This window comes from Melospiza melodia, chromosome 7 (assembly GCF_035770615.1).
Source record: "Melospiza melodia melodia isolate bMelMel2 chromosome 7, bMelMel2.pri, whole genome shotgun sequence".
Classification (NCBI taxonomy): Eukaryota; Metazoa; Chordata; class Aves; order Passeriformes; family Passerellidae; genus Melospiza; species Melospiza melodia.
This window is the reverse complement of record NC_086200.1, coordinates 31,120,853-31,657,022: the sequence shown is the minus strand read 5'-3', so window position 1 is coordinate 31,657,022 and position 536,170 is coordinate 31,120,853. Positions and strand designations below refer to the sequence as shown.

The following is a 536,170-nucleotide window of genomic DNA, read 5'->3' as shown; positions in this document are numbered from 1 at the left end:
CGCTTTACGGCCGTATTTACGACAGTCGCGCTTTACGGTACCTTTTACGACAGTCGCGCTTTACGGCACCTTTTACGACAGTCGCGCTTTACGGCCGTATTTACGACAGTCGCGCTTTACGGCACCTTTTACGACAGTCGCGCTTTACGGCACCTTTTACGACAGTCGCGCTTTACTGCACCTTTTACGACAGTCGCGCTTTACGGCACCTTTTACGACAGTCGCGCTTTACGGCACCTTTTACGACAGTCGCGCTTTACGGCCGTATTTACGACAGTCGCGCTTTACGGCACCTTTTACGACAGTCGCGCTTTACGGCCGTATTTACGACAGTCGCGCTTTACGGCCGTATTTACGACAGTCGCGCTTTACGGCCGTATTTACGACAGTCGCGCTTTACGGCACCTTTTACGACAGTCGCGCTTTACGGCACCTTTTACGACAGTCGCGCTTTACGGCAGTCTTTACGACAGTCGCGCTTTACGGCACCTTTTACGACAGTCGCGCTTTACGGCACCTTTTACGACAGTCGCGCTTTACGGCCGTATTTACGACAGTCGCGCTTTACGGCCGTATTTACGACAGTCGCGCTTTACGGCACCTTTTACGACAGTCGCGCTTTACGGCCGTATTTACGACAGTCGCGCTTTACGGCACCTTTTACGACAGTCGCGCTTTACGGCCGTATTTACGACAGTCGCGCTTTACGGCCGTATTTACGACAGTCGCGCTTTACGGCCGTATTTACGACAGTCGCGCTTTACGGCCGTATTTGCGACAGTCGCGCTTTACGGCACCTTTTACGACAGTCACGCTTTACGGCCGTATTTACGACAGTCGCGCTTTACGGCCGTATTTACGACAGTCGCGCTTTACGGCCGTATTTACGACAGTCGCGCTTTACGGCACCTTTTACGACAGTCGCGCTTTACGGCCGTATTTACGACAGTCGCGCTTTACGGCCGTATTTACGACAGTCGCGCTTTACGGCCGTATTTACGACAGTCGCGCTTTACGGCCGTATTTACGACAGTCGCGCTTTACGGCACCTTTTACGACAGTCGCGCTTTACGGCACCTTTTACGACAGTCGCGCTTTACGGCAGTCTTTACGACAGTCGCGCTTTACGGCCGTACTTACGACAGTCGCGCTTTACGGCACCTTTTACGACAGTCGCGCTTTACGGCACCTTTTACGACAGTCGCGCTTTACGGCCGTATTTACGACAGTCGCGCTTTACGGCCGTATTTACGACAGTCGCGCTTTACGGCCGTATTTACGACAGTCGCGCTTTACGGCACCTTTTACGACAGTCGCGCTTTACGGCCGTATTTACGACAGTCGCGCTTTACGGCCGTATTTACGACAGTCGCGCTTTACGGCACCTTTTACGACAGTCGCGCTTTACGGCACCTTTTACGACAGTCGCGCTTTACGGCCGTATTTACGACAGTCGCGCTTTACGGCACCTTTTACGACAGTCGCGCTTTACGGCCGTATTTACGACAGTCGCGCTTTACGGCCGTATTTACGACAGTCGCGCTTTACGGCACCTTTTACGACAGTCGCACTTTACGGCCGTATTTACGACAGTCGCGCTTTACGGCACCTTTTACGACAGTCGCGCTTTACGGCACCTTTTACGACAGTCGCGCTTTACGGCACCTTTTACGACAGTCGCGCTTTACGGCCGTATTTACGACAGTCGCGCTTTACGGCGCCTTTTACGACAGTCGCGCTTTACGGCACCTTTTACGACAGTCGCGCTTTACGGCACCTTTTACGACAGTCGCGCTTTACGGCACCTTTTACGACAGTCGCGCTTTACGGCCGTATTTACGGCAGTCGCGCTTTACGGCCGTATTTACGACAGTCGCGCTTTACGGCACCTTTTACGACAGTCGCGCTTTACGGCACCTTTTACGACAGTCGCGCTTTACGGCCGTATTTACGACAGTCGCGCTTTACGGCACCTTTTACGACAGTCGCGCTTTACGGCACCTTTTACGACAGTCGCGCTTTACGGCCGTATTTACGACAGTCGCGCTTTACGGCCGTATTTACGACAGTCGCGCTTTACGGCCCCTTTTACGACAGTCGCGCTTTACGGCACCTTTTACGACAGTCGCGCTTTACGGCCGTATTTACGACAGTCGCGCTTTACGGCACCTTTTACGACAGTCGCGCTTTACGGCCGTATTTACGACAGTCGCGCTTTACGGCCGTATTTACGACAGTCGCGCTTTACGGCCGTATTTACGACAGTCGCGCTTTACGGCACCTTTTACGACAGTCGCGCTTTACGGCCGTATTTACGACAGTCGCGCTTTACGGCACCTTTTACGACAGTCGCGCTTTACGGCCGTATTTACGACAGTCGCGCTTTACGGCACCTTTTACGACAGTCGCGCTTTACGGCCGTATTTACGACAGTCGCGCTTTACGGCCGTATTTACGACAGTCGCGCTTTACGGCACCTTTACGACAGTCGCGCTTTACGGCACCTTTTACGACAGTCGCGCTTTACGGCACCTTTTACGACAGTCGCGCTTTACGGCACCTTTTACGACAGTCGCGCTTTACGGCCGTATTTACGACAGTCGCGCTTTACGGCACCTTTTACGACAGTCGCGCTTTTACGGCACCTTTTACGACAGTCGCGCTTTACGGCACCTTTTACGACAGTCGCGCTTTACGGCCGTATTTACGACAGTCGCGCTTTACGGCACCTTTTACGACAGTCGCGCTTTACGGCCGTATTTACGACAGTCGCGCTTTACGGCACCTTTTACGACAGTCGCGCTTTACGGCCGTATTTACGACAGTCGCGCTTTACGGCCGTATTTACGACAGTCGCGCTTTACGGCCGTATTTACGACAGTCGCGCTTTACGGCCGTATTTACGACAGTCGCGCTTTACGGCCGTATTTACGACAGTCGCGCTTTACGGCACCTTTTACGACAGTCGCGCTTTACGGCACCTTTTACGGCAGTCGCGCTTTACGGCCGTATTTACGACAGTCGCGCTTTACGGCACCTTTTACGACAGTCGCGCTTTACGGCCGTATTTACGACAGTCGCGCTTTACGGCACCTTTTACGACAGTCGCGCTTTACGGCCGTATTTACGACAGTCGCGCTTTACGGCACCTTTTACGACAGTCGCGCTTTACGGCACCTTTTACGACAGTCGCGCTTTACGGCCGTATTTACGACAGTCGCGCTTTACGGCCGTATTTACGACAGTCGCGCTTTACGGCACCTTTTACGACAGTCGCGCTTTACGGCCGTATTTACGACAGTCGCGCTTTACGGCACCTTTTACGACAGTCGCGCTTTACGGCCGTATTTACGACAGTCGCGCTTTACGGCCGTATTTACGACAGTCGCGCTTTACGGCACCTTTTACGACAGTCGCGCTTTACGGCACCTTTTACGACAGTCGCGCTTTACGGCACCTTTTACGACAGTCGCGCTTTACGGCCGTATTTACGACAGTCGCGCTTTACGGCCGTATTTACGACAGTCGCGCTTTACGGCCGTATTTACGACAGTCGCGCTTTACGGCACCTTTTACGACAGTCGCGCTTTACGGCCGTATTTACGACAGTCGCGCTTTACGGCACCTTTTACGACAGTCGCGCTTTACGGCACCTTTTACGACAGTCGCGCTTTACGGCCGTATTTACGACAGTCGCGCTTTACGGCCGTATTTACGACAGTCGCGCTTTACGGCACCTTTTACGACAGTCGCGCTTTACGGCCGTATTTACGACAGTCGCGCTTTACGGCCGTATTTACGACAGTCGCGCTTTACGGCCGTATTTACGACAGTCGCGCTTTACGGCACCTTTTACGACAGTCGCGCTTTACGGCACCTTTTACGACAGTCGCGCTTTACGGCACCTTTTACGACAGTCGCGCTTTACGGCCGTATTTACGACAGTCGCGCTTTACGGCCGTATTTACGACAGTCGCGCTTTACGGCACCTTTTACGACAGTCGCGCTTTACGGCCGTATTTACGACAGTCGCGCTTTACGGCCGTATTTACGACAGTCGCGCTTTACGGCACCTTTTACGACAGTCGCGCTTTAGGGCACCTTTTACGACAGTCGCGCTTTACGGCACCTTTTACGACAGTCGCGCTTTACGGCCGTATTTACGACAGTCGCGCTTTACGGCACCTTTTACGACAGTCGCGCTTTACGGCACCTTTTACGACAGTCGCGCTTTACGGCACCTTTTACGACAGTCGCGCTTTACGGCCGTATTTACGACAGTCGCGCTTTACGGCCGTATTTACGACAGTCGCGCTTTACGGCACCTTTTACGACAGTCGCGCTTTACGGCACCTTTTACGACAGTCGCGCTTTACGGCCGTATTTACGACAGTCGCGCTTTACGGCACCTTTTACGACAGTCGCGCTTTACGGCCGTATTTACGACAGTCGCGCTTTACGGCACCTTTTACGACAGTCGCGCTTTACGGCACCTTTTACGACAGTCGCGCTTTACGGCCGTATTTACGACAGTCGCGCTTTACGGCACCTTTTACGACAGTCGCGCTTTACGGCCGTATTTACGACAGTCGCGCTTTACGGCCGTATTTACGACAGTCGCGCTTTACGGCCGTCTTTACGACAGTCGCGCTTTACGGCACCTTTTACGACAGTCGCGCTTTACGGCACCTTTTACGACAGTCGCGCTTTACGGCCGTATTTACGACAGTCGCGCTTTACGGCACCTTTTACGACAGTCGCGCTTTACGGCACCTTTTACGACAGTCGCGCTTTACGGCCGTATTTACGACAGTCGCGCTTTACGGCCGTATTTACGTCAGTCGCGCTTTACGGCCGTATTTACGACAGTCGCGCTTTACGGCCGTATTTACGACAGTCGCGCTTTACGGCCGTATTTACGACAGTCGCGCTTTACGGCACCTTTTACGACAGTCGCGCTTTACGGCACCTTTTACGACAGTCGCGCTTTACGGCCGTATTTACGACAGTCGCGCTTTACGGCACCTTTTACGACAGTCGCGCTTTACGGCACCTTTTACGACAGTCGCGCTTTACGGCACCTTTTACGACAGTCGCGCTTTACGGCCGTATTTACGACAGTCGCGCTTTACGGCCGTATTTACGACAGTCGCGCTTTACGGCCGTATTTACGACAGTCGCGCTTTACGGCACCTTTTACGACAGTCGCGCTTTACGGCCGTATTTACGACAGTCGCGCTTTACGGCCGTATTTACGACAGTCGCGCTTTACGGCACCTTTTACGACAGTCGCGCTTTACGGCACCTTTTACGACAGTCGCGCTTTACGGCCGTATTTACGACAGTCGCGCTTTACGGCACCTTTTACGACAGTCGCGCTTTACGGCCGTATTTACGACAGTCGCGCTTTACGGCACCTTTTACGACAGTCGCGCTTTACGGCACCTTTTACGACAGTCGCGCTTTACGGCCGTATTTACGACAGTCGCGCTTTACGGCCGTATTTACGACAGTCGCGCTTCACGGCACCTTTTACGACAGTCGCGCTTTACGGCCGTATTTACGACAGTCGCGCTTTACGGCCGTATTTACGACAGTCGCGCTTTACGGCACCTTTTACGACAGTCGCGCTTTACGGCACCTTTTACGACAGTCGCGCTTTACGGCACCTTTTACGACAGTCGCGCTTTACGGCCGTATTTACGACAGTCGCACTTTACGGCCGTATTTACGACAGTCGCGCTTTACGGCCGTATTTACGACAGTCGCGCTTTACGGCACCTTTTACGACAGTCGCGCTTTACGGCCGTATTTACGACAGTCGCGCTTTACGGCACCTTTTACGACAGTCGCGCTTTACGGCCGTATTTACGACAGTCGCGCTTTACGGCACCTTTTACGACAGTCGCGCTTTACGGCCGTATTTACGACAGTCGCGCTTTACGGCCGTATTTACGACAGTCGCGCTTTACGGCGCCTTTTACGACAGTCGCGCTTTACGGCACCTTTTACGACAGTCGCGCTTTACGGCACCTTTTACGACAGTCGCGCTTTACGGCCGTATTTACGACAGTCGCGCTTTACGGCACCTTTTACGACAGTCGCGCTTTACGGCACCTTTTACGACAGTCGCGCTTTACGGCCGTATTTACGACAGTCGCGCTTTACGGCACCTTTTACGACAGTCGCGCTTTACGGCCGTATTTACGACAGTCGCGCTTTACGGCCGTATTTACGACAGTCGCGCTTTACGGCCGTATTTACGACAGTCGCGCTTTACGGCCGTATTTACGACAGTCGCGCTTTACGGCACCTTTTACGACAGTCGCGCTTTACGGCCGTATTTACGACAGTCGCGCTTTACGGCCGTATTTACGACAGTCGCGCTTTACGGCACCTTTTACGACAGTCGCGCTTTACGGCACCTTTTACGACAGTCGCGCTTTACGGCACCTTTTACGACAGTCGCGCTTTACGGCACCTTTTACGACAGTCGCGCTTTACGGCCGTATTTACGACAGTCGCGCTTTACGGCCGTATTTACGACAGTCGCGCTTTACGGCACCTTTTACGACAGTCGCGCTTTACGGCACCTTTTACGACAGTCGCGCTTTACGGCACCTTTTACGGCAGTCGCGCTTTACGGCCGTATTTACGACAGTCGCGCTTTACGGTACCTTTTACGACAGTCGCGCTTTACGGCACCTTTTACGACAGTCGCGCTTTACGGCCGTATTTACGACAGTCGCGCTTTACGGCACCTTTTACGACAGTCGCGCTTTACGGCACCTTTTACGACAGTCGCGCTTTACTGCACCTTTTACGACAGTCGCGCTTTACGGCACCTTTTACGACAGTCGCGCTTTACGGCACCTTTTACGACAGTCGCGCTTTACGGCCGTATTTACGACAGTCGCGCTTTACGGCACCTTTTACGACAGTCGCGCTTTACGGCCGTATTTACGACAGTCGCGCTTTACGGCCGTATTTACGACAGTCGCGCTTTACGGCCGTATTTACGACAGTCGCGCTTTACGGCACCTTTTACGACAGTCGCGCTTTACGGCACCTTTTACGACAGTCGCGCTTTACGGCAGTCTTTACGACAGTCGCGCTTTACGGCACCTTTTACGACAGTCGCGCTTTACGGCACCTTTTACGACAGTCGCGCTTTACGGCCGTATTTACGACAGTCGCGCTTTACGGCCGTACTTACGACAGTCGCGCTTTACGGCACCTTTTACGACAGTCGCGCTTTACGGCACCTTTTACGACAGTCGCGCTTTACGGCACCTTTTACGACAGTCGCGCTTTACGGCCGTATTTACGACAGTCGCGCTTTACGGCCGTATTTACGACAGTCGCGCTTTACGGCCGTATTTACGACAGTCGCGCTTTACGGCACCTTTTACGACAGTCGCGCTTTACGGCCGTATTTACGACAGTCGCGCTTTACGGCCGTATTTACGACAGTCGCGCTTTACGGCACCTTTTACGACAGTCGCGCTTTACGGCACCTTTTACGACAGTCGCGCTTTACGGCCGTATTTACGACAGTCGCGCTTTACGGCACCTTTTACGACAGTCGCGCTTTACGGCCGTATTTACGACAGTCGCGCTTTACGGCCGTATTTACGACAGTCGCGCTTTACGGCACCTTTTACGACAGTCGCACTTTACGGCCGTATTTACGACAGTCGCGCTTTACGGCACCTTTTACGACAGTCGCGCTTTACGGCACCTTTTACGACAGTCGCGCTTTACGGCACCTTTTACGACAGTCGCGCTTTACGGCCGTATTTACGACAGTCGCGCTTTACGGCGCCTTTTACGACAGTCGCGCTTTACGGCACCTTTTACGACAGTCGCGCTTTACGGCACCTTTTACGACAGTCGCGCTTTACGGCACCTTTTACGACAGTCGCGCTTTACGGCCGTATTTACGGCAGTCGCGCTTTACGGCCGTATTTACGACAGTCGCGCTTTACGGCACCTTTTACGACAGTCGCGCTTTACGGCACCTTTTACGACAGTCGCGCTTTACGGCCGTATTTACGACAGTCGCGCTTTACGGCACCTTTTACGACAGTCGCGCTTTACGGCACCTTTTACGACAGTCGCGCTTTACGGCCGTATTTACGACAGTCGCGCTTTACGGCCGTATTTACGACAGTCGCGCTTTACGGCCCCTTTTACGACAGTCGCGCTTTACGGCACCTTTTACGACAGTCGCGCTTTACGGCCGTATTTACGACAGTCGCGCTTTACGGCACCTTTTACGACAGTCGCGCTTTACGGCCGTATTTACGACAGTCGCGCTTTACGGCCGTATTTACGACAGTCGCGCTTTACGGCCGTATTTACGACAGTCGCGCTTTACGGCACCTTTTACGACAGTCGCGCTTTACGGCCGTATTTACGACAGTCGCGCTTTACGGCACCTTTTACGACAGTCGCGCTTTACGGCCGTATTTACGACAGTCGCGCTTTACGGCCGTATTTACGACAGTCGCGCTTTACGGCACCTTTTACGACAGTCGCGCTTTACGGCACCTTTTACGACAGTCGCGCTTTACGGCACCTTTTACGACAGTCGCGCTTTACGGCCGTATTTACGACAGTCGCGCTTTACGGCACCTTTTACGACAGTCGCGCTTTACGGCACCTTTTACGACAGTCGCGCTTTACGGCACCTTTTACGACAGTCGCGCTTTACGGCCGTATTTACGACAGTCGCGCTTTACGGCACCTTTTACGACAGTCGCGCTTTACGGCCGTATTTACGACAGTCGCGCTTTACGGCACCTTTTACGACAGTCGCGCTTTACGGCACCTTTTACGACAGTCGCGCTTTACGGCCGTATTTACGACAGTCGCGCTTTACGGCCGTATTTACGACAGTCGCGCTTTACGGCCGTATTTACGACAGTCGCGCTTTACGGCCGTATTTACGACAGTCGCGCTTTACGGCACCTTTTACGACAGTCGCGCTTTACGGCACCTTTTACGACAGTCGCGCTTTACGGCCGTATTTACGACAGTCGCGCTTTACGGCACCTTTTACGACAGTCGCGCTTTACGGCCGTATTTACGACAGTCGCGCTTTACGGCACCTTTTACGACAGTCGCGCTTTACGGCCGTATTTACGACAGTCGCGCTTTACGGCACCTTTTACGACAGTCGCGCTTTACGGCACCTTTTACGACAGTCGCGCTTTAACGGCCGTATTTACGACAGTCGCGCTTTACGGCCGTATTTACGACAGTCGCGCTTTACGGCACCTTTTACGACAGTCGCGCTTTACGGCCGTATTTACGACAGTCGCGCTTTACGGCACCTTTTACGACAGTCGCGCTTTACGGCCGTATTTACGACAGTCGCGCTTTACGGCCGTATTTACGACAGTCGCGCTTTACGGCACCTTTTACGACAGTCGCGCTTTACGGCCGTATTTACGACAGTCGCGCTTTACGGCCGTATTTACGACAGTCGCGCTTTACGGCCGTATTTACGACAGTCGCGCTTTACGGCCGTATTTACGACAGTCGCGCTTTACGGCCGTATTTACGACAGTCGCGCTTTATCGGTACGGCCGTATTTACGACAGTCGCGCTTTACGGCACCTTTTACGACAGTCGCGCTTTACGGCTGTATTTACGACAGTCGCGCTTTACGGCACCTTTTACGACAGTCGCGCTTTACGGCACCTTTTACGACAGTCGCGCTTTACGGCAGTATTTACGACAGTCGCGCTTTACGGCCGTATTTACGACAGTCGCGCTTTACGGCACCTTTTACGACAGTCGCGCTTTACGGCCGTATTTACGACAGTCGCGCTTTACGGCCGTATTTACGACAGTCGCGCTTTACGGCCGTATTTACGACAGTCGCGCTTTACGGCCGTATTTACGACAGTCGCGCTTTACGGCACCTTTTACGACAGTCGCGCTTTACGGCACCTTTTACGACAGTCGCGCTTTACGGCCGTATTTACGACAGTCGCGCTTTACGGCACCTTTTACGACAGTCGCGCTTTACGGCACCTTTTACGACAGTCGCGCTTTACGGCCGTATTTACGACAGTCGCGCTTTACGGCCGTATTTACGACAGTCGCGCTTTACGGCACCTTTTACGACAGTCGCGCTTTAGGGCACCTTTTACGACAGTCGCGCTTTACGGCCGTATTTACGACAGTCGCGCTTTACGGCCGTATTTACGACAGTCGCGCTTTACGGCACCTTTTACGACAGTCGCGCTTTACGGCACCTTTTACGACAGTCGCGCTTTACGGCACCTTTTACGACAGTCGCGCTTTACGGCCGTATTTACGACAGTCGCGCTTTACGGCCGTATTTACGACAGTCGCGCTTTACGGCACCTTTTACGACAGTCGCGCTTTACGGCACCTTTTACGACAGTCGCGCTTTACGGCCGTATTTACGACAGTCGCGCTTTACGGCACCTTTTACGACAGTCGCGCTTTACGGCCGTATTTACGACAGTCGCGCTTTACGGCACCTTTTACGACAGTCGCGCTTTACGGCACCTTTTACGACAGTCGCGCTTTACGGCCGTATTTACGACAGTCGCGCTTTACGGCACCTTTTACGACAGTCGCGCTTTACGGCCGTATTTACGACAGTCGCGCTTTACGGCCGTATTTACGACAGTCGCGCTTTACGGCCGTCTTTACGACAGTCGCGCTTTACGGCACCTTTTACGACAGTCGCGCTTTACGGCACCTTTTACGACAGTCGCGCTTTACGGCCGTATTTACGACAGTCGCGCTTTACGGCACCTTTTACGACAGTCGCGCTTTACGGCACCTTTTACGACAGTCGCGCTTTACGGCACCTTTTACGACAGTCGCGCTTTACGGCCGTATTTACGACAGTCGCGCTTTACGGCCGTATTTACGTCAGTCGCGCTTTACGGCCGTATTTACGACAGTCGCGCTTTACGGCCGTATTTACGACAGTCGCGCTTTACGGCCGTATTTACGACAGTCGCGCTTTACGGCACCTTTTACGACAGTCGCGCTTTACGGCACCTTTTACGACAGTCGCGCTTTACGGCCGTATTTACGACAGTCGCGCTTTACGGCACCTTTTACGACAGTCGCGCTTTACGGCACCTTTTACGACAGTCGCGCTTTACGGCCGTATTTACGACAGTCGCGCTTTACGGCACCATTTACGACAGTCGCGCTTTACGGCACCTTTTACGACAGTCGCGCTTTACGGCACCTTTTACGACAGTCGCGCTTTACGGCCGTATTTACGACAGTCGCGCTTTACGGCACCTTTTACGACAGTCGCGCTTTACGGCCGTATTTACGACAGTCGCGCTTTACGGCACCTTTTACGACAGTCGCGCTTTACGGCACCTTTTACGACAGTCGCGCTTTACGGCCGTATTTACGACAGTCGCGCTTTACGGCACCTTTTACGACAGTCGCGCTTTACGGCCGTATTTACGACAGTCGCGCTTTACGGCCGTATTTACGACAGTCGCGCTTTACGGCCGTATTTACGACAGTCGCGCTTTACGGCACCTTTTACGACAGTCGCGCTTTACGGCACCTTTTACGACAGTCGCGCTTTACGGCCGTATTTACGACAGTCGCGCTTTACGGCACCTTTTACGACAGTCGCGCTTTACGGCACCTTTTACGACAGTCGCGCTTTACGGCCGTATTTACGACAGTCGCGCTTTACGGCCGTATTTACGACAGTCGCGCTTTACGGCCGTATTTACGACAGTCGCGCTTTACGGCCGTATTTACGACAGTCGCGCTTTACGGCCGTATTTACGACAGTCGCGCTTTACGGCCGTATTTACGACAGTCGCGCTTTACGGCCGTATTTACGACAGTCGCGCTTTACGGCACCTTTTACGACAGTCGCGCTTTACGGCACCTTTTACGACAGTCGCGCTTTACGGCACCTTTTACGACAGTCGCGCTTTACGGCCGTATTTACGACAGTCGCGCTTTACGGCACCTTTTACGACAGTCGCGCTTTACGGCCGTATTTACGACAGTCGCGCTTTACGGCACCTTTTACGACAGTCGCGCTTTACGGCACCTTTTACGACAGTCGCGCTTTACGGCACCTTTTACGACAGTCGCGCTTTACGGCCGTATTTACGACAGTCGCGCTTTACGGCACCTTTTACGACAGTCGCGCTTTACGGCCGTATTTACGACAGTCGCGCTTTACGGCCGTATTTACGACAGTCGCGCTTTACGGCCGTATTTACGACAGTCGCGCTTTACGGCACCTTTTACGACAGTCGCGCTTTACGGCCGTATTTACGACAGTCGCGCTTTACGGCACCTTTTACGACAGTCGCGCTTTACGGCACCTTTTACGACAGTCGCGCTTTACGGCCGTATTTACGACAGTCGCGCTTTACGGCACCTTTTACGACAGTCGCGCTTTACGGCCGTATTTACGACAGTCGCGCTTTACGGCCGTATTTACGACAGTCGCGCTTTACGGCACCTTTTACGACAGTCGCGCTTTACGGCCGTATTTACGACAGTCGCGCTTTACGGCCGTATTTACGACAGTCGCGCTTTACGGCACCTTTTACGACAGTCGCGCTTTACGGCACCTTTTACGACAGTCGCGCTTTACGGCACCTTTTACGACAGTCGCGCTTTACGGCACCTTTTACGACAGTCGCGCTTTACGGCCGTATTTACGACAGTCGCGCTTTACGGCCGTATTTACGACAGTCGCGCTTTACGGCACCTTTTACGACAGTCGCGCTTTACGGCCGTATTTACGACAGTCGCGCTTTACGGCACCTTTTACGACAGTCGCGCTTTACGGCACCTTTTACGACAGTCGCGCTTTACGGCCGTATTTACGACAGTCGCGCTTTACGGCCGTATTTACGACAGTCGCGCTTTACGGCCGTATTTACGACAGTCGCGCTTTACGGCCGTATTTACGACAGTCGCGCTTTACGGCCGTATTTACGACAGTCGCGCTTTACGGCCGTATTTACGACAGTCGCGCTTTACGGCACCTTTTACGACAGTCGCGCTTTACGGCACCTTTTACGACAGTCGCGCTTTACGGCACCTTTTACGACAGTCGCGCTTTACGGCCGTATTTACGACAGTCGCGCTTTACGGCACCTTTTACGACAGTCGCGCTTTACGGCACCTTTTACGACAGTCGCGCTTTACGGCCGTATTTACGACAGTCGCGCTTTACGGCCGTATTTACGACAGTCGCGCTTTACGGCCGTATTTACGACAGTCGCGCTTTACGGCACCTTTTACGACAGTCGCGCTTTACGGCCGTATTTACGACAGTCGCGCTTTACGGCACCTTTTACGACAGTCGCGCTTTACGGCACCTTTTACGACAGTCGCGCTTTACGGCCGTATTTACGACAGTCGCGCTTTACGGCCGTATTTACGACAGTCGCGCTTTACGGCACCTTTTACGACAGTCGCGCTTTACGGCCGTATTTACGACAGTCGCGCTTTACGGCCGTATTTACGACAGTCGCGCTTTACGGCCGTATTTACGACAGTCGCGCTTTACGGCACCTTTTACGACAGTCGCGCTTTACGGCCGTATTTACGACAGTCGCGCTTTACGGCCGTATTTACGACAGTCGCGCTTTACGGCTGTATTTACGACAGTCGCGCTTTACGGCACCTTTTACGACAGTCGCGCTTTACGGCCGTATTTACGACAGTCGCGCTTTACGGCCGTATTTACGACAGTCGCGCTTTACGGCACCTTTTACGACAGTCGCGCTTTACGGCACCTTTTACGACAGTCGCGCTTTACGGCCGTATTTACGACAGTCGCGCTTTACGGCCGTATTTACGACAGTCGCGCTTTACGGCCGTATTTACGACAGTCGCGCTTTACGGCCGTATTTACGACAGTCGCGCTTTACGGCCGTATTTACGACAGTCGCGCTTTACGGCCGTATTTACGACAGTCGCGCTTTACGGCACCTTTTACGACAGTCGCGCTTTACGGCACCTTTTACGACAGTCGCGCTTTACGGCCGTATTTACGACAGTCGCGCTTTAGGGCACCTTTTACGACAGTCGCGCTTTACGGCCGTATTTACGACAGTCGCGCTTTACGGCACCTTTTACGACAGTCGCGCTTTACGGCCGTATTTACGACAGTCGCGCTTTACGGCCGTATTTACGACAGTCGCGCTTTACGGCCGTATTTACGACAGTCGCGCTTTACGGCACCTTTTACGACAGTCGCGCTTTACGGCACCTTTTACGACAGTCGCGCTTTACGGCCGTATTTACGACAGTCGCGCTTTACGGCACCTTTTACGACAGTCGCGCTTTACGGCCGTATTTACGACAGTCGCGCTTTACGGCACCTTTTACGACAGTCGCGCTTTAGGGCACCTTTTACGACAGTCGCGCTTTACGGCACCTTTTACGACAGTCGCGCTTTACGGCCGTATTTACGACAGTCGCGCTTTACGGCACCTTTTACGACAGTCGCGCTTTACGGCACCTTTTACGACAGTCGCGCTTTACGGCACCTTTTACGACAGTCGCGCTTTACGGCCGTATTTACGACAGTCGCGCTTTACGGCCGTATTTACGACAGTCGCGCTTTACGGCACCTTTTACGACAGTCGCGCTTTACGGCACCTTTTACGACAGTCGCGCTTTACGGCCGTATTTACGACAGTCGCGCTTTACGGCCGTATTTACGACAGTCGCGCTTTACGGCCGTCTTTACGACAGTCGCGCTTTACGGCCGTATTTACGACAGTCGCGCTTTACGGCCGTATTTACGACAGTCGCGCTTTACGGCACCTTTTACGACAGTCGCGCTTTACGGCACCTTTTACGACAGTCGCGCTTTACGGCCGTATTTACGACAGTCGCGCTTTACGGCCGTATTTACGACAGTCGCGCTTTACGGCCGTATTTACGACAGTCGCGCTTTACGGCACCTTTTACGACAGTCGCGCTTTACGGCCGTATTTACGACAGTCGCGCTTTACGGCACCTTTTACGACAGTCGCGCTTTACGGCCGTATTTACGGCAGTCGCGCTTTACGGCCGTATTTACGGCAGTCGCGCTTTACGGCCGTATTTACGACAGTCGCGCTTTACGGCACCTTTTACGACAGTCGCGCTTTACGGCACCTTTTACGACAGTCGCGCTTTACGGCACCTTTTACGACAGTCGCGCTTTACGGCCGTATTTACGACAGTCGCGCTTTACGGCACCTTTTACGACAGTCGCGCTTTACGGCACCTTTTACGACAGTCGCGCTTTACGGCACCTTTTACGACAGTCGCGCTTTACGGCACCTTTTACGACAGTCGCGCTTTACGGCCGTATTTACGACAGTCGCGCTTTACGGCACCTTTTACGACAGTCGCGCTTTACGGCCGTATTTACGACAGTCGCGCTTTACGGCCGTATTTACGACAGTCGCGCTTTACGGCCGTATTTACGACAGTCGCGCTTTACGGCCGTATTTACGACAGTCGCGCTTTACGGCACCTTTTACGACAGTCGCGCTTTACGGCACCTTTTACGACAGTCGCGCTTTACGGCCGTATTTACGACAGTCGCGCTTTACGGCCGTATTTACGACAGTCGCGCTTTACGGCACCTTTTACGACAGTCGCGCTTTACGGCACCTTTTACGACAGTCGCGCTTTACGGCACCTTTTACGACAGTCGCGCTTTACGGCCGTATTTACGACAGTCGCGCTTTACGGCCGTATTTACGACAGTCGCGCTTTACGGCACCTTTTACGACAGTCGCGCTTTACGGCACCTTTTACGACAGTCGCGCTTTACGGCCGTATTTACGACAGTCGCGCTTTACGGCCGTATTTACGACAGTCGCGCTTTACGGCCGTATTTACGACAGTCGCGCTTTACGGCTGTATTTACGACAGTCGCGCTTTACGGCACCTTTTACGACAGTCGCGCTTTACGGCACCTTTTACGACAGTCGCGCTTTACGGCACCTTTTACGACAGTCGCGCTTTACGGCCGTATTTACGACAGTCGCGCTTTACGGCACCTTTTACGACAGTCGCGCTTTACGGCCGTATTTACGACAGTCGCGCTTTACGGCCGTATTTACGACAGTCGCGCTTTACGGCACCTTTTACGACAGTCGCGCTTTACGGCCGTATTTACGACAGTCGCGCTTTACGGCACCATTTACGACAGTCGCGCTTTACGGCACCTTTTACGACAGTCGCGCTTTACGGCACCTTTTACGACAGTCGCGCTTTACGGCCGTATTTACGACAGTCGCGCTTTACGGCACCTTTTACGACAGTCGCGCTTTACGGCACCTTTTACGACAGTCGCGCTTTACGGCACCTTTTACGACAGTCGCGCTTTACGGCCGTATTTACGACAGTCGCGCTTTACGGCACCTTTTACGACAGTCGCGCTTTACGGCCGTATTTACGACAGTCGCGCTTTACGGCACCTTTTACGACAGTCGCGCTTTACGGCACCTTTTACGACAGTCGCGCTTTACGGCCGTATTTACGACAGTCGCGCTTTACGGCCGTCTTTACGACAGTCGCGCTTTACGGCCGTCTTTACGACAGTCGCGCTTTACGGCCGTATTTACGACAGTCGCGCTTTACGGCACCTTTTACGACAGTCGCGCTTTACGGCCGTATTTACGACAGTCGCGCTTTACGGCCGTATTTACGACAGTCGCGCTTTACGGCCGTATTTACGACAGTCGCGCTTTACGGCACCTTTTACGACAGTCGCGCTTTACGGCCGTATTTACGACAGTCGCGCTTTACGGCGCCTTTTACGACAGTCGCGCTTTACGGCACCTTTTACGACAGTCGCGCTTTACGGCCGTATTTACGACAGTCGCGCTTTACGGCCGTATTTACGACAGTCGCGCTTTACGGCCGTATTTACGACAGTCGCGCTTTACGGCACCTTTTACGACAGTCGCGCTTTACGGCCGTATTTACGACAGTCGCGCTTTACGGCACCTTTTACGACAGTCGCGCTTTACGGCACCTTTTACGACAGTCGCGCTTTACGGCACCTTTTACGACAGTCGCGCTTTACGGCCGTATTTACGACAGTCGCGCTTTACGGCACCTTTTACGACAGTCGCGCTTTACGACAGTCTTTACGACAGTCGCGCTTTACTGCACCTTTTACGACAGTCGCGCTTTACGGCACCTTTTACGACAGTCGCGCTTTACGGCCGTATTTACGACAGTCGCGCTTTACGGCACCTTTTACGACAGTCGCGCTTTACGGCCGTATTTACGACTGTCGCGCTTTACGACACCTTTTACGACAGTCGCGCTTTACGGCCGTATTTACGACAGTCGCGCTTTACGGCCGTATTTACGACAGTCGCGCTTTACGGCCGTATTTACGACAGTCGCGCTTTACGGCCGTATTTACGACAGTCGCGCTTTACGGCACCTTTTACGACAGTCGCGCTTTACGGCACCTTTTACGACAGTCGCGCTTTACGGCCGTATTTACGACAGTCGCGCTTTACGGCACCTTTTACGACAGTCGCGCTTTACGGCCGTATTTACGACAGTCGCGCTTTACGGCACCTTTTACGACAGTCGCGCTTTACGGCACCTTTTACGACAGTCGCGCTTTACGGCACCTTTTACGACAGTCGCGCTTTACGGCCGTATTTACGACAGTCGCGCTTTACGGCACCTTTTACGACAGTCGCGCTTTACGGCCGTATTTACGACAGTCGCGCTTTACGGCCGTATTTACGACAGTCGCGCTTTACGGCCGTATTTACGACAGTCGCGCTTTACGGCACCTTTTACGACAGTCGCGCTTTACGGCCGTATTTACGACAGTCGCGCTTTACGGCACCTTTTACGACAGTCGCGCTTTACGGCACCTTTTACGACAGTCGCGCTTTACGGCCGTATTTACGACAGTCGCGCTTTACGGCACCTTTTACGACAGTCGCGCTTTACGGCCGTATTTACGACAGTCGCGCTTTACGGCCGTATTTACGACAGTCGCGCTTTACGGCACCTTTTACGACAGTCGCGCTTTACGGCCGTATTTACGACAGTCGCGCTTTACGGCCGTATTTACGACAGTCGCGCTTTACGGCACCTTTTACGACAGTCGCGCTTTACGGCACCTTTTACGACAGTCGCGCTTTACGGCACCTTTTACGACAGTCGCGCTTTACGGCCGTATTTACGACAGTCGCGCTTTACGGCCGTATTTACGACAGTCGCGCTTTACGGCACCTTTTACGACAGTCGCGCTTTACGGCCGTATTTACGACAGTCGCGCTTTACGGCACCTTTTACGACAGTCGCGCTTTACGGCACCTTTTACGACAGTCGCGCTTTACGGCCGTATTTACGACAGTCGCGCTTTACGGCCGTATTTACGACAGTCGCGCTTTACGGCACCTTTTACGACAGTCGCGCTTTACGGCACCTTTTACGACAGTCGCGCTTTACGGCCGTATTTACGACAGTCGCGCTTTACGGCACCTTTTACGACAGTCGCGCTTTACGGCACCTTTTACGACAGTCGCGCTTTACGGCACCTTTTACGACAGTCGCGCTTTACGGCCGTATTTACGACAGTCGCGCTTTACGGCACCTTTTACGACAGTCGCGCTTTACGGCACCTTTTACGACAGTCGCGCTTTACGGCCGTATTTACGACAGTCGCGCTTTACGGCCGTATTTACGACAGTCGCGCTTTACGGCCGTATTTACGACAGTCGCGCTTTACGGCACCTTTTACGACAGTCGCGCTTTACGGCCGTATTTACGACAGTCGCGCTTTACGGCACCTTTTACGACAGTCGCGCTTTACGGCACCTTTTACGACAGTCGCGCTTTACGGCCGTATTTACGACAGTCGCGCTTTACGGCCGTATTTACGACAGTCGCGCTTTACGGCCGTATTTACGACAGTCGCGCTTTACGGCACCTTTTACGACAGTCGCGCTTTACGGCCGTATTTACGACAGTCGCGCTTTACGGCCGTATTTACGACAGTCGCGCTTTACGGCCGTATTTACGACAGTCGCGCTTTACGGCACCTTTTACGACAGTCGCGCTTTACGGCCGTATTTACGACAGTCGCGCTTTACGGCCGTATTTACGACAGTCGCGCTTTACGGCTGTATTTACGACAGTCGCGCTTTACGGCACCTTTTACGACAGTCGCGCTTTACGGCCGTATTTACGACAGTCGCGCTTTACGGCCGTATTTACGACAGTCGCGCTTTACGGCACCTTTTACGACAGTCGCGCTTTACGGCACCTTTTACGACAGTCGCGCTTTACGGCCGTATTTACGACAGTCGCGCTTTACGGCCGTATTTACGACAGTCGCGCTTTACGGCCGTATTTACGACAGTCGCGCTTTACGGCCGTATTTACGACAGTCGCGCTTTACGGCCGTATTTACGACAGTCGCGCTTTACGGCCGTATTTACGACAGTCGCGCTTTACGGCACCTTTTACGACAGTCGCGCTTTACGGCACCTTTTACGACAGTCGCGCTTTACGGCCGTATTTACGACAGTCGCGCTTTAGGGCACCTTTTACGACAGTCGCGCTTTACGGCACCTTTTACGACAGTCGCGCTTTACGGCACCTTTTACGACAGTCGCGCTTTACGGCCGTATTTACGACAGTCGCGCTTTACGGCCGTATTTACGACAGTCGCGCTTTACGGCACCTTTTACGACAGTCGCGCTTTACGGCACCTTTTACGACAGTCGCGCTTTACGGCACCTTTTACGACAGTCGCGCTTTACGGCCGTATTTACGACAGTCGCGCTTTACGGCACCTTTTACGACAGTCGCGCTTTACGGCCGTATTTACGACAGTCGCGCTTTACGGCACCTTTTACGACAGTCGCGCTTTACGGCACCTTTTACGACAGTCGCGCTTTACGGCACCTTTTACGACAGTCGCGCTTTACGGCCGTATTTACGACAGTCGCGCTTTACGGCACCTTTTACGACAGTCGCGCTTTACGGCACCTTTTACGACAGTCGCGCTTTACGGCACCTTTTACGACAGTCGCGCTTTACGGCCGTATTTACGACAGTCGCGCTTTACGGCCGTATTTACGACAGTCGCGCTTTACGGCACCTTTTACGACAGTCGCGCTTTACGGCACCTTTTACGACAGTCGCGCTTTACGGCCGTATTTACGACAGTCGCGCTTTACGGCCGTATTTACGACAGTCGCGCTTTACGGCCGTCTTTACGACAGTCGCGCTTTACGGCCGTATTTACGACAGTCGCGCTTTACGGCCGTATTTACGACAGTCGCGCTTTACGGCACCTTTTACGACAGTCGCGCTTTACGGCACCTTTTACGACAGTCGCGCTTTACGGCCGTATTTACGACAGTCGCGCTTTACGGCCGTATTTACGACAGTCGCGCTTTACGGCCGTATTTACGACAGTCGCGCTTTACGGCACCTTTTACGACAGTCGCGCTTTACGGCCGTATTTACGACAGTCGCGCTTTACGGCACCTTTTACGACAGTCGCGCTTTACGGCACCTTTTACGACAGTCGCGCTTTACGGCCGTATTTACGGCAGTCGCGCTTTACGGCCGTATTTACGACAGTCGCGCTTTACGGCACCTTTTACGACAGTCGCGCTTTACGGCACCTTTTACGACAGTCGCGCTTTACGGCACCTTTTACGACAGTCGCGCTTTACGGCCGTATTTACGACAGTCGCGCTTTACGGCACCTTTTACGACAGTCGCGCTTTACGGCACCTTTTACGACAGTCGCGCTTTACGGCCGTATTTACGACAGTCGCGCTTTACGGCACCTTTTACGACAGTCGCGCTTTACGGCACCTTTTACGACAGTCGCGCTTTACGGCACCTTTTACGACAGTCGCGCTTTACGGCCGTATTTACGACAGTCGCGCTTTACGGCCGTATTTACGACAGTCGCGCTTTACGGCCGTATTTACGACAGTCGCGCTTTACGGCCGTATTTACGACAGTCGCGCTTTACGGCACCTTTTACGACAGTCGCGCTTTACGGCACCTTTTACGACAGTCGCGCTTTACGGCCGTATTTACGACAGTCGCGCTTTACGGCCGTATTTACGACAGTCGCGCTTTACGGCCGTATTTACGACAGTCGCGCTTTACGGCACCTTTTACGACAGTCGCGCTTTACGGCACCTTTTACGACAGTCGCGCTTTACGGCCGTATTTACGACAGTCGCGCTTTACGGCCGTATTTACGACAGTCGCGCTTTACGGCACCTTTTACGACAGTCGCGCTTTACGGCACCTTTTACGACAGTCGCGCTTTACGGCCGTATTTACGACAGTCGCGCTTTACGGCCGTATTTACGACAGTCGCGCTTTACGGCCGTATTTACGACAGTCGCGCTTTACGGCTGTATTTACGACAGTCGCGCTTTACGGCACCTTTTACGACAGTCGCGCTTTACGGCACCTTTTACGACAGTCGCGCTTTACGGCACCTTTTACGACAGTCGCGCTTTACGGCCGTATTTACGACAGTCGCGCTTTACGGCACCTTTTACGACAGTCGCGCTTTACGGCCGTATTTACGACAGTCGCGCTTTACGGCCGTATTTACGACAGTCGCGCTTTACGGCCGTATTTACGACAGTCGCGCTTTACGGCCGTATTTACGACAGTCGCGCTTTACGGCCGTATTTACGACAGTCGCGCTTTACGGCACCTTTTACGACAGTCGCGCTTTACGGCACCTTTTACGACAGTCGCGCTTTACGGCCGTATTTACGACAGTCGCGCTTTACGGCACCTTTTACGACAGTCGCGCTTTACGGCACCTTTTACGACAGTCGCGCTTTACGGCACCTTTTACGACAGTCGCGCTTTACGGCCGTATTTACGACAGTCGCGCTTTACGGCACCTTTTACGACAGTCGCGCTTTACGGCCGTATTTACGACAGTCGCGCTTTACGGCACCTTTTACGACAGTCGCGCTTTACGGCACCTTTTACGACAGTCGCGCTTTACGGCCGTATTTACGACAGTCGCGCTTTACGGCCGTCTTTACGACAGTCGCGCTTTACGGCCGTCTTTACGACAGTCGCGCTTTACGGCCGTATTTACGACAGTCGCGCTTTACGGCACCTTTTACGACAGTCGCGCTTTACGGCCGTATTTACGACAGTCGCGCTTTACGGCCGTATTTACGACAGTCGCGCTTTACGGCCGTATTTACGACAGTCGCGCTTTACGGCACCTTTTACGACAGTCGCGCTTTACGGCCGTATTTACGACAGTCGCGCTTTACGGCGCCTTTTACGACAGTCGCGCTTTACGGCACCTTTTACGACAGTCGCGCTTTACGGCCGTATTTACGACAGTCGCGCTTTACGGCCGTATTTACGACAGTCGCGCTTTACGGCCGTATTTACGACAGTCGCGCTTTACGGCACCTTTTACGACAGTCGCGCTTTACGGCCGTATTTACGACAGTCGCGCTTTACGGCACCTTTTACGACAGTCGCGCTTTACGGCACCTTTTACGACAGTCGCGCTTTACGGCACCTTTTACGACAGTCGCGCTTTACGGCCGTATTTACGACAGTCGCGCTTTACGGCACCTTTTACGACAGTCGCGCTTTACGACAGTCTTTACGACAGTCGCGCTTTACGGCCGTATTTACGACAGTCGCGCTTTACGGCCGTATTTACGACAGTCGCGCTTTACGGCCGTATTTACGACAGTCGCGCTTTACGGCCGTATTTACGACAGTCGCGCTTTACGGCCGTATTTACGACAGTCGCGCTTTACGGCACCTTTTACGACAGTCGCGCTTTACGGCACCTTTTACGACAGTCGCGCTTTACGGCCGTATTTACGACAGTCGCGCTTTACGGCCGTATTTACGACAGTCGCGCTTTACGGCCGTATTTACGACAGTCGCGCTTTACGGCACCTTTTACGACAGTCGCGCTTTACGGCACCTTTTACGACAGTCGCGCTTTACGGCACCTTTTACGACAGTCGCGCTTTACGGCCGTATTTACGACAGTCGCGCTTTACGGCCGTATTTACGACAGTCGCGCTTTACGGCACCTTTTACGACAGTCGCGCTTTACGGCCGTATTTACGACAGTCGCGCTTTACGGCCGTATTTACGACAGTCGCGCTTTACGGCCGTATTTACGACAGTCGCGCTTTACGGCACCTTTTACGACAGTCGCGCTTTACGGCACCTTTTACGACAGTCGCGCTTTACGGCAGTATTTACGACAGCAACCAATCAGCACCCACTCAGTACCATCTCAGCAACCAATCAGCACAGACTCAGGACCATCGCAGCACCATCTCAGCAACGAATCAACACCCACTAAGCACCATCTCAGCAACCATTCAGCACCATCTGAGGCTCATCTCAGACACCAATCAGGACCCACTCATACCAATCTCAGCAACCAATCAGCACCCCCTCAGGACCATCGCAGCATCCACTCAGCACCATCTCAGCAACCAATCAGCACCCCCTCAGAACCATATCAGCACCATCTCAGCAACCAATCAGCACCCCCTCAGGACCATTGCAGCACCATCTCAGCAACGAATCAGCACCCACTAAGCACCATCTCAGCACCCATTCAGCATCATCTCAGGATCATCTCAGACACCAATCAGGACCCACTCATACCAATCTCAGCAACCAATCAGGACCCACTCATAACAATCTCAGCAACCAATCAGCACCCACTCAGGACCATCGCAGCATCCACTCAGCACCATCTCAGCAACCAATCAGCACCCACCCAGGACCATCGCAGGAACCAATCAGCACCCATTCAGCACCATCTCAGCACCCACTCAGGACCATCTTAGCAACCAATCAGCACCATGTCAGGACCTTCGCACCACCCACTCAGCACCATCTCACCACCAATCAGTACCATCTCAGCACCATCTCAGCAACCAAGCAGCACCCTCTCAGCACCATCTGAGCAACCAATCAGAACCCGCTCAGCACCATCTCACCACCAATCAGCAATATCTCAGCACCATCTCAGCAACCAATCAGCACCCACTCAGCACCATCTCAGCAACCATCACAGCAACCATTCAGCAGCATCTCAGCAGCATCTCAGCAACCAATCAGAACCCAATCAGGACCATCTCAGCAACCAATCAGCACCCACTCAGCACCATCTCAGCAACCAACCAGCACCCGCTCAGCACCATATCAGCACCAATCCGCACCATCTCAGCACCCACTCGGCACCATCTCAGCAACCATCTCAGCAACGAATCAGCACCCCCTCAGAACCATCTCAGCAACGAATCAGCACCCACTAAGCACCATCTCAGCAACCATTCAGCACCATCTCAGCACCATCTCAGGATCATCTCAGACACCAATCAGGACCCACTTATACCAATCTCAGCAACCAATCAGGACCCACTCATAACAATCTCAGCAACCAATCAGCACCCACTCAGGACCATCACAGCATCCACTCAGCACCATCTCAGCAACCATCACAGCAACCATTCAGCAGCATCTCAGCAGCATCTCAGCAACCAATCAGAACCCAATCAGGACCATCTCAGCAACCAATCAGCACCCACTCAGCACCATCTCAGCAACCAATCAGCACCCACTCAGCACCATCTCAGCACCAATCCGCACCATCTCAGCACCCACTCGGCACCATCTCAGCAACCATCTCAGCAACGAATCAGCACCCCCTCAGAACCATCTCAGCAACGAATCAGCACCCACTAAGCACCATCTCAGCAACCATTCAGCACCATCTCAGGATCATCTCAGACACCAATCAGGACCCACTTATACCAATCTCAGCAACCAATCAGGACCCACTCATAACAATCTCAGCAACCAATAAGCACCCCCTCAGGACCATCGCAGCATCCACTCAGCACCATCTCAGCAACCAATCAGCACCCACCCAGGACCATCGCAGGAACCAATCAGCACCCATTCAGCACCATCTCAGCACCCACTCAGGACCATCTTAGCAACCAATCAGCACCATCTCAGGACCTTTGCACCACCCACTAAGGACCATCTCAGCAACCAATCAGCACAATCTCAAAACCCATTCAGCACCATCTCAGCACCCATTCATCACCGTCTCAGCACCAACCCGCACCATCTCAGCAACCAATCAGCACCCAATCAGGACCATCTCAGCAACCAACCAGCACCCATTCAGCACCATCTCAGCACCCACTCAGGGCCATCTTGGCAACCTATCAGCACCATCTCAGGACCTTCTCAACATCCACTCAGCACCATATCACCACCAATCAGCACCATCTCAGAACCATCTCAGCAACCAATCATCACCCACTCATAACAATATCAGCAACCAATCCGGACCCACTCATAACAATCTCAGCAACCAATCAGCACCCCCTCAGGACCATAGCAGCATCCACTCAGCACCATCTCAGCACCGACTCAGGACCATCTCAGCAACCAATCAGAACACACTCAGCATCATCCCAGCAACCAATCAGCACCCACTCAGGATCACCCCAGCAACCAATCAGCACCAATTCAGCACCATCTCAGAACCGACTGAGGACAATCTCAGCAACCAATCAGCACTCACTCAGAACCATCCCAGCAACCAATCCGCACCAACTCAGGACCATCTCAGCACCGACTCAGGACCATCTCAGAAACCTAGAACCGTACCTAGCATGTACCGGGAACGTACTGGAACTACAATGCGCCCCAAGAGGTGCCATCACAGGCGCAGGCAATATTCTGCCATCGACGGGGTTTTCAGGCGCCAGCTTGCAGCCCCCTTTCGCCACCCCGCACATCCTGTTCTACTATTAGTGGCAATACCCGGCCCCTGCATCCATGTCACAGGCCTACAGTGATCTTGGCGCAAGAACACTACAGTCTCAGGTACCAGCCCTAAGGTTAATGTGATGTGTTAAGGCACAATTCCAGTCCCAGAATGAAGACCAGGCCCAGTGATCTCAGCTCTTTTAGTTCTTGACCCAGAAGCTTTATTTTACTGCCAGCTCTCTTCTTCCAGCTCCAGCTCTGAGTTTTTCCAGCTTCAAATGCCAGCATCTGGCTCTTGGCTCCAGCTTGGAAACAATTCAGCTCCCGCACGAGCCTCCGAAAGCCCACCCCCCACCATCCATATGCTAGCCCTGCAGTGATTTAGCCCCCACCCAGCAGTCCCCAGTCACTCTGCCACCCCCTGCGTAAGTTCTCCTGGATGCCCACAGCCCCGTTCACAGGTCTAGGTCCTTTGCCATTTTCATTCAAGTTGCCAGCCCCGCAGTCCACTTCCCAGCCCCACAGTGCGCCCCAAGAGGTGCCATCACAGGCGCAGGTAATATTCTGCCATCGACGGGGTTTTCAGGCGCCACCTTGCAGCCCCCTTTCGCCACCCCGCACATCCTGTTCTACTATTAGTGACAATACCCGGCCCCTGCATCCATGTCACAGGCCTACAGTGATCTCGGCGCAGGAACACTACAGTCTCAGGTACCAGCCCTAAAAGGTTAATGTGATGTGTTAAGGCGCAATTCCAGTCCCAGAATGAAGACCAGGCCCAGTGATCTCAGCTCTTTTAGTTCTTGACCCAGAAGCTTTATTTTACTGCCAGCTCTCTTCTTCCACCTCTGTGTCCCATTCTGCGATTAGTCCTCAGATCCACAGTGAGTATCCCTTGTAGCAGTGACTCTTTCTGCAGCACTGCAGTCCCCACCCCGGCCCCAGTGATTTCAGCTCCAGTCCCACAAGCTTTATTTAACTGCCAGCTCTTCTTTTGCACTTTCTGCTCAAAATCTTCACAGTAGTGCCACACAATACTACTTGTGCTTCTCAGGACAGGATCTTTGTTTTAGCTCTAGTTCTTGAGCTCTGATCACAGCCCTTACAGCAATTTCAATTCCAACCATGCAGTTCACCTCCCCGCTCCACAATCCCTATCCCAGCCCCACAGAGGTTTTACATCAAACCTTACCATATTTCTGTCTCCTCCAGCTCTGCTGCCTCAGCTCCAGCTCCTCAGCTTCCTACTGGCTGCAGCTAAAAGCTGCTCATGCTTCTCACTGCACCTTGGGGCTGTTGATAAGGCCACAAATCAGTTACTGCCATCATTACAATTTCAGTATCTCTAGAAGCTCTCCCATCCACCCACCCAGCCCTAAGTGGCAACCCTAAGTGGCATCCCAACTCTGGGGACACTGGAAGCCTGAAGCTCAACATCCACCCTCCCCCTCACCCTGGCTCTCAGCCCAGCACCTGCACAAAGGCCCCCTCACCTCCCCTCAGGCAGCTCCGGGGACTGGGAACAGCCACTGGACTCCTGCCCCCCCATCCCAAAAGGCACTCTTGGGCTGGTTCTTGGGCCCTAGAACCCTCTGAGCCCCCACACCCTCAGCCCCTCGTTGGTACCACAGAGCAGGGGCTGGGACCCCCCAGGCATAACCTGCAGGCCCTGTGCTGCAGCTCCACGCCTTCCTCCCATGGCATTTATCTAGCCTCAGCATTTCCACCACCCCACATTGTTTTGGGCCTGACTCATGCCAAAATCATTATTCCACACCCTGGGGTTTTATGTCCCCACTGCTCTCACAACTGGTGTTTCAGCCCCAGTCCCACAACCCTTACCAAATTAACATGAGATATCTAGTAAAGAAAACAAATCAAACCAAAAAGATGTATTAAAACGGGCAATAATAAAATAACACAATTAAGAAAAAAAACATTACAAATAAAAACAAAATAAAGTAATAAAAATAAAAAAAGCAAGCTTTATTCCTCGTATTCTGAACATTTCTTTAAATCCAGAAACCGCAAAGCAGCTACTTCTCAGCCCCCAGTGACAGCAGGCGGCGCCCCCCCCCCCCCCCCCCCACGCCACTCCAGGCCCCACACCAGCCGCCGGCTACCCGAGCCACGCAGGGTGCGGCAGAAAGAACTAGACACGGCCAGCCCCAGATACGGCCGCAGGCGTCGCGTCCGTGCTCACCAGCGCTCCCCGGATCAGCTGCCGCGGGGGTCCCGTCCTGCCGCAGCGCCGCTCCTCGGACCGTGCATCCGCAGCTCCCGTCTCTCCCAGCTTCACCGCCGAACTGACGCCGCTGCCGCCCCAACGCCCGCTATTTATGCCCCACGGGCGGACAGCCAGCCAATCACAACCCGAGGCAGCGCCTGCCGGCTCCACCAATCCCAGCCCGCCCATTCCCGCCGCGCTCCGCTCCGCGACTCCCCGCGGTCCCCTCAAGCGCTGCTCCCGCCGCCGCCATTGCTGTGGCCGCGTCCGCCCGCTGCCCGCCGCCTGCCCGCTTCCCTGGACCAGAACCTGATCCCGACCAGGACCTGAACTGGAAGCTCCCGGCCGCCCTTCCCGTCCGCAACAGCGCCTGCCGAGGCAGCGGCAGCGGGGACGCTGCTCCGCCGGCTCCCAAAGCGGCGGTGGCGGGAGCGGCGCCTCAGACGTACGGGCGAGCGGGGCCAGTCTGAGGCGGCGAGCCGCGACTGAGCGGGCTGAGATTGGCGGGACCGCTTCCGGTTTGAAAGGGCGGCTGTGATTGGACAGGGCGGACGGAGAAAGGCGGGCCGTGATTGGGAGGCTTGGGAGCCGTCAGGCTGAGCCCCGTGGGAGCGTGGGGCGGAGCTCGGGCTGCCCGAAGGGCTCGCAGGCGGCGGCGGCGGCGGCGGGCGCGCTCGCCAAACCCCCGTCCCCTTCTCCGGCCTTCTCTCGTGCCCAGGTCCCGGCGAAAAGACCCCCGCAGAGCCCCTACCGGAGCGCCCCATCGGCACTCGGGGCAGGAGGCGGAGAGGAGTGTAGCCCGGGAGGGGTTCCGGGTCGTCTTGGCGACAGCAGGGCGGACTAGGGAGCGGCGGCGATTTGGTGAGGAGAGGGCTCGGGAGCGGGGAGGGCGTGCAGCGCCCGCTGCGGGCTCTGGGTGCCTCTTCTACCGCAGTGCTTCCGCTTCTGCGGGGACTTGGCCTGCCCCGACTGGCCGAGATCAGCACCCTGGCCGAAGTTAAGTGCCCGCGTCCCCCTGCCCGCCCTCCGCCTGCTGCGGGCCCGCTGCTCACCCTCGTCGTCGGATGTTATAGATGATAAAACAATATTGGCTTTCACATTCATAGATTAGCTTTTTGCATTACAAGTATTTTGATATGGTAAAACTTATACTTACTTTTAACTGCTTTGTATAGTGTAATATGCCAGTTTATGTATGCATTGTATATTTCATATGAATAGTAGCGTGATAAATATATTATAGGCTTTAGCAAAATGTTGAAATAGAAACTAAAGTACTTCTATGTAACTAACTCAGAAAATGGTGTAAAGCAATTATTCTGTTTCTCCTAACTGCAGACTGCCCCTACCAAGTGATAATAGTGACAAAAAGAGCTTAAGCATCCAGGAAGCATTTATCGACTCTTATCGGTATTATCAGGGAGTGTGAAGCAACAGGATAAAACTACAGGAAGAAATAAAATGTGTAGACCTCATTTACAGAACGTTCTGCAGACAAGTCAGAGGTTAAAACTAAACAAGAGAGTTCCTGGAACATCAAAAAGTCAAAGGAATGTTTGAATAATGTGTAAGTTAATGAATATGCATGTAACCTCAGCAATGTAACAGTATATAGTGAACATGTTTTTAAGCTACCTCTGTGCTCTTTGGCTGTGTGCTAAAAGCATCCCAGTGCTGGATTATTTTGTCCTTTTATCCTTTAATAAACTTTTAAAAATTTTAAAGAACGAACTCTGTTTATCACATCAGTGAAGCTTAAGCTGATCTGCATCCAGGTGTTTTGGGACCTGCTGGGGCAGGCCATCGAGGTAAGTGTGGGGCTACCACAGTGCAGGCCAAGTATTTCAACACCACAATAGCATAATCAGCATCATTAATTAATTCTGTGTTCTTCTCACAAGCCTCAGCATTAAGAACACTACCAGCCTCTAATAGGATTAATAATACGCATAGTAAGTGTTACTAGTATTAATATAGATAAGAATTGTTAGTGTTAACACTGGTAGTAAGTATGTTAGCTGGTATTTACTGTGAAGCTCTGCTCTCCCACAGTATGACAAGATCCTGAAGCTGTCCTCAGGTGCACAGTTAGGTGAGCACTGCTGTCCTTACCACGATCCCCCGATGGAGCCATGCTCCAGAAACGGGCAGCAATGAATCTGCAGATGCCTTCCCACGGTGACAGAGCTCACCCTCCTTCCCATCTGCAGTCAGGGGATGTGAAGGCAACCATTGCTGTCCTCGGCTTCATCATCTCCAGTGCAGCCAAGCACAGTATAGACAATGAGTCTCTGTCAAGTGAGCTGCAGCAGCTGGGACTGCCCAAAGGCAGGAGAAGCCCTCAGGGTGGCACCATCAGCCGGACCTGCTGGGATGTTGCTTACAGTTCCCAGCCCTGCCTTCTTCACACCCAGATGGAGGGCAGGCTGCCTGCTCTGCTGTCCTCCATCACCTCCCTTCTGTACCATCAGTCCCTGGGGGCTCCTCAGGTGCTTTGGTGAGGTTTGGCAGCTGTAGGTCTGGTGTGAGCAGAGGGATTCTTCTCTTGTCTCCCCTCATAAGCAAAGCATGCCAGCCAGCTGTGCTGTTTTACATGTGACTGACCCACAAAATTGCAGGAGACTGAGGACTCGTAACATGTGCAGGACAGGTTCCAAAGCAACTTGGGACAAAACCTCTGTCAGTCCAAAGGGACAGCAGAGCTCACATCTGCTCACAATAATCCTCTAGAGAGTGGAGCAATGTTTGTATGGAAAGATGACTGGGGGTAAAATCAGTGGAAACTGAGTTACATTTGTATCCTAACAGGAGCTATAATGGGACAGAAATTTTAGGGTAAAATACAGGTGCTGTTCCCAGGATGGAGCTGGGTTGGCATGCTCCACGATGATTCCCCATACAACCACAAGGACCTGCTAAGGGGGGTGGAGTGGAATGGGGCACCACAACCAGGCTCTGCCAAAATCTTTGCAGGGGCAGCAACTCCATGGTACTTTGAAGCTTATTAACTGCATAGCAAGGGCTATTTGGCATATGTAGGAACACTTTCCAACCTAGCGTCTGAAGACCAATTTAGAGGAGGCGCCTCTAAGTCGAAAGCCAGCCAGACCTTATGTTCTTAGCACCATTAATTTAGAAGAAATTCTGTGACATTTGCAAATTTAAGAGGTGACATCCCCATTCAGACCATGGCTCCTGGGTGCGAACAATGGCTCTTTTCAACAGCAAGGAAATCTGCATGCCCTAGTGTCTCGAGGTCACTTCACCTCAGAGTCCAGAGACCCAAATCCAGCCAGAGTCCTAGTTCCCAGAAATCTTCTGCTATAAGAAATCCTTCAAAGTGTGCAATTCTAGGAGTGGAAATCCTACAGGAAACACGAGGCTTCAGGCTCCAAATGGGATCTCTTTTCCACACAGTGGAAAACTCAGCAAGCCCTTCTGGCAAGACCAGTTCACAGGAGGCCCACAATTCTCAAGGGCCAGGCTTGAGAGATCCGACTCCATGGAAGCTTTAATCTGAGAAAAATCCTGTGATGTTGGTACTTTTAAAAGGCAGAATGGCACATTTAGACCCTGGCTGATGCTTTGGAGAGCGATTCCTTTACGAAGTAAATAATGATTTCATTCCAATGTCTGTAGGTCACTTTGGAAACAGCCCCTGAAACCCAAGACCAAGAAGAGCCATACTTCATGGCAGCTGCCATCTGGGAGGAATCCTATGACATTTGTGATTCAAGAAATTGAACCCAAAATTTCAACAGCTGATATGCAGATGCAAAAGATTGCTGTTTTCCTGAGATAAGAAATACTTCAACCCTAACATTCTGAAGGAGTTCAGAATACACACCCGGGACTGCCATACCCCCCAAAGCGCTACCTCCTGGCAGATTGTCTCTATGGTAAACCCTGTCACACTAGAAATGTTAGGAAGCAGAATCCAAACTACAGCACAAGCACCTGTAAGGAAAAGGTACCTCTGTTCATGAGATAGAATAACTTCCACCCTAATGTTTCAGAGTAAGTTGACATGAGGACCTGTGGGAGGCCAAGGCCACCTACACCTCTACTTCCTAGAACCGCTGGTGTCAGAGGAATACTGCGATGTTTGCAGTTCTACAACTGGAAGGAAAACTGGCACTGGGTTAGGGGGCAGCAGTACCGCTCTCTGTCCACATTGCAGCAGCTGTGCCGCTGAGCTCAGGCCGGGGCTGCGACGAACATTGGGGGCAGGCAGAGAACTGAGGCAAAAGCTGCCAGAGAACCCTTTCTATTCCCTTCAGCCCCTGCAGCTGTTCTTATGCTTTCAGGGCGCTTGATTGGTTCATTCCTAGATAAAGCTTATGTCTTTATTTTCAAAACTGTTACCCATCTCTAGTCAGAGTTTCCTACATTTCTGTAAACAAATGAGTGGATAGAGTGAGGGTTTCTTTCCAAATGAATTTAGAGATAAATTCTTTTTCTTTGCCAATACCTATAAAAATGAAAAACTTGACAGGTTTTAGTATTCTACACCCACCCCTCCCTGTGAAATTTCTGGCAGTTTTGGGTCCCTCTGGGAGACGGCATCCAGCATGTCATGCTGGACTGTTCTAGGGAGTAGTTTTCAAATGTAAGCTTAGCAAAGTTTGAATTGACTTGTCCAGAGAAAAAAACCTACAAGTGAACACCTACACCTCCCTAAACAGACCAAGGAAGCCCCTGGCAGCTACCAGCAACAAAGCACAGCACAGTGGATGTTTCTAATACAGGATAAGGATAACAATATCACCTTTTGTTCTCTCCAGTTTGTTTTCTCTGCAGACATATTTGCTTCTTATGATTTTTTTAGTCTTTGTATCTTTTTGGATAACTCCACTTGCCAGATCCTCAGAAGCGTCACCCATTCTCCAGGTGTCTGGAGAGAACTGCAAATGGCTCTCACGTAGTTGGAGCTAGTTCTGTAAGGTCTCAGGGTGAATTTCACCAGATGCAACCAAACAGGGCAACTCACAGTGGGACAGAAGGAACCCAAAGCTTGTTTTACCCAAAGCTTGGGTAAGCACAGCTCCAGCAAATACTGAGGAAACAGACATAACAGGGTAAAAAATAATAAAACTATTTCTTTTTCTTTAATCTTGCCTTTGTTTTTTTTTATTCAGATGAGCAAAACAATGAAGGAGAAGGTGAAAAACTCACCATTACTGAACATTTAATCATCTGTAAGCTGACCATCCTTAGCATAGAGGACTGCAGAGTTAAAATTCACCGATCCCTGGGAAATAAAACCAAATATTTTATGACAAACAGTCAAACAGAAGACGTAAAAATTTGTTTCCTCTACAGACTTTCAAGTATGTATCTCTGTATATATCCTACACATTAGAACATACACTTTATACCATCTCCTAATACATAATAATTTACCTTTAAACTTTGATAGTATAGTGTGGAGAAATGGCTCCATGACAGAGGGCACGCAGACATTCGCTCGTTAGCCGACCAGGAGCTGGGAAAGTACCGAACACAGCTAGTTTGAGTTTTTGCACCTGCAAGATAGTGTGTGCCTGGGCCTAGCTGGGTAGGATAACAAGTAGACAGGAGACGTGGGAAATGGGGAATGTAGGCCCAAAGGAATGAGGAAGAGTTGATGGTATAGTTTAACCAATACATTGCTTGGCTTACAGAATATTCATAAGCTTATTATGTGCTGTATAAGTGTCTGATACTCTCTGCAACAAACATAGCTTGCTGATCTCATATTGAGTGTCCGAGTCTTCCCTCACCCAAGAGTATAGCATAAAATTATTAACTTAAATTGGTGATCTATTATTATTAAGTTGTGCTTAAAGTTATTTTTGCTGTCATGTTCAAGAAAACTTTTTTTTTTACTGTAATGAATGAGCAATTGATTTCAAAGTCATCACAAGCCCATCAAAATACAAAGCTCTCTTCACTGGGCAGGTCTGTGAGCTAGAGGTAGTTAGGCTTGTACTTACCTCTTGCTCTTCATGGACCAATAAATCCTGTAAACAAAAACAGTATCTTTAGCCCACTCTTGTTAAAGATTCTACAAGGATGATGGTTTTATTTGCGTTTAGAAGTTTTGATTTGAAATGGCCAGTTCAATGGATAAAGACAGTTTAAGTAGTATTACTTTACTCTTATTATTATTATTGGTATTAGTATTATCAGTTACTGGAAGAAACAAACCAGTAGTATCTATACTTAATTACTTCTATTTCCAGAAAATAATAAAGAAAAAGAACCAAACCAAAAAAAGTCACTTCCTACCTTTTGTATCGCAGGAGGATGAATTTCTCTTGGGCGCTTCTCCAATTTATCAAGACTCATAGCACTGAAAGGCAAACAAAACAGTGCTTTATAGAAGGGCACGAACACATTTCAAGGCTGAACCACCAACTGACTGCAGTGACAGTGGTTACAAAATGAATCATTCCAAGGGCCTCTCTTAAATGGAATGTTTTGTGGAACTGCCATTTCTTTCCCCAGATACTAACTTGCAACACTTCCTAAACTTATTTTGCATTTTAAAAACAGAAATTAGTAAGACTCTGTGTGGAGATCAGGTTTATTTCCTTCTAATGCACAGAGCTCTGTTCCATCACCCTTCACTTTGGCTCTACACAGAATCACAGTGAGCTTTTTAGGAGTGCTCAATAACCAATTCTATTTCTCTCTTTTCCTAGTTCTCTCTCTTCTTCAATAATTCAAGGCAAGTCAAATGAAAAATGACAAGTTCAGCAACAAAGTCACACTTTTTCCCTTTGTCTGGTCAACAACAGGCTCTAAATCCACTTATTGCTGCCTTCAACGATTCAGACTTGCAAAACCATTTTTACATGTCTCATAGGTTTATCATAAAAAACACAGAACGCAAGCTCTGAATTACAGGAAAAGGTACACAGACAAATATCTAAACTGATCACTTATATGTAAACACATACCTTTGCACCCAGAATGTTTTTGTGGGACTCCAAGGGAGTACACCATAAACAAGAAAAGCTAGGACAGATTACAGGACATACCCACTTTTTCTGCGTAATCAAGTAGAATTATTAATAAAAACAATTCAGTTAAAAAAGAAGGAAGAAAACCAAGGTAATTTTACTCAGCTATATTTACTGCCGATTTAAAGAAAAAAAAAGTCACGGGTGCTGCAAAGAAAAAAAAAAGTGAACCATAAACGCTTACAGTAGAATTTTAATACAAGTGCTTGGATGAAAGAATCTCATGGAACGTGAAGTAGAAAAATAGTGAAACCAGTATCAGACCTGCCTATTTTCTCACCATTGTACAAGAAAATCCTAAAAGCATTATAAAGTCGCTGCCTAAAACCGGTCATGGGATGTAACCAAGAACAATTTAGGCATTTGCTAATCTAGACAGAAACCTTTTCTGGATGCAAGTGTCAAATCACAAGTTTTGTCTTTCAGAAGCTCGACAATGCTGGAAAGCATTTTCCCTGGGGCTCGGGAGGGCAGGGGCGGAAGGGGGGGTGACTTTGCAGATCGCACCTATGCCATCCCAAGCATACAGCCCGCCCGCTCCCTGCGCTGGGCATTCTCCCGGCCATCTCTGGCTCTACCGCTCAGTAAACCCTCCGTTTTCATGGCAAAAAGAGCCACGAGCACTAACGCAGGCAGCAGCCCCGTCATGCCGGCGATACCGCAGCGCTCCCTGCTCGCAGCGCCCAACACGCGGCGGAGCCGCCTCCGCCCGCAGCACCGGCAGCAGCCCGAGGGAGACGGCTACAGCTCGGGGGCTCCTCCGGCGCCTCCGCCAGCCCGAGGGCGGCCGCCCCACCGGGACCGCGGTAGCGCCCGGCGCCGCTCGCCCGGGGAGGCTCCCGCAGCTCCCGGCCCGCGGCAGCAAAGCACCGCCTCGCCCCCCGCCCCCGGCACCGCTGAGGGAGGCCGAGGAACCGGGCGGACGCTCCTTCCGCGCTGCTCAGCTCCGTGCGGGCGGCCAGACGGAGGCTTCGCCCCTCCAGCGTCTCCGTCCCGCGCGGGAGAGGCGCCGGCAGCTGCCCGCGCACAGCCCCGCGCGGCCGCCTGGCACGCCAGCCACTCATGCGCCCCGTCGGCCGTTGCGTCACACGCCGCGCCAGCAGCACGGCCTGCCGGGATGTGTAGTCTCGGGCTTACAGTCGCCGCTCCGTCCTCCGCCACCGGGAGCTGCAATCCCAATATGCATGTATTTGCAATACATTGCTACATTTATTTTTCGGTTTGGCTTGTGTCTATGTTTATAGTCTCTATTTATATATCTATAAACATACACAATACTCTATTACAAATAGAATATCTTATTGTAACATATAATGACTTATGTTACCTGCTGAATTTTTGAAATAGACCGCAAATATAAAAGTGGTTTATTCCTATTTCTACACATCTATTTTTTTTTTTGTTTAAATATAGTTATAGATATAATTGTACATTTAAAATCCAATTCCTAAATAAAATGACAAAAAACCAGCATCAAATTCCCACCAATACGTTCAAAAAACATCAAGATACCTCCAACAGCCAAACAACTGCCAGCAAAAAAACCACACAACACTCTTTTCAATAACAATTCTCATCACGTCAGAAAAATGAAACCAAAATAAAAGAAAACCCTATAGAAACACAAAGAGCAAATCACAAAAACTACAAAAAAAAAAAATGAAACCAACCTACTAAACTCCAAACAGTGCCACTGACCCTGAACATTACGAAAAAAAATAAACAAAATTCTTCCTCTACACTAACTCAAAGAAGAAACAGTACTGTGTAAAAACAACTTTAAAAACCGAACTAATTAACAACATGGAAAAAAAACTCAACTCCTAAAAATTAAGAAAATAACTACCCAAATAAATACTTAAAAAAACCCACCATGTAAATACCCATATGCCCAAAAATAAAACTGATAAACAACAACCAAATACATCAAATGACACAAAAACACGCCCCAAAACAAAAAAACCCCCTTAAGTTTACAACAAAAAAATTATTCCCAACTGAATAAACCCACAGTGCCTCAATCTATCAAAATAAAAATACCACCTAGAAACAAACAAAGACTAAAGGCAAACCATAAACAATGTCTCCCAAATTACCCGTAACCATAAAACATACGCTACAATCAAACAAACTAAATAAATAAAAGCCCTGGAAGACGATAAACACTAAGACAATTACCAAGATTAAAAACCCGCTGCTATGAACGACACGACGCTACCTCAAGCCCCCCAAAACAAACACTACACACTCACGCTAATAAAAGCCACCGCAACAGAATTAAAATCCGAATTGCTACATCATGCTACGACCCGTAAAAACCATTGCGCGCCTTTCAAAACATAATACCCCGGCAAAAAAAAAAAAAACAAATCCGACTACAAAACTCAATCCAAAACAAACCTTTATCATCCCTACCGGCACCGAGAACCGTGCCCACTCAGGAAGAACACCGTATCCCTTAGCGGACACCCGCTGCAAACCGAACCCAGCGATGCCATCAACGCCTCCAAAGCGCCTCCGAGCCACGGCACCGCCGAACTTGGAGCGGCCGAACCCCGCGCTCGCTGCCGGCCCCGGACGGAGCGCGGCTCCCGGCAGGAAAGCGGCTCCTGTGGCGGCTGCTCCGGCACGCGGGGCCGGCGCCGCCCCGGGGAGCCCCGCCCGCTGCCCCTGCCCGGCGGGGCCGGCACCGGGCCCGGGGCTACCGGCGGCGCCCGAGCCCCGCGCCCGGAGTGGACGGAGCGGTCGGCACCGCCCGGGCCGGCGCAGCAGCGCCCGCGCCGCCTCTGCCGCCCTTGGCCGGCCCGGCCCGGCTCCGCACGGCTCGCACCGGCGCCGCTCCGCCTCTGCCGCCCTCGGCCGGCCCGGCCGCGCCGAATCCCCCGTGCGCCCCGGCAGCTGTCCGGGCCGTGCCAGCAGCGCTCCCGAGCGGGAACGTTCCGCGCCGGGCCGCGGGCACGGGGAGCGCCCTCCAATGCAGCGGCACAGCCCCATTGCAGCCCTGCAAACGCTGCCGGAGCTGCGGCTTCCCGCAAGCCAACCCCGAAACTGACGCCGCAGGCGGGCTCACCTCACTTCAACAAGGGCAAAGAAATGTGTTCTCCCCTCCAATTTCACCCCCTAGGAGAGCAGAAAAGAAGGGGCGCTCCCCAAATGAAAGCCTTCGACTGATGGGAAAGGGCGATTTCGACCTCCATTCAAACCCTTCAAAAGGAGGGACACCAGGGCTGCCCCCTCCATTTAAACCCGAGGGTGATGAAAATGGGGTGGCTGCCTTCAAACCAAACCCATAACACCACAACAATACTTTTCCCATTCCCCTTAAAATAGAACACAGGGATTCCCTGTCACCCCTGGGATACCCCTAAAAGCCTGGAAAAGGCAGCTTTTCCTGCAATCAACACCCTTAAAACCACAAGTCAAGAGGGATCCCCTCAGTTCAAATACAGACAATAATAGAAGAGTAGCTGCTTCCTCCTCCTTAATCCCTTTTGTCTTCATAAGCTCCATTTTTGTTCCTGGGGATCCGGGGAGGGACTGGCAAGATGAAATTGGAAAGGGGAAGGACAAAAGTTCCCCGCTCCAAACCCACACGGGCTCACCTGTTCGGCTGCTGCTCCTGGGCACAAAGATTCGTCCCTCGGCGCCTCCTTTAAGCGATGCTCCACGTATCCAAGCGCGGCTCCAGGTGTTCCCCCCGACCCTGTGAGAAGCTCTCGTAGTCCTTCCATGAGACAGCGCCGGGAGCGCCCCATAAACCCCTCCACTCAGCAGCTCCATGCAAAAGGGAGCTGAGGCAAAGCCTCCCCCTAAAACAGCCTCGCCCCGGCAGGAGCCGGCCCCTCATCATCCTCACACTCACACCTGGGCTGCTCCGAGCCCCCATCATCCTCACACTCACACCTGGGCTGCTCCGAGCCCCCATCATCCTCACACTCACACCTGGGCTGCTCCGAGCCCCTCATCATCCTCACACTCACACCTGGGCTGCTCCGAGCCCCTCATCATCCTCACACTCACACCTGGGCTGCTCCGAGCCCCTCATCATCCTCACACTCACACCTGGGCTGCTCCGAGCCCCTCATCATCCTCACACTCTCACCTGGGCTGCTCCGAGCCCCCATCATCCTCACAGCTCACACCAGGCCAAAAGTTCTACGGCATGGGTGCCAGGGCGAGGAACACTGAGATCAACGATGCTAGGAAAGGTTTCTAAGAGGCCCCTCACAGGGCTAAGATAAGAGACATGAGATATCCAGACAACACACAAAAGACAAGTGACACACCAGGACTGCTCTGCCCTGCTGCGCACCTCAGCACTGCGATCAAAAGGGAGACTTTGCTTTTATGGGGCCTAAGGAGCAACATCTTGGCTAACCTCATTGCCAGAGCCAACTCAGACCCCCAACTCGGGGAGTCCTGACCCAGCACCCCACATTCACCCCCTCTGTGGGTTGCAGCCCTCTGCTTATCTCTCAGACATCTGGGGAAGCTGGTCTCTGGTGCAAAGAAAGGCCACCTTGTCACCTGGGAAGGTCCTGCTGGCACCGGGCTGGGGTCTCTCAGACAGCTAGATTAAAGAGAACCAAACATCAGGGCCTGATCTTGGCACCGCATCAGCCAAAACCCCACCACTCTGCTACTCACCGCGCTCCTAAGAAGGCCCGGCACCTCCTAACCCTGACCCTCTGCCACACATGGAATGCATCTGCACCTGAAAGTTAGAACATATGTCAAACACCACCAGGGTAACTCACAAGCTGCAAACACCTTTTGTCAATCTAGGAATATCATCTAGAGCCCAAGTACAGCCCACATCACAAATTTCAACTCCCCAAGGCTTGTCCTATTGCAGCAGGCCATGCGGCAGGGCAGAACAGCTCCAGCACAAATGCATGCAGACACCCGTGACACAGAACGTGACAAACAGGGGGACATGAAACACGACACATCACGCTTATGGCGAGGGCCTCGAGGGGAGAAGGCAAAAGGGACCCCAAAGACACACTAGGGAACACAGTACACTGGACAACACAACACAGACAAGAGCTGTTCTGCACTGCCCGACTGAAAGCTGCCATCAAAAGTAGAGCCTCTCCCTTTAGCTGTCCTAAGAGGCCCTTGCAGAAGATTGCTTTCCCCTCTGCTCATTTTTAAACCCGTCCCAAGAACTCCCAACCCGCTACACTCCCATCACCAGGCCATGGCCCCCGACTTATCTTTTGGATGATCGGTGATGGGAATCCACGTTGCACCTGAAATGACTCTGCCTCGGAGGGCCCCGTGATGGCCTGTGAGCCTCCTGGTTAGCTACAATAAAGAAAACCAAAACCAAAGTGTGAGTCCAGAGTTATGTGGGCCAAATCCCAGCAAGGCAGCTACTTGCCCTTTCCTGAGCGTGCCTGGCTCCTTCAGGCTCCAGCTTCATCCTGATTCCAAGGCTGTGGCCTTTATTAGGGGTGGCACCTGGGTAAGAGAAAGGCAAAGTTAAATGGCATTGCTGTGAGTGCAGTGGATCACCTTGTGTGCTGTAAGACATGGGAATGCCTCTGCTACGCTTCTGAGAAGCCTTGTGTGGGGGATGCCTCAAATAAACACCCTTTCTCAACCTGCTACCTGCAAACCCCCCTGGCCACAATAATGCCTAACTGGATACCTGATCACCCTCCCTCTCCTACTCCCAATCCTCAACTCACCTGAAGCCTCAATCTCAAACATCATCCTTGACAATGGGCAGATGCCTCTTGTGACACGATGAATCTGCTGAAAAATTATTGTGCTTGAGAGCTGAACAATAACAATCACTTCTCTCCGCTGTTCACCTTGGCTGCTGGCATCCAGATTTACTTCCTAAAAGGAAAGACAAAGAACAGTGCTGTAACAACGTCACCATACACACTTCTGCTGCAGAGACAAATGGGGCCTCACCTGCTCGGGGCAATCCCCTCACCTGGGATGGGGCTCTCTGGCACAGATTTAATCCATCTGAATCTGAAAAAAGTTAGGACAAGAGTCACACTGTTGCAGGATAACTGATGAGCTCCAGATATGATGTGTCCATCTACAAATCCCATCTAGAGTCCAAGTACACCCCACATTACAAATTCCAAGTCCCCAGGACTTCCCCTATTGCACCAGGCTGTGCGGCAGGGCAGAGCAGCCCCGTCCCAAATGTGTGCAGACACCCATGACACAGGACAGGACGTGACAAACAAAGGGCCCAAGACACAGAGAGAAATCTCTTGGCAAGGAAAATGGCTGCAAGGACTGAGAGAATGCAAAAGGAGATGACCGAGCTGAGACCGATGGTGAGCTGATGAGGCTCAGAGAACCCTGGAGGAAGAAGATGTTAACCGAATGATCTCTTCCAAGAACTGCAAAGATGGATGCCTAGGAATCCTACTGTCAGAAGCCTCTACCTACCCTCACATTCTTACAAGTCCTAATCTGCTATAACGGGTCATTGTGGGGCATGATTATCCATACAGCTCAGAACAAGACCTGACAAGACATCTGACTGGATGCTTCCAAAGAGAGAACTTTTGACTGGGGAGCTCAGACAGGTATCAGAATCGCATCTATGGCCTTGGTGCCAGGCCAAGGAATGCAGAGATCACAGATGCTAACAATGATGCCAGGGTTTCTGACAGGCCCCTCAAAGGCCTAAGGTAAAAGACATGAGATACCCAAACAACACAAAATACACAAAAGACAAGTGACATGAGACACAGCGGGACTGCTCTGCCCTGCTGCACACCCCAGCACTGTGACCAAAAGTGAGACTTTGCTTTTATGGGGCCTAAGGGGCCACTTCACGAACACCCCCCACCTCCAAAGCAGACTCAGAAACCCCTCCCAGTAATTCCCAAACCAGCACCCTGCTTTCATCCCCTCTGTGGGACTTAGCCCTCTACATATCTCTCAGACATCTCAGGATGCAGGTCCATGTCATGTAAAAAGATGGTGGCCTCTACATCTCGGAAGTTCCTGCTGGCACTGTTGTTCAACTACCTCCTGTTGTTTCTTAGCCAGCTACATTAAAGAAAACCAAATATCAATGCATGATCTCAGCAGTACACTGGCCAAAACCCAACAATTCTGCTACTCACCATTCTCCTAAGAATGCCCAGCTCCTGGGGCCGTATGCTTCGGCCTCACTCAGAGGCTGACACCGTTGTCGCAGGGTAGGCCTGGGATAAGAGGAGAGGAGGTGATATGGCATTGCTGAAACCTGAGTGGACCCTCGCTCCTCCTCCCTACTTCCCTGACTCACCGCAACTCCTCAGCCGTTGCTGAAGGCCACCCTGTTGACACCTTTAAATAGAAAAGGCAGAGGCTTCATCACAGAGTGCTGTGATACTTCTGCAGGGCTCAGGAGAGCAGCAAACCTGGTGCATCGGCCAGTGGGTGAGTGGGGCTTGGCATGCTCTGAGTGGATTGCCTAAAGTGCAGAAACAGGAATAGATGCTTAGAGTTGCACCAGAAAGTGAGACTTGAGCAATAACAACTGCTTCTGTAAGCTACTCAATGCTAACCTTGCCCATCTTACCTTGACTGCTGATATCCAGCTTTACTTCCTAAAAAGAAAAAGAACAGTGCTGTAACAGAGTCACACTTTACACTCCCCCTGCAGAGACAAACAGTGACTGACCTGCTCAGGGGAACCTCCTCCCCCAGGATGGGGGGATGGATTTTGCCCTGGATTTTATCCTCTGCATCTGAAAGTGAGGACAAAAGTCAAAGGACTGCAGGATAACTTCACAGCTCCAAACATCTTGTGTCTATCTAGGAATATCATCTAGAGTCTGGAAATACCCCATAAACATCAAGTCTCTGGGACTTTTCCTATTGCAGCAGGCCATGCGGCAGGGCAGAACAGCTCCGGCACAAACGTGTGCACACACCCGTGACACAAAACGTGACAAACAGGGGGACAAGAAACACGACACATCATGCTTGTGGTGAGGGCCTCGAGGGGAAAAGGCAAAAGGGACCCCAAAGACACACTAGGTAACGCGGCACACCGGACAACACAACGCAGACCGGAACTGTTCTGCACTGCCTGCCTGAAAGCTGCCATCAAAAGTAGAGCCTCTCCCTTTAGCTGTCCTAAGAGGTCCTTGGAGAAGATTGCTTTTCCCTCCACTAGTTTTTAAATCTGTCTCAAGAACTCCCAATCTGCTACTCTCCCATCATCCCATCTCCAAACCATGGCCCCCAACTTATCTTTTGGACGATCAGTGATGTGAATCTATGTTGCACCTAAAAGGAGTCTGCCTCAGAGGGCCCTTGATCGCCTGTTAGCCTCGGGGTCAGCTACAATAAAGAAAACCAAAACCAATGTATGAGTTCAGAGTTATGTGGACCAAATCCCACCAAGGCAGCTACTTGCCCTCTCCTGAGTGTGCCTGGTGTCTTCAGGCTCCAGCTTCATCCTGATTCCAAGGCTGTGGCCTTCATTAGGAGTGGCACCTGGGTTAGAGAAAGGCAAAGTTGAATGGCATTGCTGTGAGTGCACTGGATGACTGTATGCTGTAAGACATGGGAATGCCTCTGCTAGGCTTCTGAAACCTTGGGGAGCGTCTTCAAATAAACACCCTTTCCCAACCCTCTGCCTTCAAACCTCCCCTTGCCCACAATAAACTCCTAACTGGATACCTGCTCACCCTCCCTCTCTTAATCACAATCCTCAACTCACCTGAAGCCACTATCTCAAATATCATCTTTGATACTGGGCAGATCCCTCTTGTGACACGATGAATCTGCTGAAAGAAGCGTTATACTTAACACAACCTGGAGTCTCTGGAAGCTGTGCTCCTCCTAAAAAAAAAAATACAAAACAAAATAAGAACTAAACCAGAAAAGACAAATGTGCTTTACCACCCCCAAACACAAAACCCAAAGCTATAAACCTAAATACTCCCTGTATTCCATGGTGTTCTCTTCACAGAATCTTCAAAGCCTCTGTTGCTTTAGATGTCCAGAAACCCCTGCTGAAAACAAGCTGAAAGAGCCTCTTCACTGAAATGAGAGGAGAGCTCTTACCCCAGCACATCCCAGAGAGGGAATGAAGCCCCTCAGCCAAGGCTGGGGTTAATATACCCCTGATAGTGCCCGCCTCTCATTCCCATGGTACCCAGGAAAAGGGAGGGGTTGAATCCCACCGGGTATAAAAGCCCTCAGAGCAGCAGCAGCTGTTTAGCTCCTCTGACTCAGATTCAAGGGGAGTAAAGGGCTTGTTATAGAAGAAAGATCTTCATAAAAATAACAGCGCTTTCTTTTTGTATTGACTACTTAGAGCAAAAGAACAGAAAACTGGTAAGACATACAATTTTGTGTTTGGGTAGCATAGCTAGATAAATTGGGTAATTTGCTGTTAACTTTCATAATTATTCCTTGGTGATTACTGTGTAGTATATCACTAAGTAGGGTGGAGGAGAATACTAATGATGTACATAGGCTAAATCTCCTTAGGACTCCTAATTAGGCCTGTCTACATTAGAAACAAAAATAAGAAAAAAAAAAAAAAAAAAAAAAAAACAAACTTCTGGGCAGCATAAGGGTTAAGTACATGACAGGCTCACCCTTCTCTGAGATAGCTGGCCCAAAGGCACAGAAAGAAGTGCCCGGAAATGAATGTTTAAATCTTTAAAATGCTGAAAAAGACAGAGCTTCCTTCAAGTGAACCCATAAAAATAAGAAACCAGGGCAGTTAGCTCCACTGAAACTGATAAAATGGCAAATAAACCAATTATGCCCTTTAATTTATTCTCCAAAAATATTGTGAAAAGAAGGGTTCTCCTCAATTTAAATTCCTCCAGCAATGAAAAAAAAGAGATTTTTCCCTCAATCAAAACCCTTAACAACAAGAGACAGCTGGGAAAGGTTTGCAGGAGGCGCTTAAGACTCACAAAGCAGCCTGACTTTGCGGTGGTGGCAGCTTGAGTCTGGGAGACATCTGGTGTGATGCACAATTTTCAGCATGCAGCCAGCCACTCTGGGCCACAGGCCCCTGAACACCACTGCTGGCCCTTTTCCCTGGCAAACAAAAGTCCAGGTTCCTGGACTTTTAGTCCAGGTTCCTAATGGCATTTTACAGGAAGCACTTGCTGCTATCAAAGTACCTTGATTTGGCACTGGTGCCAGCTTGGGTCTGGGAGGCATCGTATGTATTGTGGAATTTCAGGAGCCAGCTGGCCACTCCAAGCCTGTTACGATCCGTCCCAGTGAATGGATGATGTGATGGTTTGTAGGGGTGATCTCAGGTGCAAAGAACCAACAAGGCACAGGGGATTTGCAGTAATAATCAAAACAAATGCATCTTTATTGAATGACCACAGCAAAATGTGACAGAGAGATTAAGGGAGAGAAAAAGACAGAGAAAGAGAGAAGAAAAGGGGCGGGGGGGGGAGGGCAGGTATAGCTACCAAACATAGATGCGTAGAAGTCCTTTGGTCCAGTCCAGTCGAGGATCTGCCTGTTACGTTGGGGAGATCTCAAAATCTCTAGCTAACTCAGAGATTTTTATTATGATAATTCTATTGAAAATTCTGAGGAGGGGGGAGGAGACAGATACAATAAGGAATAGATGTAACAGTTAGTCCATGTTCTCAGCAGTAAATGAGAGCCATTGTTTTCTTGGTCCAGCCGTCACAAGCTGCAGGCAAACATCTCAGTTTGGTCAGCTTGCCTCCCACACACACTTCCTCCGGGTTGGGGTTTCAGTCCCAGTCCTTGGAAGGAGCAGAGAGGAGCCTTCTCACATAGGGGTTTCATGTCTCAGTCCTTGATGGAGAAGCTTCTTACATCTCAGTCTGTCTTTCACAGTGGTTGTAAAACAGGTGAAGGTCTTCTGTGGGAGACCCTCTGAAACTCAGGAGAAGTCCAGCCAGGCCGAGAGGTGGAACAGCTTCCAAGGCTATTGTTGCAAAAAGGGCACAGTCCCCCTTCTTCTCATTGGGCTCAGTGTAGCATACAGCAAGCAACACCTGTGAAAACAATAACTTAACACTGCTTTCAGATCTCAGGGCCTTTGGCGTGTGACCTTCTCCTTCAGAGCCAGAGATTTTAGACGGGCGGGGGTCTTGTCTTCAGTGGTCCCCCAATGACAATTGTGAGGCAGATGAGGGAAAATTCAGACAGACTCTCATAGGGCCACAGGTCCCTGAACATCAGGGCCGGCCCTTTTCCCTGGCAAACAAAACTCACCAGTCCCGGCTCCTGATGGCAGATTGCAGGACTGTCAAAACAGCCCGAGTTGCTACTGATGCCAGCTTGGGTCTGGGAGGCATCCTGCACAATGCGGATTTCAGGAGCCAGCCCAGGGGACAATGGCCACACCCTGCCAAGCTCCACCCACGGAGGGGACAGTGGCCACACCTTGCAAGCTCCACCCACCTAGGTGACCATGGCCACACCATGCCAAGCTCTGCCCATCTAGGTGACAATGGCCATACCATGATAAGCCCCGTCCCCAAGGTGGCAATGCCGACTCCTGCAGGTGACAAAGGGCCCCTCTCCTTTAAGCCCTGCCCACCCTATCTGACAGAGACCCCGCCCTTTTAAGGCCCGCTCATACCCTCAGGTGCCACTCTGGGCGCCGCCATCTTTGAACCGGGCGCAGCCTCCGCCGCCGGTGGGCGTTGCGCGAGTTCCCAACGGATTTTTTACACCGCGCCGCCCTGATCGGTCTTCTCTGCCCATCCCGCCGCTCCTTCCGCCGCCGCTTCCGCAAAGACGCAACGCAGCTATGCTCGGCCTTGACCTTAACAAACATGGCGGCGGCGCGCCCTGCCTGCCCCTGCCGTAGGGGGAGGTGGCGACGGCGTGCCGTGATGATGCACAAAGCGCGCGACGGCCTGGCGGCGGGGCCCGGTAGGAGCGGGGCCGATTCGGGGCTGGGCGGGGCTGAGAGACCGGGCCGGGCCCGGGCCGGGAGCGAGGGGAAGGGATGACACCGGGGACACCGGGCACGGCCGGGGGTGGCGGGGAAGGGAGGCCTGGGGGGGCGGGCCAGGCTCGGGGGTTCCTTTTTGCCGCCCCTCAGGTGAGGCCCTGCCCCGATGCCGCTCCTAGGCAGGCTCGGATAGCGCGAAAAAGGATTTTAGGGAGTGTGAAAATGCAGGAAAAAGAATATTAGAATGGCTCCGAGGATGTTCTAGGCAGGAGAAAGGAATGAGTCCATCCCAGGCCTTGAGTCCATTCCCAAACCTCGGGAATGGAGCAGTCATTTATTTTCAGTTTAATTTAATTAATAATTATCTGCCATTAAAATCAAAGATTCCGCCCTAGAGCTCCCCAAGTTGTGATTTCCCCCGTGTCTGGTTGATTTGAAATCGCCTGTTTTCCTTGGATTTGACTTTTCCCACCGTGGATAACAATCACAGCCCGTTTTTGGGGCTGCTTATCCTAATTAAAGGAGTTTCTCCTCTTCCTCTGGATCCCCCTGGACCGGGATAGAGGCACCTCAATCCCGGGTTTTCCTGGCTCGGGTTTTTTTGGACTTCCAGGTGCTTTTTCCGTGGGCTGGGAGGCTGGAGTTTGGCCTGGAGGGAGCAGATTTGGGATCAGTCAGGATCGGGAGGAAATCTGGGAAATTTGTCCCAGGGGTATCCCGATCTGAGGTTGGGATAAATCTGGGGGGACTATCCCAGTCTTTTCCTCAGTTTTGGGGACTTTTCCCCCTCCAAATCCCTAAAATCTGTGAAGGGGCTGGAGAATTCCTGAGGAAAATTGGGAAGGGGCTAGGGAATTTTTGGGAAGGGGCTGGAGAATTTCTGGGAAAGGGCTGGAGAATTCCTGAGGGAAACTGGGGAAGGAAACCTTGGGAACTTTTAATCCCCATCCCTGCACATTTGCAAGGGTGCAAACTCCCAACTCTGCCTGAACCCAAACCTCAATCCCAGCTTACCCCATAAAAAAAACCCCAAAAATCCAACCCTAGATCCTTGAAGAACCCTGATTTTTCCTGGTTTCCCAGAGGTTTTGAGGGATGCCCAAGAAATTCCAGGGAGAGAACAGCAAGTCGGCGGCGGCGCGCGCCCGCAGGGCCGAGGCCAAGGCGGCGGCGGAGGCGCGGCGGCAGCAGGAGCTGGAGGATGAGCTCTGGAAGGACGAGGACAAACACGTCCTGAGGAAGGAGCAGAGGAAGGTGGGGATCCCGAAATCCAGAGAGGGAGGAGGTTACTGGGGTGGCTGTGACCCCCGTGGATCTGTGTGTCCTTCCCAGGAGGAGTGGGAGAAGCAGCACCTGGAGCAGCTGGAGCTGCTCCATCCGTGGGTCAATCCGTGGGTCCATCCATGGATTCATTCACTAATCCATAGATCCCTCCATGGATCCCTCCATGAATCCCTCCATGGATCCATCCATGAATCCCTCCATGGATGCATCCACAAATCCATGGGTCATTCCGTTGATCCGTCCATGAATCCATTCATGAATCAATCCATGGATCCATCCATGAATCCATCCACGGGTCCATCCATGGATCCATCCATCAATCCATCCACAAATCCGTGTTCCCTCCCAGGAGGAGCGGGAGAAGCGGCGCCTGGAGCAGCTGGAGCGCCGCAAGGAGCTGCAGCGGCTGCTGGAGGAAGAGGACTCCAAGCTCAAAGGGAAAAGCCCCAAGCAGGGAAATCCTGGGAAAATCACCCGGGCCCAGATCGAGGAGAATGTGCGCAAGGAGCAGCAGCAGAGGGAAAACGCAGATGCAGGTTTGGGAATGCCTCTGTAATTCTGGGCTGGGGAGCTGCTGCTGCTCCAGGAGACACCTTGGGAATGGCCGAGGGAAGCTTGGGGTTCCCGTTCCCTGCAATTGTCCCCAAGAAATCCTGGATGTGGCGCTTTGGGGATGGGGTTTGGTGTTGTGTTTGATCCCAAAGCTCTTTTCTGGATGTGGAATTCTGTAGAATTCTGTGATTTACACTCCTGGTCCTGGGCTTCTTGATTTTCCATGTCCATGTCTATCCCATTCCCACATTTCCCATTCCTACATTTCCTTTTGCAGAGGAAAAACTGATTTGATTTTTTTTTTAGGAAAAATTGAGTTTTCCAAGGAAAAAAAAATTTCCAGAGGAGAAATTGAAGTTTTTTAGAGGGGAAAATTCCAGATGAAAAGTTGAATTTTTTAGAGGAAAAATTAGGGTTTTTAGAGGGGAGAATGGACTTTCCCTGGGGGGTTTTAAAGGAATTCACGAGTTTTCCAGAGGCATGATCCGTTTTTCCCGAGGGAGTTCCTTAGCATTCCCGGTTTTCCTGGCAGGGGAGAAGGAGAAATCGCACCTGGAGATGCCGCTGGAGGAGAACCTGAACCGGCGGCTGCCCGAGGAGGGCTCTGTGGAGGCGCGCAGCATCGAGGACGCCATCGCTGCCCTCAGGTGTGCCCCAACCCCGAATCTCTGCCAGATCCCCCCGAACCACCCCCCAAAGGTGGTCCCTGGGAGTTGGGATCCTGGCAGGAAATTTGGGATTTGGGATGGCTGAGGAGGGGGTGCTGTGTCCTGGGATTCTGGCCAGGCAGGGGTTGGGATGGGGGTTCCTGTGGGATTGGAGGATCCGGGAAATCCTGTGGGGGTGGGGTGTCCCTGAAATCCGTGGGGGATTCCTGTGGGATTGGGGAATACAGGAAATTCTTTGGGACTGGGGCCACTTCCTTTGGGATGAAGCTGCCCCTGCTGTCCCTGGGGCCATTTTGTTTGGAATTGGGCCATCCCTGGTGCCGTTCCCTTTGGGATCGGGGCTGTTTCCCTCAATACCAGCTCCATGCCTGTCCCTGTGTCCTTGGGACTGTGTCCCTCCATGTCCCCATCCCCTTGGGATCAGGGCCATCTCTGCTATCCCTGGTGCCGTTCCCTTTGGGATCAGGGCCATTTTTTTGGGTTTGTGTCTATCCCTCTCCCTGTCCCCATCCCCTCCTGACCATGTCCCTGTCCCTCACTGTCCCTGTCCCCCATGACTATGTCCCTCCCTGTTCCCTGGCATGTCTCAGCCCTGTCCCCATCCCTTCCTCAAGCCTGTGGCTCGTGGGATGTGTCCCCGTCCCCCAGCGTGTCCCTGTCCTTCCCTGTCCCCATCCCCCCTGACCGTGTCCCTGTCCCTCCCTGTCTCCCCAAGACCATGTCCCTCCCTGTCCACCAGCATGACCGTGTCCCCCCATGTTGCCATCCCCTCCTGACACGTCCCTGTCCCCAGTGTGTCCCTGTCCCCCTGTTACTATGTCCCTCCCTGTCCCCTGCATGCCCCATCCCCTCCTGACCATGTCCCTCCCTGTCCCCAGCGTGTCCCAGCCCTGTCCCCATTCCCCCTGTGACCATGTCCCTCATGTCCCCAGTGTGTCCCAGCCCCTGGAGCGCCACCCTGAGCGCCGCCTTCGCGCCGCCTTTGCCGCCTTCGAGGAGCTGCAGCTGCCGCGCCTGCGGCGGGACAACCCCAACATGCGGCTGAGCCAGCTGCGCCAGCTGCTCAAGAAGGAGTGGATGAGGTCCCCCGAGAACCCCCTGAACCAGCGCCACAAACCCTACAACAGCCACCAATAGCCCTGTGCCTCCCTGGACTGGGATCCTCACCAGGACCCTTCTACCCCCGCGGGCTTTTGGGGTTTTTTTTCTCCCTCTCTCCCCACCCGTGGATTTGGGGCGAGCTCGAGGTTGGACTGATGCCACCTTCTCCTTCCTGAAGTTCCCTGGGAAAAGCGGCTCTCAATGGCTCTCAGGTGTCCCTTGGCATTCCCTCCTTGGAGTTCTGGAGTTGTCACATGGAAAATGCTCCTGGGGTGTGAACCTGAAGTGATTCTAGACCCTGGATCTCCCCTGGGTGTCCCTGGTCCTGTTTCCTCTGGGACTGGGGTATCCCTGAAACCCCTGCTCCTGGGATATCCATGAAATCCCTGCTCCTGTTTCCTTTGGGATATCCCTGAAATCCCTGCTCCAGTTTCTCTGGGATTGGGATATCCCTGAAATCCCTGCTCCTGTTTCTTTGGGATTTGGATGTCCTTGAAATCCCTGTTCCCATTTCCTTTGGATTGGGATATCCCTGAAATTCCTGCTCCCATTTCCTTTGGTATTGGGATATCCCTGAAATCCCTGCTCCCATTTCCTTTGGGATTGGGATATCCCTGCTCCTGTTTCCTTTGGGATTGGGACCATTTTCTTTGGGGTGGGCCTATCCCTGAAATCCCTAGTGCCATTTCCTTTGGGACTGGGGCAGAAGCATTGGGAAGAGGGAAAATCCCTCAGGGAGGAGTGGGAAAAGCCTTTCCTGGGGGGGACAGGCACTCCAGGTGACATTCCCAGTGTCCTCTGGAATACTGGGCCCCAAGTCCACCCAGAGGAGGGATTCCCATCCTTTGGGAGTGGAATTCCTTCCCAGGAATTGGTCTGGAGGTGCCATGCAACTTCCCCAAATCCCATGGGATTCATCCAGGCTCATCCTTTTCCCTCTTTTTGGGACTGCCCCCACTGGGCTGGGCACTGTTCCCACATCCCAGAATTCCCAAATCCAGCCAAGGAGGAGTGACACCCCCACCCCCCCCCCCCTTTGTGTGAGTTTGGTGTGTTTGAATTCAATTAAAAATTTAAAGAAAAAAAACCAAAATCTGACTAAATTGGGGAAGGAATAATTTGGGAAGGGTTTGGGGGGACACTTTCTCTGCCTTGCTCAGTTTTATCCCTGAAAATGTGGAAGATCCCCCTTGAACTGGGGGTGGGATTCCTGCTTGGACTGAGGGGGGTTCTCTCCCTTTGGGACCCCCCCCCCCCCCCCCAGGTTGTTGCTGAGGAGGGGAATCCCCCATCGCACTGCTTCTGGAATGAGGAACCCCCAGGAGTGTATCCCTGTGTCCCCACCTGTTTCCATTCTGGGAATTCCCCTTCCCGAATTCCAGTGGTGTCCCCTGGGAATTCCCTTTCCCAATTCCCTTCCTTTTCCCATCCCCATTCCCCACTCCCATTCGCTGTTAAATTCCCCATTCCCTGTTCCCATCCCCATTCCTGTTCTCATTCTCTGTTCCCCATTCCCATCTCTGTGCCCCATTCCCATTCTCTGTTCCCCGTTCCCATTCCCATCCCCATTCCCTGTTCCCCTTTCCCCTTCCCAATCATATTCCCAATCCCATTCCCAGTGTCCCCTCATCTCCCCCCAAATCAGCCCCATGGGATCAGGGGGAATTGAGGAGACCCCAAAATATTTCCGGGGTACCCCCCGGCTTTAGGGGATTTGGGGGAGCCCCTCCATGTCAGGGGGTCCCCATTAAAGGGGGGAATCCCCCAGCGGGGGGAGGGGCGGGATTAGTGGGGAATCCCCTATTTCCCGTGGGATTTGGGGGAATCCCGCAGTGCGGTATCCCGCAGTCCCGGTATCCCACCCGCGCCATCCCCCGGCAAAGCGGCTCCTGAGGGGACGGGGGGGATCCCCGCTGCAGGGAGGGGCGGAGTAGGGAGGGGATTCCCTGTCCCTCCCCCCTCGGGGACTCCCCTCCCCCCTTTTTCCATCACTTGGTGGGGGGGAGAGACGGAACATTGCCATGGCAACGAGCGGGGGGGAGGACAGCGGGATCGGCTGGCATGGGGGAACCCCCCCCGGCCCCAAATCGGGCATCATCCCGCCAAACCGAGCGCCCGCCCTGTATCGGGCATCCTCCCCCTATCCCCGAGGCCCCGCCCTCTCCCGCCCGAGTCCCGCCCTCTGCAGCACGACCCCCCTTCAGCATCCCCTCCCCCAGGCGCCGAGCGGGGATTGCGGGCGTGGGACCGAACAGAGGGATAGGGACACACGGAAAGGTGACTCACGGTCAGGGACAGGGACATACAGTCAGGGGACACGGACACAGGGACAGGGGCACACGGACAAGGACATACAAACAGGGACAGGGACATACGGACAGGGGACAGGGACACAGGGACAGGGACCCCGTGCTTTGCACACGACCCCATGCTCACCGCTCCTCGCCCCCCGTTCTTTGTTCCCCGCAAACCTCCGCCCCTGTCCCCCGAACCCGCCGTGCCAGCCCCGCTGCTCACCCCCCCACTCCCCCCGTGTCCCCAAATCCCCGTGGTGTGACAAAGGACCGGGAGGGGCTGCGGGAAGGGGGCGACACTCCAGCCTCCCCCCCACCCCGTGTGTGACACGCCCAACCCGGGGTCACCCCACGCCCCCTCCCCACCGCCAGCATCCCCGGGGGTGACACCGACACCTTAGCGGGAGGCACAAAGCCCCACCTGGGGGCCGCCCCGATGTCACCGGTGTGGGGGGGGAGCCGCGGGTGGGCGATCGCCCCCGGCCCCGCGGCTGCGGCGGAGCGCGGGGAGGGGACCCCGTTAGGCGGCGGGATTTATCCGCAGCGGCGGCCCGGAGCCTCCGGGAAGAACCGGGAGGCCCCGGGAAGTCCCGGGAAGCCCCGAGAGGCGGCGGGGCGGGTGCGCGCGGCTGCGCGTGTGGAGCGGCATCGTAACGGCGCCGCATCGCCGCCCGCAGCCCCCGCGGCCGCCGCCTGCGCGCTGGGGAAACCGAGGCACGGCGCGGCAGGGAGGGGCTCGGCGGCACCGCGGAGCCGCTGTCCAGGCTCGCCCCCGGCCCCTGGTTGTGCCACCGGGACCCGCTGGGATCCCGGGCTCGGCGCCGCACGTGTCGCCGCCACCGGGCCATGGTCAGCGGCGGCAGTGCCCGAGGGCAGCGGAGGCCGGGGGTTGGCGGCAGGTGGGTGAATTTGTGGGGGGTCCGCGAGGGTGGGGACCCCCACCGCCCCTCCGCTCCAGGGGCGGCTACCGGTGCTGGGGAAGCCTGTGGCTTGCGGGAATCCCGGGAATCCCCTGGCTCGGGAGGATCCCCCCGCTCGCGGGAAGCCCCCGGCGCAGAGGCGGGGGGGTGCCCGGGAGGGTTGGCAAGGGGAGGGGGCACCACGGAGGGGTTCCCCGGGGGTTCCCCGGTGTTCCCAGGCTCCGGGGTGTCCGAGGCCTGCTCAGCCCCCTCCGGTGCGGCGGCGGTGGGGGGGAGTTGGGGCAGGGGGGACGCGGGAGGAGCCCCCGGCGGTGACAATGAGGACGCTCTGGGAGTGACAGTGGCCGGCTAAAAATATCGCGGGCTGCCACCCACCGCCAGCGCCGCGGCCTCAAGGTCACTGCCCTGCCGGGGGGGACGCGGGGGCGTGGGGCGGGGAAGCCCTCGACACCCCCCCCCCGCACGCTGCCGCTGTCGCCAGTGTTGCTCCTCCGAGCTGAGAGCCGACAGCGCCCGCCGCCCTCCGGGGCCCCCCGACGCTCCCCGTAGCACGGGGCCGTGGCAAGTGAGCCGGCGCGGGGGTGGCAGCGGCGGGGGAACACCCCAGGGGTGGCAGCGGCGGGGGGGACACTCCGGGGGTGGTAGCGGCGGGGACCCCGAGCGTGGCGTTCCCCGGTGTAGGGTGCGGGGACAGCGGGGATGTCCTGCCTGGGTGGTGACGAGGGTGGGGACAGCGGGGATGTCCTGTCTGGGGGGTGTTGTTGTGTGTGGGGACAGTGGGGACGCCCTCTCTGCGGGTGTGGGGACAATGGGGATATCCAGCCTTGGGAGGGGACGGCTGTGGGAACATCAGGGACGCCCTCCGTGTGGGTGTGGGGACAGCAGGGATGTCCTGCTTGGGGGCTGTTGTGGTATGGGGACATTGGGGACGCCCTCCCTGCGCTGTTTATGGTGTGGGGACATCAGGGACTCCCCTCCCTGCGGGGTTCGGCTGCTCGGGGCACCCCCGGCTCATGGAGTCAGGGGAGTTGGGGATCCCCGTCCTTGGGGACAATGTGGCTGCTGTCACCAAAGGCCTGAGCACGGCTAAGGGCTTGGTGGCACTCGGAGCTCCCTCGGTTTTGGCCGCCAGCTGCTGGGGTGGCACAGTGGGGTGGCACTGATGGCACAGGGGAGTGACAGCGATGGCGCAGTGGGGTGACCCCTGGCTCAGCAGCCACAAAAAGCAGGGGGACCCAGCGCCACAAGCACAGCTGTGACACCGGGGTGGCACGTCCCGCAGCCACCAGAGCCGGCGGGCCCCGGGGCCGCAGCCGAGCCCGGGGGGAACCGGGGGCTCCGGGCGGGTTCGGGCACCGCGTGGCCCTTGCGGCTTCGACGTGCGGGGCGCAGCCTTTGAGGCGGGGACCGTGGGGACACATGGGGGCCTTCCTGCCCCTCGCGACCTTCCCGGTGACCTTGGTCCGCCGCTGGGGACCCTGCGCTGGGGGGGACTCCCTCCTCAGGGTGGGGACCCCCGCCCTGCAGCGGGGACACAGGGCTCCACAAGGGCGTGGGCTGGTTTTGGGAGACCCCCCCGTCGCCGAGGGCTTTGTGGAGGTGCCAGGGGCGGCGGGCACGGCTGTGTCCCCCGCGGGTGGCCCCGAGCGGAGGTCGGCGGTGGCCCGGCGGGGGCAGCCAGGCGGAGCGGCTTTGTCCTTTGGCTGAGCCGAGCGCGTGGGGGAGGCGCAGGGAGAACCCGGTGCGACGGCTTTGTCTGGGGACGCCGGCGCGGTGGCGGCCAACGGGGGGCGTGGGAAGCCCGGATCCCCCCCGCTGCACCCCCCGGGACCCCCCAGCCCAGCCCCACGCACCCGCGGGGCCCCAAGCAGGTACAGTGGCCCCTGCCGCGCGTCCCCTCCCGAGGCGGGCGGGATGGGGATGGGGTCCCCCCTTGGTTTGGGGGTGTCGCGAGGGGGATCACGTCTGTGTCTGCCAACCCTCAGGACATGGGGGCTATGGCCGTGTCCCCTGGATGCAGCGGCGGTCCCGGGTCTCCCGGCGGGGCTCTGCAGAGGGATTTTCTCGGGGAGACCAAGACACCAGGTGGGGATTCCCCGGCGTCGCGGTGGGGCCGGGGAGCTTCGGGTGTCCCCGAGGGTGTGCCACCTCCTGTGCCTCCCCCTGAGCTGTGGGGGACACACGGACGCCCCACGGGTGGCACCGGGCCCGATCCTGCGTGGGGGAAACCTCTCCAGGCCGGGCACTTCCCCTGTGCTCCCACCCCGCTGTGCCGGGGAGGGGAAAACGGGGAGACCTGGGGGTTAGGGTGTTACCACCGCCGGGGGTCCCCCGGTGGCACGGCTGAGCCCTCTCGCTGCTTTTAGGGGAGCCGCGTGGCCTCGTCCTGCTTCCTCTCAGCCGGTTCCGTGCCCCTCCAAAGCACAGTGAGCCCCCCTGCCCTGCCCTCGGAGGGCAGCGGCGGTGCCGCCCCCGGCCCGCCCCTCGCCGGCGGGGGGGCAGCGGGGGCCGGGGGCTCCCGCGGGCACCGCCAGCTGCTCCCGGCCTGGGACATATGGCCAGGACTTGGCGGCGGCCGCAGAAACCGGGACCACGCGGCGGATTTTTGGGGATGGACGGGGGGAGCAGCCGGAGGTCTGACGCACTTGGTGCCCCCGGCCAGCCCCGGGCCGCGGTGGCGGCTGGCGGGGAGCCCCGGTGACCCCGGGCGGGGTCATCGCGCTGAACCCGCAACCCCGAGCACCGCAAGCGGGAGTCACCCTGCTGTCCCCGCGGTGCCACCAGCCCGGCTCCCCCCGGATTCGTGCCTCACCCCGCAGCGATGCCCGGGCAGGAATTAGCGAGAGGAGAATAAATAAAACACCCGCGGGGAGCCCGCCGCTATTTATAGCCGCGCCCTCCCCTCCTCTGCAGTTGCTCAGAGGCAGTGCCGCTGCTCCGGGCACAGGGGGAGCAGGGGGTCCCCTTGTCCCCCCGCTGCCACCCCACTGTCACCCCCGGGGCTCTGGGGGCTGCTGCAGCCCGGCCATGGGGTGTCCCGATGCGTGTCCCGGCCGCGGGAAGTGCTGTCACTCTTTGCTGTCGCCACCGCGGGTCCTGCCCTAGCTTGGTGGCATCTGCAGCTCTCCCTTGTCCGTTGTCCCCGAGTAGGGGGTGGCAGAGCCACCCGTGGCTGTCCTGATGCAGTGTCACCTCCCGGAGCAGGGACACTGGTGGCTGAGGCTCAAGGACACGCAGTGACTCTGGACCTGCCATGTCCCCATCCCCACCTTGGGGACGATGGGGACAGGCAGGACCACCCTGGGCATGCAGCCACCAGCCAGGCCGTCCCCTTAGGGACAGGGGACAGGGAACAGAGACTAGGGACAGGGGATAGGGGACAGGGACAGAAGGCCTCCCCGGGATGCGGGATCCATCCCTGGGGATGCTTGGGCAGGGAGAAGATGGATCTGGGCCCTGTTTGCGGCCATCCAGAGCAGTGAAGCCACCACGGAGGGGTGCCTCATGAAATATTCAGCGTCCCCAGCCCACGGTGGCCTCACCCACCCCCATCCGAGGTGACAAAAACTTTTCCGGGCTGTGGGGCCTGGCACAGCCTCCAGGGCCCTGGAGGCTGGGGGGAACATTTCCCCTCGTCCCTGCCCGCTGCGGCTTTTTCCTCACCACGCCGAATATTAAAAAGAAATCGGAGCCCATTTTCCTGCCATAAATTTGGCAGAATGGAGAGAAAACGATCCGGCCCTGGAGAGGAGCCAGGCCCGGCCACACATCGGGAGCAGGGGTGCGCTGGAGCCGGCCCCGCTCCCCCCGGGGCTCCCCGGGGTACCAGGGGTGGCTCAGGCACCGCGGGCCCTGCAGCCCCCTGGGAATGGGAACAGTAGGGGCTGTCCCCTCCTGGTGGCCCCAAAGCCTGGGAGGCGCTGCAGGGATGGAGGAGCCCCCGGGGGGTCACGGGTGATTTGGGGTCTGGGGAGTTGTGGGGTTTTGTGCAAGGGGGGTTTGTGAGGCGGCAATGGGGGTGGAGCAGTAGGGCCGCTCATGCTATGGGGTTTTGGTGTGACAGAGGCCCTCATGCTATGGTGTTTTAGTGTGGTGCAGCCTCTCACACAACAGGGTTGTTGGTGCAATAGGGCCCCTCGTGCAATGGGGTTTTTTTAATGGTGCAGCTCCTCATGCAGCAGGGTTTTAGTGAGACACAGCTCCTCGTGCAATGGGGCTTTTATGGGATGTAACCCCTTGTGCAATGGAATTTTCATGTGATAGAGCCCCCTCACATACAGTGGGGTTTTCCTGTGGTGAGCTCCTTGTGCAATGGAGTTACTGGTGCAATAGGGCTGATGTGCAATGGGGATATTTTTATGGGGCAGGCCTGTGTGCAATGGGATTTTTATGTGATGTAATCCCCTCATGCAGTGGGGTTATTTGTATGGGGCAGCCCCTCATGCAACAGGGTTATCAGGTGATGTAACCCCTTATGCAATGGGGTTGGTGCAGTAGAGCTGCTTGTGCAATGGGGGTTTTTGTACAGTGCAGCCCCTCGTGCAATGGGGTTTTTATGGGGTGTAATCCCCCATGCAATGAAGTTTTCGCGTCAATAACCCCTCGTGCAAAGGGGTTTTTATGGGATGGAACCCTCCGTGCAATGGGGTTATTGGTGCAATAGGGCCCTGCATGCAATGGGTCATAGGTGTGGTGCAGCCCCTCCTGAACAGGGACATCAGTGTGACACAGCCCTGTGTGCCAAGGAGACACTCGTGTGACACAGCCCCTTGTGCCGTGGGGACATTGGTGTGACACAGCCCCTCGTGCAAAGGGGACATTGGTGTGACAGAGCCCCTTGTGCCAAGGGGACACTTGTGTGATACAGCCCCTTGTGCCATGGGGACACTCGTGTGACATCCCCTCGTGCCTGGTGCTTGCTGGTGCAGGACATAGTGTGACCCCTGGGGGTGGCACTGCCGGGGCAGGACCCTCCTGGGCTGTGCCAGCTCTGTCACCGGGAGGGTTTGGGGACCCCCTAATGCCGCGTGTCCCCTGGGCAGGCGTGGAGGGAAGCCCATGGCCCCCGGACCCCCGGACCGGCCCCACGCCTGGCCCCGGCCCCGCAGCCCCTGACTGTCACGGGACCCCTCCGGGCAGCCCCGGGGAGCCCCAGCAGGTACGGAGGGGTCACGGGGGGTGTTTTGGGGTGCACTGGGGATGTCTTGGGGTGCACTGGGGATATTTGGGATGCACCAGGGGAGTTTTGGGGTGACTGGGGGTGTTTTGGGCTGCACTGGGGGTGTTTTGGGGAGCACCGGGGATGTTTTGGGTGCACGGGAGTGTTTTTGGGGGGGACAAGGGGGAGTGATAAATTTTGGGGTGCAGCGAGGCTCGAGAGTGGGGAGGGGGTCCCGAGAGGTGCTGAAGGGTTGGGATGGGGAAGGGGCGTTTTTGGGGAGGGGGGCGCGGGGTCCAGGGGTCTCCGGGAGGGCACGAAAGAAGCAGGGGGCGTGGCCAACACAAGGGGGCGTGACCAAGGGCGTGGTGCGGGCTCGTCAGCGGGGGCGGGGGCTGCACGGACCAATCGGATCGCGGGATATGCTCGGACCACGCCTCCAACCCCGCCCCCGGCGCTCCGGTGCCGCCGCCGCGCGCCCCCGGGGACCGGCTCGGGCTGCGGCGGCGGCGGGACCGGGACCCGGCCCTGGCCCGGCGGGCAGGCCCCGGGCACGGCAGGTACCGGGCACGGCAGGGCCGCACCGGGAGTGGGGGGAGCCGCGGCGGAGCCCCCCCGGCAGCCCCGGCCACGGCGGAACCGGGCACGGCGCGTTTGGGAGCGGCGGGGACGCGCAGCCGCCGCTCGGGACCAGGGATGTCCCGCGGCTACGGGGAGGGGACAGGGGACAGCGGCCGCCGGGAGCGGAGGTGGCCGCGTCCTGGCTGCCGTGTCCGCAGCGCGGGGGGCGGGACGCGGTTCCGTGGGCAGGACACGGGCACGGCCCCGCGGACAGGACGTGTCCCCTCGGGCGGGACGCGTCCCTGTGGTCACCGTGTGTCCCCGCCATGGACAGGACACGGCCGCGTCCCCCGCGAGCGCCACGCATCCCCGCCGTAGGCGGGACACGGACCTGTGGTCACTGCGTGTCCCCGTATGGGCAGGACACGTCCCCCACGGGCCGGACATGTCCGTGTGGTCACTGCGTGTCCCCCACGGGCAGGACGTGTCCCCACCGCCGTCGAGGCCGGGCAAACACCCCCCGAGGCCGGGCGAGATCCTCTCTCCCCGCGTCCCCTCCCCGGCCACTCACCGTGTCCCCCCGCTCGTCCCCTATCCCACAGGTCGCCCCCGCGCCGCCGAGCCATGCGGGATCGCCCGGTGCTGTCGCCAGCAGAGCAATGAGCAGCTGCCGCTACAATGGGGGGGTGGCACGGCCCCGGGGCCCCCCAAGCGCCGCCCGCACCCCGCAGCCGCCGCACCGGGACCCGCAGCCGCCGCAGCCCTGCCCCAGCCCCCGCCTGCAGGTAGTGGTGTCCCGGCCCGAGCAGCCCGGGACGGCGGAGCCCGGCCCCGCCACGGCACCCTCGGGGCAAGGGGCGGCGGAGGAGCGGCGGAACCAGAACATCGGCTACAAGCTGGGCCACCGGCGAGCGCTCTTCGAGAAACGCAAGCGGCTCAGCGACTACGCGCTCATCTTCGGCATGTTCGGCATCGTGGTGATGGTCACCGAGACCGAGCTCTCCTGGGGGGTCTACACCAAGGTGGGGAGAGGTCTCATGGTAGGGATGCGGGAATCCGGGGTCCGGCCGAGCTCACGGTGGTTCTATGGTGTCGTAGGAATCGTCGTATTCGTTCGCCCTGAAATGCCTTATCAGCCTGTCGACGCTCATCCTGCTGGGGCTCATTGTCATGTACCACGCCAGGGAGATCCAGGTGAGCGCCCCTGGCCGGGGGGGGGGCGGGGGGCACCTGCTGGCACCTGGCTGGGGGTGTGAGACTGGCAAAAAAACCCAAAAAACAAGGAAAAACCTGACCCCAAAAACAAATAAAAAGAAGTTTTGGGTTTATACTAAAACAAGTCATCCTTAAAATAATACCCATGAGTTAACATAAGTTAATACCTCCTGAAATTAATTCAAAACCCCTCAAATTAACCTAAACTCCTCAAATTAACAAAAAAACCCCTTAACAAAAAAACCTCTCAAATTTACCAAGAAAATCTCAAAGTAACAAAAAAATTCAAATTAACCAAAACCCCCTCAAATTAACCAAAAATCTCCTTAAATTAACCAAAATACCCCCTCAAATTAATAAAAAAAAGCTTTACTCAACCAAAAAAACCCCTCAAACTAACAAAATAAATTTCAAATTAACCAAAAAAACCGCCTTAAATTAACCCAAAAGACCTTCAAATTAACCAAAATACCCCCTCAAATTAACCAAAATTACCCCCTAAATTATCTCAAAACCCCTCAAATGAACCCAAACCTCCGCAGCTGTTCATGGTTGACAACGGCGCCGACGACTGGCGCATCGCCATGACCTCGGAGCGTGTCTTCTTCATCGCGCTGGAGCTGCTGGTGTGCGCCATCCACCCCATCCCCGGGCAGTACCTGTTCACCTGGACGGCCCGGCTGGCCTTCACCTATGCGGCCTCGGTGGCCCACGCCGACGTGGACATCATCCTGTCCATCCCCATGTTCCTGCGGCTCTACCTGATCGGCCGCGTGATGCTGCTGCACAGCAAGCTCTTCACCGACGCCTCGTCGCGCAGCATCGGCGCACTCAACAAGATCAACTTCAACACGCGCTTCGTCATGAAGACCCTCATGACCATCTGCCCCGGCACGGTGCTGCTGGTCTTCAGCATCTCCTCCTGGATCATTGCCGCCTGGACAGTGCGTGTCTGCGAGAGGTGAGTGGCTGGGGAAGGAGGGGAAGGTTGTGGTTTGAGGGTTCTTGTTTTAGGCTTATCATGCGGTTTTCATGGGGTTTTTGTGGGTGGAGGGAAAGTTCGGGGTTTAGGGGTTCCATTTTGGGGTTTTCATAGGTGGAGGCAAAGCCCATAGTTTAGGGGCTCCATTTTGGGGTTTTCTTGGGTGGAGGTAAAGGCTGTAGCTTACGGGTTCCCATTTTGAAGTTTTTGCGGGTGGACTGAAAGGTCAGGGTTTGGAGGTTACAGCTTTGGGGTTTTCATGGGGTTTTCATGGGTGGAGGCAAAGGTTGAGGTGTAGGGGTTCTTTTTTGGGGTTTTCATGGGTGGAGGCAAAGGCCATCTTTTCGGGGTTCCATTTTGGGGTTTTCACGGGGTTCTGAGTGAGGAGATTTAGGTGGGAGGGGCTGGGGGTGCAACTGAGGAGGTATCAGGCAGTTTGAGGGGTGGGGAGACCCCCATGGTCAGGATGTTTGGGGTTTCTCAGGTGGAGTTGTCCCCAGGCTCCTCTGTGTCACCTTGGGGCGGGGCCTGCTGGGTCTGGGGGTGGCAGAGAGGGGACCAAGAGCTGGGGGGGCAAGAGGATGAAAACTGGGGGTCCCTCAGCGGGAACCAAAGGTTTGGGGTCCCACAGAGGGGTCTGAAGGTTGAGGATCCTGCAGAGGGGTGCAAAGAGCTGGAGCTGCCAAGGGCACCAAAGATTTGGAGTCCTGCAGAGGGGACCAAAGATTTGGGGTACCACAGAGGGGTCCGAGATTGTGACCTTGCCACCGAGGGGACCCTCCAGGACTTTCCCTCAGGACGCTCCTCAGCTGCTCCCCGCGGGTGTCTGGGATGTCCCCGCAGGGTGTCTGGACTGTCCCTGCAGGGTGCCGAGAATGTCCCCGCAGGATGCCAGGAATGTCCGCGCGGGGTGCCCGGGATGTCCCCGCCGTGTCCCCCCCCCTGCTGGCCCCGAGCCCCCCCAGCCCCCCCGGGGTCGCACATTAACCGCTGTTGTTTTCCCTCCCTGCCCGCTCTGCTGCTTGCAGGGACAAACTGTGAGTGACCGCGGGGACCGTCCCGAGTGACCGCAGGGACCGTCCCCCGCCCCAGGCTTCTGCTCCCCGAATCCCCAGAATTTAGGATTGGCTGCGGCCGAGGGCGGGCGGGGGGCGCGGAAAGGGGCCTGGAGCCCTTTTCCTCTTGGAACCTCAGCAGCTGTTTCCTGTCCTCTCCCCACTGTCCCCCGCCTTGGGTACCTCCGTGGTGGCTGTGGGGAACTTTCAGAGAGACCCTACAAGGAGCTGGGAGTCTCCAAAGGGTTTTATTTTCTCCTGGGATCCGACTTTTGTCCCTTCACCTTTCCCCTCCTGGCCCCGCGCGTTTTGTGTTCCTTGAGGGGGAATCCCGGGTGTTCCTTGGGAATGCGGGTCCCGGGAATTGTCACCATGCTGTCACTTCCCCCCTCGCCTCGGGCAGTCCCTGCCGAGTCCCTGCCGGGTGAGGTTCCAAGCCCATACCGGGTTGGGAAGCAGCAATCCTAAATTCCTGATGCTTGAGACCCCACAGTCCCACCCCGGCTTGTTCCTCTGTCCCTTTTCCCTTTTCTGACCCCATTTTCCCTTTTCCCACCCCCTTTCCCTTTTGCCACCCCATTTCCCCTTTCCCATCCCGTTTCTCTTTTCCCAGTCCCATGTCCCTTTTCCCACCCCATTTTCCCCTTTCCCAATCCCATTTCCCCTTTTCCCACCCCATTTCTCTTTCCCCAATCATATTTTCCCCTTTTCCCACCCCATTTTCCCCTTTCCCCAGTCCCATTTCTCTTTGTCTCATCCCATTTCCCCCTTTCCCAATCCCATTTTCCCCTTTTCCCATCTCATTTCCCCGCATGTCCCTGTTTCCCTGCCCGGCTTGGCCGCTGCTCTGTGTCCCCCAGCTGGGCTTGTCTCCACCCTTGGGGACAGGGGGGTGGTGGCACCGTGGTGTTTGTGACATCGGAATCTCACAGTGTCCCCCGCTGTCTCCTCCGGTGTCACCTGCGGTGGCCTTTGGGGATGCACAGTGACATCGGCATTCCGCGTTTTTGGGGACAGTGGTGCCACCTCTGTGCTGTCCCCTCAGTGTCCCCCAATGCCAAGGGGACACAGCCCGGCTGTGGGACACCCCTTGGTGTCTCCAATTCTGGCTTGGGGACAACGCCCCAAATCCACGATGGGCACAATGGGCACAAAATGGGGGGGGATCCAACGACCGTGGTGACATCGCTGTCCTGCACTTCTGGGGACAGCAGTGCCACCTCTGTGCTGTCCCCTCATTGTCCCAGTGGGACACAGCCTGGCCATGGGACATCCCCATGGTGTCCCCAATTCCATCTTGGGGACAACGCCCCAAATCCACTGCAATGGGCACAAAATGGGGGGGAGGAAACAAATTATGGTGGTGACAGCGGTGACAGCAGTGCCACCGCCCTGCGCAGGTACCACGACAAGCAGGAGGTGACCAGCAACTTCCTGGGGGCCATGTGGCTGATCTCCATCACTTTCCTGTCCATTGGCTACGGGGACATGGTGCCACACACCTACTGCGGCAAGGGCGTGTGCCTGCTCACCGGCATCATGGTGAGCGTGGGGACAGCCGGGGGACATGGCTGGGGACAGGCTGGGGACACGGGAACATGGCTGGGGACAGCGAGAGGAGACAGGCAGGGACACAGCAGGGTACACCAAGAGGGGACACTCTGAGGGGACACTGCATGGGGACATACCAGGGGACACCAAGAGGGCACATGGAAGAGTACACCAAGAGGTGACACCATGAGGGTACACAGCCTTGGGGACACCGCGAGGAGATTTTCCACTTGGGAAAAGTGATTATTTTTAACTCCAGATTGAGAAGCAAACTGGAATTTCCGTTTCCTGCCATGTTTTTGTTTTTAATTTTTAAACCCAAAATAATGCAAAAATGCAAACGAACGGGTGGAGATAACACTGTCCCAAATGTCCCCGCAGGGCGCCGGCTGCACCGCGCTGGTGGTGGCCGTGGTGGCCCGGAAGCTGGAGCTGACCAAAGCTGAGAAACACGTCCACAACTTCATGATGGACACGCAGCTCACCAAGCGGGTGAGAGCGCCTGGCTTGGCCCAAAAAATGGGGAAATCCTGGTAACAATGGGAAAAAAATGTTAAAATTGGGGAAAATTCCATTAAAATGGGGGAAATCCCATTAAAAGTGGAAAAAATCTGTTAAAATTGGGGTGAATCCCATTAAAATTCATTAAAAGGGGAAAAAGTCCTGTTAAAATCCATTAAAATGGGAAAAATCCCCTTAAGACTGGGAAAAGCCCATTAAAACCTGGAAATACCACATTAACCAAGAAAAAATTCCATTAAAATAATGAAAATCTCAATTGAAACTGCAAAAAAAAAAATTAAAAGTGGGGAAAACCCCATAAACAATGGGAAAAACCCCCAAAAAACTGGAGAGGAAATGGGAAAAAATGGGAAAAAGCCAATTCTGATGTCCCTTCATGGGTGACCTGTGGGATTTGGGGTCACAGGTGAAGAACGCCGCTGCCAACGTGCTCAGGGAAACGTGGCTCATCTACAAGCACACCAAGCTGGTGAAGAAGATCGACCACGCCAAAGTTCGGACCCACCAGCGTAAGTTCCTTCAAGCCATCCATCAGTAAGTGCCACCGCTTTTCCTGCTTCCTTGTCACCCTCCCTGGCCACAGGCCTGTCTCCAAAGGGGGTGTATCCCCTCTGGGTGGGTGACAGATGGTCAGCATTGGGGTGGCCTGGATTTGTCACCCTGGCGGGTGTCTCTGCTGGGTTCGTCACCTGGTTTTGGTCTCTGTCCTGTCCTTGTCCCCGGCCTTTGTCCCCATCTCTTGGCCTTGACCTCTGCCCCATTCCTTGTCCCCATTCCTTGTCCCCCGTCCCCCATTCCCAATGTTCCCCTCCCCTGGCCTTGTCCTCTATCCTGTTCTTGTCTCCATTCTTGTCCCCTGTCCTTGTGCCTTGTTCTCTGTCCCTCATTCCCTTGTCCTCTGCCCTCTCTCTTTGTCCCCATCCCCTGTCCTTGTCGTCCATCTGCTGTCCCCATCCCCTGTTCCATCCCTGTCCCCTTGTGCCATTCCGTGTCCCCCACCTCTGCTGTCCCCTGTCCCTGTCCCCATTACTGTCCCCCTCCTGTCCCTGTCCCTCACCCCCCCACCGGTCACCTTTGGGGTGACCCTTAGGCACCTCCATCTCCCGGGTGGGGTCTGCGGGTGGCCTGGCTGGGACAGGGGGGTCCCTTTGGGTCCCTTTTTGGGGTCTCTTTGGGGTGGTGGTGGTGTCACTGCCGCGCTGTCCCCTCGCCTTTAACCCTTTGTTTTCCCTCTGCTGCGCCGCCCCCGCAGAGCTCAGAAGTAAGTGCCCCCTCTCCCCTGCCCCCCCAGCTTTGCACGGGCTCTGCCTTCACATTTGTGGTGGGGGGGAGACCCCAAAAACCCGGGGGGGGGCTGATTTGGGGGGGAGGGGCTGAGCTTGATGGGAGGGGCTGCACGTTTGGGGGAGGGGCTGCATGGGGGGGGACAGAGGTGACAGAAGTGACAGCACTGCCGGGGGGGGGGGGGGGGTCACAGAGCTCCTGAGGGGGGTGACAGTGCTACCGGGTGGGGGGGGGACACCACGCCTGCAGGGTGACAGTGCTGCCGGGGGTGTCCCCAAGCCTGCCATTGTCCCCTCAGGCTAAGGAGTGTGAAGATGGAGCAGCGCAAACTCAACGACCAGGCCAACACCCTGGTGGACCTGGCCAAGGTGAGCTCCTTCCAAAAACCCCATTGCTGTGGGGTCAGACCAGCTTTGAACCCCCCATTTTTATGGGATCAGCCCCTCCCTAAACCTCTCCTTTTTATGGGGTCAGACCCAGCTCCTACCACTCCCTGTTTTTATGGTATCAGCCCCCCTGATCCCAAAAACCCCATTGTTATAGGATCAGCCCCCCCGAATCCCCCTGTTTTTATGGGATCAGACCCTCCTCAAACCCCCCATTGTTTTGGAGTCACACCCATCCCTGACCCCGAACCTCCCATTTTTTGGGGTGGCACTGATCCCTGCCCCAGACCCCAATGTTTTTGGGGTCTCGCTGACCTGTGCTCCCACAGCCCTGTTGTTTTGGGGTCCCCCTGACCCCAACCCCCATTGCAGACACAGTCGGTTATGCCTGACCCCAAACCCCTGTTGTTATGGGGTTTCGCTGCCCCCAACCCCCATATTTTGGGGTCTCGCTGCCCCCAACCCCCATTGCAGACACAGTCGCTGACCCCTTCCCCCAAAGTCCCCCTATTTTTGGAGTCCCCCTGACCGTGCCCCATTGCAGATGCAGTCAGTGATGCCTCACCCCAAACCCCCCCTATTTTTGGGGTCCCCCTGACCCCAAATTCCCTTGTTTTGGGGTCCCCCTGACCGTGCCCCATTGCAGACGCAGTCGGTGATGCTGGAGCTGCTCTCGGAGCTGCAGGAGCGCCACGAGGAGCTGGGCCGGCGCCTGGGGGCCCTGGAGGTGCAGCTGGAGGCGCTGGGGGGGCTCCTGCAGGCGCTGCCCACGCTGCTCGGCCGCACCCTGCGCCAGCCGGCGGCCCGGACAGCCCCGGGGACAGCCCTGGGGACAGCGGGGACACCGCGGGACACCACCGCGCCCTGCAGCCCCCGCCACGGCAGCGACAGCAGCGACAACCCCGAGCTGTCCCCCCGGGCCGCCTCGGACAGCGGCATGAGGGACAGCGGATGAGGGACAGCGGCAGGACACCTGTGTGTCACCCGTGTCACCATGTGTCACCTGTGTCGTCTCGGACAGCAGCTGAGGGATGGCAGCGGGACACCTGTGTCACCGTGTGTCACTTGTGTCACCCGTGTCACCGTGGCCGAGGGACAGCAGCGGCACACCCGTGTCACTGTGTGTAACCTCGGGGTGATGGGGACAGCACCGTGTCACCGTGTGTGACCATCACCCTGGACGGCGGCTGACAGACGGCAGCGGGACACCTGTGTGTCACCCGTGTCACCATGTGTCACCCGTGTCACCTCGGACAGCGGCTGAGGGACAGTGGCAGGACACGCGTGTTATGTCACCATGTGTCAGTCACCTCGGGGTGATGGGCACAGCACCATGTCACCGTGTGTCACCACGTGCCACCGTGTGTTCCCTCGGACAGCAGCTGAGGGGTGCTGGGACCACCCTCCTGTCCCCTTCTGTCACCCTCCCATCCCTTTGGACTGTGGCAATGGGGTGGGGGGGCCATGGGACACCCCCCTGTCACCTTCTGTCACCTGGGACAGCGGATGACGCCGTGGCGGGGGGGGGGTTGGGGACACCCCCAGACACCTTGGTGTCCCCCCAGTCCCAGGAGGGCGGTTTTGGCGTGTGGGGGGGGGGGGGTCTCAGAACCCTTTGTACCTCCCTGGTTTTGGGGTGCAGGGGGGTCTCCCATCCCCTCACTCTCCCCGCGGTTTTGGGGTGCGGGGTATTCCCCGTGTTTATCTCTGGCCATCGTGTGGCCGTTCCCGTAGCTTTGTTCTGGAAAGCTCTGTATAAAAACTCCTGCGTTCACTGTGCTGGACCCCCCAAATCCCCCCGGGACCCCCCAAGTGGTGGGAGCCGAGCTGAGCCTTTTTTTTTGGGGGGGGGGTGCTGGAGAGGGGAGGGGACAAGGGACAGAGGGGACAAACCAGGAGCCATGAGTGGTTTTTGGGGGGAGGCTGAAATTTGGGGACAGGGTGGGGGGGGGGTTCGAAGAGGGGGGGAGACCCCCGTGGTGAGCCCCAAAATGGGGGCAAGGGGGTGTATTTTTTCGGGGGAGGGGTCTCCATTCGTGGCTCTGCCCCCAAAGTGACCTTGACGACGTCACCGTCACCTCTCCGTGCCTCAGTTTCCCCCAGCTGGAAATTTGGGGGGGGGGAATTTGGGGGGGGCACCCCTGGATGCAATTCTGAGCCCATGTCCCACCCCCTGGAGGAGCCCATCCCTCCCCACAGTCCTGGACCCCTGCCCAGGGTCCGGTTCTGTCTGCTTCCTCTTTGCTGTGTGTGGGGGGGGGGTCGTGGGTGGGATTTGGGTGGGATTTTGGGGGGATTTGGGGTTTTTTGGGGGAGCTGAGGCACAAATTAAAGGAGCCTGAACTGGACGTGTCGCTCTCTGCTCGGCCTGGGGGCGGGGGGTTGGGGGGATTTTGGGGAGGTTTGGGGGGGATTTTTTTGGGTTTTGGGCGGATTTTGAGGGATTTTTGGGTTTCCCCCTCCCCGTGAGCTCCCCCCACCCTGGGAACTTTGTGGAGGTGACAAAACGCCGCGTGGCTTTTTGGGGCAGATTTTGGGGGACCCCAGACCCTTTTTGGGGCGCCGGGAGTGTGAGGGACACTCCGCGGGTAGGGGAGTGGGGTGGTGGCCCCGTGCGACAATCGGGGTGGCGCAAGGCTGTCAATGATTAACGCGCGGTGCCGGGCAGCGGTGGCACTGGTGGCACTGCTGGTCGGGCACTGGGGAGCAGCCAGGAGACATCGCGCTGTGCCCGGGCGTCGCGTGTGTCCCCTCCCCATGCGACGGGCAGGTAACGGCGGTGGCAGGGGACCGGACACCGGCCATTGTCCCCAAGGGTTGGCGCGGGGAGGGGACAGGAGGGGACACGGGGTCCCTGAGCGTCACCAGCGGATGTTTTCCGCTCATCCCAGCCCACACTGGGGGGACAGGGACACCCCGAGGGACACGGTGGCCTCGCGGTGCCACCAAAGAGGGATGACCGCAGGTGTCCCGTGGGGGAAACTGAGTCACGGTGACACCGCGGCTTATGTGTCCCCTCCAGGGGTGGCCTCGAAGCGTCAGGAGCCCCCCGGGGGTGCCGCGGTCTCCAGGAGCGGTGACATCCCCGCCGTGTCCCCCCGCACGGCGACAACACCACCTCAGCGCCGCCACCCCCCGGGTGGCGATGTCGCCGCCAGCGCGTGCCAGGCGTGTCACCTTCGAGGACGAGCTGGTGACAGCGCGGGGGACGGTCGGTGCTGCCGGGGCGCGGGGGAGGCCGGGGGACGGCGCTGGGTCCCCAAAGGGGCCCCCAAAAGTATCATTGCCGGACAATCCATCCCGATCCCGGCGGGATTCATCCCGGCATTCCCGATCCCAGATGGATCCGTCTCGATCCCTGTTGGATCATTCCCGATATTCCCGATCCTGGCTGGATCCATCCCAGCAGGATCCATCCCAATCCCAGTGGGATCCATCTTGGAAGGACCCATCCAAACATTCCCGATCCTGGCTGGATCCATCCCAGAGTTCCCGATCCCGGCTGGATCCATCCCGATCCAGATTGGATCATTCCTTGCAAGATCCATCCCGACATTCCCGATCCCGGCTAGATCCATCCCAACAGGATCCATTCCAATCCCAGTGGGATCCATCCTGGAAGGATCCATCCCAACGTTTCTGATCCTGGTTGGATCCATCCCAATCCCAGTGGGATCATTCCCGACTTTCCCGATCCTGCCTGGACCCATCCTGGCAGGATTCCCGGTATTCCCGATCCCGGTGGGATCCATCCCAACAGGATCCATCCCAACGTTCCCGATCCCGACTGGATCCAGCCCGACATTCCCGATCCCGGTGTGATCATTTCTGCCTGGATCCATTCCCGATCCCGGCTGGATCCATCCCGATCCCGGTGCCACTGGAGCCGCGACAATCGGGGACGGCCGGGGACACCCCCCGAGCCACCCCGGGGTCCCCTCCCCTCATTTTGAGGTTTCTGGGGAGGCCCCGCCCCCGTTGCGCCCCCCCGGATGTGTCCCTTGCCCCTTCCACAGGAACTGGGATAATTAAACATTGATTAATTCATTAATTACCTTTGGCAATTAACAAAAAACCTCCAAGTTTTTTTTTAGGGGGGAGGGCGGGACGATCTCAAGCCTTCCCCGCTTTGGGGACGCTCCAGTTTCCCCTTTTGTCCCCCCAGAATTTCCCCAAACCTCTCCCGGGGGCTCCTCCCGATTGGGCCCAGCCCCCTTTTAACCCCTCCGTGCCCGGTGCTGCCCCCCGCCCTCCCCGGGGGCGGGACCCGGGGCCGGTGCCGCAGCGCCGCCGCCGCCGCCGCCTCCGCCGCTCCCGGCTGCCATTTTAAGGTGAACAAAGCGGCGGAGGAGGCGGCAGGTGAGCGGCTCCGCGGTACCGGGAACCCCCGGTACCGGCACCGGCAGCGCGGGAGGAGGGCGGTACCGGAACGGGAGGGAGCACCGGGGGTCTCCGCTCCCCGCTGCGAACGGGGGTGGTTCGTCCTTCCCCGAGGCACCGGGGGCCTCGCCGGGCTTCTCTCCGGCACCGCGGGCCGGACCGGGAGCGGCCACAGGATTCCAGTGCGGGTACCGGGGTCCCCACCGGCACCAGGGTCCCAGCCAGTACCAGATTCCAGAGCGGTACCGGGGTCCCCACCGGGTCCACACCGGTACCGGGGCCCCAACAGGTTCACATCGGTAGCGGCCACGGGATTCCAGAGCGGTACTGGGGTCCCCACCGGCACCCGGGTCCCCGTCGGTTCCGGATTCCAGAGCGGTAGCGGGGTCCCCAGCGGCTCCGCGCCGGTACCGGACTCCCCGACACCACCGAAATCCCCTCCGTGCTGACCCCGGTAGTGCTCCCGGTACCGGAGCCGTCCCCGGCCCGGCTGCCCCCGGCGACACCACGCTCCGGTCCCTGCTGCGGATCCCGGTGGCCTCCCGGGGGTCCCAAGTGGAGTCAAATGGGGGGATCCGCCCGGCACCAGGAGATTTGGGATCGCTGGGACCGGGGCATTTGGAATCGGTGGGATTGGGAACCGGGACCTTTGGGCACCCCCAAAACTCCTCCCCGCCCCTCCCGGGGGTCCCGCCGAGCCCCAGTACCGCCGGAACTGGCGCCCACTTTGAGTTTCCCACAGGAACTCGTCTTTCCCCCAGCATTTTGGGGGTTTTTTTGTTGTTTTTTTTCTGGGTTCTCTGCATGGCACGAGGGGGTCCCCACATTAATTTTGCTGATTTTAACTCCCCACCCCAAATTTTCCAGCCGCTCTCCTCGTGGCTCTGCCTCACGTGGACTTAGTGATTATAATTATTTTTAATTATTTTGATTTTAATTGTGATTATTTTGATTTTTAATACGTCCGGATCAGCTTAGGCTACCTGCTTCCCATCGGGGAATTCCAACAATCCCAATTAATTCCCTGCCGGCTTCGGGCTGTTGGGGACAGGGAGGTGACACCGAGAGCCTGGGGTGGCACCGGCTGGTGACTCACCGTGCCTCAGTTTCCCCACGTCAACCCACGGTGACGCCGTGCCTCAGTTTCTCCACAAAACTTTTGTGGCATCTTTTTATGGAGTCTCCAAGGTGTTTGTGAGGTCTCCAAAGTTTTTTTTGGTGGGGTCTCCAAGGTTTTTTGGGGGGGAATCCCCTGATATTTTTTGGGGGGGGTCTCTGAATTTGTTTGTGGGATCTCCAAGGTTTTTGTGGGGGTTTCCAAGGTTTTTTTGGTGGGGTCTCCAAGGTTTTTGTGGGGGTCTCTCCAGGTTATTTTTGAGGAGGTTTCCCAGATTTTTTTGTGGGGTCTCCAAGGCTTCTTTGGTGGGATCTCCAAAGTTTTTTGGACACCCCAACTCTGTGTGACAACCCTGTGCCTCAGTTTCCCCACACAAACCGCCGCGCCTCCCGCTCCCTCTCCAGCTGGGTGGCGACGATGACAAAGGGACCAAAGTCCTTCCTCCACCACCTCCTCTGGCGACAGAACCTCCCTCGAGCATTCTGTCCCCTGTCCCCTGCAGGGATGTTCACCAAGAAACCCTACGACAGCGCCTACGGGCCACCCCCCGCCTCCTACGGGCCACCCACGGGTGACTACGGCTACGATTTCGGCGCCCGCTCACCGCCACCGGGCTCCTACTACATTGAGGATGTCCCTCAGCATTTCTACAAGTGGTCGTCACCGCCGGGGCTGGTGCGGCTGCTGGAGGGCGCGGTGATGCTGCTGTGCATCGCCGTGTTCGCCTGCGTGGCCTCCACGCTGGCCTGGGACTACGGCTACGGCTACGGCGGCGTGCTGGGCACCGGCCTGGGCGGTTTCTACGGCTCCGGTTACTACGGCAGCGGGGTGAACTACGGCTACGGCTACGGGGGATACTACGGAGGCGTCACCAACCCACGGGCGGCCAACGGCTTCATGATCGCCATGGCCGTGCTCTGCTTCCTGGCCCAGCTGGGGCTGTTGGTGGCCAGCTTGAGCAAGTCCAGCAGCTCGCGGTCACGCCGTTTCTACCTGGTGGTCATCGTGGTGTGCGCCGTGCTGGCCTTGGTGATGCTGGTGGCCAGCATCGTCTATGTGGTGGGGGTGAACCCACAGGCACAGATGAGTGGTGGGGGCTACTACTACAGCCCGCTGCTGGCCATGTGCAGCCAGGTGTATGCCGGGGGCACCGTGCTCAACCAGTACCTGTACCACTACTGCACCGTGGACCCGCAGGAGGTCAGCGGGGACACCCCGGGGGATGGGGGCTACTGGGAGGGAATGGGGACCACCAGGGGACGGGGACTACCAGGAGGGGACAGGGACCACGAGGAGGGGCAGGGACTACTGGGGGACAGAGACCACCAAGAGGCGATGGGGACTACTGGGAGGGGAGGAAGGGCCACCAAGGAATGGGGACCACTAAGAGGGGACAGGGACTACCACGAGGGGATGAGGCTATCGGGAGAGAATGGGGAGGAACGACCACCAGGAGACAGGGACCACCAGGATGGGACAGGGACTACCAGCAGGGGACAGGGACCACCGGGAAGATGGGGACCACCGGGAGGGGAAGGAAGGACCTCCAAAAGATGAGAGAAGGACCACCAGGAAATGAGGGATGGACTGAGGGAGGGACCTCCAGGAGGGGAGGGAGAGACTGAGGGAGGGAGGGAGACACCCCCAAAAAATGAGGGAGGAACCCCCAGGGGGTGAGGGAAGGATCCCCACGGAAAGGTTTGGGATTCGGGAAGGGCAGAGAAACATTTGGGATTCAGGAATCAGCCCCGCCCCCTCGCTCACCTCCCCCCTGCTCTTCCCCGAGCCAGCCCCAAACAGCAGCGATCCCAAAGCATTCCCGGACCCCGGTGCCGGTCTCAAATCATTCCCAGATCCCAATCCTGGTCCCTATCCCGATCCCAATCCCGGTCCAGGTCCCGCTCCCGGTCCCGTGCCTGACCAGGCCGGGGCCGCTCCCCCCGCCAGGGCTGGAATTGGAATGCGGCGTTTCCAGCCCGGCCGGCGGAACCGGGAGCGCCCGGGGCCGCCCGGGACTGGCACGGGATGGGGGCCCGGCAGTGCCCGGCTGGCACCGGGAGCCCCCAGATCCTGCCCGTCCTTCCCAAACCCCGAACCTTCTCAAACACCCCAACCTTTTCTGTCCTTTTAGAATCCCCAAACTTCCCAAATCCCAAAGGAGGTTTGGGAAGGAGAGGAAAGATTTGGGGTTTGGGAAGGTTTGGGAAGGACAGAAAAGCTTTGGGATGTGGAAAGATTTGGGGTTTTGGATTTGGGAAGGACAGGGAAATGTTTGGGATCTAGGAAGGTTTAGAGTTTGGTATTTGGGAAGGTTTGGGGTTTGGGAAGCAGACAGAATCTTTGGGATTGGGCTCACCCAACACCACGAGGATTTCGAGGATGAGAGTCCTGATGCCAGGAATCCCTAAACCCCAAATTCCCAAACCCCTGAATCCCCAAATTCCCAAATCCTGAATTCTTGAACGTGGAATCCCCAAATTCCCAAATAATTCCTGAATAATTCCCAAATAACCCCTGCACTCCCTCAGGCTGTGGCCATTGCCTGTGGGTTCCTGACTGTGCTCCTGCTGTGCCTCATCTGCGTCCTGGCGCACAAAACGCGCAGCAAGATCTGGAAATACGGAAAACACAACATTTACTGGGATAAAATCCCTGCTGAGCCCCAGGGACCTGACGTCGAGGAGTGGGTGAGAGCTGCGAGTTCAGGATTTGGGGTTGTTTGGGACTTTGGGATTGTTGGGATTGTTGGAAATGTTGGATTTTGAGGTTTTCAGATTGTTGGAAATGTTGAGAGTTTGGGATTGTTGGAATTTGGGGATTGTTGGGATTGTTGGAATTGTTGGAAATGTTGGGATTTTGGGGATTGTTGGAATTGTTGGGATTTTGGGAGTTTTGGCAGTTTGGGATCGTTGGAAGAGTTGGATTTGGGGGATTTAGGGGATCTGGGGACACTGGGAAGGGGTTTGGGGACGCCAGGAGGGGACTTCAGGGGAATTTGGGGACTTGAAGAGGTGTGTGGGGACACCAGGAGAGGTTTGGGGACCCCAAGAGTGCTTGGGGACACTGGCAGGTGATACTGCCAGGCGACACTGCCAGGTGACACCGGGGCCACTGCGCGGTTTCGGTCTGGCCAATGATTAACCGGGAGGTGGCCCTGGGAAAACCTGGAGTGGTGCCATTGGATGGGGACCTTGGGGACATCCCGGTGCGGCCAGCGTGGCCCGGGATGTGTCACCTGCTGGGGGATGGGTGAGAGTGTCACAGCGTTCCCGTGGGAAGGGTTGGGACAGTGGCTTTGGGGACACTCCTGTCCCTGTCCCCTGTCTCTATCTCTGTCCCCTGTCACCAACCCCTTCCTTGTCCCCTGTCCCTCTCCCCATCCCTGTCCTCTGTCCCCTGTGTCCCCATCCCTGTCCCCATCCCTCTCCTCTGTCCCCATGCCTGTCCCCAAGCCACTACTCCCAGTCCCGTGTCTGTGGGGCCATGCTCTCTGTATCGATTTTTATTTATTTTCATTTTATTTAATTTTATTTATTTTCATTTCTTTTGATCCTGCCCGCCTTTATTTGCTCAAAGCCCCTCCCTGGCCGAGCATTTCCTGTCCCTCTGGGGACACGGTGACACCCCAGGTGCCTCCCCCCCATCGTGCCATCTCCCCCGCTTTGGGGATGTCACCCCCTTTGGGGACATCTCTGTCCCCAGATGCCACCACAACTTGGGGACACACCGGGTGGCCCCAAGGAGGGGACAGCGGCGGAAGTGGCGTGTCCGGCCGGATGTCTCCAAGGCCACCAAGGCAGCGGGGACCGGAGTCCGGCACAAACAACCCACAAAGGGCCGGAAGGAAGGGGATGGGGGGGGCAGCCGGATGTCCCTTGTCCCCCTGTGGGGCCACCCCAAACCTCTGGGGGCGTCACCCTGAGGGTGGCACCAACCGCCAGCTCTATTCCTTTGTCCCTTTGTCGCTGTCTCTCCACGAGCATTTGGGGTTTTGGGGGTTTTGAGGTTTTTGTGGTTGTTGGGTTTTGGGGGTTTTGGTTTTTTTGGGGTTCTTAGGTTTGGGGGCTTTTGGGTTTTGGGGTTTCTGGGTTTTGGATTTTTTTTGGTTTTGGAGTTTTGGAGTTTTTCGGTTTTGGGGTTTCTGGGTTTTGAGCTTTTTGGGGATGTCCCTGGAGGATTTGGGGGACAAGAACCCCTGGTTTCCGTGGACTTTCTGCCGGATTTCTCAGGGAATTTTCGGGGATTTCTTGTGGGATTATCAGGGATTTCTTGGTGTATCTTCAAGAAATTTTCTGGGGTTTCTTGGTGAATTTTCAGGGATTTCTCGGACAATTTTCAGGGAATTTTCGGGTGCTTCTCGGTGAATTTTCAGAGATTTCTGCGTGGGCCAATTCCCACGCAAATTTCTCGGGACATTTCTCGCCGGCTTCTCCTTTATCCCAGCTGAGTTCTCCCCCAAAATCCCAAATCCCTTTTTCCAGGTGAAGAACGTGTCGGGCGGGACGAGCGTTCCGGACGAGGCCGCCACCGTCGCGTACTCGGAGAAGGGCGGGACCCCCGGGCCGGCCCCGCCCTACAGCCCCCCCTTGTACAGCGACCCCCCCCAGAAGGGCTGGAAAAGGTGGGGAGGGGGCGGCAGCGCCGGGGGACGGGATGGGGAATGTGGGGAATATGAGGAGGGGGCGGGAAAAGATTGGAGGGGTCTGGAAATTTGGGGAGGGGTCGGGAGAGTGGTGGAAAAAGTGGGGAAGGGGCAGAAGAAGGAGGGAAAGGTGCGGAGTGGTCGGGGGAAGAATGGGGGGGTTGGGAAATATGGGGAGGGGGCGGGAAAAGATTGGAGGGATTGGCGAATTTGGGGAGGGGGCGGGAAAAGGACGGAAAAAATGGGGGAGGGGCGGAAGAGGGACGGAAAGGTGAGGACAGGTCGGGAAATTTGGGGAGGGGTCGGGAGAGGGATGGAGAAGGGTGGAAAATTTGGGGAAAGGGCGGGAAGGGGTGGAGAAAATGGAGAAGGGGCAGAAGAGGGCAGGAAAGGTGAGGAGGGGTGGAGAAATGTGGGGAAGGGCCGGGAAAGCGGTGGAAAAAGTGGGAAGGGGAGAGAAAGAGGTGGGGAATATGGGGAGGGGTCTGGAAAGTTTGGGAGATGTGGGAGGGTTCGGGAATGGGTGGAGGGGTTAGGAAATAAGGGGAGGGGTCAGGAGAGGGGTGGGGAAGGATTTGAGGGGTCGGGAAAGGGGCAATCCCCCTGTGCACCCCCAGGGCCGTGTCCCCGTGTCCGATGTCCCCGTCTCCCACCAGTGACCCCCCCTCGGACCCCCCCTCGCCCTCGGAGGAGCCGGACGCTGCCCAGCCCCCCCACAAGCCCCCCGCCCGCCGCGGCCGCCGGGGCCGGCGCCAGCCCGAGGGCTCCCAGGGCTCCCAGTGCTCCCAGTACGACACCGACCCCGCCACCGCCCCTGAGTCCAGTGACGAGCGTGACAGCGAGCAGTGGCACAGGTGACACTCGGGACAGTGCTTCTCACTGGGTCTCTGTGGCCCTGTGTCCCCATGTCTGGTGTCCCCATGTCCAGTGACCCCAATGTCCCCATATCCCCATGTCCCATGTCCCACACCCAGTGTCCCCATATCCCAATGTCCCCGGTGTCCCCAGTGTCACCAATGTCGCCAATGTCCCCAGTGTCCCCATATCCCAAATCCAATGGCCCCAATGTCCCCGTATCCCATATCTAATGTCCCAATGTCCTCATATCCCAAATCTCAATGTCCCCAATGTCTCCAATGTCCCCATATTCCAAATCCAATGTCCCCATATCCCATATCCAATATCCCAAATATCCCCCAATGTCCCCAATACCCCCATGTCCCCAGTGATGTCCCCATGTTCTCCTGCAGGCTGTACCCCCGATCAACTCCCCGGGCACACGCCAGCGCTACAAGGCGGATTTCGGGCAGGAGCTGCGGCGCTACAAGGAGCTCTGTGCCCACATGGACGGGCTCAATGAGCGCCTGGCACAGCTGGCAGCACAGCTGGACCAGGTGCCCGAGGACAGCGCCCAGTACCAGGTGTGCCCCTGCTGCCCCCCAGACCGCCCTTGGTGCCCCTTTTTACCCCTTTTTCCTTCTTTTTACCCCTTTTTCACCTCCACTCCCCCCTTATTTCTTCCCCCATTCACTCCCTATTGTCCCCTCTCTGTCCCCTCTGTCCTTTCCATGTCCCTGTCTCCTCCTGTTCCTCTGTCCCTTCCTGTCCCTCTGTCCCTCTGTCTCCTATGTCCTTGTGTCCCCTGTCCCTGATCCCGCTGTCCTTCTGTCCCCTCCCTGTTACCTCTGCTCCCTTTGTCCCCCCATCCCCTATCCCCTGTCCCTCTGTCCCTGTCCCCTCCATCTCCCCTGTCCCTGTCCCCACTGTCTCCCCCTGTCCCCTCTGTCCCTGACCCCGCTGTCCCCGCAGGCGCTGGCCGAGGAGTACAACCACCTCAAGGACGTGAAGAGGGTGAGTTCTCAGGGCTGACTTTTAGGGTCACCTGCCTCTTTGGTGACATCCCCCATATGCCCAAAATGTCCCCAGAATGTCCCCAGACATCTCCTAAAGTCCCCAAATGCCTTCCCAGAGCCCGGAGTACCAGGACAAGAAGCGGGAATCCAAAACCCTCCGGAACAAACTTTTCCACATCAAAAGGATGGTCAGCGACTATGACAAGCTCCGGGGCTGACCCCAAAGCCACCACCCCCCAAAAAAAAGGGACATTTGTAGGGGGGACACCCCAAAACCCCACCCTCCGACCCCCTCCAAAGACTTTTGTGCCTTTTTTTGTCTTAAAAAATTCCAAAATTTATCATTTTGAGCCCTCCCCAGTGCCAAGGGTGGGGGGGGGTATGATGGCAGCTGTTGGTGTGACCCCATCTCCACCCCAAGATGTCCCCCACACCCTTCGGGATCTCCCCCAGTGCCTTCCCCTGGTTGTAAATAGGGTTTTTTATGGGGTTTGCACTCCCCTAGCTGCCTTAAAGGGGTTTTGGGGGTCCCAAACTGGGGTTTGGGGGACAAAAAAAACTTTTTTGGGGTTTTTTCTGGGGGGAAGGATGAGCCAAATCCCAAAATATTTTGTAGGGAATTGGTGGGATCTGTGGGAATCGTGTAATATTTTAATTGTTTTGTAATAAATTAAGTGTAACTGTTGATTTTCATTTAGGGTCGGGGTGAAATGAGAAGGTTGAAATTCCCCTAAATTTGGGAGGGGACCCCAAAACCCCTCCCAGTTGTGGAGGGGAAATCCCAAATCCCTCCACTTTGGGAAGGAAATCCCAAATATCTCTGTTTAGGAAGAAAAATCCCAGATCTTGAGAAACCCAAATCACCCAAATACCAAATTCCCCCCACCCCAAAAAAAACCCCAAACTGTATAAGAACCCCTGAAATCCCCAATTCCCCCAACCCAAAAAAAAATTCCCAATTTCAGGATTTTTATGGAATGTTCCCTATTTTTGGGGTGGGTTTGATCTCCTCAGTTCCAATTTTTCTGCTGTATCCCAAATCCAGTCCCTGGGATTGCAGGAAATGTCTTTAATTGGCGTTAGTTAATGGGTTTATATAGCGTAGTGAGGATTCCAATCAGTGAATAGTCCTGGAATCCCAAAATCCTGAAATCCCAAAATCCTGAAATCCCGAAATCCTGAAATCCCAAATCCCAAAATCCCAAATCTTGGCTCATTCCAGACCACCGGAGTTGTAGGAAACATCTTTAATTGGCATTAATTAATGAGTTTATATGGCGGAGCGAGGATTCCATCAGCCGGGTATGGTCCCAGAATCCCAAAATCCCAAATCCTGAAGTCCCAAATCTTGGCTCATCCTGGTGCCAGCTGGGGGGAGACAGTCCCGGGGGGGGGGGGGGGGGGTCTGTGTCCCTTGTGTGTCCCCTCCATCTTTGGGGACAGCCTGGGGACAAGGGCAGGGCCCCAGAGCTATTTGGGACAACACTGGGAGCTCTTTTGGAGACAACACCAGGACCCCAAAACTTATGGGGACAACCTCAGGTCCCCAAAACTTTTGGTGACAACATCAGGACCCCAAAACTTTTGAGGACAATGCCAGGACCTCAAAAGTTTTTGGACAACACCAGGACCCCAAAACCTTTGGTGAAAACTCCACGACCCCAAAACTTTTTGGGACAACACTGGGATCTCTTCTGGGGACAACCTCAATATCCCAAAACTTTTTGGGACAATAGTAGAACCTCAAAAATTCCTGTGACAATGCCAGGCCCCAAAACTTTTGGTGCCAACCCCACAACTCTGCAGGCACAACCCACAAGGGTGCACCCCCGTTCCGGCAGGGCCAGGAGCTGCTGGCATTGCGGAGAATCCCAATCCCCTTCCTGGGGAGTGTCCGTTCTGTTCTCTGGCCCATTCTGCTGTCTGGCCCATCCTGCTGTCTGTCTGGCCCATTGTCCAGCCCATCCCACTGTCCAGCCTGTCCCTACTATCTGGCCCATCCCGTTGTCCAGTCTGTCCCATTGTACAGCCTGTCCTGTTGTCCGTCCATCCCGCTGTCCAGCCCATCCCATTGTCTGGCCCATCCCATTGTCCCGCCTGTCTCGTTCTCTGGCCCATCCCCCTGTCCATGTGTTCTGCTCTCTGGCCTGTCCTGCTGTCCGTCCGTCCTGCTGTCCGCCCTGTCCCATTATCTGGCCCATCCCATTTTCAGGCCCATCCCATTGTCCGGCCCATCTTGTTCTCCGGCCCATCCCACTATCCATCTGTCCTGCTGTCTGGCTTGTCCCGCTGTCCATCCGTCCCGCAGTACATCCATCTGTCCCACTGCCCATCTGTCCGTGCGTCCGTCCATCCATCCTGCTGTCCGTCCGTGCGTCCATCCGTCCCTACTGCCCGGCGCCGTAGGGCCAGTTGAAGGTGCTGCCGGACAGCAGCATGTCGCGGATCAGGGTCTCGATGGGTGTCTTGCCCACCAGGCGCATGAAGAAGAGCTGTGAGATGAGGGCGGCGGGCACGGCGCGCAGCGCGGGCAGCCGCAGCAGGAGCCGCCCGAAGCGCTGCGGCTGCGACGGGAACTGTGAGCGCTCGTACTCGGTCAGCGCCACCTGCGCCTTCTCCTGCAGCGTCTCCACGTGCGCCGGGTCCGACAGCCCGCAGGCGTCTGCCAGGGAACAGAGAGGGTTTCGATGTGTGGGGGGTGGCATGGAATCTGTTGGGAATGTCCCCAAATTCAATATCCCCAAAATCCATTGGGAATATCCCTGAATCCATTGGGAATAACCCCAAATCCATTGGAAACAGCCGAAAATCCAATATCACAAAACCCACTGGGGATATCTCCAAATCCATTCGGAAAAACCTCAAATCCATTGGGAATATCCCCAAGGGAATATCCCAAAAGGCAGTATTCCCAAATCCATTGGGAATATCCTCAGATCCAATCTCCCAAAATCCATTTGGAATCTCTCAAAATCTATTGGGAATATCCCAAAATCCAATATCTCAAAATCCATTTGGAATATCCCAAAATTTAAAGAAATATCCTGAAATTTATAGGGAATATCCCCAAATCCATCAGGAATCTTTCAATATCTCAAGTCCCCAAACCCTCAGAAAAACCCGCAAAAACCTTTCCCTGTTCATTCCCAACTTCAGATGGACCCAACCACCAGCTCTTGGATAAACAAAGGAAAACCTCTCCTTACTCACTCCCAGAACCCCCAAACCCTCAGAAAAACCCTCAGAACAACCTCTCCCTACCCATCCCCAACCCCAAAAACCCTCAGGAAAACCCCAGTCCCTCCCACCCGCCCCCAGCCCCTCACCGGGTGTGAAGAGGGCAATGGCCTTGAGGCAGCTGTACTCGGCCGAGTCCACCTGCAGCCGGTTGAGCTTCTCCACCTGCTCCTGGAAGACCCGGATCTGATCCATGAAGGCCACCACCCTCTCTGCCGACATGGGCGAGGCATGGAAGCCGGCGGCCGCCAGCAGCGGCGCCATGTGCAGCGGCAGCGCCGACTGCGCCGCGTTCAGCACGAACAGCTCGCTCCAGCTCAGCCGCAGCAGGGCCACCTGGTCAGACACGGGCAGCTCGGGGAAGAAGGGGATGTTCCGCGCCCACTCCACCGTGCTGAAGAGCAGGCGGGCGGCCAGCTCGCAGATGTTGTCGATGCCCATGACGCTGCCCGGCGGCTGCTGCTGCTGCGCGTACTGCGAGCCGTAGCGCGCCGCCGGGTAGGGTTCGGCGCGCAGCAGCTGCGAGATCAGCTCCGACACCGGCTGCCCGTTGAAGAAGTCGCCAGCTGGGAGGGGATTGGGGCTGCTGCTGGAGTGGCTGGGGGGAATTCGGCCCCGCTGCACGGCTGGAGGGGGAGGAAGGTTGGGGTTTTCATGGTGAGCACAAAAAGTCCCATTAGATTTTCATCCCAATCCAAAAAATCCCACCACATTCTTATCCCAACCCCATATGGATCTTCATCCTGATCCCACATGGATCCTACTGGGTTTGCATGGTAAACCCAAAAGATCCCACCAGATTTTCATCCTGATCCCACACAGATCCTACTGGATCTTCATCCTGATCCAGCATGGATCCTACAGGGTTTTCATCCCGATCCCAAAAAAATCCCACCAGATTTTTATCCTGATCCCACATGGATCCTACTGGATCTTCATCCTGACCCCAATCAGGTCCTACTGGATCTTCATCCCAATACCAAAGAAACCTTCTGGATTTTCATCCTGATCCTAAAAAATCCCACTGGATTTTCATCCTGATCCTAAAAAATCCCACTGGATTTTCATCCTGACCTCACAAGGATCCCCCAAAAATCCCCAAAAAAATCCACAAAAAAGAGGAAAGAATTAGGGTTTTTTTCCCCAAAACCTTGGATTCCCAGAATTCCTGGATTCCTTGGGAATTTTTTCCCTACCTTCCTTCCTCATGCCCACTCGGAAGCACTTCTTGAGGCGGCAGTACTGGCACTGGTTCCGGTGGTGTTGGTCAATCTGGCAATCCCGGTTGGACCTGCGGGAATTATCGGGATCAGCCGGAATTAGCAGGAATTTCAGCCCACCCAAATCCATCCCAGGAATCCCAGAGCCCATTCCCCAGTTTTTATGGGATTTTGTTGAAATGGTCATTGCTGATGGGTTTTTTTTCATGATGATACCAAAAAATTCCATTGTATTTTCATCCTGATCCCAAAAAATCCCACTAGATTTTCATCCTGATCCCTGCCACATCTGGAAACGTTTTTAGGATTTAATTGTTGGTGAGCCCATGGATGCAGCTCCAGGAATTCCACGGAATTCCAGGAATTTCCTGTGGGGTTGGGCCTGAAATCCCTCAGGCAGTGTTGACCCCAAATCCCACAGGATTCTGGGATAAAGGGAGAGAATTCCCCCCAAATTCCTCAGAGCCTGCAAAAGGATGGATTCATCCCAAAATTCCTCAAATTCCCAAAATCCCTGGAAAAGGGCTCCTGGCCCATGGATTCATCCCAAAATTCCCAAAATCCCTGGAAAAGGGCTCCTGTCTCCCATTCCCACATGGAATCTCCCATCCAACCCCCCCAGATCCCATTCCCAGGCTGATCCCAGAGCAGGAAATCCCTTCCCAGTAGGAATCAGGGCGGGAAAAGAGAATTTGGGATGAATTCTGGGGTTGGAGCCGCGGGAATCCCACCACAGAACCTTCCAGAATCCCAACACAGAATTAATTCATCCTCAACATCCCCGGCGCGGCCGGGAACGTGATCCCGATGAAAAGCAGGATCAGGAGCAGCCCTGACGTCTTCATCCAGGCCTGAATTCCCAGAAAACGACCAGGAAAGGCTCAAAGAACTGGGGAAAAAACAGGAATTGTCCCAGAATATTTTTTTCCAGTGATGAAAACATCCAGGGGAGCCGCCAAGGTCTGGGAGCAGCAGGAAAAGATTCCAAAATTATCCTGGATTATTTTTTCCCCAGTGGATAATTTCTTGGAATTTTGGGAAAAGATCCCAAAATTATCCTGGATTTCTTTTCTCCAGTGGATAAAACCACCTGGATAATACCCACTGTGCCTGTGGAATTTTGCGAAAAGCTCCCAGAAATATCCCAGATTTTTCCCAATGGGCAAAATCACCTGGATGATCCCACCACAACCTTGGAATTTTGGGAAAAGCTCCCAAAATTATCCCAGAATTTTTCCAGTGGATAAAGTCACAAGGACAATTCCTTGGAATTTTGGGAAAAGCTCCCAAAAATTGTACCGGATTTTTTCCCAGTGGATAAAACCACCTGGGTAATTCCTTGGAATTTTGAGAAAAGCTCCTCAAAACTCATCTCAGATTTCTCCCAATCCCAGCAGGAATTCCCTCAATCCCTCCCCAGCTCCAGGGGCGGCACAGGCCAGAATCCAAAAAGGAAAAATTTCCCTTTTTTTTTTTTTTTTCAAAAGTCAGGAAGTGACTTGGGAATTTTTGGCTTTTCCAGAGGAACAAAGCTCCAGGATCCCGCTTTTGTTCTGGGAATCCAAAGCGGCCCCAAGCTCATTTGCATATTCAAAATGCCTTTAATTATCGCTCCCGCTAATTACCCGCCCTAATTAAGTCATTAGCACAGCCCGGGCCTTTCGGAGCTTCCCAAATTTCCCAGCTCACTGCCTCCTATCCCACTGGAAAACTCCAGGGGGGATTTTTGGGAAAGGTTTTCCCGATGCTGGGGGAAGGTTCGGCTCTTGGGAAAAATCCGGGAGGAATTTACGGAGCTTTTCCCGAAATTCCAAGGAATTAATCAGGTGTTTTTATCCATTGGGAAAAAAATCCAGGATGATTTTGGGAGCTTTTCCCAAAATTCCAAGGAATTACCCAGGTGGTTTTATCCACTGGGAAAAATCCAGGAGGATTTTTTGGGAAGGTTTTCCAGCTGGGAATTCTGGTCCGAGCCACTCCTGGAGCTGGGGAGGGGTTGATGGAATTCCTCTTGGGATTGGGAGAAATCTGGGATGAGTTTTGGGGAGCTTTTCCCGAAATTTCAAGGCTGTGGTGGGATCATCCAGATGATTTTGCTCATTGGGAAAAATCCGGGATATTTCTGGGAGCTTTTCCCAAAACTTCTAGGAATTATCCTGGTGGTTTTATCAACTGGAAAAAAAAATCTGGGATAATTTCAGGGGAACTTTCCCCAAAATCCGGGATTTTTTAGGATCGGGAGCCGACTCCTGCCAAGATTGGATCAAATGGCTCCTGGATGATTTCCAATCCTTTTCCCTCCTCCCAAAAATTCCAGAGCCCTCCCTGAGCCGGGATGAGGGAATGAGGACCCTCAGAAATTTGGGAATTCTGCCCTCTGGGAGCAGCCTGGGAACTCCCTCGTTCCAAACTCTGGGAATTCCTGGAGGTTCTGGCAGCTCCGAACTTCCTGGGGATCCCATCCTGGATTCCTCAGGGATCCCGGATCCTGGAATTCCAGGGGATTCCTGCTCCCACTATCCTGGAATTCCAGAGGATCCCCGCTCCCATTATCCCGGAATTCCAGGGACTCCCTGCTCCCATTATCCCGAAATTCCAGAGGCTCCCTGCTCCCGGTATCCCGGTGGACTGCTGTCCCCGGTATTCCAGAGGATCCTGCCCCTGCTGGATGCCGGTGTTCCCGGTCCATCCCGGTGTTCCCGGTGCTCCCGGCATTCCCGCGGTTCCCGTTGGATCCCGGCCATGCCCGGGGTGATTCACGGGCACCGCGGGAACGCCGGGAGCGCCGGGAACACTGGGATGGACCGGAATGGACCGGGAATGGACCGAGATGGACTGGGAATGCCGGGAGATGGACCTGGAATGCCGGGAATGGGGACAGCCGGGGCTGGGGGATACTGAGATGGATTGGGGGGAAACCTCAGCTGAACTGGGAGCCCCTGGGCTGAACTGGGAGCGCCGTTTCGAGCTGCACTGGGGACCCCTCATTTGCACTGGGAGCCACTGGTTTGTACTGGGAGACTCTCGTGCTGTACTGAGAGCCACTGGTTTGTACTGGGACACCCCCAGCACCACCACACCGAGACCCCAACTCATCCCCAACCGGGATCCCCCGCTGTCCCCCCGCTGTCACCTGCAGGTGTAGCTGAGGTTCCTGCGGATGCTGCGCTTGAAGAAGCTCTTGCAGCCCTCGCAGGTGAAAACGCCGTAGTGCTTCCCGCTGGATTTGTCCCCGCACACCACGCAGTCCGCGCCGGCCCCGGGCCGCTCCTCCTCGCCGTGCTCCGCGTCGCTGCCGCCGCCGCCGGGGGACGCCGCCTCCTCCGCTCCGCCGCCGCCGCCGCCCCCGGTGCCACCGGCTCCGCCACCGTTCGGTTCGCCCCAAGCGCCGGCCACCATGGCCATGGCTCCGCGGGGCCGCGGGGGCTCAGCGCCGCATCGAGCGGAGCCTGCCGGTGCTGCTGCTCCTCCCGGTGCTTTTTCTCCTCCCGGTGCTTTTTCTCCGCCCGGTGCTGCTTCTGCTCCCGGTGCTTCTGCTCCCGGTGCTGCTTCTGCTCCTGGTTCTTCCCCCCGTTCTTCTCCTCACGGTTCTTCTCACGGTTCTGCTCTCTGGTTCTTTTCCTCACGGTTCTTCTCCCGGTTCTTCCCCTCCCGGTGCTGGTTCTGCTCCCGGTGCTTCCCCTCCCGGTTCTTCCCCTCCCGGTGCTTCCCCGCGCCGAGTTCGGTAAGTTTTACCGAGGAACCGCCGGCTGGGAAAAGCTCCGCTTTTTGGGGTAGTTTTTTAGGGATTTTTTTGGGGTCGCCCCCTCAGGGATTTGTCGCTCTCCTCCTCCTCCTCCTCCTCCTGCCGGTTCACGGCCCCGCGGAAAGTTTGCGGCGGCGGCGGCGGCGGCGGGGCCGGGGCGCGGCGCATCCCCCCGCGGGCACCGGCCGCATGCGGGGCCGCTCCCGCCCCCGGTGGCTCCTGCGCTCCGCGGCACCGGCTGGAAGGAGGAGGAGGAGAAGAGGAGGAGGAGGAGGAGGAAGGAGGCGGCGCTGCCCCGGTTCGCCCTCGCCGCTCTCCGGGCCCCGCCGCCGCTCGCAGCCCGGTGCCGGTGCGGCTGCGGGTGCGGGTGCGGCGGGACCGGCTCCGCCGAGCCCCGGGGCTCTCCCCGCCTCCCGTGAAAGAGCAAAGTTCAGCCGCTGCCGCGGTGGCCGCCCTGGATGCTCCTCCCCGGCCTCCTCCCCTTCCGCTCCCGGGTCCTGCCCCGGTCCCGGCCCCGCCGCTGCCGCCACCGCCGCACCGGGGCCGCTCCCCGCCCCCCGCGCCCCGCGGGTCGGGAACGGCCAGCGGGGCCGGCGGGAGCGAGGGGAGCGGGGATGGAGAGCGCGGTTCGGCGCCGGAGGCGGCGGCCGGGGCCCCTCCCGGGCCCCCGCGGCCGTTCGGGCACGCCCGGGGCTCGGCCGGCACCGGGAGCGCTGGGAAACCGGGATGGGAATGGGAAACCGGGATGGGAATGGGAAACCGGGATCAAACTGGGAAACCGGGATGGGGCCAGGAAACCGGGATCAGACTGGGAAACCAGGATCAAACTGAGAAAAAGGGATGGGACTGGGGAACTGGGATCAGACTGGGAGCCTGGCACTGGTATCCCAAATCAAACAGATCCCGGGATCCAGGCGAGGGCCTGGCAGGAGCCCCACGTGGCACCGGGATCCCAGCACGGAACTGAGAATCTGGGATCAAAATGGGATCACTGGGATTCTGGGTCAAACTGGGAGCCTGGCACTGGAACTGGGATTACAGGATGTAGCTGGAATCCCAGCATCAAGCTGGGAGCCTGGTGTTGTGCTGGGAGCCCCACATTGCACCAGGACAAAATCCTATGGCCCCATAAACCCCCAAGGCCCCAAAAGGTCCCTGCGGCCCCATAAAGTTCTGAGACCCCAAAAACCTCTATAAACTCCCCATGGCCCCAAAGTTCCCTGCAGCCCCATAAAGTCCCCGTGGCCCCAAAGGTCCTGCGGCCCCATAAATGCGGCTGCAATGCGGTCAATCCAGTCGGACCCGTCTCCCGGTGGGTGCTGGGATTCCTGGGAATCATTAACCCGGGATAATCGGGATAATCCCAGCGGGAAAAGGTGCCTGACCCCGGCACCCCACCCTGCCCCGGGCACTTACGGGGCAAAGTCCCCGAAGTGACCCCAAAAACGCCACAGTGTCCCCAAGGTGCCAGGCTGGGATCGACCTTGGAGTTCCTGATCCGGGTTCTGGGTCGGGATTTAGGGAAAAGCAAAGCTAAGCCTGGAATTGGGGTGCAGCAGAGATGGCTACAAATGGAATTAAACCCCAAATTTCCTGGATTTAGAGGTTTGATCCTAAAGCCAAACAAATCATGGTATAACCCCTGGAAAATCCAGCTGGGAATGGGGTCAGCTTTGGGAGATCCACACCAATCCCTTGTCCCCACAATGTCCCCAAGAGTGGGGTGCCATAATTCCCTGGATTTAGGGTGCTCTGAAAGGATCCCAGTTCCCCAAATCATGGGACAATCCCTGGAAAATCCAGCTGGGAATGGGGCTGGCTTTTGAGGGATCTCAATCCACAGAGTCCCCCTGTCCCCCCAATGTCCCCAAGAGTGGGGTGCCCCAGTTCCCTGGATTTAGGGGATCCCAATTCCCCTGATCATGGGACAAGCCCTGGGAACCCCAGCTGGGAATGGGGCTGGGTTTTGGGGGATCCCAATCCGGGCCCAGTGGGGTCACCCCCACCCTTCCCCTGTGCCAGGCTGGGATTTGTGGCCTTGGGTTCTCTGGAAAAAAAACCAACCCAAACCCCCCAAAATACCCCAAAATAACAATCCAGGAACAAAGGTGTAAATCCGATCTGGGTTTGTTTTGATGTTTGATCTCCAGAGGAATTCCAGTTCCTGAATTCCCAAATTCCCGAATAATTCCCATTCCTACCCCTCCTCCTCCTCCTCGCTCTGCTCTGCTGCTCCCGCCCCACAAAAGGGCCCCAGGAAGGCTCCGAGGTTTTTCCGGGCTGCTTTTTGGGGTCAGCGGCAGCTCCAGAGGCTTCGGGATGGTTTGGGGTTCTGGTGGGGTGTGAAGGATGGGGTTGGGGATGGTGGAAAAGCAGGAAAAGATCCCAAAAATCATCCCAGCTCCTTCCTAATGGACAAACCCGGCCTTGATGGAGAGATCCTAAAAATCATCCTGGATTTTTTTTCAGTGGGGGAAATCACCTGGGGATCCCCAGTGTGGATTTGGGATTGGATCGGGATTGGGCTGGGATTGAACTGGGATCGGATCAGGATTGGACTGGGATTGGATCAGGATTGGACTGGTTCCACCCCATCCCTCTGTCCATCCGTCCCCCCCGATGTCCCATGGGTGAAATGGAGCATTTTGGGGTCAAATCCCTGATTTTCAGCCACTCTGGGCGTTCAAGCCTCGCTGTCCCCACATTGCCCCTTCCCCCGCCATGTGCCCAGTGTCACCCCAAGGAGCGGTGACGGTGACACCTCCGGACAATCCCCAGGGCTGACCTGACTTCTCCACCTTTCCAGGGGGAAACTGAGGCACCAACCAGGGACTCACGGTGGCCACGGGCTCAGGGGGGCGTGGCAGGGGGACGTGCCAACGCCAGGTGCCACCTGCCATATCCTGGTGCCACCTGCCGTGTCCCCTGCTGTCCCCAGCCCCGAGGTGGCCCTGCCTGTCACAGGGCCCTGACCCCGCACAAAGCGAATTTGAATCTCAAAAGGAGCCAAGCCCTGACCTCTGACCCCGGGGTCAGCCGGGCCCCCAGACACGGACACGGACACTGGACAGACACTGGACACGGACCCCATAGTTTCCGAGTTTCCCCATAGATTTCCGAATTTCCCCGGGATTTCCGGGGCTCCCCATGAATTTCCGAGTTTCCCCAGGGATTTCCGGGGCTCCCTAGATGCAGGTCTCGCCTCCTCGCTGCAGCTCCCGCAGTGTCCGGGCCAGGGCTCGCTCCCTGCGGCCGTGCTGGCCCTGCAGCGCCGCCGCCCGCGCCTGCAGCCGCCGCAGCTGCTCCGCCTGCTTGCGCCGCGCCCCGCGGTACGCCAGGGCCAGCGAGCTGCGGGCACCGGGGGCATCAGGGGATTGGGGGCACCCAAGGGGAGCAGGGGGTTTGGGGGGTTTGGGGATTTAGGGACCCGGGGAATGGGAGGAGCTCAGGGGGTTTGGGGCGTCGGGCGATTTTGGGATTTAGGGATTCAGGGAGTTGGGGGGAGCAGGGGGATCCAGGGGAGCCGGAGGTTTTGGGATTTAGGAAGTCAGGGAATCGGGGGAGACGGGGATTTTTGGGATTTAGGGATTTTAGGAGTCAGGGGAGCTGGGAGATCCAGGGGAGCCCGTGATCTGGGGATTTAGGGAGTCAGGGAGTTGGAAGAGCTGGGAGCATGAGGGGGAGCCGTGAATTTTGGGATTTAGGGATTTAGTGAATCGGGGGAGCCAGGGGTTTAGGAAGTCAGGGGGATGAGGGGAGTCAGGGCTTCCAGGGAGTCAGGGAGACTGAGGGAACCGAGGGGACCCAGGACACCCGGAGGACCCAGGGACACCCAAGGGACCCCGGCCCGTGCTGACCTGTGCGCCTGGAGGAGCTCCAGGGTGACGGTGGCACTGTGTCCCTGCTGGGCACGGCTGGCAGCGCTGCCCCGCTCCAGGGCCAGCGCCAGCTCCTGGGCACGGCCACGCAGCTGCTCCGTCCTGGGGACACGGGGCAGTGTCACCAGGGCCACCCCGAGCCCGCCCCACCAGCCCGCCCAGCACCATTCCCAACCCCACACAATTCCAGCCCCACACCATTCCCTGTCCCCACAGAATTCCCAGCCCCACACATTTCCCGATCCCACACAGCTCCTGACCCCACACAATTCCCAATCCCCCACAGCTCCCATCCCTCACCTGGCCCGAATCCGGAGCAGTTCCTCCCTCGTTCTCTCGGGGTCCGGGGGGTTTCCCGGGGCCATCGTTGCCCCCCGCCCCATCCGCGCCTCCTGCAGAGATTTCCGGCTGTCTCCCATCCCTCGGCATCCCCCAAATCCCGGGAACGGCCCCACGGGATCCATCCCTACCTCCTCGGAGCTGCTGCCGGAGCTGCTGCCGGAGCTGCTGCCGGAGGCTCCGTCCCGCCCGTCCCGCTCCCGGTCCCATTCCCGGTGCCGCTCCCGGTGCCGCTCCCGTTCCCGCAGCAGGAGGCGCAGCGCGGCCTCGCGGGGCCCGTGCGCGGCCAGCAGCAGCTCCAGGGCTCGCTTCTCCTTCTGAGCCAGCTGCAGCCGCGTCCGCAGCTCCGCCAGCGCCTCCTGGCACCGCGGGGAAACTGAGGCACGGCCGGGGAGACAGGGGGCACCGGGGAGGGAAGCCAGGGAGGGATCCATGAAGGGATCCAGGGAAGGATCCCAACCCCACCTTGAGCACCGCCAGCTCCTGCAGCAGCTCCTCCTTCTCCGGCCGCCTCCAGCCGGGCAGCAGCGCCCGCGCTTCCCGCAGCGCCCGCTCCGCCCGGCCCCGGGGGTCGCGCTCCGGGGGAGGCTCCGAGGGCTCGGCGGCGTCCAGCAGGGACCCCTCCACCGCCGCCTGCTCGGCGCGGAGCCGCCGGATGAGCTCCCGCAGCGCTCCCTCCTCCATCCCCCGGGGCCTGCGGGGCGGGCACGGCGGCGGTGGGCACGGGGCACCCGGGGGGGGCTCAGCGCCGGGACCCCCGCGCCCCCGGTACCTGTGAGCCCCGGGGCTGTCCGCGGGGTGCTCACGGCTGTCTGGCTCCGCTGGCCCCGAGGGCTCCGGTGTGGCGAGGCCAGGTCCGGGTGCGCAGTCCAGGCTCTGTTCCGGTGTGGCGGGGCCAGGTCCCGGTTCGTGGCCCGGGCTCGGTTCCGCCGCGGTTCCTGGGCACGTTGCGGGCAGTGCCGCTGCCCAGGGGTGCCCGCAAGGTGGTGTGGGGGGCATTGGGATGCCCCACAAGCTCCCTGCATCCCCCCGAAGTCCTTCCAGTACCTCCCGGTATCCCTCGTGCATCCCCCACTGCCACACGTGGGCCTTACACATCCCATTGGCATCCTCCCTGATTGCTCCCCAGTATCCTCCCAGTATTCCCAGTATCCCCCCAGTATCCTCCCAGATAACTTCCCAGAATCTTCCCAGTATTCTCCCCACCACACCAGCGTCCCCCCTCATAACCCCTCAGTTTCCCCCAGCCCCCTGTGTCCCCCCGCTGTCACTCACCCCCACGGGTGCCACCCTCCGGTGCCACCTTTGCCCGCAACAGGTCCAGGAGGGCGACGTAGGCGCCCCCACAGCGCTCGCTGGGGGACAAGGGGCTCAGGAGGACTGTCCTCAGCCCTGTCCCCATCCCCGTCCCCAGCCCTGTCCCTGTTCCCATTCCTCATCCTTGTCCTCATCCCCACCCAAGTCCCCATCCTGATTCTGATCCTAGTCCCGATCTTGATCCCTGTTCCCATGCAGTCAATCCCATCAATCCCATCCCATCCCACCCCTATCCCTATTCAGGTCCCCATCCCGAGGGTCTCAGGGAACTGTCCCCATCCCGTGTCCCCATCCCATGTCCCCTGTCCCACCTGCAGCTCAGTGCCAGCCGCAGCCCGCTGCAGCTCAGTGGAGCTGTCCCCATCCCTGTCCCCTGTCCCGTGTCCCCATCCTGTGTCCCCATCCCGTGTCCCCTGTCCCACCTGCAGCTCAGTGCCAGCCGCAGCCCGCTGCAGCGCGCCTCCCGCCGCCCCAGCTCCATGCTCAGCCGCTCCGCCTCGCCCTTGCACTCGCCCAGCGCCGCCAGCAGCTCCCGGTTCACCTCCTGCAGCCGCGCCAGCATCCTGCGGGCCCGCGGGCACCGGGACAGTGCCTCAGTGACCCCAGGGGGGGTCGGGGGACTCTGGGCTCGGGATTTGGGGAGGACTCGGGGTTCGGGGGGTACTCACCCCTGCAGCTGCGGCAGCCGCTCCTCCTGCTCCCGGCCCGGCCCCGCCGAGGGCTGGGGGGACAGCGGGCCGTGGGGCTGCAGGGGAGGAAGCAACATGGAGGGGAGCGGCCCGGGGGGGGTCATCCCAGGGGACGGCACCCCGTGGGACCGAGCACCGCCACCACCCCGGGTGACATTGCGCGGAGGGGACGCCAGAGCCCCATGCCAGGGCAGGACTCCCCCGTGCCCCAGCCCCGCACTCACCCGGTGCCCCGGGGGGCTGCTGGGCCCGGGGGTGTCATCGACCCCGGGAGTGTCACCGACTCTGGGGGCGTCGCCAGTCCCAGAGGCGTCGCCTGTCCCGGGGGTGTCACCGGTCCCGGGGATGTCACCGACGCCAGGGGTGTCACTGCCAGACCCTCCCGGCTCCTCCAGCCTGGCCAGAGCCTCCCGCAGGTCTCGCACCTGAGCCGGACACGGGGCTCAGCACCGCCACCGCTGCGGTGACACCCCGACGGTGGCACCCGGGGACACCGCGAGGGTGGCACCCGCTGTCCCGCACCCACCTGGCCCTGCAGGCGCTCCCGCTCGCCCCGCAGCGCCCGCAGGGCGGTCGTGGCCTGGCCCAGCTCCTCGTCCCGCTGGCCCAGGGCTGTCCGCAGGCTCGCGTTCCTCGCCGCCGCCGCCGCCACCTCCGCCGGTAGCCCCGGTCCCGCCGCCGCCTCCGGCCAGCAGCGGCGGGCCCAGCCCGGTGTCCGGCTCAGCTCCTGCAGGCTCTGCCCGTGCCAGGCCGGTCAGTCCGTACCCGCCGTGCCGCCGAGGGCACCGCGGGCGTGGCGAGGCTCACCTGGAGCGCCCGGTGCCAGGCCGGGGCGGGCGGCGGCCACGCCGGGGGCTGCCGGCGGCGGCAGAAGGCGGCGCGCTCCAGGGAGCTCACGGCGTGCTGCAGGCGCTCGAAGAGATCCGGGCTGCGCGCTGGGGACAGCGACAGCGACACGGTCGCCGTCAGGGCAGGGACAGAGCGGCGATGGCACCTGTGGTGGCATGGGGGGCGGCGCTCACCGTCCGGGCTGGCAGCGGCGACAGTGGGGACAGTGGCGGTGGCCTCCCAGCCGTCCTCATCCTCCCTGCGGGGCGAGGAAGGGCATGGTGATGTCCCGGTGTCCCCTCGCTCCCGGTGTCCCCTCAGTCCCGGTGTCTCCTTAGTCTCAATGTCTCCTCAGTCCCGGTGTCCCCGCGTTCCCGGTGTCCCCGCGCTCCCGGTGTCCCCGCGGGTGGCTCTCCAGGTGACGGTACCTGGCGGGGCGCTGCTGTCGTCGCTGCTGTCGCGGGGCCGCCCCTGCCAGCAGCGGGATGTCCTCGATGTCCCCGGCCACGTCCTCCTCATCCTCCTCATCCTCCTCCTCCGCATCCTCCTCCTCTTCCTGGCGCGAGGGCCGGGCCGGGGTGCCCGTGGGGGTGCCCGTGCCCCGTTCAGCGCCGGGGGCAGGGCGGGTGGCACCTACCGGGCTCTCCTGGCACAGGGATGAGCTGCGGCCACCAGCCCGGCCCGCTGGGCCACCGGCCCCGTCCCGGTGCCCGGAGCGGGAATTCCACCGCGGAGCGCGGCACAGGGAGCCCCGGGAGCGGGTGGGGTCAGCCCCGTTTGGGGTCAGCCCCGCGCTGTGCCCAGCAGGGACAGTGCCCCTCACCTCCTCCATGCCCGCGGTCCGGGATTGTCCTGCCCGTGGCTCCCAGCACGTCCCAGTTCCACTCGGAGGGTCCCAACACGTCCCGGTTCCACACAGGGGCTCCGGGATGTCCTGGCTCCACACCCAGGCTCCCAGTAAGTCCCAGTTTCACCGCAGGGTCTCAGCAGACCCCGCTCTATCCCGGGGTTCCCGTTCTCTCCCAGTCCCCCAAAGTTCCCGTTCTCCCCCGGTTCCCGCTGTCTCCCGGTTCCCTGTTCTATCCCCATTCCCCCCAGGTTCCCGTTCTCTCCCGGTTCCCCTCACATCCCCGTTCTGTCCCAGTTCCCCCGTTCTGTCCCAGTCCCCCCGAGCTGCAGTTCTCTCCCGGTTCCCCCCATTCTGTCCCAGTTCCGCCCACGTCCCTGTTCCATCCCGGTTCCCCTCATTCTCTCCCGGTCCCCCCAGGTTCCCCCCGTTCTGTCCCAGTTCTCATTCTGTCCCGGTTCCCCCCCTTCCGTCCCGGTTCCCCCCATTCTCTCCCGGTCCCCCCCGGTTCCTCCCGTTCTCTCCCGGTTCCCATTCTGTCCCAGTTCCCCCCGGTCCGTCCCAGTTCCCCCCGTTCCGTCCCGGTTCCCCCCGGACCGTTCTCGCCCGGTCCCCTCCCGTCCCGCGGCACCTCCGGTAGCTCGGGCAGCGCCTGCGGCCCCGGCCGTGTTCCTGCCGGGATTTCCTCTTCCTTTAACCGTTCAGCCGCTCCGCCTGGGGGGCACAGCGGGGCCTTTTGGGGTGCTCAGCCGCCCTCCCAACCCCCCCTCAAAAACCTCCCAAAAACCCCAAACCCCCCTCCCAAATCCCCCACCCACCCCGGTGCCAGGCCGGTGCCACCCTCACCCCACAGAGCACCCCCTGCAAAGGGACGGGGACCCCAAAACGCTTTTGGGGGTGCTGGGAGAGATTTGGGGTGCTGTGAGAAGTGGGGGGATGCTGTTTTTGGGGTGCAGGTGGGTATATGGGGTGCGGACATCGATATTTGAGGCGCAGGCGGATGTTTGGGGGGTGCGCGTGGACATTTGGGGTGCGGGAGGCAGTTTTGAGGGTGCACATGGATATTTAGGGAAAAAAACGAGCATTTGGGGTACAGAGGGTGGTGCACGGGGATATTTGGGGTGCAGGAAGCCGTTCGGGGGCGTTCACACGATGTTTGGGGTGGAGCAGGGGGATTTGGAGTGCGGGCTGTGGTTCTGGGGGGTACACGGGGATTTGGGGCGCACGTGGATATTTGGGGTGCAGGTGGATGTTTGGGGGGTGCACATGGATATTTGGGGTGCGGAAGGCAGTTTTGGGGGTGCACATGAATATTTAGGGTAAAACACGAGTACTTGGGGTGCAAAGGACGGTGCACGGGGATATTTGGGGTGCAGGAAGCCGTTCGGGGGAGTTCACACGATGTTTGGGGTGGAGCAAAGACGCAGCGCGGTTTTGAGGGGCATTGGTGGGGCGGAGGGGGCGGTGTTCCGGGGCTTTGCCGGAGGTCGAGGGGGACTACAACTCCCAGCAGCCTCCGCGCGGCGCCATTTCCGGCGGAACGGGGTCGTAACAGAGCGGTGAGCTCTGGGGGAGCTCAGGGGGATTTTGGGGGGCTCAGGGGGCGAACACGAACGGGAGAAAGGTGGGGAAGGGGGTGCGTGAAGGGGCGGGGCCGTGAGGAGGCGTTCGGGGCCTGGGGGTACTCCCCATGGTGGCGGCGGGGCACCCAAAGGGACTACAACTCCCATCAGCCCTCCCGCGGCGCCATTTCCGGCGGAGCCCGAGCGTCAGCGAGCGGTGAGCGCGGGGGGCTCGGGGGACTTTTGGGGGGTTCAGGGGTGTTTTGGGGAGTTTTGGGGCGTCGAGGGCGAACAGGAGCGGGGGGGGGGATGGGGAAGGGAGGGAGGGAGGAGATGGGGGCGTGGGGCCGGGGAAATTGGGCAGGGGAGGGGAGTGGGAAGGTGGGGGGCGTGGGAAAGGGGGTCCGAGAGTGGGGCTGAGTGGGGAGGGGGCTGCAAGGGGGAGGGAAGTGAGTGGGGGACCCCCCAAACTCCTCCGAGCCCCTGCCCCTCGTACCCTCCACTCCTTGGAGCCCCTCCCCACGCAGAGATCACCCCAGAGCCCCCCGGGTTTGGGGTCACAGCCACACCGGACACCCCTGATTTTGGGGTTACAGCCACACCGGAATTTCCCCACTTTAGGGGTCCCAGGCACAGAGAACCCCCACGTTTCGGGTCCCAGCCCCACAGCACCCCCAAAACCGATGATTTTGGGGTGCTAACTCCAGCACCCCCCCCGGTTTTGGGGTGCCAGCCCCCCAGTTTCGGGATGGACACGTCGGAGCCGGGCAGCGCCGCCGAGGATGAGGAGGAGAAGGTTCCAGATGTTCGGCCCCGCACCCGCTCCAACCCCGAGGGCGCCGAGGACCGAGCCCCGAGCGGGCCGGGCAGCGTGGGCAGCCGGGGAGAGGCCCCGGGGAACCGGGGAGAGGCCCCGGGGAACCGCAGCGAGGGCGAGGGGGAGGCGGCCAGCGCCGGGCACAGCCCCCCCGGGCAGCCTGGCACGGCTTGGCACGGCCCGGGCAGCCACGGGCAGCACGGCGAGGTGACCGTCAGAACACCGCGGGTCAACTGCCCCGAGAAGGTGGTGAGTGACTGGGAGGGACTGGGGGGGATTGGGAGGGACTGGAAAGGGTTGGGAGGGGGAATTGGGGGTGACTGGGATGGACGGGGGGGGATGGAGGGGATTGGGGGGAAATGGGAGGGACTGGGGGGGAATTGGTGGGGGGGGGGAATTGGGGTGGACTGGGAGGGGATTGCGAGGGACTGGGATGGACTGGGGACACCCTGAGGGTCCCTGGAGACACTCGGGGGTCTCAGCTGTGCCCCCCTGCCAGATCATCTGCCTGGACCTGGCCGAGGAGATGGCAGTGCCCAAACTGGAGTCCTTCAATGGGTCAGTGCCACGGGCTGCCAGGTGGTGTTTTTGGGGTGCCGGGTGGGTTCCTGGGGTTTGTGGTGTGTTTGGGGTGCCGGGCAGGGCTTGGTGGTGTCTGTGGGATTTGTGTGGTTTTTGGGGTGCCGGGCAGGGCTTGTGGTGTCTCTGGGATTTGTGTGGTTTTTGGGGTGCCGGGCAGGGCTTGGTGGTGTCTCTGGGATTTGTGGTGTGTGGGGTTTGTGTGATTTGGGGTTTTTGTGGTTTCTCGGGTGCCCTGAGCCCGTGCCCCGCAGGTGCCGCAGCAACGCCCTGACGGTGGCCCAGAAGATGATCGAGATGTTCGTCAGGACCAAACACAAAATCGACAAAAGCCACGAGTTCGCCCTCGTGGTGGTGAACAATGATGCCACCTGGGTGGGTGACACGGGCACAGCCACAGGGTGGACGGGGGGGCTGGGGTGCCAGGGGGCACCGGGCAGGGACAAGGACAGGGATGGGCACAGGGAGAGGGGGCCTGGGGTGCCAGGAGGGGACGGGCACAGGGTGGGGACAGGGACAGGGATGGGCAAAGGGACAGGGAGGGACACAGGGGCGGGCACAGAGGTGGGGACAGGGGTGGGCACAGAGCTGGGCACAGGGGACAGGGTGGAGACAGGGCCAGTGCCAGCCCGGTGCCCCTGCAGCTCTCGGGGTTCACGTCAGACCCGCGTGAGGTTTGCAGCTGCCTCTACGACCTGGACACCGTCGTGTGCCAGTCCTTCAGTATCCTGCCGTGCCACTGGGGTGTCCTGGGTGCCACCCGGGTGGCATCAGGGGGTCCTGGGTGTCCTGGGTGCCAGGGGGGGTCCCTTCTTTGCCGCCGGGGTCACCGGGGTGCCACTGGGGTCCCTTGTGTGGCATTGGGGTGTCTTGGGTGCCAGGGTGGCCCTGGGGGTGGCCCTGGGGTGGTACAGGTGTCTCGGTGGCCCTGGGGGTGGCCCTGGGGGTGTCACAGGTGCCAGGACCAGCCTTGACTCCAAGCTCAGATCTGGATGGGCTCTTCAACCTCATGTGAGCACTGGGGGGGTTCCAGAATGTTCTGGGGGTGCTGGGGGGGTTGGAGGGTGCTGGGGGGGGTGGCACCTGAGCCCTGTCCCTGTGGCTGCCACCCTGACCCGGGGGTGCCGCCTGTCTCTGTCCCTGTGGCTGCCACCCTGTCCTGTCCCCATGGGTGCCACCCTGACTCTGTGGGTGCCACCCCATCCCTGTCTCTGTCCCCGTGGGTGCCACCCTGTCCTGTCCCCATCCCAGCCAGCAGAAGGTGGAGCTGCCAGTGACCGACAACGTCCAGACCATCCCCCCGCCCTTCGTGGTCAGAACCATCCTGGTGTTCGGGCGCCCGCGCTGCCAGCCCCACTTCTGTGGGGGCGAGCACGTCAAGGTCTGGGACACCCCAAAATCCCCCCTGTGACACCCAGAGTCCCCCCTGTGACACCCCAGAGTCCCCCCCTTCTGTGGGGGCGAGCACGTCCAGGTCTGGGACACCCCAAAATCCCCCCTGTGACACCCCAGAGTCCCCCCTGTGACACTGCAAAATCTGCCCATGCCACCCCAAAATCCCCCCCTTCTGTGGGGGCGAGCACGTCCAGGTCTGGGACACCCCAAAATCCCCCCTGTGCCAACCCCAAAATTCCCCCATTTCCACTCTCAAAATCCCCCCATGCCACCCCCAAAATCCCCCCATTTCCACCCCAGATCTCCCCATGCCAGCCCCAAAATCCCCCTGTGCCAGCCGCAAAATTCACCATTTCCACCCCAAATCTCCCCCAACGCCCCCAAATCTCCCCCCAAAGCCCCCAAATTCCCCCTTTTCCCCCCAGAAGCTGCTGCAGTGCCCCTATTTCTTCTTCGACGTTGTTTACATCCACAACGGGGTGGATGAAAAGGAAGACGAGAGCAGCTGGAAGGTAAAAGGGGACAAATTCCCCCAAATTTCCCCCAATTCTTCTCTTTCCCCCAAATCCTCCCTTTCCCCCTCCCCAAATTCCCGCATTTTTTCCCTCATTTGTCCCAGTTTTTCTGTTTTTATTTTCTTTATCCCCCAAATTCCTCCATTTTTTTGTGGGAATGGGATGGTTTGGAGGAGAAATGGGAGGGATTTTGGGGGGAAATTGGGGAAAAAAGGGGGGTGGGATTTTGGGAGGGGGGGAGATTGGGGTAACAAAAGGGGGAAATGGGGTGGAAATGGAGGAATTTAGGGGGAATGGGGTGGGAATGGGAGGATTTAGAGGAAAATGGGGTGGGAATGGGGGGGATTTAGCAGGCAATGGGAGGATTAGGGGAAAATGGGGTGGGAATGGGATGGGTTTGTGGGGGATTTAGGAGGCCAAAGGACCCTGGGGGATCACCAACAATGGGGTGACAAAACCACAGAATTTTCAGGGGAATTTTTGGACAAATCTAGAGGACAAAAAGAGGAAATTCCTCGGGATTTGAGATCAGGACAAGCCAAATTTAACCCCTTTATGTCCCCGTGTGTCCCCTCCCCAGGACATGTTCGGGTTTTTCGGCAGCCTGGACACCAAAGGCACCAACTACAAGTACGAGGTGGCCCTGGCGGGGCCGGCGCTGGAGCTGCACAACTGCATGGCCAAGCTGCTGGCGCATCCCCTGCAGCGGCCGTGCCAGAGCCACGCGCACTACGGGCTGCTGGACGAGGGGGACAGCCCCGAGGGGGAGGCCGCCAGCTGAGAGGGGGGACAGCCCCGAGAGAGGGGACAGCCCCGCCACTCTCTGAGGGGACAGGCCCGAGGGCGATGCCACCGCCTGAGGGGACAACCCTGTGAAAAACGCCAATCCCTCGTTTTTAAAATATTAAAAGTTGAATAGGAATGAAATGGTTCTAAAGCCGGCAGTGTAATTAGAGGAATGCAGATTTGGACAGCTGGGATTTAGGACTATAGGAGAGAATAAAAACAAACGGTTACGGACAGTATGGGTCCCTCTGTCCCAGCTCCATGGGGACATCCCGGAGTGACCATTCACCTCTGGCCAGCACGGGTAGGGAGGGGACAGGGGATGGGGACAGGGACGAGGGACAGGGACATGCCAACGCTGCCCTGAGCCGCAGCCATTCCACAAATCCTCATTTTTTAACCCATTTCCAATAAGCCCTGGCCAAACCTGTCTCGCTCTCGCTGCAGGGGACACGGAGCTCCGTGCTGGGGACAGATGGGAACCTCAGCGACCCAGCGGTCACCGAGGCCACCCCAGCTTGTCTCTGCAGCTAGGGCAGAGCCCTGTCCCCTGTCCAGCACAAACAAAAACCTATTCTGGGCCCTGACCTGCCACAAACCTCGGCCCACGCGCGACAATTACGGTGTCGCCAGCAGTGCCACTGCCACATCCCGGCACAGCCACGGCCGGAGCGGGTCCTCCCGTCCCCGTCTGTCCCCTCCTGTCTCCTCTGTGCCCTCCTGCCCCCTCTGGCCCCCGCCTGTTCCCGCTGTCCCCCGCCATGGACCCCGCGGTGCCCCGGGCCACGCTGAAGGTGCTGGCGCTGTGCGCGGCGCTGCTGCTGCTGGTGGCGGCGGTGACAGTGGCGGTGGCGCTGCTGCTGTGGCGCTCCGAGGCGCTGGGGAAGCTGCGCGGCTGCCGGGAGCGGGCGGCCAACGAGAGCCGGGAGCTCGGGGCGCGCCTGGCCGAGCTGGAGCGGCACCGGGAGCGGCTGCGGAGCGACGGGGACGCGCTGCGCCGGGAGCTGGCGCGGGCACGGGGCGACAGCAGCAGGGACAATGCCAGCCTCGTGTCCTGCCGCCAGCGGACGGTAGGTGGCAGGGATGGGGACAAGGAGGGGTTTGGTCACTTTAGGGTGGAAAATGGGATGGGGACAACACTCCCTGCCCCTTCAGCAGCGTCCGCTGTCTCCACAGGTGGCCGGAGGGATGGGGACTAGGACGGGTTTGGTCGCTTTGGAGTGGCAAAGAGGATGGGGACTGCACCCCATGTCCCCACAGCAGTGTCCCCTGTCCCCTAAGGTGGCAGGGAGATGGGTACAAGGAAGGGTTTGGTCACTTTAGGATGGAAAATGGGACAACACTCCCTGTTCCCTCAGTAGCCCCTCACACCTGTCTCCAGTCCCAGTAGGTGGCCAGAGGGATGGGGACAAGGAGGTGTTTGGTCACTTTGGGATGGAAAGTGGTTGGGGACAACATCCCCTGTCTCCTCAGCAGTGTCCCCCGTCCCTCCCTCCCTGTCCAGTGGCCAAGCCCGGAGGCTGCTCCATCCCTGGGAGAATTCCCAGTTCCAGCCAGGAGGGTGAGCTGGGACACAGGCACAGCCACCTGGGGGGCACAGCCGCCACCTCCCTGCAGGGACACCCCAAATAGAGAGCACCCCAAAAAGATGCTCCCGACTCCATCCTGGTGGGGCACAGCCGCCACCTCCCTGCAGGAACGCCCCACACCCGAGCCCTGGCGGCTCCCGGCCCGTCCCGCCTGTCCCGCTCCCGGCAGGGCCGCTGTTCTCGGCTCCATCCCGGTAATTACCGGGTCCCGAGGCAGCGGCGGGGCCGCAGCTCCTGGGTTTGTCCTTCCCGGGTATTTTTAGCTGTGGTCGCAGCCGGGAAAGGGCCCGGAGGAAGAGCCGGGTCCCGCCGCCCCTCTCGGGCTCATCCGGCTGAACAATGGCCCGGAGAGGCTGGAAAATGTCCCCGTTTCCCGGGGCTGGCGCCGGGAGCCGGGCAGGGCTGGGCAGCCTCTTGGAGAGCTCCTGTCCCCCTGTCCCCTCCCTGGCACCACCGGTGGCACCCGCGGGCTGACCTCGGCCTGCTGGGACAGGCCATAGCTCCCCCAGGAGGAGTGTCACTTCAGGAAGGAGGGATTGTCCCCAAAGCCACATCCCCAACGCTTTGAGGGACGTGATGGGAGGGGGACAGGCACCCAAGGCCACCAGGAGCAGGGGGACCCTTGGGGACGTGGGTGACCTGGGGCTCTCCTGTGCTCCCCACCCTCAGGATGAGCCGTCCCTCCAGGGCAGAGGGATTGTCCTCAAATCTATGTACCCCACCTTTGGAGGAGGATGAGTGGAGGACCCAAGGCCACCAGGAGCGTGGGGACAGATTGGGGACAGGAGTGGCAGTGAGGCAGAGGAGCAGGAGGGCTCTGGCAGCAGAAGAAGAGTCGAGAGTGGCGGAGGGGTGGAGAGGACACTGCTCACGGTTGTCCCCACGGGTCCCCTGTCCCCAGGCCAGGCTGGAGGCCAATGTCACCGCGCTGGGGGACGAGCTGGTGGCGCTGCGGCGCGAGCGGGCGCAGCTGGCCGATGACAAAGTGGCGCTGCAAGGTGAGCTCTGTCCCCCCGCGGGGAGCCCGGCCCGAGGGGGCTGCGCTCCGCCCTGGGGTGACGCCGGTGTCGCCGCTGTCCCCAGAGGAGGTGGCGCGGGGCGCGGAGCAGGCGCGGGAGCTGCGGGGGCGGCTGCAGGAGGCGCTGGAGGAGCAGCGGGAGCGCCGGGAGCGCTGCGAGGCGCGACAGAGGGAGCTGCAGGACAGCCTGTAAGGGCCCTGGTCCTTGGTGACACCCCTGTCCCTCGGGGACACCCCCTGTCCCCAGGGATCATCCCTCTGTCCCCCGGGGACATCCCCCTCTAAGGTCCTCGTCACCCTCCTCAGGGTGGGCCACCCCCAGAGCAGCCACACCCCCACCCTTGTGACACCCTGTCCTGTCCCTCCCTCCTCATGGAGACCCCCTCATGTGTCCCCCCAGTCCGCTCCTCCCTTTCCCTGTCCCTGTCCCCTTTTAGGGACGCCCTGTCCTGTCCCTCCTCCCCCTGGGGACCCCCGTGTCCCCAGCCGGGGTCAGGGCCACCCCCCAATGTGTCACCGCTGTCCCCACAGCCGGGACTACGCGGCCGAGCTGGAGATGCTGCGGCGGCGGGGCCGGGACAGAGGCAGCGGGCGCAGGTGTTCCCCGGGCCAGCGGTACTTGGGGGACCCGGGGAGGGGGGAGGGCCCGGACGGGGGGGGACAGCCCGAGGGGACAACTCTGAGAGGGGGACAGACCGAGGGGGACAGCCCGGAGAGGGGGGACAGCTCAGGGAGGGGGACAATGCGGGAAAGGGACAACCCAGGAAGGTGTCACAACCCACGGACTGGGAAATCCCGCACGGGGGGACATCCTGGGAAGAGGGGACACCCCCGGGAAGAGGGGACACCCCCGGGAGGAGGGGCAGCAAGGAGCGGCGGCTTCACCGCCCTTGTCGCCGTGTCCCCGGGGCAGCAGGACCCGTGCGGGACTCACTCCCCGTCCCTCCCCTTGCAGGAAGGGCTGAGGTCCCGCAGCCCCCTCGGCCACATCCCCGGTGCCGCGATGTCCCCAGCGCTGCCACCTGCGGGGCTGGCTCGGCCCCGGAGCCGCCAGCGCAGCGCGGGAGCCCTGGGGGTGGGACACGGGTCCTCATCCCATTGATCCCCTGATCCCATTGAGTCCTGATCCCATTGATCCATTGATCCCTGATCCCATTGATTCCCTGATCCCACTGATCCCTGATCCCATCAATCCCTGATCCCATCAATCCCTGATCGCATCCCACGTCCTGATGCCATTGATCCCTGATCCCACTGTGATTCCTGGCCCCACTGGATCCTGATCTCATCCCATGTCCTGATCCCAATCCTGATCCTGGTCCCGACCCCGATCCCGATCCCAATCCCGACCCCTTTGTGCCACCATCCCGTGTCCCACTCTTGCCGTGTCCCCATCGCAGCCAGACAGGGGACAGGGGGGTCCCTTCTCAGCTTTTTGGGGCAGTTTTGGCTCATCCCGGGCACGGATCTCCCTGGAATCCCCTCTGGAAGCTCCGGCCACATCCTCGGAATGATGGATGTGAACCCGGGAACAGCTCGAATCTGGGGGATTTGGGGGAGATTGGGCAATAAAAGCTGCGCTGCTCACCAGAACATGTCCCTGTGCCACCAGCTCGCTGTCCCCTGCTCCTCTGACCCCAACTGCCCCCTCCCCAAACCCAAACGTGCCCCTAAACTCCAGGGATTTCCTCTATCCCGAACCCCAAAACACCCCGAGGAGGGACTGGGGGACTCAGAGCCACACCCTGTCATGGGGCCACCCCCAGTGTCTGTCCCTTCACGGGGACATCGCCGCCACGGTGGCTCCGCCCAGCCGGGAGTGGCAGAGCCGGGGTTGTCACCGTGTCCCCACCCCGATCCCGCTCCCTGCGGGTCCCTGCGGGTCGGGGCGGCCTTGGGGACATGGAGGGGACTGAGCGCAGGGAAAAGGGTGGAGTTTGGGGTGGCATGGCTGAAGCGGGAGACACTGCCCTTTGTCCCTCAGTGCCACCTCAAACCAGGCGTCTGGGGGTGTCGAGGTCCTGGCTACGGCCACTGTCCCCCTGTCCCCATCCCGTGGGGATGTCGCGATCCCCCAGCCCCGCAGGACGCCCGGGGGGTTCCGGGGGGGTCCCCGGGGTGTTCCGAGGGGTTCCGGGGGGTTCGGGGGGGCCGAACCGCGGGGCGCCCCGGGCGCTGACCCTGGCCGGTGGCTGTTTCCTGCCCTGGCTGCCCCGCGTCCCTCGGGGACCGGGAAGTGTCTGCGATGGCCCGGCCGGTGTCGCTGCCGGAGCCATTCTCAGCTACCGCCGCTTCCTTTTCCTGAGCTGCAAATAACAGTGAGTCACCCGCGGGGACAGTGCCACCCCCGAGGGGGGACACCGCCATCCCTGGATCCCCCCGAGGGGACACTGCCACCCGCGCCCCCGAGTCGCCGGTGTCACCTTTGGGATGCCCCATCCCGGATCCCATCCCGAGGGCTCCTCGCAGCCTCCCAGGACGCCACATATCCCCTCCCATTCCCAAATTAACCCCTCCAATTAACCCCCGCCCTGATTAACCCATCCCCACACCGTGGGAATGCTGTTCCCAGTTTGGGAACTTTGTTCCCAGTTCGGGGATGCCGTTCCCAGTTCCCCTCCCCATCCCGAACCCTCTCAGGGCTGGGGGGCCGCTCTGGCCCCACCCAAGTTTGGGATTTGGGATCCTCCGCTGGGAATGGCTCACGGGGACACCGGGATGTCACCTCTGTCCCCTCCCGGCGGCTCGGGGGGCATCCCTTGAGGGAACGGGGGGCTCGGGGAGGGGGCGGGACACTGGGATGTCTCCTCTGTCTCCTCCCGGCGGGTCGGGGGGCTCGGGGTTGGGGAGGCCCGGATGCGTCGCTGCCCTTTGCACAGGATGCGGCCGCAGGAAAATCCAACTTTCCTGGAAACCCTCTTCAAAGCGCACCCAAGGATGCTGGGAAGCCACGGCAGAGCTGCTCCCGGTCCCTGTCCCTGTCCCTGCCCTGCCTTCCCACGGGGGCTTCGTCCCTGCCTCACTCGGTGCCACCCGAGCTGTCCCCGTGTGCCACCCCCGTGCCACCCTCGGGGTCCCGCCCGGCACTCTCGGCGGGATCAGCGCTGCAATTCCCGCGCCAGGGGTGGGAATTTTGGGGCGGGAGGCAATTCCCGACAATTCTAATCAATTCCAGGCAATTCCAAACAATTCCAGGCAAAATCCAGGCAATTCCAGGAGCGCAGGACACCAAAATGGGATGGCATCGAATCGAATCCCGTGATTTTGGGGCGGGAGGAAATTCCAGGGATGCGCCGGGCACTGAAATGCGTTGCAAGGAATGGATTCCCACTTTTTTCCCCCCTCTCCACTCCAGGAGCAACAATCCCAGCAGAAGCTGCGCCCCGATCACCCGGCGGGATCAAATTCTCTGGAATTCCCGTGCCAGGAGTGGGAATTTTGGGGCAGGAGACAATTGCAGACAATTCCAGGGGCGCGCCAGGCACCGAAATGGGATGGAGGGAATGAAATCCCCTTTTTTTTCCCCTCCACTCCAGGAACAACAACCCCAGGGCCCAGATCACCCAGTGGGATTGAATTCCCTGCAATTCCCACGCCGGGAGTGGGAATTTTGGGGCAGGAGACAATTGCAGACAATTCCAGGGGCATGCCAGCCACCGAAATGGGATGGAGGGAATGAAATTTCCTTTTCTTTTTCCTTACCACACTTCAGGAACAACAAGCCCAGCAGAAGCTGTGCCCTGATAACCCGGCGGGTCCCCGGGAGCATCCGGCACAGCAGGAAGGAGCCCGGCAGGAGGAAATATTAAATCCTGGGATATAAACACGGCGGCGGGAGCAGCCCCGCCCCGGTGCGGCCCCCTGAAAAGCGCGGTCCCCACGGGGTGGGGCGGCCAGAGCGGCGGCGAGGATGGAGAAGAGCAGCTTCGCCATGGCCAAGTTCGGGCTGGAGCACAAGGAGGCGATGCCGAAGCGCGACTGCGGTTTTTACCTCAAATACATTTTCCTTTTCACCTCGCTGATCCAATTCCTGATCATCCTGGGGCTCGTGCTCTTCATGGTGTACGGGAACGCCCAGGCGGGCACCGACACCCACCTGAGGCTGCTGGAGGAGCAGGTGCAGAGCCACTACCGCAGGATTGTCGCCCTGGGTGCCACCAACGCCAACCTGAGCCGCACGCTCAACGCCACCCTGAAGGACAGGGACAAGGTGCAGGGGATGGCGCTGAAGGCGCAGAAGGAGCTGGAGAAGTGTAACAGCAGCCAGGCCTCCAGCAGCATCCCACAGGTGAGCCCGGGCTCCTGGGAATCCCGCGGGAGGGTGGCACCACCTGCGGGTGACGCTGCTGTCGCCTCCTCGTCCCTGCAGGTGGTGACAGCGAGGGGACCCCAGAAAGTGCCAGGGGATTTTGGTCAAGGGGGTCCCAATCTTGGCATTCTCTTCCTTCTCCTCCTCTTCCTCCCTGGAGCTCTCTCAAAGCCCCTGAAGTGGTGCCCAGGGGTCCTTTTGGGATTCTCTGACCCCTCTCCTCCTCCTCTTCCTCCAATGCAGCTGCGGGAGCTCCTGTTCCAGCAGCTGAGGCTGAAAGAGTGCCAGGTGATCACCACCCTCATCAACAACACCTGCACCGGTAAGAGACACCCCCAGCCCCAAAAAACCCCTGGGGACCCCCAGCATCCCCTTCTTACTCCTTGGGGACCCCCAATTCTCCCTCCCCAATCTCCTGGGCACCCCCAGCACCCCCACATGAGCAGCCCCAGGCAGAGGCGTCACCCCAAGCCATGGGGTGGCACCTGGGGGGACCCAAACCCCCGGATCCCAAATCCCCCAGAGCCAAACCCTGTCCCCCAACTCCCCTCAAGCTGAGAAGCTGCAGCTGCAGCGGCAGCTGGACCAGGCCAGCTTGTCCAAGAGAACCCTGGAGGGCAGCAGGCAGCAGAGCCAGGCCGAGCTGACCAAAGTGACCCAGGAGAAGGACAAGTGCCAGCAGGACCTGCAGAGTGCCAGGACCGAGGGCGACCTGAGCAGGATGGAGCTGGATGTGCACAGACATCGCTGCAGCTCCCTGCAGAGCGACGTGAGCGAGAAGATCCTGAGGGTTTTGGATCTGGCCAAGCAATACCAGTGCAAAGAGGCCGAGAAGGAGCTGGGGCAGATCCGGGAGCGCGTGGAGGAGCTGCTGCGGCGGCAGAAGGAGCGCGACTCGCTCTTCGTGTGGAGGAGCAGCTGCGAGCTGAGCGTGCAGCAGTGCCGCCACAACTGCTCCCGCGACACGCAGGAGCTGCAGCAGAGGATCCAGGGGCTGGAGAAGCTCCAGAAGGACGGCGAGGAGGAGAGGAAGAGGCTGCAGGCGGACAAGGAGAAGGTGGGGAAGGAGCTGGAGGAGAAGAGGAAGGCGGCGGCAGCGATGGAGGAGTCGCTGCGGCAGCAGCTCGGGGTCTGCATGGGAACCAAGGTGGGGACATGGGGCATTGGGGACATGGGGACACGGGAACACGGGGACATTTGGGCACTGGGGACATGGGGACTCCCATGGGGACATGGGCACAGGCACCTCTGCACTGGGATTTTCCTTCCTGACACCGGGATTTTGTTTATGTGGGAATTTCCTGCTGGGGGCGGTGCCACCCCTGAGCGGTGCCACCCCTGAGCAGTGCCCACTTTCCCCCCAGATGTCCCACCTGGACCTGCCGGGCTCGCGGGGGCCAGGCAGCGCCGCCCGCTCGAGCTCCTTCCCTGGCACGGGCGCCTACATGGAGCTCCTGAAGAACCCGGCCACGCTGGGCACCATGGGTGAGTCCCGGGGGGACTGGGGACAGGCTGGGGAGTCACCATGTCCTCTGGGTGCCCACCCCATCCCATCCCATGGATCCCATCCCAACCCCATGGATCCCATCCCATCCCATCCCATGGCATGGATACCATCCCATGTATCCCATCCCAATCCCATGCATCCCATCCCGATGCCAGCAGGAATGCAGAACCCGGTGGAGCTCCAGCAGATGCTGCAGCTGATGGAGCAGTACACGGCCACCCTGAAGAACGCCAGGTGAGGGGACAGAGGTGACACCGGGCCACCCTCCCCGGGGCACCCAGTGCTCCTGGAGCTGCCCCCGACCTGGTCCCACTTTTCCCACAGCGGATAACGCTGGAAAATCCCACGGAAAACCAGGAGAGCCGCCCAGGAGGTGCTTCCCGCAGCACGGATGGCAACCCCTGCCCCAGAGCCACCCTCCCTTTGTCCCTTTGTCCCCGTGTCCCCAAGCCCACCCCACATGTCCCCTCAGATGTATCCCTGCCTTTCGGCTGGAGCGGGACAACAGCCGGCCCCGAATCTGGGGACAACTTGCTGCTTTGTGTGGATGGAAATTCATGGAAAAACTGGGAATTTTGGGAGCAGGAATTCCACAGAGGGGTGGGAAATGCCCAAGGATGAGGGACAGGGACGTCCTTGTCCCCTAAGGATGAAGGATGGCGGTGTACTTGTTCCCCGGCCCCAAATTTGGAGACAACTTGCTGCTTGTGTGGGTGGAAATCCATGGAAAAATTGGGAATTTTTGGAGGGGGAGTTCCATCCCAGCTCTGCAGAGAGGGGTGGGAAATGCACAAGGACGACCTTGTCCCCAGAGGATGCAGCACAGGGATGTCCTTGTCCCCAAAGGACGAGGGACCGTGCTGTCCTTGTCCCCCCGCCCCCCCCGGAGCAGAGCAGGGATTTATTCCCAGGATTTATTCCCGGGATTTACGGCTGCGTTTCCTGTGGAAAATCCTTTTCCTGCCCCGCCGCCCCTGCCCGCACGCCAGGCGCCACCGAGGCCTCCCGGAGTGTCCCTTGTCCCTTTCCCCATCCCAAGTGTCCCCCGAGCCGTGTCCGTGCAGGGAGAAGGGCACTGCCACCTCCTGCCACCCCTCCAAGGATGGCGATGCCACCTCCCCCCCCACCTCCTGCCCAGCCCCAGGGTGGGACCGCGGTGACAAAGGTGACAAAGTCTCACTGTCCCTGAAGGTCCAGGGGGGCCTCAGGCACTGCCAGAGGATTTCCTGGAATTCCTCCATGGATAATCTCGGAGCACCAGGTGCTTCCCGAGCTCCTGGCTGGGTGGTGGCACAGGGGGGTGGCACAGGGGTGTCCCCAGGAGATGCCACTGTTTTTGGGGTGGCAGAGCACCAGCAAGACCCCACATCTGCCACAGCTTGGGGGAATTCCGTGGATTGGGAGGGATCCCGGGGGTCCCAAACCCCCCACGCTAAATCCTTGGGGTCGGGGGGCACAGGGATGTGCCCCATGTCACACTGGGGATGGGGACACCCCAGACAGGGACACCGGGGGTGGCTTTTCTGCTCCTGCTCCTTGTTTGTCCCCCTGGCCAGGAACTGGGACTTTTTCCAGGGGTTTTTCCCACATTTGGGGCTCAGGACACACTCCCAAACACGGTCACCAGCGAGGGGACAACAGCAAAACCACCAAAGGCACCACAGTTTAATCCCGGTGACATCCCATCCCATGGAGTGCCACCGTCACTTCCCGACACAAAAATCCCTAAAAATGATATCCAGGATGTCCTCGGCGCCCACGTGCCCGGTGATCCTGCCCAGCTCCCGACGCGCCACCCGCAGTTGCTCGGCCGCCACCGCCAGGTCCCCGCTGTCCCCAAGGTCCCCAAAGCGCTCCAGGGCCGCCGCGCACGCCCCGAGGTGGCGGCTGTGCCTGCTCTGAGTCAGGCTGGGAGAGCCCAGGAGGGGATCCCCGCAGCTGGAAAAGGGATTGGGAACAGGATTGGGAATGGGGAAAGGGAATGGGATCGGGAAAGGGATTGGGAATGGGGATTGGGAATGGGGATTGGAAACGGGAAAGGGATCAGGAATGGGAAAGGGATTGAGAAAGGGATCGGAAACGGGAATGGAAAAGGGGATCAGGAATGGGGAAGGGGATGGGAAACGGGAAAGGGATCGGGCATGGAAAGGGGATCAGGAATGTAAAACCAGATCGGAAATGGGAAAGGGGATTGGGCAGGGAAATGGGATAAGGAATGGGAAAGGGATTGGGCATGGGAAAGGGATCAGGCATGGAAAGGACATAGGGCATGGAAAAAGGATCAGGCAGGGAAAGGGGATCAGGAAAGGAAAAGGGGATTAGCCAGAGAAAGGGGGACCAGCCAGGGAAAGGGGGATCAGCCAGCCCCAGAAACCAGGACGAGGGTTTGGGATCCCCCCGGACTCACAGCTGTGCCAGCTGCTGTGTCAGCAGCTCCAGCAGCGCCTCCAGCCCCTCACCCGTCTTGCAGGACAGCAGGGTGGCAGGTGGTCCCTGTCCCTGGGCACCAGTGGCACTCGGGGACCCCCTGTGCCCCCCCAGCAGGTCAGCCTTGTTGAGCACCAGCACGCAGGGGGTGCCCAGGGGCGGCTCCAGCGCCGCCAGCGCCGCCTCCAGAGCCACCGGCGTGGGTGACACCGAGGTGGCATCCAGCACTGCCAGCACCAGGTCAGCCTGGCACAACCTGGGGACACACACAGGGCGATGTCACCTTCTGGGCTGAGCTGTGGGGACCCCCCAAAAGCCTCCCCAAAGTCCCCAGAGCTCACCGGTCGCGCGCCCGGGCCACCCCCTCGCGCTCCACGGGGTCGGTGGCCTGGCGCAGCCCCGCGGTGTCACTGAGCACCAGCGGGTACCCCCCGATGTCCAGGGCCACCTCCAGCACGTCCCGCGTGGTGCCCGCCGTGGGGGACACGATGGCGGCCGGGCGCCGACCTGGGGACAGCGGGAAAGCTCCAGGGGGATCTGGGAATGATTCCAACCCCTCCGTGCCCGTGGGTGACACGATGGCCTGGGCACGGTGGGAATGGCTCCCTCTGGAGGTCCGGAACGCTCCCTTTTCGCCGAGCCCCACTCACAGAGCAGGTTGAGCAGGCTGCTCTTGCCCACGTTGGGGGGGCCGGCGATGACGGCCCGGACCCCCTCCCGCAGCAGCTCCCCCCGGCGCCCGTCCCGCAGGTGGCCCCGGAGCTCCTGCAGCAGCGCCTGCACGGTGACACGAACTGCGGGGACACGGAGGGGTCAGCCCGGCTGGGGACACGGCGGGGACACAGCAGGGACAGCCCGGCTGGGGACAGCGGGGCCCGAGCCCCAGACTGGGGAAAAACACCAGGAGAGACCCCAGGTCCTAAGCCTGAAATCTGGGATAAAACACTGGAACAGACCCTGAGTCCTGACCCCTAAATTTGGGATAAAAAAACGGGGCAGAAGACCCCAAGTCCCAGTCATGGGGACAAACAAGGACCTGGAGTGGCTGGATGGGACAAGCCGCCTCTTGTCCCCATTCCCAGTGTGCCACCACGGGGACACAGCCATGACATGGGGACAGCAGGGGCTCACCTTGGGTCAGAACCTCTTCCTCCACGTTGTCATCCTCGCTGAAGTCGATGTAGGCCTCCAGGTGGGCGAGTGCCTGCCATTGGGGTGGGAATCAGCCCCGAGCTGCCGGCCACCGGGGAGGGCTCGGTGGCCACTGGGGAGGGCTGGGTGGTACCCGGGAGGGCTGGGTGGCCACTGGGAAGGGATGGGCGGCCCCGCAGGTGAGCCCCACCTGGGTGAGGGCGTGGCTCCAGCGCTGGTAGAGCCGGCCCAGGTCGCCCTCCATCTGCCGGAGCGCCTGGCGCCGCTGCGCCTCCGTCTCGGCCCCGATGAGGTCCCGCAGCCCCTCGGCCGCCGTCAGGTCCAGCTTGCCGTGGGCAAACGCCCGGCGGGTGAACTCGCCCGGCTCGGCCGGACGCAGCCCCGGCAAACGGCCTGGGGGGACACCGGGCATGGCGGGATGGAGGGGGGCCCGGGAAATGGGGTGGGGGAGCAGGAGGAACCTCCGGGATCCCAAAGGAAAGGGGAAAGGGTACAGGGAGAAATGGGACACGGGATGATCGAGCTGAATCCTTGAGATCCCAGAGCGAAGGGGGATGAGGGACGGGGAGGATCACCCGGCATCCAAAGGGGAAGAGGGAAAGCACCAGGAGGGCTGGGAAAGGAGCGGGAGAGATGGCACAGGATGGGGAAGGGCTGGAATAGGGTCAGGTTGGGATCAGGGCTCACCCAGGGCCCGCAGCACCCCGCTGACCACGGCGCGCCCCCCGTGCACGTGCAGCTCGGCGCAGTCCTCCCCGGTGAAGCTGTGCGGCCCTGCGGGCACACGGGGCTGGGTGGGCACCCCGGCTGCCAACCTCCGCCCCCAAAACCCAACCCCGTGTCCCCAAACCCCAGTTCATGCCCCCCGACCCCTACCCCGTGTCCCCAACCCCACATCTGTGTCCCCAAACCCCAATTCATACCCCCCGACCCCAGTCCCATGTCCCCAGACCTATGTCCCCACCTGGGAACCACACCACGAGCCCCCTGTCCAGGCTCTCGGCGGTCTGGGGGTCCCGGATGCGCCGCAGGGCCATGACCCGGGGCGGGGGCTCGGGGGTCCCGGTGAGGCTGCGCAGGGCGGCCCCGCTGCCCGGCCCGCTGGCCCGGATCACGGCCACGCCGCAGCGCCCCGGCGCCGAGGACAGCGCGAAGATGGTGTCACCTGTGCCCCGGGTGGCACCTGTGCCTCTGGTGTCACCTGTGCCCCGGGTGGCACCTGTGCCCGCCGCGGGTGGCACCGCCGAGCTCAGTGCCCGCGCACACCTGGGGGATGGGGGGGCATTATGGGCACCCCCGGTGGGCACGGAGGGGGCGCGACCCCCGTGTCCCCAGCCCCGTGGGGATGAGACCCCTCCCCAGGTGTGTGCTGACCTCAGGTGTTCCCTCCCCAGGTGACACCCCTCCCCATGCACCCCCTTTTCCAGGCGAGACCCCTCCCCAGCTGGGACCCTTCTGCACGTGCGCCCCCTCCCCAGGTACGCCCAAACCCCGGCTCACCCACTCCCGTACCCGCGCATCCCACAGGCACCAGCGGTGTCCTCCCTGTCCCCGTGTCCCCTCCGTGTCCCCCCCTCTGTCTCTCTATCCCCTCTGTCCCTCTGACCCCCCCCTGTCCCCTCACCTGCCCCTCGCCGCCCTCATGGCCCCGCTCAGCGCCATCGCTGCCCTCCCCGCGCCCGCCTGGCCCCGCCCACCACCGCACGCCATTGGTCAAACCTACCGAGGGGGCTAGGTCATAACGGTAATTCTGCTTCTGATTGGCTAATAACTCGCAAAGCCGCCGCACCGGCCTCAGCGCCCCCGCCCATTAACGCACGCTATTGGTCAAGACACGTTGAGGGGCGGGGCTAACGGTGAAACACGGTTTCTGATTGGTTAGTACGCGAAGATCACGGCACCCTGGTGAAGCCGCGCGAACCCCGCGGTTCCGCCTGGTCCCAGTGAGAAACATTATTTAAATTATTATAAGATTTGATATCTATTTATATTGAAAGAAAGTCTAAAAATTTATAAATTTTATTAAGAGATAAAATCTGGCGCTGGGGTGCTTGGCTATTTGCTTGATATTTCTATTTTTATATTTTTAATTAATTAATTTTTATTTCTATTTATTGATATGAATTTGCAGGTACGCCCTGTAAAGGATCAGTCTGTAGAGAACATGTTTTAAGTTAAATTAATATAAACATAAATAGAAATAGAAATATATTGAATATATAGTTTTGTGCAAATAAATAATATTTATTTAATATATTTTATGTATATAAATAATATATATTTAATATAGTATAGTAGTGATTTTGTATTAAATATATTTAATTTTTATATAAATATAAAAATATATAAAATATATGTATATTTATTTAACTTAAACCATATTTTCTATAGACTCCATTACAGAGGCTCATGCAGATTTATAAGAGTTTAGCTTAAAATATTTCTTTGCATTTAGACATTTTTTTGCTTGGTTTTAACCTTTGACTTGTCTTCTCGCCATCTTGTAGATTAAACCAATATATTTTACTTCTTCTTGTGGTTAAATAATGATAACGATAATGATAATGGTAATGATAATGATAATGGTAATTATAATAATAATTTAGATAGTGTACATTTTATTATTTATATTATTATTAATTAGATATTATTGTTACTGTTGTTAATTAGATATCATCATCACCATCATTATTATTATTATTATTATTATTATTATTATTATTATTATTATTAGTCCTGTCGCTATTCCAATTCCCAAAATCTGGGCTTGTCTTCCAGGGGGGATACAGGCACGGATGGACTGGGATGGACTGGGACAGCCCGCACGGCCCCGGCGACCCCGTGTCCCCCCCGTGCCCCCCCAGTCCCGGGCCTGGCAGCGGCTCCCGCCCACCCCGTGCCAGCCGAGGTGACAGCTCGGGGACATCTCCCGGTGGCACCGGGCAGCCGGGCTGGCACCGGGCCCAAGTCCCGCATCCCGGGGGGCTCCGAGCGGCCGGGCTGGGCGGGACCCCCGGTTTGGAGTGGCTTTGGGGGGGCTCTGGGGGGCTTTGTGGGACTTTGGGGGGATCCCCCGCGCTGGGGCGGCCGCTCTGGGGGGGGGGTTGGGGTCACCCCAAATGTCACCAGGCAGCGCTCACCCCGCTCGAGTTACCGGGAGCCGCCTCACCGGGCGGGGGGGGCACTGAGGGGGCACGGGGGGGCACCGGGGGCACGGGGCGGTGGCACCTGGGGACACCGCTGGGGACAGGCCGAGCACGGCGAGGGGGGCGATGTGGGGAGGTGACGGGCGGACACCTCGGGGCACACCGGGGACACCGCGGGGGCGCCACCGGTGCCACCCCCGTTCCGAGCCGCCCCCCGCGCTCCCCCCGGGACCCCCCCGCGGGGCGCGGCCGGACACGCGTGGCCGGGAGCCGCGGCCAACCGGAGCGTACCGGGAGCGGCGGCGGCTCCGCGCTCCGCTCCGCCGCGGCCGCCTTTGTCCCTCCTCCCGGCCGCAGCGGCGGCGGCAGCGGCGGCCCCGGCGGCCCCGGCGGCCCCATGCACCGGCCCCGCCGCCGCCGCCGAGCCCCGCACCATGCCCGAAGCGGCGGCGGCCGCGGCGCAGGACGGAGAGCGGCCCCGGCGGGGCCCGGCCGCGGAGGAGCGAGCGGAACCGGCGGCGCCCACCGGAGTGCTGGGTACGGGGAACCGGGGGGCACGGGGGGGGCCGGGATGCGGCTCGCTGCGGATGCGGGCCGGGAGGCGGTGGGGGGGTCGGGGCTGCCGGTACCGGAGCTCTGAGCATCCCCCCGGTACCGGCACGGCTCCGAGCCCCCCCGCCCGGGCGGGTCCCGCCTCATTGCGGGGGGGTTCTGTGGCTCTCGGAGGGTTTTTTGTCACCTTTCCCCCCATTCCGGACAGCCCCGAGCCCCCCCGGGATGGCGCTGGCAGCCGACGCCGTGTCCCCCCCGCTACCGGTGACACCCCCCGTGTCCCCCCCACCCCGGGAAGGCGTTTTGCCCCCGCCACCCCCCCCTTGCCAGGCCCGTGCCTCCCCCAGCACGACAGGGGGGTGGCGCAGCTCGCAGCCTTTGTGTCGCTGTCCCCACGCCGGCCTTGGGGTCCCCTCCCCCGCGTGGCGCGGGGCCAGGTGACATCCCCGGATCGGGGTCCCCGCGGCGGGGGGGCTGGCGGGGCCTGGTGGCAGCTGCGGCACCGAGCGGGGCTCCTGCCGGCGGTGGGTGACCCACTTCGTGCCCCCCGGGACACCGCTCGGTGCCCGCCACGCCGCAGCTCCGGTGACCTTAGCCCGGGAGCCAAGGTGAGCGGCACGGCCGGCGACAAACGGGGACAAGCGGGGGGACCCGGGGGGTGGCACACGGCGCGCCGGCCCCGCCGAGCCCTCGGGGCCACCTCGGTGGTGGCACCGCGTGTCGGGAGGGGCCGCGGGGACAGCGGGGTGAGGGTGGCGGTCACCCCCCAAGCTCAGCCTGCCTGGGGACCCCCCTTTTCCATGAGCTTGGGCGCGGAAAGCCCCCCCGGCCTGGGTCTGTGCCCCCGGGGTGGGCACTGCCCCACGCGGGTGGCAGTGGCCCCGCAGCCGCCGCCCGCGCCGGGTGGCACCGCTGCGGGTAGGACATAAATAATGCAGGGTGGGTGAGCTCAGCCTGCCGGCGTCACCCGGCCACCCGGCCAGGGTGGCACGGCCACCGCCGCCAGTGCCCCGTGCCCACCGGGCACACTGATAGCCCCGCAGTCTGATATCCCCATGGCCTGGCACCCTAAAACACGGGCACCCTAAAACACTGGCACCCTGAGAGTCTAGCACCCCAATACCCCAACACCCAGCTACCTCTGCACCTCACCACCATGCACCTGTACCCCAACACCCTGGTACCCCAACATCCCCAAAGCCTGACGCCCCAACACCCTGGAACCCCAATACCTCAGCCCCCCAGCACCCCTGCATCCTGATACCCCAACACCCAGGCACCCCAACACCCTGGCACCTTGGCATCCTGATACACCAACACCCTGGCACTCGGGCACCCCTGCACCCCAGCACCCTGACACCCTGGCATCCCATCCCTGTCACCCCAAGAGCCCTGCACTGTAACACCCTGGTACCCCTGCACCCAGAAACATCAACCGCCTGGCACCCCAACACCCAGACACCCCAACACCCAGACACCCCAACACCCGAACAGCCTGGCACCTCAAAAATCTGTCACCCCAACACCTCAGCACCCTGGCACCCAATAACTTGATACCCTGGCATCCCAACACCCCAACATCCCAGACCCCTAATACCCACAGCACCCCGATACCCCAACATCCCCACACCCGAGCACCCCAGCCCCCCAACGCCCTGGCACCCCAATACCCGAGCACCCCTAAACCTCAATCGCCCAGCAGCCTGACACCCCATTACCCCCAAACCCTGGCACCCCCTTACCCCCACAGCCTGGCACCCCCGCACCCCAGGGCAGGACACGGCCGTGCCCAGCCTGCCGGACCGGTGCCACAGCGGGGGTGACATCCTGGCGCCGTCCTCAAGTGCCACCCTCGGCTCGGGGACAGCGGAGCCTTTCAGAGCCCGTCAGGGCGCAGAGTTTGGGGGGTCCCAGCAGAGGTTCCCGGGTTTGGGGGTCCCACAGAGGTGCCCGGGTTTGGGGAGGGGTCCCAGCAGAGGTTCCCGGGTTTGGAGAGGTCCCACAGAGGTTCCGGGGTTTGGGGGTCCCACAGAGGTGCCCGGTTTTGGGGTGCCTTCCTGGCATCATCAGCTCTGGCATTTCCTGTTTTCCCGGGCGGTTTCCGGCACCCCGAGCCCTTCCCAGCCCCGGGGCGCCGCCACATCCCGGGCCGAGGAGGGGACGCTGAGGCGCGAGGGGACACAGGCAGGGAAGCGACAAGCGGGGTCCCCACCGTCTCCCTCTCTCCCTGCCAGCGCCGGGTGGATTTTTGGGATCCCTCCCCGTCCCCACCCTCCCCGGGCGGCGCTTTGGGGACACCGGGCACGGGGACAGCGCGTCCCAGCGGCGCGGCCACCCCGGGGCGGGGCTGCGGCCGTGTCCTCTCGGTGCCACCGCACCCGGGGGTGCTTTGGGGACCGTCCCCACCGCAGCCCGGCGCGGCGGCGCGGTTTCCATGGAGACCGGCTGCTTTTCCCCATCCCCGTTTTTCCTGCGCTTTTCCGTGCCCGGGCTCCGGAAGGAGGTGAGAGCCCTTGGGGACGCTCCGAGGGGACACCCCGCGACATTGGGCACCGCCGGGGGTGGCGGGGCGCGCTGGCGGCTCCTCCCCGCAGCTGTCGGGGCCGATTTGGGGAGCTGCCGCAGGAGAAACCCGATGCCAGGGCGGTGGCACCGCCCTGCCCCGTGCCGCGGCCGGGCTGGGGACAGGCGGGGACGAGTCCCGGTGCCAGCCCGGGGCTCCGGGGCGCTCTGGGATCCGCTGCCCGCGGGGGTTGATCCCTGCCCGGCCTCCCCCCGCAGATAAACTCTTCGGGAAGCGGCTGCTCCAGGCCGGGCGCTACATCATGTCCCACAAGGCCTGGATGAAAACGGTGCCCACGGAGAACTGCGACGTGCTGATGACATTCCCGGGTAGGAACGGGCCGGGAAACCGGGGAAACCGGGATAGGGGCGGGGTGGGACTGGGAAAACTGGGATCGGGATGTGGCCAGGAAAACCGGGATTGGGGTGGGGCCGGGAAAACCGGGATCGAGATGTGATCGGGAAAACCAGGATTGGGATGTGGCCAGGAAAACCGGGATAGCCGGGGCAGGAGCGGGTGGGGATGGTAGGAAGAGCCTGGGAGGGGGCAGAGGGGATGGGGAACTGGGGGATTGGGAGATTGGGGGTGTGGGATTGGGGTGGGACGTGGGATGGGGCAGTATTGGGGATGCAGGGAGGGGTGGGGACGTGGGAAGGGATAGGGAATGTGTGGATGGATGGGGACCGGGACAGGGACACGTGACAGGATGGGGACAGGGATGAGGGACACCTGGAGGGATGAGGACTGGGATAGGGACACATGGCAGGATCAGGAGTGGGGTGAAGGACACAGGGATGGAGGGGCACCGGAACAGGGATGAGGGACACGTGGCAGGATGGGCACCGGGCCGGTGACACGGGGCAGGACACACAGCGCTGTCCCCGCAGACAGCACGGATGACCACACGCTGCTGTGGCTGCTGAACCACATCCGCCTGGGCATCCCCGAGCTGATCGTGCAGGTGCGGCACCACCGGCACACGCGCGTCTACGCCTTCTTCCTCACCGCCACCTACGAGAGGTGCGTGCCCGTCCCCGGCATGTCTCCAGCATGTCCCCAGCACTGTCCCAACACTGTCCCCACGCTGCCCCCAGCTTGCTGCGCGGGGCGGACGAGCTGGGGCTGCGCAAGCCGGTGAAGGCGGAGTTCGGGGGCGGCACCCGCGGCTTCTCCTGCGAGGAGGATTTCATCTACGAGAACATCGACAACGAGCTCGGCTTCTTCAGCTCCCAGGTGGGGACGGGGTGTGGGGAACGGGGTGTGGGGGTACGGGATGTGGGATAAGGGGATATGGGATACCCGGATGTGGGGCACAGGGATAGTGGGTACAGAACAACGGGAATCCAGGGATATGGGGATACAGGATATGGGGATCTGGGGAGGCTGGGTGAGGATACAGGCACCCCTGGCACTGGGGACAGGGACAGGCCAGGGCCAATGGCAGCGTGTCCCCCGCAGGAGAGGCAGAGCATCATCCGCTATTGGCTGGAGAACCTGCGGGCCAAGCAGGGCGAGTCCCTGCACAACATCCACTTCCTGGAGGGCCAGCCCATCAGTGAGTGTGGCACCTGGTGACACTGCCATGGCACCCGGTGACAGTGCCATGGCAGCCAGTGACACTGCTGACACTGCCACGTGTGGCACCTGGTGGCACTGGCCCTGTGGCACGGAGCTCCCACGTGCCACCGTCCCCATTGTCCCTGTGCCAGCCCCACCACCCCAGGGCCACACGGAGTGGCAGTGGGGATCCCGGGCCGTGTCCCCACTGTCCATGACCCCCTGTCCCCATTGTCCCCATCCCTGGGCGGGGTCTGTAGGATCCTGGTGGGCACAGAGCTGTCCCCACTGTCCCCACCCCTACTCCCGCCCCCCCAGGGCCCCTCGGGGCGGCAGTGGGGACCCCGGGCCGTGTCCCCGTGTCTCCGCTGTCGCTGACGCCGTGTCCCCGTGGCAGTCCCGGAGCTGGCCGCACGGGGGGTGATCCAGCAGCTGTTCCCGCTGCACGAGCAGAGGATCCTCAAGCGCCTGATGAAGTCCTGGGTGCAGGCGGTGTGCGAGGCGCAGCCCCTCGGTGAGACCGGGGGCGCTTTGTGGGGCTCGGAGGGTTTGGGGTCACCTCAGGAGGGTTTGTAGGGTCCTAGCCCTCCAGTGAGCTTTGGGGTGACTCCAGTGGAGTTTTGGGGTCCCGGCCCCACTGATGTCCCCTGTGTCCTGCCCAGATGACATCTGTGACTATTTTGGGGTGAAGATCGCCATGTACTTCGCCTGGCTGGGCTTCTACACCTCGGCCATGGTGTACCCGGCCGTGTTCGGCTCCATCCTCTACACCTTCACCGACAGCGACCAGGTGGAGCCTCTAGGGCCACTCTGGGGCCACTCTGGGGGCTTCCCAACCGTCCTGGGGGGTTTGCATCCCCACTTGGGGTTCCCATCCTTCTGTGAGTGTTTCCACACTCGTTTAAGGGTTTTCATCCCTCCTTGGGGTTTACCAACTCTTCTTGAGGGTTTCCATCCTTCCTTGAGGTTTTCCATCCCTCCTTGTGGGGTTTTGCCCCCATCCCTGATGGATTCCTTCCTCCTTTTCCCTCAATGCCCCACCCCATCCATTCCCTCGGGGCTGGGGGAACTCCCAACGCCCCAGGGCTGCATTTGGGGGCTGTGGGGGCGGGGAGGGGACCAACCCCGGTGCAGTTGGTGCCGTCTGTCCCCCAGACCAGCCAGGACATCTCCTGCGTGGTCTTTGCCATCTTCAACGTCATCTGGGCCACGCTGTTCCTGGAGGAGTGGAAGCGCCGCGGCGCCGAGTTCGCCTACAAGTGGGGGACGCTGGACACCCCCGCAGAGTCCCTGGAGGAGCCGCGGCCCCAGTTCCGGGTCAGACACCAGCACGGGGTCCCCTCCCTTCTGGGGGTCCCATTCCTTGGGGGATCCCACCCCTTTTGGGGTATCCCATTCCTCAGGAAGGCCCCCAGATCCCATCCTGAGGGGGGCTCAGCCACCAGCCCCAGGGTCCCATCAGGGGTCTCTGGATCTGTGGGGTGCCAGGAGCTGTGGGGTGCCAGGATCTGTGGGGTCCCTGTCCCTGTGTGTGCCATGGGCTGTGGGTCCCTGGTTCTGTGGGGTCCCTGTCCCTGTGAGTGCCCCATGGGTCCCTGTCCCTGTCCCCATGGGTGCCCCATGTCTCCCTGTCCCTGTCCCTGTCCCTGTGAGTGCCCCGGGGGTCCCTGTCCCTGTCCCCATGGGTGTGCCATGTCTCCCTGTCCCTGTTCCTGTCCCTGTCCCTGTGAGTGCCCTGTGGGTCCCTGTCCCTGTCCCCATGGGTGTGCCATGGCTCCCTGTCGCTGTCCCTGTCCCCTGTGTGTGCCACGGGCCATGCCCACAGGGCACCAAGCGGATCAGCCCGGTGACCAGCGCTGAGGAGTTCTATTACCCGCCCTGGAAGCGCCTCCTGTTCCAGAGCCTCGTCAGCCTCCCCGTCTGCCTGGCCTGCCTCACCGTCGTCTTCCTCCTCATGCTCGGCTGCTTCCAGCTCCAGGTGTGGCACTGGCCCTGGGGACAGTGACAGTGGCACTGCTCTGGGGACAGTGACAGTGACACTGCTCCTGCTGCTGGTGCTGCTCCTGCTCCTGGTCCTGCTCCGGTCCTGATCCTGGCCCTGATTGTCTCCCTGTGCCATCCCTGTCCTTGTCCCATCCCTGTCCCCACCTTGTCCCTGTCCCCACAGGAGTTGGTGCTCAGCATCCAGGAGCTGCCGCGCGTCCTTCGCTTCCTGCCCAAAATCATCCTGGCTGTCATTGTCACCACCTGTGACGAGCTCTACAAGAAAGTGGCCTTGTGGCTCAATGACATGGGTGCGCTGGGGACCCTGGGGTGGCCCTGGGGTGGCCCTGGGGTGGCCCTGGGACCCCCGGGCCCCCCTGACTCACCCTGTGCCCTGCAGAGAATTATCGGCTGCAGAGCGCCTATGAGAAACACCTCATCATCAAAATGGTCCTGGTGAGGGGACACGGGGACACAGGGACACTGGGGTGACACTGAGGGGAGACTGGGACACGGGGACATTGGGGACACTGGGGGACGTGGGAACATGAGGGGACATGGGAACATGGGGGGACATGGGGGCACGGGGACATTGGAGACATTGGGGACATGGGGGACATGGGGGCACGGGGACATTGGAGACATTGGGGACATGGGGGACATGGGGGCACACAGGGACATGGGGGCACGGAGGAGACACTGGGGGACTGGAGGGGGCCAGGATCAGGGACACAGGGCAGTGGGAGGGACTGGAGAGGTCCTGGCAGCTCTTGCTGAGGGGACAGAGGGGACAGAGGGCACTGGGGGGTCCCAGTGGCTCTTGGTGAGGGACAGAGGGGACCAGAGAGGTCCAGGAGGGACAGAGGGGACCGGAGGGGTCCTGGCAGCGGCAGAGGTGACAGCTGGGGCTGGAGATGTCACAGAGGGGACACGGAGGGAAGCAGAAGGTCTCAGCCAGCGCTGAGGGGACACCGAGGTGACCGAGGTGCCACCCTGCTGTCGTCGCCAGTTCCAGTTCGTCAATTCCTACCTGAGCCTTTTCTACATCGGATTCTACCTCAAGGACATGGAGCGCCTCAAGGAGGTGAGGGGACCCTGCCAGCGGGGCCGATGTCCCCACAGTGTCCCCAACACCCCTCCACCGCCTCTACCACCACCGCATCCCTCCGCTGTCCCCGCCTGTGTCCCCGCCCAGCGCGGCTCACGGCGTGTCTCTGTCCCTGTGTGGTGTCGCCGTGTTGTCCCTTTTGTGTCCCTTTTGTGTCCCTTCCGCAGCTCCTGCTCATCCTGTCCCTGTCGCAGAGCCTCGCGCGGCAGCTCCGGGAGGCTCTGCTCCCCTCCATCCTCCTCCACCTCCACCTGTCCCTCATCTTCCTCAGGCGCCTCCTGCGCTTTTGCTGGACCCTGGGAGTATCCAAAGTAGGAGCGCGGGGACACCCAGGGGACCCAGGGGACACCCAGAGGACACTCAGGGGACATCCAGGGGGCTCCCAGGGGACACTCAGGGGACACTCAGGGGACATCCAGGGGGCTCCCAGGGGATACTCAGGGGACACCCAGGGGACACGGGTGTCCCCAGCCCACGCAGGGTGGCGGTGGCGCTGCTGCGGCCCCGCCCCATGGGGGTGTCAGCGGTGGGCGGGGGTCACAGCAGAGGGGACACTGTGGGGGGTGACACAGAGGGGTGGGGACACCACGGGGACAGCTGAGAGGATCAGGGACAGCGCGAGGAGACCGCAAGAAGAGCAGGGACACTGCGGGGACATCAGGAGCGGGGACAGCACAAGGGAAGCAGAGACACCACAAGGGGAGCAGGGACATTGTAGGGACAACAGGGAGGAGCAGGGACACCACAAGAAGAGCAGGGACACCGTGGGGACATCAGGAGCAGGGACAGCACAGGAGCGCCAGGAACCCCGCGGGGCCAGGCCGTGGGGACATTCCCCGGCCATTGGCGTGGGGAGGTGACGCCGCGTCCCGCGTGTCCCCGCAGATGCTGGCCACGCTGCTGATCACGCGGCAGTTCCTGCAGAACGTGCGGGAGGTGTCGCAGCCGCACCTGTACCGGCGGCTCCGGCGCGGCGAGCTGAGCGTGCGGAGCCTGCGGGAGCTCGGGCGGGCCCTGCTCCGCCTGCTCGCCCCGCGGCCGCCCCCGCACGGCCCTGCGGAGCGCGGCGAGAAGAAATGCCTGAACGGCGGCTGCGGCGTGCCCGAGGAGGAGGAGGAGGAGGCGGCAGCGGAGGAAGAGCGGCGCGGCTCGGACTCGGAGGAGGAGAGCGCGCTGGACTGCGGGCTGAAGCTGAAGAAGGTGAGCTTCATCGAGCGCGCCGAGCGCCGCGCCGAGCCCGCCGGCACCGAGGACGAGCCCTTCCTGGAGGAGGGCAGCCCCACCATGGTGGAGAAGGGCATGGACCCCGCGGCCGTGTTCGAGCTCTGCGAGGAGGAGGAGGAGGCCGAAGCGCAGCCCGGCAGCCCCGGCAGGGCGGCGGAGCCGGCGGTGCTGGCGAGGAGGAGGAGGAGGGAGGAGGAGGAGGGCGAGGAGGAAGGGAGGAAGCGCAACCGCGCCTCGTGGATCGACCCCCCCGAGGAGGATTACTCCACGCAGCTGACCCAGGCTGAGGTGGAGAGCTGCATGAAGAAGTATGAGGTGGGTGGCTTCTGTCCCCTTTGTCCCATTGTCCCTGGACCTCTTGGGTTCCCCAAGGTGTTCTGGGGCTCTCTGAGGTGTCCCTGCGGCCATCAGGATTCCCCAGGTGTCCCATGGGGCCCCTGAGGTGTCCTTGTGTCTGGTGGCCTCCCAGAGTGTCCGTTCCTGAGGTGTCCCATCAAGAGCCACCCTGGAGCCCCCGGTGACCTGTGCGGTGTCCCCGCTGTCCCCTCAGGACACCTTCCAGGACTACCAGGAGATGTTCATCCAGTTTGGCTACGTGGTGCTGTTCTCCTCGGCCTTCCCGCTGGCGGCCGCCTGCGCGCTGCTCAACAACGTCCTGGAGATCCGCAGCGACGCCTTCAAGCTCTGCACGGGCCTGCAGAGACCCTTCGGGCAGCGCGTGGCCAGCATCGGCCACTGGCAGGTGGGACGGGGGACATTGGGACATGGGGACATGGGGACGGCATTGGCCACTGGCAGGTGGGACGGGGGACAGAGGGGACATGGGGACATGGGGACAGCATCGGCCACTGGCAGGTGGGACAGGGGACATGGGGACAGCATTGGCTACTGGCAGGTGGGACAAGGGACACGGGGACAGCGGGGACAGCATCAGCTCAGTGTGATCCCCATTAACCACCACACTAATTAACAAATTAACCAAAACCACCCTTAATTAATGCCTCAACCGTGTCCTGCAGAAGGTGATGGAGGCCATGGGCGTCCTGGCCATCATGGTTAACTGCTACCTGATCGCTCAGTGTGGGCAGCTGCAGCGCCTCTTCCCGGGGCTCAGCCCCCAGGCCGCCATCGTCTGCGTCGTGGTGCTCGAGGTACCGGGGGCAGCGGGGCTGGGGCACCCCGGGGTCACCCCAATGGGGGCTGGGGTCACCCCAGTCGGGGCTGGGGTCACCCCAATGGGGGCTGGGGTCACCCCAGGGTCACCTCAGTGGGTGTTTGGGGTGCCCAGGCTGGGTCACGGCTCAGGGAGGTGATGGCCGAGGGTGGGGATGGCCGGGTGAGTGCTGGGCTGGATGAGCCAGAAATCCCTGGGTACTCAAATCCCTGGGTATTCAAATTCTGGGGTACTCACAGCCTTGGGTACTGACAGCCTTGGGTATTCAGATCCCTGGACAATTAATTAATTAATTCCCTGGACACTGGGCCAGATTTTGGGGCGGAAATTCCGAATTTTGGGATGGAAGGGGTGGATTTTGGGATGGAAGGATGGGATTTCAGGAGTGCCAGGAATACTGAGGTGTGTCCCCTGTCCCCCTGTCCCCAGCACTTCGCCCTGCTCCTCAAGTACGTGATCCAGGTGGCCATTCCCGACATTCCCGCCTGGGTGGCCGAGGAGATGGCCAAGCTGGAGTACCAGCGCCGTGAGGCCTTCAAGGTGGGTCCTGCTGGGGTGGCATCCCCAAGGTGTCCCCAAGGTGTCTCCAAAGTGTCCCCAGCACCACTGGGCTCCCAGAGGTGTCCCCATGGCCGATGGCCTCCCCAAAATGCCCCTGTGACCTCCCTGAAGTGTCCCCAAGCCCAGTGTCCCCTGAATGTGCCCCTCAATGTGTCCCTGATGTCCCCTAGATGTGTCCCCTGTTGTGTTCCCATGTCTGGTGTCCTCCTCGATGTCCCCATGCCCAGCGTCCCCTCCATGTCCTGGTGCCCCCTCGCTGTGCCGGTGTCCCCTCGATGTCCCCTGTCGCTGTCCCCAGAAGCACGAGCGGCAGGCCCAGCACCATTTCCAGCAGCAGCAGCGCCGCAAGCGCGAGGAGGAGGAGCGGCAGCGCCACGCCGAGCTCCAGGCGCGCCGCGACCGCGACCCCGCCCGCGACGAGGCCGCCAAGGCCGGGGACACCGGGCAGGACCCGGCGCACGACAAGGGCCAGGCCAAGGGGAAAAGCTCCGGCGGCTCCTCCGCGCACGGCCCCGACAAACCCAAGCGGCCCAGCTCGCTGCTGGCCACCAACAACGTGATGAAGCTGAAGCAGATCATCCCCCTGCAGGGCAAGTTCCTGTCCGGGGGCACCGGCGCGGCCGGCACCGCCACCGCCAGGTCGCCGCAGTCGCCCACGGGCAGCGAGAACAAATTGCCGGGGTTCCTGAGCTTCAAATTCCTCAAATCGCCCGAGACTAAGCGGGACGCGGGCACCGAGAAGGTGCAGTCGCCCACCAAGCCCTTCAACCCCGGCAAGCTCTTTAATTTCGGCAAGTCCGAAGGGCTCGGTGCCAACGGGGGCGCGGCCGGAGCGTCCCCGCAGCCCCGCGCGGGGCCCTCGGCGGACGCGGGGCCCGGGAAGTCGCATCTCAACGAGGAAGGGGCGCGGGAGGAAGCGGAGAACCGGGCGGAGGAGGAGGGCAGCGGTGCCCGGCTCTGACCGGGGGCTCCGGGGGGTCGGGAGGAGCCGGGCGGGGGAGGAGAGCGGCGGTGCCCGGCTCTGAGCGGGGCTCCGAGCGCACGGGGAGCCGGAGAACCGGGCGGAGGAGCAGGAGGGCGGCGGTGCCCGGTTCTGAGCGGGGCTCCGGCGGTTCCGGCGGCTACGGGAGCCGCCCGGTCCCTGCTGCGCGCGGCCGTGGCCGTCGGGAGCCTCTCGCCGCCGCTCGCCCGCGGGGCCGGCCCGGGGGCCGCCAGCGCCGCGCTCCGCTCCGGTGCTCTGTGCTGCGTGTCCCCGCCGTGTCCCCCCGCTCCCCTGGGCTGTGTCCCCCCGTGTCCCCCCGGTCCCCCGGGCCGTGCCCCCCCGGGTCCCCCCGGCCCCGCCGCGCGGAGCCGCCGCCACCGCCCCGGGAGCCGCGGGGGGACGGCGGGGGAGGCCTGAGAGCGGCGGGGCGGCGAATCCCGGTACCGGGGGCACGGCGCGAGTTATCCCGGTGCGGCCGGAACATCCCGGTGCGGCTGGAGCATCCTGAAACTTCCTAGGCTCACCGGGAGCTGTTATCCCAGTTTCCACGGGAAGCGGGGGCAGTTATCCCGGTTTTTGGAGCATCCCAAACTCTGCCACACTCCGTTTCCTCCAGAGACGCCGCGCTCCAGCCTTTGGATCCCCGGGAGCCACATCCCGCTCCTGGAATTCCCGGGATCCCCGGGACGAGCCCGATTCAGCCGTGCCTCAACCCTGCTCCGCCCGCTCCCCCCGCCTGGATCCCGGATCCCAATCGCGGATCCCAATCCCAAATCCCGGAGATCCTTCCCGGGAGTTTTCCAGCCGGGAATGGGGCGCATTTCCCGGGAATGCCGTGCATGGGCAGCGTTTCTTGCACTAAATCCCAACCCCGATCCCGCCGCCGGTGCCGCTTCTCCCAAATCCCAAACCCCAGCGGGACATTCCCGGCTCCAGCTCCGAATTCCCTGGAATTCTGTCGCAATAAAGGGCGGGACAAGGAGGGGACACGGGGAGGGACAATGCGGGAGGGGGTGGGAGCCGCTTCGCTGCTGCCGCGGGAAGGAATTCCTGGATTTCCCAGATTCCCGGGATTCCCTGGATTCCAGCGGGATCCATGCTGGGAATGCGCTCCCTCCTTTCCCTGCTTCGCTTCGCGGGGTTGGTGGCACTTGAGGACATCCATTCCCAAAGGGAAAAATCTGGGAAAAGAGGGAAAAGCTGGGAAAAGGGGGGGAGGGGGGGAAGTGGTCCCAAGCCCCCTCCTGTTCCCTCTTCCCAAAAATCAGGTTGGAATTTTTTTCGGGTTTTTTCCCCCCCTCCTCTTTCGAAGAATCCATGGAATTTTGGGGTTTGGGGTTTTTTTTTTGGGATCCCAAATCGAAGCCATTTTCCAGAGCAATAAGGGCAGGAAAATCCGGGATTCCCAAAGGGAAAAGCTCCGTGTTCCCACTCCGGGGTGGGAAAAATCCCGGTGGGATCAGGGATGGAGACTGGGAAAGAAAATTTGGGAATTGGGGATGGAAACTGGGATTAGGGATAGAGTTTGGGAATGGGGGTGGAGATTTGGGAATTGGAGATGGAATTTTGGATTGGGGATGGAGATTTGGGGTTGGGGATTTTGGGATCTGGGAACAGGGAAGGAGATTTGGGAATCTGGGAAGGAGATCTGGGAACGTGGATGCAGGAGGATCCCAATCCCCCCACCTGCCCTGGCCTGGAATGTCCTGGAGAGATCCTGGGGCAAATCCCAGGAAAAGGGAGCCCTGGGAACGTTGGGAGTTCCAGGAAAATGAGACCTCCGAATTCCAGGAGGCTCCGGCTCCTCCTCCCTCCCTCATCCCACGGGATTTTCCCAAAAATCCCCGGGAATGGCTTTGATCCCATTTCCCTCTGGAGTGGAGAATTCCCAGAGGGAAAAGCCCCAAATCTGGGGAATTTTCATCCCTTTCTCAAAAAACCAACAAAAAAACCTCTGGAATTTTGGAGGAGGGAAAAATTCGGGAATGGTTTTTCCTTTGATTTTTTTTCCTTGGAGTGCAAATTCCATGGGAATTCCAGGAAAGGAAGGAAAGGGAGGGGGGAGGGGGGGCTTAATTTATTTATTTTTAATTTATTTTTGTAAAATCCGCAATAAAAAAGAAATTTATTTCGACAGCTCATTTGCATCTCATTTGCATTTTTGAAAATTTGAATTAGGCTCCGGGATCTGGAGCAGCATTTCCAACCTCTGGAAAATGAGATCCAAATATTCCCAGGAGCCAGGAAATGAAAGGATGGAAAAATCCAATTAAATCCTTGAAATCCCATCAATTTCTTGTTGATAAAAATGTGGAATTTTTGGAAATTACTGGAAAAAGAATTCCGGTGGATATCTGGGATTTTAGCAGGAATTTTGGGAAAATCCAGGTTTTTCCAGCTCTGTAATCCCAGATTTTGGGTGGAAATGGAAGGATTTGAAGGGAAAATCCTGGAGCTGAGAATGACAGAACTTCCTAGGGTTTGGGAATGGACAAAATTGGGTGGAAAAATCCCAAAAAATTCAGGATTTGGCTCTGGGAATTCCAGGAATTCCAAGCCCTGGAGGTGTCCGGGGAGGGAATCCTGGGATTTGGGAGCTGCAGGACACAGAAAATCCTGGGATGAGGAGGAAGAGGTGGGAACTGGGCAAAAAACGCCAGAAAAATGGTGGAGTTTGGGAATTCCAGGTGTGAAGGCACCAGGAAGAGGCAGGAGGGGAATTTTCTGGGAATTTTCCAGAAGATTTCCTGAATGGGATCAAGGGAAGGGGGAGACAGAGCTGCAGGAATTCCAGGGCAAAGCTGGGAATGAGGTGGAGGAGAGAGGGAAGGGGGACCCCAAATCCCTCCGCAGATCCCAAACCCGCCCAGCTCTGGCCAATTCCGACCCTTCCCCCCAGAATTCCCCACCCATTTTTCCCGGGATAAATCCCCACTCCCCAGGCTCCCATCGCCCTTTCCCAGGGGGAAGAAAATCGGGAATTCCAGCAGGAAGTGCCAACTCTTTAATGGAACAACATTCCCGAGCCTCGGGAACCCCGGGATCCGCCCTCCTCTCCTGGAACCCCCGGAATTCCTCCTGGAGATTCCTCAAATCCGGCTCCTCCCAGAGTTCTCCAGCTGGAAATCCCAAACCAAACCAAAATCCCGGGAATTCCGCTTGTCCTCCCCCTCCCCCCACCCCCCAACACTGCATTCCAGGAATTCCAAAGTCGCTTCCATAAAAAAACCAACCAACCAAAACAAAACAAAACAAAACAAAACAAAAAAATTGGGAAAAATGGAGACAGAGCCAAAGGTCTGGATTGAATTCCAGTCCCAAATTCCGACCGGAGCCGTGTCCTGCTCCTCCTGAGCTTCTGGAGGAGTTTTGGCCCTTCCCAGCCCGGAATTCCGAGGGTGGATCCGGGATTTTCCGGGAAAAGGGGCGGCAGGAACCCTCCCAGAGTCAGAGCTGGGAATTGATCCTGGACATCTCCTGGAGAAATCCTGTGGGTTTCCCAGCAAGAGGAGGGCGAAAGGCCCCGAATTCCGGGATTCCTGTGGGAATCAGCTCCTCATGGAAAAGCAGCTGGAATTTTGGGATCATCCAGTCCTTTCCCGAAGGTCTCCATGGATCCTGAGCCTCTGGATGGTCCCGGAAAGGCGGCTGGGAATTGTCTCAATCCTGAGGATTTGGGCAGCATGGGATGGGCTCTGCATTCCCGGAATTCCAGCCTGGATTCTTCCATCCTGGATTCCTGAATTCCATCCTGGATTCTTCCAGCTCAGATCCTGAATTCCACCTTGGATTCCTGAATTCCAGCCCAGATCCCAAATTACATCCTGGATTCCCGGATTTCCTGCCTGGATTCTGGAATTCTAGCCTGGATTCCCAGAATTCCAGCCTGGATTCTTCCAACCCAGATCGCAAATTCCAGCCCAGATCCCAGATTCCATCCTGGATTCCTGGAATTCCAGCCAGGATTCTCCCAGATCTGGGGCCGCTCCCAGTCCTGGGAATTCCGAGTGATCCCTCGGACAGGATCCAGCAATTCCCGGGAGAAAAATCGGGATTTAAGGATCGACGCTCCCGGCTTTTCCAGAAGGTGGGGAAAAAAATTCCGCGGATCCAGCCCCAAAAAAATCCCGGGGTTCCAAATTCCCAGGGCTCGGCTCCAGCCATGATCGGAGCCTGGGAAGGGGTTGGGAATTTTCTGGAAAAATGGGAAAGGCCTCACAGTTGTGGTTGGGTTGGGAATATCCAAAGGATTCCTGGGAATTTCTCCAGGGGGACGTGAAGGGAAAAAAAATCCTGGAATTTTACAGGGAGGGGATGTGGAGAATCCTGGGAAAAGGGGATTTTTGGGAAGGGAGGAGATCCCAGAAAAAGTGGGGTTTTGGGAATGAGGAATTCTGGGGTGTCACAGGGAATAGATCCCAAGAATCCCAAAAGAAGTGGAATTTTGGGGGTAAAAAAAAAGGGGGGGAGCTGTCCTGGAATTTCACAAGGAGCAGATCTGAGGAATCCCAGGAAAAAGGGAATTTTGGGAAGGGAATAAATCCCAGGAAAAGGGGATTTTTGGAAATGAGCTCACCTGGGAGATCTCAGGAGCAAATCCCAGGAATCTCAGGAAAAGGGGGAATTTTGGGGAATTAGGAATTCTGGGATACCCCAGAAAAACCAGGAATTTTGGGAATTAGGGCCCCTAAGGACGAACAATTCTCCCTCTCCATAAAAACCCCATAAATACAAACCAAAAACCAGGCACGAGGCAAATCCCAAATAAATAGGGCGGATCCTGGGAATTCCCAGCGGGTCAGGGGAGGGGTGCGGGAGGTGAGGAGAAGCGGGAAGAGCCTTGGGAACTCCCAGCTCCGGGGTGTTTTAAGTGTCCTCGGTCATGTCCTGGCTGCCGGTCCGGGCGATTTTGCGCGGCGGGGCCGAGTTCTCGCCCTCGAGCTCGCCCTGCTCCTGCTCGCGCTTCTTGGCCGCATTCTGCAACAGCGCCGGGCGTCAGCGGGCAATGCCGGGGGCAATGCCGGGGGCTCGGGGGGTTCCAGGGGGTTCCAAGGGATTTTAGGGGATTCCAGGGGTGTCCAGGGGGGTTCTGGGGAATTTTAGGGGGTTCCAGGGAATTCCAAGGCCAATTCCCAGGGAATTCCAGGGCAGACTCCCAGCATGGGGATCCCCAGTGTTCCCACATGCTGGGATTCCCAAATCCCCATATTCCCAAATGCCAACATTCCCACTCCCGAGTATTCCCATTCTCAACGTTCCCACACCCCAACCATTCCCAATCCCAAATTCCCAAACCCAACCACTCCCAAATTCCCAACCACAACCTCCCTCAATCCCAATTCCCCCTCATTTCCAGGGCCAGAACCACCCCAGGATTTCCTGCCTGGAATTCCCACATTCACCATTCCTACAGGAATGATTCCTGCAATGAATCCATCCCAAATTCCCAGAAAAATTGGGAAATTTGGATCCCAAATGTCACCTTTTTGTCCCACTGCTGGTGGAGGTAGCGCAGGAGGATGTTTGTCTTCTCTGTCACAATAACTGCAAATAATTCCAAGGAAAAACAGAGTTAAAAATGTCAGGTTTTAGGATGATTTCAATGCGTAAAGAGGGAGGAAAAATTGGGAATTGTTGGAGGGGAAAAATGGGAATAAATAAAGGGGAAAATAGGAGTAATTAAAGGGGGAATTGGGAATTAAAAGGGGGAATATTGGGAATAAATAAAGAGAAAACTGGGAATTAAAAGGGGGAAAATGGGAATTAAAAGGGGGAATACTGGGAATTAAAAGAGGGAATATTGGGAATTAAGAGGGGGAGCTGGGACTGTGGGATGTCCCTGGTGGAGCTGATAAAAATCGGGATTTTCCCAGCAGGACTCACTCTGTTCCGAGGGGAATTCTCTGGTGGGCAAATACACCGAGGGCCGGCGGTTCTGGAACGGGAACGAGAGAGAGACTCAGGGACGGGATGGGAATGGGGGGGGATCTGGGAATTCCGGGATTGGGGAACGCTGGGATGGGGAATTCCAGGATTTGGGAATTCAAGAATGGGAAATACCAGGACTGGGGAACTCTGGGATAGGGGAATTCTGGGATTGGAAAACTCTGGGATATGGGAATGCCAGGATTAAGGAATTCCAGGATCTGGGAATACTGGGCTGGGGAATTCCAGGATTTGGGAATTGTGTGACTGGGGAATTCCAGGATTGGGGAACTGCAGGATTAGGGAATTCCAGGATTAAGGAATGGGGCCCCGGAGCACTCACGGAAGCCTTGCAGACGGAATCCGCATGGAACCTGCTGAAGTTGCTCTTGTTGTACACCGGGAGCCCCTTCAGGAAATCTGCCTGGGGAGCCACAATTCCCAAAAATCCCTCAGGGAACGGGCAAGGACAGCCCAGGGAACCCCAGGGATTGGTGTCTGTCCAACCCACCCCAAACTCCAGGGCCTGAGGGGAAATTCCCGGGATTTGGGCAGCTCCAAACTTTCCTTCCCCAGATAAAATTCCCAGGGTGATCCCAAGGCTGTGATGCCTAAGCCCCCCCCACAAAACAAATGGTTCAACCCAACTTTAGGGTGATCCCTAACCCCCCCGATGAAACAAATGGTTCTGCCCAACTTTAAGTTACCCCTCACCCAAAATAAATGGTTCGGCCCTCCCTTAGGGTGCCCCCCACCCATATTGGGGTGCTCCCACCTCACTCCCAGCCCAAATCCCACCCTAGGACTCCCCAAATCCCCCAAACCCCGCCCTGGGGTTCCCCTCACTCCAAACCCCGCCCTGGGGCTCCCCAAATCCCCCAAACCCCGCCCTGGCTCTACCCTCTCCCCCAAATCCCCCGCACCCCGCCCGGGGCTCCCCTCAACGCCACCCCTGAGGGCGGGAACCCCTCACACCCCCTCAGCCCCGCCACCTCCGCCCAGGCCGCGGCGGGCGCGGGCCCTACAGGCCGGAAGCGGCGGCGGCGCCGCCGCCGCTGCGGTACCGGGAAGGCCGCGGGCGGCGCGGCGGGGCCAGGGAGCCGCGGCCGGGCCGCCGAGGTCGGCGCGGGGCCGCCATTGCGGCGGGGGGCTCACGTACCATCTTCGCCGCCACCAGCCGGGAGGAGCCGCCCCGGCCCGCCCACTGTCATGGCCGGCCGCCTCGCGCGCGCCGATTGGCCCGCGCCCCGGAACACTGCGTTTCTATTGGACGCCGCGCCTGTCAATCATCGGCGGGAGGGTTGGGTCGAGGCAGGAAGTGCCCGCCCGGAAGGGCGGGGCGGATACAGTGAGGGAGGACCCGGATGGAGAGCGGCGCGGGGCGCGCTGGGAGCTGTAGTTTGAGCGGCGAGTCCGCTCTTCAATTAGGGGGCTGCTCATTAAGTGCCGGCTCATTAGCGGCGCTGGAAAAAGAGGAGAATTCCTTCTCTATATCCTATCCCAGAGGTGATGCTGGAATCAGGAGCCCAGAGGATGGGGCAGAGGCGCTGCTAAGTGAAGAAAACCTGAATTCCACCCCTAATTCCGCACCCCTAACTTTCCCAAATATCTGCCCTGGTACGCGCCAGATTCCCCCTCCTCGTTAAATTCCCCGCCCTAATTAACGCAGGAGACACGCTGGGATTTCAGCACATTCCGCATTCTCACGTCTATAAACAAACAAAATTTTAAAAACTTGGAATAAACACAGGCAAAACGTGAGGATAATTTAATAACGGAAGGAACAGCCGCGCCCCAAACCCCTCAGAGGCACGGTGTGACAGGGCCAGCAGGGCTGGGCACCTCCTCTAGGGCCCGGCGGGGTCATCCCGAATTCCTGGAGAAGAATTCCCGGAGAATTCCGGGGTTCCCTCAGTGGCTCAGGGATTTCCTGCCCTTCAGCATCCGCCGCAGGATCACGGCGACCCCGCCGGGAGTGCTGATCCGTTTGATCCAGCCATGAGTCTTCTTCCGCTTCCAGTTGTTGGGCTGGTACTCGTTCCCCCGGGATTTTCCACGGATTTGTCGGAAATTCCATGCTGGGGCCGGGACGCGGCAGAGAACGGCGGCGTTGGAAGTCCCGGGAAGAGGCTCCGGAGCGTTTGGGAGCAGCGGGAAAGGAAAACCTCGCAGCAGGGAAAAGCTTGGGGGAAATTAAAGCAGAAAAAGGAGTGAGGAGAAGGAAATAAAGGATAAATTTAGAATTTTAAAGTTGAGATTTCCCCTCCCAGTACCTGCGGCCCCCGGCCCGCGCCCACACTGGGCCCAGCGCCGCCATTATACTCCGCCCGCCAATAACGCCGCTTCTCATTGGCTCCGTCCTCCCAGCCAATCACAGCCGGCGCTGCGCCGCAAGGGCTGATGGTGGTTGTAGTCGTCTCGGGGTCGTGAGGAGTTACCATGGCAACGGCGCCACTGCGGCCTTGTCGCCTCGGGGGCTGTCGGTTGTCCCCCAGGATGTCGCGATAGGGGCACGAAGCCACTCCCAGTGCCTGGAAGAGCTCCATGAGAGCTGGAGAGGGACCTGGGACAAGGGGGAGGGACAGGAGCCAGGGAGTGGATTTGGGATATTTGGGATGGGAAAAGGGAGATTTGGGGGGGGAGGAAGGAGCGGGGGTGGGGGGAGAGAATTTTGGGAAGGAATTCCCCGAGCAGCTGAGCTGCTCCAGCCCTGGAATGTCCAAGGAAAGGTGGAATCAGCCTGGGATGGTCCAAGATGGGTCTGGGTGGGATTTCAGGTCCTTCCAAGCCAGATAATTTCAGGATTTTCCTTTTTGTGATCAATCCCAGCCCAAGAGCAGAAGCAGCTCCAGGATTTTTCCCTCCTCGTTTTTGTGGCCCAGCAGGAATGAGGGGATGTGGCTCAACCCTCCCCGAGCCCAAAATCTGGGAAAATAAACCCAAAACTTAGCCCTGGTTTGGTGTTTAGCCTCCTGGGGGTGGCACTGCCACACCCCTGGCGCTGCCACACGTGTGACACCTTGGTGGCACTGATGGGTTTGAGACACTGCCATAGTCATGGCACTACCACACATGTGACACGTTGGTGGCACTGCCATGTTTGTGGCACTGCCGCTCTCATGGCACTGCTCATGGCACTGCCACACTCGCCCCCTTTGCCATCCCAAAAAGCACCACAGTGTCACCACCCCATCGCAAATGCCACCTCTGTCCCTGTCCCCTTCTGTCCCTGTGCCCATCCCCGTCCCCGTCCCGTCCCCTCTGTCCCCGTCCCTGTCCCTGTCCATCAGCCGCAGTCCCTGTCGCTGTCCCCATCCCTGTCTCCGCTGTCGCTGTCCCTGTCCCCATCCTAGTCGCTGTCCTCATCCCTGTCCCCATCCCTGTCGCTGTCCCCATCCCGGTCCCCTCTGTCGCTGTCCATCAGCCGCGGTCCCGCCCCTCCGGAGCTCTTCGGGCTTTGCCTTTTCCATGGCGACCGCTCCAAGGACGAGCCCGGAGCGCCCCCGGAGCGGGCACGGGCGGCACTCGGGGCCGTTTGGGCAATTTGGGGCGTTTTGGGGAATTTTCGGGGGGGGCTGAAGGAATTCACTCCCTCTCGCCCCCCCAAAAACGCCGGGAAAAAAAAAAAAAAATCGGGATTTTCACCGCCCCGCTCCGCCTCCCCCCCGGGAATTCTGCGGAATTCCAGGATTTGCACGGGGAACTCGGCGCAATTCCAAGATTTGCACGGGGAATTTTGCCGAATTCCAGGATTTGCAGCGGGAATCCTGCGCAATTCCAGGATTTTTCCCTCCTCCCGCATCCCCGGAGCCCCTGGGCCATCGATGAGGTGAGCGGCGCTTTTTTCCCCCCGCGGGGCTGCGGGAATGTCCTGGCGCCCGAGGTGCTGCTGGTGGAGGGGGGGGGGGGGGGGGGAATGACCCAAAAATGCGGGAATTTTTCCCGTCGGGAAAACCAAAATCTGGGATGCGAGGGGGGTTGGGATGTTGTGGGGCAGAGAGGAGCCGGGAAAAACCCGGATTTGTGCTGGTGCGCCAGGGAGCGGGGGAAGGAGGAAATTATCCTGGAAAACCAACTCGGGGAAAAGCTTCCTTCATTCCTTCCTTCCTTCATTCCTTCCTTCATTCCTTCCTTCCTTCCTCCCTTCATTCCTTCATTCCTTCATTCCTTCTTTCCTCCCCTCGTGATGCAACGGCGGGGATGGATTGCTGGGGGGGAGGGGGGTCCGATCCCGCTGGAATTTCGGCTGGAATTTTGGGAAAACCTGCCCGAGGTGGAGGGAGAGGCTGGGCTGGTTCCAGACCCTGATCCCAAATCCTGATCCCAACCCCAGATCCCAAGCCCTGATCCCAAATCCTGATCCCAAAGGCTCCTGATTCCAAATCCTGATTCCAAATCCTGCTCCCGAGTCCCCCGTGCCATTCCTGTGTTCCCTGTGCCAGCCCCGGTGCCAGGATCCCAAGGCCAGATCCCGAGGCAGGATCCCAACAGCACAATCCCAGTGGCACGATCCCTTTGGCAGGATCCCAAGGATGGATTTCTCTTGCTCCAGGACCCCTCTGCCAGATCCTGCCATTCCTGCCTCATTTCCATTCCCAGTCTTACATAAGAGGCACTGAATTCCCAAAATCCTGATTTCCTGAAATCCCAAATTCCCAGATTCTCAATTTCTCAAAATCCTGGATTCCCAATTTCTCAAAATCCTGGATTCCCCAAATCCTGAATTCCCTGATTCCTGAATTCACCGATTCCAGGATTCCCAAATTTCCAGATTCCCAAATTTCCATATTCCCATATTCCCAGATTCCTGATTTCCCAGATTCCAGATTTCCCAGATTCCCATGTCCCCGGATTCCCAGATTCCCACATTTCTGATTTCCCAGATTCCCAGATTCCCAGATTGCCAGATTCCCACATTTCTGATTTCCCAGATTCCCAGATTCCCGGATTCCCACATTTCTGATTTCCCAGATTCCCGGGATCCCTCGGGCAGCCGGAGCGGGGCTGGGAAGGAGCCGGGTCGGGATAATCCCCCCCACCATCCCGTTTCCATGGCAACGGGCGCCATTCCCGCCTTCCCGCATCCATCGGGATCCTGTTCCAGCCTTTCCCCCCTGGATGCTCCGGGCACCGAGCGCGGGGGAGGTGGGAGACGGGAGACGGGGATCCGGGAATCTGGGATCAGGGATCCTGGGATCTGCAGATCTGGGATATGGGGATCCAGGAATTTGGGAATCTGGGAATTCGGGAATCTGGGAATTCGGGAATCTGGGATCCGGGGATTCAGGAGTCTGGGAATGTAGGGAACTGGGATCCCACAGGAATGGGAACTGGGATCCCACTGGAACAGGATCCTGATCCTGCAAGAATGGGAACTGGGATCCTGCAGGAATGAGGTCTGGGATCCCGATCCCACAGGAATGGGAATTGGGATTCTGATCCCACAGGAATGGGAACTGGGATTGTGCAGGAATGGGATCAGGACCCCGCAGGATCAGCGCTTGTATCCCACTTTCTCCTCCCGCTGCCATCAATAATTCACCGTGTTCGTTTTCCCTCCGCCATAATTAACCCATTCCCAACCTCTGTGCCCCCATTCCCTGAATATTCAGCTTTTCCCTGAATATTCCCAAAATCCCAAGATTTCAACTCCAGCAGCGAGCTTTGGGAACAGCCGGGATAATCCCACACCCCACATTCCTTAGTTTATTTTGTGGAGAGATTTTAATTAAATTTTAATTCCCACCTCGGATGCTGCTTCCGACCACAGACGTGTTTATATTTAATGGGATAAATATTTCAATTTTATGGGATAAATATTTATCTTTGTGGGATAAATAATGAATTCCCAGGGCTGGAACTTCCCTGTGCGCCACATTTATTGGGAAAAGGGAATTTTCTCTTCCAAACAGGCTTTTTTTCCCCCAGGTTTTTTCTTTCAGCGTGAATAAATCCCTTTTCCAAGGGCTTGATGGGAACTTCAGGGCTTGGGGACAGGGATGTGACCCAGAAAAAAGCAGGATGGGGAATCGTCCATGTTTCCATGTTTTTCCCTGGTTTTCCACATTTTTCCATGCTTTCCCATGGTCTTCCTTGTTTTCCCATGCTTTCCCATGTTTTTCCACATTTGCCCAGGCATCACCATGCTGACCAGCATCACCGACGGCTTCCTCTGCTGGAATTAGGACTGAATCCCATTTTTCCCCCATTTTTCCCCAATTTCCCCCATTTTCCCAGGCATCACCATGCTGACCAGCATCACCGACGGCTTCCTCTGCTGCCTGCTGGGCAAGACCCCCAACGCCGTGGGGCCCCTGGACAGCGTTGAGTCCAGTGACGGCTTCACCTTCCTGGAGGTGAAGCCCGGCCGGATCCTGCGCATCCACCACAGCGCTCCCGAGCGCCCGGGACCCCCGGAATTCCCGGGCTCGTCCCCCAAGCGCGGCGCCGTGCGCTGCCAGCGCCGCATCACGCTCTACCGCAACGGGCAGCTGCTGATCGAGAACCTGGGCGAGGCCTCGCGTCCCGAGAGCGCCCGGAGCCCGCGGCGGTGCCCGCCGTGCCCGGTGCCCGAGGCCAACGGCGAGCCGGGAGCACCGGAGCCTGCCGGGGCGGCCGCCAAGCGCCGCAAGCGCAAGCCCAAGAGGGTGGTGACGGTGGACTGCAAGAAGCGCATCACCAGCTGCAAGGGCACGCACGGGGACGTGGTGCTGTTCTTCATCCACGGCGTCGGAGGCTCCTTGGACATCTGGAAGGAGCAGCTGGAGTTCTTCTCCAAGCTGGGCTACGAGGTGGTGGCGCCGGACTTGGCGGGGCACGGCTGCAGCTCGGCGCCGCCCGTGGCCGCCGCCTACACCTTCTATGCGCTGGCCGAGGACATGAGGGCCGTGTTCAAGCGCTATGCCAAGAAAAGGAACATCCTCATCGGGCACTCCTACGGGTAAGGGGCTGGGAGCATCCCGGAAAATGGGAATGGTCACAAACCCCAGGTTTTAGGGGTGTGGGGTTCCCATTTTGGGATTTTACTGGGATTTGGAATTGGGCTGTGTTCAAGCGCTATGCCAAGAAAAGGAACATCCTCATCGGGCACTCCTACGGGTAAGGGGCTGGGATCATCCTGGTAAATGGGAATGGACACAAACCCTGTGTTTTAGGAGTTTGGGGTTCCCATTCTTTTATCCCATTTTTATCCTGTTTAACCCATTTTTATCTCATTTTTATCCTGTTTCTCCTGGGATTCAGAGCTCCTGAGTGCCCTTGGGGCAGGCACCATCTTGGTGTCCAGCTAATCCCAAGAGGGAAGTGCAAGGGCAGGGGCTATAATTAGGATAAACCAGGATTAGGGCTCCTGATTAGGTGCAGACTAACGAAGGAGACAGAGCCCTGCCACGCTGGCACCCTGTCCCAATGTCCCCTCATGGTGGCCTTCTGCACGTTCCTGGCACACAAGTACCCCGAGCTGGTGCACAAAGTGATCACAATCAATATAATCAATATAATTAGTATAATTAATAATTAAAATAGGGAAAGCCAACACTCTGTGGTTATTTTTAACCCTTTCAGGGTGTCCTTCTGCACGTTCCTGGCTCACGAGTACCCCGAGCTGGTGCACAAGGTGATCATGATCAACGGGGGCGGCCCCACAGCGCTGGAGCCCAGCCTGTGCTCCATCTTCAACCTGCCCCCGTGTGTGCTGCACTGCCTGTCCCCCTGCCTGGCCTGGAGCTTCCTCAAGTGAGTCACCGCTGCCACACACAGGGTCCTGTGCCACCCAGAGGGAGTCCTGTGCCACCCACGGGTCAGCCTGGCACTGCCACTGCTGAGGGAGGGGACACAGTGTGGCTTTTGGGGGTCTGGGGGCTTCCTGTGCTGCTCAGGGGGCATCCTGGCACTGCCAATCTGAGAGAGGGGACAGGAGGTGGATTTGGGGGGGGCTGGAATCTCCTGTCACCTCTCGGGGGACTCACGCCAGCAGTGCCACTCTGAGGAAGGGGAGGGAGTGGCTTTTGGGGAGCTGGAGGGCTGGGGCTCACCCTGGCACTGCTGAATTTTGGTCTGAGCCCCCTCCCCCTGTGCCAGGGCCGGCTTTGCCCGCCAAGGTGCCAAGGAGAAGCAGCTGCTGAAGGAGGGCAATGCCTTCAACGTCTCGTCCTTTGTGCTGAGGGCCACCATGAGCGGGCAGTACTGGCCCGAGGGCGACGAGCTGTACCACGCCGAGCTGGCCGTGCCCGTGCTGCTGGTGCACGGCATGCACGACAAGTTCGTGCCCATCGAGGAGGACCAGAGGATGGCAGAGGTACGGGGTGGCACCTCTGAGATGGGTTTGGGGACTCTACCCTCCGAAATGGGGGGGAGGGGGTGGTGCTGTGGAGCCTTGGGGAGGGAGGGGGCAATCCTTTTGTGACCTGAGGGACATGGTCATGGTCAGGGTGGGACAGGGATGGGCAGGGTCAGCTTGGCATGGGCAGGGACATGGCTGGGACATGGGCAGGGACACTTTGTCATGGGTGGGGACACCTCTCACCGTCCCAAGGTGCTCCAAGCCCCGCCAGGGGCACTCCCTGGGAGGGGACAGAGTGGCTTTGGAGGGCTGGGGCAGGGCTGGGGCTCTTCCTGGCCCTGCCACTTGCCAGGGAGGGGACAGAGTGGCTTTTGGGGGCTCGTGCCACCTCGGGAGGGGTCTCACCGTGCCGCTGGCCACCCACAGATCCTGCTGATCGCCTTCCTGAAGGTGATCGACGAAGGCAGCCACATGGTGATGCTGGAGTGCCCCGACACGGTGAACACGCTGCTGCACGAGTTCGTCCTCTGGGAGCCCGACACGCCCGCGGCCCGCGGCGACGGCGACACCAAATGAGGGCCAGCGACACGCGGGGACAGCGGGCTGGCTGCTCCCGCGGCAGCGGCGGAGCGGGCTCGGCCCAGCCGCCAGCCCGGGTTGTGCCCAGGGCCGAGCGAGGAGGAGCCCCGGGCTGCGATGGCAGCGCCGGGAGAGGAGCGCGGCGAGTGCCCAGGGCCGGGGACAGCGGGGACACGGCTCGGCCGGTCCCCAGCCCCGACAGGACTGCGGGGACACGGCACAGCCTGTCCCCAACCCCGACAGGACAGCGGGGACACGGCACAGCCTGTCCCCAACCCCGACAGGACAGCGGGGACACGGCTCGGCCGGTTCCCAGCCCCGACAGGACAGCGGGGACGCGGCTCGGCCGGTCCCCAACCCCAGATAGGTCACAGTCGGTCCCCAAACCTCGGGGACACGGCACAGCTGGTCCCCGACTCCGGACACGCCACCCCCGGCACTGGAGCAGCTCCGTCCCGGCTTTTTTTGTCGCCGTCGTTGTCATTCCCGCGCACAGCGACACGGGGAGGACGTGGAGAGTCCCGGGGACACCGGGAGGACACGGAAGGACCCGGGGACACCGGGAGGACGTGGAGGGTCCCCGCAGGGACTTTTGGGGCAGTTTTCAGGAGAATCCAGAGGCTCCCCCACGTCGGGATTTGCCTGGATTTTGGGGGTTCCTTGTGGGGTTCGACGGCTCCTGCTGGCATGAGGAGGAGGATGATGCGGATGAAGATTCCCGGAGTGTCCCCAGTGGCACCAGGGCCACGTCCCCGCTGCCAGCAGCGCTTTTAGGGCAGAGCCCCTCGGGGCCAGCCCCGGGCCTTTCCCGCGGCTCCGTCCCCGGGATCCGCCCCTGGAGCAGCGGGGGACAGCGGGACCCCATTCCCGGAGATTCCCGGGATTCCTGATGATTCCCGCCCGGTTCCCTGGGATCCCGGACCACCCGATCCCCGCAGATCCCGCCCCTCCTGTACAAACCCCCGACCCCCCCATTCCCGGGAGCCACCCGAGGATGCCCCCGGTGCCACCCGCAATGCCAGGAGCTGCCACCACTCACCACCCCCCCTCCAAAATTCCCGACATTTAAACCAAAGAAGGCGCCGACCCCACGGACACCTCGCCCCTGTCCCTTGTCCCAGCCTGTCCCCTGCCCCACACGGGGCTGGCACCGCACCGAGCGGCTCAGGGGACCCCGCGATGTCCCCGCTGATGTCCCCAGGGTGTCCCCCCTGTGCCAGCCCCGCCCGCTGCTGTCTCATAATGAGAATTTTACCCCAAACCCGCCAGCAACGCCCCCCAAATGCCACGCACCGGCTGTGGGGTCACAGCTCTGTCCCCTCCCCCCGGGAGCCACATTCCTGTCGCGCTGCCACCCCCCGCTGCCACCGCCGCGTCCGTGCCAGGACCCAGTAAAGCCGTGCTTAATGCCAGCCGTGCCAGGACCCGTGCAAATCTGTGCTGAGTGCCAGCCCGTGCCATGGCACCCAGTAAAGCCGTGCTGAATGCCAGCCCATGCCAGTGAAGCCGTGCTCCGTGCCAGCCCTGCCGGGTCCATGCTGGGAGCGCTGGGGCAGGGACGGGATCCCAGAATTCCCGGGGAAGGATTTGCTGGGAAAATCAGAATGTTCCCCAAAAATGTCACACCCTGGGGTGCTCGGTGTCACCTTTGGGCACTTGGTGTCACCCTGGGGCGCTGAGGGTGTCCACAGGCTGCTCATGGCACAGTGCAGGACGAGGACAACGAGGACACCCTGGTGCCACTCGGGCCCAGCCAGCGGCCACAGGCCTGGGGGTGGGCACGGGGACAAGGGTGGCACCCACCGGCACTGGGGACAGCACCCCCCGGGATTGGGGACAGCACCCACCGGCACTGGGGACAGCCCCGGGACCCACTGGCTGTGCTGGGAGAGTTGGGGGCTGTGGGATTGGGAATGAGGGATTGGGGATGGGAATTTGGGATTGGAAATGGGGAGTTTGGGGTTGGGGCTGGGGATTTGGGGTTGAGAATGGGGAGTTTGGGGTTGGGGCTGGGGATTTGGGGTTGGGGTGTGGGATTTAGCGTGACGCCAATCACGGCGGATGACGTCACACACAGGGGGCAGGGCCAAGACACTCAGCGCCCTCCAGTGGCCAGAACTGGCACTGCCCGGTGCCACCAGTGCCACCAGTGCCACTCAGTGTCCCCAACCTGGCACTGCCCGGTGCCACCAGTGCCACCTGGTGTCCCCAAACTGTGGACACTGCCCAGTGACACCCAGTGCCATCAACTGGACCTCGATCCCCATGACCTGGAGGTGACACAGGCCCAGGAGAGGGGACACAGGGCCGGGAGAGGTGACACAAGAGGGGACACGGGCCCAGGAGAGGGGACACAGAGCCAGGAGAGACCCCAGCCCCACAAAGCCACCACGACACCACAAATCTGGTATGGGATCAAATCCTGGCTTTAATTCTGACCCAGATTTTCCACTTTTCTCCAAGGAAATATTTCCCCAAACGATTTGGGGAAATTCTCTCCCAGATTTGGCCTTCCAGGCCTGAAGTTTTGTGATTTCCTTGAACTTCATATTCCAACCAATATGGAATGAAGTGGGCGGGGGTCACATAATGAATATGCATGAGTCTGTTAAGTGATCCTATTAATATGCAAATTTTGGGAATAAAATCCCCAAATCTGGGGAGAGGATCTCTGAGAATTTCGCATATTTGGGAGGTTCAATAACCATTCCACTTTCTTAATTTAGTTTAATTTTTCTTTAATTCTTTAAAGAAAAAATTTCTTAAAGTTTAGTTTTTCTTTAATTCTTTAATTTTTTTCTTTCCGTGCCTCAGTTGCCCCCAAACCAGGTGGGACCCTTGGGCACCCCAAAGCAGGCATGAAGCCCTGGCACCTTCCTCAAAATATCCCAAAAATATCCCCAAAACATCCCAAAAATATCCCAAAAAAACCTGCTCCACTTTTACGACTTCATGTGACAGAATTAAAAAAAAAAAAAAAAAAAAAGCCAAAAAAAAGAAAAATAAAAAGAGAAAAACACCAAATATTTACCAAAATTTCCAGACCTGTTTTTTTTTTTTTTTTTTTTTTTTTTTTTTTTTTTAAGGGCCTTTTTTTCTTCTCCCTTTTTTTTATTATTTTGAGGCGGATTTTCGCCATCTGGAGAATGAAAAGGCTCTGGCAGGGCTGGTGAAGTGTCAGCGAAAAGGATTTAAAAATGTTGTTTTTATTATTATTTATGGGCTGGAACCCCAGAGAGGGAAAAGGAGCCAAAAAAATGTTCAAAAATAGATGGAAAAAGCAAAAAAAAAAAAATCGGGATGTTTTTTCCAGAGGTGGCTGAAAAATAAAATAAAATACCTTGGAAAAACACAAATAAACTGGGGGTTTTAGAGGTCGGGTTTTTGAGATTGGGAATTTTTGGGGTCTGGGATTTTTGGGGATTGTGGTTTCTGGGGATTGGGATTTTAGGATCGGGGATTTTTGGGATTTCTGGGATTGGGGATTTTTGGGATGGAGGTTTTTGGGATCAGGGCATTTTTGGGATCGGGGGATTTTGGGGATTTCTGGGATTGGGGATTTTGGGATCAGGGCTTTTGGGGATCAGGGATTTTCCCAGCTCCCAGCAGAGGGAACAGCGGGAGCACAGCAGAGTCTCTTGGCTAGACAGGCTGGAAATCCACAGCTGGAATTCCACAGCTGGATCAGCTGGAATGCTCTGGTTTGGGATTCCCGGGGATTCCAGTGTGAGGTCCCCAAGGATGCTCAGGTCCAGGATTCCCAGGGATTCCCTGATTTGGGGTTCCCTGGAATGCTCCAATTCGGAATTCCCAGAGATTTCTGGATTTGGGGTCCCCAGGGATGCTCCAGTTCAGGATTTTTGATTTGGGGTCCCTGGGAATGCTCTGGATACCTCGAGATGAGCTGGTTTGGGGTGCCCAGGGATCCCCAGGTTTGGAGTCCCCAGAGATGCTCCAGTTTGGGGTCCCCAGAGATGCTTGGGTCCAGGATTCTCTGATTTGGGGTTTCTGAAATGTTCCAGTTCGGGATTCCCAGATTTGGGGTCCCCTGGGATGCTCAGTTTGGGATCCTCTGCTTTGGGGTCCCCGGGGATGCCCCATTTGGGGACAGGGCCTGGAAAGGGGATCCCAAATCCTTCCCTTCCCCTTTTCACCCCCTGTTCCCTCTCGTCCTGTTTTATTTTGGGGTGGATTTTTTTCTATTTAGGGCCTTTCCAGCTGCTTCCTTTTAATCCTTTTCATTCAGAGCCTGTCATTACATTTTCCATTCTTTCAAAGAAATAAAAAAACCAAAACAAAAGCGACTTCCCAGGGGCCTTTCCAGCTTCTTATTCCCGGAGGTGAGGGGCAGAATATCCCAAAATATCCCCCAAAATTCCCAAAAAATAAAAAAATAAAATCCCAAATCCTTCCACTCCCGCTTCCCTGTGGAGTTTTTAGGTGTTTTTGGGATGCGGAGGAGGGGGGAATATCCCAAAAAAAGCCTCTCTGAGATCCTGACGTGCTGGCACATCCTTTCCCCGTCTCTTTTTGGGATCTGGCCATCCCAAATTGCTGGGGCGGGCCAGGAGCTGCCGGCTCTGGGCTCCCGTTCCCGCTTGGAATGGGGCCGGGAATGGGGAAAAGAAGCTTTTTCTGAGTTTTTCTCATCCCATTTTTCCTGTCTCCCGGGATATTCCCAGCCCTGCTCCTGCCTCCCGGACCCTCCAGGGTTAAATCCACCTCTGGGGCACCCCAAAATCCAAAATCCATTCCCCAGAATCCGAGGGGCCTTTCAGGGCATCATCCTCGCTCCATCCCCATCCCACATTCCATGAAAAAGTGGGAAAATTGAGGGATTTCAACCCAAAACCTGCAAAAATCCCTCTTGGATCCCCCATCCCACAGATCGGGGTCCCCAGGGTGTCCCTGGGATTGAGGTCACCCCTTCTGTCCCTCGTTTTTTTATTTTTGCCCTTCCCTCCCCCTTTTTTTCCTGGAACCCGGGGAAATCAGGATCCAGGGAAAAACAGGAAAATCCGGGATAAGACGAACCCAGGATAGGGAAAATCCAGGATAAGGAGAACCCAGGACAGGGAAAATCCAAGATAAGGAGAACCCAGGATAGGGAAAACCCAGGACAAGGAAAATCCAGGATGGGGGAAATCCAGGATAAAGAAAACCCAGGACAAGGAAAATCCAAGATAAGGAGAACCCAGGATGGGGGAAACCCAGGACAAGGAGAACCCAGGGAAAAACAACCCCGAGGACAGGGAGAACCCAGTTCGGGGAGCCGCCAGGTTTTGGGAAGGCGGGGTTGGACCGACACCTCGCCGTGGAATCTCAGCATTCCAGGTGCCTCCTCCCTCCGCCGCCCCCCCGCCGCGCCGGCATCCGCCCGCGCTGGGATCGCGGCCCGGCGGGACCGGGCCGGGACAGCGGGGCCGGGGTTTGGCCGCCGCTCGGGCCAAGGAGCCCCCCCGGGGCCCCCGCGCCCCCCTTTGATGCCGCTTCCAGCAAGAAGGGTGGAAAAATGCCGCGCCGGGGCCAGGGCGGCTTGGAGAAGGGAAATGTTGTCCCGGGTTTGGCCCCATAAACGCCGCCTGTTCCATTACAGCATCCGCGCCTGGGCCGGCGGGAGGCGGCGAGGGGGGGACACCCAAAAATAACCGCGCTGGGGACACCCAGGTGGCAGCGGGACAGAGCCATCCCCCGCCACACCCTGCGGGGGTCACGGCGGGGGTGCCCGCGCGGTGCCTTGGCACGCCCCGGTGCCAGCGGGGGCTCCGGTGGGTGCCCCCGCCCCGGCTGCCACGTCCCGCTGGCACCGAGCGCCCCCCGCCGCCGCCAGCCCGGCCGAGCCCGGCCCAAGGCAAACAGGAGCGGCCGGGACGGTGCTACCGAGCGGGGGCAGGGGCTGGGGACAACGGGGACACGCGAGGGACACGCGGGGGACACGCGGGGCTGGCCCCCGTCCCGGAGAAGCCCAGCAGCCAGACGGGTGTACAAGAATTGTATATTTTGTAATAAATAATGTACAAATCCGCCCGAATCCGGGCCGGCGCGGTGCCCGAGGTGCCGCGGGGGTGGCACGGCAGGGAGGGAGTCTTATCCGCGTTATCCTTGGGGTTTCCTCCCCAAAATATCCCCGTTTTCGGGGATGAAAGCAGCGCCCCCAGCTCCCGGCGTGGGCACACCGGGGCTGCGCCGGTGGCACCGGGCAAAGCACCCCCTTGCCATGCCCGCCCCTGCCCCGGTTTGCCCCCAGCCCCTCTTTTATTCCTTTTATTTCCATCCCGTCCGGGGGGCCGCCAGCGCGGGGCTGAGCACCAAGAGGAGGCAGCGACAGCACCAGGGGGTGGCGGGACCCCCTCCCCACGTCCCCGCCGTCCCCTGTCCCCCGTCCCCCCAGTCCTCCGGGCGTTATAAATGAGCGCGGCCAAAAGCGACGGGGAAAGGGGGCGACAAAGCAGAGCCGGGGAGGGGACACGGAGGGGCCTCAGGGCTGTCCCCGCGGCCGGCCCGGTCTCCGCTGGCTGCTGGGGGTCCGGCGGGTGCCCGCGGGCCCGGACGGGGCTCCGGAGGCGAAGTCCATCACCTCGGGGGGAGCGCGGCGCAGCTCGGAGCTCCCCATCTCCCTGCGGATGTCGGCCAGCGCCTCGGCCGGGGAGCTCAGCAGCCGCTGGAAGAGGCTCTCCCTGCCCGCCGGCCGCTCCTGGCACTCGAAGGTGACGGCCGTGCCCTGGCCCGCCCGCATCTCCCTGGAGAAGCCGTCCGAGGTGCCCGCGAAGCAGCGGCCGATGGCGATCTCCTTGGCCAGCCGCGGGTTCTGGTCCGTGACGGTGTAGATGCCGTAGTTGTGGCCCAGCGGGTCCAGCGGGGCCAGCATGGAGAAGGCCCCGGTGTGGTTGTTGTCGGCCAGCGGCGGGTGGCGGCTCAGGTAGTCCCGCAGGAGCCCGTTGATGGCCGTGCGGCGGCAGCTGCCCTGCGGCACGATGGACACCAGGGTCCTGTCGGCCAGGCTCTGGTCGAAGAGCATCCCGCCGCACTTGAACTCCACGCAGGCGCCTGAGGTGCCGTCCAGCAGCGGGTCCCGCACGCTCCGGCTGTCCCGCAGCCCGTAGAGCTGGCCCCGCGTGCGGGGGTGGCTGCCCCCGACGTTCCTGGACCTCACCATGTACTCCTGCGGCCCCTGCAGCTGCACCTTGATGTAGCACGCCCGGAACTCCTGCGGGTTGGGCCACCACGCCAGGTAGTCGCCGGTCCAGGAGGTGACGTCGCTCTCCTTGAAGGGCACCACGTTGTACTCGTACTTGTCCACCTCCACGCGGTAGAAGCGCAGGTGGTTGGCGCTGACCGGCGCCTCCTCGCACTCCCGCAGGCTCCGGTAGGAGTACACGGGGCCGTTGTTCTCGTCCACGTTGTTGGGGTCGGGTTTGGCCACGTTGATCTGGAACGCCGTCTTCTTGAGCGCCGGGTCCTCATGGTCCGAGCGGCGGTAGCCCAGCTTGTTCAGGTAGGGCTGGGCCACCCCCACGGCATTGGGGTTCAGCTTGGGGCTGGAGGCCACGGCTTCCAGCTCCTCCCCGCCCAGCGTGGCCGTCACCAGGGCCGTGTAGGCGTCGGGGCGCCGGGCGTCGCAGAAGGCGGGCAGGCAGGCGCCGTTGGGGCCGGTGACAGCGCTGTCGAAGCGGCCCCAGGCCCGCGGGTTGCTGGGGAAGCCGGGCTGTGGCTCCAGGTTGATGAGGCTCACCACCACCCCTTCCAGCTGCTCGTAGGGGTTGAACTTCTCGTTGCTGTAGGCCCTGACCTTGACAAAGCAGCGGCGATCCTCGGGCACGTCCAGGTTGAAGAGGCGCCGCTCACGGATCTCCAGGTTGCCCACCAGGAATGTCCTCTCCTCCCTCCTCCTCCTCCGCCCGCCCCCGGCCGGCCGCAGCTCCGCCTCCTCCTCCCACAGGCCGCTCTCAGGGTTCAAGGACCACAGCTTCATCTTCTGCAGGTGCTCGGCCATCCACACCTGCCCCGCGTCCATCCTCACCTGCACGGGCCCAGCCTGCAGCGCCGTGCCACTCTCGCCCTCGCGGAAATCCACTGCAAACATGCCATAGGTGCGCAGGGGCACGATCTCGCCCTCGGCGTTGGCGAAACTCAGGTCGCTGGAGGCGGCGCTGGCCGTGCCCACGTCCCTGGGGTCCACGAAGGTGACGCTGGCCTTGACGGTGCCGTTGAAAACCTCCCCGGACGGGCGCAGGAAGGCTCCGGCCGGCAGCACCAGCTCCCCAACGGGCTCCCGGCCGCCGGCCTCGCCCAGGGGGATGGCGTTGTTCCGCCCTCCGTCCAGCTCCACCGGCTCCTTCTTGCGCAGCATCTTCACCTCCTGGTACACGGCTCCTCCCCGCGGGTCGAAGGGCAACACCTTGACGGCGTCCACCAAGCGCTGCTGGCCATCCACGAAGCGAGTGACGAGGCGCTGCGTGTCGGGCGGCACCTCGATGGTGAAGGAGCCCTGGTAGCTGGTGAAGCCCACCTTCCTGCCCCCCAGGAAGATGTGGCCGAAGCGCAGCGGCTCCCCGGTGTCGGCCGCCGTCACCCGTCCCTGCACCAGCACCCGGGGCTGCGCGCAGGGCCCGCAGCCGCACTCGGCCACCACCTTGAGGGGCAGCATGGAGCCGGCGCACGGCACCTGCCGCAGCTCCATCCTGCGCACGCCGCAGCACAGCCCCGACTCTCCCCCACAGCCCGAGGGCTCGGTGGGGCCGCCCGGGCACGGCGAGGCCGGGCAGCGCCCCACATTGTAGTAGCGGGAGCCGCTGGCGTCCTGCGGGCACTCGCTGGGCAGCTCCACCAGGCTGGGCTCCGGCTCCGCCCTGCAGCTCTGCTGGCCCTGGGCTGGGGGCACGGAGGGGACGGGGATTAGAGGGGTCAGCGGGGGTCTCGTCACCCCAGAGGGGCCCCCCGTGCTCGCTCACCCAGCACGGTGAGCTGCGCGGGCGCCGAGCGGATGGCGCCCGCCTCGGAGCTGGCTTTGCAGTGGTAGGTGCCAGCCTGCTCCGGTGCCAGCCCCCGCAGCGCCAGGCGGCCGCTGCTGCGCTCTGCTGTCCCCTCCAGCAGCGTCCCGTTGTGGTACCTGCGGGGACAGGTGACAGGCGACAGGCTCAGTGGTGACACTGCCACCCCCGCCCGTGCCCACTGTGCCCGCCGTGCCAGCTCACCAGTAGTATTTCTGGGGCGCGGGGGTGCCCGAGGCTTTGCAGCAGAAGGTCACGTCCTGCCCGGCCTCCCGCACCCTGGCCGCGGGCTGCAGCACCATGTGGGGCTTCTCTGCAAAGGGCGAAAGGGGCAGCGAGCCCATGGGCACCCCCGGCTCGCCCCCAGGGGTGCCCCAAAATCCCCCCCACCTTCTCACCGAGCCGGTGCAGCCTCAGGTGCGCCTCGGCCACGCCCGAGCCGTTGGTGACGGTGATGGGGGCCAGCCCCGGGGCGAAGCCGTCACGGTGGGCGCTGATGTTGGCGGCTGGGCCCGGGCACAGCCCCGAGGCCGAGAAGCGCCCGCGGGCATCGCTGTGGGCCAGCAGCACGGGCGGGTGGCCCTCCAGGTACACGCGGGCACCCGGCAGTGCCACCCCGGCCGCTGTCACCACCGTGCCCCACAGCGTGTGCCCGGGGCAGCCCGCGGGGGGCTCCGAGCCCGTGGGCAGCGGGGGCACCGCCGAGGGGGCGTTACCTGGGCACGGGGGCGGGCGGCATTTCTGCACCTCGGTGGCACGGCCGGGACACGGCGGGTTCTTGGCTGTGCGGCAGCTCCGGCGCCGGACGCGCGTCCCCGAGCGGCCGCAGCTGCGGGAACACGGACCCCAAGCGCCCCATTCCGTCCAGGTGGGCTCTGAGGGGACATTCCCGGTGGGAACGGTCACCGTGACCCGTGCGGTCACCCCTGGGTCACACCCGTGGCAGAGCAGCCTGAGGTGGGTGGCACCAGGTGGCACCGGGTGGCACCGGGTGGAATTTCACAGCTGCTCCTGCTGCGGGGGCTGAGAGGGGGATTCGGGTCCTTGGAGGGACCCCTGTCCTTGTCACACCCCGGTGCCACCTCCAGCACTCTGCGGCCGCCCTGTGTCCTCTCCCCACAGCACCTGAGGACAGGGAGGGCTCGGGTGGCAGTGCCACCCCGTGTCCCCTCCCGGCAGCCCCCGGGGACGGGCTGTGGCACCGCCAGGTCCGTACCTGGGCAGGGCCCGGCGCTGCAGGGCCGCCGCTCGGTGGCTTTGCCGCGGCACCGGAGCTCCCGGAGCGGGGCTGGGCTGCGGGTGCTGCCGCAGCGCCGGGAGCGGCTCTGCGTGCCCCGGGTGCCGCAGGCGCTGCGCGAGCAGGGGCTCCACGGGGACCAGTGCGACCAGTACACGTGATCTGCGGGATACTGGGCGTGACTGGGGCCCACGGGCTGGGGACGGCGGCCAAGGGGGTAAAGGGGGAAGGAACGCCCCCACCCCACAGCCCAGGTGGGACACAGGTGAGATATGGGTGGGACACAGGGGAGACAAACATGAAATAGAGGTGGGATAGAGGTGAGGTGAAGGTGAGACGCAGGTGGGATGCAGGTGACGTAAAGGTGAGATACAAGTGGGACACTGGTGTGACACAGGTGGGATACAGGTGAGATAAAGGTGAGATACAGGTGTGCCCCAGATGTGAATACAGGTGGAATACAGGTGTGACAGGTATGACAGAGGCGACACACAACTGTGTCAGCTACCCCCCAGGTGCCCCCCAGGTACCCCCAGCTCACCCAGCGGGCACAGGAAGCACACGTGGTAGTTGGCACAGGTGGTGCCTGTGGGCTGCCCCCAGGTACCCCAGGTGTGCCCCCCAGCTGCCCCCCAGGTACCCCAGGTGTGCCCCCATCTCACCCAGCGGGCACAGGAAGCGCACGTGGTAGTTGGCACAGGCGGTGCCCGCCGGCTGCTCGCGGTGCAGGCAGCGGAAGCCGCGCTCGGGACTGGCATGGACGACCTGTCCCAGGGCCTCGGGCAGGTGCCACTCGGTGCTGCGCGCCTGGATGGCCACGGGCCGGGCACACACGCGGTCCCCGTAGTAGAACCTGATGGCCGCCAGGCTCTCGTGGTCACCGTCACCGCCCGGGTGGTCGATGTTGAACCACGAGGTCCAGGCGGCGCCTTTGCCTGAGGGGGACGCGGGGACAGCTTGGGGATGGGCTGGGGACAATTGGGGACAACTTGGGGACAGCTTGGGATGGTTTGGGACAGCTTGGGGATCATTGGGGATGGGTTGGGAACAGCTTGGGGACACAGAGGGTGTGGGGATGGAGGTCACCACTGAGGGGCTGCTGGGGTGGGGATGGCCAATGGGGCAGAGGGAGGGACACAGGGTGGGGACATGCAGAGGGGACAGGTGACCCCAGGGGACACAGCCCACCCTGTGGGGACACAGACAGGGGACACAGGTGACCCCAGGGGACACAGCCCACCCTGTAGGGACACAGACAGGGGACACAGGTGACCCCAGGGGACACAGCAGGGTGGTCACCACCAAGAGTCATGTGGGGGGGGTGGCATGAGGTCCCCAGACCCACGGGAATGTCAGGGACGGGCAGTGCCTCTGGGGACGCTGAGGGGACACGGTGGCCCTCAGGGTGGCCTCACCTGCCGTGCCCAGGTCCAGCTCCTCCAGGTCAAGTGTGGCTTTCCAGGGCTTCCCACCCGTGCCAGCCTTGCCCGGCTCCAACTCGTTCTCCAGCGGCTCTGGAGACACAGGGGTGGCACTGCCACATTCCCGGGGTCCCAGGCCCACCCTGTCCCATCCCTGTCCCTGTTCCCATTCCTGTCCCTGTCCCTGTTCCCATTCCTGTCCCTGTCCCTGTCCCATCCTTGTCCCTGTCCCCGTCCCTGTCCCATCCCTGTCCCTGTCCCTGTCCCTCTAGTGCCAGGATCCCGGGAAGGACACCATTCCCTTATCTCCATCCACCCCTCCCCTTTGGCAGATGCAGCACTCCCTTCCCACCCCTCACCCCCTGCCACCACCCTATGTCACTGTCCCATGCCACCACCCTGTGCCACCAGCCCATCCCCACCCCTTCCCCCTGCATTCCCACTGGGAACCCCAAAACCCCGGTGGCACAAAAACCCCAAACCCCAACTCCCAAACTCCAAACCCCAGACCCGAAACTGCTGACCCCAAATCTCCAAACCCCAAACCCCCAACCCCAGCTGCCAAACCCAAACCTCAACACCCAAACCCCAAACCCCCAACCCCAGCTGCCAAACCCAAACCTCAACACCCAAACCCCAGACCCCAGACCCCAACCCCAACTCCCAGCTCCCAAACCCTAATCCCAAAACTGCTGACCCCAAATCCCGAAACCCCAAACCCAAACACCCCTTACCTGCCACCCTGGCAGCATACGAGGCTCCCAGCATCTCCAGCACCACCAGCAGCTGTGCCAACCGTGCCATCGGTGCCACGTGCGCCAGCTGTGCCATCCGTGCCATTTGTGCCAGCCGTGCCAGCTATGCTGGCTGTGCCAGCTGTGCCAGCCGTTCTAACCGTGCCAGCTGTGCTGGCTGTGCCAGCGGTGCCAGCGGTGCCAGCCGTGCCAGGGCCGCTCCGGGCGCGAGTGCGGCCGCGGCGGGGCCGGCCCCGCTTTTATCGGGAGCGGAGCCCGCCCGGGGCAGCGCCGCCGCCGCTCGGGTCCAGCTGCGAAAATTGGCTGAGGGATGAGCCGGGAATGCGGCGGGAGGGAGGGGAGAGGAAACAAAAATACTCGGGAATAAAAAATAAAAACTGCGGGAAAAATAAAACACGGGAAAAATAAATATACGGGGGAAATAAAATATGGGAAAAAATAAGGGGGAAATTAAAATATAGGGGGAAATAAAAATACAGGAAAAATTAAAACTGAAAACTACAGGGAAAATAAAAATACAGGAAAAATAAAAACCAGAAGCTATGGGAAAAATAAAAACTAAGCAGAAAATAAAAATACAGGGAAAATAAAATATGAGAAAATAAAAAGACGGGAAAAATAAAAATACAGGAAAAATAAAAACTAGAAAACACAGGAAAAATAAAAACTAAAAAGTATGGGAAAAATATAAGTGCAGGACAAAATAAAAACTAAAAACAACGGGAAAAATAAAGATACGGGGAAAACAAAACTACGGGAAAAGGGAAAAGAAGGAGCCGGTGCCGCTCTGAGGGGTTGGAGGGGACTGGGAGGGCACTGGGAGGGCACTGGGAACACTGGGGGACACCGAGGGCCGTTGGGTGCACTGGGGACACTGGGATGGACTGGGAGGGCACTGGGGGCACCGGGGGCACTGGGATGGACTGGGAACACTGAGGGGCACAGGGAGGGCACTGGGGGGCATTGAGTGGACTGGGATGGACTGGGAGGGCGCTGGGGGGCACCGGGAGGGCATTGGGAGCACTGGGGGCACTGGGAGGAACTTGGAACAGCGGCTGCACTGAGGGGCACCGGGAGGGCACCGGGGGCACCAGGGGGTTTGGGATCAGCGGCCCCGGCAGGCGGAAATCCCGGCGCATTCCCAGCATTCTGGCGGCTCCGGGAGGGGGGCTCTGGGGGCGCTGGGGGCGCTGGGGGCACTGGGGACAGTCCGAGGGGTGGCTCGTCACCCTCAGGGACATCCCCGTGCTCTGGGGGTGGTTCCCGTGTGCTTTTCCTGGGGTTTTTGTGGGTTTTTGGTGGCATTCTGGTGACATTTTGTGGGATTTTGGTGACATTTTGGTGACATTTTGGTGCCATTTCAGCCCTGTGTGATCCCGGCAAAGCTGCTGTCCCCCTGGCTGGGTGGCAGGGGAGGTGACAGCTCTGTGCCCAGCAGCAGGGGGTGGCACTGCCAGGGGTCAGGCCAGGCCTTGCAGTGCCAGGACAAGTCCCCAATCCAACCCAAGGCCACCAAGGTCCCCCTGTCCCCATCTCCAAACAGCCCCCAAACGGCTGAGGGACCCCAGCGCTGCATGTCGGGGTCGCAGGGCCACCCCCAGGGGTTTGGTTTGGGGTCCCAGGGTTTGGTTTGGGGTCCCAGGGGTTTCTTTGGGGTCCCAGGGTTTGGTTTGGAGTCCCAGGGCCACCAGCACTTTATTTTAGGAGCCACCACCACTTTATTTTTGAGGTCACAGGGCCACCAGCAGAGCTTTATTTGGGGTCACAGGAGTTAATTTGGGGTCCCAGGGTCCACCAGGGGTTTTTGGGGTCACAGGGGTTTTGAGGTCACAGGGCCACTGGCAGGGTTTTTTGGGGTCCAAGAGGGTTTTTGGGGTCCTGGGGGTTTATTTGGGTTCCCAGAGGTTTATTTGGGGTCCCAGGGGGTTTTTGGGGTCACAGGGCCACCACCAGGGGTTTTTGGGATTCCTTTGGGGTCCCAGGGATTTCCTTGGGGTCACAGGGGTTTATCTGGGGTCCCAGGGGGTTTTGGGGGTCCCAGGGCCACACCAGAGGTTTCCTTGGGGTCCCAGGGGTTTCCTTGGGGTCACAGGGCCACCACGCAGTCGCTGCCCGGGTACTCGGGGGGGCTGAGCCCGAATTTCCTGCGCAGCTCCTCGGGCACGAAGCGCCCGGCCAGGAAATGTCGCCGTCCCCGGAAGCGCCGCGCCACCTCCTTGGGGGCTGCCAGCGACACCAGCACGTCCGGGCTGATGTCACCGCTGCCACCCACCGGGCCGGGCAGCCAGCCTGCCCCGGGGAGGGGACAGCGGTCACCGGGACAGCGGGGACAGCCTGGGGACAGTGGGGAGGGGACACCCAGGGACATGGAGAGGGGACACGAGTGACCCCAGGGGACACGGAACGGTCGGTGGGGTCACGGACAGGGGACAGGTGTGACCCCAGGGGACACGCGCCACCCTTGGGGACACACAGGGTGGCTCAGGGGTGGCCCGCTGCTGCTGTGGACGGTGACAGAGAGGGCACAGGGAGGGCACAGGGAGGGGACAGGGATGGCAAGGGGGTGGCACGGGCGGAGTTCGTCCCCACGGGTACCCACCCCGGGGAGGGTGACACGGCCAGGCCGGGGGGGGACACGGGTGGTGACAATGCCAGGCCTGGCCAGCAGCACGCGGCTGTTCGGGAATGCCAGCTGGGAATGCCAGCGGCCAGTGACGTCATGTCTGGGCCGGGCACTTTGTTATTTCCTGTGGATGTCCCTAACCCTGCCAGGGCCACCGAGGGGGGGTCCAGGGATGTCCCCAACCCTGCCAGGGCCCCCACGGGGGCTCCCGGTGTGACACTGCCACGGGTGCGGTGACAGCAGTGCGGGAGGGACCTGGGGGACATGGGGAGCACCTGGGGGGACACGGGGGACACCCAAAGGGACACGAGGGACACCCGAGGGGACACGGGCAGCACCTGAGGGGACATCCAGGCTGACGATGGGGATGCGGACGTGCCTGAGGGTGGCCAGGATGGCCGCGCACAGCTCTGTCCCCTCTGTCCCCTGTGTCCCCTCGGCTCCCAGCACCGCGTCCACCACGGCGTTGTAGGCATCGTTGATGAGCTGCACCTGCAGGGGACAGCGACAGCGACATCTGCGGTGTCCCCATGTCACCTCTGACGGCACAAACCCCCGGCTGTGCCAGAAAAATAAAAAATAAAAAAATTCCCCCCCAAGTGGAGCAGCGAGGGAGGGGCCGTGCAGCCGAGACGGCGAATTTTGGGTCAAATTCCTCCGTTCCCAGCGCTGCGAGGTTCCAAAAATAACAGAGCCGGTGGCTGCGGGCAGCAGCTGCTGGATTTTCTGGATTTTCTGGATTTTCTGGCATTCCCGGGATCCCAGCAGCGCCGGGATGGGGAGGGAGAGGGGGAAAAGGATGGGGAAAGAGGGAGAAAAGGAGAGCTGGGGGTTTGGGGGGATTTGGGGTTCGGGGAGGGGAAAGAGAAGGAGAAGAGGGGGATCAGCAGGGGGATTTCAAGGGAAGGATAAAGGGAAGGAGAAGGGGACAACCAGGGGGATTTGGGGTCTCACAGGGGGAACAGGGGAGGAGAAGGGGCCAATCAGGGGGATCTGGGGCTGGCGTCACCTCGGTGGGCAGGTAGGACAGGAAGGGGATGTCCATCTTCTCACACTGCGTGGTGAAGTCGCGGTGCAGCGGGTCCGGGGAGCGCTTGGGGTAGAAGATGGTGGGCTCGTAATCCTGGGGGAGAAACGGAGCCCTGGAGCCGGGGCACTTGGGAGGAAGGCCAGCAGGAGGAGGAGGAGGGCGGGGGGCTGAGGTACCCACGAAGCTGCGCAGGTGGCGGGCGCACACCAACCCCACGGCCCCGTTCTGCGCCGGCCCGCACGCCACCAACAGCGTGGGCTGCCTGCGCCGCAGAGAGCGCAGCGGGAACGCCTGCGGGGACAGCAGGGACAGCGTCACAGGAGGGGACAGGGACAGCGTCACACCGAGGGACAGGGACAGCGGGGACAGCAGGGACAGCGTCACATGGGGGGGACAGGGACAGTGTCACACCGAGGGACAGGGACAGGGGGGACAGCAGGGACAGCGTCACATGGGGGCAGTGGGGACACTGTCACACAGGGACAGGGACAGCGGGGACAGTGTCACACCGAGGGGACAGGGACAGCGAGGTGGCACTGGCACGTGGCAGGGACAGGGGGACACAGCAGGGACAGGGGGACATGGTGGGGTGGCACTGGCACACAGCACCCAGCATGGGATGGAGGTGGCACAAGGAGCAGGACAGGGATGGGATCCATAGCACGGGATGGATTGGCATGGTCTGGCATGGCACAGTATGGCATGGCAGGGCATGGCTTGGTATCCACAGCAGGACTTGGGTAACACTCGGAGTGGGATGGAACACAGACCGTACTGGGATGAGGATGGTGCCCGTGGTGGGATGAGGATGATGGCCCAGGTGGGATGAGGATGGTGCCCGTGGTGGGATGAGGATGATGGCCCAGGTGAGACGAGGATGATGCCCCAGGTGGGATGAGGATTTTGCCTCTGCAGGGCCGTGCCCGCAGCCCCCCCGTCCCCAGTCCCCATCCCCGTCCTGCCCGCTGCACATTCCAGGATGGCTCGGGCAGGGAGGGACAGAGGGAGGGACGGAGCCTCTGTTTATCCACTGACGGATTTTTTCCTGCTCACGGATCCTGGCTCCGGGACCCGTCCCCAGTGCCCGGAGCGGGACACGGCCCCGGTAGCCTGGGCTGGCCCCGGCCCAGCGCCGGCCACGCCGCCGGCGCCTCCTGGCACGGGGGACAGCGCGGGGACACCCTGGGGACAGCGCGGGGACACCCCGGCGGGCTGGGGGAGCCGGAGCTGGGGTGGCCCCGAGGAAGAGGAGGATGCCGAGCGCCAGGTGAGGTCAGGGATGCTGCAACAGCTCCGGCACCAAAATATTTCTGCTCCTCATCAGCGCTCGGAGCAGGGAAGGGCCGATGGAAAAGCTGAGGCGCCCGGGCCCGGGGCACAAAGCTGCCCTTGATGGACGCCTGCTCCTCCTGCTCCTCCTCCTCCTCCTCCTCCTCCTCCTGCTCCTCACATCTCGCACGAGCCCCGGGCGATCGCCCCAGCAGCGACATCGCCGGGGCTCGGGGACACCCGGGCACCTTTGGGGACCTCCATGGCCCCCGCCCCGATCTCCGGTGGGGACTCCAGCCCCTCTATGTGTTCCCAGCCCCTCTATGTGTCCCCAGCCCCTCGGGGTGTCCCAGCCCCTCTATGTGTTCCCAGCCCCTCTATGTGTCCCCAGCCCCTCGGGGTGTCCCCAGCCCCTCTGGGTGTCCCAGCCCCTCGGGGTGTCCCCAGGCTCACCTTGGTAACAGCCACGGCACAGGCGTGTCCCCAGATCTCGATCAGCTGCTGCCGCCCGAAGCGATAATCCTCCAGCAGCTCCTTCTCCATGGCCTCCGCCTCGGCCTGGCTGCCTTGGGGACAGTCCCCGCTCGGGACAGGGGGACAGAACTGTCCCCACCCCCAGAGGGCCCGGGACCCCGCTCCACCCCGGGACGGGATTCTGGGACACGGGGCGAGCGCGCCGGGGGCTCGGGGTGGGCACCGCGGTGGGGACGGGCACGGAGGTCACAGGGATGCCACATGGATGTCACACGGATGTCACACGGATGTCGCACCCAGGGGACCGTGCCCGCACGGGCCGCGGCGGGAGCGGCGCTCGGCAGAGCTGGCGGCGGCCCCGGTTCCCCGGTTACATAAAAGCGAACAAAGCCGCGGTTGTTCCGCCGCCGCCGAGCCCGGAGCTGGCAGCGCCCAGCGCGACAGTAATTGCTCACATCTGTTGGCTTCACCTGCGCGGGCGGAGCGGCCTGGGCCGCCTCCAGCGCCCGCCGGGAGGGAACGCGAGCCCCGCCGGGCCGGGATCCCGGCGGTACCGGAGGAACCGAGGGATCCAGACCCCGCCGGTACCGCAGGGATGGAATCTGAGCAGGACGGGATCCAGACCCCGCCGTACCCCGGGCTGGGGGGGAACCGCTCAGAGCCAGCCCCGAGAGAGGACCCGGCAGTGCCGGGGGCAGCTGAGGGGGCCCGGGTTGGGGTCCTGGGTTGGGGGCCCGGGTTGGGGCCGCAGGCTGCAGGGCCCTCCCACCCCATCCAGGCTGTCCCCACGGACGAACCGTGTTCTGGCAGAACCCCAAAAATCCCTTTTCATTTCAGCAGGGCCCCTGCAAGCTTCGGTTCTCCCATTCCCACATCCCAGTCCTTGGCTGTCCTGATAAAACTGCCAGGAAAACTTCATCCCGTCCCACATTCCCGTCCCACATTCCCATCCCATCCCATCCCTGTCCCCGATCCTTTGGTGCCCTCTAGTGAGCCCCAGCCCTGTCCCAGCCCTGTGCCAGCCCCACACGGGCCTCTGGGGAGAAAACCGGGGCGGAAGGGGCGGGAAGGGAGCGAGCGGCGCCCGGAGCGCTCCCGTGCCGAGCGGGGGTGGCGGGGTGGCCGGGCCCAGCTGTGTTGTCCCTCGAGCCACGTGTCCGCAGCAATTCCCGGGAACATTGTCCCTAATCGCTGCTGGCAGGGACACCGCGGGCTGGCAGGGACACCGCGGGCTGGCACCGGCCCCGGGCGGGGACACGGCCGGGGCTCCCCGCGAGCTGCGGGCCCGCCCCCGAGCCCATCCCGGTCCCGCGTCCCGGTCCCGCGTCCCCGATCCATATCCCAGCTCCACATCCCGACTCTTTATCCCGGCTGTGTCCCCTCTCTGCGCCCCCGATCCCAGCTTCACACCCCAGTCCCACATCCCGGTCCCATTCCCCGTTCCCGTTCCGTTGCTCCCTCCCGGTACAGCCCGTCCCCGCAGCGTGTCCCCGGTGTTCCCGGTGCCCCATCCCTGCCCATCCCGGTCCCGCGCTCCGCTCCCGCCGCCTCCCGGAGCATCCCCGCCGCCGCCATGGAGACCCGGGATGCTGCGGTTGCTCCGGCAACGGCGGCTCCGCGGGTACCGATCCCCCCTCCCCGGGCCCAGGGACACCCGTGGGGACCGGGACCCGCTCGGTGTGGCGCGCGGGGCTGGCACCGAGCGGGGGCGGCTCCCGGGACACCGGGGATCTCCCGTCCCACCCCCGCGGGGTCCCGGGGCAGCCCCGGGTGAGCGGCACCGCCCGGAGCTGCCGGGGGCTCCTCGGGGGGACCCCGGACTCACCTGAGGTACCGGGGCGGCTCCCGGGACGGGCTGGGCGCGGAGCTCATGGCGGGGAGCGGGACCGGAGCGGCGGCGGAGCCGAACCCCGGCGGGAGCGGAGCCTCCGTCCGCGGCTGGAGCGGAGCCGCTGCAATCTCCGCGGAGCCGCCGGTTGGAGGGGAGCCCGCGGGAATGCCGAGGATGCTCCGGTCGGAGCGGTTCCCCCGGGAATGCCGAGGATGCTCCGGTCCCACCGGGAATGCCGGGGATGCTCCGGTCCCACCGGGAATGCCGGGGATGCTCCGGTCGGAGCGGTTCCCCCGGGAATGCCGAGGATGCTCCGGTCCCACCGGGAGTGCCGGGGATGCTCCAGTCGGAGCGGGGCGCGCTCGGCGGTGCCGCCCGGGGGGAGGCGGCTCCGGTGCCCCCGCCCCGCTCCCGCCCGGCCCCGCTCCGGGAATGCCGCCCGTGGTTCCCACCCGGGAATTTTGGGGTTAAACCTCCCCAGATCGGGGTTTCTCCAGCGGGATCTGCAGCCCCGGGAGCGGGGGGCACGCGGGGAGGGGACGAGGACACGGCCCCTCCCTCCATCCCGAATTCCCAGCCCGAAATGCCGGGAAAATCCCCCGGGAGCCGCCGAATTCCAGGGAGAGAGAGAGGGAGAGGGAGTGCGGGCTGTGTCTGGGAGCCGCGGGGCTCCCCATCCCAAAGAGGGGCGACCCCAACCCCAAAGGGGGATCCCAACCCCAAAGGGGGGAGCCCAAACCTAAAAGAAGGGGATCCCAATTTCCGGGAGAGGGGGTTTCCCAATTCCCAGGGGCAGTTCCAATCCCCAAAGGACCGACTGATTTATTTATTCGTTATTTATTTATTAATTATTAATGATCAGGCGTCAGAAGAAGCTCGGGATGGGGGGATCAGCCTGGAGAGGGACAGGAAAGGGGGGGAAAGTTCTGGAAGGAGCCGGGAGAGGCGGGGTCCGGGTTTGGGGTGAGGTTTGGGGTTTTGGGGTGTCAGACGTAGTTCTGCAGCCCGAACTTCTCCCGGTCCAGCTCGGCCGGGGGCCGCAGGTAGTAGAGCTCCTCCAGGGTGGGGGGCACCCAGCGATCCGTGTGGAACCGGGACTCGCCCACCTGCAACAGCGGGAATGGGCTGGGAATCACCGGGAATTGTGTTGGGAATTGGGCTGGGAATCACCGGGAATCGCCGGGAATTGTGTCGGGAATCACCGGCAATTGGGCTGGGAATTGTCCAGAATTGTGTCGGGAATCACCAGAAATTGTGTTGGGAATTGGGCTGGGAATCACCGGGAATTGTCCAGAATTGTGTGAGGAATCACCGGTAATTGTGTTGGGAATTGTCAAGAATTGTCGTGAATCCCTGGGAATCACCGGGAATTCCCGGGATTCTCCACCCCAGGCAGGGCCTGGCAGCCAGGGGTGAGCCCGAGTGCCAGAGGATCGCAAATCCATGGGAATGGAGTTAAATCCCAGGGGATCCCAAATCGTGGGAGGGACCCAAATCCCTGGGACCCCACAGAGCCAAATCCCCTGGGCTGGCTGCGTCCCATGGGATCCCAGAGGAGCCCCCCTGTTCTGCCCCTTCCCCCCCGGGAATCCCAAACCTTCCTGCCCGGGGTGACCTCAAATCCCATGGGGTCCCAGAGGGGCAGCCCCCCTCATTCCCCCCAGAATCCCGAACCTTCCAGCCCGGCACGTCCCGCATGATCTTGGCCTCCTCCTCCAGGTTCTCCCGCAGCAACCGCAGAGTCCTGGGGGACACAGGGCACGGGAAGGGACCCCGATCCCAAAGGGGGGATCCCCATCCCGTACAGGGGACCCCGATCCCATAGAAAGAATCCTCATCCCAAAGGGAAGTTCCCAGTCCCAGCGGGGGCATCCCTATCCCACAGAGGGATCACAGTTCCATAAAGGGGGACACCAATCCCATAAATGGAAGTTCCCAGTCCCAAAAGGGGAAGTTCCCAGTGCAAAGGGAAGTTGCCAATCCCATAAAGGAAGTTCCCAATCCCAAAAAGAAATTCCCAATCCCAAAGAGATTTCCCAGCCCCGTACCTGCGGTCGGACTCCGCCTGCAGCAGCGGCATCAGCGCGATCCGAGCCTCCAGCTCCTCGATCAGCAACCGCCTGCAGGGACAGAACGGGGGAACGGGGAATTGGGGGCACTGGGAGCAGGGGGAATGGGGCACTGGGGGTGCCGGGGGGCACTGGGGGTCCCGGGGTGTACCGGGATCCGGGTGTGAACAGTCCATCCCGGGGCTCGCAGCGCAGGGAGGAGCCCCGGGACCGCGCCGGGGGTGCCGCGGGGGGCTCGCAGCGTCACCTGCGCTCGCGGTTCCACTTGACGAGGCTGTAGTATCCGAGCAGGAGGCTCCCGATGCCGAGCGCGAACAGGCTGTACCCTGAGGGCCGTGAGGGGAGCGGGGCGCGCTCAGCGCGGAGCGGCCGCACGGCCCCGCTCCTGCCCCCGCCGCCCCCCGGCGGCGCCCCCGCGGCCGCCCCCGGGCTCACCTGAGAAGCCGCGGCGCGGGAGGTGCCGCTTGTAGTCGATGGGGCCGTACCCGCCCGGCGGGGCCATGTCCTGCTTCACCTTCGGCGCCGCCATCGCGGCGCGGATCGGTGACGTCACTGCCCCGCGCCGCCGGCCCGCCCAGCTCCCGCGCGCGGGAAACGCACGTGGTGCAGCCACGTGACCGTAGGGACCCCACTTAAAGGGGCAACGCGCGCTTAAAAGGGCAATGCCACATCAATTCCTTGGGATCATCTCCCACCCAATTCCACGGGAATTTGGGACAATCCCATGGGAATTCCCACATGGCCGGGAATTGTGGGAGAAATCCCTCTGGGAATGTCCCTGGCCCGCTCTCCTTCCAGAGGGAAACATCCATGGGCTCCGTGGGCTTTCCTGGAATGTTCAGGTGAGATCCAAGGGTGCTGGAGCAGGAATTCCAGCTGGGAATGGAGAAGGCTCTGGATTTATGGATTTGCTCCATCCATGAAATTCCACAGGAAATCCACAGAAATCCCGGATTTTTGCCACCTCCTTTTCCCCTTCTCCTGATTATTCCCCATTTTTTTTGGGAACAATCCTCAGGGGAGGAAGGAGCAGATCCGGCTCTGTCTGGGTGATCCACGAGATCCATCTCAACCCCCAAAATCCTGGGAATGTGAGGCAGATCCAGGAGTTTCTCTGTTTATTGTCATTCCAATTCCAACCCCCCCCAATTAATTATTGATTAATTAACGATTCTGGATCCTTCCACTGGCGGGATTAGTGAGAATTATTAAATTTTTGGGATTTACTCTGGAATATTTTGAGTCCCAACAAATCCAAGGGAAAAAAACCCTGCCCTGTTCTCCTTCCTTCCCAAAGGAGAGGGAATAAGGAGCCAAATTTGAGGTTTTCCCCCCAAATCTCCTGTAATTTCCTCCATTTCACCCCTTCCTGCAGCCTAAATTCCCAGTTTTCCATCTGGGATTCAACTTTGGGAATTCAATTCCAATTCTTCCCCAAAAACAAAGGGGATAACTGGCTGGGAGAATCCAGAGGTAAAGGAAGAATTCCCAAAATGAGGATAAAAATAAACACGGAATAAGCCCCAATCCCGAATCTGCTGGAATTTTGGGTTTTCTTCAGGAATGGCAGGCGCAGGAATCCCCGGGATATAAAAAATTCGGGAATTCACCTTTTTCCCAAGCTGGGAACGCTGAGGAAGAAGAGCCCAGGACAGGAAAAAAAAATAATTCCAACCCTTTCTTTTAGCGAAATTCCAAATCCCAACTGTCACGAGGGAAATCCGAGAAGAACCACACGGCTGCCCCGGCTCCACCGCGGGAATCGTCCCATGAAAATCCGGGATCTCTTTATTTCACAAGTCGCTAAAATCTAAATTACAACGGCGCTTCCTCGCTCCCCGCGGTGTCCCAGGAAACCCCAAAACCCCGGCGGGAATCCCGAATTCCCAGCGGGAATTTTATGGCTTTAGGGAGAAGGGATCCAGGATCCCGAGGGATCAGTGGGAGTGGGAGGGTTGGGTGGGCTTCCCACAGATCCAGGAGATCTCTGGGATCTGGGAACCCTAAAAGGGATCCAAGAGACCTCTGGGATTCCAGAATTCCAAAAGCCTCAGGGGTTTGGGAATGCCAAAGATCTCGGCATTCAGGAGCCCCAAGGGATCTGGGAACCCTAAAAGGGATCCAAGGGCCTCGGGGAATCCAGAAATCCAAAAGCCCTCGGGGGTTTGGGAATCCCCAAATGGATCCAACAGATCTCAGGGATTCTGGAATCCCAAAGGGGATTCAGTCAGAGAATCCCAAATCCCAAAGGGGATCAATAAACTCAGGATTTGTTCCCAAATTCCCCCCTCCTCCACCATTCCCAAACTTTTCCCTTCCAGGGCAGAATTCCACAATGGGAATTTTCTGTTTCTTTATTTTTTTTTTCCCCCATTTTTCCCATTTTTTGTGGGGCTTTTTCCTGGAAAAAGGAGACTGGGAAGAGGTTTGGAAAATCTGTATTGAAGAGCTGGAACAACTTTGAACCTGAACCGTCCTGATCCCAAAAAACCCCCACGGGAACAGGGAACTGGGACTGCGAAGGAAAATCCACCCCGGCCTTCCAACACGGAATCTTCTCCCAGACTGATCCCAAATGTGGCAGGAACGTGGATGGAATCAAACAAATCCTCCAAATTCCCAGCAGCATTCCAAGAACGTTCCGGAAAAAACCACGTCAGAACCAGGCTGGATCCCAGGAGTCGCCTTCCAGGTGGGAATTTGAGTTTCAGCCCCATCCCGTGAAATATTTTGGTTTTCCAGCCTCAATCCGTGCTGGATTTTCCCTTCCAAACAAATGTCCCCCCCATCTCCCAAATAATTTTTCTTTGGGATTTATCCTGAATTATCCATCCAAATAAAATCAGGATGGAATATTTGCAAGTCTGGATGCAGAGACTTGTTTGGATTTTTAATTCCAAATCCTTCAATTCCAACATCCCTGATTATTTTAATGAAACAAAACTGGCTGAAATTCCAATTTCCAAGGGAATTCTGCTGGGATCCAGAAAGTTTTGACATTGTTTTTATCCCATTAAATCCTTCTGTGACTCTTCCATTCCCTGGGGTTTTTTTTTTTCGGGAATCATCCAAACTCTGGGAATAAATGAACCAGGTTTCCCCCCACCCAAAAAAAAAAAAAAAAAATTATTTTAATTGGAGGAATTTTGTTGGGATTTTTTTTTTGGGAATAAATGAACTTTTTCCAAACATTGGCATCCATGAGGAAAAAAAACAGGAGAGGAAAATTCCCCTGAACCAACCCCAAAAAATTCCATGTGGGAAAGGAACGGCAACTTTTCCATAAAATCCAATGGAACTGAAGGAATTCCACGCTGGTGGCATCTCCCAGCCCAAGCTTGGAATGAAAACAAAACTCCAAATTCCAAAATTCCAACCCAATTCCCACATCTGAGCTCTTCACATCCCTATGGAAAACACCCCAAAATCCACGTCCAGCTGGGAATTCCGGGGGTTTTAATCCAACAAATCCCAGTTTGGAAAACAAGGCTGTTGTTTTTTTTTCCTAAACTAAATCCCTAAACATGGAAACACCAGGAAAAGTGGGAAAAGGGAGGAGGGGGTTTGTCCCTCGGATACGAGGGGTTGATCCCAAAGGAATTCTTGGCTTCAGCGATTCCTAAGAAAATAAATCCGGATTTTCCTGAATTTCCCCCCCTTACACACACTTTTTTTTAAATATATATAGATCTCTAAATTATATATATTTATAATTTCCCCAAGAAAATTGCCCAAATTTCCCGAAGAATTCTCCTCACTGGAATAAGGCCTGGAATTCTGCCCCTTGGATTTGTCTGGAATTCAGGAAGAAGCCCAAGGAAAAAGAGGATGAGAAACCAAAAATTAAACCAAACTGGCCCCCGGATGGATTTTGGGTTGAACCTCTGGAATTCCCAAAAAAACAATGGAAAACTCCATCCCAAATGGATACAGGAGCATGCTTGGGATGCCTGGAAGAACTCGAACCACGGAGGGAAGGATTGGGAATGGCTCCCAACCCTCCCTGCCTGCATCAGCTTCTGGAATTCTATAAATTTCGGAATAATATCCCTCAAAACAACAACAGAAAAGGAAGGGAAAAAACCCAAAGAAACAAAACCAACCCAACCAACCCTCCCAAAGGAAAAAAAATTCCCAAAAAGTTTCGCTTTGGAGTCTCTGGGAACGTCGGGAAGGCCCAAAATTCGCGGGATGAGAAAGAACCAAGGTGGATTTTGTCTCTCAGTAACTGCAAAGTTTGGAAACTACCAACGGTTCCAAAGTCTGATTCCAACCAGAATCCAAGGAAAAAAGTGGGAATTTCCCGCAGCAATTCCCACCTCCCAGCCAAGGTTTGGGCGGCAGCCAATCCCTAAGGGAGAAAACCAAACCAAACTCAACCGGAACCAGAGATTTGCACTTTCCTCCTTCTTCTTCTTGGGATCGTCGGAATTTTGGGAATCTGGGGATGTGCCGCCTGCTTTCCCGGCTGGAGGAGGAGCAGGGATCAGGAGCAGCCATGAACTCGGCTCACTAAACGCAGGATGGGGCTGGAATTCCTCTCTCCACGCCCCAAAATTCCGGAATTCCGGAGTGTTCCCAGCAAAAAGTTCGGCGTCGGCGAAGGCAGAGAGGAGTCGCTGAGTCCTTTCATGGTTCGTTGTTTTTTTTTCTTTTTGTGCTGGTGCCAAAAAAATTTCAAAACTAAATACGGAAAAAAAGCCAAAAAAAAAAAAAATTAAGGAATTCTTCCCCCTTTCCCTGCCAGCTTCCATGAAAAATCTGGGAGCCAACGGAGCCGGGCTTCGGCCACCCCGACGCGGTCACTTCTCCCGGCAGGGACGGATGAGGAGTGGTGGTGCTGCATCCTAGAAAGCCTCGGGGCGTTATCCAGCTGGGATTAAAGCAGATTCCACGGAATTGTGGTAGAAAAGAAAGGATGGCAGAGCCTGGAAAAGTCCTCCCTCGGGAATTATTTCCACGTGGCCGACTGTGGGATGGAGCGGGGCGGGATCATGTCCAGGAGATACTCGCGCTGCCGCTCCACGGCCGAGGCCGACTTGTGCACGGCCAGCGCGGGGCTGACGAAGGGCAGGGCCCCGCCTGCAGGAAAAGGGAATTTTGGGTCACGGAATAGCTTGGGAATTAGGGAAAATAATGAAAAATTGCATAGAAAATGCAGAGCAATTATCCCAGTGCAATCTGGCACCCTCAGGTTCCAAACTCATCCCAAGAAACGCAGAGGTTTTGGATCAAGAATCAGGATTTGAGCCCTCTGGAATTACGGAGTCATGGAATGGCTCAGGAATGAGGGAAAAATAATGAAAATCCACATGGAAAAGTAATTCCCACCCCAAAAGTGGGAATTTTGGGCAGCGATGACACCAACTTTCACCTCAAACCCTCAGCACCACCCCTCAACAGCTCGCCCCCAAAACCTGGGAATTTTGGCAGTGATCCCAAGGCAGTGTGGGCTCCCGGGGCGCCGCACCTGTGCTGATGGGGTTCTTCTTCCAGGCGGCGCCGCCCTTGCTGCCGGCCCTGTCGGCGTGCTTGCCGGGCCGGGCGCCCAGCGCGGCGCTGCCCGAGGAGCTCTGCAGCTTGGGCGAGGAGCTGAAGGGGTGCAGCACGCCCCGCGAGGCGCCCCGCGACAGCTGGCTGGAGCTCTGCAGGGAGCAAGGACAACGTCACCCGGGCTGCTGCTGGACCGCAGGGTCGTGGGGCTGGATGGTCTTTGGGGCTGGATGGTCTTTGGGACTGGATGATCTTTGGGACTGGAATTTTTGGGATTGGATAGTCTTTGGGACTGAATGATTTTTGGGATTGGATGATCTCTGGGCCTGGATGACCTTTGGGATTGGATGATTTTAGGGACTGGATGATCTCCAGGAATAGATCATCTCCTGGAATGGATGATCTCTGGGCCTGGATGATTTTTGGGATTAGATGCTCTCTGGGCCTGGATAATCTTTACAGCCTGGCACAACACCCACCCCCCCCCACCCCAGACCCAACCCGAGGCCCAAACCCCCAACCCCAACCCCAGGACCCTTTTCCCTCAGGCAATGGCGGCTCTGGGGCCGCTCCCTCACCTGCTTGAGCGCGTGGTGCTGCCCCACGGGCTCGGCCTTGGGCTGCCCGGGCGGGGCCGTTTGCTGCAGGATCCTCTGCTCGATCTCCTGCTCCTGCTGCAGGGCCTTGACGAAGGCGGCCTTGAGCCGGTTCGTGTGCTCGGCCTTCAGGGCCTTCTTCTGGTTGGAGGCCATGCAGGTCTCGCACATGATGGTGCCGTTCTTCTCCTCCCGCCAGCGGCACGTGAAGTCCGTGTGGCACTGGGCACACAGGTAGGGCTCCCGGCAGGACACGGCCACCGCCACCTTCCCTGGGGGACAAACGTGGCGGGTCAGCACTGCTGCCACCTTCCCTGAGGGACAAACACCAGGGATTGGCCACTGCTACCTTCCCTGAGGGACAAACATGGCGGGTCAGCCCCAGGGTCACCTTCCCTGAGGGACAAAAACCTGGGATTGGCCACCGCCACCTTCCCTGAGGGACAAACATGGCGGGTCAGCACTGCTGCCACCTTCCCTGAGGGACAAACACCTGGGATTGGCCACTGCTACCTTCCCTGAGGGACAAACATGGCGGGTCAGCCCCAGGGTCACCTTCCCTGAGGGACAAACACCAGGGATTGGCCACTGCTACCTTCCCAGAGGGACAAACGTGGCGGGTTAGCCCCAGTGTGGCCCTCCATGAGGGACAAACACCTGGGATTGGCCACCGCCACCTTCCCTGAGGGACAAACATGGCGGGTCAGCTCCAGTGTGGTTTCAGTGACGTTTAAATGATTTCTGGGAGGTTTAAATTATTGAACCACATTTTAACCTTGCATTTCTGGAGGTTTAACTGATCACAGCCAGGTTTAACCGATCGCTGTCAGGTTTAAGTGACCACAGCCAGGTTAAACTGACCCCAGGTGGGTTTGAGCTGGGCTCTGCCCCTCCGGGCTCACCTTGGCTCTCCAGCAGGTTCTGCACCACCTCCTCCAGCCCCACCAGGTAGATGAACTCGTTGTTGGCGGCGCTGGGCAGGAAGTTCATCTCGGGCGCGGGCGGTTTGGGCGGGGGGATCTCCAGCAGGGTCTTCTCCAGCTGCTTGCGCAGCGCCAGCTTGGCCGCGGCCTGGCGGCTGCCCGGGGCCTCGCCCGTGCCCCCCAGCGCCGTGCCACCCGCGGGGGCCGCGCCCGCCTGGCCCGAGGGCACCGCCGAGCCCTTCAGGGACGTGGGGGATGCCTGTGGAGAGAACGGGATCCATGGGATCACTGGGGTCATTGGGAATCAGGGGAGTCCCCAGTGCCACCCGTGGGGGCCGTGCCAGTCTGGGGGACATTGACCAGCAGGCTGGCATTGGTCAGTCCCACCATTCCCACTCCATTCCCAGCAGGAATTCCCAGGAACCCTCACCTGGGGGATGTTGACCAGCAGGCTGGCGTTGGGCACGTTGGCCACGCGGATCAGGCCCTGCTGGATGATCCTCTGGCCCTGGATCTGCACCGAGGGCACCGAGGCGCGCGGCGCCAGCAGCAGCGGCGGCGGACCCGTGCTCGAGTGCTGCCGGATGGTGTGGATTTGCTGGGAAAACACGGAAAACGGGTTGGGAAAATGTGGAAAAGGGGTTGGGAAAATGTGGAAAAAGGGGTGAGAAAACACGGAAAAGGGGGTGGGAAAACACAGAAAAGGGGGTGGGAAAACACAGAAAAGGGGTTGGGAAAACATGGAAAAGGGGGTTGGGAATCCATGGAATTGGTGAGATAGAAAGGATAATTAGAAGGAAAACCATGGAAAAGCAGAACACCTCCTCCCACCTCCTCTCCCAAAAACCCCCCAGAAGCCAGAACACCCTGAATTAACCCCAAAAATCCCGTTTTTATTGGGAGCACACCCCATGGGATGTTCAAATCAACCAGAGGGGGGAAATCCTGAATTTTTCCATGGAATGGGAAGGGGAGGAGGGGGAGCTCACCTGGGCCCCTCGGACCAAGGGGGGCATCACAATCTGGGGGCTCTGCTTGGAGGCGGCCGCTTGGCCCCCCCGGAGCAGCGGGGGCGGGAGCCCCGAGCCCGGAACGCGGCTGGAGGAGGGCTGGAAAAATGGGAAAGAAACGGGAAAAACCGGTCAGAGCAGGGCTGGGAAATGGGGGGGACATGGGGGAAATAATGGGGGAAATGGGGGAAAAAAGGGTTGGGAAAGATGGAAATGGGGGGAAAATGGAGGGGGAGTGTTGGGAATTGTGGGAATGGGATAAAAATGGGGGGGGGGGAAGTGTTGCAAATTGTGGGAATGGGATAAAAATGGGGGGGGGCGGAAGTGTTGCAAATTGTGGGAATGGGAATACTGGGATTTGTGGGAATGAAGTGCTGGGATTGTAGGAATGTGGAATGGAAATGCTGGGATTTGTGGAGGGAAGGAAAACCTTGGGAAAAATCAGGTAAGGAGGAAAGGAAGGCAGGAAAAAATGGGGGAAAAAAAAGTATTGGGATTTGTGGGAATGGAGAATGGAAGTGTTGGGATCTGTGGAGGGAAAGGAAAAGCAGGGGAAAAAAGGGAGGAGGGAAGAAAAACATTGGGAAAAATCCTGGGAGAGGAATCAGGAGAAAGGAAAAGCTCCAGGAGAAATCATGGAAGAAGAAAAGGAATCACAGAAAGGAAAAGATCTGGGAAAAAGTCCTGGGAGAGGGAAAGGAAAAGCAGGAAAAGAAAAGGAGGAGGGAAGAAAAAGTTCTGGAAAAATCATGGAGGAGAAAAAGGCATGAGGAGAGAGGAGTTTGGAAAAGCTGCTGCCTGAGGATTCTTGGGACTCCAATCCTCAAAATTCCTCCTGGTGCTGGGCTGGGATATTCCCAAAATTCCAAACTTTCCTCTGCATCCCAATCCTGGCATTTCCTCCTTCTTCCCAGCCCCTGGGATCAGGGATCTTCCCCTTCCCCAGGACGTGGGAATTCCATTCCCAGGGAATCCCTCCCTCTGGAATTCCTGGACACTCCAGCAAAACCCATCCCAGGTTAATTCACCCAAAATTCCAGAGGAATTGTTGGGATAAACTGGATTATTTGGATTAACTCCAAGATTCCCTGAAGTTTTCCAGTTCCTCTGGAAGTGACTCCAAGGTAAAGATTCCCACACCTCTGAATTTAGGAATGGCTCCTAAAGGAGAGCAATCCCTCCCTTTCCTAGAATTCTGTGGGTTTTCCAAGGAAAATCCCTCGTGCTGGAGCACTTTGGGAATTTGGGTCCCATTATCCCAGGAAAAAACAAAAAAAAAGCAGGAATGTTCTAATCCCAAAGGACTTCAGGGGTGAGTGACAGCTGTCCCTGGATTCCTGGAACTTCCTTCCCTCGGGATTCCAAGGATTTAATTCAGTCTGGAATGGGATTTTTTCCAACCCCAAATCTTGGGATTGCCTCCCAGAAAATCCCAGGATTCTCTCAGCAATTCCAGAGAGAATCACCGGATTCCCTCGGCAACTCCAGAGCGAATTCCCCCGTTCCCCACAGGAATTCCCTGGCTCAGCAAGGGGTCCCGCTGCAGACCCCACCCCACCTTTCCCCCGTCCCGGTATCCCTAAACCCGTGGGAGCTGGGCGGTGCTGGCAGCTTTTCCCGGGCGTTCCCGGCTCTTCCCGGACTGTCCCGGCTTCTCCCGGCTCCCACTGACCTGGAGGGAAGTTTTCCCAGCGGGAACAGCCTGAGGGCCCCGCACCAAGGCGGGGGCGTGGCCGCAGCGCTTCCAGAGGGGCCCGAGGAAAGCTGGAAAAGGAAAAAGCGGAAAGAGAGCAGCGGAAAGGCGGGAAAGCGGGAACGCAGAGAGCAGGGAGCGCACGGCGAGAGCCCGGAGCGTCTGGGGGGAAAATCCTTGGGAATTCACAGGAAAATCCTTGGGAGTGGCACCCACTCCTCCTGCTCGCTCCAGGGGAAAGAGTTTGGGAATTGGTGGGAAAATCCTTGGGAATTGGCAGGAAAATCGGTGGGAATTAGTGGGAAAATCCTTGGGAATTAGCAGGAAAATTGGTAGGAACTGGTGGGAAAATCCTTGGGAACTGGCAGGAGAATCCTTGGGAGTTCACAGGAAAATCCTTGGGCATTGCCTGGAAAGTCCTTGAGGATTGGCAGGAAAAACCCCGGAAAGGGAGACACCAGGAGTTAAAAATCCTGGGAAAAAGCTAAAATGCCAGAAAAAGGTTTAAAAAATCCAGGAAAAGAGCTTCCAAAAATCCAGGAAAAAGGCCACAGCAGGGGGTTAAAAACACTGGGAAAAGATCTGGGAATTCCTGGGAAAGAGCTGGGAACTCCTAGGAAAAGGCTGGGAATTCCTGGGAAAGCAGGATTTTCCTACCTTGGGCGCCGGCGTCTCCTTCTGGCTCTGGCTCTGCCGGAGCTTCTTGAGCAGCACCAGCTTGGCCTCCTCCAGCCTCAGCTCCTCCTGCAGCTGCTTGATCAGGCGCTCCCGCTGCTCCGGGCTCCGCTGGAATGCCAGGAATCCAGGGAAATCCAGGGAAATCCCAGGGAAAATCCCAGGGAAAATCCCAGGGAAAATCCCAGGAAAATCCCAGAGAAAATCCCAGGGAAAGGGGAGAACCCCGGGGGAAGGCAGAGACACAGGCACGGTGAGAATTCCCAAAATTCCCAACTGGGACTGGGGAGTGGGAGAAGTGAGGGGAGGGAGTTCCGAGGTGAAAATCTGGGATTTTTCCATGAAAAAATTCATGGCAAAGAGTAAATGAGGAGGATTCCCAGCCGGAATTGGTTCCTGGCTTTTGGGATCGTGAATTAACGGGAATGGATGGAGCTGGGAGGAGAAAATGTGGCTGATCCTGGGTTTTTCTGACCCTAGCCCGGTTAAACCTGACCCAATCCCAGTTACCCCAGACCCAATCCCAGTTCCTCCCAGTTCATCCTGACCCAATCCCAGTTCCTCCTGACCCAATCCCAGTCACCCCAGACCCAATCCCAGTTACCCCAGGCCCAATCCCAGTTCCTCCCAGTTCCTCCTGACCCAATCCCAGTTATTCCCGACCCAATCCCAGCTCCTGCCAGCAGCACTCACCAGCAGGGCCTCGGTGCCGGGCTCGGGCAGGGCCAGCCGGGCCAGCCCGTTGACGCGGGGGCTCGAGGGCTCGTTGTCCGACAGCACGATCACGTCCGGGGAGGGAACGCGCCGCTCCCGCCGGCACTCCCTGGAGCCACGGACGGGAAACAACCCGGGAACGGGTCAGGATTCCCAGGAAATGGGGAGCAAATCCCGGGGAAAATGGGGTCGGTGCAGGGGGAGCAAATCCTGAGAACAGGGTCGCTCCAGGAGCAGCCTTTCCAACACTTTTCCAGCCCTTCCCAACCCTTTTCCAGTGCTCTTCCAATCCTTTTCCAATCCTTTCCCAACTCTTTTCTAGCCCCTTTCCCATTCCTTCTCCAGGGTTTCTCCAGTCCTTTCCCAGCCGTTTTTCCAAGGCTTTTCCAGCCCCCCAGGGCTCGGAAAAGGGCCCAGGCTGGGAATTTGAGGAATGGGAGAATTCCAAAGGGTCTGGAACGCCCTCTAGAGGGCACAGCGAGCCCGGGAATCCCCAAATCCAGGGAATCCCCAAATCCAGGCATTTCCCTCTGGAAGTGGCACGGGTGGAGCATTCTCAGCTTTTCCCTGGAGCTGGAAAACTGGAATTGACTGGGTTGGGATAAAGGCTGGGAATGAGAAATTCCCAACTCCCAAACTCCTTTTCCTGCTGGAATTCCATTGGCAGCTCCAAGGAAATGGGGCTGGGATGGGGTCTCGATCAGCAGGAATTGCCCCTGGAATGGGCTGGGATTCTGTTCCCAACTTTTCCACCATTCCAAAGGAAAAACCAGGAATGTGGCACCAGAACCTCCCAAAAACTGAACTCCAACCCCACCCCAGCCACATCCCAATAAAAACCAGAGTGAGAAGGGACCCAAACCCTTCCCCAAACCCAAGAATTCCCGGAATTCCAAGGCATCCTCACCCTTTGGATGTGCTCATGTCCACGGGCTCATCCCCTGCTGCTGCTGCTGCCGGCAGCTCCACTTTGATGGTGGCTTTGACTTCCCCACTTTTCAGCGTTCCCGGGACCTTCCCGGCTCCGGGATCCGCTTTGATCTTCATGTCCCCCTCGGAGCTGAGCTCGGACCCCAGAACTCCTTTGTCCATCCTGAGTTTTTTACTGTCGGGCTCCGAGTCCCGCTCCAGGGCGCGCTTCTGGCTCCGGGTGCGGCATGAGTCCTCACTCATGGTGAGGGGCTGCGGGGAAACGGCCAGGAAAGGGTTAAACACGGCGGGAATGGCGGGGGAGAAAAACATCCCGGGAAAGGGTTAAAAACATTGGGAATGGCGGGAAAAATACCCCGGGAAAGGGTTAAAAACACCGGGAAAAAAATGCCCGGGAAAGGCGGAGGAAAGATACCCCAGGAAAGGGTTAAAAATAGCGGGAACAGCAGGGGGGAAATACCCCAGGAAAGGGTTAAAAACACCAGGGGAAAATATCCCGGGAAAAACGTAGAAACACCAGGGAACGGCGGGAAAAATCATGAGGAAAATACTCCAGGAAAGGGTTAAAAACAGCAGGGGAGGAAAAATCCCGGGAAAGGGTTAAAAACATCGGACACAGTGTGGGGGGAAATACCCCGGGAAAGGGTTAAAAACATCGGGAATGACGGGAAAAATCATGGGGAAAGGGGGGGGGGGAATACCAGGAAAACAGAGACATCAAGGGGTTAAAATTCCCAGGAAAAGGGGAAAAATAATCCCAGGAAAAGGGAGGCATAAAAAATCCTGGGAAAGGAGGGGGGAAAACCCCGGAAAAAGGGAGGAAAATATCTCGGGAAAAGGGGAGAGAATGGGGAGTTGAAAGTCCCGGGAAAAGTAAAAATTCCCGGGAAAAGATTCCGGGAGCTGAGAGACAACAAGGAGGGAAAATCTGGGAAAGGCGCTGGAAAATCCCGGGGGAAGGGAGACACGAAGGGGTTATAAATCCCGGGATTTTGGGATGGAATTCCTGCATTTCCAACCAGGACAAAGTCTGGGAAGAGCAACCCAGGAAAGGCTGGGAAAGGGAGGGGAAAACGCTGGAAAATGGGCTGGAAACACCCAGGAAAAGGGAGGGGAAAAGCCTGGAAAAGGGAGGGGAAAAGGGGCTGGAAAATCCCTGGAAATGGGCCTGGGAAAGGGATGGGAAACCCCTGGAAAAGAGAAGGGACAGCCCTGGAAAAGGGAATTCCTGGCGTTTTTCCTGCTGGAAATCTCTCCCAGGAGAATTCCAGCCCATCCCAGTGCCCAGGGCAGGAAAAGGGAGAAATAAAGGAAAAAATTCCACCAAAATCCCAGGGAAATCTTGGAAAAGGAGGATTTGAAGGATTTTTCAGGAATGGGAACAGGGTTGGATTTGGAGGGCAATTCCCAAATAAAATCCTGATGAAAGTTCCAATAAAATTCCAAAGGAAAAGGAGAAACTTGGATTGAAAATTCCATCTTTTTCCCATATCCTGGAATTCCTCTCCTGGAATTTTGGAAGCCAAAATTCCAACAACCAAAGTTTCGGGAACAGAAAATTCCCAGAGGTGGAAAAGTGCGATTCCAACACTTCCAAATGTTTTCCTTGGATTTGCTGCTCCGGAGGATTCCCAGGAGGAATTCCTGGATACCTCAGCCTTGGATCATCCCAAAATTCCTGAGAATTCCCTTTCCTGGGAATATTCTCCCGAGATTTCCCAGGAAAATCTATGGGAATTCCGGGCTGAACGATTGATGCCAATCCTTGGATGCGGCAACGCCAGGGGAAATTCCCAAACTTTTCTGTGGGGATTCAGCGCCAATCCCACATTTTCCACCCCAAACTTTGGGATCCCAACAGGTGGAAAAGGGGGATCTGTGCCCCGGGAAAGCCCCGCTCCCGCTTTTCCCGGGGTTTTGGGGTGGGGATTCCCGGGAAGGGAGAGGGGCAGGGGAACCCCCGGATCCCGCCGGGATTCCCGAGCCGGCATTCCAAGGGTTAAGCGCTGCCATTTCCGCGCCATTCCCGAGAAATCTCCGGGAACAAAATGGCAGCGCTTAACCCTTGGGATGCCGGCGGGGACCGGGAATTCCCGCCGGGAATCCCGGGCTGGCCCCGCTCCCCACCGTTCCCCGCGGGAATTCCCGCCCCGATCCCGCCGGGGTTTTTCCCGGTTTTCCCAAACTTCCCGGGAGTCATTCTCGGGCTGGGAATTCCCTGAAATTCCCGGGATTCCCCGCCCTGGGATCCCTCTGATTGCCGGGATTCCCAGCGGGATTTCTCCCGGTTTCCCCAAATTTCCCAGGAGTTATTCCCAGGCTGGGAATTCCCTGGAATTCCCGGGATTCCCTTCATTCCTGCCAGGATTTCTCCTGATTTCCCCAGACTTCCCGGGAGTCATTCCCGGGCTGGGGATTCCCTGAAATTCCCGGGATTCCCTGCCCTGGGGTCGCTTCGATCCCCGGCAATTCCCGGGATTCCCATGGGGATTTATCCCGATTTTCCCACCCTCCCCGCCAGGTCATTCCCGGATTATCCAGCACCGGGAATTCCCGGAGTTTGTCCCAAATCCCTCAGGAATTTTCCCGAGGTTCCTCCAGAGCTGGGAAAAATTTAGGATCAAACCCCTCGAGCAGCTCCAGGAATTTCAGCCGGGGTATTCCAGAGCCTCCCAGAAGGAATTTCTATCCAAGGGAATGGAAATTTTTGGGGAAATTTGGGAAATTTTCTGGAATTCCCACACTAATTTGGGGAAAATCACCCTTCAAATTCCTGCTCCTGGAAGTTTGGAGCTCCAAAGGCTCAGGAAAAGCGGGAGAGGAGGATCCCAAAATTCCACTGGAGTGGGAAAATGGGGAACAGAGGCTGCCCAGAAAAATCCAGAGGGAATTCCTGGAATTTCTGTGGATTTCCTGGAATTTCTGTCAAATTCCAGGTGAATTTTCCCTGGGGGGAGCTGGAATTCCAGGAGGAACTTGCGGGATTTTATGGGAATTCTGGGAATTCTCTGGTTTTATTGGATCAAAGCCAGGAAAATTCCTGGAAAATTCTTCTTTTCCCACGGGAATTATTCCCAAATTGTTGCCAGCTGGAATATTCAGGACACAAGGACTGAGATTCCCTGGCTGGGATTATTTGGGAATGCAGAGAGGAAATCCAGGAGCAGAATTCCCAACTTCTTCTGGGATTTTCCAAGCAAATCCTCCCATTATTAATTAATCATTCATTAGTTATTTCTCCATTGTTGATTTTCCATTCCAAATTACTCCTTTAAGGGGAAAAATTCCAAGATTCATTTGTTGGGAAGTGACTGAAATATTCCTGAGTCAATTTAAATATTCATAAGATTGTTCATATATTCATGACTTAATTTAAATATTCCTGAATGTATTTGAATATTAATGAGGAATTGCAATCTGATCTTTCCCAATTAATTCCTCATTAAGGAGGGAATTTCCATCCTTAAATGTTCCCATTTTCCAGCCAGGAATGGGGACATTCAGGCTGGGAATTCCTTGGAATTGGGATCCCAGAGATTCCTGCTGGGAATTCCCTCCCTAGCGGGATCATCCCAGAGAAACAAGGGAAAAGCAGCAGGAGAATTGGAATTCCCAAGACGTTTTCTTATTCATCCACCAAAATTCCTCAGTTTTTAAAAAAAATAATTTCCCAGGAATTTTGGAGCCAAAGGATCCCGGGACAATCCCGGCCCTTTCCCAGGACAGTCCCTTCCCTATCCTGGGAATTCCAGAGCCACAGGGTCCGGGACAATCCCATTCCTATCCCGGGACAATCCCGGCCCATTCCCTATCCCGGGAACTCCGGAGCCACAGGATCCCAGACCCCAGGACAATCCCATTCCCATCCTGGGATTCCCCTTCCCTTTCCCGGGAATTCCAGCCCCGCAGGATTCCCAGGATTCCAGGTGGGATCAGGGCGGATCCATCCCAGGAGAAATCCCGGAATTCCTGCGGGGACAGGGGAGAGAGAGGGAAACCTGAACAGGTGAGATGGGACAGGACAGGGGAGAGGGGACAGGGGAGACCTGCCCAGGTGAGCAGCCACGCACGGGAGCCCCCTCAGGTGAGACCTGCCCAGGGCACGTGGGACCCGCACAGGTGAGATGGGACAGGTGAGACCCACACAGGTGACATCTCCACCGGGCAGGTGAGAACCCAACAGGTGAGACCTCAGCAGGTGAGACCCTCCCCAGGCAAACAGCTCTGGGGGTAGGGGCGAGAAGCTGCACAGGTGAGCCCAGGACAGGTGAGACCTGCACGGGACAGGTGAGACCTGCACAGGTGGGACCTACTCTGGGGAATCGCTGCCCAGGTGAGCCCAGCCCAGGTGAGAGCTCAGCCACGGCTCCCCTCTGAGCACACCCAGCCCCAAATCCCAAATCCCAAATCCCAAAATCCCCAATCCCATCCCTACTCCAGGCCTGCCCAGTCCTGCAGGACAATCCCGGCAGGAATTCCAGGAGCTCTGGATCCTCTGCAACTCCCCAGTCCCTTGGAAAATCCGGGAGATTTCCTCAGGAATTGGCTCAAATCCCTCAGGAATTTGGGAATTGCTGGGGATTTTGGGGAAAGCTCCTCTTGGAGCTCCCCTCTGGCTGTTCCCAAAGACAATTCCAGGCCCGTGCACAGCAGAGGGTCCCCATCCCATCAAATCCCCAGGAATCCTGGGAACTGCCAGCTCCTACCTGTCAGGGAAGGTCATGGGGTCCCGCTGGGGTGAGCCAGAGCCGAGGATCCTGCGGGAACAGAGAGGGGTGAGAATAACGGGAATTCCGGGATTCCCACATTCCCGAGGGAGGCAGCCGGGGTTTGCAATGCTGGCATTTGGGAATGCTGCTGGCACAGAGCTGGGCATTGGGAATCTCAGAATGACGGCTCCATTACGAAAATCGGGAATATCAGCACGGCGCAGCCCCGGGATTTGGGAATCCCAAAGTACAACGCAATCCTGGGAACTGGGAATCCCAAACTGCGACACAATCCTGGCAATCAGGATTTGGGAATTCTGACTCATCCTGCAAATCTTCCAGGCACTGAAATCCATGGCATTCCCAGATTTCCCTTCACTCCCAGTTTCCATCCATGGAATTCCCAGATTTCCCTTCACTCCCAGTTTCCATCCATGGCATTCCCTGATTTCCCTTCACTCCCAGTTTCCATCCATGGCATTCCCTGATTTCCCTTCATTCCCAGTTTCCATCCATGGCATTCCCTGATTTCCCTACATTCCCGGTGTCCATCCATGGCATTCCCAGGTTTCCATCCATTCCCAGTCTTTCTGGGCCGGGAGCAGCTCCCGGGGCCTTCGGCCATTCCCGGGTTTCTCCGGCTGCTCCGGCCCCGTGATCCCGGGAATTCCAGGGGGAATTAACAGAGCTCACCCGGGGCTGTTGGTGGTTAAGAGGATCTGGGAAAATCCCAGGAAATCCTTTGGAATTCGGAGCTGCCCCGGCCGCTTTTCCCAGAGTTTGGGAAGCTCCGAGGATCCAGGAGAGCTGGAATTCCTTGGATTTCTCTGGGAATTCCTGGAATTTTGGAATTCCAGCTGTGCTAAGGCTTGGGATTCGAAGGAAGGAGCCCCCAGTTGGATCAGGAGTGGAAAAATCCTGGAAGAGTTTGGGATTTATGGGAAAAACTGGAGAGGGAGGGCAGCCTGGAAAAACCTGGGAATGTCCCTGCCTGATCCCCGAGCTCCTTCCCACCCCAAAGCATCCCAGAATTCCACGAATCCATGGGAAAAGAGGGATTTATTCCCTTTCAGGATTCATCTCTGGCTTTGGAATCCCATCAGCGACATCCCTGGTTTGGATTGGAATTCTGGGATTTGAAACATTCCCGGAACACCCCAATTTCCATCATTCCCAACTTCCAGCCCCTTTCCCACTGATCCAAGATCACTTCCAACCTCATTCCCAAAATCCCAGGCAGATCCCAGCCCCTCTCCCAAAATCCACAGCTTTCCCAGCAATCCCAGCCCCTTTCCCAAATTCCCAGGCACATTCCAGCCCCTTTCCTGCTCATCCCAAGCAGCTTCCAGCCCCTTTCTCAAAATCCAAGGGATTTTGACACTTCCCTCTCCTCTCCCAAAATCCCTGGCAGATTCCAGCCCCTCTCCTGCTGATCACAGGATGATCCCAGCCCTTTTCCCAAAATCCACAGCAGATCCTACTGCTTTTCCCGCTGATCCCAGGCCAATCCCAGCCCTTTCCTGGTGATCCCAGGTTGATCCCAATCCCTTTTCCAGGATCCCAGGCTGATCCCAGCCCTGTCCCAAGCTGATCCCAGCCCTTTCCCACTGATCGCAGGTTGATCCCAGTCCCGTCCCGCTGCTCCCAGCCCGATCCCGGCGCTGCCATCCCGGATTCCCCAAGGCCTCCCTCCCTCCGTCTCTCGCTGTCACTTCCTGTGCCTCTCCCAGCTCCGGTTCCCGGCAGCACGGAGCGGTCCCGGAGCCCAGAGCTGGGATTGGAGCATTCCCGGGACTTGGGACAGCTCGGGAATGCCAACCCGAGCAAGGCACCAAATCCCGGACAAGTCCAAAGAAAACCCAGCAGCGGGCTGGGAAAATCCTGGAAAACCAGCCAGGAAACACTTGGGAAAAGCCGGGATGTGAATCCCAGTTCTGATCCCGGGTGAGGCATTCCCGTCTGGAATTCTCGTGCGGGGCCACTCCCGGGAAAAGTGAGGAGATGCTCGGGAAAAGCCGGGATGTGGATCCCGACCCCGCATCCCGGCAGGATCCAGCCCTGGCAGGATCCCATCCCGGCCCGGGAGCCGTTCCCGGCTGCAATTCCCGGCTGCAATTCTGCAATTCCCTCTGCCCACCGTGTGCTGTGCGGGGCCAGGATCGTCCCGCATCCCCTCGGGATTCCCGAGATCCCCCTTGGGCAGCGCATCGCGGTGCCAATCCCGGTGCCGATGCCCATCCCGGTGTGGATCCCGGTGCGGATCCCGGTGCCGGTGCCGATGCCCATCCCGAGCCCGGGCAGCGCATCCCGGCGCGGATGCCGATCCCGGTGCCGGTGCCATTCCCGGTGCCCCGGGCGCAGGAAGGGCGGCCGGGGACTCTTATTGTGACACGGCCCCGGCCCGGCCCGGCCGCACGGCCCGGCCGCGGCCACCGCGGGGCTCCGGCACTGGGGGCACCGGGGGGCACCGGCCGCGGGGACAGCGGGGGCATCGCGGCTGCGGACAGCGGGGATTGACCCCCGGGGACACCGGGAGGGTCGCGGTGACCGGGGGGTGCCCGGGGGGGTGGGCGGGGGGTGCCCACGGAGTGACCGGGGGGGTTCCGGGGGGTCCCCGTGTCCCTCCGTGTCCGTCCGTGTCCCCCCCGTGTTCCCGGTGCGGAGCGCGGGGGGGAGCGGGCACGGAGCGCTCGGGGCGGCGGCGGAGGAGGAAGAGGAGGAGGAGGAGAAGGAGGAGGAAGAGGAGGAAGAGGAAGCAGCCCGGCGGAAAGCCCGCAGCAACTTTCCCAAACAAAAGCCGGCGGCGCCCCGGGGCGCTGGGCGGGCGGCGGAGTCGGGGCTCCCGGGGGGACGAGCCCCGGGATCCCGGAGCGGCCCCGGTGCCGCGGGCTCGGGGTTCAGGGGCGGCCGGGGCCGGAGCCGCGGCCAGCGGGACTTTGCACTTTCCGGGCTGCCCGCACGGCCAGGAAATGCCGCAACTTCCCCGGCAGCTCTCCCGCACCCCGGCCTCCGTTCTCCCAAAATCCCGGCGGTGCCGTCGCTCCGGTACCGGAGCCAATAAACGCCGGCAGAACTTTTACCGGGAGAACTCGCAGGGCGCCGCTCCGGTCGCTCCGCGCCGCATCCGCAGCGAGCCCGCCCCGCGCTCCCGGCTCCGCTCGGCTCCGCTCTCCCCGCGCCGGCGCCGCCGCTCTCCCGCTTGTTGCTGCGCTTTCCCGGGGCTCCCGTGGCCGCCGCGGCTCCCGGTGCCGATAATGCGCTCCTCACACATGGAGTCGCGGCGGCACCGGCAGAGCATGCGCGGGGCGGGGCGGCCGAGCGGCGGGGCCGGTGGAGGGGACGGCGTGGGGACAGCGGTGAGACAGCGTGGGGACAGCGGGGGATAGCGGAGGGGACGGCAGGGGACCGCGCGGGACAGCGGGGACAGCACCGGGGCAGCACCGGGGCCGCGCCGGGCCGGGCCCCTCACGGCGCTGCGGCCGCCGCCGCTTCCGGGCGCGGGGCGGGGGGAGCCGCGGCTGTGTCGCGGGCCGCCATTGGCCGCGGGGGTCGCGCGGATGATGAGAGGAGGGCCCTGATTGGCTAGAGCGGCGGGCGGGGGGCGCGCGGGCAGCGCCGCGCTGGGAGAGGCCACGTGGAGAGAGGGGACAGCGAGGGGAGACACAGGGGACAGTGGGGACAGAGAGAGGGGACAGCGAGGGGACAGAGAGAGGGGACAGTGGGGACAGAGAGAGGGGACAGCGAGGGGACAGAGAGAGAGGGGACAGTGGGGACAGAGAGAGGGGACAGCGAGGGGACAGAGAGAGGGGACAGCGAGGGGACAGAGAGAGAGGGGACGGTGGGGACAGAGAGAGGGGACAGCGAGGGGACAGAGAGAGGGGACAGCGAGGGGACAGAGAGAGGGGACAGCGAGGGGACAGAGAGAGAGGGGACAGTGGGGACAGAGAGAGGGGACAGTGGGGACAGAGAGAGGGGACAGCGAGGGGACAGAGAGAGAGGGGACAGTGGGGACAGAGAGAGAGGACAGCGAGGGGACAGAGAGAGAGGAGACAGTGGGGACAGAGAGAGGGGACAGAGAGGGGAGACACAGGGGACAGTGGGGACAGAGAGAGGGGACAGCGAGGGGAGACACAGGGGACAGAGACAGAGGGGACAGCGAGGGGAGAGAGGGGGCCAGAGAGAGGAGACATGGGGGACAGTGGGGACAGAGAAGAGACGGAGAGAAAGGGGACAGAGAGGGGAGAGAGAGAGAGGGGACAGTGGGACAGAGGGGACAGCGAGGGACAGCAAGGGGAGAGACAGAGGGGACAGTGAGGAGACAGGGAGAGAGGACAGGGAGAGGACAGAGGGGACACAGCGAGGGGACAGAGAGGGGAGAGACAGGGGACAGAGAGAGGGGGGACAGCAGTGACAGCGAGGGGACAGCGGCGGTGGCCGATGGGGCAGAGCCTTTGGGGGGCACCAGGACAGGGTCAGGGCCCGGCTCCAATCCCAAATTCCCGATCCCACAAAAGCTCTGCAGTCCCGGGACAGCCCAAGGAGAACCCCCAAAACCCTCCCGGAGAATTCCCCAAATCCCAGGAAATTCCCTGAGAATCTCCGAGCTCCCCAAATCCCAGCAGATCCCCCCCAAACCCCAGGAAATTCCCCAGATCAGTGCCCAGCATCTCCAGGATTTTGGGCAAAGACTTTTCCAGGGCAGTTTGGCTGAAGCCAAATCCAAAATCCCAAATTTCAATTATTTCCCACCAAATTAAGGAATTGTGAGCTGTGGGATTATGATTATTAATTATTGATTATTATTCTCAGATCCCTGTCGTGCTTTTCCAGCTCATTAGCATTTTTCCCTCACCCTCCTGTTGCTCCAATCCAAAAAGAAATGCCTAAAAGCCCCAAATTCCCAGAGTTTGGAAGGATTTGGGAAGGTGAAATCCAGACAGGATCAGGAATCCCAAATATTCCTGCAGGGGGGAACATGGGGATGATCCCAGAGAAAATCACCCCAAAACCTGGAAAATCCCATGGATGCCACCCTAAAAGTGGGAAAATTCTATGGATATCACCCCAAAACCTGGAAAAATCCAATGGATGCCACCCCAAAGTGATGAAAATTCCATGGATATCATCCCAAGGCTGGAAAAATCCCATGGATGCCATCCCAAAGGTGGAAAATCCAATGGATCTCACCAAAAACTTGGACAAATCCAATGGACAATGTCCAAAACCTGGAAAGTTCCAGGGATATCACCCAAATTCTGGGAAAACTCCATGGATTCCATCCCAAAACTTGGAAAAATCCAATGGATGTCAACCAAAACTTGGAAAATTCCATGGATGCCATCCCAGAACTGGGAACATCCTATGGATAACACCCCAAAGCTGGAAAATCCAGTGGTATCAACTGGAAAAATCCAATGGATGCCACTCCAAACTGGACAAATTCCATGGAAATCAACCAAAACTTGGGAAATCCCATGGATGCCATCCCAAAAGGGGAAAATCACCCCAAACTGGGAAAATTCCACCCCAAAGCTGGAAAAATTCCATGGACGTCACCCCAAACATCCCAGGGCACAGGGAATGGATCTGGGATTTGGGATGGGAATCCCAGGGCACGGGGAATGGATTTAAGAGAAAGGGGAATCTGGGCGGGAGTTTGGGCAGGAGTTCCCGGCTGGAATGGGCTGGAATTCCCAGAGAAGCTGTTGGGATCCACCGCAGAACCCCAGGATTTGGGATGGATCCCTGAGATTCACCACAGAGCCCCAGAATTTGGGATGGACCCTTGGGATCCACCGCAGAACCCCAGGATTTGGGATGGATCCCTGGATTTCACCCAGATCCCTGGGATCCACCAGAGACCCCAGATTTTCCCACAGGCTCTCAGCTTTTCCAGCAGGTTTTGGGGAAAAGCCCCGGATTTGGGCACTTTGGGAGAATCCCTCGGGTTTTCCAGTGAATCCCAGAGTTCTCCAGGGGATCCCTGGATTTTGGGGCAGACCCTCGGAGTGCTGAGGAACACGCTCCCAAGTCTTCCAGCAGATCCTCGGATTACCCCACAAATCCTCTGGATTCACTCAGAGCCCGGGGTTTTCCACGAGAATTCCAGGATTTGGGGCAAACCCTCAGGATTTCCTGCAGAGCCTCGAGTTTTGGCACAAATCCCTGGATTTTGGGACAGCCCCTCAGGTTTTAAAGCAGAGCCCCAGCTTTTCTGACAAACCCTCAAGTTTTGGGACAGACCCTCAGATTTTGGGACAAGCCCTCAAATTTTGGGACAAAACCCCAGATTTTCCAGTAGAAAATCCCTCGAGTTTTCCAACAGATCCCCAGATTTTGCAGCAGAGCTCCGAATTTCCCTGCCACCCCTGAGGTTTTCCAGTGCATCCCCAGCTCTCCCTTCAGCCCCTCAGATTTTGGGACAAACCCTCCAATTTTAGGCCAAGCCCTCAGATTTTGCCGCAGAGCCTCGAGTTTTCCAGCAGCCCCTGGGATTTCCCAGCAGATCCTCAGCTTTCCCCCAGCCCCTCAGTTCTCCCAAAACCCCTCAGCTTTTCCTGCATCCCAGCTTTTCCCTTCAACCCCTCAACTTTTCCTGTACCACTCAGTTCTCTCCAAACCCCTCAGCATTTTCTCACCCCTGCTTTTCCCCCAAACCCCTCAGTATTTCCTACACCCTTCAGTTTCCCCCAAACTCTTCAGTTTTCCCCAAGTCCCTCAGCTTTTCCTGCATCCCTGTTTTTCCCTTCATCTCTTTTCCGGCATCCCTGTTTTTCCCTTCAACCCTTCAACTTTTCCCCAAACACCTTAACTTTTCCTGTACCACTCAATTCTCTCCAAACCCCTCAGCTTTTTCTCACCCGTTTTCCCCCCAAATCCCTCAGCTTTTCCTGCATCCGTTTTTCCTTTCAACCCTTCAACTTTTCCTGTACCACTCAGTTCTTCCCAAGCCCCTCAGCATTTCCTCGCTCCTCTTTTCCCCCAAACCCCTCAGCTTTTCCTGCATCCCTGTTTTTCCCTTCAACCCTTCAACTTTTCCCCAAACCCCTCAACTTTTCCTGTACCACTCCCTTCTCCCCAAATCCTTCAGTGCTCGCCGAATTCCTCAGTTTCCCCCAAACCCCTCAGCATCCCCCGCACATCCCTGTTCCTTTCCCCTTTCCTCTCCCCGCACATCCCCGCTCATCCTCGTTCCTTTCCCCGCACATCCCCGCTCATTTCCCCGCGTTTCCCCGCCCCGTGCCCAAAACTTTCTCCGTGTTTCCGGAGTGCGGCTGCGGGCCCGCCGCGCACCGGGGGACACCCGGGGGCTCCCTCGGGGCTGCCCGCGCTGCCCGGGCCGTGGCCCGGTGGCCCCGGTGGCCCCGGTGGTGGCCCGTCCCCTCCCCCACTCCCCTCCCCCGCCTTCCCAAGGCTCTGGCACCAATAATCCGCCTTTGCTGACATGCTCTGGTGGCTGTGCCTATCGGGCAACTCCCAGGATGCACTCCCGCTCCTCCCTGGCACCCCCTCACCCGTGCCCACCCTCCCCTCGGACTTACCAACCTTTTCTTTCTGCCTTTTTTTTTTTTTTTAAGCTTTTTTTTTTTATTATTATCTCCACAGCCCCGCTCCCCCCCACACACACCCGGCCGCACTTTCATCCCCCGTGAACCCCCCTGGCGCTCCGGCGCTCTGCCTCAGCCCGGCTCCCCGGGTCCCTCACGGGGTCCCCCCTCGCCACGGGCGCCTTTTGGCCGCTCCCTTCTCCCCTCACGGCCGTGCCCCTCACAAACCGCCGCGGATCTCCGTGCCGGGCGCTCCCCCCGCGCTGCCCCGCGCCCCGAGCCGCCCTCAGGGGGAAGGGGGTGTGTGTGAGGGGGTGTCCCCGGGTCCCGTCCCCCCGGGGGGGCCGCTGGGGCGCGGGTGTCACTCACTGTCCGGAGCCCCCTCGGAGCCGCCTCCTCCTCCTCCTCAGCGGGGCCCGGCCCGGACTGGGGCCGTGGGGGGAGGGGAGGCGGCTCCCTCAGGTGGCCACTGACAGGAGGGGGGGGCGGGGGGGGGCTGCGCGCGCAGGGGGACCCGCCCCCCCCCACTCTCCGTCCCCCCCCCCATCCTCCCGCCCCTCTCCCCCCTCCCCCCCCCTCCGTGCCCGCCCCTCTCCCCCCCTCCGCTCCCCTGTGCCCCCCCCTCCCCTCGCGCCCCCCCCGGGGGACCCCCCCCGTTGCCAGGCAGATTTGGGACACCCTCGCGCCCGGCCACGCCCCCTGCCCAGGCCTGGGGCGCTGCGTTGGGTGGGGTTTTTTTTAATCTTTAAACTAGTGATTGACAGCCGCGCCGGCAAATAGAAAGGTGGGTTGTCTGCCCTGCAGCTAATCGGCGCGAAGAGTCGGTAGTAGCCCCGCCCCCGTAGTAGAGCGGTGTGGAAAGGGCGCGGTTTGTTTTTGATTGACGGGTATATTGTCCAACCAGCGGCGCGACCCCGTGATGCGCGCCGCGCCCCTGCTGTGAGGGAGGAAAGAGGCGTGGTCTGTATTTGATTGATAGCTGAAATACCCAATAGAAGACAGAGTTCACCCAAGAGCAGCCAATGGACGCGCGGCCCGCGGGGAGGGGGCGGTGCGGCGGGCCGGGCCCGGCGGCTCGCGGCGGTTCCCCCGGGGCCGGGCCGCGCTGGCTCCTCCCGGGGCCGGCTGAGGTGATGGCGGCGCGGGGAGGGGCCGGCCCCGCCGCCCTTATCCGCCCGCGCAGGCCGCGCTGGGGCCGCAGATAGGGGGGGCCGGCGGCAGGAAGCGGGGGAGGCCCCGCGGCCGGCGGAGCCGGTTCTGCGGGAGGGAGGGCGGGGTGGCGGCCGGGCCGGCTGAGGGCCGGGACAGGGCCCGCGCCGGGGATGAGGAGGGGCCGGCCCCGCTCGGTGACTCCGGGGCTGATCTGGGTCAGAGCGGCACGGTCCGGTCCAGTCCGGCTGCTCCCCGGGATCAGGCCCGGTGCGATCTGCGGTCAATCCCACGGGGATCATTGCCGGTGGGATTCAACCCTGGGATCTTTCCAGATGGAATGTGGGATCATTCTGGATGGAATATTGGAACATTCCCGGTGGGATTTGGGGTCATTCCTGCACGGATTTAATCCTGGGATTTGGGGTCGTTCCCATTGGGCTCTAACCCTTGGGATCATTCCTGGTGGGATTTGGGATCATTGCCGCAGGGATCTGGGATCATTCCTGGTTGGATTTGGGATTTAACCCTTGGGACCATTCCCATTGGGATTTTGGATCATTCCCATTGTGATTTTGGATCAATCCCATTGGGATTTGGGATCATTCCCACAGGGATTTGGGATCGTTCCCGCAGGGATTCAATCCCACAGCTTTGGTTTCCCTTTTTCCTCTTTCCCTCCAAAATTCCAAGGAATTTCAGCTCCTCCTTCCCAGCTCTGCTCCATAAAAAAAAAATAAATAAATAAAGGAAAAACTGCCACGAAAAGCTATTAAATAATTTAATATACAATGGTAAAAAGCTCTGTACATTGGAATTTCCGCCGGGAGTTTGGGGATTTGGGAATTCCGGCGGCAGGAGGAGCCCCCGGGAGCTGGGATCAGCTCAGAGCTCCCACCCCAGCCCCCCCCCCGAGAATTCCCACTGGATTTTCCGGCTGTTTCACCGATTTTGATGGATTTTCACGGGAGATTGGAGGCGGAAAATTGGGAATTTTGGGGACTTTTTGGGAATTCTGCTCCTTCCTCGGCATCTCCGGGGGGTGGGAAAGGCTCTTTTCTCACCTGGGGAATTCCCAAAGCTCAGCCCCAACCACAGCTCTCCGGAATTGGGATTTTCCCCAATTTTCCCCCATTTTTTTTCCGGGTTTTTCCCAAAGTTTTTGGGATTTGGCCGCCCTGGAAGTGCTCAAATGCAGGCGGGAGCAGCCTGGAATAGTGGAAGTGTCCCTGCCCTGGGATTGGGATCATCCCGAGGCTTTTCCAGCCCAAAATTTGGGAATTTGAGCCCAAAATAGCAAGCTGGATCTGAGTTGGGCCTGAAATTCCAGAATATTCTGGAACGTTACGGAGTTAGAAAGGAAAATTTGGATTTCCTGGCTGGGATTTGGGAATTTCCCAAGCCAGGGAAATTCCAAGGAAAAAGATTCCAAGGAACTGTTGCACCCCAGAGGAAATAAAAACTGGGAATGTGCTTCCCAGAAAAATCAAAAACTGGGAAAACTCCCCCAGTTCCTGATGAAAATCCCCAGATCCCAAAATTCCTGGCATGGTTCTATCTCAGTGGGATTCCAAATATCCCAAAAAAAAAAACCCTGGGAGCCTCTGGAATTTCCCATGGGAATTCCCAGCCCTGGATTCAGGCTGGAAAATCCCTGGATTTGGGAATTTTTGGGGATTTTTTTCCCTGCTTTTGAGTTCCAATGGCACCAAGGATTTTCCTTAATCCCCACAAAAATCCAGAATAAAAACTCTCAATCCTCAATCCCCAAAACTTCCAGGGATTTCCAGGTCCTTTGCAGGCCTAGGACCAGGATTTCCGTAGAAAAAAAAACCCTGGAAAATGCAATTTTCTGGGAATGGGACCAAAAAACCTCATCCCTGGAATGAATTCCAGAGGGAAAAATGGAGGAATTTGACTGGAAAAAATTCCTTGCTCTGGAAAAAGATGGGATTTGGGAAAGAAAGATGATGGGAATAAAGGAATTTTAAAGGGACTTAAAGGGAATTTTAAGGTTCCTTCTCATCCAGGTGGGATTAAAAATTCCCAAAAATCTCTGGCAGTTCCAGGGCTTTGGCTTTCCTCTCTCCAAGAATTCCAGAGTTCTTTTCCTTCCTCCTTTCCCAGAAATCTGGAGAAATTCCAACTGGGAAAAACAACTCAGTTCCAGCCCAGGCACTGCTGGGAGCCCGGAAAAACTTCCAGCTCTTTTCTGGGATTCAGCATTCCCAGATTTCTGGGAAATCCACAATAAACTGGGCTAAAACCAGGGAATTTAACCTGGAAAAGGGAATTTTGTGCCGAGGGCAAGGCTGGAATTCCATCCCAAACCCCTGGACTGGGATTTATTCCCAGGATTTGGGAATCCTTAAGGCACAGGTGGTGCCTTCAGCCTGGAAAAAATTGGGATCAGCAGGAAAACTCCGGATTTTCCCCAATCCCAGCGGCGTGGGGAGAGCTGTGGCTGCAGGAGGGACATCCCAGGAAACCCTGGAATTCCTCCTTCCCAAAAAAATGGGAATTTCCCCTGGGGGAATTCCAGCTGGGAATCCAATCCATTATTTCCTCATCCCCTTATCCCCGAGGATTCCCAGCCCTTCCTGGCAATTCCCTGCAGGATCCAACCTTGGCATTCACCTGGGCATTCCCACCTGGAAAAGCAGCTCCGGAGGCTCTGGGAATCCCTGGAAAATTCCTGGGTTTTTCTCACTACCAGAGGGAATTCGGAAGCTTTTCCATGGATTTTTTTTGTTTCTTTTCCCAAGTTTTTGACGCTTTGTTTTTCCCCCCCTCACGGGATGTTGTTGGTGGATATCCTGGAGTTTTCCTGGAGTTTTTCCAGGAGTTTTCCTGGAGTTTTGCTGGAATTCACAGCAGACTGGCCAGGCTGGTGGTGGGGCCGTTCTGGGCCTGGAACTGGACTGGGGGGGGTCCATCCGTCCACTGCAAGGGAAAAACGGGATCAGAATCCCGGGAAAAACTCCCAGGAAATTCCCTCAGCATCACAGAATTCCCAGGAAAACCCTCCCTGCCCCGGGGATCCCAAATTCCAACCCCTCATCCTGCTGGGATTTGGTTTTCCAGGGGTTTATTTGGGATTTCAAAGCCAAAACCCCAGGGAAAAATTCCCTCAGAATCACAGAATTCCCAGGGAATCCCAAATTCCACCAGGGAACCCTGTTGGCATTTGGTTTTCCTGGGTTTATTTGGGATTTCAAAGCCAAAATCCCACTGGGAGGAATTTGGATGATCCAGAGGGAAGAAAATCTCAACTTCTGATGCGACAGCACTAAAAAACCCTTCAAAAATCTCATTCCCACCCTCATCCTGATTTCCTTTGGGATATTTTGGAGGGATTTCTTTCTGGGAATGCAAACTGCAGGATTCCAAGGATTGGGGAGGGATTTGGATGATCCAGAGAGAGGAAAATCCCAACTTTGGACACAACAGCACTAAAAAACATTTTAAAAAGTATAAAAATGACCTCAAGGTTCCTTTTTGCCACGGGCAAAGTGGGAATTTTGGGGATTTTGGGAATTGCTGGGCTCTGACCGTGATCAGGTTGTGCTCGGGGAGGCTGCAGGCCTCGATGTGGTCCTGGAGCAGCTGCTGGGAGAAGTTCTGGTGCATCTGGGCGGCCTCGTGGGCATCCATGGCATTGCCACACGCCTTGTTCAGGTCTGGGAAAGGCAGAGAAATCCTGGGATTCACCCCATTCCCGCCTCTGAGCTCCCCTCATCCCAAAAATCCTCCCCGGGTTTGGGGTCTGCACCAAAATCCCATGGGTTCCCTGGGATTGCATGGAATAAGATCCCGAAATTGCCTCAATTTGAGGCAAAATCTGCCCCAAAAGTTCCACCGAGAATCTTTCCCTTTTCCAAAGGAATTCTTGGGATCCCAGCCCATTCCCTCCCCACCCTCCCGGCAAGAATTCCTTCCCAAAATCCCCATTCCCATCCCAAACCCATTCCCCGTGTCCCATCCCTCCATGCCCTCTCCCAAACCCTCTCCAGCTCTCCTGGAGCCCCTTCCCCTCTGGGATCAGCTCCTGGAGCTGCACATTCCCAGCCCTGGGACCAGCTCCTCGCTCTCCTTGGCATTCCCACCCTCCCTGAGGCTCCAGCCCATTCTTCCAGGACAATCCCAGATCCTGAATCGCCCCTGGAGCTGCCCATTCCCACTCCCCAAACCCTTGGGCTGATCCCCACCCTGCCCAGGCCATTTCCCGGTTCCCAGGCTGCTCCCAGAGCCCGGATTGATCCCAGATTTATCCCGGGTTTATCCCGGATTTACCCCGGAGCAGGGCGGAGGACCAGAGCTGCACGGACATGTCTGGGATCTTGCTGGCCAGCTGCATGGCTGGCACCACCATGTTGTTGCTTTCCTAGGAAAATCGGGGAAAGGGGAAAATTGGAATTTTGGGAATATTTCCTGCGCTTTCCAGCATGGATTGAGTGGAAAAGATGGAACATTCCCTGTGGGAAACTGGATTTTTGGATGGAAGGCAGGAAAATGCTCAAGATTCCCAAGGATTGCTTGGGATTGAAGGGAATAAAATCCCAAAATTCCCAGGGATTCCCTGTGGTGGAAAGGAATCAGATCCCAAGGATTGGCTGGGACTGAAAGGAATAAAATCCCAAGATTGCTAAAGGTTCCCTGGGATTGTAGGGCAATGGATTCCCAAGGATTCCCCGATTTCAGTTGGGATTTTTTTGGGGAATTTGTTCTGGGAATGCCAATTCCAGGATTCCACGGACTGGGAGGGATTTGGATGATCCAGAGGGAAGAAAATCCTGATTTTTGATGCGACAGCACTAAAAAACCCTTTAAAAATCCCATTTTTCCCACCCGTGTCCCGATTTCCTTGGGGACTTTTTGGGGATTGTTCCTGGGAATGCCCCGGGCAGGGTCCCGGGCGGGGAGGGCTCTGCAGTCACCCTGTGGTTGCCCAGCACGTAGAAGATGTGGCCCAGCAGCACCAGCGAGCACGCCGTCAGGCGGTTCAGGTCCTCGGCGTTCGACATCTTCAGCGTCTCCCGCAAAAAGCGCCTGGAAAAACAACGGGGAAAACAGGAAAAACGGGATTGGAGCCCCCCGAGCAGCCTGGGGTGACCCTGCAGGGATGGAGGGGCAGCAGCTGGGGTAAAGGAGCTCGGAGAAAGGGAATTCCTGGGTTTTCCCTTGGATTGGGCCCTTGGAAGGTGCAGATCCCTGGGATGGAAAGGGATGAGAGGAACAAGATTCCCAGGAGTTCCTTGGGATTAAAATCCCAAAATTCCCAAGGATTACAGGGAATAACAGTCCCAAGATTCCAGGGAATAAGGGTCCCAAAATTCCCAAGGATTCTTGGGGATTGCAGGGAATGAGATCCCAAGGATTCCCTGGAATTGAAACAGAATAAAGTGCCGAAAATTCCCAGGGATTCCAGGGAATAAAAGTCCCATTTTATCAAGGATTCCCAAGGATTCCCAAGGCAAGAGCTCAACCCCCACCACATCCCTGCTCTTGCCCCCCGGCCAATCCAGGAGAAATCCGTGGGAATGGGATGGACACAAAGCCTGGCTATTCCCACTCCCATCCCAAAAAAGCCAGGGTCACTTTTCCCACATTTTCCCCATTTTTACCCCACATTTTTCCCAGGACTTGGACTCACTTGGCCTCGTTGTATCTTCCCTGGAAAAAGGAGAAGAGCCCTCGGATGTAGAACGCTGCAGCCCGCAGACAGTGGGAACTATGGAAATAAAAACCATGGATACCTCAGGATCCCACCCAAATTCCCAAGAATTCCACCCCGAAATCCTCCCGAGTTTCCCCTTAGAATTAAGTTGGATTTTTTCCCCTAATTTGTTGAAAATCCTGCTGCAAATCCACCATTCCCAGCCCGGAACGTTGGGATTTGTGGGAATTCTCACCTCACTGGGAAGTTGTGGTCGGGATTTATCCTTTCCAATAAACTGTAGAGCTGGAAAGTGGGAGAGGAAAAGGAAAAATCAATTTTCCAAGGAAAAATCAACACCAAAACAGTGAAATTCCACCCAAACCGGCCCACGTTTATCCCAATATTGGGAATTTTAGGCTTGTTTTGATCCCAAAAATCCAAGTTTTATCCCAAACCTCTTCCAATTCCACGGCATTTCCTGGATAATTGCATTCCCACGGAAAACTTGGAGCTGGTAGATCTGATAATGAATTTGATACTGGATTTGATTTGATACTGGATTTGATTAATGAGAACCAGAATTTAACTAAAGAATTCACAAACTTTAAGGATATTTTTTGCTCCCCCCATGAAGGAGCTGCTGCCAGCAAGGCCCTGATGGCAAAAACACCCAGAAAAAGGCAAATCCCAGGGGTTTTCTCCCCAGAAAACTGGGATTTCTCAATCCCTGGTGAATGAGATTCTGCCAGCAAGGCCCTGACAGAAAAAATGCCCTGGAAAAGCAGAATTTCAAGAATTTTCTCCACAGAAAGTTGGGATTTCTCCCTCCCCTCATGAATGAGATTATGCCTGCAAAAACACCCAGAAAAAGGCAAATCCCAGGGTTTTTTTCCCCAGAAAAGCAGGATTTGAGAGCCCAGCTCACCTCCTGGTGCCGATTGCCCTCGCGGATGTAGACGCTGGCCAGGTTGGTGACAATGAACGCCCACAGCTCCTGGTGGGTTGTGAGCTGGAAAGGAGAGAATTCACAAATACTTCAACTTTTCCTCACGATTTGTTCACTCCCATTAAAAAAATCCTGGCTAAAAAATCACACATTGATATTTTAATGCTAAAAATCCCCCCAGATCCAAGGAAAATCGTTAATGAATAAGGGAATTAAGGAAGGTTTCCCTTCCAAATTCAAACTGCCATCCTTAAGTTTCCGGGAGAAAATTTGGGAATAAAATCTCACCCTCAGTGCTGTAGTGAATTGTGCTTCTGCATTATCCATGCAGTTGACAGAGATGCAGTACAGACCCTGGAAAAGAAAGGATAGTTTTGGGAATGCAGCCCAAAACATTCCCAAATCCATCAAAATATTGGGATAACAGCAGGAAAAAGGGAGCAACGAGTCTCAGGTGTGGGGAAAATAAGGCATTTCCCCAAAATGTCCTTTAAAATAATTTTTTCATGGGGAGAAAAAGCTTAATTTAGCTAAAAAATCTTTATTAAAATCGTGGATAATTCAGTATTCCCTACAAAAACCTTTTTCCTTCTATAATTCCCACATAAAGCCATCTCCTGTGGGCACAGCTGAAATCCCTGGATTTCCCCTTTTCCAGCTGATTCCTCCCCAGTTCCCCCTCCCTTCATGAAGAAACTGCTGCCAGACAAGGCCTGGATGCCCAAAACACCCAGGAAAAGCCAAATCCCAGGAATTTTCTCCACAGAAAAGTGGGATTTCCTCTCCAGGAATTGCTGGAGCAACTTGGGACAGTGGGAAGTGCCCCTGCCTGCCCCAGCCATCCTGGAATTCTGTTTCCAAAGGGTTTCCAGGTGGGGACGGTGCAGCTCTGCAGTTCCCAGGGTATCTCCTCTCCGGCATTCCGAGCGGGTGCAGAATCCCCCGGTTTCACCCCAAACTCACCAGGAGCGTGTGCAGCTGGGCAGCGTGGTTGGAGAAGAGCCTGGGGGACTGCTGGCACAGCTGGCACACCTGGGAGATCTGGGCGAGAACACAAGTCCCTGTTTTTGGCGCTTTTCCCTCGGTTTCACGCTCCAGTCCCGCCCCTCGCACCCCTCAGGGATGCAGGGATCTCATCCAGGATCCCAGGGGAGGCTGGCTGTGCTGCCCGCGCAGGAAAAGGGATTTCCTCACATCCCTCCCACGTTCCAGCTGCTTTGGAACGCTTTCCTCCACCCCCTGGGATTCACTGCCATGGATCCCTTCAGCTTTTCCAGGAAAGGTGGGATAAAACCTCCCAAAATCCGGGATTGGGATGAGTTTCAGGAAGCTGAATCCCTCCCCATTCCCAGCACAGTATTCCCAGTAAAGCTGACAGCAGGGATTGGATGATCCAGGCCCAGGATGGATTCCCAGGATTTTAAAATTATTGGAAAAATGAGAAAGAAAAAAGTGCAGTTTCCTTTGGAACAACCCAAATGAACCAGGAAACAGGAGGAAAAGCAGGAATGTGAAAAATTGGGAAACACCTGGACAAGTCAGGAACCTGAAGAGCAAGGAGCCACTCTGGAATGGATGGAATGGGAAAAACCCACTGGAATCAGCCTGGAATTGCCACCAGGAAGGTGCCAATCCAACCAGTTATTGATTATCCCATGATCCATTCCAAAGTGCCCTTAAATGAACACTTAAGAGGAGCCAATCCCACATTTCCCAGGTCCTGAGCCCCACCACGGCTGGCTGTACCCACGAATAACCCAGCAGGAATTCCCTCCTGAGCCCAACACTGCAATTCCCACGGTTTAGAGGCTGTTCCTGCAGAATATTCCCATTTTCTGGGAGCTTTCCCAGGCAGGAAATGCTGGAATTCCCACATACCTCCTGCAGGGCTGTGGCTTTGTGTCCCGTGACCAGCCTGCACATGATGATGTGCTCCAACAGAATCACTTGGAATGAGGACAGGATGGGGCTGCAGTCCAGCACTGCCAAAGAAGCAGGAGCAATTCCATCAGGCATTTATGGAGCGATTCAAATCCCACCCAAAAAAACCCCAAAAAGTTGATTTTTGTACTCCAAATCAACCACCCAGCCTTAAAATCAGGGGTTTAGTCTTAGTTTTAGTTTATTTTTAGCCTGACCCAGCAGCTCAGCAGGGCTGTGGGATGGGTTTAAATGAAGAATAAATAACGGGATTTTCCAGGATTTTCCAGCTGAATTCCAAGCCCTTTTTCCTTACTTTTGAGCTTCTCCAGCTGCATGAGGGCTTTGTCCGTGTACTTCTGAGCCTTCTCCAGGTAGCCTGCCTGCATGGAATGCATCACTGTCACCTGCAGGGAAGCACAGCAAGGATTATCCCCTCAGGAATTCCCCTGGGATGCAATCCCACAGCAAAAATCCCTAGAAAAATCCCTGGAGCACCCCAGGACAGTGGGAGGTGAGAATGAGAGGGTGGGAATGGATGACTTTAAAGCTCCTTTCCACCCCAGCTATCCCATGACTCCCAAAATTTATCTGTGCACAGAGGGAAGGGCTGGGAATTCACAGAATTACTCAAATCCCAGGTTTTTTACCAAGGACTGGAATAATCTCCAAGAAATGGAACAAAATCCTTCAGCAATTCCAAGTCCAACTCTCCTCATGTTGGTAAAATTAAGGCAAAGTGGCCTGATTTGTACAAATACCTCCATTTTTACTTGACTGGGGTATTGATTAATCAGGTAATTAATTACTTATTAATTAATTCCCATTTCCAGGCTGGAATCTCCACACACACTGAGCAGCCCCCTCAGCATCACCCCAGGGTCTCTGAGGGAAATCAGCCCAAAGCAGCCCCAAACCCCATCCCTGCCGGCTCCAAACCCCTCGTTAGCCCTCATTAATTAACGAGGAGCTCTCACCAGGTAGACCAGCACACACATGTGCTCCTTGGGCAGCCAGTGGAAGAGGTCGGCGGGGTTGCTGGGCAGGATCTCGTCGTCGTGCAGGGTGGAGATGGTCTGGATGCACTGCTGCAGCTGCTTCAGGCACGGCTTCACGCTCTTCACCTGCCAGGAATTCACACAATCCCCAGGGGATTCCTCACATCCACTGCTAGAGTGCTCGGGGAGAGGGGAAACCTCCCAGCAGAGTGCTAATTCCCATATTCAGGGCGTTGGTTTAGGATTGATGACACTCAGTGCTTCACGGGGGTGAACGGCACCAAGGGATGCTCAAAATATTCCCAAAATCCCCCCAAAATTCCTTTATTCCCTCCAACACACCAGGAAAGCAACAGAGACCACCATGGATACAAAAATATCATGGACAACATTTCCCAATTACCATGATTTCCTCGCTGTCCATACAATTTGGGAACAACACTAACAGGAGTTTGCTTCCGTTACAATAAACCCAAAAATCCCCTCAGGGCTGATTTTTTATGGAATATCCCATCCCAAACTCCCAGCTGGAGCGTGGCACGTACCTGGCCGGCATCCAGGTAATGCGTGACCTGCAGGACCAGGAAGAAGACCCTGAGGGATTCCTTCTGGATGGGGTTGCCCTGCCAGTTCTCCACGATCTGCCCGCACAGCGTCAGCAGCGGGTGAACCTCCTGCAGCTTCCTCTCCATCAGCAGCAGCTGCAATTCCCCAGGGAAAAACCAGGAAAACTTGTCAGGATAAACCCTCAGGGAGTGACAATTCCCCGTGGAAAACGGGGCTGCCTCAAGGCTGGAATTGCCCAAAGCCAGGCTGGAGCTGCCTGGGATGGTGGAAGATGTCCCTGGTTCTCCCAAGCCAAACAATTCCAAGATTCTCCAATTCCATGGATTCCCCAATTCCAGGGATTAGGATCAGAATATTCACCTGATTCCCAAAGCCCTTCCACCACACCAGCTCTTCCATCCCTCATTACAAAAGCTCCAGTGAAAATCTGCAACAATCCTTTTATTTTTCCCAGAAGAAATGAGGGGAAAAAGCTGGATTTATCCTCAAGAACCCTGTTTATCCCTTCCCCACTCAAAAAAAAAAATCCTCTGGAATTTACAATTAAACAATAAATAATTTATTTTTAAAAGAATTCCAACTCACCATCCCCTTGCTGAGCAGAAAGAGGGCTCTGCAATGAAAGAAAATAAAGTTAAATTCCAAAAGAAATTACTCCATCCACAAAGAGAAAAACACCAAGAAAAAACATCCGCCTTTTTCTCCCTCTAAAAACGGGAAAAAAGAGGTTTAAGAGAACTGGGGAAGGAGATCCCAGGAAATTGAGGCAGGGAATCCCAGGGAATTTGGGCAGGGAATCCCATGGAATCCAGGCAGGGAATCCCAGGAATTCAGGGAAGGAATCCCAGGAATTCAGGCAGGATATCCCATGGAATTCAGGGATGAAACCCCATGGAATCCAGGCAGGGAATCCCAGGGAATTCAGGGATGAAAGCCCAGGAATCCAGGCAGGGAATCCCAGGGAATTCAGGGATGAAACCCCATGGGATCCAGGCAGGGAATCCCAGGGAATTCAGGGATGAAAGCCCAGGAATCCAGGCAGGGAATCCCAGGGAATTCAGGGATGAAACCCCATGGGATCCAGGCAGGGAATCCCAGGGAATTCAGGGATGAAAGCCCAGGAATCCAGGCAGGGAATCCCAGGGAATTCAGGGATGAAACCCCATGGAACCCAGGCAGGGAATCCCAGGGAATTCAGGGATGAAAGCCCAGGAATCCAGGCAGGGAATCCCAGGGAATTCAGGGATGAAACCCCATGGAACCCAGGCAGGGAATCCCAGGGAATTCAGGGATGAAAGCCCAGGAATCCAGGCAGGGAATCCCAGGGAATTCAGGGATGAAACCCCATGGAACCCAGGCAGGATCCCTGAGGAAGGCGGCGCTGTCACCTGGTGTACTCGGAGCCCACCACGCGCGCGTACTCAGCCCCCACGCCCAGCAGGTCACAGGCCGACACCAAATCCTTCTCCAGCGTGTGCAGTTGCTGAAAAATGGGAATAAAAAACGCCATGAGAATCCAGGATTTGCTTCACAATTCCCAAAGAAACACCATTATCCCTGGATTTACAAACTCCTGCTCCTTAAAGGGGTTTTAGACTCGCTTTCCAAAGAAATCTGTGGCGCTTCCAAGGATTTGTAGGAGCCCAGAAGGATTTTTTATCTTCAAATTCCTAATTAATGAGGAATTGGTTAAAAATTGGAGGCAGATCCTGCAAAGGGTGAAAATCCAGTGCCGATCTGATTCCAGGGATTGTCACACTGGGTCAAGAGTTTTCCCAGCAAGAGGAGCCCCCAAGGTGTGCTCCCAAATGTTATCCCTTTCCCAAACCCAGGTGGGAATTCAGGAAGAGAACAGGCTCCAAGGAAATGGGAAAACAGGGAAAAATGGGAAGCTCCAGGGAGAGGAGAAGCTTCAGAATCCTCAGGATGAACTCCTGGAAAACTAAATATTTCTCAATTTCTGGGAGACTAAATATTTCTTAATCAATAGGAAACGAACGTTCTTTTTCCATAAATACACTTCAGTGTGTCTCTATTCTCACTGATATGTTTTATTTATAAATATTCTGGAGCGTATTCCAGAGCAGGAACAAAAATTTTCCTTGGATTCTTTTCCTTGCTCCTTTCCCTCCTTCCCCCATCCCTCATTAAACATAAAACAATCAACACTTCCAAGCCCAGCAGGATAAACCCCAAAATGGATTTTTTCCCACCATCATTGGAATCCCAGGTCCCTAATTCCCACAGAGTGATCCTGGCTGATTCCTTGATCCAATCCAACACAGATTCCCACCCTGGATTTGCCTTTTCCCTCTCCATTAACAAATTTTTAGGGTATAAAAGGATAAAATCCACCCATTAACAGCAATTTTTTAGGGAATAACAGAACACAAGACTTCCAGGCTGTTTGGAATGGGGATGCAGGATTTTTGCAGGATTTTTTTCCCAAGGAATTGCTGCTCCAAGGACTCACAGCCAGCTGGAAGAGCAGCCTGCAGTGCCAGTAGGGAGTCTGCTGGGAGATCTGGATGGCTTTGCGCAGCAGGGGCTTGGCCGTGTCCACGGAATTCTGCAACACAGACACCCCCCGTAACCAATAAACCCGGATGCTGGGACCCCACAGCCCTGGAATTCCCTGCAAAACCACGCTGAACCCTGCAGGGAGGGCTGGGAGAGAGGGATCAGAGTGTTGGAAGCAATAAAAATAAAATGGGGAAAGTTTGGGGCTGCTGCAGCCTTGGAATGTCCAAGGTAGGGTTGGATGGGATTGGAGAAATCTGGGATTTGGGGAGGACTGGAGCAGTCTGGGACTTCGGCAGGACTGGTGGAATCTGGGATTTCGGCAGGACTGGTGGAATCCGGGATTTGGGAGGACCGGAAAAACCCAAATTCGAGGGGCACAGAGGAGTTTTGGGGGTTTCTCTCACCTCCTGGCAGTAGAGCTCTGACAGCAAACTGGCTGCCTCAAACTTCACGTCTTCAAACTGGGGGATCTGGCAGCAGGGGTTAAGGGAACCACAAAGTCTGGGTGGGAAACAGCAGCAAAGCCTCCAAAACCCCTCATGAAAACGGGGATGAGATTTAAGGTCCTTTCCAACCCAAAACACCCATTCCACGCTCCCATCCCCAGGCCCTTGTGCTGTTTCTGGAGTTTCCTTGGAGCTGTTTGGAGCTGGGAGCCCTTCCTGGATCCCGGGAAAAGGATACCTGCTGGGATATCAGCCACTGCAAGAGAACACAGCGAGTTACGCTGGCACCAACACCCTTCCCCTCCGTGCCAGGAGCCTCCCACCGCCCCCGGGCCTGCTCCTCATCTTTTCCAGCTGCCAGTACCCCTCGGCCGCCCCTCCCGCTACTCTTTACCTTCTCCAAGTGCCCAGATCCGCGTCCCCACCACCCCCAACCCTTCCTCCATGCAGCGGCACCCCCGCTCCGCCCTTCCCGTGCCCCCCAAGGCCATCCCAGCCCCGCTCACCGCCTTCTCCAGGTGCCCGCGGGCCTGGTCGCCGTTGCGGGTGTGGTGGTAGAGGACGGAGCCGAGCTGGAGGTGCGTGCGGGCCTCCATGCGGGCCGGGGGCTTGCGGGGCAGCACGGCCTGCAGGCAGTGCACGCACAGCCGCACCTTGGGCGGGCTGGACGTGCGGAAATGCTCGGCCAGGCCCAGCAGCGCCAGGTACCACGATTCGCCCGCGGCCGCGCCGCCGCCCGACCCCGAGCCCGGCGCAGGCCCGGCTGCGCCGCCGCCGCCTCCGGCACCTCCGCCGCCGCCTCCGGCACCACCCGCGGCTCCCGCCGCCTCCCCGGAACCACTCCCGCCGCCTCCCGCCGGCTGCGGCGGCTGCTGAGGCGGCGGCGGCTGCTGAGGGGCCGCCGCGCCCGCCGCCACCGCCGCCATCTTGGGGCCGCCGACAACACCGCCGCGAGGCGCGGGGCACGACGGGACTTGGAGTCCGAGCGCCCCAGGCGCGGAGAGGATGTGGGAGTTGTAGTCTGCCCTTTCGTTCCGATCGGAAGCGGGGCGAACCGGGGAATGACCGTAGCGGCGGAGCCGCCAAAGCAGGGAGGTTCGGCCGCCCCGTGAGCGGGGCTCGGTGCGGCGGGAGGAGCGGGGAGAGCGGCGGGAGGGCCCCTTGAGGGACTACATCTCCCAGGGGCGCTTGCAGCGGCGCGGCCCCCGGCGCGGCGCGCCTGGCGCGGGGCATGCTGGGACGGGGGCTCCAAAATGGACAACCACAGGGATACGCCAGGTACGGCCCGGCCCGGGCGACTCCCGCCGCTCCCGGCTCTGCCCGGCCTTCCCGGGGCTCTGCTCCGGCTCCCCCGCCTCGCTGCCATCCCCCGGCTCGGTCCCACCGCCCCCGGGGCTCCGGGAGCCGAGGGTGGGGGTGTGCGCCCGGGGCGGGGGTGTGCCGGCACGGTCGGGGGCTGGGGGAAGCCCCCCCGTTAAATTCGCTCCTTTTTTTCCCGCAGCGGACCCAAGCCGGGAGTTCGGGATGGTTCCCCGCGTTCGTTTCCGGCTCGTTTTCCCCTAGGGAAGCCGGGCTGCTGGTTTGGGATGGCTCCTCTGTTAATTTCCCCCCGTTGTCCCACAGGAAAACCGAGCCTGGGATCCGAGATGGTCTCCCTGTTATTTTTCCTCCTCTTTTCCAACAGGGAAACAGAGCCAGTAGTTCGGGGAGGCTTCACTGATGATTTTTCCTCTCCTTTTCCCACTGGAAACCCAATCATTTATTCCCTCTCTTTTCCCGCCGGAAAGCTGAGCTGGTGGTTCGTGGAGACCCCACTGTTGTTTTTTTCTTCTTTTTTTTTCTATTGGGAAGCTGAATTTGGGATGATCGCACAGTTTAATCCTTCCTTTTTCCCACAGGGAGGGCAAGCTTTGTTTCGGGATGATGCCCGTGTTAATCTCCCCTCTTTTCCCGTAGGAAATACGAGCCTTGATTCGGGATGGTTTCCCCGTTAATTCCCCCTCTTCTTTCCACAGAGAATGCGGCCCTCGGTTCAGAATGACTCCTGTTAAATCCCACCTTTTTCCTTCAGGAAAGGCGCCCCTTGATTCGGGATGGTCCCTGATCATTCCCCCTTTTTTCCATAGGGAAGACCAGCCTTGGTTTGGGATGGTCTCCCTATGAATTCCCTCTTTTTTCCTCAGGGAACGCGTCCCTGATTCTGGACAATTCCCGAGTTAATTCCCGTCTTTTCCCTCAGAGGAAAGGGCCCCTGATTCCAGACAGTTCCCGTGCTAATTCCCACCTTTTCCATCAGAGAACGCGCCCCTCATTCTGGACAATTCCCAGACTTATTCCAACCTTTTTCCTCAGGGAATGTGCTCCTAATTCCTGGACAATTCCCGAGTTAATTCCCGCCTTTTCCCTCAGGGAATGCGCCCCCGATTCCACACAATTCCCAGGCTAATTCCCGCCCTTTTCCCTCAGGAAATGTGCCCCTCATTCCAGGTAATTCCCGAGTTAATTCCCACCCTTTTCCCTCAGAGGGAAGGGCCCCTGATTCCACACAATTCCCATGCTAATTCCCGCCCTTTTCCCTCAGGGAAGGCGAACAATTCCCCTGCTAATTCCCGCCCTTTTCCCTCAGGGAAGGCGAGCCGGTGGTTCGGCGTGTCGCAGTCCAAGTCGGCCAAGACGAGCGTGAACATCCTGCAGCAGGAGGAGCTGATTGCCCAGAAGAAACGGGAGATCGAGGCGCGGCTGGAGCAGCAGGCGCGGCAGAACTCCCTCAGCATCCCGCAGCTCCCGCTGCTCGGAGAGTATGTGCGGATCCGTCCCGGGAATCTGCCCGCCAGACATGGAGGGGCGGGAGGGGGGCTGAGGGAGGAAAATCCTAATTTTAATGGAGGAGGAAGGCGATTTGGGGTTCTTTTGGGAATTCAGTGGTAGGTGAGGAAAATGACCAGTTCCGGGAGTTTTTCCTGTCCCCAGTCCCACATGGGAAGGGCAGGGAAGCTCCCAGATTCCAGCTCCTGTTTTCCTGTCCCTGTTCAGCGATGATGGCTCCGAGAGCGAGGCCTCTGTGTCCAACAAGTTTGTGAACGATGGGAGCTTCCTGCAGCAATTCCTGAAGCTCCAGAGGGAAAAATCCAATGCTGGTAGGTCCTTCCTTTCCTAGTCCAAACCTGGGATTCCCAGGAGCTCTGTCGCCTTCATTCTCCCCTCAGAAACTGCCCCAAATTCCCCCAGTAATTCTGGGAACGCCCCAGCTCCCAACGTGGGGAAGAAGCAGCCAGGGCAGACCTGGAGCTTCTCCCAACCCAAACCCAGGATTCCCAGGAGGAATTTCCCTTCCTTCTCTCCTCAGAAAACACCTGAAATCCCCCTAACAATTCCAGGAATACCCCAGCCCAAACCCTAGGATTCCCAGGAATAATTTCCTTTCATTTTCTCCACAGAAAAATCCCCCAACAACTCCAGGAGTGCCCCAGCCCCAAACCCCAGAAAGAGACTGCCGAAGCAGGCCTTGAGCCAAATGATCCAGGCTTGGAGCCTTCCCCACTCCAAACCCAGAATTCCCAAGAGTAATTTCCTTTTGTTTCCTCCACAGAAAGTGCCCCCAATGCCCCGAACAGCGCCGGGAATGCCCCAGCCGCAAACCCAATAATAACTCCCACAGAAAGTGCCCGAACAAGCCCGGGAACGCCCCGGCCCCACAGCCCGGGAAGAAGCCGCCAGGGCTGCTGGGGAAGCGGCCGGGGCAGGCCCGGAGCCTTTCCCACCCCAAACCCACTGACAATTTCCCTTTGTTTTCCCCACAGAAAGTGCCCCCAACACCCCGAGCAATGCCGGGAGCGCCCCGGCCCCACAGCCCGGGAAGAAGCCGCCAGGGCTGCTGGGGAAGCGGCCGGGGCAGGCGCTGAGCCGCATGCTGCAGGCCCGCAGCCTCGCCCAGCCCAGGGCCAGCCCCGTGCTCAGCCGCCTCAGCGTCTTCCAGGGCCCCGACGAGGACGACGAGGAGGATTACGAGCAGTGGCTGGAGATCAAAGGTCAGCGGCAGCTCCTGCTCGGGGCTGGAGATGGGAGTGCCCGTCCCGGGATGGGGTGCAGTGGGGACAGGATTCCCTCAGGCCCAGCGGGGAGTGGCGTGGGGTTCAGATCCTGGGACAGGGATCGGTTTGGGATTCCCTCAGGGATTAAAGCCAGGTTCTAGTGGGGAATGGGGTGGGATTCAGTGGGAGCCAGCTCTGCCGCAGTTAAAGCTGGGATGAGTTGGGTGCAACTGAAACCTCCAAACTGGGATGGACTGGTGGATTCCCAGTCCCTGGAATGTCCAGCGGAATTGGGAGGAGGGAAGGCTCCAGGGAAACCTTGGAGCTGCTTCCAGAGGCTAAAGGGGCTCCAGGAGAGCTGGAGAGGGATTTGGGACAAGGGATGAAGGGACAGGGCATAGGGAATGGACTTGGGATTTGGGATGGGAATTCCAGGACACAGGGAATGGATTTAAACTGAGAAAGGGGAATTTGGGTGGGATTTTGGGAAGGAATTCCTGGCCAGAATGAGCTGGAATTCCCAGAGAAGCTATGGTTGCCCCTGGGAAAGCTTGGAGAAGGGAAATTCTATGGAGACCTCAGAGCCTAAAAGGTTCCAGGAGAGCTGCAGAGAATTTGGGATAAGGGCTGGAATTCCAGGACCCAGGGAATGACTTCAAACTGGGTTTAGGTGGGATTTTGGGAAGGAATTCCTGGCTGGAATGGGCTGGAATTCCCAGAAAAGATGTGAAAGTGTCCAAGGCACTCTTAGGATAGCAGAATAAGCGGGAATGGGATGAGCTTTAACCCCCCTCACCCCGAAGTTTAGATTCTCCCCGTAGGATCCCCCGGGGCAGCTCAGGAAATGAGGAATTTTGCTGTGAACGCCTCTCTACAACTGCGTGCCCCGTTTCATCCTTTCTCTCCCCATCTTGCCGTGTGTCTGCGCCGTGGCTCCCGGCAGTAATTCCCTGTTTCCCGTTGTGGGGGCAGTTGAACCCCAAGTACTGACAGCCTCCTTAAAGTTTTGCCCCCAGAGGACGCGGAGACGCGGCAGGTGGTGGAAAAGCTGGCCAGGTTCGTGGCTGAGGGCGGCCCCGAGCTCGAGAAGGTCGCCATGGAGGACTACAAGGACAACCCTGCTTTCTCGTGAGTCTGGGAAGGGGTTTGTCCTCACAAATGCTGAATCTGGGGTGGGGAAAGGACAGGAAAGGGGGCTACAAGGGCAACCCTGCTTTCTCGTGAGTCTGGGGGGGGTTTATCCCCCAGGAAATGCTGAATCTGGGGGGAAAAAGACAGGAAAGGGGGCTACAAGGACAACCCTGCTTTCTCGTGAGTCTGGGAAGGGGTTTGTCCCCTGGGAATGCTCAGTCTGGGGGGAAAAGGGCAGCAAGGGGGCTGGGGGTTGTTCCCTGTAGAAGTTTGGGTTTGGTGATCTTCCTTGAGGGGGAGAATTTGGGATTTGAGGGGAGAAAATGTTTGGATTTGAGGGGGAAAATTTTGGATTCGTTGTTCTTCCCTGAGGGGAGAAAGTGTTTGGAATTTGAGAGGAGAAAATGTTTGGATTTGAAGGGTGGAAATGTTTGGATTTGATGGGTGGAAGAGTTTTCTAATCCCAGCACTGGTGGGCAGAGGATTCCTCCTTAATTTCCTTTCAATCAACAAAAATTGGGATGCAAATCCTTGGATTAAAACTCCAGAATCTAATTCCATGTTTTACATTCATTCTGAGTAATTTCTCCATTTTTCCACGTGGGATTCAGAGTTGTTTCTATCCCAGAATATCAATATTTGGGTAATAATTACTCTTTTTTTTTCCCCCTTTTCCCCAGGTTTTTGCATGATAAGAACAGCAGAGAATTCCTTTACTACAGGAAGAAAGTGGCAGAAATTAGGAAAGAAAATCAAAATTCCCAGGCAGCCTCTTCCCAAAAAGGTAATTCACACTAAAATCTGGTGAATGGCAACAGCAGGAGGGAAATTTGGGATTGATTTGGGACTGGATGGAAATTTGGCTGATGTGGATTCCCAAAATATTCCTGGGATTTTGAATGGGATTTTCTTTTCTTTGCTGTTGTCAAAAATATTCCAAAATAATTCTCCAACACTGAAAATGTAGGAAAAGGGGATTTTTTTCCTTCTTTTTTTTTTTTTTTTTTTTTTTTTTTTTTTTTTTTTTTTGTCGGATTTTATTGGAGTATCCACCCTTTTCCAGGTGAGACTTCGGATTTTCCATAGGGAGTTTCTCCTGAAACAGCCTCCAGGGGGTGCAGTGAGAGGGGGGTTAAGTGGATTTATAGGGAATTTGGAATTTTCCAAAGGATTTCCTTTTGTTCCTGGGTAATTCAGAGACAAAACCTTGAAATGTGGATAATCCTGGGTGGTGTAATCCTGTGGAGAAATGCCTGGCACAAGGGAAAAATCCGAAATTTTTAATTAGGGATAATTCCAGGTGCTGTAATCCTATGGAAAAGTGCCTGATAGAGGGAAAAATTACAAAGCCTTTAATTAGGGTTACTCCTAAGTGTTTTAATCCTACAGAAAAGTGCCTGGCACAGGGAAAATTTGGGATTTGGGCGCCCTAAGCTGCCTTACCTCTCATCTCTCCCATCCCTGCTCCCCAAAGCCAGGCCTAAGCTGGAGTTTTTGTGCTTTCATTGTACCAATTTTCCCACTTCAAACCTGGCTTTTGGCATAACTGTGCTCTTGGGATCCCAAGGTTCTGTCCCTGCTCCCAAACTTGGGTTTAAACTGAAGTTTTTGTGCCACTTTGTCCCAATTCTCCCCCTTTAAACCCGGCTTTAGGCCTCACTGGGATCCCTGTTCCCCACCCCTGCACCCAAACTCGGATTTAAACTGATGTTTTGCACTTTTTAACTGTTCCTTTGTACCGATTCTCCCCCTTTAAACCCGACTCTAGGCCTCTCTGGGGTGCTTAGGCCGGGTTAGGCTGGGCTGGGGTGAGCTGGGCCCAGGACTAATCCCTGCCTAAAGTTTCCCCCCCAGCCGACCAGGAGACGCGCAACTCGGCCGAGAAGCTGGCGCAGTTCGTGGCTGCAGGGGGGCCCGAGGTGGAGGCCATTGCCCTGCAGAACAACAGGGAGAACCCTGCCTTCAGGTACAGGGAGTTCCTGATTTTTGGGGCTTTTTTCCAGGGAATTCTTAGGAAATTCCATGGGGAAACTCCTGGGAATTCTTGGGTTGAAGTTTTGGAGCAGCAAGACTTGAGGCGCTCAAGTTTGGGGGGGCTGAGGGAACTTTGCCCTGCAGAACAACAGGGAGAACCCTGCCTTCAGATGTGGAGATATGGAAATCCCTGATTTTGGGGGCTTTTTCCCAGGGAATTCCAAGGGAAAGTCCTGGGAATTTTTAGGTTGGGGTTTTGGAGCAGTGAGAATTGAGGTGCTCAGGTTTGGGGTGCAGGGGAATCAGCACATTCCTGATTTTTGGGGCTGTTTCTCCTTTACGGGATTGTGTTCCCTGATGCCAGTGGAGGCTGCACTGGCTGCAGGAATGCACGGGATGGTGCTGGAGAGCTCTGGGAATTGCAGGAGGGAAATACTCAGTGCTGGATCCCAGCCCTGGAGAGCTGGGAATGCTCTGGGCATTGCAGGAAGGAAAATTCCTGAGGAAACTCTGCTGGATCCCAGCCTAGGAGAGGTGGGAATGTTCTGGGCACTCCAGGCAGGAAAATTCCACTGCTGGATCCCAGCCCTGGAGAGCTGGGAATGATCTAGGAAAGTTCTGGGCATTCCAGGCAGGAAATCCACGGCTGGATTGCAGCTCTGAATGTGGCTGGAGAGCTGGGAATGCTGTTCTGGGAATGTTCTGGGTGTGCTTTGGGCATTCCAGGCAGGAATGCCATGGCTGGATCCCTGCTCTAAGGAGAGCCGGGAATGCCCAGGGAATGCTGTGATCATTCCAGGCGGGAATTTTACGGCTGGATCCGTGCTCTGAGTGGAGCTGCAGAGCCGGGAATGCTGTTGTGGGAATGTTCTGGGAACGCCTCAGGGGTGCTGTGATCATTCCAGCAGGAATTCCCAGCTGGTGCCGTTGTTGTTTGCAGGTTCCTGTACGAGCCCCACAGCAAAGGGCACCGCTACTACCGCCAGAAGCTGGAGGAGTTCCGCAGGGCCCGGGCTGCCCCCGGGGGCTCCCCTTTTCCCGGGAACTCCCAGGAATCCGGCCTCAAACGGAAAAGCAGTCCCGAGGCCTCTCCCTCCCCCGTGTGCTTCGCCCCTCTCCCCGTTCCCTCCCCTCTCCCTCTCCCTGTTCCCATCCCGCCGCCTCTGCCTCTCCCCATTCCCTCTCCCCTTGTTCCCGCTGCTCTGCCCATTCCTTCGGCCTCTCCTGCCCCCTCCTCATCCTCCACCTCCCCTCCGGATCAGCTGGCCCCAAATCCAGCTCCGATCCCAAATTCTGCCCCAGTCCCGAATCCAGCCATGGCCCCAAACCCAGCTGCAATCCCAAATCTTGCCACGACCCCAAATCCATCCGTGGCCCCAAATCCTGCTCCGGGCAGCACCAAAAAGAAGAGGAAGAGCCGGTGGGGGCCGGAGGAGGAAAAGGTGGAATTGCCCCTGCCCCAGCTGGTGCAGCAGCTGGATTCTCCCTCTCCCCTCTCAGGTGAGCGAGGTTGGGTTTTCCTGGGAATTTCCTGGCTCCAGAGTCATTTTCTATTTCCTGAGATGGACATGGATCAAGTTTTCTGCTGTCAATCCCATTTTTTCCCTGTGGTTTTATTTTCCCTTTCGCTCTGTGGGAATTACAAACAGAATTCCTTTTTTCTTTTCTCTTTCCCTCCCTTTTATTCCCTTTCATTCCCCCTCTGAGATTTTTCCAATCTCCCAGGTTTTTCCAGAGGCTTTTCCCTGTTTTTTCCCTGCAGTTCAGGACCTGAAGGGTCTGGGGTACGAGAAGGGCAAACCCGTGGGACTGGTGGGAGTCACGGAGCTCTCGGAGGCCCAGAAGAAGCAGCTGAAGGAGCAGCAGGAGGTGAATCCCAAAAATCCTCCCTGAGTCCCCTCCCATGGGAATAACAAAGGTTTTCCAATTATGGAATCCCTGGGAGCAGCGTGGGGCTGGAATCAGCAGGAATACCAGAGGGTTTGGGATTGAGGGCTTTTCCAGCCCTAAAATCCCAAATCCCAGAGGAGCTTTTCTGGGGCTGAATCCCATTTTTCCTGGGACAAATCCCATTTTTCCCTGTTCCCAGATGCAGCAGATGTACGACATGATCATGAAGCACAAGCAGGCGATGCAGGAGATGCAGCTGCTGTGGGAGCGGGCGCTGCAGCAGCACCAGCACGGCTACGACAGCGACGAGGAGGTGGACAGCGAGCTGGGCACGTGGGAGCACCGCCTGCGCCGCATGGAGATGGACAAGACCAGGGGTGGGTGGGAATTCCACAGGGAATTCCATCCTTGAGGGGTATTAGAGTGGGTGGGACTGGGAATTCCAGAGGAGAATTCCATCCCTGGGGAGCGCTGGAGTGGGTGGGATTGGGATTTCCATCCCATCCTCATGGATTGGGAGCTGCAGGAACCATCCCTTCTGGGATGCTCCGTGGTTTTCCAGAGATCTCGCTGTGCATTCCTGGGAGGTTCTGTGCTCCAGAATCCTCCCGGAATCCAAATGTCCCTGAAATCCCAAGGGATTCTCCATGAGGGTTGTTGTCTCCATGGTTTTCCAGAGTGGGGTTCTCACTGTGCATTCCTGGGAGGTTTTGTGCGCCAGAATTCCCCTGAAATCCCTGGGATGCTGCACAAATCCCAAGGGATTCTCCAGGGATTCTCAGCCTGGGGATGTCCCGCATCCCTGGGATGCTCCAGGAGTCCCAAGGGATTTTCCATGAGCTCGGTGTTGTCCTGCTTTTGCAGAGTGGGCGGAGCAGCTGACCCAGATGGGCCGAGGGAAACATTTCATCGGGGATTTCCTCCCGCCCGACGAGCTGGAAAAGTTCATGGAGACCTTCAAAGCACTCAAGGTGAGGATTCCTGGGATTCTGGGAATGCTCCAGACCCATCCCACAGCTGGGAGTTCCTCCAGCTCTCCTTGCTCCAACCATTCCTGCAGGGAAAATCAGGGATCAGATTCCCACTGTTAGCACAGAAAAGGGGCAGTATTTGGGGTGGAATTCCCAAAGGATCCGTGGCTGCTCCATCCCTGGAAGTGTCCAAGGAACGTTGGGAGCATCCTGGGATCATGGGAAGTGTCCCTGCCCACAGAACTGGATGGGCTTTAAGGTCCCTTTCCACTCTGGAATTCCACAATTTGGGATTTTTTCTGGAATTCCAGACACACTTCCCACTTGGTTCCTTTTTGGGATCAGTGGGTACCAAGCTGGGAAGAAAATGGGAATTTTGGGAATGGTGCAACTCCAGCACCTTCCAGTCCTTCCCAAGCCCTGGAATTCCTGGAAGCTGCCTCATCCCTGTTTTCCAGCACGGGGCCTGACATTCCCTGGGATTCAGGCTTGGGAAAGAACCGGATCTGAGGCTGGATCCCGGGAACAGCCTGGAATTCCGGAGCTGTTGTTGGAATCCCGGGAGATCCTGGCAGTTCTTTCCCAAAATCCCAGTTTGGAGGGGAGTAGAGCTGCTTTTCCCATGATCCATGGATTAAGAAATCCCCTTTTCCCTGCTTTTTCCCACTGCAGGAGGGCCGGGAGCCGGATTATTCCGAGTACAAGGAATTCAAGCTGACGGTGGAAAACATCGGATACCAAATGCTGATGAAAATGGGATGGAAGGAAGGAGAAGGATTGGGATCTGATGGGCAGGGAATTAAGAACCCTGTCAGCAAGTGAGTGTCCCTATGGATTATTCCTTCCTTTTTTTCTGGGAATTCCTGCTGGAATCGCAGCCCAGCCGGGATTTCTCACCTGAGCTTGGAAAACTCAGCCTGGGAAAAAATTCCTGATTTTTTTTTGGGAGGATTTTCTCCTGGTTTTGTTGCTGTAGCTGGAATTGGCTGAGCCCCCGAATCCTGAATTTCCGACCCAAATTTCCATCGGGAAGTGCAGCTCTAAGAATTCCTGTATGCACCTCCCCTCTCCCAGGATTAAATCCTTAAAATCAGAAATTCCTGGGAATATTTGCTCTCCTTGGAGTCATAAATCATGGAAATATTTAAAAAAAAACAACAGTGGGAAGCACATCCAGTAGAGGATATTCCAGCCAGGATCAGAACCTGGTGTGAGCCCACGAGTCTTGGTTTCATTCCATGCCCAGAAATGTTGGGATTTGATCCCACTTTGGGTATTCCAAAGGTTTTCTTCGGGTGGATCAGCTTCTATCCAAATTCCCAGGGATTTGGGATAGGAAACCAATCCCTGCTTCCATCCAGCGCCAGACCCCAGGGATTTGGGATAGGAAACCAATCCCTGCTTCCATCCAAACCCTGGGAATTTGCGATAGGAAACCAATCCCTGCTCCCATCCAGCGCCAGACCCTGGGGATCTGGGAGCAGATCCCGGAGGGTCCCGGGGCACAGTTCCCGTGGGAATTCCCGGGGACGGAGGGGTGTCTGAGCCGCGCCATTCCCGGTGCTCCGCAGGGGCACCACGACCATGGACGGGGCGGGATTCGGGATCGAGCGCCCGGCAGAGCTGACCAAGGAGGACGACGAGTACGAGGCCTTCCGCAAGCGCATGATGCTGGCCTACCGCTTCCGGCCCAACCCGTTGGTACGGGATAACAGCGGCATAACGGGAATGGCATAACGGGAATGGGATAACGGGAATGGGAATGGGATAGGATCAATGCTGGCATACCACTTCTGGCCCAGCCCATTGGTACAGGATTTAATTGGGATCGTGGGAATTGGGATAGGGTGGGATGGGATGAAGTGGGGTTGGGAGTGGGAATGGGATGGAGCCAGTGATGAGGGAGAGTCCCAGGAACGGGGCAGGGACAGATCCATTGGAATCCGTTAGGAGAGTCCCAAACCCGGGCAGGCACAGGGACAAATCCCTCTGGGAGTGTTGGCAGCTGGGAAATTCCTCTGGGATGGAATCCCTCTCCTCATCCTGAACCAAATCGTCCTCCCCATATTCCCTGGCTGCAGAATTCTCCTTCCCATTCTTTTTCCATTCAAATCCCAGTTTTATTCCCAGCTTTATTCCAGTTAAACCCCTGCCAAAGGAAGCTTCTCCACAAATCCCATTATTCCTTTGGAATTACCATTTTCCAGGGAGCAAAACCAAGCTTGGAGTTTCCCTTTTCCCTTTCCAGCCAAAAGCTGCCTTTAATTTTGGGGAAAAAAACCTGGAAAATGTCAATTCTAGTGGCTTTCCCAGAGAATCTTGGTGATGATTTTTGGGATAAAATCCCCGATCCTGATGATTTTTCCATTGTTTGTTTTTTATTCCCTACAGAACAACCCGCGGCGACCTTACTACTGAGGAGGGCTTTTCCCAACAGATTTCCTGGGAATTCTTATCCCAAACTTCATTATCCATCTCTTTTCTCCTGATGTTATCTGGCTTTTTTTGGAATCACGTCTCCTCCTTCCCCCATGGAAAAGCTTTCCCGGCTTTTTCTGGGGACACGGGGAGGGTTTGGAGCAGCCCCAAAAATCCCCCAGGGGACTCCAATTCCGAGGAGTTTGGGATTTTTGGGAATGGCTGCTCCAGGAGGGGGTGGGGATTTTATTCCTTGATTTTATCTTGGAATCCCAAATCCAAGAGAGAGATCCGAGAGATTTTGGGGAATTTGGGGAACCAGTGCCTCCAGTTTTGCCTCTGGATGGGCGGATCTGGCCTGGATCCGTTGGGAATTCCAGGATTTGATGGATCCAGGGGCGATTTATTCCCTTCCCAGGGATTTTGCCAACACCTCCTGTGCTTTGGGATGACAAAGACCCAAAATTCCAGCACCACACTTTGGAAAAATCCAGTTGGATTTTGTTGTCCTAAAAACGGGAAAAAAACCCCTCTGGAAATACAAATTTTGTTCATGCAGTCTGTAAATAAAATCAAACTTGTTTGTTCCTTACGTTTAATCCTTGCAGTTTTTTGGGAAGAGAGGGGTTTTTTCTGTCTGTCTGTCTGTCCCGCCGTGTCGCGGCGGCTCTGTGGCTTTAAGGGCGCTGCCCGGGCCGGGGCCGGGGCCGAAGTCCGCGGGCCCGGTGCTGCGGCGGGGCCGGGATGCAGCTCCCGGCGGGCCCGGCCGCCCTGGCCGCCCCCCTGCTCGCCCTCCCGGTGGCCCTCGGGCTCAGCGCCGTCTGCGCCCTGGAGTGAGTGGGGACCGGGGGGGACCCCGGGAGCGGGAGAGACTCCCGGGAATGGGGAACGGGGACCGGGGGGGACCCCCGGGAATGGGGAACGGGGACCGGGGGGGACCCCCGGGAATGGGGAACGGGGACCGGGGGGGACCCCGGGAGCGGGAGAGACTCCCGGGAATGGGGAACGGGGACCGGGGGGGACCCCCAGAGCGGGAGAGACCCCCGGGAGTGGGGAATGGGAATGGGAGAGACCCCCGGGAATGGGGAACGGGGGAATGGGGAATGGAGAGAGACCCCCGGGAATGGGGAACGGGGAGTGGGGACCAGGAGGGACCCCCGGGAATGGGAGAGAGCCCGGGAGTGGGGAACAGGGAACGGGAATAGGGAAGGGTAAATGGAAAAGGGAACGGGGAATGAAAAAGGAATGGGGAATGGGGTCCTGCCCGGGGAAGGGGGGATTGGGTCTCTCCTGGATCTGGGAATCCAGCCCGGGACAGGGGCTGGGTCTGTCCCGGATCAGAGGATCCAGCCCGGGTCAGGCACCTCGATCCAGGTGTTCCATGGGAAGGCGGCTGCAGGTGGGGTTTCCCTGCTGGTTTTCAATCCCCTCGGAAAGTTCAGACCCCGCAGCGCCTCTCCCGGAGAGCCCAAACCCGGGAATTGGGGTGATCCCGGCCTGGGGCCCAAATCCCGGCAACTCGGGTGATCCCTGCCCCTCCCGGAGTGTCCCCGCTGTCCCCGCCGTCGCTGACGTGTCCCCGCCGCTGTCACCGCTGTCACCGGGCGCCGCTTTCGCTTTGCCCGCCCGCAGTTCCCGATGCGGGCCTGCGGGAGAGGCTCCGGGCTCACACAGCGGGGTTGGGGGCTTTTCCGAACGCACAGCCTGGAGAGGGACAGGGGGACACACCGGGGCCGCTCCGGCCCCATTCCTGTTCCTAATCCCTGCTGGGATCACACCCACCCTTCTTTGGGGATTTTATCCATTCCCAATCCCTGCTGAGATCCCATCCTTTTGGGATTCACCCCCTGGGATTCGCCCCCTTTGGGATTTTTTCCCCTTTGGGCTTTCCCTCTGGGGTCATTCCCAGATCCAGATTTTCCCCCTCAGAGGACGGGCACTGCCCTGCCCTGTTCTGGGCTGTGGGGTCTGATCCCGATCCCAAAGCTCAGCGGGATCGGGGCTCTTTGGGGGATTTGGGGCCGTGCTGAGCTGCAGCGGCCCCGATCCCACAGCAGCCCCCCGGCGCTGGCCCTGGCCGCGGCCCTGCTGCTCCTCGGCCTCGGCGTCCTCCTCATCCTCACCGGCGGCGTCGGCCTCGTCCACGACCCCCTGTTCTGCGGTGAGACCCCGGGGTGGGATTGGGTCTGGGGGCTGGGGTTGTGGGACCCCATGGAGCAGGGATTTGGCATCTGAGGGGAATCAGTGGGACTCACACAGAGCAGAGGTTTGGGATTTGGGATTTGGGGGGAGCTGTGGGACCCACCAGGGAGCAGGAATGTGGGATTCGGTGTTTTGGGGGACCCTGCAGGAGCAGGAATGTGGGATTCGGGATTTTGGGGGACCCTGCTCGGCGCAGAAAAGTGGGATGTGGGATTTTGGGGGGCCCTGCAGGGAGCAGGAATGTGGGATTCGGGGTTTTAGGGGATCCACGGGGAGCAGGAATGTGGGATTCGGGGTTTTGGGGACCCCGCACGGAGCCCCCCGCTCCCCGCAGTGCTCGTGGTGTTCTCCTTCATATCGGCCGTGGATCTGCTGATCGCGCTGGAGGAGGACGGGCTCATCTCGGGCTTCATGGAGCTCTACGTGCGGGAGGTGCCGCCCTGCCCCGCACTCCCCGCACTCCCCGCGCACCCCGCTCGGGGCTCCGGCACCCCCGGACCCCCGTGCGACCCTCCCGGTGTCCCCAGCCCCGGTGTGACCCCCCGGGGTCCCCTCCGGTGTCCCCGCAGGGCGATCCCCACCTGCGCACGGCTCACGGGCTCCTCACCTGCTACTGGGACGGCACCGTGCACTACGGGCTGTGCCTGGCCATGGCCGCGGCCGCGGGGCGCAGGTGGGCGAGAACCCCGAATTTCCTGGGGAGGGGGCTCAGGGGGGCGGGAAAATCCCGAATTTTAAGGCGGGTCTCGGGGGTGATCCAGGGGGAACGGGAGGGTGGAAAATGACGAATTTTGAGGAGGGGGCTCGGGGGTGATCCAGGGGGAACGGGAGGGTGGAAAATGCCGAATTGTGAGGAGGGGGCTCCCGCTGTCCCCGCAGGAAGAACTACCGGGGGCTGGGTCTCTTCTGGCTGGGCTCGCTGCTGATGAGCGCCGTGGTTTTCCTGCTGGGCAACCTGATCGGTACGGCCGTGGGGAGGGGGCTCGGGCCGGGCCCGACCCCCGGGAGAAGGAGGAGGAGGAGGGGGAGGAAGGCTCCGAGCCCACCCCGCGCTCTCTCCTGCAGGGAAATACAGCCCCGAGCTGAGCCCGTCCTTCCTCCTCAACCTGCCCTACCTCCTCCTCCTCACCTGGGCCGGCCTCCGGCTGTTCCGGCAGCCCCGGGCGCGGCCGAGCCTCAGCCCCGAGCAGGTGAGGCCGGAGCCGGGGCGGTCTGGGGGCTCCCAGGGCTGGGCCGGGGGCTGCGGACCCCAAAAACCCCGAAATTCCTCTGGCAGATCGCAGAGGAGCAGCGCAAACGCCTCTACCAGCGGCCCCAGGACCTGCTCCTCATCCTCATCCTCATCCTCACCGCAGCCTTCACCTTCTTCAGGGGGATGGTGAGGGCTGGGGGGGTCCTGGAGGCGCCCGGGGGTCCTGAGCGAGTCAGGGGGTCCTGAGGGGGTCAGGGAGTCCTGGGGGGTCTCAAGTGTCCTCGGGAGGATATCCGGGGTCCCAGGGAGGATCTCGGGGATCCCTGGGGAGGGTTTGGGGGTCCTAGGGAGGATCTCGGAGGTCCCGAGGAGGATCTTGGGGGTTCCGGGGAGGGTTTTGGGGATCCCTGGGAGGGTTTGGGGGTCCCGGGGAGGATTTTGGGGATCCCGGGGAGGGTTTGGGGGTCCCAGGGAAGGTCCCCTGCCCTCGCCCCGCTGTGCCCCCCAGGTGGTGCTGGACTGCCCGGCCGATTCCTGCTTTGACTACACGTACCTGCACGAGCCCTACCTGCGCGACCCCGTGGGTTACCCCAAAGTGCAGGTGAGATGGGGGGGGGACAGCACGGGACCCCCTCCAGGTGCCCCCGGAGCCACCCGGGGTGACAACTGGGTGTCCCCCAGATGCTGATCTACCTGTTCTACCTGCTGCCCTTCCTCATCCTCGCCATCTACGGGCTGGCCGTGCCCGGCTGCTCCTGGCTGCCCGACTGGAGCCTGGTGTTCGCGGGAGCCGTGGCGCAGGTGGGCGGCCCCAAAACCCCGGGATTTGGGGCAAAAAATCCCCAAAAGGGTGGCCCCAAAATCTCGGGATTTGGGGGAAAACATCCCAGCCAGGAAAAGGGTAAAGGGTTGGGGCTCGGTTTTGGGGTGGTAAATCCCAGGTTTGGGTGGTAAATCCGGGATTTGGGGGGCACATCCCGGGTTTAGGGGCCAGATCCTGGTTTTGGGGGGCAGATCTCGATTTTGAGGGGCAGATTCCGGGTTTGGGGGGGCAGATCCCGGGTTTGGGGGGCAGAGCACAGCTGCAGCTGCAAGTGGAGCAGCTTGCTTGACTGGCGGATAATTGCCTCGGCCTCGGTGGATTTGGACAGAACCCGGGATTAGTGGGACAGAAATAGGATGGAGAGAGACGCAGGGCTATAGATAGGATGGGCTGGAGCCAAAAACCCCTCCGAGTTTGGGGCTTTGCACCTTTTAGGGGCGGAACTTTGCACTCTTTGTGATCGGGGATTTACGCCTTTTAGGTCCAAGGGTCTGCGCCCTTTGGGGCCGGGAATTTTGCACATTTTGGGGCCGGGACTCTGCCCCTTTTAGGGACGGGGTTGCACTCTTTGAGCCTGGGGGTCGCACCTTTTGGGGCCGGGGCTTTGCACCCTTTGGGGCGGGGGACTCGCACCTTTTGGGGCCGCTGCCCCGTCACTGTCCCGCCCCACCGCGGTGTCCGCAGGCTCAGTTCGCCCACCTGGGCTCCTCGCTGCACTCCCGCACGCCGTTCCCGTACCAGACCCCCGAGGAGGTGCTCTGGAGTTTCCTGCTCTCCAACGCCCTGTACGCGCTGGGCCCGCAGCTCCTGGCGCTGCGCTGCCTGCGCGCCCCGGCCTTCTTCGCGCCCCCGGCCGGCCCGGGCCTGGCCCGCGCCAAAAAGTGCCAGTGACGGGTCCGGCTGGTGCCCCGGGGCTGCTGGCACCACCCTGGGACTGCTGCCACCTCTCTGGGTCTGCCGGCACCTCCCTGAGGCTGCAGTCACACGCTGTGTCCCCACCCCGGGGATCCCGCCCGGTGCCTCTCGCCCCGCTCTGAGCTGGCAGCGGAGATGTCCCCAGAGATGTCCCCAAGGTTGTCCCTAGGGGTGTCCCCAGGGTGTCCCCCAAGGTGTCCCCAGAGATGTCCCCAAAAGTGTCCCCAGGGATGCTCCGGTCCCCCAAAAGCTGTGGGGGGACCTCGGGACGCTCGGCGGGGACATCGCTGCAGTCACAGCCCCGCCCGTGTGGGGCTGGCGGGGCCGCGCTCCCTCCCGGTGGGTCCCAATCCCGTCCCGGTCCTGTCCCGGTGGGTCCCGGTCCTGTCCCGGTCCCGTCCCGGTGCCCCGGCTCGGGCTGGGAGGGTTCGGGGGTGGCGACAGCGCCGGGGCGACGTTGGTGACAAAATAAAGGAGCCAAAGTTCGCTCCGAGCCCGTGTGCCCGCTGTGCCCAGGGAACGCCGGGGCTGGGCCGGGGTCCCTGCGGCGCCAGGGTGGGCTCAGGGTGGGATTTTGGGGGTGGTACCGGGGGTTTTGGGGGGTGGGCACAGGGCGGGCGGGGGTGGTACCGGGTTTTTTGGGTGGCACCGCCGCGTGGGTGCCCGGGCTGGGGCGGGGTGGGCACAGCCGCCCTTGCGGCGCCCGCGGCGGGGATTTACCGGCTCCGGTTCCCGTGCCCGCAGCCCGGCCGGGGGTCCCGGCGGTGCCCGCGGCTCCGGGGCGCACCGGGCGGGCCGGTGACCTTGGCGAGCGGCCGGTCCTGCGCAGCGCCGGCACCGGGGCAGGGCCGGGCCGAGCTCCCGGTGTCGCAGCGGCGGCACCGGCGGAGCTACCGGAGGAGGCACCGGGGGAGGCACCGGGGGAGGCACCGGGGGAGGCAGCGGAGGAGTTACCGGCAGCACCGGCGGCCCCTCCCGCGGGCCGGCACCGGGCACACGGTGAGTGCGGGGCTGCGGCCGCCGCTCCCTCGCTGCGGGGCGGGCGCGGGGCACCGGGACGGGACCCCCGGCTCCGGGAGGGGCGCGGCGGGCGGGGGTCGCTCTCTGCGGGGCGGCGGCGGCGGGAACGGGGCTCCCCCCGCGCTGCGCTGTCCCCGCCCGGGCACCGGAGTCCCGCAGCCCCGGGGCCGCCGCCGCAGTGTCCCGCACTGCAACACCGCACCGGGCCCGAGCGCCGCCGCCGCCGCAGCCGCTGCCCCGAGCGGCGCCGGGACCCGCGGGGCTGCCCCGCTCCTGCTGCCCCCGCGGCGGCCACCGGAGAGCCCGGGGGGGTTCCCGCTCCCCCAGCCCCCGGACCGGGCACCGGGACCCCCGGGGGTGGGTGGGGGGTGCCCCGCTCCGTCTGCCCGGGCACCGGGGCTGCCCTGCTCGCCCCCAACCCGGGCTGGGCACCAGGACCGCCGGAGGGGCTGCCCCTCTCCCCCTGCCCCCGATCGGGCACCGGGACCCCCGGGGGCTGCCCCGCTTTTCGTGCCCCCCGAGCGGACCCCGAGCCCCGGGCAGCGGCTGCTCCGCTCCCTTTGCGCTCCCTCTGTCCCCGGACACGGAGCGGGGACCGCCGGGGATCTGTCCGTGCCCCTGCCCCCGATGGGACCCCCGGGGGTCACCCCCAGAGCCAGGCGGGCATTTGGTGCGCCCCCAGAGCGCGGGGCTCCGCACCGCAGCCCCCCGAGCAGGGGGAGGCTCCCTCCGGCCCCTCCGCACTGTCCTTGGGGAGGGGGCGCTGCCGGGGGTCTCGGGGGGCGCCGCTGCCCGCTCCGTGCCCATCGGTTCCCGTTCAGAGGCGCCATAAATAACCCGGGAGATCCGGCCCGCTGCGGGATTCTCACCCCGCCTGGGAGCCCCGGGGCGCCCCGAGCTCAGAGCCGGGACCGGGGGGTCCCTGCGGGGCTGGGGGGCTCCGGGGGGCGCAGCGACCGCCCCAGCCCCGCCCGGCCCCGCCTGGGCACGGGGCGGTGGCAGCGGGTGCGGGCACCCCTCGGGTGGGCATTCCCGGGGGCATTCCCGGGGGTCCCCTCAGGCTCGGGGGGTCTGGGGGCGCTCAGGGCGCTGCTGTCCCCCCCAGATGCGTCCCCAAAGCCCCTGGGCCGCCGGGCCCGCGGCGCTGCTGCTCCTCGCCGCCCTGGCGGCCCCCGAGGCGCTGCCCAACGCCCGCGGCAGGAAGAAGGTGGTTCATGTCATGGGTGAGTGGGGTCTGCGCTGGGGCTGGGGCGGGTCTGGGGTCGGGGAAGCGCCCGCAGCCCTTGGGGTGCTGGGTTTAATGGCATCAAAGCGGGGCAGGGCTCTGATGTGGCCCCTCAGTCCTGCGGGAGCCACACTGGGGTTATCCCGATCTCTCCTTAGGGCTGGCAAAAAAGGGGAATTGCCCCCAAAGTGTGTCCCCATAGCCCCATCCCGCTTTGCCCCTAAAAAGAGGAACTCAACCCAATAGATGCTCCCACATCTCTATCCTACTTTGCCCCCAAAAGAGAGGAATTATCCCAAATGTGACCTCACAGCCTCATCCTGTTTTGCCCCATAAAAAGGGGAACTCAACCCAAGAGATGCTCCCACATCTCCATCCTTCCTTGCCCCTAAAAGCAGAGAATTTTCCCCAAAGTTCATCCCCCCATCCTCCTTTACCCCATAAAAAGGGGAACTCAACCTAAAAGATGCTCCCATATCTCGATCCTACTTTGCCACCAAAAGAGGGGAATTGCCCCTAACATGTGACCCCACATCCTCATCTTTCCTGCCCCTGAAAGAGGAGAATTCACCCAAAACACACTCTTATCCCTCTTCGCCGTGCCGCCCCTGCTGCGCCATCTCGGCACGGTGGCGGTGCCCTGAGCCGTGCCCGTCCCGCAGAGGGTGACAGCGGCGCCGTGGTGGTGCAGACAGCCCCGGGCAAGGTGGTGACGCACCGCGGCGGCACCATCATCCTGCCCTGCCGCTACCACTACGACGTGAGCGCGCACGACCCGGCCGAGATCCGCCTCAAGTGGACCAAAGTGACGGAGCCCATGGCGTTCGTGGACGTGTTCGTGGCGCTGGGCAAGGCCCGCCGGGCGTTCGGGCCCTACCGCGGCCGCACGGCCCTGCAGGAGGACGGCGTGGGCGACGCGTCGCTCATCATCCGCAACGTGACCCTGCAGGACTACGGGCGCTACGAGTGCGAGGTGACCAACGAGCTCGAGGACGACACCGGCGTGGTCAAGCTGGACCTGGAAGGTGGCTTGGGGTGTTCTCGGGGGGCATTCCCGGGATTTTCAGGGGCTGTGGGGTTGTGGTGGGGTTTTGGTGGTGGGGAGAATTTGGAGCGGTGGCTCATGGAGGTCGCGGGGTGACGGCTCAGAAAGCACCAGGGGACAGGGGGTGGCACAGGGAAAATGCTGCTTTAGGGGTTCAGGAGGTGGCAGAGGGGGTAAACGATTTTTTAGTGGTTCAGAGGGCGCAGATTGGGGGTGCCAGGGCTTGGCTGGACCCTGTGCAGGCACCACCGATGCTCCCAAAGGGCAGACCAGAATCTCCTGGAATCTGGGGTTCCCGGAGCTCCCAAAACCCGGATTCCCAGAACTCCTTGCAGAGGGACGATGAGCGAGATTTTCCAGGCGATTCTCCCAACCAGAATTCCCTTTTTCCCAAGCCCCAGAGCAGAATCTCCTGGAATGTGGGGTTCCTGGAACTCCCAGAACTCCTTGCAGAAGGACAAGGAGAGAGATTTTCCAGGCGATTCTCCCAACCAGAATTCCCATTTCCCCAAGCCCCAGAGCAGAATCTCCTGGAGCTTGGGGCTCCCTGCAGCCCCAAAACCCAGAACTCCCAAAACTTCTTGCACAGGGACAATGAGCGGGATTTTACAGACGATTCTCCCCCGCTCCAAAGCCTCACCCCGACCCAAACCCACCCCAAACCAACCCCAACGCCACCCCTCGTTCTCAGGGGTGATTTTCCCGTACCACCCTCGCCTGGGGCGCTACACGCTCAATTTCCACGAGGCGCAGCAGGCGTGCCTGGAGCAGGACGGGATCCTGGCCTCGCACGACCAGCTGCACCAGGCGTGGCTGGAGGGCATGGACTGGTGCAACGCGGGCTGGCTGCAGGACGGCTCCGTGCAGTACCCGATCTCCCGGCCCCGCGAGCAGTGCGGCCGCAAGGACACGCCCGTGGGCGTCCGCAACTACGGCTACCGCCACAAGGAGAGCGAGCACTACGACGCCTTCTGCTTCACCTCCAACCTCAACGGTGAGGGAAACTGAGGCACGGAGGCTGCCCGTGCTGGGACGGGGAGGATGGAGTGGCGGGGTGGGAACACTGAGTTTAAGAAAAAAAAATTTTAAGCCAAAATATCCTTTTATTTAAGCCAAGATCTCCTCTTTCTTATCCAAGACCTCTTTTTTTTTTTTTTTCTGAAATCCAAGCCTTTTTTAAATCCAAAGTCTCTTCTTTCTTAGCCAAAACCTCTTTTTTTAACTCCAAAACCTCTTGTTTTTAGCCAAAACCTATTTCTTTCAAATCCAAACCCTCTTCTTTTTAACACAAAATCTTTCTTAGCCAAAACCGCTTTTTTTTTTTTTTTTTTTTTTTTTTTTAACCCAAGACCTCTTTGTTTTAGCCATAATCTCTTCTTTTTCATCCAAAAGAGAAGAAATCCATAATCCCTTCTTTTTCATAGTTTTTTGTTGGTGGTGGTGGTGGTTTTTTTTTTTTTTTGCAAAAACATGTTGTGTGGTGGTTTTTTTTTGTTTGTTTGTTTGTGTTTTTTTTTTTGTTTTTGTTTTTTAACTAAAACCTCTTTTGTTTAAGGCAATGTTTTGGATGCTCCACAGAGCTTCCATCACCTCCAGCCCCCAATACCGTGTTGGAGGCCCCACAGTGCTGATATCCCTCACCTTCCCCAGCCTCCCCAAAACTTTTTGGGGGCTCCACAGGGCTTCCATCCATTCCCAAAAAACGCCTCGGGGGCGGCTCCAGAGCGGGGGCTCCCCCAACCCGCGGGACCGAGGACGCTCCATCCCCTTCATCCCCCCCCTTTTTCCAGGCAAAGTTTATTTCCTGAAGACCTTCCGCAAGCTGAGCTACCCGGAGGCCGTGCAGGCGTGCAAGAGCAACGGCGCGGCCGTGGCCAAGGTGGGCCAGCTGTACGCGGCCTGGAAGCTGCAGCTGCTGGACCGCTGCGAGGCGGGCTGGCTGGAGGACGGCAGCATCCGCTACCCCATCGTGAACCCCCGCGCCCGCTGCGGCGGCCGCGAGCCCGGCGTGCGCAACCTCGGCTTCCCCGACAAGAAGTACAAGCTCTTCGGCGTGTACTGCTTCAAAAAGGCCGGGGACGCGCCGCCCGTGGTGGCCGCGGGCTTCCCCAAGCGCGTGTGAGGGTTCGGGGCGCTCGGGCAGCGCGCCCGGGTTTGGGATCTGGGGTTCGGGGCTTGGGCCGAGCCCCGCGCGGCGCGGGGAGCTGCGGGCAGCCCCCGCCGGGACCGAGAGGCGGCGGCGGCGGCGCGGGCTGGCGGCCCCGGGGGCGCTTGGGGGCCCCGGGGCGGCGGGAGGGCCCGGGCTCGGTGAGCCCCGCCGGGAGCCCGCGCCCCGGCCCGGAGCGGCTCCCGCTGCTCTCGCTTCTCGGCGCGCCTGTTGCATGCGCTAAAGCGCCGCAGAGCCCCCGCCCTCCTCATCCTCAGCCTCATCCTCATCCTCATCCTCATCCTCAGCCCGTCCCCGCGCTGACAGAGCCCGAAATCCCCCCGTGGCGCTGGGCGAGGATTGGGGGCGCCGGGTTTGGCTCCGTTCGGGGTCCCGCAGCCCCCGGGGCAGCTCCCGCTTGGCTTGGCCGGAGCGGGGAGGGCCGGGGGGCAGCGGGCGCTGTGCCCACCCGGCCGGGCACCGCCGCAGGCTTTGGCAGCCCTGGACGTAGATGAAATAAAAGCTTCGGCCGCTTTGGAGAGCTGAGCGCGGCTCCGCTGTGTCCTTGGGCAGCCCGGGGCGCTCCGGGCCCGCTCCCCGCTCGCCCGGGGCTTCCTTGGATCGGTCGGGGCTGGATCCAAGGAGCGGCAGCAGCAGCGGAGCCGCCCCGCGGGGTCACAGAGCTGGCAGGGGGCACCGCGAGGGTGGCACGGGTGGGGACCCTCGGTCCGGAGGGGCTCGGGACGCGCTCCAGCTGAGCACAGCCCGTAAATCACCTTTAACGACTGGAAATAAATGTCCGGGAGGGGACAGTGGGGCCGTGGGTGACAGGGGCCGGGGCAACCTCGGGGGCTGGTGATGGAGGGTGTTTTGGGCAGGAATCACCCCAAAAAATCCATTGGCGTCTCTCTATCCCGAGGGGGACACAGGTGACGGCCACCACCGCGAGCAGGTGGCGGATGTGACCCGGGGGGCCCTGGGGGACAGTTTGGGACAATTCGGAATTGATGGGGGCGTGAGAGGAGGCAGCTGGGGAGCGGCGCCAGGCGGGGGACACGTCCCAGGGTCCCCAGGAAAGGGCGGGGGTCGCTCAACTGTTAAAAAAATTTATTAAAATGTCCAGCAGTACAGAAAGGCAGAGTCAGAAATGGGGAGGGGGCGCCAGGAGGGGGGCGGGGAGGGGACACGGCAGTCACGTCGCAAACAGCAGAGATCGGAAAGCGCCGCACGCACACACACACACGCCAACTCCAACGGGGACCCGAAACGAGCGGAGAGGGGACAGAACCAAACCGAGCACCCCCAGAGCGGGACGGTGACCCCGCAGCCGCCGTGTCCCCCCCGGCCCAGCCGTGCCGGCCGCGGGGACGCCCCGGGGAGCTGGGGCGGGGAAATGGGGGGGGGGGGGGGCTGCTAAAAAACCAGAGCCGCCCCGGGGGGGACAGGGGGGCTGCCTGATGGAGCCCCGGTCTGGGGACAGGGACAGAGCCCAGCTTGGGGGGTCCCCGTGCGGGGCTGGGGGCCCAGCCCGGGCCGGGGGCTGAGCGCGGGACATGCAGGGAGGGCTGGGGGCGCACACGCAGCCGCCCCCTCCGGATCCTATTCCCTACGGGGCCGGGCATCCTACGGAGCTAAAGCCAAAAGGGGGCTAAAAAAGGGGGGCGGGAGGGGTGGGACGGGGCCGGGGGGCGCCACCACCCCCCCCGGGGACCCCGCTGTGCTCGCCCGGCTCTAGAAGTAGTGGCCCTCCTCCATCCAGTCCAGCCGGAGGCGCTGGCGGCGTTTTCGCCGCTCCTTGCGCGGGTTGCGGTGGTGGTGCTGGTGGTGCGGGTGGCTGTGCCGGTGCCGCCGGTGCCGCCGCGCTCGGTGCGACCGCCTGGCTAACGGGGGCAAGGCGGGGCACGCGGGGGGGTCAGCCCCGGGCTCGGGACCCCTCCCACGGGGATCAGCCCCTCCCGGGTGCCCCACTAACGTTTTGTGCAGAGGATTTTGGGCCGGTCCCACTTGCCGCTGCTGTGGCACCTGATGGTGGGCACGTGGCGCTGGGTGAAGCCCTCGCGGCACTGGTAGCGCACGCTGGAGTGGATGTTGTAGCGCTCCCTCCTCTTCCCCACCGGGAAAGCGTTCGGCACCTCCGGGGGGGGCCCGCACAGCACTGGGAACGGGGGGCACAGAGCTCCGTCACCCCCGTTACTGGGAGGGGACAAGGGACAGCGGTCCGGGACACCCAGGAGCCCCCCCGGCCACCCCTGGGGACACCGCTGGTGGCTTCGGGACAGGCTCGTCCGTCAGGGTGGCAGCGAGCTGTCTGTCCCCAGGGTTTAATTGGCTAATTAATGGCCTTATTGGGGCGTCATTAGTGCGCGGGGTGGGGAGGAGCAGCTGGAGGTTAATGGAACTTCCCGAGGTAAGGAATGGGAATTTAATGGGTTCGATGGGAGCAAATTAAACAAAGCCGAGCGCTGAGGTAGGGATTGAGCGCGGGGAAAGAGGAAAAATGGAGATTTAGGGGAGAACTGCGGGAGTTGGCCTGGGAGAGGGGCTGGGGATGGGGAAAGGGCTGGGGATGGGTCTGGGGGCTGCGGGGTGGGGACAGGGACACCGGCACTGCGGGATGGGGACACGGGGACCTGTGGGATGGGAACACCAGGGACTGCGGGACGGGGACACCTGCGGGATGGGGCGCTACCTGTGCCCTTCTTGCAGATGTAGGGCAGGTTGTAGTTGCAGGGCACGTCGTTCCACTTGCCGATCTCGTGGGACACGAGCACCACGCAGTCCTCGCCGCCCGCGAAGAAGTTGTCGGGCTGGTTCTCCCGCCAGTTCTCGTATTGCTGCGGGGCCACCGGAGCGGGTGACGCCCCCCGCACCCCCTCCCCGCACCCCGAGGCCCCCGAGACCCCCAAGCCCTCACCAAGGCGGTGTTGTCGGTCCACTGGAAGTCCTGCTCCACGATGCGGTCGTTGAGGCCGATCCAGGTGTTCTCGTGGCCGAAGCCTGCGGGGAGAGGCACCCGCGGCTCGCACGGAGGGGGCGAGCAGAGCCCGGGGAGGGGGGATTGGGGGACTGGGGACCCCCGGCGCACCGTTGATGAAGGCGTGCTCCTCCTGCGAGTGGATGCTGGTGAGGTGCCCGGCCCGGCGCCGGCAGTCGCGCTCCGCGTCCTCCCAGGAGCGCCGGCGGGCGAAGTAGCGGTAGCAGTGGCCCTGGAACTTGTGCCAGTTGTGGTCACAGCCCTCCGTGTCTGGGGGACAGCGCGACAGTGGCGGCACAGCCAGCGAGCGACCCCAGCCCCGCCCGGCGGGACCTGTGTCCCCTTCCGCGGGGTCCAGCGGTGACACAGCCGGGCCGGGGACACCGGGGGACATCGGGGGACACCGGGGCTGTCCACACCTTTCTCGCAGCGGCTGCCGCCGTAGCTGGGCAGGCAGAGGCACACGAAGGAATTGACCTCGTCGATGCAGGTGCCGCCGTTCTGGCACGGGCTGGACAGGCAGTCATCGATGTCTGCGGGGACAGCGGCAGCTGCGGGCGCGGCGACACCAGCGAGCGGGGAGGGGGCACCGCGCAGCGCCCGGAGCCGCGGGGCCGCCCACGCCCGGTGCCCGGCACTCACCGATCTCGCAGTTCTCGCCGGTGAAGCCCGGGGCGCAGCTGCAGCCGCACACGGTGCCGTTGGCGCGGCTTGTCCCGCCGTGCAGGCACGGGTTGCTCTGGCACGGGTCCGGCGGCGCTGCGGGACGGCACCGGCGCCCTGAGCCAGCCTGGAGGGCGCGGTGCCACCCCCGCTCCCGCCCCATCGGCTCCGAGCGAGGAAATTCGGATAAAAGGAGCGACACCGCCCAAACCTCCGCCTCAAAGCCTCCCACAGCCCCGGTGCCCGCGGCTCACCGTGCCCGCGGCTCACCGTGCCCGCTGGCGTTGCCGGTGCCCGCCCAGGCCAGCAGCTCCCGCTCGTCCAGCGCCGGCTCCTCCCCGCTGCCGCTGTCGGTGTCCAGCAGCGGGGAGCCCCCCGGGCCCCCCAGCTCGGGCTCCGCCGAGGGCTCCGGGAGCAGCCCCGAGCTCGGAGACACGGCGGGCTCCGTTCCCCCGGCCTGGGGGGCACCGGGGGGCGGCCAGGGCCCGCGGGTGGCGGAGCCGAGGGGCGCGGGGGGCTCCTCCCGCCTGGCCTCGCCGGACGCGTCCTCCTCGCCGGGGGCCGGTGGGGCCGGGGGCCCGGGGGTGGCGCGGGGGGACAGGAGGAGCTGCTCGGCCGCCCCCGGCCCCGGCTCGGAGAGCTGGGTGGGCTGCGGGTCTGCGGGAGCGAAGCCTGCGGAGCCCTCCTCGGCCCCCGGCTCCAGCAGCGCCGGCTCCTCCGGCCGCTCCGTGCCGGCCCACGGCAGCGCCTCGGTGCCCGCGGGGGACGGGGACGCTGAGGGGACACCCCAGGCCGGGGGGGACGCGGCTGTTTCGGTGCTGGGCTCGGCTGCGCCATTCCCGACACCCCCGGATTCCTCCGGCTGCTCCTGGCCGGGCTCGGCCGCCCCGCTGGGAGCCGTGGGACCGGAGCGGCCCCGGGGCGCGGGAGGAGCCCCCTCGGTGTGGCCGGGGGCGGCAGGGTGTCCCTCGGAGGGACCCTCCGGCTCCAGGAACGTCACCGCCTTCCTCTGCCGCTCCAGCGCGCCGTCCCCCGCGGCCCCGCTGCCGTCGCTGCCGTCCCCGCGGGGCTGCGGGGGCAGCTCGGGACCCTCGGCCACCAGCGGGGCCGGGGGCAGCGGCGGCAGCGGGGGCGCGGAGCCCTCCCGGGACGGGCCGTCCCCGGAGAAGTCCTCGGTGCCGTCCGCGGGTGGCCTCGGGGAGTCCCCGCGGGCGCTGGCCATGTCGCGGTGTCCCCGAGCGTCGCGGGGAGCGGCGGGGGACGGCGGCGGCACGGGCGGGGTTCCCGCGGGGGCCCCCGGATCCGCCGGGGCGGTGGCGGCGGCCACGAACCCTGCAAGAGACGGCACGGCCACGGTGTCACCGAGCGGCGACCGCGCCGGGAGCCGCGGCCGTGTCCGGGGTCACTCACCGGGGCTGGGGTCCTCCTGCGGCGCGTTGGGGGACGCCTGGGGACCCTCCCGCCGGGGACCCTCGCTGCCGCCTCGGGGGGGGCTCCGCAGCTCCACGGCACTGGCTGCGGCTCCCCGCACCTCCTGCGCCAGCGCGGGGGCCTGGGTGACGATCCCCGCTGCCACCGCGGGGTCCCCAGAGGTGACAATTCCCGCTGCCACCGCGGGGTCCCCAGCTGTCACCGCGGTGTCCCGGTGCCGCTGGAGCTGGAAGTAGCGCCCGTTGAGGCCGGGGTAGCTCCGCCTCGGGGCGCTGGAGCTGCCCGGGGTGGTGCCGGGGGGCTCCGGGGCCGCCCTGGGGACCGTGCCCAGCCCAGGCGGTGACAAGGACGGGCCGGCGCTGCGCTCCGGGGCTGGGCCGTGGGGATGGGCCGGGAGGGTGCCCGGGGGTCCCGCGGGGTCTCCTCGGGCCGGGCTGGCGCTCGGAGGGTCCCGCCGGGCGCTCTCGGCATCCACCGCGTTCAGAGGCTCCTCCTCGTGGGGCCAGGCCGGCGCGGTGGCCGCGGTGGGCGGCGGGGATGCGGCACGGCCCGCGGGCAGCCCCGGAGCCGCCGGTGCCGGTGCCGGTGCCGGTGGCGGGGCCGTGCCAGGGCGGTCACCGCGCAGCTGCTCGTCCTCATCGCCGCCCGGCGCCGCGGGCCCCGGCAGGGACAGGAGCTCGTGGCGGTCGCGGGGGATGTCGCGGGTGTCCCCCGACGTGCCCGGGTCCTCGCCGTGCTCCACCAGCACGTTGTCGCTGCCCGGCGGGTCGGGCGTGGGCGGCACCGGCAGCGCCGGCGGCTCCGTGTCACCGGGACCCGCGGCTGTGGGGACAGCACGGGGGTCAGCGGTGCCACCGAGGGGGTCCCACAGCTCCCTCAGCACCGAGCGCGGCATCCCCCGCCCCGCAGCCGGGCGGAGCTGAGCTCCCTCCCAGCGCCGCCCCCTCATTTATCTCATTAATTCCCCAATTAAATATTAACCCACAGCAATTTTCCCCGCGGGAAGGAGGGAGCGGCGGGGGGCTCCGGGGGGCGGCTCGGGGGTCCCCCTCACCTTTGTAGCAGTAAGCGTCGAACCGGGAGGCGGCGGGGGGGAAGCCGGTGCGGTTCGGGAACTGGTAGAGGGTGCGCACGCCCGGGGCCTCGCCCCCGCACCTGGGGCGCGCCTGGCGGATGGGGTAGCGCACGCTGCCGTCCGCCAGCCAGCCCGGGTCGCACTGGTCCAGGCCCTGTCGCCAGGCCAGGTAGAGCTGGCCCGTGGTGGCCAGCGCTGCCCCGCGGCTGCGGCAGTGCCGGCGGGCGCCCTGCCAGGTGAAGCGCCCCGGAGCCGTGGCGTAGAACACGGTCCCTGCGGAGAGAGGGCTCTTGGGGACACCGCGACACGAGGGGGATGGCGCTTTTGGGGTGGCCCCGTGGCCTGAGCGCTGTGGCAACGCTCGGGGGCGGTGCCAAGGATGGCACGGAGCGCTGGCACCCACACGGACCCGCTGGGCAGGGACGCCCGGAGGGGTGGCCGTGGAGGGACATCGTGGGGGCACCATGGCCATGGAGGGACATCGTGGACACCCCGCCGTGCCAAGGACACAGAGAGACATCCTGGGCACCCAGCCGTGCCAGGGACATGGAGGGATATCGTGGGGACACCATGGCCGGGAAGGGACACCCTGGGCACCCAGCCGTGCCATGGCCACAAAAGGACATCCCTGGGCACCCTGCCAGCCACACTGTGACGGCAGAGGGACAACGCGGGCACCCAGCCACACCACGGCCAGGGGAAGGACAGGGACACCCCTGGGCACCCAGCCGTGCTCGCGGCCAGGCCGTGGGCACGCAGGGACCCCCTGGGCACGCAGGGACCCCCCCGGGACCCCCCGGGCACCCTCCCGGCGAGCAGCCCTTGCCTCGCAGCTCCCGGGAGTAGCAGTACACATCGTAGCGCTCCTCGGGCTCCCTGCGGCCGTAGCTGCGCACGCCGGGGAGGCTCTCGCGGTCTCCGTAGCAGCCGGGCCGGGACAGGGTGATGGGGTACCTGCCGGGAGAGGCACGGTGGGCGCGGGGCTCCGCGAGGAGGACGGCCCGGGGTGCCCGGGGGTCCCCGGGGGTTCCTGGGGGTTCCCAGAGTGTCCAGGCCATGGCCCGGGGGTGCCCGGAGTGGGCAGGGGTGGTTTGGGGGTGGTCTGGGGGGCGGTTTGGAGGCTGGCCCGCCCCGCGCTCTCACCGCACGCTCTGGTCGCTCAGCCAGCCCGCGTCGCAGTTGTCGTAGCCGTCCTCGAAGGCGGCCTGGAGGTGCTGGGGGGAGGCGATGACGGCGGAGTTGTCGCGACAGGCGCGGCGGGCGGCGGGGAAGCTCAGCGCGTAGCGCTCGCCCGCGGGCCGGTAGTGGAACACAACGCCTGGGGACAGCGAGAGGGGACATGGGGCAGCAGGACACGGCTGCGGGGATGCGGGGCTGGCACGGGGTGCGGGGCTGGCACGGGGTGCAGAACTGGGACGGGGTTTCGGGTTCATGGGGTGCCCAACTGCCATGGGGCACTTGGGACGCGGTTTGGAGGGTGTAGGGGGTACTTGGAGGGGAGAGCTGCCCTGGGGTACGGGGAGAAAATAGGGTGCCGGGAATAAATTGTGTGAAGGGAATAAATGGGGCTCACAGTTCTCATGGGGTGCAGGGAACAGATGGGGTGCCCGGTTCTCATGGGGTGCCCAGCTCTCATGGGGTGCCCAGCTCACCCTGAACGCCCATCCCACCACCCTCCCTCAGCGCCAGAGGCTGCGCGACCGCCCCAGCGCCGCCCTGGCCGTGCCCCACGGCCGTGCCCGCTCACCCGTCACCTCCAGCGGCAGCAGGTCCTGCTCATCGTCGATGCCCGCCACCACCTCGCAGCGGTAGAGCCCCGCGTCGCTGGCGCGGGCCGCCCGCAGCTGCAGCGAGGCGTTGGAGCGGTCGCGGCCGTAGCCGGGCAGCGCCACCCGGCCCTCGTAGGCCCGCACCACCTTCACGGCGCTCTCCTTGGCCACCAGGACGGGCGCGTCCTCCCGCTGGCCGCCGGCCGAGCGCACCTTGCTCCATTTGACGCGCGGCGGCTCCGGGCGCTCGTTGGGGCCCAGCGAGGCCGGGGGGTGCAGCAGGAAGAGGCAGGGCAGGGTGGCGGGCTCGCCCAGCCCCACGCGCACCGCCTGGTGCTGCACCCGGGTGATGTGGATCACCTTCCCCTCGTCCTGCGCGCCTGCGGGGACAGCGGCGCGGCTGCCCCGGGGGTTTGGGCACGGCACGGAGGGTTGGGGGGCATGGCGGGGTGTGGGGGGCTCCGCTGAGCGCCCCAGGAGGGGCAGGAACGGGAGGATGGGGTGGGATAAAGCGCGGCCGCCCCATCGAGGGGCTGCAGCCCGGCCGTGACCCCACTGGGGCTGAACCCCCACTCGGAGGGGTCCGCGCCCCTCCCCGGGGTGCTGCCCGGCCCCTCGGGGTGTCCCCATGGTGAGGGCTCTGCTCTGCACCCATGGGTGCCACTCGGCTCCCGGGGGACACCAGCGCGCCTGGCCCTGCCACCACAGGGGGATCGCTCGCCAAGGACGCCCCCGAGCCCAGTGGCACCGGGGAAAAGCCCCCCCGTGCTGGGATAAAGCGCGGCAGGACCGTGACCGCCCTCTCCTCCTCCTCCTCCTCCTCCTCCTCCTCCTCTTCCTCCCGCGCTAATCCCGTCCCAGCCTGTGCAGGCTCCCAGCGCCGCAAATCCCCCGCGTCTCGGGCCCCCCTGGACCCCCCAGTGGGGTCAGGGACCAGCGGGGGGCCGGGGACAGCCACTAATCCCCCCCTCTCCCACGGGGCCTTCCTCCCCCCCGGGGCCTTCCTCCCCCTCCCTCTCAGCCCTCGGCTCATCGGGGCACAGGGAGCGCTCCGGGCTGGGCGACCCCAAATCCCCCCGACCCCAAAGCCCCCGATCCCAAAGCCCCCGGATCCCAAACCCCCCCATCCCAACCCCCCCGATCCCAAAGCCCCCCTATCTCAAAGGCCCCGATCCCCAAACCCCCGGTCCCAAAGCCCCCCGAGCTGCGGTGTCCCCGAAGCCGGGGGGGACAGGGGGGGACACGGCTCCGAGCCGCGGCAAATCCCCGGGGGGCTCAGCCGGGCCTGGGGAGGGGGATTTAGGGATTTGCGGTCTCGCCTGCAGCGATCCCAGCGGAGGGAGGGGGCCTGGGGGCTTCTCCCTCCCTAATCCCGCCGCAGCCCCAGCCCTGCCCGGGATTTATTGATGAGCTGGCCCCGAGCTCATCATTAATTGCCGTTCGCTCCCTAACGAGCCCCGGCCGCCGAGCACTCACCCAGGACGGCGATGGGGAGCAGGGAGAGCCCGAGCAGGACCCAGCAGGCGGCATCCCCCATCACAGGGACCATCCTGGACCTGCGGGGACAGCGGGGCTGCCAGGCCGTGCCAGGCCGTGCCATGCTGGACCTGCCAGGCCGTGCCATGGCCGTGCCACCCCTGACCTGCCAGGCCGTGCCATCCTGGACACCCAGAGCCTGTCACCATCACCCAGGGGCTGCCACCATCACCCAGTGCCCGTCACCATCACCCTGTGCCCACCATCACCACCCAGTTCCATCAAACAACTCCCACCACCACCATCGCCTGGCACAGCCATCACCCAGTGCCCACCACAGCCATATTCCAGTGCCCACCACCATCGCCCAGCTCCCACCAGCACCATCCCTCAGCCCTGGGGTGCCCAGCCAGCCGGGCAGAGGCACCGCGGGCACCTCCAGCGCCCCGCAAACCAACCCCAAAGTGCCACCACGTGCCCACGAGCCCGAGCCAAACCCCGAGTCCCCCCCAGATCCACGCTGGAATTCGCTGCTCCTGCTTTGTCCCATCCCTGCCCTGTGCCAGGCACGGATTTGGGGAGCACCGGGAGCCCCAAACCGAGTGTGCCTCAGCCCCCGTCCCCGATGCTCCATTTCTCATCCCTCTGTGCGTCCCCCCGTCCCTTCTGTGCTTTTATGGGACGAAAATAGAAAGAAAGAGAGAAATGGCGAGAAGAAAGGAGACCCCCGCTGGCAAAGGGCCTTTTCGGGATGCAGAACCGCGTTTAATCTGATTTCTCTTCGAGAAAAAAGCCTTGGCAGCCCCTTCCCCTCCGCGGGGCGCTCTGTCCCGAGAGCCACGAGCTGGGAGGGGACAGGGAGGTGACCTGGGACATTCCGGGCTCCGGAATGGGCGGCGGAGGCGCCTTTGGCCGTGTGAATCCCCCCGGGGCTGGAAAAGCCCAAAGCAGCCCCGGGGCAGCGCCAGCGGCTCCTGCAGCCCCGCTCGGGAGCTCCGGGAAGGGAATTCCGCCGGGTCAGCGCCAGACTCTGCCCATTCCTCCCACTCCAGGGGGGACATAGAAATTCCTTGGCAAAAAATATAAATTCATTGGCCGAGTCGTGCCTTCCCTGCCATCAGCGCTCCTGCGGGATTTGCTTTCGCAGCAGGAGAAGCCGGAAAGGCCGGGCCGGCAGCACCTGGGAGAGCTCAGCTGTCCCCAGAGCGTCCCCGCGGCAGGGACGGGACACAGCTCCGCTCCTCTGGGGACACGCGGCTGTCCCCCTGCCCTCGGCACACGCAGGGGACACATTGCCATGGCTGTGCCCTGTCCGTGCCCGCACCCCCGGCAAGGTGCTGAGCCAGAAAACAGTTTATCCCGGGCCAGGACAAGGGACAAGGGACGCGCCAGCCCTGCCGGGCCAGGGCCACCACTCGCGGTGTCCCCACGGGCGGGCAGTGTCACCGGGGCGGAATCGCTCCCTGCTCGTCGCCATCCGTGAATCCACGGGGTGGCACCGCCGGGGTTGGGGCAGCCCGGGGTGGCACCGCCGCATCCCTGAGGTGGCACCGCCACATTCCTGCGGTGGCCCCGGGACCGGCCCGGGATGGATCGCGCGTCCCCAGCAGGATCCAGCCGGGATTCCCGGGGAAAGCAGCGCGGGCTGGGCCGTGCGGGTGTCCCCAGGCAGTGCCCGGTGGTGGCAGCGAGGCCCGGGGGTGGCACAGGGGGCACAGCGCTGCCGAGGGACGGAGGTGGCCTCGGCCACCCAAGCCCGAATGTCACAGCGGGGTCTGTCCCCGCAGTCAGGGCGGTGTCACAATGACGTCCCCAAGGCCACGTGTCCCAGCCCCCGCGGGGACCAGGAGCGGGTCCCTGTCCCTGTCCCTGTCCCCTCGGTGTCCCCTCGGTGTCCCGGCCCAACCGAGAGGAATCCAAAATAACGCCGGTGCAAAACGCCCCCCCAAATCCCCCCAAAGCCGGGCGAACATTTTCACATCTGTCACTCGCTGTCACCTCATGAATAATTCATCCTGCTCATGAATATGCAAAGTCGGGGCTGGTGATTATCTTGAGCTGAAACCGAGCTTAATTCCACACAGGCCGCCGGGACCACCCGGTCAGTGCTGGGGTCTCCTGTGCCCCGAGCCCGGGCTGGGCCGGGGGCGGATCCGGGACCCCGCCGGGACATTGGGGACAGCGCTGGCGACACGGGAGGGGTGGCCGGACAGAGGGGCACTGCCCACCCAGCCGGGATGCAGCGGGACATTGGTGTCCCCACCCTGCGGACCCCCAGCCCCCGCGGTGCCACCGGCTGTCCCCAAGCCCACCGGCTGTCCCCAAGCCCACCGCAGCCCCCCTGACCTCCGATACCCCCGCGGGTCACTCCGGCCCGCGGTGCCACCAACGCACGGGCGACATCTCTGTGCTCACCCCCCAGCGTGTCGCCCCCTCACCGCTGCCACCCCGGGGCCGCTCCTGCACCCCCAACCCGAGCCCCCCGGACCCTCCCCAGCACCCACCTCCCTCCCGGCGCCGCGGGGTCCCGGGGGCCCCGGGCTGTCCTGCCGGTGTCCCGGGGGCCCCGGGCTGTCCTGCCGGTGTCCCCGGGGCCGCGGCGGGAGCCCGGCGGCGGGGCCGGCTCCGCGTCCCCTCCTCTCTGCCCACAACAAAGGAATTCTGCAAACCTCGCTGCCGTCACATCTCACAGGCAACGTGATGCTCCCCGCTCCCCCCAGCCTGCCGGAATAAATTAGCACCTCGGGAAGCTGTGATCCCGGCCAATATGGGCCCTTTGCCGGTGCGATTTTTATTAGGCAGACAGTCTGCAGCCTTTATTTTAGAATTTGCTCCTCTTTTTAAATTTTTTTTATAGATTTATTTATTCTTGTTGCCCCGCTTTCTGCCTCTCCCTGCAAAGCTCCGGAGCCGGTGCAGCATCGCTGCGAGCCCTGGGCTCCATCCCAGCCCTGCCGGGGCTCGGCCACACGCCGGGAGCGACTCCCGACACCGCGCCCGTGACAGAACCGGGGGGACACCCCGGGCCGGTGGGCCTGGCTCGGATCCCGGCACCGCTGTCCCACCGATTGTGGGGCTGCAGAGCCCCGCGCCCCACATCCATCCATTCATTCATCCATCCCTGCTGTGTCCCCGTGCTGGGGACATCCCGGCCATGGCACTGCCACCCCGGGACAGGGACATTCCCGACTCCGGACCCGCCAGGGAGCCACCAGCGTCACCAGCAAGGAACCGGGCGGCCCAGGCTGTGGCACCCAGGGGGTGACACTCGGGTGGCCCTATCCTGCCACCCCTCTGCTTGCCCTCTGTGTCGCTGCCAGCTCCTGGGGGCTCAGGGCACGGTGTGCCTGTCCCGTGTCCCCAGTGTCCCGTGTCCCCTCAGTGTCCCCAGCCCATGAGAGCTCGTTTGCTCCCCGTGTCCCCCTGTCCCAGTGTCCCCCTGTCCCGGTGTCCCCACAACGGCGCTGGCCACGCCCCCATTGTCCCGGTGTCCCAGTGCCCCGATCCCGCAGTGTCCCCTCCGGCCCCGCTGTCCCCAACCCTGCACCCCATCCCCGACAGGATCCCCTCAGTGTCCCCAGCATCTCCCCCGCGCCAGGGCCACCCTCCGTCACCCCGGCCCCCACAGTGTCACCCCCAGTGTGCCCCGTCCCTCTGCGTCCCCAGCCCGGATCCGTCCCGCTCCTGCCACATCCCCGCCGGTGTCACCGTCCCCATCCCCATTCCCATCCCTGCCGGTGTCACCGGCCCCATCCTGCCACATCCCTGCCGGTGTCACCGTCTCCATCCCCATCCCCATCCCCATCCCCGCCGGTGTCACCGTCCCCGTCCCCGCCGCGGGCCCCCCCCCCCCCCGCATTCCCCACCCGGCTCCATCCCGCTCCTGCCGTGGTGGCGCCGGTGTCGCTGCCGGTGTCACCGCCCCCATCCCCGTCCCCGCAGCGCTGCCGGTGTCACCGTCCCCACCGCCGCCACCGGGCCCCGCATTCCTGCAGCCCCCGCAGCCCCGCCGCGTCCCCAGCCCGGATCCGGCTCGGATCCCGCCGTGGCGCTGCCGGTGCCGGTGTCGGTGTGGCTGCCGGTACCGGTGTCGGTGTCGCTGTCACCGTCCCCATCCCCGCCCCCAGCGCGCATCCGTCCCGCTCCTGCCGTAGCCGTGCCGGTGTCACCGTGCCCACGGCCGGCCCGCAGCGGGGGCGGTGCCGGTGCCGGTGCCGGTGCCGGTGCCGGTGCCGGTGCCGGTGCCGGTGCCGGTGCCGGTGCCGCACGTACCTGCTCCGTGCTCAGGGCGCGCCGGGACTCATCGCCGCCGGTGGAGCCGAGCAGCCCCGCCGGCACCGGGGGTTAAAAGCGGCGCTCGGAGCGGGGGGCAGCGGGCCGGGCCCCCCCCGGAGGGGGCCGAGCCGGGCCGGGCCGGGCCAATCGCGGCTGGCGGCGGGCCGGGCCCTCCCCGCCGGTGCCGCCGGTGCCGCCGCCCGCACCTGCCCGCAGCGGCGGAGAACCCGCGCCCGCTCCGCGCTGCCCGGCGCAGGGCGAGGGGCGGCCGCGCATGCGCCGCCCCCCCAAACCCGGGCCGGCCCCCCCAAACCGGGGCCGCCCCCTCCCCATGGAGCGGGGCCGCCCCCTGCGCCCCGCACAGCGCGGAAGGGGCTGGGGGTCCCTGCAGTGAGGGGGGGCTCTAAGAGCGCGCTGAGAGAGATGGGGGCCGCGGAAGAGGGGGGGCTCTGATGGGGGTGGGGTCCCGAAGGGGACGTGGGGGGGTCCCTGTAATAAGAGCAGGAAGGGCGGGGGGACCCAGCCTTGATTTTTTGGGGGTGTTTCCAAAGAGGGGAGCGTCTTCCAGCCCCTCCACACCCCAAAATTCCCGTTAAGCCATACAGGGCACAACCCCAGCCCCCCGCACCCCCGTGTCGGGCCGGAATGGGGTGCGGGGGGGCTGGGAGATGCTGTGGGTGCATAAAAACTTCAAAAAGCCCCAAACCCCCCCAAAATGGCCGAGACTCTCTGAAGAGCTGCGCTACCAGAAACGACCCTCAAAAAGGGGGAAGGAAACCATCACTGAGCTTTGGGGGGGTTTTTTGGGGGGGTGGGTAGGGGGTCACCTTCCCGCCGGTGACCGAAGAATGCCAGCCTGTCTCCCACGACTTGGCACCAAGAGCAGAGAATCCCCCCTCCCCATTTCGCCCATAGGATGGATCCGTGGAAACCCGAGAGCAAAGTTCTCATTTCCGACTCCATTGTGCCAGACTTTCGGTGGCGTTTCCTGCCTTTTGTGAGCCCCCACTGCTCGGGCACAATCCCGGCGTTGCCGGCGCACAGAGCTCCTCTGTTCCCCTCCTTTATGCGGCTGCAGCTGGCGGGCCCGGCCCGTGGAGGTGCCCGGGCCGGGGGCACAGGGACGGGGGGCGCCGTCCCCGCGGGCTTTGCCAGGGGGAATTGGGGAGAGGGTCCCAGGGGTTTGATATCGCGGCTTCCTCCCGCTCCCGGAGGATCCAGACACCACAGGGATCTTTGGAGGGGGCACCCCGGGGTGGTTTTGGGGTGGTTGGGAGGAGAGGATGGGTCAGGGGTGGTCTGAAACCCTCACCTGGTGCCCCCCACCACAGCTGGGTCCTGCAGCCCCAAATCCTTCCTCCTGCAGCCCCAAATCCTTCCTTCTGCTCTTAGCCCTCCTGAATTTCACCTGGCAATCCGAGCAGGGATCGATGGGCTCATCCCGCATTCCCTCCGGGCCCAGCCCGTCCCCCGCATCACCCACCCCAAAAAGCTCCACCACAGCTGCTCACAGCCCGACCCCGGCCCTCGAGAGGGCCCCGGAGCCTCTCGGGGACCCAAAGGTGAGGGAGGGGACACCCCGGGCCGCCTCCAGGGGACACCGAGTCCCGGCAGAGCTGCGGGGATGTGCCACGGCCGTTCGGGTGGCAGGGGACAGCTCTGGCAGCGGCTGAGCCGAGCTCTGGCCTCAAGAGGAGATGAATGGAGATGAATGTCACAGCAGGCACCCTCCAGCGCGGCTCGGGCACCGGGGTGTCACCGACACCTCTCCCCCTCCTCGGCAGCTGCTCCGGGCCCGGGGCCGCGCTGGGCACCAACTCCTGCCCTGGCACCAGTGCGGCGTCCCAGTGTCCTGCCTGCAGCTGGCAGGGGACTCCGGCGGGTCCCAGTGCCGCCCTCTGAGCCCAGGGGTGGCAGAGCCAGAGCTGGCACTGAGCGTGTCCCAGTGCCGCCCTCTGAGCCCAGGGGTGGCAGAGCCAGAGCTGGCACTGAGCGTGTCCCAGTGCCGCCCTCTGAGCCCAGGGGTGGCAGAGCCAGAGCTGGCACTGAGCGTGTCCCAGTGTCGCCCTCTGAGCCCAGGGGTGGCAGAGCCAGAGCTGGCACTGAGCGCTGTCCCAGTGTCGCCCTCTGAGCCCAGCACTCTGTCCAGCATGGCAATGCCACATCTGGCACCGAGCGTGTCCCAGTGTCGCCCTCTGAGCCCAGGGATGGCAATACACATCTGGCACCGAGCGTGTCCCAGTGTCACCATCCTCGCCCAGGGTGGGGTCCCCGCACCTTCCAGCCCCACATCCATCCCCAAGCTGCTCCCACGAGGCAGAGCCTGCTGTCGCCGTGTCCCCACAGCCCCGAGCCCCGCGGGTGGCCCAGGACAGCGCAATTGGGGTGTCCCCGTCCCTCGGTGCCGCTCCGGGGCCCCAAGCCCGGCAGGATCGGCGGCGGCGGCTGCGCGGGGAGCGCGGGCCCTGCGCGTCTTTTTGAGCCCGAACGCCGGGATTCTGGTGAAATCCTGCAGCAGCAGTGTTGCCGTGACGACCCTCCCGCAGTTTCCATCCGGAGATGTTTTCCTTTGTTGTGACAGGGACGCGGGGAGCGGCCGCGGGCGGTCGGGGTGCGGTGACAGCGCCGAGGGGCGCCCGCTGCGAGGGGCAGGGACCCGCGGGGACCCCGCTGGGGCTCCGGCCGGGGGCTGGGGGGTCCTCGCTGCTCCAGTGTCCCCAAACCCCCGGGGGACAGCGGAGGGGCCGTGTTTGGTAACACGAGTGACGTGAGTTTGGTAGGACTCAGCCAGGACACAATAGAGGGGTGACGTGGCCAGCCCGCGGCGTGGGGACAGATGTGGGGACCGCGATGGGGAAGGAGGGGTTCCTCTGTGGTGGCCACCCCGTCCCCCGCAGGACAGAGCCAAACCGGGCGGGTGGCGTGGCCGGGAGCCTCCCGAGCCGCTCCGCTTCGGGGCGGCGGCACCGCGGGGTCCCGGAGCCTCGCCGGGCACAGAGCGGCCCCGGAGCGCGGCCCGGTGTCCCCGCACGGCCGCGGGGGGCTCGGGGGGACCCCGCGCCGAGCCCCCGGAGCCGCTTGTTATTCCGCTCAGCTCCGCCGGCGGCTAATGACGGCCGTTCCAGCAGAGCTGCCACATTCATCAGCGCTGCAGCTCATTAGCGAGGCCGCCGCAGCCGCAGCTGGGGCCTGCGCTCGGGGCACCGGCACCGGGACGGACGGACGGACAGGAGGATCCGTGGCTGGGGAGAAGCTGCGCCCGTCCTGGGGGAGCTGCCGGGCTGGGGCTGGGCAGGACGGCTCAGCCGGGGCTGCGGAGGGGACGGGGCGAGGCCAGGACGGTGGGGTCCCCTCCGCGCTGTCCCTGTCCCCTCATCCCTGGGCACGGCACGGAGGGCACAGGAGGGGCTGCAGCGATGCTGCCCTGGCCGGGCCCGGCTCCGCTCCGAGCCCACCGGCGGCGTGCATCGATTTTATTTGCGGTTTCCATGGCAACTGCCTTCTTCCCTTCCCCCCTTCCGGCAGCCGGACCCGCTCCTTCCCCTCGGGCAGCGCCGCCCCGCACCTGGGACACGGGAGGGGACACGGAGGGGACACGGAGGGGACACGGAGGGGACACGGAGGGGACACGGGCTCTCCTTGGCCACCCCGGGGTGGCGATGCCACCAGCTCACCCTGTGCTGATTTTGGCACGGGACACGGGGACACCGGGCCTGGCCACAGTCAGCAGCAGGGCTGGCAGGAGGCCGCGCTGGCTCATTAATTAGCCAGGGAGCTAATTGTCCCATGCGGGGACACCGAGCGGCGTCTCCTGTCAGCAAAGCCAAGCTCGTTAAGGGCACACGCCACCCTCACACCTGCTCACAGCGCTGTGACACGTGGCAGGCACTCGCGGTGTGGTGACACTGTTGGGGACAATGCAGCCACGCCGCTGCCCTCAGCCCTGGGGACTAAACGCCAGTTTGTGACTTAAAACCAGCCTTATAATAAATTTATGGCAATTATATAATTTACCCATCCCCTTCCAGGGGGATGCACCCACGGCCACCCTGCCCTGCTCCTTCCCAGCGCCGAGATGCCACCACGTTGTCACTTGGCATCAATGACAAACGACGCCCGGCTGTGCCAAACCCTTCCTAAAGCTCCGTCCTGTGCGCTCGGGGGAGTTTCGATAAATAACAAAGGCACGGAGAGCAGGCAGAGCTGGAGGGATCGGGGTCACCGGGATCCTCCCGGTTCCCAATGAGCATTGGAGGGTTCGGGGTCACCGGCATCCTCCCGGTTCCGCAGCACCGGAGGGTTCGGGGTCACCGGCATGAGGAGGGGGCGCTGGCGGCGGGCACGGGAAGAGGTGACGCGCACGGCGGTGGCAGAAGTGGCAGCTCTGTCCCCAGACGCGCAATTAGCCCAGGGGCAAATGAGGCTCCTGCGGTTTTTGACCCAATTTCTCCGGCGAAACTCGACGGGGGAAGGAGGGGAGGGGGGAGGAGGAGGAGGAGGAGGAAGGCAGAGCCGGTCACGCGTGTGCTGCTGCGCCGCGTGTCCCCGCGGGTGTACGCACAGGCGTGTGACATGAGTGTGACATGAGTGTGACATGTGTGTGCGGGCGGCAGCGCGTCCCCAGCCGGGGCCGAGCCCCGGGGCGGTGCGGGGACGGGAACGGGGATGGGGACGGGGATGAGGACGGGGACGAGGAGGGGAACCTGGATGGGGATGGGGACGGGGAGGGGGCGGCGGCTTCGCAGCTCTCGCCGCGTTTATTTTTGCCGGTGCCGGAGCTGAGGCGGCCTCGGCGCGGCCGCCGTGACTCAGCCGGCACCGGGAGCTCGGCGGGGCTGCGGAGCCGGGGGCTGCGGTGGGCAGGGGGGCTGGGGTGAGCAGGGATGCAGGGATGAGCTGGGATTCTCAGGGATTCAGGGATACTGAGCCGTGCAGCGAGGTCAGGATAAACAGGGATGGAAAAGGATGCAGTGGAGAACAGGAATGCAGGGATGAGCTGCGAGGTGCAGCATTGCTGGGCTGTGGAAGGATCCTGGGATCTGCAGGGATGCGGGGATTAGCAGGGATGTGCGGGGATGCAGGAATGTGCAGGGAGGTGTAAGGATTTGCAGAGATTTGCAGGCATTCAGGGATGGGGATGCAGGGATATGCAGGAATTCAGGAATGCAAGGATTCAGGAATACAGGAATGCAGGGATGTGCAGGGATGTTCTGGGCTGCAGGGATGGGATGTGCAGGGACTCAGGAATTGAGAGATTTAGGGATGCAGGGACACGCGGGGTTTCAGGGATGCAGGAACGCGGGGATCCCTCCCACGCCGCGCTCCTTCCCTGTCCCTGTCCCTGTCCCGGTCCCTGTCCCTGCCGCTCTCCGCCGGTGTCACCAGCAGAGCAGCCCCGGGGAGGTCCCCGCGCCCCCGTGCTCCCGCCCGGGCTCCCCCAGCCCCGGGAAAGGAGCGGGGATCCCCGAGGACCCGCGGGGAGCGGTACCGGGGAGCGGAACCGGCACCGGAACCGGGGAGCGGAACCGGGGGCGAGGTGTTTGCCGGGGGGCGGACACGCAGGGCGGCAGGGCGGACACAGAGAGGTGGCGGGGGACACGGAGCCGCCGTCCCGCAGTCCCCGCGGTGCCGGGGGCGGTACCGGACACCGGGAGCGGGGCGGCGGCTCCGCCTCTTCCTGCGGCGGGCGGGCGGTGAGTGCGGGGCGGCCCCGGCGGGACCGGGAGGGGACCGGGAGCGGCTCCCGGGGGTCCCCATCACACCCAGGTGTCCCCGGCCCCGTTTTGGTGTCCCTCTCACGCCCGTCCCTCCCCGCAGGCAGCGATGCCCGTGGAGTCCCTGGTGTGTCCCGACACGGCCACGCGGTGAGTGTCCCCGCTGTCCCCGGGGGGTGGCACTGTCCTGCCCCTGATGTCCCCCGAGGGGTGGCACTGTCCCCGCTGTCCCCGCAGGGTGAGCTCCGTGCTGAACCGGGACGTGAAGCACTTTGGGAAGCAGCACCTGTTCGATGGCAGCGAGGAGACCTGCTGGAACTCGGACCAGGTGTGGGCACAGGGACAGGGACGCGGCTGTGACCCCCCTGTGCCCCCCGTGCCCCCCGTGACCCCGTCCCTGTCCCCCCAGGGCACGTCCCAGTGGGTCACCCTGCATTTCCCCCGCCCCGTCAAGCTCTCCCAGCTGCAGATCCAGTTCCAGGGGGGATTCTCCAGCCGGCTCTGCACGCTGGAAGGTGAGGGTGGCTGGCAGGTAAACTGAGGCACGGCGGGCTCCTGCCTCAGCTTGCCCACACCTGCAGCCTCGGGGCGTTTGTCAGCAATTCCCAAAGCACAGGAGGGGCTCGGGAGCACCTGGAGGGGCTCTGGGGGTGAATAAAGAGGGGCTGGGAGCCTTTGGGAGCCAGTGGGACATTTTGGGACAGCACCTGGGAGCACCTGGAGCAGCTCCATGGGTGAATAAAGAGGGGCTGGCAGCTGGTGAGAATTAGGGAACGTTTTGGGATATCACCTGGAGGCGCCTGGAAGCACCTGGGGCAGCTCCAGGGGTGGATAAAGAGGAGCTGGGATCTTCTGGGAGCCGGGGGAGATTCTGGGGCAGCACCTGGAGGCTCCTGGGGTCACCTGAGGCTCCCCTTTGCCCTCCGCAGGCTGCAGAACGGGTGAGGAACTGGTGAAAATATCGGAGCTGTACCCCCAGGACAGCCACGCCATGCAGATATCCTTTCCTTTCCCGGGGTGCTGATGGGGGCAAGGCAGGATTTGGGGATTTTTGGGGATTTTTGCTGCTGAGCAGAGCTGGGGGAGTGCCCCCCACACCCCAATGCCAGCGTTACTCCTTGACTGGGCTCTGCACAGCTTCCAGGTGCAGGAGACGGTGCTGGACGAGCTGAAGATCACCTTTGGGAGCAGCACGGATTTCTTTGGCAGGGTGGTGGTTTATCACCTGGAGGTGCTGGGGGAGCGCCTCTAGGGGGGACCCCGGGGGCTGTCCCCTCTTTGGGGGCTCTCAACACCCCACAGGGGGGTCCCTGTCCCCTGAGGGGGCACCGGTGGGGCTGTGCTGGGCACAGGCGTGGAATGGGATCAATAAAAGATATCCCTGCTTTTTCTGGAATGGGATCAATGAAAGGTATTCCTGCTTTTTTCTGGAAGGGGATCAATAAGAGATATCCCTGCTTTTTCCTGGAATGGGATCAATAAAAGATATCCCTGATTTTTCCTGGATTGGGATCAATGAAAGGTATTCCTGCTTTTTCATGGTTTGGGATCAATAAGAGATATTCCTGCTTTTTCCTGGATTGGGATCAATGAAAGGTATTCCTGCTTTTTTTCTGGAAGGGGATCAATAAGAGATATCCCTGCTTTTTCTGGAATGGGATCAGTAAGAGATATCCCTGCTTTTTTCTGGAATGAGATCAATAAAAGATATTCATTTTTCTGGAATGGGATCAATAAGAGACATCCCTGCTTTTTCTGGATTGGGATCAGTAAGAGATATCCCTGCTTTTTCCTGGATTGGGATCAATAAGAGATATCCCTGCTTTTTCTGGATTGGGATCAATAAGAGATATCCCTGCTTTTTCCTGCAATGAGCCCTGGAAGGTTTGGCTTCAAGACAGAGGGGAAATGTCCCCTCTCTGTGCTGTCACCTCGGTGGCCACCCCTGAGCTGCTTGGGATGGCAGCAACAGAATCCTGTGGGATTTTCCCTCCTGGCTGTGGCAGCTTTATGGGAGCTTCCCTAAGGGACAGCTCTGGACAGGAATTCCACAGTTATTGAGGAAAAATTGAGGGGAAATTCTGAGTCTTGGCTGTCCAAAACCTGGGATTAGGATGGGCCGAGGCAGCAGATAGGGCTCCACAGAGTTTAATTGCAATTAAAGTTTATTTCCAATACAAAGCAGCCGAGTCCAGCCAGGGCTGGAATGAGTGTCCCTGGATTTTGTGCATGGCAGCCAGGGAGAGGCCTGGGGTCCATGAGGGCATAAATTCCTGGATTTCTCCATGCCTGGAGCAGTGGGATGAGGCCATGGCGATGCTGGGAAGAGCTGGAGATGCCTCCTCACTTCTTCTTCTTCTTGTTCCGGAACAGCTTCAGGATGTGGTTCTCGATGACCTGTTGGACTGAGGGGGGAGAGGGTGGGAGTCAGGGAAGCTGCTCTGGGAGGGATCTGGTCATCATTTTACTCCTGTTTTCTGAGGGAAACACCAGTTTTCTGAAGGAAATCCCTGTTTTTTTGTGGAAAATCCTTATTTCCTGAGGGCAATCTCTGCTTTTTGAGGGGAAACGCCCCATTTCTGATGAAGATCACTTGCTTTTCTTGTCTCCCAGGGCCACGGCCAGGTCCATGGGGGTGTACCCTGAATCCGTCCAGCAAAATCCCCATTTTCTGAGGTAAAATCCCCATTTTCTGAGGGAAATCCCCATTTTCTGAAGGAAATCCACGTTTTCTGAGGGAAATCCCTGTTTTCTGAGGGAAAACCCCTGTTTCCTGATGGGGGACACTTGCCTTTCTTGTGTCCTAAGGCCACGGCCAGGTCCATGGGGGTGTACCCCAAATCCACCCAGCAAAATCCCCTTTTTCTGAGGGCAATCCCTGCTTTCTGAGGGCAAACCCCGTGTTTTCTGACGGAGATCACTTGCCTTTCTTGTGTCCCAGGGCCACGGCCAGGTCCATGGGGGTGTAGCCCGAGTCGGCCTCCTCGGTCAGGTCAGCGCCGCACGCTGTGGGGCAGCAATGGGGGCTGCCGTGGGGAGCCAGGAGCTGCCCCTGGCCCCCAGGAGCTGCCCTGGCCCCCGGGCTCTGCCCCCACGGCAGGGAGCAGCAGTTCCAGAGGTGGAACGGCAGGAGCGGAGCTGTGCCTCACCCAGCAGGGCCTCCACACACTTGACGTGGTTCCCGCGCACGGCGTAGAGCAGCGGGGTGCCCCCGTTCTGTGGGTGCAGGGGAGAGAGGAGAGGTCATGGCTGATCCCACAGGGCCCCTGCTGCCCCTCAGGGCTGCCCCGCATGCTGGGATTCCATTGCAGCCCCTACCAGCTCCAGACTGGGATCCCAACCCAGCCTGTCCCAGCTCCAGACTGGGATCCCAACTCAGCCTGTCCCAGCTCCAGACTGGGATCCCAACCCAGCCTGTCCCAGCTCCAGACTGGGATCCCAACCCAGCCTGTCCCAGCTCCAGACTGGGATCCCACCTCAGCCTGTCCCAATTCCAGATTGGGATCCCAACCCAGCCTGTCCCAGCTCCAGACTGGGATCCCCAGTTCCAGTCTGGCTCTCACTGGGATCCCAACCCAGCCTCTCCCAGCTGCAGACTGGGATCTGCTGGGATGCCCAGTTTGAGGCTGGGACTCATTGGGATCCCATCCCAGCCTCTCCCAGTTCCAGACTGGGACTCACTGGGATCCCCTTCCAGCCTCTCCCAATTCCAGACTGGGATCCCCAGTTCCACACTGGGACAAACTGGGATCCCACTCCCTCTTCTCCCAGCTCCAGGCTGGTGTCCCCCAGCCATGCTGGTGGCACTGGGGAGGCTTGTCCTGATGTCCCTTATGTCCCTGCTGTCCCTAATGTCCCCCGCTGTCCCCAGTGTCCCCCAGCCGTGCAGGTGGCCCTCACCCAGTCGTAGGTGTTGATGTCCACGTCCCTGTCCAGCAGCATGGTGACGATGTCGGTGTAGCCGCCCATGCTGGCCAGGGCCAGCGCGCTCTCGCGCTCCTTGGCCAGCGCGTGGGGATCGGCGCCCTGGGGACAGGGGGACAGCTGGGTCACACTGCCCACAGCGGGGACAGCCCGGTGACACTGCCCATAGCCACCCTCCCTGGGCTGACACCGCCCTGGGGACAGTGGGGACAGAGGGAGATCCCAGGATAAAAAAGGGAAATCCCAGGATTAAAACCAGAAGGAGATCCCAAAATAAAAAAGGGAAATCCCAGAATGAAGGAGGGACATCCTAGGATTAAAGACAGAGGTCCTGGAATAAACGAGGGAGATCACAGAATATAAAAAACAGACCCACAGGATCAAGTACAGGTCCCAGGATGAAAGAGGTCCCAGGGTCAAAGACAGATCCCAGAATTAAGGAAGATCCCACGATTAACAAAGATTCCAGGGTCAAGAACAGGTCCCAGGGTCAAGGACAGGTCCCACAGGTCCCAGACAGAGTCAAGGACAGGACCCAGGACCCAGGAGAGGTCCCAGAACATTCCGGAAGCCCCGGAGCTCCCTCACCCACTCCAGGAGGTGCCGCACGGTCTCGATCTCCCCGAAAGCCGCAGCCCAGATCAGGGGGGTGAAGCCTCTCTCGTCGGGTTTGTTCACCAAATTCTCACCTGGGCAGGGGACCACAGCCAGGTGAGCCCCCCCGGGCTCACAGTTCAACCAGTACAACCAGTAAGGGCTGGTAAACCACCTCAGCCAACTGCTGGATGGTTGCAATTGACGGTTTTTGAGGATTTTTCCGATCTCCAAAACTGGAGAAACCTCCACAAAAAACCCCAATTCCTGTGGTTTTATGGCTGAGTGAAAACCAAGCGTGAGGTTACCAGAGGGGACCTGGCAGGTGCTGGCAGGGCCAAGGGGACACCAACCAAGGGGACACCAACCTTTCCTCAGGTGCTCCTTCAGCCGGATGAGCTCGCCTTGGGCAGCGAGCTGGTGGATGGACAGTGCTGGAAGGGACAAATCCATCAGGGAAAAGAATTCCCTGCAAATTTTAGGGTGGGAGCTGCCCCAGGGTGGCCCCAGCCCCTCCCCTGCTGTCCCCACGTCCCCTGCAGCCCCTGGGGACACTGGTGGCACTCACTGTCCAGTGTGGCCGGCAGTGCTGACACCTCGTTGCCTCGCTGTCTGTTGGTCAAGGTGTTGGAATGCTTCAGGGGGAAACCTGGGACAGCACAGAGGGTCTGCAGGTTATTCTCCATGAATTTGGGGATATTCTCCATGAATTTGGGGTTATTCTCCATTAATTTAGGGTTATTCTCCATTAATTTTTGGGGTTATTCTCCATTAATTTCTGGTTTATTTTATATTTATTCATTCTCTATTAGTTTATTCTCCGTTTATTTAACTATTTATTTACTCTCCATTAATTTCAGGTTTATTTTCTATTTATTCTGTAATCCCAAAGTGTTTCCAGCCCCTGATCCGAGGTTTTATGGGGAAAAATCCAAGGAAAATGAGAATTGCCATCTCCAGTTCCAGCGTGGAGCTGCAGCGACCTCTCAGGGCTGGCAGGAGGAGTAGGCACCAGACTTTGGGATTGGGATTTTCTACGTTTGAGCACCAATTTAAGGCACTTTCTTGGGAATCCCACAGCGTTTCCAGCCCCTGATCCGAGATTTTATTGTGAAAAATGCAGGGAAAATGAGATTTTGAGCAGAGAAGAGCTGGAGCGACCTCTCAGGGCTGGCAGGAGCAGGCACCAATTTTTGGGATTGGGATGGGCTTTCCCACCTTTGGGGCTCCTTCCCGGGATTTTTGGGATGGGAATTCCCAGGGAGTTTCCCCCCTGTGCCCCACTCACCGTCCAGGGCCGGGGCCTCGCTGGGGCTCTGGGAATCCGCGGGAGCAGCCGAGCAGTTCCGGGGGCTCTCGGCTCCACCTGCAGCACCCGGGCACCTCGCTGTCACCCGGGGCTCCTCTGGGGTCCCGTCCAGCTCGGGGCACCCCAAGCAGACCCCACTTTCCAGGGGGATCCTCAGTTTGTCCCCAGCACTCCCAACTCACCGTCCCCACACTCCGGCAGCGCCGCGTCCCCGTCCTGCTGGGGACACGCCGAGGGCACCCCGCTGTCCCCCATGCTGCCTCTTCACCCTTTTCCCCCTTTTTCCACCCAATTCTGGGGTGTCCCGGGCTCCAGGGGGCTCCCCGGCAGCTCCTTCACCTTCCCTGCACAGGCATGGGGTGGGAGAGGGGGGAAATAGGGACGTGTGGGGCAGAGCCGAGTGCCTGAGACCCCCAGTGGGGTCTGGGGTCCCCTGTGCCCTCCCCATCCCGATTCCTGGGGTCTTCCCTTCCCTTCCCTTCCCTTCCCTTCCCTTCCCTTCCCTTCCCTTCCCTTCCCTTCCCTTCCCTTCCCTTCCCTTCCCTTCCCTTCCCTTCCCTTCCCTTCCCTTCCCTTCCCTTCCCTTCCCTTCCCTTCCCTTCCCTTCCCGATTCCTGGGGTCCCCCTTGCTCTCCTCACCCTGTTTCTGGGATCTTCCCTTCCCTCCCCATCCCTGTCCCTTGCGTCCCCCTCTCTGTCCCCATCCCCATCGCCATTCCCGGCACTTCCCACCCTCCAAACCTCCGCTCCCGCAGCTCCTCCGAGCCCGGGACCCCTGGGACCTCCCCGACCTTCCTCCCAGCCCCTCACCGTCCGTCCCGATCTCGTTCCCCGCTCCCGATCTCGTTCCCCGTTCCCGTTCTCCGTTCCCGTTCTCGGGTCCCGATCCCATCCCCGGATCCCGATCCCGTTCCCGCTCTCACCGCCGCCTCCCGGCTCTCCCGTCCCTCCCTTACCGCTCCGTTCCCCATCCTGTTCCCGTCCCCGGTTCCCGTCCCCGCTCCCCATCCCATCCCCGGTCCCCGGTCCCGGTCTCACCGCCGCCTCCCGGCTCTCCGGCCCTCATTTCCTGTTCCCCATCCCGTCCCGATTCCCGTTCCCGGTCCATTCCCGTTCCCGATACGTTCCCCATCCCCGTTCCCGATCCGTTCCTCATCCCGTTCCCGGTCTCACCGCCGCCTCCCGGCTCTCCGCCCCTCCCTTGCCGTTCCTGCGGGGCCCGGCGGGGCCGGGGCGGCCCGGGGGGGTTCGCGGAGCGCGGCCCGGCCCCGCCTCCCCCGAGAGCGGCCGTAAAGCGACACGAGGGGGTGGCAGCGGGACCGCCCGGCCTGGGGACACCCTGGGGACACCCTGGGGACACCGTGGGGACACCCTGGGGACACCTCGGGACCGGGGGGGCAAAGGCCGCGATACCCCCAGACCCCTCTCAGGGCAGCACGGCCAAACCGGGAGCCACCGAGTGTCGCCGCTGTGACAAACCGGGAGCCACCGAGTGTCGCCGCGGGTGACAACGAGGACCGGGGGGGGGGTCGGGGCGGGGTGACACCGATTTGGGGGTGGGGGCACAAAGCGGAACGTTAGTCCCGCGGACACGTTTCCAGCCGGGGCTGTTTTCCGTGCCCGGGGCGGTTTCGGTTGCGCGCCGGCGGAAGCGGAAGTGGCGGCGGGCGGGATGGAGGAACCGGAGATGCAGCTGAAGGTGAAGAAAGGTGGGACCGGGACCGGGAACAGGACCGGGAAAGGCGGCACCGGGACCGGGACAGGGACGAGACCGGCGGGGATGGGCTGGGAGAGGTCCCGCCGCGGTGGTTTGGCCGCTGGGGTGTTGTGGTTTCATTGCCGGCCTTCATCCCCCGTGGGGAAGAGCGCCTGGGTGTCCCTTGAAGATTTTAGTGTGGATTTCTGCGGAGATATTTCCGAGATTTTCTGTGGATTTCCATGGAGGTATTTCCATGGATTTCTGTGGAGATACTTCTGAGGTTTTATGTGGATTTCCATGGAGGTATTTCTATTTACTCCCATGGATTTCTATGGAGAGATCTACATGGATTTCCATGGATTTCTGGGGAGAGATCTACATGGATTTCCATGGATTTCTGGGGAGAGATTCCCATGGATTTCTCTGGATTTCCGCTGAGCTATCTCCCTGGATTAGCCCTGCTCCCCCCCGTATCCCGATTAATCCCGTTTTTTTCCCGTTTTTCCCCGTTTCTCCCGGCAGTGACGGACAAGTTCACGGAGAGCCTGTACGTGCTGGCCAACGAGCCCTCGGTGGCGCTGTTCCGGCTGCAGGAGCACGTGCGGCGCTCGCTGCCCGAGCTGGCCCAGCACAAGGTGGGGAACCCCGGGAACCCCAATTCCCAATTCCGGGAGCCCCGGGAGCCGAGGGACCGAGCCTGCGGGCGCGGCTCCTCCGGGAATTGTCCGGCCTGGAGCTGTGCCCTGTGCCGTGGGGTTCCATCCCTCATCCCAAATCCATTCCCCGACTCCAGGAATTCCACCCATCATCCCAAATCTCTCTAGAGCCCCTAACCCTAACCCATCCCAGGCAGAAATTCCCTCCCCAGGTGCCGTTCCCAGCTCAGATCCTGCCTGATCCCTGCTGCTTTTTATTTCCCTCGCAGTCGGACATGCAGAGCTGGGAGGAGCAGAGCCAGGGAGCCATTTACACCGTGGAGTACGCCTGCAGGTGCTGCTGGGGCTGCCGAAAATTCCTGGGAATCCGTGGAATTCCGGGCTGGGAAACACGGCAGGATCCGGGGAGTGGGGATGGGAAGAGCTGGGGTTTGGGATTTCCACTTTCAGAGGGAAATTCCTGCGATTCCGGGCTGGAAAATCCAGGCAGGATCCAGAGAATGAATTGGGAAGAGCTGGGGCTTGGGATTTCCACTTGGAGAGGGGAATTCCTGGAATTCCAGGCTGGAAAACCCAGGAAATGAGTTGGGGTTTGGGATTTCCACTTTGAGAGGGAAGTTCCTGGGATTCTGGGCTGGAAAACCCAGGGAATTAATTTGGATTTGGGATTTCCACTTTGAGAGGGAAGTTCCTGGGATTCCAGGCTGGAAAACCCAGGCAGGACCCAGGGAATGAGTCGGGATTTGGGATGAGCTTTGAACAATTTGAGGCTGAAATTCTGGGCTGGAAAACACAAAAGGATCCAGGGGATGAATTGGGACAAGTTAGGATTTGGGATTTTCACTTTGAGAGATAAATTACTGGAATTCTGGGTGGGAAGATCCAGGGAATGAGTTGGGATTTGGGATTTTCGTTTTGAGGGTTAGATTCTTGGAATTTCAGGATGGGAAGACCCAGAGAATGAGTTGGGATTTGGGATTTTCATTTTGAGGCTGGAATTCCTGGAATTCCAGGCTGGGAAAACCCAGCAGGATCCAGGGAATGCGTCGGGAGCAGCTGGGATTTGGGAACTCCTGGCAGGAATTCCAGAACTTTATGAAATTTTTCCGGCTCCCCCCCAGTGGAAACCTCCCCAAACCTGAACCTTCCTGGGGTTGGAGGGGGAACAAGCAGAATCTGGGAATTCCAGCTGTGCCCCGCTCCCTCTTTCCCCACTTTTGCTGCTTTCCCCCCCTCTGCAGTGCCATCAAGAGCATGACTGACAGCAGCGTTTACTTCAAGAGCATCGACAGCCTGCTCAAGCATTCCATAGCCATGAAGGAGCAGCTCAACGCTGCCCAGGGCCGCAGGTACCCCCAAAATCCTGGGGGACAGCTCCAGGATTATCCAGGACAGCATTCCCTGATTTTTCCCCATTCCCTGGGGGAAACCAGCGCTGCTTGCTAAGGGAAAATTTGGAATAAATTGAATTTTAGGGAGGATTTTTGGGAGATAATAATTGTTTGGAGTTTAGGGACGCAGGGATTTGGAAGAGGTACCCCCAGAATCCTGGGGAACAATTCCAGGATTATCCAGGACAGCAATCCCTGCATGCTCCCCATTCCCCGGGTGAAACCAGCGCTGTTTGCTATGGGAAAATTTGGAATAAATTGAATTTTAGGGAGGTTTTGTGGAAATTTTTGGGGATATTCGAAGAGTTTGGGGATGCAGGGATTGGGAAGAGGTACCCCCAAAATTTTTGGAATTTTTGTGCTTTTAAAAGAAAATTTTGAGGGCTTTTTTTTGGGATTTGTTTTGATTTTTGGGGTTTTTCATTTTTTGTGGGGGGATTTTTTATTTTGTTGGATTTTTTTTTTTTTTTGTGGGGGGATTTTAGGGATTTTTTGGGGGGATTAAAAAAAAAAACCTGAGGTATCTTTGGGATTTGTTTTGATTTTGGGGGGAATATTTTGAGATTTTTCAGGCTGCAGAAATGGCTGTGCCGCCCCAACAGCAGCCCCTTACCCCAGCAACCACCAGCAGAGGGAATTTTTTAATTTCCCAAATTTCCCACATTTTCAGGCTGCTGAATTTGACTTTTCCTCTTTCTTCCCACAGCACCATCACCCCCCAAGCCAAGAATCCTCCAGGCACTTCCTGAATTTCTGATTTTCCATCCTGAATTTCCCAGCCTTGGGAAGAAGCCAAAAAACCTCTGGGGCTGCACAGGTGGAGAATCCCCTGAATTCCCAGGAAAACACAAAAAAGAAGAGCTGGAAAATCCCAAATCCTGCTTTTTGGGACCTCTTTTCCATGGAAAACAGGGTGGGTTTGTGTTTTTCCTTCCCTTTTTTTGTTTCCAGGCTTTTTTTTTCCCCAAAAAACCTCCCAGATGAGGTCTTGCTTTGGGAATTTTGTGTAAAAAGCTGGAATGTGAGCAGCACTCCAGGCTTTTGTTGAGGAGGAATTCTCCAAGGAGAAACTTTCCCAGCTGCTGCCAAGGAATTGCTGGGTTTGGTTTTAATGAGGACGAGAATAAAAAGGAAAAAAAAAAACCAAACAAACAAAAAAAATCTCAAAAAAAAACCAACAAGAAAATTCCTTTTGAAGGTTTTCAGCTTTTCTCCTGTGGCCGTGGGAGCTCGGAGCTCCTTTTTTATCCTGAGGTTTCCAAGGGCACGGAGCAAAGGAATGTGGAATTTTGGGCTTTCAAGGGAGAAAAAATTCCTTAAAATACTACAAAAAAAAATTTTAAAGGATTTTTTTTCTCGCACTCTTGGTTTTGGAGGTGACTGGGAGGGAGCAGAGCTTTGCTGTGGATCCCTCCTGGATTTTCCAGGGGGATTCAGGGAATGGCTGAACTCAAATTCCAGGGGAATTGTGCTTGGGATAGCAGGTGGAATTTGGGATAATAGCAGTGACTCCCCAAATCTGTTTTTCCCCACCCCAAATCTGTTCTTTGCCACCTCAAAACCACTCTAGGCCACCCCAAACCCCCTTCCTGCTACCCCAAGTTTGCTCTGACAGCTCAAATCTGCCTTTTTCCACCCCAAATCTGCCTTTTTCCACCCCAAATCTGTTCCTGGCCACCCCAAACTGGGTTTCCCCCACCCCAAACTGGGTTTCCCCCACTCCAATCCCCCATCCATGCCAGTGCTGAGGATGAGGATGGAGCGGGGAGGAAGGAGAAGGGAGATCAGCCGGGATCTGCTGGGAAAGGCTGAAATGGTGAAAATCCCAATTTCTGCTCCCCAGATCCTCTCCCTCAGCTGGGATGGATTTGGGTTCCCAGGCAGGCAGCACTGGGGTTTTGGCTGTGGATAAAGGAATTTTTCCAGGAAAAACAAAACCCAAAACCATGAAAAACCATCAACTCTTCCTCTAGAAAACCCCTGGGTTTCCCTCAGACCAGCGTGGAGTCCTTGGTGGCTCTGTGGGACATCACATTGCTCATCTCCCTGCTGGTGACATTCCAGGGATGTCGCTGCTCCTGCAGCAGCCCTGAATCCAGAAGAGTCCTGTGAGTGCGGGACCAGTCCCGGGACTGGGGTCCTCTTGGGAACTCCTTGCTCCTGGACAATTCCTGGTGGGATTCCTTGGGGAATTCTGTGTTCCTGGACCAGTCCTGGCATTGGAATTCCTTGCTCCTGGACAATTCCCACTGGGATTCCTTTGGGAACTCCTTGCTCCTGGACAATTCCCACTGGGATTCCTTTGGGAACTCCTTGCTCCCCGAGCTCGGGTTGCTGCTGGAGGCCGAGCCCGGCCGGGATTTGCGCTCCAGGGAGGGCGGGAAGGAGAATTCCCGGTGGATTTCTCGGCAGGGCCGGGGAGCAGCAGCCGTGCCGGGGCCGGGCTGGGCAGAGTCGTTCTCGTAGAGGGCCTGGGGAGGCTCCGAGCCCTGGGAGATGCGGGAGGCGCGGAGCAGCGCGTGGAGCAGGGAGAGTAGCAGGAGCAGCACTCCAGAGGTCAGGATGCAGGCGCTGGCGACGCCGGCCTCCAGCTGGAACAGCAGCAGCATGGACAGGGCCAGGGCTGCGGGGGACACAGACAGGGCACCCTGAAAATGGGTGGGATCGGGGATTCCTGGGGTGGCTGAGGCTGGGAAAGGGCTCAGGAGTAAACAGGGATGGGTTTGGGAATTCCTGGGGTGGCTGAGGCTGGGAAAGGGCTCGGGGACAGCTCAGGAGGCTCTGGGAAACAGCTCAGGAGCTGGGATTAAAGAGGGATCGATTCCCAAATTCCTGGAATGGTTGAGGCTGGAGAAGGGCTCAGGGACAGCTCAGGAGCCAGGATTACTAAGGGACAGGTTTGGAAATTCCTGGGACACTTGAAGATTTCCTGGATTTGGAAGGTTCCAGCCCCATCCCAGCTCCCTCAGGAATTCTCCAGCTCCGTTCCCATCTCTGGACCCCTCCAGCCCCTACAGAACTCCAGCCTGGGGCCCTGGAATGGGAATTGCAGGCTGTGGGAAGGAGCTGGCGGAGCCATTTGTGAACCAAAGCAGGGCTGGAGCAGAAACCAGTGCAGGGCTGGGCTGGGGACACTGGGGGACACTGGGAGCACTGGGGGACACACACTGGGGCCACTTGCCTGTGAGGTAGAGGCAGAGCCCACAGCAGAAGAGGCCGATGGCCGCGTGCCGGACGCTCCGGCTGTCCAGGAGGAACCAGAGAGCCCTGGGAAACAGGGAAAAGCGGGAAAACAGCCTCGGGAAGGGCTCCTGGCAGGGAAAAGAGCCTCTGGGCAGGCTCCAGTCCTGCTCTGAGCGCGGGGAAAAGGATGGACGGAGGAACTCAGAAATGATCCTAGTCCTGATCTGAGCTCAGGAAAAAAACCTGGAGTGAGGAACTCGAAACTGATCCTGGTTCTGATCTGAGCCCAGGAAAAATCTGGAATGGGTGACAGGGCCAGTTTGGGGGTGACAGCAACAGTTTAGGGTGACAGTGGCAATTCGGGGTCACAGCGTCGCTTTGGGGTGACAGCGCCAGTTGGGGGTGACAGCGCAGTTTGGGGTGGCAGTGGCGATTGAGGGTGACAGCCCCGATCCGGGCTGACAGCGCCGAAGGTCCCCGCGGCGTGAGCGGCTCCTGCGACGCCACCGCAGCGCGGGGACATCGCCGCCACCTCCTGGCCGGGCCCCGAACCCGCGGCCCCCGATCCCGCCTTTCCTCCCGGCCTGAGCCGAGAGCTCCAGCCGCAGCCGGGGAAACTGAGGCACGGGGCAATGGATTGCTGGAGGTTCCCAGGGAGAGGCACAAAATCCTCCTGAAATTCGAGTTACTGGGGAAGAGCCTCCCCGCGCTTTGCTCTGGGAGTTTTTGGGAATGGGATTTTTCCCTCACCTGCGACCTCGCAATTCCCAAATGTCAACTCCACAGCTCCCAAACGGAGCAGTTACAGCCCAAAATCCAGGCTGGGATCACAGGAAAACCAGGAAAATTCACAGCCCGGGGTGGGGAATTTTTTGTTGTTAATTTTCCGGCAGAAAAGCCGAGTTTGTTGTGGGAATATTTTGTTTTCAGGGAAATATTTTTGCTCTCCTCCGTTAATGAAGCGTTGGAAGAGGCTGAGGAGGCGCTGCTGGAATTTCTCCAGCCCGGTGCTCCGCGCAAAGCCGGGACTGATTGGATTCTCTAATTAGGGACAAAAAGCGGCTGTTGAAACGTCGTCATTCCCTTTCAGCGAGTTTTGACTGAAGTCAGAGAGGTCCCAAAATTGCGTGAGTCACCCCACCAAGTCCAGTCGTCACCAAAATCCTTTAAATTCAGATTACCCCCGAGCTGTTTTTTAGTTTTAACCCAGGCGCTGGGCCAGGAGCCCCCAGCCCATTCCAAATCCACGAGTCTCCAATTATGGAAATGAAACCCCCTGGATTGTGCAGCCTGGTCTAAACTTGCCAGTCCCAGCTTCTGGAGTCTCTAAAACTCAAATTAAAGAGCTCAGTTCCAGCCCTGGTGATCACGGAGAGGAATTTGGGGGATTTCCCACCCATTGCTCCCCACAGCCCCTTTTGGAGGGGACCCAGCGAATCCTCTCGGGTTTTGGGGCACCGGGGGAGTTGGCACCGGGACCCCTCATTCCGTGATCCCGCCGCATCCTCCGGCCCTTCCCTTCTGCCCTGGACCCCTCCGAGCATCCCCGCCTCTCCCGGTCCCCCCAGCCCCGATCCCCGCCTCTCCCGAACTCCTTGATCGCCGGTCCCCGCTTCTCCCGCCTCTCCCGGTCCCTCCAGCCCCGGTCCCCGTCTCTCCCGCTCCCCCCGGTTCCCGGTGTCCCCGCTCGGGGCTCTCACCGCTCGGCCCCGCGCTGCCCCCGGCCCAGCTCGGTGCTGAAGTAGCCGTGCAGGAGGCAGAGCAGGAGGCAGCTCACGTTGAGCACCAGGCAGAGCGCGGCCAGCACGGCCGACACCGGCAGCACGGCGGCGGCCACCGGCTCCGGGAGCGCGCCGGCGCCGGGAGCGGCGCGGCCCGAGGGCAGCTGGAAGATGAGGCTGGAGGAGAGCAGCGCCATGGCGGCCGACAGGGTCCCGAAGAGCAGCAGCACCGTCAGGGCTCGCTGCGGGTACGCGGAGGGCATGGCGGGGCCGGTACCGGCACCGGGAACCGGGGAAGCCGGGGGCACCGGGGGTGCCGAACGCGCGTGCGCTCCCCGACTCGGGAACTCGGGCTGGGAATGAGAACCGGGGACGGGCACCGGGGACGGGCACCGGGCCGGTGCTGCCGCCGTTCCGCGGGGTCCGCCGGGGCGGGCCCGTCCGGCCCCCGGTCCTGCCTCCGGTTCTGCCTCCGTACCGGACCCTCCCGGGCCGGCCCCGCCCCCGGTGGGGCCCCGGGAGCCTCCTGGGGGCGGCGGGAGGGAGCGGAGCGGGGGCGGGGACTGAGGACGGACGGACGGATGGATGGACGGACGGACAGACGGGCACCGAGCCGCGCTCCCGTTCCCAGCGCTGCCGTTCCCCGGGAGAGCCCGGGCCTGACCCCGGTGTGGGACGGGGGTCCCGCGGTTCCCGCACCCCCCGGGAGCGGCGCCTTTGGCCTCCACCCGGCCGGGACCGTCCCCGCAGCCCCCGGGGAGCTCCCGGCACGTTCCCAGTCCCGCACGGCTGGGAAAGGACCCTCGGCCGCCCCCCGGGACCCCCGCGCGTTTCCCAGGCCTCGTAAATACCCTGGGAAGCGGAGCCCCCGCGGGACCCGCCCGGCAGCGCCGTCCCCGGGGCCGCTCGAGGTTCCCAGCAGGAGCAGCCCGGGGGAATTCACCCCGCGGGTCGCCTGGCACCTCGGAACGGCCCCGCGCTTCCCGGCACGGCCGTTCCCGCGGGGAGGGACACGGGGACACCCGGGGACAGCGGGGGACATTGGGGTGCCACCCCCATGCCGGTGCCAGCAGCCGTGCCCAGCCGGGCTGTGCCATCCAGACCGAGCTGAGCTTTCTGCCTGCTGGAGGAGCAGTGCTGTCCCTCGCTGTCCCTCCCTGTCCCTCTCTGTCCCTCCCTGTCCCTCTCTGTCCCCGCTGTCCCTCCGTCCGGTCCCGCGTGGGCGGTTCCCGCTGGCACCGGGGCCGTGCCGCTCTCGGGGCTATTTTCAAGTCCCGCCGTGTTGGCCTTGGCAGCAGCAGCGCTTTGGCTCCCGGCTCCTTTCCAGCGTTTTTGGGAAGGCCCGGAGGGGGTGGCAGTCCCTGGGACTCGGCCCAAGGTCCCCAGAGCAGCTCCTGGTGACGGCAGCTCTGTCCCTTCCCGTGTCCTGGGCGGTGACAGAGCTCAGCCGTGTCCCCGCCGGTGTCCCTTGGGGCGCAGCTCCCATCCCAGGGCATCCGGCACCCCAAACTCCACCAAATCCCGGGATTTTGGGGCAGGAGGAGCCTCGAGAGGGAGCTCAAAGCTTTGGGAGCTGGGAAGGAACAGCGGGGCACAACCCCTGACCCGGGGGGACCGCGGGGTCCCTGTCCCCAAAACCCCAAACACGGCTTTGCCTGGCACGGCTGGAGTGGCCCTGACCCGGGCCGGACCGGGACAGTCCGAGGTGAAGGAAGGACAGAACGGGGCAGGACGGGACGGGGATGTCCCACACCCAAAGAGCCACCCGAGTGTCCCCAAAGCGTCCCAGGGCTGGAGGGGACACCTGGATGTGTCACCTCGGACTCTGCCGAAGATCCGACCCTTCTGTTCTCCCCCCACCCGCTCTTCGGGATCAATTAATATTACTGGCGAGGCTCATTAACACTCCGCTAATTGCACTCTGTAAATCACGAGTTTTAAAAGCAGCTCTGGGGAAGATGTCACGTCCCGAACTCCTGAGAGCCTCATCCAGAAATTCCTCATTTCTCCCGGTTTTCCTCCTGGTCTTCCCGGGACTGGGAGTCGGGACAGGAGCCCCAGGATGTCCGGAGTGCAAAAATGTGGGGCTGGGTGGGACCCGATTCCCTGAATTCCCTGTTTTTCCCTGATATTCTTCGATTTCCCTGAATTCCCTTATATTCCCTGATTTCCCCTGATATTCCCTGATTTCCCCGATTTCCCTGATTTCCATGCTATTCCCTGATATTCCCTGAATTCCCTTATATTCCCTGATTCCCTTGATATTCCCTGATTCCCTTGATATTCCCTGATGTTCCCCGATTCCCCCGATTTCCCTGATATTTCCTGATATTCCCTGTTTTTCCCTGATATTCCCCGATTTCCCCGATTTCCATGCTATTCCCTGATATTCCCTTGATGTTCCCTGATTCCCTTGATATTCCCTGATGTTCCCCGATTCCCCCAATTTCCCTGATATTCCCTGATTTTCCCTGAATTCCCCGCTATTCCCCGCTATTCCCCGGATTCATTTTTCCACCTGCAGCGCCCGAACTCCCGGCCACGCCCCTTTCTTTACCCCGCCCCTCACCCGGACAAGGGCGTGACTATGCAAATAAACACCCTCCATTAACCAATGGCAGGGCAGCCCGGCTGCTGTATGCAAATCTTCGGGCGGGGTTATGCAAATGTCAGCGGCGCTGCTCCGTCAGGCGGCGGCAGCGCTCCGGGGGCACGGACGGGACCGGCACCGGGACCGGGACCGACACCGGGTCTGACACCGGGACCAGCACCGGGACCAGCAGCGGGACCAGCAGCGGGACCGGCCCCGGGGCCTGCCCGGCTCCGCTGCAGCGGCGGGAGCGCGCGGGGCCGCCGAGGAGGGAGCGCCGCTGCCCAGGTGCGTGTCCCGCGGCGGGCACGGGGGTCCCGCGCTCCGCTGTCACCGGCACCGGGCACGGGGCACGGGGCACGGCCACAGGGGCAGCAGCGCTGTCTGTGCCGCTGCCCCCGCCGGGGCTCCGGCCGCATCCCGGGGCGCACGGGCACGGAGCGGGAGCGGGGCCGGCCCGGGAGGGGCCGGTGCGGCCGGGCCGGCGCCCGGCGGGCGGCTCTGGGCACGGCGGAGCCCCGGCCCCCGCCCCGCCGTCTCGGGATGGCGGGCTATAAAAAGCCTGCGGTTTGCGCCGAGCCCGGGCCGGTTATTTTTACTCGTGTCTGCGCAGGGAGGAACGCCCGGGTTTAACCCAAAAGTGCAGCCTGGGAGGCAGCCGCCCTGCCCCGGCCCCGCCGCCGCCCCCGGGGCCACCGGCGCCTCCGGGGGCTGCGGGGAAACTGAGGCACGGCAGCGGCGGGCTGCGGGGACAGCGGGGACAGCGCGCCCGGGCACCCCCGATGGCGCCGTCACCTCGCGGGGTCGCACAGCGCCCTGGCTGCGCCGGGCACGTGCCGGTCCCTTCCTGCTCCCGGGAGGGGACAGCGCGGCCGCGGCTCCGGCCAGGGCCATCTCCAGGCTGGTGGCACCTCCATGTGGCATCTCCGGAGCGTCCCAGTGCACCTGGGTCCCCCTGGCACCCGTGGAGAGTGAGGTGGATCCTCGGCCAGATCCTCCTGCCCAGCACAGCCCGCTGCCAGCGTGTCCCTGTCCCTGTCCCTCCTGTCCCTGTCCCTCCTGTCCCTGTCCCTGTCCCTGTCCCTGTCCCTGTCGCTGTCCCTGTCCCTGTCCCTCCTGTCCCTGTTGCTGTCCCTGTCGCTGTCCCTGTCCCTGTCCCCATCCTCAGGGATTTTTTACTCTTTTGATGACAGAAGCTCTCCCAGCGCTGCCAGTGTGGAGTTTCCCAGGGAATGGATTTCCGTGGCAGCTCGGGATGAGCAGGGAAGGGGGGATGGGACCCAAAGAGGGGGGGCAGTGCCCCCGGGACCCCCCGGGCATCCCTGGGGCTGGGGAAGGAGCGGGGGGACCATCAGGACACCCAGGGCTGGCCCTGTGCCACGCTGCCAGCCGGACACGGCTCAGTGACATCGGGGAGCTCTGGGGGAAGGAGGGACGTGGGTGAGGCCCCAGGTCTGGCTTAGGATCCCAAACCTGCCCAGGGCACCCAAGCCATCCCGAAAAGTGATTTGGGAAACTTTGGGAAAGTTCTGTGCAAAGGGAGAGGGATCCTGATGGGTCCTGCCAGCAGTAAACCAGCCTAAACCAGGCAGTAAACCAGGCAATAAACCAGCCTAAACCAGGCAGTAAACCAGGCAATAAACCAGCCTAAACCAGGCAGTAAACCAGGCTAAACCAGCCTAAACCAGGCAGTAAACCAGCCTAAACCAGGCAATGAACCAGGCAATGAACCAGCCTAAACCAGGCAGTAAACCAGCCTAAATCAGCCTAAACCAGGCCTCAGGTCTGGTTTAGGACCCCAAACCTTCCCAAGCCCAGGGCACCCACGAGAACCCAAAAAAGTGGATTTGGGAAACTTTGTGAGACTTTGGTGCAAAGGGAGAGGGACCCTGCTGGGATCCAGCACTGAGGGGCTGCAGAGCCTGGCACGCTGCTGTGGGGGCACCCAGAAGGATTTGGGGGGAAATCAGGACAATTTAACCCCCTTGAATTTCCCTCCTTTTCCCAGAAATCCCCTCAGGACTGTGAGGATAGAGCAGCTCTGTGGGCCAGGCACCCCCAAAGGCACAGGAGCAGCCCTGGGTGGCCCCAGCACCAAGTGGGGACCACCCCCCCAATTAATCCCGTGGGAACTGTGGGTTCCTTCCCTGCATGGAGCCTCAGTGGTGCCCTGGGTTGGGGGGCGTCCGTGTGTCCGTCCACCCTCCCCGGGGCCATGAGCTGCCTCGGTTTTGGGGCCATTTCAATCCTTCCTCCTTCCTCACACTCATTTTGGAACCGAAAATCCTCCACCCATCGGCCCCGAGGCTTTCACTCTGTGTCACCCCCAGGGGGACAGCGACAGCGACAGCGACAGCGGGGCTGAGGGTGGCACTGTCCCCAGAGCCCCTGAACCCGAGGGCTTTATGGCTAATGGGTACTTGGGAAGTTGGGAACAGGGTTTGGGGGGTCCTGGTGGTCCCAAACCCGAGGGGTTTATGGCTAATGGGTGTTTGGGAAGCAGGGATGGGTTTGGGGGGTCCTGGTGGTCCCAAACCCGAGGGGTTTATGGCTAATGGGTGCTTGGGAAGTTGGGAACAGGGTTTGGGGGGTCCTGGTGGTCCCAAACCCGAGGGGTTTATGGCTAATGGGTGTTTGGGATGCAGGGATGGGTTTGGGGGGTCCTGGTGGTCCCAAACCCCCTCAGGGCCCGTCCCCACCTCTCCCCCATTTCCCAGCCCGCCCCCCCGGCTCCCAGTCCCGCCCGGCCCGGTGCTGGTTTGTACTGGTCACTTGTTTAAACAACCTATAAAAAGCAGGAGGGCCCAGCACAGACTCCACGCTCAACTTTGACTTTTCCCCGCGCCGGGCTCGGGATGCTGCTCACAGCAGCTCAGCCCTTCCCAGGGGACCCAAACCACGGGGCCAGGGCTGGGCTGGGCCTCTGGGCACAGCACTCCGGCTCTGGTGCTGCTAAACCCCCACTGCAAACCCCATTTTAAATTCCCATTTAAAATCCCCATTTCAAACCCCATTTCAAATCCCCTTTTCAAGCCCCCATTGCAAACCCCATTTTAAATTACCATTTAAAATCCCCATTTCAAACCCCCATTTTAAATTCCATTTCAAGCCCCCATTTCAAACCCTATTTCTCAAACCCCATTTTTCAAACCCCAATTTCAAACCCCCATTACCCCCATTTCAAACCCCCATTTAAATTCCCCATTCCAAACCCCATTTCAAACCCCCATTCCAAACCCCATTCCAGACCCCATTTCAAACCCCTATCCCCACCCCTGTTCCCCTCCTGGTCCCATCACCATCCTCCTCTCCCTCCTGTGGGGTTTTGCTGCTCCTGGCTCAGATTTTCCCCTCCCTCGGGATAGAAACCCTTTTCTCCCTGCTGTAATTGTATAATTGTATTTTTTCTCCCAAAACGCTTTTTGGGAGCTGCCAAAAGCCACCAGCGGGTGTTTGAGAACCGATCCCCTCCCAGTCCTTCCCAGTCACCCCCAGCTCTCAGATTTGCAGCAAAACCCCCATAATTTGGTACAAAAACCCTTTTCCTGCACTTTCTGTGCCCCATGGGACAACGAATCCCTGGGCAGCTCCAAGACCCTGACTCGGAGGTGTTTTAGGGGAGCGCTCAGTCCTGGAGCACTTTTTCCTTTAATATCCCCCCTGCCTGAATTTTGGGATAAATTTGGTGGATTTGGGGTTTCTGGGCCCATCCAGGGGTGCTGGGGCAGTGCTGGGCGCCCCGTTGTGGTGCCGGGGATCCCATGGTGGCTCAGGGAAAGAACACACAGCTCTCTCGGGGTTTGTTTGGTCTCAGCTCGCTAACCAGGAGCTGGAACTGGGAATTTACACCCCTGGCACTGTGCAAATGCCCCCTAAAGGCACAGAGGGGCTGTGGGGCTGGTTATAAACCAAATCTCAGTGTGGGGTTTGGGGTGAGGCCGAGCTGTGGGTGCTGGGTGCCACTGGAATGGTTGGGGTGAGGTGGGAGTGATCCCAAACCCAACCCCGATCCCAATCCCAATCCCAACCCCAACCCCAACCCCGATCCCAATTAGAGCCTCTCAGGACCCCTTGGAATCGCCCTGTGGGTGCTGGAACCTTCCATGTCCCCCTGGGCATCCCCCCTGGGGCACTGAGGTACCGCAGCACCCAAGGGTCTGTCCCCAGGAAAATCCTTGGAGTTATTTCATGTCCCTGTTGCAGATGGGGGTTGCAGCCGTCCATCCATGGATCCATCTATCCATCATCCATCCCTGTGTCCGTCTATCCATGAATCCATCATCCATCCATTCCCGTGTCCGTCCATCCATCCATCCATCCATCCATCCATCCATCCATCCATCCATCCATCCATCCATCCATCCCTGTGTCCATCTATCCATGAATCCATCGTCCATCCATTCCCGTGTCTGTCCATCCATCCATCATCCATCCATCCATCCATCCATCCATCCATCCATCCATCCATCCATCCATCCATCCATCCATCCATCCATCCATCCCTGTGTCCATCTGTCTGTCCACCCCTGTATCCATCCATCCATCCATCCATCCATCCATCCATCCATCCATCCATCCATCCATCCATCCATCCATCCATCCATCCATCCATCCATCCATCCATCCGTCCCTCCATCCCTGTGTCCATCTGTCTGTCCACCCCCGTGTCCATCCGTCCCTCCATCCCCCAGTCCTGCCCCAGGCTGAAGCTCTGCAGGGACGCGGGGGGGTCACAGCCGGTCCATCACCCCCAGCCCCAAACATCCCAACCCCGGGTTCCAGCCCCAAAGTGCCACCCCCAAAGCGACCCCTGGGGAGCTCGGGGTGTCCCCAGGGAGCGCCGCAGGTGTGGGAGGCAGGAGAGCCCCCAGGGATGGTTGGGAACGGGAAAACCTCTCCTTTTCCACCGGGGAATTCATTCTCGGCCCTTTCCGGCAGGCCCAGGGGCTCCGGGCACCCCCAGGCCCAGGGGAGGGGGCACGGGGGGGGTCGTGCGTGGGCCCGGGGACACAGGGTGGCAGTGGGGCCGTGGGAACGGCAGAGCAATTTCCTTCCATAAATTAAAATTAGTTTTGATCAGCTAAAAATAGCAGCGAGCGCGCTGGTGAAATGGCAGCGTGCTGGTCGAGAGGGGGAGGGGGACACGCGGGGGGACCCCAGGGTCCCCAACTGCCCCCTGGCACCCGGCCTGGCACGGGGGGGTCCCAGCGCTGTCCCCAAGGCGGAGCTGCCACCGCGCAGCGTCCCTGCCCCGGGGCTTGGGGACAGCGGGGACAGAGCCAGGCCGGGGCTGTCCCCACACCGGGGTGGGCACACGCTGGGGACATCTCGGTGCCACCCGTGCCTCTGCCCCCTTGGTGGCATTGGGGGATTTGGGGTGGCTCTTGCTGGGGGGTGGCAGAGGGGCAGGAATTGGGGGGTGGGACAGGAATTGGGGGGTGGGACAGGAATTGGGGGTGTGTGACAGGAATTGGGGGTGTGTGACAGGGATTGGGGTGTGTGACAGGAATTGGGGTGTCCCAGCGTTGTGGGGGTGACAGAGGGGCAGGAACTGGGGTGTGTGAGAGGAATTGGGGTGTCCGACAGGAACTGGAGAGTCCCAATGCTTTGGGGGTGTCAGAGGAGCAGGAACAGGGGGATGTGACAGGAACTGGGGGGATGTGACAGGGATTGGGGTGTCCCAGGGCTATTGGGGTGACAGAGGAGCAGGATTTGGGGGAATGTGACAGGAATTGGGGTGTCCCATCGCTGCGGCAGGCTCGGGGGGCGCTGGCACCCCTCAGCCCCGGTGTCACCGGTGTCACCAGCCCCTGCCCCTGTCCCTGCTGGCTCACGAGGCCGCAGGGTGCGCGGGCGGTTTCGCTTTGCTGTCTCCTCGTGCAGCCACTTCCTGGCCTGCGAGTGGCGGAGGGCAAATTTAGTCTGCTGGAGCTTGAGAAAAAAAAAAAAGAAATTAAAAAAAAAATCCCCAAATTTAAACCTCAAACCAACGCTTTTGCTTGAGGGACCCTCCCCGCCGCCAGCCCGGCCCCTTTTAAACGCTCTCCCCATCCCACGGAGCTCCAGGAGCAGCTTCAGGAGGAGCCTCGGGGTTTGGGGTGAGAACTCCGCTGCGAAAGCCCTCAGAATTTGGGATCCCGTGATTTGGGATCACTGCCTCACCCCAAGGTGCTCGGGGAGTGATGGATGGGCTGGCTGGGCAAGGCCGAGGGGATTTTTTCCCCTCTAACCCAGCAGAATTTCCCGATTTTCCCCCACTTTCCGCTTGGCCACCATCTTCACGGAAGAAGAAATGACCGAACTTCCTCCGAAAATCGATTTTTTTTCGCGGCCAAACTTATTTTTGGCGGCGCCAGGGCGGACTGTGGCTGGGGCCAGCCCCAGGGCTGCGGGGCTCAGGCGTCTCTCGCTCTCTTCCAGCCCCGAGCCCAGCGGAGGAGGCCGAAATGGGCCGCAAAAAGATCCAGATCAGCCGCATTTTGGACCAGCGGAACCGGCAGGTGGGGCTGCTCGGGGTGAGGTGGGGTCAGGGAGAGGATGAGGAGGATGGGAGGCAGAATTGCCCCGTGGGGAGCGTTTCTGGGAGAACCGGGCGCCGTTTCTGGGGGGTTTTCACGCCGGCCCCCCGCAGGTGACCTTCACCAAGCGGAAATTCGGGCTGATGAAGAAGGCCTACGAGCTGAGCGTGCTGTGCGACTGCGAGATTGCGCTCATCATCTTCAACAGCACCAACCGCCTGTTCCAGTACGCCAGCACCGACATGGACAAGGTGCTGCTCAAGTACACCGAGTACAGCGAGCCCCACGAGAGCCGCACCAACTCCGACATCCTCGAGGTAGCGCCCGGGGCGGCGCCGGGGCGCGCGGTGCCCGGGGACCCGCTCACGGTGCCCTCCCCGCAGACGCTCAAGCGCAAGGGGCTGGGGCTGGAGAGCCACGAGCTGGAGCTGGACGAGGGCCCGGAGCCGCCCGCGGACAGGAGCAGGAGGCTCGGAGAGGGCGCCGACCTGGCCCTGGCGCGGCCCAGGTTTTACGTGAGTCGCGGGTGGCACGTGGAGGGTCCTGTCCCCTCCATAGCCTTGGGTTATGGCTCGTGCTGCAGGGTCCTGAGGGTCCCCAAGTGTCCCCAAGGGTCCTGTCCCCTCCCTGGACTTGGGTACTGGTTTGTCCTGAAGGGCCCTGAGGGTCTCCAAGGGTCCCCAAGGGTCCTGTCCCCTCCCTGGCCTTGGGTTCTGGTTTGTCCTGAAGGGCCCTGAGGGTCTCCAAGGGTCCCCAAGGGTCCTGTCCCCTCCCTGGCCTTGGGTTCTGGTTTGTCCTGAAGGGCCCTGAGGGTCTCCAAGGGTCCCCAAGGGTCCCCAAGGGTCCTGTCCCCTCCCTGGCCTTGGGTACTGGTTTGTCCTGAAGGGTCCTCATTGCCCTCCTTGGCCTCTGGTTCATCCTGAAGGGTCCTGAGGGTCCCCAAGGATCCCAAGGGTGGCTGTCCCTGAGCCCTGTGTGTCCGTGAATGACCCCAAGGGTCCCTATTCCTGTCCCCTCTGTGTCCCTGAGTGTCTCTGAATGTCCCCGAGGGTCCCTGTCCCTGACTCGTGTGTCCCCAAGGATCTCGAGGGCGGCTGTCCCTGATCCCCGTGTGTCCCTGAATGTCCCCGAGGGCCGCTGTCCCTGACCGTGTGTGTCCCCAGGGGTCCCGAGAGTCCCAAGGGTCCCTGTCCCTGACCCCTGTGTGTCCCCAAGGGTCGCTGTCCCTGACCATGTGTGTCCCCGAGAGTCCCAAGGGTCGCTGTCCCTGACCGTGTGTCCCCTCAGAGCCCGGTGCCGCTGCCCGAGGCCGCCTACGGCAGCTCCCCGCCGGGCCCCGAGGGCTCCCTGGGCTCCCCGCAGGGCCCGGGCCGCCCCCCCGCCCTCAGAGCCGCGGCCCCCAAAGCACCGGGACGGTCCCCGGGGCCGCTGCCCCCAGGTAGGCTCGGGGACACCGCGGGGGTGGGCGCAGGGGAGGGGACCCCACCGTGGGGTCTGTCCCCATCCTGGGCACCCCATCCCTGCTGTGGGGGTCCTGTCCCCACCATGGGCACCCCATCCCCGTCCTGGGCACCCCATCCCCACCATGGGCACCCCATCCCTGCTATGGGGGTCCTGTCCCCATCCCGGACACCCCATCCCTGCCATGGGGGTCCTGTCCCCACCATGGGCACCCCATCACCCCCCTGGACATCCCATCCCTGCCATGCACACCCCATTACCACCATGGATGCCTCATTTCCTCAATGGACACCCTATCCCCTCCATGGTGACTCCATTACCACCCTGGGCACCCATACCCTCCATGGGGACCCCATTTCCACCATTGAGCACCTCCTCCTTTCCATGGACGGCCCATTCCTTCCACAAACACCCCATTCCCACCATGGTCCCCCCACCATGGACCCCCGACCCCGGGCACCCCGTTCCCACCATGGTCCCCCCACCCCGGGCACCCCGTTCCCGCCCTGGCCCCGTCCCGGCCGTGCCCACCCCATCGCCCCCGAGCCCCGCCGGGATTTTCCCCGCCCGGCCCCGCATGCAAAGCTCCCCCCGCGGGGCCTTCCCGGGCGCGGGGCCGGGGCTGCGTGGGCAGCAGCGGGGCCGCAGCTGTGGAAACACCGGCCCGGGGCGGCTCCAGCTGCTTCCTGTGCCCGCCGGCCCCGGCGGCAGCTGCGCCCTCACCCGTGCCCGCCGTGCCCATCCCGAGTGCCGCAGCCCGGCACGGAGGCTCAGCCCCTGGCGGGGACAGAAAAGGGGCTGGAAAGGCCACAAACCCGGGGCTGGAGCAGGGAAACCTCCTGGGGTGGGAGGTGGCACGGGATGGGGACAGGCAGGGAAGGGGACAGGGAGCACCCCAAACCCAGGGATAGGGACAGGGAACATCCCAAATCTTGGGTGGGGACAGGCAGGGATGGGGATAGGCAGCATCTGAAATCCTGGGATGGGGACAGGCAGGGATGGGAGGACAGGCAGCACCCCAAATCCTGGCATAGGGACAGGCAGTGCCCCAAACCCTGGGATGGGGACAAGGAGCACCCCAAACCCTGGGTGGGGACAGGCAGGGATGGGGACAGGCAGCGTTCCCAATCCTGGGATGGGGACAGGGAGCACCCCAAACCCTGGGTGGGGACAGGCAGGGATGGGGACACACAGCCCTGTCCCCTGTGTATGGCCCAGAGCCCCCTCCAGCCCTGCCCTGCTGTCACCCCTGTCGCACCCCGGCGGCCCGCTGGCAGTGGCCGTGCCGGAGCGCGGCCCGTGCAGGCACACTGGGGATCCCCGAGGCTCACCCGTGTGTCCCGCTGTCCGTCTGTCTGTCCCCAGGGCTCGGCTACCCCCTGTTCCCCGCCGCCAGCCTGGGCCGCGCCCTGGCCACCAAGACGCCGCCGCCGCTGTTCCTGGGGACCGAGGGCCGGCGCGGGGACAGCCAGGGCGGCCTGGCCGGCGGCCGGAGCGGCAGCACCGCGGCGGTGAGTCTGATGTCCCCAGGGCCACGGGGCTGTGCCCAAGGCCACAGGGCTGTCTCCATTGCCACATGGTGGTCCCCGAGGCCACACGGCTGTGCCCAAGGCCACATGGCTGTCCCCGAGGCCTCACAACTATCCCCAGGGCCACGTGGCTGTCCCCAAGGCCACACGGCTGTCTCCATTGTCACATGGCTGTCCCCAAGGCCTCATGGCTGTCCGCAATGCCACACGGCCACCCCCAAGGCCTCATGACTGTCCCCGAGGCGTCACAACTGTCCCCAATGCCACATGGCTGTCCCCAGGGCCACGTGGATGTCCCCAAAGCCATGCTGCTGTCCCTGCCCCAGACCCCGCTCCTCCCACGCGCCCCTTCCTTGCTGGGGGACTCAGGGAGGGTTTTGGAGGGTCTCCCCGGGGATTTGGGGCCCAGAACCCATTGGGGTGCCCCCGTTTGGGGTTTGGGGCCCAGAACCCATTGGGGTGCCCCCATTTGGGGTTTTGGGGCCCAGAAGCCATTGGGGTGCCCCCATTTGGGGTTTTGGGGCACAGAACCCATTGGGGTGCCCCCATTTGGGGTTTTGGGGCACAGAACCCATTGGGGTCCCCCCGGGTTTTGGGGCACAGAACCTATCAGGGTGCCCCCGTTTGGGGTTTTGGGGCACAGAACCCATTGGGGTGCCCCCGTTTCCCGCAGCGGCCGCTGTACCCCGCCCTGCAGACGCTGAGCCCCGGCAGCTCCGGCCTCCCGAGCCACGGCCTGGCCGGGTTCCCCTTCCTCAGCCCGGCCCCGGCGGGTGAGTGGCGCTGCCCCAGCCTTGTCCCCTCCCTGGTCACCCCCTCCCGCTCACTCTGTGCTCCCACCCCGCAGATTTTGGGGCTGGGGAGGTCCCGGCGCCCCCCGGATTCCTGCAGCACCCCCAGGCCTGGCAGCACCCCCGGGACGTGGCGGCGCTGGGGTGAGGAGGGCTGGGGACAGGACAGGGGACAGAGGGGACAGGATGGGGGACAGGGTGGGGACAGGGGGAATATGGCTGGGGACAGGGCAGGGGACAGAGTGGGGACAGGGGGGACACAGCTGGGGACAGGGCAGGGGACAGAGTGGGGACAGAGTGGGGGACAGGACAGGGGACAGGACAGGGGATGGAGGGGACAGGGCAGGGGATGGGGGGGACAGGGCAGGACAAGGGGGAACAAGGCAGGCAGGACATGGCCTCGCTGGGGTAAGGACAGGGGTGGCCCTATGGTGGGGACAGGGGGGACAATGCGAGGGTGACCGCATTCTGCTGCACCCACAGCTGTCCCCTCCCAGCCATGGGTGGCACCGAGGCCCAGCCCCCCCCCACCCACCGGGTGCTCTTGGGGGTCACCCCGAAGCACCCCCGGATTATTTCCAGCCGGGTTCCCCCTTGGACCTTGTCCCCATGTCCCCCCCAGCAGCTGTGTGGGCCCAGAACCAGCTCAGGACAGGAACTGGGAGGGTCTCCACCCCTCTAGGGGTGACAAGGGGACACGGGCACTGTCCCTCACCACCCGTGCCCTGTCGCCGCAGGGCCAGCAGCCGGATGGTCCCCGCGGAGGAGCCAGCCGCTGCCGCTGTCGCTGCCGCTGTCGCTGTCCCCGGCGCGTCCCCGCAGCCCGTCAGCATCAAATCCGAGCGGGTGTCGCCGGGGCTGGGCTGTGCCCCGGGCACCCCCCAGCCCCCCCTGGCCCCCCTGGCGCCCCTCAGCGAGGCCCCCCGAGCCCCCGGCGAGCTCCAGCCCCGCGATGGCTTCGCCAAGAGCTTCCCCCCGTTCGCGCCGCGGCCGCTGCCGGACGAGCCGAGGGCGGCTGTCCCCGCTGTCCCCGCTGTCCCCGCTGTCCCCGCGGTCCCCGCGCGGAGGGGACAGCCCGCGGACGTTTGGCAGAGATAGCGAGGCCGGCGGGGCGCGGGCAGGGGGAGCAGCCCCCGCTCCTGCCCCATCTGAGCCCCTCGGGACCCCCCCGTGCCCCCGGTGCCATCTGAGCCCCCCGTGCCCCCGGTGCCACCGGGCTCCTGTAGGGTCCCTCCCTGTCCCCACGCGGGGGCTGCAGCTCCTCGGGAACCCCCGTGCCCCGGGTGCCACCCCGGTGCCATCTCAGCCCCCGTGCCCCCGGTGCCACCGAGTCCCCGGCGCTGGGCGCCGTCCCCGCCTGTCCCCAGCGTGTCCCCAGCAGCGGGAGTGGCCGGGAAGTGCCACGCGGTGGCAGCAGGACTGAGAGCAGCGGCGGCGGCTCCAACCTGGCAGCCCCGGCCCGATCCCGCGGCCAGGGGACAGGGACAGGGGCAGGGACAGGGACAGGGGACGGGGGACAGGGGACAGCGCTGCGCCCCCAGCCAGGGGCTTTTTCTATTTATTATCTTCGCACCAATAAAGAGCTGGGGGGCTCGGGGTGTCTGTTGTGAGGTTTTTGGGCTCAGGCAGCCCGGTTTGGGGTGGCATTGTCCCCACGGGAGAGGCGACACTGCCCGCACCCCCTCGGTGACCCCAAAAAGCCTCTCGGGGGCCTCAGAGCACGGGGGAGGAGGAAAAACCCCTTAAAATCGAGATTTGGGGGGAGAGGCGGGGGTTAAGGCCCGGCCCAGCTGAGCTGAGCCTGTTTCAGCTCGGGGCTGGGCCGGGTTTGGGGGTTCTGCCGATTTTGGGGTGGGGGGACATCCCCAGGGGGCTGTGCTGGGCACAGCCACGCTGCCGGGGGGTGACAGGGAGGGACAGCGGGGTCCATGGGGACACCCTGGGGGTGACAGGGAGGGACAGCGGGGTCCATGGGGACACCCTGGGGGTGACAGGGAGGGACAGCGGGGTCCTGCAGTGCCACCGCCCCACGGGGACACCCTGGGGGTGACAAGGAGGGACAGCGGGGTCCATGGGGACACCCTGGGGGTGACAAGGAGGGACAGCGGGGTCCTGCAGTGCTACCGCCCCATAGGGACTCCCTGGGGGCCTTCGGGTCCCCCCAGCACCGCCTGGGCACCCCCAGATCGGGGTCAGACAGGGCCGGGGTCCCCCCGCAGCCCCAGGGCCGGGCTGGGCCCCTTCCCTCGCGGGGGGGGACGGATTACAGCCCCCAGATTAAACCCGGGGCGGGAGATCAATCCTGGGGAGAGTTTGCCGGGTTTAATGGAGCGCCGTAAATACCAGGCGGGATTAGGGGGCTGTGCCGAGCCGCGCCGGGCCGAGCGCCACCCCCGAGGGTGGCGGGTCCCCTCAGGGCCACCTTTGGGACCGGGCCGGGCCTGTGGCTGCGACACAGCGGGAGCGGGAGCGGGGGCTGGGGTAAGAGACTCTGATTGAATAGCAATGACTGCATGATTTATGGTTTGCATTATTGCACGCCTCATTTGAATATATGCTAATCAGGCTTTTTTTTTTTTTCCCTTTTTTTTTTTTTTTTTTCCCCTCTCTCCCCCTGGTTTTGTTTGTAAGATTTAGATTTGCTATGGCAACCCGCTGGCATGGAAGGAGCGCCAGGAAATGTCAGGGCGAGGTGAGCCCCGGGGAGGCGCCGGGGGCTGCGGCGGCGGCGGGGGGGACACGGCGGACCCGGCACCGGCACCGGCACCGGCGGCGGCACCGAGGGCAGGGCGGGAGCGCCGGGAGCCGCACATGCCAGCCGTGCCCGCAGCTCCGGTACCGCCCGTCGCGACGGGTCCCGAACCGGGCTCGGGAGGTGCCCTGTGGTGTCCCCAGCCCCGCTCGGGTGCCTCGGACCGGCCTTGCTGTCCCTGTGTCCCCAGCCTGGCGGAGAGGGTGGCACTGCCCCGAGGGTGGCACCAGGGACCCGCAGCGGCCTCGGGGTGCGGGGGTGGCACCGGGCAGGGACAGAGCGGCGCTGTCCCCAGGCACGGCCCGGGGTGGCCGCCTCTGGGCTCCGCGAGCCCTCGCACCGGCCCGGTCCATCCCGGTCCCTCCCGGTCCATCCCGGTCCATCCCGGTTCCCTGCAGGCCCCTCCGGGGCGGCCGCGCTGCTCGGGGGGCTCGGGGGGCTCCAGCGGGGCTTTGTCTGCGGCCGGGACCTGCCGGGGGGACCCGCACCCCAATCTGGAGTCTGGAACCTTTCCGTCCGTGCCTGCCATGGGCGGGTTTGGGGTAATTCCGTCCCACAGCAGCGCCTGCCAGCGGATCGATCCCTCGGGGGGGGTGTCCCCGTTCCGAGGGGACATCCCGGGTCCCCCGCTGTCCCCACGCTCAGCTCTGCCCGTCCGGTGCCCGGGGACACTCCGGGTTGTGCCACGGTGTCCCTGCAGGGCCGCCCTCCCCAGCCGGGACCGGTCTCCGCTAACCGGGGCCGTTCCGGGGCGGCGCCGAGCCCCGGGGCTGCGACCCCGACGGAACGGAGCTGGCCGGTCCCTTCCTGGCGTCCCCGCCGCCTCAGCCGGGGCCGGGCCGGGCACCGGGCGCTGCCTGTCCCCCGGTGCATCCTCCCCCGAACACCCACTCGGTTGTTTTGCAAAAGACCTGAAATATTCATGGCGCTGCGCCGAGCGCCTCTTAATGAATTTTTGATCAAAACTCCATCGAGGAGCCCAAATCCGCCACGCGCTCCCCTAAATCCGCGCCCTCGGGGCCGGGGGGTAGCGGGCCCGCCGGTACCGGGCGGTGGGAGGAGGCGGGCCCGGCCCGAGCCTTTTACCGGGGGAAGCCCCCGGGCAAACCGAGGGCGGGGATGGCACCGCAGCACCGGGCACGGGAACTGCCCGCAAGATTTGGGGTGTCCGACGCCCAGGCCGGGCCTCCCGCCTCTCCCGGGGCCGGCGGGGAGCGGCCGAGCCGCCGGGAAACCCCGGTTGGACGGGACGGGCCGGGGACGCGCGCCCCGGTGCCCCCAGGCTCGGCCGCGGGGAATATTCGTTAATGAGGAAATGCAGAAGCGGAGCTCATTAGGGGAGAGCGCGGAGCCCGGGGCCATCCCGGAGCACCGGGCCCGGGCGGGCAGGGCTCGGGAGGGCACCGGGGCGGCACGGGGGCGGCACCGGCGCGGTCCCGGTTCGGCGGCCGCGGGTCCCGGCGGCTCCGGGGGCTCAAACCAGGCCTGGATCTCGTCAGGGGCTCCGGGTCTGCAGGGGTTGGGGGTCCCTGGGTGTCCCCCCTTCCCCGGGGCCGAATTTGGGGCGCGAACCCCCGGGCGCTGAACGGAGCCCCCCGGGGTATTTGGGGTCTTTTTAGCGTTCCCAAAATCCCGGCGCGCCCGGGGGAACGGGGGGAAGGGGGAATCCGTTCCCGGCCGCTTCCCGGGGTTTGGAGTGTTAACCCGCGGAGCCGCGAGGGATTTGGGGTGGAATTAAATAAAACCCTGCCAATTTCTGCTTCATTTCCACGCAACGATCCCGCAGCGGCCCGGGAAAGGGGAGCGCCTTCCGCAGCCCCGGAGGGGGGCACGGGGCAGGGGGACCCCCAAACCCTCCCTGCGCCCCCCATGGGGTGCCCCAAATCCCGAAGGTCCCCGGGGAGGCGCGGTGGGGTCCCCGGAGCGGCCGGTGCCCCCCGGTGCCCGCGCAGGGCCGCATCGGCGGGGTCAGCGGGATTACTGCTGTTATTATTATTATTATTATTATTATTATTATTATTATTATTATTATTATTATTATTATTATTATTATTATTATTAGTGTATCTCTCCTTTTTTTAAAAAATAATAAAATCCTCGTTATTTTTAGGTTCTGCCGCTGCCAGAGCCGCCCCCCGCCCCCGCGCTCCCCCCGGCCCGGTTCCCCCCTCCCTCTCCAAGCTCCGGGCGAACCTATCCCGCTCCCGACGCGAGCGCGTCATTCCTTACGTAGTAAAATATGGAGAAAGCAAGGGAAAAAAAAAAAAAAAAAAAAAAAGACGCATTTTTTCTCCCCTCCTCTCTCCCATCTCCATTTCCAAAAGGGACAAAATGGATGTTTGGGCGGAATCCGCCCCCCGTCGCTGCCGCCTCTCCCCGCGGCCCCGTTGGCGGCGGGGCCGGCGCTGCCCGGTGCGCTCGGGGGGTTCGGGCGGCGGGCAGACGTTCCCCGTTTAACCCCACGTAACGGCAACGTGATCGCGGGGGCTCCGCTTCCCGCGGCCCGGCCTGGACGGCCCCGGGCCCCGCGCCCCGCCCGCTGCCGGTGCCGGTGCCGGTTCCCCCCAGCCCCGGTGTCCCGGCGGTGCCGGCTCCCGCCGCCGCTAAGTCAGTAATGGACGCAGAGGTGCGGAGGGAGGTAAATAATCCCCTCCCCACTCCCTCCTTTTCCGCCGCCGTTTTCCCCCCTCTCCTGTGCCCCGCACTGAACTCCCCGCGCCGGTGCTGCCGCCGGTGCCGCCGGTGCCGCCGGTGCCCCTGTGGCCCGCGGGGCAGGGCAGGGCTGGGCGGGCACCGGCGGCCGCCCCGCTCCCCTTCCCGTTCTCCCAACTTGGAGGAAGTCTGCGAGGGGGGACCCCGCGCCTCCCCTTCCCTCGCCTGATATTTTTAATTTTTAATTTTTTTTTTTTTTTCGGGGGGTGGGTGGGGTGTTGTGCGCCCTCCCCCCGCCCCATCCCGGATTAGGGTCCCGGCAGCCCCGGTGTGAGTGTCGGGCTGGGGGCGAGGTGGCGCGGGGAGGGGGGCCCGGGGACGAGGCGTGGAAAGCTGCCCTCCCTCCGGCTCCCGCAGCGCCGGGAACAATGGCCACGGGCTCCGTGGGGACAATGCCCGGCGGAGCCGAGCTGCTTGGGTTGCAGGACACGTCCTCCACCGCCTCGGCCACCCCGGGCCCCGGCCCCCCGCTCCCCGGGCCACGCACCCCCCGCTCCCCCGGCACCGTGGGAAAACGCGTGGCCGCGCTCGGTGGGGACACAAGGGAGGGGACACCAAACTTGGCCCAAAGTGTCCCCGCGCCGCTCCGGGGTCCCCGCGGAGCCCTCCCGGCCGCTGTCGCCCAGCGCGGCTCCTCCCGGGGCCCGGCCGGTGCCGCGGCCGCGCTCAACAGGTCGGTACCGGGCCGGGCCCAGGTGCGCTCCCCCCGCGCCGCCGCCCGCTCCCAGCCGGGCCGAGCTCCCCCCGCGCCCCCCGCCCCTCATTATTCCTGTTATCCCAAGGCAGCCTCCGTGCCCAAACGCCGGCATGTGCGAGGCAAACAGAGCGCGATTGTTCCGAGCCTGGGAACGCGCGGAGGGGGCGCGGGGGCCGCCGCCCGCCGCCCCCCGCCCGGCCCCCGCTCAGACGCGATTGTGATGGAAATAGGCCTTTCCCCGCATGCTGTTGAACTTGATGTTGACTCCTTTTCTTTTTGGAGTTTCACATCTCCTCGCTCACTTGTTTTGTGGGAAAATTTTCTCCCGAGCTTCGGTGTGAAATTAATTAATCGGGGCCTCTAGATGGCAATGGGACACAAAAGGGGACAGCCCGGGGAAACTCCGGCAAACTCACAAAAGCCACCCCCGGGGTTTAGAGCCCCGGGGCCGGTCGGAGCGACTGCCCTGCCCTGCCCGGTGCCCGAGGTAAGGGGCTGCCGGAGCGGACTTTCGGTGTGTGCAGCTATTTTGATATTTTTTAAAATTACAATTTTGCGGGGGAAGGATTTGGGGTTAAAAAAAATATTAGAGAGCAGGGAGAAAGGGGCGTGGGGATGCTGTGTGGGGTTGGGGCGTTGTGTGGGCATTCCCTTCCATCCCTGCGTTGGTGCGAGGCTGTAAAAACAAGAGGAGGAAAAAAAATAGAAAGAAAAAAAAGAACACAAGGAAAAAAAAAATTCCCATGCAAAAGGCCGGGGTTGAATTCGGCATTTCTGGCGAAAGGAAGGAAAAATAATTAATTCTCTTGGTTTGTTGCTATTTTTCCCCTTGGAAAAAAAAAAGTATCTGGGGTTTTCTGCTGTGCCCGGCTGTGCCCGAGCGGGCACGGCGGGGATTCCGCGCCGTTGTTCCCCGAGCTGGGGAATCTCCGCCGCGCACGGGGACGGGGGAAAACCAGTTGGGCTCCCAGTCTGGGCTGGGAATGGTTTGTTCGATCCCCAGCGCCTTCCCTCGCCCGCAGTTTCGGGATCAGCGGCGGCGGGGGGAGAAATGGAAAATCAGATTTTCCTCGGAAGCGCTTGGCAGGGCAGGATGTGATGGCTTTGAGGCGCATCAATCTTTTGCAAAGCGTTGGGGGAATTGGGGGAATATTTCCGCAAATATTTAGGCCAAAAATACGAGCGTCAAACGCCATCCCGCTCTTTGTTGCCGCAACACCTTTGGGTGACAGCCGCTGCGGGAACAAAATCATGAAAATCTGTTAAATCTTTAGTTTTCCCCCGCATCGATATTTTCAGCTGGACAGGGATTCGGGGGAATTTTCCCGGGGGTTTGGGGACCCCTTTTCCTTGGGATCGCTCCCCCGAGCTGCTGGAATGGAGCTGCGAAGCGGCGCGGAGGGAAACGACTCGTTGGGTTTTAAATGCAAATAATTCCCAGCGACGTTGGAGTCAAACGAGCGGAGGGGGGAAAAAAAATTAGAGAAAAGAAAAAATTGGGGCGGGAAAAGGAAAAGAAAAAGATGAGGAGGGGGGGAAAAAATCTCGGTGGGGAAAAAAGCGGGGAGGGAAATAAACAGCAGAAAAATCCACTTTGGAAGGGAACCGGGCCGGGCGGGAGAGCGGCTCCGGTGCCCGGGGAGTGCCCGGTGCGAGGCCGCGGTGCCCAGGGAGGCTCCGGTGCCCACGGCAGGGGCGGGCTGGTACAGACCGATGGGCAGACGGACAGACGGACAGACGGACAGTCCCCAGGTGCGGGGCTGCCCCAGTCCAGGCTGTCCCGGCCGTCCCCGCAGCCGAGGCCGTGTCCCAGCGCGGCCCTGCGCTGTGCCCACCCCGCGGGCGGACGGCACCGGCCCCGGGCACCGCACGCCCTGCCCGCGGCGGGACCGGCCCCGGGCACCGGGCAGGGCTCCCCGGCGCCGCCCACCCCCGCCCCCGCCGCCGGCCCCGCCGCCAAAGTTGCTCCAAGTTGGAGCGATGGCGGCGGCTGCTCCTGACGCGTTTCTCTCTTTCCCTCCCCAGGTGGGCACGGCGGGCACCGGACACCGAGCGAGGCGGAGGTAACGGCGGCTCCCCCATCTCCTCGCCGGCGGCAGCCCCGGGACGCGGCCGGTGGCACCGGAGGGATGCGCGGCAGGTGCGGGACCCGCAGGTGGTGGCGGTACCGGGAACGGCGGCAACTTCCCGGCCCGGGGACCCCGCTCGGTGCGCTGGGACGGGGCCCCGCGGCCGGCCGGGCTGCGGGGGCTCCGGGGCTCCGGGGGATGCGGGGCCACCGTGCCCAGCCCCGCCGCTGCCTCCCGCCGAGGCGGCCGCCGGTTCCTGCGGCGAGCGCCGCGCTCGCACCGGAGCCCAACATGGCTGCTCCAGTGAAGGTATTTCAGCACACGGGGCTTGGGCCAGGGCACAATGGGGCACCGGGGGCGCCGGGGCCGGGCCCGTGCCCGCAGCCGCCGGGGAACCGGGCACAGGCCGGCTGGCAGCCGGTAAGCGGCGGGAGGAGCGGGCCCGGGCGGGCCCGGTGCAGCCCCGGGCGCGGACACGCGTGGGGCGGCCGCTCCCCCGGTGCCGCCGCTGCCCCGCTCTCCCCGCGCCTCCCGGGGCCGCCGAGCCGTGCCCGGCGGGCACCGGAGAGCGGCGGGGCCGAACGGGGCCCTGCGCGGTGCCAGCGGGGCCCTGGGCGGCGAGAGCGGCACCGGCGGCGCCCCCGCTGCCCCGAGCGGCCCCTCCCGGTACCGGGCCCGGGCCGGAGCCGCTCCCGGGGCCCCGGCGAGGCTCCGCCGGTGCCGTTCGTTCCCTCGGCGCTCGTTGCTGGGTTTTACCCTTCGGGCAAACGGGACCGAGCCGTGGGCAGCGGGACACGGCGGAGCGGGCGGGCACCGGCGGCAGCGAGGCCGGGGCTACCGGCGGCCAGGGCGGAATCCCGGAGCCCCGGCTGGGAGGTACCGGCGGGGCTCGGCCCACGCGTGGAGCGGAGCGTGCCGAGGATGGCGGGCGGCAGCACCGGGGCCGTGCCGGGAACGAGCCGGGAATTTGGCACCGCTGGCACCGCGGCCCCGCTGGCCGCGCTCGGCCGGAGCCGCGGCGACGGTAACGGCGATAATTAATAGCCATAATAATGATAATCAATTAGCGGCAGCTCGGTGGGAGAAGCACGGACGAGGCACGACCCCGCACGGCCCCGGTGGCGGCGCGGCCGCCGTTCAGCACCACGGAGAGCGGCGGGGCCGGTGCCCGGTTCCCGGTGCCCGGTGGCGGCGGGAGGAGGCTCCGCTCGCTCCCCGCGATGCTGCGGCCGCCGCTGGCAGCTTGGGGGGCTCCGGCCCAGGGCTGCCCGGCCCTGGGGGTGCCCGGTGCTGGGCAGAGAGCCCCGGTGATCCCGGGGAGCGCCGGGGCTGGCGGGTTGGCATTTCCGCAGGCGCCGCCGTTCCTTCCAGAGCGGATATTCCATATACTCCATGGGTTCCGTAGATTCTATAGGTTCCATATATTCTATATATTCCATATATTCCATATATTCTGTCTATATAGGTGTGGGTATATAAAAGGCCGAGTGCGGGCGGCAGGGCCCGGGTCGGATCTCTGCCTCCCTCCCGACACCGGAGCACCGGGAGCGGGAGCCGGGCCCCGCCGCCCAGCCCGAGCGGCCGCTCTCGGTGTGCATGGCCGGGGCACAGCGGGCACAGCCCCGGCCTCCTGTCGGTTTCGTTTTCCGCCGTTTCACCGGGGCTCGGGGCCATGAGGCGGCCCCGGGAGGGCTGCGGAGCCCGGGCCAGGCCGGGGGACCGGGGACGTGCCGAGCCTGGGGACAACCGGGGACACATTCGGGGGCCCCGCGTGGCTGTGGGTGCGTGTGCGGGGACGTGCGGGCACCCGGGCGAGTGTGACCATCGGTGTGAGCGGTGCACCGGGGAGAGACGAGCGCTGCGTGTGCTCCGGTGTGCCCGGGCACCTCGGCGCGCTCCGTGCCCGCGGGGGTCGCGGCTGTGCCCCCGGTGGGTGCCGGGGAAAGGCCCCGGTGCCCCCGCCCCGGCCGGTGCTGCCCCGGGAGAGCGGAGCGGGGCCCCCGCACCGGGCAGCGCCGGCGGGACCGGCCCCGGGCGGCCGCACGGGGGGGACGTGGAGCCGGACCTGGGCCCCGCGCGCCGGGCCTGCCCCGCCGCCCCTCCGAGCCGCGGCCGCGCTTTCCCCCGGGCCAGGAGGGCTTCTCCGCTTCTCCGGGCCCGTCGGTGGGCTCCGTTCCACCGGGGATAACGGGTGGTTCGAGCCCCGCTTGACTCCCGAGCATCCTCCCAATTTCCCTCTGCAAGCGGCTCGCTGAGCGCAGCCCCGACGGGAGGGACGGGCCCGGCCGCCCCGCACCCCGGGGCCGCTCCTCCTGCCCGGGCACGGGGCTTGAGCGCAGCCCGGCCCCCGGCAGCGCCGGCCCGAGCGGGGTTACCCCCGGGGCACCGCCGCCTCCCCGACGGGGCGGGCCGGCTGCGGCGGCGGCGGCACCGGCGGGGCCCGGCCCGAGCAGACGGAGCGGCCCCCGGGGACAGCGGCGGCCGTGGCGAATGGCGCGGCCCCGCCCGGGGGGTGACCCCTGCCCCGGCCCCACGCCCGGGCCGTCCCAGCCCCGCCGCTCGCGCTTTGTCCCCGGCGGCCGCCCCGGCCCTCCCCCGCCTCCCCGCCCTGCAGCCAGTCCGCCTCTGCCTCAACTTTACAGGCAGGGCCCGGAGGCGCCGGGCGGCGGGAGAGGCACCGGCACCGGCACCGGCACCGGCACCGGCACCGGGCGGGGATGGCCACCCCCTTCCCATTCCCCTTCCCCATTTCCGTCCCTTCCCCGTCCCCGTCCCGGACCGAGCCTCCTCCTCTCCCCGCCGGCCCGGGAAGGAAGCGCTGGCCCGGAGCCGTCGGCAGCCGCGGGATGCGCAGGTACCCCCGCCCCGGGAGCTCTCCCGGGCCTCTCCCGTTGGGTACCGGGGCAGCCGCTCCGCCGATTCCCCTCCGAGCGGCCGCAGCTCCCCGGGAACGGCCCCGCCGGTACCGGGGCCCTGCCCGGAGCCCCCCGGTGGGGACGGGGCCATCCCGGGTGATCCCCCCGGGCAATTCCCGGCCCGGAGCCGCGGGAGGTGCGGGGTCCCTGCCGGGTTTGCGGGGCCCGGGAGCGGATGAGGGAGGAAGGGGAGGAAGAGGAGAAGAGCGCGGGGGGACCCGGGGGGACCTTTGGGGCTGGGCCCGTCCCTTGCCCGGGCGCTCTCCTGACTCAGCAGTTCCGTGCCGGTAACTCCGGGAATTACCGGGTGGGCTGGGGCTGGGGGCGAGTCTGGGAATGCCAAGGACCAGCAGCTGGCACGGACCTGGCAGCGCCCTGGGCCTGTCTGTGGGGCTGTTCCTGGGGGGACACGCGGTGCCACTCCTGGCCTGTGCCACCCCTGCCCTGTGCCATCTCCACTCCCTGCCACCCCTGTGCCATCCCTGTCCCGTGCCACTCCTGCGCCATGCCACCCTTGTGCCACCCCTGTCCCGTGCCAACCCTGCCCCATGCCACCCGTGTTCCATGCCATCCCTGTGCTGTCCCATCCCTGTCCTGTCCCTCCCCTGCCCCTTGCCATCCCTAGGCTGAGCCCGCTTTGGGGTCTGGTTCCTTTTGGGGGCACCAACATCCCCCTGTGGCTCTGGGGTGGGCACCGGGGGTGGCAGTGCCACATTCCAGGGCACCGCAGCCCATCCCCGCTGTGCCACCCTGGTGTTCCCTCGTGGTGGCACCGAGGGGACAAAGCTGGGGCACCGCGGTGGCGCCGGGGCGCCGATGGCCGCAGAGCTGGGCGGGTTTTTCTCTTTGGTTATCTAGCTGTATGAGTGTATGTGATATCATAAAGCTAGAGAACCGAATGTAAAAACCCCCTCACGGTCCTCCAGGATTGGGGGCCTCGCTATCCTCCGGGCTGCCCGAGCCTCCAGCCCCGCTGCCTCCACGGGATTTTACCTTTCATCGCTTTTTACCCAGGCCCAGAGCAGGTGCCTGTGCCTGGCTGGTGATTCCGCATCCAAACTCCAACACCGGTGCTTTTATTTTATTAATTTTTCCTCTTTTTAAAATTTTTTTTTATTTTTAATTTATTTTTAATTTTAAATTTATTTTCTTTTCAAATTTAAAATTTTTTTTTCTTTTTAATTTTTTTTTTTTTTTTTTTTTTTTTTGCCGCCGTGGTTTTAATTTCCACCCCGACAATTAACTGGCGCCGCAGATAAATGAAACGGGGCCAGCTCTGAAAGAACCCCCTGAGAAACGCTGCTTATAACCGAGTGGAAGGAAAGTTGCTTAAATATATTACAGCATGCAAATTTTAATTTAGCACCAGCCCCGTTCCGAGGCCGATTTATCTGCCGGGGAAGGGAAATAAATCATCGCCGCTCTCACTGCGTCTGCGGAGAGATCGCAGCTTTGTTCTTCCAGAGGGGGATTTGGGAGCATCAGATCCCCCCAGGATGCCCCTGCGGTTGGGATCCTCCTTCCCTCCTGCTCCTCTCCATCCCAGGGATGTGGGGCTGCCCTGTGGGATCGGCCCCAAGGACGGTGCTGGGGTGAGGGACCAGAAAATCCCAAAATCTCCCCAAAAATCTGACCCCGAAAGCTGATCTGTGCCCTGTTATTGCTGGGAATGCCAGGGGGACTTTTGGGGTGAAGCCCGAAGGAGGGGGCTCAGTGGTGACCCCAAAGGCTGATCTGTGCCTGGTTATTGCTGAGAACCCCAGGAAGGCCTTGCCAGGGGAGTTTGGGGTGCAGCCCAAGGGAGAACCTTCAGTGGTGACCCCAAATGCTGATCTGTGCCCTGTTATTGCTGGGAACCCCAGGAAGGCCTTGCCAGGAGGGGTTGTGTCTCCTCTTCCACCCAAAGGCTGCAGCAGAGGAGGAATTTGGGTGGAAATCAACAGGTTTGGCCAGGAGAGGAGCAGATTCCCTCTCCTGGATCCCTCCCTGGGGTCCACCCCTGGCACTGATCCTGCCCCCCTGGCACCCCTGAGCTCACCCAGTTCGGGGCCTTTCCTGGGCAGGGAGGACCTGGGCCGTGTTTGTGGTGTGGGATGGAGCAGGGACGGCCCCAGACACCCCAAAATGTGCTGTGGGGTGAAGAGGAAGCAATTCCCAATCCCCCCGTGCCCCGTGGGAGTCCCACACGGGCTGGGGCTGGGAATGGCAGCGCCGTGGCCTGGATGTGTCCTTGGGGCAGACCCCGATCCCAGGGGGAATGTGCCCTGAACTGGGGGTGCTGCCACCCTGGGTGGGCACAGGGACCCTTCCCCGTGCCCCCGATGTGTCCTTGGGGCAGACCCTGATCCCGAGAGGAATGTGCCCTGAACTGGGGGTGCTGCCACCCTAAATGGGCACAGGGACCCTTCCCCATTGCCCCAGCTGTGCCCAAGGGCTGTGGGAGCAGCGTTTCCCTTCTGCCACCCCCGGCTCCCCCAGCTCTGATCCCGCGGCTCCTGTGAGGGTTTGGGCAGAGAATTCCCGAGGTCCTGAGGATGGAAGGAGCCTCTGGCTGATGGGGACAGCTGGGGACAGCCAGGGGCGGCCGTGCCACCCTGAGGGGGACACACAACCAAAGCCACCCTCAGCTCTCCCACTCCCAACCCCAAAAACCCCAAACCCCAAATCCCAGCTGGGACCAGCCAGGGGAGGGATGGGCCCCAGGAACCCTCCCCTCCCTCCTGACGCCTTGTAAACCATTTAGCAGGAATTGCTTAAAATAGGTTCCACTTTAAGGACTTATCTGCTGAATACCATTAATTTTCTGGGGTTCGTTAAAAGCAAACTTGGTCTCATAGCAACGGAATCTATTCCAGGGAAGCAGCCAATTGCAGGGTGTGCAAGCCAAGGCTCAGAGAAAAGGAGCCTTTCAGGTTTATTCCAGGCCTCTGTGCCTTTTTTTGTTTTTTTAAATTTATTTTTTAATTTTTTTTTTCTTTCCCAGAGAAGTTTTTAATTTTCAGTGCTTTTACTCCCCGGTGGAATATTTCAGATTTTCTACCCGGCAAAAAAAGGAAAATATTGTGGGGTGTGTGCGTGGGGTGGGTGAAATCGCTGTGGTTGTGTGGTGCTTGTGGGCAGGGATGGAGCCTGTTTGGGACAGGGGGTGGCACTGTCAATGTCACCCTGGGGTGGCACTGTCAATGTCACCCTGGGCATGGCACTACTGATGTCACCCTGGGGTGGCACTGCCCATGTCACCCTGGGGGTGGCGCTGCCAATGTCACTCTGGGGGTGGCACTGCCCATGTCACCCTGGGGGTGGCACTGCCAATGTCACCCTGGGGTGGCACTGCCAATGTCACGCTGGGCATGGCGCTGCCAATGCCACTCTGGGCATGGCACTGCTGATGGCACCCTGGGGGTGGCACTGCCCATGTCACCCTGGGGTGGCACTGCCAATGTCACCCTGGGCTGGCCCCGCGGGGTGTGGGAGCTGCTGGAAACGCGGGGCCGTTAATCCCCGGCTCATTCCCGGCCCGGCTGAAGGAATTGTCATAATTTCCCTTTAATCCCATCTCCTTCCCCGTCTCCATCAGGCCTGAGCTGCAATCTCCTTCCCGGGGAGGTTCCCAAGGGATAATCCCACAGATCTCGGGGGGCCCGGGCACTCTGGGGCAGGGGGGGTTCCCAGCCCTGGGCAGTGATGATGGATTTGGGATGAGCTGGGAATATCCAGTTCTGATTCCCAGCACTGGGAGAGGATCTGGGATGAGCTGGGGATCTCCATCCTGATTCCCAGCCATGGATTTGGGATAAACTGGGAATCTCTGTCCTGATTCCCAGCCCTGGGCTGTGATGAACTTGGCATAAACTGGGAATCTCCATCCTGGATTGCTGATGGATTTGGGATAAACTGGGAATCTCCATCCTGATTCCCAGCCCTGTTAGAGGATTTGGGTGAGCGCCCCAAACCCAGCACAGCAGAGCGAGGAGGGGGCAAGGGGGTGCTCCAAAATCCCCCGAGGATGGGAATGGCTCCGTTTTTGGGATGCTGGGATGGAGCTGCTGGTTCAGGGCTGGGGTCCGGCTTTGGGATCGGGGTTGGGATGAAGAGGAGCCCTGGGATGAGCAGTGCCAGGTTTGGGGTGGCGAGAGGAGGCAGCTCCGCCCTGGCCTGGTGGTGGGATCAGCCAAAAACCCTAAAAACAACCCGACCTCCCCCCAGAAGCACAACATCCAGGATTTTATTGGGAATGGGAGTTTGGAGCTGTCCACACCACCAGCATCATTCCCAGAGTTCCTGATTTTAACCTCAAATCCCGAATTTCCCCATCCCTGGGCCAGCAGCCTGTGCCGCCCTCCAGCCCTGACATTTCCCACCCCAATCTGATGATTCTTCAACCTGACAGCAGCGAGGGAGAGAAAATTATAAAAGTCCCACTTAAAGGGACACAAAAGGCTGGAAATCCCAGACAAAACCATTTAGGGGATGGAGGAAATGGAAAATCCAGGGATGGGTTTGAGCTGAGCCTAATTTAGGAACCAGCAGAGCCCTGGCCATGGTGAAGAACAGTTCCTCGCCATTGGGTTGGGGAAGATCCCGGATTTTTACCCTTTAGATGCTGATTTTCATGGATGGAAATTCCAGCCTGGAAAAATCAGGGGCTGGAGGAGGAGGAGGAGGAGGAGGAGGAGAGATGAAGGGATGGAGGATGGAGGATAGAGGGACGGAGGAGGAGGAGGGTGGAAATTCCAGCCTGGAAATGGAGGAGGAAGAAGAGGAAGAGGAGGGAAAGCTGGGAAACCCTGGCAGTGCTGGAGGGATGGAGCTGAGCCCACCTGGGCTGGTGCCACCCCAACTGCAGGGACAGTCCCAGGACATCGGGATCTGCTCCCAGAAGTTCAGGATTTCTCCCCCAGATTTCTGGGATCTGTTCCTTGGGTCTCTGTTCCCAGCCCCACGTGCTGCAACCACGCGTTCTCTCCCTGGCTTTTTATTTATTTCATTTTTTTCTTAAATGGAGAAATTATTATTTACAGTTTAATATCTTCATGTTTCTATGGAAACTGTGCGGGGCGGGGAAGTCCAAACCAGGCGGGAAAGGCGGGAATGTGGGGAAGGAGGGCTGGGAATGCCCAGGGGGACGGGGATGCTGGAAATGAGAGGAGCAGGAGCTCGGCCTGGCGTGGGGACAGGACCCAGGGGTTGGTGACACTCAGGGTGTGGCTGTGGGGCTGCGCTTTGTCCCTCTGCAAAACCAAACACAAACCCAAACACAAACCCAAATCTAAACCTAAATCCAAATCCAAACCTAATTCCAAACCCAAATCAAAATCCAAACCTAAATCCAAATCCACGGGATTTCTATGGGATAATTGGATGGGATTTCCAAGTGAGATTTCCATGTGATTTCCACGGGATTTCCACGGGATTTCCATGGGATCTCCATGGGATATTTCCATGGGAGTTCAATGGGGCTTCCATGGGATTTCCATGGTATTTCCATGGGGTTTCCATGGGATTTCCATGGTATTTCAATGGGGTTTCTATGGGATTTCCATGGTATTTCAATGGGGTTTCCATGGGATATTTCCATGGTATTTCCATGGTATTTCCATGGGATATTTCCATAGGATATTTCCATGGGATCTCCATAGGATTTCCATGGGATCTCCATGGGATATTTCCATGGGATTTCAATGGGATTTCCATGGGATATTTCCATGGGATTTTCATGGGATATTTCCATTATATTTCCATGAGATCTCCATGGGATATTTCCATGGGATTTCAATGGGATTTCCATGGGATATTTCCATGGGATTTCAATGGGATATTTCCATTAAATTTCCATGGGATCTCCGTGGGATATTTCCATCGTATTTCCCTGGGATTTCAGTGCCCGGGCGCCGCGGGCACCCCAGGCTGGCGCTGGCGCCGTTGCTGGTGCGGAAGGAGCGCGGTGGCGCGGCCCCGTCGCGCTAATGGCAGGTGACAGGGACGCGCCCGTGGTGACAGGGACGCGCCCGTGGCCACGGGAGGTGTCCCCGGCCCCGCTCGTGTCACAAAGGATCTGATCAGGAGCCACCAGGAAAGGTCAGCCAGGAAAAGCACCCGGGGATGTCACCGTGTCCGTGCGTCCGTCCCGCTGTCCTCAGTGTCAGAGCGAAAAACAAACCCGAGCACTTCGAAATAGAAATGAAAATGAAAATAAAATTAAAAGTAAAAATGAAAATAAAAGAAAATAATAAAAAATATTGTAAAGGTAAAAATAAAATAATAATAATAAAAATTTAAATAATAAAAATAATTAAAATTCAAATAATAAAATATTTTTTAATTTTAAAATTTAAAATTAGAAATTAATAGAAAGAATAAAAAATAAAGATAAAGATAAAGATAAAAATAAAATAACATTAACATAAAAATAAAAATAAAAATAACAATACAATTAAAATTAAAATTAAAATATAAATAAAATTAAAATTAAAAATAAAAATAAAGATCATAAAAATTAAAATTCTATCGGAGGGTTGTGCTGGTGGAGCTTTGGGGATGGTGGTTTTGAGATTTCCTCTGCCACCACCAGAAATGGATTTATTATTTTTAATGGAAATCATGAGCCCGGTGCTGCTCTGGGGGCTGAGGTGTGGAGTGATGGGGGTTTTTGGGGTCTCCATGGCTGAGGTGTGGAGTGACGGGGGTTTTTGGGGTCTCCATGGCTGAGGTGTGGAGTGACGGGGGTTTTTGGGGTCCCAAAGTCTGTGAAGTGTGCAGTGAGGGGGTTTGTGTGTCCCCGTGTCTGAAGTGCGGACTGCAGTGTAGGACGGTGATTTTTGGGGTCCCTGTGTCCCCTCCCTTCTGTGCTCCCATGCCAACCCCGGGCACTGCCACTTTCCAAACCTCATTTTTAACCCCAAACCCAAACATTCCAACATGGGGGCCAAACCGGGGAGGGGGACAGAGACCCCAACACGGGAACCTCCCAAGCCCCAAACTCCAAACCCCAAACTCCAATTCCCATTTCCCATTTCCCATTCCCCATTCCCCATTCCCAAACTTCTCTTTAGGGCTGAAATCCCTCCCCAGCTGCAATTCCCAAACCTTGGAGGGGCCACACGTGCTCACCCCGGCCTTGCATCCCTGGCCTTGCACACCTGTGTGTCCCTGCCTTGCACACACGTGTGCATCCCTGGCTTCGTATACCTGCGTATCCCTGCCTTGCACACACGTGTGCATCCCTGGCCTTGCCCACCTGTGTGTCCCTGCCTTGCACACGTGTGTGCACCCCTGGCCTTGCACACCTGTGCCCCCACCCTTGCACACCTACGTGTGTCCCCCACCTGGTGCTTTGCTGCTCTCCGGGAACAATGAGCTGTGAGTTTGTGGTTTGTGAGTTTGTGTTTTCGTGGGTTTTTGTGGTTTGTTTTGTGGGTTTATGCTTTTATATGCTTTTAGCCACTCGTGAATGGGCTTTTTTTGTTTTGGTTTTTTTTTTCTTTTTTTTTTTTTTTTTTGGCGCTGAAGGCCTGAAAAGGCGGCGGGGAAGGAGGGGAGGGGAGGGGAGGGAGCCCCTCCATTAGCTCAGTGCAGAGCGAGAACAGCTGTGAAAGGAGCCCGGGCCTTTTTCCCACGCCCGGAGCAGCGCGGGCAGGGAAGGAGCAGGAGCGCGCCCGGCGGGGTCAGGGCCCGGCAGCGACACACGGGCACGCACACAGACAGACGGACGGACGGACGGACAGACGGACACACAGACACACGGACAGACAGACACACGGACATACACACACAGACAGACAGACGGACAGACGGACAGACGGACACACAGACACACGGACATAACACGCACAGAGACACACACACAGACACACAGACACACAGACACAGGCACACACAGACACAGACAGACACATACACAGACACACAGACACACGGACACACGGACATACACACACAGACACACAGACACACACACAGAGACACACAGACAGACAGACAGACAGACGGACGGACAGACGGACGGACGGACACACGGACAGACAGACACACGGACATACACAAACAGACACACGGATACAGGCACACACAGACAGACAGACGGACAGACGGACGGACAGACGGACACACAGACACACGGACAGACAGACACACGGACATACACACACAGAGACACACACACAGACACACAGACACAGGCACACACAGACACAGACAGACACATACACAGACACACAGACACACGGACATACGGACATACACACACAGACACACAGACACACAGACACAGACACACACACAGAGACACACAGACAGACAGACAGATGGACACGCAGACACGCAGACACACAGACACACACACACACAGATACACACACACACACACACACACACACACACACAGACAGACAGATACACGGACATACACACACAGACAGACAGACACAGGCACACGCAGACAGACAGACAGACAGACAGACAGACACAGACAGACAGACAGACACACGGACACACACACACAGACACAGACACACAGAGACACACACAGACAGACACACAGACATACAGACACACACAGACACACACAAACCCTCCCCGTGCCACCGGCAGCATGGAAATTCCAAAAAATTCCCCCCTTTTTGGGATGATGTGATGGGGAGGATGGAAAATGCAAAAATTTTCCCCTTTTTGGGATGATGTGATGGGGAGGATGGAAATTCCATAAACTTCCCCCTTTTGGGATGATGTGATGGGAAGGATGGAGATTTTCACCTCTTGGGGGGTGCTGCGATGGGGGGAGATAGAAATTCCAAAAGTTTCCCCCTTTGGGGGATGATAATGTGGGGGAGATGGAAATTCCCCCATCTCTGGAGATGCTGAGATGGGGGAGATTCAAATTCTGCTGCCGGCGCCCAGGGCGGTTTGAGGTTGGTTTTTCATTGATTTTGTTGGAGTTTTTTGCTGTTGTTGTTTTATTTTCCATCCCTCCTGCCCCTGTCCCGGCTCTCCCCACACCTGACCGAGGCCAGGCCGGGCGGCGGCGCTCGGGGCTGGGGCCGGGCCCGCAGCAGCCGCAGGAAAGGAAATCTCTTCCTTCCTTCCTTCCTTCCTTCCTTCCTTCCTTCCTTCCTTCCTTCCTTCCTTCCTTCCTTCCTTCCTTCCTTCCTTCCTTCCTTCCTTCCTTCCTTCCTTCCTTCCTTCCTTCCTTCCTTCCTTCCTTCCTTCCTTCCTTCCTTCCTTCCTTCCTTCCTTCCTTCCTTCCTTCCTTCCTTCCTTCCTTCCTTCCTTCCTTCCTTCCTTCCTTCCTTCCTTCCTTCCTTCCTTCCTTCCTTCCTTCCTTCCTTCCTTCCTTCCTTCCTTCCTTCCTTCCTTCCTTCCTTCCTTCCTTCCTTCCTTCCTTCCTTCCTTCCTTCCTTCCTTCCTTCCTTCCTTCCTTCCTTCCTTCCTTCCTTCCTTCCTTCCTTCCCTCTTTTCCTCCTTTTCGCTTTCCTCTTTTCCTCCTCCTCCCCCTCGTCTCCGCCGCCGGTCGCTGACACTCCATGGCAGCCCATTCAAAATGCATGCGCTCCCCTTTCCGAGCGCCCCGCTCCTTTTGAACTAAAAGGATTTTCTCAGAGGCTAAGTTCAAATGTACGGCCGTTATTTATTTATCACCCCCGCTATGTATTATTCATTTATTTAAAAATGTATGGCAGCTGGGAGCCCCGTGTTTAATCACCCCACGGATGGCGAGGGCCAGGTGGGGCCGGCCCCTCGCCCCGCCGCTAACCTGGCGCGGCGGCCGCACGGCTGAGCGAGCACGGAGCGAGCCCGGGCGTGCCAGCCTGGGCACGGCCTGCGGGGATGGAGGGGATGTGGGGATGGAGGGGATGGAGGGGATGAGGGGATGGAGGGGATGGAGAGGATGAGGGGTTGTGGGGATGAAGGGGATGGAGGGGATGTGGGGATGGAGAAACTGCGGGGATGGAGGGGATGGAGGGGATGAGGGGATGGAGGGGATGGAGGGGATGGAGGGGATGAGGGGTTGTGGGGATGAAGGGGATGGAGGGGATGTGGGGATGGAGAAACTGCGGGGATGGAGGGGATGGAGGGGATGAGGGGATGGAGGGGATGAGGGGATGGAGGGAATGTGGGGATGTGGGGATGGAGGGGATGGAGGGGATGGAGGGATGGAGGGGCTGCGGGGATGCAGGGATGGAGGGGATGGAGGGGATGTGGGGATGGAGAAACTGGGGGGGTGGAGGGGATGCGGGGATGGAGGGGCTGCGGTGCCCCGGCGGGTGAGGAGCTGCCGTGCCCCCCGAGACAGAGGCAATGCCGTGCCCCGGTGGAGCTGCCGTGCCCCCGGTGAACGGAGGAGCGGCCGTGCCCCCTGTGCATGAGGGGCGGCCGTGCCCCGGTGCCGGTGCCAGGGCTGTTTTCGTCCCCCCCGCGCCGCTGTTTGGCCTTGGGGACATTGCCGGGCCACCCCGCTGTCCCAAACACAGCGCAGGGAGGCTGGAAGGGGCTGGCACTGCGCTCTGAGGAGGCAAAAACCGGCAGAAAAGCGAGAAAAGGAGAAAAGGAGCAAACGAGGCCGCGCTCTCCCTCCCGCAGCCCTCGGCGGGAGGAGGAGGAGGAGGGGACGCGCGCAGCCCTGCTGGCATCCCGCTGTCCCCGCAGGGCTGACAGGCCCGCCAAGGGTTAAGGATGCCGAGGGTGCCCCCCAGGAGCCCCCGCACCCCGCTCGGCTCGGGACAGCCGCTAATTGAGACACTCGGGCCGCCGCCTCCTGCCGTCCCCCGGGGCCGCGCTGCCTCTGCCCAGGGGGAGCGCATTGTCTGCTCGGGCGGGTTGATGTAATCCCTCGGCCCGAACAATGCCTCCCCACCCCGCTCCGCTTGAAAGGGTATTACTGGCCCAATGAGATAATTACTGCGCGGGCCACCCCAAGCATCCCCTCGGTCCCCGCCGCTCCTCCCGGGGCCGCCCGGCCCGGCCCCGGCATGGGGGTCGGGGTGGGAGCCGCTCGGGGGTCGTGCTGTGCGGGAACCCTGAAAAACAGCCGGGAAATGGTCCGGGAAAAGGGGAATGTGGGATCAGGATGGAACCTGCTGGAGGGGCCAATCCTACCCTAAAAACAGCCGGGAAATGGTCCGGGAAAAGGGGAATGTGGGATCAGGATGGAACCTGCTGGAGGGACCAATCCTACCCTGAAAAACAGCCGGGAAATGGGCCGGGAAAAGGGGATTTGGGGTTGTGGTGGAACGTGCTGGAAGGGCTCGTCCTACACAGGAATCTGAATCCTAAAAACCTCCAGGAAAATGTTCTGGAAAAAGGGATGTGGGGTCGGAGCCGCTGAGGGGCTCATCCTATGCAAAACCCCTGAAAAAACCTACAGGAAAATGTTCTGGGAAAAGGGGATGTGAGGTCGGGATGGAACTCACTGAGGAGCTTGTCCTACACAGGAATCTGGATCCTAAAACGGACAGGAAAATGTTCTGGAAAAAGGGATTTGGGGTGGGGATGGAACCTGCTGGAAAGGCCAATCCTACCCTAAAAGCTGACAGGAAAATGTCCTGGAAAGGAGGGATGTGGGGATGTGTGGAACCACTGAGGGTCTCACCCTGCACAGGAACTGAACCCCAAAAGCAGCAGGGAACCGTTCTGCGCTCCCGAGGTGCCACCTCCGGGCTGGGGCTGCTGCCACCTCGAAATGTCCCCGGGGATCCCGGGGAGCTCCGGGCGATGGGATTTGGGATTTGGGATTTTCCCGACGTTCCGACCCCACCGTGACCCCCGGGAGGGTCTGGGCTGGTGCCAGATGTCCCTGCAGGGCCTGGCAGCACACGGGGAACCCGACGGGCAGCTTGGAATCCGGGGAAACGCAGTTCCATGTGCGCCTTGAATGTCAGCACTCACAGAATAACAAAAGCCCAGATTCCCAGAATTACGGAATCCCAGAAGTCCAGAATCCCAGGATCCCAGAATAATGGAATTCCTGAATCCCAGAATTCCCAAATCCCAGAATCTGAGAATCCCAGAGTCTCTGAATCCCAGAAGTCAGAAACTCAGAATGCCAGAATAATGGAATTCCTGAATCCCAGAATTCCTGAATCCCAGAATTCCTGAATCCCAGAATTCCTGAATCCCAGAATCTCTGAATCCCCAGAATCTCAGAATCCCAGAATCCCACAATCCCAGAGTCTGGAGTGCTCCATCAGGATGTGGAGCTGACAGGACCCCTCATTTCCCGTTTTTTCCAGACCGGAGCTCCCGCCTGGCCCCGATCCATCCCCAGGAGCCTCGGGGAGATCCCGAACCCCTTGGCTCCGCTTGCCAAGGCCGCATGGGGTAAGTTCGGGGTTTTCCTGATTTTCCCTCCTCTCCTGCAGACCCAGAATTGGGGTTCCCATGCGGGATCTCCCCCAGGGGTTTGGGGGATTCAGGGAGCAGCTGTGAGGCCCCATCCCGATTCCTTTCCCCCTTGTTTTGTGGGGAAAAACCTCATTTTTATCCCCATTTTATTGACATTCCTCTGGGGAAATGTTCAGATCCCTCCCCACTGCCGGAGCTGGTGGAAAACCAGATTGTTTGGGATCCCAAAAAAATCGGCTTCCCCCCCATTTCCCTTTTAATTTACACCCCAAAATCTCCTCTCCCATCCTTTAATTCCCTTAAATGGGAGTTTCCCTCCATTTCCCCCCTGCTTCTCCATCCAATCCCGATTTTCCTGTGATTTAACCCCTTCAAATCCGATTTTCCTGGGGTTTAACCCCTTCCATCCCCATTTTCCTGGTGTTTAACCCTTTCCAACTCGATTTTCCTGGGATTTAACCATTTCCATCCCGATATTCCTGGGGTTTAACCCCTTCCAGCCCGATTTTCCTGGGGTTTAACCCCTTCCAGCTCTATTTTCCCGTTATTTAACCCCTTCTGGCCCGATTTTCCCGGGGTTTTTGGGGTCCCAGCGCCGTCCCCCAGCTCAGGGCGGGCCGTGGGGATGAGCAGAACCCGCAGCCACGGCTCACCCCATCCTCGGGAATCAGTCGAGGGGAAGGAATCCGCATCCCCTCAGGTCCTCCCTCCTCCGAGTTCTTTTTTTATTTTTCCCGTTTTTCCCTTCCCTCTCCGCGTGACAGAGCTGTCCAAAACATTAGGAAAAACAACTTTCACCTTTCCCGGGGTGAGCCTGGCAGCCCGGCCAGGATTTTCCAGCAGGATTTGTTCGTCTCAAGCAAAGGGGGATGAGGGAAACAATCCAGATTTTTCCCCCTAAAATAATGTTGAATGGGGTTGGGTGGAAATGTGGGATCAGCCCTGGAGACGGGGCTGGGATTTTGCTGTGGGTTCCTCCCATCCATGGGGACACAAATCCCAAATTTGCCTTTGGGAGGGGGATCGGCTCTGTCCCACCAGCCTGGGGATGGATTTGGGAGCTGAGCCCTCAATACCCTGAAATTTGGGATTTTTCCCACATTTCCCCCTCATTCTCAGCTTTTAACCCTCCAAGGCCGTGATGGGGCTGGATTTGGGATCCCCAGCTGATCCTGAGGCCTCAACAGCCCCAAATTCCAAACCTTTCCCACATTTTCCCCTCATTCCCACCCTTGAACCCTCCAAGGCCGTGATGGGGCTGGAATTGAAGCTGAGAGGCCTCAAAGCCCTGAAATTTGGAACTTTTCCCACGTTTTTCCATAATTCTCAGCCTTGAACCCTCCAAGGCCACCATGGGTGCCCTCAGCAGCTGCTCGATGCTGGGGCAGGGCCACCTTCATCATCCTCATCATCCTCATCATCCTCGTCTTCGTCCTTCTGCTTTTCCTCCTCCTCCTCATCCTCCTCCCACTTTTCCTCCTCATTTTCTCCTCTGCCTTCTCCTCTTCATCCTCCTCCTCCTCCTCATCCTCCTCCTCCTTCTTTTCCTCCTTATCCTCCTCCTCCTCCTCCTCCTCCTCCTCCTCATCCTCCTCCTCATCCTCCACCTCATCCTCCACCTCATCCTCATCCTCCACCTCATCCTCCTGTTTTTCCTCCTCATTCTCCTCTTCCTCCTCATCCTTCTCCTCCTCCTGCTTTTCTTCTTCCTCCTCCTCCTCCTCCTCCTCCTCCTCCCGGGCGGGTTCGGATCCTGGGACTCCATCTGCAGGGCCGGTCCCACGCCCGCCGTGCCCTTTTTATGCAAAGGGGAATTAATTAGATTTGAATATGGTAATTAGGCCACCAGCCCCCCCTGCCCTCCCCTCGGCAGCCGGGGGCTCATCACCACGTTCCCTTTTCTCTTCTTCCTCCCGGCCTTTCTTCTCAGCCCCTCTCCCTCCCTTCCCTTTTTCCTCTCTTTTTCCCCATTTTCCCCGAGCTCCTCCAATTTTCCCCCAATTTCCCGCCAATTTCCCTCAGTTTCCCCCCATTTTCCCCCAATTTTCCCCACATTTTCCCCCATTTCCCCAATTTTCCCCCCATTTTCCCCAATTTTTCCCCCACCCCCAATTTCTCCCAATTTCTGCCATGTTTTCCCAATTTCCCCCAATTTCCCCTCTTTCCCCACAATTTCCCCCATTTTCCCCAAATTTTCCCAAATTTTACCAATTCTTTCCCCATTTTTGTGTTTTGAGCCTCTCTGATCCTCAAATTCCCAAAAATTTCCTTTTTTTTTTTTTTTTTTTCCCAGCCTTGGATTGGCATTTTTTCGGGATTTCTCCCAGGGTTTTTTGGGGATGGGAAAGGAAAGAACTGAGGATTGAAGGAGATTCCAACACACACACAAAAAAAAGGAATTTTTTTCCAACTGGGAATTCAAGTTTTTCAAGGAAATTAAAGGAAAATAAATCACTTTGGGATATTTTTATAAAATTATATTTTATAATTTTATATTTATATTTGTGTTTATTTCCCTTTTTTTCCCCCAGCTCCACTCATAAAACAAAGGAAATTTGGGAAAATTCCAGAAAAGCCCCCGGGGTTTTTTTTTTGGGACAGCTGCTGGGATTGCTTTGTTTGAAATTGGGAATATTTTAAGGGAATATTGGGAAGATTTTAAAGGGGCTAAGTTCCAGGGAAACTCGAAAATTCACCTGGAAAAAAGAAATAGGCTGGAATTATAAATATACAAATATATATAAATGCATAAATGAATAAATATATAAATATATAGATAATAAATTTATAAATATATATTAAATAAATAAATATAAAATTACAAAACACAAAATTACAAAAATATATATGTGTATAAATATATACATATAAAATATGTAAATAAAATATATAATTATATAAAATTGCAATATAAAAAATTATAACAATATATAAATATCTAAAAATGGGATTTTTTTAACCCTGGCTCCTCTGTGGGCAGAGCCAACAGGAGCCAGGGGGTTTGGGATGAATTTTAGGGTTTTGGGGATGAATTTTGGGCCATTTTGGGATGAATTTTGGGGTTTTTGGGGGGTTTTGGGACGAATTTTTGGGTTTCCGAACACCTGGAATTTCCAGAAAAAAGATCAGGAAATGCCCCCCAAATTCCCAGGGAGAGAAAAAAGGGAAATGGGAAGAGAAAATATTTCTCTTCACGGGGCAGGAGAGAAAACAAACCCGAGAGGGAGGAAAAATGGAGCAAAAATCCTTAAAAAGTGGAGAAAAAGAGGGGAAAAAAAAAATCGATATTTTGGCCTCCCTGCGTCCCTGTTTAAATCCAGGTGGGCAGGAGGAAGGGCCGGGCTGGAAATCTCCCATGGAGCTTTTCCAGGCAGGATTTATTTCTCCTCTTGCCACTTTTTAAATTATTTTTTTTCCCCTTTTTTTCCCCGCCTTCCCCACGTGGATTCCCCGCGGCAAAGGAAAACAAGCCAGGATGATTTTTCTTTTTTTTTCCCTTCTTTTGTCTCGGTTTTAATCCAGCCCAGCCTCCTCCTTTCCATTCATAATTTTCCTCCATAGCTGAGGAAAAAAAAAGGGAAAAAAATAATATATTTAAATTTATTTTTAATAAATTAAAAAGGAGAAGGAAAAGGAAGGAAGGATGGAGGAGACCTGAGATGATCCCAAGGATTCCATTTCACCTCCCAGTAATTCCTATGGATTAAAAAAAATTAAAGAAAAAAAATAAAATAAGCATAAAAGAAGTGCTCAGGATTCAGAGAGAGATGGGGGGAAAAAGGGGGGAAAAGGAAAAAAAATATGGGCAAATTCAGCTGTAAAAGGGAAATCTCATCCTGGGAAACCCTGGAAATTTGGCTGTAGGGCTGAAATTTCATTTTGGAAAAATGGGGAAATTTGGCTGCAAGGGGGAAATCTCATTTTGGAAAACCAAGGAAATTCACCTGCAAGGCCAAAATGTCCAAATGTTGAAAAAGAAAAAGAGGAAATTTACCTGCAAGGCCGAAATCTCCACATTTTGCAAAATCAAGAACATTTGGTTGTAGGGTCAAATTCTCATTTTGTGAAAAACAGAGATTCAGCTGTAGGGCAGAAATGTCCACATTATGGAAAACCAAGGAAATTCCCTTTAAGCCCATATTCCCCCATTTTGGATAATCAAGGAAATTCCCTTTAAGGCCAAACTCTCCCCATTTCACCAAACCAACTTTAAGGCCGAATCCTCCCCATTTTGGCAAACACAGGAAATTTCCTTTAAGTCCAAACTCCCCCATTTTGGCCAACCAAGGAAATCCCCTTTAAGGCTGAATTCCTCCATTTTGGCCACCCAAGGAAATTCTGTTTAAGCCTGAATTTCCCTCATTTTGGCAAACCTAGGAAATTTCCTTTAAGGCCAAATTCCCCTATTCCGGCAAAGCCAGGAAATTCCCTTTAAGCCCGAATTTCCCCCATTTTGTCAAACCTAGTAAATTCCCTTCAAGCTCGAATTTCCCCCACTTTGTCAAACACAGAAAATTCCCTTTAATCCCGAACTCCCCCGTGTTGGGCGCCGCTCTCGGCTCCTTTGTGGGGTCTCTTTGTTCCTTCCCCCCCTCCCCGAGGAGCAAATCAGCGGCGTTTGCATATTCAGAGCAGGTGGGGGCCCAGATGCAGAGCAAATTAGCCACCACCACCACCGCCATCATCATCATCATCATCATCAAGAGCTGCTGGGGGCAGGGCTGCTAATTACGGCGCTCAGCGTGGGCGCTCAGCTTTGCCCCACAATTAAACCGAGCTCAGATAAACTGGAGACGAGGCTGGGCCCAGCCGAGGTTCCCCAGGGGGTTTTGGGGAGCTCAGGGAGGGTTTTTTGGGGATTCGGGTTTTTTAGGGGTTTTCTGGGGTTTTTTAGGGTTTTTTCCAGGGTTGGTAATTACGGCGCTCAGCGTGGGCGCTCAGCTTTGCCCCACAGTTAAGCCAAACTCAGCTAAGCTGGAGACAAGGCTGGGCCCAGCTGAGGTTCCCCAGAGGATTTTGGGAGTTTGGGAAGGGGTTTTGGGGTTTTTTAGGATTTTTTTCCCAGCTGGTTTGAGGCAGTGCCCCAGCGCCTTGGCCGCGTGGTTAACACACGGTTCCCGCCTGGGTTTATCCGGATGTTTCCAGAACGTTCCGTGTCCCTCCCCGTGTCCCTGCCCTGCATGGACAGCGCACGGAGCCTCCAAAAGGAGCTCTGCTTTAACAGCTTTTCCCCAAAATCCCGAGGTTTTGGCCTCCCAGCCCCTCCCATCCTGCCCCGCTGTTTCCAGGGGGGCGTTGTCACTGCGGGAAGGGTGGGAGGCGACACCGGTGACACGCAGGGGGTGACAGCGGTGACATTTGGGATCTGGGTGTGGCTGGCGCCGCTGCAGGGCTGTGCCAGGCAGCGCTTCCCTGGAGGAGCCCCGGGAATGGGAATTGGAACGGGATTGGGAATGGGAATGGGAATGGGAATGGGAATGGGAATGGGAATGGGATTGGGAATGGAAATGGGAACGGGAAGGGGAAGGGGAATGGGAATGGGAAGGGGAATGGGAATGGAAATGGAAATGGGAATGGGAATGGGATTGGGATTGGGATTGGGAATGGAAATGGAAATGGAAATGGGAACGGGAACGGGAAGGGGAATGGGAATGGGAATGGGAATGGGAATGGGAATGGGACTAGGAGATGGAATGGGAAGGGCATGGGATTGGTAGTGGAGATGGGAATAGGAATGAGAATAGGATTGGGGTCAGGAATGGGATTGGAAACAGGGATGGGATTGGGAATGGAAGGGGAATGGAATGGGAACGGGACCAGGAGATGGAATGGTTCTGGGATGGGATCAGGAATGGGACGGGGATGGGAATAGAATGGGAAAGGGAGTGGGAATGGGACCGGAATGGGGACCAGGAAAGGGACAGGGAAAAGGACAGGGAAGGGACAGGGAAGGGACAGGAAAGGGACAGGGATGGGACAGGAGAAGGACAGGGAAGGGACAGGGAAGGATCCGGGAGGTTCCCGGTCGGTCGTGGTCCCGCCTGGGGAAGAGGCCGGCCCAGAGCTGGGCTGGGTGCCCCGGGCACTTCCCGCCGAGGAAGAGGAGGAAAATCCGGGATTCCCTCTGGGAAAAGGCGGGAAATGGCTCGGGACCATCCTCCTCCTCCTCCTCCTCACTCTGTGGGGTGTTTGGGGTCAGGAGACAAAATTCCCACCCAGCCCCAGGGAAAATCCCAGAATCCAGGCCCAGTCCCAGTCCCAGTTCCAGGCCCAGTCCCAGGCCCAGTCCCAGTCTTTTTTCTGGGAAAAAAACCAAAAAGGGAAAAGTGGGATAATCTCCCCACCTGCTTGGTTTTAAATTGGGCTTTGGGTTTTTTTGGGAAAATAAGAGGGAGGAAAAAGGGGAAAAGAGGGGAAAAAATGGGGAAAAGAGAGAACCCCCCCACACCTGTTCGTTTTTAAATTGCTGCTTTTTTTTTTTTTTTTTGGCTAAAATAATGGGGAGAAAAACCAGGATGGGAAAAACTCCCAGGACGGGGGAAAGGCCCGGGCCAGGGCGAGGAGCAGCTGGAAATCTGGAAATGCCATAAATCCCGCGGGTGTCGCGGGCACCGCCGGCCCCATAAATATCCCGGGAGGGGACAAAGCCCCCATTGAGCCCCGGCAGCTGCGGGGACGGCCGCGGGTCAAGGGCGCCGCCGCTCCCGCCCGGGTTCCCCTGCTTCACTCATCAAAATCGCTTCTTGTCACCCCCAGCCCCGGGAAAATGTTTGGGCATTTGGTGATTTTGTGGTTAAGGGTTTTAGGGAGATTGGGTGGGGTGAGGGCTGATGGAGGGGAAACTGAGGCACGGGCATTGAGCCCAAAATGCCTTTTACATTTATTATTTTATTTTATTTTGTTTTATTTTATTTTCTAAATTTTTAAATATTTTATTTTATTTTATTTTATTTTATTTTATTTTATTTTATTTTATTTTATTTCTGTTATTTATTAATTTTTGTTATAGTTCTATTTATTTTATTTTATTGTTATTATTGTATTTCATTTATGTATTCTATTGGCTTTTATTTATGTATTTATTTTATTTAATTATTGCTTTTTTATTTGGTTATTTTATTTATTTAACTTACTTATTGTATTGTATTTAATTTACGTATTCATTTTATGTATGTATGTATGTATGTATGTATGTATGTATGTATGTATTTAATTAATTAATTAGCATCCGTGGGTTTCCCACTACGGAAATTCCCTTTATGCATCCCAAATTTCTCTCATTAATGGGAATTTTAAAAATCTATTTACTTATTTTTATTTATTTATTTAATTTGCTTATTCTATTGTATTTTGTTTATGCATTCATTTTATTTATTCGTTTATCTGATTAATTTAAATATTTAAATATTTATTTATTTATTTATTTATAATTTTATTTTATTTTATTTTATTTTATTTTATTTTATTTTATTTTATTTTATTTTATTTTATTTTATTTTATTAGCATCCGTGGGTTTCCCACCGTGGAAATTCCCTTTCTGCGTCCCAAATTCCTCTCATTAATGGGATTTTTTTTTTTTTTTTTTTTTTTTTTTTTTTTTTTTTTTTTTTTTTTTGAGGGGAGGCTGCGATTCTTGGGAAGCTTTTGGGGGTAATTTGGGGAATTTTCCAACCTTGGGAGCGGAGATTTGGGAGGGTCGGGATGGGCTCCGGCATTCCCAGGGCTGGGGAGGAAGGGAGGAAGGGAGGAAGGGCGGCTCCTCCTCCTCCTCCTCCTCGTTTCCCACCTCCCCAGTCCCACGGGCTGCCGGGAAGGGTGGAATTAATCCCTATGGAAATTTATTTAAATGAATTCCCGCCTGGACACTCAAGCTGTTCCCAGCCTGGCGAGGGGGGAGGGAGTGGAGCCCCCCGGGATCCCAAATCCCCAAATTCCCAAATTCTCCCCCTTTTTCCGGGGTTATTCCTGGCTGGAAGTGCTGAGTTCTGCCCCAAATCCACTTTTGGATTTTTGATTTTCCCCAGGGGGTTCTCGGAGAGCAGGGATGTTCCTGTGGCTCTTGTTGTGCCCTGGAAAATGGGAATTTTTTTTGTGTTGGTTTCACCCCAAAAAACCCTCGAGTCTTGGTTGTTCCATGAGGGGAATATTGGGGATTTCCAGAGATAGGAAATCCTGGGTTTCCTGCCCGAAATTCCTTGGTTTATTTGTTGGAGTTGCTCTGAAACAGATCCAGCTTTTCCCAGATCAAACGGATCCAAATGAAACAGATCAAAATGAAACAGATCCAAATTGAACAGATCCAAGTGAAACAGATCCAAATCAAACAGATCCAGCTCTTCCCGTTCCTATCGGGATGGGACAGAGATTTCCTTGGGGTCATGGAGACAGAGTGAGCACCAAAATCCTGGGAATCCTGGAAATCCTGGGAATTTTGGAATCCTGGAATCCCTGGGGGCGTCCTTGGGGCTGGATCCTCCCCTGGCCCTGGATCCCAAAGATCCCGGGAATTGGGGCTGGGGGAACCAGCAGGGACCCCAAAAACAACACTGGGGTTTGTACGTGCAGGGTGCACCGATTAATTAACGCAGCTGATTAATTAATTAATGAGGGAATTTGGGCTCGGGCTGTGTGAGGGAGAGGCTGGGATGACGTGGGATAGTCCGGGAGATGGGAACTGGGAATTGGGAATTGGGGATTGGGGATTGGGAGCAGGGACATTCCTGGGGACTGCAAGTGACATCAGGTGTGTCCATCCCTGTCTATCTGTGTCCATCTCTGTCCATCCCTGTCCATCCCCAGGCCGCTGTCCGGGCTCTTGGCTGACCACAGCCCCTGGCCAGGCCATCGGGCCCCCCTCGGGCCACCAGCAGTGACCAGGATGTGTGTGTGGCACTGCCACCACCTGTCCCCAGTGTCCCCAGGAGAGCCCGCCCGAGGAGGCGCCAGGTGAGGAATCCCTGGGAGGGGCAAATGTCACCTGTGCCCTTCCCCCTGTCCCAAGGTGTCACCTGTGCCGTTCCCCCTGTCCCAAGGTGTCACCTGTCCCCTTCTCCCTGTCCCAAGGTGCCACCTGTGCCCTTTCCTCAGGTGGGACAGGTGGAACAGACTGGGGACAGGTGGGACAGGGTGGGGAGAGGTTGGAGACAGGTGGGACAACTGTCACAGGTTGGGGACAGGTTGGGGACAGGGCCAGGTTGCCCCATCCCCATGAGCCCCATTCCAGCCCCACAATTCCCTTTTATCCCATTTTTAAACCGAATTTCAAGGCAAGCCCACAGCTCCAGCGGGAGAATCTCAGAGTTTGGTGACTCCGGCCCTGTCCCCTCCACAGGGGACAGCTCCAAAATGCCACCAAACCCTTCTGGGTGACAAGAGCCAGGCCAAACCTCGGCGGGGACATCCCCAAAACCCCCGAGCCCTCCCTCCCCCAAATACTGAGCTACCCATTGAATCAACGGTGGGAAAAAAAAAAATTAAAATAAATAAATAAAATCAATAAAAGCGCTAAAAGGAGGGAGGAGGCCGCACGGGAGGGGAAGCGTGGCAGTTTGTTATGCTAACCGAGGGGGGCTCCGCTCGGGGGGACGAGTCGGAGAGGTCTGAAGAGCAAGGAGTTCACAGGCCCTCTCCCTTTGTCATGCTAAAAGTGCAACACAGAAAATATACACGGGCAGCTGCTCGATGGAGCGTGAAATACGAGCGATTTCTGCGGGCCCCGGGTAATGCGATGCAGGGCCGGGACAATGCCCGCCCGCCGCCTTTGTGCGCCGCGGGAAACTCGGATTTTATTTTTATTATTTTATTTTATTTTATTATTTTATTTTATTTTATTTTATTTTATTTTATTTTATTTTTAAATTTTATTTTATTTTATTTTTTATTATATTATATTTTATTTTATTGTATTTATTTTATTTTATTTTATTTTATTTTATTTTATTTTATTTTATTTTATTTTATTTTATTTTATTTTATTTTATCTTATCTTATCTTATCTTATTTTATTTTATCTTATCTTATTTTATTTTATTTTATTTTAATTTTCCTTGCAGAGAGGGGGCACAAACGGCCGCAAAGAGAAACTCGGATTTTATTTATTATTTTATATTTTATTTTATTTTATTTTGTTTTATTTTATTTTTTTTATTTTATTTTATTTTATTTTATTTTATTTTATTTTATTTTATTTTATTTATTATTATTTTCCTTGCAGGGAGGGGGCCGCGAAGGGACGGAGGCGGGAGCGCCCCGAGCCGGGACGGGCAGCGCGGTCACCGCGGCTGGGATGGAGATGGCGCCGCCGCAGGAGCGGTTTGGGGACATTTGGGGACATTCGGGACACTCGGGGGCCGCGCACGGGCCGTGTCCCGCGGCGGGCGCTGCCTTTGCTGATGCTAATGGGGAGCGCTGTAAAATCAGCGCTCAAAGGCGCCTTTGTGTCCCCGGGGGGTGCGAGCATCCATCTTCCACCTTCCCCTCGGGCTCTGCGGCCGAAAGCGGCGCCCTGGGGGCTCCTGCGGAGGGGCCCAGTGCCAAATCTGGGGGGATTTGGGGGTTTTGGGGGGCTTGGAGCATGGAGGCAGCGAGGGTGATGGAGCAGGAGGTTTCCCTGGGCTCTGGCTCATTTTGCGGGGATTTGGGGGATTTTTGGCTCCGCATTCCATCAGTGGAGGGGCTCGGGTGGGGAGCTGCCCTGGGGAGGGGTTTTGGGGCGCCCCGAGCCCCCGGGGATGCTCCGGGCGCGGGCGGAAGCGACATCTAGCGGGAAGCGCATCCCGTCGCCAGGGAGATCGATATCCATGGCAACCCCCGGGAACGGCCCGGGCTGGACCAGGGGCACCGCCGGGCGCGGGGCACCGGGATGGGCCGGGAGGAGGGAACAGCCCGCCGGGTGCGGGTCCTGGCACGGGAATGGGGGTCATGAAACCGAGATTGGGGTCCTGGCCCTGAGATTTGGGTCCTGGCACTGGGATGTGGGTGATGGCACTGAGATTTCTTTTTATTCCTCATGATGCTGTTCCTCTTTGGTTGCTAATAAATTAAATTAATTTTCCCTAGTCGAGTCTGGTTTGTGTGGGTCAGCTGAGGAGGGGGAGTTTGGGTCAGCTTGGGTGGGTCCCTGGCGTTTGCCCGAGGTTATCCCAGGGTGGGGATGAGGGAAGACACGCGGATATGGTTTATTACCGATATTATCGATTATCGATTATCCCGTGCGGGCTCGGCCCCGCCGGGACTCGAACCCGCGGCCCCGCTGCTCCCGGGAGGCCCCGCCCGCGGAACCGCGCGCCGCGCAGAGCCCGCCCCCCTCCCACAGCCGCCCTGCCATTGGTCAATAACCTGCCAATCAAAAGGAACACGGCCTTGGATTGGTTGATTAGAGGGGCGTGGTTGCGGGGGCGGAGCCGCGGGCGGGCTTCCTGCGGGCGCCTTTGCGCTGACCCCCGGCATGGTGGGACCGGGACGGACCGGGGGGGAACCGGGGATGGACCGGGATGGAGCGGGATGGTCCGAGATGGACCGGGGCGGAACCGGCGATGGAGCGGGGGGAAACCGGGGGGAATCCGGGGTAGATCGGGGGCGGAGCGGGAGTTCTGAGCGGGGTTGCGTGGCCAGGCTGCCCGGAGGGTGCCAGGGTTGGGCACGGCCGGGGGGTCCCGCAGTGACCGTGGGCAGGGGGTCACTCCCAGGTGACCACGGTGTCCGTGGCCTGGGGGTCACTGCCCGGGGGTCCCAGGGGGTCCCCACAGCCCCCCAGCCCCAGAGGTGACCCCGGGTGTCCCCACGTCCCCCCAGCCCCGGTTACCCGGGGGTGTCCCCAGGTCCCCCATCCCCGCTGGTGACCCCGGTGGGTGTCCCCGCAGGCGGTGATGGGGGTGCAGGTGGTGGTCACCCTGCTGGCCGCCAGCCTGATGCAGAAGATGGCCCCGCACTGCTCCTTCGCCCGCTGGCTGCTGTGCAACGGCAGGTACGGCTCTGTCCCTGTCCCCCGTGTCCCCCGTGCCCCCTGGGCACACCCGCCCCTGTCACCCCCCTGTCCTCGCAGCCTGTACAGGTACAAGCACCCCTCGGACGAGGAGCTCTGCGCCCTGGCCGGGAAGCAGCGCCCCAAGAGCAGGAGGGACAGGTCAGCGTCACCTGGGGGTGGCAGCGGGACACGACTGGGGCTGGGGACACGTTTGGGGTTGGGGACACGTTTGGGGTTGGGGACACATTCGGGGCTGGGGACACGTTTGGGGTTGGGGACATGATCAGGGTTGGGGACACGTTTGGGGTTGGGAGCACACTTGGGGTTGGGGACATGTTTGGGACTGGAGACACGATCGGGGCTGGGGACAGCGGGAGCCACGCCAGAGTGCCAGGGGTGACAAGGGACAGCCGGGTGTGACGCAGGGACAGCCAGGCGCTGCTGTGTTCCCTGCAGGAGGGCCAGCGGGGTGGCCGAGGACAAGCCCCTGTCGGTGCCACGGGACATCGAGCTGCAGCTGGACACCAGCCCCATCACGGCCGTGGACGCGCTGGGTAACGCCCGGGGACACTGCGGGGTGTCCCAAAGCGGTGACAGATGTGTTCCCAGCATGGTGACGTGTCCCCAGCCCAGTGCCATGTCCCTAGCTGTATCCCATGTCCCCAGCCCAGTGCCATGTCCCCAGCCCAGTGCTGTGTCCCTAGCTGTGTCCCATGTCCCCAGCCCAGTGCCATGTCCCCAGCCCAGTGCCGTGTCCCTAGCATGGTGCCATGTCCCCAGCGCAGTGCCATGTCCCTAGCATGGGGCCATGTCCCCAGCGCAGTGCCATGTCCCTAGCTGTGTCCATGTCCCTAGCATGGCGCCATGTCCCCAGCCCAGTGCCATGTCCCCAACCCAGTGCCATGTCCCTAGCTGTGTCTCATGTCCCCAGCCCAGTGCCATGTCCCCAGCCCAGTGCCATGTCCCTAGCTGTGTCCATGTCCCTAGCATGGTGCCATGTCCCCAGCCCAGTGCCATGTCCCTAGCTGTGTCCATGTCCCCAGCCCAGTGCCATGTCCCTAGCTGTGTCCATGTCCCTAGCATGGGGCCATGTCCCCAGCCCAGTGCCGTGTCCCTAGCTGTGTCCCGTGTCCCCAGCCCAGTGACACGCGTGTCCCCATGCAGTTCTGCGCCATTTCCTGGAGTACCAGTGGTTCGTGGATTTCTCCGTCTACGCCGGCGCCGTGTACGCCTTCAGCGAGGGCTATTTCTGCCTGGTGAGCCCGGCCCGGGAGAGCAACCTGGGCGTGCTCTGGTGCCTGCTCACCGTCCTCTTCTCCGTGTATCCTCAATTCTTGGGGTCCCACGCAAAAAGGGGAGCCCCAGCACCGTTTTTCCATTCCCATCTGAGGCATAACGCTGAATTTTAGGGGTTATTTATGAGGAATTCTGCAGGTGCCCCACAGAGGAGCTGGTGGTGGCTTCGTGGTGGGGATGGTTTGGGGGTGGGCAGAGATTTGGGGGTCCCTGCTGTCCCCATTTCCTTGACGCCATCCCCACCCCAGCAAGGTGTTCTGCGTGGTGATGCGTCACTATTTCCGCTCCGAGGAGGGCGGCGAGCGCTCCGTGTGCCTCACCTCCGCCTTCTTCTTCCTGCTGCTCGCCATGCTGGCCCTGGTGGTGCGCGAGGACTACCTGGAGTTCGGCCTCGAGGCCGGTGCGTGACGGGCACGGGCACAGGGACAGGGGAGGGGGCGCTGGGGACCCGGCCAGGGGGGTCACACGTCCCTGGTCACTCCCTTGGTCAGTCCTCCCTGGTCAGTCCCCAGTGCTCACTCCCTGGTCACTCCCCTGGTCACTCTCCCCTGGTCACTCCCTGGTCACTCCCTGGTCACTCCCCAGTGGTCACTCCCCCCTGGTCACTCCCCAGTTGTCACTCCCCGGTCACTCCCTGGTCACTCCCAGTGGTCACTCCCCAGTGGTCACTCCCCAGTGGTCACTCTCCCCTGGTCAGTCCCCAGTGGTCACTCCCTGGTCACTCCCTGGTCACTCTCCCCTGGTCCCTCCCCGGTGGTCACTCCCCAGTGGTCACTCCCCCCTGGTCACTCCCCAGTGATCACTCCCCAGTGGTCACTCCCCCATTGGTCACTCTGCAGGCCTGGCCGGAGTCTCCTCTAACCTGGAGCCCATCCTGAAGCCGCGGGGCTGGGAGTGGACGTGAGTGGGGACCAAACCCCATTTTGGGGACATTGCTGGGGAGTTTGGGGTGGGAACTCTCCAGGAATGGGCACAGCAATGTCACCCTGTCCCCTGTGTGTGTCCCCAGGCTGGCACAGCAGTGTCACCCTGTCCCTGTGTGTCCCCAGGCTGGCACAGCAGTGTCACCCTGTCCCTGTGTGTCCCCAGGCTGCCCCTGGCCAGGCTGGCCTTCAAGCTGGGGCTGGTGGCCCTGAGCTCCTTCCTGGGCGCCTGCCTGACCTTCCCGGGGCTGCGCCTGGCACAGACGCACCTGGACGCGCTCAGCATGGCGGCTGGCAAGCCCCTGACACAGTGAGTGGCACCTGGGGACAATGGGGATACCTGGGGACACCTGGGGATGGGGGGGACAGCTGGGGACACCTGGGGAGGGAGGGCTGGGTGCCAGGACCCCCCAGGTCTGGAGGAGGTTTGGGGTGGGAAGAGAGGGCTCTGTGGGGTCTCTATGGCTCTGTGGGGTCTCTTCGGGCTCCGTGGGGTCTCTGGGGCTCTCTGGGGTCTCTGGGGTCTCTCTGGGCTCTCCGGGTCGGTGACAGTCCCTTGCAGGCTCCTGCTGCACGTGGGGTTCGTGGCCCCCGTGCTGGTGGTGCTGCTCTGGGTCCGGCCCCTGGCCCGGGATTTCCTGCTCCAGGCCCCGCTGGGCAAGCAGACGGTGCAGATGTGAGTGCCACAGCTGGGGGACGTCCCTGGTGACCCCCGTGTGTGACAGTGTCCCCACAATGACCCCCTGTGACACCCAGTGGCCCCCGTGACCCTCTGTGTCCCCCAATATCCCCCAAATGTCCCCCCAACGTCCCCTGTGACCATCCGTGACCCTCAGTAATCCTTGCGACACCCAGTGTCCCCCAACGTCCCCTGTGATGCCCAATGTCCCCCAACAGCTCCTCAATGATCCCCTGTGACCCTCTGTGTCCCCTGTCCCCTGTGGATCAGGGATCCCTGTCCCTATCCCTGGTGCCATCCTTGGTGCCATCCCCGGTGCCATCCCCGGTGTCCCATGTCCCCATCCCAGTGCCACCCCGGTGCCATCCCCGTGTCTCCTGTCCCCTGTGGATCAGAGGTCGCTGTCCCCAGCCCAGTGCCATCCCTGGTGCTATGCTGGTGCCACCCCGGTGTCCCCTGTCCCCATCCCAGTGCCATCCCCGGTGTCCCCGCAGCCTGTCGGACGCGGCCTTTGACACGCTGCGGCTCTGGGCCGTGGTGGCGCTGTCGCTGCTGCGGCTGCTGGGGACGCGCCACCACCTGCAGGCGTACCTGGCGCTGGCCGAGCGCTGGGTGCGGCGCATGCGGCGCCAGGCGGGGCGGATCCCGGCCCGAGACATCCAGCGGCAGGTGCGGGAGCGGGATGGGAGCGGGGATGGGAGCGGGGACGGGAACGGGAATGGGGATGGGGATGGGAGCGGGGATGGGAACGGGGACGGGAACGGGGATGGGAACGGGGACGGGAACGGGGATGGGAACGGGAATGGGAATGGGAATGGGAATGGGAATGGGAATGGGAATGGGGATGGGAACGGGGATGGGAATGGGAATGGGGATGGAACGCGGGAACAGGATTGGGATCGGGAATGTGACCGGAATCAGGGTCAGGATTGGGATTGGGACTGGGAACGGGGTGGGGATTGGGGTTGGGATCGGGATCAGGGTCAGGGTTGGGATGGCGATGGGGATGGGGACCAGGACTGGGATTTGGGATTGGGATCAGCATCGGGATCAGGATCAGAATCGGGATTGGGATTGGGGCATGGCTCCCAGGATTTGCGCCGGGGATTCCCGCATTCCCACTGAGCATTCCCGCATTCCCCGTGAGCATTCCCGCATCCCCGCAGATCTCCAGGATTTACTGCTACGTGTCCGTGGTGAGCCTGCAGTACCTGGGCCCCGTGATCCTCACGCTGCACTGCGCCCTGCTGCTCAAGACGCTGGGTGAGCAGGGGCTCGGGGGGCTTGGGGGGCTTTGGGGGCGGCAGGAGGCCACCAGGACCCCAACTGTCCCCAGCTGTCACAGCCCCCAGCTCTGGATGTCCCCTGGTTCAGTCCCCCGCTTCTGCTCTGGTTTGCAGTGGGGACAAACTCAGTGCTGGGACTGTGCCACCAGCAGGGCTGGGGCACAGGGACACGCCAGAGCTGTCCCCTGTGTCCCTCAGACCCCATTCCTGTCCCCTGTGTCCCTCAGACCCCATTCCTTTCCCCTGTGTCCCCCAGACCCCATTCCTGTCCCCTGTGTCCCCCATGCCCCATTCCTGTCCCCTGTGTCCCCCAGACCCCAGACCTGTCCCCTGTGTCCCCCATTCCTGTCCCCTGTGTCCCCCATGCCCCATTCCTGTCCCCTGTGTCCCCCAGACCCCATTCCTGTCCCCTGTGTTCCCCATTCCTGTCCCCTGTGTCCCCCGTGCCCCAGACCTGTCCCCTGTGTCCCCCATTCCTGTCCCCTGTGTCCCCCGTGCCCCATTCCTGTCCCCTGTCCCGCAGGTCAGCACTCCTGGGGGCTGTACCCCGCCGTGTCCCCCGCCGTGTCCCCAGCAGCGCCGGCGGCCCCGCCGCGCCCCGAGGGTGGCCCTGGGGACGCCGAGGACGTGCAGGTGGTGGTGCAGGAGATCTCGGGGCTCCTGGGCTGCATCTTCACCCCGCCCTTCTTCCGAGGGCTCTTCTCCTTCCTCACCTGGTGGGTGGCCGCCTGCCAGGTGATCACCAGCCTCTTTGGGCTCTACTTCCACCAGTACCTGGCAGCGTCCTGACTGGGGGCACTGGGAGGGACTGGAGGGACTGGGAGGGACTGGGAGGAACTGGGTGCTGCCGGTCCCTCATTGCTGCTTCGCCTGCTTGTGCCACTTCGAGGACACCTGTGGGGACATTGGTGCCGCTTTGAGGACACCTGAGGGGACATTGGTGCCACTTTGAGGACATTGGTGCCACCAGGACGGGTTTAGTGCCACCGCTGTGCCTGCCCCTCGTGGGGACACTCCAGTGCTGCCTTTTCCTGGCGGGCAGCGGCTCCTGGCGTGCTGGGGACACGCTGGGGACATCCAGGAGTGGCGCCAGAGATTTTGGGGTTTTTGTGGGGTCTCTGCACCCCCGTGCTCTGTGTGACCCCAGCAGCCTCGGGAGTGGCTGCTCCACAATAAACAAGTGACACCAGTGTCGTTGTCACCCGAAAGCTGCTCTCGGTGTCCCCAACTCCTACAGCAGGTCCCACTGTGCTGCTTTAGGCATCACCTGGGAGGAGCAGACCTGTCCCTGTCCCTGTGGTCACCCCGGGTTGGTGACACTGATGGTGGGGACAGGGCTGGGGTCCCTTCCCTGTCCCTGTGGTCACCCGGTGCTGGTGACACTGTGGGGTGGGGACACACAGGGTCCCCGTGCTCTGAGCTGTCCCTGGGGTGGGGTGCTGCAGCTCCGTGTAACGGGATTAGCAGCTCTGGGCTGCCCGGAGAAAGGGCCGGGGCTCTGATCCTGTTTGATGGCCTTGTAATGGTCCCTAATTCCCTCTGCCAGCCCGGGAGCAGCAGCAGCAGCAGCGCTGGGCCGGGGTTAACTGGGCTAATCCAGCTCCTCCTCCTGCTGCTGCTGCTGCTGCTGCTTCCTGGGAATCCTCGCCCTGGATGGTTGAGGGGAAAACATAAAAAATGAGGGGGAAATTCCCATTTTGTAAGTGGGGAATCCGAAGCCCAGCTCAGTGAGAGATGGGGAACCCAAAGCCCAGCTCAGAGGGAAATGGGGAACCCAAAGCCCAGCCCAGCCAAAACCCAGCGCAGTGGGAAATAGGGAGCTCAAAGCTCAGCCCAGCAGGAAATGGGGAACCCAAAGCCCAGCCCAGTGGGAATGGGGAGCCCAAAGCCCAGCCCAGTGAGAGATGGAGAACCCAAAGCCCGGCCCAGCCGGTTGGGAAGGCACCGTGCGGGGGCATTCCCGCAGGGTTTGGGGTTCCGGGGGTGCAGGCGCTGTCCGCGCTGTGTCCCCTGTGCGGTGGCGGTGTCGCTGCCCCGCTCTGGTGTCGCTGCCCCGCTCCGGTGTCCCCTGTGCGGTGTCGCTGCCCCGCTCTGGTGTCCCCGCGCGCTGTCGCCGTCCCGCCTGTCGCCTGTCGCGTTGCCAGGGCCGGTGGCGGCGCAGGCAGACACGCAGCCGGAGCGTCCCGCGGGAGCTGCCCAGACGGGTGACCCCGCCCGGCGGCGACAGTGACAGATCGAGCAGCCGGCGGCGCAGACACGGCCCGGGCACCGAGGGGCCCCGCGGGGTTTGGGGTCTGGGGGCTGCAGAGCAATGGGGCGGGCACGGGGGCAACGGGAGGGGATGCTGGTCCGGGGGGATCCCATAGCTGGGGGGGCTCGTCCTGGCTGGGACGGATGGGGGGAATCCATTTCCACCCCATTTTATCCCAAATGGGATCCCTGGCAGGGAGGGATGTGGGGAATCCTTTCCACCCCACTTTATCCCAAATGAAATCCCTGATGGAGAACTCTTTCCCATCCCATTTCCACCCCAAATGAGACCCCTGGCAGGAAATCTTTCCCACCCTCTTTATCCCAAATGAGATCCCTGACTGGGAAACCTTTCCCACCCCATTTCCACCCCAAATCGGATCCCTGGCAGAGGGGGATGAGGGGAATCCATTTCCATCCCATTTCCATCCCAAATTGGATCTCTGGCAGGGAGGGATGCAGGGAATCCTTTCCCACCCCATTTTATCCCAAATAAAATGGCAGGGTTTGTGACGGGATTTTTGAGGGGTTTTTGGGGGGTTTTGAGGGTTTTTTGGGAGGATTATTAAGGAGTTTTAAAGGTTTTTTTGGGAGGATATGAGGGTTCTTTTTTGAGGGTTTTTTGGAGGTTGTGAGGAAATTTTGGGCAGAGGATGTGAGGGGGTTTTTGGGGGGTTATGAAGGGGTTTTGGGGGGGGATTATGAGGGTTTTTTGGAGGGGTTTTCAGGGTTTTTTTTTTTGAGCATTGTGAGAAGGTTTTTGGAGGGATTTTGAGGGGTTTTTTGAGCTTTGTGAGGGTTTTTTGGGGGGTTATAACGGTTTTTTTGGGAGTTATAAAGGTTTTTAGGTTGGAAGCCCCAAAGCCGAGCTGGGGAAGGCTCCACTGCCCGGGCCGACAGCGCCACCTGCTGCCACCGCCTGGGGACAGCGACAGCGACAGCAGCGCCGGGGCTCCTTCCCTTCCTCGGGATCCCCAAAATCCCGCAAATCCCCGGCAATCCCCCCGAATCCCGCAAATCCCCAGCAATCCCCCTGAATCCCAGCAAAGCCCCGACACAAAGCACGGCCGGAGATCAGTGCGGCCAAGGGCGCACAACCCTCAAAAAAAAACCATTAAAAAACCCTAAAAATCTTCACCAGAACCCCCTCAAAAATCCTCACGAGCCCTAGAAATATCCCTTCATAATCACCCCAAAAAAACTTCTCATAAGCACCCAAAAATTCCTTTAAAAACCCTTCATAATCCCCCCAAAAATCCCCTCAAAAAACTGCAAAATCCTTTCATAAACCCTCATAATGCCCAAAAAACCCTCACAGCCCTAAAAAATCCCCTCACAACCTCCCCAAAAATCTCCTCACAAACCCCCAAAAGTCTCCTCATAAACCCCCATAAATCCCTTCACAAACCCCTAAAACTCTCCTCACAAACCCACAAAATCTCCTCATAACCACCTAAAAAACCCCTCAAAATCCCCCAAAACGTTCCAGGCCTGAGAACCCAGAGAAGCCGTGCAGAGCCCCAAAGTCAATCATATTTTTTATTAAATATACATCCTCTCTTGGCACAAATCTTAAAATATATAAACATTATATAACAAAGTGTCTTCACTGCAATAAAATAGAATCCAGATCCAAGAAAAGCCGTCAAAACCGACACGCACACGTGGATGGTGAGGGCACGGGAAAAAGGCAATTAACAGTGTTTGTGCTAATTCATTAATTAACAGATGCATAGACCACACAGGCAGTGACCGGTGCTGGGACACCCTGCAGCTCGTGGTGATTTTGGGGGGAAATGGGGGGAAAAAAGGAAGGGGGGAAAGAAAGGGGGAAAGAAAAGGGGGAAAAAGAAAAGGGGGGAAACAGAAAAGGGGGAAACAGAAAAGGGGGGAAAAAGAGGAAAAAAGGGGGAAAAAGAGGAAAAAAGGGTAAAAAAAGGTGAACAAAAGGGGGCAATCAGCCCCTAGAAGGTACAAAGTGAAGATCCCAAACCAGCCAAGGAGCTCAGAAAGTTCCCCCAAACCATCCCATGGTGCCTGAAGTTCCTGGAGCATCCAGGCTGTGAGGGGAAAACGTGCTTGGGCTGTTGGGAAAACGCTAAAAAGCTGCAATTTTGACGATTTGGGTGCATTTTTCTGGACCTGGTTTTCTCGAAGTGCCAGTGCGGGGCTCAAGGTGCAGGAAGAAGCAGGAGGGGGGAGAGGGAAGGAAAAACAAAAAGCACAGATTTGGTGGTGATGCTTTAAGGACCCGTGATAAAGGGGAGTGGGAAATTAAATTTGAGAGGAATAAAGTGGAAAATTAGGGAATTGCAGGAAAGGAAAAAAGGGGGAAAAAGGGAAAAACTCCTGTTTTGAGTTGTTTCCTTTCTCAGAGCTCTCCCTGGCCAGCACACCTCAGAAAAAATCTGGAACGTGTGTGAATCCATGTAGGGAAGAAGAGAAGGGAAGGGAACACTCTGTTTCCCCTTTTCTACATTCAAAAAAGGGAAAAAAAGGAAAAAAAAAAAAAAAAGCTTTTTAAACCAACCCAAAGCAGCAACAGGCTCTGAGAAACAAAAGCACCAAAACCATCAGAGGCTGAACTCAAGGACAAACACCCAGCCTGCAAAACTTGTGGGGAAATTGGCTGAAATTCCGAATTTCAATCAGGTGCAGCTGCTAATTAAAGAAGGGCTCCTGGAATTCCTGCTTTTCCCAGCGGGGAGGGGACCAGGAGGGAGGACAGGACACGAGCACTGGTGGGAGTTCCTCCCTCTGGATCAGGACTAGAGCAGGGTAAATTGGCTTCTCCATTGGAGAAAAGAAATGGGGGCCTGAGCAGGGGAAAGCAGAGCCGGGAGTTCTCCACAGCCCCCAGACAATGACACAGAACTCGTGGCCGCCACCTCCCAAAGGCCCAGGGACCTTCAATTCCCGGGGAAATCAGGGAATGTGTCGCCCTGATAAAATAAATGCCAGTTCCAGTGTGCCCCTTGCAGCGCTGGGAACACGCTGCGTGCCCACACCCCCTGATTGCTAAGGAAACATTTGGCATCGGGAGCAGCTCCGTGCTCCCAAGAAGTGCAAAGACAAAAAGGAAAGGAGAAGGCTGCTCCTGCCCCCTTGTGCAATTCCTTCCACTGCCACCCATCCCATCCAGCTCAAGTACACAACAAACAGGAAAGGACAGGCTGGAAGGTAAATCTTATCTTTTTCTCACATTATGGACTCTCTCTGAAAAAAGGGATTTTTCCACCTTGGTTTGTGTAATCTATCATCAGAGGAGCCTGAAGTCTGCTCTGACCTCCGAATTTAACAGAGGGATGGATCACCCCACCAAAAAAAAAAAAATCTGCATTTCCCTGAAAACTGATTGGAAAGAGGAACAGGGAGAGATTAATCCCAGCTGGAAGTGATTGGCACGGCAGGGTTAAACTCCAAGGGGATTTCAGGGCTGAAGCAGCTGAGGGGATGAGCCGGTGAGCAGAGGTGCCAGGACCTACACAGCAGGTACCACAAGGGACACCAGGACAGCTCTGCTGGGGACAGCCCGGGCTGCAGCAGGGTTTGCTCTGCCAGGCGCACAGAGCAGCGGCAACACTGAATGAGACACACTGGGGGGTTTGCAGGGTGAACAGCTCCTCCCTCAGTGCTGCAGCCCTGGAAAACGCTGCCTCTGCAGGGCAGGGCACGCGCGGAAAACACAGATCAGCTGGAGCGCATCCAGTCTGCAATCCAGGCACAGCCCCTGCCCGGCGACGCCGACAGCACACAGAGGAGATCTCCTCTATGGAAGGGCCAGAACTGCCCTCCTCTGTGCCTCCAGTCTTTGGTAATCTCAGAGGGACACCACAAACGAGGGACATCGATGCAGCGCAACCCAAAAGCAACGGGGAGAGGGCAGCATTCCCAGCCAGAGGAAACATTCAGCTTTCAGAACAAGTGTAGTGTCCTGGGCCTGCTCTCACAGCCCAGGGGAATCTGCAATTCCCTGCGGCCTACACTGGGGTATTGCACTTGGCAGAGAGTAGGGAGCTACAGCACTGCCCCTTCCCAGACCCAGGGGCTCCTTCCCAACAGCTCTGAGCCCCCTCTGCCACCATCCACCGCCTCCATGTGCCCACGGGGAGCCAGGTGAGGAGCCAGGAGCAGCACAGGCGGGTGGGAGGCTCCACTCCTGGGGCAGAGTCCAGCAGAAGGCTGAGGCAGCTGCTTGGGAGGACTCAGCTCTGCAGAATCGGGAATTTCTCACTCGGGGAACGGTTAGGCTTCCAAATTAAAGAGGGAAAAAAAAAACCAATCCGGGAACAACAGGGGAAAAACCCCACCAAACGGGCGAGTTCCCAGCTGCAGGAGCACGTGGGAGGCCAGGGAAGAAGAAACTGCTCTCTCTGCAGGAAGCCACTACCTCTCGAGGCCGGGGCCGTGCTGCAGCTTGCGGAGCAGGATCTGCGTCAGGTCGAAGGTGGTGAAGCTGATGCCCACGGCGATGGGGCCCTTGACCCAGTTCATGCTGAGCCCCTTGTAGAGGCCCCTGACGAGTCCCTCCTCGCGCACGATGTCCTGCATGGTGCGCAGGATGGAGCTGTAGGTGTGGCCCAGCACGCCGGCCGTCTGCATGCGGCGCCGCACCACGTCCAGCGGGTACGAGGCCGACTGCCCGATGAGGCCGGCGCACGCCCCGAACAGCAGCCGCTCCGGGGGCGAGGGCTGCGCCTTCCCGCTGTGCTCTGGGGGACACAGAGTGGGGGGACCCTGGGAATTCACTCACAATTAAAGTTTTGTTACCCAGGTTTCATTCCCTCACCCCGAACAGCAGCCGCTCTGGGGGCGAGGGCTGCGCCTTCCCGCTGTGCTCTGGGGGACACACAGTGGAATTCGCTCACAATTAAGAGAACAGGATGGAAGGATGGAGGGTTCCTTCCTGAGGTTGCGCTCGTGAGGTTTTGTTACCCCCAAAGCTTGGGTTTTGTTTTCCCGCAAGTTGCTCTCCCGAGGTTTTGTTCCCCACAGTGAGCTCCCAAAGCTCACTCTGGGGAACAAAAGCTTTGTTTTCCCCAAGTTTTGCTCCTCAGGTTTCATTCCTGAGGTTTTGTTCCCCAAGTTTTGTTTCCAAGCAAAATCTTCAGAAAGGCTCCCCAAATCACTAGAAAAGGTCCCCAAAATCACTAGAAAAGGTCCCACAAAACAAAATCCCAAGTGATGAGACATTTACTGACATGTCACAGCTACAACTCCCCAGGTCTTGCTCCCAACTTAGTGCACAACCAAGTCCTTCTCCACCTGGAAATTCCCCTTTTTTTCCCTGCACTATTCAGGCCCAGCTTTCCTTGTTCCCACCCGGAGCTGCTCAGACCCCTCAGCACCCCAAACCCTGCAGCATTCCCTGCTTTACCTGCGTGCACTTTCTTCAGTGTCTCATAGGTGAAGAAGCTGAGGCCGGCGTAGGGGATGACGCCCAGGATGGTGGGAGTGAAGCCCCTGTACAAGGTTTTCAGCCCCTCCTCGCGGGATATGCGGATGAAGACGTGCACAATGCTGCTGTACCTGCCGTGGGGACACGGGGAGAGCAGACCTGCGCTGGTCAGCGGCTGGGGTGCTCCCAGCAGGGCTCCCTGATGGATTAATTGGTAATTAATTTGGCTCCGAGCTCATCGGGCAGCTCGGAGGGGGTTTCAGCTCTCTTGGGTTCTCCTGGGTCCAGCTGCCCTCCTGAACTGGTCTCCCAGTACCCATCTCCTCCCACATCCACGCCTCTGGACATTGAATCGCTGCTCAGACCCCGGAGCTTTATCCCACCAAAGGAAATGACCCAAAAAAGGGCAATAAAACCACGCGACCTCCTAAAAAACCCATAAAGTTGTGTATGAGGCACTTACATCTCCTTGGGCGTGACAGCCATGCGGGCACGGACCATGTCCAGGGGGTAGGTGAGCATGGCAGCCGTGGTGCCAGCCAGGGAGCCGGCAATGAAGCGAGGGAACGGTGTCAGTGCCCTGATGTGGGGTGAGAGAGGAGACCAAACGTCACCTGCAGCTGCAGATCCCACTGGAGCTTCCCCCTCAGTTTCCTTCCCCCCAGAGCTTCTCCCTCAAAGGTTCCACCTCACAGCTTCCCCTCAGAGCATCCTCTTGGAATTTCCCCCTCAGAACTACCCCTCACAGGTTCCCTTCAGAGCTTCCTCCTCAGAGTTTCCTCTCGGAGCTTCCCCTCACATCTTCCCCTCAGAACTTCCATCTTGGAGCTTCCCCCTCACTGTTTCCTTCCCCTCAGAACTTCTACCTCAAAGCTTCCATCCTGGAATTTCCCCTCACAGCTTCCCCCTCAGAACTTCCCCTCAGAGCTTTCCCCTCGGAGCTTCTCCTCACAGCTTTTCCCTCAGAGCTTCCATCTCAAAGCTTCCTCCCCAGAGCTTTCCCCTCTCAGCTTCCACTTTGGAACTTCCCCTCACAGCTTCCACCTTGAAAGCTCTACCTCAGAGTTTCCCCCTTGTAACTTCTTCTCACAGCTTCCCCCTCAGAGGTTCCACCTTGGAGCTTCTCACAGCTTCCCCCTTGGAACCTCCACCTCAGAGCTTCCATCTTGGAGCTTCCCCCTCACAGCTTCTCCTCAGAGCTTTCCCCTCAGAACCTCCACATCGGAGCTTGCCCCTCAGAGCTTCCATCTCGGAGCTCACCCCTCAGGACCCCAGCAGGACCCCAAACCCTGCTGCATCTTACTTTCCCTGGAATCCGTAGTAGTTGCCCAGGATCTGCTTGTACTCCTCGTGGGCGCAGAACTGGATGGCGGCGTAGGGGATCACCCGCACCATGGTGGCCGAGTTCCCCCTCCAGAGGCTCCAGAAGCCCTCGTTGAGGTAGGTGTGATAGATCAGCCTGTACGCTTCCTGAGGGGAAAAACCACCCGTGGGGAGCAGGCCAGGGGGATAAGAGTGGATAAATCACCCGTGGGGAGCAAGGAGAGAGAATAAATCACCCATGGGGAGCAGGCCAAGGGGATAAATCACCCGTGGAGAGAGGATAAATCACCCGTGGGGAGCAGGAATGCAGGGCCGGGAGCCGACCCCACAGATTAACCCCTCCAAGCTCCTGCCCATGGCCTCCCCGGCACACCCACATGCTTTAAAATGCAGTTTGTGTGGGATAAATGGATAAATAAATAGAAATTAATTAAAGGAAAATATCGAAATTGCACTGTGCACTTGTTTTTCAGAGCATTTCCATGCCCAGATCCCAGAATCCAGCAAGGGCAGAGTGAAGCTCCACACAAGAGCAAGGAAGGGTTTTTAGATCCCAGCCTGCCTCAATTTCCCTCTCAGGGAAGGCACAATTTACACAAAACCCCTTCCCCAACCCAAATTCATCTCTCTGGGGCCAGGCAGGAACATTTGGATCACAAACACCACACGTAGAAAAGCTGGAAAGGCACTCAGGAAGTCAGGAGAGGGATCAGATCCCGGATTTAATTCCCTATAAATGCTGGAACAACTCCTGTGTGGTTGGGGAAGGGAACGAGCACTAGAAATGGCCCCAAGATCACCAGGAAAGGTCCCCAAATCACGAGGAAAGGTCCCAAAAACACCATTCCCAGTCTTTCCCTCTGTGTTTTCATGGAATGCTGCTGATAAATCCCCAAAAAAGTGAAATATCAACAAAAGATTAATTAAACACTTCAGAGCAACAGCAGACAGACATCACCTCACCTTGGCAGAAAATCTTTTTGAAGACACTAAAAAGAAAAACAACAACAAAAAAAAGATTAGGGCTTGCAAGACATAAAAATAAATATTGATCCATGAATCCCTAAATAACGGATAAACAATCAGGTGTTTTGTCTAAAGGGATAAAAATAGAAGGAAAAGAATGAATACAAGAGGAAATAGAGATTCTTTGTCTTCTAAATGCTCACATAATTTAACACAAAAGTAAATTTTTTTCCCCCTGCTGCCTGTTAGGAAAATTCAGATTGTGCAGAATAAATGAATACATAAAAACAATTAATGAAAGAAAACCCATCAAAACTGCACTGCTCAGTTATTTTTCAGAGCATTTCCAGCCTCATTCCAGAATCCAGCGAGGGCAGAGCGAAGCTCCACGCAAGAGCAGCTCCAGCCCAGCCAAACTCAAATGAACTCCCTGATTTTTCTATTTTTTCCCCCCTTCCCTTGCATCCATCCAAAGTGACAGCACCTCCTTATCTGTGCAGGGTTTGGGAGCAGGATTTGTTTGGCAGGAAGGGAAAGCCCTGGCTGGAAAGCTTTAATGAACGTGGCTCCAATTAAGGGGCTGCTGCAGCTCCTGCCTGGCTCATCTGAGGCTCTGGGAGCCTCTCGAGTGCATCCAACAATTCCATGCAAATCCATTTTTCCCCACTGCTGCTCCCCTGTGCAATTCAATGCTTTTATTTGGAATTTTTCTTTTTTTTTTTTTTTTTTAAGGAATAAAAACTACCTCGATGAACAGTGATGGTTATCAAGGGGGTTTTGTTCTTTAAAAATTATTTAAAATAACAAAATGATTGAGTTGCGGGAAATTCACTGAGTTTGGGATGGCAAAGCTCATCCACCCCTCTGCCATGGACACTTTCCCCCATCCCAAGCCCCATTTCTGACTCAAGGCATCACTTTGATGACCCAAAGATATTTTCCCTCCTCACAGACAGGGAATAAAACCCCTTAGGACAGCAAGAACCCAAAAACCCTATCACACCCCAAAAAAATTGCTCCCATTGGAAGATTTAAATCCCATCCTGGGATGGGCTGAAGCACACAGGGATTTTTGGGAATGCCCAAATTCCAGGAGATCCCCTGGCCCAGCCCAGCTCCGTGCCCCTGATGTTTCCACCCCAAAAATGAAACCTGGGCGTGTGGTTTGGGTGGGAAAACCCCAAAATTCAGGTGCCAGGGGCAGCCCCAGCCCCCCTGATCCACATCCAGCAATTGCAGAGCTCCTTGCTCTGCCCAGAATGAGAATCATGTGAGCAGAAATCAATTCTAAATTAAATGTCAGCCAGGGATTAGGCTGAGCCCAACTCAGTTAATCTGGGACGTCACCAGGCTTAAAATTCTTGGCTTTCCCAAATGTCCGCTGAATTAAAGGCCTGTGCTGTTCCCTTTGGGGTAATTGGAGGAGTTGCAGTGCAACAGATCCCACAATCCCCAAATCCTGCTAAACACAGGGAAATTCTCTGTTCCACTCACAGGAATGTGATTTTCTGTGGCAATTCAGGGGTGCCAGAGCACACAGATCCGGGCATGAGCAGCTCCAGTGCCTGCTGCCTCTCATTCTGGGGAGAGCTGACTCAATTTGGGCACCCAGCTCTCAGCAGGGAACCCTCACAGCCCCATTCCCCCTTCCCAGAGCCCCCACGTCTCCAGGGCAGGGAGCTGGATGAGCACAAAGGGCTCAAAATTAAAAACAAATTGGGAAAAAAGCCCGGAGGAGTCACCTTGGAACATGATTTTTGTCCTGTCCAGAGGAGCCACTGCAGTTTTAGCCACAGCCCCAGCCAGAGCCCCGGACATCAGTGAGTTCAACACTTTCTTCTTCTCCTGGTTATCCTGGCAAAAAAACATTGGATAAAGGGAAAAAAAATTAAAAATCAATGCCACAAGGAATAACATTTCACCTTTTGTGCAGCATTCCCCCAGGGCCAGGATTTGGGTCAAAATGTCTCACTGAGTTTCCAGCACAGTGCACTCACTGCTGGTTGGACTGGGAGGCAGAATTCCAAGCATTCCTCCTGCATGTGTTGTTTGCTCCCTGTTATTTCTCTTTTTTCTCCCTCCCCACGATTTTTGGGCATGGGCAGAGGGGAAGTTTTGGAAGAGAAGCACCCCAGCCCTGTTCCCACACCATTCCCAAGCTCCTGAGCGTCAATCCAGGCACTTTCCCCCTTCTGTGGTGGAATGAGAGGGATTTTGGTGCTGGCATTCCTGCCACAGCTCAGTTATAAAATCAGCATTTTTGTCCCACAGGGAACAACAACAAAAAGCCACAAAATCCAACCCAGTGGAGGCTGGGCAGTGAGAACAAGCCCAGGCTTGATGTGTGAACTTTTGCCACTCCGTGGAGGAGAGGAGTTAACATTTTCCTTGTGTTTCCCAACCCCAGAGTTAATGTTTATGACCCAAAACCCCTGGGTCAGCTCAATTCCCCCTCCCCAGCTGTGCAAAGGTGAACTTCAGCCCCAGATCTGGGTTAAACCCAGCAAGGCTGGGAGGAATCTGCCTTCTCCTGAGCTTCCAGGGGCAGGGAAAGCACAGAGTGGGGCAGCCTGACTGGGAATGGTCCTGGGTGTCACTGGGAATGGTCCTGGGTGTCCCTGGAATTGTGTCCTGTGTGTCCCTGGAATTGTGTCCTGTGTGTCACTGGAATTGTGTCCTGTGTGTCACTGGAATTGTCCTGTGTGTCACTGGAATTGTGTCCTGTGTGTCCCTGGAATTGTGTCCTGTGTGTCACTGGAATTGTCCTGGGTGTCACTGGAATTGTGTCCTGTGTGTCACTGGGAATGGTCCTGTGTGTCACTGGAATTGTGTCCTGTGTGTCACTGGAATTGTGTCCTGGGTGTCCCTGGAATTGTCCTGTGTGTCCCTGGAATGGTCCTGTGTGTCCCTGGAATTGTGTCCTGTGTGTCACTGGGAATGGTCCTGTGTGTCCCTGGAATTGTCCTGGGTGTCACTGGAATGGTCCTGGGTGTCACTGGAATGGTCCTGGGTGTCACTGGAATTGTGTCCTGTGTGTCACTGGAATTGTCCTGTGTGTCCCTGGATTTGTCCTGGGTGTCACTGGAATTGTCCTGTGTGTCCCTGGATTTGTCCTGTGTGTCACTGGAATTGTCCTGTGTGTCCCTGGATTTGTCCTGGGTGTCACTGGAATTGTCCTGGGTGTCACTGGAATGGTCCTGGGTGTCACTGGAATTGTCCTGGGTGTCCCTGGAATTGTCCTGGGTGTCACTGGAATTGTGTCCTGGGTGTCACTGGAATTGTGTCCTGTGTGTCCCTGGAATTGTCCTGTGTGTCCCTGGAATTGTCCTGGGTGTCACTGGAATTGTCCTGTGTGTCCCTGGAATTGTCCTGGGTGTCACTGGAATTGTGTCCTGGGTGTCACTGGAATGGTCCTGGGTGTCCCTGGAATTGTGTCCTGTGTGTCCCTGGAATTGTCCTGGGTGTCCCTGGAATTGTGTCCTGTGTGTCACTGGAATTGTGTCCTGGGTGTCACTGGAATTGTGTCCTGGGTGTCCCTGGAATTGTCCTGTGTGTCCCTGGAATTGTCCTGGGTGTCCCTGGGAATGCCCAGCCCATTCCCAAGGGGACGGGAAGGTCTGGATCCCCTCCCACCCCATGGACTGCAGCTTTTGGGAGCCCAGAGCTCAGAGCCAACTCCTCCAGACCCTTGCAGGGCTGGGAGCAGAGCTGAGGCGGGGTCTCACCTGAGAGGGGCGAATGAATTCCCTCCCTGGAAATGCAGGTGGGGTCTCACCTGGGAGGGAGGAATTCTCTGCAGCCCAGCCCAGCCCCTGCTCTCACCTCTGCAGGAATCCAGGCTGGGCCGGGCTCCACATCCCTCTGGAATTCCACTGGAGCTTCTCTCACACCATTACCCATACCAGTCACACTGCCGCGGGGCCAGCAGAGCTCCAGCTCCTGAATGCAACCCAAGAAACAGAGGAAAAACGTCAAAAATGGGAAATAGCCTGGTGATACAGCACAGGGTTAGGGAGCGACCCACCCCCAGCTGAAATTCCTCTCCCAGTTCCCAGGAAAAGGGCATTCCCAGGATCCTGGTGCCATTTCCTTCCTTTAAGGTGTAAATGGATTTTTAGGGGTGCCAGATAAAATTCCTATCAACCCTTCTCACCCCACAAAGAACTCAGCTGCAATAAACCACCAAAATATCCACAATTTCCAGAGAAAAGGGGCAGATCCTGCCCTCTCCCCATGAGCACTTTGGTGGCTCCTTGGGACTGCTGAATGAGACACCAGGGAGGGAAGCTGGACATTTAAAATATCCATAATTTCCAAGGAAAGGGAGCAGATCCTGCCCTCTCCCAATGAGCATTTTTGGCTCCTTGGGACTGCTGAACAAGGAGACACTGGAGAAGGAAAATGGAAATTTAAAACCCTCTGGGAAAAGGGGAAAAAATAGTGCCAGGCCTGAGTTCCCCCGGGGCAAGGGGAGGTTATTTTGGGCAGAGAGGGATCCAGTGCCTCACACGTGCCACCGGGGCCATTGTGGGTCTCACTGCTGCCTTCCAGGACTCCCTCTCCTCCCAGGCTTTTCCTGCTCTGAGATGGCCCCAACCCAAGCTACAGGAGGAAAGGTCAGCCTGACCTTGGCTGCAGAGTGCGGACAAAGGAATAATTCTGTTTAAATGGAGTAATTCGCTTTTTCAGCTCTGACTTTCTGATATTTCTGCCTTTTATGCTGCAGCTTGTCCAGCCTGGAATCTGCAGGGCTGGGATTGCTGCTGTGCCAACCCCGAGCTGGCCCTGGAGCTGCTCAGAGGGGCCCTGCAAGGACCCAAACCCCTTTTCCAAGGCACAGAGCTGCTCCCACAGCCCCATTTGGAGGGTGAAACCCTGCAGGGAAATGATGAGGAAATGAGAATTCCTGGATTCAGGCACCTCCTGCCCCCAGCACCTCCCTCCCTCGGGCACAGCAATTTGCTTCAGTGGGCATAAAAATCCATTCCCAGCCTCTTTTCCCCCCTTTTTTTGACAATCTCAGGTACTTTATGCTTGTCAGCACCTTTCAGACGTGCTGACCTGCTTTTTCCCCCTCATAAATGAACGCCAGCCCTCATTTCCCAGCCTGGCAGCAGATTTCAAACACAAAGCTCGGCCCTGGCTGAACTCAGGCATGACCAATTTGGGATGAAGGAGCCTCACCCTCGCTCCAGAGTGGGGAAAACACACCTGGAGGCCTTTAATTATCCCACAATTAACGATGCTTGGCGTCGGGGAGGACTTTTAGGATCATCTCATCCCACCCCACACCTTCCACCACCTCGAGTTGTTCTAGTCCAGCCTTGGGATGGGGCGGCCACGGCTCCTCTGGGAATTCCCTCATCCCAAAATTCCTTCACACAGCCAAAATTCCTTCCTAATTAATTATCCCACAATTAACAATGAGGACTTCTAGGATCATCTCATCCCACCCCACACTTCCACCACCTCGAGCTGCTCTGACCTGGCCTTGGGCACTTCCAGGTTTGGGGCGGCCACGGCTCCTCTGGGGATTCCCTCACCCCAAAATTCCTTCCCACAGCCAGAATTCCTCCTCAATTAATTATCCCACAATTAAAAATGAGGACTTTTAGGATCATCCCATCCCACCACCTTGAGTTGCTCCTACCCAGCCTTGGGCACCTCCAGGTTTGGGGCGGCCACGGCTCCTCCGGGAATTCCATCCCCACCGAAATTCCCCCATCCCAAAATCCCTCCCCAATTTCCCAGTCCCACGTTCCCTTTCCCCGTGTGAAGCCGTTCCCCTTTCCTGCCTCTCCAGCCCTTGCACTCCCCTCCCTCTCTGTTTTGTTGTCCTGTGCCCCTCAAGGGCACAGTTTGGTGTCCCCAAAGCCTCTCCCCGCTTCCCAAAACTCCGGGGAATTTGGGAACCCCAAGCCCAGGGGTTCCCGAGCCCTGAGGGCGCTTTGGGAACTCAGGGAGGGACAAATGCAGATTTTATGGGATGCAACACCCCACAGGACCAGAGCTGGAAAAGCTCCCTCACCTCACCCCGAGCCAACACAAACCCCACGAGCATCAGGAGCAGAGATCATCCAGAATTATTATTATTAATTATTCCCAATTAATTCTAATTCTTACTAATGACCCACAGTCATTTCCTTCCCTTCTCACTCCTCCTTATCTGCCAGGCCTGGAAAAACACTCTTTGTTTCACACCTTTAAATTTTACACCTTTGGTTGTAAAATTCCCTTTTTTTTTGGACAGGTGCAGATTTTATCCCTGCCCTGCCTGCAATAAATGTAGGTCACAATATCAGATTTATCCCTGCCAAAAATAAAAATAACCCTCCTTCCCTTCACCCCCAGAAAAGAAATGGTGCTAAAGGGCAAAGGAATGCAAAATGCAACTTTCTTTTAAAACACAACAACTGGGAAAGAGAGGCCTGGAGGGAAATTTGCCAGATTTAAATGATGGCATTAAGGCTGGATTTATTTTTGCATCATTTACTCCACAATATTCCCTTTTATCCTGTTCAGCCACATTCCTTTTCTATTTTTGGTGCCTGAGCCTACAAACACCTGTTTGTGCGCTCCATTTTGCACATCAGCATGCACAGGCTCCAGAGCAAAAATAGCTTTTATTCATTTATTATTTTTATTCCCTTCTGCTGGCCCCAAAGCTGGATTTCATTCTGGCCTCGGGCTGGATTCTGAGGTCAGGGGATTATTCTGACCAAGAATTCACACCGGAACCACAAAACCCAAAAATTATCTTAAAATTCGTCCTGAATTAAAGTTTTGGTGTCAGTTTGCAGTGCCTGGATATAATCACAATAATGGGAATAATCAGAATAGCAGGAATAATCAGAATAATTGCTCCTTCCCACAGCCAAAATTCCTTCACACAGCCACAGATTGATTATTCAGATTATTCCTATTATTAGATTATTCCCATTTCCCCCATTATTCTGATTATTTCCATTATTAGATTATTCCCATTTTTCCCAGTGATTTGAGAACCAGCAGAGGGAACCTTGGCAAGGGAACACAGAGCGATTATTCAGATTATTTCCATTATTCAGATTACTCTGATTATCCCGATTATTCAGATTATTCCCATTTTTCCCAGTGAGTTGGGACCCAGCAGAGGGAACCCTGGCAAGGGAACACAGAGCGATTATTCAGGTTATTCCCATTTTTCTGATTATTCCCATTACTGGATTATTCCCATTTTTCCCAGGGGTTTGGAGCCAGCACAGGGAACCCTGGCAAGGGCACAGAGAGGGATTATTCTGATTATTCCCATTATTCCAATTATTCCCATTATCCCCGTTATTCAGATTATTTCCATTATTGGATTATTCTGATTATTGCCATTATCCCCATTATTCAGATTATCCCCATCATTGGATTAGTCCCATTTTTCCCGTTTTCCATGGGATTTGGGAGCCAGCAGAGGGAACACAGAGCTGTCCCTCCATCCCCCCAGAGCAGCAGCCCTTATCAGCAGCAGCTTTATCTCAGGGAGGGCACAGCTCCTGCAGCACCAACAATTCTCCTTTTTCCAAGAAAAAAACCCAACCCCAACCCCTCCCTGAGCTCCAAAGAGTTGCTTTTAAAATTTAAATTTGATTATTTTCTGGAAAATCAGGCAGCACAATTGCTGTTATTCATAATAAGCATAAAACAAAATTCATTCACACACACAAAAAAAAAATATTCACTTTTTGAAGTGAAAAAAAAAAAAAGGAAAAATCAGAATAAATCCTCCTCCAAGTAGCAGCAAAGTGACTCAAAACCAAAATAACTCCTGGCTCCTGAGGGTTTTATTTTTTATTTTCCTGACAGAAACCTGTCTGACCTGTCCCAAACCCATCCCAGCTCAGGGCCCTGCTCTGAACTTTGTGCAACCTCCTGAAGCCAAACTCGCCACACCAAAACCACCTGGAGCAGGGCAGGGCAGGGCTAAAAAATGAAATAAAATAAAATAAAATAAAATAAAATAAAATAAAATAAAATAAAATAAAATATGAAATTATTGGGGTTGCCAAATTCCTTTGTCAGAGGATTCTTGCTGAAATCCAACCCCAGCCCCTCTTTTCTTCAGGTCCCAGTTTGGGAAAATAAAGATAAAATAAAAATAAAGATAAAATAAAATAAAATTTTAAAAATTTAATTTAAATAAAATAGAATAAAATACAATAAAAATAAAATAAAAATAAGAATAAAATAAGAATGAAATAAAATAAAAATAAAATAAAAATAAAACGAAAATAAAGCAAAAACTAAAATAAAAATTCCGAACTAAACAGGACACGCACAGCTCTGTGGATGCTCAGGGCTGGAACCCAGCCATGGTTATTCTGAATTCCGGTCAGCCACAGGTTGGATTTTCTGAGTTGTTTAAAACCTCAGGATGTTGTCAAAATACTCCAGAAATGCACCTGAACCACGGAGGAGCAGCCAAACCCACACACACACTCTGAGGGTGGTGCAGCTTCAAAGCCACTCCAAACCAGCAGGCAGGAGGGAAAAACACCATAAACACACAAAAAAATGGGAAAAATCCATAAAGCCACACAAAAAATACGGAAAATCCATAAAGACGCAGAAAAAATTAGGGGAAATCCATAAAGACACAGAAAAAAGGGGGGGAAATCCATCAACATACATTAAAAAATGGGGGGGGGGGGAATCCATCAGCATACACAAAAAAATGGGGAAACAATCCATAAAGACATAGAAAAAAATGGAGAAAAATCCATAAACACATACAAAAAAAGGGGGAAAATGCCATAAATACACACAAAAAATGGGGAAAAAATCATTAATACCCAAAGCACATCCGTGGCAGCCCGGGCGCAGGGTTTGCGTGGAACTCCGCCAGTTCCCCCGCACGGGCTCCACTGACCCCGCTGGGGCATTCCCAGCGTTTCCCGGCTCCCTCTGCACTCCGACAGCTCCAACCCAGCCAGGAGCCCCTCGGAGGGCACAGCCGGGAGCTGGGCGAAGTTTTTGTTCTTTTAATTCCAGATAATCTCAATTTCACACCCCCCGTGCAGGGGAGATCCCGCAGCACAGAAACTCCCCTGGGCTGGAACTTCAGTTTCTTGGAGATTGAAATGATCAAAAAAATTCACATTTATGGTTTGGGGCGGGAGGGGAAGAGAGGCGGCACGGAGGGAAGGCGGCAGGGAAAGGGACACGGGGGTGGCAGGGAAAGGGACAGACTGGGGAGGAGAAGGGACACTGGGACACACTGGGACAGCCTGGGAAGGTGGCAGGGCACGGAGAGGGGCTGGCAAGGTGGGAGCAGGGCAGGTTGGGGCTGGGAAAGTGTGGGAAACAGGGAAAATAGGGGCTGGAAAGGCAGGGAAACGGGCAGGGAAACGGGCAAGGAAACACAGAACAGGTGGGGAAAGCTGGCAGGGGGAAAGCAGGGAAAAGGAGCGAGGAGGAAAGCAGAGGAAAAGGAGCAGGGGAAGCGCAGCCCTCGCTCAGCGCTCCCGGAGCCGTCCCGGGGCCGTCCCGGAGCGCTCGCTCAGCCCCGCCGGGAGCGCTCCCGCAGCCCGGGCACTGCGGGCCGGGCCTCCCGCGCGGTGCCGCGGCCCGGAGCGAGCGCAGCCCAGGCCGGCCCCGCTCCCCGCGGCTCAGCCCGGTCCCGCTCCCCCGAGCGCACCGAGCGGCCCCGCCGCAGCCCCGGGCCCGCCCGGCACGGGGTGACCCCGCGGGAGGCCGCGCCAATGTCACCGGAGCCCCGCGCCGCCGCCACGCGCGGGCCGGGCGGGCCCCGGCAGCCAGGCCGCGGTGCTGGGGCCCCGGGGCCGCGTCACTGCCCGCGGCGGGGCCGGCCCGGCCCGGCCCGCACTCACCGGCTCCGCTGCGCGTCCGCCCCGGCCGCGTCCGCCGCCGCCAGGCCGCCCCCGCTGCGCCGCGGGAGGCGGGGCCCGCCCCGGGGCAAGGCCAATCGGCGCGGCGGGGGCAGAGCCCCGTGCGCGGGGATTGGCTGTAGGTAAGGATTGACAGGTGAGGCGGCCAATGGATGAGGGGGGCGCGGCAGGAGGCGGGGCGCCAGTAGCGGCACGGGGCGGGCGGGGAGCGCTCGGTGCGGGGGCGGGGGGCGCGGGCGGGCCCGGGGAGTGCCCGGGACAGCGAACGGGACAGCGAACGGCACCGGGACAGTGCCCGGGACAGCGAACGGCACCGCCGGGACTGCCCGGGACAGCCAACGGCCCCAGGGCACCCCGAACGGCACCGCCGGGACTGCCCGGGACAGCGAACGGGACAGCGAACGGCACCGCCGGGACTGCCCGGGACAGCGAACGGCTCCGCTGGGACTGCCCGGGACAGCCAACGGCCCCAGGGCACCCCGAACGGCACCGCTGGGACTGCCCGGGACAGCGAACGGCACCGCCAGGACTGCCCGGGACAGCGAACGGCACTGCCGGGACCCTGAATGGCCCCGTCGGGAGCCCGAACAGCCCGACCGGGACCCCGGCGAGTGCCCGGCTCGAGCAGCGACAGTCCTGCCCGGTTCCCCCCTGCAGCAGCGGTGCGGGGAGCGGAGATCCCGCCCGTCCACACCGGGGAGCGCCCGGGGATCCCATCCCGCGGATCCCGGCCGGTTCTGCTGCCCTGCACGGCCCCGGTGTCCTGCGGGCAGCGGCTCTGCCCGGTCCTGGGGGCAGTGGCGGTGGGCGCTCAGCTCCAGCCGCTCTCGGTCAAAGGGGATGGAACTGAAATCCCGCGGGTCGGATTCTCCCCCAGCCCTTGGGAAGGAAATGAAATCCGGCAGGAATCCCCCGTTTGATTCCCCCCAGCCTTTGGGGCTGCTCTCCCACCCCAAACCCACCAGGAAGGCAAAGCTCGGGAGCCCCGGGCTGCCCCAAACCCGCTGCCCTCAGTTCTCCCCAAACCCCCCAAAGATTCATTCCCCTCAAGGTCATTCTGCACTTTCTCCCCAGCTCTTGCCCCTCTGGGGCCCGTCCAGCCAGGCTCACAAAAAGAGCCACGCAGCCCTGCAAGGTTTGTGTGCTTTATAAGGTCACCATTTTTACAGAGAGTATCACACTAAAAACATCCACTCACAAAACTGGCAGGGCACAGGAGGAAGGCTCAGCAGCAGAGCCTTGAGCTGAGGCCTCAGAGCCTTTCTGGCCCACAGACCCCCAGCTCTGCCTCAGTCTGTGGGGTTCATTGCTCACTGCAATGAAACATTCCTGGGTCCCGGGCAGTGCCAAGGGGTGACAAAGCCCGGGATGGGATTGCCAGTGGCACCAGCGCCTGCTTGGTCACACTCTGGAATCTCCACCCCACTGCCAGTCTCTGCCCTGCTCCTCTCACTGAGGGAGAACGTGAACTTTCCTCCTGGATGCCAACAGTTCCTTTGGATGTCATCCCAAATCCTTACTTTGCCTTTTTTTTTCTTTTCTTATTTTTTGTTTTTTTTTGTTGTTTTTTTGTTTTTGTTTAAAACGTTACGCTGGCGGAAAAATCCCAAACAAAGCAGCGACACAAGAGTAGGGTCAGCAGTAAAAGAACAGGGCAACGGGACAGAGAGAGCACATCCACAAATGCTGGGGCTCCTCCTGACGCAGCCCCTGAGCAGGGCACAAATGGAACCAGCAGCAAACCGGGCAGGACAGAGCCAGCCCTGCTGTCACCGGGGCACCAGAGCAGTGACAACAGCCCCGTCCTGCCTGGGGGAGCAGACCATCCTCAGCCATGAGATGATCCAGGCAATGGCCACTACACAGAGCTGGTTTGCAGGCTGGGAATGCAGAAGCCGTTTCAGCTGCAGCTCCCCAGGTCCAAGTTCCCTGCAGCCTCCCCGGGCTGGGTTTGCTCCGTCGCGCAGGACCATCCACGGGCAGGGCAGATCCATCCACGGCAGACCCATCCAAGGCAGATCCATCCAAGGCCGCCTCCGCCAGGCCCGGGGGCTCGGGCGCTCTGCACCCTCCCTGCTGCTGCTGCCAGGAGCCCTCACTGAGCCAGGCCGCCCCTCTGGCCCGTCCAGAGCTCCCGCAGCTCCACCTGGCAGCCCAGGTCCCTGAGCGCGGCCCTGGCCACGTCGTCGCAGTCGCGGTGGGCGGCGCGCGCCTCGGCGATCAGCACCTCGGCCCCCAGCGCCAGGATGGGCCCGCACAGCTCCCGGCTGCGCGACACCAGGTTCCGGATCAGCATGCACGCCTGCTTCTGGGGACGGACACACAGACACACAGACAGGGTCACTGGGGGCTGCAGGGAACAATGGGGGTCACAGCTCCCGGCTGCGCGACACCAGGTTCCGGATCAGCATGCACGCCTGCTTCTGGGGACGGACACACAGACACACAGACAGACAGACAGACAGGGTCACTGGGGGCTGCAGGGAACAATGGGGGTCACGGCTCTCGGCTGCGCGACACCAGGTTCCGGATCAGCATGCACGCCTGCTTCTGGGGACGGACACACAGACACGGGGTCACCAGGGGCTACAGGGAGCCGTGGGGTCAGTGGGTGTTACAGGGAAGCCCAGGGGTCACTGGGGTCTGTAGGGAAGCCCAGGGCTCAGAGGACTCCTGAGGACGCCCAGGGCTCAGAGGAATTCTGATGGAGGCCCAGGGCTCAGAGGACTCCTGAGGACGCCCAGGGCCCAGAGGACTCCTGAGGACGCCCAGGGCCCAGAGGAATTCTGATGGAGGCCCAGGGCTCAGAGGAATTCTGATGGAAGCCCAGGGCTCAGAAGATTCCTGAGGAATCCAGGGCTCAGAGGATTCCTGAGGACGCCCAGGGCTCAGAGGAATTCTGATGGAGGCCCAGGGCTCAGAGGACTCCTGAGGACGCCCAGGGCTCAGAGGAATTCTGATGGAGGCCCAGGGCTCAGAGGATTCCTGAGGACGCCCAGGGCTCAGAGGAATTCTGATGGAGGCCCAGGGCTCAGAGGACTCCTGAGGACGCCCAGGGCTCAGAGGACTCCTGAGGACGCCCAGGGCCCAGAGGACTCCTGAGGATGCCCAGGGCTCAGAGGAATTCTGATGGAGGCCCAGGGCTCAGAGGACTCCTGAGGACGCCCAGGGCCCAGAGGACGGCCCTGCCCGCCCCAGGCAGGGCTGTGAGGGACCCACCTGCACAGCCACCTCCCGCGGGTGAGCCTTCATGGCCTGCAGGGCAGCCAGGGCCCCGCCGCCCTCCATGATGACGCTGCAGTTCTCGGGCTTGCGCAGGGCTAGCATGCACAGGGCAGCGCAGCCCTGCTCGCAGATCTGCAACCACAGGGAGCACTGGGTCAGCCCACTGCCCGCCCCCTGCCCTGCAGCCAGGGAGAGCCGCCTTCCTTTCCTGGCAGGGCACTTTTGGAGGGGTTTGCATTGTTTTGAAGCTTCTCCCGCTGCTCTGGCACGTAAAGCAGGGGGAGGGTTGGGATTGTGATCTTAGAGATATTTCCAACCTTGATAACTGTGTGTTTGCACACCAACCACCATCCCCACCACCCATCTCACTGAGGAACAAGAAAAATAAACACTACAAGGTGGAAAACCCCTAAATTCACACAAATATTGGATTCGATGGCCAATGTCAAGGTCTATGCACTGCTCAGCTGCACACACACATCCTGCAGCTCCAGCTGAGCTCCATCCCCACCCAGAGGGGCTCCCAGGGCTCTGGGGGGCACCTGAGGGTGCCCAGGGGGTACCTGAGGGTGCCCAGGGGGTACCTGAGGGTGGCCAGGGGTTACCTGAGGGTGCCCAGGGGGTACCTGAGGGTGGCCAGGGGTTACCTGAGGGTGGCCCAGGGGGTACCTGAGGGTGCCCAGGGGGTACCTGAGGGTGGCCAGTGGTTACCTGAGGGTGGCCCAGGGGGTACCTGAGGGTGGCCCAGGGGGTACCTGAGGGTGCCCAGGGGGTACCTGAGGTTGCCCAGGGTTAACTGAGGGTGCCCAGGGGTACCTGAGGGTGCCCAGGGGTTACCTGAGGGTGCCCAGGGGTACCTGAGGGTTGCCCAGGTGGTGGCTGATGGCCAGCACGATGAGCTCGGTGGCCCCGGCGTCCACGATGGCGTCCTTGACGTCGTCATTGCCGGCCAAGGCGCGGATGGCGCTGAGCACCTGCTTCACCACGTCCTGCCCGGGGGAACAGCAGCTCAGAGAGCAGCACAGAGAGCTGGGCAGCTCAGAGAGCAAAGCACAGCAGCATCCCCGTTCCATGAAAATGCCTGTGGTAATTATCAGCTACCAAAACTCTGCCCGCAGTCACTGCCCTGCTGCACAAGGGACCTTGGAAACCTCTGCCAGAGCATCAACGAGGCTGGAAAAACCAGACACCAACCTCTGGGACCTGAGCATGCAAATGCTTTGTTTAAAGTCTCTTTTTGGTGGAAAACCAAAACAATTCAGTGTCCCTGTCATATTTTCTGGAAAAATCCCTTTGCCAGGATTTCTCTCCTGGGAAGCTGAGAGGCCTCAGAGAAAAAGGAAAACAATAATTATCTCATTGCTTCTCCCGTGTTTTGCTGCTTTGGAATGTAGTTTGGAGACTGTTTGATTGGTTTCATGTAAATTGTTTTAACTTAATGACCAATCAAGGTCAGGCTGTGTCAGACTCTGGAAGGAGTCACGAGTTTTCATTCTCATTCTTTGTAGCCTTCTGTCTGCATCCCTTCTCTATTCTTTAGTACAGCATTCTTTAATATAACATATTCTAGCATCATGAAATAATAAGCTAGCCTTCTCAGAACATGGAGTCAGATTCCTTCATTCCTCCTGCATCCAGGGAACCCAGAAAGCACCACAGGGCGAGGCTCACCCATTGCCATGAGCCCCCTTGCTGAGGATGAGATGCCCCCAGCCCAGCCCAGCCCAGCCCAGCGCCTCCCCGCTGCTCACAGCGTGCTCCATGCAGTCAGCCAGCAGAGTCACCATGAAGTTCAGGCCCCCCAGGTCCACGATCTCCTGGCAGAACTCGTTCCTGACGGAGAGGCGGGAGAGGGTGGCGCAGAGCTCGCTGAGAACCGCAGAGTTATCCCTGAAGGCTGCGGAGGAAAGAGGGATGGAGCCATTACTGCACAATTAACGGGGTTTACTTTGGTTAATTACACAGGGAACACTGCATTTTGTTCTATGTATTAAAGCAGGGGAGATGACACCTGCTCACTTTGTTCACAATGTCCTCTCTGGACCAGAGGCAGTGAGCAGAGACAAGAGGGCCCTAAGCCTGTAAAACACTTCGTAAATACACTGAAAAACTGTTTTGATCATCTGACTGCCCCACAGGCTATCAGCAGCACCACAGTGGCACCTTCTGGCTCTCTCAGGGCACATTTCAGGGATAGAACTAAACCCCAGTTGAGTGACAAATTCTTTAATCACCTCCTTGAGGGAGCTTCAAGTTATGACAATGAGAGAAGAAATCAGAGAATGGGAGAAGAGAAATCATAAGGGATTCCTGAGACAATGGGAGAAGAAATCACGAGTGATTCCTGAGAAGAAACCACAAGTGATTCCTGAGACAGTGAGAAGAAACCCCAGGTGCTCCCCATGAGGATCAGCATCCCCAGGTCCCTTTCACCTTTAGCAGCCTCGATGAGGACTCTCAGCCCGTCGTTCTCCAGCACGATCATCTTGGCGTGGTCATGGGCGTGCCCGAAGGGCACTCGGATGTCATCGTCGAAGGTCATGACCCTGAGGGCCGAGGCGGCGGTCCTGACGAGCTCGGCGGCGCCGCCGTGCCGGGCGAGGGCCCCGGTGATGGCCCCGGTGAGCGCGGGCAGCACGCCGCCCCGCACGAAGGCCTGCCGGTTGTGCTCGTGCTTGAGGCAGGCGTGGCGCACGCAGCGGATCCCGGCCAGCGTCACCTCGGCGTCGCCGCGCCGCTCCCGCAGGCTCTGCAGCAGCAGCTCCCGCCCCGCCGCGTCCAGCAGGTCCGGCTGCCCGTCCAGCAGGGCGGCCAGCGCGGCCAGGCCCTGCAGCAGCAGCTCCCTGTGCCCTGCGGCCAGCCGGCAGGCCGACAGCACCGCGGCGTAGGCGCCGTGGCGGCCGGCCAGGCAGCGGAAGGCCAGCTGCTCCTTGCACTGCGCCGCCAGCGCCGCCAGCTGCTGCGGCAGCTGGGCCACGTCCTGCTCTGCCACGGCCCCGGCCAGGCTCTCCAGGGTCTGGGGACACACCGAGGGTTAGTGCTGCACCTGAGCGCGCAGGGGGAGGAGCGGGCTGGGGGCTCTGGGGCTGGAAATCGGTCTGGTGGTTTATGGTGAGGGGGATTTGTGCACACAACCCCTGCCGGGACAGGGGCTCCCTGTGCCCAGGGTCTGGGGGACACAGCAAGGGTTAGTGCTGCACCTGAAGGGCTCAGGAGGAACGGCAGCGTGGGGGTTCTGGGGCTGGAAATCAGTTTGGAGTAATGGGAGTGGTGGTTTAAGGTGATCGGGATTCGTGCACACAACCCCTGCAGGGACTGGGGCCCCTGTGCCACCACTGCCACAGCTCCACTGGGCACCAGAACCAGCTGAGCTGGGTCTAACCAGCTCACCCCAGCTCTGCAAGTGTCCACAGACAGGCTGGACAGAGCTTGGAGCAGCCTGGGCTAAGTGAGGCTGATCCCCACCGTGTCCCCAGCCCAGAGCCACCTCCTGTCACCCATGGGACACCTCCAGGGACGGGGACCCCAAACCCCCCTGGGCAGCCCTGAGCACCCTCCCCACGAGGAAATCCCTCCAGATGTCCCACCTGAGCCTCCCCTGGCACACCCTGAGGCTGTTCCCTCCTGTCCTGCCCCGGGAGCAGAGCCTGACCCCAGCTCACCTACACAGAGCCCTCCCTGCAAAGGGCAAGGGGCTCCTGGAATGTTTTATATTTGCAGAATAAATAGGATTAACTGCCTGAAGAGCTCCCAGAGAAATGGGACAGAGGCAGAAGTTGGCCTAGTATTTATATTATTATTATTATTATTATATAACCCTGAGAGAGAGAGAGCAGCAATCTGCGCTCCTACCAGCAGGATTTGGTGCTTTTGCCTTTGCCCGTTCTCAGAGGCAGGAGGTCGCACAGCCTTCACAATATTGCTCAGGTCCACACCTAAAAGGGGAAATAAAACCAAGTTTAATACTGGTTCCAGGACAATTGGAGTCAAATAAACAGTATCAGTTCCAGTTCTAGTGAAAAGCTGCCAAGGTAACCACAGAGAACAAAGATGAACTTGTGAAGATGCTGAAATGTTCAATTCTGACTGTAAGGCCAGATTCTGCCTGGAACAAAGCTAGATGTCAGTTGAGGGGGGCAAAAAGAAGGAATTTAATTTCACTGACCAAATTTTGCCCTCCAGCTTCCCTCTAAGCAGTTTTGCAGTCATAATTAACCCACAAAAGCAGGTCAGCATTAATGGTGTCTCTGTTCCATTTCACAGAGGCTCCTTTCCAATGCTGCACGACCCACCTCTGCCTGCGGGACTCCTTTAAACCCTGAGGATGTGTAAAAGAGCCCAGCCCGCAGAGTGCACGGTACCTTGGGCCTCGAACTGCAGCACGGCTTCTCTCACAGCCTCCTCGGGCTCCATCTCGAACTCGGTGATGTTCTCCTGCACCGCCTCATCGAACGTCTCCTGGGCGATCTGCTTAGAGCCCATGGTGCCGGCACGGGCTGGGTCCGCCTCGGTGTCCTGCTGCTGACAGAGGCACGGCTCGTTTGGTGTAAAACCTTGTCAATGCCTAAAGCCTTTCAGCAGAGCCGGAGCAAGGGGCCGGTTCCTCGTTCTGGTATAAAACCCTTACAACGCCCGGCAGAGCCCGAGCAAGGGGCCGGTTCCGCCCGCAGACAAAGGCTCAGAACTCTGAATCAAAGATACCCGCTGCTCAAAGGCACGGCCGCTGTTTTAGTTAATGGGAAACGGACGGCAGAGAAGAGGGATAAGGAGGCATTTCAGGATTTCCGTGGGGTTTCAGAGCTGCCACCGTGATGGGGCTCTCGCGGCAGCACTGAGGGCGCCGCGCCCGCTCACGGCCCCGGCCCTCAGCCCGCCCTGCCCCGCTTCCCCCGGGCCCCGGAGCATCCCACACACCTCAGCGGGCCCCGCACCTCCCAGAGACGCGGAGAGAGCCTCGAAGGGAGGCGGCGGTGCCGGGGGAGCTCCGGGCGCATCCGCGGCCCCGCTGCCCCTCACGACCCACCTGGGCTCCCGCCAGCCGCCCCCGCCGCACAAAAGGCGAGGGCGGGACGGCCCCGCTCGGCCGCCGTACGTGCCCTCTGCGCGTGCGCCGCGGCCCCAATTCGCACCGTTCGCCCTCACGCCGAGCGAAAAAGAACGCGGAGGGCGGCAACGCGCACGCGCGCCACTCCCACGCACGCGCAGTAGGCGCAGCGTGCCCAGGCGCGCCCGCAGGGCAGCGGCGGGTCCCTCAGAGCGGGAGACCGCGGGCCGCTCCCCTCGCTCCCGTCCCGCTTACCGGCAGCGTCCCGCACCGTTAGTACCGCCCCGCGCCCGCCCGCACGGCTCCGCGCAGCGCAGGCGCGGCGGGAGGGGGCGGGACGCGGGGGCGTGGTTAACGCGTGAGGAGGCGTGGCCCGTGCGGAAGAAAGGCGTGGTTATACCGGTGCGGGGGCGTGGCCTAGAAGGGGGCGTGACCACCCGGTGTCTCCGGGAGCGGCGGGAGGGGCGTGTCTACCGGGGAGGGGGCGTGGCCAGCGGGAGTCCCCGGTGTGGCGGGAGGCGGCGGCGGCGGCGGCGGGGCCGCCTCGGTGAGGGCGGGCCGGGCTCGGGCTCGGGCTCTGGCTCCGGTTGCTCCTCCCGGCGCTGCGCGGGGGGCGGCGGGGAAGCGTGCGGCTACCCTCAGGCTGCGCCTCCCCTCAGGCCGCGCCGGGAGCCCGGGCCCGCGGCAGGCCGTGCCCGGTACCGTGAGGGGAAGATGGCCTCTCGGAGGATCACCCGCGACTCGTTCGAGGCCGTGGTGCAGGACAAGGTGAAGCGGTACCGGAGCGGTGCCGCGGGGGATCCCGGCCATCGTTTCCCAGGTAGGAGAGCCGGGATGGCGGGAGCAGCCCGGCAGCGCCTGCCATTTATTGATTAATTAATTAATTAATTTATTTATTTATTTATTGGCCTGGCGCCGCTGTTTTTCCACATCCGTTTTAATGGAAGAGGCAGCAGAACAGCTGGGCAAGGACTGGCACCGGAACGGGGATAAAAAATGGGAATTGAGACAAAGGAATTGTCTTCAGCATGGCAGAGCGGGTCCGGGTCCAGGCGGGTCTCCAGGGCTGCAGGATGGAATTCTGGTCATGGATTAGAAGTTAAATAAATGCAGGAGTGCCCTGGAAGCCTTTGGGTCTTTGTGCTTGGTGCTGTTTTTGGGGAAAAAAAGCTCAAAGCAGGGCATTGACCTCATGAACATAACGCAAATGGTGGTCCCGAGATTTGGGATGTAAAATGTCCAGCAAGACACTTGGATTGCATTCCCAGGGATGGACATTCACAGGAGAGCTTTAAAATGAAGTCTGGCCATTTTTAGAGTTGCATGAGCCCTGAAGAAATCATTCATATTAAACACTTCTATTTTTTTTTCCAAGTATTCTTTACTTTCTGAATTGAACCTCTGGGATTGGGGAACAAGGGTCTTGGGTAGTGAGAATTTCCTGCGGTAACGAGAGAATTGTGGTTGAGTTTGCAGAAAATCCGAGTTCCTGTCCAGCTGTGGAATGGGAATTCTGGGCTGGGTGGCGAGGTGGGGATTGGCCAAAGCTTGGAGGTCTTTGACAATTTATAAATTCTGGGAAAGCTGAAAGTTCGGAGTTCTGGTGGGTTTTGTGTCTCAAGTAGAAGACCAAGATGAGAAGGAAAAATTTGGTTTGGAGGAGAACTTGAGCTCTTGAACTTAGGGATTGGAGTATGGGGATGGGAATGTGCTGACGTGGATTTCCCACAGAAATCTCCCCATTTTGACTCTTTTCACCCTCTGGTTTGATTCCCCTGCCCAGCTCCCTCCCGGCTGCCCCGGCCCCGCTACCACGAGAGCTTCCAGCACGACGGGCGCTTCCCTCCGGCCGACTGCCAGCACCAGGACTGGAGCCAGGAGCCCGGCGAGGATTACCCCGGGGAGAGCTACCCTGAGGAGGAGTATCCAGGGGACAGCTACCCCGGGGAGGATTACCCCGGGCAGAGCTACCCCGGCCCTTCCTACCGCGCCGCCAGCCCCCTGCCCCGCAAGGAGAATTATTTCCACGGACGCTTCTCCCGCCCCGCGCCCCGCGAGCGGGAGTTTGGCCAGGATTACAGGAAATTTGGCCGTGCGGCCGCCCCCAGCAGGGAGTTTGGGCAGCACCCCGCTCCCCGCGGCCGCGAGTACGGGCAGCAGGAGTACCGGGATTACGGCCCCTCCCCGGATTGCTGGGAGCCTGGCGGGCAGCGCGCGGCGGGGTTCGGCTCCCCAGAGCTCCTGGGGGATTTCAGGTCCCCCGGGCTGATGGAGGAGGAGGAGTACGGCAGCGTGGAGGATCAGGAGTACGAGGCCGAGGACGGCGAGTTCCGGGCGCGCAGGGGAGGCACGGGCAGGGCGAGAGGGCTCAGGGGGAAACGCCTCAGCAGGGGCGTGCTGAAGGCCAAGGTGTTCAAAGGAGACCTCAAAAGCCCCCTCAAGAAGTGGAGTGTGAAGAAGGCGCAGCCGGGCCTGGATCCCAAAGCTCTGGAGCAGCCTCTGGAAGCGGGTGAGCAGAGGCCGGGGCCCCTCCAGCAGCACCCCAAGCTGCCCCCGCACCCCGTGGCGCCCCAGAGAGCCGTCCTGAGGCTGCCAAAGCCCGCCCACGTCTTCAGGAACCTCAACCTCGACCTGGTGGACAAGTCGGACATCTTCTCCACCTTCGGCATGGAGATCATCAGGTGGGCCGGGTTCCACGCCGTCCGCAGCGACGCCGAGTTCTCGCGGCTCTTCGGGGCCCTCTTCGAGCTGGAGACCGAGACCTGTGCCAAGATGCTGGCCTCCTTCAAGTGCTCCCTGAGGCCCGAGCACAGGGATTACTGCTTCTTCACCATCAAGAGCCTGCAGCACGCCGCCCTGAAAACGCCCAAGGTGGACAACGAGTTCCTGAACATGCTGCTGGACAAGGGCGCCGTGAAAACCAAGAACTGCTTCTTTGAGATCATCAAGCCCTTCGACAAGTACATCATGAGGCTGCAGGACCGCCTCCTCAAGGGGGTGACCCCTCTGCTGATGGCCTGCAACGCCTACGAGCTGAGCCTCAAAACCAGCGGCTTCGGCAGCCCCCGCGAGATGGCCGGCGCCTTCGAGACCACCGTGTCCCTGTGCAGGAAATCCCTGGCCCTGCTGGGCCAGACCTTCGCCCTGGCCTCCGGCTTCAGGCAGGAGAAGATCCTGGAGGCCGTGGGGCTGCAGGAGATGGCCCCGGCGCCCACAGCCTTCCCCAACTTCGACGACTCCACGCTCTTTGGCAGGGAGTACATCGAGCACCTGAAGGCCTGGCTGGACAAGAGCGGCTACCCCATCCAGATGAGAAAGGCAGGGGCAGGAGCCGGGGAGCGGCTCAGAGCAGCCTCCCCCGAGGCCAGAGGTAACGGGCAGGGAGGTGCCCTGCAGCAGGAGGGGCCTCTTTCCTGTGCTGTGCTCAGGGAGGGAATTCCTGACTCGGGAATCCCGCTCAGGGAGGGAATAACAGGTGAACTCCAGGTGAATCCCACTCAGGGAGGGAATAACAGGTGAATTCCAGGTGAATCCCAGTCAGGACTGGGGCAGGAAGGGAATTCCGGATCAATCCCACTCAGGGAGGGAATAACAGGTGAATTCCAGGTGAATCCCAGTCAGGACTGGGGCAGGGAGGGAATTCCAGGTAAATCCCACTCAGGACTGGGGCAGGGAGGGAATTCTGGGTCAGTCCCACTCCAGGAGGGAATAACAGGTGAATTCCAGGTGAATTCCAGTCAGGGAGGGAGTTCCTGACTCGGGAATCCCAGGGGAGTCCCCACTCAGGGCTGGAATTCCAGGTGAATCCCAGTCAGGGAGTCTGTGGGAGTTTCTGTGGTGAAATTGTGTCCTTTCTTCTCCTTCTCTCTTAAATCCAAGATTTTCACCCCAATTTCACCACCTCAAGGCAGGGAAGCCAGGACCAACCTCTAACTGCCTTAACTGAAGAGTAAATATTTGCATGTATGCAAATCTGGGGATGTCACCATCACCACTTTAATCAGATCCACGTGCATTCCCTTGGAGGTGTTCAAATCCCATCGCTGAGCTGGGCCAGTGTTTCCTCCTGCCTAAAACATTCCTAATTCATCCTTTTTTCCCTAAAAACCTATTTTTTCCCTAAAAACCTGTTTTTTCCTTGAGCCTCAGATCCCTTCTCAGGGAGGTTTTGCAGCACTGGCACCAAATGGTTGAAAATTTCTCACCCAGCCCTCAGAGCAGCATTCCAATAAACTGATTTTCCACCAAAACTCCTTTTGCTGCAGTAAGAAATTGCCTTTTTAAGGATGATTCCACTCGCCTGGGATGGCTGTGGACGTGTTTTTTAAACCAGGGTGTTTTTAATAAATAATAAAGTTTTACTTTTTTTTTTTTTTTTTTTTTGCGATTTATAGATATATTTATTATATATTTATTTATTTATTTGGGGGATTTTTGATGGGATTTCTTTCTCCCCACAGCCCCCCAGCGAGCTGACAGGAGGGTTCTGGACACCATTGAGCAGCTGGTGAGCAGCATCGTGGCAGGAACTTTGTCTGCCAAGGACAGGAATGCCCAGAAAAACTCTCCTGAATACTGGTGGGTGTGTGGGAGCTGGCTGGCAAATTCGGGTTAAATTCATTAAAACTTCAGCCCTTCACTCCGTGGGAATGATCAAAGCCTGTTGGGTATTTTTTTAGGTTTTTTAAAATTTTTAGGGGTTTTTAAATTTTTTTTTTTACATTTTTTTTAGGGGGGAAATATTTTCCTGCTGTTAATTATCCCTGGAAATGCTCCTGGTGTTTGTGTTGTTGCTTTTGATGTGTCAATAATGGCTCTTTGTGATCCAAATTCAGGGTGTTCAAAGGAATTTGCATTTTAGGAGCAAATTCCTTTGCTTTTAGGAGCAAGTGATGGAGACACCCAGCGAGGTGCCAGGGTTTGGAATTGCAGGGAAAACTGGAATTTGGAAAAGGGGGAGCTGAGGCTCCTCCAGGTGTGTGAGCTGATGAACTCCTGTCAATTATTTATTCCCTCGATCCCAGAAAAACCTGCTCAGCCTCACGCTGAGCACCTGGAACAAACAAATAAACTGGAATGCTGAGGGGGTTTTGCTTCAAAAATGGAGATTTTGAGCTGAATTTTCCTATTTCTGTGTTTCTCAGGTTCCTGGGTGATGAGGAGTACAATTCTTACAGGTTGAGGCTGTAAAAATGGAGATTTCCAGCTGATTTCTGTTTTTTCTGTATTTCTCAGGTTCCTGTGTGACAAAGACAGTGTGGAGTACAAATACCACAGTAAAAAATGGAGATTTTGAGCTGATTTCTCCATTTTTTGTGTGTTTCTCAGGTTCCTGTCTGAGGAGGACAACCTGGATTACAAGTACTACAGGCTGAGGCTGTAAATATTGATATTTTGAGCTGATTTCTCCATGTTTTGTGTGTTTCTCAGGTTCCTGTCCGAGGAGGACAGCCTGGAGTACAAGTACTACAGTAAAATATTGATATTTTGAGCTGATTTCTCCAATTTTTGTGTGTTTCTCAGGTTCCTGTCCGAGGAGGACAGCCTGGAGTGCAAGTACTACCGGCTGAGGCTGTAAATATTGATATTTTGAGCTGATTTCTCCATTTTTTGTGTGTTTCTCAGGTTCCTGTCCGAGGAGGACAGCCTGGAGTACAAGTACTACCGGCTGAGGCTGTCGGAGGTGCAGAGGAGCAGCCTGGCAGGGGAGGCAGCAGCCCCCGAGGCCCTGAGGGCCATGCTCTATGCCAGGAGGGTGGCCAGCATCAAAAGGAGACTTTTCAAGAGGAAAAAACCACCTGGGCTTGTCCCTGCCCGTGGCAGGAAGGTGAGGAGGGCGAGCGCTGGCACCCAGACCCTGCTGTCGGCGGGCACAGGAGCGAAGCACCCTGAGCAACACCTGTCAGCTGGCACGGGAGTGAAATGTTCAGGCAGAAATGTTCCAGCTGGCAGGGGAGTGAAACACCCAGACAAAAATGTTCCAGTGGGCGCAGGAGTGAAACACCCAGACCAAAATCTGTCAGCTGGCACAGGAGTGAAACAGCCAGAGCAAAATGTGTCAGGTGGCACAGGAGTGAAACAGGCAGAGCAGAATGTGTCAGGTGGCACAGGGCTGGAACAGCCAGACAGAAATGTTCCAGCTGGCACAGGGCTGGAACAGCCAGACCAAAACCTTGCAGCTGGCACAGGAGTGAAGCAGCCAGAGCAAAACCTGTCACCTGGCACAAGGCTGGAGCAGCCAAACCAGAATTTGTCAGCTGGCACAGGAACGAAACACCCTGACCAAAATGTGTCACCTGGCACAGGGCTGGAGCAGCCACACCAAAACCTTGCAGCTGGCACAGGAGTGAAACAGCCAGAGCAGAACCTTGCAGCTGGCACGGGGCTCAAACACCCAGAGCAAACCCTCCCAGCTGGCACGGGGCTGGAGCACCCACACCAAAACATTCCAGGTGCAGAGGCTGGCCTGGCCCAGCCTGGCCCCGGTGCCACCTGTGCCCCACAAGGTGCCAGCAGCAGCTCCCAGGTGCCCGTGGCAGCAGAGGGAAGAGCAGATCCTGAGGGTTTGGCAGCAGATCCCGAGCTCCCCCCAGCACTGGCATCACAGTTTGCTGATGGTGAGTGGGGCCTTGGGGCTGGGTTTGGGGTTTTAATTATGGCAGGGAAAAAAATTACCTGACATGGGGTTGGGTTGGGAATGTTAAATTATATCCAGGAAAAGCAAACGGGGGTTGGATTGGGAATTTCAGTTATAGCAGGGGAAAACAAACAGGAATTTTGGGAATATTAAATTGTGTCCAGGAAAACAAGCAGGGGTTAGACTGGGAATTGAAATTGTAGCAGGGAAAGAAGTAACTAATGTGGGGTTGGATTGGGAATTTTTAATTATAGCAGGGGAAAACCAAAACAAAAACAAAACCAAAAATTTTGGGAATATTAAATTGTGTCCAGGGAAAACTAACATGGGGTTAGATGGAGAATTTAAATTATAGCAGGGAAAAAACTGACATAGGGTTAGAGCTGGGATGTTAAATTATAGCAGGAAAACCAACAGGTTACATTGGGAATTTTGAATTACAGCAGGGAAAACATACTGGGGTGAGATTGGGAATTTCAAACCGTGTCCAGGAAAAAAACCCAAGCTGCAATCCACACACAAATTCCTGCTGGAAGCCCCAAACCCCGTTGAATTTTGGAGCCCTCAGCTTTGCTGCCCCGTTTCACCAGAACCCTTTGCTCCTTGCAGTGGATGCCAAAACCATGGAGACTGCGGAGAAGCTGGCCAGGTTTGTGGCTCAGGTAGGGCCGGAGATTGAGCAGTTCAGCATTGACAACAGTGCAGACAACCCCGAGCTCTGGTGAGTCCCAGCTCCTCCTCCCTCCCGTCCCTGCCCACAGCCCTGCCCTTGGGGGTCTGGGAACACAGGAATTGGGGGCAACGCCCCAGCACCTCCATTGATGGTGAATATCTGAAATGTCTCAGGGAAAAAAAAACATTTGTGCATAAGTATATTGATTTCTGATCATCAGCTTGGTTTATTTTTGAGCCTAATCACCAGCCTGAACCCTGAAACTGGGAGTTCTCAAGATGATTCCAATGGATTCATTTGACCTTCATTTCCTTGGATTTTTGACCTTCTATCCCCTGGCTTTTTGACCTTGTATCCTCTGGATTTTTCACCTTATTTCTCTGTCTCTTTGACCTTGTTTCCCCTGCATTCTTGACCTTATCTTCCCTGGGTTTTTTGCCTTATCTTCCTGGATTTTTGATATTGTTTCCGTGGATTTTTGACCTTATTTCCCCTGCATTTTTGACCTTGTCTCCCCTGGATTTTTGATATTGTTTCCATGGATTTTTGACCATATTTCCCCCTGAACTTTGACCACATTTCCCTGGATTTTTGACCTTATTTTCCCCTGGACTTTTGACCTTATTACCCCTGGATTTTTCACCTTATTACTCCTGGATTTTTGACTTTATTTTCCCCTGGACTTTGACCATTTTTTACCTTATATTCCCCTGCATTTTTGACGTTGTTTCCCTGAACTTTTTCCCTTATCACCCCTCATTTTTTTCCCCTGCATTTTTCCCCCCCTCATTTTTCCCCTTATCCCCCCTGCATTTTTCCCCTTTTCCCCCTCATATTTCCCCTTTTTCCCCCCTGCATTTTTCCCATTTTTCCCCTTATCCCCCCTGCATTTTCCCCCCTCATTTTTCCCTTTTTTCCCCCCTCATTTTCACTCCTCACCTCCCATTCCTCCCCCCAGGTTCCTGCAGGACCAAACCAGCCCCGCCTTCAAATTCTACCGCATGAAAGTGCTGGAGCTGTGTCCCTCCATCACCTTCAGCCCCGAGGCTGCCGAGGCTGCCCGAGCTGCAGGGACAGCCCCGGACACCGAGGAGGACGACGAGGAAGAGGAGGAGGAAGAGGAAGAAGAAGAGGAGGAAGAAGAAGAAGAGGAAGAAGCAGAGTTTGAACCCTCCCAAGCTGATGAGGAGGATGAGGATGATGAGGAGGCCGTGGCAGCAGGTAGAAGGGTGACAGAGCTAGAGGAAGAAGTGGTGTCCGTGGCAGGAGAGGAGGTATCAGGAGGTGACGTGCAGCCCTGCGGCCGCTCTGACGGCGCTGTCCCAACTCTGTCGACACAGGCACCCCCCGGCCCGGGCCCCGGCGCGCGCTTCCCCCGCAAACGCGTCAGCTCCAAGTCGCTGAGGGTGGGCCTGATCCCGGCCCCAAAAAGGATCTGCCTCGTCCAGGAGCCCAAAGGTGGGTCGGCACTGAAAGGGTTAAATTCTGTATGGAAAAAAAGGGGATTTGGGCAAAAATACCCGTTCTTTAGGTGTTGTTCCTCTAAAATGTGGCATTTATCCAATATGAAACTCAGCTCCAAGTCGCTGAGGGTGGGCCTGATCCCGGCCCCCCAAACAGATCTGCCTCATCCGAGAGCCCAAAGGTGGGTTAGCACTCAAAGGGTTAAATCCTGTATGGAATTTGGGCAAAAATCCCCATTCTTTAGGTGTTGTTGTGTTAAAAATGGCACTTCTTTAGCGCAAAGTTCAGCAGCGAGTCGCTGAGGGTGGGCCTGATCCCGGCCCCCAAACGGATCTGCCTCATCCAGGAGCCCAAAGGTGGGTTGGCAGTGAAAGGGTGGAGTTCTATATGGAGAAAAAGGGAATTTGGGCATAAATCCCCGTTCTTTAGGTGTTTTGCTGCTTTAAAAATGGGATTATTTAATGCAAGCGGGTCAGCTCCAAGTCGCTGAGGGTGGGCCTGATCCCGGCCCCCAAGCGGATCTGCCTCATCCAGGAGCCCAAAGGTCAGTGGGCACTCAAAGGGTTAAATTTTATAGTAAAAGAGAGGAGGATTTGGGCAAAAAATTCTGATTTTGGAGGTATTTTGTCACTTGAAAAATGGCATTTCTCCGATACGAAACTCAGCTCCCAGTCCCTGAAGGTTGGGGTGATCCCGGTCCCCAAAAGGATCTGAGCTCATAGGTCGGTGGGCACTGAAAGGGTTAAATGCTATACTGGCATAAATGAGGATTTGGGTAAAAAATCTGATTTTTTTAGGTGTTTTGTCACTTAAAAAATTGTATTTTTCGGTACAAAGATGAGCACAAAATTCACTTTAAATCTTCATTAAAGTGGCAAAGAATAGAACAGCCCAAAGGTCAGTGGGCACCGAAACATTTCAGAAAATAATTTGGGCAAAAATCCTGATTTTTCAGGTATTTTGTCACTTAAAAAATTGTATTTTTTGATACAAAAATGAGCACAAAATTCACTTTAAAAGGAGAAGCTGAAGAAATAATTTGTTATGGGCCAATATATTTCTATTTAATTGAGACTATATTGATTTTTTTCATTAATTCTGATCTTTTTTATTGCTCTAATTTTTCTTATTGCTTCTGTTTTAGGTCCAGGCTTGATATGGAATTTTTCGAGGATTTTTAGCTGTGGTTTAGAGGAAAAAAATTGAATTTTTTTACTAAAATAATTTGGATTTCCAGCTGAACTTTGTGGGTTTTTTGCCTTGCAGTGCATGAACCTGTCAGGATTGCTTATGACAGACCCCGGGGCTGCCCTGTCACAAAGAAAAAAAAGGTAAAAAATTCACATTTCTGCCACCAAATCCCGCCAGAAATGAGAAATGGTTTGGGAAAAAAACAATGTGGAAAGAAGGAAAATAATTTTTAAAATTTTATTTTTAAATTCCTTTTAAAGAAGGAAATTACTGTGAGGAAATTCCTTTAAAAATTCCTTTGAATTAAGGAAAATTCCTTTAAAAATTCCTTTAACAATTCCTTTAAAAAAATTCAATTTACACTGGTCTGGATGGGAATTTCACACATTTTACCAGCCCCTGTCCCACCCTAATAAATTCCTTTATTTTTAAAATTTTTTCCCATTTTCCCTCATTTTCCCCAGAAGAGGCTGAGCCCCAGAAACTTAAAAGTTCCTTCAAAAATTCCTTAAACAATAAGAAAATTCCTTTAAAAATCTCGTTTAAAAGAAGAAAATTCCTTTTAAAAAATCCTTTTAAAATTCCTTTAAATGAACGAGAATTCCTTTAAAATCTCATTTAAAATAAGGAATTTCCTTTAAAAAAATTCAATTTACGCCGGTGCGGATGGGAATTTCACCCTGATAAATTTTATATTTTTTCACCCTAATAAATGTTATTTTTTTTTCCCATTTTTTCCCCATTTTCCCCCGTATTTTTGCAGAAGCCCAGGGCGCTGGAGGTGCCCCAGAAGAGGCTGAGCCCCAGGAACGTGGGGTTCCAGATGCTGCAGAGGATGGGCTGGCAGGAGGGGCACGGGCTGGGCACGCGCGGCCGCGGCATCCGCGAGCCCCTGCACCTGTAAGGGCAGAGAAATGGGGGGGAAAATGGGGATTTATGGGGGGAAAATAGGGGTTTGAATGGGGGAAAACAGGGGTTTGAATGGGGGAAAATAGGGGCATTTATAGGGGGAAAATGGGGGCATTTATAGGGGGAAAATAGGGGTTTGAATGGTGGAAAAATAGGGGTTTGAATGGGGGAAAATAGGGGTTTGAATGGGGGAAAATAGGGGCATTTATAGGGGGAAAATGGGGGCATTTATAGGGGGAAAATAAAGGTTTGAATGGGGGAAAAATAGGAGTTTGAATGGTGGAAAATAGGGGCATTTATAGGGGGGAAATAGGGGTTGTAATGGGGGAAAATAGGGGTTTGAATGGTGGAAAATAGGGGTTAAAATGGGGGTTTTAATGGGGGAAAATAGGGGCATTTATAGGGGGAAAATAAGGGTTAAAATGCGGGGTTTAATGGGGGAAAATAGGGGCATTTATGGAGGAAAATGGGGGTGTGAATGGTGGAAAAATAGGGGTTTTAATGGGGGAAAATAGGGGTTTGACTGGGGGAAAATAGGGGTTTGAATGGTGGAAAATAGGGGCATTTATAGGGGGGAAATAGGGGTTGTAATGGGGGAAAATAGGGGCATTTATAGGGGGAAAATAGGGGTTTTAATGGGGGAAAATAGGGGAAAAATAGGAGCATTTATAGGGGAAAATAAGGGGTTGTAATGGGGGAAAATAGGTGTGTTTATGGGGGAAAAATAGGAGTTTTAATGGGGGAAAATAGGGGGATTTATAGGGGAAAATAGGGGTTTTAATGGGGGAAAATAGGGGGATTTATAGGGGATTTATGGGGGCTTTAATGGGGAAAAATAGGGGCATTTATAGGGGAAAAATAGGGGGTTGTAAGGGGGAAAATAGGGGGATAAATAGGGGGATTTATGGAGGAAAATAGGGGGGTTTAATGGGGAAATAGGGGATTTTAATGGGGGGAAAATAAGAGTTTTAGTGTGGGAAATTTAGAGCTTTTAATAGGGGAAATAGAGGTTTTCATAGGGGAAAATAAGGGGTTTTTAATAGAGGAAATAAGGGGTTTTAATAGGGGAAATTCATTATTTTAATGAGGGAATTAAGAGTTTTTAATGGGGGAAAATAGAGGTTTAATATGGGAAATTCCCTGAATTCCCATAAAATTCCCCTTTATCCAGAATTCTTTGCCTGATCCCTCCTCAAATCCCAAAATCAAGATATTTCCACAGAAAACCAAACCTAAACTTAAAACTTATTCCACAATTCCCTCTCCCACCTGATTTTTTTCCCCACAAAATCCCATTTTTCAACTGGGAATTCACCTTCTAATGGGAATTGAGGGGAAAACATTAAAATAATTCAAAATAATTCTAAATAATTGGCTGCACCAGGCACCAAGTGGTGCAAAATGGATTGAAAGAAATCGGATTTTTTGGTTCTAATTGTGACATTTTCTTCCCCAGGGGTGCAACCTCAGCTGGGGAGGGTTTGGGAGTGGCAGGGGAGGAAAACCAAGAAGATGCTTTTGACATTTTCCGCCAGAGGATGATCCAGATGTACAGACAGAAAAGGGCAAACAAATAGGTGAGTGCCAAACTCATCCAAAAAAATTCACTTTTACACCCAAATTCTCCCTTTTCCTGCAGTTCTGGGGGAGTTTTGGTGGGGTCTGGTTGCCCTGGGGGCGCTGAGTGAGCCCAAAACTTTAATTTCTGGAGGTTTTTCTGATTTTTGACATTCTGGAGGTGCTGAGAGACCCCAAAATCTTCATTTGTTGGGAGTTTTTCGGGTTTCTGAGAATCTCTTTTTTCTCTTTTTCTCTCTTTTCCCCCTTTTTTCCCTCCTTTTTTCTTCTCTTTCTCTCTCTTTTTATTTTCTGTTTCTCCCTCTGTTTCCTCTATTTTTACCCTTTTTCCCTCTCTTTTTTTTTTCTCTTTCCCCTCCTTTTTTCCCTCTTTTTTTTTCCTTTATTTCCCTCTCTTTCTCTCTTTTCCCCCTCCTTTTTTTTCTCTTTACTTTTCTTTGTTTCCCCCTCTTTCCCCCCTCTTTTTTCCCCCTTTTTCTCTCTTTTTTCCCCCGTTTTTCTCTCTGTTTCTCTCATTCCAGCTCCAGGCTCTCTTCCATGAAGACCCCCGGGCCCCCTCCCCTCCCTCCCGCGCTGTCTCTGCTGCGTTTGCTCCGATTTGCCCGGGATCCACCCAAAATTCACATTTCACACCCCAGATTCTGGATTTTCCATCCCAAATTTCACATTTTCCGCCCCGAATTCTGGATCTTCCCTGGAATTCCGCCCCAAATTCTGGATTTTTCCGCCCCAAATTCTGGATTTTCCGCCCCAAATTTCAGATTTTCCCCTGGAATTCCACCCCAGGTTCCCTCCTTTCCATCCCAAGAGATGGAAAACGAGGATTTCCCCCCATTTTGGTGTCAGTGACGCTTTGGTAGAAACGTTCAACCCAGTAAATGTGGGGCTGGACAATTCCTGCTGCCTGTGACGTTGAATTTGGATTTTTGTTGTGGCTTTGGCCCTTTGGAGGAGATATGCGTTTTTATTTTAATTTAATTAATTTGGTTTTGCTGGAATTCGGAATTCCTCTGGGTGCAGAGCAGGATTTTGGGGTCAAAATCCATTTTTGGGCTGGGATTCCTCACCAAAAACTGGAATTATTTCCCAAAAATCAACGTACGACTTTTTGGTTTTTTCCTCTTGACCTCCCACTCTACTTCCAGCTTTTATTTTACCCAAATAAATCCTCAAAAATCCAAATATTCTCCTTTTGGCTTCTCCCTACCCTAATTAAAACAAAATTTGAAATTAATTTGAATTTTGAATCCTGCATATCTCAGAGCTGAGTGGCCAAGCACAACCCAAGGTGGGTTTGAGCAATAAAATACCTGAAAATCAGAATAAAACACCTGGAAAAATCAGAATAAAACACCTGAAAATCAGAGTAAAACACCCGGAAAATCAGAATAGAACACCCAAAAAATCAGAATATGCTGAAACCACCTGGGGTTTTTCTGAAATAAAATCCAATTTTGGGGTTTTTTGGTGACCAGTTTTGGGGTTTTTGTTCCGTTTGGGGCTGGGACTGTTGGAGTTCTCTGTGCCAATAAAATTCTGGTGTTGGAAATTCGGTGTTGGGATTTTGGTGTTTGGGATTCTGGTTGTTGGGATTTTGAGGTTTGGGATTTTGGGGTTTGGAATTTCGGGGTTTGGGGTTCTGGTGTTGGGATTTGGGGATTGGGATTTTGGGGTTTTGGGATTTTGGGATTTTGGGATTTTGGGGTTTGAGATTTGGAGGGGTGGTCAGGGAGGGGTTGGGCTGGGAGGGACCTCAAAGCCCATTTGGGGACATCCTTGGGGACACCATGGGGACACTTTGGGGACATCCTTGGGGACACCATGGGGACACTTTGGGGACACTTTGGGGACACCATGGGGACACTTTCTGCCATCCCAGGTGGCTCCAGCCGTGTCCCTGTCTGGTGTCCCTGTGCCTTTCCTGTCCCCATCCCTGTCCCCTTTCCCCGTGTCCCTTTCCTGTCCCTCTGTCTGTCCCTGTCCCCTCTGTCCCTGCTGCAGCCCCTGTCCCATCCCTTTCCTGTCCCCATCCCTGTCCCCTCTGTCCCTGTCCCTCTGTCTGTCCCTCTCCTGTCCCTTGTCCCTCTCTCTGTCCCTCTGTCTGTCCCCTGTCCCCTTTCTCCCTGTCCCTTTCCTGTCCCCTCTGTCCCTTTCCCCATCCATGTCCCCTCTGTCCCTCTGTCTGTCCCTCTGTCTGTCCCTCTGTCTGTCCCTGTCCCCCCCCCAAGTAGGGCAGACCCTCCTGCCCCCCCCCCTCCCCCCCCCCTTGCTCAGAGCTCTCATTAATGACCTGCCCCAATTAAGCCGGGCTAATTGCCTGGGCTGGGCTGGAACTGGGGGAGGAGCGGCTGCGCCTCCTGCTGCTGCCACAAATGCCAAAGGTGGGCTCTGAAATTCCAGATACTGGCTCTGGAATCCCAAATATTGCCCCTGAAATTCCGAATATTGCCCCTGAAATGCCGAATGTTGGCTCCGAAATTCCGAATATTGCCCCTGAAATTCCGAATGTTGGCTCCGAAATTCCGAATATGGGCTCTGGAATCCCGAACGTTGGCCCTGGAATTAGAAATGTCGGCCGTGAAATTCCAAGCGTTGGCTCTGGAATTGCAAATACTGGCTCCAAAATCGCAAATATTTGCCTCTGAAATTCCAAATCTTTCATGTAAAACTGCTGGTCTTGGGAGTAATTATTGATGAAAAATATAAATGCCCTCATTAGCAGCGCCATTAACATAAATTCGGTGTGGACACATTTGTGTGTTCAATATTAACGGATACAGCAGTATTTTATATTAACAGGATTGATCAATAACTCCTTAAAAACTCCTGGAATTCAAGGTTTTGTAACCTGCTAAAGCACCCAGGGTAAAACCAGGATTGCAGCGGCCTCAGGGGCACGGGGAGCCTTTAATGAGCTGCTTAAAACAGAAAATGAAAGGTGAATTTGGGTATTTTTAGTGCTGAAGGATGAATTTCTGTCCTTGGCAGCAGAAAAGTGGCTCAGGGGCCGTTCTGGAGAGGAATTCTGAGCAGGTGTGGGGGGAAAAAAAGGAATTTTGGGGTTAAAAGCAGCAGATCTTGGGGTTTATTGAGTTCTTGTGCTCTAGGAGGAGATGGGGGGTCCCTGCAGGAGGTTAAATTTCAGTGGTTTACATTGAAACACTCAAACTTTTATATTTTAATACTAAAATAACACTAAATACTAAAATAACAATAAATACCATTTCTACTCAACATTGTCAGTGTTTAACTCAGACAAAGTGACAGAGGGTGAGGGGAAATCCAGCATCAAATGGAGATTTTCTGTTTGGTTTTAAACAAACTCAGAATGGGAGGGGACAAGGGACAGGGACAAGTGACACAGATGGGGACAGGGGTGGGGACACTGGGGCCAGGGGTGACACCTGGCACAGGGAAAACAGCGCAGGATGGGGAGGAGGGAAAGGCTGAGTGTGAGCAGGGGGGGATTCACACCTGGGTTATCACACCCTGGTTATCACACCCGGGTTATCACACTGGGTTATCTCACTTAGGATATCACACATGTGTTATCACACCCGGGTTATCACACTGGGTTATCTCACTTAGGATATCACACCCTGGTTATCACACCCTGGTTATCACACTGGGTTATCTCACTTAGGATATCACACATGTTATCACACCTTGGTTATCACACTGGGTTATCACATCTCAGTTATCACACTTGGGTTATCACACCTGTGTTATCTCACTCAGGATATCACATTTGTGTTATCACACCTGTGTTATCACACTGGGTTATCACACCTGGGTTATCTCACTCAGGATATCACACTGTCACACTTGTGTTATCACACTGGGTTATCACACCGGGGTTATCATCACTGGGTTATCACACCTGAGTTATCTCACTCAGGATATCACATTTGGGTTATCACACCCTGGTTATCACTGCTGTGTTATCACACCCGTGTTATCAGTCTGGGTTATCACTCAGGTTATCACACCCGTGTTGGTGCTGCCAGGGTGGCATTCTGAATTCCAGGGGTCGGAGCCGCTGTCCCCGGTGGCCCCGAGCCGCGGTCCCTCCCGGCCGGCGGTGGCACCGAGGGCGGCCCCGAGCCGCTGTCCCCGGTGGCCCCGATCTCCTGTCCCGGCAGGCGGTGCCGCCGCCGCCGCCAATAAAGCCGGGAGAGGAAAAGCGGCCAAACGTGAGCGGGATGGGGCGGCGGGAGCGGGGAGGGACCGGGTAGGGGGCGGACAGGGAGCGGGAGCGGGCAGGAGCGGCAGGGACCAGGAGCGGGCAGGAGAGACCGGGAGCGGGCAGGAGCGGATAGGAGCGGGACCGGGAGAGGGCAGGAGCGGCAGGACCAGGTAGGACCGAACAAGGAGCGGCAGGGAGCGGGCAGGAGGGACAGGGAGCGGGCAGAGACCGGGCAGGGACCGGGCAGGAGCGGACCGGGAGAGGGCAGCGAAGAGCTCGGGCCGGCCGGGCTCGGGGCAAGGCTCGGGGCGAGGGGCGGAACGGCTCGGAGCGGCACCGGCTCCATCCAGCCGCTCCTGCCCGCTTGGAACGGAGCGAGGGAACCGCGGAGCAGCGCCGGGGCCGCTCCCGGTACCGGTGCCGCTCCCGGTCCTGGAGCCTCGCCCGGAGCCACTCCCGGTGTCGGTGCCGCTCCTGGTGCCGGTGCCGCTCCCGGTGCTGATCCCGGAGCCCCTCCCGGTGCCGGTGCCGGAGCCGCTCCCGGTGCCGCGGAGCAGCAGCAGCAGCTGCAGCAGCTGCAACGCTTCAAAGTGAAATTCCGGAGGAAATTTAAAGAGCATCCGGATCCGGAGAAAGACAGAAAGAAAGAGGAAGGGGAGAAGGAGGAGGAAGAGGAGGAGGAGGAGGAGGAGGCGGCGGGAGCGGAGCGGTGCCGGCGGGGATGGGGTGAGAGCCGCGGCCGCCGTCCCTGCCCCGCTTTTGTTCTTCCCTTTGTTATTTCGCTGTTCATCGCTTCTGAGGCGGCGGGGACGGCAGCTCAAGGGTTAAATCGCTTTTTTTCCGCGCTCCAGCTGCAAAGTTTCGCCTCCCTTTTATTCCTGGGGCAGGGAGGCGGCCGAGGGCGAGTTGCTGCAAGTTCCTTAAATCAATTCCTGCGGAGGGGAAAGCTCCGGGATCTGCGGAACCCGGGCCGGGAGGGCTGGAGCGGGGCTGCGCCCGAAAACTTTCCCGGAGTTCAAATTTCGGGTTTTTGTGGGGTCTGTGGCGGCTCTGGATGCAGGAAAATGGATCCCGGCTGTGCTTGGGGCTGGGAGCTGCTGGAAACTGCCCGGGGTTCGGTTCGCGAACGGGAGGGAAATTCTGGAATTTGGGATTTTGGGGCTTGGGATTTCGGGGTTTGGGATTTGAGATTTTGGGGTTTGGAATTTTGGTGTTGGGATTTTAGAGTTTGGGATTTCGGGATTTGGGGTTTGGAATTTTGGTATTTGGTATTTTGGGGTTTGGGATTTTGGTGTTGGGGTTTTAGAGTTTGGGGTTTTGGTGTTTGAGTTTGGGGTTTGGGATTTGGATGTTTGGGGTTTGGGATTTGGATGTTTGGGGTTTGGGATTTGGATGTTTGGGGTTTTGGGGTTTGAGATCCTGCTGCGGGGATGTGGCGCTGTGTGGATTTTGGTGGATTTTGGGTGGATTTCAGTGGATTTTGGCGCGGGGCAGGAGCTCAGGCTGGGTTTGAGTCCCGTCCCAGCTCTCAGCCTCAGCCGCTTTTCGGACCCGGCGTTGTTGGAGTTTCTCGTGCGGTCGAGTCTGGAGGAATCCTGGCAGATCATTCCCTCCCAGCCTGGGCTTTGGATAAATCACATTCCTGGGGGCTCCTTTTCCTTTTTTAAAATTTACCATTCTCCTTTTTAAAAATTTTTCTGTTTTCCTTTATTTAAAAAATTCCCTTTTCTTCTTTTTTAAAAATTTTCTGTTTTCCTTTTTAAAAATTTTCCCCTTTACTTTTTTTTTTTTTTAAATTTCCATAACTCTGAAATTCCAGCACGATTTCCGTAATTCTGGCTACAAAGGAGATTTAAAAATCACCTTCAGGGAGCTGATTTTAGTTAAATTATTTTTAAAGCAATATGTTAATATATTAAATCTCCACTCCTCTGATTCTCATTTTCCCGTTTCTCTGATTCTCATTTTCCCGTTTCTCTAATTCTCATTTTCCCGTTGCCGGGCGTTTTTTTTTCTGGGATCGTTGAAGAATTCCTGAGCTGCAGCCTGGCTTTGATTTTTAAATTTTAATTGCTAAATTAAATTTTAATTTTTTTAAATTTTCATTCCGCGGTAGCAGCGTTTGTGTCCCAGAGCAGGAGGAGGAAGGGGACACCCGGGAGGCTCCAGAATTCCAGAAAATTCCGTTTATTTGGGGTTTTGAAGCCTTGGGTGTGTGTGTGTGACCTTGCTGGGGCTGTCCCTGGGCCGGAGCAGCTGCCCAGGAATCCCCAGGGAATGGGGGAGAGCCGGATCCTGTTCCTGGAGCTGCTCTGGCCAAGGTCACAGCCTGGGAACCCTCCTGGGGAGGGGAAACCCTGGTTTGGATCCCAAACTTTGTGCCCAAAATCCCAAATTCCTGATTTGGAACCCAAACCCTGTACCCAAAATCCCAAATTCCTGATTCGGAACCCAAACCCTGCACCCAGAGCCCCAAATCCTGGTTTGGAACCCAAACCTTTTTACCCAAACCCTGATTTGGGTCCCAAACTTTGTACCCAGAGCCCCAAATTCCTGGTTTGGAACCCAAACCTTGTACCCAAATCCTGGTTTGGAACCCAAACCCTGTACCCAGAGCCCCAGATCCTGATTTGGAACCCAAAACTTGTACCCCAAACCCCCAAATCCATCTTCCCAAACTTTATTCCCAAAGCCCTAAATTCATTTTTGGAATGCAGACCTTGTCCCCAAAGCACTTCTGCAGTTCAGCGTCCCGGGGAGGAATCGTGGGATATCCTGGGCTATGGAATATCCTGAATTGAATTGTGGAATATCCTGAATTGAATTGTGGAATATCCTGGGTTGAAATGTGGAATATCCTGAATTGAATTGTGGAATATCCTGGGTTGAAATGGGGAATATCCTGGGCTATGGAATATCCTAAATTGAATTGTGGTATATCCTGAATTGAATCGTGGAATATCCTTGGTTGAAATGTGGAATATCCTGAGCTATGGAATATCCTGGGTTGAATTGTGGGATATCCTGAGATATGGAATATCCTGGGCTGTGGAATATCCTGGCTTAAAATGTGGAATATCCTGGGCTGTGGAATATCCTGGGTAGAATCGTGGAGTATCCTGAATTGTGGATATGGGCTATGGAATATCCTGGGTTAAATTGTGGGATATCCTGGGCTATGGAATATCCTAAATTGAATTGTGGTATATCCTGAATTGAATCGTGGAATATCCTGGATTGAAATGTGGAATATCCTGGGATATGGAATATGCTGGGTAGAATTGTGGAGTATCCTGAATTGTGGGTATGGGCTATGGAATATCCTGGGCTATGGAATATCCTGGGTCGAATTGTGGAATATCCTGGGCTATGGAATATCCTGGGTCGAATTGTGGAATATCCTGGGCTATGGAATATCCTGGGTTAAATTGTGGAATATCCTGGGCTGTGGAATATCCTGGGTAGAAATTGTGGAATATCCTGGGCTGTGGAATATGCTGGGTAGAATTGTGGAGTATCCTGAATTGTGGGTATGGGCTATGGAATATCCTGGGCTATGGAATATCCTGGGTTGAATTGTGGAATATCCTGGGCTGTGGAATATCCTGGGTTAAATTGTGGAATATCCTGGGTTAAATTATGGAATATCCTGGGCTGTGGAATATGCTGGGTAGAATTGTGGAGTATCCTGAATTGTGGGTATGGGCTATGGAATATCCTGGGCTATGGAATATCCTGGGTTGAATTGTGGAATATCCTGGGCTATGGAATATCCTGGGCTGTGGAATATCCTGGGTTAAATTGTGGAATATCCTGGGCTGTGGAATATCCTGGGCTGTGGAATATCCTGAACGGGGTCACCCAAGCCCAGCTCCAGGCCCAGGACAGGGATCGGGGTCAGGGATTCTCCTGCAGCCCCAGGGGCTCTGCAGGGCTGGAATTTGGGGGGAAGGAAGGCAGAGGGAAGGAGCTGGGGCTGAGTTTATCGGCAGCACTGACAGACAGACAGGCAGCCAGACAGACAGACGGGCAGGCAGCAGCTCCCGGGGCTGCCGAGGGAGATAAAAGGAGAGCAGACAGACAGACAGACAGACAGCCCTGCAGCAGGAGGAGGAGGAGGAGCAGGGTTGGGCTCCCGGCCCCGCTCCGTGCCCCAGTTCTGCCGTGGGGTGCTGGGCTCGGCCTGGCCTGGGCTGCCATTGCTGGGGGATCTTTCCCTCCTCAGGGATTCCTGGGGGATCTTTCCCTCCTCAGGGATTCCTGGGGGATCTTTCCCTCCTCAGGGATTCCTGGGGGATCTTTCCCTCCTCAGGGATTCTGGGGGATCTTTCCATCAGGGATTCCTGGGGGATCTTTCCCTCCTCTGGGATTGCTGGGGATTTTCCTTCAGGGATTCCTGAGGGTTCTCCCTCGGGCAGGGCAGGCAGAGCCTGGCTCAGCCCCAGGCTGGGCTCTCCGCTGACTCAGCACGGCCAGCGCTGGGCTCATCCTGTCCTGCTCACACTCATTTATTCCTGTCCTGTTCTCACTTCTGTCCTGCTCACACTCGTTTATTCCTGTCCTGCTCACTCTCATTTATTCCTGTTCTGTTCTCACTTCTGTCCTGCTCACACTCACTCCTGTCTTGTTCTCCTTTCTGTCCCGTTCCTCTCATCCCTGTCCCCCTCACCCATCCCTGTCCTGCAGACCCCGCTCAGGGAGAGGCCCCTGAGGGTGGGAGGGCAGAGCCCAGGCCAGGACACTCGGGGACAGCGAGGACAGACAGTGTGACATCTGTGACAGGACAGGCTGTGTGACACTGTGGCAGGGCTGGACAGCCCGTGTGACACTGTGGCAGGGCTGGACAGCCCGTGTGGCATTGTGGCAGGGCTGGCTGTGTGACACTCATGTCAGGACAGCCCGTGTGACATCTGTGGCAGGACAGCCCGTGTGACATTGTGGCAGGGCTGGCTCCTGTCCCTGCCAGCCCCTGGCGCCTCCCGTGCCCGCTGCTCCCTGGGCACAGCCTGGTGCCAGTGCTGGCCCTGCTCGGTGCCATCGGTGCCATCTGTCCCTCCTGGCCCTGTGTCACCGTGTCCCCAGCTCTCCTCACCCTGCCCTGCTGGGGCACTGCTGCTCTGCCCAGACCCACAACGGAGGGCACAGATCACAGATAACAGATAACAAATCACAGATAACAGATAACAAATCAGAAATCACAGATAACAAATCACAGATAACAGATCACAAATCACAGATAAAAAAAATCACAGATCACAGATAAGAAATCACAGATAGCAAATATTCCTTGGGACCGTCTCTGGATCCCTGGATCTTCTTTGGACATCCATTAAAACAAGGGATGCTTTTAAATGATATTCACTAAATTAAGGGGTTCTTTTAAAGGATATCCACTGAAAGAAGGGGTGATTTTAAAGGGTATTCACTAAATTCAGGGGTGCTTTTAATGGATATTCGCTAAAAGAAGGGGTTCTTTCAGTGGATACCCACTGAGAGAAGTTGCAGCGATTCACAGCTCCCCCCTTCCTTACCCTTAAAATAGAACGCAAGGCTAAACGTTCCAGCTCAGAACGGGTTAAAAACGCAGCATTTAACCCCTTCCTGCAGTGGCTGTCCCCTCGTTCAGTGGATATTCACTGGTCATTCGTAATCTCCCCGGGCTGTTGGACTGTGCCCTTCCCCCGGAGCAGGGGAGGGCCCTGGATCCCCTCCAGTGCCACCAGATCTGTGTCCTGCCAGCCTTTGCTCTGCTCCTCCTCGCTTATCTGCCAAGGCCAGCCCCGCTGCCAGGGGTTTTATTTACACCGTTATTTATCCCTTTATTTGCACATTTATTTACCCACCCTTCACCGTGGCCCTGAGCAGGGAAGGGCAGTCAGCGTTTCAGGGAGGGGAGCAGGAGTGGGGACCCCCGAGCTGCTCTGGGAAGCTTGGTGGTGTTTGGGGAGCAGCTCAGCCCTGGCCGTCACCCCCTGAGTGTCCCTCTGTCCCGTCCCTCTGTCCTCACCTGCCCTCTCGGTGTTTCGGGCTGGAGGTGATGGGAAGGGCTGGGGTGGAATGCCCGGAGCAGCTGGGGCTGCCCCTGGACCCTGCAGGTGCCCAAGGTTGGAGAAGGGAAGGTCCAGAGGAACCTTGGAGCTGATCCCAGAGCCTGAAAAAGGCTCCAGGAGAGCTGGAGAGGGCATGGAGGGACAGAGACAGGGTCTGGATGGACAGGGACAGGATGGACAGGACTCTGGGACGGACAGGGACAGGACTGCAGGATGGACAGGACACAGGCATGGGATCCAGGATGGACAGGGACACAGGGACAGGATGGACAGGACACAGGGACGGACAGGGACACGGGGACAGGGCTGCAGGATGGACAGGGACACAGGGACAGGATGGACAGGACACAGGGACAGGATCCTGGATGGACAGGGACACGGGGACAGGACTGCAGGATGGACAGGGACACAGGGACAGGATCCTGGATGGACAGGGACATGGGGACAGGATGGACAGGACTCCGGGACGGACAGGGACACAGGGACAGGGCTGCAGGATGGACAGGGACACAGGGACAGGATGGACAGGGACACGGGGACACGGGGACAGGATCCTGGATGGACAGGGACACAGGGACAGGATGGACAGGGACACGGGGACACAGGGACAGGGCTCCAGGCCGGGCAGGGGCCCAGGAACAGCTGCTGTGCCCAAGCAATGACTCCTGGAGGGATTTCCATCAGCAGCACCACGAGGGCTTGGCCGGGAGCCCTGGAGGCTCCTGTGGCCCCTTCCCTGCAGCCAGGGGGGTTTGCCCCGTGCTCGGCTCACCCAAATGTCCCCCACAACAGGGCATAAACCGTGTCCAGTGCTGAGGAGCCACTGCAGACGAGCAGCTCTGTGAGCCCTGGGGGCTCCCTGCGGGTGCCTGTCTGCGTGGGGAATAACAAACCACAAATAACTTTGGGTTTTTCCCTTGCCAGGGAATGAATCCCTGTGGAGGCAGCGCTGGGAAGGAGCCCCAGAGCAGCTGAGAGAGCCCCGAGGAGCAGCTGCTGGAGGAGGGGACGCCCCACTAACTGCGCCAGCCTCCCGCCCCTACTAACCAATGTCAGCAACCCGGTAAATCCTGCCTGGCTCCTGCCCAAAGCCAGCCCGGCGTTTGGGGCTTTGGGGGCAGAAATAGCCATTTTTCTCTGTGCCAAAGATAGGTCGTGATCCACGTGGAAACAGAGCCTGGGAAATCGGAATCTCACTCCAGAAATGCGGGCAGAGAGGGAGGGCAGGGGGAGAAACCTGAGCCAGGGCTGGGAGGAAATCAAATATTCCACTGCTGAGTGTTGGGATTGATGGGACAGGCTGCTGGGAGCCCCTGGAGAGCTCCAGGGTGTTGGGATTGATGGGACAGGCTGCTGGGAGCCCCTGGGGTGGGCAGGGAGCAGCGTCATTTTCTGTGCCTGCGTTTGTGCCACAGCAGAATGCAATGTGGGGATTGCTCACCCACAGTGATGGTGTTTGGTTCCTTGGCCTGTCAGGAAATAGCCCCACATTGCTCTGCACACAGAAAAGCAAGGCGCAATTATTCCCAAGAATATTTCTGGGTTTCACGTTCTCTGAACCTCAGAGAAAGGAAAAACACAATTCTTACCATTTTCTGTGCCTGTGTTTGTGCCAGAGCACAATGCAATGTGGGGATTGCTCAGCCACAGTGAGGGTGGTTTGAGTGCTTGGCAGATTCAGTTTAGATGCAGTGTAATATAATATAGAATAATATAGTATCATAAAGTAATTAATTAACCCTCTGATAAGATGGAGTCTCCTCATTCCTCCCTGCCACGGGGATTGTCCTGTTTCGATAAATGGTTACAGAAAGAGGGGCAATAATTGTAGGAATTCTTTCCTCTGAGTTTCCCTCAGCTTCCCGGGGTTTTCCTGGGAGAGCCGTGGCTCAGAGGATCTGTGATTATTGCATAATGATCTCTGTTCCGGGCAGAGCCCCTGCAGGGCTGGCTGGCACCTGACCGGGACAGAGGGAAGGGAACAAGGCAGGAAATTGCTGCACTTCCCCTTCCCTCAGCTGCCCTCACCCTGAATCGCCGAGAGCAGAAATCACACACGGCTCTGAAACGTGTGACTGCGCTGCACAAGGCTCTCGCCTTCTATTTATTTCCCAAAATAATCCATTTGCATCAGCCCAGCCCCTCCCATCCCCGCTCTGTGTAAAATGAGGTTATTAGTCCCTCACACGTGTGCGGTTCTTCTCTCTAATTGGGTCAGTGGTCTCTAACTGGGCCAGGGATGAAGTCAGGAATGTCTTCCTCGGGTCTCTGGCACCATCCAAGCCCCTGCTTTGTGATGGATTAACAGAGTCCAGGTGCTGGGCGCTGTTCTGCTGCTTCCAGTAATTCCTGTAATGCTTCCCTTGCTCCACTTCCTTCCACAAAGGAGCTCATGATAGAGCAATTACCTCAAATTGTTATTTCTACAACAGATTTAAGCATCTAATAATCACCAACCTATCACTGGCGTATCTAACTTCAGTGGGAATTGGTTCTGAACCTCAGCTGAAATCCTAACCTTGTAAAATCAGGATTCAACAGCCCTGGTGTATCTTACTTCAGTGTGAATTGGTTCTGACCTGAAATCCTAACCCTATAAAATCAGGATTCCAATATGAATTGGTTCTGACCCTCAGCTGAAATCCTGATGCTATAAAATCATGATTGAAAGCATTGTTCTCCTGTTGGTGTATCTGACTTCAATATGAATTAGTTCTGACCCTCAGCTGAAATCCTAACCCTATAAAATCACAATTCACAGCCCTGTTGGTGTATCTAACTTCAATATGAATTGGTTCTGACTCTCAGCTGAAATTTTAGCTCTATAAAATCAAGATTCAAAGCCCTGTTCTCCTGTTGGTGTATCTAACTTCAATATGAATTGGTTCTGACCTGAAATCCTGACCCTATAAAATCAGGATTCTAATATGAACTGGCTCTGACCCTCAGCTGAAATTTTAACCCTATAAAATCATGATTCACAGCCCTGTTGGTGTATCTAACTTCAATATGAATCAGGACCCTCAGCTGAAATTTTAACCCTATAAAATCATGATTCACAGCCCTGTTGGTGTATCTAACTTCAATATGAATCAGGACCCTCAGCTGAAATTTTAACCCTATAAAATCATGATTCACAGCCCTGTTGGTGTATCTAACTTCAATATGAATCAGGACCCTCAGCTGAAATTTTAACCCTATAAAGTCAGGATTCACAGCCCTGTTGGTGGATCTGAATTTCAATATAAAGTTCAGCTGCAATCCTGCCCCTGTGAACCCACGGTTTCCATCCCACAGGGAGCAGCCCATCTTCAGCACCAGGGCCCACGTGTTCCAGATCGACCCGGCCACCAAGAGGAACTGGATCCCGGCCAGCAAACACGCCCTGACCGTCTCCTACTTCTACGATGCCACCCGCAGCGTCTACAGGATCATCAGCGTGGGGGGCACCAAGGTGGGCACTGCCCCGGGCACTGCTTGGCAGCTCTGTCCCTGAAATAACGGCTTTAAGTGTCCTTGAAATAACAGCTGTCCCCCTGAAAAACGGCTGTGTCCCTAAAGAGCAGCTGTGCCCTAACAAGCAGCTGTGTCCTTAAAAAACAGCTGTGGCCCTAGAAAAGCAGTTTCCCCCCACAAAAAGCAGCTTTTCCCCAAAAACCCCAGCTGTTCCCCTCACAAAAGCAGCTGATTCTCTGATCGGTTCCCTGATTCCCTGTTTGATTCCCTGAGTCCCTGACTCCTTGATTGATTCCCTGATTGATCCCCTGACTCCCATATCAATTCCCTGATTGATCTCATGACTACCTTGATTGATTCCCTGATCAATTCCCTGGCTGATCCCGTGACTCCTTGATTGATCCCCTGCCTGATTCCCTGACTCCCTCACTGATTCCCTGATCAATTCCCTGGCTGATCTCCTGACTCCCTGATCAATGATTCCATGATCAATTCCCTGATTGATTCCCCGACTAATTCCCTGACGGATTCCCTGATCAATCCCCTGATCAATGATTCCCTGATGGATTCCCTGACGGATGCCCTGATCAATCCCCTGATCAATGATTCCCTGACTGATGCCCTGATCAATCCCCTGATCAATGATTCCCCGATGGATTCCCTGATCGATGCCCCGCTGTCCCCTGCTCAGGCCATCATCAACAGCACCATCACCCCCAACATGACGTTCACCAAGACCTCGCAGAAGTTCGGGCAGTGGGCTGACAGCAGGGCCAACACGGTGTACGGGCTGGGCTTCGCCTCCGAGCAGCACCTGAGCCAGGTGAGGCCTGGGGAACATGGGGAGACCTGGGATCCTGAGCCAGGTGAGACCTGGGAACCTGGGGAACCTGTCCCAGGTGAGCTCAGGAGCCTGGGAAACCTGTGGGAACCCTTCCCAGGTGAGCTCAGTGACCCTCCCCTGGAGAAACCCCTCCAGAAGATCCTCAGGCACCTGCTGAGTGCTGTTCTCACCGGGCTGGGATGGAATTCAAGGTGCAAAAGTTCCAAAAACAGCTTTGGAGTTGTGTTTGCAGAGGGGTTTGGGCACCACAAATGGAGCTGGGGCTGCTTCTGTGCTGAGCCCACGGCCCCGAGTGCCAAACTCAATCAAATCCCTGAATTTTGGTGTTGGAGAGAAATTCAGAAGTGTTTTAAACGAGGCAGGCAGAGCATCACTATATATTTATATAATATATAGCGTATTATATGTTTATATAATATTTCTATAATATAAATACAGTTTGTATTATATTACTCTGCTGGTCCCCAGCCCCAGGGTGACTCTCCCTTTCCCCTGCAGTTTGCAGAGAAGTTCCAGGAGGTGAAGGAGGCAGCTCGTGTGGCCAGGGAGAAATGCCAGGACAAAACTGAGCTCACCAACCCTGCCCTGAGCCTCCCTTCCCACCAGGTGAGGCTGGGGAATGGGGAGAAAAGGGGAGGAAAAGGGAGGTGACCCTGCTGGAGGTGCCCACCTGTCCCTGTCCTTGCCCCCAGGTGCCGACCAGCTCCATCATCATCACCTGTCCTTCCTCCCAGCCCCATCCTCATCACCTGTACCTGCTTTTCCCCCCAGGTGCTGCCCAGCCCCATCATCAGCTCCAACGGGCCCGGGGAGGACAAGCTGTTCCGCAGCCAGAGCGCGGACGTGGAGATCAGCACCGAGAAGGAGAGGCTGAAGAAGATGCTCTCCGAGGGGTGAGGCTGAGCCCCAAACTCTCCCCTCTGCCAGGGCTGGGTGCTCGGTTTTGTCATCCCAAATTATTCTGATCCGTTCTGCACTTTCCATTCTCTCTGCCTGCTGCTCAAAGCCTGGGCTGGATTCACAGAATCACAGAATCCCAGACTCAATCCCAGAATCATTCACAGATTCACAGAACCAGTTAGAGAATCACAGAATCCCAGAATCAATCACAGAATCAAACCTAGAATCACAGAATCAGAGAATCCCAGAATCAATTCTAGAATCCCAGAATCAATGCCAGAATCAATGCCAGAATCAATCCCAGAATCCCAGAATCAATGCCAGAATCATTCACAGAATCAATCCCAGAACCAGTCTCAGAATGTTTTCCCCTCCATCCCCAGCTCGGTGAGCGAGGTGCAGTGGGAGGCCGAGTTCTTCAGCCTGCAGGACAACAACTCCAAGCTGGTGGCGGCGCTGCACGAGGCCAACGCCAGCGTGGAGCAGTGGAAGAAGGAGCTGGCGGCCTACCAGGAGGAGACGGAGGCGCTGCGCCAGCGGGTGAGCCCGGGGGACGGGGACACGGGGGCTGGGGTGGGCATGGCTGGGGGACAGCACCCGCCATCCCTCCCTCGGGACCGACAACATCCATCCCTCAGGGTTCCCTCAGGGTTCCTTCAGGATTCCCAACATCCTTCCTCAAGATCTCCAATATCCATCCCTCAGGATTCCCAACGTCTGTCTCTCAGGATTCCCTCAGGATCCCCAACATCCCTCCCTCAGGATTGCCTCAGGATTCCCCAGTGTTATTCCCAACATCCCTCCCTCAGGATTCCCTCAGAATTTCCAATATACCTCCCTCAGGATTCCCCAGTGTTATTCCCAATATCCCTCCCTCAGGATTCCCTCAGGGTTCCCTCAGGATTCCCAACACCCATTCCTCAGGATTCCCCGGTGTTATTCCCAACATTCCTCCCTCAGGATTCTCTCAGGATTTCCAACATCCACCCCTCAGGATTATCTCAGGATTCCCTGGGGTTATTCCCAACATCCCTCCCTCAGGATTCCCTCAGGGGTTCCCTCAGGATTTCCAACATCCCTCCCTCAGGATTCCCCGGTGTTATTCCCAACATTCCTCCCCCAGCGTTCCCTCAGGATTCCCGGGGCCTTGGCTCAGTGAAACACCTCCATCATTGTCCCAAAATCAGGACATTTTGGTGTTCAAAATCAGGACATTTTGTTTTGGTTCTGGCCGCCCTGACACTCAGGGAACTGCAGGATCTGCTCCCGGTCTGGGTGAGCTCCTCGGAGCTGTCTGCAGAGCTCAGAGCAGCCCCAGCAAGAACAGAACCATTTTAAAAATGAATCCTGCTCATGAATAATCCAGGGCACCAAGCTGCATTTTCCAGGGGAGCTCTCCTGGGCAAACCCTTCAGCCCAGCTCTGCAGCAGCTCCAGAGCTTTTGGAGATCTCCAAATGGAGCTGGAGGGGCTCAGGGGCTGGGTGTGAGCCAGCCCAGCTGTGCTGGAGTGCACAATTCCTGCAGAAAGCACAGGCACGGTCTCTAAAGTGGGTTTTTTTGAGCACAAAATGGTTTTTTGAGCCACAAAATGGGCGTGATCCCATTCTGGAATTGTTTTCCTCCCAGCTCCAAGCAGGAGCTGCCAGGTGAAAGCCAGGTGGGTTTGCAGGGAGGGCGGACCATGGTGGTGGTGCTGAGGGTGAGGAAATTCCTGAGGGAATGATTTCCCCTTGCAGTGAATTATTGAGGGGTCAGGAGATTGCCGAGGGAATGATTTCACCCTGCAGTGAATTATTGAGGGGTCGGGAATGATTTCACCTTGCAGGTGGCAGAGCTGGAGGCTCAGGGCACCCCCGACTCCTCCAGTGACAACAACAAGGAGGAGCTGAGCCAGAGCCTGGAGGAGCTGGAGCTGCTGCTCAAGGCCAAGGATGAGGTGAGAACCCCAAAAAACCTGTCAGAGCCCCCAAAACCTGTCAGAACTCCCCAGAACCTGTCAGAGCCCCCAAAACCTGTCAGACCCCCCAGCTATCAGAGCTCTGAGGGACAGGGACGTGCTGGGGTGGAGAGGCTCAGGACCTTGGCAGCTCAGAATTCCCTCAATCACAGAATTCACTGAATCACCAGGCTGGAAGAGGCCTCCAGTCATAAACCCACACTTTTCACACTAACACACGCAACATTCACTCCAATATTTGCAAGAAGCCAATCACAAATGCCCCGTTTTCCCCAGGAGATCCAGCTGCTGAAGAGCCAGAGGTGCGGCCGCTGGGAGGCCGAGGGCGAGCGCGAGGAGACGCTGCAGAAGCTGCAGGTAAAGGGGGAGGTGGCACCTGAGCAGGTAAAGGGGGAGGCGGCACCTTGGGGACATCCCTGCTTTGCCCAGGCTGTGATGGAGCCAATCCCACCAGGCTGGGGAGGATCCAGAGCAGCTCCAGTGCCAATCCCACCAGGATGGAGAGGATCCAGGGTGGGATCCCCATCTAGGGAGGATCCAGGGCCAACCCCACCGGGCTGGGGGGGATCCAGAGCCAACCCCACCAGCCTGGAGAGGATCCAGGGTCAATCCCAGTAGCCTGGAGAGGATCCAGAGCCAGCCCCACCAGCCTGGGGAGGATCCAGGGCCAACCCCACCGGGCTGGGGAGGATCCAGGGCCAACCCCACCAGCCTGGGGAGGATCCAGGGCCAATCCCACCGGGCTGGGGGGGATCCAGGGCCAATCCCACCGGGCTGGGGGGGATCCAGAGCCAGCCCCACCGGGCTGGGGGCTCCCTGTGGGCACAGCTGCCCTCCCACAGCCTCACCCCGCAGGCAGGGCTGGGCACAGAGCTCACCCCCAGTGACCCAGGACAGGGACCCAGTGGCTCAGGAAGGGCCCTGGGGTGGCGCTCAGGCTGTGAGCAGTCTGTCTGTGTGTCTGTGTGTCCGTCTGTCCCCGCAGGAGCTGGAGGCCCGCAACGCGGAGCTGGAGCAGCGGCTGCAGCTGGCAGAGCAGAGCCTGGCAGAGAGCCTGGCACACAGGGACAGGGTGCACCACGAGGTCACCAAGGTGGCCGAGATCATGGATGTGAAGATCTTCGAGCTCAGCGAGCTCAGGCAGGGCCTGGCCAAGCTGGTGGAGAGCAACTGAGCAGGGCCGAGAGCCCTGGAGAGGGGCACCTCAGATGGGGCTGGGCACCAACCACAGACCCTGAGGGCACTGAGAGATCCTTGAGCACCACCGAGAGCTCCTGTGGGCACTGGGAGATCTTGCAGACACCAAGGAAGATCCTTTGGACACTGAGAGCTCCTGTGGGCACCACCCAGAGATCCTGAGGGAATCACCAAGAGCTCCTGTGGGCACTGAGAGATCCTTTGGGCACCAAGAGAGATCCTGTGGGCACCACTGAGAGCTCTTTTGGGCACCAAGAGCTCCTGTGGGCACTGGGAGATCCTGCAGACAGCAAGGAAGATCCTTTGGGCACTGAGAGCTCCTGTGGGCACCACCCAGAGCTCCCGTGGGCACCCAGCAGCCTCGGCCCTGTCCGGGCAGGATTTGCCACCCACCAGCAGCTGCCCGGCCAGAGCGGGCACCAGGCTGGGCACTCACTGCCCAGGGAGCCGCCGAGCAGGGCACGGAGCTCCTGAACCCCCAAATCCTCTCCAGGGAGCACCCAAAGTCCTCAAATCCTCTCCAGGGAGAGCCTCAGCTCCCAGTTCTTCTTCAGGGAGCACAGGAACACCCAAACCTTCTCCAGGGAGCACCTGAGCCCCTGAACCTTTTTCAGGGAGCACCTGAAATCCTCAAATCCTCTCCAGGGAGCACCTGAATGCCCAGACCTTCTCCAGGGGCAACCTGAGCCCCCAAATCTTCTCCAGGGAGCTCCTGAACCCCCAGATCCTCTCCAAGAAGCACCTGAAGTTCTCGAATCCTCTCCACGGAGCACCTGAGCCCAGCCCAGGGGTGCCAGCTGTGCCCAGGGGTGCCAGCTGTGCCCAGGGGTGCCAGGCCCCACAGCTGCCCCCAGGTTTTTACATTTTCTAAGGGCAGGGGCCGAGCCCTTTGGGGTTGATTTTTCTGTCGTTTTTTAGGAACCGTTTGCCTTCGGCAGGTCCTGCCTGCTCCCCTGGCTGGGCACAGCCAGCACTGACTTCCTCCTCCTCCTCTTCCTCCTCCTCTTCCTCCACCCTGGGCGTTCCCAGCCCCTGCACATCCCAGGGCAGCGGAGATGGAGGAGAACTCTGGAAAATTCTGCATTTCCCCAGAGGAAATTCTGTGGTTTCACAGCTCGGATGAGCTGAGCACAGAGGATTTCGGGACTGCTGGAAATTTGGGGCTGAGCACGGGGAATTTGGGACAAGGGACATCCCTGAGGGCACCAAGCTGCTGGGTTGGCACCTGTGAGGTTAATTGAAATTAAATGGAGCAAATCTCAGCTGCTCTTGGGGTTTTGTTTCTTTTTTTTGGTCCTTTTCGTATTGGAAGAAGCCCCCAGGGATGTCCTGATGTGTGGGACAGGGCCCAGCTGGGGCCAAGGACAGAGATGGGGACGGTGCCCTGAGGGGCTGGGGGACCCCAGAAACTCAGGAGTTATTACAGAAAATTGGGAGTTATCACAGAAATTTGGGATTAATCCCAGAAGTTTGGGAGTTGCCCAGAAAATTGGGATTAATCTCAGAAGTTTCAGGGTTAACCCAGAAATCTGGGAGTTACCCAGAAATTTGGGAGTTCTCCCAGAAATTTGGGATTAATCTCAGAAATTTGGGACTACCCCAGATGTTTCCCAGCCTCTGGAATTGAGCAAGGCCTGAGGGAGGCCCTGGCTCTGCTTTACCACAACTTCCCTATTTTATTTTAAGCATCGTTCCTCTTGCTGCCTCATGTCTTTACTCAACTCTATTTCTTTTATTTCAATGCTTTATATTTGGTTTTTTTTGGTCAGAAAGTTCCAAAACCTTTCTTTGTGTCTGTTTTGGACACAGCAGATCCAATCAGCATTTGCTGATTCCATTGCAAATTGACACAAAATTGACACAAAAAATGCACAAAAACCCCATTTTCCCAGCAGGTTTGGGGCTGTCCCTGAGGCAGTGCCAGCCCAGGGTCCCTCTGATCCTTGCCAGAACCTTCTGGAAATCCTTGTGGAGCAGCTCGGGGCTGTGCTCAGCATTGGGAATAACAAAAGCTTTGTCCAGGCTGTGATGGATGGCTCTGGGTTCTCTCCTTCCTCGCTGATAAAATCCCATTTATCACCAGCAATTCCCTCAGCTTCCCTGGGCTGCTCCAGAGCCCCAATTCCACAGGATTTTGGTTCCGATTCCAGCCATTTCCAGGGGATTTTATTTATTTTTTGGTTGTGTTTCAGAGCAGGGGCACCAACACCTCCCTCTGCAGCCCTGATTAATTCCTTATTAACCTCATTACCCTGATTAATTCCTTATTTTTGTGCTTCCAAAGGGGAAAACCTTGTGCTGCAGAGGTGACGAAGCTGCAGTTTTGTGTCTGGCAGCAGCACTTGGTGCATTTTTGTGCGTTTTGTGTCTGGCAGCAGAATTTTGTGCATTATTTTTGTGTCTGGCAGCAGCTCCATCCCAGCGCCCTCCTGGCTGAGGCCTCGCAAATGAGCGTTTTAATTATTCACAAGGCAGCCAGAGCGTTAATAACGGGATAAATTAATCACACAGGAGAGCGGGATGAGCAGGGAAAAGCTCTTGGAGATTCCCCCTGAGCACAGAGGGGGGATCCAAGGAAAACTTGGAGCTGCTTCCAGAGGGGGAAGGGGCTCCAAAGGAGCTGGAGAGGGTTTGGCATGAGGGGCACAGGGAATGGATCTGGGATTTGGGAATTCCAGGAGCCAGGGAATGGATCTGGGATTTGGGAATTCCAGGGCACAGGGAATGGATCTGGGATGGGAATTTTAGGGCACAGGGAATGGATTTGGGATTTGGGATGGAATTCCAGGGCACAGGGAATGGATTTAAACTGGAAATGGGAATCTGGGTGGGAGGAGCTGAGGCTGCCCTGGACCCCTGGGATGTCCAAGGCCAGGCTGGGACTGGATGAGCCCTGAGCTCCTCCCAACCCAATCCCAATCCCAATGGTTCTGGGATTCTTCCCTCCTCCCCAGCATTGTTTTTTTCCCACATTCAAGAGTTCAGTCCCAATTTTCCCGAAGCTGCAGCAATTCCAGGGCACTCTGGGCCGGGCCCAGCCATGTCACTGCTCCTCCTTTTCCTCCTTCTCCTTTTCCTTCTCCTTCTCCATCTTCCTCCTCCTCCTCTCCGCGCTCTTGTGCAGTTTCCTGCGGAGCTGCAGCTGCCTCCTCCTGTGCAGGCTCTGCTGCAGCTTCTGCCGGCACTCCCTGTTCCTGCTCCGGATCCGTGACAGCTCTGCCCTCCTGCGGGCCTCCTGCTCCGGGTCCTGGGGGACATTGAGGACACCGGGGACATTGGGGACACCCAGATTGGGGACATTGGGGACACCGGGGACAGCTCTGCCCTCCTGCGGGCCTCCTGCTCCGGGTCCTGGGGGACATTGGGGACACTGGGGACATTGGGGACACTGGGGACAGCTCCACCTTCCTGCAGGCCTCCGGCTCCGGGTCCTGAGGGACAGACACCGGGACACTGGGGACACTGGGGACACCGGGACTGGGGACACACCTGGGACACTGGCGATTGGCACACTGGGGACAGGCTCAGGACATTGGGGACACACCCAGGACAGGCCCAGGACACTGGGGACAGGATGATGACAGGCCCAGAGATGTTGGGGACACAGCCAGGACACTGGGGACAGGATGGGGACAGGCCCGGAAGGGAAGGGAAGGCAAAAGGAAGGGAAAAGGAGGAGGGACTGTCCTTCCCCTTCCCTTTCCCACATTTCACCAGCCCATCGAGCAGCAGCTCTCACCTTCCCCTCCAGGATCATCTGTTTCCTCTTATTGATTTCCTTCTTCTCATCAAAATCCATCCCCTCCAGCTCCTGGCAAAGGGAAGAGCAGCAGAGCCACAAACCTCAGCCCTGAGCAGCAAAAAGCCCGGAAAAAACCCAAAAACCACAGGGGGGGAAGAGACCCAAATCCAGCTCCCCCAGGGCCACTCACGATCTCACACTCCCTCCTGGTAACGTTCACTTGGGTCAGGATGTCCAGCACCAGCTGCTCCTCCACCGAGAACTCGGGCAGCTGCAGCTCTGGGGACACGAGGGGACAAAGCCCATGGGTGACAAAGCCAGCAGGTGACAAACCCCACAGGTGACAAACCCCACCGAGAACTCGGGCAGCTGCAGCTCTGGGGACACGAGGGGACAAAGCCCACAGGTGACAAACCCCAAAGGGACAAAGGGACAAACCCCACAGGTGACAAACCCCATAGAGAACTCGGGCAGCTGCAGCTCTGGGGACACGAGGGGACAAAGCCCACGGGTGACAAACCCCACAGGTGACAAACCCCAAACCGTCAGGGGACACCCAGCACAGCCCGGGGGTACCGGTGGGGTTTTCTGTGGTTCAAGGTGGGGTTTTCTGTGGTTCAAGGTGGGGTTTTCTGTGGTTCAAGGTGGGATTGCTGCCCTCGGGGCTCCCCTCTGCATCTCCTGCAGCACTGGGGCTCCAGGAGCTGCTTCCCAAAAAAATATAAGTATAGGGAATGGGGTGCTGAGGAGGGGAATGGGGACCCTGACACATGGAACAGGGAATGTGAACCTGAAGATTGGAATAGAGAATCTGAAGATTGGAATGAGGACTAGGAATGGAATGGCTCCACATCCTTAAAAGCAGAACAGGGAATGTGAACCTGAGGAGTGGAATGGGGAATGTGAAGATGGGAACAGGGAAGGTGAACCCTGTTTTTGAGGAAGCAGCTGCTTTCGTCAAGAACAGCTCCACACAATTTCTGCTCCACCAAGAGCAGCAGGGACACGAGCAGGGTCCTGCCTGAGCCAGCCAGGGACCCCAAACCAGGGAAGGGGAAGGGAAGGGGAAAGGGGAAGGAGGGCCCAGCCCCACTCACTGATCTCCTCCTCGATGGCGTGCACCAGGTGGATGTCGTACTGTGTCACCAGGGTGATGGCCATGCCCTTCCTCCCTGAAAGGGTTAACAACAGGGATGGGACAATCCTGGCAGGCACAGGGGAATGGACCCAGGGCACTCCCAACCCCTCCGTGCCCGGGAGCCACAATGGGAGAGCTCTGCTGGCCCTGAAAATGCCATCAATGATCCCGTCAGAACCAGCAGGGAGCTGTGATCCACCCTCACACACCCAGGGCAGGACCCCAGTGGTGTCTCAGAGGAGGGGGAAAACGAGGATTTTAGGAATTACACGCAAAAATGGAAGGTGTCCCTGCCTGTCCCATCCCTGGAATTGCCCCAGGCCATGCTGGAGCACCTCAGGATTGTTGGAGGTGTCATAAACGAAGGGGAAATGAGGATTTTGGGAATTAAAGACAGAAATGGGAGGTGTCCCTGGAGCTGTGCCACTTTTCCCACCCCAGGCATTGTCCCAGGTTATTCTGGAGCCCTCTGGGATAGTGGGAGGTGTCTTAAAGGAGGGGAAAAATGAGGATTTTGGGAATCAAAGGCAGAAATGGGAGGTGTCCCTGCAACTGTCCCAGGCCATGCTGGAGCACCCTGGGCAGTGCCTGCCTGTCCCAGCCCTGCCCTGCTCCGTTCCTTGGTGCATCCTGAGCATTCTCCTGATGGCTCCCCTCCCTTCCAGGCATGCACACGGTGCCGAGGGTGCTGTGGGGGTGCCCTGTGTCCCCTCCCCGGGCTCTGTGCCCCCATGGTGAGCCCCTGACCTGCCCGTGCCGTGCGTCCCACGCGGTGGATGTAGATCTTGGGCAGCCCGGGGGTGTTGTGGTTGATGACAACCTGCACTGCTGGGATGTCCAAACCTCTGCAATCCAGGGGGAAAAGCACAGCCAGGTGAGGAAAACAGCTTAAATAGCACAGGACTGTCAAACGGCACAGTGCTTGGGGTGGGAGGGACATTAACACACGTTTAGTGCTTGCCTTGCCTTGGGCAGGGACACTGCCACTGTGGCAGGGATCTGCTCAATTCCTGCCTTCTCCAAAAGCCCCAGAATCCCAGGGATAAAGCCTTTGTTGGCTGGTTGGAGGAGAAATTCCTTCCTCATAACAATTCCCTAATTCCTTCTTCAGGGTTCAACAATCCCCTGCTCCCTTGGAGCAGCCCCAGGAGCCCCTCAGGACCCCCCAGCCATCCCTGGGCAGAGCCTCAGCACCCCCAGGCCCCAAACCCAGCTCAGCCAGGCTGGGAAGAGCCTGTCCCACACAAATCTGGGGTATTTGAGGGTCTGCTCTGGCTAAACCCAGCCTGAGTGAACAAACCCAGGGGGGAGAGCTCTGGCTTTACCTGGCAGCCACGTCTGTGGCGATGAGGATCTTGAAGATGCTGGACTTGAACTTGGCCAGAGCTGCAAATCTCTGCTTCTGTGAGGGGAACATTCCAGGTGAGGGCTGGGAGGAGATGCCAGGCGGGAGCAGCCCCTGGCAGGGCCCTGCTGCCCTCACCTGCTTCATCATGGAGTGCAGGGCCACGGAGGGGAAGCTGAACTTCCTCAGCATCATGTTCAGCACCTGGCAGTCCCTGCAGGGGAGGGAACATCAGGAAAATCCTCAGGAGGCACCAGGGGATGGAGCAGGACGGGGCTGGGACAGGCAGGGACTGGGACAATCCCTGGGACACTTCACATTTCTGGGTGTAATTCCCAAAATCCTCATTTTTCCCCTCCTTTAAGACATCTCCCACTATCCCAGAGTGCTCCAGCATGGCCTGGGACAATTCCTGGGGTGGGAAAACTGGGACAGGGAGGAGAAAAGGAGGAGGCAAAGGGAGAAGGAAAAGGAGGAAGGAAAGGAGCAGGGAAAGGGAGCAGGTAAAGGAGGAAGGAAAAGGAGCAGGTAAAGGAGGAAGGAAAGGGAGCAAGAAAAGGAGCAGGAAAAGGGAACAGGAAAAGGAGCAGGCTCTCACTTGCAGGTCTTGGTGAAGATGATGATGGCCCAGTCCTCGTGCTGGTCCTGGAAGCTCTGCACCAGGTGCACCAGGTAGGCATCCTTGAGCGCCTCGGGCACCAGCAGGTACCTCTGCTCCAGCCCCTCCACTGTCCTCACCCTGCAGGGACAGGGACAGGGAAATGAGGCTGGAAAAGCCCCCCAGGATCACCCACGGCACCCCCAGCCCTGCCCTGGACTGCCCTTTCCACGAGGAAATTCCTGCCGAGGTCCCACCTGGGGCTGCTCCCTCCTGTCCTGGTGTCCCTGGGACCCTGCTGGTGTCCCCTCCTTTTGGGGACCTGTGGGCATCGGGAACGTCCCCCTGATCTGATCCTGCTCTGCTCCAGGCTGGGCCCCTTCCCAGCTCCTCAGGAATTCTCCAGCCCCATCCCTGAGATTTTCCAGCCCTTTCCCAGCCCCTTCAGGAATTCCCAACTCCCTCAAGAGCTCTCCGATGCCTTTCTCATCTCTCTCAAGAATTCTCCAGCCCTTTCCCAGAGATTGTTCAGCTCTTTCCCAGCCCCCCTCACCTCAGGAACTCTCCAGCCCTCCCCCAGCTCTCTCAGGAATTCTCCATCCCCTCCACGTCCTTCTCCCAACAGCCCCAAATCCCTGGCAGCGCCTCAGCAGTGCCAGCAGAAGGAGCCAAGCCCCGGGCAAACAGGGGGACCCCGGGCACTCACGGGGCCGAGGCCTCCCAGAAGAAGGGGCTGTTGGCAGCCAGGCCCCGCAGCTGGCACAGGGTGCCCGTCAGGGTGGCGCTGAACAGCAGCGTCTGGCGGCGCGCGGGCACCGCGCCCAGGATCAGCTCCAGGTCCGCGCTGAAATCGGCGCTGCCCTGCTCCAGCAGGCGGTCAGCCTCGTCCAGAACCTGGGCACGGCACCCTCAGAGGGTGGGAATGCCAGGGAGCCACCGGGGAAACCCTGGGAGCCCAGGGTGCACAGGGAACCCCGCAGGGAATGCACCAGGGAACCCAGGAAACGGGCCCAGGGATGGAGGGAACCCCTCGGGATTGCCAGGAACCCAGCCAGGGAACCCAGCAGGGAAACCCAAGGAATTCTCCCATGAAACCCCTCAGGATTGCCAGGAACCCAGCCAGGGAACCCCTCGGGACAACCAGGAACGCCCCCAAGGATGAAGGGAACCCCTCGGGATACCCAGGAACGGCCCCAAGGATGAAGGGAACCCCTCAGGATTGCCAGGAATGCCCCCAAGGATGAAGGGAACCCCTCAGGATTCCCGGGAATGCCCCCAAGGATGAAGGGAACCCCTCAGGATTGCCAGGAATGCCCCCAAGGATGAAGGGAACCCCTCGGGATACCCAGGAACACCCCTAAGGATGAAGGGAACCCCTCGGGATACCCAGGAACACCCCTAAGGATGAAGGGAACCCCTCGGGATTCCTGGGAATGCCCCCAAGGATGAAGGGAACCCTCAGGATTGCCAGGAATGCCCCCAAGGATGAAGGGAACCCCTCAGGATTCCCGGGAATGTCCCCAAGGATGAAGGGAACCCCTCGGGATACCCAGGAACCCAGCCAGGGAACCCCTCAGGATTCCTGGGAATGCCCCCAAGGATGAAGGGAACCCCTCAGGATTCCCAGGAACGCCCCCAAGGATGAAGGGAACCCCTCGGGATTCCTGGGAATGCCCCCAAGGATGAAGGGAACCCCTCAGGATTGCCAGGAATGCCCCCAAGGATGAAGGGAACCCCTCAGGATTGCCAGGAATGCCCCCAAGGATGAAGGGAACCCCTCGGGATTCCTGGGAATGCCCCCAAGGATGAAGGGAACCCCTCGGGATTCCTGGGAATCGCCCCAGGCGGATTTGGGGCTCACCAGGAACTGGAGCTTGCTGAGGCTGAAGGTGCTGGAGCTGCGCAGGTGGTCGGCCAGGCGCCCGGGGGTGGCCACGACCACGTGGGGCCTGCGGGACAGGGCCAGGGCCTGCGACACCATGTCTGGGACGGACAGACAGACAGACAGGGAATGGGAATGTGAGCCAGGGCCTGCGACACCATGGCTGGGACGGACGGACAGACAGACAATGGGAATGGGCTGGGAATGACAGGATCACTGGGAATGGGAACAGTGGGAGCACTGGGAACGGGGCAGGACCCCCAGTGCCCCCCATACTCACCGAGCCCCCCCACCACCACGCAGTCCTTGAGCCCCAGGGGTTTGCCCAGCACCCGGAACTGCTCTGCGATCTGGTACGCCAGCTCCCTGCACGGGGAGGGGAGAGCGGGTCAGCGGCACCGGGGGGTCCCCAGAACTCCCCAGGGCTCCCCGGGACCCTCCCCAGTCCTGCCCCGGGGCTCTCTCTGGCTCCCCCCGGTTCCCCGGGACCCCCCAAGCTCTCCTCGGTTCCCCCAGGACTCCCCCCAGAGCTGCCCCCGGGTCCCCCCGCGGTGCCGGTACCGGGTGGGGGTGAGCACGAGGCAGAAGATGCCGTACGGGTCCTGGGCCAGCACGTGCAGCACCGGCAGCACGAACGCCGCCGTCTTCCCGCTGCCCGTCTGCGCACAGGCCAGGCAGTCCCGGCCTGCGGGGAAACGGGGAGTCAGCGGGAACGGAGAACGGGAAACGGGAACCGGGAACGGGAGGGAGAAAGGGCAACGGGAACGGGACCAGGGAACGGGGAATGGGAACGGGACCGAGAACTGGGAGGGGAACGGCCGGACCGGGACCGAGGAAAGGGGCACAGGGGGAGAACAGCCGAGCCCGAAGGAGTGATGGGGACCCTGAGGGACCGGTCCCGGGGGTGGGATGGGGACCGGGAGCGGCGTTCCCGGGAAGGACCGGAGCCCGGCCATGGCCGTTCCCGGTCGCGGCCCGCACTCCCGCGGCGCTCACCCTGCAGCACGGCCGGGATGCAGGCGGCCTGCACGGGCGTGGGCCGGAGCAGCCCCACCTGCCGGGCCTGCTCCGCCAGCCACGGCGCCAGCCCGAGCGCACGGAACTCCGCCATGCCGCGCTCCGCCGCTTCCGCGCGTTCTGATGGCGTCACCGCTGTGCGCCCCGCTCATTGGCCGGCTGGCTCTGACCCCGCCCACGCGCCGCGCCGCGCGCCCCGATGGCGTCAGTGCCATTCTCACCATTCATTGGCCGGCTCTCTAACCCCGCCCTGATGGCGTCATCGCCGCGCGCACAGCTCATTGGCTGGCTCGCTCTAACCCCGCCCCAATGCGTCTAAGCCGTGTTCATCGTTCATTGGTCGACTCTCTCTAACCCCGCCCCCATGGCGTCACAGCAGCGCACTCCGCTCATTGGCCGTCTCGCCCTGACCCCGCCTATACGTCGCTTTTTGCTGACGTCTCCCCCCTCCTCGCGTTGCTATTGGCGGTTCCCATGGCGACGGCGGCTCCCGGCAGCCCGCGCGGCGCGGGCGCTTCCGGGTTCGTGTCTGCGGCGATGGCGGCCGGGACGGGCGCGGCCCCGGCGGGGGAGGCGGACGAGCTGTTCGACCTCCGCAACAACTTCTACATCGGCGCCTTCCAGGCCGCCATCAACGAGGCCCAGCGCGCCAAGGTCCGGGCCCGCCGCGGCTCCCGGGACGGGGGCTGGTTTGTGTGGGGCTGTTTGTGTGGGGTGGTTTTCTGAGGGGGTTTGTGTGGGGCTGTTTTGTGTGGGGCTGTTTTGGGGTCCCCACAGCCCTGAGGATTCCCCATTTCCCTTCCAGCCCAGCAGCCCCCAGCAGGAGGCCGAGCGGGACGTGTTCCTGTTCCGATCCTACATCGCCCAGGTGAGCCTGGGAGGGGCAGAGCCCCGGGATTCCCAAATCCATTCCCTGGGCCCTGGGATCCCATCCCAAATCCCTTCCCTGGGTCCTGTCCCTGCAGATCCTTCAGAGTTCTGCTCAAACCCCAACCTCCCTTCTTTCCCTTCCCTCCTGCTTTTTTGGATTTTCCTTCTTTTCCTGCTCTCCCTGCCCTTCCTTCTTTTCCTTGTTGTTTTCCTTGTTGTTTTCCTTGTTGTTTTCCTTGTTGTTTTCCTTGTTGTTTTCCTTGTTGTTTTCCTTGTTGTTTTCCTTGTTTTTTCTTTGTTTTGTCCTTGTTCTTTTCCTTGTCTTTTCCTTTTTTTTTTTTTCCTCTTTTTGCCTTGGTTTTTTCCTTGGTTTTTTTCTCTTTTTTTCCCCTTTTTTTCCCTTTTTTTTTCCCTCTCTTTTTTCCCCTTCCCCCCCCCCTTTTTTTTTTCCTTTTCTTTCTTTCCCCCCCTTCTTTTCCCTTTCTCTCCCCTTTTTCCCTCGCCCTGTCCCCCCTTCCCGGTTCCTGTGTTTCAGAGGAAGTTTGGGGTGGTTCTGGACGAGCTGCAGGGCAGCCCCAGCCCCGAGCTGCAGTCTGTCAGGATGTTTGCTCAGTTCCTGGCCAGCGACAGCCAGAGCCAGAGGTGAGCCGGGGGGGATTTGGGGGGTCCCAGCCCTTCCCGGGGGGATTTGGGGTGGCAGCAAAGCTGGAATGGACACAGTTCCTGCAGTCCCAGGGGGTTCTGGGGGGGTTTGATGTCCAGGGGTCCCTGCCAGGGTGCTCCAGCCTGGCTTTGGGCACTGCCGAGGATGGAGCAGCCACAGCTTCTCCTCTTTTATCCCCTTTTTTTCCCCCATTTTTTCCCCTTCCCCCCCCCATTTTTCCCCCCCTTTCTCCCCCATTTTCTTCCTCATTTTATCCCATTCCTCCCACCACCATTTTCTCCCTTTTTCCTCTCTCTTTTTCTCCCCCATCCTTCCCCTTTTTCCCTCCTATTTTCTCCCCATTTCCCCCCCCCCATTTTCCCCCATTTCTTCCCCATTTTATCCCATTCCCCCCCCCCATTTTCTCCCCCTCATTCTTCCCTGTTTTCTCCCAATTTCCCCCCATTTTCTCGCCCATTCTATCCCATTCCCCTCCCATCATTTTCTCCCCCATACCCACCCTATTTTCCCTTGTCCCCCCCCCAGGGACTCCATCGTGGCAGAGCTGGACAAGAAGATGGCCAAGAGCGTGGACGTGGCCAACAGCACCTTCCTGCTGATGGCAGCGTCCATCTACTGCCACCAGCAGGACCCCGACGCTGCCCTGAGGGCCCTGCACCAGGGGGACAGCCTGGAATGGTGAGGGGACCCCAAAAACGGGGTCAGATCCTCCCCAAAACCAGCCTGGAATGGTGAGGGGACCCCAAAAATGGGGTCACATCCTCCCCAGAAACCTGGGGGGACAGCCTGGAATGGTGAGGGCATCCCAAAATGGGGTCACAGGCTCAGAGTTTGGGTCGGGAGGGACCCTCAGGACCACCCCAGGTGGGGTTTGGGGTGACTGCAGCTGGCTCAGCCCCTGTGCTCTGTCCCTGCAGCCTGGCCATGATGATCCAGATCCTGCTGAAGCTCGACAGGCTCGACCTGGCCAGGTGGGACTGGGCTTTCTCTTTTTCCTTTTTCATTTCCTTTTTTCCCTTTTCCCCTTTTTCCCCTTTTTCCCTTCTCCGTTCCCATTTCCAGGAGCCAAACCAGGCCTCTCCTGGTGCAATAAACCCCAGAAACCTTGAGGAGAAAACCCCAGATTTGTTGGATTTTGTGCTGAGATCCCTTTTCCTTTGTGGTTGCCACCCGTCCTGCAGGAAGGAGCTGAAGAAGATGCAGGAGCAGGATGAGGACGCCACCCTGACCCAGCTGGCCACAGCCTGGGTCAACCTGGCCCTGGTGGGTACCCAGGGGGAGCCAGATGGACCCAAAATATCCCCAAAATATCCCCAGAACAGCCCCAAAACAGCCCCAGTTCCCCAGGGAGCTGCTCTGCTGCCCCATCCAGGCTCCAGGACGCAGAATGTCCCCAAAGGGGTTTGGGAATGAGGCAAAACCACCGAGTTTGGGGGTGACCCCGAGCGTGGAAATCAGGAATTCCCAGCCCAGAAACTACCTTGAGGATGGAAAGGGGGAGTTCTCATGGCCCTGAGGCTGTAAATCAGGATTCCCCAGCCCAGAAGTGACCCCAAGGATGGAGATCTGGAAGTCCCATGGCCCTGAGGATGTAAATAAAGATTCCCCAGCCCAGAAGTGATCCTGTCTGTAAATCAGGAATTCCCACGACCCCTGTGGCTGTAAACGAGGGTTCCCCAGGCCCGGGGTGACCCCGTCTGTGTGTCTGTCCGCGTGTCTGTCCCGTCCCAGGGCGGGGAGAAGCTGCAGGACGCCTTCTACACCTTCCAGGAGCTGGCAGACAGGTACAGCCCCTCGCTGCTGCTGCTCAACGGGCAGGCGGCCGCCGCCATGGCCCAGGGCCGCTGGGACGAGGCCGAGGGGCTGCTCCAGGAGGCCCTCGACAAGGTAGGGACCCACGGGGGGCCCTGGGGACGGGGACAGAGCCACAGGGACGGGGACAGGGACACAGGGACAGGGACACAGGGACGGGGACAGAGCCACGGGGACAGGGACAGAGCCACGGGGACGGGGACAGAGCCACGGGGACGGGGACAGGGACACAGGGACAGGGACACAGGGACAGGGACACAGGGATGGGGACAGAGCCACAGGGACAGGGACAGCCCCACAGGGACAGAGCCACAGGGACAGGGACAGAGAGTTCCCACAGGGACAGGGACAGCCCCAGAGAGTCCCTGATGCACAAGGGACAGCCCCAGAGGGACAGGGCACAGCACAAAGAGTCCCCAGATGGACAAGGCAGACCCCAAACTCTCAGGTGGACGAGGGACACCCTAAAGAGTTCCCTGATGGACCAGGGACAGCCCCAAATCCCCAAATGGACAAAGTACAGCCCCAAAGTCCCACAGGGACAAGGGACAGCCCCAAAGTCCCAGGAGTTTTCCTGCTCAAATCCACAGCAATGGCAATTTATGGATCCACTTCGCTGTGCTTGGGCTTGCAGACTGGTTTGGTTTATTTTATTTTATTTCTTTTTGGTGTTTTATTTTATTTCACGTTTATAGTATTTTATTTTATATTTTGTGTATTGTATTGTGTTTTATTAAATTTTATTGGTTATTTATTTTTATTATTTTTATTTTAGTATTTTATATTTTATTTCAAATTTCTAATATTTTATTTTGTTGGTTATTTTGTTGGTTATTTTATTTTGTTGGTTATTTTGTTGGTTATTTTATTTTATTTTATTTTATTTTATTTTATTTTGTTTTATTTTTATTTTATTTTATTTTATTTTATTTTATTTTATTTTTCCACCCATTCCATTCCACCTGCACGATCCCAGGTGGGTCCCAGCCCTGGGGCAGGCAGGGATTTCCCTGGGGATCCCACCCCAGAGTCCCCAAATCCCTGCCAGGGATCCCCCAGCCCCTTTTGCTGTGATAATCCCATTTTTGCAGGACAGTGGGCACCCTGAGACGCTGCTGAACCTGGTGGTGCTGTCCCAGCACCTGGGCAAAGCCCCCGAGGTGAGACCTGGGGGAAACGGGCTCGTTTTGGGCTCATTTTGGAAATAAACGGGATAATTTTGGGGATAAATGGGGTCCTTTTGGGCTCATTTTGGGATAAATGGGGTCATTTGGCGATAAATGGGGTAATTTTGGGGATAAAAGAGGTAATTTGGGGCTCATTTTGGGGATAAATGGGGTCATTTTGGGGATAAATGGGATCATGTTGGGGATAAATGGGGTCATTTTGGGGATAAAAGAGATAATTTGGGGCTCATTTTGGAAATAAATGGGATTATTTTGGGGATAAATGGGGTCATTTTTGGCTCATTTTGGGGATAAATGGGGTCATTTTGGGGGTAAATGGGGTCATTTTGGGGGTAAATGGGGTCATTTGGGGATAAATGGGATTATTCTGGAATAATTTTGGGAATAAATGGGATCATTTTAGGACCATTTTGGGATGGGCAGCTCACAGGGAACTGTTTGAGGTTTTGGGGAATTTAGCTTTTCCCATGGAATTTAATGTTCTTTGAGGTCCCTTCCAACCCAAACCACTCCAGAACTCCAGAATTCCTCATTATTGAGGAAAAAACCTGGATAGGAGAAACATTTGGAGTTCCAGGTTCAGCTCTTCCTGAATTTTAATTTTTTAACTTGGAGCCACCACAGAAAGTTGATTTTTTGAAGTGTTTTATTCTTTATTTCAAGTGTGTGCATGGTTTAAACTGGGACAGTGAGAAAATCAGGATTTTGGGTGTAAAAAACCCACATTGAGGTGGGATTTGTGCCACTCTGCCATCCCAAAATTGAATTTTTTTGTCCCCCCCAGGTCACCAATCGTTACCTGTCCCAGCTGAAGGATGCTCACAAAAACCATCCCTTCATCCAGGAGTACCAGGCCAAGGTAGGGGATGGCAGAAAATAGAAATAATAACAGAAATAAAGCAAATAAATTGAATTTTCCCCCGGTCTGATGGAGCCAGGGGAATTAAATCCCAGAGGGCAGCTCAGTCTCGTTCAGTTTTCCCTTTTGGGAATCCCAAGGCTGGAGGAAAAGCTCTGAGATGCAGATTTTTAATCTAGGTGGAAATTTGGGCTCAAAACAGGAAAAAAATGGGAGGGGGAATTTGGGGAGAGGGGAAGGGAAAAGCAGCAAAAGACAAAAAAAGGGGATAAATGGGATTTGCTGTTAATTTAGTGTGAATTGGAATGAGATAAATTGGAATTAATTTAGTTTTAGGGAGCTGGTTGTGGCGGGTTCAGCTAGAGGAGAGATAATCAATGTAAATTGGAGGGGGATTGATTGGTAATCATTATTCAATGATTAATTAATGATTAATTAATTCCATTTATTTTTGGCTGTGGTTGCAGGAGAACGACTTTGACCGCCTGGCCCTGCAGTATGCACCCAGTGCCTGAGCCTGGCACCCAAAAAATCCCTTTGGGACCCAAAAAATCCCTTTTGGAACCCAGAAATCCCCTTTGGGACCCCAAAAATCCCTTCTGGGTCCTGCTGGGAGGGTGGGGAGGGGAAATTCCAGCATCTCCAGGATCCATCCCAAATTCTGCATCATCTCCTGCCCTTCTGACAATTCCTTTGGGATGAAAGCCCCTGGCGAGAGGGAAAACCCCAAAATAATAAAGAAATGAAAATAATAAAAATAAAAATAAATAAAAATAATTTTCTTGTAATAGGCTCAGGCTGAGTCTGGTGTCCTTCCTGCAGTGTCCTTGTCACCAACCCCTGCTGGCTCCAACCTGGATTTTTTAGGATTTGTTGTGGCAGAAATCCCCAAGGGAATTTCCCCAATCCCTGCAGGGTCCAACCTGGATTTTTTTAGGATTTTTTAGGAATTTTAGGTTTGTGTTTTTTTTTTTTAATTATGGCCCCTTCCCCATGGGAATTTCCCCCAATCCCAGCCAGATCCAACCTGGATTTTTAGGGATTATTTTGGCAGAGATTCCCATGGGAATTTCCACAATCCAAACCAGATCCAACCTGGATTTTTAGGGATTATTTTGGCAGAAATCCTCATGGGAATTTCCCCAATCCAGACCAAATCCATCTTGGATTTTTTAGGGATTACTGTGGCAGAGATCCCCACTGGAATATCCCCTATCCGTGCAGGGTCCAACCTGGATTTTTTTAGGATTTTTTAGGAATTTTATGATTTTTTTTTTATTATTTTTTAGGATTTATGGCCCCTTCCCCATGGGATTTCCCCCAGTCCCAGCCAGATCCCACCTGGATTTTTAGGGATTATTTTCGCATAAATCTCCCTGGGAATTTCCCCTTATCCCTGCTGGGTTTTTAGGATTTCTGCCCCCTCCCCACGGGAATGTCCCCGAGTTTGGGCAGTTTTGGTTTCCTGGGTGCCCCGGTGGCACTGAAAGGTCCCTTTGTGCCCTGGCGTCCCCTCAGTGTCCCCTCGGTGTCCCCTCGGTGTCCCCTCAATGTCCCTTTGTGCCGCTCTGAAAGGGCCCAGTGTGCTCGGGAATTCCTGCCGAGCCTCGGGGACACCGCGGCCATTGTGCCATGATGGGAGATTTGCATAATTTATATTCTGTATTTGCACAGTTTTATTTTAGATTTACATCGTTTGTGTTCTCTATTTGTATCGGTTTTATTTTATATTTATATAGTTTTATTTTAGATTTACATCGTTTGTACTCTCTATTTGTATCGGTTTTATTTTATATTTATGTAGTTTTATTTTAGATTTACATCGTTTGTACTCTCTATTTATATCGTTTTTATTCAATATTATTTTTATTTTATATTTTTATATAATTTTTATTTTATATTTTCATAATTTTATTTCATATTGATATAGTTTTTCCTTTCCCTGGCAGCTCCAGGGGTGCCTGTGATGATGAGGATGAGGATGATGATGATGGTGGTGATGATGATGATGATGATGGTGGTGATGATGATGATGGAGTTCATTCAGGTCTTTTCATCAGGGGTGACCTTTGAGAGGAAGTTTGATTTTTAAGATGAATTTTGTTTTTCCAGACCCATTTTCAGAGTGAATTTTATTATTCCAGGCCCATCTTAAAGGTGAATTTTATTATTCCAAACCCATTTTCAGGGTGAATTTTATGATTCCAGATCCACTTACAAGGTGAATTTTATTATTCATCTTCAAGGTGAATTTCATTATTCCAGACCCATCTTTAAGGTGAATTTTATGACTCCAGACCCATTTTCAGGGTGAATTTCATTATTCCAGACCCATTTTCAAGGTGAATTTTGTATTTCAGACCCTTGAGCTGCAGCAGTGCCCCAACCCGAGCTGTGGGAAATTCGGGCACGTCCAGAGGGTGAGGAGGGAAAGGCTCCGAGGTTTCCTCTGAGCTTTGTGCCTGGAGAAATGAATTTATTTTCTTTGCACATCCGAGGAAACAGCGCTGCAGGGGGAAGGCTCTGGCAGGGATCCTCAACACAGAGCTGTGTGCGCCTGAACCCCAAATTCACAGTTACACCCCCAAATTCACACCTGAACCCCCCAAAATTCACAGTTAAATTCCCCAAATTCACATCCAAATCCCCTCAACTGGCACCCGAGACCCCAAAGTCGCCCGACTCCCTGCAGTAGCAGCTCCGTGCCGTGCCATGCCGTGCCATGCTGTGCCATCTCTGTGCCATCTCTGTGCCATGCTGTGCCATCTCTGTGCCATGCTGTGCCATATCCGTGCCGTGCTGTGCCATATCTGTGCCATGCTGTGCCATCTCTGTGCCATGCTGTGCCATATCCGTGCCATGCTGTGCCGTCTCTGTGCCGTCTCCATGCCATCCCTGTACCATCACCGTGCCGTGCCATGCCATATCCGTGCCGTGCCATGCCATCTCTATGCCACTGCCATGCCATCTCCATGCCATCCCCGTGCCATATCCGTACCATCCCTGTGCCATTCCGTGCCATTTCTGTGCCATCCCTGTGCCATTCCGTGCCATTTCTGTGCCATCCCCGTGCCATCCCCGTGCCATCCCCGTGCCATGCCGTGCCCTTCCCAGCGGGCACAGCGCTGCCCCCGTTTCCATCACCCCCGGTACCGAAATTCTCTTTATTTCCCCCCGCCCCGCCCGTGCCCGCAGCGCCCCCCGCGCTCCTCCCGCGCTGTCCCCGCGGGGGCCGGGCCGGGCCGGGCCGTGCCAGGGGGCGGCTCCAGCCCGGTACCGGCGCGGGGGGAGCGGCGCCCGCCCCGCCGAGCGTGCGCGGGGCCGCGGCCGTGGCAGCTCCGCGATGCCGCCTCCGGAGCCCATGCCCGGCTACGGGGAGCTGCTGCGCCGGGGCCTCGGCAGCCTGGCGGCGGCGGCGCGGGGCTGCGGGGACTGCGGCTGGGAGCGGGCGCTGCGCACCTGGGCCGACAACGCGCACCTGGGCTGGGCCGAGCTGCTGCTGTGCGGGATCTGCGCGCTGGGCTGGACCGCGCTGCGCCGCGCCTGCTCCCGCCGCCTGCTGCGGGTCAGTGCCGGGATGGAACGGGGAACCGGGGGGGAACGGGGATGGGAACGGGGGAACCGGGCTGGGAGCGATGGAACCGGGGGGAATGGGGCTGGGAGCGATGGAACCGGGGATGGGAGCGATGGAACCGGGGGGAATGGGGCTGGGAGCGATGGAACCGGGGATGGGAGCGATGGAACCGGGCTGGGAGCGGGGGGAACGCGGTGGGGAGGTTTGGGGTGCCCGCACCCGTTGCGGGATTCGGGGATGCGTTTGTGCGGTCAGGGGTGAGCCCCGGGAGCCGCGATCGCCGAGCGCGGAGCATCCCGAGGATGCGGGAGAGCCCCCCCGCCGCCTCCCCCGCCTCCCCTGCCGCCGCTGAGGTTGTTCCTGCAGCCCCGCAAGGCTGAGCGCGTTTTCTTCCAGGTTATTCGCAGGTTGTTCCGCGCCTGCCCCCGGCGCTGCAGCGCTGGGGATGGAGCAGCCCGGTGCACCGAGAGAGCCCCCCCTGCCCCCTTTCCCCCTGCCCCGCATCCCCCCGGATCCATCCCCGCATCCCTCGAGGCTGACGTTATTTCTTCCCGGTTTTTTGTGCCTTTCCCGGCGCTGCATCCTGCGGGATTTGAGCATCCCGGTGCCCTCCCTGCTCCATTTCCCCCTCCGCGTTTCCATCCCTGCCCCCGCAGGGCTGAGGCGTTTTTCCTCCCGGTTATTCTCGGTTTTTTCCGTGCTTCCATGCCTTTCCCGGGGCTGCATCCTGCAGGATTTGAGCACCGGCAGAGCCCCCCCTGCTCCTTTTACCCTTTATTTCCATCCCCGCAGGGCTGGGGTTATTTCCATCCCCGCAAGGCTGAGGTTATTTCTCCCCGGTTATTCCCGGTTTTTGTGCCTTTCCCGGCGCTGCATCCCGGAGGATTTCAGCCCTCCCCGCTCCTCCCCCGCTGCCGTTCCCATCCCCGCATCCCCAGAAGGTCGCGGATTGTCCCTTGCCCGGGAGGAAAAACAGGGGACAGCGAGGGGACACGGAGGGGACACGGAGGGGACATGGAAGGGACATGGAAGGGACACATTTCTGCGGTTTTTGGAGCAGATCTCCGTGCCCTGCTCGCTGCTGCAGCGCTGCCGTCGCTGCTGTCCCCACTGTCCCCTCTCTGTCCCCACTGTCCCCTCTCTGTCCCCTCTGTCCCTGTGCTCCATCTCCTCGGGAGATGCTGCCACTCTGCCCCGGCCTCCAGCACAGAACCCTCGGGGATTTGGAGGGCTTGGGGACAGTTCATTGTCACCCCATCCAGGCCTGGCTGCCCCTCCCTGGGCGTTCTGGGGGTCCCTGAAGGGGTCCCGGGGGCTCCTGGCCTTGGGCGAGCTCCAGCCGAGCCCTCTGGGGCTGGGGATGAGGGTTGTGAGGGGGGTTTGTGCCACGATGGGTTTCCCCATCCCCAGTCTGTCCATGATGTGTGGAAGGGGCTGAAGACGAGGATTGTAAGGGGAATTTGGCAGGTCCTGGCAGCCCCATGGCAGGTCCTGGAAGCTCCATAGCAGGTCCTGGCAGCCCATGGCAGCCCATGACAGCCCCTGGCAGGTCCTGGCAGGTCCTGGAAGCTCCATAGCAGGTCCTGGCAGCCCATGACAGCCCATGGCAGGTCCTGGCAGGTCCTGGCAGCCCATGACGGCCCCTGGCAGGTCCTGGCAGGGCCGAGGTGCCGCTCCCTGGGGAAATGGGTCAGTCTGTAACTGCAGAAGGGCCGGGGGGTTCGTGGCTCCAGCTCCTGTGCCTGATGCTGATGAGATGCTGAGCAGGGCTCCGGTGGCATCAGCTTTCCCCCGGCTGCAGGCAGGTACAGCTCGGGCTCCAGGGCTGTATTTTAAAAAGATTGGAAAATTCCCTGGCTGGAGTGGCTGTGGGCAGGGATGGGAATTGTGGATTTTCTGTGAAATCTGACAGGTTTGGGTCTCAGGGCCCTTGGGAGGGCAGGGCTGGATCAGGATGGCCCAAGGGGAGGAAAAGGAGATGTGTGAGCACAGGGGCTACGCCCTGCTCAGGATCTGGATTTTTGGGGCATCCTTCCTCCCTTGGAGGCTGAAATGACTAATTCTAACCCTAACCCTAACTCTAACCCTAACCCTAACCCCAACCCAAACTCTAACCCTAACCCTAACCCTAACCCTAACCCCAACCCTAACCCCAACCCTAACCCTAACCCTAACCCTAACCCTAACCCTAACCCCAACCCAAACCCTAACCCTAGCCCTAATCCTAACCCAAAGCCTAACCCTAACCCTAACCCCAACCCAAACTCTAACCCTAACCCTAACCCTAACCCTAACCCTAACCCCAACCCTAACCCTAACCCTAACCCTAATCCTAACCCTAACACTAACCCTAACCCTAACCCTAACCCTAACCCTAAACCCAACCCAAACCCTAACCCTAACCCTAACCCAAACCCTAACCCTAACCCTAACCCCAACCCAAACTCTAACCCTAACCCTAACCCTAACCCTAACCCTAACCCTAACCCTAACCCTAACCCCAACCCTAACCCTAACCCTAACCCTAACCCTAACCCCAAACCTAACCCTAACCCTAACCCTAACCCTAACCCTAACCCTAACCCTAACCCCAACCCTAACCCTAACCCTAATCCTAACCCTAACTCTAATCCTAACCCTAAACCCAGCTCTAACCCTGACCCTGACCTGCTGGTGTTCAGGTTTTCAGGCCATCCCCGTGTCCTCTGCAGGGAGAAATGTTGGGAAATGTGCTCAGGGAAGGGGAGCAATCCAGAGCAGCCCCAGGAGGATGAGGGAGCTGGAAATTCAGGGTTCTGGAGATTTGGGATTCTAGAAATTCGGGATGCTGGAAATTCGGGATTTTGGAAATTCAGGATGCTGGAAATTCGGGATGCTGGAAATTCGGGATGCTGGAAATTTGGGGTTCTAGAAATTCGGGATGCTGGAAATTCAAGACTCTGGAAAATGAGGATTCTGGAAGTCCAGGATTCTGGAAATCCAGGATTCTGGAAATTTGGGATGCTGGAAATTCAGGGTTCTGGAAATTCAGAATGCTGGAAATTCGGGATTCTGGAAACTCAGGGTTCTGGAAATCCAGGATTCCTGGTGTCCTTCTCCCCCTGCAGCCCTGCCAGGAGCTCATTTCCCAGCCTTGGGAGTGGGGGGTGTCCCCAGGCTGTCCTCAGGCTGTCCCCAGGCTGTCCCCAGCCCCGTGTGGGAGCTGAGCACAGGGACCTGGCCCAGGCTCTGCCTCTCCCTCCCTGAGCACAGAGCAGGGGCAGAGAAACCTCAGCAGCAACAAAGGGGCCTTTGTGCCCGGGGCTGCTCTGCTGTGTCAGCGCCGCTGGTCCCGCTGCCGCTGCTGCTCCTTCCCCGGGACACGGAGCAGGGCATCAAATCCCTTGTGCTGGGGTAAAATCTCTCCTGGTGGGAATCTGGGGGGGAAATCGCCTTTGCCCGCGGGTGCAGGTGGGGAACGGCGGCCTGAGCTGGGCTCGGGGCGGGGAAACTGAGGCACAGTGCAAGGAAACTGAGGCACGGAGCTGCTGCGTGGACGGGGAGAGGAGAGCGGGGTCGGTGGGTGACACAGCCCTGGTGTCCCCAGGGCACTCTGGGCGGGTGGCAGTCACTGCCCCCATGTCCCCCAGACGCTCTGGCCTCACAGATCAGGGACTTTTTTCCTGTTTTTTCCTGGTTTTTCCTTTTTGGGGCTGCCAGGGTGGGATTCTGGGGAGGAACGGCTCCATTTGGGGCAGAATTCCCAAAGAATGCCCCAAAAAAGCTGTGGCTGCCCCATTCCTGGCAGTGCCCTGGGGGGTGGAAGGTGCCAGGTTTGGGTTTGGGGTCCCAAATCCATTCTGGGATCCTTTGGGAGCCCCAGGCCTGGGGTGGCTGAGCTGGGAGCAGAGGGACAGAGGGCACAGGGGGCACAGAGAGCGCCGAGCCCCCCAGGGCACCCCCAGCCCTGGCACTGGGCCGGATCCCCGGGCAGGCTCTGGGGCTCTCCTGGCTCGTCCTCCCCGCTGGCACCGCCAGTTCCGGGGCTGCTCCGTGCCAGCCGCTCCTTTGTGTCCCTGGGGAACGTTCTGTGCCCCGGCCAGCCCTGGCACCGGCCCTGGCACCGCCGGGCTCCTTCCAGCCCTGGCACCAACCCTGGCACTGGGTGCCCCTTCCCCCTGCCCGGCTCTCCCAGCTCCTGCTGCTGACTACAGATGGATTCAGCATCCCTGGGGGTGGATTTAGGGATCTCTGGAGCTTGGGATGGATTTAAGGATCCCCAGGTGTGGATTTAGGGGTCCCTGGGGCTGGGTTTAGGAATCCCCAGAGTTTGGGGTGGATTTAGGGATCCCCGGATGCTCCTGTGTCCTGCTGCTGGAACTGGGGGTGGATTTAGGGATCCTTGGCTGTGGATTTAGGGGTCCCTGGGAGTGGGTGTGGATTTAGGGATCCCTGGAGATGGATTTAGGGATCCTTAGCTGTGGATTTAGGCATCCCTCGGGTGGATTTAGGGATGCCTGGGGATGGATTTAGGGGGTCCCTGGAGGCAGATTTAGAGATCCCTGGGTGTGGATTTAGAGATCCCAGCTGTGGATTTAGGGATCCCTGGAGATGGATTTAGGGATCCTGGCTGTGGATTTAGGGATCCCTGGAGGCCGGCGAAGGAGCCTTCATGTTCTCTCCTCCCCGCGGGTGTTCCTGACCCCGGGGCAGCCCCAGCCCGAGGATGATGATGATGATGAGGGGAGGCTGTGCCCTTTCCACATCCCCGCCCGCAGCCCCAGCCCCAGCCCAGATCCCGGCGCGGCTCCGTCGCCCCTGGCAACGGGCATCCGTGCGCCGTCACCATGGCAACGGCAGCCGGGTGATGGGAGGACATCCCCCAAACCCCTCCCCCAGCCCGGGGCAGAGCCGCGTCCGTGGGCAGCCCCGGGGACACCCCCGTGACACCACCGGGACACCCCCGTGACACCCCCGTGACACCCCCGTGATTCCCTGTGACACCCCCTGTCCCCCTGTGTCCCCTGTGTCCCCCTGTGTCCCCTGTCCCCCTGTGTCCCCTGTGTCCCCCTGTGTCCCCACCGGAGCCACCTCCCATTCCTGAATCTCTGCCCCACAGACCCCACGGATCCCTGTGATCCTTTCCGCCCCAAACCCTCATGGCGTGAGCAGGAGAGCTCAGACCCCAAACCCAGCCCGGGACAAGGAATCCCTGCCCCACGGATCCCCGTGGTCCTTTCTACCCCAAACCCTGTGGGGTGAGCGTGGCTTTGAGGATCCCAAATCCCCTGGGCTGTCCCCATGTCCCTGCCGTGTGGGCACCCCAGGAACTGAAGCTTTCCGTGCATTTTTGATTCCCCCTGCTCCTCTTCTCCCCCTGGAAAAGGCAGCAGGGGACGTGTCCAGAAACCCCAGAGCTGTTGGGATGGGAGCCCAGGAACCCCAGAGCTGTTGGGATTGGGATGGGAGCCCAGGAACCCCAGAGCTGTTGGGATGGGAGCCCAGGAACCCCAGAGCTGTTGGGATTGGGATGGGAGCCCAGGAACCCCAGAGCTGTTGGGATGGCAGCCCCTGGAGAAGGGGCCAAGCACCAGGGACAGCTGGGGCCTTAATTTAGGAGCAGAAAGTGCTGACCCGGGCCGGGTCCTGTTACCCTGCCGAGTTCTGCTTTCACCTGGGGCTCACCCGCAGCAGTTCTGGGGGGGGATTTGGGATTTCTCGGGGCTCTGGTTCCCCCAAACCCCTCCCTGTGCCTTGCTGGGTCCATTTATTCCCCAAAAAATGGGGCTGGCTCAGTTTATTCCCCCCAAAAACGAGTCTGGATCCATTCACCCCCCAAAAACGAGTCTGGATCCCTTTATCCCCAAACCCTGTTCCGTGTTCCCCGTCACCCCCAGCCTGTCCCTGTCCCCCTGCGCAGCCAGGACAGCAATTTTGGGAATTTCCATGGGTTCTCGCCAAGCAGAGCAGCCCTGGGGAGGGAAATCCGGGCGGGATCGGGGCTGGAAAGGGCGCTGGGGATGCGGGGAGGGTGGCACAGCTCCATCAGCACCGTGTCCCCGCCGCTGGTGGCACCTGGTGGCAGCGCCCAGGGCTGTGCCCGGCCCTTCCCTGCCCGTCCATCTCCCTTTCTCCCCGGAGCCGCCCGGCTGACGCTCTTGGAGCTTCTCCTCCGGGGCTTTCCTGCGGTTTATTGGGATTTTCTGCATTCCCGGCTCCTCCCTGCCAACGCCGGCCGTGCCAGGGTGCCCCGGGAGGGAGAGGATGCTCAAAGGATGCTCCGGGGATGCTCTGAGGAGGGGCAGGATGCTCTGAGAATGGAGGGGATGCTCCTGAGAGGAGGAAGATGCTCAGAGGATGCTCCGAGGAGGGGGAAGATGCTCCTGGGGTGCTCTGGGGATGTTCCAGGGAGGGGCAGGATGCTCTAAGGAGGGAGGGGATGCTCTGGGGATGCTCCAGGGAGGGGCAGGATGCTCTAAGGAGGGAGGGGATGCTCTGGGGATGCTCCAGGGAGGGGCAGGATGCTCTAAGGAGGGAGGGGATGCTCTGGGGATGCTCCAGGGAGGGGCAGGATGCTCTAAGGAGGGAGGGGATGCTCTGGGGATGCTCCGAGGAGGGGCAGGATGCTCTAAGGAGGGAGGGGATGCTCCAGGGGTGCTCTGGGGATGCTCCAGGGAGGGGCAGGATGCCCTGATGAGGGAGAGGATGCTCGGAGGATGCTCTGGGGATGCTCCGAGGAGGGGCAGGATGCCCTGAGGAGGGGGAGGATGCTCGGAGGATGCTCTGGGGATGCTCCGAGGAGGGGCAGGATGCCCTGAGGAGGGGGAGGATGCTTGGAGGATGCTCTGGGGATGCCCCGAGGAGGGGGAGGATGCCCTGATGAGGGAGGGGATGCTCCAGGGATGCTCTGGGGATGCTCCAGGGAGGGGCAGGATGCCCTGATGAGGGAGAGGATGCTCGGAGGATGCTCTGGGGATGCCCCGAGGATGCTCCAGGGAGTGGGGGAGTGCCCCAGGCTCCCCTTGCACAGCTCCAGGAGGGTCCCCCCCCTCCCGATTTCCCCTCCCAGCCCCTTCCTGCTGGCAGAGCCTGGCTCTGGCTCCGACCCTGGGCGCTGCTGAGCCCCCCGGGTGAGGCTTCCCGGATGAAATTCCCCCTTTTCCCGCAGCCCTTGGCGGAGTGGTGCCAGCTGCAGCCCAAAGATGCCGCCAAGATGCCCGAGAGTGCCTGGAAGTTGTTCTTCTACTCGGTGTCGTGGTCCTACGGCGCCTACCTGCTGTTCTGCACCGAGTACCCCTTCTTCCACGACCCGCCCTCCGTCTTCTACGGTGAGGAAAGCACGGACGCCCCCAAATTCCCTTCTTTTGTCCCTTTTTTATCCCTTTTTTGTCCTGCTCTGGGTGCAGAAAGGGCACAAGGGGGTGTCTGGGCGTTCCTTTCTTCTGGTGGCTGCTGGAGGGGCTGAGTGAATCAGGAACCAATGAAATAAATCATGGACAATTAAATAACAGACAATTAAATAACAGACAATTAAATCATGGAATGGGTCGGGGTGGGAAGAATCTTGAAGATCAGCTCATGGCCATGGGCAGGGGCAGCAAGTCAGGGCTTAAAAATCTCCTCGTTCCAGCCCCTGCCCAAATCAGGGTTAAAAATCTCCTCATTCCCCCCTCGGCTGTGGACAGGGACACAATCCCACACACATACATCATATATAAACCCATGGTGATTGATCACAATTTGCAAAAGTTAATATAATAACATAGATTATTATTTAGCAATAGTCGATAATAATATAAGGTATTTTTATTTTCTATAGTAATATAGATTATTTTAATTTTTCTATAATCATACATATTATTATTTAATAATAATATAATAATCTATATTATTTTTATTTTATATAATAATATAGTTTTCCTATAATAATACAGATTATTATTATCAATATTATTATTATGTAGATTTTTTTATTTTATATAGTAATATAGATTATTATTATTGTAATATTTATTTTAATTTTTATTTTAATTTTTTATTTTTATTTTCATTTTTACTCTTACAAACACAAACCAACCAGGAGTGGTTCCAGGCTGGCAGCGGGGCACTACTACTACTACTACTACTACTATTACTATTACTACTACTACTACTATTATTATTATTATTATTATTATTATCATTATCATTATCATTATCATTATCATTATCATTATCATTATATAATATTATATTTTTAGTAATTTTTTTTTTAATTTTTATTTCTATTTTTATTTCTATTTCTATTTTTCCCCTCTCAAACCCAAAAACCCAAACCCCTCGGCGGTGTTGCAGGCTGGCAGCAGGGCACTATTATTATTATTATTACCATTATTTCTATTTTTATTTCCATTTCTATTTTCCCTCTCTCAAACCCAAACCCCTGGGTGTTTCAGGCTGGCACCGGGGCATGGAGGTGCCCAGGGACATTGCCCTGGCATACCTGCTGCAGGGCAGCTTCTACGGGCACTCCCTGTACGCCACGGCCTACATGGACACGTGGCGCAAGGACTCGCTGGTGATGCTGCTGCACCACGTGGTCACCCTGACCCTGCTGGCCTCCTCCTACGCCTTCAGGTGAGCCCCGACCTTCCTCATCCTCCTCATCCTCCTCCTACGCCTTCAGGTGAGCCCCGACCTTCCTCATTCTGCTCATCCTCCTCCTACGCTTTCAGGAGAGACATCTCCCCATCATTTTCCCCTTTTCATTTCCCCATTTTCCTGGTTTTCTCCATTTCCCCAGCTGTTCCCCACATTTTCCCCATTTTTCCCCACTTCCCCATGGTTTTTCCCCATTTCCTCATGCTTTTTTCCCATTGTTTTTCCTCATTTCCCCACATGTTTTTTTCTCCGTTTCCCTGTGGTCTTTCCCATTTCCCCACAGTTTTTCCCTGTCTCATTTCTCCATTTCCCCGCAGGTTTTCCCCGCAGTTTTCCTCATTTCCCTGCAGTTTTCCCCTGCAGCTTTTCCCATTTCCCCATTGTTTTTCCGCACGATTTTTCTGCATTTCCCTGCGGATTTTCCCCATTTCCCCGCAGATTTCCCCCATTTTCCCCGCTGTTCCCCCCAGGTACCACAACGTGGGCGTGCTGGTGCTGTTCCTGCACGATGTCAATGACGTGCAGCTCGAGTTCACCAAGCTCAACGTGTACTTCAAGCACCGCGGCGGCGCCTTCCACCGCCTCAACGACGTGCTGGCCAACGCGGGCTGCCTGGCCTTCAGCGTCAGCTGGTGGGTCTGGGATGGGGCCCTGATCCTAACCCTGATCCTAAACCCTGCTGGGTTTGTGTCCCTGATCCTAATCCTGATCCTAAACCCTGCTGGGTTTGTGTCCCTGATCCTAATCCTGATCCTAAACCCTGCTGGGTTTGTGTCCCTGATCCTAAACCCAACCTCCTGGCCAACGCGGGCTGCCTGGCCTTCAGCGGCAGGTGGTGTGTCTGGGATGGGGCCCTGATCCTAAATCCAATCCTCCCTGCTGGGTCTGGGGTCCTGATCCTAATCCTGAACTCCCCTGGTGGGTCTTGGTCTCCTGATCCCAATGATCCCAATCCTGACCTGGTGGGTCTGTGTCCCCTGATCCCAATCCTGACCTTCCCTGCTGGGTTTGGGTCCCTGATCCCAATCCTGACCTTCCCTGCTGGGTTTGTGTCCCTGATCCTAATCCTGATCCTAAACCCTGCTGGGTTTGGGTCCCTGATCCTAATCCTGACCTTCCCTGCTGCGTTTGGGTCCCTGATCCCAATCCTGACCTTCCCTGCTGCGTTTGGGTCCCTGATCCTAATCCTGGCCTGGTGGATTTGTGTCCCCATCCCAAACCCGATCTTCCCTGCTGGATTTCTGTCCCTGGTCCCAATCCTCACCTTCCCTGCTGGATTTGGGGCCCTGATCCCATCCTGACCCTCCCCTGCTCCCAATCCTGGCACTCTTTGGAGGATTTTTGTCCCCCTGGGCCCCTCTCCCCTGATGGCTTTTGAGACCCCCCAGCATCTCCTGGGGCTCCTGCTGGGCTGGGAATCCCTCTGTAGTGCGGGGTCTGAGTGTCCGTGAAATTCCTGTGACACCGCTGGTGACACCCTGGTGACACTGCTGGGGACACTGCTGTGACAAATGACCCGGGCAGGGGGGAGGAGGAGGAGCCGGTGCCGGGTGGACGGACACAGGGATGGATCCATGGATGAACAGGCTGTGCTGGCTCTGCCCCCTTCCCAGGGCCACGCTGACCCCTCTCTGTCCCCGTCCCGGCAGGTTCTGGTTCCGTCTCTACTGGTTCCCCCTGAAGGTGCTCTACGCCACCTGCCACTCCAGCCTCCAGGCCGTGCCCAACATCCCCTTCTACTTCTTCTTCAACGCGCTGCTGCTCGTGCTCACCCTGATGAACATCTACTGGTTCCTGGTGCGTGATCCGGGGCTGGTGCCACCCCAGGGGACAGACTGGGGACAGCGGGGACGTGTCCCCTGTCCCTGGGGCCAGCCCTGTCCTCGGTGCTGCTGCGGGGGTGGCAGGGATGGGCAGGTTTGGGGGGTCAGGCTGGGGGAATTCAGTGTCTGACACCTGGGGGAGTGATAACAGCAGGGAGAGTGATAACACCTGGGAGTAGGGAGAGAGGTGGGGACGGTCTGGGAGTGCTCCGAAGGGGATTTGGAGAGGTGTGAATGATCTGGGAACGTTCCTGCATCCCAGAAAGGGGATTTGACAGAGGTGTGAACGTTCTGGGAATGTTCCTGCAAGCCCCAGGCTGTGGGGATGGGTGGAGAGGGGAGATCCATGGGGCAGGGCAGGGCAGGGAGCTGCTGAGCCCATCACCCCTGGGATGAACCCAGGAATTGTCCCTGGAGTTCTGCTCCATGGAGCCCCAAACCCCATCCCGGGGCTGTGGCCATGCCGGGGGTCTGCCCTGCCCGAAATGGGGAGGGGGCAGCAGGGAAAGGCCCCCCCCGGGCTGGGGCCATGCCTGAGGGTCGCTGTCCCCTCCTGTCCCCTCCTGTCCGCAGTACATCGTGCTGTTCGTGGCCAAGGTGCTGCTGGGGCAGATGCAGGAGGTGAACGATGTCCGTGAGTACGACCTGGAGGAGAGCAGGAAGCCCGGCAAGGAGCCTGGGATCCCGCTGCCCCGCGCTCTGAAGGAGGGGTACGTGCAATTGCGGGCTGGTCTGGGTCAGGAAACCCCAAAGCACATCCAGCCCCACACCTGGGACACCCCCGTGGGCCTGGGGTCCGGCCTGGGGCACTGCCCGGGGTCCAGGGGTGGGCACAGCTGCTCTGGGAATGCCATCCCCACCCTCCCAGCCAGGAATCCCTCCCCAATATCCCACCCAAATCTCCCTTTTCCCAGTCTAAACCCATTCCCTGGGTCCTGTCCCTCCATCCCTTGTCCCCAGTCCCTCTCCAGCTCTCCTGGAGCCCCTTCAGGCCCTGCAAGGGCTCTGAGCTCTGTCTGGAGCTTTTCCTGGTGCTGGAGCCACCAAAGAGCACAGATCTGGGGACAGGAGTGGCCTCAGAAGAGAAATGAGGGGAAATTCATGTGTTTGGGGTCTGGAGCCATCACAGCACACAAATCTGGGAACAGGGGTGGCCCCAGGATGGAAATGAGGGGAAATTCGTGTGTTCAGGGCCTGGAGCCATCAAAGTGCACAAATGTGGGGGTAGGAGTGGCCTCAGCAGGGAAATGAGGGGGGATCTGTGTGTTCAGATGGGCTGGATCCATCACAGAGCACAGATCTGGGCAGTGAGGGGGATTTGTGTGTTCAGGGCCTGGAGCCATCACAGAGCACAGATGTGGGCACAGGGAAATGAGGGGGAATTTCTGTGTTCAGGGCCTGGAGCCATCACAGGGCACAGGGCAGTGAGGGGAATTTGTGTGCTCAGGGCCTGACCCCGGCTCTGCTCTCCCCAGGCTGCACCTCAGGAACGGCCTCGTGAAGGACAAGAGGTTGTGAGGGCGGCGTGGGCACGGCTGCGGGGCTGGCACTGCCCGGGACCTGCTCTGGGACCCTGCCAAGGACAGCAACTGCCCCCCTGCCCCCTGCCAGCCCTGGCACTGCCAGCGCCCTGCGCCTGGGGCTCCCACTTTGGCCCAGTCTGGCCCAGTCTGGCTGGGACACTGGTGGCCGCGCTGGCCAGGGGGGACCTGGGGCTGCCTCGGTGTCCCTGGTGTTGCTCCACGTCCTCAGCCCCGCTGTGACACCCCCAGACCCTCCCTCTGAGCCCTCCCAGCTGCTCCAGCCCGGGCAGGGGAGCTCCTGTCCCGCCCTGGGAAGGGACCCCGAGGCCAGATGTGCTCCAGATGTGCCCCAGCTGTGCCCCAGGGACTGCAGAGGGGCCCTTGTCACCTGAATCCACCCCGGGAATCCAGCCCAGCCCTCGGGAGGAGGCTCTGGAGGTTCAATTTCCTTGGAAAAAATCCCCGTGTAGCTCTTGGAGTGGCTTAGAAAGGGTCCTGCAGGTCCCTGCTGGGAGATTCCCCCAGGACTGGCCCCTTGCTGACAGAAAAACAGAGAATTCCTGCTTCAGGGCTGGGATTTTGGGGAGAACAGAGAATTCCTGCTCCCAGGGTTGGGATTTTGGGGAGAACAGAGAATTCCGGCTCCCAGGGTTGGGATTTTGGGAGGAACAGAGAATTCCTGCTTCTAGAGTTGGGGTTTTGGGAAAAACAGGGAATTTCTGCTTCCAGGGTTGGGATTTTTGGGGAAGAACAGAGAGTTCCTGCTCCAGGGTTGGGATTTTTGGGGAAGAACAGAGAATTCCTGCTGGGTTTCCAGGCAGCTCCAGCCCTGCAGTCCCAGGTCCCCATCCCGGGCAGCTCTGTGGGTTTGGGTCCCTTGCTGTCCCCTCGCTGTCCCCTCCCAGGCCAGGACCCTCCGCTCCCTCCCCCAGCAGCCAAGGGGGATCTGATCCAGGGCATCAATTCCATTTGTGGGAATTTGAGGGAATTTGAGGGATTTTTTCCATGTTTGGTTCCCCTCCCCTGCTGTGCCTGAGGCAGGGACAGGCCCTGAGTGGGGCTGTGGGGATGTCCCCAAGCTGTGGCAGGGCCTTGTCCCCCCCTGTCACCTCCAGGGCGTCTGAGGAGCCTCCCAGTGCGGAATTCCTCGGTTTTCTGTGGGGTTTGCAGGGCAGGAAGGGCCGGAGCAGAGCTGGGGTGGCCGTGGGGGGATTAAACTGAATTTCCCAGGGCTGGCGTTGAGCTGGGTGGCTCCAGCTGCCTCTGGGGGCTGTGACACCGAGGCGGTGGCGGTGGCAGCTCTGCTGTGATGGCCAGCAAGGGACTGGGGGACCTGGGGGTGCCTGGCTGGGGCCAGTGGTTTTTGGGGCCAGTGGTTTTTGGGGCCATGTGAAGCAGACTGTGATGGTTTGATGTGCCGGAGGCCAATGGCTCTAAGAGAGAAGCGTTGGACGCCCTGATTGAGTTAAAAAAGGGAATTTTTGGGAAGAAGAGCCCTTTCCAGGTCTGTCCCCCGCTCTGGGCAGGGTTTTTGGGAGCAGCGCTGGATTTCCGTCCTCATCCTGACCCCACATTGAGTTAAAAATGGATTTTTTGGGAGGAAGAGACTGCTCCGGGTCTGCCCCCAGCTCCGGGCAGGGTTTTTAGGAACAACGCTGGATTTCCATCCTCATCCCGACCCCATGGAGCCGCAGTGGGCGCTCCGGAGCTGCGGGAGAGCCCTGAAAGGGTTAAGGGGCGCCGGAGCCGCAGGGATCCCACCCCGAGCCGGGATCCCGCGGTGCTGATTGAGCTCCGGGCCCATCAAAGGCTGCGCTCGGCCCCAGCCCCGGCGCTGCCCGCTCTTTGTGCGCACGGCGGGGATGTCCATGCGGATGTCGATGTCCATGCGGATGTCGATGTCCATGAGGATGTCCATGAGGATGTCGATGTCCGTGCGGATCTGGATGTGGCTGTGGCTCCTCCGCAGCCCGGCCTGGGCCCTGCTCAGCCCCGCTCTGCCCTCGCAGCCGCTCTCCCAGGACCATTCCCCGCTGCGCTCGCTGGGGCTCAGCGCCAGGCCCAGCCCCAGGAGCCCCGCGCCGGTGCCGCCGCTGCTCTGGAGCATCTTCCACAGGCGGAGCGCCCGGCCCCGGCCGCAGGCAGCGCCCGAGCCCTGCACGGTGGAGGAGCTCAACGTGCCCGGGAACATCGTGCGAGTGCTCGCCGACCAAGGTACAGCCGCGGCCGCGTTCGGGCTGCCCCGGGCTCCGCTCCCTCCTCCCTGCCCCGTGTCCCGAGGCCGGAGCCGGATTCCAGGAGAAATCCCTGCGGGATGGAGCCCTGTGGATGCTGCCGGTGATGGTGATGGGGTTGGAACCCCGGCATGGGGGTGAGGGGGGCAGCCGTGCCTGGCTCTGTCCCGGAGCCCCCTGAATCCCTCCCGAGGCGCGGCTTTGATCCCAGGCCTGATCCCGAGATTGATCCCAGATCTGATCCCAGGGATGGGATGCTCGACCCCCAGGCTGTGTCCCCCCTCCTCATTGTCCCAGCGCCTCTGGCTGACCCCGGGGCACATCTGGCTGACCCCGGGGCACATCTGGCTGCTCTGAGCCGTTCGCAGTCCCCTGGGGACTGTTTGATCGGTGTCCCCGAGGGCTCAAGGCATCCCAGAGCTCTTTTCTTTCGTGGTTCCAGTTTGGCTCGGGCTGGCTAAACCAGGCTAAACCCAAATTCGCTGCTGTTCGTCCTCTTTTCCCCGATCCTGCTCAGCCCCAGCCCAGCCCTGGAGCTGATCCTGCTCATCCCGAGGATTCCCCCAACCCCTCTTGGAGCCGATTCCACCCAGCCCCAGGGTTCCCCCATCCCATCCCGGAGCCGATTCCACCCAGCCCCAGGGTTCCCCCATCCCAGCCCATCCCGGAGCCGATCCTGCTCACTCTGAGGGTTCCCCCATCCCATCCCATCCCATCCCATCCCATCCCATCCCATCCCATCCCATCCCATCCCATCCCATCCCATCCCATCCCATCCCATCCCATCCCATCCCATCCCATCCCGGAGCCGATCCCGCCCATCCCCGCGTCCAGCCGCCCCCACCGCTGTTTCTCCTTCCTCGCCAGGCCGCCTCCTGCCCGCGGGGCAGCCCCAGCCCCGGCTGTGCCTGCGGCGGCTCCTGCTCTTCAACCTCTCGGCGCTGGAGGAGGGCGAGCGCCCGACGCTGGCGCAGCTGGAGCTGCGCTTCCAGCACAGCTCGTACCACGGCCCGAGCCCGGGGCGGGTGCTGGAGCTGCGGCTGTCCCGGGGGTCCCCGCGGGGTTCGCCGCAGCCCGGCCGGGCCCCGCTGCTGGAGCGCTCGCTGGTGCAGCTGCGCCGATCGCTGCAGTTCGGGCTGGGCGCGGCGCTGCGGGGCCGGGCCGGGCCGGGCCGGGATCACCTGGCGCTGGTGCTGGAGCTGTCGGTGAGCGGCGGCCCCGGCGGCCCGCGGAGCCCCTGCGGCAGCTCCGCCGCCTTCGCGGGCGCCTCGCTGCTGCTGGTGACGCTGGGCCCGCAGTGCCGCGCCGCCCGCGGCCGGAGGAGCGCCCCGAGCCCCGCCGCGTCCCCCAGCCCCCTGTGCAAGCCCCGCCGGCTCTACATCAGCTTCAGCGACGTGGGCTGGGAGAACTGGATCATCGCCCCGCAGGGCTACCTGGCCAACTACTGCGGCGGGGAGTGCCCGTTCCCGCTGGCGGCCGAGCTCAACAGCACCAACCACGCCGTGCTGCAGACCATGGTGCACTCGCTGGACCCGCGGGGCACGCCCCAGCCCTGCTGCGTGCCCGTGCGCCTCTCCCCCATCTCCATCCTCTACTACGACAACAGCGACAACGTGGTGCTGCGCCACTACGAGGACATGGTGGTGGACGAGTGCGGCTGCAGGTAGCGGGGAGCGAGCGGGAACGATGGACGAACGGGGGAAATTCCTTTGCATTCCCGCTGGGAAATCCTCGCTGCGCTCGGGGGCTGTGCCGGGGTCGGGCTGGCGCTAAGGGCGGTGCTGGAGTAGGATTAGTTGGGATGGGGGTGTGGGGTTATGACCAAACTCGGTGCTGGGTCCCTTCTCCTCAGGGGATGCTGGCACTGGGCTGTGAATCCCAAATTTCCCCCTTTGGTTGTGCCAGGCACCCCCAGGGCTGCAGGTTTTTGGTGTTTTGGCTGTGAATCCCAAATTTCCCCCTTTGTTCGTGCCAGGCACCCCCAGGGCTGCAGGTTTTTGGGGTTTTTGGCTGAACTCTGCAGATTTCTCAGGGCATAAATGATTTTTCTGGGTGAATCGGGGCTGGGGTTGCCTGGGGTGCGGTCCAGCTGCAGGGACAGGGATGGGGTGAGCAAATCCCTTCCCAGGGGAGGCAGAGCCGGGCAGGAGCTTTCTCTGTGCTGTGGGAGCTGCTCTCAGAGCGTGGTTGGTGATGGGCTGGTTTGGGAACAGGGCTTGTGCTGGGTAGCCAAATGCAGTGGAGGTTTTGCCTAAAAATGAAGGTTTTCCCTAAAAATATGGAGATTTTACCTAAAAAAATGAGATTTTACCCAAGAAATCCGCTGGGATTTCAGTGGCTCTCTCCCCTCGCAGCCCGCCTGGGTCAGTATTAATTTACCTCATTAGCAAATCCATGAGCCCGGGCTGTCCCCAGTGTCCCCAGGTGGCAGCCGAGCCTCAGGCAAGGGCAGGGCTCAGAGCTCTGCACATTTTTGCTGTTCCGGGTTGGTTTTGGTGCATTTGTTGGGTTTTGTGCCGCGTGGCAGCCCCAGCCCCTCTGTGGTGTCCCCGAGGGGCACCAGGGACCCCAATTTGGGCCATTCCCATCCCTGAGCTTTGAAGTGGAAACCACCAGAGCGAGGATTTGGGGATTTTGGGGCAATGGAATCCCAGTTAGACTTGAATTTTTTTCTCTTTATTTTGAACTGTGAAGCCGTAGCGCAGCTTTGGGGTTTTTCTTTTGCTGCTTTCTCCTTGAGCTCTGATGGTTTTCCCACCTCCTCCCCCAGGGGAAGCACTGAGGGTTTAACCACTGGGGGGGCCTTGGGATGGGTTTTTTGTTATTTTGACACCCAAAATGTGGAGCCTTGGGATGGGTTTTTTTTTGTTTTCACACCCAAAATGTGGAGCCTTGGGATGGGCTTTTTTTGTTGTTGTTTTCACACCCAAACCGTGGAGCTGAAGAGCCAGCCTGGAGCAGCTTGAGCTGAATTCCCATTCCCAATCCTGCCGTTTCCCACCCTGCCCTGCTCTGCTCCATTTCAGTGTTTTAAGGGCTTAACTCCAGCCAGCAGGAGCCATTCAATTCTGAGTTTAGATGGGCAGAAGAAGAAAACCTCGCAGTGTTGCCGGGTTTGTGCCACCCTGGGGGGAGCGAGAGCCCCTTGGAGCCCCCAGCCCCAGCCCGGCAGGGCAAAGCCATTCCTGTGTTTGCTGCAGGGCAGGGGGAGCTCCCCCCACGCCCTGGGGCTGGAGGAGATGGGGGCCCTTCCCAGTATTCCCAGTATTCCCAGTTCTCCCAGTCGAGTCGCTCACCCCCTCTGCTATGCACACCCCCCCACTTTTGTACTAGTCTTGTGTTTAAAAGAAGTAATAAACTTGAAGTTTATACAATCAGACTAAAGCTTTAATGAACGTTGCATGGTTTCCTCATTGAAACTTAGGGGCCACCTTGAATGCAAGAGCTGTTTATTCTTTTTTTGTTGTTTTTTTTTTTAATTGATGACAAACAGGTTTTAAAACAAAACTGAGACAAAAAAAATTAATTAATTAAAAAAAAAAAAAAAAAGAAAATAGTTTTAACACCGTGCTAGCACTGATGTCTGGATTTGGAAAACTCAAAAAGAGTTTGAACTGCTACAAAGGAAAAAACCAGCACGAAGCAGAGGCAAGCATTCCCAGCAGTGAAATAAAGGGTGAGGGCAGAGGAGGGGGCTACAATACTCATGGAAAGCTTTGCACAGAGGGGTTCAGCTTAAACCTACCCGAAAATCTACGCCACTACGCTGCCTACCAAGGAAAAAAAATTAAAAAGCCCTTCGGCAATGTTAATAAATAAAACAAGTCCATCTCACGAGGAAGGAAGGTGGCCTGTGTCTCCATTCTTTCACTGCTTTAGAATCTAAACTCTGGAGGCTTTGGATGAGAAAAGAATGGGTTTGTGAGTTGAGATTTTTGTGGTTTTTGCAGTTTCTGCAGCTCCCCCCCGGGCTGGGGGTGCTCCACACCAGGGCTGCTCTGGGGCAAGTCCAGCAAACCCAGGGCAGGATCTGCAGGAAGGACAGCAATGGAAGGGTCTCCCCTCCCCGGGTACAAAAGGGGCTCTGAGCTGTTTGTTAAAGTACATTCAGATGAGAGGTATTTGAGTTTCCCCCCCAAAAAAAGGACTAGAAACACTTGGAGCCCTTTGAGTGTAAAGCTTAACTCAGGCTGAGAACAGCCAGGCTCTGATCAATCTCTGCTGCTGCTGCTGCCCAGCTGGGAGGTAGAGGCTCCTCTGACTCAGGATCTGCTAAGAACGGGGCTGGAGGAATCACTTCTCTCGGTGCTGCTCCTAGAAAAGGTCCTGACAGAAATGAAAAGCTCCCAAGTGTTCCCTGTGAGTGTTTCCCACACCTCAGAGCGTGGATGGCTTCTCCTCCCAGCCCTGCTCCCAGCTGGGCTCACGGCTCTGCTGCACAAAGCAAAGCCTCAACAAACTCCCTTCCCCTGAAGATTCGCTCCAACTCCTCCCTCTGTCCTCTCCTGCCTCCACACCCCAAAGCCTGACCCATTCTCCCAAACTAAACCCAGCTCTGTCTCTCAGAGGCCACCACCTTCCACCACCTGCCTGCTTTGTCCGTTTGTCCGTCCTGCTCCTGCAATGGCGTGGAGCCTTCCCTTCCATCCAAAATAATCCCCAATTTCCACCGGTCCTCCCCAGGGCTGTGGGGACCAAAGCAGGCCTGGCTGCACCTTCCCTCCAGGGCCGAAGGGCACAGGAACCCGTCCCCTTTCAAGCATAAAGTTCATCTTACAGAAAGGCTGTTTTTCACAGAGTAGAGTCCAGACAGTTGCCAGTTAAAGCATACAGAAAACACTTTGAAACCCTCCTGCTCGAGCACGCAGGCTCCTCTCACTCTAAACCTATCCCATGTAGGAAGAAGAGGCTGATTGCTGCAACTTGAAATCACACTGAAAGTTCTCAAGGATGGTGCTCTAATTTTTGTTTGAAACATATTTTTTTTTCGTTTTTTTTTTTTTAAAGTTTTTTTTTGTAATATAAGCTTCTCAGAACAAGGATCTAAATCTCCCAGGTCCACCACTAAGAATTCAGAGACAAAACTTCTTAAAAAATTCAGTGCTCTTTTTGAAAGAATCTCTTTAAAACCACCTCGTTCAGAATGTGGGCGACACGATGACAACAAATTTCAGAGCCAGTGTTGGACAACAAAACCTGCACCTCAGAGTTGAGCAGCAGCTGATTTCTGCTTGGCTGGCTCTCACCCAGGCAGGGACTTTCTCTCTCCTTTTTTTCCCCCCCCTTTCTCTCAGATACTCTGCTTCTAAAATGTAAACAGTTCCTGCTAAAATGTTTTCAGTACCCTCACAAAACGAGCCCAACTCTGAGATGAGGGTTTTCCTCTCCCCATCTGCTCTGAAAGGTTAATAATGCCCTGCTCGCCAAGAGAAGTATGGAATGAAGTGAAACCTGCTTTGTTAAGGCCCTTCTCCGGAGCTGGGGGGACTCAGCTGAGCACTCTGCTGGGTGAGTTCCTTCCTCAGGGCTCTCTCTCCTCTCTCAGGCTCCGTGGCTCAGTGAGCTCCAGCAGTGGCTCTCTCCTCTCTCGCGCGCTCCTCTCTCTTCTCTCTCTCCTCTCCGTTGGTTGGTTTCTTTCTCCTGTTGCTCTCACACAGTGGTGCTTCAGTTTTAGCAGTGGAAAACAGGTATCCATTTTATTTTATTTTTTTTATTACCCAGAATAAAATGCTGATGAACTAAGCTCCACACAAGCTTAGCTCTTCTTCCTCAACCTGGGGGCACAAGGAGAGCTCAGTTAGGGGAGCCCTGCTCACCCAGCCAGGCTTAAACCAGGGAGGGGACAGCTTAAACCAGAGGAGGGACAGCTTAAACCAGGAGGAGGGGATAGTTAAATAAGGGAGGGGACAGTTATAATCAAGGAAGGGACAGTATAAAATTAGAGGAGGGAACAGTTTAAATCAAGGGGAGGAGACAGTTTAAATCAGGGCATGGGGACAGTTTGGCTCAGGGGAGGGGCACAGGGGTGCTTACACTCTAATACTGTGACAGTCCCGTCACTCCACCATGTTGATAAGCTCGTTCCCCCTGGTAAGTTGAGTCCTGTGACAGCGCCACGTCAATCTGGGATTTAAACTCATCACCAAGGTAACTGTCCTGCAAGGGGAGAGGTGAGGGAAGCCTCAGCATCAGTGTCCAGCTCAAGTGCAAGGCAGAACCAGGTTAACCATAAAGCTGAGAGCATTTGGGTGTTTTAAACCTGCTTTTTTTGGTGCAGAATTTCCCTAAATTGAGGGGTTTCTGAGCTGTTTGTCAGCTGAGGCAACATTTCCCTTCCATGCCCCCATCAGTGCAGTGCAAACGCTGCAGCTGAGTCACTGAGAGCAGTTTCAGTTTCGTTTCCCTCAGCAGGGAGGAGGTGCAGGCACCGATCACCCCCACAAACCCCAGGCAAAGCTCCTGATATCCCAAACTCCACTCACCTGGGATAATTCCGGCTGGGAGAGCCCAGGCTGGCTCATCTGAGAGGGCTGGCTCATGGAGATGTAGCCCTGGGTCAGGGGGCCCTGCGAGAAGGGCTGGGACACCACGTCCTGGCTGGCCTGGCTGTTGGGCAGGTTGGACTGGCTGGCGCCAGGGATCCCAAAGCGATTTTTCTGCCGCCCGCCACGGCCCGTCTTCCCCTTGGGAGCCCCACGGCCTGCAAGAGACCCCCAGGAGCAGTGAGAGCCGGACAGGCACAGCCTGACCCCCCGGTGCCCCAGGCTGGCGTGCCCTCACCTGCAGCGGGGCCGTTGGCCTGGCCGAAGTAGCCCGGGGGCGGCATGGGGGGCATGACGAGGTTGAAGGGGATGGGAATGTTCATGGCAGTGACGTGGCTGGGGCCAGCACTGATCATCCCAATCTGGTCGTGGGTCTGGAAGTACATGTTGGATGGACGCCCTGGGGAGAGAGAGCACAGCAGGGGCTGCAGGGATTGCTCCAGGAGCAATCCCCAAGCTCCCCCTGCCAGAGGCAGCAGCGTCTCGGCCTCGCTGCTGATGCCACACTAGGACATTCCACAAATCCACCTAACACAGGCTCATCCACAGCTCCTCCTCCTCACAGCACCACCTGAGATCCCTGAAATGCTGCTCACTCTACTTTTCCCCTCAGTTTGCACCTGCTCTGCAATTGTCAGGCTGATTCTATTTACAGAGAGCCAAACCCAGGCTCAAGATTTTCAGCTCTCAAATTCATCCCAAACATTGTCAGTTGTTAAATTAAATCTCAAACATTTCAGCCCTCAAATTCATCCTGAGCATTTTCAGTCCTTAAATTTGTTCCATTTTCAGCCCTCAAACTCATCCCAAAGATTTCAGCCTCAAATTCATCCCAAACGTTTTCAGCCTCAAATCCCAGACACTTCAGTCTCCAATTTACCCCAAATACTTCAGCCTCAACTTCATCCCAAACATTTTCAGTCCTTAAATTCAATCCATTTTCAGCCCTTAAACTCATCCCAAACATTTTCAGCCCTCAAATTTGTCCCAAACATTTTCAGTCTTCAAACTCCATCACTTCCAGTTCTCAAATTCCATTTCTGTAGTTTGAAGTTCAAACCTTTACAAATTCAAAATCTGCACAAGTTTAAAAGCTCTTAAGAAGTTTCAAAGTTTGAAGTGTGTAAGATGTGACCCCTCAGGGGCTGGTTAGGGGAAAAATAAACCTTTAAAAAGTGAATTTTGGGGATTTCCTTTACCTTGGCTGCTGCGGTCGTAGACAGAGCCGGGGATGATGGCCTCGCGTGCATCATACATGGCAGTGGTCATGAAACGGGCACCCTGCAGGGATTTTGGCAATTAGCATCCATCCTCATTCTTTCCCCACTAGAAAACCTTGCACTGCAACCTCAGTGGAAGCTATTTTGGGTAAAAATCCATAAAACTCCCCAGATCGCACAAATGTTGTGGAAATTAATTCTAACACATAGAAAACCTTTAATTATTATTTCAGCCACATCCTGAACACCCAAAGTAAGATTTTCCAGCAGCCTGTCCCAAGCTGTGAGACATTTGATGAGTTTTCAGTCTATTCTGAGGCCCTGGCAATTCCCTTGCTCCATTCACTGTCCTGTGGTGGCTGCCAAGCTCCCCCAGTAGTAATTTGTATAAAACTTGCAGCTTGAGGGTTAAAAGTGAGTTTTCCCTTTCTACACAAACCAGTTCCTTCATTTCATTTCATTCACCTCAAGATGTACCCCCAATAAAATCCTGCAATTAAAGAGAAATGATGAAGCTTGCTCCGCCCGGGGACAGCAGCAGCTGCTTCCCCTGCAGTCACGCTGCACCAAAAGGCAGCAAAAATGGAAACCCGTGGGGGTGTGAGGCTGTGTGGGTGCCTCATCCCGCCCATTCAGGATTAATTAAGGCATCAGGGCTAATTGGCTGCTGTCAGGAGCAGGGTCACTCACAGGGTTGATGGTGTTGACGAGCTTGCGGGGTTTGCTGAACTGCATCAGGCTCTCCCTCAGGTTGTTCAGGGGCCCCTCCACCAGCACCTTCTGCTCCTTGTAGTAATTCAGGAGGTGATTCCAGAGGGGCTGCTTGGACAGGGCCTTGGGGTTCCCCACAATGATCACCCCGTACCTGCGCACACAGAGGAACCACGATTCACTGGGGATTTGTTACAAGGATGTTGAACAGAGCAGCCCCTGGGTTCTTCTCTCTGGGAGCTGCAGGAGGAGCCTGGTGCAGCTGGAACTGCTCACAGCAGCCATTCCAGAAGTGGCTCAACACCTGGGAGGAGGCTGCAGTTCCTGCAGCAGCACAGAGTTCCTCCTTCAGGCTCACTCTGTGTCCCACCAAACCCCCAGGGCTGGATTTAGGCCTTGGGAACAGCAGGGAAGCCAAGCAGCACCATGCTGGGCTCCACCTCAGCCTCTCTGCAATCAGAAGCATCAAAAAAACCCAAATGGGCACAAAATGGTTGTGGAAGTGATAAAGCAGCAGATGAAAGGAAGGGATCTGTGCTGGAAATGGGAAGGACTTCCCCAACGTACTGATGCCAGATGGTGGCAGGGGCTGAGACGAGAGATAAAAATGGCACAGAGTGGTTTGGGTTGGAGGGACCTTAAATCTCCTCCAGTGCCACCCCTGCCATGGCAGGGACCCCTTCCAGCTGCTCCAGCCGGGCCCTGGGCACTGCCAGGGATCCAGGGGCAGCCAGGGCTGCTCTGGGAACTGCACCCCAACCCCTCGCCACCCTCAGAGGGAAGAATTCCTTCCCCAGTCCCCCCAAGGAAGGCACTCCCCGTGTCCTGTCCCTGCACCCCTCCATGCCCGGTTCGCCCCACCTGGCTCTGGTCAGGGCCACGTTCAGCCTCCGGGGGTCGTTGAGGAAGCCGATGCCCTGGTGCTCGTTGGCCCTCACACAGGACAGGATGATGAAATCCTTCTCCCTGCCCTGGAAGGCATCCACACTGGCAATTTCCACTTCCTGCAACACAGGAAAACACCTCAGGCACGGAAGCAAAACAGCTCTGCCACCAGCAGGCACTGCCAAAGGGCCTGGCCAGCACTGAGCCTTCCATCAGCTGAGAAAAATGTTGTTTTTGGAGGGAGGAGTGATTTGGTAATTCCTCTGGGCACTGAGCAGCTGCCCCAGAGGGGAACAGGGACTCTCAGTTCAGGAGAAATTCCTTTCATGTTCAGCTTTATGGTCCTCCTGTTTCCCAAAACTGTGCAAAGCAGCTCTTTGCTTGAGGATGTTGCCAAAAAGCTCTGACTGTTCCAAAATGTTGGAGGATGAAACATCCAAATTAGCTCTGAGAAACCTCAGTGAGAGGGACACATCATTCCTGGCACAGGGAAAAATATTTCCACCAAGTTTCCCTGCAGTGAAAACACTGCTCAAGTTCTCAATCTTGCAAAACAAGATCATATTGAACACAAAATTGTCCTGTTTGTAGCAGCTCATTTTTCTGTTTGGTGGAGGAGTTCCACTGCTGGCAGGATGTGTTCCCAAGCACATAAATCGTGTGGCCAGCAGGATTTATGTGCTTGGTTTCCTGCACGTCCCTTGGCACTGAGGGCTGATGAAGGCACAAGGTTTTCCACAGTGACCTCTCCCTTCTGTGTCTCACAGGATTTGTTACAGCCTCTTTCCACAGAGATTTCAGCAGGCCTTCCTCCTTCCCCTGTTCCCATGGGTACCTCCTAACTCCTCTCCTTGATTTTAACCAAAACCAACTCAAAAACTCGATCAATATTAACCAAAACCAACTCAAAACTTCAAAAAATTGACCGATATTAACCAAAACCAACTCAAAAATCGATCGGTATTAACCAAAACCAACTCAGAAATCCCAAAGGCTGAGCCTGAAGATGGAATAAAAATGAAAACCATTGAGGATTTCCTTTTGGGCTGTGTGCAGCAGTACCTGGTAGAGCTTGGTGTGCAGGGAGCCACTGAACTGCATGTACTGCACCAGGTAGGAGCGCTGGCCCTCGTAGGGGGTGATGATGCCGATCTGGTCGGGCTTGGCCCCAGCCTTGAGCAGCTTGGTGGTGATCTTCTCCACGTTGGCAGCCTCAGTCCTGCAGGGGCACAGCAGGACAAGGAGGGTCAGGCCAGCAGGGCTCAGGTTTTAGCAAGTTAATGGGGTTTAAAAGGCTCCCATGTGAGGGTGCTTCAATGGAAAGATCAATTCTGCTCAAGCACTGCAATTAATTCAGCTCCAGCTCCTCGCTCTGGACATGCACAGAGGAATTTGGGCCAAAACCAACATCCCAAAGGCCTCAGAACCACACAGACTTCACCTCTCCCTCCTCAGCACTGCACAACAAACAGCAAAACCTCCTCAACTCCAAATGGGATTTCTTGCTGCAGTTAAATGTACACAAGGAACTTTTACAATCAGCATCATTCCAAACATCCCCCAGATCCTTCAGCTGCTTTATCTTAAAGCTTTAAATATAGAATGTTTTGAATGTCAATGCCCCCTATCAGCCAGGCATTGTGCTGTTTGTTTGTGCACAATCTGCTCCACTGTATCCAGTCTTGCACATGCAGCTCAGGAAACAGACTGAGATTAAAAATATCTCACTGATATTTTGTTCACAACTTGGGCTGGTTTTCCTGCCAGCCACGTGAACAACCATGACCCAAGAGGAGCAGATTTTACATTTATTTGTTGAAATAGAAGGTTGAATATGCAGAAAAAAGGGATAGGATAAAAAAACAAAGTGCATTTCCATCCCTTTAGAAGTAAATCTGAGATTCAGGATTCTGCTTGAGGAGTTACAGGAATTCAAAATGTGACTTGATCAGCAATTCCTGCTGGCCCAAATTCACCCACACCAGGCACTTGATCATGGCCTGCTCCTTCGCTACCCAGTGAGGTGAGGTGGTGCCTTTTCCTCCTGGTTTGCTGTGAGAGGAGCCCAGGGAAAAGCAGCTGGGGCTGCAAGCCCTGAGGGAGGCTTTTATTACACCACAAGTGAGGACTGATCCATGAGGAGCCACCAGCCCTGCCCTGCACGAGGCCAGGGCAGACTCCAGAGCTCACCTGTTCAGGTAAGAGGTGCCTGAGCTGGCAATCTCCTCCTGGCCCTGGGTCACGTAGAAGAACATGGGCTTGTCAGGCTGGGGCCACTGGAAATCAAAGCCTTTCTTCACCCTGTCAGCTGAGGAGCACAGCAACAGGAGCAGAACAAATCAGCAACGCCACTCATCAATTTCCATATCAAAGAGCCTCAAAATGAAGCGTGATGCAAATTTTTTATTAAAAAACCAAACCCAGATGAGAGAATGCCTGCTTTGATCCCTGCTCAAGATTTGCAGCTCTCCCCAAAGGCTCAGAAACCTTTAGTGTCACTCTCTTTTCAGATATCATTTTCATATAAAATCATATTCACTCTCCAGATTGTTCCAACAGCACCAACACCTTCCAGGCCATGGAAACTGAAACTAGCAGGGCTGAGCCCAAATGAACAGGGCTGAGCCCAAGTGAACAGGACTAACCCCAAATGAACAGGGCTGATCCCAAATGAACTCAGCCAGGTTTCTGTGATGAAAAGGGAAACACTTGGCATGCCTACACTGGCAATGTGGCTGCTCAGTGCTGCTCCCTGCCGTGTCCCCACAGTCCATTCCCGCTGCGAGGCTGCCCCAGAGCCCCCTTACCTGCAGTGACGCCGTTCTGCAGCGAGCCCTCGTAGAAGATGTTGGAGGGGAAGGCGCTGAGCGCGGGGTGCATGCGGTACTGCACCTGCAGCCGGATGGGCCGGATGCCCAGCACCACCAGCCTCTCAAACAGCGACTGCGACAGCCCAGCCTTGGCCGCCTTCTTGCACATCACCACAGGGCCCAGCTGGCAGTGGTCACCCACCAGGATCAGCTGTGGGGAGGTTGGGGAGAGCTCAGTTTGGTGCCTGGAGGTTGTTTGGAATAACAGAAATATCCTACAGGAATATCCTATAAAAACGGGGCATCGTAATTTGGGATGGGAGGATCTTAAATCCCACCCCGTGCCACCCCTGGGGCACTTCCCACCATCCCAGGTGGCTCCAGCCTGGCCTTGGGCACTCCCAGGGACGAGGCAGCCACAGCCTCTCTGGGAATTCCATCCCAGCCCCTCCCCTCCCTCACAGAAACTATTTCCCCTAAATATAAAACCCAAACCCACTCTCTGTCAGTTTAAACCATTCCCTGACATATTAGGAATTAATCATTCCAACTTGTGATAGGCTAAAGCTCTCCCCAAAGGCTCAGAAACCTTTAGTGTCACTGTCTTCTCAGATGATCATTTTAATATAAAGACCTTGGTAACTCTCCAGATTGTCCCAACAGCATCATGACCCTCCAGGCCATGGAAACAGAAACTAGTAGGGCTGACCCTAAATGAATAGGGCTAACACTAAATGAACAGGGCTAACCCCAAAATGAAGAGGGCTGAGCCCAAATGAAGTCAGGTAAGTTTATGTTCTAGAAAATGAAGAATGTTGTGTGCCTGCACTGGAAGGTGGCTGCTTAGTGCCGGTCCTGCTGTGTTCCCAAACCCTTTTAGGGACCCCAGGGCTCTACCTGCTTTGCCCCCAGCACCACGGGCACCATGCACTCGGGCTCGGTGGCCTGCGTGCTCTCGTCGATGAGGATGGAGCGGAACTGCATCTTGGCCAGCCGGGGGTCCCCAGCTCCCACACAGGTGCAGCAGATCACGTCGGCGTTCTGGGCAGCAGGGAGCACGGTTAGCACGGGATGGGGGCACGGGGAGGGGGGGTAGCATGGATTTGGAGGGAACAGTCCCAGGGATTTGGGGGATCAGCCCCAGGCCCTCACCATGAGCAGCTCCCGCTCCGCCGTGCGTTTCAGCGCCCGGTAACGCTTCTCATCAGCAGAGGAAAGTTCTCCAGTCTCATCCTTGAGCTGCTGCAGCTTCTGAAGCTCTGGCATGCTGAAAAAAAAACCCAGGAATTTTGCTTTACAGCCCAACCAACTCTGCAGGATTGCAGTGCAAGTGATTTTTAACTAAAGTAAAATAAACCCATTAAGCAAACAGCAGTGCTGCAGTGACAGCACCCCTCAGCTGTGCCCAACACAAACACCAAAACCAGAGGTTTTTCCTCATTGCTCACCTGTCCATGTTCCTGATCTGGTTGTGCAGGGCCAGGAAGGACACGGGGGAGTCGATGGCCTCGCGGCTCTTGGCACACAGACGAACCACCTTGAGGCCAGTCTGGTGGATCTTCTCTGTCAGCTGATCCACAGCGATGTTGCTGGGGGCACACACCAGCACAGGCCTGCCAAAATCAGCCAACAACCTCAATAAACTGGAATTTCTTTCCACCAGACTTGCAATAAAATATAAGTAGTTACACATCAATAAATATGCAGGGGAAGGGTATTATGTGCAACGAGCCCAAGTCTCCCCAGACAGTACAGTTCAATGACAAATTATTTTTGTTTTTTAATTAAGGTGATTCTTTGCATGAATCAAGCTCATGCACAAGAGCTCAGAGAGCAGCTCTCACCCATTGCCCTGCCTGGCCAGGTGATACACGATGGTGGCTGATGTCACTGTTTTCCCAGTGCCAGGGGGACCCTGGATAAGGCTCAGAGGACGCTGCAGGACGGTCTTGACAGCATAAACCTAAAAAATAAAAAAGATTTATTGTTATTTAACATTCCCTGCACAGGCTTTAAGTTGTTTAACCTCTATTTATAAATCCTTTCTGTCATCCTGGGCACAGAGAGGAGATGAGGTTACCTGAGAGTGGTTGAGATCAGGGAGTCCCTGGGCTGTGAAGCGTTTTGGCAGCTGGCATTTGATGATGACATCTTCCACCTCATGGCCCAGCAGTTTGTGGTAAATGTACCCAGACACTGAGGTCTCGTCCACTGCAAACGTTTTCAGAGCACTCTGCATCCTGAAATAAAGGAAAAGCAGGAAAATTATTCCTAAAGATCAGTGTGAAGCACCCTCAGGTGTCCTACAGCAGGTATCAGACACAAATGGCAAAGAGAACAATGGCCAACACTCATTAACAGAATTAAAATCACAGAAATTACACTCTGAGAACTCCGATTTTGCTTTTTCCCCACGTGAACATTACAAGGTATTCTCAGAAAATGTGGACAGGAACAGCAGCTTTCGTGACACAATCTGGGACAGTAATTTCAGGTGCAAGAACCTGTGACAGGAATTTAGGTGCAAGATTTGAAGAAAATTTGCAGCCATAATGAATAAAATAATAGGATCAGAGGAGATAATAGTAATAGGATCTATTACTAATAGGAAATTCTAATAATAGGATAAGAAGCCAACTCCTGGCTTACCAAACACAGACTTGGCTGAAGCCTGTGGGCTCCACAGCCAATTTTTGATATTTTAACAGTTTAAAGCAATTTCAGGAAGCTCAATCATAAACTTGTTTTTCTTCTTCTGTTTCAATTATTATTACACATAAGGTAAATTTCTCCCTTTGATGTCTTTGCAACAAACCCTTCAAAATGAGAACTACTGGCCATTTTGCGCATTAATTCCATTTCTGAACCAGGCACCAGGTGCTCACCACACACTGGGATCTCTGGTGGCTGCTGCCAAACCAACACAAACTTTTTGGTTGGAAAACACTCAGTGAAGGCAAAGAACAGAGGTGTACAGAGAGTGCCTGCCCAGCTGTGAGGTGCAGCCTCCATACCTGTCAAAGGAAGTGGATTTCCACACAAAATCCACCTGGAAGTTGTGGGTGACCTCCACGGGAGCTCCCACGCTGCTCCTCAGCTCGATGGCGATCTCATCACCATAATCTGTAGAACCTCGTTAAGTAGTAATTTCGAGCAAAAATTTGAATTTTATTCTCCCCAATTTTGGTGATTTTCTCCAGCAGTTCCCTCCCCCACCCACCCCAAATTTTAAATTAGCAGAAATTACTTTTGGAGATAATGAATGGCTTGTTACTGACTCCAGCTTTGGGCAGCCCTGCTGAGGCTCCCCAAGTAAAGGATACTGTCAGGAACTTTGATCACGTGCCCAATTCCTTTCCAGAGGGGGGCCAGGTCTCCCTTGTACCTCAGGCAGATCTCATCTCCCTGCATGAGGCGCATGTCTGCAAAGGAAAAGGGGAAAAAAGCTCTGAGCAACCACAAAACCCTTCCAGAGCCTCCCCAGGCCAGCCTCAGAGTGCTCTGAACTCTGCTTTTATTCAGAAGGTACAAAAACCCCTGACAAAGAGACAGCCCAGGTGTCCTCACCTGAATCAGTCTTTGGCAAAGTGAAATAAGCAATTCTCTTCTTGTTCAAGCCCAGGTCCCACCTGACTGTGATGTTATCTTGGGTCTGAGGGTAAAGAAAAGAGCAGCTATTATTTTCCTGAAGAATTGTTTGCCAACCACCACAGTCCTGTGCTTCAGAACAGTGCAGAAATGACAAAACTTTCTGTTCCCATGTCACCAAAATCTGTGTTCATTCCTGTGCTGGGTTCACAGCACCTGCAGAGGTGAATTCTGTTCTGAGAGCTAATGATGAGAAACAAAGTCCTGCTCACCAGCTGTGGAATTCTCCCCCTCTTCAAACACCCAGGAAATGTTTCCAGGAGCTCTCAGAACTCCCACTGCCCTGCCAGGGACCTGCAGCTGCTGAGGGGAACAAACAGCTGCACTTCTGGGACACAAGGTGGTGTTTGGGAAGGAAAACTTGAGCACAGCAAAGGTGACAAGTTCCCAAATGTTTCAAGCTCTTAAAACCCCTCACTGTGAGGGTTTTCCTCTCCTCTCCCTGCTCTCACAGCACCATCACTGCTTATTTCCCCATGCTGCTACACCACAGCAATTCCAACATTTATTTATTTATTGCACTCAGGGTTTTGTGCTGTGATTCCATGGTTGACCCCAGCACTGTCAGGGTCCCTCAAAAGGCAAATCTCACATATTTTACCTGAGATTCCTTGAGTTTCTTGTCATAATCTGCCTCAAGCTTGACCAGAGGACCAAATATATTTTGGTATTGATAAGCATCTTCATATCTAAGCAGGACATGCTGGGGTTCCTCATCAACACCAGGTTTTTCCAAGTCCTCGAGGGTTGCAGATGGATTTTCCTGGAAATAAAAGCAGAGATGTTTTGTTTCACAGTGTGAAGTATGAAAATTGACAGCAGGACTGGTAAAATTGTGTTTTACTGATACTGGGAGTGATATCTTGGTGTAACCACCCTTGAAGCTACACCAGGGCATTACAAATCGTATTAAACCCAGTTTAAATTTTAAAGGATGCACAAAAAACCTCTCAAAAACTCCATAACTGAATGAGCAATAATTCCCTGCACCACTTAAAGCAGAACTATTTGGAAGTCTTGATATGAGCAAGGAAAGTTGGTTTTCAGCTTGGGGAAGCTTTCAACAATTCCCTGAACACTCTGAGTGCTGCGGCACTGCAGGATTTAAACCTTGGGGGACTTCTGCCTTCCAGAGCTCCTAGAACTCTTGTCCTCCCTTGCAAACCCCAGAACTGGTGAAACCAACCCCTCAAAGGCCAGGCTGTACCTTCCAGAGCTCCTCCAGCTTGTTGATCTGCTGGGCCGTGATCTGGCGGGCGCGGAGCTGCTCCTGCTCCGAGGGGATCTTCACCAGCCACGAGAGGAAGCAGCGGTCCTGGATCAGGGGCTGCCACTGGGAGCTGTCCCAGTTGATGTCCTTCAAGCTGCTCTGGCTGGCACAGGGCTGCCTGCAGGACCAAGCACAGCCAGCAGTTGTGACTTCACACCAGTCTGCTGTGGAGGGTGAAAGCTGGGCTGGTGTGCCCCTGAAACTGCTCAAAAACCAGGGAAAACCCAAGCAAAACAACCCCAGGCTGCTGGGAAAATCCATTTCTCAGTTCTTCTTTCAGTATTGTGAGAAGTGTTGCTTGGGTGTTTCCAGGACTGACAATGCATTTGAAATATTAAATGTGACACCTTTGGAGGTGGTATACTCCATGAGGACTGTGCACACACAGACCAGAAAAAGAGCTTATTTCCCAAACAGAACTTCCTCCACAGAAATACAATTTCTACCAGCAACCACACAGTGACAGCACCCAATTAAAACACTCACAATTATAAATTTTTAGTTATGACTTCGCCTGTCAGAACAATTTCTGATTTACTGTGGCCTCAAATGACTCTGTGAGCTGAGAGAAAAACACCCTAAGTGAGAGTCACTGTTCCATGCTCCAGAGTCACTTCCTGAATGGAGCTGTGCCTCTTCCAAAGCTCAAAACAGAGGGAAAACCACCTTCCTTCCATTAAGGAATGCAGAATTTAGGAAAAAAATACTTTTCTACAGCACTAAGATGTTTGCCCAACACAACAGAACTCCCTTTGCTGCATTATCCACCTGCGCCCCTGAACTCTGTGCGACCACCCAAAGGGAAAAGGGCGGCAAACCAGAATATAAAATATATTTTGGGCCAAAATGCAAGCAAGGGCTGCTGTTTATAAAGGCAGCAGAGGCCTGTCTGACCTGCAGAGCAGAACCACCACGGAGTCAGCCTTGGCTGGGATGAAGCCCAGCAGGAAGACGTTGCGGCAGCCGCAGTTGTAGCACTCCAGGACCGTCTCTCCCAGGGGCCCGTCCTTGTGCAGCGTCACCTCCTTGCACTTGGCTCTCACCAGGTGGTTCACAATGTGGCTGCAGGCAAACAGCACGGGTTACAGCTCAGATTACAGCACTTTCACACCAGAAACACCTCTGTTAGCAATTAGTAACACACTGATAAATCTATTTATTGTGGCACGCATTGGGAGGATGTGGCTCCTTCCATCCATGCATGCAAGGAACATTGCTCAGAGCACGGGAGCTCTGAGAGCGAAAGCAATGGGTACAAAGTTGTGTCTGGCTCTCTCCACCCATGCAGGGAACATTGCTCAGTGCATGGATGCTCTGACAGTGAAAAGATGAGGAAATGGGTACAGAGTTGACTTTTCTGTTTCATGGTTCCATCCCTTACCTGCCAGAGGTGTTCCCACGGCCGTTGCAGAACCATTTCTTGCTGGTGTTGCAGTAAACCACACAGGCAGGGTCGTGGATCCCACAGTAGCTGCAATTGCAAAGGGACAGGCAGTGAGTGAGTGGTTATTGCTGAGAGGAAAATCCAAATCCAAGCTCTAGCTGGATTTACAGGGCACAGAAATAAGGGGGATGGAAACTGGGGAACATCAGTGCTGGGAGAAGCACCAAACAGGAGCCAAATTCCTGTTGTGAGCCACAAATATTTTAATATTTAATTAATAATTTAATATTAAATATTCTCAATATTTAATATTCCCATCACTGGGCTGGCTGAGCCTGGGATTTATCCCCCAGAGAGCTCTGAGCTGGCCAGAAGTGGACGTGGCAGCTCCAAATCTGTTCAGGAGCCCCAGGAGCAGCACAGTTTTGGGGAGCTGTTCCCAAATCTGTTCAGGAGCCCCGGGAGCACACAGGGAGCTGTTCCCAAGCCTGTTCAGGAGCAGCACAGTTCAGGGAGCTGTTCCCAAATCTGTTCAGGAGCCCCGGGAGCACACAGGGAGCTGTTCCCAAGCCTGTTCAGGAGCAGCACAGTTCAGGGAGCTGCTCCCCATCCCCTGTCCCTCTGGCAGCCCCACCTGCAGGCGTGCACAGGCAGGTCCTTGGTGTAGTAGGTGTCCTCCTCATCCTCCTCGAAGTTGAGCTCTGCCAGGAGCTGGCTGGTCTTGGCCACGTTCTCATCCACAGCTCCATTCTGCAGGATCCCATCAGGGCCATTCACCTGGATTGGGGTGCACACCCAAATGAACCCCAAATCTGGTGTGGCACTGAAAACCCCCCACAGAAAACACTGCCAAGAGCACTAAATGCACACCATTACACAGGGATCCCCATTACCAGCATCTGCTCCTGTTTTCCAGGATTATTTCACTCCAGCTGATAAACTGGGATACAGTTTCCAGGAGGAGATTGCTTTCCTGCAGATTGTATTTTTCCATACAATCCCACAGTCAATACCTGCTCCATCACCTCCTGTTTCACAGGATTATTTGAACTCCAACTGATAAGCAGGAAAACAGGGAGATTGCTTTTCTGCAGTTGCATTTTTCCACAGCCTTACATAACAAAATTCCATTTCACCAATTCCAGCAGCTGTTTTCTCACCCTTCTTTTTATCCCAGGGATCTACCTGGGAACAGGAATTTCTCCCACCTATTCCTGTACCCACCATGGGCTGCCAGAATCACAGAATTCTGCAACATTTGATGCTGTCTCAGCAACTTTCCACCCCCAGCCTTTCTCCTGACCAAACAAACTCAATTTTTGGGCACTTTTAGCACCAGGAGGTGTGGATGTCACACTGGGATTTTGGCATGGCCACTGCAGCTGCTGCCCCTTGGTGTCCTGGTTTAATTTCTCCAGCCCTGAGAGGCTTTAGCACCTCAATACTGAGTTGGGAAAGACCCCAACATTTGGTTTATTCTCTGCCTTCTTTAGCCAAGATCCCAGCAAAAGCTGAACAGGAATAAGTTTACCTTAATCCATGTTAATTTTGAGTGGGAAATGTGGGAAAGGTGCCACCAAAGTGACTGGGATATTCACAGCACAGCTGAGGGGAGGGCTGGGGTCATTTCCCTATCAAAGGGATAATTAATACCCCCAATGTTTGTAAAGTTAAGATTGATTTATAAATTCTAACCAGCCAAATAGGACAAAAATCACTCAAGGCCTTTGTCTCTGAATACAGTATTTGAACAACTTGGATTTAATGCAATTTCTCTGGGACGTGCAACTTAATTCTGACAGAAAGCTGAGAACACAAAACCTTTTGTAAAAGGCATCAAAAAATAAATTTAAAAGTTGCCTTCTTCAAGCTGTAATGAAGCCAACTCAGCTTATTCCTCATTTAGAGAGATCCACATTAAAAATTTAACAGCCAATTGCAAGAGTTAAAGTCCAAAGCCAACTTCCCACTTGCCCTGAGCCATCAGGGCCTGCCCTCAAAGCCACCAGCCCTGCAAATGAAATGAGGAGCATTTAAATAAAATAAATAAATAAATAAATGGGCTGCCTTTTATTGGTGTTATCTCCAAGCTCTGCCTTTTAATAGGAACAATCAGCCCAAAGGAACTGAAAGTGCAAAAGGGAAGATGGAAAAAGGAATCAAACCCCACAACCCCATGAGTGGGGTGAGGGCAAATCCCACCAGCTCGGTGTGGAACAGACTCTGCACAGGTGTCAGCACATAAATGCACACTTCAAATCTCCATTTCTTCCAATCTCCACCTCAAATCTCCATTTCCAACTGATAGAGCCATTCCAGAGGTGATAAACAAGGCCAGGTCTGGCCCAGGTGGGATTCAAAGCCTGGAGTTGATCTGAACTCCTTCCCAGCACTCCCAGGCATTCCTATTTTAAGATTGGTTGATTTTAATACATTTTTGGGTGCTCATACAAAACTGCCTTTGTGTTTTTAAAAAAGCAGCAGGGTTTGGGTTCCGTTTGGGGTTTTCTGAGGCAGAATAGGCAGCAGTGCCAAGGGCAGGAGGCAGCAGTGATGTCACCTGGGCTGTGCAGAGCAGCCCCAGCCCTTGGCAGGCCGTGCACGAGGAAGTGATTGCTGCACACCCTGGTGTGATGCCAGCCCTGCACTGAACCTGGCACGGGCAGTGCTGGTGCCAGGGGGCACTGCTCTGCTCCACAGAGTGTTGGCTGCAGCTCCTGGCACGGCCAGTTTGGCAGCTCCGGGCTCAACACTGAGGTGCCACAGAGCTGCTCCCAAAAACTGCTGGGGCTGCTCCTGTGCTGGCCCCAAAACCTTCCTGGGACACAAACCAGGCCAGGACAGAGCTGAAGGACAGACACCAGCGGGGACAGGGAGCTGGGGCTGCTCCAACCCTGGGAATGTCCCTGGAGGGGGTCTGGAGCAGCCTGGCACAGTGGAAGGTGTTTCTGTCTCTGGGACTTTGAGGATTTAGGTTTTCCACCCCAAATCAGGCCGGGATTGTGGGATCCTGCTGCCTGTGGGTCCCCAGGTGGGCACACCTGCTGCTCCTCACCCAGCTCTGCTTTCAGGTGCTGCATCCAAGCTGCAACCAGAGCTGCACCTGAACTCCAGCAGGGTTAGTGCTAGCACAGCCCCACAGCGAGGCTTCGGCACCACCCTGGTGCTGGATTCTCCCCACAGCCCAGGGAGCCCCCAAAGCCCCATTCTGGGCCGGCTGGCAAAGGCAGCTCTGCTGTTTGTGCATGCCCTGTCCCAGCGAGGGCCGTTCCCTTTCCCCTTCCCAGGAGGAAGCTGGGAAAGCCTCGCCCCGGGAGGGAGCGGCGCCTCCAGATGGGACCTGAGCAACGAGGATCGGTGTGGCCCGCACAGAACAGCCTTTGTTAGGGCTGCAGACGGAACCCGGCCTGCCCGGGAGCGAGCTCACCCACCCCGAGGGGCAACTGCAGAGAGCCGGGGGGCTTTGGGGTGCGGAGGGACCCTAAAACCCAGCCAGGGGCACCCCAATGACCCCGGGGTGCTGCTGGGACACTGCAGGGATCCCGGGATGGTTTGGGGTTCCAGGGGCACCTTCCCTCATCCCGGGGTGCTCCTTGGGCACTGCAGGGATCCAGGGGCAGCCACAGCTGCTCTGAGGGGATGTGGTGGCACAATAACTGAAAATCCTGCTCTGAGGATTTTAAATTCCTCCTAAAACACTTCGGAAAATCAATTCTTATGTTTGTTTATTTCCACTGTTTCCTAGAATAGAGTATCCTATAGAAAATGTTTGTGCTCTACTCCTACTTTTCGCTATCGACCATTAATCAATTGTAACGCTATTAAACTATTAATTAAATATATTGGGGAAACACATTCTTTTAAACTAAATACATCAAATTTTCCTGCAACATGAGGTGCCCTGCATTGCTCAACTCATCTTTTTAAAAAGACCCCAGAAACAGCAGAGCAGAAGTTTCCACCCCCAATATTCCTCAGCTCCAAATAAATTTTTTTATTTAATTAGCTTTAATTATAATCACAGGGCTAATATTTCATTATGCGAATCCAGATCAATTGGAGAAGTCATTATTTGAGATGCCAAAAAGAACGACAAACTTCAATTATCTGGTGAGGGCAGCAAAAATTTTGCCCAGAACCTTTTAAAAACCCCAGATGTTGTGATTTTATCAGCCCTGAGCCCTTGAGAGGGGCAGGTCTGAGCAGATTCTGGGCTTTGTTTTACTTCACTCCACCTCTCAGAGTCCCTCCCCAAAAATGACATTTCTGACATCAAAATGAGCTCCAGGACGACCACAAAAGTTTGCAGAAACTCAAAACCACCCTGATTTTTTAAAAAAATCAACATAAAATCCCTTTCTTTTAGCCAGGAGACAAAACCAGTACCTGAAGGTGCTCTCCAGAGCTTTTATTTTTTTTTTACTTTGACTTCAAAGGTTTTCAAACATGTTTAGACAAAAAAAAAGGCCAATTAATAATCCTCTTGTCTGGACTTTCAGCTTATGAGGCTGATTTTGGGGTGGTTTTTCTTCTCCTTGGCCACAGATTCCCTACTGGGAGCTCTGGAGTGATCACAGCCCATTAAAGGTTTAAAATTACATGTGATTAAAATTCCCTTTTAATGTACAGTCACAGAGATTTTACTGCTGGTAGAAAACAATTCTGATCTCAGTGGCCAAACTGGATCAATTCTACCAAATCTAAAAGCTGCAAATGAACAGAAAACAACCCAAAACTCTGAGCTCTGCCTCACCACCACAGCGAGCTGAGCACATCCCAGCTGTCACCGAGCACCTTCAGGCATAAAAATTGATTTAATTTGTGCTGGGATAGCCCCCAGGACAGGGGAAATCCTCCCTGGGCGCTGCCCTGCACACCCGTGGAGCTGCTGTGCTCCCCTCAGACCCAGCTGGGGCTGCTTTTGCAAATAAAAGCACAAAAAGCAGGTCCAGGACGGTTGGTTTGGGGATAAAAACTCACCCCGAGCTCTCAGCTCCTGTCTGAACTCATCCCTCAACACGTGGGTGATGCACAGGCATTTCATGGTTAATAATGGGATTCCTGTGAGGAACCTGAGTATTCCATGATCTTCAAACCGGACAAAACCGTGGCTTTTTTAAAAATACGGGAGAGTTCTTTGGTGTTTTTGTTGTTTACTACGGGCACACTGAGATTGTTATCTCCATTTCCAGCACTTCTTGGGAGCTGTAATCCTAATTCCTCCCCTGCCTACGAGCCGTGAATTGCTAAATAAATACAATTTCGTTTTCTTTTAGGTACCAGCCATCAGTTGTAATAATAAAAAACCCCAAAACTAAAAGCTGTTTTTGAGCCACGAGGAAGCAGAGCTCAGAACTTGTCTCGGGCCTGGCCCTGCCACACAACCCCCAAACAAACCAGCCCAACAACCGTGCGGCAAAGAAAGTGGAAACTGAAATAAAAAACCAACATTCACAGTAACAACAAGAAATTAAGGCGTATTTTAGAGAGGGGAAGTAAAAAACCGAATTTCCTCAGCGCCCAACTTCCGATGAGCAAACACCCCCAAACCCCGCGTTTGTTTTAAGGAGAAAGGACCCGAACTGACACCCGGCCCCGGTGGTTTTTCCTCTCCCTGTCGCAACCACACAACTATCGCGACTGGGCCAGCCGGCCCGAGTTTCCTCCCCGAACAACCCGCTCGGGTTCCGCCTCTGGGCCCCTCCACACGCGGCTCCCGCTGCCCGGCGGGCCCGAGCGCCCAACCCCGCCCGCCCCTTCCGGACCCCGCTCCGCCGCCCCCGGCCGGCCCCTCACCTGCGCTTCCAGCGGGCCCGGAGCTCCCTGCCCCGCGCCCGGGGGCCCCTGGCCCTGGGCCGGCCCTGCCTGGCCGGGCCCGGGCGGGGTCTGGGTCTGGCTGGGGAGGGTGAAGTCGGTGAACTCGAACTCGGAGCCCTGCGTGTCGGCGCCGAGCAGCTCGGCCTCCTCGGTGTCCAGGAAGGTGAGGGTCTGCGAGCTGGGGCCGTACGCCTCCACGCTCATGGCGGCGGCGTTTCCTCAGGCCGGGAGCCTTCGTTTCCCACCCCCCCCCAGCCCGGGCCTCCCCCTCAGCGAGCCCGGGCGGCCGCGCTACGCGAGCGGCGGGATCCGCCGCGCGCACCAGGCCGCGCGCCCCCCCCACACACAAAAACGAACCCGCCGCCGCCGCCGCCGCGCTCGGGCCGCACCGCCGGGCGGCTCCGGAGCCAACGGGCGGGAGAAGGGAGAGGAGCGGGGCCGCGTCCGTGTGTCCGGCCCGGTCCGAGCGTCCGTCCGGCCGCGGCCGCCGCGCGCCAGGCCCGTGAGCGGTGACGCGGAGCGCGCGCGGGGGACGCGCCGACGGCAGCGCGCGCGCGCGGGAGGGGACGGGGGGTGCAGGGGGGGGGTGACGCACACGTAGCACGTACGGGGGGGGGGCACGGCGTGGCCGCCAGGGGGCGCGCTGCCCTCCTGGGGGGCGGGGTTTGGTTCTGAGTGATGGGTGCGGCGGCCAATGGGTTGTTGAGATGGAGAGGGAGCGGGAGTGCGCGCCCCGCCCGCCCAGCGCACGCGGAAGGAAGGGGCGGGGTTTGGTTCTGAGTGATGGATGTGGCGGCCAATGGGCCATCGAGATAAGGTGAAAGAGGGAGCTGGGGCGTGTCCAGAGCCGCCTGGAGGAGGGCTGCCCTCCCACACACACACGGGGAGGGGCGGGTTTGAGGCTGAGTGACAGGCGTAGCAGCCAATGAGAGCGAGAGGGCGGGAGTGCGCGCTCCACCCACTATCGCCCACGTTGTCGGGCGGGGCTTATCTCTGAGTGACTGCCCTGGTAGCCAATGGGTGCTTGAGATTATGTGTGGGCTGTTCCTGGTTCTGAGTGACGGCTGTGGCAGCCAATGGGACACCGAGATGAGGGGCGGGGGCTGTGGGGGCTGAGGTGGTGGAGAGGTCACTGAGGGGGGTGTGGTGGCAGTGGGCATTTGTGAGGGGCTGAGGTGTGGAGAGGTCACTCTGAGGTGGCACTGGGCACTTGTGAGGGGCTAAGGTGGTGGACAGGTCACTCTGAGGGGATGCGGTCCTGGACAGGTCACTCTGAGAGGATGTGGTGACACTGGACACTCCTGAGGGGAAGGGCTGAGGTGTTGACCCCGTGGTGACCATGGGGTCACTGTGCCCACCATGATCTGCCAGCTCTGCCTGTTCCCTTGGAACTGACCCCCTGTTGGGGTTAAGTGGGAGTTGAGGATGGGGAATTTTAGGAATTCCTGCTCCAGCTGTAATTCCTGTCACACCTGCAATAGCCCTGAGTGAAAGCTGAGCTGATCTGGGCCTGCTGGACTGGGGATTCTCTGAGGTCAGTGACAGGACCACCACATTTCTACCTTTAAATACAAAAAACTTTGGATTTACCCTCATTCTGTTTGATCAGCACACAATAAATCCCTTTTAAGAGAAATCTGTGTGTTGGGAAAGGCTGGATATTCAGTCCCTCTTCCCTTCCACGTTGAGATGCAAATATATATCTTCTCATATAAATAACTTGGATTTTATATTGCTGCTTTTGGTGTAGGATAAAGCCCGGCCTGAATCAACGTGTTCCAGATCTGCAGCTGCTGGGCTGAAAAGATGGAGACTGGAAAACATCCCTGTCCTGGGAATATTGTGCAGCAAAAGGAGGGGAAAAAACAAATCCAGAGAATCCACTTCTGCAGAGAGACTGAATTAATCTCGGTTTTGAGTAGAATAAACTGTTCAGACCAAAGAGAACGGGAAGAAAGCGTGAAATAACATTTGAGGATGAAAGTGGAACCGGAGTGGGGTGGAATAAAAAAAAACCAGCACAAAGCCAGGTGGCTGCTCGCTACAAACACTTTTATTTATTAATAAACACAACACACTCCCGACATTTGGCTGCTTGACAGAATCCTCAAAAGCCTTGGCAAGGGATCAAAGCTGTGCCGGGTTCCCGTCCCTGCCCAGGAGTGACGGTGCGAGCTGGAAATGTCCCTGCCTGCCAGCACAGGGGACGTGTGGATGTGTCCCCTCAGGGTGGCGTTGGGGACACTCTGCTGCTGCTGTCTGAGGTGCTGAAGCTGCACGGCCTGCCTGAGCTGGGAACCCAAACTGGTTTGAACTGGGAGTGGGGATTCCCGTTATACCAGCCCAGGGCACAGACATGTGAATTTCGGGATAACTTTGCTCCATTGCAGCGCTGCAAGCTCAGCGGGCGCCTGGAAGCCTTTCGGGATAGAATGGATGCCCAGGCAGGCTGCAGAGCTCCCAGGCTGTGATTTTGGGGTGATTTGTGCAGGTTTTCTCCCTCAGATCCGGGCTGCTGCAGAGGAGAGAGAGGCTGTGGCTCACCGGGCCTGTGTGCTGAGCAGCCGGTGTGGAATTTAAACGGGCAAAACCTGGCACAGTTCCCTTCAGACCGCGCTGAGCTCCCCGTGTCCCTGCAGCCCAGCAGCTGGGATTCACCAGAAGAGCAGCAACACGGGTGAATTAATATTTAAAGTGTGTTTTGTGCTTGCAGGAGCGGCAGGGCGCAGGTGACTGTCCCCAGGTGCTGCTGAGCAGTGCCAAGCCCAGCAGCTGGAGGGAAATGCCACTTTATAATCACTTTATTCCCCCCCTGCTCTGGTCATTTTTTTTTTTATTTTAAAAATCACAGAATTCCAGGCTGGTTTGGGTGGAAAAGGACCTTAAATCCCATCCATTCCCATGGCAGGGACACCTCCAGGTTGTTCCAACCCCATCCAGGCTGTCCTCGGGCACTTCAGGGATGGGGAATCCACACCAATGTCTTCCAGTGCCTTTCATAATGAAGAATTCCATCCAAATTCTCCATTTTCTTCATTTTCTGTCTCTGTTTATTGCCCTTTTCTTTCCTTTTCCCTTAAAACCAATCCTAAATGAAAATGCCTTAAAATTTTACTTATTTCACCTTTATTGCCTTTTTCTTTCCTTTTTCCTTAAAACTAAACGAAAATGCTTTAAAATTTTAACTTATTTATGAATACCAATAAATGAAAAAACCAACCGAGTGGTATTCAATTTATTGAATGCCAGTAAATGAAAGAACAACAACGAAAAATGTTTTTAAACAGATTTTTTTGGTCTATACGCTGACAAAATTCCAATTTATTTTTTTAAGGGTTAAATCCATAGGGAAAAAAATTGGGATTGAGTTTTTCCGGTGCAGCTGGGCCATTTCTCCTGAGCTGCCACGAGAGGGACACAGAAGGAAAGCAAAAGGAGCTGGGAAGGGAAGGATCCAAGGAGCAGCTCGAGGTGGGATCACAGCAGCCCATTTCCCTTTTGTTTGGGAATCACAGCATTCCTACAGCTCCCATAAAACCCTAAAAAAAAAATCCATAAAATCCTAAATTCATCCTGTAAAATCCTAAAAAATCTTCACAGATAACGAGCTAAGAAATTTGAATAGTTAAAATGAGTTTTTTTTTCCCAGATTTTCCTCATTTCCCCTCAGCTTTTTCCCTTTAGAATGCCAGGACAGGGAGGGGTTGGGCTAGCTGGGATTTTGTTCCATCCTGAGCTCCTGGAGCAACAAATCCCCCAGGATTTTGTGGGTTTGGGGAGGTAATTCTGTTTATTCCCAGGGAATTTGTGTTTGGGGAGGTAATTCTGTTTGTTCCCAGGGAATTTTCACTAATTACCAGCTGGTGATGCAAATGCCAGGAAATCCCAAATCCCATAAAATTCCTGCATGGAACAAAGGCCCCATGAAACCCCCTGAAGTAAATATTGAATATTTCGTGGGCTCTTGTGGAATTCAAATCCCACGCCTGCAATGCCCTGGCTTGGAATTAATGCAGAGTGGGTTTTTAGGGACCTGCAGTTGATTCATCCTTAATGTCAGCAAAGCCCTGGCTGGGCAGGCTGGGATTGGGATGAAAATGCAGAGAAAAAGGAAAATGGGAGGGAAAAAAATCCTTATTTTAAAAAAATTATAACTTTATGGGCTTCAGTCTTACTCTTCTGGGACAGCATTTTAATATCACATTGAAAGGCCCATTGAGTGCTGGGACACTGGGTGGTCATTTAATATATATATTTATATAACTATTTTTATTTTATACTTATATAATATACTATTGTATTTATATATTTTTCTATTTTTGTATTTATATTTGATATTGTTGTCTATTCCTAATTGATATTTATTTTATAATTTCATATATTTATATTTATTTTTGTATTTTTATCAAGCCCTTCAATGCCAAGAATGTTTTCACAAGCCAAGAACATCTCCAAAAAGTGTTATTAAATAAATGTCAGAATTTCTCTAATTTGCCAGAAATTTTAGTGCAACAGGAAATGCAAATCCAGCTCTCATTTCAGTGGAGAAAATTCACAGAAAAGGGTTTTTCCTCAGGATTTGTTTTTGCTTTTATCCCTCAGCAAATTGTGATAAGTCTGATGTATTTTGATTTACCTGCAGGTTTAATTGGGGATAAATATTCCCAGAACAGATCACGGGGATGTAACACCATGAAGGAAAAGGAGGAGAAGATTTTGGGCAAAATCCAGGGATTTTGAATGAAGACAATTCTCAGAAATTAATGGTGAGTGACATTAAAAGATAGCAGATAATAGAAGATAACAGGTAATAAAAGATAAATAATAAAAGATAACAGCAGGAGATGCAAAGGAAATGAAACTTGGTGCTCTAAACCAGCTCCAAATGGACACTAAAATAAAGGAATAAATAAACTCCAATAAATTGGGGTTGAATATTAAAATAAGAATTAAGAATACTGACTTTCAGTAGGAAACTTGAAATCCTTCCCTCCAAAATTGTGTTAAAATTCCCTTTCCTTGAAAAGAGCTGAAACAACAGGACAGGACCTGGATTCAAGGAATTAGTGCAGGAAAAAAGCTTTTTATGGCAGAACTTGTGCCTGTTGTAGGTTCAGAACCACCATGGGAAGGTAAAAGTCACTAAGAAAAAACCAAGAGTTCCTAAAACCCAAGGAAGAGCTGCTGGAACTCCTGAATTTATTCAAGGAGATCTTTGGGAGGATCTGTTCCCCATTAAAGCTGCCTCTGGAAGGAGCAGAGTTGTTAAAAATCCTCAATTTCCAGAGCTCTGGGGGAAAACAAAAATAAAATAATTTAAAAAAAGGGATTTCTCCAGAGCAGATGTTGCTGGAGCTGAGCTAAAAAACAAAATGTGGAGCTGTTGATGGGCTCCAAAATGTCCCTGTTTGTTGGGATTGCTGGCAGCTTTCCTGGGCAGATGCAGGGGTTGTGGAGTAATGGAAAATGCAGATTTCCCACAGGGCCCTGGGGCTGCTGAGCCTCCCCAAAACCAGGGGAAAGTGGGAGATTTCCAGGTTATCCCATGGGAATTTGGGAGTGTGGGCAGGTTTGGATTTCTCCTCAGATTTTGTGCTAAAGCAGGTTTTCCATCCTGGGGCAAGGCAGAACACTCAGGGTTAAAACTGAGCTTGGATTTGTATCTTCAATGAAAAAAAAAAAAATCCCTTCAAAATCAGGAATTTTGGAGTCCTACCCTGGGTTTTGGTGTAATGGAATAACATATTTACATTCTCTGCATAGAAAATAAATCCTCCCAAGGAAATCCTTCTTTCCTGCTGTGGAAAAATCTTAATTTGGCTCTTAATGATGAAATGATGCAAGGAATCAATAATGTCAATAATTGGGGTTTGGCTGAGTGTCCCAACGTGTCCAAGCTGTGTTTGGCCACACCAGGACTTCAGGAGGGCTCCAAGACCAAACACCCTCACCCAAAAATGGCCTGAAACAGGAAAATTTCATTTTCTGGCTTCCATCCCTGAAGAATTTTCCTTTTCAGTCCCTTTTGATGTTGAATTTGCCCAGCTTGGCCTTATCTTTACCTTGCAAATTCTCCAAGTCTGGAAAACAAGGAGTGTAAAGTCATTTACGCTTCCACAGCTATAGGAAAAACTGGTGACATTTCATCAAATTTAAGTTTCCTTTTCATTTCTTTTTTTTGGTTTTTTTTTTTTTTTTGCTGAACAAAAATCAAGCAGAATGGAGGGACCCCAGAAGTGTTGGAGCTGCTTTGCCGTGGTGGAGGGCCCCGCACGGAGCTGTTTGCGGTGTCTGGGGATGGTCTGGGGAAGGACAAGGAATGTTTTGATGTTTTCCTTGCAGGATTCTGTGTATTTCGGGAGGGAGCCGGCCAGGGCTGCCCTCGGGCCGTGAATGGTCCCAGTGTGGTTTTGTGAGGCCTTCCCAGAAGTGAGGAGCTCCTTGGAAACGAGCCCGGGAACCATCAAACAGCCTGGGAGGAGATCAAGGGGGCTGTGGGCTCCCAGGCTGTCCCACAGCCCCAGAGGGGAACATTCCCACTGCAGCGTGGCCCCAGCGCCCTGGAGCAGAGCGAGCAGAGCAAACAGAGAAAACAGAGGCACCCTTGAACTCTGCCTGTGCCCCTACGTGCTGGGAAGGCTTCCCTTATCCCCCAGTGTTCAGGGATATTCCAGCTGCTCCTTTCCCTTTTCCCCTCATCCCCCAATGCTCAGGGATATTCCAGCTGCTCCTTTTCCTTTTCCCTTTTTCCCCTCATCCCCCAATGTTCAGGGCTCGTCCAGCTGCTCCCTTGGCCAGGGATGATCCCTTTTCCCTTTTTTCCCTTTTTCCACGTGGGCAACGAGGCTGGTGAGGGACCCAAAGCACCATCACTGTGGGGAAGCCATCCCCACATTGCATTGTGCTCTGTGCACAAACACAGGCACAGCAAACGAGATCAGAATATTCTTGGGAGGAATTGTGCCTTGCTCTTCTGTGTGCAGAGCAATGTGGGGCTATTTCCTGACAGGCCAAGGAACCAAAGCACCATCACCGTGGGTGAGCAATCCTCACATTGCATTCTGCTGTGGCACAAACACAGGCACAGAAAATGAGGTAAGAATATTCTTGGCAAGATTTGTGCCTTGCTTTTCTCTGTCAAGAGGAATGTGGGGCTGCACACTTGGTCCTGACAGGCCAAGGAACCAAAGCACCAACAGTCCCCACACTGCATTCTGCTGTGGCACAAACACAGGCACAGCAAATGATGAGAACTGTGTTTTTCCTTTCTCTGAGGTTCAGAGAATGTGAAACCCAGAAATATTCTTGGGAAGAGCCGTGCCTTGCTCCTCTCTGTGCAGAGCAATGTGGCGGCACAGGCCGGGCTGTTTTCCCTGATTTATGAGCAAACAGGAGTTTGCAAAGGGCCTCGGGAGCCTGGCCCAGAAATCCATGAGCCTGATGTCATGTGGAGAGGGCCCAGAACACAGAATTATTTTTATGGAGTTGTTAGCAAGTGTTATTAAAAAATTGAAATGTTCGGTTGGAATTTATTTTCTTGGCTATAGGATGAGGACAGAGCAAGAGTCCTGGAATGGATGTGGACAAGACATCCCAGTTTTAGGCCACTCTTCCTGGCTCCAGATGAGAGCATGGCTTTGCTGGAAGAGGGGATTGCAAAAGGGGATGTGAGGGAGGTCTGGAGCAGTAATTTTAAACAGCACTTCAGCCATGATGTCATTTCAGCTGAAAAATAATGTTCAAGTTTGGGCAAGCAGAGCCCAGGGCCAGCAGCCAGGGTGGGGAGGAACTGCAGCAAAATGGAAAGTCCAACAAGTGGAAGGTCATGGTGGAAAACCAAATCAGAATAACCTCAAAAAAAGGTGGATGAAAACTCTGGAATTTTCTGTGAGCAGGAGGATTCCAAGGAATGGAGGGGAGGAAGATGTTCAAACCCTGGACAGGGCTTTCACTGCTCTGTCTGGAAGTCAGAAGCCAAATCCTGGAGCACAGGAACTGCCTGAAGGATTGCTGTGACCCCAGACTGAGATCCCAGAGTGATCCCAGATCTTCTGCTGGGATTTAACCCAAATCCAGCCAAAAGCTGCATCCACTCCTTGCCTGGAGAGGCCAAAAGGCTGAAACAACCAAGGGACGTTGTTCCAGTGGGCTGTTGGTTTGTCCAGTGTCACTGAGAGGTGGCACTGTCACCCTCCAACCCACTGTCACTTCTGGAAATTTATAAATGTTACCTATAAATCTATATATGTTGGGGTCAGAAATTTAAAGTGCTCTTTTTACCTTGTGAGAGCTGCGTGTCCATGCTGTGCTATGTTGTGTCCTACAGGGGATCCCAGCTGGAACAGCCTGGCCTCAGTGTCACCCCCAGGAAAACCTCCCTGCGCAGGGAACATCCACCAGGCACCCAGAGCCTGCCAGGCCCAAAGGGTGAGGAGGAGCAGCCCTGCACTGTTTCACTGCTTCCATCACCTCCAAAAAGAAGAAGCTGAGCTGTGATTCCCCCGAGGCAGCTCCCAAGGAATTTACCCAACGTTCCAAGAAAAAAAAACTACTATTTTTCTTTATTTTTTCCCCCCACCTACAGAGTTGCCTGCAAAATCTCATTCTCACTGCACAAGAGGAAAAACCATTTTGTTGGGGAGAGCCCAGTCCTGCCCAAGAGCCTTCCCCGCCGCGGCCCCCGCTTCAGAGCTGCGGGATGGCGGGGCTCCGCGCCGCCTGCAGCCGCGGCCCCCGCTTCAGAGCTGCGGGATGGCGGGGCTCCGCGCCGCCTGCAGCCGCGGCCCCCGCTTCAGAGCTGCGGGATGGCGGGGCTCCGCGCCGCCTGCAGGGACGGGCCCCGCTTCAGAGCTGCGGGATGGCGGGGCTCCGCGCCGCCTGCAGGGACGCGCCCGCCATGCGCCCGCCATGCCTCCCCACGCGGACACAGTGACGCGACCCCGCAGCAGGGATATCACTCCGCGCCCCCTCACCCAACCGCAGCGCCGCTTCCGGGATCAGCCGCACGCATGCGCAGGTCTATCTCCACGGCCCCGCCGTCACCCCCCGCCTCGACCGCTGTGGCCGCATCTTCGGTACAGTCCGGTCCCGGTTCCGAGCCCGGTCCCGGTTCCGAGCCGCTGCACGCCGCTGTCCCGCCACAGCCGGCATCCCCGTGCCCTGTCACGCCGCTGCCGCCGCCACCGGGTCTATACACGGCACCGCAGCAGGCGAACACTGCAGCACCTTGCATGTGTCCTTCCGCGTCTCTCCCTCTGCCGGGCCTTGATGTGGCACGGCCACATCACCGGGAGATCCCTCCGCAGCGCGTGATGCTGCACAACCGAAACCTGATATCCCTCCGCGTTCTCGCCTTCCTCACTCCTAGCACTGTGGGACTACTTTGTGTCACGGTTCGTCCGCACAGCCACATCCACGCACACAAAGAGGGGGAGGCTGGAGTATGACAGCTGCTTTCATAAATACAGCACAGACAGAGAATTATTTTGCCCCCGCAAATGCCAACCCTTGGATCCCAACACAAAAAATTGGAAGGGCTTTTTTACAGCTCAAGCAGCTTCTCCCTCACAGGCCAAAATGGAATCACCTCACGGAATCGGAAATGGAATCACCTCACGGAATCTGAAACGGAATCACCTCACGGAATCTGGAACGGAATCACCTCACGGAATCTGGAATGGAATCACCTCACAGAATCTGGAATGGAATCACCTCATGGGCCGAAATGGAATCACCTCACGGAATCTGGAACGGAATCACCTCACGGAATCTGAAACGGAATCACCTCATGGAATCTGAAACGGAATCACCTCACGGAATCTGGAATGGAATCACCTCACGGAATCTGAGATGGAAGTGAGGGCAATGAGGATCACCCTCAGGCCAAGCTGTGGGATCAGCCCTTTCTGTGGGTTTTAAATGAATTCCCACTAATGCAGCCTTAGAAAGCTGGGCCTTGCTCAGCCTTGGGTAAAGCCTTGCACATTTTGTCCTTTTCTTGTTCCCTGTTCCACCACAAACCTCAGCTGGGGAAAGAAAAACCCAACAGAGCAAGCAAAGGAAGGGGCACCTGCAGCTGGAAATGACAAAAATCTCCTGTTCTAGGAGGAGATTTAGGACTTGGAGCTCCCCAGGAACAGCCTCTGTTCCCGCTGTGCTGGGAGCCAGCAATGAGCTCAGGCTGTGAGATCAGATTTTGCTGAGTCTACAGGGCCAGGCTCCTTCTTTCCTCTTTTCCAGGAGCTCCCCTCTCCAAGCCATGCCTGGATTTTTGATTTCCTTGGGAAGCCTCGGCCCCCTCAGCAGCTCTGTGTCCGGGACACTCAGCTCTGCCAGCACAAACGCTGCTTTTGCCATTCCCGTTCCTCCACCTGGGCCTTTGTGGGGTTCCTGGAACTGGGAGAGTTTCCTGGAAGAACAGGGCAGAATGGTTTGTGCAGAAAGGGCTGCAGAGACATCCAGGAGGCTGCTGGAACTCAGGGACAGCTCCTGGAATTCTCTCTCCTGGTGGGGATTTCTCTGGCTCGTGGTGAGCACCCAACGTGCTCTGGCTCCAGGGGATGTTCAGGGAAAGAACCTGACCCTGTGCTGGCCAAAAGGAGCTGGAAATTCATGGAGGGAATGCTGCAAAAATGCACAGATCAACGTGGTTTCCATCTGGATTTCAAGTTAAAGGGATTTGGGACCATCACCATCAGGCCGAGCCTGTGCCCTTGCAGTTTTGGGGTGGGAAGAGCAGCTCAGATGGAGCCAGAGCTGACTCTGGATCTCTGCACAGCCCACGATCGTGAAGATGGTGATGGAAAAACAAAAAACAAAAAGCAGCTTTGCCCTTGGGGCTGTTTGTCAGCCCTGGGTGGGGCCGGGAGGAGGCACTGCCAGCTCTCTCCAGAGCCAGTTCATTCCTGGGAGATTTTCTGGAAAACTCCAGAGGTTTGGGTCAGTCTCCATCCTCCTGCTTTCTGGAGAGCTTCCCGCCCCTTGTGAGCCTGCACACGCCGATTTTCCATTCCTCTGGAAGCCACCAGAAACCCCAAAACAAGCCCAGAGCCTGGATGATGCTGGATTTTCCTCTGAGCTCATCGAGGATGTCCAAAGCAGCACCATCTGCAGATGGGGCCAAGAATCTGTAACGTCTCAAAGCTGAGCAAAATAAAACGTGTGGGAGAGGAGAGGTGGGTGATGAGGGGAGCTGAGGGGTGCAAAAAGATGGATTTGGGAGCCAGGGGCTGTCCCAAAAGCCATGAGGGGCTGAAATGAGCATTTCCACGAGTGCAGCTCTTGGTTTGAACCTCTTTAATGAATTGTTTTTAATTAGATTTATTAATTACCTTCAGGAAGGAGCTGCAGCTCCAGACTGGGAGGATTCTCCTGCATGGAAGTGTTTCCCACTGCTGCAGGTTTTTATGGCTGGAATTTCCTCTTTTTCTCCTCTGGAAATTCATCTTTTTATTGGAGGAAACTGGAGAGGGACAAAGGGCAGGGTGAGGAACCCTGAGGGTGTCCCCGTCCTTCCCCACACGCAGAGCATTGCAAGAAGGATGGAGACAAAGCTCTGCTCCAGCACCCCCAGAAGAGGAAGAATTTGATACTAAATCCATTTTCTTATTCGGGATTCTCATTTTGCCTAAGGGCAACGAGACCACTTCAAAGAGCAGCATGGAAAATTTGCTGTTTTCTTTTCTTTGTGCTCTTCCCAAATCTCCCCATTCCACAGCAAAAAATCCCCACCTCTCCTGGAGAGTTCTCATTGTAATTCAGAAAGGTTTTCTCCCCCATTTTCCTAGATAAGAAAAAGCCCTTTTTCCTCACACAAGTGCTAAATGACTCCTATTAAAACCGAATTTAAGCGAATTTAAGTGAATTTAATCTCTTCCTGAGACGAGACAGGGAATATTACATTCAATAATCAATTTATTTCCCCCCTTTTCTCTGTCCCACTCAGTATTTCCAGTTGGGAGAAAGGGAATTAACACAACCCACGGTGATCGATCCTTTCTTCCTCTCCTTACAACCCAAATCTCATTTCCAGCAGGGAGAAGGTTTCCGTCTCCTGCCAAGGGCTGGCTGCACAATCATTTGTACAGAGCACCTCTTTGATCACTGGTGTCCTGAAAGGACCTGATTGCTGCGTTTGCCTTTTTCCAGCTGTTAAATCATCCCAGATATCTTCCTGCTGGGTTTCTTTAGGGTTTTTTAATGGAAAAAGGGAAAATCGGGAGAGGAAACCAGATCCTGCTGCAGTCAGTGGGAGGAAGAGGCAAGAGAAGTGGGATTAGTTTTGAATTAAATGAATGAAAAGTTGGTTTTTGCTGTGTGTTCAGGAGATTTGGGCAGGTTTTCCTTAAGCAAAGGCCTGGCATGGAGAATCTCTGGGGTTCCCTTGGGATGCCCATCATTTGAGATGCCTGGCTCCCCAAATCCAGGAGTTTCCCCACAGAAATCAGTGGGATGCATCATTTGAGATGCCTGGCTCCCCAAATCCAGGAGTTTCCCCACAGAAATCAGTGGGATGCATCATTTGGGATCCCTGGCTCCCCAAATCCAGGAGTTTAATCACAGAAATCAGTGGGATGCATCATTTGGGATCCCTGGTTCCCCAAATCCAGGAGTTTCCCCACAGAAATCAGTGGGATGCATCATTTGGGATCCCTGGCTCCCCAAATCCAGGAGTTTCCCCACAGAAATCAGTGGGATGCATCATTTGAGATGCCTGGCTCCCCAAATCCAGGAGTTTCCCCACAGAAATCAGTAGGATGCATCATTTAGGGGAAAAGGAAAAGCCAGGCTGCTTCAAACAGCTTTTGGTTCCAGGCTCTGCCGTCCCAGAGGGTTTTGGGAACACGGAGCAGTAGATGTGTGTTATTGTCATTATGGCTCTGGGAAGTGTTTTGCAGGAGAAGATCCCAAAAAAAGAAAAAGAAAAAAGGGGAGATCAGAGCCAAAGGGCTTTGAGTGGGAAAAGCTGAAGGCTCAGAGCACGAAAGTCCCAACAATTCCCAGCAAGCAGCGATGGCTTTTCTCTCTCTCATCACTTTGCACCTCTCCCAGACAAAACATCCCCAGCCTCCCCCGATTTTCCAGCGCAATTCCAGGGAATCCTTCCCGGATTCCTCGGCGTGTCTGGGCTCCCGCTGGCCGCCGGAGGAGGAGCAGCTCATTGTTAGGAACCATGTTAATCCCGAGCTCCGAACCTTTTATTGTCCCCGCTAGGGAAGGCCGTGAATAGTGCAGGAAAAAATGCGAGCGGTTTCCTGCGGGGGCTCGGGGAGCCCTCCGGGGGCTGGGATTGCGCCATGGACGGGCCGGGAATCGGGAATCACTCCTGGGGAATTGCTCCTGGCCCTGGATGGGGAATCGCTCTGGGGAATTGCTCCTGGGGCTGGGATTGCGCCATGGACGGGCCGGGAATCGGGAATCACTCCTGGGGAATGGCTCCTGGGGAATTGCTCCTGGCCCTGGATGGGGAATCGCTCTGGGGGAATCGCTCCTGGGGCTGGGATTGCGCCATGGACGGGCCGGGAATTGGGAATCACTCCTGGGGAATGGCTCCTGGGGAATTGCTCCTGGCCCTGGATGGGGAATCGCTCTGGGGGAATCGCTCCTGGGGCTGGGATTGCGCCATGGACGGGCTGGGAATTGGGAATCGCTCCTGGGGAATGGCTCCAGCCATGGATGGACCAGGAATTGCTCCTGGGGAATCGTTCCCATTCATGGATAGGCCTGGAGTTGGGAATCGCTCCTGGGGCTGGGATTGCGCCACGGATGTGCCGTCAATGCTCCTGGGAAATCACTCCCAGTCACGGATGGGGAATCTCTCCTGGGGAATCGCTCCGGCCATGGATGGGGAATTGCTCCCAGCCATGGATGGGCAGGAATGCTCCTGGGGAATCGGTCCAGCCATGGTTGGGCCTGGAATCGGGAATCACTCCTGGAGAATTGCTTCTGGGGAATTGCTCCTGGCCATGGATGGGGAATCAGTCCCAGCCATGGATGTGTCAGCAATCGCTCTCGGACATGGATGGACCAGGAATCGCTCCTGGGGAATCGCTCCCAGCCATGGATGTGCCAGGCAATCTCTCCCAGCCATTCATTTGGGAATCGCTCCTGGGGAACCTCTCCCAGCCATGGCAGTGCCAGGAATCGCTCCCAGGGGGTGGCCCCAGCACAATCCCCACATCCCACCCCCCTGTGCAGGCTCCTTACTGGGCAGACTGGGAGGGATGGGACACAGCTCCTCCTGGTCCCACCTGCCCCAGGATCTGTCCCCTCTGTCCCTGCCGGGGCTGCCTGGGGACACTGGGCGACCTGCCTGGGCCTGCTGGTCACGGGTGGGTCCAGCCCAGGTGAATCCCAGGTGTTCTCAGGGTCCTGCTGACACCAGGATTGGGGTTGGTGAAGCCCACGTGAATCCCAGGGGTTCTGCTGGGACAGGATCCTGCTGACACAGGGCTCAGGTATTCCACACTTTGGGTGCTCCACGTGCAAATTCCCCAATTCCCCCATGGGAACAGCTGGGCAGTGCAGCTGGAGGCAGGAGCCTCCTTCCTGTCCCCAGACCTGACAAAATCCTGCTGCTCTAAGCCTGCACAAACAAGAATTTAAAAAGATCAGGATCCAGATTTTATAAAGATCAGGATCCAGATTTTAAAAATATCAAGATCCAGATTTTCCAGCTTGATCCTGTTCAAACCCCAGTCCCATCCGTTGCTAAAACAATCCCAGCAAACAGATCCCAACAGGATCCCTCAGAGGTGAGCTGACGACCTGCAGACACTCATTAATTAATTAATGATGGGGCAGCAGCAGCAGCAGCAGTGATGATGTGAGACAAACAGCAGAGTGATGCAGAAATGAGAAATAACTCCGTGAACCCCTGGGTTCATCATCAATGACCCATCCAGGGCTGGTCCCAGCTCCGAGCAGCCCCAGCCTGTGCACTCTGCTTTGTGTCTCTCAATTCCTCAGCAAATCAAGGCACTCATTTGTTTGTTAAATCGTTTAATGCTTTTTATTTTTCCATTTCATCAGTGGCAAAGTGAATCAAACCTGGAGACAGCTCCGTTGTGCAATTTAGCCTCGTTTTTTTTAACTTCAGCCTTAAGTTTTTTAACTTTAGCCTTAATTTTTTCACTTTATCCCTAATTTTTTCACCTCACTCCTAATTTTTTAACTTCACCCCTCACTTTTTCACTCTGTCCTTTATTTCTGCAGCTCTTTTATTAATAGGATCTGAGCCATGGCAAGGCTGGGTCACCAGCAGGGACTGGCACCTTGGGACCAGGATGGTTCTTCCAAGTAAGGTTGGCCTTCCAAGCATAATTTCATTGGGATTTATTGGGATTTTATTGGGATTTATTGGGTTTTGGAGTTTTTTGGGGGGTTTATTGGGATTTATTGGGATTTATTGAGGTTTATTCAGATTTATTTGGTTTAATTGGGATTTATTGGGGTTTATTGAGATTTGTGCTTATTGGGATTTATTTGGGTCCCAGGATCCTAGGAAAGCACGGAATTGCACTGCAGGTTTTCCAAACCACACTGAAGGGACAAATCTTCTCCTGGGGAATTAAAAAAGGAGGAATGGCCTTAAAATTCCCTTAAAACTGGGAATGTCACTGCCTGCATCCCCCTGGCTGGAAGCATTTCAAAACAGGGAAAATAAACCTTTGGAGGCCCAAACTGTGATGGAAATGAGAAGGTTTTTGAGGCTTTCCTTGTGCCTCCTCTGTAATTTGGATTTTCACCCCAGAAATGCACCAGAGCCCCTCAGAAACCTCCCCAGCCCAGCTCCAGGCCAGAGATGTTTTCCACTTATTTTTAGACCCTGACCTTCCAAGCTGAAAAATAACATTTTCCTCCTCCTGACTTTTGTCCTTCTCTTGGCAGGGGCCTGCTCAAAACAGAGAAATGGAAAATATTTCAGCTTGCAGCAGCAGGAGCTTCACTTTCTGCTGTTTGTTTGTGAGCTCCTCTCGTTTGTGATGTCAGCTCCAGGCAGGAAAAAAAGGTGGAACGAACCTGGCAGTGCCCAGACTCCCAAAAATCCCAAAAAATAATTTTCTGATGCGTTTTTGATTTTGTTTTCAGTCAGTAAAGCTTCAGTAATAATCCTGCTCCAGGCTGGGAGATGTTTCCCCATCAGCTCCTCCTGAATTTGGGTTTTTTCAACAGGAACAAGCAAAAATTAAAAAAAAAAAAAATTATAGTGATAATGATTATAATAAGATGATGATGATAATAATAAATAATAGTAATAATGATAATAGTAATAATAGTAATAATAGTAATATTAATACTACTACTACTACTACTAATAATAATAATAATAATAGTAATGATGGGTTGATTTATCCAGAAATCCTAAAACCAGGGAAATTCCAAAACTGTCACTGAGCCCAAATTCCTTTATTTCCAGTGGGAATTTGCTGCAAAAAAAAAAAAAAAAAAGTAAAAATCCATAAATTCCAACATTCCTGGCACACCAACTGGGAATATTTATTATTTATTTTTAAATTTATAATATTTATTATTAGTTTGTTATTAGGGGGTTTTATTTTTGTGTTTTTATTATTCATTAGGTTTTATTTAATTTAATTTTTATTATTTAGTAGTTATTAGTAATTTTACTTTTAATTTTAATTTTTTTTTTAATTTTTTATTTCTTTTGTGGCCTGGGTGGGCCCAGCAGTGCCCTCAGGGACCTGGAGCTTGGGAGGTCTGAGGCAAAAAATCCCATTTTCTGTAAATATCCCAAATTCCTGCTGCTCCCACGTTTTCCAGACTGAGCTCCTGTTTCCTGGGGCTTGTCTGCATTTCTGGAATGTTCCAGCCCTTCCCAGCTCCCACCTGGAATTTTCTTGGGAAATTCTTGGAAGTTTTTCCAGCTTTTCCCAGGGTGGATTCCTCACTCCTGTCTGTGCTTCCTGACGGACACTCCGGATATCCCAGGGCACTCTCAGAAGGGAAATGCAGCCCTGAATCATCGTCTGCCCCGTGTCTGTCAGGGAGAAATAAACCCCTAAAAAACAAATGATAATGCTTTAAAAATCTGGAACTTTCTTCCCTATTTTAGCAGGAAAAAACTTTTTAAAAAAATCTGGAATTTTCTTCCCTATTTTAGCACCAAAAAAAAAAAAAAAAAATCTTAAAAATCTGGAATTTTCTTCCCTATTTTAGCACCAAAAAAACCAAACCTCCCTTCCAAAAAAAAAAAAAAAAAAAAAAAAAAAACCAACAACAAAAAAACCAAAAAATAAAAAACAAAAAGTAAAAAGACCCTGGAATTTTCTTCCATATTTTAGCAAAAAAAAAAACCAAAAACAAAACCAAAAAAACCCCAAAACAAACAAACAAACAAAAAAAAAAAAAAAAAAAACAAAACAAAAAAAACCCCAAAAAACCAAAGAAACAAAAAAATCCCAAAACCACAAAAACAAACAAAAAAAGAAAAAGAAAAAAGAACAAAAAAAAAAAACCCCAAAACCACTGGTGTTTTCTTCCATTTTTTTCTTCCAGGTTTTTTTTTTTCTTCCCTATTTTAACACCAAGAAAAGAAAAAAAAAAAAAAAAAAACACGGGGAATTTTCTTCCAATTTTCTCTTCCAGTTTTTTTTTTTTTTTTTTCCTGCCTATTTTAACACCAAAAAAAAAAAAGGCAAAAAGGCCCAAAAGGCCAAAAAAGCGATTTGCGCGCTCCGCGGCGCTGTCTGTGTTTACTCTGCAGCTGGCGCGGCGGCAGCGGCGGCGGTGACGCGGGGCCGGGGGCAGGACGGACCGACGGACGGACAGGCAGACACAGACAGACGCACGCACGGACGGACGGACGGACGGACGGCCATAAATAGCGGCCCCGCGTGGGGAGCCGGCAGAGCCGCCCCCGCGCAGCCCCAGGATGGTCCCGGCGCTGCTGCTGCTGCTGCTGCTCGGCTGGCCCGGCTGCTGCGGCCAGCAGAGGAGGATCGGTAAGGGCTGAGCCCTGCTCCAGGGATGCGTTAACCACGGTTTAACAGTGGTTTAATGCTGGTTTAGTGATGCTTTAGTGATGGTTTAACTCGGATTTAATTCTGCTTTAACTCTTCTTTGACACTGATTTAAAGCAGATTTCATTCTGATTTAACTCTGATTTAGTCCGCATTTAACTCTTCTTTAACTCTGATTTCATTCTGAGTTCATTCTGATTTCAAACTGCTTTAGCTCTGATATTATTCTGGTTTAACTCTGCTTTAACTCAGATTTAACTCCACTTTAACTCTACTTTAACTCTGACTTAACTCTGCTTTAGCTCTGATTTCATTCTGATTTAACTGTGATTTAGTCCTGATTTAACTTTGCTTTAACTCGGATTCAACTCTTCTTTAACTCTACTTTGACTTCATTCTGCTTTAACTCAGCATTAACTCTTCTAATTTAACTCTAACTCTGATTTAACTGTGATTTCATTCTGCTTTAACTCTGCTTTAACTCTGATTTCATTCAAGTCTGATTTCCTTCTGCTTTAACTCTGCTTGAACTCTACTTTAACTCTGCTTTAACTCTGATTTCATTCAAGTCTGATTTCATTCTGATTTAACTCTGCCTTTATCCTGATTAAAGCCTGATTTAACCCTGACTTCATTCTGATTTAAATCTGCTTTAACTCTGATTTAAGTTGGATTTAATCCTGATTTAACTCTGCTTTAACTCTGATTTTCATGCTGATTTCATTCTGATTTAATCCTGATTTAACTCTGATTTCATTCTGCTTTAACTCTGCCTTAACTCCACTTTAACTCTGCTTTAATCCTGATTTAACTCTGCTTTAACTTTGCTTTAATTCCACTTTAACTCTACTTTAATCCCAACTCAATTCTGATTTTTTGAGGGTTTTTTAGGCTGCTCTGAAAATGCTGAGGGGTGGAAAGGATAAAGAGGGAGGATTTTTCAGCTGGGGCCTGAAAATGTTGAGGGGGATTTTGTAGGAAAATTTTGTGCAAATAATGCTCCATGGGATTTTTTAACCCAATTTTCCTCCTGAGAGGTGAAACTTTATTTAAGGAAAATACAGGAAATAAATAATTTAATGAAAGTTTTGTTTAAGGAAAATAAAGGAAACTAATGATCCCCATCCCACAGCACATCCTTGGATTTCCTCCAGGAATGCTCCAATTCCACTTCTCCAAATCTGCTTTTGGGGAATTCTTAGCTCTAGGAGGATTTCTGGCAATCCAAGTTATTCCCAATCCAGAATTTACTGGAGATCTCACAAATATTCACCTTTGTTTTTTTTTTTTTTTTTTTTTTTGGAGAAGATCCACGAGGTTTTTGGGTTTGTTTGTCTTGTGGAAATGAGGAATTTTTATGAATCAGTGCTGGGAAATTCTCCCTGCTCAGGCAGAGCCCAAATTCCAGCTGATTTTCCCCCTGGACACACAGAGGGGTTTGTGGGATTTATTCCTGGTTTTCTCTTTGCTGTAGGTATGGGGTGGTTTCTGTTAGGGGATTGGCAAATCTGGGAAAAAAGAGAGAAATTATGGGGAAGAAAATTAGAGAAAGTAGGGGGGAATGGAGAAATTAGAGGAATAAATAAATTATAGGGGGAAAATTGAGAAATTATAGGGGGAAAATTGAGAAATTATAGGGGGGAAATTGAGAAATTATAGAAAAAAATGAGACGTTATGGGGGAAAATGATAAGTTATAGGAAAATTGAGAAATTGTAGGGGAAATGGAGAAATAGGGGGAAAATAGGGAAATTATAGAAAAAATTTAGACATTTTGGGGGAAAATGATAAATTATAGGAAAATTTGAAAAATTAGAGAGAAAAATAGAGAAATTATAGGAATAAAATGAGAAACTCTAGAAAAACCCAGAGAAATGAGGTTGTGCATCCTCATGGCCAGTGAGGAATTTGACGCTGGGATTTTGGGAGAATCCCTGAGTCAAACTCTGTGCCCAGTTGTGTTCTCACTCCCAAATTATCGCTAAAATCCCCAATCCCAGCAGCACCAGCTCCATCCCTCCCTCCCTTGGGCACGTCCCAGATTTTTGCCCCATCCCAAAGGGGCCCTGCAGACCCCAGATCCCAACGGGAGGGAACAGCGGGATCCCATCCCTGGCTGAGCTCGGGAGCTCGTCCTGATCCTGTAGAATTTCCAGTTTCCCCTGGAGCTCATCCTGACCCTCCAGAATTCCCAGTTTTCCCATGGAGCTGCTCCTGACCCCCTGCAGCATCCCTGTTTTCCCCCGGCTGAGCCCCCCTGTCCTTTGTGTCCCCAAGATCCCAGCCGGCCCTTCCCCAGCGCCGCCGCCCGCAGGGAGCCCGCCTTGAGCCGCGGCATTCCCGGGAATGCGCTGGGAGCAGGTGAGAGAATTCCCAGGAATGAACCTGGAAAGGGGCAACATTCCCGGGAATGAACCTGGGAGCAGGGGAGAGAACTCCCGGGAATGAACCTGGAAAGGGGCAACATTCCCGGGAATGAACCTGGGAGCAGGGGAGAGAATTCCCAGGAATGAACCTGGGAGCAGGTGAGAGAACTCCCGGGAATGAACCTGGAAAGGGGAGAGAATTCCCAGGAATGAACCTGGGAGCAGGGGAGAGAATTCCCGGGAATGAACCTGGAAAGGGGAGAGAATTCCCAGGAATGAACCTGGGAGCAGGGGAGAGAACTCCCGGGAATGAACCTGGAAAGGGGCAACATTCCCGGGAATGAACCTGGGAGCAGGGGAGAGAATTCCCGGGAATGAACCTGGAAAGGGGAGAGAATTCCCAGGAATGAACCTGGGAGCAGGTGAGAGAACTCCCGGGAATGAACCTGGGAGCAGGTGAGAGGGAAAGGAGCTCTGGGAATTCCACGGGAGCAGGTGAGAGGGGCAGCGTTCGCAGGGATTCCATGGGAAAGGGGCAGAATTCCCGGGTATTCCATGGGCCAGCATTCCCAAGAATTCCATGGGGCAGCATTCCCGGTTTTCCATGGGGCAGCATTCCCGTTTTTCCACACCCAGAACAGCCTCGGGCTCCAGCCATGCCCAGCCCCAGCCCAGCGTTTGCTGCTCTTGGCACCAAATCCCTCCCCAGGCGTGAGGTTCAGGTTCAGGGCTGGTGCCAGAGCAGATCCCAGTGCTGCTCCCAGATTCCAGCCAGGAACTGCTCGGGGTGGAGGCTGAATGTTAAATTATTCATATAATAATATATGAATGTTATCAATATAGTTATTATACTCTCTAATATATACAGACTGTAATACAGTAATTATATAGTTTATATATATATTATAGATAATATATATTATATATAATTATCATGTATTAGAAAATATTATAGGAATAATAATTAAAATATTATTCCTATCATTATTCACATTATTATAATGAATACTTTATAAAATATTATGTGAGTAATAATTAAATATTATTAATATCATTATAATTCATACGATAACATATGAATATATAATATATATTCATATTAATATATGAATATACTCTCATATATTCATATTTTCATATATATTAATGTATTTCATATAAATACATTCAATAAATATATATGTATTCATATAATATATATGAATAGAAACCTTCCCAGGTTTATAATCAGCCTGGATTATAAACCTGGGATATTCAGGGATTTTTCCCAACAATTTGGGGTTTTTTTTAGGAGGAGGAGAAGTCGGGCCAGAAATGCTGCAAGAAATGAGGGAAACCAACCGGGTGCTGCTGGAAGTTCGGGATTTGTTGAAGCAGCAGGTGGGTGGAAAATTCCTGATTTCCTGAGGTCTGGGAATTCTCTGCTCCCTGTGCAGAGTGAGCAGGTTATTGCTGCAGAACAGAGTCCAGAGGTGGTTTGTAATTGGGAGATAATTGGGAAAAACTCTCAAGCTGGGGGAAACTTCAAGGTGGAAAAAAAACCCTTTAAGTTGGGAAAGAATTCTGGTTGAAAAAACCTTCAGGGTGGGGAAATCTTCAAGGTGAGAAAAACCTTCAAAAAATGTTTTATTTAGTAGTAGTAGTAGTAGTAGTAGTGGTGGTGGTGGTGGTAGTAGTAGTATTTATTTATTTATTTATTTATTTATTTTTGATTGATTGATTGATTGATTGACTGGTTGATTTCACTGGCCGGGCTCCCGGCCCTGGCTCAGCCCTGCTGCTGCTCCCCTGCAGATCAAGGAGATCACGTTCCTGAAGAACACGGTCATGGAGTGCGACGCCTGCGGTGAGTGCTGGCTGTGCCCTGAGCTGGGTGTGCCCTCTGTGCCCTCTGTGCCCTGTGCTGCCAGCCGGGGGCAAATCCCAGTCAGTCCTGGTTACCGCAGTTAGTCCTGGTTGTCACAGCCCTGGTCACCACAGTTAGTTATTCCTGCTCATCACATTCAGTCCTCATCACAGTTGCTCCTGATCCTCGCACTCTTCACCCCCAGCCTTTGTTTCTGCCCCTCTGCCTCTGAGCTGGGGTGGTGGCCCTGGGACACCCCAGAACTGTACTGGTGGCTCTGGGACACCCCATGGTGGCTGTGGGATACCCCAGAACTGTACTGGTGGCTTTGGGACACTCCAGGTAGTTCTGGTGGCTCTGGGACACCTCATGGTGGCTTTGGGACACCGCGGAGCTGAGCTGGTGGCATTGGCACATGCCATGGTGGCTTCGGGACGTGCCAGGTTGTCCTGGTGGCTCTGGGACACCGCAGGGTTGTTGTGGTGGCTCTGGGACACCCAGTGGTGGCCCCGGGGCGCTGCCCTCACCCCGCGCTGTCCCCAGGCATGCGGCCGGAGGTGACCGGCCCCGTGGTCACCGTGACCCAGTTCAAGCGCTGCGTGCCCAACCCGTGCTTCCCGGGCGTGCCCTGCACCGAGAGCGGCACCGGCTTCCGCTGCGGGCCCTGCCCGGCGGGCTACAGCGGCAACGGCACCCACTGCTCCGACATCAACGAGGTACAGAAACCGGGCACCGGCGGGGTAACACACCGGGCACCGGCGGGGTAACACACCGGGCACCGGCGGGGTAACAACACCGGGCACCGGCGGGGTAACAACACCGGGCACCAGCGGGGTAACAACACCGGGCATCAGCGGGGTAACACACCGGGCACCAGCAGGGTAACAACACCGGGCATCAGTGGGGTAACACACCGGGCACCGGCAGGGTAACACACTGGGCACCGGCGGGGTAACAACACCGGGCACCGGCAGGGTAACACTGGGCACCGGCGGGGGTAACAACACCGGGCACCAGCGGGGTAACACACTGGGCACCAGCGGGGTAACACACTGGGCACTGGCGGGGTAACACACCGGGCACTGGCGGGGTAACAACACCGGGCACCAGCGGGGTAACACCGGGCACCAGCGGGGTAACAACACCGGGCATCAGCGGGGTAACAACACCGGGCATCGGCGGGGTAACACACCGGGCATCAGTGGGGTAACAACACCGGGCACCGGCAGGGTAACACCGGGCATCAGCGGGGTAACACACCGGGCACCGGCAGGGTAACACACCGGGCACCAGCGGGGTAACACCGGGCACCGGCAGGGTAACAACACCGGGCATCAGCGGGGTAACACACCGGGCACCGGCAGGGTAACACACCGGGCACCAGCGGGGTAACACCGGGCACCGGCAGGGTAACAACACCGGGCACCGGCAGGGTAACAACACCGGGCACCAGCGGGGTAACACACTGGGCACCAGCGGGGTAACACACCGGGCAACGGCAGGGTAACAACACCGGGCACCAGCGGGGTAACACCGGGCATCAGCGGGGTAACACACCGGGCATCAGCAGGGTAACACACCGGGCACCAGCGGGGTAACACTGGCACAGGAATGGCAGCGCGGCCACGGGGCTGGCCCGGGCACCGAGAGACTGCAGGAGATGTGGGAGCTGCAGTTCTGTGCCTGGCACACGTTGGGGTTTCTGCAGGAGCTAGGATTCCTACAGACTCTGGAATTCTGTGCCTGGCACACACTGGAACCCTGCAGGAGGTGGATTCCTGTAGGAGCTGCAATTCCTGCAGGAGCTGCAGTTCCGTGCTTGGCACACGCTGGGATCCATGCAGCTCTGGAATTCTGTGCCTGGCACATGCTGGGATCCCTGCAGGAGCTGCAGTTCCGTGCTTGGCACGCACTGGAATTCCTGCAGCTCTGAAATTCTGTGCCTGGCCCTCCCCAGGGAGGCTTTAGGGCCAGCCCAGTCAGGATTTCTCCCAACAAAATAAATCCTGAGGTTTGTGCCACACAGGGAGGGGAGTTTGGAGCACCAGAGCCGCCTCCTTGGCTGAGGAGTTGTAGAGATAAGATTTATTAGGTGTGGAATGGGATCAAACAGTTCCCAGATAATCCTTGAAACAGCAAATCTCAACCACAGGGCTTTGCTTCTGCCCCTAAATCAAACCTGGCTGGGCAGATACTGTGTATTATTTTTAGGAAATTTTCTCTGTTTTTAGAAAATGTGGCATTCCACCAGTTTTAAGCTCTGTGTGTGTGCAAAGCTCTGCTCATCCGTGGATTTTTTTGTAGGGCTCCTGAGCTCTGTGCTTCCCAAGCCATGAACTTGATTTTCCCACTCTTGCACAGCCTCAATTGCATTTCAATTTAAAAACCTGCTGAGGGCTCCATGGGAGATTTTGGGATTGTCAGGCCAAAATGTGGGATCCACTGTATCCCTGTGATGCATCTGCCAGCACAGAGCATAAAATGCAGGGAAAATGATGAAGTGTTGGAGGAAGCAAAGCATTCAGAGCGGTTTTGGAAAGAAAGAGTGGTGAACAAACAACTCGAGTAGTGTTTCAGAGCCAGGGTGGGGAATTGTCCAGTCCCCTGGGCTCTGAGGATTCCAGGAAGGAAAAGGTGAAGCCAGAGCAGCTCCCTGGTGTCACCTGAGGAGAGTCACAGCTCAGAGTGGCTTTGGCTCTGTTCCATTGCGCCCAGGGCACACCCGGGCTGAGGAAGTTCTGTGCCCTTTTTTCTTCCTTCAGACCAAAACCCCGAGAGCTGGAGGTGCCCCAGGGCTGGAGCTGCCCCCTGGCACCGCCCTGGGCACCGTGTGTGTTGTTTCAGTGCAATGCCAACCCCTGCTTCCCGAAAGTGCAGTGCATTAACACCAGCCCCGGCTTCCGCTGCGACCCCTGCCCGCCCGGCTTCACGGGGCAGCTGCTGGAGGGGGTGGGACTGGCCTTTGCCAGGGCCAACAAGCAGGTGAGGCCTGGAACGTTCCGTGCCCCTCGGGAAATGGCAATTCCCTCCCCTCTGCGGCTGGGAGTGTGAAGGAACAGGAGGGAAACGCGAGGTGATGGTTCCCAGGGATGGAAGGGACTCCTGGCTGATGGAAGGGAGGGTGGAGAGGGGCTGGGAGGGAATTCCCATCCCTGGAAGGGTCCCAGGCCAGCCTGGAGCAGCCTGGGATGGTGGAGGGTGTCCCTGGGAATGGGAATGGGGTTGGGAATGGGAATGGGAATGAGAATGGGAATCCTTCCTGCTGGGACACAGATAAGTTCCTGCAGCTGCTGCCACCCCCTCCCAGCTTCTCTGACAGCTCAAGGCAGATCAAAAATCCCAACAGCCTGGGCTGATTGGGGTTTTTAGGGATAACTGTCCCACATGTGGCTCTGGGAATTTGGGGCTGGTCATGGGTCGTGGGTCCTGTTCTCCCTGGGGTGGGATGGAGGTGAAGGTGTGTCCTGTTCCCCCTGGGGTGAATATGAAGGTGAGTCCTGTTCCCCCTGGGCAGGTGTGCACCGACATCAACGAGTGTGAGACTGGAGCTGCCACGAATTGTGTCCCCAACTCCATCTGCATCAACACTCGGGTAAATCCTCAGGGATGCGGGGAGGGTCCCGGGGCTGGAGCCGGGCTGGGAGAGATGGGGGGGCTCACTGGAGAGGAGAAGGATCCAGGGAGAGCTCAGAGCCCTTCAGGGCCTGAAGGGGCTCCAGGAGAGCTGCAGAGGGACTGGGGACAGGGGATGGAGGACAGGACACAGGGAATGGATTTAAACTGGGAAAAGGGAGATTTGGGTGGGGTATTGGGGAGGGATTCCTGGCTGGGAGGGTGGGGATGGATGGGATGGAATTCCCTGTGGCTGTCCCTACATCCCTGGAGTGTCCCAGGGCAGACCCGGGGCAGGGGAGGTGTCCCGAGGCTGGGCTTTAAGAACGAATCCCGAGCAGGGATTTCCAGGATCCCCGTTGAGTTCTGCTCCCGTTCCCCCCGCAGGGATCCTACAAGTGCGGGGCGTGCAAGCCGGGCTTTGTGGGGGATCAGATCAGCGGCTGCCGCAGCCCGACGGCGCCCGGGGCCCGGCGCTGCCCCAACGGCGAGATCAGCCCGTGCCACGAGAAAGCCGAGTGCATCGTGGAGAGGGACGGCTCGCTGTCCTGCCAGGTGGGCACGGCTGCCAGCCTGCATGGGGCACCCTGTGGAGACTGGGGTCTGATCCTACCCTGTGGAGACTGGGGTGTGGTGCCACCCTATGGAGACTGGGGTCTGATCCTACCCCATGGAGACTGGGGTGTGGTGCCACCCTATAGAGACTGGGGTGTGGTGCCACCCTATAGGGACTGGGGTCTGATCCCGCTCTATCGAGAGTGGGGTCGGGTCCGGGTCCCACCCTCCTGAGTCTGGGCTCTGGTCTGACCCTCCTGCACATGGGGACTGGTCCCTGTCTCTGCCGAGACTGGTTGGGGTCTGGTCCGACCCCTGCCCCGGGATTTGGGTTAGGTGCAATCCTCCAGCAATTGGGGTCGGTTCTGATCCCAAACTCCCTGCGATTGGGGTCCGGTGTGATCCCAAATTCTCTCGGTCTGCTCGCTCCTCGTTCCCTCGTCCCTCGCTCCTCTCCCGAGTCTGCCACTGCCCTCTCCTGGAGATCGCCCTTCCCGAACCATCCGTGTGCCCCGAGCTCCTCCCTGGGCTGCTCCCTCCCGCTTTTGGGGTTTTGATTTTCTCCGAAGCGCTGCGAACCTGTCGGGTACGGAATTCCCTGGGGCTGAGCAGGAAGTGTCCAGGGAATCGGGATCGGGGATCAGCAGCCTCAGAGCCAAGCTCTGCTCAGCTTGTGCTGCTGCTCCTCACGTCCCAGCAGCGCAGGGAGCAGATCCGAGCTGGTGAAACCCCAGAAATGTTTCTCCCGGGTGTTATTTCCCCGTAGGGTTTCACATCCCGGGTCTGCACCGTTCCGTGCCGTGTCTCGGGTAAATCCCGGGACTTTGGGGGCTGACTCTGTGTGTGTGTCCCTCGCAGTGCCTCGTGGGCTGGGCAGGGAACGGCTACGTGTGCGGCAAGGACACGGACATCGACGGCGTCCCCGACGAGAAGCAGCGCTGCTCCGACAAGAATTGCCGCAAGGTGAGGGCGGAAATGCGGGGATTTCATCCCAATTTCCCTCCAGGCTGCTGGGACCCGCGCAGCTCGGGCTGGGTGCAGTCCCACACCCCCGTGTCTGTCTGTCTGTCTGTCTGTCTGTCCTGCAGGACAACTGCATGACCGTGCCCAACTCGGGCCAGGAGGACGCGGACCGGGACGGCATCGGCGACGCCTGCGACGACGACGCGGACGGGGACGGGATCCCCAACGCCGAGGTGCGGGCTCGGCTGCCCCGGGGGTCCCGGTGGGGATTTAGAGATTCCAGTGTGAATTCAGGAGTCCCAGTGGGAATTCAGGGGTCCCAGTTTGAATTCTGAGGTCCCAGTGGAAATTTAGGGATTCCAGGAGGAATTTAGGGATCCCAGAGTGTGAATTTAGAGGTCCCAGTGTGAATTGAGGGGTCCCAGCAGAGTTCAGGGGTCCCAGTGTGGCCTCGCCCTGGGGTCTCTGAGGCTCCCAGCCCAGGCGAGACCCCCGAGGTCGGTCGGGAGCGCGTGCTCAGCGAGCCCTGCTGGGCACGGCCCGGGAGGTGCCCGTGTCCCCAGCCTGTCCCCTGTCCCTGCAGGACAACTGTGTGTACACCAGGAACGCGGACCAGCGCAACGCCGACAAGGACAACTTTGGGGACGCGTGTGACAACTGCCGGCAGGTGAAGAACAACGACCAGAGGGACATCGACGGCGACGGCAAAGGCGACGAGTGCGACGAGGACATGGATGGGGACGGTGAGAGCCAGCTGGCCCGGGCTGGGCCTGTTTGTGTCACCCAGCTCAGCCCTGGGGACACGCAGGGCTGTCCCCGTGTCCCCCAGCTCAGCCTTTCATGGGTGCTGCCTCGGGTTTATTTTCATTTTATTGGCCACAGTTGTGGTTTCTTCAGGGTCCCCCGTGGAAGGGAGGAAATGATGAATCTGAGTCCATGTTCTTAGAAGGCTCATTTATTATTTTATGATCTATATTATATTAAAGAATGCTATACTAAACTATACTAAAGAATAGAAAAAGGATGCAGACAGAAGGCTTAACAAGAATGATAATGAAAGCTTGTGACTCCTTACAGAGTCCTGACACAGCCTGACCCTGATTGGTCATTAAGTTAAAACAATTCACATTAAACCAATCAAACAATCTCCAAACACATTCCAAAGCAGCAAAACACAAGAGAAGCAATCAGATAATTATTGCTTTCATTTTTCTCTGAGGCTTCTCAGCTTCCCAGGAGAGGAAATCCTGGCAAAGGGATTTTTCAGAAAATGTGACAGTGACGCACAGTCACAGCCAGCCTCGTCCTGGCTGCCTTGTGCTGCATTTTAAGGGAGAAATTTGGGAATATCTGAGTTGCCAGCAGCACCTGGCTCGAGGCTGGGGGAGTCCCCTGGGGTGGCTTTGGAAACGGAGCTGATCACAGCGTGCACAAAGCTGCTCCCAGCAGCCAGGAATGCCAGCACCACCCCAAACCCTGAAATCCTGGCTTTAGCCTGGATCTGTGTGGATCCGCTCTCACCTGTTTTGCAGGGATCAGGAACACCATGGACAACTGCAGGAGAGTGCCCAACCCTGACCAGAGGGACGGGGACGGGGACGGCGTGGGGGACGCCTGTGACAGCTGCCCCACGCTCAGCAACCCCGACCAGGTACAGGGAGAGCCCTGCGCAGGTACAGAGAGAGCCCAGACCGAGCCCCTCCTGTCACCCAGCCATGCCAGGGCACCATTCCAGCTGCCACCCTCCTGTGCCACAAAAGGAAATTCCCTCCGGAGCAAATATCAGGAAATTTGGCGCTCTGGGCTCTCCCTTCCTGCCCTGTCCCACTGCTGGAATTCCTCAGGATCCTCCCCAAAAAATCCCACAGAGTCTCCTGCTGTTGGCAGCTCTCTGTTCTCTTCCTTGCCTTTTCCTCTGGGAAATTTAAATTATTCTTCCTTTATTTTTCTAGAAAGACACTGACCACGATCTGGTGGGAGATGTCTGTGACACCAATCAGGACAGGTGAGCTGCAGAAATTAAAACTTCTATTTATTTGCATGAAATCCTGGGAATGAAGGGACCAAAAGGCTGTGAAAACCTGGCTTGCCCTTATCCTATAAAAAATGGAGGTTTAGAGGTGGAATTTTCTTCAGACCTCACAAAAAGTGACCACTGGAAGGAAGCAGATCCCAGAGCTCCATCTCCAGCAGGAATGTCACTGACATACTTAATGAAAATCCCTTCACTGGGATTTGTCTCCTGAGAAGCCTCAGAAAAGAAATGTGAACAGTAATTATCAGATGGCTTAGAATGTGCTCTGGAGATGGTTTAGCAACAGCTGCAGCTTTGATTGGTTCCATGTGGATTATTGTTAATTAATGGCCAATCACAGCCAGCTGTGTCAGACCCTCTGGTCAGTCACAAGATTTAATTATTCATTCTTTTCCAGCCTTCTGATGTCTCCTGTCTCTTTCTTTAGTATAGTGTTAGTATAGAAATAGAATAGAATATATAGTATAGTGTAGTGTAGTATAGTATAGTATGTGTAATATGTGATATATAATATATAATCTAAAATATAATATAATAAAATAATAAATCAGCCTTCTGAAACATGGAGCCAGTTCTCATCTCTTCCCTCGTGCTGGGGACCCTCCCACGTTCCTGAGCCATCCCTGGGGTGCCCTGCAAGGCTGAAATCCCGGGTGCAGCTGCAGCCCCCAGCCCCGGGGGCGCTCCCCGTGCTGGAGGCCGTGGGTGACGTGTCCCTGTCCCTGTCCCTGTCCCTTCTCCCCCAGCGACGGCGACGGGCACCAGGACTCGCGGGACAACTGCCCCACGGTGCCCAACAGCTCCCAGGTGGACACGGACGGCGACGGGCTGGGGGACGAGTGTGACGAGGATGATGATGATGATGGCATCCCCGACTTCAGACCCCCCGGCCCTGACAACTGCAGGCTGGTGCCCAACCCCGGCCAGGAGGACTCGGATGGTGAGGGAGGGATGGCTCCCTTGGGGCTCCCTGGGGTCACTCCAGGCTCTGGAAGCCGCAGGAATTTGGGTTTTGTTGGCACTGAGTTGTGCCAGGCCTGGGACACTGCAGTGTCCACAGTGCCAGCACCGGGTCAGGTTTGGGGCCATGCTTGGGATCAGGTTTGGGATCATACTTGGGATCAGGTTTGGGGTCAGGTTCTCTCTCCCAGAAGTGTCTGGGCTTTGAGGGGTTTCTCTGCCAGCAGGAGAAGCCTCCAGGTTTCTCTGCAGCTCCTCGGGGTGCCCCAGTCCCTCGGTGCCCTCAGTGCCCCTGGTGCTGCCCGAGGCTGAGCAAAGCCAGGGCAGGAGCTGCTGCTCCAGGCTCCTTCCTCCTCCTCCTCCTCCTCCTCGTGCCCAGGGGACGGCGTGGGGAACCTGTGTGAGGATGACTTCGACAGGGACATGGTGATCGACAGGATCGACGTGTGCCCCGAGAACGCCGAGGTGACGCTCACCGACTTCAGGGCCTTCCAGACCGTGGTGCTGGACCCCGAGGGGGACGCTCAGATTGACCCCAACTGGATCGTCCTCAACCAGGTGGGGAGAGCCCAGCTGGGCGCAGTCCTGGGGGGCTTTCCCTCAAGGGCTCTGTGGTTCTGCAGTGCCCAAATCCCCGAGTCACAGTCCTGGGGCAGCACAAGGCGGGGTTTGGTGTGTCTGGAACTGCACTAAAGAGTCACCATTCCTCTTTCTCAGGGCATGGAGATTGTCCAGACCATGAACAGCGACCCTGGCCTGGCTGTAGGTGAGGAATTTCCCTTCTTCCTTTGGGAAATCATCACTCGGTGCAGCTTTGATCAGCCACTGCTCCGCGACTGCATCCCCTGTTTCCTGTAGTGCACAGAGTCCAGATTCCCCCTGGCAAAATCCACGTCCCCAGCTGAATCCTGGCTCTGTTCTGCTGCCCCTGACAGGGTACACAGCCTTTAACGGGGTGGACTTCGAGGGCACCTTCCACGTCAACACAGCCACGGACGACGACTACGCCGGGTTCATCTTTGGCTACCAGGACAGCTCCAGCTTCTACGTGGTGATGTGGAAGCAGATGGAGCAGACCTACTGGCAGGCCAACCCCTTCCGGGCAGTGGCAGAGCCTGGCATTCAGCTGAAGGTACAGGAGCCCTGCAGGAGCATTCCCTGCTGGAACTTTGCCTCGGGATCAGCAGCTGTGTGGGATCCTCTGTGCACACCTTGAGCAGGCTCTCCTCTGTCCCAGGCAGTGAAATCCAAAACGGGCCCTGGGGAGTACCTGCGGAATTCCCTGTGGCACACGGGAGACACCACGGACCAGGTGAAGCTGCTCTGGAAGGACCCCAGGAACTCGGGCTGGAAGGACAAGACCTCGTACCGCTGGTTCCTGCAGCACCGGCCCCAGGTCGGCTACATCAGGTGAGGCTCGGGGCAGGACCGTGCCCAGCAGGGAAATCAGCCCCGGAACGTTCTGGAAGGGAGCCCAGCCATGGGCAGGGACCCCTGTGCTGCCCCTCGGGCACTCCAGGGATGGAGCAGCCCTGAGGCCGGGGCAGCTCCTGCCATTCCCCGCCTTGCTCCCCTCCAGGGCTCGGTTCTACGAGGGCCCCGAGGTCGTGGCAGACACCGGCGTGGTCCTGGACACCACCATGAGAGGGGGACGCCTCGGGGTCTTCTGCTTCTCCCAGGAGAACATCATCTGGTCCAACCTCCGCTACCGCTGCAACGGTGAGTTGGGAAAGGCAGCCTGGGAATTCCGCTCCCTTTTCCAGTCCTGGACACCTGCACAGCCACGGGACCCGAGGCTGTTTTCCCTGCTGCTCCTGCCCCTGATCTCTGTTTGCTGTGACCCTCAGACACCATCCCAGAGGACTACGAGACGTTCCGGTTCCAGCAGGACTGATCCCCGCGGCGCCTCCGCCCCAGCCCGTGCCCAGCGCCCGCTCCCGCTCCGGAACCGCGCCCCAAGAGCTGCCAGCGCCTCCCCGCCCGCCCCCAGCGCCCCCCGCTCCCCTGCCCCACCAGCAGACCCTGAGAATGGCACAGAGGCCCCCGGGAAGGGCAGAGCGCAGACAGGGAGTGTGCCCAGAAGCCTGAGCTGCTGCACCCCGGCCCAGGGCCCTGCTGGGAGCTCCTGCAGCAGCTGCGATGGTTGGAGCTCCTTTGGCGCGGGTGGTTCCCAGGAATCTTCTCCCTGCTCCACGGCTCCTGAGTGAGAATGTTGTTTTCCTTTTCAAGAGCTGCTGCAAAGCAAGCTCAGCACGAGTCTGAGAGGGAAGGGACGTGTGGAGCAGCCTCGGTACAAGTTGCTCATTTTAATAAATGAAAAAGCACTTTAAGGAGAGTATCTTTGTTCTGGAATGTTGGAAAATAAATACTTGGAATGCTGGATAATAAATTCTAGATTTCTCCTTGGTCATGCCTGTGTTCTCTCCACTCTTCTGAAGCTTTTGCCTTGCAGATGTGGAAGGGAGGAACCTCCAGGGCTGAGCTCAGTGGGGCTGAGAGAGCCCTGGGCTGGATTGGGAATGCCAGTGCATGGAGGCACCTTTTCCTCAAGAGCCTCCCTGTCCTCAGCCCTGCCCTGCCTGGTTCTTGCTGGAAAAAAAAATTGAAGTTTCTCCCTTTTTTCCATGGATTCTCTCAGATTTTTCCACAGGATTCTCTCCCTTTTTTCCACAGGATTCTCTACCCTTTTTTCCATGGGATTCTCTCCCTTTTTTCCACGCTTTCCCCATCCCATCCCTCCACCCCCTGAAGACAAGAGCCAGCCGATTTTACCCCTTCAGGCCTTTATTTTGATAAAATTGGTCAAGCCCACATAAGGCAACGCACACACGGCTCCGCCCGCCCCCCGCCCGCCCCAACCGCCTCGGAAAATAAATAACACAAACCAAGAGAGGACTCCATGTAGTGTTTGGCTCTGCAGTATAGAAATTCCACACAATGATTCTGTTGTGTTGTTGTTATTTTTTTTTGTTTTGTTTTGTTGGTTTTTTTTTTTCCCTGTTTAAAAAGGTAAAAATGATTTATAATACACAGTCAGAATGTCGTGGTGCCCGCATAGAAAACCGACATGCAATCCATGCCTACACTGCGCCGTATAAATAAGATGCAACTCAAAATACAAAGAACAGGAACACTACAAAGTTTAATTCTAAGAGGGAGGGAGGTTTTTTTGGGTTTTTTTTCTTTTTCCTGGTTGTTTTTTAAAAAGGACAGACACACGTAACAAAGGCTACCTGCGCTTTCACATTGCCATCACAGTGACGGGGGGGCCGTTGCTCCGAGGAATAAACGCGCTGGTTTTGGGGTTTCTCCCGAAAAAAACAGCCAAGGTCGGGATCTGCGGGGGAGGAGGGGCCTTCCTGCTGCCCTCCTGTCCAGAGGGGGTTTCCAGGCGCTTTCCTTGAGGGAATTAACCAAATTAAGCTCAAGCCTTAATTGTTGTTCTGGCAGAAACCCGAGGTTTTAGGTCCAAGGGTTCGTTTTTGAGGGAAATTTAGGTAAACTGCTTTTAGATAAACTCAGGGCAACTTTTGCTCTTGGAATTGTGGAATTGAGGTTGGGACAGAGCCACTGAATCAGGGTTGGAAAGGAATCACTGGATTAAGGCTGGAAAGGAACCTGAATCAAGTTTGGAAAAGAACCTGACTCAAGTTTGGAAAAGAATCACCAAATTAGAGTTGGAAAAGAACGACCGAATCAAGGTGGGAGAAGGAAAACCAAATTAAGGTTGGAAAAGAATTCTGGGATCAAGGCTGGGAAGGAACGACCAAATCAGGGTTGGAAAGGACCTCCAGGACATCAAACCCAACCTCCCTCTGAGCTGAAGGGTCACCATGAGCTCTCCTAACACAAATTCACCAAACAATCCACGTTCCCTCCCCGAGGCCGCGGAGCAGCCCACGGCTCCCGGGCGGTTCTGCCCTTCTGGGGAGGTTTTCCCCTCTGGAAAAGGAGGAGTCGGCCCCGGGGGCGGGGGCAGAGCCAGCCCGGGCCGCGTGGGGGGCACAGGGGGGCTGCCAAGCGCTCCCTGCCATGCACAAGCCGTGGGAGCCGCGCCGGGTCACGCATGCCCAGGGGGACGGGGTCTATGTACAGGGACAGGAGCCTCCCCCAGCCCCAGCGCCAGGGCCGGGCTGGCCGCTGGGAAAGAATCACAGTTTTGGATGCACCGAGGGTTTATTCCTGCTCTTCCCCATTGTATTGGCAAATGCAACAGTCTAGCTTGGGAATTGGGGGGAATTCCTTATGGAGATAGAAAAACACGGAGGGAGGGGGTCAGGACGGAGGGTGGGACAGTCACCCCTGGAGACACCAGACAGCTCCACCACCACTGCAATCAGACTCAGCAATTATAGCAATTAACACCATTTCCTCCTTGATTTTTTTGTTTTTTCCTAAGTGATGGTTTTCCCTTTCTGCTCCCACCCGTGGGGAGGGAGCCCCAGACACTGGAATGAGCACAGGGCTGTCACATTTGGAATAAAAGCGGATTATTTGTTCTGGGAACACTTAGGATCCGTTCCACGCTTCTCTCTGGGTTTGCTCCCACATCAGCCTGATGCCACAAAACTGGAATTTGAAGGAGTGAGAGAAAAGGGGAATCCTCTGGGGCAGCTCCCACAGGAAAGGGTCCCTGGGGGAAGGAACCCCTGGATCTCACAGGGTCGGAGGAGAGGCAGCTTCTCCCTGGCCACGGCTGGAGCCCGTCCTGTGCACCAGCACTCCCACGGGGACATCCCTGCTCCTGCCCTCTGCCCAGGGACCAAACCTGGATCTCTCCCAGCTGGAGGCTCCCTGACTGCGACAGTTGCATCCAAGGTGTGTTAGTTTGAAATTAAGGCGATTTTCAAGGTCTACTTACAAGTCTAAGAAACAAAGAGCTCTTATTTACACACGGAGTTAAAAAACTGGGCAGGAGCTGGAGCTGCAGTTCCCTGCCCGAGCCTCCCTCCCGTGAGGAACCCCAGATCCTGCAGGACTGAACCCCAGCTCCTGAACCCCAGCTCTGCTGGTGCCTCCCCTGCATGACTCTGCTGCTCCAAACACAGCACACACAAGGACTGCACATGCACGGAGTCGTTCCAGCAGGAGACAAACACAATTCCCACATGGAGCTGCACAAACCTCTCACTGCACCTTCAGCAAGGGGCTCTGAGTCACCTGGGCCCAAATCCCTCCTGGTTTTCTCCAGGTTTCCTCCTGTCTGAGCTGCCTTTTATCTCCTCCTTAAACTGGAAAAGCGGAAGGGATCTGAAAGGAGCAGCCACCAGGAGTGAACGTGTCCTACCGAGCTCAAACCCTGCCAAAAAATCCCAAAACATTCCCAAGAGATGCAGGGAAACCTCTGGAGGGCATGGAGAAGGATCAAATTAAAACAAAACAAAACAAAACAACAAAGAAATAAAAAAGACACAGGGAAGCCAAGAAAAAATTCCACATTTTTAGTGCAAATGGTCAACAAATGGCACAGAAGGTGAGGGGACGCCCAGGGCTGGGGAGATCCTGACCCTGACCCAGCAGAGCAGGCAGGAACCTCAGCAGGGCAGCCCAGGATTTCTGGAAGCACACAGAAACTTGGATAACTCATTAGGAGAACTCAGGAGAGCAGAGAGGAGTCGTTAATTGCAGGGGACTCTCATTAATTGCGGGGGAACTCATTAAGAGCGGCCCAGGCTGTTCCCAAAGAGGAGAAGCTTTGGGGCTGGGATTGGGAATTCCTTGGGCTGGGGCAGAGAGAAAATCCAGGGGGGCAGGCGGGGTGAACAAACCCCAACTGGTGGGAACGGGAATGGGAGGGGATTTTTGGGATGGAATCCACGGGGCTGCTCCCAGCCCAGGCTGCAGGCGCCTCCCTCGGGGTCAGTTAATTAGCTAATCAGTTAATGACTCCAAATCCTGTTAATTCCTGATGATTTCCTGCCTTTCCCCAGTGGAATGAGGATGTTCCAGCAGTGCCCTCTAATTCCATTCGTTCCCACAAATCTGGGAATCACCTTCCCTCAGCCAGAGTGAAATCCCCAATTCTGACCCTGGGGAATCTGGATGGGATTTTCTATTTTTTAATTTGCAGCACAAAATATTCACAAGGACCATCGGAAATAATTATTTCTCCATTTAATTAAACAGAAGTTTGGAGGATTTAATCATGGTCATTGTGGAGCAAGAGATTTTTTTTTCATCCGGGTGAATGAATTTTTAAGTTCCAACCACCCTATTTTGCCTATTCCAAAGGAAAATATCTAAACTTGCCTTAGGCTTCCTTATTCCTGCTTAACATCTGTTTAAAATTCCAGTTAGTTTAAAAATACCTACATATATAATATATATAATATATTTCTGGAATAAAACCACAAAAAAAAGTACTGTACAAATATTATGTAGAGTGCTTCCATTGGCTGTATGTAGTTGAGCTACTTTCCTAATACCCAAATATTTAAATAAAATTAAAAAAAAAGAAATGACAACAACAACAACCAAAAAAATCATAAATAAGTAACAGAATAAGTAATGAATAAGAATAAAAAATTAAAAAATCATGATTCTACGAGCCTGGCATTGCTATGGAAATGCCCTTCCTGTTGCCCAGGAATCTCTCACAAAGTAAAAATTAGGATTATGCAGGTTAGTCTCTATCTTTTTTTAGCTGCTTTAAGATGTTCTGATCCTCTGTCTAATCAAGTAATGAATTATAGAACTTTCGTGTGTGCTCAGAAATGCTCTCTATATATGTAGCCATATATAGAAATAGATATATATTACATATATATTAAAAAAAAAAAAACAAAAAACAAAACAAAACCATAGAAAGCTTGGAACCAATAGTGTTTGAAGTGGATCTGGGGCCTGGCAGCTCCGCGTGGCCGGGCCTGCTGGGGCAGGAGGGAGGGACGAGAGGGGGGGACACCCCTGGGGCCGGGCAGGGCAGGGCTGGCAGTGCCACCCGCAGAGTCCCGGGACGGTGGCACTGCGGGGATCGGCTTCCCAAGGGGGCAGGGCCCCCCAGCCCCGCACCCCCGGCCCTGCTCCGCCGCCCAGAGCCCCTTGGGGTGCACAGGGACCGGGGCAGGGGGGCCCTGCAGGGCAGAACCGATGGCAAACCAGGATAAACCACTGGGACAGACTGGGAAAACCAATGGCAAACTGGGAAAAACCACCGGGACAAACCGGGAAAACCACCAGGATAAACCACCAGGACAAACCGGGATAAACCACCAGGATAAACCGGATAAACCACCGGGACAAACCGGATAAACCACCGGGACAAACCGGATAAACCACCGGGACAAACCGTGATAAACCACCGGGACAAACCGGGATAAACCACCGGGACAAACCGGACGATCCTGACTGCTGGACGGCAACGAGCGGCTCGGGGGACACGGCTGGGACGGGCTGGGCAGCGCGGCAAGCTCAGAACAACAAGCTGGGGACCCGTGGGACAGGGACACGGAGAGCTGCTCCCTCCAGGATGGGCCCTGGGCTGGGGGGGACCCTGGGGCGGATGGACCCTCGGGGTGGGATGGAGCCCCCAGGGTGGGATGGAGCCCCCGGGGTGGGATGCAGCCCCTGGGGTGGGATGGAGCCTCCAGGATGGACCCTGGGCTGGGATGGAGCTTCCAGGGTGGGATGCAGCCCCCAGGATGGTGGCTCTGGGGTGGGATGAAGCTCCCAGGTTGGGATGCAGCCCCCAGGGGGGAGCCCCCAGGATGGATAAAGCCCCGGGATGGTGGCTCCAGGCTGGGATGAAGCCCCCAGGGTGGGTGAAGCCCCCATGTGGTGGCTCCCCGGGTCACAGCCGGTCCATGCGGAACGTGTCCTCTGTGGCGGGGTCGGTGAGGACCATGTCGGGGTCGTTGAGCATGTGAAGTCCATCCAGGGTCAAAGGGTCAATTTTGAGTTCATCCAGAGGGAACTGGGAATCCGTGTCGAAGCTGACGTCCCCCACTCCTGCCAAGGAGCTGGTCAGTTCTTTTGATAAGCTGGGGGGGGATTCTCCTGTCACTGCAGGGACAAAACACACAGGGCTCAGACACCAGCGTGGCCGTCAGGAAACAGCTCCCAAAACCCTGGAAATGGTTATGGAGCTCTCAGCTGAGGAACACCCACCCTCCTTCAGATTGCAGATTCCTCACAGCACCTCCAAGGCACCAAACACAACCCAAAATTTGTGTTTGCTGTGACTGGAGCCTTTTCTCTCCCTCAGCTTTAGGAGGAATAACCTCAATTCCACCGTTTCCATCAGCAATCCCTGGGCAGGGATCGTTTCCAAAATCCCACTGTGACCAGATTGGCCACCATATGTGACTCTCCAACCCTCTGCTGGCCAGCTGGGGCTGAGCAGGCAGAGCTTGGCTCCCACAGCTTTTCCTCACTCTAGCACGGGACCCAGGGAATTCAGGAGGACAAATCCACAGCAAAACTGGTGCTCTAGGTGCTCTACCTGTGTGCAGGTGAGCACTGGGACACACACCTGGACTCGGGTTAGCAATGGCTGAAGGAAGGAGACATTGGCTCCAATGCTCAGAAGACATGAAGTGAGATTTATTAGGAACTTTGCATATTTATAGACAGGATTGTTCACTCAGACCTGACTGGTCCTTGAACAACACCTCTCACACCTTTGGCTAAGCAGGAACAACACCTTCTTGTAAACACCTTTCCATAAACACCACGTACAAACATTCCACATATTCACAAACACCAGGGGCAGAGACTGAGGTAAAAACTGTTTTAATTCTTTCTCTGAGCGTTCTCACAACTTCCCTAGGATGAAGTTACCTGTTTCTGTCAGCAGCCACACTGGACTGGCACCACAGCCCAGGTGAAACAAAGCCCTCAACAGCAACAACCCCCAGGCTGGGACCACGGAATGATGAACTGAGCTGGAGGGACCCCCGGGGATCATGGATCCAGCTCCAGGCCCTGCACAGACACCCCAAAGCCCCAGGCTGTCCCTGAGCCCTGCCCAAACCTCCTGGAGCTGTGGCAGGGTTGGGCCATGCCCTGAGGAGCTGCTCAATATGGTATTTGCAGAGACCCTGTAAAAAGTTTGTTATTTTGCCTTTTATTAAAATCTTTTTGTTTCTAATACTGCAATAGAAGCTATTTTGTTGAATTTATGCCTTGTAAGGTAGCTGAGCTATCTGGGTGTGAAATAACCTCTAAGAGCTGATGAGAGCTGGCTGGAGGAGGCTCCAATTTCACACAGAGTCAGATCCATCATTCCTCCCCACAACAGGAGGATAAAACCCCACAGAGCCCACAGCAGGGCTGCTCCCAGGGTGGATTTACCAGTCAGGATGATGTTGGGGAGGATAAAACCCCACAGAGCCCACAGCAGGGCAGCTCCCAGGGTGGATTTGTACCTGTCAGGATGATGCTGGGGATGTTGCTGTGGCTTTGTAAGGTATCTGAGCTATCTGGGTGTCAAAATAACCTCTAAGAGCTGGAGGAGGCTCCCATTTCACACAGAGATCCATAATCCCATCAGGGTAAAACCCCACAGCACCCACATCAGGTCAGCTCCCAGAAGGATTTTTACCTGTCAGGATGGTGCTGGGGAGGATAAAACCCCACAGAGCCCACATCAGGGCAGCTCCCAGGGTGGATTTACCTGTCGGGATGATGCTGGGGAGGATAAAACCCCAGAGCACCGACAGCAGGCAGCTGCCAGGAGGATTTTTACCTGTCAGGATGATGTTGGGGATGTTGCTGTGGCTGGAGTAGTTGAGCTGCTGCGAGTCCTGCAGGCTGCCGTGGCTGCCCGTCAGTCCCATCATGGCAGCCTGCGAGTAGTTGAGGGTGGAGCAGGGGCTGTACAGGCTGTTGGAGCTGATGGCGTTCTCGATCATGTTGAACTGCTCCAGCTGCAGGGGGACACACAGAGGGTTAACTGCCAGCCTGGCACGGACAGGGGACAAGGACACGGCTCCAGGACAACACAGACAGGCAAACAAATTCATCTTCCCTTGCTCCAAACGGGGCCCTGGGCCCTGAGCTGCATGGGACAGACCCTGCCCAATTTGGGAGGGGGGTACGAGCCAAACTGGGGAGGGGGACAGAGAAAAGGGAGGGTGGGAGGGGAAAAAAGGGAAATGAAGGGAATTCAGGCTCATCCTGAGGTCTCTGCCCAGCAGAATTCCCTCCAAGACTCATCTCAGTTTAAGTATTTAATAATTTAATTAATTCAATCCATCCACTGGTGGAAGACGGAAAGGGAAATAAAGAGTTGAATTCTCCCTGAGGTCTCTGCCCAGCAGATTTCCCTCCAGGACACACCCCAGTTTAAGTATCCCATAATTTAATTAATTTAATCCCAGAATTAAATTCAATAATTTAATCCATCCATGCTCTGCTGGAAGGTGGAGAGGGAAATTAAGGGATGAATTCGCCCTGAGGTCTCTGCCCAGCAGAATTCCTTTTTCCAAGCTGATTTTCACTGCTTTAACATTTTTGTTTCACTGTTCTCCCTTTTCAAAGCTGCCTGGCATTATTTGAATCTTTAAAAGCTTTATTATTATATATATTTAATTGATCTCCCATTCTAAAAGCTTCATTATTATACATTTTTTAAACTGATACCCCATTTAAAAAGCTTGATTATTATATATATTTTTTAATTTATCTCCCATTTTAAAACCTTGATTATTATATATATTTTAATTGATCTCCCATTATTATATATATTTTTACTTGATCTCTCATTTTAAAAGCTTCAATATCTATTTTTTAATTGACCTCTCATTTTCAAAGCCTCATTATTATATATATTTTTAAATTGATATCTCATTTTAAAAGCCTCATTATTATATAATTTTAATTGATCTCCCATTCTAAAAGCTTCATTATTATATATTTTTTAAATTGATCTCCCATTTAAAAAGCCTCATTATTATGTTCTTTTTTAGTTGATCTCCTATTTTAAAAGCTTGATTATTATATATATTTTTAATTGATCTCCCATTCTAAAAGCCTCATTATTATAAATATTTTTAATTGATCTCCCATTTTTTTGGCAGAACACCTGCGTGGGATGGGGAGGACAAAGAGAGGTGAGGAAGGGAAACCAAACAAAACAAGAAACAAACAAAAAGCAGGAGAACTCTACATGGACAAACGGGGGACTGACGTAAATTAACCAGGCGTTAATTGGGGTTAATTTGAGGCGGGAGGGGCCGAGGAGGCCCAAGATGAATTTGCTCACCTGGTGGGAGAGGGCATTAGCCTGCCTAGCTGTCATCTGCTGCTCATAATAGGAGTCCCCAAAAACACTGCCCAGCATGGAAGAATGCTGAAAACAAAACAGAGCTTCATGGTGCAAAACCCCCACTGCCCCCGGCGCGCCGGGAAAAGCGGGAATGCCGGGAATAAACGGGAATGCTGAGAATAACGGGAATGCTGAAAACCTGGGGATGCTGAGAAACCTGGGGATGCTGAAAATCTGGGGATTCTGAGAAACCTGGGGATGCTGAGAAACCTGGGAATGCCGGGAAATACAGGAATGCTGAAAATCTGGGAATGCTGAGAAACCTGGGAATGCCGGGAATAAACGGGAATGCTGAGAAAAACGGGAATGCTGAAAACCTGGGGATGCTGAAAATCTGGGGATGCTGAAAATCTGGGGATGCTGAGAAACCCGGGAATGCTGAAAATCTGCGGATTCTGAGAAACCTGGGGATTCCGAGAAATCTGGGAATGCTGAGAAACCTGGGGATTCCGAGAAATCTGGGTATGCCGGGAAAAACTGGAATTCTGAGAAATCTGGGAATCCTGAGGAAAACAGGAATGCTGAGAAAAACGGGAATGCTGAGAAACCTGGGAATTCCGAGAAATCTGTGACTTCAGGGAAATCTGGGAATTCCAAGAAATCCGGGAATTCAGAGAAATCAGCACGGAGCAGGCGGGAATCACCCGGGGCCCTCACGGCCCAGGGGATCCCACAGGATCCACAGGGAGCAGGAGGGAATCCCTCAGGACCACAAAGGTCCCTCAGGACCCTCACGGAGCAGGAATGTCCAGTGCCTCACTTATTCTCCATCACTTATCAATTATTCTAAAGGTGACCAAGAATCTGAGGTCCATGTTTTAATCCTGATCAAAAATGCCAGATAAAATCAGCACCACTACTCCTGATTTAAAATTCTAAATTCTGATGTTCCAGCTGAAAATAAAAACCATTAACTGACAAAGAGAACATCTCTGAAAGACAATTTCCATGGAGTGGTTGTCTCAGTCTTGGAAAACAAAATTCAGTTGCTGGTTTATCCACATGGCAAAAGCAGAAGGCCACGGATGGCCTCCTTAAAAACTTAAGCATGGGAAATTCAGGAAAAGTTTAGGAATAATCAGAACAAGCATGGATTTTAGACCCTCAAAAAAATCCCATCTTGTATAAAAAAATAATTCAAAAATCACCTGAATTGCCCCTTCCAGGAGGGGAAAGAAGCACAAAGATATTCCTCAAAAACCTCCCCACTTCCAGGCAGACCCCAGGGCTGTCACATCCCAGGGTGGAAACTTTTCCAATTTATCAACACTCCAGAGCTGCTGGATCCCAGGACAAAGGGATCAAACACCAGGAGGGATCAAACACTACAAGAGCCACTGCTAAGATGCTGACAGGAGAAAAGCAAAGCACCACTTTAAGTAAATTTGGGGGTTTTAACCAACCTAAATGCAGTCCAACCTAAGGTTTATAACCATTTCCAAAGAAAATGTGAATTTTGGGATGGCACAGACTTGACAGGAAGCAAAAACAACACCAAAATCCAAAGGACATTTGAAAGCTCCAAAGGGGATCGAGGTATTTTGTGCCTTTCACTCCTGTGGTTACATTCCACAGAATGGGAATGAGAGGACAATTCCCAAAATGAGGATAATCCCTAAAATCTTTGTGCTTCACCAAGCACTGTTTCCATCCCAAAAACCTCTGGGGAACACGAGAAGAAATCAGGAGGAGAGCAGGATGTGCTTGTGCAAGTCCAGGTCAGAGCCTCCCACCCAGCCCAGCCTGGGTTTGCTCCTCCTGTGACGTGTGCTGGTTCCTACAGCTGCAAGCACACAAATTCCCAAAGGAAACCCAAAATCCCCACTGGAAATGTCATTCCTTCAACACTTCAGAGCATTTACAACAACTGCAGGAAGGCCACTGTGCAAACACCATCTCCAGAGGCACTGGAGAGTCACCAGAGCACCCTCTGGGGTCCATGGAGTGACTGTGAGGAAACACCAAGCCCAGTCCCTGGCTGGGATGTCCATGTCCACATCTCCACATACCTACCAGTTCTCCAGGTCAGAGGCACTAGAGCAGGAGTGTTTGTGTGTGACTGGAACAGGATGAGGTGAGAGCAGGGGAGCAGAGCCCAGGCACCGGGGTGGAAGCCATGCAAACACAGAGCTGGGGCAGGCAGAGCTCTCCCATCCCCGCGGGCACTGGGAGCACTGGGAGCACTGGGAGCACTGGGGGGACGGACACACACACACACGGCTGGGACAGGGGAGCAGGGGCTGGGCAGAGCTGGGAGCGTGGAGGGGAACCTGTGGGACGCAAATCAAAGCCCACAGAGGGTTTGTGGGTCAGGGAATGGCCTTTGGCACCAGGGAGGAAGAGGAGCACGTGGAGGCACTCAGCAGTGCCAGGTGCTCCACAGTGGATGCTCTGCCTTCACTCTGGGCAGACTGAGGGGTTCTGCTGCCTGCAGCCGCTCCATCTCCACACCCAACCCCATTTCCCCTCCAAACTGGTTTTCCTCCTCTCCACATTTCATGTCTGTGACCACCACCAGCTTTGGGAGGCACCGAATCCACCTCAGTTTTAATTTAGCAAAACTAAAGAATTCTGGGGGCATTTAAGAGGCCAAAACTACAGAGAGAAGAATTAATAAATCCTCTGCCTTCACTCAAGAGTCGTGGTGTCCCTGTCAAACAGAGCAAAACCTGAGGAAGTTTTTACAGGATAAAACCAGCAGGAAAATCACAGCCCAGTGTATGCTCTGGTCCTTGGCACTGACCAGAGGGGACAAAACCAAGCCAGAGTGATTGAGAAATCAAAGGGGGGGGAAAAATAAATCTACATAAACCCCAAATGTGGATGCACTGTCCAGTGAGAACTGAGTGTGCAGCATGCTCTGCTCTAGGGGACAGTGCTGGTTTCTGGAGGCACACAGAACTCACAGCAGCAGGCAGAGACAGAGGTTAAGAAGCACTTGAGGCAGGGTTAAGGAAATGCAGACAATTCCTGCCACTCGGATCCAGGGCTGAGCTTACCATCACCTGGCTAATGAAGGAGACCTGGAGCTTCTGCCTGGCAACCATGAAGGGGCAGCACTTATTTAGAAAGGATCCTCCTTACAGCCTTCACCATTCAGTGATGAAACAGAAAATGGATTTTCAGACTCTTGTGATGCTCTGGAAGAACTCCCTGCACTTCTTTTCTCCAGGTGGGATTGTCCAGAGCAGCCAGCTGGGGCTCTTTCAGCAGCATCAGGCACTGAAAATGCACTTTCTTACACTGGGGCACCCTCCAATTATGCCTGGGTTTAATTTCTTGCTGCTGGCAGGTAAAAACCTCCCCTTCAGAGGATCACACACTCCCCCAAGCTGTGGTTTCCATCCAGGCCATGTGGATGTGTGAGGAGATACAGGCAGAGCAAGGAGAAGCAGCTGGCATGCAAGGGAGTGTGCTGGGAACCCAATCCCTGCCAGCCACAAGCTGCTCATTTTAAGAGCATTTTCTCCAGTGTTTTCTCTCACTGGGTGTGTTCTCACATAAAAAAGGTCCTGATCTAAATCAGTTTGGGATATTTAGTGTAAATATTTAATATTTAGTGCCCAGGGGTTTTCCTGCTGCAGGAGGCAGCGAAATTGCCCCTTTGCTGCCCTCCCGTCAGCTGCCTTGGCACTCTGGCCATTTAAAGGGCTCTACCTGGAGGTTCTGCCCCCCAAACAAACACCACCCCAGTGCTCCACCAGCAGCCTGATCCTGTGGCTCTCTGCTCACTGCAAAAGGCAACTCAGCAGCTCCTGAAGCCCTGTGGGAGTGGGGATGGAGGGCGTCGGTGATGCATGAGGCACACACGGACCACAGTGAGACAACTATGGGGCAGTGATGGAGAGATCCAGCTCAAACACACACGAGAAGCAAGGCCTGTGGAAGCACAGAGTCCCTTACTTGAGGGGAGCTGCCAGGAGAGAAGCCTTGATTGGAGACAGGAGAGGTGGGAGACTGGTTGGCTGGGGAGCCAGCATTACTGCGGTACTGCTGGAGTGAGGCCTACAGAACAACACACAGTTAAACTCTGCACCGGGGAGCCTGGAACACACCCACACCTGCTGGGGAAACCACCCTCCTCGGCTCTGTGGGGGAAAGCAGGGCTGTGGCAATGAGGTCCCCACACTGGGGAGAGCTCCGGGACAGCCGGGAGCATTTCCTGCCTGTCTCACTTCTGCTCGCTTCAAAATGTACTCAAAAAATCAGGGCAGCCAAGGATTTAGGGCAAAGAAGTCTTGGAAGCTGGGAATAATTCAAAAGGGATGTCATTCATGCTTCAGCAGCATGGCAGCCCCACGTGTGTGCTCAGCGGGTGCTGCCCTGCCTCCAGCTGTGTTATCAGCACAGGGCAGGTGAGAACACCTGGCTGATAAACCTGAGCCCCAAACTCCCCTGCACCCCAGGACAGGGAGCAGGCACCCCCAGGAATTCACACTGCGCTCTGCAGCCTTTAGCTGGCGTTTTTATACTCTTCTCAGCCGCCCTGAGAAGTTATTTTCCAGGATTTATTCCCATCATAAAGAACCCTGGTTTGGAACAAATTAATAATATTAATGAGATTTAAATAATGCTGCACTAATTAACATGAAGAGTAGCCCAGCTCTTATTTTATTTCCATTAGAAATTAAGGGATGACTGAGGAGAACCTGCACTCCAGTGAATTTAACCAGATTTGCAGTGTGGGAGAACTCTGCACTGCCAGTTTTTGACCCCAAATTCTGTAAATCCCAATAAAATGTCTCTTTTTGCTCTGCATTGCCACTTACAACCTGTCAGAAGGTTGTGCAAACTACAAATACATTTCAATTGTGCTTTACAAAACCTGTGCAGAAGTTGCCAGCGAGGCTGTGACAGCTCCAAAGGCTTTTTGATAAAGTGGCTTTAAATCTGTTTATTTAGGAATTACTTGAGTTGCTTTAGAAGATAAACACAGCAGCCTAAAAGTTCAGGTCATAAAGAGGTTTAGGATGAGGAAAGCAACACAGAAAGCAAAGGATGAGATCAGAATTGTCTGTACTGGTGCTAGATGAGGATTAGAATCAAACAGGGACAGGTTTTGAGCGGGGTGGGATCCTCTCCACTGCTGGATTGCCCTTCCCTGCTCCCGTCCCCAGCCTGGAAGGGAAGCAGCTGCTCTCAAGGAGCACCAGCTGCTGAAACCTCCACCCACAGGTGAGTGCAGGTCAGCAGGATGGATTTGTTTCACTGCCAGAGCCATTCCTGTCCCTCCAGCACTGCCAGGACACCCCGGGTGGGACCCCCAGGACCCCCAGGGCAGGAGGGGCTGGGGGAGCTGGGACCTCCCTCCTTTCCTGGCCTCTGATTCCTGATCTGGGATTTTCAGCTGCTGACACAGAACATTTCCTAACAGGCCACCTCAGAACAAGCAGGAAAATGGATCTGTCCATAAATCCCTGTTCCAATTCTTCAGGGCACTGGAGGCAGCCACAAGTCCCATTTTGGAATAAAATTCCTCCAAATAAAAGGGCTCTAAGTAGCGATACTGCAGAGAATACCTGGTTCTAGACAACTTTTGGAAAGTAAATTTTCCAGCTGGTATTTAATTGGGAAATGGTTGTTGTGGTTGGACTCTCCCTTGAGGCTCTGGGAGTTCCCCCAATCTGTATCCTGATGTGTTGGGGGACACTGAACACCCTGAAAATCCCTCAGTAAAGGCTGATGGATTCAAGCTGGGTCTAATCAAACCTGGCACAAAAATTCCCTCTAGAAAACACTTAAAGGTTCATTTAACCACAACCATTTGAAGTTTACCTCAGCCTCCCTCACACCCTCATGCTCAGGGGTTGTCCAAGCAGATTTCCCAGCCCGCAGTGCCCATTCCCAGCCCACAGTGCCCATTCCCAGCCCACAGTGCCCATCCCCAGCCCACAGTGCCCATTCCCAGCCCACAGTGCCCATCCCCAGCCCACGGTGCCCATGCCAGCCCACAGTGCCCATCCCCAGCCCACAGTGCCCATTCCCAGCCCACAGTGCCCATCCCCAGCCAACAGTGCCCATCCCCAGCCCACAGTGCCCATCCCCAGCCCCTGCCAGGGCCAGCCCCTGCCAGGGCCAGCCCACAGTGCCCATCCCCAGCCCACAGTGCCCATCCCCAGCCCCTGCCAGGGCCAGCCCACAGTGCCCATCCCCAGCCCACAGTGCCCATGCCAGCCCACAGTGCCCATCCCCAGCCCACAGTGCCCATGCCAGCCCACAGTGCCCATTCCCAGCCCACAGTGCCCATCCCCAGCCCACAGTGCCCATCCCCAGCCCACAGTGCCCATCCCAGCCCACAGTGCCCATCCCCAGCCCACAGTGCCCACGCCAGCCCACAGTGCCCATGCCAGCCCCTGCCAGGGCCAGCCCCTGCCAGACTCACCGAGTTGATGTCGATGCCCACGGAGGGCTGGCTCTGGCTGCCCGGGGGCGACTGGGGGATGCTGGAGGGTACCGTGACAGACAGGGGGGGCAGCTGGGGGCCCCTCTGCAGCCCCGAGCTCTGCAGCAGAGGGGGGGTCTGGGGCAGGGAGCTGGCCACTGCCGGCTGCTGCTGCTGCTGGGAGCTGGTCTGGGTGAAAAAGGGGTACGGGGGGAGCTGCTGCTCCAGGGACAGTGCGTCCATGGCCACGGCCTGCAAAACAAGGAGCAGCCTCAGCCACCTGGCAGGGATGCCTCTTCACACCAACAAAGTGCAGTCAGGCTTGGTTGGTGCGGTAAAAACGGCACCTAAAGGTTCAGAGAGTCAAGAAGCTGCTCTGGGATGTTGCTGGCCCTGGCAGGGGGGAATTGGATGAGGTTTAAGGTTCCCTCCAAGCCAAACCATCCTGTATAAACCAATTGAATCTCAAGGTCAGAAATCACCCACCTGGGCAGTCACAGAGCCACAATAAAATCGATTTTAAAAGTTAACTGAGTTTCTGTCATAAATTAGAGAAATGGCTTTCAAATTTCACAGTTCACTTTGGGACAAGAAAATGTGGCCTAAGAGATGGTTTTTATCAAGGCTCTAGAAAGGAGCAAGTAAAATCTGTCCCCTCTACAAACCTCTCCTGTTTTAGGTTCTGAATTAAGGAACACCTTTAAAGGAAGAAATTACAGAACAAGAGATGAAGTCCATGGAATCATGGTTTGGGCTGGAAAGGACCTTAGAGCTCATCCTCTCCCATGGGCAGGGACATTTTTACTCTGCCAGGCTGCTCCAAGCCCAGTCCAGCCTGGCCTTGGGCACTCCCAGGGATGGAGCAGCCATTTGCCCCCACCCTCCCAGCCAGGAATTCCTTCCCAGTGTCCCTGTGGCTCTTTGATTAAGCAAATTAAACCAATATAGATGTGACTGGGAAGCCTGGCTTGCCCCTGAGCTCCTACCTGAGTGATGGGTGACAGTGGGGACAGCGTGGGGGACATTTGCTGGGACTGAGGTCGCCGTGAGTCCGTGCCCAGGGACAGGGGGCTGACGCTGGGCTGGCGGTGCTGGGACGGGGCCGGGGTCGTCGTCATTCCTGCTGGGAACAAAAAACACCCTCAGAACAGCAGGGACAGGGCAGGGACAGGGCAGGGACACAGCAGGGCCCTGCTGAGCTCTGCACCCAAAGGAATTCCCCAAACCCAGAGCAAAGAGCGGCCCGAGCGAGCAGCACCGGAGGCACCTCGGCCGATGGCGCGGGAGCTCGTTAGGTGACTTGTAATTAATTTTGTCAGGTTGAGGAGCATCAGGATGAGAGGAAGAGCCCTGTGGGTTGTCCTGGCTCAAGCCCAGGCACGGTAGGTGGGGCTGGTGGCCAGGCTGAGGAACTGGAAGAGGCAGAGCAGCCTCAGCAGCTCAGACACCGCGGGCACTGTGCTCGCACACCTGCACTCGGGCAGCCCAGGAAATGCAGGTTCTGCTCTGTTTGTGTGGGCTCAGGCTCTGGGGGTGAGATAACAAATCCTGGAACCAGCCTTATCAGAGGGCACTTGAGGTACTGTAAAAGCAAACACCTCTTTAATGGAAAAAGCAGAAGCAGAACTGGTTATGCAGGAAGAGCCCCATTTTTAATGGCACAGCAGGGCAGGAAATGTCCACCACAGTGCCAGGAGCCACAGCCCGGCACGGGGTGAGGATAAACAACCCAGATATCATCATTTTGTTCAGATCAAGCCAAAAATCTGGGAGTTTAGAACCCTCCCCTCTTTTCTGCTTCACCCCAGAGGAAATGAGGGAAGGATTTGAGGCCAAGACAGCGTGAGCAGGAGAACTCAGAGGAGCCCGCAGCTCGCGGGCACTGGCACGGGCTCAGGGCTGCCAGGAAGGCCAGGCTGCCAAGGAGGCAGCAGGAGAAGGGGCTCGGGCGGGCAGGTGCCCAGCCCAGCACCGGCACTCCTGTGGGCACCCAGGCCCTGGCACCAGGCAGTGCTGTGTGCCCACGTCCCCTCGGGGTGCTGGGGCACAGCCCTGAGCAGGGCACAGGGGACAGGACACTCAGGGAGCTTCAGCAGCAAGGCAAGGGTGGGAAAATCAGTTTGGAAAGCACCCAAGGCTGAGGGGGCACTGCATGAAGGGTGGGATCAGCTCCAGAGAGAAGCTGCAATGAAGTCAGTGAGGAAATTTCAATTTCTTCTGTCTTTGGCAGATCAGGGAACGTTTTCAAAGCAGTTTTACATTCAGTTTGGGTTCATATTATTTACTTTGCTAATTATGGGGGGAAAATGTGGAGATCCACTGTGGCTGAAATCATGATTTCTAAAGCCATCCCTGAAACTTTGGAGCCCAAAAACTCCTCCAAGGATGCTGAAAAGTGAAAAGGGGAAAGGGGGCCTTTGCAGCTGAAAGTGCTGCCCCACTCTGTCCCCAAATGGCCAAATCCTTTAGAGGGTTAAATTCTCTTCTTGCTTCCCAAACTCACCTATTACAGTCACTTCCTTTTCCCAGTCCAGGAGAAGTGGGAAAGGGAATCCTGCCCAGCACAGGAAATAGATTTGTATTTTTGGCTACAACTCCTCATTGCTATTCTAGGAATCAAGAGACTGTCACTGATCATTAAAAAAAAAAAAACCAACAAACAACCCTCTTTGTTGACGAAAACATTTAAAAAATAAAAAAAAAAAATTAAAACCATTAAAAAACTAAAAATATTTTTTAAATTAAAATTTAAACAAATAAAATGAAAAATTTTAAAAATGAAAAATTAAAATATTTTAAAAAATTAATTTTAAAAAATTAAAAATAAAAAAATAAATTTAAAAAAATTTTAAAAATGAAAAATAAAAAAGGCCCCAAATCCAATCCCCACAAAGCATCAAGAACAGCAGCTAAAGGTCCTGTGAGTAAATAAATGCCCATTTTTTGCACACACAACCCAAAGCCAAGGAGAAGCAGGGCTCCGCTCACCCTGGCTGGCAGTGCTGATGCCCAGGTGGGTCAGGTTGGCAGCCAGGTTGCCCGTGCTGCTGGAGCTGCTCAGGGCAGGGAAGGAGGACTCCTCGGGGTCCAGGGGCGTGGGCAGGGGCGAGGGGAAGTGGATGTTGGTCAGGTCTGGCAGCGAGCCGCCCGTGTTGTGCGTGCCAGGGATCAGGGCTGTAGTGTTCTCCTGCTCGGCCGAGGGGAAGATGCTGCGGGCAAGAGAAAAAACAAATTAATTCAGAGCTCAGTCTGCACAGAACTTTCTAAAATTATTTCACAAGAAAAATTAATTAATTAAGATTTTTTTTAGCTTTTTAAAATTTACTTCATGAGAAAATTTCATTAGGATTTTTTTGAGATTTTTAAAATGTATTTCACAAGAAAAGTTTATTGATTTTTTTTGAGATTTTAAAAATGTATTTAACAATAAAATTTCTTTAAGATTTTTTTGTATTTAACAAGAATATTTTATTAAGACTTTTTTTGAGATTTTAAAAATTTATTTAGCAAGAAAATTTCATTAAGAAGATTTTTTAAAGCTTTTTAAAATTTATTTCACAAGAAAAATTCATAAAGAAGATTTTTGGAGCTTTTTAAAATGTATTTAACAGTTAAGAAGAGTTTTTGAGCTTTTAAAGTATCTTTTACAAGAAATTCCATAAAGATATTATTAGTATTTCTGACCCTCAGAGGGTCTTGTTTTGTACCTAGAACCTTCCCAGAAAATTCCAAAGCAATAGGATATTCAATCCACAGTTCCACTTAATGATCTCAGTGCCTTTAAAATAAAAAATTGCTGAGAACTTACTTGATTCCTGGAACTTCACAGGATTTAGGTCTCGATGACCCAGTCTGAAAGAGAAGGGAGAGAGACTTGAAGGCAAAGATGCTGCTGGAGGCTATTGCCTCAGAAATATTTCAATTTATAAGTTCAATTTAATCATTTCTGTGTAAGATCTGGGAGCTCTTAGAAGATATTTATCTTTTTATTTTTGTTTTATTGGTCCAATACATCTTAAATTTTGAGAGTTTCTCCTCATATAACCAAGCCTGTGCATTCACACCCACATAAAATGCTCTTTCTGCTCTAATAATTATTATTTGTTTTTAAATACAGCATTTAATCTCCAATCTCAAGTAGTTTATTAATACTGACAGTGACTAAAGCATTAATTTATCTAAATATGTTCAGAAAATAAAATTTCTACTCTTTGAAAGGTGCAATCCCCACCTTTTTAGTGTCCCAGCCTTGCTTAGAGAGGGTTTTGTCTGCATCAGAGGTGGGTTCTTCCATTCCAGGGACAGTCAGCAATAAAACTAAAAAAGAGATGAAAAGGAATCATTAATAATCAATAATATTCAGCTTCTCAGTTTAACCTTTGGGAAAATCTTACAAAAGCTTTACATTCTCGAGGAGGATGAAACAATAAAAAATTGCCGAGAACTTATTTGATTGCTGGAACTTCCCAGGATGTAGGTGTTTGTTGAAGGGTAAATTTTGGAGTTTTCTTTGGGAGCAGGGATTTGAAGGCTGTTAAAGCCCTTTAGGATCAGCGATTCCCGATTTTCCTGAGCTGGAGCAGGAGCAGGGCCCAGCAGAGGGCACCAGAGCTGAGGGTGCCGGAGCTGCTCCAGCTGGGAATTGTTCTGGGATCCTCGGGAATCTCCTTCTCCCCAATCCTGGAATTGCCCTGGGATCCTCTGGAATCTGCCTCTCAACATCCTGGAATTGCCCTGGGATCCTCTGGAATCTGCCTCCTTTCCCAGCCTGGAATTGCCCTGGGATCCTCTGGAATCTGCCTCTCACCAGCCTGGAATTGCTCTGGGATCCTCTGGAATCTGCCTCCTTTCCCAGCCTGGAATTGTTCTGGGATCCTCTGGAATCTGCCTCCTTTCCCAGCCTGGAATTGCTCTGGGATCCTCTGGAATCTGCTTCTCCTCCATCCTGGAATTGCTCTGGGATCCTCTGGAATCTGCCTCTCAACATCCTGGAATTGTTCTGGGATCCTCTGGAATCTGCCTCCTTTCCCAGCCTGGAATTGCTCTGGGATCCTCTGGAATCTGCCTCTCCCAGGGATGCTCCTGGGGATCCCCCAGCCAGAATAAACTCGGGGTGCAGCCTCTGCTCCTTCCCTGCAGGTCCCTACTGAGATTCTGGGAATTCCACTCTGCCCCAGGAGCTCCTCCAACCCTCCCCCAGCCCAGAGGATCCTCCTCAATTTTATCATTTGGGGCTCAGGAAAAACTTCTCCCTTCGTTTTGTGTCATTTTTCCTGGATTTCAGCAGCCAGAAAGGTGAATGTGATCCAACTGCTGTCACAGGAAGTGTCAGCACTCCTGAATTTTACAAACACATGGAGCCCAGTCTGTGGGGATTCCATTGGTAGAAATATTTTTATCTCTTTTTTTTTCTGCTCACCTCTTTTCTGCTGCATGTCCTGTGACCCTCCTGAAAAGGATTCCTGCTGAGCTGGAGTCATGGTGCTCTGGTGCAAGGCAGAATCAGAATTTGTCCTGAGAGAAAGCAAAACCCACAATATTTTTATTGTCAGCTTCAATAAATAAAACAAATTTTCCTCTGAGATAAAAGCAGCAACTTGGTAAAACCTCAATGTTGTGCATTAAAAGCCAAAAGTCTCTATATGGCAGAAACCAGGCAGAATTTCCTGGTGAAACAATCAATTTGCAGAACAAATTAGTTCAAGTTTGAAGAGCAATTGTTGCAATAATGGGATTGAGAGGAACACAGGACAAATTGGTTGCCCTTGTTAGAACAGAGTTTTATCTGCTTTGTTCAGATTAAATATGATCAAATAATGCCATTTTTAAGCTGTTTAACCATACTTTGGTTATTGTTGTGGTTAAAACAAACATTCCTGTTGGGAGGAGGAAAAGGAATGGTTCAGGATGTTGTGGAGATGGGAATTTTCATGGCCAACACATCTCAGGATGAACTTTGAGTGTGGCCACCCTCAAAGTGTAACTCTGTGTTCCTTCACACTGGAACATTCCCAGCCCAGTTTCTGCACCCTGAGAAATACCCAAGTCTTGGGCTGTGCCTGGGAACATCTGGATTTTTAAAGATTTTTAAAGATTAAACTTTAAGGATTTACCTTTAAAAAGGTACCACTCAATCCAAGTACCACTTGCAGACACCTCAATTTTAACACTCATCTAAAACGAGCACTAAATTCCAGAGTGAGTTTCTGAATGTCTAAAGCACCATCCCCAGTGCTGCAGGGCCAGAGCACAGCCACAGCCCAGCACGGGGACACCCACCTCCTCCAGCTGGTGTCCGACGGCGGGGACAGGTACACGGTGCCATAGGGACAGCTGTCCACGTGGGCCACGTTAAGGCAGCAACACTTGCACTCCAGCAGGAAACCTCAGCCCAAGAATAACCCCAATTATCCTGTCAGAACCACCAAACTCACACATTCTCTGTGGGGAACTAGAGGGGCTGCGTGGTGTGGCACCCACAAGAGAGGAGCAGAAGGGCTGCGTGGTGGTGTGGCACCCCCAGAGGATGGAGCAGAAGGGATGGGATGGTGTGACACCCCCAGGGATGCAGCAGAAGGGATGGGTGGTGTGGCACCCCCGGGGATGGATGGATTGAAGGGATGGATGGTGTGGCACCCCCAGGGAGGGATGCAGCAGAAGGGATGGGTGGAGTTGAAGGGATGGATGGTGTGGCATCCCCAGAGGATGGAGCAGAAGGGATGTTGGGGTGGTGAGGCACCCGTGGGGATGGATGGATTGAAGGGATGGATAGGGGATGGATGGTGTGGCACCCCCAGGGGATGCAGCAGAAGGGATGTTGGGGTGGTGTGGCACCCCGGGGATGGATGGATTGAAGGGATGGATGGTGTGGCACCCCCGGGGATGCAGCAGAAGGGATGGGATGGTGTGACACCCCCGGGGATGGATAGATTGAAGGGATGGATAGGGGATGGATGGTGTGGCACCCCTGGGGATGGATGGAGTTGAAGGGATGGATGGTGTGGCACCCCCAGGGGATGCAGCAGAAGGGATGGGACGGTGTGACACCCCCGGGGATGCAGCAGAAGGGATGTTGGGGTGGTGAGGCACCCGTGGGGATGGATGGATTGAAGGGATGGATGGTGTGGCACCCCCAGGGGATGCAGCAGAAGGGATGTTGGGGTGGTGTGGCACCCCCAGGGATGGATGGATTGAAGGGATGGATAGGGGATGGATGGTGTGGCACCCCCGGGGATGCAGCAGCAGGCACGGCCGGGCACAGCCCTGCCCCAAGGATATCTGGCGGCCGTGCTTGTCCACGGAGAGCGGGCGGCGGTGGGGCGAGCCCAGGCGGTTCCGGTCCCGGTACACTCTGTCCACCAGCCCGTGGTGCCGCGTGGTCCTGCTCGTGTCCAGCGCCGACGACTGGAACGGGGTCTGGGAGAGACACAGCCATTACCCCCAGGGGACAGCCCAGCCTGCCCAGAGCCTCCTCCTCCTCCTCCTCCTGCTGCTGCTGTGCCAGGCTGGCTCGCTCTGAGCAGTCCCACTCCAAACACCATGTGCACGTTGTGTGGTTGTTTCTCCTCCACAGCTTTTTGGGAAAGCTGCCTCCTCCAGAAGGGCCATGCTGGAGCGCCCTGGCCTGGCCCAGCACTGCCCTCACAGCCTGGCACCCCTGAAGCCCCGGGCTGAGCGCGGCAGAGCTGCCAGGCGCTGGCCACATGCCCTCGGTGCAGCATGCAGGGTGGAACATGCCAGAGCCTGACCCGGGCCAGGAGATGCAGGAGGAGCTGCACGCTGAGCTCAGCATTCCCCAGGACACGCTGCCTGCTCCCAGGGCTGCCTCTCACCCCTCCTTGCAGCACATTTATTTGAAGGGGACACTGAGAGAATGAAAAGAAAAAGAAAAGCAGTTTCCTTCCTCCTCTGTCGGATGGCTTTGAAGTGATTTTCAGCTCCTTCAGTGACCCGAGGTGGGATGATCCCACCTGGACTCTTATCTCACTGACATCCTGAGCAGATGATTTCAGAGCAGGAGGATGGCAGGGGAAGGACAGGGAAGATGAATTCCCAGGCTGGACTGGAAAACTCTCACATTTTCCACAGCCCTTCCCAGTGCGTACCGGGGGGACGGAGGAAGCACCGAGGGGTCAATCTCTGCTCGTACTCCAGCAGCAATTTATGGCTCTCCAGGGAGAGAAATCCTCCCCAGCCCTGCACTCCCTGCCAATGTGAACAGCTTTGCTGAGTCCCTCAACACCATCTGTTTGGAAATCCAAAATTTCCTCCTCCATTCAGGTGCTGCACGTGGCAAATGCACTGTCCTGTCTGCCAAGCCCATGAAACCATCTGGCTCCCACATTCATCCCTTTTTCTTTGGCTTTTTTGCTTTTCTTTTTTTTCCAAGTGTCAGCTTTGGCTGTTGAAAAGATTATTTCTATAAAGCTTTGCATTTATTTTGAAAGGCTTTGTTTGTATGAACTTTTTAAAGAGCCTTTCTACTATTTTAAACCCTTTTCTCTTCAGCAAATATTGGGCTCCTCACCCTCTCTGCACACACAGGCTGTGTTAACAGAGCTGCAGAGGGGCTGTGGTGTTTATTTTCTCATTTCAGGGCCAACATTTTATATGCAGCAGAATATTTAAGGCAACAGGGGACTAGAAAGGAGCACAGTGACTTTTTACAGGACTCTCAGCACTTTGGATCGTGGGGTTTGTGCTTCACTTCCTCACTTGGCTGAGAAATCTCAAATAGAATCTCAATTTTAAGGGGTTTAAATTCAAACACGGTGCTTTAATCTCTGCTGCGAGCACTGAGCAACAATCCCCACACACCAGTGGGAATATTCATCATTCCAAAGTGACAAAAGGTCTCAAACTCCTCCTTCTTGCTGTTGTTACAGCCCAAAAGGCAGCAAAACTTGCAAATACGTGCCTGGAAGGTCAACAGGAAAAGCAATTTCCTATGTCAGTGGTGTCAGCACAGTGCTGCTAAAAAAGGAGCAGCCAGCCCTGAGCACAGGGCTCACCTGGAATTTAAAGGGAGACCAAGGCAGAAAATTAGAAAGACAAAAAGTTCCATGTAAAAACAGCTATTTCTTAGGGTTTTACCTTTCACTGGCACAATTTCCTTATGAAAAACACAACAAAAATCTCATCTGAGTGCAGCAGTGGCACAAACACAGAATGTGTCCCAGATCAGGGCTACAGCTCACAGAAAGAGGGATTTGGGGGCAATGCTGTTCCCTGGCTTTCCAGGAACCAGGATCCCAAAAGAATCCTGAATTTAGGGGAAGAGAAAACACCTGAGGAAATGGGTATCGCCTCCAGCAGGTCTGGCTGCTCTCTGCAACCTTCCTATGAAATTTATTTAGGGCCAAACACCAGGATGGTGCTCCTGGATTAAAACTCCCCATCTCTGCACAGCATGAGATATTTAACTCTAGGGAGAAAAACTGATTAAAACTAATTAATAGATCTGAGCACTGATTGTATTTGGGAAAATTAAGAACTACAAGGGTTTCACTCCCCTGAAGAACATTCAAGGGTTTGAGAGCAGACCCCAAAGCCCCCAAACCATGGGAAAAGCAGCTCAATGCAGACAGGAAGGAAAAAGCTCCGTGCTCTCCAAGTGTCCTTTCAGGATTTGTCAGGAAATGAACCCAGTGAGGGGGATGGGGGGGAAGGAGGACTGGTACCTACTGCTGGATGATGCTTTGGTGCCTCCTGGTGCCAAGCAGGATTTGGGAATTCATTCTGCCCTTCCCCATGATTTAAACATGCAGGCTGAGTGCACATGCTCAGAGATTGCTGAAACCACAGGCCAAGACTGGATAATCCCCTGGCTGCACCAAAGAAACCCCCAAAAACCAGAAAGAACCACATGGCAGCAAGTGCAGGGAGCCTGCACAGGAATTATTTGCACGTTCCAGACTGGGATGCATGGCACAGCCTGGCTTTGTGGGGCAGCCCTGGGGTGAAGCAACAACTCCTGTGCAGGGCACAGCTGTGCACAAATACGTATCCACCTGGGCTAAGGGACCAGTCCTAAATACGTATTTGCACAAACCTAAAAACTTGTTTACCAAAGAGACAGGAACTGCTCCAAAGGCTTCAGCCAGAGCTCCGTTGTGCTGCAAATCAAAGAAGCAGAAGATGCTCAGACACCAACGCTCCCAGCAGGCACAACCACGCAGGCTCTGCCTTCACACCATCCCAGAGACGTTTGCAGTCGCGCTCTCAGCCTCAGATTGGAAAAACCTGGAAAGCTTTTCCCCCTGCTACAAACACACGGCCTTGTTTTGTTGTTTGTCACCATTTGTTATCTGGAACAACATCAATTTGGTTTGGGGTTTTTTTTAGTGTGTGTGTGTGAAAAAATATAGAAAACCCCAGGGTGTAAGGATAGTTTGTTTCTGTCTCCTCCTCCAGTCATTCATAAATGTTTGAATATTCCCTTTTCAGCAGTCAGGATTAAAACAGTCCAGGTCCATCAAGCACAGAAATACTGAAATATTGTTGTTTAACAGGAATTCTTAACCTGCTAAGCAAAAAGCTGAAGAGAAAAGCTTGAACAGAGCAGACACTGTGGAGTAACACTGGGGACTCCAATCCACTACAAACCTCTGCCCTGCATTCCCCAAAGAATTAAAGGTTAAAATAGACTTTTGCCCCTCCTCTTGCACGAGATTCAAGCTTTCAACCTGCCCAAATCCAGCTGTCTGCACCTATTTCAAGCTGCAGTTAGAGGAGGTCAGCAAGAGTTTCTCCATCTTTATTAAGCAGCCTTCATCAGAAAACCACAAACTGCAAAATTTCCTTCCCACCACATCCTCGTGAGCTCAACTGTAACTCTGACTGCTCAAAAAAGGAAAACCAGTGCAGAAATGTTCATTATTTTGAGCTCTCTAAATCAACTAAACGTGGAAATCAGGAGTTCACAAAGGATCCACCAGCTAATCCTGTCCTTGAACAACATCCTCTGTCCAAACATGCTTCAAACAGCAAAATATTCACCTGAAACTCTGATTTTGTTTAAGGTGCATCATTCCTGGAGTCACAAAACCCAGCCAGGACTTTCTTACATTTCCTTTTCAAAAAGAAGTGATAATTCTGATACCACTTTGTGTCCCACTGCTCTCCTCCTCTCCCAGGATTCCTCCCACAGAACATGCACATCAATTCCTCCACCCCAACATCATCTTTATTTCCTCCCATTTTGCTCTGAATTTACAGCATCTTCCCAGACTCCATCAGGAATTGCATCTCTCAGAGAACTAAAATCTACCACAATCAACATAAAAAATACCCCCAGGTCCCAGCCCAGCAGGAGTTTTCAAAGCAGGGTGTGACTTCTGGAGCAGCAGCTGCTCGGGGGGACACAGCAGCATCCAAGCCCAGAACTCCTCACCAAACCCAAGGAAAAATCCTCAGAACTCACCTGGAAGGGGAGATCCATGGCACTGTTCCCAATCTGATTCACATTTGGCAATGACCCCCCATAGTACTGGCCACGACTCTGCCCCAGTTGCAAATATTGGGTTTTCTGCAGCTGTAGCTGAAAGAAAAGAAGGAGGAAAACACAATTTCAACAGTTATAACCAGCACACTGTGATCACTGAGAATGGAAATCATTAAAGGGCATCAATCCAACTTTCACAAAGGAGGGTCGACCTTCCCCACAAGTTTCTTGCAGCAGGAAAAGCCCTGGAGAAAGGGCAGGGAGGGATTTCCAGGGAAAGGCAGAGCCAGGTTCTCAAACAAAGCACAGAGAGGATTTCACAGAGAACCCCTCCAGCCAAGGAACACCCAAAACACCATCAGGAATTCCCTGTGGCACAGGCACACATGGAGGGCCTGCAGAGCTTCACTGGACTGCAGGAACCACCCTGCAGTAACATGGTCCAGGGGTTTGCCCAGGGCTGCAGACGCTGCTGGGTGTTCAGCTGGGGTGCTGAGGGAGCTCAGGGTGCTCAGGGGTGCTGAAGGTGTTCAGGGATGTTCACGAGAGCTCAGGGATGTTCAGGGATGATCAGAAATGCTCAGGCATGTTCAGGGATGCTGAGGAATGCTCAGGGATGTACAGGGATGCTCAGGGGTGCTCAGGGATGCTCAGGGATGCTCAGGGATGCTCAGAAATGCCCAGGGATGTTCAGAAATGCTCAGGGGTGCTCAGGAATGGTCAGGGATGTTCAGAAATGCTCAGGGATGCTCAGGGATGCCCCAGGTGCCCACAGCACCGTGCCAGCACCCAGACAGGACGCAGAGACAAGGCCCAGCCCGTCTGCTCCATGCCAACACTCTGGGCAGTGTCCATGCAGGATCACACAACTCCAGAATGGTTTGGGTCGTAAGGGACCTCAGGGATCACCTCATCCCAGCCCTGCCATGGCAGGGACACCTCCCACCATCCCAGGCTGCTGCAGCCCGGCCCTGGGCACTGCCAGGGATCCAGGGGCACCACAGCTGGGCTGGGAATTCCATCCCAGAGCCTCCCACCCTCCCGGGGAGGAATTTCATATTAAAATAGTCCCTGAGTACAAGCTCACCCCGAGCACGCATCTTCCTGACATTCAAACAATTCCTAGAAAACTCAAAGACTTTTTATTCCCAGAATCTCCCCCAGAAACCAGCAATTTCCAACTGCACAGACAGTTAAAATCCCTGTGCCTGAGCTGAGGGACCAAACTAATCCCTGACCTAGGAGCTGACTGTGGAGATGAAACCTCCCCATGGAGCACAGAACCCCAGGATCACTGAGGTGGGCAAACAGCGCCAGGGTTGTGTCCAGCCTTTTCCAGGGGGCTCCCAAACCCTCAGCACCACCCACAAAGTGGTTTAGGGTTCTTTCCCTTAAAAAAAAAGGCAGATAATCCCCTCAGGCTGAAGATTTATAACATATTCCCAGTTCTCCCTATCAAATGGCTCGGAAAGGTCCCGTGTAAGGAGCAGGAAAGGCCCCTTTGCCTTTCTTGTGCAAAATTTTGCCACGCAATTCCTGAAGCAAGACATGAAATGAGAGAAAGCCTGTGCTAGTATCACTTAATGAGTCACAGCCCCTCCAACTCAGAGCACAAAAAGCACAATGTCAGAACTAGCTGTGCTTTTTCCCTGGCCCCTGCATATGTTTTTGTTGTTAAAGAAAAAAAAACCCTTGTTTGGGATTTGGGCCAAACATTGAAGTAACTATTTCAACAGGTGTTGGTTTCCTTTCAAGAACCTCCAAAAGGCACCCAGGGAGGAGGGGGTGGCTCTGTGTTTTTTTAGGATTTGGGGTTTTTTCTCAGGATATTCCCACCTCAAAGCAGCACAGCACAGGGAGGTCAGGAGCATTTGTCTTTCTGCTGCACTTCATGGAAACGAGGCGACCCCAGAGCTGGGGAGCCTTGGCTGCAGCGTGAACTAAACAAGGATAAGCAGGGCTGGAGATGTGTGCCAGAAACGAGAGCAGGGGCTGCTGCTCTCATCCATCAGCACGGGGAGAGCTGCTCGGCCCTGCTCAGCCCAGCTCCCGCCTCGCAGGAGAGCAGGACCCAGGGCGGCCCCCAGGCTCTGCACTCATTGAGCCCATCAACAGCTGCCACTTGCAATCTGGGGAGATCAAGAGCAAGCAGAGCAGGATTTGTGTCCTGAGCGCTCCCAGCCCCGGCTCTTCAGCTGGAACTAAAGTTGGTTTGGATCTCAGCGGTTTGCTGTCACTGCAGCAGGAAACCAGGACTGAAGTCAGCTCCTTTCCCCTCTCTCCAAACAAAAAGCTGCAAATTAGTCTAAGATACTTCAGTGCACAGTGAGAAGCAGCAGCAGCAAAATCCAGAATACAAGTTTGGGAAGGGACATTAAATATGATTTACTTCACCCCACTCCTTCCTCTATCCCAGGCTGCTCCAGGCTGGCCCTGGACACTTCAGGGATGGGAAATCCACAATTTCTCTGGGCACGCTGTGCCAGGGCCTGCCCACCCTTTAGGAAAACAGATGCTGTGGCTGAAATGAAATTATTTCATTTTCCTCTCCATCCACCCTGCGAGGTGCAGCAGGTACATGGCCCAACTGGGGATGAGGTTTGGAGAGAGCTTTGATTCTAAAAGAAAGCAACAAAAAGGAAAAGCATTTTTGTAACAGAAAATTTCCAATTACTCTGGAAATGTTAACAAGGCTCAGGGCAGCCCCAGGGTTATCTCCTGGGGTTGGATTCAATTAGTGCAATTTGGATTCTGGACGAATTCAGACAGGGGAGGATGATAAGGAATTACTGAGGGCTCACCAGATTTATTAATTTCATGAACCACGAGAACTCGGTGACTCCACTCTGCAGCTTCTCCATTTCTCTGTGCTGTGGCCAAGAGCAGCTCCCTGACAGCTGAAATATTGTTAAATAACCCAGCTCCTTCCCAAGGAAGCTTTAGCTAAGGAAACAGCTTTTGCTTGTTAAACCACTTCATTTCTACTCGGTTTTCTTGCTCTGAAGAAATGCTCCCCAAACACCAGATCCAAATGGAATCTGTAATTTTCCTTCCACCAGCCTTTCTCTTACGCCACTTAACTTTAAATCCTCCTTTTTTTATTTAAAATACAATGTAGTAATGAAAAATCACCATTTTTGTGAACATTTATATGAAATACATCAACTTTTCCTTTGGGGTTACCATTTGCTGGACATCCAGCTGTGTTTGTAGGGAGAGATTCAAGTTCTACAATTAAAAAAATAATAAATAAAGAGAGAAACAAAACCCTAAATACAAATCCAGTTTCCTACAGATTTTCTAATATGCAGGTGGAGATTAAACAAAGCATTTATTAAGAATTCAATACTTGAAGTTATTGAAACTCTGAGTAAATTACAAATTTGAGGGCAGAACTCCCTGGGCAGTTTGGCAGTTCTGGCACTGTGGATCAACCCAAATCCACAGTAAGGGTTTTTCTCAAAGTGCCTTTTTTAGCAGCTGCAGCTGGAGTGCCAGCGCGATAATGACAGGGTGGGGTGTCCGTTTGATAAAGCCCCAGATACCTGATGACTGCAGGAAGCTGAGATTTGGTGATAACAGCTTGTGCACTGCCTTGCAGTTTCCACACCGAGCTTTCTTACAATTTCATGTTTCACCCTTTAAAAAAACCCTTCCTCTTTAGCACCTCCAGCCTAACGAGCAGCAAAATCAGTGCAGATTAAAATTAGAAAAGTATTATTGAAGCTTAATTGGGCCCTCGGTTCTGCAGGCAGGGTTTGGTGGGAGTTCTGCATTGTTGGGAAATCCCCTCATGCCAAGCTGAGTGTGGTGCTGCCACCAGCTAAAATCACCTCTTTCATTAACCCTTAATTATTTTTAAAGTTCTCTAAGGTGCCGAAACCTCTCCAAACACCCAGACTTTGGCTTCTCAAGGGAACATTTTTCTGTTAACACTGCAAAATCCACACTAAAATTTGAGTTTTAAAAACTCAACACTTGCTACTCAAATAATTACTAAAATTAATACATGCAAATAACTGCTCGCTCATGAACCCACCCTCCCTGAAAAGTGCCTGGGATTTCTTTAATGAAATGAGGAAAGAATCACAAATGGAAAAGGGATAATCCTGGTAAAGCAAGGAAAAGGGAATTTCTGTTCATTCTCTTCATTCCAGCAGCTGCTGGTGCCTCTGCACATCCCCAAGCTGAAAATGAAAACCAACAATGAGCAGACACCAAGTTCTGAGCACAGAACAAGTTTCAGGGGCAGAGGATTTGGTTTCAGGGGAGAGGAATGAAGGTTGGGAAGACTTTTGGAGACTTTTTAATCTCTATAATGCCTTTAAAGCTTGGGTGAATACTGATTGTTTTTATAATTTTATCATGCTTTGGATAATTTATTGCAAATAATTACAAATACTTCCATTATTTACATGTTACTGATATAAATTCACCCGTGCTGTTATCAAATACTCAATAGGTGGCTGAGGAGATGGATTTGCAGGTTTAGCTTTTTATTTTAATTTCCCATGTAATTAAAAATTAGTATTATGAAATCTAACAACAGCAATATTTTCACCTCAGCAAGCACCTGCAGTATGTAAATAATGGAGTTTATCTGCAATGCCCTGATAAATGAGGGAAATAAATCTCATGGTGCAAAGGCACATGTTTGAAATTGTCTATAGAGCACCTCAGAGAAAGGAAAAGGTGTGATAACAGCAAACCACAGCTCCAATTCTGTGATAACACACCCTGATCCTCTAGGAAAGGGCTCGAGAGCCAGGAGATAAAACATATCTGCAACTCCAGTGAGGTGAGCAGGCTGCTGTCAGCTGGGGGATAGAAAGGGGCTCAGAAATCCCAACCAGAGCCCGTGTGAGCACAAAGAGCCCCTGTAGCTGCTGGAAAACCCCTCAGAATTCAGGCAGAACTGCAAATCTGTGCTCTGACAGAGAGGGAGGGGATGGAGAGAGTTCTGGGATCACCTGAGGGAGGCACTCCCACCCTCTGGATTTGGGACCCAGCCCCGGTTTTTGGGAATAACCAACATTTCATGGCCATGAGGAGGAGGAAACAGGTCCAGAGGCAGCTCCCTGGCTCTCCCAGCCCCTTTGCCAGCCCATGCCTGGCTCAGGAAGAGGCAGATTTCCACAGTCACCCATTTCCTGCATTTCCAGCCCTGCTCCAAGAGCAGCAGAGGCTCCAGAGGCGCAGCTGTTCCTCCCAGGAAGGAGGGGAGAGGAAATGAAGGCTGCAGTTGAGAGGAAAGGGATAATCCACAGCGAGAGCAGCTGCTCTGCTGCCTCCACGGGGACCTCAGGGATTCCAGCAGCAGCTTGGAACAAAATGTTTTGCAACAGTTGGGGGGGTGGTTTGAATGTTCTGGGTGGTTTTGGTGTCATGAAAGTGAAGGTTTGAAGGCTGGCTTGGACACAGGAGTGAGGACAAGCCCGGCAAAAGTTTCCCTTGCTGCCTGTGCCAATCCCTGCTGGGCTCCCGAGGACCCTGGTGTCCTGGAGAGATGGATTTTGCAGGGGATGGGACAAAAGCAAAGCCAAAACAGGAAGCCAAATGTCTACTAGAAACAAGTGAAAATTGCCCCGAAAAGCTGCAGACACATGGGCTGAACTGGCTGTGACCCCAGCCCGTGGAACTGCTACATCATTGTTTACTCCTCCACAGCACAACTGTCACTGCAGCCACCTCAAGGATTTGTTCCATGATCCCATCGCCGTGGCAGGACACAAACACGGCTCAGGCCAAGCCAGCGCAGCCAGGAAGAACAAAAATGCAGGAAAAGGCCAAAAAAAAAGCATTTTTGTTGCCTTTTTGGGTTCTTTTTTTTTGAAGGGAAGGAAGCTGTTGTAATATCTTGGAATTTAGCAGCCACAAAAGAGCTGCAGTTTTGTTTCTGCCACTGAGACACTTCCCAAGCAACTCCTTCCTCAGGCCAGCCTTGATTTTCAGGGATTTTAACTACCACCCCTATGCACTAAAACACCCAAATTTTCTCCAAAACTTCAAAAATTAACAACAAAACGGGAGGTGACACCTCCAAGGACCAGGAGCAAAGGGTTGTGCTGCTGCCTGGAACTGTTCCAGCTCCCACCAGCTCAGCAAGAGCAAAGGGGAAGCAAAATCCTCCTCCTGCATCTCCTGGAATGAAACAGGAGCTCCATGGAAAAACAAACTGCGGTTCAGAAAAAGGGGTTTGCACTGGGAGAGCAATAGAAACAAACTGGGGTTCAGAAAAAGGGGTTTGCACTGGGAGAGCAATAAAACCTGCAGGCACAGGGAAGAGCACAGCCAGGCAGCTGACTTGGGACTTTGTAAATGGGATTATTTTGAAGGTTACCTGATAGCATTGCTTCAATCCTGCACTTCCAGTGGCTTCCCAGGAAAATCCTGAGGGCTCAAAGGCTGCAACACCTGCAGGAGGCCCCTGCAGCTGCTGAGAAACCTCTCAGAATTAAGGCAGAACTGCAAATTCCGTGCTCTGACAGAGGAGAGGGAGGTGATGGACTGAATTGCTCTCTCCAGTCTGGGATAACTGAGCAAGGCATTCCCACCCTCTGGATTTGGGGCTAAAACCACTCTTTTTTTTTTTTTTTTTTTTTTTCCAGCCTAAAATTAATTTCTCACAGGGAAGTCTGAGTTGAAAAGGACCCATGAATTTATCACAGAAATGCTGAATTCAAAGGGACCCATCGGGATCAAGCCCAGCTCCTGGCCATGCACAGGACAGGACACCCCAAGAATCCCAAGTCAGAACTGCAATCCCAATAATCCCCTGCTAAGAGCATTAGAGTCCAGCCCAATAAATTGCATTGATGAGAGCTGAGCTGTTATTGATCAGCAGAGCAGGAATCAGCTGAGCCCTGGCCCAGCCCCAGCTCTGCACTTTTAGCACTCCGAGAGAGCCAATTATTACTCATGAGTTCATGTTTTCTTCACCTTCCTGTTGAAGAGATTATTTAAGACCTCAAATCACTTAACTGGATTGTTTTGTCCTCTCATGAGTCATCTCCAAATTCCAAGGCCCCATCAGGTTCTCCTTCAGGAGCTGCAGCAGCTCCTCAGCTTGCTGAGCTGTAAAACCGTGAGGAAAGGGGCTGGAAACCGAGCCAGGCTCCCAGCTCTGCCCCAGCTGCCTCCTGCAATTCCTGTCAGAGCGCAGAGATCTCACAGCCCAACACTATTTACAGCCCCCAAAACCCACAGTGCACTCAAATCCGTTTTTTTTTTTAAGAATTTTTTGTTTTACAAGAAAAAGACAATTTTTTTCCACAAGAAAAATATGTTATTCCTTGTGAACCCAAAGAAAGAGGAGGGAAGAGAGGAGGTAACAGCACTTAATGCTGTGATTATTTTTTATTCTTTATTTCTTTTCTAATTTCTGGACAGTAAAACCAGAGAAAAACTGCCTTTTTCTCCCCAAAATGAATGAATATAAATCACTGGGTGGTCGAGGGCAAAGACTCATTAGGAGCACACCTTGCAGGATTTAAAGAAACAAACAAACCCATCCTAATGAGAATGAAACTCAACGCACAGGCTGCGACTCGGTGTTTAAAAAACACTTTGCTATTTCTGGTGAACAAAGGTTTACTGTTTAAAACTTCACAGTCACAACTGAGCAGCAAAAACAGGATACAGCAAAGTGGAGCCTTAAAATAGTGACTGTTCTTGTGAGTGGGGCTCTATGGGCGGGCAGGGAGCCAAGCACGGCTCCAGAGGGGCAGCAGAGCCATGGCAGAGCTGGGCACACACAGCCCAGAGCCTGGCAGAGCTGGGCACACACAGCACAGAGCCTGGCAGAGCTGGGCACACACAGCCCAGAGCCTGGCAGAGCTGGGCACACACAGCACAGACCCTGGCAGAGCTGGGCACACACAGCACAGAGCCTGGCAGAGCTGGGCACACACAGCACAGAGCCTGGCAGAGCTGGGCACACACAGCCCAGAGCCTGGCAGAGCTGGGCACACACAGCACAGACCCTGGCAGAGCTGGGCACACACAGCCCAGAGCCTGGCAGAGCTGGGCACACACAGCACAGAGCCTGGCAGAGCTGGGCACACACAGCACAGAGCCATGGCAGAGCTGGGCACACAGCCCAGAGCCATGGCAGAGCTGGGCACACACAGCACAGAGCCTGGCAGAGCTGGGCACACACAGCACAGAGCCTGGCAGAGCTGGGCACACACAGCCCAGAGCCTGGCAGAGCTGGGCACACACAGCACAGACCCTGGCAGAGCTGGGCACACAGCCCAGAGCCATGGCAGAGCTGGGCACACACAGCACAGAGCCTGGCAGAGCTGGGCACACACAGCACAGAGCCTGGCAGAGCTGGGCACACACAGCACAGACCCTGGCAGAGCTGGGCACACACAGCCCAGAGCCTGGCAGAGCTGGGCACACACAGCACAGACCCTGGCAGAGCTGGGCACACACAGCCCAGAGCCATGGCAGAGCTGGGCACACACAGCACAGAGCCTGGCAGAGCTGGGCACACACAGCACAGAGCCTGGCAGAGCTGGGCACACACAGCACAGACCCTGGCAGAGCTGGGCACACACAGCACAGAGCCTGGCAGAGCTGGGCACACACAGCACAGAGCCTGGCAGAGCTGGGCACACACAGCCCAGAGCCATGGCAGAGCTGGGCACACACAGCCCAGACCCTGGCAGAGCTGGGCACACACAGCCCAGAGCCATGGCAGAGCTGGGCACACACAGCACAGAGCCTGGCAGAGCTGGGCACACACAGCACAGAGCCTGGCAGAGCTGGGCACACACAGCACAGAGCCTGGCAGCTCCAGAGGGGCACCAGAGCCATGGCAGAGCTGGGCACACACAGCCCAGAGCCTGGCAGAGCTGGGCACACACAGCACAGAGCCTGGCAGAGCTGGGCACACACAGCACAGACCCTGGCAGCCCCAGAGGGTCACCAGAGCCATGGCAGAGCTGGGCACACACAGCCCAGAGCCTGGCAGAGCTGGGCACACACAGCACAGAGCCTGGCAGAGCTGGGCACACACAGCACAGACCCTGGCAGCTCCCACCTGCCCTTCCCTGCACCACAGGCAGGCACGGATAGTGCTGAGAACCCAGCAGAAAGCAGAGCAGCTCGTTTAGTGCTGGATATCCAGAAAGGAAAGGATTCCTTTTGGTTGTATTGACATGGGGCTCGACACTCGAAATCCTGTTTGTTTTTGTGAGGGTTATTAGCAGACTATGAATGGTGCAAGGATCACTCTGTCTTTGTTATCATCAAACTTTGGGCACTCGGTGACTTGTGGAGAGCAAACCCAAAACCCAACCCCAAAAAGCAGAGACAGCCCTACCCCACACAGCTGAGGTGCTACACAGCACTGATTACTACAAACCCACCTAAAAATTAATTTCTCACACAAAAGGCTGAGTTAAAAGGGACCTTCTTTTCTTAAAGCAAATATTCCTTCTGAGCGGGGATCTGATGGAGAAACAATCGTCCAGCTCCACTAAAAAGCTCCTCAACCATCCCCATTCCTCTATTGAAATGCCTCAGAAAAGCTGAAATAAAAGCAGAGATGCCCTCATTAAGTAAGATGAAAATAGCTTTTATGTTCCATTTTTTATTTTTAGCTAAAGAATGAAAATTCAGTTATGTAACCCTACAAGTTTCGTAAATTAGGAGCCAGGCAGGGCATGTTTGTACTCTTTGGGGTTCAGGGCCACCTCACCCTGCCCTCAGATGGCCAAAAACTACAGAAAATTGTTTGTGGCTTGAAAGTGTGGCATCAGCCAACCATTCAGGTATCAAAAATATCCCAAACATCATCAGAGTCCAAATCCTTCGAATGCAAAAGGCTCATTCAGCACCAGCATCTCCCTGAACCAGAGGTAAATCTAATTACAGGGAGAAGGTCAATCAGACATCTGAATCTGAGCTGGCTGCTGGAAACTTTGCAATATTTAAGATATTAAATAAATATTAAATCAGATATTCTCTATCCCTCTTGCTGCCAGCAATACAATCTGCACTGAGCCTGCAAGGAGCCAAGAAGTGAGAAGTGAGGGTGTGAAACAATCCCTGCCTGACCCTCTCCCACAGAGGTTCTTCATTCCTTTAATCCAGCTTACAGATGTTGAAATCCCACTCTGAGGCTCCAGAGCTGGAGAAATCTCCTGCACAAGGCCCCATCCTGTCACCAACAACTGCTCCTCTGTCTGAGGTGGGCTGGGAGCTATCACCATCTGCCTGCAGACTCGTGTATTTGGGATATCAGCTGCAATTCCCTCCCCTCCGAGACCTCAGCCGTCCAAGGAAAATCATATTCACATAAACAGTAATAGCTGGGTACCAACATCAACTGCAAATTCATCTGCCAGAGCTGCAGTGTGCAGTTAACACATCTCACTGCTCTGGAGTGCTCAGGAACCTGAGTGAGTGAGAGCAGCAGGGACAGCACACAGGAGATTCCCAACACCAGGAAAAGGGAGCACAGAGGAGATTCCCCATCACCAGGAAAAGAGAGAGCACAGAGGAGATTTCCCATCACCAGGAAAAGAGAGAGCACAGAGGAGATTTCCCAATCACCAGGAAAAGGGAGAGAGCACAGAGGAGATTTCCCATCACCAGGAAAAGTGAGAGCACAGAGGAGATTCCCCATCATCAGGAAAAGGGAGAGCACACAGGAGATTCCCCATCACCAAGAAAAGGGAGAGCACAGAGGAGATTCCCAGTCATCAGGAAAAGAGAGAGCACAGAGGAGATTTCCCAATCACCAGGAAAAGGGAGAGAGCACAGAGGAGATTTCCCAATCACCAGGAAAAGGGAGAGAGCACAGAGGAGATTCCCCATCATCAGGAAAAGAGAGAGAGCACAGAGGAGATTTCCCATCACCAGGAAAAGAGAGAGCACAGAGGAGATTTCCCATCACCAGGAAAACAGAGAGCAGACAAGGAGGAGAAAGACACTTGCAGAAAATCTGCCTGTGAGCAGAGACCTGCAGCCAGGGCTGGGGAATTCTGGCTGCAGCCTCAAGCTGCAGCACTTCAGCCTCCCCCAGTTCATTATTGAAGAGCTGCTTGTTGTGGGTGTGTGGTGTTGTTGTTTGATTGCAAAGGATTGTTCTGCTACGAGGGGAAGAATTTTCAATTCCTGAGAAATAATGTGCAAAACAAGGCTGTTATCAACACTTGGTTACAACTTTATAAATTATGAAGTCCCAAGGAGATCAGGCCAAAACATAAAACATGAAATGATCAAGAGGGGCTGCTCAGTGCTCACAAACACTGCTGGAGATACTCAGAGATCCTCATTCCTGGATTCCGCTTCAACACCACAAAATGCAAATCATCTCAAACAAATCAGAGCAACATTTGAAATATTAACTCCAGAGATGCTGCTAATACAGGCTCACACCCAGCTGCCCCCTCGAGCTCAGGAATTCCAGGATGGTTTGGCTTGGAAGGGACACTGAGGACCCAGGGACAATTCCCACCACCCCAGGGATGGCACCACAGCCTTTGGGAGCGCATTTGTTTCACAGAATGGGAGGAGTTGAGACCAAAAGAGAAAAAAGTGAAGCAGCAGCGAGGTCACAGCTGGTCACTGCCACAAAATGAACCCTGGTCCCAAAATCCCACCTGATTTGGAATTTGCTGCTGTTCACTGCCCCATTCCAATCCCTCACTACAAAACAGCAGGGCAGAATTGCAGCCAGCACAACCAGGAATGGTTCTAACCCAGAAAACCCTATTTCCTTCACTTTTTCCTTTCCAAGATACAGCCTGGTGTTTGCTGGAAAGTGCCTTGAAGCCTACTTGAGTTTCAGAGCTGCATTAGGCACAGAAATATCGATGCCAGAGTGGAACAGAGCATTAGGGAGCGATCGATGTGGCGGGGCCATGGCCCAAACTGCCCTTGCACTGCTCAAGAAAATGTTCCCTTGCAATCACAGATGGATAATGGAGAACACACACAAATATTTAGCCTTGAATACATTTTGGTTAAATCCCTATTGATCATTTTTGAGAGGATGTCTGGTTTTTGCCAAATTACTGTTTGATTACCACTCCAGTGCTCGATAACACTCGGTAATGTCAGAGAATCCCAGACAGGTTTGGGTTGGAAGGACCTTAAACCATCAAATTCCACCCTGTGCCAGGGGCAGGGACACCTTCCACTACCCCAGGGTGCTGCAAGCCCCTGGCCTGGACATTTCCAGGGATGGGAAATCCACAGTTTACTGTGAGTGACCCCTGCCAGGGCCTCCCCACCCTCACAGAGAGGGATTTCTTACACAGTGCAGGAATCTGGGTTAAAACCCCCCCAGAAGCCCCAAACCCATGGGTTGGGTTTAATCTGCTCCATCCCTGCTGCAGCAACACGTGGCCATGCTGGATGAACACGGGAGGGAAAACTCTCACTGAAATGTGCCCGGTGCTGCTGCCCCAGCACAGCCAGGGCTTTGATATTCCTGAAGTGCAGGAAGGGCTGCTCAACCAAAATCAATGGCATTGATAAATTGATTATAAAATGGGGAACAGAGTGTCAGTGAGAGGAGCAGGGGGATTTCAATAAACGTTGTTTCTGAGATAGCCAGAAATGTAAAATTGCAGTTTACTTGATAAGATTTGATAAGAACCAATCTGATGGAGAAACCCAAGAACAATAAAAATGTTCCCAAGGCCACGTCCCCACCCAGCCACAGCCACACTCTGGGGTTTTGTGTTCCCAGCCCTGGGGTTTCCCCTCCTGCTCCTCTGTGCTGGGAGGAACAGCTCCTTCCTGTCCCACCTCACAGGTCCTGAGGATAGCTCAGCCCAGGCCACACTGCTGCTAAACTCACTTTCCAATACCAAACACTCCTGAAGATGACTTCGAGCACAGTTCCTGGGGCTGTTCTGGGGGTGGTGTTTGACTCACACAGAGATCTCCCTTCAGCCCTGGCCAGCACAGAGCTCAGATAACTCAGCACCAGCCCCTCCTGCCCCCAGGCTTTGGCACCTCTGGCACTTCCACAGTCACAGCCGCAACTCCAAGGCGGCACCACAAGTCTCAATTTCTGACTGCTGAACCCAGAGATTCAGTACCCACACCTCCCCTTTTCAGGGTAACCACAGGCTCAGCTCCTCTCTGCAGCTTGTCTGGAGGGGAAAGCCCCAAATCAACCCCAAGGAACTGGAAGAACTGACTGTGCCTCACCTTGAGAACAAACTCCCTTCCTAAACGAGCACCTTCTATAAATGCAAATTACCACCCAGAGCTGATGCTAAATAAAACCCAAGCGCAGCAGCCGGAGCGAGTCCCACATGTTCACCCTGAGAATTACAACCAAACACCCAAAATGCAGCAGTTGTACAATCCAGCCTCACGTGCTCCTTCCCAGCCTTGCTGCGTCTTTAACACCCAGGGATTTGCCCACTGCACACAGAGTGACTCTGTCCAGCAGCAGCTGTGCTGTGTGGGAGTGATGGGACAATCAGGAAAAAAGTCACTGTCTCCTTAAAAAAAATAATAAATAAAAATCTACCAAAAGCTGAAGCAAGCCTGCCCTACTCAGCGCAGTTTCCCAGGATGGCACAGCAGAGCTCTCTGTGTTTACCTTGGACAGCTCAGGCAGGCTGAGGGAAGCCAAGGGTTGCACAAGAACAGAGATTCTTTGTGCCCTGGCAGGTCCCTCTGCTCTCGCCCTCTGATTTACAAACATTCCTTCAAAGAATGGGGGGCCCTGCTGGCTCAGGCTGCCTGTGATGGTGCCACAGCCCGAGGTGGTGGCACCTGGGGCACCTCTGGGGCTGCAAAGTCCCTGCTCTGCTTGGGCCCTGTCCCAGGACAAGGGAACGGCCTGGAGCTGGCCAGCAGCAGGAATTCCTGCAAGGAAAGGGTGCCCAGGACAAGGGAACTCCTGCAAGGAAAGGGTGCCCAGGACAGCAGGAATTCCTGCAAGGAAAGGGTGCCCAGGACAGCAGGAATTCCTGCAAGGAAAGGGTGCCAGGCACTGCAGGGGCTGCCCAGGGGGCTGCAGGTGGCACTGCTGGGTACAAGCTGATGTGCCAATGAGGTTGAGTTTTCCAACCTCAGTGATCCTGGGGCTCATCAGAGAAGGGAATTCAGCAGTGGCTGAGCACAGGTGAAGCCCAAAGCACTCATTTCTTGGTCTGGAAATGTGCAAACTCAGGGTGCAAACCGTGCGAAAGTTAATGAAGGAAAAAACCACCCCTAGAGCTTGGAGAATTCCCATTTGTGTTTGAGAGAAACTCGCTTTTAAGCTGAGCTGCCATCTGCAAGCATCAATCTCGGTGCTAGGAGGGCTCAGTCCTGGTTTTGATGCATTTCTTTAATATCTCTCAGACATTCAAAACCACTCTTACGTCATCAGGAATTTCTTTTGTATCACATTATTTAATAAAAACCTGCTGAAGACATCAGGGACCACTGCAGCTCTGTATCATCATCATCATCATCAGTGCTTCTCATTTTTCAAAGCAGATTAGCATTCCTGATTTAACTAAGCTTTTAAATACTGTTTTGCATATTATCTGCATCCAGCGCTGAGCTGGGGATGTACAAAGAGACATTTTGATCTCTTCTACAGGAACCAGAAAACCACTGAGTGCCTCAGTTTTGAGTACAAATTTTGTGGCAGGGGTGTGTGTGTGGGTTTTACACACACTCCATCACAAACTGCAGGGTTTTACTTCATTTTTATTTCAAATAAAAATCAAATCTATTCAAATCTATGCTATTACAACATATTCCACTTGACAAAATTAAACTACAACAGGATTTTGTATTAAAATTAGCCAGGTTTAAAATATAAACACGAACTTTTCACTTCACATGGTTGTCAGGAACTCAACAAAAGCCATGCAGAACTTTGGATAACACCTAAAAATACACAAGCAAAGGGTGATGGAAACTTGCACAGAGTCTGCAAACGTCACCATTAAGCTGGGTTTGATTCCCTGGGTTTGCTCCAGGGCAGGTGGGGCTGGGTGACAGCACCCACTGGCAGCTTTCTGGAGTTTGGGGGGGTCTTTTTTCCAAGGGAAGACTGCAAGGCCCATCAGAGGGAGCTCAAACACAGCTCTGGCTGAAAGCCCTCAAAATTATGTGACTTTAAGTGAATATTAAAATAAAATAAAAGCAATCCTGGAAACTTGAGAAGATCTCCAACAAGAACAACCCTTAAAATGCGGGTCACAAATTGGCTTTAAAAATCTTACATTTTTTACCATTTCAGGAGTCACATCTTGGAGGGCTCAGCAGTATCTGCAGTTAATTTTTTGGTTAATTACAATTTGAAAGGGCAGCAACAACCTTGGATGAGTAAACAGCTGCATCAAAGCATCCCTGGGCTGAGAAATTGAGACAGGCCCTGGTAAACAAGCCCAGAAATCAGCGCAGTCCTGAAACTCCAAAAAAATTAAAAAAGGGAAGGAGGAGAGCCACAAACAAAACACAGGAGTCAATGTCACAGAAAAAAAAAAAAACGCCAACTCCCCCTCTGCTGTCCTCACCCACTTTGTTACCAAGGGACTGGCAGCAAGCTCTGCATTCTGAGCACCAAGGTCCCACTCACAGACAATTAAGCAGCTCCAGAGCTCGCGCGGAGCACCCACCTCCGCTGCGCGCAAGGTCTGCGCCTCAGCAGGGCTGCACCGCCAGGGACACACACCGTGCAGGGCAGCTGCAGCTGCAGCCAGCCCTGCTGCCCCTCACTCAGCCCGGGGCACGCTGCTGAGCACGCTGCAGCTTCCCAGGAATGCACCGTGCCATGCAGCTGCAGCCAGCCCTGCTGCCCCTCACTCAGCCCGGGGCACGCTGCTGAGCACACTGCAGCTTCCCAGGAACACACACCGTGCCATGCAGCTGCAGCCAGCCCTGCTGCCCCTCACTCAGCCCGGGACACGCTGCTGAGCACACTGCAGCTTCCCCGGTGATGAATCCTGGGCTTGTCTTTGCAGGGGGGATCAGAAGGTAAACACCCCACGCGGGTGCCGTACCGTAAAAAGGTGGAAGGTGATGGTGGAAGTTCAGAATTTCTGCCTCTGCTCCGAGCGGTAACCAACAATAAAGCAGACAAGATGGTAAACATTGCAAAAAGACAATTACTAATAATGAAAAGGCAACAGAAATGTTGGGCTGCTTCCACCAACTGAGTAAGGCGTTTTCAAACTGACAGCAACGTGCTGCCTGCCAAATGAAAATGAGAGCAAACAGCAAAGTTGTGCTTAACCCCTTTTTGCTCTTATGTTGCATTTTAAACCCCGATGAAATCATGGAACTTGCAAGAAAAAGTCTACAAAGGAGACATTTTCCTCAGCTCTCTGGTCAGTGTTTCCATCACTTCAGTACCCAGAATGCTCACAAAAGTTATTCATCTTGGGTTCTCTCCTCAAAACCCGGTTCTTGAAAGCGTGGTGGGTTTCCAAGAGCAAAACCTGGGCTAGGAGCACTCGGATTTGGGAGAAAAGTAAACGGGACTCAGGAGAAATGAACCTGGATTCTGACTCCTGCAGAAGGTGAGAGCTCAGCGTGTGAGTTAACTGAAGGACAACCTGTAATTGCAGATTGCAAGGAGTCCCTCAGGAGCACCCAGCTCTGGAGCAGCAGCAAGGACTGAGCACTGAAGGCAGAAGCCCGGGATCCTGAGCCATACAGGATGATTCCAGGGACTAAAACACCTCCAAATTATCCTCACTCTGGTGCCAGCTAACTCCAGCAGGAACATCCAGAATCCAGGTGAGCGTGAGGTCCAGCCCCACACCTCCCCAGGCAGGTGCCTTTCCTTTCCATCCAACCAGCAGCACCACCAATTCAAAACAAATATTTACCCTCTCCTGACAGAGGAATAAAAGGGAACCTTTTCCTGCAAATCCAACCGTGCCTTCTGTTGTTCTTGCAAAGCTTCCGCCGCAAACAGGCTCGTAAATTTTCTTGAAACAGTTAAAAACAAAACACTGACACGAGCAGGTGAGACGGGAACAGAACAGCCCCGACATCCCTGAATCTGGACCAGGAAAGGCATCTCGTGCCCGGAAAGCGCATTGGTTATGCCGGGAATTTCTGCTGATGGGCTTTGCAGAGACATCACCAGCCAAGGGAGGCTTTGGAAGTGCAGCAATTTGCACCTACGACAACCGGAGCGTAACGGGAACAACACCGGCCCCGGCGAGGCCGGCAGCTCCCGCTGCACAGCCGGACAGCGGGGGATGCTCGGGGGGCTCTGAGGGACCCCGGCCCGCGGGGCAGAGCCAGGAGCCCACGGCACACTCCCGCCGAGGAACCGCGACACCTGCTAGGAGCTGCGGGCGAGGCACAGCCCCGGCCTGTGCCAGGAGCCGGGCATCCCTCCCGGCGGGGACGGAGAACCGGGATCCCCCTCAGGGCCGGAGGAACCGGGATCCCCTCAGGGCCGGAGGAACCGGGATCCCCTCAGGGCCGGAGGAACCGGGATCCCCTCAGGGCCGGGCCCGTCCCGGGCTGATGCAATTGGCATCTCCCCTCAGACACCGGCAGAGCATCCGGGATCCCCCTCCCTCCGCCCCGGGGCCTGTCCCGGTGTGAGGAACCGGGACCCCCCTCAGCCCCCTGGCAGGGACACGGGGGTGCCCCCGCCGCAGCCCGGCCCGGCACAGCCCCCTCCCCGCCGGGCCCGCTCCGGCCGTGCCGTGATGCCGCTGCCCCGACCCTCCGGCGGGCGGCACCGGGGCCTCCCCCGCGGCAGGTGCCGGTCTCCGGAGGATGCCGCGGGCCCGGTGGGCCCCGGTGGGCGGCGCGGGCCGGGCCCGGTGCCACTAAACCGGGGGTGGGGGGGAACGGGGGCCGTGAGGGGGGGGCTGAGGGGGCCTCTTCCCCCCGCCCGCGGGCGCCGCCCGCCCCCGCCAGGGGGCGCTGCCCGCCCCGCCCGCCGCGCGCCGCCGCTGCCCCCGGCCCGAGGGGCTCCGCGGGGGGGGCGCCGCCCCTCGCAGCCCCCCCGCCCGCCTCAGCCGGGGGCGGCGGCAACGAGGCTCACCCGGTGCGCGCGGGTCAGGCTCAGGTCCTTCATGACCTCCTCGAAGGCCGCCGTCTCCTCCGCCTGCTTCTGGTTGTGCAGCGCGATCTTCTCGCTGAATTTCCGCGGGTTGTTCGAGGCCGCCATCTTCCCCCGTCCGCATCCCCCTCCCCGCGGCCGAGGGGGGGCGACGCGCATGCGCCGGCGCAGGGAGGGGGGGCGGCCGCAGGGCGCCTGCGCGGCGGCGGCGGCGGGGCGGGAGGGGGCGGTGAGGGGGCGGAGGTTGCGCATGCGCGGGGCCGGGCGCGCGCGGGAGGGACGGCGCGGGCGGGGGCGCGCGCGCGTGCGCGGGGCCGGGGCTTCCCCCGGGGCGGGGGCGCGCGCGGGGCCCGCACCGGACCCGATCCTGTCCCGATCCTGGTCCTGTCCCGGACCCGATCCTGATCCTGATCCTGTCCCGGACCCGGACCCGATCCTGTCCCGGACCCGGACCCGATCCTGTCCCGATCCGGGTCCTGTCCCGGTCCCGGACCCGATCCTGGTCCTGTCCCGGACCCGGACCCGATCCTGTCCCGATCCTGGTCCTGTCCCGGTCCCGGACCCGATCCTGTCCCCATCCTTGTCCTGTCCCGATCCTGGTCCTGTCCCGGACCCGATCCTGTCCCGATCCTGGTCCTGTCCCGGTGCCGGACCCGATCCTGGTCCTGTCCCGGTGCCGGACCCGATCCTGTCCCGATCCTGGTCCTGGTCCTGTCCCTATCCCCTTTCCTGTCCCCCATCCCAATCCCTGTCCCCGATCCTAATTCCTGTCCCTATCCCCATTCCTGTCCCGATCCTCGTTCCTATCCCCATCCCTGCCACGGTCCCTGTTCCTGTCCCCATCCCTGTTCCTCATCCGAGTCCCTGTCCTTATTTTTGTGTCTGTCCTAATCCCGATCCTGGACCTTGTTCCTGTCCTGATCCCTGTCCCCATCCCTGTCCCAGTCCCTGTCTATTCCCGTCCCTGTCTGTCCCAGTCCCAATCCCCGTTCCTGCCCCTCTCCTTGTCCCTGTTCCCTTCTCTCTTCCATCCCTGTCCCCCTGTCCCATCCCCGTCCCCCTGTCCCTGTCCCGTGGTGGCCGCTCAGTCTCCTGCTGGAAAATCGACTTTACTGATGCTCACTTCACTGAAATGAGTGAAACCCGGGAGGTGCCCGAATGATTTATCAGGATTTCATGCAAAAATCACCTGTAACCAAAAACCCACCCTGAGTTCTCCACGCTTTATTTGCTTTTAATCCCTACAGAGTGAAAATGGGGCTCTGCCTCGCAGGTGAGGGACAGAGCAGAGCTGGGATTCGCGCCGGGATGTGAACCGGAGCCGGGAATAATTCACAATTCTCCCTCGGGTCCCTTTGCCATGCCAGGGGTCGGTGCCAGCAACGGGCAGGGGGATCAGGAGCAGGAGGACCCCGGCCGGGTGAAAAGCTGAGCCTGAGCGCTAATTGCCATTAAAGAGAGAGAATGGATTGACCGGCGGAAGGTGGGGCGTTAATTAATAAAGAATCCGGTGATTTGTAGCCAGGGAGCTGCGATTTCTTTGTTTGCTAAAATCACTCGCAGTGTGGAGGTTTGGAACTCCTCGGGCTCGATTTGTGGAAAACTCCTGCAGGAAAAGCTGTGCAGAATAAACTCCTTCCTAAACCTGTCCTGGTCACTTATTCAGCACCTTTTCAGTCACTTTCACACTGATTTGGTCACTGATTTAGCCCTTTTTCAGTCACTTTCACACTGATTTGGTCACTGATTTAGCCTTTATTCGGTCACTTTAACAGTGATTTTGGTCACCCATTTAGCCCTTTTTCAGTCACTTTAGCACTTATTCAGGCCTTTTTCGGTCACTTCCACACTGATTTGGTCACTTATTCAGCACTCATTCAGTCACGTTATTTGGTCACTTTTTCAGCCCTTTTTCGGTCACTTTCACACTGATTTGGTCGCTTATTTAGCACTCATTCAGTCATTTTGTTTGGTCACTTTTTCAGCCCTTTTTCGGTCACTTTCACACTGATTTGGTCGCTTATTTAGCACTCATTCAGTCATTTTGTTTGGTCACTTTTTCAGCCCTTTTTCGGTCACTTTCACACTGATTTGGTCGCTTATTCAGCACTCATTCAGTCATTTTGTTTGGTCACTTTTTCAGCCCTTTTTCGGTCACTTTCACACTGATTTGGTCACTTATTCAGCACTCATTCGGTCACTTTCACACTGATTTGGTCGCTTATTTAGCACTCTTTTGGTCACTTTAACATTGATTTGGTCACTTATTCAGCACTCCTTCTGTCACTTTATTTGGTCACTTTTCCAGCCCTTTTCGGTCCCTTCCACACCGATTTCTCGGCGTTTCCCCCAGGTCCCGCTGCGGGATGCTCAGCGCCCGCTCCAGGCTCGGGTCAGCCCCCGAGTCGCGTCCTGCCCTCAATCCCCGCTGCCATCCCGCACTCAGCATCTCGATCCCGCCTCGGGACGCTCCCCAGACCGGGCAGATGCTGCTGCGAGCCCTTCCTGGCCGCTCCCTCCAGGAATAAACACCATTTATTTCCCCTAAAACCCCGCTGGCTGCTGTACACGAACGGCACATGAGCCGCGGAATTGGCCTGCCGCGCTAAAAGCACATCAATCACCGAGATTTACCGGGGAGATACCGATTATCCACATGGTTTTCGCTCTGGGAGCGGGACAATGAGCCATAATGGGCGCAGTTGTCCTGGATTTCATCCCGAGGTGTGCTGATATCAAACATCTCCAGCCCCAGCTGCCACTCTGCCTCTGCTCCAGCTCCAAAATGAAGTGTTTGAGATGGAGCTTGATAAATTCTCCCTTTTGGGAGAGATGGGATCTCCACTCTGCTCCAAGGGAAGGAACGCAGATGGAGGCGAGGGGAGGGGGCTGCGGCTTCCTCCCCTAAAAACCTCCCTCAATTCTCATTGTTTCCCCGTGCAGCTTTATCAGATCGAATTCCAGCGTGAACCTGGGGCTGCTTCCTGAAAATACCCGCGTTTGCAGCACAAACTTCTCCGATTCGGGGCTCCGGGCACTCAGAGCCGCGGGTTTTGGGGTGGCTCTGCCCCTGCAGGTCCAGGTGAGGGCAGGGAGAGGCTCCGGGCAGGGCCAGGTCTCCTCCTGTCCCCAGGGAATTGTGCATTCCTTGGACAGGACCGAGGGCCATTTGTGCCTCCTGCCTCACCTGGAGCACATCTGGGGCCATCTCTGGGGCCCTTCTCACCTGAATGGCCCCATCTCACCTCACCTGAACTGTCCCTTCTCACCTCACCTGAATGGCCCCATCTCACCTCACCTGAATGGCCCCATCTCGCCTCACCTGAATGGCCCCATCTCACCTCAGCTGAATGGCCCCATCTCGCCTCACCTGAACTGCCCCTTCTCACCTGAACCGAACTGCTCCCTCTCCCCAGAACTGCTCCACCTCACCTGAATGGCCCCTTCTCACCTGAACTGAATGGGTCCGTCTCACCTCACCTAAAATGTCCCTTCTCACGTGAACTGAACTGCCCCATCTCACCTGAACCCCTCCTTCTCACCTCACCTGAATGGCTCTATCTCACCTGAACTGAACTGCTCCATCTCACCTGAACTGCCCCTTCTCACCTGAACGGAACTGTCCCATCTGACCTGAATGGCTTCACCTCACCTGAACTGCCCCCTGTCCCCCGAACTGCCCCTCTGGGACCCCCCACTCCTCCTGCCAGCCGTGTTTGGGCAGCGATTTTGGGATCTGAGGCTCCGGAGCACTCTCAGAGCCCCCAGAGCTGCCAGAAACGCTCCCCCAGGACAGGTGAGGAGCTGCTGCTGCTGCTTTGCTGCTTTTCCCTCTTTACCCGCTGGGTTCCATCCTCCAGAACGCCCTGCAGACAAACCCAAAATTCACACAAAAGCTCACAAAAAATTCACCCAAAATTCACACAAAGGCTTTCCCAGGAAGGTGTGAGGGACTCAGCACCAGGACAGCTGAGCTTGTGCTGTGATCCTCACATGAGCTGACTGCTCTTTTTTTTCTTTTCTTTTTTTTTTTTTTTTTTTTTAAGCCTGCAGACACAAAGATTTGGATCTTTCACACTTCCTACTTAACGTCGCTGTTGACATTCCCATTATCCTCGGAGAAGAAAATCCTCAGAGTCCCCAGTTGTTTTGAACGGGACTCCAAACCCTGCTTGGAGTAGGAAAACATTCTCTTGTTTCGCTTGGAGCTGGTGATAATTTATTTAATTTGAGATTTCCTTGTTTCCAGAGGGCAAACAAAAGCACCTGGAGCACTCTGCCCTCGGGGAGCCCCCAGATTCACTCACACAGAAGGCTGGCTCATCCCTGCAATATTCCCTCCAATCTTTGGGAACTTCCAGGGATGGAGCAGCCACAGCAGCAATGGGAATTCCGTCCCAGCACCTCCCCACCCTCCCAGAGAAATCTCTTCCCAAAATCCCACCTGGATCCCCCTCTGACCCCCCAGCACTCAGGGTGACACACAGAGGGCACCTCTGCCCACGCTGGGGTTAATCCTCCCTTTTTCCACGGGGAAAATTCAGATCTTCTCCCTCAGAAACCCCAAGTCCAGGCTTTTGGCAGCTTTTGGCAGCCTCCCCTCACGTGCAAACCCCAAATCCTGCAAAAAGGAACAGCCCAGGCACGTTACCTGCACCCCAGGGCGACCTTGCTCATGGAATTCAAACATTCCTGAGCAATCCAGCTGGAAATGCAGCTGGAGCCTCCCTGGAGGGGCTGAATGCCAGCACTGATCTGCCAGGGACTCCCTCTGCACCCTCAGACCCCACAGCACAGAGGGGAAGAAGAACTTTGCACTCACAGCTAAATAATTGCCAGCTCTGTGGGCAGGCCCAGATCAGCAGCCTGCTTGCAAACATCGTTTACCCACATGGAAAATAACTTTCAGTGCAGTTTGCAAAGTGCTGGGGCCCAGATGATCGAAAAATAAAATTTAGAAAAGGATGAAATACATGAAAGGACCCATTCTGCTCGAGGTGCTCCTGATGTGGTGCGAGCCCTGGGACTTCAAAGGCTCCAGCTGGGCTGAGGGGCAGCCAGCACAGGCTGGGCTGGTGGCCTGCACAAACAACCCCAAAAAAAAGGAGATTTTCATTTCTTAAGAAGCCACATAAACCAGTGCGAGCTAATTACAGGGGCCTGGGTGTGAAAGAGCAACTGCAAAGCCTCGGGGACGCGGCCAAAGGCTTTGATTTCCCTCTCCAGCTTGTAAAACCCTCTGAAAAGTTTTGCCCTGGCAGCGTTTCTGCTTGCAGAGACCCCAGAGTGGTGTGGGATGGATGAAAATCACCTGGGGGCAACTTCCACCAGCCCAGGCTGCTGCGAGCCCCTCCAGCCTGGCCCGGGCACTCAGGATGGGAACCTTCACCCTCCTCTTCCTCCTCAGCCCTTTCCTGGAGCTCTGAGGCCGATTTTGGGACAGGGGTTTGGGTGCAGCTCCAGCAGCAGCTGTTTCCCAGCAGAAAATCCCACTTTGGGCTCATTTTCTGGTGTTGGAGCAGTCAGAAACGTCCCTGCCCCACAAATTAAAGCTGGAGCTCCTCCCTGGAGCTGAGCTATCAAGCAGAGAAGCGCCAAAACAGAAAAGATGCCTGTTCCTGGAGCTCAGAGAGGAGCTGGGAAGGAGAAAATGAGAGAAAACAAAAGTTGTGCAGGCTGTGGGATGCTGCTGAGCCCACTCAGCATCAGCATCAGCATCAGCCTGCAGAGCTGACTCTGCTCACAGCACTGGGGGGAATGGCTGGGGGATACTCCTGTGCTCCCAGATTTTACTCCTGTGCTCCCAGGATGTCACCCTGATGTTTGCTGAAAAATCCTTCACCAGGAGTTCTCCCGGTGAGACGAGAAGCTTCAGCTTCTCCACATTTTGCTCCTTCGGAATGAGATTTGGACAATTGTTTACCCAGCATGTGAATTGTTTTTAATTAATGGCCAATCCCACCCAGCTGTGTCAGACTGAGTCTGTCATGGGTTTTTGTTATCACTCTTGTCTAAACTTCTGATGTCTCCTGTCTCTTTCTTTAGTATAGTTTTAGTATATAATTTTCTTTTAACATAAAATAATATATTATAAATATAATAATATAATGCAATATTATATACATTATACATATTATATATTATTACATATTTTATATATTATATATATTTATTATATCGATATTTTATAGAAAAATATATATTATATTATATTATATTATATTATATTATATTATATTATGTTATGTTATGTTATGTTATGTTATGTTATGTTATGTTATATTATATTATATTATATTATATTATATTATATTATATTATATTATATTATATTAATATATCGTTATATAATGCATAATGCATAATTATATATTATTATGTGTTATGTAATATTAATTATAATATCTTCTATAATAATATACGTAATTATATATAATTATATTATATATCATATATATAAAATATAATATACTATATATATAAAATATAATATACTATATATATAAAATATAATATACTATATACATATATATATATATATATATATATATATATATAGCAATAAAATAAATCAGCCTTCTGAGAACCTGGAGCCAAATTCTCATTTCTCACCTTGTCCTGGGGACCCCAACACCACCACACCAATTATTAACCCCACAGGTGGAAGGCAGGGGGGCTTGGAGGGCCAGAGCATCCAGCTGAGCTCCCTGTCCTGCCCTGCCAGCGCCCCAGCCTGAGAGTTCCTGCAGCCACATCCCCTTCTCCTGCTCCTCCAGCCTCCCGTGATGAAATCCCATTCATTTGTGCGAGCAACGGGAAGATTTATTGTAAATAAAGTTCTGCACATTACACAACTGGCTAAAAATCATAATTAGAGCTGCACTGGGGAACATGTTTTATTTATCCTGACAGCAGTCTGGCTCCAATGATCCTGCTGTGATGAATGCCCCGCAAGTTTGTGGAGTTTCAGCAGCTCCGGCCCTTATCACAGGGCTGGGAGGGGGAATTTCTGCCTGGGTTTGATGTGGCTCCCACGGCAGCATCCACAGCAGCACCAGGCTGGCCGGGAGCTGCTGGCAGCGCCGTGCTTCTGTCGGAACCAAAGGCATTGACATTTTCCACGGCTGCTCCAACCCTTCGGGGCCGCATTACCGGGGCTGGGGGAGGCGGCAGAGGGGCTGGGGGCAGCCAGGGGGGCAGCGACACCCACAGTGGGATGCAGACATCCCCGTCCCTCCTCTCTGCACCCTGCCAGGGCTCCCAGCGCTGCCTGCGCGCCTTCAAGCACAATTCAGGCCCATAAAACATGAGAGGAGACAGGAATGATTACCCCAGGCCTGAGAGGAGCCTCTGGAGGACACGGGGCTCTGTGCTGACGATGCTGCAGCTTCTCCTGCTCCACATCTGCTCAGGGGCATTTCCAGATTCACCCAATTCGCCCCCAGGGCTTTTATGGCTGCCCCGAGGCCCATAAATGGCTCCGAGTGCAATCAAACATTTATCTGGCTTTGCTCATTCCTCAGGAAAAGAGGAGCCCAATCCACCTCCCTTCCATGTGGGGCATCCTGGCAGGTGTTTCCACACAGTCCCATCTGTATTTATGGGGAAATCCTCCTGAAATCTCAATTACTGAATGCACCAAAAGCACCAAACCCATTTACTGTCAGAGTATCAGTCCAGCCAAGAGCCACAACTCCATCCCCTGCACAGGGGTCAAGCAAAATTTATCATCCAAAATATTTATGGTCCACAAATATTTGAGCCTCTGCTAAATTTAGAGCGGCCAGAAGATTTCCAGCTCTTTTGATGAGAAATAATTATTTACTCTGCTATAAAAAGAACATTCCAGCACCAAAGAGCTGCAGTGCTCTGATCCAGAGACCTCCAGACTCTTTCCCAGCTCCTGCTCTGGAAACTGGAAGGAACAGGAATGGCAATGCCAGGCTGGCTTTGCTTCATGGCAGGCAATTGTTTAATAAATAGAATTGCAGAAGGGCTTTGTGCATCCTCCTGTCTGCAAACTACATTTCCAACAGGAAGGAATACCTGGGTTAGGTTTATTTTTGTAAGGCTGTCCTTAAAAGTGAGACTAAACAGGCTTTTCCCTGTTTTCCAAGGATTCTCCTCTTTCCCCCCAGCACACACACACCTACCTGAGAAACCTGAAGGGAAAAATAAAATAAATAAAGTTTGGTTTCCTCGGGACGAGATTCCAGAGATGGGCTCCACATGGATCCCTGGGATGGGAACCACAGCTGCACATCCAGAGAAACTCAGGGGTTACAGAGCACCCAAGCCATGTACTGCTGCCCCAGGAATCAGGGAACAGTTCAAGTAAAACAGGAACATTGCTGCAGTGCTGCAGAATCGTGGAACTCCAGAGTGGCTGGGGTTGGGAGGGACCCTGAGCCCACCCAGTGCCACCCCTGCCATGGGGACACTTCCCACTGTCCCCAGTGCCCAGCCTGGCCCTGGGCACTGCCAGGGATCAGGGGCAGCCCCAGCTGCTCTGGGCACCTGTGCCAGGGCCTGCCCACCTGCCAGGGAAGGATTTACCCCAAATACCCACCTGAACCCCTCTGTCACTCTGGATGAAGGAACAACACCCTCAGAGAGGGATTGAGCAGACCCCGCACACAGGAAAGGAGGAACACCTCCACTGTTACCCACCTGAGAAATTCCATTTTCATACACATGTGGAACCATTCAGCAAGGAAAATCCGTTCCTTTGGAGCTGTGGAGCTTGCAGTGAGCTCCAGCTCATCCTCTCAGCACCTCCTGTCTCTGCCAAGCCCATCCCGGGCGTTTCTGGCGGCCAGGCCGGGCCAAAGGAGCAGAGAAAAGGAGCCAGGCAAGAGCCTGAGAGCCCTCCAAGTGCAGCATTCCACACTGCAACACGTCCTTTTCATCCACTCAGTACTGCAAACCAGCACAGGGAGAGGAACAGGGGAAATTCTGCATGGCTTTTATCTGGAATTCAGATTGCCAGCACCCTCCGTCCCACCCAGAGGTGCTCTGATCCCCTGGATTCCAGAAAAATCCCTGAGCTGTGGAGCTCATGCTTCACACAGACCCCTCCAGGACTCACCAGCACACCAGACACTACGAGTTGGCACTAAAGGTTGCAGCCCAGGATTTATTTCAGAGCAGAATGCAACAGCTTCCCCACAAAAGGAGACCGCATGCATCCAAATCAAGCTGACACAGATACAAAACAAAGCCCTTGGAAACAGAATTCCTGATAAAAGCAGAGGTTTTTGCAATTCATTCGTCAAATTAAATAAGGAAAATGGCTTGGAGGAGAGGAAAGTTCAGGAAGTGTTCTGTGCAGTGAAGATTTTACAAAAATGGCAGAGCCATCACAAACCAACCCATTAATTGAACATACCACCACAACAACAACAAAACCACATTCCACTGGGGCTCCCATCGTCTGGGGATGCCAAGCAGCTCATCCACGTGGCAGGGAAGAAAACCTTGCAGCTGCTGAGGGAGTAGCACCCACCTCCTTTACTGGAGGAAGAGTTGGGAAAGGTGAAAACCCTGACCCAGAATCTGCGGGAGCTCTTGGCTTCACTGACTGCAGAGCTCTTATTGCCAGGACAGCCAAATTTTTGGCACTTCTAAACCCAAATAATCATGCTGTTTATATATAATCAAGCTTTCACCATGGCTTTAGTGCTGCAAACCCTGCACGCCCCAATTAAGGGAGAATTTCTGCACTAGAGGAGCTGGAGGGGCCGAGGAACTGCAGCGTGATCTGAGCAGTGAAGACCAGAGGTGTGCAGGGATAAATATTCCCTTTTTCAGGAAGGGGAAATAAAAGGAAAAGTCACCTTTGAAAAACAGGGATCTGCCTTCCCAATCCAAGCACCTGAGCTCCTGTAGCTCCCACTGTCCTTTTATTGCTTCTGGAGGTCAGTGTGTTACACAGGTTTTGGTTTTGTTTTGTTTTTTTTGTTTGCTAAAAAACCAACAAAGCGTCGCACGATGATTTTTTTATTTTTGGAGCTATTGATAAAAAACCCTCACCTGATCTCTTGGAAACAAGACTCCAGTGCTGAGCGACTCCTCAGCTGCCAATGTTTGCAGTGCATTAAAAATACGAAAAGTTGGCAAAAACGCTCCCCCCACCACAAAAATGGCTGAGAGAGGAGAGAAAAGCTTTTCCCAGCTGTAACATCTGTTCAGTCTGCCTGGCTGGCAAGTGCTGCTGCTGGAGCCGGCTTGCAGGGCTCCCCAGCAGGAGCAGGGACATTCTGGAGCTGTTCTGTCCTTCCCTGTCCCCCGGAGCCCCCCGAGTCACCTCTGGCTCGTCACCTGCGGGAGGATGACGGGGGCGCAGGCGATGCCAGCAAACGACTCCGGGAAGTGCAAGTCCCTCTCCCACTCGTCCGTCTCCGTGTTGTAGACCTGCACGATGCTGGTGACGTTGTTGAGGTGCCAGTTGTAGCCCCCCACGATGTAGATCTTTTTCTCCAGGAGGCAGCAGCCGGCCTCCGACTGCCCCGCGCGCATGGGGCTCACCGTGGTCCACTGGTCCGTCTCGGGGACGTAATACTCCACGGCCAGGACGTCGAAGCAGCGATCCACGTGGTCCATGCGTCCCCCCAGGGCGTAGATCCTGCTGTTGGCGCTGACCATGGCGTGCAGCACCCGCGGCTCGTTCATGGGCGTCTTGAACTCCCACTGGTCGGCGGCGGGGTCGTAGCAGTGCAGCGCCTTCTTGTCCTCCACGGAGATGCCGTAGCCCCCCGAGATGTAGAGCCTGTCCCCCGCGGTGGCGCCGGCGTGGCCCCACGTCCTGCGCTTCAGGGAGCACACGTAGGTCCACTCGTTGTCCTTGGGGCAGTACTTCTCCACCGAGGCCAGGCTGCCCGAGCGGTTGCGGCCGCCCGTGGCGTACACCATGCCGCGCAGGACGTTGAGCTGGAACTGGATCCTGCTCTCCTGCATGGCCTGGATGCGCAGCCACTGGTTCAGGTGGGGGTCGTAGCGGTAGGAGACGTCGACGGCGCCCTCCCCGCTGCGGTACTGCAGCTGCTGCCCCCCGACCAGGTACACGAAGTTGTCGAGCACGGCCACGCACGAGTGGCTGCTGCCCACCTCCATGGCGGTGAGCTCGCGGAACTGGCGCCCGGCCGCGTCGGGCAGGCAGAACACCTTGGGGCTGACGGTGCGGTCGTTGTCGGTGTAGGGCGTGCCGCCGAAGGTGACGAGGGACAGCACGTCCGAGCGGATGGCCGTGCGCGGCGACTGCATCTCGTGCTGCCGGAAGGGCAGGATCTGGTAGTTGAAGGCCTCCAGCAGGTACTGGCGGCACAGCACGTCCTCCACCATGATGTCCAGGGTCTGCACGCTGTCCACCAGCTCCGAGGACTTCATGAGCGGGAAGCGGATGTGGCAGAGCACGCGGCTGGCGCTGGCGCGGCGCGCGGGGTCGAACTGCAGCCAGCGCACGGCGGCGCGGAACAGCTCGATCTCGCTGCAGCTCTTGAGCTTGTTGCTCTGCAGGAAGAACACCAGGCGCTCCAGGGGCAGGTGCAGGAAATCCTCCTCCTCCGAGATCTGCAGGAAGTGCCTGAAGGTGAAGGCGTCCACGGACTCCTTGAGGGAGGCCAGGCTGAAGGTGGTGGCCATCTGGCCGATGTTGAGGCACGTCTCCACGCTCATGGCCGACTTGAGGAACTCCTCGCACAGCTCCACCACCGGCACCATCTGCAGGAAGACGGCAGCTCCCAGCACGTCCTGGATGCAGTCGAGGTCCAGCGTGACCTCGGCGCTGTAGGCGAAGTCGATGATGTGCTTCAGGCCCTTGGCAGACACGCCCTTGAGCTCGATCACGTCCTGGCTGGCTTCTCTCATGCCGCCCGTGAACATGGCCCTGCGGGTCAGCAACACAAACACAAAACCCCCCCTGCTTCAGCAAGAGATGCAGCACCTCGGAATTGGGTTTTATTTAACACTCTGATTCTCTCGGGGCGGGGAAGGGGGGAATAAATCAAGGCTAAATCTCTATGAGCCAGGAGAAATGAGAGTGTGCAATGACTTACATAAGGCTTGCATAAACAGTGCACTGAGGAGGAATATTCAGCAACTGGAGAAGTTTTTCAATCCCACTGGCAGCGGGAATAGGAGCAGACCACAGGACCAAGCTCCAGGAAGAGGCAGAGCTGCCAGAGCAGGAGTGAACAATTCTGGACACCAATAACCCGTGATATCCAACCAAAAAGGATCCCAGGGGATGTACACCAGCTGATTGGGAGCCATACCCTGAAGGGTTTTAGGTGGTTTTAGCTTTAGGATTTGGGGGCACAAGGAGGGAACACGCCTTTGGTGGGAGTTCAGTGACCCCTGGCAGCGAGGCCTTTAGGCCCTGTTATCCTTTACCTCACAGGCAACTACGAAATGGCTCAAAAATTGCAGGTGCAGCACATCTCAGGAACAGCTTTGGTCTTCCAGCAGAGCCTCCCCTGCAAGGCTCCCTCCCAAGGCCTGAAAAAATGGGAGCTGCGGCCCGGGCAGCAGGGGGCTGACAGGCAATTAAACACAAATGGGGGGAAAAAGGCTCAGTTACAGCACAGCTGCGAGCACAGCACCAGCCCAGGCCAGCAGAGCTCAGGCCCTGGATCTCCTCCTTGGGAGGCTCCCCAATTCCACAGGAAGCACATTCCTCACCGAGGCCTGGAGGCTGCTCCAGATGGGGCTGGGGCTGCACCTGTGGGGTTTGGGCCCTTTCTGGCATCTGGGCCATTCCCAGCCCGTTCCTGAGGGGTTTGCTGCCCAGGGGTGGCTGGGGGTGAGGGTTTGCACCCCGTGGTGCTCAAGGAGCAGTGGCAGAGCAGTTGTGGGTCAGGCAAAGTCAGAGCAGGTGACATGGAGTGACATGGAGTGACACCGGTGACGGGAGTGTCACTGCTCCCTGCCACTGCACACACATCCCAGCAATCCATGAAATGTCACACAAAAGGTCTCAAACCTGCACTTTTTGGGCTGGTTTTTTCCACCTGCTCTTTTCCATGGGAAAGGTAAACCCGTGGTGTCACCAGAGATGCCTGTGCCGACTCCAAGGTGAGAGTCAGCCCCAAAAAATGCTGAGCAGACTCTGCCCCGACACGGGAATAAAGGAATATCTTGGGAACGCTGTCAAAAGACAGGAGTTCCAAGTTTCCTGTCCAAACCAGGCTAGAAAACCTGCTGCCTTCCAGCATAAACCCAAGAAATCCTAAATGACCTAAATGAGGAAATATCTGCCTGTGAGATCAGCCTGCTGTAACCCAGTGACCAGGAACGCTGTTCCCAATTATTTGTCCGTGCAGCAGATGAGAGCATTGTGCAGAAACCCCAACACATCCCCTGTCCCAGCCCTGATCCCTCGCCCCAGAGGACACACAGCCACGCGTGTGCTGCTGCACCAGCTCAGCAGGGAGAGGAAAGCCTCCACTGAGCCTTCATTGTTGCCATGCTGAAGACAAACCATCAACTAGAATGCAATTCCCTTCAAAAGTGTTATGGTTCTAAAATGATGATTATATAAATGCTTCAATTTCACTCTTTTCCCTCCCCCTTCCCTCAGAAAAAAAAAAATCTACAGAGTGGTTTCAAAACCTGGATTATTCTGCTGTTGTTCCCCAGGACAACCTTCCTGAGCACCTCTGAAGTTCTGAGCAGGAACCCACTGAAGGTTCTGAGCAGGAACCCACTCAGCAATGAGACTCTGACAGTGGAACCACCCTGGCAGGGAGGAACAAACAGTGCCATTACCAACCCAGAGCAGCTCCAGGATTAATGGTGTGTCCTCAGTTTGGAGCCCCCATCCCTGGAGCTGTCCCAGGAGCTCCTGGATGTGGCACTCGGTGCTCTAGGCTGGTGACAAGGTTGAGCTCGATGGCCTTGGAGATCTTTTCCAACCTCACAATCACAATTCTGTGATTCTGTGACGGAGGAAAGATGGATGAAACTCCTATTTTCACTCAGGACTCTCTCTGCATTAATTTGGCTGCAGAACTCCTCACAGTGCTTTGGTTTTCAGCCCACAGCAGCTGGGACAATTCTCCCAGACCTTCTGGGACCACACTTGGTGCTCTCAGCCCAGGGGCAGGGAGCCCCACAGGCAGAGCAGAGGTGGCTACACAGAACAGGAGGATGGGGTGCCTCATTTTGGAGCCTCACTGCCACTTCCAAACCAGCTCAACAGCAAAAGCAGCACCAACACCTGCCCAGGTGGGGTCCAAACCTCAGCTTGGGCTCCTGCCTTGGCCCAGCAGCTGCAGCTGAACCAACCTGAGTGCAGAGGGACTGCTCCTGAACCTCTACCTGCCTGCAGGACACTCATGGAGCAAACCAAACCTCCCAAGGCTTCTGCAGGGGGGGACTTTGGGATGTGGTGGGGAGGCTGGGATGGGGAGGATGGGGAGACAGCAAACCCACGGGAAAGGTGAAAGTGCCTGCTTCCCTATGGGGTTCTCACCTGAAATAGTCACTGCAGGCAGCCAAGACAACTTTATGAACCTGAAACACTTCATTATTTATAGTGAGGATGACATCAAGCAGCTGAGCCTGGGCTCGGAGCGAGGCCAGTCCCTGCAGCAGCGTGGTGCTGTGGCCAGGAGCAGAGAACGTGCATTTCAGGGTGCTGTTCTTGTCAGCCATGCTAAAAACAGAACAAGAGAGACAGCCTGGTTTGAGATGAGCACAGAATGTCACACACCCACCCAGCCAGATGGGCACACAGCAGCTGGCACCAGCTGGAAGGCAGACTCCCACCTCAGAGCCACCCAGGGAACACCTCGAGCTCCCTTCTCCCAGCACAAAACACTTGCAGGAATTGCAGACATGCTCTGGCACTGCTGACATCCCTGCAGCACACGCGGGGCTCCACACACCAGCCAGACATCTCCTGGGGCCACAGGCTCCAGGGAACGTTGGTGTCTCCACCAGAGCCCACCCTGACCTGCACTCCAACCACAGCACCCAGCCACATTTGCTGCTCCTGCTCAGCACCTTCCCCGGGGCAGCTGCTGCATCCCTGCTCCTGCCTGCCCCATCCGATCCTTCCCTGCTGCCTGACCCCCAGGAGAGGAGCAAAAAGCAGAATATTGCACGGCACTGGCTGCCCTGAACCGCGTCAGCTGTTGGAGCTGTTGGTCAGCAGGGTAAACACCTCCCTGCTCTTCCCAGAGCCTCTCACACTGCTCCCCACGGGCTCTGCCTGCCCTCACAGGCGCTTGGCAGGGGCAGCAGCGGGGCCCTGCTCCAGGGGAGCACCCTGGGGATGCTCTGCAGGGAACTCCAGGAGCCACTGCAAGGTGCCCTGAGCCGCTCCTGGGGAACCCCAAATTCATCTGTAGAATTTAATCCAGCTCCGGCCGACTTTTCAGGATCACTGGGGAGAAAACACAGGGATCAACGGTCAGGATGGAGCTGATGTTTCCAGGAGCATCCTGCTGCTTGGTCCCTGCCTTTTTGAGGAATCTTTTGTGGAAACATGACCTCAAAACAATCCCGAGGAGATTATCCTGAGTCTGGGAAGGTGTGTGAGCTGCTCCAAATCCACAGTGGGAGAGTGCACTTAGGACTGCACCTAGAGGGAATTATCATCACTATTATTATTATTATTATTATTATTATTATTATTATTATTATTATTATTATTATTATTATTATTATTATTATTATGTAGGTGGAATCAAGCAAGGGAGCCAAAAAGGAGCAGGCAGGGGTTGAGTAATCCCAGGGTTTGCTCCAACCCTCCTCCCTAAGAACAACAACAGCCACACACAATGGACCAAACGCGCCGGCGAGGTCAGGCAAGAGTCAGGGAGATGGGATAACAAAAAAGGGGATGTAAACAATCCTCAAACAATGAGGGACAGGGGACAGGGCTGCTCCTATCGGGTTGCAATTTCCTGCAAGCTTTAGGGAGAGGGGAAATCTGGGATGTCCATCAGAGCTCTGGGAGGCGGCTCTGGAGCTCAAAGCAAACCTTGGCAGGCTGGATCAAGCTCCTCAGGCTTGGGAATGCTCCTCAAAATCCATGGGAGCTCCTGCTGGGATGGCTGGGGGTGCTCAGCTGGGGTGGGGTGGTCTGAAATGCCCTCCCCAAAATCAAAGTGCTCCAAAGAGCCTCAGAGCAGAGCGTGGGGTGTTCCTCGCTGGAATAAAAGGGATTAGCACGAAGGCAGCTGCTGACAGGACCTTTATCCACACTCTGCAAGCCAAGAAATGTCTGTCCCGAGGAAAAGAGAGGGAAGAGATTGGAGGGATTCTCAGCACGTCAAACCCCTTTCCCTCTCCTGGCTGCAACCTGGGTTTGCTGGGGAGGAAGGAGGAAAGGTCCATGAGCAGCACAAAAGCCACAGCTCCAGGCTGGACAGGTAAAATCCACAGGGACGGATCCAGCAGGACCCCAAATTCCTGAGTTTGTGTGACTTTGTCACACTCCATCTCTGCAGGAGTCTCCTCATGCAAATTTTCCTCAGTTTTTAAATTTTTTTTTGGTACTGATTTCAAACATTCCCCTTCCCAGCCAGCCTTGGGGTTCATCCCTATGGGAATGCTGCCCCTGGATCGACACGCAGCACAGGTTCAAACAACCAGCGTCACCTGCACAAATATTCCTTTATTTTTTCCTTTTCCTCAATTCACTTTTACAGGATTAGCTCAGGGTGGGTTGGCCCATCTGTGTGGCATAAAGGTGTTTGGATGTGGCATTCATTTCAACAGGTAATGGAACAGCCACTCCAGGAAAACCTCCGTGTTCCGGTCCCTTTGTCTATTTACAGGGATAGAATAAAAGGATCCAATGATTACACAATACCCTGAAGGAGGGAAAAAAAAAAAAAAAAAGTAAAACAAAAGAAAAGCATCACTAATGTCCAGCAAAAAAAAAAAAACAAAAAAAAAACAAAAAAAAAAACCAAAAAAACAACAAAAAAAAAACCACAGAAGGATTTTAAGGAGGAAAAAAAAAGCTGGAAACAAAACAAAGTCCACACAAAGCATGAGAAATCAAGTAAGGGATTTCTGGAAAACAAAGGGGTAGGAGGAGAGGTGAGAGAACAGCACCAAGCCGTGTTTGCTCTGCGGGCAGGAAAAAGGGATTTGTGATAAGAGCAGGCTTGGCTGGGCACGGGAGCATGCCTGAATCCACGGCCTTGGCAGCACTGGCAATGGAGGAAGAAGAGGAGCAGCAGTTGGATGCCAGAGAGTGAAAAATAAATATATAAAAGCCCGGAGCACAAAAGGAAGCCTTGAACATGTGAGAGCGCCTTTGTGAGGCTGTCGCTATCTCATCCCAGATCTCCAAATGCCGTGTACTTGTTGCTTAACAATTTGTTACAGCAGGAACAGCCTGGAAGACAAAACTTGGGAAGAGTTTTGTCTCCTCCTCCTCCTCGCAGCTCAGAACGTGCCCCGGGAGATAAAAGCCTTTCAGCACAACGGGGAGAAAGTGTTTATTCTGCTGCTTCCCTTTCCTCGGAGGCAGGGATGGGGAGCTTCTGGAATTTTCCTGGGGATGCTCAAAAAGCTGGAGTTTCACGGGGGGTTTCAATGGGTCAGCGTGGAGCAGGGTCAGGAATGGGGCTGCAGCCAATTTTCTCCGTTGGAAAAACGCAGGACACAAAAATCACACCCACACCAACATCCCACTGTGGGCACCCCAGCACCCACGGCAGGGATCCCAACACCCTGCCACCAGCAGGCCCTCACGTGGCTCTGCGGGCACAAAGGTGGCTTTGCACAACAGCACTGCCACTTTCCATATGGAAACAGCTGTCAAAGGGATCCTTTTATCCCCATGGCACGCACGGCGGGGGCAGCTGGAATCCCACAGCAGAGAGCCAGGGGCGTGATGCCTCATGGGCAGCAGCCTCAGAGCTCTGGGAACACGCCAGGAACATCCCTGTGACATCCATGGGACATCCCTGTGACATCTCTGTGACATCCCTGTGACACCCCTGGGACACCCCTGGAACACGCCTGTGACACCCCTGGGACACCCCTGTGACATCCCTGGGATACCCCTGGACCATCCCGGTGACATCCCTGTGACATCCCTGTGATATCCCGGTGACATCCCTGGGACACCCCTGTGACATCCCTGGACCATGCCGGTGACATCCCTGTGACATCCATGGGCCATCCCTGGAACACCCCTGGACCATCCCTGGGACATCCCGGTGACATCCCTGTGACCTCCCTGTGACACCCCTGTGACATCCCTGGAACACCCCTGGGACATCTCTGTGACATCCCTGGGACATCCCTGGGACATCCCTGGGACACCCCGGTGACATCCCCGTGACATCCATGGGACATCCCTGGGCACCTGCACACCCCAGAGCCCCAGAGGAGGCACCTGCACACCCCAGAGGAGGCACCTGCACACCCCAGAGCCCCAGATGCTGAGGGCCACACCTGCAGGACCAGCTGAGGCACAAAGAGCACCCCAAGAAGCAGCAGAAGCGGCCCTGGCGCTGCCTCCTCCGCTCCCCACGGCGTCACGTGGCAGCCAAGGATGCCTTTCGAGCTAATGAATCATTTTTACCAAATCTGTCCTGATGATTAAAAACATCAAAGCTGGAATTAAAGGCTTACCAAGCATGAGTTCATATTTCAGCATGTTTGCAACCACTGCACAAGCACAAGTGGAGAGAATTAGAGCAGGACAGATTGTAACATTTCGGTGATTGAATTAAGGGGGAAAAATCTGCCCGTCGTGTTCCTCCTCTCCTTTTACAACATGGAAGGAGGGGCACTTTGGTGCTCTCCATCCCAGCTCAGCATCCCCACGTTTCCCCACTTTCTGGGCAGGTGGTGCCGGGTCATTTTTCATCCAGCAGAAACTGGAGGGGGCTTGGCAGGATTCCTGAGCAGGGCAAACTTCCAAGAGCCAAACTCTTCCAGAAACGCCAGCTCCAGAGGTGGGACCCTGCAGGGAAGGGCTGGGGGACAGCAGGGGAAGGGGGGAAAGCAGCAGAACGTGTGGAAAAGCACCAGGAATGGAGTGGCACAGCTTTCCCAAGGCCGAGCAAAAAGGGCTGGGGTTGCAGAATAGCCAGCGAGGCACCTGCAAGGCATTTTTTGTGGTGAGAGAGGCAGAACTCCCATAAAGCTGGAGAGTAACTTTATTTAGAACATAAGGTATGAATATTAAGGACCTTCTTTAGGAACCTTTGACAGGCAGCATTATAGATATTTTAATAATGCAAATCATTTAATGCCTTTAGTTTCATGCCTAAGTAAAAAAACACATTTAGATTCTGATTTTTAAACTACAATTAAGACACTTAAAATCAAAACAAAAGTCAAACTCCCTCAGATAAGTCACTGGTAGCCATGGTGACTGTAATATTTCAGATCCTGAGGCTTTATATCACATGCCCAAACGATGAAAATGAGTTTTCAGCACTTCACACTCACAAATGCTACGTTAGGGCAGAAAGGCTGAGCCCTTCACTGCGGATTTGCTGCCTCCCAGACTCTCATTTGGGATTTTGGGGGAATATTCCTGTGGCCTTTGCATCCCTCTAAGCAGACACAGCAAGGAGTTCCCTGGGGAGTTTGGGGCAAGGAAGATGAGGCACAAAATTCCTGCCCTGTTAACCTGCTTGTGCTCCCAACAGCACTCACAGCGATTTCTGGCCAAATCAGAAATCCACAACAAGCACTGAATGATCAGCAACTAAATAAATATTAACACTCTGATTGAAGGGGATGCTTTCCAGCGAAACAAAATCGTCCTCAAGAAAGATATGGGCGCAAAGAAAAAAGTGTTTAATCGATTTCTTTGTTCCTTTTACCAACTCCTTCCCTTAATTTCTCCCATTTCCCTCCCCTGCCTCCACTCATTTTCCACTCCTGACACCATCTCTTTCATCAAAGTAATAAATAAAAGGAGAGAGCCTGAGACTAATATCGCTGTTTAAAAGTGACTGGCAATTTGCAGGGCTCAAATGAAGAGCTCACAAACTGGGGCTGAGTTTCAGGAGTGATACTGTGTGTGAAAATAATGGACCCATGGAAAACGCCCCAAGCGCAATGGGAAAGTTTGAAAAGTCTCCAGACTCAAAATTTCAGGGAATTTATTGTTTGGCAAAGGGAGAGCAAAGAAACATTCACTGTTTAAGAAAGGAAAAGGACAAAGCCCAGCGAACAAAGCTTTTTTTCAGTTCTGTTTCAGGCTCCAAAGGCTGGTCCCTCTCCCAGCAGCCGGACTGGTCAGCCCTGGCACGGGGCTGGGCACTGCTGTGCCCACACTGACCACTGCTGGCCAGCCCAGGCCTGAGCAGCCCTGCAGCTCCGTGCAAACAGCAATTAAAGCTGGATTTTACATGAGCCAGGAGGCACCTGGCTCATCGTCCAGTGCTTTCTGCCTCAGGTCCTGCAGATCCCCTGATTTCTTTATCTGCATCCCATTTCCCCCAGGCTGCAACCAAGGACACCCTGGAGCCCAAAGGTAAAGCAGCAGGAAGCTTTTCCATTTATTTATTTGCTAAATATTATTTTTTATGTCCTTAGAAGCCTGAGACATTTCCAAAATCTCTGTTTTTCTTTTCTTCTGCGCCGGGCTCGCTCGGGGCCCTGCAGACACACACGAATTTCACTCTGCTCCCAGGCATCAATCAGGAGGTTGTTTGCAAGCCAAAGGAGGTGGGATTTTGCTTTCTGCACTAATAAAACTGGATGGCTGTCAAAAAGCTGGCTGGCCTGGTGAAACAGAGCAGCGAAAAAGTGGAGGGTGAAAGATGTGAACATGTTCAACTCTGCCACCGCCCGGGGTTCCAACGTGAGGTCTGGGCAGGACATGCCGTACCCAGGAAAAACTGAGAGGGGGGAAGAAAAATAGCAATAAAAACCCCCCAGAATGAGATTTTTTAATGCTTCTGTCACAGAGCCAGAGGCATCTTGGTGCTGGCGCAGTTTGGTGCTGGTCCTTCAGCAGCCAGAAGCAGCAGAGGACTCTCAGGTGAGAGGTGCATGAGCCCAGGTTTGGACACCAGGGCTTGGAGGGGCAAAAAATGTCACAGTGAGATTAATGACAAGGCTCTGCCATTGCTCTTTTTTCATATTTAGAGCTACCACCATTAGGGGGTTTGTCCTGTACTGGCTTTTCCTCAGTCCTGCCCAAAGCTGGCGACAGCAGAGAGGTGACATCTGGAGAGGTGACATCTGGAGAGGTGGCACCCATCACCACCCATCCCTGCCCTGTCACCACCTCGATTGAAAATGAGAAGATGCTCCCTCACACCACAAACTTGATGATTATTTTTTGCCAGCCCCAAACCTGATCCCTCTGAGGCAGAACAAACAGAGCAAACACAAAAACCACTTGGAGCACGTCCACGCCAGTGACAGCAGGGACAGAGCCAGGCACTCAGGGACCCTCAGAGTGTGGAGTTTACATCCCATAAAGTCCATGTACAGCCCCAAGCTGGGCCTGGTCACACACTCAATACTCCCTGCCTCAAACACTGCACATTTCCCCAACCCTGCAGAGCAAAAAGTGAAATTCGAGCGGTGCCACGTCCGAAATAACCCAAAAATGCGAGCAGTGCCCGGCTGCTGGAACAGCCCGAGGGAGCAGCGGGTGCTCCTGAGCCTCTCCCAGCAGTGCAAAGGCCGGGAGGCACCTAGTGGTGTCGGGAAGCACAGCAGAGCCACCAGGGCCACCCCAGCAGTGTCACCTGGGCCACACAGGCACTGCTGGACCTGCCCTCCTGCCTTGTGCCCGGCCCCGTGCCACCCTGACACCTCTGGAGCCCGAAATCTGCCAGGACCTGCCAGCTCTGGGAGCCCAGCAGAGCTGATCCATGGCATGGTGCCCACCCCAAAATCTGCCAGGACCTTCCAGAGCTGATCAATGGCATGGTGCCCATCCCAAAATCTGCCAGGACCTGCCAGAGCTGATCCATGGCATGGTGCCCATCCCAAAACCTGCCAGGACCTGCCTGGGCTCTGCACAGCTCAGCCACCTCTGTGTCGCCTTCCCTGTGGGGACAGCCCGTGCCAGCTGTGCCAGCTGTGCCACAGCTCTGGCAGGAGGGTCCCCAGTGCCAGGAGCCCACTCCCCACTTTGTCCCACAGCCCCATCCCGCTCCACACCTGGGGAGAAGTCAGGCAAGTTCCAGCTTTTGCAGAGGTCCTTGGAGCAGAGCCTGTGCCAGGCCGTTTGTGCAGCAGGATGGCACGCCCTGGGCAGGGTGGCACAGGTACGTGCAGGGCAGGTGCTCCTCTCCCCTCCCTGCACCTCCACCCTCCACGCTGGAGCCTGGCAGCAGCCGGGGAGCTCAGGCAAACCCGGCACAAAGTGATGGAGCAGCAGAGAGCAGCAGCAGACACGGAGCCCCGTTGCTCCATGGAAATGGAGGAATTGGTGGTTTCCAGCACTCAGCATCAAATTCCAGCTCAAATCCACTTGCAGCCCATTGCTCTCCTGACCCGAACCCTCTGCACTCAGGTGTGTCCCCATCACAACATCGTTTTCTCTCCCAGCCGTGTCTTGCACAGGCTTTGTGCCACCCAGAACAGCTTTCCTTAGAGACCCCAAATTTCTGTGCAACTCCAGCATTTCTTAATAAATGACAAAGTGGGAGAGACACTTTGACCACGTCCTGCTGTGCAAGGCTCCTCCTCACAAAGCCACACAGCACTCAGAGGTAGGACAGGGACCTGTGGAGCATCCCCCAAGTTCACTTTTGGTGTAAATAAAACCCCCAGCTCAGGGCTCTCCCCACACTGCAGGAGCAGGCTGCAGTTATTTTTACAGTGATTCAGCTCGAGCATAAACATTTACACCACGTCTACCAGATCTAACAACTAAATCTGTCTGAAACTTGCCATGTGGCAGAGGATAGATCATGGAAACCCCACAAAAACTCCACTTCAGCTCCAAAAGGGAAAAAATACCGAGGCTGATTGAAGGGTGAGGCTGTAGGAGATGACAGGAACACCAAAGCAAGGCAGGCTCACAGCCCTTATCTTCCCCCTTTGGGGTTTTACTCCATCCCCGTGGATATTCCTCTCCTTCCCAGCACTTTCTCAGAAGGAATAAAGTTTGGGAAGCTCAGGTCAGCGCTCCCTTGATGGGGACCCAGACATTTGTGACAAGACCTTGCCTGCTCATCCTGATTTTCACAGCAAACACTCCAGTGTGTCCTTCAAGGGATTTCTCCCAATTAATTCCTCAGCAGCTTGTCTGTACACCTCCATTCATTCCCATGGAAAGGCCTGCACAGGGACATTCTCTCCAGCATCTGGGATGATGATTTTCCCAGATTTTTGTGCTTTGCACAACCCCACCTCACCAAGGCTGCAGCAACGACGGCTCAAGCACAGAAGCTTCTCCTGCTGAGGGTCCCAAAAGGTCCCAAGTTTCCTCTCCCCAGTCCCTTGGAGTGAATTCTGCAGCCTGAAACTCTCCCTCTACGTGACAGAGAGGACTGGGAGTAAAATATGAAACCTAATTGTAAGTCATGAAATTCTACCCAAGGAGGAAGAGAGGAAAAAACCACCCAAACCCCAAGTTTATTTGAAAACAGAAGATCGGGGCAATTTGCTTTTCAATGCCCGGGAGTGGCTTTATCAGCATGTCCTTTTGTCCCCACGGTCCCGCAGAGTGTGAATGGAAGGGCAGGATCCCAGCAGAGCAGCGAATCCAGTGAATTCCCCTGCTCGGGGCAGCTCCCGGGCCAGCGGTAGCAATTCCAAAGATGGAAATTCTGCCCGGGGCGTTGGAGCTGCAGTGCTCCATCCAAATGGCATGTGTGAAACAGCCCCGAGCCTCTGTCCTCCTGCCTCAGGGAGCAGAGGAGAAGCGCAAAAAGCCACCAGTGGAAGCACCTAGCAAGGAATCACTGCCGACAGGGAATGCCCTCGGAATCCTCCTCACGCTCCACACACCACATCCCAAGTCCTCCATCAGGTTTCTCCTCCTATTCCCCAATAAATCCACCTTCAAACAAGCAAAAAAAAAACTTTAAACTGCCGGCCAACAAGAAGCAGGATCCAAACTTGAACGGGCTTTGCTTTAAAATTAACAAAGAAAATAAACACTCAGCGATAGGGAACATGACGGAGCTGCAGCTCCGGGGAATAAAACTGCTGCAGCTCCAGCCTGGGTGATTTATCACAGCCCTGAAACAAATTACTTCCATTTTTCACTGCTGCACACCCAGGGAACTCCCAAGTGCCAGGGGAGAAGTGCTACCAACACCTGGAGTGAGAAGTGCTGGGATTCCTGCCTGAGAAAGGAAAGGGAGGCGCAGAGGGATGAAATGAGATGCTGCAGGTGACACAGCGTGGAGCTCCACAGATGGTTATTAGGGGGAAAAAATAGAATAGATCTATAGGTGAGGATTCAGAGAGGCTTCTCCAGGCTGAGCAATGCCTGGGAGAGCTTCCCCTCCGCGGTGTGACACAAACGGGTGGGGATTGCAGGAGGCAGCGCTGAGGATAAACCGGGCTTTGAGGGGAAGTGAGAGCCAGAGAGCAGCAGGGAAACATCCCCGGGACAGACAGCACAACTGATCCAGACAGACAGCAAAACTACCCCAGACAGACAGCAAAACTGCCCCAGACAGACAGCACAACTACCCCAGACAGACCCTGGGAACAGAAACTTCTCTGTGAGCAGGTACCACCTGCAACACCCAGAGCATCCCCCTGACAGGTACCACATCACCCTGACAGGTACCACATCACCCTGAGAGGCACCACATCACCCCAAAAGATACCACATTACGCTGACAGGTATCACATCTCCCCAACAGGTACCACATCACCCTGACAGGTACCACCTGCCCCGCGCCCCCTTCAAAGCCTGAATAACCCTCCCAAAATCAGGGACTGGGGGTCTGCAGGCACAGCAGAAGGGACGGGGGGCAGCAGAATGGCAAAACTTGGGTGTCTCTGCAAGTGCTACACCTGGGGCTTTGATAAACGCACACAGCTGGTGGCTCCACAGAGCTGACCCAGGGTGGGACTCACGGGGTGGATTCCCTATGGGATTCACTATAGAATTCACACTGTTTTCTACTTTAGAGCCTCCCCCCTCACACACCCCACGAGCAACAGCATCTCTGCTCATCACGGTCCCCGCTCAGGACAATCCCTGGCCTGGGTACACCGAGCACCGGGCACCGGGCACACCGGGCACCGGGCACGGAGCACCAAGCACTGAGCACCGGGTACACCGAGCACCGGGCACGGAGCACCAGGCACTGAGCACCGGGCACTGAGCACCGAGTACACCGAGCACCGGGCCGTGCTCCGCCCGCCAGCGCCCCCGGGCAGCGGCTCTCGGTGCGGCCCGGCCGGCGCTCGGTGAGGCCGGGCCCGGCGCCCCGCGGGCCGATGGGGCCCGGCCCCGCTGCCCGGCCTAGGCCGCGCCGGCCCCGCTCACCTGCTCGGCCGCTCCGCGCCGAACTCGGCCCCGCCGGACTCCGCCATCGCCGAGCGCCGCCGCCACAGCCGCCGGTGCCGCGGGGGAGGCGGCGGGGCCGCCGCGTTAAAGGCGCAGCAGCGGCGGGGACCGGGAGCCGCGGGCTCCGCTGCGAGCCCGCCGGGCCTGGCGCCGCCCCGCCGCCACCGCCGCCGCCGCCGTGTCACCGCCCCGCGGGAGAGCGGGGCTGGCACCGCTGCCGGGATGGGGACCGGGGCTGGCACCGCTGCCCGGGGATGGGGACCGGGGACTGGCACCTCGAACCGGGGACTGGCGCCTCGAACCGGGGACTGGCACCTCTGCCGGGGCTGGAGTGGCTGTCGCTTCTCCCGGGGTTGTGGGATTGGGGCCGTCACCTCCCCATGGCCAAGGTGCTCGGGGCTCTGTCACCCCCCAGAGTGCAGGGACCAGGACTCTGTCACCCCTCAATGAGGACTTTGAGGCTCTGTCGCTGCCTCTTGGGGTTCTGTCCGCAGGGATGTCCCAGGAGATGTCACCTCCCTGCAGCTGCGGGGTTGCACGGATGTGTCACCACCCCCAGGCCACCAGCTCCTTCCCTCCGAGCATCATCCAGCTGATGTCCTCCTTTGCTGCAGCCTGAAATCCCAGCACTTCCCTCGGGATTGCACCTGCGGAGCGCTCAATGTCACCTGCGGATCATTGTGTCACCTGCAGAGAGCTCAGTGTCACCTGCGGAGTGCTCAATGTCACCTGCGGGGTGCTCAGTGTCACCTGTGGATCACTCAGTGTCACCTGCGGGGCGCTCAGTGTCACCTGTGGATCACTCAGTGGCACCTGCAGAGTGCTCAGTGTCACCCGTGGATCACTCAAGTGTCACCTGTGTATCCCTCGGTGTCACCCGTGTATCCCTCGGTGTCCCCTGCGGCACCCATCACGTCTGCGGCCAGCCAGGACAGCCGTGGTGGGCACAAAGCTCCCGCCAGGCCGCTCGGAGCAGGGCTGCTGCCCGCAGCCGCCCGTGCAGGAGCCGCAGTTCCCTCCAGAGGGTGCCGTGCTGTCGCCGGAGCTCCCCGCGCCTGGCGGTGCCAGAGCCGCCTCCGTCCCCACACATGGTCGGCATCAGAGCCCTCCCGGCTCTCCCCAGAGCCGCCGGGGCCGCGCGGGCTCCGTGTAATTCCTAAAGCCGCCTCGCATCTGCTCGAGGGGGCATTCCAGGCAGCAGTGGGAATCAGGAAATTATTCGTAGCGCTGGCCCTGCCAACGGCCGGGGGTAGATTTCTTTGATTTCCCATGCTCGGTGTCCACATCTGTAGAAGGGAAAGGGGGGAACTCGTACATGAGAATAAACGCGTTGGAGAGCCGTGAAAACTCCCTTTCAAGTCAGCCTGATGAAAACTTCATGTTCTGGAGCTCTTTGCTTCGAGGGGAGCAATCTGTTTCGAAGAGGAAAAGCTGTGTATTTTTCTTATTTAAACCTCCTAAATCTGCTGGAGCATTAAAAATATTTGGCATTTCCACAGCACATTTCATTCCCAGCTCCGAATGCGTTTTACAGACATTCATTAATTAAGCCTCGTGAAACCTTGGGGAGAAGGGGAAGCGGTGCTTATTAATTTGCTATTTGTGTTGCTGCAGCACACGGAGACCCCGGCCAGGACCTCGGGGCCTTGTTATTTCAGACACGACCTGCCCAGAGCAGGAGCTGTCAGCAGGGGAAGAGGCCGTGCACGGACCCTCCTGGTGTTCCATTCCCTGTCCCTGCTGGAATCTGGGGCTGCAGGAGCTGCCCCCCAGCTCTCCCCCATCGCCGGGGGTGCTCTTTTTGTGTTCTGCTGCCTGGGGGCAGCTCCTGCCCCTCCTTCCCAGCACCTCGTGGTTGTCCCACTTCCAGCTCGGCTTCATTTGACACCTTCCCCTTCCTCTGGGGGTCACTTTATGGAATCTCGGAGTTATTTGGGTTGGAAAAGGCCTCCAAGACCACCGAGTCCAAGCTGTGACTGATCCCCAGCCTGTCCCCAGCCCAGAGCTCTGAGTGCCACCTCCACGAGCTCCTTGGACATTTCAGACCTCGCTGGGCAGCCCCTTCCTGACCATCACCATCCTTTCCATTGGGAAATTTCCCCAATACCCAGCTTGAGGCCGTTCCCTCTGGTCCTGTTGTCCCCTGGGAGCTGAGCCTGACCCCCCCAAGCTGTCCCCTCCTGTCAGGAGAGCCCAAAGGCCCCTCCTGAGCCTCCTTTTCTCCTCCTGAGCCCCTTCCCCATCTCCCTCAGCTGCCCCTCACCTGGTCAGCACACCCTGATCTGGGAAAGACTTCAAAAAAAAGTTCCCCCTCTGTTATTTTTATGTCCCCCCTGATATTTTTAGGTCCCCCCTGGTATTTTTAGGTCCCCCCTGCTATTGGAAGTGCAGCTACCCCTGTGCCCCAAGGGCTGTGCCCTCTCCATCCCAGGTGTGGTGGCAAGGCTGTGAATGTTACACCTCTGCTTCCCCTGCAGGAAAAGCAGGGCCGGGCTGGATGCTGTAAATGCCTTTCACGTGTTCCCCAGATCCCCGTTAAATGGAACCCCAGAAGGTCTCTCAAAGCAGGAAAAATGCATTTCTAAGACCCTGGGAGGAGGATGTATTCCATAACGACTCTGGTGACCAGGCGTGCTGACTTGTGTCATGTGGAGAAGGAGCCAAGGGGGGGATTTCTTGTTATTTCATATTGCTGATGGGATTTTACCTCTGGCAGCAAATCCAGGAACTTTTTAGTTACCATTATTGTTTGATTTTATGGGCCATTTGATATTTATTTTTATTTCTCTTCATTATTTGTTGAGTGCACTTAGCCCCCTTCCCCGAGCAGCCTGCCTTATATCTAAGGTGAATTTTATGACCAGTGTTAGCACAGCAATCTGAGCAACTCACACAACTGTAATATATTTATCCTGTGCACTCAGTGCATCCAGGCAGGCCTGGAATTCCTACTGTGGAGAGCAGTGGTCTGCCTGGAAAATCCCAACTCTTACTGGACTGGGTTGAAAAAAATAAAAGGAATAAACTCCAAAATTCTCTGCATTATTCTATTTACATTCTTCTTCTTTCTGATCTTGATTTCAAGCCTTCAGGATCTATTTGAGTCATATTTTCACCTTTTTTTTTCATTTGTTTTTCCCCTTGCAAAACATGAGGTCTCTCCATGTACCTTTTGCTGCAAGCCAAGCTCTTGCGTATCCCACGGCTCCCACAGCTGGACTTTAAAATCCACAGCCAGCACTGGGAGAGTAATGACAAAATCATGAGCTGGCAGCTCTGCCTTTCCCTCAGACCTCCTCATTTCATCCTGCTCAGGAGCAGGAATTCCTCACAGCTCCCAGCACCACCATCCAGGAGTTTTATTAATTTTTTTCCCCAATTTTTGTTAGATTTTTCCCAGCACGGGTTTTTTTTCCCCAAATTCTTGTTACATTTTTGGCTGCTTTATTTTCTCTCGTTGTGAAGGAGGCTGCCACGACCTCCCTCACTCCTCCTGGTGATATCCCAGCTCTGTGAGCTCTGTGTCCTGCCTGCCCTGAGGGTGTGGTGGTGTTTCTCAGTGCCAGCGCTTCTCCCTGCTCTTATTCCCTCTGGATTCCTGCTCCCTGCTAATCCCTGGGTAATCCTGACACGGCGTGAGCCTGGGCAGGGTCAGGAGCACGGGCTGGGGTGTGGCTGCTGTGCCAGCACGATGGACCAGCCCTTCTCTCCCTTTCATCCTGCCCCTTTGGATGCATTTCCCCTGGAGACATTTGAGATGCTCGATCTGCTGTGGGCAGGTGGAGGTGGATCCTCCATGCCCTCCTTCCCCTGCAGCTCCAACACTGCCAGGGCCCACTGCAGAGAGAGAATTCCATGGGGAGCAGCCACCAAGGGATGTGAGACCCCCAGGGATGTGGGACCCCCAAGTCCCCGAGGATGAGCTCTGTGGGCTGAGCTCTGTGGGCTCCCACCATCCTGGGGTGCAGCCGAGCCCTGCATTCCCAAATCCCCCAATTTCAGAGACAATCCAGCAGAACCAACACAAAACCTGGGGACAGCAGCATCCCTTCCGTGCCAGGATGGAGCCAGCCTGGCTCTCTGGCTGGATGCCCGCCCTGGGGAGCAGCAGTGCCACCTTCCCCAGCAGGATGGAACAGGAATATGGGAATACTGTGCCCTGTGAGGAGCAGGAACGAGCAGGACACAGAGCACGTGGGGTCTGGCCTGGGGGAAGGATCAACACCCCTGGCTGGAATCTTGGGCTCCTTCCAGTCCCACATGGAGAGCTGACCCCCTCAGGAGCTGGCTCCTGCTCAGCTGGCAGCATTGGCCATTCCCAGCTCCATTTGGCACCGTGGTGAGCCCACGATCCCACAGGTCCCCTCCGTGTCCCACACGCGTCACCCCCAAACACCAGGGATGGCTCCAGGTGCTGCAGCACCACCCCAGCCCATGGGGAGCCTGGTTCCCTTCAGGGAGCCTAGTTCCCACCCAAGGCAGCCAAACCCAGCTTGGCTGTGCTCCTCACCTGGCAGGAGAACACAGGAGCGAGCGGGGAGCAGTGACAATGGAGGCCAGGGGATGGAAAATGCCTGTCCTGGCTGCAGGATCATGCCTGTCCTGGCTGTGCTCTGGGCTTCTCCCCTTCCCCACGGCAGCGCCAGGGCCCAGCAGCTGCGCCAGGCCCGGCACCACGCTCAGCCCTGACATTTGAACACAAGGAATAATTTGGCTTCATTATCCCCCCCCCGCCCCCCGAGGGTCCCTCGAGCCGGGCTGGAATGTGCGTGGTAGGGACAGAACCAATCCCATTAGCACCAGCAGATTGTTTTTCCTTTGGTTTTGTTGTTGTTGAATCACCCATGGCTCCGGCTCTTAGGAAGGAGAGGAGACCCATGGATGTTTTACCAGGCAGAGGAGACCCATGGATGTGTTTTACCAGGGAGAGGAGACCCATGGATGTGTTTTACCAGGGAGAGGAGACCCATGGATGTGTTTCACTGGGCAGAGGAGACCCATGGATGTGTTTTACCGGGCAGAGGAGACCCATGGATGTGTTTTACCGGGCAGAGGAGACCCATGGATGTGTTTTCCCATCCCTGGCATGGTGCTGCCCTGCCCAGTTCCAGCAGCTCCATGGGGTTTCCATCTCTGAAGGCCTTGAGGGCTTTGTGCTGGTTCCAGGCACAATTCAAAGGAGAATTTGTAAGGGAAGGGGCTCAGCTCCACATGTGGGGTCAGGAAGGTGCTTTGAGCCCTTGTCCAGCTCCCCATCTCACCTCCTCATCCTCTCTCCATCCCTGGGTGGGGATTTACCTCCATTGGGGTTAATAGTGAGTTTACAGCTCCGAGTGTTGGTCAGGAATTCGGGATTGCAGCTCTGTGCTGGCAATCCATCAAAGTTTGGTCCCAAACCATCAAAAGGGGGATTGGCACATGGACTTCTCCTCCCCGCTGACCCAGTCCTGGGGTTTCTGCCCTCTGAGGCTTCCCAAGGACCCCAGCGCTGTCCCCAAGCAGGGACATCCTGGAGGAGCAGGCCCAGGGCTCCAGGACAAGGAGCTGGATGCTCCTGAGGGGAACGGGGTGAGGAATGGGGACAAAGGCAC

General features: G+C 56.8%; 42 protein-coding genes and 5 long non-coding RNA genes across 104 annotated transcripts in view; 24 read left to right on the top strand and 23 right to left on the bottom strand.

Annotated features, from left to right (window-relative positions):
- LOC134420860 (GTPase-activating Rap/Ran-GAP domain-like protein 3) overlaps positions 1-40,340 on the bottom strand; it is a 62,039-nt gene extending 21,699 nt beyond the window's left edge. For 4 of the 14 annotated variants that reach the window (XR_010028437.1, XR_010028433.1, XR_010028435.1 and 1 more), the window contains exons 1-7: positions 37,471-37,631; positions 34,334-34,397; positions 34,039-34,065; positions 33,467-33,548; positions 33,239-33,314; positions 28,040-33,119; positions 27,029-27,129 (exon numbers count right to left, since the gene is read on the bottom strand). Coding sequence is in view for 1 of the 14 variants with exons in the window: in XM_063161271.1 (XP_063017341.1) it covers positions 33,252-33,314; positions 34,039-34,065; positions 34,334-34,397; positions 37,486-37,568 (237 nt within the window). In the remaining 13 variants the exon portion in view is untranslated. Of the gene's footprint in view, positions 1-27,028; positions 27,130-28,039; positions 33,120-33,149; positions 33,315-33,466; positions 33,589-34,038; positions 34,066-34,333; positions 34,398-37,470; positions 37,655-38,672; positions 38,774-38,934; positions 39,641-39,717 lie in introns of those variants that run through there. The other 10 variants (XR_010028440.1, XR_010028436.1, XR_010028441.1 and 7 more) reach the window with 10 other exon arrangements.
- A 2,142-nt stretch (positions 40,341-42,482) lies between these two features.
- LOC134420583 (uncharacterized) lies at positions 42,483-42,789 on the bottom strand. Its single transcript, XR_010028393.1, has 3 exons — positions 42,722-42,789; positions 42,620-42,647; positions 42,483-42,511 (listed from the first exon to the last, which is right to left on the bottom strand). It is a non-coding gene; the product is annotated as an uncharacterized LOC134420583 (long non-coding RNA).
- Positions 42,790-46,854: 4,065 nt separating this feature from the next.
- On the top strand, positions 46,855-51,643 carry CCDC124 (coiled-coil domain containing 124). 2 transcript variants are annotated; one of them, XM_063161270.1, is made up of 5 exons: positions 46,855-46,944; positions 48,050-48,220; positions 48,600-48,786; positions 49,335-49,449; positions 50,403-51,643. In XM_063161270.1, the coding sequence occupies exons 2-5, from the start codon at positions 48,062-48,064 to the stop codon at positions 50,605-50,607; spliced, it is 666 nt and encodes a 221-aa protein (XP_063017340.1). In that variant the 5' UTR covers positions 46,855-46,944; positions 48,050-48,061; the 3' UTR covers positions 50,608-51,643. The 2 variants fall into 2 exon arrangements, with proteins under 2 accessions (XP_063017340.1, XP_063017339.1); XM_063161269.1 differs by lacking the exon at positions 46,855-46,944 and adding an exon at positions 47,077-47,579.
- A 728-nt stretch (positions 51,644-52,371) lies between these two features.
- Positions 52,372-56,502, bottom strand: LOC134420443 (basic proline-rich protein-like). Its single transcript, XM_063160615.1, has 5 exons — positions 56,263-56,502; positions 55,021-55,600; positions 54,161-54,533; positions 53,287-54,113; positions 52,372-52,460 (listed from the first exon to the last, which is right to left on the bottom strand). Exons 1-5 carry the CDS (start codon positions 56,500-56,502, stop codon positions 52,372-52,374), a joined length of 2,109 nt encoding a protein of 702 aa, XP_063016685.1.
- A 1,321-nt stretch (positions 56,503-57,823) lies between these two features.
- Positions 57,824-68,309, top strand: KCNN1 (potassium calcium-activated channel subfamily N member 1). Its single transcript, XM_063161268.1, has 9 exons — positions 57,824-58,943; positions 60,107-60,526; positions 60,603-60,698; positions 61,262-61,680; positions 64,157-64,298; positions 64,689-64,799; positions 65,236-65,363; positions 66,412-66,481; positions 67,146-68,309. Exons 1-9 carry the CDS (start codon positions 58,806-58,808, stop codon positions 67,452-67,454), a joined length of 1,833 nt encoding a protein of 610 aa, XP_063017338.1. The 5' UTR covers positions 57,824-58,805; the 3' UTR covers positions 67,455-68,309.
- Positions 68,310-70,808: 2,499 nt separating this feature from the next.
- Positions 70,809-79,184, top strand: OCLN (occludin). 2 transcript variants are annotated; one of them, XM_063161266.1, is made up of 9 exons: positions 70,809-70,858; positions 72,499-73,196; positions 74,525-74,683; positions 76,478-76,617; positions 77,295-77,492; position 77,613; positions 77,889-78,059; positions 78,448-78,489; positions 78,608-79,184. In XM_063161266.1, the coding sequence occupies exons 2-9, from the start codon at positions 72,501-72,503 to the stop codon at positions 78,707-78,709; spliced, it is 1,509 nt and encodes a 502-aa protein (XP_063017336.1). In that variant the 5' UTR covers positions 70,809-70,858; positions 72,499-72,500; the 3' UTR covers positions 78,710-79,184. The 2 variants fall into 2 exon arrangements, with proteins under 2 accessions (XP_063017336.1, XP_063017335.1); XM_063161265.1 differs by lacking the exon at position 77,613.
- Positions 79,185-79,723: 539 nt separating this feature from the next.
- Positions 79,724-86,865, bottom strand: NR2F6 (nuclear receptor subfamily 2 group F member 6). The gene is made up of 4 exons (XM_063161267.1): positions 86,082-86,865; positions 82,925-83,019; positions 81,818-82,354; positions 79,724-81,153 (listed from the first exon to the last, which is right to left on the bottom strand). The coding sequence occupies exons 1-4, from the start codon at positions 86,351-86,353 to the stop codon at positions 80,879-80,881; spliced, it is 1,179 nt and encodes a 392-aa protein (XP_063017337.1). The 5' UTR covers positions 86,354-86,865; the 3' UTR covers positions 79,724-80,878.
- On the bottom strand, positions 86,730-93,998 carry USHBP1 (USH1 protein network component harmonin binding protein 1). Its single transcript, XM_063161335.1, has 16 exons — positions 93,911-93,998; positions 93,682-93,851; positions 93,443-93,568; positions 93,141-93,341; positions 92,896-92,972; positions 92,610-92,790; positions 92,186-92,265; positions 91,683-92,132; positions 91,376-91,604; positions 91,042-91,269; positions 90,872-90,963; positions 90,432-90,673; positions 89,896-90,041; positions 87,883-88,021; positions 87,232-87,406; positions 86,730-86,931 (listed from the first exon to the last, which is right to left on the bottom strand). The coding sequence occupies exons 1-16, from the start codon at positions 93,996-93,998 to the stop codon at positions 86,730-86,732; spliced, it is 2,826 nt and encodes a 941-aa protein (XP_063017405.1).
- Positions 93,999-96,315: 2,317 nt separating this feature from the next.
- Positions 96,316-100,386, top strand: BABAM1 (BRISC and BRCA1 A complex member 1). 4 transcript variants are annotated; one of them, XM_063161262.1, is made up of 9 exons: positions 96,316-96,370; positions 96,887-97,219; positions 97,470-97,528; positions 97,804-97,924; positions 98,194-98,272; positions 98,536-98,560; positions 98,801-98,930; positions 99,370-99,456; positions 100,040-100,386. In XM_063161262.1, exons 2-9 carry the CDS (start codon positions 96,902-96,904, stop codon positions 100,238-100,240), a joined length of 1,020 nt encoding a protein of 339 aa, XP_063017332.1. In that variant the 5' UTR covers positions 96,316-96,370; positions 96,887-96,901; the 3' UTR covers positions 100,241-100,386. The 4 variants fall into 4 exon arrangements, with proteins under 4 accessions (XP_063017332.1, XP_063017333.1, XP_063017334.1 ...); XM_063161263.1 differs by having other exon boundaries at positions 96,321-96,370; positions 96,861-97,219; XM_063161264.1 differs by having other exon boundaries at positions 96,353-96,370; positions 96,775-97,219; positions 99,373-99,456.
- Positions 100,387-106,729: 6,343 nt separating this feature from the next.
- On the top strand, positions 106,730-109,203 carry PLVAP (plasmalemma vesicle associated protein). 2 transcript variants are annotated; one of them, XM_063160734.1, is made up of 6 exons: positions 106,730-107,140; positions 107,405-107,483; positions 107,716-108,308; positions 108,526-108,646; positions 108,827-108,902; positions 108,993-109,203. In XM_063160734.1, the coding sequence occupies exons 1-6, from the start codon at positions 106,763-106,765 to the stop codon at positions 108,997-108,999; spliced, it is 1,254 nt and encodes a 417-aa protein (XP_063016804.1). In that variant the 5' UTR covers positions 106,730-106,762; the 3' UTR covers positions 109,000-109,203. The 2 variants fall into 2 exon arrangements, with proteins under 2 accessions (XP_063016804.1, XP_063016803.1); XM_063160733.1 differs by having other exon boundaries at positions 108,824-108,902.
- A 1,116-nt stretch (positions 109,204-110,319) lies between these two features.
- GTPBP3 (GTP binding protein 3, mitochondrial) lies at positions 110,320-113,909 on the bottom strand. Its single transcript, XM_063161334.1, has 9 exons — positions 113,872-113,909; positions 113,212-113,513; positions 112,935-113,021; positions 112,438-112,640; positions 112,227-112,299; positions 111,746-111,889; positions 111,437-111,602; positions 111,076-111,351; positions 110,320-110,606 (listed from the first exon to the last, which is right to left on the bottom strand). The coding sequence occupies exons 1-9, from the start codon at positions 113,907-113,909 to the stop codon at positions 110,372-110,374; spliced, it is 1,524 nt and encodes a 507-aa protein (XP_063017404.1). The 3' UTR covers positions 110,320-110,371.
- A 1,918-nt stretch (positions 113,910-115,827) lies between these two features.
- ANO8 (anoctamin 8) lies at positions 115,828-127,258 on the top strand. 3 transcript variants are annotated; one of them, XM_063161258.1, is made up of 18 exons: positions 115,828-115,930; positions 118,727-118,837; positions 119,396-119,528; positions 119,603-119,741; positions 119,967-120,063; positions 120,463-120,579; positions 120,728-120,855; positions 121,200-121,382; positions 121,891-122,043; positions 122,233-122,359; positions 122,449-122,504; positions 123,058-123,132; positions 123,324-123,467; positions 124,042-124,695; positions 124,931-125,122; positions 125,400-125,531; positions 125,984-126,094; positions 126,414-127,258. In XM_063161258.1, the coding sequence occupies exons 1-18, from the start codon at positions 115,828-115,830 to the stop codon at positions 127,074-127,076; spliced, it is 3,318 nt and encodes a 1,105-aa protein (XP_063017328.1). In that variant the 3' UTR covers positions 127,077-127,258. The 3 variants fall into 3 exon arrangements, with proteins under 3 accessions (XP_063017328.1, XP_063017329.1, XP_063017330.1); XM_063161259.1 differs by having other exon boundaries at positions 121,221-121,382; positions 126,414-127,255; XM_063161260.1 differs by lacking the exon at positions 115,828-115,930 and adding an exon at positions 116,442-116,553.
- A 2,820-nt stretch (positions 127,259-130,078) lies between these two features.
- Positions 130,079-134,240, bottom strand: DDA1 (DET1 and DDB1 associated 1). Its single transcript, XM_063161257.1, has 5 exons — positions 134,182-134,240; positions 133,366-133,446; positions 132,981-133,032; positions 132,580-132,641; positions 130,079-132,074 (listed from the first exon to the last, which is right to left on the bottom strand). The coding sequence occupies exons 1-5, from the start codon at positions 134,182-134,184 to the stop codon at positions 131,964-131,966; spliced, it is 309 nt and encodes a 102-aa protein (XP_063017327.1). The 5' UTR covers positions 134,185-134,240; the 3' UTR covers positions 130,079-131,963.
- Positions 134,241-134,775: 535 nt separating this feature from the next.
- MRPL34 (mitochondrial ribosomal protein L34) lies at positions 134,776-135,372 on the bottom strand. The gene is made up of 2 exons (XM_063160732.1): positions 135,296-135,372; positions 134,776-135,204 (listed from the first exon to the last, which is right to left on the bottom strand). The coding sequence occupies exons 1-2, from the start codon at positions 135,370-135,372 to the stop codon at positions 134,934-134,936; spliced, it is 348 nt and encodes a 115-aa protein (XP_063016802.1). The 3' UTR covers positions 134,776-134,933.
- Positions 135,373-136,387: 1,015 nt separating this feature from the next.
- Positions 136,388-141,969, top strand: ABHD8 (abhydrolase domain containing 8). Its single transcript, XM_063161255.1, has 5 exons — positions 136,388-136,851; positions 139,260-139,962; positions 140,586-140,756; positions 141,102-141,318; positions 141,730-141,969. The coding sequence occupies exons 2-5, from the start codon at positions 139,268-139,270 to the stop codon at positions 141,877-141,879; spliced, it is 1,233 nt and encodes a 410-aa protein (XP_063017325.1). The 5' UTR covers positions 136,388-136,851; positions 139,260-139,267; the 3' UTR covers positions 141,880-141,969.
- Positions 141,970-148,284: 6,315 nt separating this feature from the next.
- CILP2 (cartilage intermediate layer protein 2) lies at positions 148,285-154,459 on the bottom strand. The gene is made up of 8 exons (XM_063160731.1): positions 154,265-154,459; positions 153,525-153,623; positions 152,772-153,044; positions 152,089-152,271; positions 151,271-151,747; positions 151,077-151,185; positions 150,834-150,991; positions 148,285-150,753 (listed from the first exon to the last, which is right to left on the bottom strand). Exons 1-8 carry the CDS (start codon positions 154,368-154,370, stop codon positions 148,361-148,363), a joined length of 3,798 nt encoding a protein of 1,265 aa, XP_063016801.1. The 5' UTR covers positions 154,371-154,459; the 3' UTR covers positions 148,285-148,360.
- A 1,559-nt stretch (positions 154,460-156,018) lies between these two features.
- Positions 156,019-161,861, bottom strand: YJEFN3 (YjeF N-terminal domain containing 3). Of its 3 annotated transcripts, XM_063161253.1 has the most exons (6): positions 161,507-161,861; positions 159,661-159,769; positions 158,119-158,229; positions 157,918-158,031; positions 157,247-157,400; positions 156,019-156,574 (listed from the first exon to the last, which is right to left on the bottom strand). In XM_063161253.1, exons 1-6 carry the CDS (start codon positions 161,551-161,553, stop codon positions 156,372-156,374), a joined length of 738 nt encoding a protein of 245 aa, XP_063017323.1. In that variant the 5' UTR covers positions 161,554-161,861; the 3' UTR covers positions 156,019-156,371. The 3 variants fall into 3 exon arrangements, with proteins under 3 accessions (XP_063017323.1, XP_063017322.1, XP_063017324.1); XM_063161252.1 differs by lacking the exon at positions 156,019-156,574 and having other exon boundaries at positions 156,605-157,400; XM_063161254.1 differs by lacking the exons at positions 156,019-156,574; positions 158,119-158,229 and having other exon boundaries at positions 156,605-157,400.
- Positions 161,862-162,333: 472 nt separating this feature from the next.
- On the bottom strand, positions 162,334-164,147 carry NDUFA13 (NADH:ubiquinone oxidoreductase subunit A13). The gene is made up of 5 exons (XM_063160730.1): positions 164,017-164,147; positions 163,829-163,907; positions 163,561-163,632; positions 163,187-163,256; positions 162,334-162,618 (listed from the first exon to the last, which is right to left on the bottom strand). The coding sequence occupies exons 1-5, from the start codon at positions 164,108-164,110 to the stop codon at positions 162,499-162,501; spliced, it is 435 nt and encodes a 144-aa protein (XP_063016800.1). The 5' UTR covers positions 164,111-164,147; the 3' UTR covers positions 162,334-162,498.
- Positions 164,148-166,003: 1,856 nt separating this feature from the next.
- GATAD2A (GATA zinc finger domain containing 2A) lies at positions 166,004-188,334 on the bottom strand. Its single transcript, XM_063161251.1, is given in 13 exon segments — positions 166,004-168,663; positions 169,052-169,226; positions 169,653-169,942; positions 170,573-170,852; positions 171,024-171,191; positions 171,583-171,702; positions 173,276-173,322; positions 173,325-173,367; positions 173,954-174,082; positions 174,665-174,794; positions 175,593-175,867; positions 180,322-180,372; positions 188,241-188,334. Coding segments are annotated over 11 exon segments (1,779 nt in total). The 5' UTR covers positions 175,859-175,867; positions 180,322-180,372; positions 188,241-188,334; the 3' UTR covers positions 166,004-168,532.
- A 1,450-nt stretch (positions 188,335-189,784) lies between these two features.
- MAU2 (MAU2 sister chromatid cohesion factor) lies at positions 189,785-203,005 on the bottom strand. The gene is made up of 19 exons (XM_063161250.1): positions 202,586-203,005; positions 202,318-202,335; positions 202,038-202,103; positions 201,584-201,679; positions 200,499-200,593; positions 199,696-199,723; positions 199,089-199,244; positions 198,523-198,669; positions 197,862-197,952; positions 197,504-197,607; positions 196,589-196,666; positions 195,914-195,979; positions 195,605-195,688; positions 194,933-194,982; positions 194,674-194,751; positions 193,958-194,069; positions 193,314-193,404; positions 192,573-192,700; positions 189,785-191,963 (listed from the first exon to the last, which is right to left on the bottom strand). Exons 1-19 carry the CDS (start codon positions 203,003-203,005, stop codon positions 191,889-191,891), a joined length of 1,983 nt encoding a protein of 660 aa, XP_063017320.1. The 3' UTR covers positions 189,785-191,888.
- Positions 203,006-203,301: 296 nt separating this feature from the next.
- On the top strand, positions 203,302-215,086 carry SUGP1 (SURP and G-patch domain containing 1). Of its 3 annotated transcripts, none has more exons than XM_063161249.1 (14): positions 203,302-203,357; positions 204,706-204,877; positions 205,113-205,216; positions 205,880-206,107; positions 207,127-207,238; positions 207,922-208,025; positions 209,084-209,207; positions 210,156-210,715; positions 210,978-211,084; positions 211,305-211,482; positions 211,970-212,076; positions 212,749-212,894; positions 213,648-213,777; positions 214,468-215,086. In XM_063161249.1, exons 1-14 carry the CDS (start codon positions 203,333-203,335, stop codon positions 214,492-214,494), a joined length of 2,124 nt encoding a protein of 707 aa, XP_063017319.1. In that variant the 5' UTR covers positions 203,302-203,332; the 3' UTR covers positions 214,495-215,086. The 3 variants fall into 3 exon arrangements, with proteins under 3 accessions (XP_063017319.1, XP_063017318.1, XP_063017317.1); XM_063161248.1 differs by having other exon boundaries at positions 207,115-207,238; positions 209,096-209,207; XM_063161247.1 differs by having other exon boundaries at positions 207,115-207,238.
- Positions 215,087-216,532: 1,446 nt separating this feature from the next.
- On the top strand, positions 216,533-220,119 carry TM6SF2 (transmembrane 6 superfamily member 2). The gene is made up of 9 exons (XM_063160729.1): positions 216,533-216,655; positions 217,031-217,128; positions 217,266-217,369; positions 217,576-217,658; positions 217,762-217,886; positions 217,973-218,074; positions 218,397-218,489; positions 218,570-218,689; positions 219,396-220,119. Exons 2-9 carry the CDS (start codon positions 217,108-217,110, stop codon positions 219,600-219,602), a joined length of 855 nt encoding a protein of 284 aa, XP_063016799.1. The 5' UTR covers positions 216,533-216,655; positions 217,031-217,107; the 3' UTR covers positions 219,603-220,119.
- Positions 220,120-221,751: 1,632 nt separating this feature from the next.
- Positions 221,752-225,146, top strand: HAPLN4 (hyaluronan and proteoglycan link protein 4). The gene is made up of 4 exons (XM_063160728.1): positions 221,752-221,869; positions 222,534-222,896; positions 223,608-223,910; positions 224,707-225,146. Exons 1-4 carry the CDS (start codon positions 221,752-221,754, stop codon positions 225,036-225,038), a joined length of 1,116 nt encoding a protein of 371 aa, XP_063016798.1. The 3' UTR covers positions 225,039-225,146.
- A 1,021-nt stretch (positions 225,147-226,167) lies between these two features.
- NCAN (neurocan) lies at positions 226,168-238,842 on the bottom strand. 2 transcript variants are annotated; one of them, XM_063161245.1, is made up of 15 exons: positions 238,723-238,842; positions 234,451-234,530; positions 232,953-233,354; positions 232,349-232,523; positions 232,032-232,159; positions 231,185-231,478; positions 230,110-230,952; positions 228,970-230,031; positions 228,679-228,795; positions 228,456-228,569; positions 228,148-228,306; positions 227,977-228,059; positions 227,752-227,896; positions 227,035-227,217; positions 226,168-226,938 (listed from the first exon to the last, which is right to left on the bottom strand). In XM_063161245.1, the coding sequence occupies exons 2-15, from the start codon at positions 234,521-234,523 to the stop codon at positions 226,694-226,696; spliced, it is 4,023 nt and encodes a 1,340-aa protein (XP_063017315.1). In that variant the 5' UTR covers positions 234,524-234,530; positions 238,723-238,842; the 3' UTR covers positions 226,168-226,693. The 2 variants fall into 2 exon arrangements, with proteins under 2 accessions (XP_063017315.1, XP_063017316.1); XM_063161246.1 differs by having other exon boundaries at positions 226,700-226,942; positions 238,723-238,840.
- Positions 238,843-244,417: 5,575 nt separating this feature from the next.
- Positions 244,418-245,960, top strand: NR2C2AP (nuclear receptor 2C2 associated protein). Its single transcript, XM_063161242.1, has 5 exons — positions 244,418-244,589; positions 244,677-244,767; positions 244,849-244,954; positions 245,369-245,437; positions 245,576-245,960. The coding sequence occupies exons 1-5, from the start codon at positions 244,549-244,551 to the stop codon at positions 245,689-245,691; spliced, it is 423 nt and encodes a 140-aa protein (XP_063017312.1). The 5' UTR covers positions 244,418-244,548; the 3' UTR covers positions 245,692-245,960.
- A 626-nt stretch (positions 245,961-246,586) lies between these two features.
- RFXANK (regulatory factor X associated ankyrin containing protein) lies at positions 246,587-251,517 on the bottom strand. Of its 4 annotated transcripts, XM_063161238.1 has the most exons (10): positions 251,440-251,503; positions 250,449-250,610; positions 250,246-250,323; positions 249,526-249,606; positions 249,326-249,391; positions 248,952-249,052; positions 248,340-248,465; positions 247,589-247,655; positions 247,365-247,445; positions 246,587-246,844 (listed from the first exon to the last, which is right to left on the bottom strand). In XM_063161238.1, exons 2-10 carry the CDS (start codon positions 250,519-250,521, stop codon positions 246,783-246,785), a joined length of 735 nt encoding a protein of 244 aa, XP_063017308.1. In that variant the 5' UTR covers positions 250,522-250,610; positions 251,440-251,503; the 3' UTR covers positions 246,587-246,782. The 4 variants fall into 4 exon arrangements, with proteins under 4 accessions (XP_063017308.1, XP_063017309.1, XP_063017310.1 ...); XM_063161239.1 differs by lacking the exon at positions 249,326-249,391 and having other exon boundaries at positions 251,440-251,516; XM_063161240.1 differs by lacking the exon at positions 250,246-250,323 and having other exon boundaries at positions 251,440-251,504.
- A 324-nt stretch (positions 251,518-251,841) lies between these two features.
- BORCS8 (BLOC-1 related complex subunit 8) lies at positions 251,842-255,359 on the top strand. Its single transcript, XM_063161243.1, has 5 exons — positions 251,842-251,975; positions 252,488-252,600; positions 252,891-252,955; positions 253,863-253,970; positions 254,719-255,359. The coding sequence occupies exons 1-5, from the start codon at positions 251,939-251,941 to the stop codon at positions 254,759-254,761; spliced, it is 366 nt and encodes a 121-aa protein (XP_063017313.1). The 5' UTR covers positions 251,842-251,938; the 3' UTR covers positions 254,762-255,359.
- Positions 255,360-255,702: 343 nt separating this feature from the next.
- TMEM221 (transmembrane protein 221) lies at positions 255,703-259,307 on the bottom strand. The gene is made up of 3 exons (XM_063161244.1): positions 258,896-259,307; positions 257,194-257,279; positions 255,703-256,635 (listed from the first exon to the last, which is right to left on the bottom strand). The coding sequence occupies exons 1-3, from the start codon at positions 259,177-259,179 to the stop codon at positions 256,004-256,006; spliced, it is 1,002 nt and encodes a 333-aa protein (XP_063017314.1). The 5' UTR covers positions 259,180-259,307; the 3' UTR covers positions 255,703-256,003.
- A 2,466-nt stretch (positions 259,308-261,773) lies between these two features.
- On the top strand, positions 261,774-272,903 carry MEF2B (myocyte enhancer factor 2B). Its single transcript, XM_063161333.1, has 9 exons — positions 261,774-261,794; positions 267,927-268,006; positions 268,138-268,341; positions 268,408-268,539; positions 269,312-269,462; positions 270,851-270,996; positions 271,688-271,787; positions 271,862-271,949; positions 272,543-272,903. The coding sequence occupies exons 2-9, from the start codon at positions 267,953-267,955 to the stop codon at positions 272,901-272,903; spliced, it is 1,236 nt and encodes a 411-aa protein (XP_063017403.1). The 5' UTR covers positions 261,774-261,794; positions 267,927-267,952.
- Positions 272,904-274,435: 1,532 nt separating this feature from the next.
- LOC134420569 (uncharacterized) lies at positions 274,436-306,341 on the top strand. Of its 4 annotated transcripts, none has more exons than XM_063160725.1 (5): positions 274,442-274,497; positions 279,992-280,106; positions 295,175-295,262; positions 304,087-304,233; positions 305,501-306,341. In XM_063160725.1, the coding sequence occupies exons 1-4, from the start codon at positions 274,466-274,468 to the stop codon at positions 304,158-304,160; spliced, it is 309 nt and encodes a 102-aa protein (XP_063016795.1). In that variant the 5' UTR covers positions 274,442-274,465; the 3' UTR covers positions 304,161-304,233; positions 305,501-306,341. The 4 variants fall into 4 exon arrangements, 3 of the variants coding, with proteins under 3 accessions (XP_063016794.1, XP_063016796.1, XP_063016795.1); XR_010028390.1 differs by lacking the exon at positions 274,442-274,497 and adding an exon at positions 277,111-277,195; XM_063160724.1 differs by lacking the exon at positions 295,175-295,262 and having other exon boundaries at positions 274,436-274,497.
- A 312-nt stretch (positions 306,342-306,653) lies between these two features.
- On the top strand, positions 306,654-312,644 carry TMEM161A (transmembrane protein 161A). 2 transcript variants are annotated; one of them, XM_063161235.1, is made up of 12 exons: positions 306,654-306,736; positions 307,149-307,252; positions 307,331-307,411; positions 307,709-307,806; positions 308,417-308,573; positions 308,797-308,948; positions 309,388-309,448; positions 309,638-309,781; positions 310,034-310,147; positions 310,645-310,819; positions 311,317-311,413; positions 311,960-312,644. In XM_063161235.1, exons 1-12 carry the CDS (start codon positions 306,734-306,736, stop codon positions 312,223-312,225), a joined length of 1,452 nt encoding a protein of 483 aa, XP_063017305.1. In that variant the 5' UTR covers positions 306,654-306,733; the 3' UTR covers positions 312,226-312,644. The 2 variants fall into 2 exon arrangements, with proteins under 2 accessions (XP_063017305.1, XP_063017307.1); XM_063161237.1 differs by having other exon boundaries at positions 306,735-306,792.
- A 2,567-nt stretch (positions 312,645-315,211) lies between these two features.
- On the bottom strand, positions 315,212-331,283 carry SLC25A42 (solute carrier family 25 member 42). Of its 5 annotated transcripts, none has more exons than XM_063161231.1 (8): positions 331,231-331,283; positions 325,196-325,312; positions 323,116-323,227; positions 321,371-321,396; positions 320,388-320,554; positions 319,548-319,664; positions 319,064-319,215; positions 315,212-318,398 (listed from the first exon to the last, which is right to left on the bottom strand). In XM_063161231.1, the coding sequence occupies exons 2-8, from the start codon at positions 325,271-325,273 to the stop codon at positions 318,073-318,075; spliced, it is 978 nt and encodes a 325-aa protein (XP_063017301.1). In that variant the 5' UTR covers positions 325,274-325,312; positions 331,231-331,283; the 3' UTR covers positions 315,212-318,072. The 5 variants fall into 5 exon arrangements, with proteins under 5 accessions (XP_063017301.1, XP_063017300.1, XP_063017303.1 ...); XM_063161230.1 differs by lacking the exon at positions 331,231-331,283 and adding an exon at positions 330,193-330,879; XM_063161233.1 differs by lacking the exon at positions 331,231-331,283 and adding an exon at positions 330,193-330,879 and having other exon boundaries at positions 318,293-318,398; positions 319,064-319,243.
- Positions 331,284-332,377: 1,094 nt separating this feature from the next.
- Positions 332,378-339,861, bottom strand: ARMC6 (armadillo repeat containing 6). 5 transcript variants are annotated; one of them, XM_063161225.1, is made up of 8 exons: positions 339,773-339,861; positions 338,835-338,991; positions 338,326-338,408; positions 336,907-337,489; positions 336,225-336,370; positions 335,331-335,462; positions 334,468-334,605; positions 332,378-333,556 (listed from the first exon to the last, which is right to left on the bottom strand). In XM_063161225.1, exons 2-8 carry the CDS (start codon positions 338,953-338,955, stop codon positions 333,344-333,346), a joined length of 1,416 nt encoding a protein of 471 aa, XP_063017295.1. In that variant the 5' UTR covers positions 338,956-338,991; positions 339,773-339,861; the 3' UTR covers positions 332,378-333,343. The 5 variants fall into 5 exon arrangements, with proteins under 5 accessions (XP_063017295.1, XP_063017297.1, XP_063017299.1 ...); XM_063161227.1 differs by having other exon boundaries at positions 338,835-338,994; positions 339,773-339,853; XM_063161229.1 differs by lacking the exon at positions 339,773-339,861 and adding an exon at positions 339,497-339,580.
- Positions 339,862-340,098: 237 nt separating this feature from the next.
- Positions 340,099-353,518, top strand: SUGP2 (SURP and G-patch domain containing 2). 4 transcript variants are annotated; one of them, XM_063161223.1, is made up of 11 exons: positions 340,099-340,337; positions 341,301-342,887; positions 343,978-344,095; positions 345,143-345,579; positions 345,658-346,134; positions 346,764-346,875; positions 347,786-348,285; positions 349,558-349,622; positions 350,246-350,382; positions 351,848-351,968; positions 352,491-353,518. In XM_063161223.1, exons 1-10 carry the CDS (start codon positions 340,232-340,234, stop codon positions 351,966-351,968), a joined length of 3,660 nt encoding a protein of 1,219 aa, XP_063017293.1. In that variant the 5' UTR covers positions 340,099-340,231; the 3' UTR covers positions 352,491-353,518. The 4 variants fall into 4 exon arrangements, 3 of the variants coding, with proteins under 3 accessions (XP_063017293.1, XP_063017291.1, XP_063017292.1); XM_063161221.1 differs by having other exon boundaries at positions 345,143-346,134; XR_010028428.1 differs by lacking the exons at positions 351,848-351,968; positions 352,491-353,518 and having other exon boundaries at positions 345,143-346,134; positions 347,786-348,048; positions 348,168-348,285; positions 350,246-350,319.
- Positions 353,519-356,716: 3,198 nt separating this feature from the next.
- Positions 356,717-371,823, top strand: HOMER3 (homer scaffold protein 3). 3 transcript variants are annotated; one of them, XM_063161219.1, is made up of 10 exons: positions 356,865-356,881; positions 363,130-363,268; positions 365,503-365,659; positions 366,353-366,484; positions 367,004-367,111; positions 367,277-367,398; positions 367,789-367,945; positions 369,233-369,343; positions 369,641-369,721; positions 370,350-371,823. In XM_063161219.1, exons 2-10 carry the CDS (start codon positions 363,255-363,257, stop codon positions 370,536-370,538), a joined length of 1,071 nt encoding a protein of 356 aa, XP_063017289.1. In that variant the 5' UTR covers positions 356,865-356,881; positions 363,130-363,254; the 3' UTR covers positions 370,539-371,823. The 3 variants fall into 3 exon arrangements, with proteins under 3 accessions (XP_063017290.1, XP_063017289.1, XP_063017288.1); XM_063161220.1 differs by lacking the exon at positions 363,130-363,268 and having other exon boundaries at positions 356,717-356,881; XM_063161218.1 differs by lacking the exons at positions 356,865-356,881; positions 363,130-363,268 and adding an exon at positions 357,135-357,268.
- A 446-nt stretch (positions 371,824-372,269) lies between these two features.
- DDX49 (DEAD-box helicase 49) lies at positions 372,270-380,377 on the bottom strand. The gene is made up of 13 exons (XM_063161216.1): positions 380,263-380,377; positions 379,828-379,951; positions 379,547-379,632; positions 379,246-379,367; positions 378,091-378,278; positions 377,385-377,525; positions 376,925-377,000; positions 376,767-376,843; positions 376,189-376,286; positions 375,401-375,475; positions 374,494-374,582; positions 374,301-374,372; positions 372,270-373,808 (listed from the first exon to the last, which is right to left on the bottom strand). The coding sequence occupies exons 1-13, from the start codon at positions 380,375-380,377 to the stop codon at positions 373,605-373,607; spliced, it is 1,467 nt and encodes a 488-aa protein (XP_063017286.1). The 3' UTR covers positions 372,270-373,604.
- A 413-nt stretch (positions 380,378-380,790) lies between these two features.
- COPE (COPI coat complex subunit epsilon) lies at positions 380,791-386,463 on the top strand. Of its 2 annotated transcripts, none has more exons than XM_063161215.1 (10): positions 380,791-380,937; positions 381,089-381,151; positions 381,689-381,795; positions 382,343-382,495; positions 382,735-382,788; positions 382,999-383,080; positions 383,588-383,704; positions 384,721-384,789; positions 385,601-385,675; positions 386,143-386,463. In XM_063161215.1, exons 1-10 carry the CDS (start codon positions 380,821-380,823, stop codon positions 386,188-386,190), a joined length of 885 nt encoding a protein of 294 aa, XP_063017285.1. In that variant the 5' UTR covers positions 380,791-380,820; the 3' UTR covers positions 386,191-386,463. The 2 variants fall into 2 exon arrangements, with proteins under 2 accessions (XP_063017285.1, XP_063017284.1); XM_063161214.1 differs by having other exon boundaries at positions 383,549-383,704.
- Positions 386,464-389,018: 2,555 nt separating this feature from the next.
- Positions 389,019-401,958, top strand: CERS1 (ceramide synthase 1). Of its 2 annotated transcripts, none has more exons than XM_063161212.1 (7): positions 389,019-389,240; positions 396,397-396,556; positions 397,664-397,844; positions 398,339-398,500; positions 399,518-399,665; positions 400,265-400,401; positions 401,167-401,958. In XM_063161212.1, the coding sequence occupies exons 1-7, from the start codon at positions 389,019-389,021 to the stop codon at positions 401,207-401,209; spliced, it is 1,053 nt and encodes a 350-aa protein (XP_063017282.1). In that variant the 3' UTR covers positions 401,210-401,958. The 2 variants fall into 2 exon arrangements, with proteins under 2 accessions (XP_063017282.1, XP_063017283.1); XM_063161213.1 differs by lacking the exon at positions 389,019-389,240 and adding an exon at positions 392,541-392,642.
- A 149-nt stretch (positions 401,959-402,107) lies between these two features.
- On the top strand, positions 402,108-407,293 carry GDF1 (growth differentiation factor 1). The gene is made up of 2 exons (XM_063161211.1): positions 402,108-403,428; positions 404,316-407,293. The coding sequence occupies exons 1-2, from the start codon at positions 403,077-403,079 to the stop codon at positions 405,113-405,115; spliced, it is 1,152 nt and encodes a 383-aa protein (XP_063017281.1). The 5' UTR covers positions 402,108-403,076; the 3' UTR covers positions 405,116-407,293.
- On the bottom strand, positions 406,814-427,983 carry UPF1 (UPF1 RNA helicase and ATPase). Of its 2 annotated transcripts, none has more exons than XM_063161208.1 (24): positions 427,715-427,983; positions 422,553-422,695; positions 421,916-422,005; positions 421,429-421,596; positions 420,472-420,652; positions 419,866-420,027; positions 419,184-419,268; positions 418,940-419,038; positions 418,631-418,748; positions 417,697-417,856; positions 417,461-417,579; positions 417,065-417,229; positions 416,769-416,883; positions 416,514-416,657; positions 415,614-415,827; positions 414,997-415,114; positions 413,869-414,025; positions 412,783-412,925; positions 411,901-412,075; positions 411,190-411,271; positions 410,229-410,390; positions 409,931-410,148; positions 409,482-409,604; positions 406,814-409,222 (listed from the first exon to the last, which is right to left on the bottom strand). In XM_063161208.1, the coding sequence occupies exons 1-23, from the start codon at positions 427,937-427,939 to the stop codon at positions 409,485-409,487; spliced, it is 3,363 nt and encodes a 1,120-aa protein (XP_063017278.1). In that variant the 5' UTR covers positions 427,940-427,983; the 3' UTR covers positions 406,814-409,222; positions 409,482-409,484. The 2 variants fall into 2 exon arrangements, with proteins under 2 accessions (XP_063017278.1, XP_063017279.1); XM_063161209.1 differs by having other exon boundaries at positions 418,631-418,739; positions 427,715-427,982.
- LOC134420830 (uncharacterized) lies at positions 427,788-434,424 on the top strand. The gene is made up of 4 exons (XR_010028425.1): positions 427,788-427,898; positions 429,486-431,206; positions 432,378-432,501; positions 434,078-434,424. It is a non-coding gene; the product is annotated as an uncharacterized LOC134420830 (long non-coding RNA).
- Positions 430,939-436,486, bottom strand: LOC134420831 (uncharacterized). The gene is made up of 2 exons (XR_010028426.1): positions 436,016-436,486; positions 430,939-431,274 (listed from the first exon to the last, which is right to left on the bottom strand). It is a non-coding gene; the product is annotated as an uncharacterized LOC134420831 (long non-coding RNA).
- Positions 436,487-436,926: 440 nt separating this feature from the next.
- Positions 436,927-443,962, top strand: LOC134420832 (uncharacterized). The gene is made up of 3 exons (XR_010028427.1): positions 436,927-438,909; positions 442,949-443,037; positions 443,624-443,962. It is a non-coding gene; the product is annotated as an uncharacterized LOC134420832 (long non-coding RNA).
- A 1,588-nt stretch (positions 443,963-445,550) lies between these two features.
- Positions 445,551-460,019, top strand: COMP (cartilage oligomeric matrix protein). Of its 3 annotated transcripts, XM_063161205.1 has the most exons (20): positions 445,551-445,698; positions 447,993-448,076; positions 449,373-449,461; positions 449,876-449,927; positions 450,471-450,643; positions 452,772-452,909; positions 453,442-453,519; positions 453,927-454,094; positions 454,953-455,057; positions 455,183-455,290; positions 455,641-455,800; positions 456,590-456,708; positions 457,010-457,062; positions 457,839-458,032; positions 458,432-458,610; positions 458,770-458,818; positions 458,988-459,184; positions 459,290-459,462; positions 459,632-459,771; positions 459,900-460,019. In XM_063161205.1, exons 1-20 carry the CDS (start codon positions 445,629-445,631, stop codon positions 459,944-459,946), a joined length of 2,376 nt encoding a protein of 791 aa, XP_063017275.1. In that variant the 5' UTR covers positions 445,551-445,628; the 3' UTR covers positions 459,947-460,019. The 3 variants fall into 3 exon arrangements, with proteins under 3 accessions (XP_063017275.1, XP_063017276.1, XP_063017277.1); XM_063161206.1 differs by lacking the exon at positions 447,993-448,076 and having other exon boundaries at positions 445,553-445,698; XM_063161207.1 differs by lacking the exons at positions 445,551-445,698; positions 447,993-448,076 and adding an exon at positions 448,508-448,537.
- Positions 460,020-465,840: 5,821 nt separating this feature from the next.
- CRTC1 (CREB regulated transcription coactivator 1) lies at positions 465,841-505,295 on the bottom strand. 7 transcript variants are annotated; one of them, XM_063161197.1, is made up of 15 exons: positions 505,136-505,295; positions 487,123-487,239; positions 485,768-485,815; positions 482,979-483,116; positions 481,980-482,041; positions 481,120-481,214; positions 479,932-480,017; positions 479,509-479,552; positions 478,689-478,909; positions 476,687-476,823; positions 475,701-475,952; positions 473,222-473,323; positions 469,256-469,342; positions 467,738-467,918; positions 465,841-466,053 (listed from the first exon to the last, which is right to left on the bottom strand). In XM_063161197.1, exons 1-15 carry the CDS (start codon positions 505,259-505,261, stop codon positions 465,842-465,844), a joined length of 1,908 nt encoding a protein of 635 aa, XP_063017267.1. In that variant the 5' UTR covers positions 505,262-505,295; the 3' UTR covers position 465,841. The 7 variants fall into 7 exon arrangements, with proteins under 7 accessions (XP_063017267.1, XP_063017268.1, XP_063017272.1 ...); XM_063161198.1 differs by having other exon boundaries at positions 476,687-476,820; XM_063161202.1 differs by lacking the exon at positions 469,256-469,342.
- A 353-nt stretch (positions 505,296-505,648) lies between these two features.
- On the top strand, positions 505,649-506,801 carry LOC134420568 (uncharacterized). Its single transcript, XR_010028389.1, has 2 exons — positions 505,649-505,695; positions 506,401-506,801. It is a non-coding gene; the product is annotated as an uncharacterized LOC134420568 (long non-coding RNA).
- A 7,461-nt stretch (positions 506,802-514,262) lies between these two features.
- On the bottom strand, positions 514,263-530,624 carry KLHL26 (kelch like family member 26). The gene is made up of 3 exons (XM_063161196.1): positions 530,559-530,624; positions 519,624-519,806; positions 514,263-517,037 (listed from the first exon to the last, which is right to left on the bottom strand). Exons 1-3 carry the CDS (start codon positions 530,603-530,605, stop codon positions 515,456-515,458), a joined length of 1,812 nt encoding a protein of 603 aa, XP_063017266.1. The 5' UTR covers positions 530,606-530,624; the 3' UTR covers positions 514,263-515,455.
- Between the last annotated feature and the right edge of the window lie 5,546 nt (positions 530,625-536,170).

What these genes read in the sequence shown, in the direction of transcription:
- USHBP1 (XM_063161335.1), bottom strand. Translation starts at nt 93,998, where the DNA reads ATGAGGACGGCTGGGAGGCCACCGCCACTGTCCCCACTGTCGCCGCTG. An exon ending in GGGAGCGCCTGCAGGGCCAG is followed by an intron (nt 93,342 to 93,442) that starts GTGGGTGCGGGA and finishes TGTCCGGCTCAG; the next exon opens with GTGCGAGACCTGCGGGAGGC. An exon ending in CTGCTCCGGATTCGGGCCAG is followed by an intron (nt 90,674 to 90,871) that starts GTGAGGGATGGG and finishes CCGTGTCCCCAG; the next exon opens with GACGGAGCAGCTGCGTGGCC.
- SLC25A42 (XM_063161230.1), bottom strand. Translation starts at nt 330,282, where the DNA reads ATGCCCCAGCGGGGTCAGTGGAGCCCGTGCGGGGGAACTGGCGGAGTT. An exon ending in CTGCCACGGATGTGCTTTGG is followed by an intron (nt 325,313 to 330,192) that starts GTATTAATGATT and finishes GGTTGCATTCAG; the next exon opens with GAGCTGGAGCTCTGCTGGCC. An exon ending in GACAAAAATCATGTTCCAAG is followed by an intron (nt 321,397 to 323,115) that starts GTGACTCCTCCG and finishes TTTTCTTTTTAG; the next exon opens with TGTCTTCAAAAAGATTTTCT.
- DDA1 (XM_063161257.1), bottom strand. An exon ending in AGAATTCCCCTCGGAACAGA is followed by an intron (nt 132,642 to 132,980) that starts GTGAGTCCTGCT and finishes AATTATTTGCAG; the next exon opens with TTATTGTGACAGAGAAGACA. An exon ending in ACCAGCAGTGGGACAAAAAG is followed by an intron (nt 132,075 to 132,579) that starts GTGACATTTGGG and finishes GCGCTGTTGCAG; the next exon opens with AATGCGGCCAAGAAGCGCGA.
- NCAN (XM_063161245.1), bottom strand. Translation starts at nt 234,523, where the DNA reads ATGGTCCCTGTGATGGGGGATGCCGCCTGCTGGGTCCTGCTCGGGCTC. An exon ending in CTACTCCCGGGAGCTGCGAG is followed by an intron (nt 231,479 to 232,031) that starts GCAAGGGCTGCT and finishes CTCTCTCCGCAG; the next exon opens with GGACCGTGTTCTACGCCACG. An exon ending in GGACCGACAACACCGCCTTG is followed by an intron (nt 227,897 to 227,976) that starts GTGAGGGCTTGG and finishes GTGGCCCCGCAG; the next exon opens with CAATACGAGAACTGGCGGGA.
- UPF1 (XM_063161208.1), bottom strand. Translation starts at nt 427,939, where the DNA reads ATGAGCGTGGAGGCGTACGGCCCCAGCTCGCAGACCCTCACCTTCCTG. An exon ending in AGAAACTCAAGGAATCTCAG is followed by an intron (nt 419,269 to 419,865) that starts GTAAAATATGTG and finishes CTTTACCCTCAG; the next exon opens with ACCCAAGATAACATCACAGT. An exon ending in CAGATCAGGAACATGGACAG is followed by an intron (nt 416,884 to 417,064) that starts GTGAGCAATGAG and finishes TTTTTTTTTCAG; the next exon opens with CATGCCAGAGCTTCAGAAGC.
- TM6SF2 (XM_063160729.1), top strand. Translation starts at nt 217,108, where the DNA reads ATGGAGCTCTACGTGCGGGAG. An exon ending in TCACCTTCTTCAGGGGGATG is followed by an intron (nt 218,075 to 218,396) that starts GTGAGGGCTGGG and finishes TGTGCCCCCCAG; the next exon opens with GTGGTGCTGGACTGCCCGGC. An exon ending in TCGCGGGAGCCGTGGCGCAG is followed by an intron (nt 218,690 to 219,395) that starts GTGGGCGGCCCC and finishes CGGTGTCCGCAG; the next exon opens with GCTCAGTTCGCCCACCTGGG.
- NR2C2AP (XM_063161242.1), top strand. Translation starts at nt 244,549, where the DNA reads ATGCCCGTGGAGTCCCTGGTGTGTCCCGACACGGCCACGCG. An exon ending in CCTGCTGGAACTCGGACCAG is followed by an intron (nt 244,768 to 244,848) that starts GTGTGGGCACAG and finishes CTGTCCCCCCAG; the next exon opens with GGCACGTCCCAGTGGGTCAC. An exon ending in GGACAGCCACGCCATGCAGA is followed by an intron (nt 245,438 to 245,575) that starts TATCCTTTCCTT and finishes GGGCTCTGCACA; the next exon opens with GCTTCCAGGTGCAGGAGACG.
- BABAM1 (XM_063161262.1), top strand. Translation starts at nt 96,902, where the DNA reads ATGGACACGTCGGAGCCGGGCAGCGCCGCCGAGGATGAGGAGGAGAAG. An exon ending in TGAACAATGATGCCACCTGG is followed by an intron (nt 97,925 to 98,193) that starts GTGGGTGACACG and finishes GTGCCCCTGCAG; the next exon opens with CTCTCGGGGTTCACGTCAGA. An exon ending in AAGACGAGAGCAGCTGGAAG is followed by an intron (nt 99,457 to 100,039) that starts GTAAAAGGGGAC and finishes TCCCCTCCCCAG; the next exon opens with GACATGTTCGGGTTTTTCGG.
- ANO8 (XM_063161258.1), top strand. Translation starts at nt 115,828, where the DNA reads ATGCCCGAAGCGGCGGCGGCCGCGGCGCAGGACGGAGAGCGGCCCCGG. An exon ending in CTTGTGGCTCAATGACATGG is followed by an intron (nt 122,360 to 122,448) that starts GTGCGCTGGGGA and finishes TGTGCCCTGCAG; the next exon opens with AGAATTATCGGCTGCAGAGC. An exon ending in ACATGGAGCGCCTCAAGGAG is followed by an intron (nt 123,133 to 123,323) that starts GTGAGGGGACCC and finishes TCCCTTCCGCAG; the next exon opens with CTCCTGCTCATCCTGTCCCT.
- ABHD8 (XM_063161255.1), top strand. Translation starts at nt 139,268, where the DNA reads ATGCTGACCAGCATCACCGACGGCTTCCTCTGCTGCCTGCTGGGCAAG. An exon ending in CTCATCGGGCACTCCTACGG is followed by an intron (nt 139,963 to 140,585) that starts GTAAGGGGCTGG and finishes TAACCCTTTCAG; the next exon opens with GGTGTCCTTCTGCACGTTCC. An exon ending in CTGGCCTGGAGCTTCCTCAA is followed by an intron (nt 140,757 to 141,101) that starts GTGAGTCACCGC and finishes CCCCTGTGCCAG; the next exon opens with GGCCGGCTTTGCCCGCCAAG.
- RFXANK (XM_063161238.1), bottom strand. Translation starts at nt 250,521, where the DNA reads ATGGGGGACAGCGGGGTGCCCTCGGCGTGTCCCCAGCAGGACGGGGAC. An exon ending in CGAGGCCCCGGCCCTGGACG is followed by an intron (nt 249,607 to 250,245) that starts GTGAGTGGGGCA and finishes GTGCTGTCCCAG; the next exon opens with GTTTCCCCCTGAAGCATTCC. An exon ending in ACTGCCGGCCACACTGGACA is followed by an intron (nt 249,392 to 249,525) that starts GTGAGTGCCACC and finishes TGTCCCTTCCAG; the next exon opens with CACTGTCCATCCACCAGCTC.
- CILP2 (XM_063160731.1), bottom strand. Translation starts at nt 154,370, where the DNA reads ATGGCACGGATGGCACAGCTGGCGCACGTGGCACCGATGGCACGGTTG. An exon ending in GTATGCTGCCAGGGTGGCAG is followed by an intron (nt 153,624 to 154,264) that starts GTAAGGGGTGTT and finishes CTGTGTCTCCAG; the next exon opens with AGCCGCTGGAGAACGAGTTG. An exon ending in CCTGAGGCTGCACCGGCTCG is followed by an intron (nt 151,186 to 151,270) that starts GTGAGAAGGTGG and finishes CGCCCTTTGCAG; the next exon opens with AGAAGCCCCACATGGTGCTG.
- CCDC124 (XM_063161270.1), top strand. Translation starts at nt 48,062, where the DNA reads ATGCCCAAGAAATTCCAGGGAGAGAACAGCAAGTCGGCGGCGGCGCGC. An exon ending in GAGGGAAAACGCAGATGCAG is followed by an intron (nt 48,787 to 49,334) that starts GTTTGGGAATGC and finishes TTTTCCTGGCAG; the next exon opens with GGGAGAAGGAGAAATCGCAC. An exon ending in GACGCCATCGCTGCCCTCAG is followed by an intron (nt 49,450 to 50,402) that starts GTGTGCCCCAAC and finishes TCATGTCCCCAG; the next exon opens with TGTGTCCCAGCCCCTGGAGC.
- LOC134420569 (XM_063160724.1), top strand. An exon ending in ACCGGAGGGATGCGCGGCAG is followed by an intron (nt 280,107 to 304,086) that starts GTGCGGGACCCG and finishes GTCCATCCCCAG; the next exon opens with GCCGCTGTCCGGGCTCTTGG. An exon ending in CCCGCCCGAGGAGGCGCCAG is followed by an intron (nt 304,234 to 305,500) that starts GTGAGGAATCCC and finishes TTTTCCTTGCAG; the next exon opens with GGAGGGGGCCGCGAAGGGAC.
- MRPL34 (XM_063160732.1), bottom strand. Translation starts at nt 135,372, where the DNA reads ATGAGAAGCGGCGTTATTGGCGGGCGGAGTATAATGGCGGCGCTGGGC. An exon ending in GCGCGGGCCGGGGGCCGCAG is followed by an intron (nt 135,205 to 135,295) that starts GTACTGGGAGGG and finishes ATTTCCCCCAAG; the next exon opens with CTTTTCCCTGCTGCGAGGTT.
- HAPLN4 (XM_063160728.1), top strand. Translation starts at nt 221,752, where the DNA reads ATGCGTCCCCAAAGCCCCTGGGCCGCCGGGCCCGCGGCGCTGCTGCTC. An exon ending in GAAGGTGGTTCATGTCATGG is followed by an intron (nt 221,870 to 222,533) that starts GTGAGTGGGGTC and finishes CCCGTCCCGCAG; the next exon opens with AGGGTGACAGCGGCGCCGTG. An exon ending in GGTCAAGCTGGACCTGGAAG is followed by an intron (nt 222,897 to 223,607) that starts GTGGCTTGGGGT and finishes CCTCGTTCTCAG; the next exon opens with GGGTGATTTTCCCGTACCAC.
- DDX49 (XM_063161216.1), bottom strand. Translation starts at nt 380,377, where the DNA reads ATGGCGGAGTTCCGTGCGCTCGGGCTGGCGCCGTGGCTGGCGGAGCAG. An exon ending in CTCGTGCTCACCCCCACCCG is followed by an intron (nt 379,633 to 379,827) that starts GTACCGGCACCG and finishes CTCCCCGTGCAG; the next exon opens with GGAGCTGGCGTACCAGATCG. An exon ending in TCAGCAAGCTCCAGTTCCTG is followed by an intron (nt 378,279 to 379,245) that starts GTGAGCCCCAAA and finishes TGCCGTGCCCAG; the next exon opens with GTTCTGGACGAGGCTGACCG.
- YJEFN3 (XM_063161252.1), bottom strand. Translation starts at nt 161,553, where the DNA reads ATGAGCTCCGCGCCCAGCCCGTCCCGGGAGCCGCCCCGGTACCTCAG. An exon ending in CCCGCCACCTGCGCAGCTTC is followed by an intron (nt 158,032 to 158,118) that starts GTGGGTACCTCA and finishes TTTCTCCCCCAG; the next exon opens with GATTACGAGCCCACCATCTT. An exon ending in TGTCCTACCTGCCCACCGAG is followed by an intron (nt 157,401 to 157,917) that starts GTGACGCCAGCC and finishes TGTCCCCTGCAG; the next exon opens with GTGCAGCTCATCAACGATGC.
- TMEM221 (XM_063161244.1), bottom strand. Translation starts at nt 259,179, where the DNA reads ATGCCCTCCGCGTACCCGCAGCGAGCCCTGACGGTGCTGCTGCTCTTC. An exon ending in GGGCAGCGCGGGGCCGAGCG is followed by an intron (nt 257,280 to 258,895) that starts GTGAGAGCCCCG and finishes CCTGTTTCCCAG; the next exon opens with GGCTCTCTGGTTCCTCCTGG. An exon ending in GCTCTGCCTCTACCTCACAG is followed by an intron (nt 256,636 to 257,193) that starts GCAAGTGGCCCC and finishes TGTCCCCCGCAG; the next exon opens with CCCTGGCCCTGTCCATGCTG.
- LOC134420443 (XM_063160615.1), bottom strand. Translation starts at nt 56,502, where the DNA reads ATGACCCCGCCCGGGGTCACCGGGGCTCCCCGCCAGCCGCCACCGCGG. An exon ending in AGCTGTGCTTGTGGCGCTGG is followed by an intron (nt 54,534 to 55,020) that starts GTCCCCCTGCTT and finishes AACACCCCCCAG; the next exon opens with ACAGGACATCCCCGCTGTCC. An exon ending in TTGAGGCCGCGGCGCTGGCG is followed by an intron (nt 54,114 to 54,160) that starts GTGGGTGGCAGC and finishes TGTCACTCCCAG; the next exon opens with AGCGTCCTCATTGTCACCGC.
- MAU2 (XM_063161250.1), bottom strand. Translation starts at nt 203,005, where the DNA reads ATGGCGGCGGTGGCGGCGGGCGCGGCGGCCCCTCAGCAGCCGCCGCCG. An exon ending in TTCTGCTCAGCAAGGGGATG is followed by an intron (nt 199,245 to 199,695) that starts GTGAGTTGGAAT and finishes GGGGAATTGCAG; the next exon opens with CTGCTGCTGATGGAGAGGAA. An exon ending in AGGGCAATCGGCACCAGGAG is followed by an intron (nt 194,983 to 195,604) that starts GTGAGCTGGGCT and finishes CCCACTTTCCAG; the next exon opens with CTCTACAGTTTATTGGAAAG.
- NR2F6 (XM_063161267.1), bottom strand. Translation starts at nt 86,353, where the DNA reads ATGGCCATGGTGGCCGGCGCTTGGGGCGAACCGAACGGTGGCGGAGCC. An exon ending in AGTGGGCATGAGGAAGGAAG is followed by an intron (nt 82,355 to 82,924) that starts GTAGGGAAAAAA and finishes CTCCCCCTCCAG; the next exon opens with CCGTGCAGCGGGGCCGAATT. An exon ending in CATTGCCCTCTTCACACCCG is followed by an intron (nt 81,154 to 81,817) that starts GTGAGGGGCTGG and finishes GTTCCCTGGCAG; the next exon opens with ACGCCTGCGGGCTGTCGGAC.
- BORCS8 (XM_063161243.1), top strand. Translation starts at nt 251,939, where the DNA reads ATGGAGGAACCGGAGATGCAGCTGAAGGTGAAGAAAG. An exon ending in GCAGCTGAAGGTGAAGAAAG is followed by an intron (nt 251,976 to 252,487) that starts GTGGGACCGGGA and finishes TTCTCCCGGCAG; the next exon opens with TGACGGACAAGTTCACGGAG. An exon ending in CCGAGCTGGCCCAGCACAAG is followed by an intron (nt 252,601 to 252,890) that starts GTGGGGAACCCC and finishes TTTCCCTCGCAG; the next exon opens with TCGGACATGCAGAGCTGGGA.
- KCNN1 (XM_063161268.1), top strand. Translation starts at nt 58,806, where the DNA reads ATGCCGCGTGTCCCCTGGGCAGGCGTGGAGGGAAGCCCATGGCCCCCG. An exon ending in CCTGGGGGGTCTACACCAAG is followed by an intron (nt 60,527 to 60,602) that starts GTGGGGAGAGGT and finishes ATGGTGTCGTAG; the next exon opens with GAATCGTCGTATTCGTTCGC. An exon ending in ACCACGCCAGGGAGATCCAG is followed by an intron (nt 60,699 to 61,261) that starts GTGAGCGCCCCT and finishes AAACCTCCGCAG; the next exon opens with CTGTTCATGGTTGACAACGG.
- TMEM161A (XM_063161235.1), top strand. An exon ending in CTCACCGTCCTCTTCTCCGT is followed by an intron (nt 308,574 to 308,796) that starts GTATCCTCAATT and finishes TCCCCACCCCAG; the next exon opens with CAAGGTGTTCTGCGTGGTGA. An exon ending in CCGCGGGGCTGGGAGTGGAC is followed by an intron (nt 309,449 to 309,637) that starts GTGAGTGGGGAC and finishes GTGTGTCCCCAG; the next exon opens with GCTGCCCCTGGCCAGGCTGG.
- HOMER3 (XM_063161218.1), top strand. Translation starts at nt 357,210, where the DNA reads ATGCAGGAAAATGGATCCCGGCTGTGCTTGGGGCTGGGAGCTGCTGGA. An exon ending in TCAGCGTGGGGGGCACCAAG is followed by an intron (nt 365,660 to 366,352) that starts GTGGGCACTGCC and finishes TCCCCTGCTCAG; the next exon opens with GCCATCATCAACAGCACCAT. An exon ending in AAGAAGATGCTCTCCGAGGG is followed by an intron (nt 367,399 to 367,788) that starts GTGAGGCTGAGC and finishes CTCCATCCCCAG; the next exon opens with CTCGGTGAGCGAGGTGCAGT.
- SUGP1 (XM_063161247.1), top strand. Translation starts at nt 203,333, where the DNA reads ATGGACAACCACAGGGATACGCCAG. An exon ending in TTCTCCCTCTCCCCTCTCAG is followed by an intron (nt 210,716 to 210,977) that starts GTGAGCGAGGTT and finishes TTTTCCCTGCAG; the next exon opens with TTCAGGACCTGAAGGGTCTG. An exon ending in GGAGATGGACAAGACCAGGG is followed by an intron (nt 211,483 to 211,969) that starts GTGGGTGGGAAT and finishes CTGCTTTTGCAG; the next exon opens with AGTGGGCGGAGCAGCTGACC.
- GTPBP3 (XM_063161334.1), bottom strand. Translation starts at nt 113,909, where the DNA reads ATGGCGCTGAGCGGGGCCATGAGGGCGGCGAGGGGCAG. An exon ending in CGGGGTGCTGCGGGCCCTGG is followed by an intron (nt 112,641 to 112,934) that starts GTGAGCCCTGAT and finishes GTGTCCCCCCAG; the next exon opens with GCCGTTTGCCGGGGCTGCGT. An exon ending in GTGGCCCGGGCGCGCGACCG is followed by an intron (nt 111,352 to 111,436) that starts GTGAGCTCTGGG and finishes GTGTGTCCCCAG; the next exon opens with GTTGTGCCAGGCTGACCTGG.
- OCLN (XM_063161266.1), top strand. Translation starts at nt 72,501, where the DNA reads ATGTTCACCAAGAAACCCTACGACAGCGCCTACGGGCCACCCCCCGCC. An exon ending in GCACCGTGGACCCGCAGGAG is followed by an intron (nt 73,197 to 74,524) that starts GTCAGCGGGGAC and finishes GCACTCCCTCAG; the next exon opens with GCTGTGGCCATTGCCTGTGG. An exon ending in AGGACAGCGCCCAGTACCAG is followed by an intron (nt 78,060 to 78,447) that starts GTGTGCCCCTGC and finishes CTGTCCCCGCAG; the next exon opens with GCGCTGGCCGAGGAGTACAA.
- PLVAP (XM_063160733.1), top strand. Translation starts at nt 106,763, where the DNA reads ATGGAGAAGAGCAGCTTCGCCATGGCCAAGTTCGGGCTGGAGCACAAG. An exon ending in CCTCCAGCAGCATCCCACAG is followed by an intron (nt 107,141 to 107,404) that starts GTGAGCCCGGGC and finishes CCTCCAATGCAG; the next exon opens with CTGCGGGAGCTCCTGTTCCA. An exon ending in GGGTCTGCATGGGAACCAAG is followed by an intron (nt 108,309 to 108,525) that starts GTGGGGACATGG and finishes CTTTCCCCCCAG; the next exon opens with ATGTCCCACCTGGACCTGCC.
- KLHL26 (XM_063161196.1), bottom strand. Translation starts at nt 530,605, where the DNA reads ATGGCGGAGTCCGGCGGGGCCGAGTTCGGCGCGGAGCGGCCGAGCAG. An exon ending in GGCGCGGAGCGGCCGAGCAG is followed by an intron (nt 519,807 to 530,558) that starts GTGAGCGGGGCC and finishes TTCTGTTTTTAG; the next exon opens with CATGGCTGACAAGAACAGCA. An exon ending in GCCTGCAGTGACTATTTCAG is followed by an intron (nt 517,038 to 519,623) that starts GTGAGAACCCCA and finishes GCTGACCCGCAG; the next exon opens with GGCCATGTTCACGGGCGGCA.
- ARMC6 (XM_063161225.1), bottom strand. Translation starts at nt 338,955, where the DNA reads ATGGGCTCTAAGCAGATCGCCCAGGAGACGTTCGATGAGGCGGTGCAG. An exon ending in ACCACCTGGGCAACCCTCAG is followed by an intron (nt 334,606 to 335,330) that starts GTACCCCTGGGC and finishes CTGTGGTTGCAG; the next exon opens with ATCTGCGAGCAGGGCTGCGC. An exon ending in CGCGGGAGGTGGCTGTGCAG is followed by an intron (nt 333,557 to 334,467) that starts GTGGGTCCCTCA and finishes GTCCGTCCCCAG; the next exon opens with AAGCAGGCGTGCATGCTGAT.
- CERS1 (XM_063161212.1), top strand. Translation starts at nt 389,019, where the DNA reads ATGCCGCCTCCGGAGCCCATGCCCGGCTACGGGGAGCTGCTGCGCCGG. An exon ending in CTGGCCTTCAGCGTCAGCTG is followed by an intron (nt 398,501 to 399,517) that starts GTGGGTCTGGGA and finishes CCGTCCCGGCAG; the next exon opens with GTTCTGGTTCCGTCTCTACT. An exon ending in CCCCGCGCTCTGAAGGAGGG is followed by an intron (nt 400,402 to 401,166) that starts GTACGTGCAATT and finishes TGCTCTCCCCAG; the next exon opens with GCTGCACCTCAGGAACGGCC.
- MEF2B (XM_063161333.1), top strand. Translation starts at nt 267,953, where the DNA reads ATGGGCCGCAAAAAGATCCAGATCAGCCGCATTTTGGACCAGCGGAAC. An exon ending in TGGACCAGCGGAACCGGCAG is followed by an intron (nt 268,007 to 268,137) that starts GTGGGGCTGCTC and finishes GGCCCCCCGCAG; the next exon opens with GTGACCTTCACCAAGCGGAA. An exon ending in TGGCGCGGCCCAGGTTTTAC is followed by an intron (nt 268,540 to 269,311) that starts GTGAGTCGCGGG and finishes GTGTCCCCTCAG; the next exon opens with AGCCCGGTGCCGCTGCCCGA.
- NDUFA13 (XM_063160730.1), bottom strand. Translation starts at nt 164,110, where the DNA reads ATGGCGGCGCCGAAGGTGAAGCAGGACATGGCCCCGCCGGGCGGGTAC. An exon ending in CCCGCGCCGCGGCTTCTCAG is followed by an intron (nt 163,908 to 164,016) that starts GTGAGCCCGGGG and finishes CACGGCCCTCAG; the next exon opens with GGTACAGCCTGTTCGCGCTC. An exon ending in CAGGCGGAGTCCGACCGCAG is followed by an intron (nt 163,257 to 163,560) that starts GTACGGGGCTGG and finishes TGTGTCCCCCAG; the next exon opens with GACTCTGCGGTTGCTGCGGG.
- GDF1 (XM_063161211.1), top strand. Translation starts at nt 403,077, where the DNA reads ATGTCCATGCGGATGTCGATGTCCATGCGGATGTCGATGTCCATGAGG. An exon ending in GCGAGTGCTCGCCGACCAAG is followed by an intron (nt 403,429 to 404,315) that starts GTACAGCCGCGG and finishes CTTCCTCGCCAG; the next exon opens with GCCGCCTCCTGCCCGCGGGG.
- SUGP2 (XM_063161221.1), top strand. Translation starts at nt 340,232, where the DNA reads ATGGCCTCTCGGAGGATCACCCGCGACTCGTTCGAGGCCGTGGTGCAG. An exon ending in AAAAACTCTCCTGAATACTG is followed by an intron (nt 344,096 to 345,142) that starts GTGGGTGTGTGG and finishes TGTGTTTCTCAG; the next exon opens with GTTCCTGTCCGAGGAGGACA. An exon ending in CTGTCACAAAGAAAAAAAAG is followed by an intron (nt 349,623 to 350,245) that starts GTAAAAAATTCA and finishes GTATTTTTGCAG; the next exon opens with AAGCCCAGGGCGCTGGAGGT.
- COPE (XM_063161214.1), top strand. Translation starts at nt 380,821, where the DNA reads ATGGCGGCCGGGACGGGCGCGGCCCCGGCGGGGGAGGCGGACGAGCTG. An exon ending in AGCGACAGCCAGAGCCAGAG is followed by an intron (nt 381,796 to 382,342) that starts GTGAGCCGGGGG and finishes TCCCCCCCCCAG; the next exon opens with GGACTCCATCGTGGCAGAGC. An exon ending in ACCTGGGCAAAGCCCCCGAG is followed by an intron (nt 384,790 to 385,600) that starts GTGAGACCTGGG and finishes TGTCCCCCCCAG; the next exon opens with GTCACCAATCGTTACCTGTC.
- CRTC1 (XM_063161197.1), bottom strand. Translation starts at nt 505,261, where the DNA reads ATGGCGGCCTCGAACAACCCGCGGAAATTCAGCGAGAAGATCGCGCTG. An exon ending in CACTGTCACCCATCACTCAG is followed by an intron (nt 475,953 to 476,686) that starts GTAGGAGCTCAG and finishes CTTGTTTTGCAG; the next exon opens with GCCGTGGCCATGGACGCACT. An exon ending in CCCCAACATCATCCTGACAG is followed by an intron (nt 466,054 to 467,737) that starts GTAAAAATCCTC and finishes TTGTCCCTGCAG; the next exon opens with TGACAGGAGAATCCCCCCCC.
- COMP (XM_063161205.1), top strand. Translation starts at nt 445,629, where the DNA reads ATGGTCCCGGCGCTGCTGCTGCTGCTGCTGCTCGGCTGGCCCGGCTGC. An exon ending in TTGCCAGGGCCAACAAGCAG is followed by an intron (nt 452,910 to 453,441) that starts GTGAGGCCTGGA and finishes CCCCCTGGGCAG; the next exon opens with GTGTGCACCGACATCAACGA. An exon ending in CCTCCGCTACCGCTGCAACG is followed by an intron (nt 459,772 to 459,899) that starts GTGAGTTGGGAA and finishes TGTGACCCTCAG; the next exon opens with ACACCATCCCAGAGGACTAC.